Source organism: Staurois parvus, unplaced genomic scaffold, assembly GCF_062004578.1.
Source record: "Staurois parvus isolate SC_StPar_1 unplaced genomic scaffold, SC_StPar_1.0 ptg000432l, whole genome shotgun sequence".
Classification (NCBI taxonomy): domain Eukaryota; kingdom Metazoa; phylum Chordata; class Amphibia; order Anura; family Ranidae; genus Staurois; species Staurois parvus.
In genome coordinates, this window is record NW_028318228.1 from 4,594,381 (window position 1) to 5,171,096 (window position 576,716).

The 576,716-nt window shown below is 43.5% G+C and overlaps 1 protein-coding gene across 1 annotated transcript; it reads right to left on the minus strand.

Moving 5' to 3' along the window:
• Nucleotides 1-2,471: 2,471 nt before the first annotated feature.
• Nucleotides 2,472-434,801, minus strand: ST8SIA2 (ST8 alpha-N-acetyl-neuraminide alpha-2,8-sialyltransferase 2). Its single transcript, XM_089687649.1, has 6 exons — nt 434,432-434,801; nt 206,889-206,951; nt 155,108-155,236; nt 143,749-144,006; nt 109,856-110,149; nt 2,472-4,799 (listed from the first exon to the last, which is right to left on the minus strand). The coding sequence occupies exons 1-6, from the start codon at nt 434,527-434,529 to the stop codon at nt 4,514-4,516; spliced, it is 1,128 nt and encodes a 375-aa protein (XP_089543775.1). The 5' UTR covers nt 434,530-434,801; the 3' UTR covers nt 2,472-4,513.
• Nucleotides 434,802-576,716: the final 141,915 nt, after the last annotated feature.

Below are 576,716 nucleotides of genomic sequence, written 5' to 3' on the forward strand. Positions count from 1 at the left end.
TTATTCCATATAAACTGTCTGTGCTGTCATCAACCCCTAGTGGACTTTGTCCATCTGATATGGTCATGCCCTGTGCTCAGCAATTTTTGGCGACCAGTGTCATCCCTGATTGCAATGCCCACCTCCAGCACCCTGGAAATTTGCCTGTTTGGAATCATGAATGAGGAGTTGTGGCCCCATTATATACATATACTTTTGAGGGAAACTCTAAATATGGGCCATAAGATGATAGCATTAAGATGGATGAAACCAGTTTTCTGTACTCAACATCAGTGAATCCTTGTGGTTGTCCAAATAATTCCATATGAAAAACATATATATATATATATATATATATATATATATATATATATATATATATATATATATGTATATATATAAACCAGAGATACTGTAAAAGAATCTTCAGTTTGTGAATGACAACACACAAGACAATGGTTTTATTACTGGTTTCACTTTTATTGTTTCATTGCCACAGAGATAATGTCTATGTCAAGATCTTTCCTGTAGATGTGTATTTTCTTCTATGCTGTTACTTTGTCTTCAGTAAACAAAGTTTAAAAATGAGTGAGTGAGACTCATTATAGATGGGCAGACTGGATGATAAAGGATGAGATTGATCATAGATGGTCAAACTATATGACAAAGAATAAGGCTGATCATAGATGAGCAGACTGGATGATAGACTGGATGAAGGTCATCACAAATGGGAAGAGTGCACGATAAAGAATGAAGATGACTCTGGATGGGAAGACTAGATGATAGACTATGAGGATTACCATAAATTGGTGGCCTGGATGATAAAGTATGAAGAAGGTTGGGCAAACTGAATGATAAAAGATGCAGATGATCATGATGACTAGATAACAACATAGATGGGTACACTGGATGTCAAAGAATGAAGCTGATTATAGATGACCAGGTTGAATGATAGAATATGAAGGTGATCGTACACGGGCACACTGGATAATAAAGGCTGACGGTCATCATAGATGACAGGACTGAATGATACAGGATGAAATTTAAGTGAGGACCTGTGAAGACATTAAAAAACTCACCTCCTGTATTCATCCAAACCTTCATCCACCTTTGTTAATTATAATCCAACTGCTGGGTAAGGCTTAAAGAAGTGCAGACTGCTTTCTGCACATTGATCCACCTACTTAGGTATGACTCAGGCTGGTTAGTTCCAGCCAGTGTGAAGGAACAGTAGAAGAACTGAAGCCTTCAGTAAGGGATATAATGGAATGAAAGTAATGGTATTAACAGTGCCACGAAGAGGGAGATCACTTGTGAGGTGGAGGGTCGTCACAATTGTGTTTAAGGGCCCAGTGACTTGTAATTAAACCTCTGGTTGAAGTTACATAGAATATTTTTCAAATTTGCAGTCCAACAAGGCTTATACAGTACATTGCACAATGTATCCTAAGTTTAACTGGAATCCAGCATTCAGATTACAATCAAGGAAAAGAGACTGAAATCTGTCATCTGTCGCCTGTTACCAGACTGTTAATTAAACTATCAAGTGCATACCAACATGATCTGATTTTTACTTATTAGTTGCTTGCTTGCTATGGTGGGCACTCGGTGGGGGAAGGAGCCAGGAGCCCTGGCAGGGGACCCGAGAAGAACCATTGCACAGAGCAGGTAAGTATAACATGCTTGTTATTTAAAAAAAAACAACCTTTTATGTTGCTGCCTTAAAAGTCTGCATGCCATTCAAATTTATGACCTGTAACCTATGCTTGGTGTGGCACCATAGTCTTTAAAAAACATTTTTTTAGACATTAGGTAGCTGAACAAAAGACAAAAACACTGCTCCAGGTTCACCAGCCACACACACTGCAATAGCACTGAACAGGCCCATGGCCAGCTCACAGCTGATGATGAAGGAAAAAGGAAGTTTGGACGGCCACGCTACTTTAGAAATCACCTCTCAAGACTACTATGAGTAAGCACTTGTGTAGCGTGAAACATTTCAGTGGGACATCCTGCTCCTCTGCTGTTATTTTCTTTATGCTTTTACCCTGTTTGTAAATTTTCTAAATACAGGTGATTTCTACAGTAGTGCGGCTGCCTGGACTATTTTTTTTTTTTTAGGCATGCTGTGAAAATGGGAACACATAAACATAAAGTGGGGATTTCTCAGTTGTGTTGAGGATTTCTCAAATTTGACTGTAAAAATGAAAATACATTTTAAACTGCTAGACTCCTTATCATTTGAGTGGTTCTAAAAATGTTTTTATGAAAATGCAGACCAGTACGTTCTAGCAGACATGACAATAAATGCCTTCTTTTTATAAATGTATTCTTGTCATCTGCAAAAATATGCCATATTTATATATATATTTGAAAAGTACCAGTAAATTATGGCCAGACCTTTTTTAACTGTGCAAAAACAATGTAGATGCTGCCAGTGTAATGTTCTGCTCAGCTGGCTTACCCTTTGTATTAATTCAGACAATCACACATCCAGTATATATTTTAATACAAAATAAAAGAAAAGAACAATACACCTTCTTAAAGTAATAATATTTTACACATGTCTTAAATTTATTTGAACATGAATCCATGGCTGACAAAATGACCAATCAATGTCTACTTGGGGGTCATGATCAACCATCCTGTCTTCATAGTCATTGTTCTTGGCTCCATTCATGGTTTTATAAGTCACTTGGATACTTCAAAGTAAAGCAACAGAATTTTTTTGGGCACTTTAAACTATGTAATGGAATTGGGAATTGGACATTGATGGAGTCATGAAGATATATTTCCCCCAGCACCCATCTTGATACTTCTCAGGTAATTAATACTTCCTTCCCTGGAGTTCAGAAAATGCAAAATAGTGTACAAACACTGATGGGATCCTGAGAGAACACAAGTGCCATGCTGAAAAATTCATTTCAAATTCATTCAAGTGCTGAAATGTCTATTACCAAAAATATTTCCTCTTCGGGATGGAAAATGTAAAGATCATATCAGTGCATTAGTCTGATTTATTTTTCTAGGAATATTCATATTGTTGACTACAAAGAACCTTGAACCACACATATCAAAACACCTTTTTCTACTTACCTGCACAATAACATAACTGACTCAGTCAAATCGTAGATACAACTACCCAGTGCCAGACCCATTTGGGAAAAAAGACAGAAGCTGTACACATCCTTACAAACTCAGTGATAAGACATCATCTAAAACTGACTTTATTTGGCTACACTGGACCCCATACCATACACAGGACATTTGAAACTGCACAGCAATCAGGCACGCTGTTATGATTCTGAAGTATGCTTCACTTCAGAAAATATTCTAAAGTTCTACTGACACGGCAACATGTTCTACAAGAACAGGACCATCACCTAAGGCCTATCCTATAAAAAGAGTGACAACTGCATTATGAAGTATGGACTGTTTCCTGACTGGTGAACATCGTATCCATTTATATACAGTAATATAACTTACGCATCACATAAAGCCGGTATAATCCCTATCTCAAATATAAATACATAGTTGCACTTCTGGTTACCTTCTTTGATACACATCAACCGCTGAAATGTATAGGCACAAACCAATGCTTGCCCAAAGAAGCAGTAAAAGCAACATTTGAGGCTTAGTTTTAAGTGTACGGTAAAGTATCTCTGGACATCTGATCTACATGAGCCAACCATAACTTAGTTTGAAAGGCAAAGCTATGACTTGCACCTCTTGGGACCCAAACCGAAGCCCTGCTCCACTCTGTTAGGCACATCCACTTTACATGAAACATTCTGTAACTTTTCTGCTCCTAGAAACATAGAAATTTAGAAGAGTGATGGCAGAATAAAGACCAAGTGGTCCATTGAGGCTGCTCCAATTTCCATCAAGTCTGCCACAAGATCTAACTAACAGTAATAGATAATAAAGTTTGAAGTTAGAATAAAGCAAGGTAAAAAAAACCTTTTTAGTTTCTTTTGTTTATGGGAAATGGCCTAATGTGCACAATAATAAATCTTTTTGGAACAACTTGTTGTTTCAACGCTAATATAAGTTTAAAACAACGTATTTATGTGTATTGACATTAATACTGTTAGCTTTTTATTTACTGTGAAATGATTGTCTCCATTCATTTTTTTCAGATAAGAAACAAAGCATGTAATAAAAGCTTTTTGGAATGAGATCTCATAACAGCTCCTATAATTCGCATTGTTATGCTTTTTTAATAGCACCGTATTAGTTCTAGCGTGTGTGTGTTGTTGTGTTGCTAGTACTACTCTTTGTAGCAAGAAGGCAAACATCATCACAGTTGCGTGTGCTAGGCTATCCAGAGACACAGATCCATAATTCTATGTGTCTAGGTCTCTTGTTCAGTCCACTTCACCAATCCATTGTTTCTTTTTAGCTTTTTTGATCTTTTGGTCCACATGTCTCCCAATAATACTTTTCAATATTCATTTAGATCAGGGAATTGTCTTTGAAATATTCCTTCGTACCACCAGTTCTTATTGAAGAAAGCATAATGTTTCATAGGGTGCTATGTTGCTGATTCACATTCTCCAACATTAAGTTTCAAAGCTCCCTGGAGATGTAGGTTTTTTAGAGCCTTAAATTCCAGTGGCATCGCGTGTGGTCCTGCTTGTGATGTGTAGCCATATTTTAGGCTATCGTAGTAGTGATACTTTACAGGGTTTTGGTGGAGATCTCGGGAGAAAGGCCAGAAGCCATACAGATAGATCATGTTACAAAACCGTGTAGCCAATGTGTACATTAGAATCCCTGTTGTAGGTCGTTTTATGTGCACCTTGTTTGTCAGCCAATATCTAGAAGAAAGAACAACAATTAATTATCACAAATTATTACAAAGCCAACATACATTTAGTAAAGCCACATTGAAATTGCAGAAACTGCAAAGCCATCACATTGGGTGAGATGACTCACAGCTGATAACACATATGTATTTAAAGTAGAATTAAACTGAGCACCACAAACTGAAAACCCTATTTAATTAATTTCAATATTCAAAGCAAACGCATGTCTCCATGCTCTATTTTGTTGATAACTTGCTTTGAAAAGCACCCCCTAGCATTTCTGGCATTTCTGGCCATCTTGTGTAAGGGTATATGATTCAAGTAGCATTTACTTCCTGGAATCCATCTGCCCTTAGCTCAGGCATGCCGGCAGGAGGGTGTTCTTAGCTTAGAAAGCCCTTCTCCCCTCCTTCAGATGAAAGAAAAAAGTGCCTATGAAGACTCCTGGGATGTATGACATCATTTTGGCATAGGCCAATACATGGAACGGTGGTGGTGTCTGTATGTGAGAAATGATCTCAGAGTGAGTGCGAAAGAGGACCTACTTGATAGAGAGTGTGATGAGGCTGAAGCATTATGAGTGAAGCTACACATGGGTGTGTATACTACAAAGGTAATTACTGGAGTTTGTTAAAGGCCACCTAGTGTTAATGAGGAGGTGGAGACTCCGCTCCTTGCACAGATAGAAAGGGCTGCAAGAGCTGGCACAGTGATGATAATGGGGGACTTTAACTACTTGGAAATTGACTGGAGTAATGGCACTGCTGGAACAGTCAAGTGACAACACTGTATAAACCTATTACAAGACAATTTTATGGTACCCATAGAGACCCCAATTATAAATGGTATTAATTGCTCTGCTGGACCTGGTATTATCTAACTATGAAGATCTCATTACTAATGTTCATATAAAAGAACATATGGGTAGCAATGACCATAAATTGATTTCATTTAATGTTAGCTTTAAACAACAAATACATACTGGAATAAAACCACTCAACTTCAAGAGAGCAAATTTTCCAAGGCTGAGGGCTTCTCTCCAAGACATAGACTGGGAGGGAATATTGGCATTGAAGAACACAGAACAGAAATAGGAATTTTCCATAACAATTGTATGCGAACACACTGCAAAATATATTCCCATGGGCAATAAGTTTTAAAAGCTAAAGTTGAAAAAGCTATTAATAATAGGAAAAGAGCTTTTACTAAATATAAAAATGAAAGAACACTATTATCATTGGAATGTTACAAAGAATATAACAGAATATGTTAAAAAAGGAAATCAGGGCTGCAAAAATTGGGTGACTGGGGATAAAGGCAAGCAAATTTATCAAATACCTTCTTCAGCTCTGTGTATACAAAGGAGCATGGGGGGAGCTCTTGTCCATAATGGGGATAATATTGACATAGCCTCAAATGATCCACAAACTGATATGGTCAGAATAAAGGTAAATAAAGCTCCTGGACCAGATGGCTTGTACCCACGTGTCCTAAAAGAATTAAACTGTAATTTCGAAGCCATTGTTTCTAATTTTTGGGGACTCTTTAATGACTGGCATAGTACCACTGGATTGATGTGAGGCCAACGTGGTGCCTATAATCTAAAAGGGGTCAAAGTCTTTACCAAGTAACTATAGACCTGTTCAATATCTCAATATTACAAAAATCAGTTATCACAATACTCATCTTTACTAACAAAGAAACCTTTTCCTTTGCTCATTTCACCCAAAATCCCCCCACCCAATCCCAATCCCCCCCCAACAGCCCCTACCAATTTCTTTTCCCCTATTATCTCCCAATTCCTTTTCTCCCTTTATTACTCTCGGGACATTGTTCTCCTCTTTACTATCATCCTATATCCTATTCCCCCTCTTTTTTATACATATCTTCTCTTTTCATTGTTCTCTCATCCTGCCAATTCAACATATTTATTTTATTTCTTAAACTCATCCCATTTTTCCCATTTTTTTTAAATCTCTCCATTCTGTCTTCTTCAACATGGTAAACTTCCTCCATCCTATAGATAATCCTATGGATATAATGTACCCTCTTTATCCAGTCTTTTATTCTCTGTGCCCCTGTTCCTGTCAACATTTGGGTATCAATCCTTTTGCTGCATTTATTAAATGGAATATCATGAAGTTCTTATATCTTTCTGCTGGAATCTTAGTTCTATGGAATAAGCATATGTCTGGGTCTTCCGAGATATTAATCCCTAAAATTTCCTGTGCTAAGTGAATTATATCCTCCCAGTATACCAGTATTTTAGGACATTCCCACCATATATGTGCCATTGTACCCTTAATCCCACATCCCCTCCAACACATATTGCATATGTGCCACACTTGGCGTATTGTACCACCTAGTTAGACATTTATAGTTAATTTCCACCATCTTCAGTTCTATGGTCCCATGCGTTAGTGTAAACATTTTCTTTTTTGTTGCTCATTAAATGATATTCCGAGTTCCCTTTCCCATTTTTTCATGTACGGCGGAGAAATAGATCTTACTATTGCAGTGAGGATTTTATAGATACGGGAAGTACCATGTTTCCGTATCTTACTTGCAATAAAGAGTTATTCAAATGGATTTAAATTCTTCATTGTCCTTAATGGCTTTGGGAGTGTTGCAACAAAATGTCTTAATTGAAAATATCTCTATCCATATAATGTGAAAAACACCTCCTTTTTATTTTTTAACTCCTCAAAGGAACATATTTCTCCTTTTTACATTATGTCTTTTAACTGTGTATTCTCTTTCTTTATCCATTTACCAGAAATATTTTCCTTCCCGGGTGGGAAATAATCTGTTCCCACAAGCGGTATTAACATTGAATCAAATTCCCATCCCATTTATTTGTGGATTTTCTCCCAAACCTTGATTACCTTTCGTGTATAAGTGCTCGTTCTTTCAGACAACTTAGGATACTGATGTGGCAACCAAACTATCCTATCTAGTTGTGTCTCACTTAATGTATTTTCTATATTGACCCAACTTTTCCCTATTGCATTATATGTCCAATCAAAAATACGTGCCAACAATACAGAATAATTATATATCTTAAAATCCGCTACATTTAAACCCCTATTTTCATTATCTCTATACAGCACTTCATAACTTATTCTCGGTTTTTTATTTCCCCAGATGTACCTCAATATCATTTTCTTAATTACTTTAAAATAAATCTCTGGAAGCTGTATGGGTAGCATAGGAAATTTATATAGGATTTTCGGGAAAATTATCATTTTTACTAGGTTTATCCATCCTATCCAGGAACATGGTCCATTCTCCTCAATTCATCCTTTATCTCATTTATTAATGGGATATAGTTTATTTTATATAAATTCTTAGGAGACGAGGTTAATTTTATTCCTAAATATTTTAGTTCTTTTTCTTTCCATGCAAAGGTGAATTCTCTCTGCAGAGCCTTTTTTTCAGTTGTCGAAACATTACCATTAAGAATTTCTAATTTAGAAGGGTTAGTTTTTAAATTTGATAAATCTCCATAATATTTCATTAATCTCATTAGATTGGGTAGTATCAGCCTAGGGTTTACAACGTACAATAGCATATCATCAGAATATGCTGCCACTTTATGTTCTATCTCTCCGATCTGTATCCTTTTTACATTCAGATTGTGTCGTACTGTTGCCAAAAGAGGATCTAAAGATATGACAAACAGGGGCTAAAGCGGACACCCCTGTCTTTTCCCATTATACATTTTTAAAAACTCTGATAACGAGCCATTGACCTTTACTGTGGCTGATGGTTGGCTCTAAAGCTTCTACCCTATTGAAAGCCTTTTCAGCATCTACTGATAAAATCAACATGGGGAGTTTTTCTCTCTTACTTACTCTCTTACTGTGAGGAATAGTGATCTTAGCCCATTATCTCTTCCCTCCTTCCCAGGAACAAATCCCACTTGATCTAAGTGAATCCACTCTGGCATTAAGACTTTCAGCCTAGTAGCCAGAACTTTCGCATATAATTTCATATTCGTATTCAACAGTGAGATAGACCTGTAGCTAGCACAATAGGTCCCAGCTTTCCCCTCCTATTGTATGATTGTAATATGTGCTTGCAATGATTCCTCCCTCATTTCCATTCCCTCTCCTAGTGCATTAATATATGTACACAGTTTAGGGACTAATTGTTCTTTAAATGTTTTATAATATCTCACAGTATAACCATTGGGTCCAGGACGCCTCTCCACAGCTGTTCCCTTCAGTGCTGCCTGGATTTCCTCCTGTGTTATTGGTTTTTCTAGAAGAGCTAAGTGTTCCTCTCCCAATCTCGGTAGTCCTGCCCCTTTTAAATACATCTGTCTTTTTCTAATTCTTTCTTCTTCACCTCATTTTAACTTTTCTGAGTTCACTTCATATAACTTCCTGTAGTATTTTTTGAATACACTTGTGATATCAGTGGTTGAGTACACCATTTCACCGTTATCATCTTTAATTTTCTCTATATAATTCCTCAATTTCCTATTGCTCAGTGCTCTCATTAGGTATTTACCAGGTCTATTCCCCCACTGATATCTTTCTCTTACCATCATGTTAAATATTCTCCTCGATTCTTGCTCCAGTAAGTTACTTAATTCTTCTCCTTTTTTAATAATTTTCTGTTGTGTGTCTTTTACCATTCACTTTTCATGCAGTTGTTCTAGATCATATAGTTCTCTTTTTAACGTATTTATTTTTGTTTGCCGTTCTTTCTTTTTTTCTGCTCGAACTGCTATCAAAATTCCCCTGATATATGCCTAATGTGCTTCCCATACCATAGCGATTGAGATTCCTTCAGTCTCATTTATTTCGAAGTATTTTTCTATTTCTTTTTTTACTCTCAGTTCCGTCTCATGATCCTGAAGGAGTGACTCATTTAGTTTCCACATATTTAACATATCTTTCTCTCTTCCTCATAATAACTTCATTATGACAGGTGCATGGTCCGATATTGTTGTAACTTCTATATTTACTTTAACCAGCAACTCCAAAAGTCTATGTTCTATCAATATATAATCTAATCTGGAGTACATCGTATGTGCAGGAGAATAGTACGTATAATCAATTTCCCTAGGGTGTTTAATTTTCCATACATATACCAGCTGACACTGATTTAGCATGCTTCGCATAGATTTCAAGTCTCTACTACCATCTCTCGGCACATGCGACGTCGTATCAATCTGGGGGTCCATGCAGCAATTAAAATCTCCTTAACAAAGATATAAATAGTGCCGCGCTCCTATTGCTCTATAAAATAGTTAAATACAATCTACTCTCTTTCCAATGAATATATATATATTGAAACCTCTGCAAAATCCATAAACCACTATACTTAGTGGGTAAAAATAATAAATGAATCACTGTGACTGGTGAATCAAATAAATAATTGTAAAAAAAACTTAATAGCTTAGGCTGATATCAATCAATTAATTGTGACCAATAAATTAAATTAAAATTAAAGTGTGTATAAATACTTGGTGCCACTCATCAATCCATCAATATTGTGCAAAGACATATATTAATATTAATGTGCAAGTGCAAACATAATAATACATGAATGAATAAAAGTCTTTTGAAATAAGTGCAATGTGCAGGTGAGTTCCTTATTCCCTTTTGCCTCAGGTGCCTTGTGATCTCCCTATGCGCTCACCTTAATATTTGCCCAAATAAATTCAGGCAAATACGCTTTTAATCCTTCCAGGATTGATGGGATTTTGCTGATGTATATGATGTTCCACGAGGTAAGTATAGATCTATTATGGATACTCCTGTACTCTCCTTTCTCTCCTTAGGTTGCTGCTCATAGGTATTAAGACCAGCTCTATAGGGATCTCCTTGTTCTTCTCCTGGGGTCACCTCCTTCTCATATCCTCCCTCTCGTCACGTTCACCACAAGCGGTTTCCAGAGATCACCTGCAGAAACTTTTTGGCAACTGATTTGTAAACAAAGCTTGGAATGTGAATGTAGCGCCTCCAGGTGGTCAGGATTACAGACTCAGGCCATAGTCCCCTCCTCCTCTGCTGAGTGGGGTCTCCGCTATCCGCAGCTCTCTGTAGTTCTACACAGCAGGAACCGTGACCAGAACTTCCAGTGACCAGTCACTGGAAGTTCTGGTCACGGGTCCTGCTGTGTAGAACTACAGAGAGCTGCGGATAGCGGAGACCCCACTCAGCAGAGGAGGAGGGGACTATGGCCTGAGTCTGTAATCCTGACCACCTGGAGGCGCTACATTCACATTCCAAGCTTTGTTTACAAATCAGTTGCCAAAAAGTTTCTGCAGGTGATCTCTGGAAACCGTTTGTGGTGAACGTGATGAGAGGGAGGATATGAGAAGAAGGTGACCCCAGGAGGGGAACAAGGAGATCCCTATAGAGCTGGTCTTAATACCTATGAGCAGCAACCTAAGGAGAGAAAGGAGAGTACAGGAGTATCCATAATAGATCTATACTTACCTCGTGGAACATCATATACATCAGCAAAATCCCATCAATCCTGGAAGGATTAAAAGCGTATTTGCCTGAATTTATTTGGGCAAATATTAAGGTGAGCGCATAGGGAGATCACAAGGCACCTGAGGCAAAAGGGAATAAGGAACTCACCTGCACATTGCACTTATTTCAAAAGACTTTTATTCATTCATGTATTATTATGTTTGCACTTGCACATTAATATTAATATATGTCTTTGCACAATATTGGTGGATTGATGAGTGGCACCAAGTATTTATACACACTTTAATTTTAATTTAATTTATTGGTCACAATTAATTGATTGATATCAGCCTAAGCTATTAAGTTTTTTCTACAATTATTTATTTGATTCACCAGTCACAGTGATTCATTTATTATTTTTACCCACTAAGTATAGTGGTTTATGGATTTTGCAGAGGTTTCAATATATATATATTCATTGGAAAGAGAGTAGATTGTATTTAACTATTTTATAGAGCAATAGGAGCGTGGCACTATTTATATCTTTGTTACTTTAATAACACTAGTAAGTGAGTCTGTGTGAGTGCCAGCGCACCAAGCGCATGACACCAGTAGATAATTATTTATTAATTATCTATAATTTACTGAAGACCTCATACATAATAGCTCACAAGTATTCACTGTTTATAGCAATTAAAATCTCCTGCCACAATTAATTTACCCTTCTTAAAATCCAAGAGTCTTCTTAATATATTCTTCAGATAGGTCATTGGATTTCTATTGGGGCAATATATATTTACCATTGTACATTCTATTTCCCGTTGCCTTCCCCTCAGGAATAGAAATCGACCTGGATCTACCAACTTAAATCTACCCCTTTAGCATGCCTAGCTGGTGAATCTGCATAATACCAGGTTGGATAGTATTTAGAATATAACAACTAGAGATGAGCGAATTATTCAAAAATTCGGTTCGGCTGATTCGCCGAATTCGCCGAATAAATTCGCTTCGAGCCGAATATATACGCTGCGAATTTAACTTATAAAAAGGGTGTTTCTAGGCTTCAGAGAGCCTTTATATTAGTGCAGAACACTGTACCTTTAATTTAAATGCACTTGGAGTCTGCTGGGGAAGAGAACTAATACTGTCAGTCAGTATGACATGCAGATGAGTGCCGTCGATCTTAGAATCACCGCACACTTCACTCATTTGGGCAGTCACGGGGCCAAAACCAGAGTGTGGAGCCACAGTGTGGCGGTGGAGGCAGCAGCAATGGGAGGCCATACAGCACCCTATGACAAAATGGAACCCACCAGCAGTGTGAGGAGACCTGAAAGTGGCACATGGCAGAGTGTGGCGATGGAGACAGCAGCAATGGGAGGCCGTACAGGGACCCATGACACACTCTGGACCTGGCAGCAGCATGAGGACGCGGTACAGGGGCCCATGACAGATTACGGGCCTGGCAGCAGCATGAGGAGTCGGTACGGGGGCCCATGGCAGATTACGGGCCTGGCAGCAGCATGAGGAGGCGGTACAGGGGCCCATGGCAGAGTGGCGGAGCGTAAGCAGCTAAAATTGAAGGCCATACAGAGGCCTATGTTAAAAAGTCCCCCCAGCAGCAGCGTGGGGAGACGACTATCAAGAGTCCAATGGCAGAGTGGCGGAGCAGAAGCAGCTTCAATTGAAGGCCATACACAGGCCTAGGTTTAAAAGTCCCTCACAGTTAATTCCAATAACGAACTCTACTCCTCCGTGCAATCTACTTACGAGACCCTGGGCAGGTCTGGGTCCAATTTGTGGTAGAGACTGGTTTTGTTCAGCCATGCTTGAGCGAGTAATAACAGGTCTGTGCTGCCCTTTGGTGTCTGGCTTAATGCGCACAACACTGAACGTCCCAGCGTTTGTCAACGATTTGCCGTTAAGTGATGCAAACCCGCTGAACCACGTTCATGAGGAGCCGGTACAGGGGGCCAAAAAATATTACCGCCAGCCGGCGTGTAAATGGATTTAACTCTTTGAACGTACAATAGTGGTTGTGAAGCAGAAAGTCAGTTTATTTAGCACAATCGGTCAATTGCAGCTTGCCGTTGGCTGGAAACTGTACGTTTATGTCACTGGAATGCACTAATCACCCAAAAAATATTACCGCCACCCGGCGTGTAAATGGATTTAACTCTTTGAACGTACAATAGTGGTTGTGAAGCAGAAAGTCAGTTTATTGTACACAATCGGTCAATTGCAGCTTGCCGTTGGCTGGAAACTGTACGTTTCTGTCACTGGAATGCACTAATCACCCAAAAAATATTACCGCCAGCCGGCGTGTAAATGGATTTAACTCTTTGAACGTACAATAGTGGTTGTGAAGCAGAAAATCAGTTTATTTTGCACAATCGGCAAACTGCAGCACCAACTGTGCACGACAGCCACCAAAAAAAAAAGGGTGTATGTCACTTTAAATTTTCGATTCTTTGATAGCTGTGGCCCTAAGTAACGATTCTGTGTCCCTGAGTAACGATTCTGTGTCCCTGAGTAACGATTCTGTGTCCCTGAGTAACGATTCTGTGGCCCTAAAGTCTCTGTGGCCCTAACTCTGTCCCTTAATACACACAGGTCTGTCTCTCTTGAATGACCGTAGGCTAATGGAGAATTCTAAGATGGCCGCGATTTATAGCTCCACCATTACACAGTGCTGGCTGGCTGCTGATTGGCTAATGCGATCACATGTCATGAATGCATTATGGGTCAGCGCGCCTTGTCTGCGCGCCTTCCCAGAGATCCCCGCCCCATCTTCTCTGTCCATTTTCTCCGTCGCCACACATGTCGCCGCCATTTTTGGGAAAATTCGATTCGTGCATCCGAAGTTTGCTAATCTTCGGATTCGTCGCGAATCGAATTTTTCCAAATCTTCGGAACGAATTCCACTTCGTCATGTTCGATTCGCTCATCTCTAATAACAACATTTGTTTCCTGTAATAGATGGATCTCCTGTAGAAACACTACTGCAATAGATCTCTGCTGTAATTCTCTGAGAGTCTTATGTCTCTTCCCCAGAGTATTCAAACCCTTTACACTATAGGTCATAAAGTTAACCTCCTCCATTTTCCATATTTGTTTTCTTTTTTCCTCAACTAAATTCATCCCAACGAGAGTATATTTGTCCATCCCAAGGAACATGAGAATATCCCCCCCACAGTTCTCATCCCCTGTACCCCCCTCTTTCCCCCCCAAAGCCCCTAGGCTCGCATCTTGCCTTTGAATTGTTTGTGGTCCTAGGTCGATTCCAGACTAGGATGAAACATTGACCCCACACACCCACCATGACCATGCTCCCAGTCCCTAGGCCACGTGTTTTGGATGTATATGTGGTCTCCTGTTTTCCGCCTCTCATCTAAAATTCTTATCCTACTAAGGAAAAAGAGAAGAGGCAAAGGAGAGGGAAGAGAGAAAACAAAAAAAAACCCACAAGGGAGGTTCTCTCATGACTAGAGATGAGCGAAGTATTCAAAAATTCGATTCGACTGATTCGGCGAATTCGTGGAAAAATTTCGATTCGAGTCGAATATATTCGCTGTGAATTTAACTTAAAAAAGGGTGTTTCTAGGCTTCAGAGAGACTTAATATTAGTGCTGAACACTGTACCTTTAATTTAAATGCCCTTGGAGTCTGCTGGGGAAGAGAAATAATACTGTCAGTCAGTATGACATGCAGATGAGTGCCGTCGATCTTAGAATCACCGCACACTTCACTCATTTGGGCAGTCACGGGGCCAAAACCAGAGTGTGGAGCCACAGTGTGGCGGTGGAGGCAGCAGCAATGGGAGGCCATACAGCACCCTATGACAAAAATGGAAACCACCAGCAGTGTGAGGAGACCTGAAAGTGGCACATGGCAGAGTGTGGCGATAGAGACAGCAGCAATGGGAGGCCGTACAGGGACCCATGACACACTCTGGACCTGGCAGCAGCATGAGGAGGCGGTACAGGGGCCCATGACAGATTACGGGCCTGGCAGCAGCATGAGGAGTCGGTACGGGGGCCCATGGCAGATTACGGGCCTGGCAGCAGCAATGGGAGGCCGTACAGGGACCCATGACACACTCTGGACCTGGCAGCAGCATGGGGAGGCGGTACAGGGGCCCATGACAGATTACGGGCCTGGCAGCAGCATGAGGAGTCAGTACGGGGGCCCATGACACACTCTGGACCTGGCAGCAGCATGAGGAGGCGGTACAGGGGCGCATGACAGATTACGAGCCTGGCAGCAGCAACTTGGACAGGAGGACGTTCAGCTTCTGCACCGTCGGGTGCGTGCTCGCAAACTGTTGTCTCTTGGAAACGGATTCCAAGAAAGACTGCTGACGGAATCCGTGAAGAGGAGTAGCAGGAGAAGGAGCATCTGAACGAGCGGAATATGCCAACAAGCGACAACAGGGGCCCATGACAGATTACGGGCCTGGCAGCAGCATGAGGAGTCGGTACGGGGGCCCATGGCAGATTAGGGGCCTGGCAGCAGCTATGGGAGGCCCGTAATCTGCCAGCACCCTATGACAAAAAATGGAACCCACCAGCAGTGTGAGGAGACCTGAAAGTGGCACATGGCAGAGTGTGGCGATGGAGACAGCAGCAATGGGAGGTCGTACAGGGACCCATGAGAGACTCTGGACCTGGCAGCAGCATGAGGAGGCGGTATAGGGGCCCATGGCAGATTAGGGGCCTGGCAGCAGCTATGGGAGGCCCGTAATCTGCCAGCACCCTATGACAAAAAATGGAACACACCAGCAGTGTGAGGAGACCTGAAAGTGGCACATGGCAGAGTGTGGCGATGGAGACAGCAGCAATGGGAGGCCGTACAGGGACCCATGAGAGACTCTGGACTTGGCAGCAGCATGAGGAGGCGGTATAGGGGCCCATGGCAGATTAGGGGCCTGGCAGCAGCTATGGGAGGCCCGTAATCTGCCAGCACCCTATGACAAAAAATGGAACACACCAGCAGTGTGAGGAGACCTGAAAGTGGCACATGTTTGGGGCATGATTCATGGCGGATTTAGTCAGTTGTGTCAGGAACTGGTGGTTTGAAATCCAGACTAATCCACGCCTGATTCATTTTCACAAACGTCAGTCTCTCCACACTTTGGGTGGACAGTCGTGTCCTCCGCGGAGTTGCAATACCTCCTGCCGCACTAAACACGCGCTCCGATGCCACGCTACTGGCCGGGCATGACAGCCTTTCAAGGGCAAATTCAGCTAGTTGGGGCCAAAGGTCAAGTTTCGTTGCCCAGTAGTCAAGGGGATTGTCTACCTCGGTTGGCAGGGTGCTGTCCAAGTAGGCCTAAGCCTGTTGTTTGAGGTCCTGCTCCAGGTCCACCTGATGCTGCTGCTGCTGCTGCTGCTGCTGCGGCTGGTTAGTAGTTTCCTCACTGCGCTGGTGAAGAAAGCTACTCATCATCGACTGCAGACTGAGGCAGCCGCTGCTGGTGGAGCTGCCACTGCTCCTACCACCCCACCCCTCCCCTGCTGCCATGGCAGTGGAACGCGAGCGCACAGGGCCCACAGTGTCTGAGGATGGACGTTGGCGCAGACAGGCAGAGACCAGCTGACTACATAGGTGGTTTTTATAGTACGTTATTTTGGCCTCCCTCTCAGCAGGTGTGAAAAAGGCCACCATTTTTGAACGGTAGCGAGGGTCCAACAAGGTGGACAGCCAAAAGTCATCCCTCTGTCTGATGGTTATTATTCGGCTGTCGCTACGCAAGCAAGCGAGCATGCTATGGGCCATTTGTGCCAAGGAATGCGAGGGACTCCCTGCCTCCATCTCCACAGCATACTGCCACGGTGCGTCTGGGTCCTCTGTCTCCTCCTCCTCCTCCTCTACCAGATGCTCCTGCTCCTCCACTCCTGTCCGCTGAGTGGAAAAACCACCCATTTCACTCAATAATTCCTGAGCACCAATGTCCTCCTCTACCTCCTCCTCTTCTTCTTGTCCTGCCCCCACAGGGGTCATGTGGCGTTGAGATCTGTGCGCCACGTCTACCGCACCCTGACCAGCCATTGTTAACAGCATTTGTTCCAGGACGTGCAACAGAGGAATGACGTCGTTCATCCCATAGTCCTGCCGACTCACGAATAGCGTGGCCTCCTCAAAGGGCCTGAGCAAGCGCAGGTGCCACGCATGAGCTGCCAATGGCTGACATCTAAGTTACACAGGGAGTACCTTTATCCGCTTTTAACATCAGGAAATCTGTGATGGCCTTTTGCTGTTCGTAAAGGCGGTCTAACATATGTAGGGTTGAATTCCACCTTGTTGCAACGTCACAGCATGAGGAGTCGGTATAGGGGCCCATGGCAGATTAGGGGCCTGGCAGCAGCTATGGGAGGCCCGTAATCTGCCAGCACCCTATGACAAAAAATGGAACACACCAGCAGTGTGAGGAGACCTGAAAGTGGCACATGGCAGAGTGTGGCGATGGAGACAGCAGCAATGGGAGGCCGTACAGGGACCCATGAGAGACTCTGGACCTGGCAGCAGCATGAGGAGGCGGTATATAGGGGCCTATGGCAGATTAGGGGCCTGGCAGCAGCTATAGGAGGCCCGTAATCTGCCAGCACCCTATGTCAAAAAATTCAACACACCAGCAGTGTGTGAGGAGACCTGAAAGTGGCACATGGCAGAGTGTGGCGATGGAGACAGCAGCAATGGGAGGCCGTACAGGGACCCATGACAGACTCTGGACTTGGCAGCAGCATGAGGAGGCGGTATATAGGGGCCCATGGCAGATTAGGGGCCTGGCAGCAGCTATGGGAGGCCCGTAATCTGCCAGCACCCTATGTCAAAAAATTGAACACACCAGCAGTGTGTGAGGAGACCTGAAAGTGGCACATGGCAGAGTGTGGCGATGGAGACAGCAGCAATGGGAGGCCGTACAGGGACCCATGACAGACTCTGGACTTGGCAGCAGCATGAGGAGGCGGTATATAGGGGCCCATGGCAGATTAGGGGCCTGGCAGCAGCTATAGGAGGCCCGTAATCTGCCAGCACCCTATGTCAAAAAATTCAACACACCAGCAGTGTGAGGAGACCTGAAAGTGGCACATGGCAGAGTGTGGCGATGGAGACAGCAGCAATGGGAGGCCGTACAGGGACCCATGACAGACTCTGGACTTGGCAGCAGCATGAGGAGGCGGTATATAGGGGCCCATGGCAGATTAGGGGCCTGGCAGCAGCTATAGGAGGCCCGTAATCTGCCAGCACCCTATGTCAAAAAATTCAACACACCAGCAGTGTGAGGAGACCTGAAAGTGGCACATGGCAGAGTGTGGCGATGGAGACAGCAGCAATGGGAGGCCGTACAGGGACCCATGACAGACTCTGGACTTGGCAGCAGCATGAGGAGGCGGTATATAGGGGCCTATGGCAGATTAGGGGCCTGGCAGCAGCTATAGGAGGCCCGTAATCTGGCAGCACCCTATGTCAAAAAATTCAACACACCAGCAGTGTGAGGAGACCTGAAAGTGGCACATGGCAGAGTTTGGCGATGGAGACAGCAGCAATGGGAGGCCGTACAGGGACCCATGACAGACTCTGGACTTGGCAGCAGCATGAGGAGGCGGTATATAGGGGCCCATGGCAGATTAGGGGCCTGGCAGCAGCTATAGGAGGCCCGTAATCTGGCAGCACCCTATGTCAAAAAATTCAACACACCAGCAGTGTGAGGAGACCTGAAAGTGGCACATGGCAGAGTGTGGCGATGGAGACAGCAGCAATGGGAGGCCGTACAGGGACCCATGACAGACTCTGGACTTGGCAGCAGCATGAGGAGGCGGTATATAGGGGCCCATGGCAGATTAGGGGCCTGGCAGCAGCTATGGGAGGCCCGTAATCTGCCAGCACCCTATGTCAAAAAATTGAACACACCAGCAGTGTGTGAGGAGACCTGAAAGTGGCACATGGCAGAGTGTGGCGATGGAGACAGCAGCAATGGGAGGCCGTACAGGGACCCATGACAGACTCTGGACTTGGCAGCAGCATGAGGAGGCGGTATATAGGGGCCTATGGCAGATTAGGGGCCTGGCAGCAGCTATAGGAGGCCCGTAATCTGCCAGCACCCTATGTCAAAAAATTCAACACACCAGCAGTGTGAGGAGACCTGAAAGTGGCACATGGCAGAGTGTGGCGATGGAGACAGCAGCAATGGGAGGCCGTACAGGGACCCATGACAGACTCTGGACTTGGCAGCAGCATGAGGAGGCGGTATATAGGGGCCTATGGCAGATTAGGGGCCTGGCAGCAGCTATAGGAGGCCCGTAATCTGCCAGCACCCTATGTCAAAAAATTCAACACACCAGCAGTGTGAGGAGACCTGAAAGTGGCACATGGCAGAGTGTGGCGATGGAGACAGCAGCAATGGGAGGCCGTACAGGGACCCATGACAGACTCTGGACTTGGCAGCAGCATGAGGAGGCGGTATATAGGGGCCTATGGCAGATTAGGGGCCTGGCAGCAGCTATGGGAGGCCCGTAATCTGCCAGCACCCTATGTCAAAAAATTGAACACACCAGCAGTGTGTGAGGAGACCTGAAAGTGGCACATGGCAGAGTGTGGCGATGGAGACAGCAGCAATGGGAGGCCGTACAGGGACCCATGACAGACTCTGGACTTGGCAGCAGCATGAGGAGGCGGTATATAGGGGCCTATGGCAGATTAGGGGCCTGGCAGCAGCTATAGGAGGCCCGTAATCTGCCAGCACCCTATGTCAAAAAATTCAACACACCAGCAGTGTGAGGAGACCTGAAAGTGGCACATGGCAGAGTGTGGCGATGGAGACAGCAGCAATGGGAGGCCGTACAGGGACCCATGACAGACTCTGGACTTGGCAGCAGCATGAGGAGGCGGTATATAGGGGCCCATGGCAGATTAGGGGCCTGGCAGCAGCTATGGGAGGCCCGTAATCTGCCAGCACCCTATGTCAAAAAATTGAACACACCAGCAGTGTGTGAGGAGACCTGAAAGTGGCACATGGCAGAGTGTGGCGATGGAGACAGCAGCAATGGGAGGCCGTACAGGGACCCATGAGAGACTCTGGACCTGGCAGCAGCATGAGGAGGCGGTACAGGGGCCCATGGCAGATTAGGGGCCTGGCAGCAGCTATGGGAGGCCCATAATCTGCCAGCACCCTATGACAAAAAATGGAACACACCAGCAGTGTGAGGAGACCTGAAAGTGGCACATGGCATGAGACACTGTGGACTTGGCAGCAGCATGAGGAGGCAGTACAGGGGCCCATGGCAGATTAGGGGCCTGGCAGCAGCTATGGGAGGCCCGTAAACTGCCAGCACCCTATGACAAAAAATGGAACACACCAGCAGTGTGTGAGGAGACCTGAAAGTGGAACATGGCAGAGTGTGGCGATGGAGACAGCAGCAATGGGAGGCCGTACAGGGACCCATGACAGACTCTGGACTTGGCAGCAGCATGAGGAGGCGGTATATAGGGGCCTATGGCAGATTAGGGGCCTGGCAGCAGCTATGGGAGGCCCGTAATCTGCCAGCACCCTATGTCAAAAAATTGAACACACCAGCAGTGTGTGAGGAGACCTGAAAGTGGCACATGGCAGAGTGTGGCGATGGAGACAGCAGCAATGGGAGGCCGTACAGAGACCCATGAGAGACTCTGGACCTGGCAGCAGCATGAGGAGGCGGTATATAGGGGCCTATGGCAGATTAGGGGCCTGGCAGCAGCTATGGGAGGCCCGTAATCTGCCAGCACCCTATGTCAAAAAATTGAACACACCAGCAGTGTGTGAGGAGACCTGAAAGTGGCACATGGCAGAGTGTGGCGATGGAGACAGCAGCAATGGGAGGCCGTACAGGGACCCATGAGAGACTCTGGACCTGGCAGCAGCATGAGGAGGCGGTATATAGGGGCCCATGGCAGATTACGGGCCTGGCAGCAGCTATGGGAGGCCCGTAATCTGCCAGCACCCTATGTCAAAAAATTGAACACACCAGCAGTGTGTGAGGAGACCTGAAAGTGGCACATGGCAGAGTGTGGCGATGGAGACAGCAGCAATGGGAGGCCGTACAGGGACCCATGACAGACTCTGGACCTGGCAGCAGCATGAGGAGGCGGTATAGGGGCCCATGGCAGATTAGGGGCCTGGCAGCAGCTATGGGAGGCCCGTAATCTGCCAGCACCCTATGACAAAAAATGGAACACACCAGCAGTGTGTGAGGAGACCTGAAAGTGGCACATGTTTGAGGCATGATTCATGGCGGATTTAGTCAGTTGTGTCAGGAACTGGTGGTTTGAAATCCAGACTAATCCACGCCTGATTCATTTTCACAAACGTGAGTCTCTCCACACTTTGGGTGGACAGTCGTGTCCTCCGCGGAGTTACAATACCTCCTGCCGCACTAAACACGCGCTCCGATGCCACGCTACTGGCCGGGCATGACAGCCTTTCAAGGGCAAATTCAGCTAGTTGGGGCCAAAGGTCAAGTTTCGTTGCCCAGTAGTCAAGGGGATTGTCTACCTCGGTTGGCAGGGTGCTGTCCAAGTAGGCCCAAGCCTGTTGTTTAAGGTCCTGCTCCAGGTCCACCTGATGCTGCTGCTGCTGCGGCTGGTTAGTAGTTTCCTCACTGCGCTGGTGAAGAAAGCTACTCATCATCGACTGCAGACTGAGGCAGCCGCTGCTGGTGGAGCTGCCACTGCTCCTACCACCCCACCCCTCCCCTGCTGCCATGGCAGCGGAATGCGAGCGCACAGGGCCCACAGTGTCTGAGGATGGACGTTGGCGCACAAAGGCAGAGACCAACTGACTACATAGGTGGTTTTTATAGTACGTTATTTTGGCCTCCCTCTCAGCAGGTGTGAAAAAGGCCACCATTTTTGAACGGTAGCGAGGGTCCAACAAGGTGGACAGCCAAAAGTCATCCCTCTGTCTGATGGTTATTATTCGGCTGTCGCTACGCAAGCAACCGAGCATGCTATGGGCCATTTGTGCCAAGGAATGCGAGGGACTCCCTGCCTCCATCTCCACAGCATACTGCCACGGTGCGTCTGGGTCCTCTGTCTCCTCCTCCTCCTCCTCTACCAGATGCTCCTGCTCCTCCACTCCTGTCCGCTGAGTGGAAAAACCACCCATTTCACTCAATAATTCCTGAGCACAAATGTCCTCCTCTACCTCCTCCTCTTCTTCCTGTCCTGCCCCCACAGGGGTCATGTGGCGTTGAGATCTGTGCGCCACGTCTACCGCACCCTGACCAGCCATTGTTAACAGCATTTGTTCCAGGACGTGCAACAGAGGAATGACGTCGTTCATCCCATAGTCCTGCCGACTCACGAATAGCGTGGCCTCCTCAAAGGGCCTGAGCAAGCGGCAGGTGTCACGCATGAGCTGCCAATGGCTGACATCAAAGTTACACAGGGGAGTACCTTTATCCGCTTGTAACATCAGGAAATGATGGCCTTTCGCTGTTCGTAAAGGCGGTCTAACATGTGTAGGGTTGAATTCCACCTTGTTGCAACGTCGCAGATCAGGCGATGCTGTGCAATTCCGTTCTGCCACTGCAGCTCAAGGAGGGTGTGCTTTGCGGTGTAGGAATGGCTGAAATGCATGCAAAGTTTACGTGACATTTTAAGGATGTCTTGCAGTGGGATGGTGGATTTTAGGAACCGCTTGACAACCAGATTGAACACGTGAGCCATGCATGGCGCATGGCACAACCTTCCTTGACGCAGAGCAGACACCATGTTCTTTCCGTTGTCGGTCAACATGGTTCCGATTTTGAGTTTGCGCGGAGACAGCCATCTGTCGATTTCTCTGTTCATTACACTGAGAAGTTCCTCCCCTGTGTGACTACGTTCGCCAAGGCATACCAGGTGCAGCACAGCGTGACACCGTTGCGCCCTGCACATGTGATATGCCGGTCGGGTAATGGGACTTGGCACGGGGGTGGCGGCTGAGGACACGGCGGAAGAAGAGGTGGTAGAGGCGGACATCTTTGCCGGACCAAGGACGTGCAAACTTGGAGGCAAAAGCGGCGTGACCAGTCCAAGTTGCTGGTGCGGCTGTGACGGCACCACGTTCACCCAGTGGGCCGTAAATGACATGTACTGTCCCTGACCGTAGTTACAGCTCCACACGTTGGCGCTGCCGTGCACTTTGGCAGAGACCGACATGCTCAAAGACTGGCCCACCATCTCTTCTACATGTGAATGCAGGGCTGGCACTGCCTTTTTGGCGAAGAAATGACGGCTTGGCACTCTCCACCGCGGCGCGGCACAAGCCATCATTTCTCGGAAAGGTGCTGAGTCCACCACTTGGAAAGGGAGGGACTGCAGCACCAGCAACTTGGACAGGAGGACGTTCAGCTTTTGCACCGTCGGGTGCGTGCTCGCAAACTGTTGTCTCTTGGAAACGGATTCCAAGAAAGACTGCTGACGGAATCCGTGAAGAGGAGTAGCAGGAGAAGGAGCATCTGAACGAGCGGAAGATGCCAACGAGCGAGAACTCCCCTCAGCAGAGGTGTTGGAGCCTTGACTGGCTGATGGAGGGCGATTGACGTCGGGTGACGGAGCAAGTAACGGAGCGGGTGATGGAGCGGGGGCTGGGGCGGGCAGAACCGCCGTATCTTTATCACGGTTTTCCCAGGCCACCAAATGGCGACGCTGCATATGCTGCCGCAACGCTGTAGTCCCAACATGGGCCCCCTGGCCACGCTTGACTTTCTGGCCACATAGTCGACATACGGCTACGTTTACTTCCTCGGGCGGCTTGACAAAAAATTGCCACACCGCCGAGTAGGAAACTTTGCCCCCAATACTCCTCACTGGCTGACTGCTGCTTCCTCCGTGCACACCGGCACCACTACTGGCCGTGGTGGTAGGCTGCAGTGGAGCTGGTGCTCTACTCCGTGGCCGTTTGGCTCCACTGACACTGCTGCGACCCTGCTGCTGTCTCCTGGGCAACCCACTGACTGTTTCGCTCGCTGCCAAGCTGCCACCCTCTTCTCCTGATGATGCGGAAGAAATTACCTGATGACGACGAGGCTGCCAAGTGCGATCAACCTCCTCATCATCAAGTAGGGTCTCCACCTCACTACTAGCCCCCTCGGCTGCGTCTGGGTCAGGAGACAGACCTGTCTCTAGACCGGCTACCGAGCCACTCTCCTCGCCACTACTTCTTCGCCTGGCTGCTGAAAAGGCTGATGTCTCCCCCCCGTTCCTGACCGCCCTCTGTTAGCTCTTCCTCACTGTACAGTGGGGCTGAGCCCACAGCATGCGATACTTCACTTGGTGAGGGAACACCAAAGGACAGGGGCAGGTAGAGGACACGTGATTTCAGTGAGCTTGGTCCATGCCAACTAACGGTTGTGTCTGACGTACCCACCGACCATTGGCTGTAGGTGTCAGAGGTGACCTGGGAAGAGGAAGACGACCGAGCCAACCAATCGACGACGGCAGGGTTGTCGGTGGAGACACGACCGCTGGATGACACCGGGAGCACTGGCCTCTGGCTGCGAATAGTGCTGCCTCGACCCCTTCCTCTGCTGCCACGTCTGCCCGCTCCTAAAACATTGCCTCCTCTGCCACTCCTCTGCATGTTGTCTGACATACTCTTTAATTCAACGATTCTGTGTCCCTGAGTAACAATTCTGTGTCCCTGAGTTACAATTCTGTGTCTGTCCCTGAGTAACAATTCTGTGGCCCTAAGTAACGGTTCTGTGGCCCTCAGTAACAATTCTGTGTCCCTCAGTAACAATTCTGTGTCTGTCTCTGAGTAACAATTCTGTGGCCCTAAGTAACGGTTCTGTGGCCCTCAGTAACAATTCTGTGTCCCTGATTAACGTTTATGTGGCCCTAAGAAACGGTTCTGTGGCCCTCAGTAACAATTCTGTGTCCCTGAGTAACAATTCTGTGTCTGTCCGAGTAACAATTCTGTGGCCCTAAGTAACAGTTCTGTGGCCCTCAGTAACAATTCTGTGTCCCTGAGTAACCTTTCTGTGGCCCTAAGTAACAGTTCTGTGGCCCTCAGTAACAATTCAGTGTCCCTGAGTAACAATTCTGTGGCCCTAAGTAACAGTTCTGTGGCCCTCAGTAACAATTCTGTGTCCGAGTAACAATTCTGTGGCCCTAAGTAACGGTTCTGTGGCCCTCAGTAACAATTCTGTGTCCCTGAGTAACAATTCTGTGTCTGTCCGAGTAACAATTCTGTGGCCCTAAGTAACAGTTCTGTGGCCCTCAGTAACAATTCAGTGTCCCTGAGTAACAATTCTGTGGCCCTAAGTAACAGTTCTGTGGCCCTCAGTAACAATTCTGTGTCCCTGAGTAACAATTCTGTGGCCCTAAGTAACGGTTCTGTGGCCCTCAGTAACAATTCTGTGTCCCTGAGTAACAATTCTGTGTCTGTCCGAGTAACAATTCTGTGGCCCTAAGTAACAGTTCTGTGGCCCTCAGTAACAATTCTGTGTCCCTAAGTAACAAATCTGTGGCCCTAAGTAACGGTTCTGTGGCCCTCAGTAACAATTCTGTGTCCCTAAGTAACAATTCTGTGGCCCTAAGTAACGGTTCTGTGGCCCTCAGTAACAATTCTGTGTCCCTAAGTAACAATTCTGTGGCCCTAAGTAACGGTTCTGTGGCCCTCAGTAACAATTCTGTGTCCCTCAGTAACAATTCTGTGTCCCTCAGTAACAATTCTGTGTCTGTCCCTGATTAACGTTTACGTGGCCCTAAGTAACGGTTCTGTGGCCCTCAGTAACAATTCTGTGTCCCTGATTAACGTTTCTGTGGCCCTAAGTAACGGTTCTGTGGCCCTCAGTAACAATTCTGTGTCCCTCAAGAAACAATTCTGTGTCTGTCCGTGAGTAACAATTCTGTGGCCCTAAGTAACGGTTCTGTGGCCCTCAGTAACAATTCTGTGTCCCTGATTAACGTTTATGTGGCCCTAAGTAACGGTTCTGTGGCCCTCAGTAACAATTCTGTGTCCCTGATTAACGTTTCTGTGGCCCTCAGTAACAATTCTGTGTCCCTCAGTAACAATTCTGTGTCTGTCCCTGAGTAACAATTCTGTGGCCCTAAGTAACGGTTCTGTGGCCCTCAGTAACAATTCTGTGTCCCTGAGTAACAATTCTGTGGCCCTAAGTAACGGTCTGTGGCCCTCAGTAACGGTTCTGTGTCCCTGAGTAACAATTCTGTGGCCCTAAGTAACGGTTGTGGCCCTCAGTAACAATTCTGTGTCCCTCAGTAACAATTCTGTGTCTGTCCCTGAGTAACAATTATGTGGCCCTAAGTAACGGTTATGTGGCCCTCAGTAACAATTCTGTGTCCCTGAGTAACGTTTCTGTGGCCCTAAGTAACGGTTCTGTGGCCCTCAGTAACAATTCTGTGTCCCTGAGTAACAATTCTGTGTCTGTCCCTGAGTAACAATTCTGTGGCCCTAAGTAACGGTTCTGTGGCCCTCAGTAACAATTCTGTGTCCCTGAGTAACGTTTCTGTGGCCCTAAGTAACAATTCTGTGGCCCTCAGTAACAATTCTGTGTCTGTCCCTGAGTAACAATTCTGTGGCCCTAACTAACGTTTCTGTGGCCCTAAGTAACAGTTCTGTGGCCCTCAGTATCAATTCTGTGTCCCTGAGTAACGTTTCTGTGGCCCTAAGTAACAATTCTGTGGCCCTCAGTAACAATTCTGTGTCTGTCCCTGAGTAACAATTCTGTGGCCCTAAGTAACGGTCTGTGGCCCTCAGTAACGGTTCTGTGTCCCTGAGTAACAATTCTGTGGCCCTAAGTAATGGTTGTGGCCCTCAGTAACAATTCTGTGTCCCTCAGTAACAATTCTGTGTCTGTCCCTGAGTAACAATTATGTGGCCCTAAGTAACGGTTATGTGGCCCTCAGTAACAATTCTGTGTCCCTGAGTAACGTTTCTGTGGCCCTAAGTAACGGTTCTGTGGCCCTCAGTAACAATTCTGTGTCCCTGAGTAACAATTCTGTGTCTGTCCCTGAGTAACAATTCTGTGGCCCTAAGTAACGGTTCTGTGGCCCTCAGTAACAATTCTGTGTCCCTGAGTAACGTTTCTGTGGCCCTAAGTAACAATTCTGTGGCCCTCAGTAACAATTCTGTGTCTGTCCCTGAGTAACAATTCTGTGGCCCTAACTAACGTTTCTGTGGCCCTAAGTAACAGTTCTGTGGCCCTCAGTATCAATTCTGTGTCCCTGAGTAACGTTTCTGTGGCCCTAAGTAACAATTCTGTGGCCCTCAGTAACAATTCTGTGTCTGTCCCTGAGTAACAATTCTGTGGCCCTAAGTAACGGTCTGTGGCCCTCAGTAACGGTTCTGTGTCCCTGAGTAACAATTCTGTGGCCCTAAGTAACGGTTGTGGCCCTCAGTAACAATTCTGTGTCCCTCAGTAACAATTCTGTGTCTGTCCCTGAGTAACAATTATGTGGCCCTAAGTAATGGTTATGTGGCCCTCAGTAACAATTCTGTGTCCCTGAGTAACGTTTCTGTGGCCCTAAGTAACGGTTCTGTGGCCCTCAGTAACAATTCTTGTCCCTGAGTAACAATTCTGTGTCTGTCCCTGAGTAACAATTCTGTGGCCCTAAGTAACGGTTCTGTGGCCCTCAGTAACAATTCTGTGTCCCTGAGTAACGTTTCTGTGGCCCTAAGTAACAATTCTGTGGCCCTCAGTAACAATTCTGTGTCTGTCCCTGAGTAACAATTCTGTGGCCCTAACTAACGTTTCTGTGGCCCTAAGTAACAGTTCTGTGGCCCTCAGTATCAATTCTGTGTCCCTGAGTAACGTTTCTGTGGCCCTAAGTAACAATTCTGTGGCCCTCAGTAACAATTCTGTGTCTGTCCCTGAGTAACAATTCTGTGGCCCTAACTAACGTTTCTGTGGCCCTAAGTAACAATTCTCTGGCACTCAGTAACAATTCTGTCTGTCCCTGAGTAACAATTCTGTGGCCCTAAGTAACAATTCTGTGGCCCTCAGTAACAATTCTGTGTCTGTCCCTGAGTAACAATTCTGTGGCCCTATCTAACGTTTCTGTGGCCCTAAGTAACAGTTCTGTGGCCCTCAGTAACAATTCTGTGTCCCTGAGTAACCTTTCTGTGGCCCTAACTAACGTTTCTGTGGCCCTAAGTAACAATTCTCTGGCACTCAGTAACAATTCTGTCTGTCCCTGAGTAACAATTCTGTGGCCCTAATAACGTTTCTGTGGCCCTAAGTAACAGTTCTGTGGCCCTCAGTAACAATTCTGTGTCCCTGAGTAACGTTTCTGTGGCCCTAAGTAACAATTCTGTGGCCCTCAGTAACAATTCTGTGTCTGTCCCTGAGTAACAATTCTGTGGCCCTAACTAACGTTTCTGTGGCCCTAAGTAACAATTCTCTGGCACTCAGTAACAATTCTGTCTGTCCCTGAGTAACAATTCTGTGGCCCTAACTAACGTTTCTGTGGCCCTAAGTAACAATTCTCTGGCACTCAGTAACAATTCTGTCTGTCCCTGAGTAACAATTCTGTGGCCCTAAGTAACAATTCTGTGGCCCTCAGTAACAATTCTGTGTCTGTCCCTGAGTAACAATTCTGTGGCCCTAACTAACGTTTCTGTGGCCCTAAGTAACAGTTCTGTGGCCCTCAGTAACAATTCTGTGTCTGTCCCTGAGTAACAATTCTGTGGCCCTAACTAACGTTTCTGTGGCCCTCAGTAACAGTTCTGTGGCCCTCAGTAACAATTCTGTGTCTGTCCCTGAGTAACAATTCTGTGGCCCTAACTAACGTTTCTGTGGCCCTAAGTAACAATGCTCTGGCACTCAGTAACAATTCTGTCTGTCCCTGAGTAACAATTCTGTGGCCCTAATAACGTTTCTGTGGCCCTAAGTAACAGTTCTGTGGCCCTCAGTAACAATTCTGTGTCTGTCCCTGAGTAACAATTCTGTGGCCCTAACTAACGTTTCTGTGGCCCTAAGTAACAATTCTCTGGCACTCAGTAACAATTCTGTCTGTCCCTGAGTAACAATTCTGTGGCCCTAACTAGCGTTTCTTTGGCCCTAAGTAACGATTCTGTTGCCCTCATTAACAATTCTGTGTCCCTGAGTAATGCTTCTCTGTCCCTAAGTAACGTTTCTCTGTCCCCAAGTAACGTTTCTGTGGCCCTAACTCTGTCCCTAATACAGAGCGGTCTGCCTCTCTTGAATGACTGGAGGCAAATGAAGAATTCTAAAATGGCCGCTATTTATAGCTCGACCATTACACAGTGCTGGCTGCCTGGCTGCTGATTGGCTAATGCGATCACATGTCATTAAGGAATGCATTATGGGTCAGCGCGCCTTGTCTGCGCACCTTCCCAGACATCCCCGCTCCGTCGCCGCACATGTCCGCCACCATTTTAGGAAAAATTTTGATTCGCGCGTCCGAAGTAGGCTATTTTTCGGATTTGGCGCGAATCGAAAATTTTCCAATATTCGACTCGAATTCCACTTCGCCTACTTCGATTCGCTCATCTCTACTCATGACCTCTCAGTTTCTCCGCCCCCCCCTTTCCTTCTCTCCCCCTCCTATTTTATCTCTGATGTGCTCTCCTTTTGGGGACTGACTGCCAACTCTCATTTTCTATTCCCCTATTCTCCTTTACCTCCACTTCCCACAATGGGATGTCTATTTTCTGTATTTCTAGTCTCTCACAAGTCTTTTAGATCTTCTTGGAATCTCAATCTTGCAGAGCGACCGTCTCTCCATCCAATTAGACATGCTGGGAATCCCCAGATGTAACGTACTGTTGTTTTCACATCTGTTCCAGTAATGGTTTCAGCATTTTCCTTCTGGTCAAAGTTTCCGATGCTATATCAGCATAGATCTAAAAACTTGCATCTTCGTATTTTATTACTGGTGTCCCTCTTTTCTTCCTTCCATACAGTTGCAAGAAAAAGTATGTGAACCCCTTGGGATTACGTGGAGTTTTACATGAATTGGGCATAAAATGTGCTCTGAACGTCATCTAAGTCACAACAATAGAAGAACACAGTCTGCTGAACATAATACTACACAAACATTAGATGATGCCATGGTTTAATTGCACATAACATGTAAACATTCACAGTGCAGGGAGGAAAAAATTTGTGAACCTTTGGACTTAATTACTGGTTGACCCTCCATTGGCAGCAGTAACCTCAACCAAACATTTCCTGTAGTTGCAGATCAGACCTGCACAACGATCTGGAGTAATTTTGGACCACTCCTCTTCACAAAACTGTTTCAGTGTAGTAATATTCTTGGGATGTCTGGTGTGAATCACTCTCTTAAGGTCATGCCACAGCATTTCAATCGGGTTGAGGTCAGGACTCTGACTGGGCCACTCCAGAAGGTGTATTCTGTGCTGTTGCAGCCATTGTTTTGTTGAATTACTTGTATGCTATGGGTCATTGTCCTGTTGCATCACCCATCCTCTGCAGAGCTTCAGTTGGCGGACAGATGGTCGTACGTTTTCCTGCAAAATGTCTTGATAAACTCTGGAATTCATTTTCCCATCAATGACAACAATCCGTCCAGGCCCTGAGGCAGCAAAGCAGCCACAAACCATGATGCTCCCTCCGCCATGTTTCACAGTGGGGATGAGGTTTTGATGTTAGTGTGCTGTGCCTTTTTTTCTCCACACATAGTGTTGTGTGTTTTTCCCAAACAACTCAATCTTGGTTTCATCTGTCTACAGTATATTTTGCCAGTAGTGCTGTGGAACATCCAGGTGTTCTTTTGCAAACTTCAAACGTGCTGCAATGTTCTTTTTGGACAGCAATGGCTTCCTCCGTGGTGTCCTCCCATGTACTCCATTCTTGCTTAATGTTTTCCTTATTGTAGATGTGTCAACAAAAATGTTAGCATGTGCCAGAGATTTCTGTAGGTCTTTAGCTGACACTCTGGGATTCTTCTTTACCTCATGCAGCATTCTGCGCTGTGCTCTTGCAGTAATTTTTACAGGACGACCACGCCTAGGGAGAGTAGCAACAGTGCTAAACTTTCTCCATTTGTAGACAGTCTGTCTTACCGTGGACACATGAACATCAAGGCTTTTGGAGATACTTTTGTAACCCTTTCCAGCTTCATGCAAGTCAACAATTCTTGATCGTAGGTCTTCTGAGAGCTCTTTTCTGCGAGGAATGGTTCACATCAGACAGTGCTTCTTGAAACCAGTAAACCCAAAACAGGTGTGTGTTTTTTAAGGGCAGAACAGCTGTCAGCAACACATCCAATATCATCACACTGATTGGAGTCAAGGTTGGCTCACTCCTGGCTCCAATTAGCTCTGGGAGAAGTCATTAAGCTAGGTCCTCACATACTTTTTCCTCCCTGCACTGTGAATGTTTACATGTTATGTGCAATTAAACCATGGCAACATCTAATGTTTGTGTAGCATTATGTTCAGCAGACTGTGTTCTTCTATTGTTGTGACTTAGATGACGTTCAGAGCACATTTTATGCCCAATTCATGCAAAACTCCACGTAATCCCAAGGGGTTCACATACTTTTTCTTGCAACTGTATATCTGCTTTATCTTTATGGTGATGGAATCGCACAATCTCATCTCTGGGATTTTCACTCACGTTTCCTTGGGATCTTCCTATTCTATGTACTCTGTCAATCTTCAAGTGCTCTGTTGCTGGTCTTCCCATTATTGTATTGAACATTTTCCTTGTTTTCTCCATCAAATCTTCTCCTTGTGGAGTCTCGGGCAGACCCCTTATCCTCAAATTACTCCTTCTATCTCTGTTTTCTTGATCTTCCAATTTATATAGCAGACTCCTTTGCTCCTTCAGCATCTCCTCCATCTGTTTTTCTAAATTTATTATTATTTGAGCATGTTTATCCAGTTTTGCTTCCGTTTCTTCTACCCGTGGCAAAACATGCCCCAGGTCTTTATGTATTACCGCCATCTCTTGCTTTATAGACCGTTCAAGGCTCATAAACATATCTGCTATTTCAGTATTTAGTAGGCATTTGTGAGAATTTTTCTTTTTCTTCAAAATTTTCTATGGTCAACTCCTTTTCTATGTCTTAAATTTCTCCTCTTTGGCACATATTAGGCGCTCCCAAAGACAATCTGGAGCAATCCCAGCTGATGTTTTCCATTTCCCATCTTCCCCTTGTTCCCTGTTGTCTCTCTTGGGTTTGACCCTCTGGACTTTTCTCTTGTAATGTAAATGTCCCCTGTCACCTGTGACAGCGCTGAGGAAAGGAAATGCTGATAACCGGCATTTGTTTACATGTGATCAGCTGTGCCTGGACACATGGTAAAGGGCTGCTGTGATTGGCCCTTTACCACAATATGGGATCATCTGTGCTTGCCTTTGTAAAGTCCGCATTAAGGGGTAGAGGTCAGGGGTCAAATATTGCTATCTTACCAATGAGCACAGAAGTAAAACCATTATGTAACTTTTGTGAATACTATTTTTTTCATAAGCCCCTTTCACACTGATGGTCCGATCAGGTCCACCTGTCAGTTTTTCAGGCGGACCCGATTGGACCATTCATAGACCTCTATAAACTGGCGGGTTGTCTGATTACACCCTCCGGCATCTGATCCAATTCCGTACGCCAAAACAGACATATGGGAATCCGCTCTCCATCCGTCCGGCAAATCAGATGACAGTCGGGTGGAAACGGACAGGCAGTCCGTTTCTATCCGACTGCCCAGGGCTTTTTTTCAGCGGGAACAAGGGGGAATGTATGTGATGGCAAGGGTTTCTGGGGTGTGCTGGAGGGGCTATTGATGCTGGCTGCTGGGGGATCTATTATTGCTGGTAGTGGATCAATTGTTGCTGGGAGGGCTCTGTTGTTGTGGGAGAGGGTCAATTGTTGCTGGGAGGGATCTGTTGTTTTGGGGGAGGGTCACTTGTTGCTGGGAGGGCTCTGTTGTTGTGGGGGAGGGTCAATTGTTGCTGGGAGGGCTCTGTTGTTGTGGGAGAGGGTCAATTGTTGCTGGGAAGGCTCTGTTGTTGTGGGGGAGGGTCACTTGTTGCTGGGAGGGCTCTGTTGTTGTGGGGGAGGGTCAATTGTTGCTAGGAGGGCTCTGTTGTTGTGAGGGAGGGTCAATTGTTGCTAGGAGGGCTCTGTTGTTGTGGGGTAGGGTCAATTGTTGCTGGGAAGGCTCTGTTGTTGTGGGGGAGGGTCACTTGTTGCTGGGAGGGATCTGTTGTTGTGGGGGAGGGTCAGTTGTTGCTGGGAGGGCTCTGTTGTTGTGGGGGAGGGTCAATTGTTGCTGGGAGGGCTCTGTTGTTGTGGGGGAGGGTCAATTGTTGCTGGGAGGGCTCTGTTGTTGTGGGAGAGGGTCAATTGTTGCTGGGAGGGATCTGTTGTTCTGGCGGAGGGTCAATTGTTGCTGGGAGGGCTCTGTTGTTGTGGGGGAGGGTCAATTGTTGCTGGGAGGGCTCTGTTGTTGTGGGGGAGGGTCAATTGTTTCTAGGGGGGCTCTGTTGTTGTGGGGGAGGGTCAATTGTTGCTGGGAGGGATCTGTTGTTGTGGGGGAGGGTCAATTGTTGCTGGGAGGGCTCTGTTGTTGTGGGGGAGGGTCAATTGTTCCTGGGAGGGCTCTGTTGTTGTGGGGGAGGGTCAATTGTTGCTGGGAGGGCTCTGTTGTTGTGGGAGAAGGTCAATTGTTGCTGGGAGGGCTCTGTTGTTGTGGGGGAGGGTCAATTGTTGCTGGGAGGGCTCTGTTGTTGTGGGAGAGGGTCAATTGTTGCTGGGAGGGATCTGTTGTTGTGGCGGAGGGTCAATTGTTGCTGGGAGGGCTCTGTTGTTGTGGGGGAGGGTCAATTGTTGCTGGGAGGGCTCTGTTGTTGTGGGGAAGGGTCAATTGTTTCTAGGGGGCTCTGTTGTTGTGGGGGAGGGTCAATTGTTGCTGGGAGGGCTTTGTTGTTGTGGGGGAGGGTCAATTGTTGCTGGGAGGGCTCTGTTGTTGTGGGGAGGGTCAATTGTTGCTGGGAGGGATCTGTTGTTGTGGGGGAGGGTCAATTGTTGCTGGGGGGGTCTGTTGTTAAGGGAGGGATCTATTGTTGGCTGCTAGAAGATGTAGTGATGCTGGCTGCTGGGAGATCTGTTGTTGCTGGCAGGGGTCTATTGTTGCTAGGGTGGATCTGTTGTTCCTGGGGTGGGTATTTTGTTGCTGGGGGGTCCATTTTACTGCTTTTTTTTATAATTAACAAATACCATACAAATTATTTAGCACCACAAAATGATACTTGGTTCTCTATTCACTGAAAGAGGCAGGTGGGTGTTGAAACAAAGGGATGCTGCTTGGAGGTGGGTAGGGGACAGAGACAAGGGATGATTTGGAAACGGGGAGTACCTGCACCTATTCTCAGAGTCTCCTGCGACCGCCCCATAGGAAAAAGCAGGCCTGTGTCTGCTCTGCAGCAGAGTGGACACAGATCTGTCACACACATGTGTTTTATCTGTATTCTGCACATTATAAGTGGATTCAGTGGACTTTCATCTGGCATGATTTTTATATGTGTTGGACACTTGCACTTGTGTACTAGTTGTGTTCCCCTATAGGGAATCACTTGCCTCACAGTCATTCAGTCCCCCTGATTTGGGATATTTTATCTGGGGGGTCACTTGTGCAGTTTGTGACCGCTCACCTACTGTACATGTTCATATGTCTTTATATGCTAATATGTATTATTGATGCTTCTGTTTAGTATTTATTTTAGCGCTACACCATTGTTTTCAGAATATTACATTTTTGGTTTTGGGTTGAACCACTTGACCTCCAGAAGGTTTTACCCCCTTCATGACCAGGCCAGTTTTTTGCTATTCAACACTGCGCTACTTTAACTGGCATACGCGCGGTCATGCAAGACTGTATGCAAACAAAATCTATGTCATTTTCCTCTCTGTGTTCAGCTATGTGGACAGGAAGACACGATGGCCCATATCTGGTGGACCTGCCTGAGGGTTCGCAGGCTCTGGATTTGGGTGTACACCCTGACTCACACGCTCCTCCACTATAACCTGAAGAAAGACCCAGTCAAGGCCCTACTACTCAAACCTATACAGGCAGTACGTAAAAAGCATGCAAAACTAGTTACTTTCTCTTTATTGCTACTAAGATACATTTTTAAAGATTTGGTTCCCCTGGGATAGACTACTACCAACCTGACCAGAGTGCATTGTGACCCTGCTTTCTCTTTCCTCCTCTTACGATGTAGGACTGAGTTGCTAGGCCATTACGACACTCTAGGGTGCTGCCCTTTCCCTCCTTTTTCTTCCATCCCCTTCTCTACTCCCTCTTCCCCATTCACTCTTTTCTTGATTCTCCCCCCCCCTTTTTTCCTTTCTTTTTTTTCGATTTGGGCCATTCAGTTTTTGCCCTTCATTTCAGGTTGCCCCAGTGAGTGATTGTATTGGTACCAGTTGTATCTTCTCTATTATTGCAGATGAGTAGAGCCTTGATATACCTAAAGGGTTTTGCCATCTACGGTCTTCCCTTGGACTGAGTAGAATTTGGATCACCCTCAGAAGAACCTGTTGTCCTTTCGCTACGATTCTGCTACCTATGGACTTGTACATTCCGGTAGTCTTAGATGTTGCTGAATTTTCTTGGAACCTGAAAAGGGGTGTTCCAGCCCCTTCTACTCTGTTCTGTGTTTTTTTTGTGTACTCTATCTTTGTAAATCTGTAAACTTCAATAAAAATTTATTGAACTAGAAATTTCTCTCATTTTTTTTTTCATATAAATTGAACTTTCTTCTGGTGGTATTTGATCACCACTGGGTTTTTACATTTTTATTATATAAATGATAACGACTGAAAATGTTGAAAGAAAAACAATATTTTTTTACTTTCTGTTATAAAACATGTAAAAAAAAAAAAAAAATTACATTACTTCATAGATTTAGGCCAAAATGTATTCTGCTCAGGGCTGCTGTTAAAAACCACGAGGCCCTATACAGCCAACCTGACAGGGCCCTCCCACCCCAAAAAAAAAAACCACTGTTTATAATGCGTCAGTTATGAATGAACACAGCGAGTGATTGGTACCGATTACTAACTGTGTTAATTCAGGAAAGGAAGGGCCTGTAAAATGTTACTGGACACTACCCCCTTACTCTTCATCCTGAAGGATCCTATTGTGTGCTTGCAGAAGCCAGTGGGAAGGAGAGGAGGGAAGCCGGCAGCACTGCAGGGTGACACAGAGCGGGTGATAGGTGCGGTGGGGGGCAATTACTGGAACCAATCCCCTGTATGGCTCCCTCTGCAGCAGCCAAAATTCAGCGGAAGGGAGAGGAAACCAGCTTTGACCTGCTGCAGAGAGACCCATACAGGGGATCAGTTCCAGTAATTCCCCCCCCCCCAGTGCTGATCACCCTCCCTACCCACTCACCCACAAGCAATATACCCAGCTTCTTGGGCCCTCCTGCTGGCCTGGGCCCCGTACAGGAGAACTGGTTTTACCCCCTTATCCACAGCTCGGATTCTGCTACATGTCTTTGGTGAAAAGAACAATCCTAACAAGTGTGTATTGATTGGTTTGTGAGACAGTTATAGCGTCTACAAGCTATGGTATATATACCGGAATGTATGCAGTTATGACACTATAGTGGTAATGACGGTGATCGCCAGCTGACACTGGCTGGGAGGGACACTAACTGACTGACACTGACCATCATTAGTGACACTAGTACAGGGATCAATGCTAATACTGTCACTGTACTAATGACACTGACTGGGGAGGGGTTAACATCTCGGGGCAGTCAAGGGGTTAATTATGTGTCTAACAATGTGTATAATATGTGCTGCTTTTACCTTACTATATGGCAGTTTTTTCTCTCTGCTTTGCAGGGAGAAAAAACAGCCAGATTGCTGTTCCCTGTATTCAGAGTTCTGTGTTTTGTAAGCCAATCAGCTGACTTCACTGGCCGAAATCAGCTGCTGAACTTGTGCTGTGTCCAATCACAGCACTGGTCAGCAGGGGCCCCGCAGACCCAGAAGAAGGCAGTCAAGTATGTATACATGACTATGCCTGCCATAGTGGAGCAGCAGGGCGGCAAGTGGTTAATACAGCTTAACCCTAGGTTCACATCTGTGCGGGTGGTGCAGCTGCAGATCCGCACGAAAATCCATGCAGCCACCACCTGCACAGAGAAATGCGGACTCGCGGGAGGGAACCATTAGTTCTAATGGCACGCCGCCCGCACTGGAAACCGCAACTGTACTGGGAACCGAGGTTCCCATGCAGGCTGCGTTTTCCAAAGAAGTGCAGGGACTTCTTCCCAGAGTGTCATTCAAATGAATGTGCTCTCGTGCCCATGCAAAACGCGGCCCGCATAGATGTGAACCGAGGGTGAAGAATAACATTCAACCTGGAGATAAAAGAGCCTAGTAACAATTGTTTTTGCACCCAGTTCACACAGAACGAATGTACATGCCGTTTTACAGGACGAACAGTTCTGCAATTGTTTTTAATAGTACACCCCTATTACTCCAGATTCAGCAGCATCAGAGGCGCTCTCAGACACTCATTGCTTCCTAAGGTCCACTGGTGGTGTTACTGTTCAAATAGAATAAACTCTTATGATCATTGTAACCACTTTCTGTTCCTTCACGCCCCTCATCTGCTGTCATTTCAAGTGCCCTTGAACTAATTTATTCTAATTTCCTTCCTTAGCATGCACTGTGAAATGATTTTATCCTGCTTGGAAAATAGATTTGTGCAAACTATGGATAAAGATGAGACGGAACATTTCAAAGCCTGAATGTGAGAATTTATGCCAACAAATCAAAACCAAAAAAAGACAAATCTTATTGTGTCTAAATAAAACTAGCCATAAGCACAAATATACAACTATAACAGTCCTGCTAGATCTCCCTTCTATGCATGTTGGATTTGGAAAGTTTTTATTAAAAAGGAGCACATGGATTTAAAGTGGTATGAAACCCAAAAGCCAACGTTCATTATACTGTAGCCTAATATTTCCTAGATGTGATGGTTGCATTCATTTTCTTTTTTAAGGCTTTCTTTCTATATCATCTGGTGATCTGGCCAATAGGTCTGTTGTTTTTATCAAGATCAAGCTCTCCAGCAGAATGTATCAGTTACAGAGATTAAACAATTTAACATTGACAGGGGTGCTTACACTGATCAGCTTTTATTTATGTAAAACCTTTACCCCAAAAGGACAGAAAAAATTGTTTGCTGCAACTGATTATACTGTATTGTATTAGCTGGAGTTTGGCTGTTTTGTTAGAGTATTTAAATCTGCTACTACATTAACACTATCCTCCCCCCAGACTGACAGTGCTGCTGTCTCCTGTGCCTCCTGGGCTCCTTCATCCAGGTGTGGGAACTCGGTTGCGGGCAACAATGAAATTAAATGGTTCAATATTTCAAATTTTTTAATAGCATAATGAATATTTTCCTTCTGCAGCCACTGAATGCTGGCAGGAGGGAGAGGGGGAGAAGGCGGCTTTTAGCGGTTGCATGAGGAAAATGGAGAGGATTGGTTCCTGTATATGGCACCACTGCTGACCCTCCTGTCCAAGTGTAACACAGAATGTGACATGGAGACAGCATGGGCCTCCTAGAGCATGGGGCGGAGTTGTCATTGCGGCATCTGACGCTACACCAGTGGTTGGGGTTTTGTGGTAAAACCACGTCTCAACTATGGCATATTACCACCCCCCCGCCTCCTCCTCCTCCCAAAGTGCAGTGTATGTGATGTTTAATACACTGACATTTTCCTCTTCCAATTTCTGCTGTCATCGCTCTCCGGGCTGCTAGAAAGATCCTAGGTGAAGTGCACTTGGTGTCACTTCACCAGGGACAGGAGCCAGAGCTATAGAGGAAGCATCAGCTTATGCGGCTCCTGCTTCCTCTGCCGCCGGTGATGGCTCCATGCATTCTGATGTTCTGGGCTGGCGGGTTTGCAGCCCATTGATCATGATCTGGGCTTGCTGACCCACCAACCCAGACCCCGAGGTCACAGACCACATCAGAGTACTCCGTGGGCCACATGTGGCCCGCGGGTCACAAGTTGACCACCTCTGGCTTAAAATCAAACTAACATTGTCTATAATCATCATCCACAAAATCTGCAGTGTATACAGCTGTTATTTTCATCTCCAGAATCTGGGAACAATCAACATAATAAAGCACACCTGCCAAGAACAACACAGGACTTTGCATGTACCAATGAGGAAAGAGAAAAGTGAACCTTAGATATCTACATACCATATCCATAAAATATTCTTAAAAAGTAAAGAGGACTAATAAGTCCTCATAATAAAAAAACATGTACCTACTGAATATATTAGGTGGGTTGGTCCAATTCACCTGATTTCACACCCACCTGAGAACTCTGCAGAGGATCCAAGACTGGGACCCCATTGGCATCGAGAGCGACCTTTCTAATCTTCCATGGAGACAGAGTATTCTCCACCTGCGCTCATGGGAAGTTATAGGAACGAGCATTCCCGCTTGTGATCCTGAAAGGACGATTTTCACATGTTCCTGTGCGTAGTGCTTAGGGCAGCCCATTCACTTACCCATTTGTCACATAGAAATGTGACAGAAGAAAAAGACAGAGTGGTCCATCGTGTCTGCCCGTTTTATTTTTAAGTTCCTTCACCATTTTCGGCAATAAGCTTAGCGCAAATGTTAAACATGTGTTTTGTCGAGATTGGCACTCAATTTTGTTGTGTGGCCAACGTGGCAGAATTGAGCACAATGGCACCCAAACATGTGTTGCATGATTTGGAATCATGGGCAGAATCATGGCGATCTTGCCTGCGATTCCAAATTGTCCACTGTGAACAGGGCCTTAAGGGTCACTGCAACCTCAGTTATTTTCTTTTTGATTCTATGGAGTGTGACAGTGCGAGGCTCTGCCACTGTGGAAATGGGTTTGAGCAGGACACAGGACTCTCAAACAGTCAGTTTGAGAGGCACTAGAAAATGTTTTGCAAGCAGAGAAAGCTATGTTTTAAGCTTTCCCTGGATTTGTTAAGTCTGGATCGGGGCTGTAAGCTGGAAAGCTCCAAAGAGTATTGGGTGGGACGGAGTCTTCAGTCTTGTGTCCAGGTTTTTCAAAAGTTCTGCAGGGTGTGTGTGTGTCCAGGTGCACACACTCGTTATAAGGCAGATCTGAGCATAACTCAAAGGTGGTGGAGGTGGAATAGCAGTTGCTATTGCTACAAGCCTGAAGACAGAGCCCTGTCAGGAGAGTTGGAAGCTCCTGGTAGAGACTATAACCCTTTTGAGCTGGATTCTGGGCCCAAGAACTGGGAAAGTCTGGCCAGCTACGAGAGTCTGGGAGACCAAGAGTGGGTCTGGGAGGCTGAGGAAGCTGCAGAGGCCAGTGAGTCCAAGGGGCTGGAGGGAATCCGTGAGTCTCTGGAGGAAGCAAGCTGAGGTACAGGGAAATCTCTGTCAAGAGGCCATATGGGGCCTGAACAGCAAGCAGCTGTTACCTAGGCTGAGAGAGCCTGAAAAGCCAGTGGTCTGAGAGAGCAAACCAAGCAGAGGTACTGCTAACTAGAGAACCAGGTGGCTCTGCATTTTCACTGTGTATTATTTTGAGTGAAACCCCCTGCGTGGGAAACCTTGTGTTGAAAGGGCTTTTCAGTTACTGTTTAATAAAAGTGGGCTAACAGGCCCTTACGTTTAGTTCCTGTCTGGAATGAACTCGCTAAAATACACATCTACCGTTGAGCTAAGCAATCCCCATATCACAGGAGAAACTATATTTGAGTAATTCACTACACTATAAGGGCTTTCCCATATTACTTTTTTCATTTCCAGTGGACACAAGTCGTCCCATGGGTCTATGGATGAACCTCGTGGACCTCCTTGGACCATCAAAGCCCGAATCCCATGTACATATTGTATTTACAGCATGCAATACATTGTAATATACATATCAGGTAACTAATTACAGGAGGTATCAACCCCTATTTGTCTGCACATTTTGTGGTCAAAGCCGCTTCCTCAGGCCTGGCTGATGAGTGTTGCTGTTTAAAACATATTGATGATAAGACACACATAATGGGATACATCAAAACTACTAATATAAATCATGCTTACATCTAGGCCAAGTGGGTGAGTACTGCCTGTGTTATGTACAAGTCCAGGATAGAGTCCAGTAAAATCAAACATTAAAAAACTGAAAAGAACTCTCTATATAACTGCAGAAAATGGTTGCCCCCTACAGCAAACTTTGTAATAAAGATGCTGAAACCATCTTAGTGGAAACGCGACAGTGAGCTGCCGCTAGTCCAAGTGTCAAATTCTTGGTTAAAAAAAGTTCTACTTAAAGTGCAATCATCAAAACTTTTTTAAAAAATTACTTTCAGGAATCTTCCTGGTTGTGTCATATCTCCTGCACATATTTACTTCCCAGCATCATTGAACCCAGAAGACTAAGGACATTCTGGGAGTGCAGGGTACCATGGGCCTGCCCCTTGAGACGGCATCATTATGGCACTTTGCACTGATAGAGTAATGGTACAAAAAGCAGTGGTGACATCATCATGTTAGTGCCGTTATCTGCATTACTATCTGTCCGGAAGGGCATGCAAGCAGGCAAGATAGCTCCTCTAGGTGGATTCCTGTGCCAGGAATAGGCCAGCATAGGTCTTACACATCCACTTAGAAAAGGAGCACATGTCCATGCACACGTACATCCGCGGGTGCAATCGCCTTTTCGTACACTCGCATCTGCCACTAACGTTGGTGCTAGGTGGGCTATTTTACTGCTTCCCTCCCAGTCTATTAACAAATGATGGCCAAGCAGGAGCTTTCTGGTTCTCGGAAGAATTCATATGATCTCCTCCGAGCCACACACCTCACACATGTCCTAGCAGCCATGTTGCGGTGTAACTTGTCACCCGTTATGTCCACGGAACAGATCATTGTACAGGGTCAGTCCCAGTACCATGTGATCACAACGATCATATGACATTTGCACATAATTAATGGTTTTCATTCCTAGTCATTCATTGTGTACTATTGTGGTGATCTCTGTGAATGGTAACACTAATCACATGGTACAGATAGGGCCAATTACAGTGCATCTGTACTATGTGATAGATGTGGCCAATCACAGAGGCCACAATGGAACATACTGGCTATGAATTGATGCCATTCATAAAATGATTGCTTATAACAGTGATCATCACTGATATAAGCAATCACAGTGTAAAAAAAATACTGATCACTTCCCCAGAGTAGTACAGTGTCACTATGGTAACACTGCACTGCGCTGGTCACAGTATAAATAAAAAAAAATGTAAAAAAGAAAATTGCAAAAAGACATTTGAAAAATTAAAAAAAAAAAGTTTTTTCTCACATACTGTCACCAGTCAGTATCCCTTATCACCGCCACACCAACCATATGATATAATACTCTTGTGACAGTAAGTTAAAAAAAATGTGGAATTTATTTTTTATTTAATTTCAGAAATTTTCCAAAAATATTCTGACAAAAAATTACAACTTCAAAAACTCACCATGCCTTTTACTAAATACCTCAGACTGTCTACTTTCCAAAAAGGGGTAATTTGGGGGGTATTTGTACTGTCTTGGCATTTTGGACCTTAATAAATGAGAGCGGCAATACATCAGGATTAATCAATTTTCATATACAGTGCCCAGCATAAATTAGTACACCCCAACAAATTTGTCAGAAAACCTTTACCTTCCTTTCAGAATCAACATTTTCTATGGGACACTATACTACAAAATACTTCCACAAATGTGGGCCATTTACTGCAAACAAGATTTGTTAACCACTTGCTCTTCAGAGGATTTACCTCCCTTCCTGACCAGGCCATTTTTTGCGTTTCCGCGCTACATTATTTTAACTGACAATTGCACGGTCATGCAACCCTGCACCGAAATTAAATTTACATCCCTTTTTTTCCCACAAATAGAGATTTCTTTCAGTGGTATTTGATCGCCTGTGTGTTTTTTATTTTTTGCGCTTTTAAAAAAAAGACAGACAATTTTGAGGAACAAAAACAATATTTATGACTTTTTTTCTATTAAATATGTCCAGTAAAAAGTAAAAAAAATGGTGAAAATATATTCTGGTACATGTCTTTTCTAAAAAAAATCCCAATACATGTAAATTAATTGGTTTACATGAAAGTTATAGCATTTACAAATGGTGGTATGTATACTGGGATTTTTTTTTTTTAACTAGTAATGGTGTTGATAGCGACTTATTGCAGGACTGTGGTGGGCATTCTGACACTGGGGGGAGCAGACTTGGTGTCACTGACATCCCCAGTGACACCAATAAAGTAATAATAAAAAGCACTGACTCTGTACTAATGGCACTGGGCAGGAAAGGATTAACATCTGGGGTGGTCAAAGGGTTAACTGTGTGCTGTTTTACAGTGTGCTGTGTGTGTAAGCACACTGCTATATATGGCTCTGCTATGTAAAGCCATGCATAGCAGCATGCAGCAGCTGACAGGGGAGAGAACTGTTTTGTTTACTTACAGTTCTCTCCCTCCATCAGTAATCCTGCTTGATCACTGTGTGCCAGCGAGTAATCACCGTCCAGGACCCGGATAGCAGGCCCAGAAATGCTAAATCATGTATACATACGTGATTTTGTGCACCCCTGCCGCCCTGTAGCAGTATATCTGCTATAGGGCGGCAGGAAAGAGGTTACTTTGCACACACAAAAAAATTTTTTTCCTAACAAATTCATTCAAGAGCGTGTTGCAAAAATGAATACACCCCAATAAAAGTCTTAGAAGCAAAGCTAAATTTTAGACAACAAAATCCTAATTAAGAAGAATTCAACTACAGGAGAGTCTAATTTTTCATTAAACAGGTGTCCAGCAGACAGTTGATTATAAAAGGATGTTTCTTAGCAAAGAAAACCCCTTCCCATGTCATGCTGTCAGCAATGGCACCACATGGAAGAGAAATGTCACAGGGCCTGAGTAAGAAAATAATTTCTTTACACAAGAAAGGTGAAGGCTACAAGAAGATCAGCAAAGCTTTACTTATCAGTCAGAATACTGTAGCAAAAGTGATACAAAGATGAAACTGCAACCATCTCACAGAAACGTCCAAACCGTGCACGGAAGTTAACACCTTTTATGAGAAGTTCTGACGAGAAGGATTGAAGAAAGTTGCCATGCAAGTTCACTGCAGTTAGCTAAAGAAATAGAAAGCCAAACTTGGGTGATTGTTTTATGTGACACGATATGGTGTACACTGCAGAGGAATGGCATGCATGGGTGTCGTCCACGAAGGAAGCCTCTCCTAAACCCAAGCACAAAAAAGCCTGCCTAGAATTTGCCAGGGCCCATACTGAAAAAGAAGAAGACTACTGGGACTCTGTACTCTGGAGTGATGAGGCCAAGATAAATGTTTTCGGAACGGATGGCTTCAAAACTTTATGGTGTTGCAAAGGTGAGCAGTACAAAGGAAAATACATGGTGCCCACAGTGAAACATGGTGGTGGCAGTGTCTTTCTGTGGGGCTGCATGGGTGCTGCTAATGCTGGTGAGCTGCATGTCATTGATGGTATCATGAATTCACAGATGTACTGTTCTATATTGAAAGAGAAGATGCTACCTTCCATGCCTTTGGTCGTCGTGCAATTTTCCAATATGACAATAATCCAAAACACACATCTAAGGCCACTGTTGCATTTCTGAAGAGGAACAGGGTGAAAGTGATTCAGTGGCCAAGTATGTCTCCTGATCTGAACACAATCGAACACCTATGGGGAATTCTGAAGAGACAAGTTGAGCATCACTCTTCATCCAGCATCCAGGCTCTAAAAAAAGGTTGTTCTTCAAGAATGGAAAAAGATCGATATTGCAACTTGTTCATTCCATGCCTAGAAGACTTGGTGCTGTCCTTACAAATCATGAAGGTCATACAAAATACTAGATGGAGTAGTTTTTGTTGTGGGGTGTATTCACCTAGTATAATAAGTTTACCTTAATCAAACTGTACCCCCTGTCTTTACATTTCTTTGAAGCTAATATAGTCTGAGAACAGTTCATTGCCTCAAAATTATTAAATATAAACCCTTTAATCAATCTCCCATTTTCTTAGCTTTTTCCCTCCTGGTCACCATAGAGACACAAAGTAAGCCTTTCATCTGCTGAAGACCAGTCTCCGACTAGAACAATTAATTAATTTTGCATAATCAAATAGGTGTTCAAATCTATATGCACAAACCTTGTGTTATTTTCTTCACTAGTTTGCAAATCACTATAAAATGCATTCTTCTAGTGTGTTAGAAAGCCCACACAGGAAAATGATTAGCTTGGTTGAATACAGTCTAATGCTGTGTGTTTGGAGCTCTGAACAAGTACAAAACATACTTCATTTTTCATACAGTGTTTCTCAACAAGTGACTTTATGGCTTTATGCTAAATAAGCTCCATTTTATGAACCGTATATATATGAGGCTAAGAGCAAGATTGCAGAGGATGTTAACTGTTGTACTTTGTTTTATCTTCTTTGGCGGGAGGTGGGCTAAAGATTGATCTTTATTGTATACATAATTGCTTCGTTAAACTGAAAAAAGACTATTGAGTTTATCTCTCCCTCTCCACTGGCACATTCCCCTCCCCCCTAAAGCGCACACACACATCACTCCCATGCTCAAAAAACCCTCCCTGGACCCCACCGACCTGAACAATCTTAGACCCATCTCCCTACTGCCATTTACTTCAAAGCTCCTTGAGCGCTTAGTCTACAATCGCCTAAGCACCCACCTCACTGACAACAACCTCCTCGATCCACTACAGTCTGGCTTCCATTCCCTACACTCCACCTCTCCGCGGCCTTCGACACAGTTGACCACCCCTCCTCCCTAATAAACTACACTCCCTCAGCATCAGAGACTCCGCTCTTTCCTGGCTCTCCTCCTATCTATCCCAACGCTCCTTCAGCATTACCTATAATGCCACCACCTCCCTCTCTCTCCCCCTCTCTGTTGGGGTCCCCCAAGGCTCTGTCCTCGGGCCCCTTCTCTTCTCCATCTACACCTTCTCCCTCGGCAAACTGATACACTCCCACGGCTTCAACTACCACCTCTACACTGATGACACGCAAATTTACCTTTCCACCCCTCACCTCACCCCCTCAGTCTCCGCCCGTATCACCCACCTACTGAATGACATATCAGACTGGATGTCGCTCCATTTCCTCAAATTGAACCTTTCCAAAACCAAGCTCCTAATTTACCCCCCAGCCCGTGCCCCCCCCCTCTCCATCACGACCAACGCCACCATCAGTCCCACCCCGCAAGCCAAAGTCTTAGGTGTCACTCTTGACTCAAACCTGTCCTTCTAACCCCATGTCCAATTGTTGGCAAACTTATGCAGGCTCCACCTCCGCAACATCTCCAACCCCAGACACTACTAAACAACTCATTCACTCCCTTATTATCTCACGACTGGACTACTGCAACTCCCTTCTCACCGGCCTACCTCATCACAGACTATCCCCACTCCAGTCTATCCTGAGCTCAGCGGCCAGACTCATCCACCTCACCAACCACTCCGCATCTGCCACCCCCCTCTGTCATTCCCTCCACTGGCTTCCGATTGCCCAACGCATTAAATTCAAACTACTAAAACTGACATACAAAGCCATTCATAACGCTGCCCCAAACTACCTCACCAACCTGATACCCAAATAGCACCCAACCCGTAATCTTCGCTCCTCACAAGACCTCCTACTATCTAGCTCCCTGATCTCCACCTCCCACGGCCAACTGCAGGACTTCCCCCATCCTCTGGAACTCACTACCCCAATCCATCAGACTGTCACCTTCCCTCCTCACCTTTGGGCGCACCCTGAAAACCCATCTCTTCGGGGAAGCCTACCCCACCCTGACCTAACAGCCGATCTACACTCTACACTCCTCCTCAGCCATTTCCTCCTGTACCACTATCCCCTCCCTCCTAGATTGTAAGCTCAAAAGAGTAGGGCCCTCGAACCCCTTGTGTTTTGTCTTGTTACTGTATTGTCTCATGTACTGTCCCCCACTATAATGTACAGCACTGAGCAAACATTTTGGCGCTATATAAATAATGTATAATAATAATAATCCAAAAGAAAGAATGAATGAGTAAGTTGAAAGCTCAATATACAGAACTCTATACTGACAGCTGATCCAGAGGATGCAAACAACCCTCTAAAGCGTGGTTCATACAGCAAATGGATGTTCCCTGGATCTCGGATCTCTGGTGTTATTACTTATAAATTATTACAGCCAGTTATATTATGTGCATTCATCTTTTTTCATAATTAACTCCACTGGTTAGAACTAGGTCTTGAGGGAGTCTATTCCACGTTTTCACTGCTCCTATGGTAAAGAAGCCTTTCTGTATACAGAGGTTAAACCTATTTTCCACCACACAACTTTATTTGTTTTCCATGAGGTCCCCCTTAATATATATACCAGACCTAAAGGGCCTGATATAGTTTATGAGTGAACTCCCACATGTGTTTTTTTTTTCCCTTAGATAGATAAGACCCCCCATCTTAGATATGTGTCTGGTATAGAAGAATGGACGTCCTGGCCACTTTGTTTAAAAAGAAAACCCCTGTGTCATTTGTTTGACAACCCCTTATCTATTAGCCTAGAAAACAGTCAAAACTGTTTAATATTGGGCTCGCTTTGACTTCAATGGGGTTCAGATTTGGCACCCAAACTTTACTCATGTTTACTAAACTCTGCTTGAACCAAACCCAGGTATGTTTGGGCCATCACTAATATTAAAATATAACCTAATTTGACCCATAGTTGCCCGATCAAACATTGCATTCAGGTCTGTTTGTAAGTTAGAGATATCCTTAAGACCTTTTTTTATACTGCTTATCTTGGTGTCATATGCAAACACAGAAATAGTACTTTTAATCCCAAACTCTATATAATATGCAAAGGGGTTAAAAGGTAAGAGTCCCAACACTGAGCCTTGGGGTACATCACTAATAACCTTAGACCATTACAAATATGAATGATTAATCACTGCTCTTTAAATACAATTGTTTTCTATCCATTTGCTGAATACTATATCCACAGCTGCTCCTTTGACTAAGCTCTTCCTTACTTTTGGATAAAAAGAAAAAGATTTGTTTGACAACTTCAGACTTTCATGATTCCATGCTGATTATGGTTTGTAATTGTTTTCTGGTAAATATACTTCTGTGTGGTATTTTATCAAGCTCTCAAGTATACCCCAACTACAGACAATAAACTTGCAGGTCTGTAATTACTTGGTAAAGACTTTACTTGTTTAAATACAGGTGCAAATCCACCTATACAAAGTCAGCCTTTCAAAATCTGTAGAAATTAGAAACAATGGCTTTGAAATACTGGAGCTCAACTCTTTGAGGACACATGGGTGTAAGACACCTTGTCCAGGAGTTTTATTCACTTTTATTTCCACACCAAAAAGTCACTGGCACTGAGCCTCCTGGTCAATTACATAATAATATTGATAGTCCAGCAAGACAGCAGTAACAAACAACCTTATTTGCAGCTTAGTAGGCTATTTGGGACCCAGAATTTTGGAATTACATTTGGGTGGGAAAATGACCTTCATTTCTGACTCTGGGGACTCTGGGCCCTACAGGGTTCAGCAGCCTCCTGGAAGCAGCACATAAGGCTAGGTTCACATATGTGCGGATGGTGCTGCTGTGGATCCGCACAAAAATCAGTGCAGCCGCATCACCCGCACAGAGGAATGCGGACCCGAGGGCGGGTGCCATAATTCTAATGGAACGCCACCCGCACTGGAAATCGCAACCGTAGTGGGAACCGAGTTTCCCGTGTGGGCTGCGTTTTCAGAAGAAGTGCAGGGACTTCTTCCTTGCGTGTCCCAGGGCACGGGAGTCCATTCAAATGAATGGGCTCTAGTGTCCACACAAAAGGCGGCCCGCAGGAACACGGATATGTGAACCAGGGGTAAGGCAGGAAGTTTCCAGTGCTAAGGTGTGGTGAGTAGGAGTTTGAGAAACAGGCCTGTCTGAGTGCTGCAAATGTGATGGAATTTGCCAAACAACCAGAGTTGGACTGGGTAATCCCATATATGAACTCCATGTTTCTTTGTGTTTCTTTTATGATGTTCATGCTGAAGATAAGGAGACTTTTGTGTTATATTTTCTGGAATTAAGTCACCACTCTGTTGCTACGGAAAGTACTGTTTGGTTTATTTTGAAAGAAAAATAAACACCTTTATGTTTAACCATTTCAATACCGGGCAATTTTACCCCTTCCCCCCCCCAGGCCATTTTTCAGGTTTCAGCGCTCTCACACTTTGAATGACAATTGCGCGGTCATACAACATTGTACCTAAACTAAAATTTTATCATTTTCTTCACACAACTAGAGCTTTCTTTTGGTGGTATTTAATAACCGCTGGGGTTTTTATTTTTTGCTAAATTACCAAAAAAAGACCAAAAATTTTGAAAAAAAACCAAATTTTTCTTTGTTTCTGTTATAAGTTATAAGTTTGCAAATAAATAATTGTTCTTCATAAATTTAGGTTGAGATGTATTCTGCTACATGTCTTTGGTGAAAATAACCCAAATTAGGATGTATTTTTTAGTTTTTAAGAAAGTTATAGAGTTCACAAACTATGGTATAGATCTGAATATTGATCAATCCTGAAGTACTGACAGCCAATCTAATTTCTTGAGGTCCAAGAATGTCAGGACAGTACAGATATCCCCCAAATGACCCCTTTTTGCAGAGTAGACAGTCCGACTTATTTCATAAGAGGCATGGCGAGTTTTTTGAAGTTGTATTTTTTTTGTCATAATTTTTCGGAAAATGAAAAAAGTAAAAAAATTATTTTCACTATTTTTTTTTTACATACTGTCACCAGTGCAGTACAGCGTCATCATATAACTGGCATGGAGGTGATTAGGGACACTGATTGGTGACAGTATGAAAAAAAAATATATATATATATATTTTTTTATTATTTTAAAATTTTTATTACTTTTTTTTCTTTTTTTTAAGATTTTTTTTGTCCAAAGTAGTACAATGTTACTATAGTAACATTGTACTACTTTGGGGAAGTGATCAGTACTTTTTTTTTTTTTTTACACAATTTGCTTATAGCAAAGAATTACTTTGCTATAAGCAAGCATTTATCTGAATGACATCGATTCATTCAGGGTTTTTTTTTTATGTGCTTAGCTGTGATTTGGCCACAGCTAATCACATGACATGTGCATGTGATCACTGTGACCATTCACAGCTAGACACTAATATACAATGGATGGCATGAATGAAGCCATCCATTGTATACAACTGTTATGTGACCTGCTGTGATCAGTCACAGCAGATCACATGGTACCAGCAATGGCGCCGGTACTCAGATCTGTCATCGGCCGTGTCCAAGGTACACGGCCGGTGACAGATCGCGCCGCTGCGCGGCTCTGCAAGCGCGATAACTACGCATGTGCGGGAATACGCCACATGGCGTTCACCCAGAAATCCTGTGCGTTTTCCCGGCTGCCATTTGGCTATTGGCCGGGAATGAAATGGTTAAGACAAACGGCTTTGCACGTGGTCCCGAGAGGCTATACTCCTAAACTTTACACAGCCAATTCAATTGAATGGGCTGAAAATCGCACTGGAATGTGTAAAAAGTAGTGCAAGTGCAAGTATGGCACCACAATGCATGGTACGACGATATCATGTGATTTAGTGACCAAAAACACACTGCATTTGCAATCTGTGTTTGGGGTGCTATTAACAATACATTGGCACCTGCATGCAGATTGCAAGGGCAGTGAGTTCACCGTCGGTGCAGGAAATGAGCTAACAAGGGTTAAAGTCTTCCATTATTCCAGTCAAAGATAAAAAAAAATGTTTTATGTTGCTTTTGATGATTTATCCCCAATTCCTATCTTGAAAAATTGTTTTTGGCACAAAATTTATTTTTATTATACAACATTCTCTTGCTTTTGAGGGCCAGTTCTTACAGGATAAGTTCACCTTTACAAAACAAAAAATAAATGCACATATTTTTTGCAGGTAGGAAAATATGCGGTTTTTTTTGTTTTTTTGTTAGGAGTAGAGATGAGCGAAGTATTCAAAAATTCGATTCGGCTGATTCGGCGAATTCGAGGAATAAATTCGATTCGATGCGAATATATTCGCTGCGATTTTAACTTATAAAAGGGTGTTTCTAGGCTTCAGAGAGCCTTTATATTAGTGCAGAACACTGTACCTTTAATTTAAATGCCCTTGGAGTCTGCTGGGGAAGAGAAATAATACTGTCAGTCAGTATGACATGCAGATGAGTGCCGTCGATCTTAGAATCACCGCACACTTCACTCATTTGGGCAGTCACGGGGCCAAAACCAGAGTGTGGAGCCACAGTGCGGCGGTGGAGGCAGCAGCAATGGGAGGCCATACAGCACCCTATGACAAAAATGGAACCCACCAGCAGTGTGAGGAGACCTGAATGTGGCACATGGCAGAGTGTGGCGATGGAGACAGCAGCAATGGGAGGCCGTACAGGGACCCATGACACACTCTGGACCTGGCAGCAGCATTAGGAGGCGGTACAGGGGCCCATGGCAGATTACGGGCCTGGCAGCAGCAATGGGAGGCCCGTAATCTGCCAGCACCCTATGACAAAATGGAACACACCAGCAGTGTGAGGAGACCTGAAAGTGGCACATGGCAGAGTGTGGCGATGGAGACAGCAGCAATGGGAGGCCGTACAGGGACCCATGAGAGACTCTGGACCTGGCAGCAGCATGAGGAGGCGGTACAGGAGCCCATGGCAGATTACGGGCCTGGCAGCAGCAATGGGAGGCCCGTAATCTGCCAGCACCCTATGACAAAATGGAACCCACCAGCAGTGTGAGGAGACCTGAAAGTGGCACATGTTTGGGGCATGATTCATGGCGGATTTAGTCAGTTGTGTCAGGAACTGGTGGTTTGAAATCCAGACTAATCCACGCCTGATTCATTTTCACAAACGTCAGTCTCTCCACACTTTGGGTGGACAGTCGTGTCCTCCGCGGAGTTACAATACCTCCTGCCGCACTAAACACGCGCTCCGATGCCACGCTACTGGCCGGGCATGACAGCCTTTCAAGGGCAAATTCAGCTAGTTGGGGCCAAAGGTCAAGTTTCGTTGCCCAGTAGTCAAGGGGATTGTCTACCTCGGTTGGCAGGGTGCTGTCCAAGTAGGCCCAAGCCTGTTGTTTGAGGTCCTGCTCCAGGTCCACCTGATGCTGCTGCTGCTGCTGCGGCTGGTTAGTAGTTTCCTCACTGTGCTGGTGAAGAAAGCTACTCATCATCGACTGCAGACTGAGGCAGCCGCTGCTGGTGGAGCTGCCACTGCTCCTACCACCCGACCCCTCCCCTGCTGCCATGGCAGCGGAACGCGAGCGCACAGGGCCCACAGTGTCTGAGGATGGACGTTGGCGCAGAAAGGCAGAGACCAGCTGACTATATAGGTGGTTTTTATAGTACTTTATTTTGGCCTCCCTCTCAGCAGGTGTGAAAAAGGCCACCATTTTTGAACGGTAGCGAGGGTCCAACAAGGTGGACAGCCAAAAGTCATCCCTCTGTCTGATGGTTATTATTCGGCTGTCGCTACGCAAGCAACCGAGCATGCTATGGGCCATTTGTGCCAAGGAATGCGAGGGACTCCCTGCCTCCATCTCCACAGCGTACTGCCACGGTGCGTCTGGGTCCTCTGTCTCCTCCTCCTCCTCCTCTACCACATGCTCCTGCTCCTCCACTCCTGTCCGCTGAGTGGAAAAACCACCCATTTCACTCAATAATTCCTGAGCACCAATGTCCTCCTCTACCTCCTCCTCTTCTTCCTGTCCTGCCCCCACAGGGGTCATGTGGCGTTGAGATCTGTGTGCCACGTCTACTGCACCCTGACCAGCCATTGTTAACAGCATTTGTTCCAGGACGTGCAACAGAGGAATGACGTCGTTCATCCCATAGTCCTGCCGACTCACAAATAGCGTGGCCTCCTCAAAGGGCCTGAGCAAGCGGCAGGTGTCACGCATGAGCTGCCAATGGCTGACATCTAAGTTACACAGGGAGTACCTTTATCCGCTTGTAACATCAGGAAATCTGTGATGGCCTTTCGCTGTTCGTAAAGGCGGTCTAACATATGTAGAGTTGAATTCCACCTTGTTGCAACGTCACAGCATGAGGAGTCGGTACGGGGGCCTATGGCAGATTACGGGCCTGGCAGCAGCAATGGGAGGCCCGTAATCTGCCGGCACCCTATGACAAAAAATGGAACACACCAGCAGTGTGAGGAGACCTGAAAGTGGCACATGGCAGAGTGTGGCGATGGAGACAGCAGCAATGGGAGGCCGTACAGGGACCCATGAGAGACTCTGGACCTGGCAGCAGCATGAGGAGGCGGTACAGGAGCCCATGGCAGATTACGGGCCTGGCAGCAGCAATGGGAGGCCCGTAATCTGCCAGCACCCTATGACAAAATGGAACCCACCAGCAGTGTGAGGAGACCTGAAAGTGGCACATGTTTGGGGCATGATTCATGGCGGATTTAGTCAGTTGTGTCAGGAACTGGTGGTTTGAAATCCAGACTAATCCACGCCTGATTCATTTTCACAAACGTGAGTCTCTCCACACTTTGGGTGGACAGTCGTGTCCTCCGCGGAGTTACAATACCTCCTGCCGCACTAAACACGCGCTCCGATGCCACGCTACTGGCCGGGCATGACAGCCTTTCAAGGGCAAATTCAGCTAGTTGGGGCCAAAGGTCAAGTTTCGTTGCCCAGTAGTCAAGGGGATTGTCTACCTCGGTTGGCAGGGTGCTGTCCAAGTAGGCCCAAGCCTGTTGTTTGAGGTCCTGCTCCAGGTCCACCTGATGCTGCTGCTGCTGCGGCTGGTTAGTAGTTTCCTCACTGTGCTGGTGAAGAAAGCTACTCATCATCGACTGCAGACTGAGGCAGCCGCTGCTGGTGGAGCTGCCACTGCTCCTACCACCCGACCCCTCCCCTGCTGCCATGGCAGCGGAACGCGAGCGCACAGGGCCCACAGTGTCTGAGGATGGACGTTGGCGCAGAAAGGCAGAGACCAGCTGAATATATAGGTGGTTTTTATAGTACTTTATTTTGGCCTCCCTCTCAGCAGGTGTGAAAAAGGCCACCATTTTTGAACGGTAGCGAGGGTCCAACAAGGTGGACAGCCAAAAGTCATCCCTCTGTCTGATGGTTATTATTCGGCTGTCGCTACGCAAGCAACCGAGCATGCTATGGGCCATTTGTGCCAAGGAATGCGAGGGACTTCCTGCCTCCATCTCCACAGCGTACTGCCACGGTGCATCTGGGTCCTCTGTCTCCTCCTCCTCCTCCTCTACCACATGCTCCTGCTCCTCCACTCCTGTCCGCTGAGTGGAAAAACCACCCATTTCACTCAATAATTCCTGAGCACCAATGTCCTCCTCTACCTCCTCCTCTTCTTCCTGTCCTGCCCCCACAGGGGTCATGTGGCGTTGAGATCTGTGCGCCACGTCTACTGCACCCTGACCAGCCATTGTTAACAGCATTTGTTCCAGGACGTGCAACAGAGGAATGACGTCGTTCATCCCATAGTCCTGCCGACTCACGAATAGCGTGGCCTCCTCAAAGGGCCTGAGCAAGCGGCAGGTGTCACGCATGAGCTGCCAATGGCTGACATCTAAGTTACACAGGGAGTACCTTTATCCGCTTGTAACATCAGGAAATCTGTGATGGCCTTTCGCTGTTCGTAAAGGCGGTCTAACATATGTAGAGTTGAATTCCACCTTGTTGCAATGTCACAGCATGAGGAGTCGGTACGGGGGCCCATGGCAGATTACGGGCCTGGCAGCAGCAATGGGAGGCCCGTAATCTGCCAGCACCCTATGACAAAAAATGGAACACACCAGCAGTGTGAGGAGACCTGAAAGTGGCACATGGCAGAGTGTGGCGATGGAGACAGCAGCAATGGGAGGCCGTACAGGGACCCATGAGAGACTCTGGACCTGGCAGCAGCATGAGGAGGCGGTACAGGGGCCCATGGCAGATTACAGGCCTGGCAGCAGCAATGGGAGGCCCGTAATCTGCCAGCACCCTATGACAAAAAATGGAACACACCAGCAGTGTGAGGAGACCTGAAAGTGGCACATGGCAGAGTGTGGCGATGGAGACAGCAGCAATGGGAGGCCGTACAGGGACCCATGAGAGACTCTGGACCTGGCAGCAGCATGAGGAGGCGGTACAGGGGCCCATGGCAGATTACGGGCCTGGCAGCAGCAATGGGAGGCTCGTAATCTGCCAGCACCCTATGACAAAAAATGGAACACACCAGCAGTGTGAGGAGACCTGAAAGTGGCACATGGCAGAGTGTGGCGATGGAGACAGCAGCAATGCGAGGCCATACAGGGACCCATGAGACACTCTGGACCTGGCAGCAGCATGAGGAGGCGGTACTGGGGCCCATGGCAGATTACGGGCCTGGCAGCAGCAATGGGAGGCCCGTAATCTGCCAGCACCCTATGACAAAAAATGTAACACACCAGCAGTGTGAGGAGACCTGAAAGTGGCACATGACAGAGTGTGGCGATGGAGACAGCAGCAATGGGAGGCCATACAGGGACCCATGAGAGACTCTGGACCTGGCAGCAGCATGAGGAGGCGGTAAAGGGGCCCATGGCAGATTACGGGCCTGGCAGCAGCAATGGGAGGCCCGTAATCTGCCAGCACCCTATGACAAAAAATGTAACACACCAGCAGTGTGAGGAGACCTGAAAGTGGCACATGGCAGAGTGTGGCGATGGAGACAGCAGCAATGGGAGGCCGTACAGGGACCCATGAGAGACTCTGGACCTGGCAGCAGCATGAGGAGGCGGTACAGGGGCCCATGGCAGATTACGGGCCTGGCAGCAGCAATGGGAGGCCCGTAATCTGCCAGCACCCTATGACAAAAAATGGAACACACCAGCAGTGTGAGGAGACCTGAAAGTGGCACATGGCAGAGTGTGGCGATGGAGACAGCAGCAATGGGAGGCCGTACAGGGACCCATGAGACACTCTGGACCTGGCAGCAGCATGAGGAGGCGGTACGGGGGCCCATGGCAGATTACGGGCCTGGCAGCAGCAATGGGAGGCCCGTAATCTGCCAGCACCCTATGACAAAAAATGGAACACACCAGCAGTGTGAGGAGACCTGAAAGTGGCACATGGCAGAGTGTGGCGATGGAGACTGCAGCAATGGGAGGCCGTACAGGGACCCATGAGACACTCTGGACCTGGCAGCAGCATGAGGAGGCGGTACTGGGGCCCATGGCAGATTACGGGCCTGGCAGCAGCAATGGGAGGCCCGTAATCTGCCAGCACCCTATGACAAAAAATGGAACACACCAGCAGTGTTAGGAGACCTGAAAGTGGCACATGGCAGAGTGTGGCGATGGAGACAGCAGCAATGGGAGGCCGTACAGGGACCCATGAGAGACTTTGGACCTGGCAGCAGCATGAGGAGGCGGTACAGGGGCCCATGGCAGATTACGGGCCTGGCAGCAGCAATGGGAGGCCCGTAATCTGCCAGCACCCTATGACAAAAAATGTAACACACCAGCAGTGTGAGGAGACCTGAAAGTGGCACATGGCAGAGTGTGGCGATGGAGACAGCAGCAATGGGAGGCCGTACAGGGACCCATGAGAGACTCTGGACCTGGCAGCAGCATGAGGAGGCGGTACAGGGGCCCATGGCAGATTACAGGCCTGGCAGCAGCAATGGGAGGCCCGTAATCTGCCAGCACCCTATGACAAAAAATGGAACACACCAGCAGTGTGAGGAGACCTGAAAGTGGCACATGGCAGAGTGTGGCAATGGAGACAGCAGCAATGGGAGGCCGTACAGGGACCCATGAGAGACTCTGGACCTGGCAGCAGCATGAGGAGGCGGTACAGGAGCCCATGGCAGATTACGGGCCTGGCAGCAGCAATGGGAGGCCCGTAATCTGCCAGCACCCTATGACAAAATGGAACCCACCAGCAGTGTGAGGAGACCTGAAAGTGGCACATGTTTGGGGCATGATTCATGGCGGATTTAGTCAGTTGTGTCAGGAACTGGTGGTTTGAAATCCAGACTAATCCACGCCTGATTCATTTTCACAAACGTGAGTCTCTCCACACTTTGGGTGGACAGTCGTGTCCTCCGCGGAGTTACAATACCTCCTGCCGCACTAAACACGCGCTCCGATGCCACGCTACTGGCCGGGCATGACAGCCTTTCAAGGGCAAATTCAGCTAGTTGGGGCCAAAGGTCAAGTTTCGTTGCCCAGTAGTCAAGGGGATTGTCTACCTCGGTTGGCAGGGTGCTGTCCAAGTAGGCCCAAGCCTGTTGTTTGAGGTCCTGCTCCAGGTCCACCTGATGCTGCTGCTGCTGCTGCGGCTGGTTAGTAGTTTCCTCACTGTGCTGGTGAAGAAAGCTACTCATCATCGACTGCAGACTGAGGCAGCCGCTGCTGGTGGAGCTGCCACTGCTCCTACCACCCGACCCCTCCCCTGCTGCCATGGCAGCGGAACGCGAGCGCACAGGGCCCACAGTGTCTGAGGATGGACGTTGGCGCAGAAAGGCAGAGACCAGCTGACTATATAGGTGGTTTTTATAGTACTTTATTTTGGCCTCCCTCTCAGCAGGTGTGAAAAAGGCCACCATTTTTGAACGGTAGCGAGGGTCCAACAAGGTGGACAGCCAAAAGTCATCCCTCTGTCTGATGGTTATTATTCGGCTGTCGCTACGCAAGCAACCGAGCATGCTATGGGCCATTTGTGCCAAGGAATGCGAGGGACTCCCTGCCTCCATCTCCACAGCGTACTGCCACGGTGCGTCTGGGTCCTCTGTCTCCTCCTCCTCCTCCTCTACCACATGCTCCTGCTCCTCCACTCCTGTCCGCTGAGTGGAAAAACCACCCATTTCACTCAATAATTCCTGAGCACCAATGTCCTCCTCTACCTCCTCCTCTTCTTCCTGTCCTGCCCCCACAGGGGTCATGTGGCGTTGAGATCTGTGCGCCACGTCTACTGCACCCTGACCAGCCATTGTTAACAGCATTTGTTCCAGGACGTGCAACAGAGGAATGACGTCGTTCATCCCATAGTCCTGCCGACTCACGAATAGCGTGGCCTCCTCAAAGGGCCTGAGCAAGCGGCAGGTGTCACGCATGAGCTGCCAATGGCTGACATCTAAGTTACACAGGGAGTACCTTTATCCGCTTGTAACATCAGGAAATCTGTGATGGCCTTTCACTGTTCGTAAAGGCGGTCTAACATATGTAGAGTTGAATTCCACCTTGTTGCAATGTCACAGCATGAGGAGTCGGTACGGGGGCCCATGGCAGATTACGGGCCTGGCAGCAGCAATGGGAGGCCCGTAATCTGCCAGCACCCTATGACAAAAAATGGAACACACCAGCAGTGTGAGGAGACCTGAAAGTGGCACATGGCAGAGTGTGGCGATGGAGACAGCAGCAATGGGAGGCCGTACAGGGACCCATGAGAGACTCTGGACCTGGCAGCCGCATGAGGAGGCGGTACGGGGGCCCATGGCAGATTACGGGCCTGGCAGCAGCAATAGGAGGCCCGTAATCTGCCAGCACCCTATGACAAAAAATGCAACACACCAGCAGTGTGAGGAGACCTGAAAGTGGCACATGGCAGAGTGTGGCGATGGAGACAGCAGCAATGGGAGGCCGTACAGGCACCCATGAGAGACTCTGGACCTGGCAGCAGCATGAGGAGGCGGTACAGGGGCCCATGGCAGATTACGGGCCTGGCAGCAGCAATGGGAGGCTCGTAATCTGCCAGCACCCTATGACAAAAAATGGAACACACCAGCAGTGTGAGAAGACCTGAAAGTGGCACATGGCAGAGTGTGGCGATGGAGACAGCAGCAATGCGAGGCCATACAGGGACCCATGAGACACTCTGGACCTGGCAGCAGCATGAGGAGGCGGTACAGGGGCCCATGGCAGATTACGGGCCTGGCAGCAGCAATGGGAGGCCCGTAATCTGCCAGCACCCTATGACAAAAAATGTAACACACCAGCAGTGTGAGGAGACCTGAAAGTGGCACATGACAGAGTGTGGCGATGGAGACAGCAGCAATGGGAGGCCATACAGGGACCCATGAGAGACTCTGGACCTGGCAGCAGCATGAGGAGGCGGTAAAGGGGCCCATGGCAGATTACGGGCCTGGCAGCAGCAATGGGAGGCCCGTAATCTGCCAGCACCCTATGACAAAAAATGTAACACACCAGCAGTGTGAGGAGACCTGAAAGTGGCACATGGCAGAGTGTGGCGATGGAGACAGCAGCAATGGGAGGCCGTACAGGGACCCATGAGAGACTCTGGACCTGGCAGCAGCATGAGGAGGCGGTACAGGGGCCCATGGCAGATTACGGGCCTGGCAGCAGCAATGGGAGGCCCGTAATCTGCCAGCACCCTATGACAAAAAATGGAACACACCAGCAGTGTGAGGAGACCTGAAAGTGGCACATGGCAGAGTGTGGCGATGGAGACAGCAGCAATGGGAGGCCGTACAGGGACCCATGAGACACTCTGGACCTGGCAGCAGCATGAGGAGGCGGTACGGGGGCCCATGGCAGATTACGGGCCTGGCAGCAGCAATGGGAGGCCCGTAATCTGCCAGCACCCTATGACAAAAAATGGAACACACCAGCAGTGTGAGGAGACCTGAAAGTGGCACATGGCAGAGTGTGGCGATGGAGACTGCAGCAATGGGAGGCCGTACAGGGACCCATGAGACACTCTGGACCTGGCAGCAGCATGAGGAGGCGGTACTGGGGCCCATGGCAGATTACGGGCCTGGCAGCAGCAATGGGAGGCCCGTAATCTGCCAGCACCCTATGACAAAAAATGGAACACACCAGCAGTGTTAGGAGACCTGAAAGTGGCACATGGCAGAGTGTGGCGATGGAGACAGCAGCAATGGGAGGCCGTACAGGGACCCATGAGAGACTTTGGACCTGGCAGCAGCATGAGGAGGCGGTACAGGGGCCCATGGCAGATTACGGGCCTGGCAGCAGCAATGGGAGGCCCGTAATCTGCCAGCACCCTATGACAAAAAATGTAACACACCAGCAGTGTGAGGAGACCTGAAAGTGGCACATGGCAGAGTGTGGCGATGGAGACAGCAGCAATGGGAGGCCGTACAGGGACCCATGAGAGACTCTGGACCTGGCAGCAGCATGAGGAGGCGGTACAGGGGCCCATGGCAGATTACAGGCCTGGCAGCAGCAATGGGAGGCCCGTAATCTGCCAGCACCCTATGACAAAAAATGGAACACACCAGCAGTGTGAGGAGACCTGAAAGTGGCACATGGCAGAGTGTGGCAATGGAGACAGCAGCAATGGGAGGCCGTACAGGGACCCATGAGAGACTCTGGACCTGGCAGCAGCATGAGGAGGCGGTACAGGAGCCCATGGCAGATTACGGGCCTGGCAGCAGCAATGGGAGGCCCGTAATCTGCCAGCACCCTATGACAAAATGGAACCCACCAGCAGTGTGAGGAGACCTGAAAGTGGCACATGTTTGGGGCATGATTCATGGCGGATTTAGTCAGTTGTGTCAGGAACTGGTGGTTTGAAATCCAGACTAATCCACGCCTGATTCATTTTCACAAACGTGAGTCTCTCCACACTTTGGGTGGACAGTCGTGTCCTCCGCGGAGTTACAATACCTCCTGCCGCACTAAACACGCGCTCCGATGCCACGCTACTGGCCGGGCATGACAGCCTTTCAAGGGCAAATTCAGCTAGTTGGGGCCAAAGGTCAAGTTTCGTTGCCCAGTAGTCAAGGGGATTGTCTACCTCGGTTGGCAGGGTGCTGTCCAAGTAGGCCCAAGCCTGTTGTTTGAGGTCCTACTCCAGGTCCACCTGATGCTGCTGCTGCGGCTGGTTAGTAGTTTCCTCACTGTGCTGGTGAAGAAAGCTACTCATCATCGACTGCACACTGAGGCAGCCGCTGCTGGTGGAGCTGCCACTGCTCCTACCACCCGACCCCTCCCCTGCTGCCATGGCAGCGGAACACGAGCGCACAGGGCCCACAGTGTCTGAGGATGGACGTTGGCGCAGAAAGGCAGAGACCAGCTGACTACATAGGTGGTTTTTATAGTACGTTATTTTGGCCTCCCTCTCAGCAGGTGTGAAAAAGGCCACCATTTTTGAACGGTAGCGAGGGTCCAACAAGGTGGACAGCCAAAAGTCATCCCTCTGTCTGATGGTTATTATTCGGCTGTCGCTACGCAAGTAACCGAGCATGCTATGGGCCATTTGTGCCAAGGAATGCGAGGGACTCCCTGCCTCCATCTCCACAGCATACTGCCACGGTGCGTCTGGGTCCTCTGTCTCCTCCTCCTCCTCTACCAGATGCTCCTGCTCCTCCACTCCTGTCCGCTGAGTGGAAAAACCACCCATTTCACTCAATAATTCCTGAGCACAAATGTCCTCCTCTACCTCCTCCTCTTCCTGTCCTGCCCCCACAGGGGTCATGTGGCGTTGAGATCTGTGAGCCACGTCTACCGCACCCTGACCAGCCATTGTTAACAGCATTTGTTCCAGGACGTGCAACAGAGGAATGACGTCGTTCATCCCATAGTCCTGCCGACTCACGAATAGCGTGGCCTCCTCAAAGGGCCTGAGCAAGCGGCAGGTGTCACGCATGAGCTGCCAATGGCTGACATCGAATTTACACAGGGGAGTACCTTTATCCGCTTGTAACATCAGGAAATCGGTGATGGCCTTTCGCTGTTCATAAAGGCGGTCTAACATGTGTAGGGTTGAATTCCACCTTGTTGCAACGTCGCAGATCAGGCGATGCTGTGGAATTCTGTTCTGCCGCTGCAGCTCAAGGAGGGTGTGCTTTGCGGTGTAGGAATGGCTGAAATGCATGCAAAGTTTACGTGACATTTTAAGGATGTCTTGCAGTGGGATGGTGGATTTTAGGAACCGCTTGACAACCAGATTGAACACGTGAGCCATGCATGGCGCATGGCACAACCCTCCTTGACGCAGAGCAGACACCATGTTCTTTCCGTTGTCGGTCAACATGGTTCCGATTTTCAGTTTGCGCGGAGACAGCCATCTGTCGATTTCTCTGTTCATTACACTGAGAAGTTCCTCCCCTGTGTGACTACGTTCGCCAAGGCATACCAGGTGCAGCACAGCGTGACACCGTTGCGCCCTGCACATGTGATATGCCGGTCGGGTAATGGGACTTGGCACGGGGGTGGCGGCTGAGGACACGGCGGAAGAAGAGGTGGTAGAGGCGGACATCTTTTGTGGACCAAGGACGTGCAAACGTGGAGGCAAAAGCGGCGTGACCTGTCCAAGTTGCTGGTGCGGCTGTGCCGGCACCACGTTCACCCAGTGGGCCGTAAATGACATGTACTGTCCCTGACCGTAGTTACAGCTCCACACGTCGGCGCTGCCGTGCACTTTGGCAGAGACCGACATGCTCAAAGACTGGCCCACCATCTCTTCTACATGTGAATGCAGGGCTGGCACTGCCTTTTTGGCGAAGAAATGACGGCTTGGCACTCTCCACCGCGGCGCAGCACAAGCCATCATTTCTCGGAAAGGTGCTGAGTCCACCACTTGGAAAGGGAGGGACTGCAGCACCAGCAACTTGGACAGGAGGACGTTCAGCTTTTGCACCGTCGGGTGCGTGCTCGCAAACTGTTGTCTCTTGGAAACGGATTCCAAGAAAGACTGCTGACGGAATCCGTGAAGAGGAGTAGCAGGAGAAGGAGCATCTGAACGAGCGGAAGATGCCAACGAGCGACAACTCCCCTCAGCAGAGGTGTTGGAGCCTTGACTGGCTGATAGAGGGCGATTGACGTCGGGTGACGGAGCAAGTAACGGAGCGGGTGATGGAGCGGGGGCTGGGGCAGGCAGAACCGCCGTATCTTTATCACGGTTTTCCCAGGCCACCAAATGGCGACGCTGCATATGCTGCCGCAACGCTGTAGTCCCAACATGGGCCCCCTGGCCACGCTTGACTTTCTGGCCACATAGTCGACATACGGCTACGTTTACTTCCTCGGGCGGCTTGACGAAAAATTGCCACACCGCCGAGTAGGAAACTTTGCCCCCGATACTCCTCACTGGCTGACTGCTACTTCCTCCGTGCACACCGGCACCACTACTGGCCGTGGTGGTAGGCTGCAGTGGAGCTGGTGCTCTACTCCATGGCCGTTTGCCTCCACTGACACTGCTGCGACCCTGCTGCCTCCTGGGCAACCCACCGACTGTTTTGCTCGCTGCCAAGCTGCCACCCTCTTCTCCTGATGATGCGGAAGCAATAGCCTGATGACGACGAGGCTGCCAAGTGCGATCAGCCTCATCATCATCAATTAGGGTCTCCGCCTCACTACTAGCCCCCTCGGCTGCGTGTGGGTCAGGAGACAGACCTGTCTCTAGACCGGCTACCGAGCCACTCTCCTCGCCACTACTTCTTCGCCTGGCTGCTGAAGAGGCGGATGTCTCCCCCCGTTCCTGACCGCCCTCTGTTAGCTCTTCCTCACTGTAAAGTGGGGCTGAGCCCACAGCATGCGATACTTCGCTTGGTGAGGGAACACCAAAGGACAGGGGCAGGTAGAGGACACGTGATTTCAGTGGGCTTGCTCCTGGGCCATGCCAACTAACGGTTGTGTCTGACGTACCCACCGACCGTTGGCTGTAGGTGTCAGAGGTGACCTGGGAAGAGGAAGACGACCGAGCCAACCAATCGATGACGGCAGGGTTGTCGGTGGAGACACGACCGCTGGATGACACCGGGAGCAATGGCCTCTGGCTGCGACTAGTGCTGCCTCGACCCCTTTGTCTGCTGCCACGTCTGCTCGCTCCTAAAACATTTCCTCCTCTGCCACTCCTCTGCATGTTGTCTGACATACTCTTTAATTCAACGATTATGTGTCCCTGAGTAACAATTCTGTGTCCCTGAGTAACAATTCTGTGTCTGTCCCTGAGTAACAATTCTGTGTCCCTCAGTAACAATTCTGTGTCCCTCAGTAACACTTCTGTGTCCCTCAGTAACAATTCTGTGTCCCTCAGTAACAATTCTGTGTCTGTCCCTGAGTAACAATTCAGTGTCTGTCCCTGAGTAACAATTCTGTGTCCCTCAGTAACAATTCTGTGTCCCTCAGTAACAATTCTGTGTCCCTCAGTAACAATTCTGTGTCTGTCCCTGAGTAACAATTCTGTGTCCCTCAGTAACAATTCTGTGTCCCTCAGTAACAATTCTGTGTCTGTCCCTGAGTAACAATTCTGTGTCTGTCCCTGAGTAACAATTCTGTGTCCCTCAGTAACAATTCTGTGTCCCTGAGTAACAATTCTGTGTCTGTCCCTGAGTAACAATTCTGTGTCCCTGAGTAACAATTCTGTGTCCCTGAGTAACAATTCTGTGTCCCTCAGTAACAATTCTGTGTCTGTCCCTGAGTAACAATTCTGTGTCCCTGAGTAACAATTCTGTGTCTGTCCCTGAGTAACAATTCTGTGTCCCTGAGTAACAATTCTGTGTCCCTGAGTAACAATTCTGTGTCCCTCAGTAACAATTCTGTGTCTGTCCCTGAGTAACAATTCTGTGTCCCTGAGTAACAATTCTGTGTCCCTCAGTAACAATTCTTTGTCCCTGAGTAACAATTCTGTGTCCCTCAGTAACAATTCTGTGTCTGTCCCTGAGTAACAATTCTGTGTCCCTCAGTAACAATTCTGTGTCCCTCAGTAACAATTCTGTGTCTGTCCCTGAGTAACAATTCTGTGTCCCTGAGTAACAATTCTGTGTCCCTCAGTAACAATTCTGTGTCCCTCAGTAACAATTCTGTGTCTGTCCCTGAGTAACAATTCTGTGTCTGTCCCTGAGTAACAATTCTGTGTCCCTGAGTAACAATTCTGTGTCCCTGAGTAACAATTCTGTGTCCCTCAGTAACAATTTTGTGTCCCTCAGTAACAATTCTGTGTCTGTCCCTGAGTAACAATTCTGTGTCTGTCCCTCAGTAACAATTCTGTGTCCCTCAGTAACAATTCTGTGTCCCTCAGTAACAATTCTGTGTCTGTCCCTGAGTAACAATTCTGTGTCTGTCCCTGAGTAACAATTCTGTGTCCCTCAGTAACAATTCTGTGTCCCTCAGTAACAATTCTGTGTCCCTCAGTAACAATTCTGTGTCTGTCCCTGAGTAACAATTCTGTGTCCCTCAGTAACAATTCTGTGTCCCTCAGTAACAATTCTGTGTCCCTCAGTAACAATTCTGTGTCTGTCCCTGAGTAACAATTCTGTGTCTGTCCCTGAGTAACAATTCTGTGTCCCTCAGTAACAATTCTGTGTCCCTCAGTAACAATTCTGTGTCCCTCAGTAACAATTCTGTGTCTGTCCCTGAGTAACAATTCTGTGTCTGTCCCTGAGTAACAATTCTGTGTCTGTCCCTGAGTAACAATTCTGTGTCTATCCCTGAGTAACAATTCTGTGTCCCTGAGTAACAATTCTGTGTCCCTCAGTAACAATTCTGTGTCCCTGAGTAACAATTCTGTGTCTGTCCCTGAGTAACAATTCTGTGTCTGTCCCTGAGTAACAATTCAGTGTCTGTCCCTGAGTAACAATTCAGTGTCTGTCCCTGAGTAACAATTCTGTGTCTGTCCCTGAGTAACAATTCTGTGTCTGTCCCTGAGTAACAATTCTGTGTCCCTCAGTAACAATTCTGTGTCCCTCAGTAACAATTCTGTGTCCCTCAGTAACAATTCTGTGTCTGTCCCTGAGTAACAATTCTGTGTCCCTAAGTAACATTTCTGTGGCCCTAAGTAACGGTTCTGTGTCCCTAAGTAACGATTCTGTGGCCCTAAGTAACGTTTCTGTGGCCCTAAGTAACGTTTCTGTGTCCCTAAGTAACGATTCTGTGGCCCTAAGTAACGTTTCTGTGGCCCTAAGTAACGTTTCTGTGGCCCTAAGTAACGTTTCTCTGGCCCTAAGTTACGTTTCTGTGGCCCTAAGTAACGTTTCTGTGTCCCTAAGTAACGTTTCTGTGTCCCTAAGTAACGATTCTGTGGCCCTAAGTAACGTTTCTGTGGCCCTAAGTAACGTTTCTGTGTCCCTAAGTAACGTTTCTCTTGCCCTAAGTAACGTTTCTCTGGCCCTAAGTAACGTTTCTGTGTCCCTAACTCTCTCCCTCAATACAGACAGCTCTGCCTCTCTTGAATGACTGGAGGCAAATGGAGAATTCTAAAATGGCCGCCATTTATAGCTCGACCATTACACAGTGCTGGCTGGCTGGCTGCTGATTGGCTAATGCGATCACATGTCATGAATGAATGCATTATGGGTCAGCGCGCCTTGTCTGCGCGCCTTCCCAGACATCCCCGCTCCGTCGCCGCACATGTCGCCGCCATTTTAGGAAAAATTTCGCGCATCTGAAGTCTGCTAATTTTCGGATTTGTCGCGAATCGAAATTTTCCTAATATTCGAAACGAATTCCACTTCGCCGAGTTCGATTCGCTCATCTCTAGTTAGGAGCCTGTAATGCATTGCATCCACTATCAGCAAATCGTCTGCAGATTGTCTGTGTATCTGTCTTCCTGTACCTCTGATATGGGCAGGCAGTTACACAATGACAGGAAGCTCAGTAAACTACCTAGAGAGCTCAACAGCGCTCTGCTAGTTCATTGAGAATTACTGTACAAGCTGACAGCCGCAAATGCTGTCGGGATTTGTAGTATTCCCATTCACAGAATACTTTTTTTAGCTTGTGACAGCCAGAGGGATGGGGGGGGGGGAGAAGAACCCCCGCTAGCTGTCAAAGTAGGGGGGCAGGGGGAGCGGATACATCTGTAACATGTTAGAAAAGTTTAGAACATATCCTTTAAAAGGTAAACCCATTAGGTGAGATTTAAAAAAATTGCTGTGTATTATTTTACCTATTCCTTACAAAGGTTTTTTAATAACTTTTTTTATATAAACAGTCATTGTACAATGCATATTTATCACACAAACTTTCCAAATATTGACACAACTACAACATGGGTAAAGCATATATCACCATTACACCATGGATCTTCAACATAGCATCCAAAATTTATTACAACGATCACATCCCAGCAAAGAATTGTGAAAGTTTGGGTTCATACCGACCCCTTCATCAGTCTTGTGATGAAAAGGGCCTATGTATCCCCAAAACATCACAATTCTTTGCTGGGATATGATCGCGGTAATAAATTGTGAATGCTATTTTGAAGATCCATGGTGTTCTGGTGACATTTGCTTTAACCTTGTGTTGTTACTGGTTCCCAGCAGTTGCTACAACACCCGCCTGCTAGAAGCCATTTCCCGGAGCATGTGAGATGGAAATATTGGATTTTATTGGATTTACTGACACATGGATAAGGAATATTTTTCCAGTTGTCATAGAAAACATAGAAAAAAGCAATCACTCGCGGAGGGTTTCCATCATGGTAGATAGTGTACAACGCACCATGTATACAGTCTTGGTTGCTATGTATCCTCAAAACTTCAGTTGAGCTTTAAAGATGTCCCTGTCCTACTGAAAACTGGTTACATTTCGACAGCCTATGGCAAACTATTTTTTAAAGCAGGGTTGTCAAACTCAATTTTATTGCTGGCCGCATCAGCAATATGTTTGTTCTCAAAGGGCCAGTTGTATCTGTAAGACTAGAGGTCCAGAGCACCCCATTCTCCTTTACATCAGATGTCAAGAGCCCCCCCACCATAAAAAGATAAGATTCCCGCATCCTCCATCATATCACATGTGCTGTTGTCGGGAAGAAGCTGGGGGCGAAGCTGGGAAGCAGAAAGTGCAGGGTCTGGAGCAGGACCGGAGGAGGGTTACTGCCAGCTGCCACAGTCGGCTGAATACTAAGATCAGAGAAGGCTGAAACGAGGATGTGCTCTGACTACACAGAGAAGCGCAGGATCTGGCAGAGGAGCACAGGATCTGGTGTTCTGTCCTCCTCTATGCTGCCAACTGCTGAGACAAGGTGAGGGTGGAGACAAGGTGGGTACAGAAGAGGTGCAAGGGCCACATGAAATTGCCTGGCAGGCTGGATTCGGCCTGCAGGCCTCGTGCTTGACACATGTGCTCTAAAGCAAGCCATTATGAATTAAAGGAAGGGATGGGACCTTGTAATGTCTCCGATATGATGAGTGGACAACAGGTTCCAAGACAAAAGGACATTTTTAATGCCTCAGTTCTGCCATATGAAGAAGAGGCAAAAAGTGTTCTTTCATGTTATCGCTGAATACTGTAAAATAAGACAGGACCTTGTAATGCCTCAGTTGTAGTCAGTGTTTAAGAGGTAAAGGTTTTCTCTTGTTATCCCTTGTATGCTTTAATACTAATAAATGTACAAAAGACAAAAGTCCTTTTTGCAAGGGGTGGATTCTGTTCCGATCAGCAGGGTATCAGCTCACAGATCCCCTGCTGACTGGAGCAAAGTGGGTAGATGACACATCCATCTCACTTTCTGTAGAGCGGTCACAGACAAAGCTTGCTCTGCTCCATGGTCATTTTGGGAGTAAAAGGTTGTCTGTTTACACCCAACTACTCTCTGATCTGCTCCACCTATTCCAAAGGGAATGGATCTTCTTATGTTTTTTAGCAGACTGGTTTGGACCTGGAGGTAGGCGGGTGTAAATAGACACAAGTCCGTTTATACCCACCTGTCCAAAGGAATGAATGGACCTTTAAATCAGGTTTGTCTGAAAAACTAACAGGCGGGCCTGACTGGACCGGCCACATGAATGAGGTCAAAAAGTGTTTTTTCAGTTCATCTCCAAATTCTGAAAAACAAAATAGTCCTTGTAGTGCTTCTGTGGTGTGGATTGTACAAGAGATAAAGATGTTTTCTCATGTCATCCCTGGATTCTGGATTTTCAGTAGTCCACTGTGATTTCAGGTGCTAAGAAGAAAAGGTTTCTCTGGTAGTGCAACATGCCTTCTAGTGCTCTGAACACTCCCTATGCCATATACACATATGGTGCTGTGCTGTTTCAAATAAAATTTGCTAATTGCACAGTGCCTCTGTGCTTTCTTTTAATTTGATTTGTGCCTTGGAAAATTGGATTATTGCAGGCATCTTTCAGGTCAAAATAAATTGTTTTAATTGCACTGACCATTAATTTTCAGTTTACCCCATCTCCTCCTCCTTTTTGATGTTTGTTTGTCACCAGAAGAAATTGCTTGCAACCATTTTAGGACCTTATACAATTTACATGATTTTTTTTGAGTCTTATGTATTTTATAACATGTTCCAATAAAGGGTCACTGGGGAATCCTAACTGTTAGATAATCCTTTCTCACCTATTTTACCCCAGAGGAACCCTCAATTAATTTTTAGGCCCTGGAAGAATGTTTGCTAAAACCAATTTATTGGGGAGGGGTCAGTGGGAAAAATTTAGCTTACAATGATGGCCAGTGGAAAGAGCGCCATGTATGGTGATCACTGGAAATGCGCTCAGTAGGGTGGTGGGCAGAATGCCACCCTTACACCCTAAAAGGTAATTGATGTCATGTAAACTGACTCTGCCATGTGGCTCTCACATTTAGTGTATGCACTGGATCACGGACTGTCCTTTACACTTACAGTACATGAGGACTTTGCGCATTGTTATGTATGTTGTTCACATTTAAAGGGATAGTTACATTGTTTTTTTATGGTGTTTCACACATATTAGTAATATACATATATATTGCCAAAAGTATTGGGACTTAATATTGGGATTCAACTCTTCTGGGAAGGCTGTCCACAAGATTTAGAAGTGTGTCTATGGGAATGTTTGACCATTCTTCAAGAAGCGCATTTGTGAAGTCAGGCTCTGATGTTGGATGAGAAGGCCTAGATAGCAGTCTCCACTCTAATTCATCCCAATCATGTTCTGTCGGGTTGAGGTCAGAACTCTGTGCACACCAGTCAAGTTCCTCCACCCCAAACTCGCCCATCCATGTCTTTATGGACCTTACTTTGTGCAAAGTCATGTTGGAACAGGAAGCGGCCATCCTCAAACTTTTCCCACAAAGTTGGGAGCACGAAATTGTCCAAAAAATCTTGGTATGCTGACGTCTTAAGAGTTCCCTTCATTGGAACTAAGGGGCCAATACCAACCCCTTAAAAAGAACCCCGCACCATAATCCCCCCTCCCCACCAAATGTTACACTTGGCACAACACAGTCATTCCCCTGGCAACTGCCAAATCCAGACATGTCCATCGGATTACCAGACAGAGAAGCGTGGTTTGTCACTCCAGAGAACACATCTCCACTGCTCTAGAGTCTAATGGCGGCGTGCTTTACACCACTGCATCTGATGCTTTGCATTGCACTCGGTGATGTAGGGCTTGAATGCAGATGCTCAGCCAGGGAAACCCATTCCATGAAGCTCTCTGCACTGTTGTGCAAATCTGAAGGCCACATGATGTTTGGAGGTCTTTAGCTATTGACTCTGCGGACAGTTGGTGACATCTGTGCACTGTGCGCTTCACCATGCGCTGACCCCGCTCTATCATTTTACATGGCCTACCACTTCATGGCTAAGTTACTGTTGTTCCCAGTTGCTTCCAGTTTGCTATAATACCACTAACAGTTGACCGTGGAATATTTAGTAGCAAGGAAATTTCATGTATGTACTTATTGCACAGGTGGCAACCTATCACAGTAACAAGCTGAATTCACTGAGCTCCTGAGAGCGACTTTCACAAATGTTTGTAGAAGCACCCTGCAAGCCTAGGTGCTTTATTTTTTTACACTTGTGGCCATGGAGGTGATTGGAACGCCTGAATAATTTGGAGGGGTGTCCAATATTTTTGGCAATATAGTGTATATATACACATATGCATTTATTAATTAAAGATATTTGTTTAATTTTAGGCATTTGTTTTATGAGAGCAGCTCACTTTTAATATTTATCTGCTAAATGGCGTTGGCCCCGGAACTATACAGGTCTCATAAAATTGAGGGTAATTAGCCAACGCTGAAGGAATTGTTATCAACCTCTGGAGGAACCCTAGAGTTCCATGGAACCCTGGATGAGAATGGTTGTGATAGATAATAGTGACAGGGATCAAACTGGGGCTGCTAATATCCATTTTCTTTGAGCCTGCATTTACTTAATATATAAAAATACACAATGGTGTATCAAGGGATCAAAACTCAAAATGTACACTTAATTTAAAGGGTCAGGCCAGTTCCCAGGTTGACCAGAATCTAGTATGAGAAATTTCAGAATTCACTTTTTTTTCTTGTGGTAAAACCCAATGTTGTTTCATCAAAATATATATCTTTTTTCCATTGTACATTTTAAAAAACTGTGATAGGGACCCATTAACCTTCACCGCTGCGGATGAGCAACTATATAGCCTTTTTATCCACTGTAACATTTTGGGCCCAATACCTAGTGCCTCTAATGTATCTATCATAAATCCCCAGTCCACCCTATCAAATGCTTTTTCGGCATCAATCGACAAAATTATCGTCAGCATCTTTTCTCTCCTTACTTTTTGCAGAAGGAGTAATGATCTTAGTCCATTGTCCCAACCTTCTATACCTGGGATAAGTCCCACTTGGTCTAAGTGTATCCAGTCAGGCATCAACTCTTTCATCCATGTTGCTAATACTTTAGCATATACAGTCAGGTCCATAAATATTGGGACATCGACACAATTCTAACATTTTTGGCTCTATACACCACCACAATGGATTTGAAATGAAACAAACAAGATGTGCTTTAACTGCAGACTGTCAGCTTTAATTTGAGGGCATTTACATCCAAATCAGGTGAACGGTGTTGGAATTACAACAGTTTGCATATGTGCCTCCCACTTGTTAAGGGACCAAAAGTAATGGGATAGAATAATAATCATAAATCAAACTTTCACTTAATACTTGGTTGCAAATCCTTTGCAGTCAATTACAGCCTGAAGTCTGGAACGCATAGACATCACCAGACGCTGGGTTTCATCCCTGGTGATGCTCTGCCAGACCTCTACTGCAACTGTCTTCAGTTCCTGCTTGTTCTTGGGGCATTTTTCCTTCAGTTTTGTCTTCAGCAAGTGAAATGCATGCTCAATCGGATTCAGGTTAGATGTTCCCATCTAAATTTTCATTTCAAGGGGTTTGAATAAAACCAGTTTAGAACCAGAAAATTCTACCCCTCCCCTGCTTCCCCACCCTTACTCTCCTCCCTCCTCTCCCATCTACCCCATTACCCCAGCCATCCCCCCTCCTTCCCTCCCTACACTTTAAAACCCCTTGGCCTAATTCTAGCCCTGGAATCTGTTGTGGTTTATTAGCACTCCTGATTCCTATTTCAGGTTGAGCTCAAAACACATACGCTCATTCAGACCCCTAGTACTCATCTTTGGGGTCAATAATTCGGTAGCATGTTTGGACCCCTGACATCCCACTGTTTTCTAGAGAAAAAAACCAAACAAACAAGAAAGGGATGCCCACTCTCTCCCCTACTGTTTACAATATCTCTGCAACCATAATTAGTGATAATACGAAAGAGTGTGGATGTCACAGGAATTAGGATAGGAGATGTGGAACATAAGGTCGTAAAGTACGCAGGCAATATGTTGTTTTATATTGTAAACCCTAGATTAATGCTACCTAATTTAATGAGCATGTTAAAAGATTATGGAGAACTATCAAATTTGAAAATTAACCCCTCACAATCTGAGATATTAAATATTAATATTTCAAAGATAGAGAAACAGATTCTACAAAAAGAATTCTCCTTTACATGGAAGGAAAAAGACCTAAGCTATCTAGGAATAAAGTTAACCCCCTCTATAAAGAAGTTATACCAGGCAAATTATATACCACTAATAAACAAGATAAAGGATTAATTGAAAACAATGTCATCGGGATAGCTTTCCTGGATAGGTAGGATAAATATTGTAAAGATGGTGATTGTACCAAAAATTTTATACAAGTTTCACATGTTACCAATATATCTATCAGGGTCCTTTTTTGCGACCCTTAAAAAGATGATACTTAGGTATATATGGGTAAATAAAAAACCAACAGTTAAAGATGAAGTGCTGTGTAATGATAAAGGGAAAGGGGGCTTAAACTTGCCACATTTTATGAAATATTACTATTCAGTTCTACTATCACGAATAGCAGATTGGATAGGTAACTCATGGGGGAGCAGTTGGGTAAAAATAGAAAGTACACTTATTAAGGCACATTTAGGATTATTTGCCTTCCACAAAAGTTTTGTTCAATGGACAAAAATGCAAGCACTTTGACATGGAACATTTTAAGGGTATGGGATGTAATGCACAAACAAATGGGATGGAAGTACAACTCACTGTTAATACCATTGGTTGGAATGGAGTCTTTCCCACTGCGTAAAAACAATATTTTGGGGAAATGGATACAGGATTGAAATGCAGGTTTAAAGGATATTATGGACAAAGGGAAGATATGTTCTTTTCAGGATGTAAAGAGTAAGAAAGATTTATTTTTCAAATTTAGAATTACAACACTTTGTTGCAGCGCTCCCACAGCCACTAAGGATAGTGGAGGATATGTATCCACTTGAATGAATGTTTAGTTTAAATACAACTCAAAACTTCTTATGTCTAGGATTTATAAGATTCTTACTGATATAGCTGGATGTGACCCTCCATTGTACTTAGAAAAGTGGGAAAAGGAATTAGGAACAAAACTGAATGAGCAACAAAAAAAATAAAATATTTAATTTAACACATGGGGAGATAAACATGAACACAGTAGAAATTAATTTTAAATGTTTAATTAGATGGTATACCACAGCTAATATTGCACATAAACAATGACCTGAAGTCTCACTGTTATGTTGGAGGGGGTGTGGGATGAAGGGAACAATGTCATACATTTGGTGGGAGTGCCCTAAAATACAGACGGTTTGGCAAGAAATAACTCAATATATACAAGAGATTCTGGGGATAATACTGAAGGACCCGTGGGTTTGTTTATTTCATATAACGGAGACCTCAGTGAAACAATATAAGAATAGAATATAATAAACGCAGCTAAAGAACTTATTTCAAAATTTTGGCAAACACAAGATCCACCAAAAATAAAGGATTGGATAAATAGAGTTGAATATACATATAGGATGGAGGAGTTAAACCATTTGGATGTAGATCAAACGGAAAGATTTGAAAAACTTTGGGGTGGATGGTACAACTTTAAAACATCAAAAAGATACCTCAAAGCGGTTGGAGGCTAAAGAGTACAAAGAGTAGGATGAGCCTAGATAAAAAAGAATGTCTCGTAGGAGGGAGGAGATACGAGATGCAGGGGATGAAGTTAGATTGAAAGAATATTCGAGGAACCAGAAATGAAAGAAAATAGAAAGTGAAAAAGGGGAATAAATTGGAGGTGGAGGGAAAAAGGTATATATTTTGTAAAAATTTGTATGCTGAAATGTTGGTTGTACAGTGATTTTGTATGGAAAAAACTTAATAAAAGATATATTAAAAAAAAAAAATATATATATATTTTTTTTGTAAGCAATTGTATTTCATAGTTAAGCCAAGCACCACAAGGTACAGGGGTCTTGTTATTGCTTACAAATAGGTTGTCGGAGGTGGGTACCCCTCTCTATTATATATTAAAAAAACTTTTCCTTACTATTTTGGATAGAGTAAGGGGGATACAACCCCTGACATTTTTGTTGTCATCTGTGTCCCATTGGGGAAATTTCCCTTCACTTATTGTCCTATAGACAAAACAAAAACCGAGAGAAAATTTCTTCAAAGTGGGAGAATTCCTTCTTGTTACCAGGGTCACCGGAACTAGAGTCTTCATTGGAAGATTTCCCCTTTATTCCTGTTTTGGTGACCACTTATAATTTGGTATTTTCTTTCACTTTTACTCTTGGTGATAAAAATAAACAAGACAAATAGAGAGGTTGAGTCTCCCAGAGACACAAACAGTTAAACAAAAAAAAAAGATCTGACAGGTGCTCTTAACTCTCTCCACTCTAACTTGTCTTCAGTTATACATTAAGGGAGTAGTCTCAGGTGAAGAAATCTCTATTTTCCTTGGAAAGTCCCTTTATAAAAAGAAAAAGCAATGCTCAATTTTAACTAACGTAACCTGTAAACCAGTCAGCTTTCATAAGCCTTTAAAAGCCTAATAATTTAACAATCGGTAAGGGCTTGATTAGACTTGGGTTGGGGGTGTGTTAAAAAGACACAGATGAGCCACATATTTAGAGCCCTGTCCCAACCACCAACCCTTAAGCTGCAAAGGCAACAGACAGAGGTGTTCACATGCCATAGTTGCAATGCCACCGCCAATGAATGCAACCCATTCAACCAGTTGCTGCATGTTGGCCCACCATTTACAGGGCTACAACAAATGGCGAGCAGTCATCATATCTCCTAATTGCCTGTCAAGCATCTCTGAAATTAGATCAAAATGCTGATTTCTTTTTAGAGATAAGTCAGTGTAGATACTAGTCTAAGGCCTTGTTCACATGGGCATTTGTGTGCCCTGTGCAGGGCTGTGTTTTTTCTGGCATGGGGATGCACAGGTGTTGCATGCATCCACATGTTGTCAGTTCCATAGATGTCTATTGGGACACATGTCTGGATAGACACAGCTGCTGTGTTCTACTGGGACATCTGTGTGGGGACATGTGTATGGCCTCAAATGTACCCAAGCACAGCACAGTGGCTAAATGGTAGCACTTCCACCTGGCAGTACTAGGGTCGTTGGTCCGAATCCCAACCACAGCACCACCTGCCTGGAGTTTGCATGTTCTTCCTGTGCCTGTGTGTGTTTCCTCGGGGTACTCCAGTTTCCTCCCACACTCAAAGACATGCTGGTAGGTTAATTGGATCCTGTCTAAATTGGCCATAGTATGTGTATGTATGAATGTAAGGTGGACCTTAGATTGTACACCCCTTGAGGGTTAGGGACTGATGTGAATGTACAATATATATGTAAAGTGCTGCGTAAACTGGTGGCGCTATATAAGTACCTGAAATAAATAAATAAGTTAAATTCGGTGACACGCACTCATACCCACACAGATGTCGTATTGGGACACAGAAGCTGTGTCAATGCAGCCATGTGTCCCAGTACTCATGATACCCAGTAACTGCTTCCAGTGCCGCTCGAGGAACCCAATTGATAACAACTGATCCAGTGATACATGGAACAATAAGGATACAGGTTTGCCTGTAAACCTAATGCAAAAAACAGTGCAAGTATATTGAAACTAATTGATGCAGCAATCCTCTAGTGGATTCCTCAAGTGATATATGAAAACACAAGCTGCAATCCTCAAGTGATATATGAAAATGGGCTTAAGGCTTAGGCTCCTCCTATACCACGTCCCTAACATCCATGCCCAGAGCTTAATCATAGAGGTCCACTACAATTAAAAACCTCTACGATTAAGCCCAGGGGATGGGGCAAAACAGATTAGGGGCATGGTATAGAAGGAGCCTGAGGCTGAGGTAATTTAGAATATACATTACTTGATGAGCTAGAGGAGTTTGGCATCCATTAGTTCCATATATTTGTACTTTGTGTCCCAATAGACATCTATGGGACTGCCACCTTAGGGATGCATGCAACACCTGTGCATACCTATGCCAGCAAAACACAACCCTGCACAAGGCATGCCCATGTGAACGTGGCCTAATAATAAAAAGTACATGCTAGTTACCTGCTCTTCATTTCTGCCTTTTACAAGTTGCCCAGGCATTACTAAAAAAAATCCGTCAGTTTTCTTCCTTACATCCTTTTTTTTTTACTTGTGTAGAAAGATGTACATTTTGCCACAATGAAATAGCCAAGGTTTCTTGTACTCTATTACATTATATGACAACTGTGATTTATTTCATCACGCATTTTAGGCAGCTAAGCTGTCATGTTTGGTAAGTGTTAGTTTCATCATAAACAGCAATGTCCTACTTGTTATGAAGTGATTCCAGCGGTGCCCTCAACATGTTCTCTCTAATTGTGTTATCTGTAATTCCTTACAAAACATAAATAGGTCTTGTTTAATTCCCTGTCTGGTGTACTCTACGGACCTGACATATTTGATCCCTGACTGATTGCTTATTAAATATTTATTTTCATAGGTCAATGCTCTGGCATTGTTTCCTGCCGCTGGAGCAATGGGGTGGCTTTTGCTCTTCTATCTGTTGGCCATGCCAAGTCCTAAGCTTGTGTACAATGCCTTTCTTCTGTAATAAAGATTCTTTCCGATACGTACGCGGCCTGAGCTCCTGGGAAGGTGGCAGGTGACAATAATCTGCCGTAATCAGTGTCAGAAGGAGCCTTGGGCAGATGTAATATAAATTTGTTGCAAACATAGAAAATGTCAATCACATACATCTTATCTGACAAGTTCTTAATGACGGATAATTTACAGAAGGTAACTGCGGGGCTGGAGTTAACCATTTTCCCGTCTCAGACGAACACTTTAATGGTGCCATAAAACAACATTGACTTCTTTTTTTTTGTTAAATTATATGCTATAAAATACATATTATCGCTCTGTTTAGTATTAGATCCATCAGTGAGGGTAAAACACCAGTTTTGAGTCTGACAGGAAGAAAATTTGTATTTTAAATGGATTTCTTCATACAGTTCTATGACAGGCAAACCGTCAAATACAAGGTTGAAACAAATATATGTCAATAGCTTTACCTGCCAGATGACTTGATCGTCAGATGATGTTTGATAGTTAGCTTTATGATCCCAGCATCTCTACCAGAGATCATAGCCAGGTCCCAGATATCTTTGAACACTACATTGAACACAACACTGCAAGTGAAGTAAACTTGTGCCCAAACTATGCACACTAAAGTATTACCATATTCATAACATAATATAATAGAAGAGAGAGTGGCTAACTAAGAGGGTGAGTACATTTCCAATTTGAGGTGGAGGTCTTTTGCACATTGTATCAGGAGGATACTAACTCACATGTGGAAGACAGATACTTTTTTGCTTATATAGTGCAACCCACAAAGGGGCCACTGGTATTAACTGGTTCTTCCCCAAAAGTATACAGTCTGTTTTGTCTACCCAAGCATCTGTCCATTCACTCTCTCTCCAATAAACAGTCTAAAGGTTGTGATTTATTGCTGGTAACACTTGTAACAGGAGAGGTGTTGGGGCATGAGATACTCCAAAACTGTTAATACTGAGCAATTCGAGGACAGTCTTTTCCTTAAGCATTTGCAGGTGTTGGACGGTCTAAGGCCTCATAGCTGGGGACCAAAAGGCAAGTCTCTGGTTACCCTGCACTACTGCACAGCTATTGGTACCCAGTGCAATCACAGGAACACTGCACAGTACAGAAGGGCACTCTTCTCTAAGATCACATTCCAGCTCCTGCTCCTGTTTTGGAGACAGGTTTAACGTGATGCAATCTGCCATGATCAGCACATAATTCTGTCGTGTGACAATCATGGCAAACTGCACATTTGAGGTGCCATTAAAAACAAATGGCACCTAAACATGCCTGCTGTGTTTTGCCACAATTGCAGTACAATTTAAAATCTTGGACAGAAACGCAATGATTCTGTGAAGTGTGAATTGTTACTATGCTCTTTGTTTGTTACACCGATGTTTTTATATATTATTTATCTATTATGTGAGTGCTGTATAGAAAGTATATAATCACTTATACACACTGGTATTACATATTACCATGTCTGCATTTGGAACATGCAAAAAAATACTTTAAAATAAAGCTCTGTAACTACAGGCATTGTGGAGAAACCCATCTTCAAAATTCACAACAGAGGCACTAAGATTCTAGCTCTTTCCAATTGCTTTTAGTTGCAATTTAATGGAAGCCTTACAACCCACTAATGTGAGCACACAAGAGGTGTATCTAACCCTAACTCAACTTCAGAGTCTTTGTTGTGATATTTGAAGACATTTGAGAATTAATTACTTCATAGTGCAAGTAGCTAGAGAGGTCAGGTGGCTTAAAATAAAGCTCTTTTACTGTTTGTTTAAAAATATGTAAATAACTTATTGTCCATAGCTTTGGCATAGGTGCAATATAGCCTAAGTCCCTACCTAGTACAGTCTATGTGATCTATGTGTGGACGATAAAGGAACAACATCACACAGATACGGTTTTCTTCTTTACTCCAGTGTGTGAGAGAGATCAGGGCTTTCTGGTATTGGATTCATAGCGAATCAGAACACAAGGATTTCAGCAGCTACTGAGTTTAAAGTGGTTCTAAAAGTAGAACTGGAAGCAAAACTCTTTTTTTTTTATTTTGGATGGAGTAAGGGAGAGTTAAAGGTATTAGAGGTTTCTCTTCACTTTCAATCCCACAGCTCAAAAAGAAAGTTAGAGGAAAACCCTGCAAAGTGGGGATTGTCACCAGAACCAATGTCCCCACTGGAAGACAACAGGTGTCTCCATTGCTTCTCTATAGAGAAGACACCTGAAACAGTATCTGTCTGGATCACCAGGTAAAAATAAAAAAACCTATGAAAATCAGAAAAGTAATGCAGCCACCACATCCAAGGATTGGTAAACTGCGATATAAAACAGTCTTGTTTTTGGGTTCAGATACGCATGCTTTAAGCTAGATTAATGCCAAGGTAAAAATCAAAGCCAGCCAGCACACAGCTCAATGGTTCGGTTTCAATGCAAAATGCCAGAGTAATCCTGCAATAACAGCCAAATTATCACATATACTGAAACAATCTCCACTACTAGCTACTTGTGATAAATGATACTACATGTGTGTAGGGCTTAAAGATGAAATTCTAAAACCAATATGCTATATAGTACAGTAAATTCATTTTTTGGAGGTGTTTTGTGAACCTGTTATGGTCAACAAACAATTACAGTGAAACACTATAGGTACAACACAATCCAATGCCAAAAGAGAAAAATTTAACTTTTTTGTGTCGGGGAAACCATAAAAATCTCTATAGGTGACGTTTTAAATGCCTTTACAGGTTACTAGTGATGGACCGAACACCCCCCTGTTCGGTTCACAGTCGAACATTCCAACCTAACAAAAGTTCGACCGCGAACTTCAGACCAGGACAATTCATTAAGCAGTATCTTACGGATATCTCAGTATGCGGTAAATTACTGCACAGCTACTAAAATACCACATGAGTTATATTATTAAGTCATGCGTTATTTTAGTAGTGAAAACATTGTTTCATGTTTCAGTTGTCAGTGAGTTTCCCTGCTGACAGCTGAATGTTAAAAGAATTGTCGGCATTGCCCTGCAATTAAATTTTTTTTTTAAATGGCGTGGGGTCCCCCCCCCATCCATACCAAGCCCTTGGGGTTTGGTATGGATTTGAGGGGGACCCCCCCGCCATTTTTTAAAAGATTTTGGAGTGGGGGCTCTCCTGCAGGATGGCAGGCCAGAAAAGGGGGGGAGCAAGTCCCCCTCTCCTAAACCATGCCAGACCCCATGCCCTCAACATGGGGGGGTGCTTTGGGGCAGGGGGAGCTTCCACCCCCCCAAAGTACCTTGTCCCCAAGGACCTCTTCCTCAGAACCGTGGCAGGTGGTTGTGGGGGTCTGCGGGCAGGGGGCTTATTGGAATCTGGAAGCCCCCTTTCAAAAAGGGGCCCCCAGATCCTACCCACATGTGAATGAGTATGGGGTATATGGTACATTCACAAAAAAAAATGTAGTGTAAAAAAATTACAGAAGACAGTCTTTGACAAGTTCTTTATTAAAAACAAAAGTATAACAATGTCCCCCGAAGTAGATCCAAGAACAATCACGATGCTCGCTGCTACTGGTGACCCGAAAAAAAAAAAAAAAGCTTCACTTTTGACGCTAGCTCCCACCATCTGACAGTTGCGCCAGGATGAGAGTTCTTAAATGCTGTGATGACGTCCCTTGTGATGTCATCATGTGCTGTGATTGGCCAATGCATTGCACCTGAGCAGAATCAGCCATTCTTTATCTAGTTACTGACATTGCTCACAAGTTACACAAGGTGAGGTCTAGTTCACCCAGCCTATTAGCAAACACATCTCCAGCATAATCCAGTCATCAGAGCCTACTACAGTGGCCAAATATCAGTTCACACTAACTTGTATGTGAGTCTATTTTTTAGTAATATTAAGAGAGTTTAGTCTGGCCAGAAATATATACGCTGGTGTTAGCAAGGTTTGGGTTTCCGTGTGGGGTCAAGAGCGACAGGGAGCCCAAAAATAACTCAGCACCTCTCAAAAGGGTAATGCTACACCACTTTAAAGTTATGCAGGAGGTCTGGTGCTAGAATTACTACCCTCGATCTGACGTTTGCCATGGTACCTCACATGTGTGGTGCGATCGGTATTATGTATGCATGCGGGACTGACACGTGCGTTTGCCTTTGTGTGCAAGCATGGGGAGATGGGGCATTTTAAAAAAAACATTTTTTTTATGTTTCTTTAATTTTTGTATCACTTTTATTGCTGTCACAAGGAATGTAAACATCCCATGTGACAACAATCAGCAGTCACAGGTCTTAATTACTGAGACATCTGGGGTCTATTAGACCCCAGATGTCTCTTTTTACCTTAACAGCATCAGATCAAACCGAGATTGGGCTGATCTGATGCTTGTACAAGCAGGGGCGGACTAACAACTCATGGGGCCCCCAGGCAATAGGGGATCATGGGGCCCCTGTGTCCTTGCCCAAACTCTAAAAAGCCTATGAAAAAGGTACCAGGGGCATCTCATGGGGCTCCCTACTGACCCCGGGCCCTCGGGCAGTGCCCGATTTTCCAAATGGTCAGTCTTCCCCTGGTTTACACTCACGGATCTCTCTCCTGTCAGTTGCTCTGCCAATCGCCGAGTCATGGCCATGAATCGCTGACTGGAATCTGATGAATGACCCCTACTGGAGCCAATGATAACGCATGCACGCTCCCCCTACCCGGGAATGCAGAATCCCATATATATACATTTTGCATATATTACATTATATATATATATTGCGCAGAGCGTCTGCCCTCTAGCAGTAAAACTGCTACAGGGTGGTTGGCAGGTGGTTATAGAGGACCTTGACTGTGGAAGCTTTACTCAAAATTAAAGTTAGGCAGAGGGCAAAGGACTAGTCAGCAGTATTGAATGTGGTTTCCCTTGAAGCTGATCTTCCCGCAGGATTCAGATACAGATACTTGGCACCAGTACAAATTTACAAATTGGGCCTTGACAACTAAGGTTGCATACATGAAAGTTAAAAGTATACAAAATGGAAGTTGATCAATGGGAGAAGGAGCAACCAGATAAACAGAAAACAAGAACGTCAGAGTCGATGTTAATGGAGCTCCTTATTAGCGTTGACTAAAAAAGAGCCTAGATATATCGTAGTAGGAGAGCAGATGGAGCTACATGCAACCCAAAGAAGTGAAGCGCCCAAGTGCAAGGGTTAAAGCAGTTGAGAAGTGCAGGGAGAGAGGAGAAATAAGGTAAGAGAAAATAAAAGGAGTGAGAGTAGGGGGTATTCTGGGGATAAGCTGACGTCTGGTCTTATTGGGCTAAAAGACGGCAATTTGGGGTAGGGAAGGCTTATGGAAGCAATAAGGATTCATCAAAGTGAGGAGGCAAGTAAACCTTTGAAAAAGGTACCGGGGCATCTCATGGAGTCCCCTACTAACCCCGGGCCCTCGGGCAGTGCCCGAGTTTCCAAATGGTCAGTCCGCCCCTGTGTACAAGCTAGCAATAGCTTGTAAACAAAGCACTCAAACTGGAAGTGACAAAATACAGGTTGTTTCTGGTTTCTAATACCATAGAGGTGATTGGAGAAAATCCTGTTTCTGAACACCTCTATGGTAAGTTGATGCAACCGGCAGCTGAACACTTGGGCCTCCCAGTGGGACGGGAGAGCCCGAGAGAGCCACAGAAGGCAGCAATGGAGAAGGGGGTGGCCCCTCCCACAACCTGTAATAGCATTCCAGTGGCTAATTAGTTGCTAGGATGGCTTATATATATAAAAATATCTGGATGATGCCTGTAGCTGCAGGCATTATCCCATTATAATGTATGGGTATGTCCTTTTGGGGAGGGGATTAAAACAGGATTAAACCCAAAAGCAAACATTTATTATACGGCAATTACCAATTCTTAGATGTGATGGCTGCATTCATTTTCTTTTTTAGGCTTGTTTTATTCTATTTTTATCTGTTGATCTGACCAGTAAGTCTGTTGTTTTTCAACAAAACAAGCTCTCCTTCAGATGTAGCTGCTACAGGGATGAGACAAACAATTTAACACTGATGGGGTGCTTACAATGATCCAGTTATATTTATTCATGTAAAACTTTTATCCCAGAAGGAAATCAACTGTTTGCCGTAACAGCTTATAAAATATTAACTGAAGTTTGGCTTCAGTTTGTTACTGTATCTAAAGCTGCTAGTATATCTAGCACCCCCTCCACTCTACTGACAATGCTGCCTGTGCTCCTTCATCCAGAGTGGGAGCATTCTAAAACAGAAGGTGTGTTACTGGCAAAGCAGAAGGAAAAAAGCCAATGGAAAGTAAACTGACGCAGCCACCACATCTAATGATTGGTAAACTGAAATATGCAGCATTTTTGTTTTTTGGGTTTATATGCCTCTTTAATTTTTATTATAAAATTAGAAAAAGTTTCCAGATTAACAAAATAATCATCAGTAAAAAAGAAGCTATTAATTCCGTTTCCATCTAAATCCTAACATTATAGTTTAATACTAAGTAAACAAACAGAGAACATGTCTATACAATAGGAAAATGTAGAAAAAAAGAGAATAAAAGAAAAGAGAGCTTTGATTTCCTCTGAGAACAGACATGTGTACAGATATATGATAAGATCAAACACCTAATAACTTAACCTCTTAAAGGGGATCTCTTCTTACTGCCCTCTGACATTTACAAAAGGAATTTGGGAGGAAAAAATGGCTCCAAGAATGTATATTTAATCCTGAGGGAGACTTATTTACTGGCTCAAATAAGACAGAAAAATCTGATTGGCTGCTGTTTTTTTAATGCTCTACAAGAATTTAAAAATCCTTAATATTTGATGATGTACTGTATGTTCCAAATTTGCACATTGACACAGGCAACCTGAAGACACACCTTCCATCAGGCAACCTGCAGACACACCTTCCATCACTATTCACAGTTGGGTCGAGAATACATACAGACACCATTTTATTTTTTTTAAATTGCATCTGAGCAGTAGGCAGTATTTTCTATTGGCATTTCAAGACTCCTTAAAAGGGAACAAGACAAGCAAGATATATTTAGGGGGAATGTACTAAGACTGGAGCAGACAGAATCTGGAGCAGTCGTGAATGGCAACCAAACAACTTCTATTTTTCATTTCATGATTGGTTACCAGATTTAGACTGCTCCAGTTTTAGCACATTCCCCCTATTGCAGGGGTGTCCAAACTATGGCCCTCCAGGTGTTGAGGAGCTGCAAGTCCCATGAGGCCTTGCAATACTCTGACATCCACAGGCAAGACACCCAGAGGCAGAGGCATGATGGGACTTGTAGTAGTACTTCAAATGCTGGAGGGCCACAGTTTGGACACCTCTGCCTTATTGCTTTTTATGCTTATTCCTTTTCGTCTTACATGATAAAAAATTTCCCTTGACAGTAGAGACTTCTTTTAAAGGCCAAATCTTGGCAACTAAAAACAATATCCTTTGCAATGGGGTTGTGCATGTCCTGCATGGGTTAACTGCTCAATTTGGCCTAGGGGAACAAAAAAAACAAGATCTACTTACCAGATCCTCCAAGCAACTAGCAGCTAGGTCCTGCAGCATCTTCACCACCAAGTTTCAGTGGCCTAGGGTCCTGATGCCATCAAGACCATAGTAAGCACCACATCCCTCCATTGGTCATGATGAGGGAGCTTAAGGGAGTGCCATCTTCCAGGGCAGTAGAGGATCGAGTAAGTAAAACTATTTCTTCTCTCCCCTAAACAAAATGAGCCATTAACCCTTACAATGTGGGTGCAGCCCCACTGAAGGGGATGGTTTTTTAGTTGCCTGGAGTTGGACTTTACTATCTTTATACAATTGGGAGCCAGAGCTTGCTCTCTCTCATTCTCTCCTCTTAGTTCCTCTTGTACTCTCTTTTTCTCTTTCTACTTTATCTCTTCCTTGCCCATCAAGACTGTGTTACACTTAGATGAAAGCTGGAAGGAAATCCTCTGTCAGATCTATCAATGAAACATGTTGTTATACCTGACAGAGAACGTAGAAGACCAAATAGATAGGACACATCTCCAGTAAATATTTATCTTCCTTATATCCAATCTGACAACTACACAAGAGATCATATCATTAACTCCTGTCTTACCAAAGCTTGGTGCTTTGAAGAGTTTGCTCCATGTCCCTCATAAAAGAAGCTCCTGCATATACTGGATATTCTTTCCTTTACACTTTCTACAAATCGCTTACCTTACTGTATAGATGCTTTTCTTCTACGAAAGACAATTATACCCTCTAAAGTGTGGAACAGCTCGCTGCTTCTTTCAGTTAATAATTGTAATCATGTGCAAAATGAAGACATTTGTTTTGGATAGATTTGTTAAGTTAAAGTGGTAGTAAACTGATGATTTCTACTTTCATCCCTTGAAATAGTTAATAAATAATTTAATAGGTGGTGTCTTACCTGTGCCGTTCTTCCGAAATCGTGCGATCTTCAATCTAATGACGTCACCGGTACATGTGCATTATAGCCGTGATTCACGGCATGATTTCTGTGCTGATCGTCCTTTCCAGACAATGCCGTGTCTACGTCCTCTACTGTCAGCGGCATTCTACCACAATCCCCGTGAGAGCACATCAACACCCCATGTGACTTGCTATGTCACAAGGGGGTGTAAACATCGGCTCAGATCGTGGGACAAGCCAAGAGGAGAGAGAGAGAATCACTGGCCATACCAGGGGCAGACTGACAACCCATGGCCTCTGTGTCCTCGCCCACACTCAAACCACACACAAAAAAGCCTCTGAAAGGTACCAGGGGCATCTCATGGGGCCCCCTACTGACCCTGGGCCCTTGGGCAGTGCCCGAGTGCTTGAATAGTCAGTCCGCCCTGGGCCATACTGCGCATGCCAACACAACAAACACTTTACTCCTGCGCTAGGAAAGGACTCAGTAGACCCAATAGGAATGTTCTGGAATTTTCTGGAATATGCACTGCTTGCTGCCCTCAACAGACCGGGGTGGTCCGAATACACTGGATACAAATGGAGAAACAGAAAAAGGGCGCACCGACCTAGTGCATTATCGTTTAAAATAATTTATTAAAGAAACAAAAATAGGTATCATACTCAGAATGGACATAATAACACAGGCATGTCAAACTGAACAAGATGTATGATCCAAACAACATCTGAGTCCATACGATGGAACCCTGGATGACCAACTGGCTAACGCGTTTCGAGGACACAACCTCTTCCTCAGAGCCAACACTACAGGAGTCTGCAGACTCCTGTAGTGTTGGCTCTGAGGAAGAGGTTGTGTCCTCGAAATGCGTTAGCCAGTTGGTCATCCAGGGTTCCATCGTATGGACTCAGATGTTGTTTCTTTAATAAATTATTTTAAACGATAATACACTAGGTCGGTGCGCCCTTTTTCTGTTTCTCCATTTGTATCCATACTGCACATGCGTCAGATTACAGCTGTTCTTGCAAAGAAGGGGCGAAAGCTGGATGAGGATCAGAAGTACCAAGATGGCGCAGCTTTTGGCCGAGAAATGCCAATATGGCGGTAAGGGAAAAAACACTTCTAATACAAGTTTTTTTTGCAGATAATCTAGTGATGTGCATTGTTATCCCTTAATTTACGATCCTTATGTTTATTTCAATTTGTGCCGGCGAAGTTTACTACCACTTCAACATTTTTTGTTGCATTTGTTAAATTCGGATAATAGGTTTTCGTAATTTGTTTAGTTTATTCATTTTTGATTGGATTTCAATTTTTGGAAGTATTCGAATTCGAATAAAAAATATCAAATCATTTTGAATTTGATTCGAATGTCTGAAATTTAGTTAGGTACTACTTGTTCATATATTGTTTACATATTTGTGATTTTATCAGATAAAAAGATGTTTTCACAACATGAAAGGAAAGAAATCCGCAATAGTCAGCAGTATGCTTACATTTCAAACTAGTTTTCTAATTGGATTTAGTTTTCAATTCAGTTCAAATTCAAATTTGGATAATTCATTATTTTGGCCAAAATTCAATTTTGTTATTTCGAATTCATTTAAATTCATTACTACTTTAATTCAGAAATTTGGATACATCCGAATGTCCGAATAACAAACATTTCATCCGAATTTCAATGTGGAACTAAATGAACTACACATGTCTAATTAATTGTGGTACAAATGAAAGCTCCTTAACCTCCCTGGCGGTATGATTATGTCAGGAATTTTGTACCAAAAGCGGTACCATTTTTTTGCATGGAAATATGTATTTTTTTTTATTGTAGGCCTGTAATTTAGGAATAACTCTGAAATCTGTCCGAACAAGAGTCTAGTAAACATTCCGGGTATGATAAAACTTGAAACACGAAATCATAAATTATAATTTAATAAATACTCATAAAAAATAATAATATAATAATAATAAATTTAATTCAATAATATAATCAAACCAAAAACACTGAAATTTGAAATAGAGCGCCAAGTTTGCACATCGCTGAGCAAAGTCGCAAAATCGTTTTCAGTGTCTGATGACGAATTTCCCCCACGAATCATTATCACTCAATTCTGCAAGTGGTTCTGATTTACTATCGCTGTTCTCTAGCTGGTCTAAAACTGATTTTGACCTAAAGGGACGTTTTTTGGACGCCGTGGACTTTTCTAAGTTCCCAGGCAGAAAGAACTGTCAAAATGCAGACAGGGCACAGGACAAAGCACTCGGGACAAAATGTATGTGAAATGCTTTGATACAGGAATGTTTTTCTGTGAAATAATCGTTTTTAAAAAAATGTCATTTTTTTAAATTTTTCAAATTTGCCGCCGATTCTGGTGCCCGTACGTCCCGATGTCACAGGGACTTGAACACGGAAGCCAGATGCCAGCATTGGCCGGAGGAGATGGCCGGGGACGCTGCAGAGGACGCATCGCGGGAGCGAAGGACAAGGTAAGTGCTGCAAGGAATCCCTGTGCAACGCTGCATGGTAAGCCCGAGTGTAGCTCGGGGTTACCGCTTTTGGTACTGAAACTTTACCCCGACCTACACTCGGGAATACCGCCAGGGAGGTTAAAGCCCTAGAAAAATTGAGTCTAAACTGATGGGAGCATGGTGCTGTAAGAAGGTGGTAAAGTTAAAGGATGCGTTCACATTCAAGTTCAAGGTGCACAAGTTTTTTGCAGGTATTATTATTTGCTGAAGGAGCCTGTAAAGCATTGCACCAGTGATCAGCAGATCCCCGATGCCATGCAGGTCTCTTGCAAATCTTTCAGTATATCTACTCGCCCGTATGGGATGTATGAGTAAGCAGATATACTGACAGGAAAATTGAATGAACTATCACATCGCTCCGCAATGCCGTGGTAGTTCATTGAGAACTACAAGCCCACAGCCGCCAAGGCTGTGGGAACTTGTAGCTTCTCATTCACAGAGGAGTGACGCAGCCGGGCAAGTGGAGCCCCGCACAGCCATGTATTTTTTTAATTTAACACCTAGTGTGGGGGGGGGGGGTGTAGAAGTATCCCTGCTAGCTGTCAAAATGGGGGATCAGTGGGGAAAGGTGAACTTATCCTTAGTCCTCATGCACACTGGAAGTTTTTACAGCGGCTGTTTTTGGCTTTTGACATTTTTTTCTACAGCCAGTAAACCCCCCAGCATGTTATCCTATGTGTCCATGTACACATAGACTGTAATCAATGTTTTTGGCTGGGACGTGTTTTGGCTGGAAAAAAAAAACCCAGGACCAGTGGGCTTCTAGAGGAGTTTTTAGCTGTAAAAACACTGCAAACTGGCGTTTTTGGACTTTTTTTTACCAAAAAACATTTTTCTTTTTTGGAAAAAAAATTGCTAAAAAACACAAACTTGGAAAAATGCAATAAAACGCCACTAAACGCTAATGCAAAAACTCTAAAAAAAGATTAAAAACTTGTTTTTAATGTGACTTTACACAGCTAATGTTACCAGCGTTATCAACACACCCAGTGTGCATGGAGACTTAAAGGAGATCCAAGGTGACTGGCTTCCCAGGTACAGGGTAATGGGTTGGGGCCTGAACTCTGTTACAAGTGACTATCCATCAACCTTAGAAACGTCTGAGATGTTGCCCATCCACCTGCCCTGTTTAAACCTCTCTCTGATGACTATCTGCAACTGTCTGCTGACCATCTACTGTTATCAAGCTATTGTTCACATGTGTGCACAGTGTAACTGTGACTGCCACTGGTCAGGGGCAGACTGACCATTTGGAAACTCGGGCACTGCCCGAGGGCCTGGGGTCAGTAGGGGGCCCCATGAGATGCCCCTGGTATCTTTTTCATAGGCTTTTTTGAGTTTGAGCAAGGACACAGGGGCCCCATGATCCCCTATTGCACGGGGCCCCATGAGTTGTCAGTCCGCCCCTGCCACTGGTTAATTTGTTTTGTTGGAACCTTCAAATAAAGCTTCTTTTTCCAAGTTAATCTGTCTTTGCGTCATGTTTGGGCGAGATTATTTGTTAGCTTAATCGGTTCCTGCCCAGCCAATAGCACAAAGGCGGCTGGCAAAACACCTCGTCCCTCCGGGTGGACGCCATATGGCGTCCTTTCAGGCAGTGCGCCTGCCCGCAGAGCCGTTCTGTGGGGTGATCTGTCACCGGCTGTATACCTCGGACATGGCCGATGACAGATCTGTGTACCGGCCCCGTTTCCAGTACCATGTGACCTGGTGTGACCAATCACAGCAGGTCACATGACAGTTGTATACAATGGATGGCTTCCTTTCATGCCATCCATTGTATACAAGTGTGTCTAACTGTGGATGGTCACTGCGATCACATGCACAAGCTGGGCTAATCACAGCCCAGCTGTGTCATGTGATTAGTCGTGGCCAAATCACAGCTAAGCACAAAAAAAAAAAACCCTGAATGAATCGATGTCATTCAGGTAAATGCTTGCTAATAGCAAAGTAATTCTTTGCTATAAGCAAATTGTGTAAAAAAAAAAAAATACTGATCACTTCCCCAAAGTAGTACAATGTTACTATGGTAACATTATACTACTTTGGTCATAGTGAAATATGAAACAAAATCTTAAAAAAAGAGAAAAAAATTTAATAAAAAATAAAAACTAATAAAAACATAAAAAAAATTATAATTTTTTTTTTGTACTGTCACCAGTCAGTGTCCCTGATCACCGCCATGCCAGTTATATGATGACGCTGTACTGCACTGGTGACAGTATGTAAAAAAAAATTGTGAAAATAATTTTTTTAATGTTTTCATTTTCTGAAAAATTATGACAAGAAAATTACAACTTCAAAAAACTCGCCATGCCTCTTATAAAGTACGTCCGACTGTCTACTCTGCAAAAAGGGGTCATTTTGGGGATATCTGTACTATTCTGACATTCTTGGACCTCAGGAAATTAGATTGGCTGTCAGTACTTCAGGATTGATCAATATTCAGATCTATACCATAGTTTGTGAACTCTATAACTTTCCTACAAACTAAATAATACATCCTAATTTGGGTTATTTTCATCAAAGACATGTAGCAGAATACATCTCGGCCTAAATTTATGAAGAACAATTATTCATTTGCAAACTTTTATAACAGAAACAAAGAAAGTCATGTTTTTTTTCAGAATTTTTTGTTAATTTAGCAAAAAATAAAATCCTCGGCGGTGATTAAATACCACCAAAATAAAGCTCTAGTTGTGTGAAGAAAATTATACCATTTTAGTTTGGGTACAATGTTTATTACCGCGCAATTGTCATTCAAAGTGTGAGAGCGCTAAAACCTGAAAAATGGCCTGGGCAGGAAGGGGGTAAAAGTGCCCGGTATTGAAGCGGATATTTATGGCTTTAAAGTGGTTGTAAATCCTTATGTATACCTTATGAAGTGGTTGGCCTCATGTGATACACAGAGATTAAAAAAAATTCCTACATATGATGTACCTGTTTATCTACAGTCGTCTGTCCCCTACATCCATTCAAATTGCAGAATTTACACAGGATTGCTCAACTCTAAAAAGTAGGGGGCGGGGAGCTGAAGTTAGTGAGGAAAGCTCTGAGAGCTGATTGAAGGGAAGGGACACACCCCCTCTACACAGGAACAGAGCCGAGGCTGTCAATCTGCTTTAGGTCCCTCCCCTGTCACCATTTTTCTCATGTTGTCAGGAAAACTCATCAGAAGTGACTCATGCTGATAGTAGAGGAAGAAGGCAGCAGACAGAAATGACACATAATGCTCTGGATTGAAGCAAGTACACACTATAGAGGGATATGCTTTGTTCATATTTCATGTCTGAAGTTTACAACCACTTTAAACCTATTCTTCCTAGCATTCAAGTATATCCAAGAGGAACTGGCCAACCTGAAAAAGCTGTGAGAAGGTGCAAAGGAAGATAAAGCAATCCTGACTGTCTTAAGAAATAGGACCTAGGCAGAAGCATCTTCTATACCAGGGGTCTCCAAACTACGGCCCGGGGGCCGGATACGGCCCTTTGCTTGCTTTTATCAAACCCTTGGGCCATTATTCCCCCCACTGTCAGCAATACTGTGGAGCATAGTTCCTGTCACTGACACCTACAATGCTGCACTATTCCTTCCACTGATACCATAGTCGGGGGCACTATTCCTTCCACTGACACCAACAATGGGGCACTATTCCTTCCACTTACACCAACGATGGGACACTATTCCTTCCACTAACACCATAGATGGGGGCACTATTTCTTCCACTGACACCAACAATGGGGCACTATTCCTTCCACTTACACCATTGAATGGGCACTATTCCTCCCATTGACACCAACGATAGGGCACTATTCCTCCCATTGACACTAATGATGGGTCACTATTCCTCCCAATGACACTGACGATGAGGCACTACTCCTCCCACTGACACCAACAATGGGACACTATTCCTCCCACTGACACCAACGATAGGGCACTATTCCTTTCACTGACAACACGGATGAGGTACTACTCCTCCCACTGACACCAACAATGGGGCACTATTCCTCCCACTAAAACCAACAAGGGGAACACTATTTACTCCCACTGACACCAAGACATTTTCTACTCCAGCTGGCCACAGTCTGGTCCTCCTAACGTTTGAAGGACAGTAAACTGACCTTTTGTTTAGAAAGTTTGGAGACCCCTGTTCCATACTATAGAGACCTTCATACTTCTTACTGTTACCCGAACTCTGTTAAAGGTTTAGGCTGTGGCAAATCATGACAGACCTGAGGAACTTCGGCTTCAGATTCGTTATTCATCCACCTGTTCTGTTTAAGAATGTTGGTCACAGCTTTATCAGCAGTTTCACATTGGCAGCAAGTAATGTTAGGTTAGGCTTCCTTGAATGGAAGTTGGGTCAGTCTAATGCGTGTTTGGCACTCATGGTAAGAACAGGCCTTTTGAACTATGTCAAGTTACTGTCCACATGTGTAAACACAAACAATAAAGCGAGCGCTAAAAACCCAAAGCTGCTGTAGCACGGAAAAGGTAACCAAATAAACCTTCCAAAATCACTGATAAATAATAAGTGCAGCGCTAAAAAGACTAAAATGACTATTGAACTAATAAACGTGATAAAGTGAAAATATAAAAAAGTGCTAATGCAATCATCAAAGTCAGAGAATATATATATATATATATATATATATATATATTACTGCCCCAAATAAGTGGCGATAATCAATAAATAAGGTGACTGTTAGTACTGATAAAGTGAAAAATATGTTAAGCAGCTAACAATTGTACAGATATGACAATTCAATGTCCATAAAGTGACAAAGTGGAAATCAAGGTGAAAGTGATCACACTATGTGGTGTCACAATAAAGTGACTACTAGTGATGGTAAAGTGACCAATGTAGTAAACAGATATCATTGCACAGAAACAACAATCTAATGTCCATAAAGTGACAAAGTGGAGATCTGGGTAAGTATGATCTCAAATTTGGTTATCCACACGCTATACTCCATGATTCGGTGATGAGCCAGGTAAATAGTAGAATTACGCACTCACCAGATGCGTAATAATAATACGCATGTACAGATATACACTGTTGTCAACTGGAGGTCCCTTTAAGGATGTATACAGCCTGGTCTGGAATCTTCTTCTCTGGGTCATCTGCAGTACCTCTGCCGTCCTCCGTATTAAGCTCTGTGGGTTGGTAAGCTCATAAAGAGCCCAAAGAAAGGATGCACATAGCGTAATACTACTTAAAATCAAATTTATTCCATCCGTTTGGTATTACAAAGATAAGAGCACAAAAACACTGACCATGAGGGAAATCCAAGATGACCGCCGGATACTCGAGGCTCCGGCGGCGTGACGTCACAGCTCGTGCTTGATACGTTTTGTGCCAACGCACTTAGTCATAAGGGGTGTGCTTGTACTGTCCACATGTGCCCACAGTATAACTGACTGGCAATGGTTAATTTTTTTTGTTGGAACTGTCAAAAAGTTGTGATTTTGCTGCTTCCAACTTAACCTGCCTTCGTGTCATCTTTGGGCAAGGTTACTTGTAAACGTAATTATGGCTTTAAGTCTATGCCTCTCAGCCGTTAAGTATACCCAAGAGGAGCTGGCCAATCTGAGAAAGCTGTGAGCAGGTGCGAAGGTAGATAAACCAATCCTAACTGTCTCGAGAAATAGGACCCAGGCAGAAGCCTCTTCTATAACAAGGACATTATCATACTATATGTGTTCTTGAAATGACTTAAGTAAATAATTAGCTCTGGCAGCACCGAATGAAAACAGGAAAGCCAGCAGCTGCTTCCAAATACATGTCATTTAATTACAGCTATAGAGAATGTAAAGGACTGAAACAGACAAAGGCTGTAAACGGACATCTGTAGTATACTGTGCCTTGCAAGTACTGGTGGCAAAATACAAAATAATTGAGCTTTTTTTCACAGTTCCAAGAAATCGCTGGCATCACCCAGTAGGTACCCTGCAAGACTAGACAAGCACTTAGAAGATGACTTTTCCATTGATTTCACACAATTTACACCATATGCCATCTTTCACAGAAAAAAAAAAACCTGTAGTATAGCAAAGGCTCCCAAATGAATATATCGCAATGTACAGACAATAACAACAATGCATGGGCACAGCAAAGGTGACAAAAAACATAAATACAAGGTGATAAAGGAAATAATAACAACTTGTGCCTGAATACAGAGTGGCTCAATAATATAGAAAGTGTCCTTAATATCTCAATACATATTTTAAAGGATAATTCCATGCGAGGTCACTCAGGTGAGTGAGAAGAGTTAGAGCTTGATATGGTAAGTGTAGTCTTTAGAAATGAACTGCATGCATAAAAACTTTCACTTTTCACGTTACTATTTATTTATTACAGATACATATATGCAGCGCTTTACATATATATTGTACATTCACATCAGTCCCTAACCCTCAAGGGGAGTACAATCTAAGGTCCCTAACTCACATTCATACATACACATACTAGGGCCAATTTAGACAGGAGCCAATTCACCTACCAGCATGTCTTTGGAGTGTGGGAGGAAACTGAAGCACCCGGAGGAAACCCACGCAAGCCAAGTGAGAACATGCAAACTCCAGGCAGGTGGTGCTGTGGTTGGGATTATGAACTAACGACCCTAGTGCTGCTAGGTGGAAGTGTTAACCATTTAGCCATTGTGCTAGACCCGCAACAGTAAAATCAGTCTGTATTTGCAATAAAGCATGCTTGTTATACTCACTGTGGATCCTAAAAGGTTAATCCTCTGCATTGTGTAAAAAGGTCATTTGTTCCTGATTTCTCTGTTCCTCCCCTTGTTTAAGCCACCACCTCTTAGCTCCTGATAAGGCAAACTGAACCGTAGGCATTTTGCACATGCTCAGTTCGGTGTGTATTGCTGCAGAGTTTTTTTTATTTTCTTGGGAGAGTGCATGTGATCAGCACAGGGCCAATCAGCACTGTCCAAACAGAGGTCAGGGGTTTTGCATCCTCCTAGAGCAGAAAGAAAACTCCTCCTACAAGATTTAGCTAGTGCTATGCTGGGCACTGATAGAAGCCACAAGACTGCTCAAACTTCTGATGAGAAAACATATTTAGCAGTTTATAGTAACTAAAATAATTGCATTTGCATGTTATGTGAATGCAGGGTCCGGGGTTTAGTAACACTTCAAATATATTCCTTAATAGCCACAAAGGCTATAAATCTGCTTGTGTGCACCAAATGCCTTTACAAATGCCTGATATCATCTTGTACTAGTAGCAATGACATCCCCACTGTGCTGTACGTAGCCTGTGCAGAGAGCAGAACTGTGGGATTTACTTATCCTGGAGTTCAGCTTTAAATTAGTGAGCTGTACCTTAAAGAGATTGTAAACCCTTACATATACCCAGTGAGGTGGCTGGTCTCAGGTAATACACAGGGATGAACAAATACTCCTAATACTAATAGTAGTTGTACCTGTTTATCAGCAGTCTTGTATTCTCTACATCCTTCCAATGCGCTGAATTTATAAAGCTTGTCTGAGAGTTCAGGAAAAATGAGGTGGAGAACTGAAGTTACATTCTGTAGCACTTAGTGAGGAGAGCTCTGAGAGCTGATTGGAGACACACAGCTCACAGGAACAGAGCTGAGGTTGTCAATCTGCTGGAGATCCCTCCCCTGACACCATTTTTCTCTTGGTGTCAGGAAAACTTGTCAGAAGCGATTCATGCTGCTAGCAGAGGAACGAAGCAGCAGACAGAAATTACACTTAGTGCTTTCGATTGAGACAAGTACACACTATAGAAGAATATGCTTTGTTCATATTTCATGTCTGAGGTTTACAACCACTTTAAAGTGAATCTGAACTCAAAAAGCGAAGATCTGCTATGTTCAACGAGACATCTAGAAATGTTACTTGTACATAAGTAGTACCCTAAATATTTCCATCTTGAATGTCTCTTAAAAAAAAACAATATTGCACTGCCAGCACCTTGGCAATCCCATGCCTTGAGTCTCATAGCTATATATCTGCTGTTTGAGAATCTAAGGCACTGGTTCCTCTGACTGCTAGTCTCATGAAATTCAGAGCATGATTTGCCAATTTTACTACTGTTCTTGCTGGCAAGAAAGGTGCGCTGCACTGATTTCCCTGCTTCTGATTCATTTTTTTCTGGGGATCTCCTGCTGCTTAATTATCCCCCTTCATTCCTCATCAGGTCATCAGTCATCAGCAGAGTTCAGTACTGGGCAGAAATCTTTCAAATCCTCTCTTCAATATTCTCGACTGTAATCACACATGATCTACTTATAGCCCTTCTCAGTACCCATCCTTCGAACCTGACTTCAACACAATTTAAGCTGCTATTACAGGTAACAACTGCAACTAAGCAGACAATAGCAAATGCTTGGAATTCCCCAACCTCCACATAGGGGAAATGAAAAATTGGATTACCCAGGCTATGGTCCACGTCAAAGTTAGGGCAGTCCTCTTGGGTAAAGTTCAGAGATATGAGAGCCCTTGGGTAACTCATTACTTGCCTCCTCACTTTGATGAATCCTTATTGCTTCCATAAGCCTTCCCTACCCCAAATTGACATCTTTTAGCCCAATAAGACCAGACCTCAGCTTATCCCCAGAATACCCCCTACCCTCACTCCTTTTATTTTCTCTTACCTGATTTCTCCTCTCTCCCTGCACTTCTCAACTGCTTTAACCCTTGCACTTGGGCGCTTCACTTCTTTGGGTTGCATGTAGCTCCATCTGCTCTCCTACTACGATATATCTAGGCTCTTTTTTAGTCAACGCTAATAAGGAGCTCCATTAACATCGACTCTGACGTTCTTGTTTTCTGTTTATCTGGTTGCTCCTTCTCCCATTGATCAACTTCCATTTTGTATACTTTTAACTTTCATGTATGCAACCTTAGTTGTCAAGGCCCAATTTGTAAATTTGTACTGGTGCCAAGTATCTGTATCTGAATCCTGCGGGAAGATCAGCTGCAAGGGAAAGCACATTCAATACTGCTGACTAGTCCTTCGCCTGTGCCTAACTTTAATTTTTAGTAAAGCTTCCACAGTCAAGGTCCTCTATAACCACTTGTCAACCACCCTGTAGCAGTTTTACTGCTAGAGGGCAACCGCTCTGCGCAATATATATATATATATATATATATATATATATATATATATAATGTAATATATGCAAAATGTGTATATTTGTGATCCTGCATTCCCGGGTAGGGGGCGAGCGCGTGTGTTATCATTGGCTCCTGTAGGGGTCAATCATCAGATTCCAGTCAGCGATTCATGGCCATGACTCGGCGATCGGCAGAGCAACTGACAGGAGAGAGATCCGTGAGTGTAAACCAGGGGCAGACTGACCATTTGGAAACTCGGGCACTGCCCAAGGGCCAGGGGTCAGTAGGGAGCCCCATGAGATGCCCCTGGTACCTTTTTTCATAGGCTTTTTAGAGTTTGGGCAAGGACACAGGGGCCCCATGATCCCCTATTGCCCGGGGGCCCCATGAGTTGTCAGTCCGCCCCTGGTGTAAACAACACAGATCTCTCTCCTGTCAGCGAGGACATGCTGGTTTTTTATCTCTCTGAAAACAGGGAGATAAGAACCAATATGTGCCACAATACATAGTAATAACACAGTTAACCCTTTGATCATCCCAGATGTTAACCTCTTAATGCCCAGTGTCATTGTCAAATGTCAGTGCTTTGTATTAGCACTGATCACTGTATTAGTGTCACTGGAGATGTCAGTGGCAGTTAGCCAGTCCCGCTATAAGTCGCTGATCACCATCATTACTAGTATAAATAAATAGATAAAAATTCCAGTATATATATATATATATATATATATATATACATTGATTCGGAAATAAACAAACAAAAAAAATGAAAGCTTTTTTCTGTTACACAACTGGAGGATGTGTTTAACTACATTTCAAATGAAGAAGTATGTCCTAAACTTCAACAAAGTTTCCAGGAGGCATCATCCAGCTCCTGCTTCTCTCCACCTAGCATCACGACACCCCCCCTGCCAGTTGAGAATTGCTACGTATTACCTACTAGAGGTGCCTGTCAAAATGCAGCCACTTTTCTGTATAGGGACACCTGCAGATTATCTGCACGTGTCATTGAATAATTCAGTATAACAATGTAAGAAACACAGCCCAAACATTCATCATTTTTATTTTCATTGAGCCAGCAGGTTGAACAAAAAAAGATCCCATTCCCCCATCCACATACTTGATGTGGATGGGGGAATCCTCCCACTGTGCTATTGTGTTTTGATAGCAGGGGGCCTTCCCCGCTTTCAGAATACTATGATTAATGGTGCCAGCTATAGCTGGTGGCACTGACAGATCTGGAAAAACCCAACAGGCTAGTTGTACAGAAGTCAATCAGTCAATCGACTTCTGTACTACCATTCTGCCCATATATGGATTGAAATTTGACAGGAACCCTGTTGAACCAGCTGAATTTCGGTCCGTGTATGGCCGGCTTTGCACTGTAGTTACACTTTCATTCATATGTAGATCAAAAGTGTAGCCTTTGATCAGCATATGACATCAGCTATATAAACCTTACAAGTAAAACAAATAAATAAATAAAATGTATTTCTAGTCAACCTCTTAGTTAATCATAATCAACCCTAAGCCGGCAGCACAGTGGCTAAGTGGTTAGCACTTCCGCCTGGCAGTACTAGAGTCATCAGTTCAAATCCCAACCACAGCACCACCTGCCTATAGTTTGCATGTTCTCCCTGTGCCTGCATGGGTTTCCTCTAGGTGCTCCAGTTTCCTCCCACACTCCAAAGACATGCTGGTAGGTTAATTGGATCCTGTCAAAATTGTCCTTAGTATGTGTATGAATGGATGTGAGTTAGGGACCTTAGATTGTATGACCCTTGAGGGTTAGGGACTGATGTGAATGTACAATATATATGTAAAGCACTGCGTAAATTTACAGATTTATATAAGAACCTGAAATAAAAAAATAATTCCTCTTCCCTTTCTCCTCATAGCTATTATTTTCTGCTCATTAAAGAAATTTTTACCATCAATATTAAATTTTTTTTGTTTTTCCCTTCGTTTGGTTTGTTATTTTTTAATGTTGAATAAAAAATGTTCAAAACCAAAAATAACCTTAACATGTTTTGCACCAGAAACATCATATTAGTTTCATTTTAAACAGAATGAACACTTTATTAGGCACACTTGTTCAATTGCTTGGTAACGCAAATTGCTAATCAGCCAATCACATACAACTGAATGCATTTAGGCAGCTAGACATAGTGAAGATGACTTGCTGAAGTTCAAGCCAAGCATCAGAATGGGGAATAAAGGGGATTTAAGTGACTTTGAACATGGCATGGCTGTTGGTGCCAGATGGGCTGGTCTGAGTATTTCAAAAATATGCTGATCTACTGGGATTTTCACGCACAACCATCTATAGGGTTTACAGAGAATGGTCCGAAAAAGAGAAAATACCCAGTGAGGGGCAGTTGTGTGGACAAAAATGCCTTGTTGATGTCAGAGGTCAGAGGGGAATGGGCAGACTGGTTGCTGCAACATTCAGATGGTAGGGTCATAATTTGGCATAAACAACATAAAAGCATGGATCCATCCTGCCTTGTGTCAATGGTTCAGGCTGGTGGTGGTGTAATGGTGTGGGGGATGATTTCTTGGCACTAGCAAGGTGAAACTAATAAAGTGGCTGCTGAGTGAATTTTATAATAGAATGTATACTTTTTATTTACATATAAAGTACTTTTTTAAAAACTAACACTGGTCAATATGAAATAAAAAATAGTTTTAAAGATTTTTGTCTATAGATTATATATTATGAAAAATAATTATTGCACGGCAATATTGGCAAAAGGAAATCTAGTTTATCCCCCCAAAAATAATGTTTTATTGCATTGTTACTTTAAAGACAAAGCTATCACCAAATATGCTGCTTCATAGTTGAATAAATTGTTCTGACCCATAGAGGACCAGGGAACGCAGTGGACAAAGTATATCTCAACCCAAAACTTTTTTTCAAATAGTGGGAACTTGTTAGAATGCTTTTCAGGTTTTTTTTTGGCTCCATTAGGGAGAACCTCTCTCTGTGAAGTTTTCACCAAGACCTGAGGAGTCTGGATCACAAAATTGGTTGAACAGAATTCCTTTTTTTTTACAGGTAAAATGGTTTACCTCTATGTATGTTAATAAGCGTAGCTGTTTGCCCTATAGGTCAGATTTGATCTCCGTTAAAATGTTTTACAATAATGGAAAAACTGCTAATCTATTGCAGAATGTAAACATAGCAATTTTGTTTCAAGAAAACAGCCAAATGCAAATCTGTGACACTAATCAGCCTTTAGACGTGAGGCCTGAAAAATACAGTGTTAGGTATTTCATATTCATCATTTCCAAAATATTGGGTAAATTATTACTTTTTTCCCAGACTGCATGGTTTTTATTCAAATAAAATACTGTATTGTGTTTCATTTTTTATTTATTCATGTTCTGTAACAATAATCCTATCTTTAGCTACAGGTCTGTTTCTCTCTATGCAGCATAACTGTAAAATTTCAGTGTTGGGGATAATGTTTTTTCTTGTTCAAACGTTTTTTTAGTATCAAAACATAAGGGTAAAGACAATAATTGTAGGCAATAGACAGCATATTGACAACAGAATATCGGGGAAATGTATGTACAGTATTACTGTCTTCAAATAAAGAGGGAGAGAAAGAGGCAAGGTAACAATGTAGTATAACTTATGTTGTTAAATATATTAATAAGAAGAAAAAGAGAAAAAAGAAAAAAAAGGGGGGGGTAAAGGAAGAAATATAGGGGGATAATGTTTTTTAAATGGAAATAACCACTAATCTTAAACTGGTTGTAAAGGACCAAGAATTTTTACCTTCATGCATCCTAAAAAAAACTGTGTGCAGCAGCCCTCTTATACTTACCTGAGCCCCAGGAATCGATGTGCACAAACGCCTCGGCTCTCCCTCCTCACTGGATGAGAGAGCAGCGGGAGCCAAAGAGGAGAGAAAAGAGGTGGGACAGAGCTACGTCTCTGTGTGTGAATAGACAGGCAGAGCAGCGGTTCAGGAGCGAACCTGCCCGGGTGCCCCCTTAGCCAGCTGCTTGCTCTGGTGGCACTCGGCAGGAAGGAGGGGCTAGGAGTGCTGACGCAGGACCTGAGAAGAGGAGGACCGGGGCTGCTCTGTGAACCACATCATAGAGCAGGTAAGTATAACATGTTTGTTATTTTTTAATTTTCTTTAATATCAATTTAAATGTGACAAGAAAAGCAAAATCAACAATGGCTTTGAGTGATACTTTTTGCTATCTCAGAAAGATATATACAGAAAAATGTTGAAATTCACATAATTAGGTATTAGTGTACTTATCTTTCCTGTCGGATTTTTTGTGTTTGCCCTAAGCTTAGTACACACTAAGAGAAAATCGGTCAAATGGTCATTTTTTCCACAAAGGTGCTTATTATGATGTAACCGACAATGGTATTAACGTGTATGAAACTTCTCCGTCTATACAGACAAATGTTCTTTCTTGTGGATGATTTCTATATTCGTTGCCACCTTCTTCTGGGCCGTTATTTGCTTCCGATCATGCACTTTTTTTTCTATTCATTTATTTCCATACAATTACTGTACACATTGAGTAAAAATCAGATGTTGTGTTCATGTACGATAAAACTTTTCTAGCTTGCACCTTTGGTTTTTTCATCCCACCAGTTGGAATCGGCTATCGAAAGCATTATACTAACAAATAGATAATTGACTGATCCTTCCTTGTACAGACATTTTCGTATGATTTTTTTTTATCGTGTGTATGGGCCTATACCTTGCAATGATGGGCTGACATATTTTGGATGTATTTTGTAGTGTTATGATTGGTCGATTCCCTTATGTTCATGCATTCATTCACCAAGCTTGTCCTATTTTCTAAAAGGACAGACAACCTCTTGCCTTTCCATTTCCACTGTGTTGCATCACAAACATGGGAGTGTTAATGTAATGAAAGACTGAATGGTGTTCTCTCACCTACACCAGCACTAGACTGAGAGACTCAGGGATTGTGGGATAGGTAGTTTCATAGACTACAGACAGAGGTCATACATTGACCTGTGCAGTTCCATGTCTCATGCCTCATGTTTGAACACAAACAGACACTTCTGACACCTGATTGTGAAGATTTATTATACTAATGGCTCTGTGTACAGGGCAACAAAAGACAGCATGAAACTACATGATCAATGCAAGGTGAAAAACACAAGGTGCGGGTGGGAAGGGTTAGAATTCTTTCAACAATTGTATGTGGCAACAGTTTTAAGGGTTGCCACTTATTTGCAAAGTCTGCATGAAAGGTAGACAGAAAGAATTCAGAGTCATCAGTAAATGGCATATTCCAATTTCCTGGGGGAACCTGATCTTATCAAATCACATTTGCTGCAATTCATATGATATAAATATATATTATTCTGGGTTGTCTTTGTAGAAATTCACATCTGTGATGAAAATTAAAGTATTCAAATAGTTGTACATTCTTAGATATTCTCACTGAAGTGACTAGACTTGGGTTATACACAGAGATGAACCAATCCTCCTACATAAAAGTTATACCTGTTTATCTGCAGCCATATCTCCTCTACAGCCATACAAAGTACAGAAAATATATAGCATTTCTCAGCTGCAAAAGGAAGGGGGTGGGGTTCTGATATCAAATGATGAAAAGCATAAAGCAGGGAACAGAGTGTAATCTGAGACCCAAGTACAGGGAATGAACACATCCTCCTCTACACAGTCTCATAGGGAAACATGCACAGCTGAAGCTGTCAATCATCTACTGTGTGCAGGACGGAGGCGGGGCCATCTCTTGGGAATGTCTAGTGTCAGCATAGACCAGTGGTTCTCAACCTTCCTAATGCCATGACCCTTTAATACAGTTCCTCATGTTGTGGTGAGCCCCAACCATAAAATTATTTACCCAGTAATTATAATTCATGAGTGTCGTTTTACCTCCAATACAGCTGCATTTAACACAGCAGCTGCTTTCTACACAGTAGCTGCTCTTTACACATCAGAAATATGTGTTTTCTGATGGTCTTAGGGGACCCCTGTGAAAGGGTTGTTCGACCCCCAAAGGGGTCGCGACCCACAGGTTGAGAACCACTGGCATAGACTGTCAGCAGTGACTCATGCAGATAGCAGAGAAATGAGAGAGCAGATAGAATTCACACTAGGAGTTTTTGATACAGGCAAATACCCACTGTAGAAGGATATGCTTTGTTCATTTTATTTCATAGGTTTTACAATCACTTTAATTCTAAGTTCACAGTACAGCAGTCCAATCTTGTTCTGATTTTCAGTGTGCTTATGTAGTGTAACTTGGATGCAAATTGGGTGCGGTCTGTATATTCTTTGGGAACAAAACCACATTGGAATCACACCAAAGTAGTACAGTAACTTTTTCCAAAATCACACCGTGCTTAGTTACATTGACTTTAATGGTCACCATGTGATTTCCATTGTTATGCAATGTTATGCGATTCAAGTTGCATCTGAAATAGTACTACTGTGAACAGAGCCTGATGTACTTCTGTGAACATGCAATTTCACACTGATGAGTTTTTGATCAGTTTTCCCGTTATAAAAAGTGGAAGAAAAATGAATTCCTTTCAATCCTTAGGAACTCATCACACCGGTCAGTTATGTTTCAGTTGCGTTTTTGACTGCTTTCACATTGCTCCATTGAAAAACACAGTAAAAACGCATAATCTTCCACTTTTTTTAATTGAAAAACAGATCAAAAACTGATCATTGTAAAAGCGTTCTAAAATGCACCAAACATGCACCAAAGATGCAGCAAGCAGGAATTTTAAAAATGCAACTGACTGGTGTGTACCATAAGATTTAAAAAAAAACAAAAAACCTGATCACCTCCCCAGAGTAGTACAGTGTCACTATGGTAAAAATGTATTGCTGTGGTCACAGTGTGTAAAAAACAAAAATGCAAAAACAATAGAAAAGAAAAAAAAATATTATAAATATAAATAATAATAATTTTTTTTTTACATACTGCCACCAGTCAGTGATTTTGCTGACTGCCATACCAGTCACACCAGTTATATGATGACGCTGTACTCCACTAAAGATAGTATGTAAAAAAAAAGAGAGAAACATATTTTTAAAATGTATCTATTTTCCAAAAAATTGTGACAAAAAATGACAACTTCAAAAAAAATGGGCCATGCCTCTTACCAAATATCTTTGACTGTCTTCTTTCTAAAAAGGGGTCATTTGGGGCATATTTGTACTGTTCTCACATTTTAGGGCCTGAAGAAATTAGATAGGTCATCAGTACATCAGGATTGATCAATTTTCAGATACAGTATATCCCAGAGTTTGTGGACTCAAAGCTTCCTACAGACTAAATAAATATACTCTGATCTGGGCTATTTTCACCAAATAAATGTAGGAGAATACATTTTGGCCTACATTTATGAAGAAAGTTTATTTGCAAAATTTTAAAACAATGAAGAAAAACTCTTGATAAATTGTTGAAATTTTTTGTTTATTTAGCAAAAAAACAAAAACCCCAGTGGTGATTAAATACCACCAAAAGAAAACTCTATCTGGAATATGCAGATCAGTTTTGGGCACCAATTCACAAAAAGAACATTGGGGAACTGGAGAAAATACAGAGAAGGGCAACCAAACTGATAAGAGGCATGGAGGAGCTCAGCTATGAGGAAAGATTAGAGGAACTGAATTTATTCTCTCTTGAGAAGAGGAGATTAAAGGGGGATATGATCTCCATGTATAATACATAAGGGGGGATATGATCAACATGTATAATACATAAGGGGGGATATGATCACCATGTATAATACATAAGGGGGGATATGATCTCCATGTATAATACATAAGGGGGGATATGATCAACATGTATAATACATAAGGGGGGATATGATCTCTATGTATAATACATAAGGGGGGATATGATCTCCATGTATAATACATAAGGGGGGATATGATCTCCATGTATAATACATAAGGGGGGATATGATCTCCATGTATAATACATAAGGGGGATATGATCTCCATGTATAATACATAAGGGGGGATATGATCTCCATGTATAATACATAAGGGGGGATATGATCAACATGTATAATATATAAGGGGGGATATGATCTCCATGTATAATACATAAGGGGGGATATGATCTTCATGTATAGTACATAAAGGGGGATATGATCTCCATGTATAATACATAAGGGGGGATATGATCTCTATGTATAATACATAAGGGGGGATATGATCTCCATGTATAATACATAAGGGGGATATGATCACCATGTATAATACATAAGGGGGGGATATGATCACCATGTATAATACATAAGGGGGGATATGATCTCCATGTATAATACATAAGGGTGGATATGATCAACATGTATAATACATAAGGGGGGATATGATCTCCATGTATAATACATAAGGGGGGATATGATCTCCATGTATAATACATAAGGGGGGGATATGATCACCATGTATAATACATAAGGGGGGATATGATCTCCATGTATAATACATAAGGGTGGATATGATCAACATGTATAATACATAAGGGGGATATGATCACCATGTATAATACATAAGGGGGGATATGATCACCATGTATAAATACATCAGTGGTTCATATAGTGAACTCGGTGTAGAGCTATTCACCTTGAGGTCATCACAGAGGACAAGGGGGCACTCTTTACGTCTGGAGGAAAATAAATGTAATCTCCAAACATGGAAAGGTTTCTTCACAGTGAGAGCTGTGAAAATGTGGAATAGACTCCCTCAAGAGTTGGTTCTGGCCAGCTCTGTGGATTGCTTCAAAAAAGTCCTGGATTCTTTCTTGGATACACAGAATATAACTGGAAACTAACATTTATAGGTAAAATTGATCCAGGGAATATCTGATTGCCTCTTGGCGGATCAGGAAGGATTTTTTTCCCTGAAGGAGCAATCTGGATCATGCTTTGCTGGGTTTTTTTTGCCTTCCTCTGGATCAACTGTGGGTGTAGGATTATAACTTTTTTTTTTCTATGGTTGAACTGGATGGACTTTTATCTTTTTTCAGCCAGACTAACTATGTAACTATATCTGTCTAAAAAAAGATAAACATTTCATATGGGTACAGTGTTGAATGACCACGTAATTGTCACTAAAAGTGTGACGACACTGAAAGCTAAAAATGAGCCTGGGCAGGAAGGGGGTAAAAGTGTCCGGTATTGAAGACCACAGTTTTATTTTCTCTGTTTAGATGGATTTGCATCAACCATTCTCTGTCATTGTATATCCCATTATTAGACTATTTACCTCGTCTGCTCCTTTAACGTCAATTGTCAGAGGAGGTATTGCTTCCCTACCTATCTGTTGTGGTGTGAACTGTCTCCTTTGACGAGCTCCTCTAGGCCATGCTGAGCTGTGGCAGGTGCATAGGAAAGCTCTGATGGGTATTTTTAGAGTCATGACACTGAAGACTAATATACAGCTCTCTTTATGCTTTGTTCAGCTTCCTGGAGATAAGATTCTGAGAATAGTGACCCAATCATATAAACAACCAACTTTCAGCAGTGCTTATTGCTACCAGCGGTATAGCGATCTCCTGATGCAAGGCCAGCATGAATCCCATTATCTGCAGGAGGTTGGGGTGAGACCACAGTGCCAGGATTATGAACATACTTGTTTAAAGAAGCTTATTACACTAGAGCAGTTGCAGACATGAATTCATGCCAGCTAAATCTCAAGGATCTCTGGCTTTTTTTTTTTTTTTTTTTAAGCTATCAGAATAAATAACTTCATTTCTACGGAGCGCTAAGGCCTTAGCTAATGTTCTCCAATCCCTCTGTAGTCTCCTGCCAATGCACGTATTTCGTCACATAGCAAAGAAAAGCACAAAAATCAAACAATTGCTGACCTGTAGAGCTAGCACTATAGCTATTTAACTCCACAACCCTCTGATTCACGGCCTTTAATTTGCAAACTCTATACTTAGAACTATTTATGAGTTCTATTCACAATGAACATTACATGTGACAACATTCATGCCTGCAACCTATACTTCAGCTTACTTGCTTTTGCACAGATTTAGTTCCATTATCCTTTGTGCTACAGGAGGAAAATGTGATCTAAATTATGGACTTATTTTGAATACCATTAGCTTTCTTTGCAACCCCAAGAGGAGCATTACATGGATTTACTAAGCCTTGTTGGGACCTCTATAACCTACAATGCTCTGTAATTGTGCTAAAAGGTCTGTGCTTATGTACCAGGCAACAATATCTGCAGCAGCAGCACCCATTGGCAGTTTTACTATCAGAATTTGAAATATGACTGGCTGCTAAATGTTAGTACACTTTCCATGACCTCATTTGGGCAAGGATGTCACAGTTACTCCTGTACTTATTTATTTATTATTTATTTCAGGTACTTTTATAGTGCCGTCAATTTACTCAATACCTACACATATATATTGTACATTCACATCAGTCCCTAACCCTCAAGGGACATACAATCTAAGGTCCCTAACTTACATTCATACATACAAATACTAGGGCCAATTTAGACAGGATGCAATTAACCTACCAGCATGTCTTTGGAGTTTAGGAGGAAACCAGAGTACCTGGAGGAAACCCATGCAGGCACAGGGAGAACATGCAAATTCCAGGCAGGTGGTGCCGCGGCTGGGATTCAAACCAACAACCCTAGTACTGCCAGGTGGAAGTGTTAACCATTTAAACACTGTGCTGCCCATTTAGCCACTGTGCTGTCCTTTCCCTTACATTACCAATGACAGCTCAGGTAGATGTCATTCAGCAAGTGGGCTTCCTGGGTTAGGGTTGCCAATTTTTTTGTTTACATTTTGGTTATAATCAGGCATCATGATTGACAGCTACAGTTCTCCAGGGCAGTGTTCACCCACTATGCAATTTTCTTAACAAACCTTTGCCTATTAGCCCAGAAAATGAGTATTTTTGATTTGACAGATTTGGCTCCTATTGATTTTAATTGGGTTTAGGTTCATCTTCTTTGACGCTTTTGACTTCTTTGAAGTTTGCCGAACCCTTTTCAAGCCAAACTCTTTTCTTGTTCCAGTTTCTTACAGTGTAGTAGGGAACAAACCTTTAAGAGCTTAATAACGTGGTACTGTAGCGGGAGCAGCAGCAAGTCCTGCCATAATGTGCCAGTATGCAAACCATACTCTAGGTGTACCCTCCTCCTGACAGCAACATCACCACTCCATCCTCCACTGCCAACGTCTTCAAAGCTTCTTCTGGCCTGGTGTCCTTACTCTTCTGCCATTTGGCGGCTTTTTACAGATGCCAGGAGTGCCCACTGCACTTGGAACTATGTAAATTCCCTTCTGCCAAAAAGCTGTTGTACCTGCTTACAATTTCTTTATGGGGGGGGGGGTAATGTTCTTAAAAAATTTTAGGACGTCCTTAATTACTTCTGAGCTCTCTTTAACAGTGAACTCAATCTAGGGTTAATTGTTAATCCTTAATGGTTTTGTTTCAATTCACTTTTTTTTAAACCAAAATTTTATATCTATGTCTTATTTATGTATACATTTTTATTTTCCAAACAATCATTTAATGCATGATAAAGGGATACTAAAGCAACTAAAGGTTAACTAAAGAGATGGCACAGAAAACAAAGCTTGTCAAACTTTGTCATTGTGAGCAGAGGTGATGGAAGGGGATAGTTAGCAGTAAGAATATGACAGGGGTTTTATCCCTTTCCCACCTCTCATCAAAAAGTACAATCAAGATTTGGGTTGGAGATTCAGTTTTTAGTTTGGACTACGATTCAGTAGGTGAATGCATAGCTGAAGCCAAGTCAAAAGTGAATTGTGTTTAAAGAAGAACTTGAATCTGTTCCCAAAAAGGGCAGACAATGAGCAAAGGACAAGTCACCAGCATTGCCTGTAACATCCCCAAAGAAGATCCTTTCCCATTACTGACTTATCATGCCTTGTTCTGCACTGTGACTCAGTGAAGAGGTGGCCAGCTTGGTAGAGGCAGGGTTTTGCTTACTTATGTCAGAGCTTCCAGCAAGGAGAACATTGAGAAGCAAAGTAGTGACTTCACCAATTCTCACAAAACAAAAACCTAAGAACACTAACATATCAAAAAGTACATTGCTATACATAGCTTAGGAGGAATTCCAAGCAAAAGAGATTTTTAAAATTGTCAGACCTGCAGTGGGAAAACTCTCTGTTGGAGTACAAGAGAAATATAGGCAGTCAGCAAGCTCTGTAACACTCCAGCAGCCACCACCTACTAATAGATTAGTTTAGCATAGACCTAGCCTGTACTGCACAATGGAAACCGGCCTCTATAGCTATGCTGGACAATAGCTTATACCTGAAAAGATGAAAAGTAAAATCATTCTTACCCTCTGACTGCATGGAGTAGACGTAGTGAAGGGTAAGCTGTGTGCACATTTATATGGTGTTTGATAATAAGGTCATTCACCCATTCTACTCGTTCTTCACCCCCTTTGGCCATGAACGCTGGGATCCACAAGATGCTTTCATTCAAGCTTTTCAGACGCTGCAAAAATTTCTCTTTCCAGGTATCATTGACAAGATCCTCAAAGGCACGCTGGACAACCGAAGGGTTCATGGTTACAAGATGAGTCTTTGTGCCAACGTCCTTGGCATATTCTTCAACAGGTGCAAGATTACATCTATAAAAAAGTACATCAATCTAGTTATTTATATGGCAACAATTGTGGAGTAACCTATTCAAAAAATCTCACATTGTATAGATATGTATAATAAAGTGATTCTGCGTTTTTAGGTGCAATGCTCACCTGATACCTCTCAAAGGATGCTGGTAAAGCTACCATGGGGAGAGTTACTAAAACTGGTGCACTCAGAATCTGGTTCAGCTGTGCACAATAGCCAGCTGATAACTTCAGCTTGTTCAATTAAGCTTTGACAATAAAACCTGGAAGCTGATTGGTTTCTATGCAGAGCTGCACCAGATTTTGCACCATGCAGCTTTAGTAAATGCTCAAGCGGTACAACCACACCACAGCCCCACCCAGACTGAAAGGAGGATAGGTTGCAATCCCTCTTCCCACACACCCAAGGAGTATCTGATTTCCTCCTCCCATTGAAAGGCTTTTGATAAAACAAATCACATCATTGTAGGAGCAAAAGGATTATAGTTCCAGCATACAAAATCAACTATAATGCCATCATTTTATTTGGTCCAACAAATCCATAACCACTTTCGATAATCAGTTTTATCAATGAACATGAAAAATGTTGCAGAACCTTAAAAATGAAAACAAACATGGTTATTGGAATGAGGAATATCACATTATTTTTTTTTTAAGGACATCCTAGGAATTTCAAGTGTTAGTATTTGTTAAAATCAATAGGTCCACTATATCCCTAAGTGGATAATCTTACAATTACCTATTCAATTTGACATGTTGACATTTAGTTGAGAAACCCACCATAGTGTCATATAACAGAGCAATCTAAAAAATTACAATTTAGAAAATATAAGGTATTGCAATATCACTTCCGTACATATGTAGCACTACCCCTGTAAGGGGCGCTGAATTTAACTAGTTCTTCCCCTTAACTATAGCAGCTGCCCATCCAAACAAGTAACAGTCAATTCACGCTGGCTCCAATAAACAGTCAAGAGATTTTTTTTGCTTGAAGAAACTTTTAACAGGAGAGGGGTTGGGCGTGGGGTACTTCAAAACGCTCAGTAATAGCTAGTGGTTAGGGGAAAGTCTCTTCTAGTAGTAGTAGTAGTAGTTAATGGTGAACAGTCCAAGGCCCCACAGCTGAAGACCAAGGGGCAAATTGTTGGCTGCCTGGTTACCTCACATCAGCATGCAACTGTCGGTAGCCCAAGCAGTTTAGAGCACACAGTCTCAGGGAACAACTTCGAGTCACTACTCACAAGTACCCAGGAGAGCTGCCCCCTTCTAGCTTCCACCAGGCACAGTCCAGTGAGCGAGATTACACCTCTCAGGACCAGGTCCCTGGTGATGTTTTTCTGCAAACAGCTCTTGGGCAAAGTCCATTCAAGTCCCCTGTCCTGGTTCTTCTGGGCCCTCTGGAAAAGTTGCATAGTTCAGTGTTTCCCAACCTTTTTTCAATCAAGGCACCCTTAAAATGTCTGCACATTCTTGAGGCACCCCATTCTAAAGTGTAAAAAAAAAACTAAACTAATAGTTTTGCATCATGCAGCAACATCCAAACACATAGGACACCCAATGTTTTTTACACAACAAATACACCTTTGCACACTGATACTGACTAGTATTCCAGTGTTTCTCTTCTCTCTTATATTCTCACCCTCACTCAGCTAATGTGACCCCAATGCTTACAGAGAAGGGTAGGGGAGGGGCAAACAAGGATACTGTGCAGGTGCTTGATGTTCTCCTTATCAACTGATGACATCATTGACTGTTAGTATGCTGGCTTCTAGAAGGTTGCAATGGCGCACAATAAATTACTGTGTTTTTTTGTAACTAAAAGGCTAGCTTGGCCCAATTGTATACAATTGTTGAGCATTTTGCCAAGGCACCCATGAAGGAACCTGAAAGCACCCCAGGATGCCTGGTGACCCTGGTTGAAAAAGTCTGACATAGTCTATAGGCTGCCTGAACACAGCAGCCCCTACACCTCTGGAACCCTCCTGGGGAGGAGGAACTCTGATCCCCAGTATCTCAGATTATTTATCTACATTACAGCACCTTTCTGGACACTACTCTTCCAGGGATTGGCCAGGAACCTGATAAATATTCGGGCTGGTCAATTTGAATCTCCCACCCTAAGCTCTGGAAGTTTCTTCCAGGAGCAGGGGTAAGTTGTCAAAATCCCAGCCTATGAGACGCTGAACAGGTCAGAACAAACAATTATTGTTTCCTTGGTTACAGAAGGAGCCAAAGCTAAATTTACCTAGCAACCTACATATTAAAGAGAACCAGGTGGGAAAAACCAAAATGTAAAAAAAACAACTGGATTAATAGTAATCAATGGATGCAGGGCTCACAACTGAGCATGCAGGTGTGTCACGATAGGAAGCATTTTCATATGGTAGCACACCAAAAAAAGGAGAAACCAGAAGTGCCAGCAGGCACCCGAGCAGAGGAGGTTAGGGGCCACTCTGTGCAAATTCATTGCACTGAGCAAGTAAGTATAAACCTGTTTGTTATTTTAAGAAAATAATATTATAGACTTTACAATCACTCTATTCAACCCACTTCTTTTGAACTCAGGGTGTCAAAGCTCTGCCACACCATTGGGCCTAGGTGTATAGTAGAGTGTATAGTAGGTGTAGAGTGGTGTAGAGTAGGGGTCTCCAGTAGGGGCCGGTTTACTGTCTGTCAGAATTTAGGGGGGGCCAGAGTGGCCAGTGGGAGTAGGAAATGCCCCAACGTCAATGGGAGTAAAAAATTTGCATAGTGCCTGTAGTCAGTAAAAAGGGGAATAGTACCCCGTCATTGGTATTAGATAAAGGAATAATTCCCATCATTGGTCTCAGTTGGAGGAATAGTGTCCCATCATTGGTATAAGTTAGAGTAGGGATCTCCGGGGGACTGTGGAGAGCAGGAATATAAATTTTTTCTGACATTAGTGAGGGTAAACAGTGCCCCATCTTTGGTATTAGGGGGAGGAATATTGCCCCATTGTTGATGTCAGTGGTGGGAATTATACACCATTGCTGGTATTAGTGGGCAGAAGTGTCTCATATTAGTGGGATGAATAGTGCCCCAAGGGCCAGATAAAGACAAGCAAAGGGACCCCAACCCACAGTTTGGAGTCCCCTGAGTTAGAGGAATAGTGTCCCATCATTGGTCTCTGTGGAAGGACAAATGCCCCATTGTTGGTGTCAGTGAGAGGAATGGTTTCCCACTGTTGGTGTCAGTGGAAGGATTGGTGATTCCTTGTTGGTGTCGGTGGGAGGAATAGTGCCCAAAGGGCCAAATATAGGCAAGCAAAGGGCTGCATTTGGCCCACAGGTCACAGTTTGGAGACCACTGGTGTAGAGAGAAGGACCACATCATTATGTAAAGCTGTTCTCTGCAGCATTTAGGAATGTGCCAAAACTGCCAAAGAAAGAGGCATGAAAAGAGTGACCTTACTAGGACAAATGAAAGACACCATTTTAATTTAAAATGAGTTCTGGAAGTGCTCTATGGAGTTGGGGGAAAGGGGAGGAAGCCGAAGTTGGACATTCAACTATAGTTTTCCTGCCACTTTAAGCAATAATGGCCTAATGTAGAGAAATGCTCCAGGACCTTTTTCTCTTTGTAAGCCAAGTGTCCCTACCAGGGGCGGACTGACCATTTGGAAACTCGGGCACTGCCCGAGGGCCCGGGGTCAGTAGGGGGCCCCATGAGATGCCTTTGATACCTTTTTCATAGGCTTTTTGAGTTTGGGCAAGGACACAGGGGCCCCATGATCCCCTATTGCCTGGGGGCCCCATGAGTTGTCAGTCCGCCCCTGGTCCCTATAGTTGCCCAGAATGCTTTATTTTATATTCCAGTAGACATAAACTGGTAGACTTCATGAGACAGCGAACTTGATGGACATGTGTCTATTTTCCAACCTGGTTAACTATATAACTGTAATTCAGAAAATGTGTTTGATGCACAATAGATATTATTCAGCGACTATAAATCCCTACTTCAAACAGCGAATAATGTCATTTTGATGCCTGAAGCACCAAGATATAAATGACTTGTCCAAAGTCACAAAGAGGAGACACAGGGATCAAACTAGGCTCGCCTACTCCGTTATTAATCAAATGAGCTGTTCTCTCCTCACATCAATGCAAAAAAGAATGTTATTTGAATTCAGATTTCCTTTAATAGGGATCTTTGCAATCACAATGCTAATGTGTGCTGACTTTGAAGACTGTGTCTTCTTACATAGTGATTCAATGGGCTTTGTACTCCGTATGACTAGCTACTTTATAATCCTTCTTTGAGTTCTTCATACCTGTTGAGCTCAGGGGTTTAGAAACGGATATCAGATGGTATGGGAAAAAGGACACTCAATAGCTCTGCATGGGTATCGGACAACCATTAATTCTTAAAAATCCAAGTCTTGGAAAGTCAAGTGTTGGTAATATGGGACTTTTGCAAATAGATTTTCTGAAATTATGAAAATGTTACTGTTTTTAATTTTTGTTAGCAGAAGACTACTGTCTCAATTTATTATGTTTTTCTTCAATAAAATGAGTATTATCTTCTGGATATACCTGCTACACTAAGGACTAAAGTACACTACATGATGTATTTTGCATCTATATTCTCTCTTATTTTCTCCCTTTTGGTCTGTTAAATATACTATTGAAAGTGCTTTGTTATATCTGTTTGAGAAGTGCAAAACATTTTTGTGATCCTGCCAGGAATCCTTGTAGTTACTTGTGGGCTCTGCGGTGTTATCAGCCCTGCCAGTTCACTTCTGCAAAATCCAGAACACCTCCTCCCTATGCTATGGAGATAGGGAGAGGGGAAGGTGTTTTGTAGCTTTAACACGCTTTCTGATGAAGGGCCACAAAGCTGCTCCTCTAAAGATACAGGACAGGTTAAAGTGGAACTAAAGTCTAAATAGAATAAACTGTGACCAGACAGGCTCTTTATTGCAGAAGAGACACACAATGATCTTTTGCAATAAAATGAACCTACCTGCCTGCTCACAGTCTTCAACAGGATGTACACTGATGTACACGCACAGCTCAGTTTACATTCTGGCACAGTATCTGAGTTCCAGGATGACTGCACTCCTGCGCATGCACAGGAGCGACATCATCCTGCACTGGCCAATCAAGGTGGTAAAAGACCAGCACCCAGAAGAAGCCAAGGAGATGATGCATGTGCCAGCAGGGACCTTGTGGGTTCAGACCATAGCAGCAGAGGTAAGTATTTTGGACCTTAGTTTCCACTTTAATGCTGGGATCGCCAGATAAAATGAAAGGAATTAAATCTTGTAAAGAGAAAATGAATGCAGCCACCTAATCTATGACTATGTAAGCACTGCAGTACTTTACAGTTTTGTTCTTTGGTTTAAATACATTTTATTATTATTATTATTATTATTATAATATTATTATACAGTATTTATATAGCGCCAAAGGGTTTGCTCAGCGCTGTACACTAGCAAGGGGGATAGAACATGAGACAAGACAGTAACAATACAATACACAAGTGGTTGGAGGGCCCTGCTCTTTCGAGCTTACAATCTAGGAGGGAGGGGAAAGTGGTACAGGAGGAAATAGCTGTGGGGGATGAAGTGGTGGGAGGAGTGGAGGAGGTCAGTTGTTAGGTGAGGGTGGGGTAGGCTTCCTTGAAGAGGTGGGTCTTCAGGGTGCGCCTGAAGGTGATGAGGTTGATGGATTGGGGTAGGGAATTCCAGAGGATAGGGGAAGTCCTGGAGAAATCCTGCAATCGGGAGTGGGAGGAGGAGACCAGGGAGCTAGAGAGTAGGAGGTCCTGTAAGGAGCGAAGGGCACGGGTAGGGTAGTATTTGAGTATCAGCTCGGTTAGGTAGTTTGGGGCAGCGTTGTGAATGGCTTTTTAGGTCAGGGTTAGCAGTTTGAATTTGATGCGCTGGGCAATCGGGAGCCAGTAAATGGGATTGGCAGAGGGGGGTGGCGGATGTGGAGCGGTTGGTGAGGTGGATGAGTCTCGCCGCTGATTAAAATGAAAGAATTAAATAAAAACATGTTATACTTACCTGCTCAGAGTAATGGTTTTGCACAGAGCAGGCCTGATCCTTTTCTTTTTGGGTCCCACCTGGCAGTCCTGGCTTCTCCCCCCTGCCAAGTGCCCCCAATAGCAAACCTCTTGCTATGGGAGCACTCGAGCAAGCTTGCTCCCAAGTCACACTCTGTGTGTCCATTATCACATAGGTCACGGCTCGGCCCCACCACCCTCTCTCTCCTCATTGGCTCACTGACTGTGATAGACAGCAGCAGGAGCCACTGGTTCCTGCAGTTGTGTGAGCCAATGAGAAAAGAGAGACCCGGGAGAGCTGTTGCTCTCATGTACATCGCTGGATCAAATTGGGGTTTGGGTAAGTATTAGGGGGTTTGTGAGGGAATTTACACCCAGAAAGTTTTTTCCCTTAATGCATAGAATGTAAAAAACCTTGAGCCTTCAGAACCACTTTAAATATTAAAATACGATAACAATGCGAAGAACAGCCGCACACTGGATAAGTTACAGATGTCCATGTTTATTGTAAAACATCCATAAATGAGGCAATCTCCTACCTAGGACCTCCCAACTAATGCATTTCATTCAATCAGGTTTAAAGGCTAAGTTCACCTTTATTAAAAAATCTTTTTTTAAACTGTCATAGCGGGGGATTGGAGGGGCGCATGGAGAAGCTGCTTGGGACAGAGAGTTTGCTCCATCTAATGTCATTCAAATACAATAATTAATTTTTTTTAGCCAATTTTTAGCCAATTATTACATTGTAAATGTTACATTTTAGCCATTTACCCCATGATTGTTGCTTTTTTCTTATTGTACAATTTGTACATGCCTTCCCCTGTAGAGCTGCCTGGTCAAATTCTCTTTCTAATAAGACCTTATAAATCATTTGGATGCTCAGTCTTGTCTTAGTCAGCCCATAGATGTGTCAGTTTGTTGTGTTCAATCAGTGGGTTGAAAAAAAAAACTGCCTTGATTACCTAATTCACACACTCAATGTAAATGGGGGAATCCTCTCTGCTGAGCTGTTGCATTCTGACAGTGAGGAGGCTTCCCCGTTGTCAGAATACACAGACCAGTGTTGCAAGCTATAGCCTTCAGAGATGATCTAGCGGGGAAAATCCAACAGGGTGGTTTACAGAAGTCAATCATTAGATCAATTTCAGTACAACCTCCTTGCTGATATATGGATCAAAATTCATCTGGTCCCTGCTGAACCAGCCTAATTTAAGTCCATGTATGACTTGCTTTAGTTTCTGATTACATCTCACATTCTGTACAGCAGTATTATTACTGAGGTCACTTATATCTCATGTCATTTCCTGTAATGTTATCAGCACTTGCAGTTTACACCTTTCAAAGCTGCAGGCTCTTGCTTTCTCAGTGCTGCTTCCCTGAACTTCCTATCTTTACAAAGAAAAAATTATCAGTGGACAGTGCAGTGTCCAGTCAGTCTATTACACTGGATAAGGAAGTAGGGGAACAATCAGGGGAGTTCCTTGCCAACCTGGGCTATGGAGCTGTGTGTTTCTATTGATGCACACAGTGTAGGGAGACACAACTCAAGTTCCTGCATGCAAGGTTGCTCCATAGGGTGCTGCAAGAGAAAGGAGCCACCCTGAAACAGGAAACCGGGGGCAGGGGCCATGGCACCAGCTTAAACAGGAACATAGGCAAGGAATAAAAGCTAAAGAAGTTGCAAACACAGTAAGTGACTACATTTCTATTACTATAAGGGACGATCTCCTCCAGCTATCTTCCCCAGAATTCCTCTCAACTGTTGTGGTTATTATCATAAATTCATCAAATAAATAACAATGACTGGGAATAAACAAGAGCTGTGCAGTAAAGCTACAAAATGGTATGCATGCAGACACAAATGTCTGCTGAGAAATTTTAGTTTCTCAGGTTATACAGAGCCAAGGAAAAATCAACCCATTAGTTCACTTTTGGATTTTGGGTATTGGGTTCTACTTGACAATGAATGGGATGGATTTTCCTCACCACCTAATATTTCCAAGATAGGCAATCTATTGTACTTTTATCCAATTGTGTAGAATGTATTTCCACTTCTGATGTTACATTTTGAATAAACTGCACAGAAAGCAATTAACACAATAAAGGGAACAACGGATTCCAGGAATTCATCAACTTAACAAAATCTGATGGCATACTATGAGTTAAGTCCATTGAGGTGCATGCTATCTGGTTGACAGTTTTTTGGAGAGCTGAGAGTACAGCTATCACTACAATCCAGGAGCTCTGACCAGAGACAGACTGCCTTCAGACACAGCAGCAGCTCTACCCACTCCTCTCCTCTTCTGTTCATTCACAGAAGACTTTGTATTTTGTGAATAGGCTCACTTAATACAAAGCACTTTGTGACTGGGCAGGTGGAGAGGAAGGGCGGGCATACCAGCTGCATGCCGCTCTGCAGCTACAGAAGCTGAGACCAAAAGGTCTAGCATTGGAGTGCCAGAGATATAGTGATAGCTATGTTCCTGGTGCTCGGTAAAAATGTAAACTGTAAACTAAAGAGGTAAGTCCAGAAAGTGGCATGCAACTCATTGGACTTAACCCCTAATGTTGTGGAATATTTTAGAAAGTGGCTGAATTCCTGGAGTTCAGCTTTATGTGTGGTTTTAACAGTTTTTCTAACCTTTCCTACTAAAGTTTGATTTTGTTTCCAAGCTTTATAAAGTAATCATATGAGACTACCAGCCAGGGGCGGACTGACAACTCATGGGGCCCCTGGGCAATAGGGGATCATGGGGCCCCTGTGTCCTTGCCCAAACTTAAAAAAGCCTATGAAAAAGGTACCAGGGGCATCTCATGGGGCCCCCTACTGACCCCGGGCCCTCGAGCAGTGCCCGAGTTTCCAAATGGTCAGTCCCCCCTGCTACCAGCAACACCTCTCCATTGAACCCTAGCCCTTTTAATGACCCCTTGAGGTAGATTTACTAAAACTGAAGAGTGCAAAATCTGGTGTAGCTGTGCATGGTAGCCAATCAGCTTCTAAGTTCAGCTTGTTCAATTAAGCTTTGACAAAAAAGACCTGGAAGCTGATTAAGAGGCGTAACTAGAACCTTCAGGGCCCAGGTACAAGAAACTATGAAGGGCCCACCTGAGCCCCGGCCAGGGCCCTTCTCTCCGTACCTAGTGGTGGGACATCAGGTTGTAAGTGCGACCTTTGAGACCTTGGTAGCTCTTCCACTGGTGTCAGTAGTTTTTTTTTTTTACTTTTTATTATCTTTACCATTTTATTTATTTGTTTCCAATATTATTTATAATTCTTTTCACAATTTTTTTAGAAGCCTAGTTGGGGAGATGGGATGAGTGGCAATGCTGGGGGGTTGATGGGATCAGTGGTGGTGGGGGGGATGAGTGACAATGCTGGGGGGGTGATGGGATGAATGGCAGTGCTGGTGGGGGGATTGGATCAGTGGCAGTGTTGGGGGGGGGGGGCTGTGATCAGTGGCAGTGCTCAGGGGTTGATGGGATCAGTGGCAGTGTTGGGGGTGGGATGAGATGAGTGACAGTGCTTGAGGTGGGGAATAGGAGCAGTGGCAGTGCTGGAAGGATGGGATGAGTGGCAGTGCTGGTGGGGGGATCAGATCAGCGGCAGTGCTGGGGGGCTGTGATCAGTGGCAGTGCTTGGGGGTTGACTGAATCAGTGGCAGTGCTGGTGGTGTGGGGGGGAGGGATCAGTGTCAGAGCTGGGGGGATGGGATGAGTGACAGTGCTGGTGGGGGGATGGGATAAGTTGCAGCTGTGGTTGTTGGGATTGGGTTCAGTGGCAGTGCTGGGTGGAGATGGGATAAGACATCAGTGGCACTTGGTTCCCCCTCCTTATCTCTCTGGCTCTCTCCATGTGCCTCCAGTGACACCTATCCCAATATCACGAGATAGGGTTTCTTCAACAGCACAGACCTCCTCACTCTTCAAGGGTCAGCTGACTCTCTTCAAGTTTCTGCCCCCCACCCAATGGCCATGTCCCATCTGCCTGCAGCTTTGTACCCCTGGAAGTTCTGCCATTGAGCTGGCTGGTTTCTATGCAGAGCTGCACCCGATTTTGCAATCTCCAGCTTTAGTAAATCAACCCAACCCTTCCGTGTCATTTGACATGCAACTCTAAGTGCTTATTCATTTAGTCCCTTTCAACAACACAGATGCTGAGCTTTTACATCTATATTACAATACTGTATAAAGGTCTCTGCCTTTATTAATATTATTGGACAGAAATGCTGGTAATTATGAACGAATGACATCAGCAGCTAATGGGCAGTGGATCATGTCCAGATCAGGGACGGACTGACCATTTGGAAACTCGGGCACTGCCCGAGGGCCCGGGGTCAGTAGGGGGCCCCATGAGATGCCCTTGGTACCTTTTTCCTAGGCTTTTTTGAGTTTGGGCAAGGACACAGGGGCCCCATGATCCCTTATTGCCCGGGGGCCCCATGAGTTGTCAGTCCGCCCCTGGTCCAGATATAGATGATGCCCCCCCCACACACACACACACACTTTGCGACTGCCTGACCAATGCTGACTTCTATGTACTTTACCAGCAATAAGACCAGCTCCTTCTTGCTGATCATATTGCTGATTTTCAAGGTGGAGTATGGTAAGGATGCCGATGGTGGTGTTTGTGTGCATTAAACATTTTAGAGAATTCAAACAGCAAGTGCTCAGTATAAAATAAATAAATACATACATACAATTTTAAGATGGGGAAGATTTGATGGCCTACTCAGTCTATTTTCTGCCTTCTTTGTATCTATGTAATATAAACAGCACCATTTTTTCATTTTACATATCCTGTGCTTTCAGAAAATACACCGTTTCTGGGATCTTATACAAATTTTCTAGACATATGCTTGTCTGAGGCTCCATGTACATTGGAACGCATTTCTACTAGCAGCAGAAAAACGCTATATGCGGCAAAAAAAGCATGAAAAAGCGGTACCACGTTTAGCCACATTTAGAGCTTGGACGTTTATTCATTGGCCAGAGTACTTGTCATGGAAATGGATAAAAGCCCAATCGCTAAATGTTTCGCATTTTTTGGCCAAAACGTTCCTCTCCTGAACGCGATTCTTCTGAGTTCAGGAGAGGGATGTTTAACTGGCCCTAAACTCTGCTGCTGTTAAACTCTGATAAAAGTCAATGTATGCACGGACACATAGGCTTTTATTGACTTGAGTTCAGGGGCTTTGGCAAAAATGCCAAAAGCTCTTGAACTCACGTTTATGAGCAGCAGAGTGCATGAGGCCTGAGGTGTAAAATGGAAGACAGGACCTGGCAAAAGAAGAGTTAAAGTAATATTTGGCTATATTCTTCACTGGTGTTACTTGACATAACATGGGCTGCCCTTATTCCTTAAAACATGCACAATCTTACCACAGCTTGTAATTTATATTTAGTAACAATTTTAGGATGTTAGAACTAAGTGATATTTTTCTGCCTTTGGAACTGCACTTATTCATTTCGTATACAGCAATGTACATTTCACACAATGAAAATACAAACTTATAGGAGTACAAATATCACATTGCCACAGTTTATACTTAATGCTCTTTGCTGACAAGTTGTAAATTACATAGTTCTGGTTTTCATAAAAGGACAAGTTTCCCAAAAATACAATTTTTGTTCCTTCATAAAAATATTTCTCGGTCCAATTTCTAGCTATATAGAAATGACTGTGCCAAGGCAGAGTGCTCTTGCCAAGGTAACTGATTCCAAAAATACTACTTAATTAGTAGTGAGTAGATTGCTGTATAAATATTGAGTGGATTTTTATAGCTAATGTTTCTGGAACAAAAAGGGTTATTATCTCCTTAGTCACACAATCACATTTCATGTCCTACTACTTCCTGGCTTCCTGGCTGGGAAGGGTGGTGTAGTCAGCCCACCCACCAAAAAAAGTGTACTGAAAAAATTGGTACTGGATGCAGAGGAAGCACATTTATTAAGCTGTATTTATAGTTGCTAGTATTCTAAAGAGAGCTCATTTACCACCACAGTATGGCTCATTTTACCTTTTTTTAGCCAGTAATACCACTTTTGTATCCTTCTATGATTTAATTTGATCTTGTTACTGGACCTTGACTATTCCCAAAGCTGGCCATAAACGGTTCAGCAGACTAAACAAAAAACAAAAAAAGGAAAGGATTCCTCGATCCATACAAATGAGGTGTATGGAGGAATCCCCCTACTGGTACATTGTATACTAACAACAGCAAACTGATCAGCAGCTCAAGCCTATTGGCTGCAACTAGAGATGAGCGAATTGAACTAGGCGAAGTGGAATTCGTTTCGAATATTAGGAAAATTTCGATTCGCGACGAATCCGAAAATTAGCATACTTCGGATGCGCGAATCGAAATTTTTCCTAAAATGGCGGCGACATGTGCGGCGACAGAGCGGGGATGTCTGGGAAGGCGCGCAGACAAGGCGCGCTGACCCATAATGCATTCATTCATGACATGTGATCGCATTAGCCAATCAGCAGCCAGCCAGCACTGTGTAATGGTCGAGCTATAAATGGCGGCCATTTTAGAATTCTCCATTTGCCTCCAGTCATTCAAGAGAGGCAGACCTGTCTGTATTGAGGGAGAGAGTTAGGGACACAGAAACGTTACTTAGGGACACAGAAACGTTAGTTAGGGACACAGAAACATTACTTAGGGACACAGAAACGTTACTTAGGGCCACAGAAATGTTACTTAGGGACACAGAAACGTTACTTAGGGCCACAGAAACGTTACTTAGGGACACAGAATCGTTACTTAGGGCCACAGATTCGTTACTTAGGGCCACAGAAACGTTACTTAGGGCCACAGAAACGTTACTTAGGGCCACAGAATCGTTACTTAGGGCCACAGAAACGTTACTTAGGACCACAGAAACGTTACTTAGGGCCACAGAATCGTTACTTAGGGCCACAGAAACGTTACTTAGGGCCACAGAAACGTTACTTAGGGCCACAGAATTGTTACTTAGGGACAGACACAGAATTGTTACTGAGGGACACAGAATTGTTACTGAGGGACACAGAATTGTTACTGAGGGCCACAGAACCGTTACTTAGGGCCACAGAATCGTTACTTAGGGCCACAGAAACGTTACTTAGGGTCACAGAATTGTTACTTAGGGACAGACACAGAATTGTTACTGAGGGACACAGAATTGTTACTGAGGGCCACAGAACCGTTACTTAGGGCCACAGAACCGTTACTTAGGGCCACAGAAACGTTACTTAGGGACACAGAATTGTTACTCAGGGACAGACACAGAATTGTTACTGAGGGACACAGAATTGTTACTGAGGGACACAGAACCGTTACTTAGGGCCACAGAAACGTTACTTAGGGACACAGAATTGTTACTCAGGGACAGACACAGAATTGTTACTGAGGGACACAGAATTGTTACTGAGGGACACAGAACCGTTACTTAGGGCCACAGAAACGTTACTTAGGGACACAGAATTGTTACTCAGGGACAGACACAGAATTGTTACTGAGGGACACAGAATTGTTACTGAGGGACACAGAACCGTTACTTAGGGCCACAGAAACGTTACTTAGGGCCACAGAAACGTTACTTAGGGCAACAGAAACGTTACTTAGGGCCACAGAACCGTTACTTAGGGCCACAGAAACGTTACTTAGGGACACAGAATTGTTACTCAGGGGCAGACACAGAATTGTTACTGAGGGACACAGAATTGTTACTGAGGGACACAGAACCGTTACTTAGGGCCACAGAAACGTTACTTAGGGACACAGAATTGTTACTCAGGGACAGACACAGAATTGTTACTGAGGGACACAGAACCGTTACTTAGGGCCACAGAAACGTTACTTAGGGACACAGAATTGTTACTCAGGGACAGACACAGAATTGTTACTCAGGGACAGACACAGAATTGTTACTCAGGGACACAGAACCGTTACTTAGGGCCACAGAAACGTTACTTAGGGACACAGAATTGTTACTCAGGGACAGACACAGAATTGTTACTGAGGGACACAAAATTGTTACTGAGGGACACAGAATTGTTACTAAGGGACACAGAATTGTTACTGAGGGACACAGAATTGTTACTGAGGGACACAGAATTGTTACTGAGGGACACAGAATTGTTACTCAGGGACACAGAATTGTTACTCAGGGACAGACACAGAATTGTTACTGAGGGACACAGAATTGTTACTGAGGGACACAGAATTGTTACTCAGGGACACAGAATTGTTACTCAGGGACACAGAATTGTTACTGAGGGACACAGAATTGTTACTGAGGGACACAGAATTGTTACTGAGGGACACAGAATTGTTACTCAGGGACACAGAATTGTTACTGAGGGACACAGAATTGTTACTGAGGGATACACACAGAATTGTTACTCAGGGACAGACACAGAATTGTTACTCAGGGACACAGAATTGTTACTGAGGGACACAGAATTGTTACTGAGGGACACAGAATTGTTACTAAGGGACACAGAATTGTTACTGAGGGACACAGAATTGTTACTCAGGGACACAGAATTGTTACTGAGGGACACAGAATTGTTACTGAGGGACACAGAATTGTTACTCAGGGACAGACACAGAATTGTTACTGAGGGACACAGAATTGTTACTGAGGGACACAGAATTGTTACTGAGGGACACAGAATTGTTACTCAGGGACACAGAATTGTTACTCAGGGACACAGAATTGTTACTGAGGGACACAGAATTGTTACTGAGGGACACAGAATTGTTACTCAGGGACACAGAATTGTTACTGAGGGACACAGAATTGTTACTGAGGGACACAGAATTGTTACTCAGGGACAGACACAGAATTGTTACTGAGGGACAGACACAGAATTGTTACTGAGGGACACAGAATTGTTACTGAGGGACACAGAATTGTTACTGAGGGACACAGAATTGTTACTCAGGGACACAGAATTGTTACTGAGGGACACAGAATTGTTACTGAGGGACACAGAATTGTTACTGAGGGACACAGAATTGTTACTCAGGGACACAGAATTGTTACTGAGGGACACAGAATTGTTACTGAGGGACACAGAATTGTTACTCAGGGACAGACACAGAATTGTTACTGAGGGACAGACACAGAATTGTTACTGAGGGACACAGAATTGTTACTGAGGGACACGGAATTGTTACTGAGGGACACAGAATTGTTACTCAGGGACACAGAATTGTTACTCAGGGACACAGAATTGTTACTCAGGGACAGACACAGAATTGTTACTCAGGGACACAGAATTGTTACTGAGGGACACAGAATTGTTACTGAGGGACACAGAATTGTTACTCAGGGACAGACACAGAATTGTTACTCAGGGACAGACACAGAATTGTTACTGAGGGACACAGAATTGTTACTGAGGGACACAGAATTGTTACTGAGGGACACAGAATTGTTACTCAGGGACACAGAATTGTTACTGAGGGACACAGAATTGTTACTGAGGGACACAGAATTGTTACTGAGGGACACAGAATTGTTACTCAGGGACAGACACAGAATTGTTACTCAGGGAAAGACACAGAATTGTTACTCAGGGACACAGAATTGTTACTGAGGGACACAGAATTGTTACTGAGGGACACAGAATTGTTACTCAGGGACACAGAATTGTTACTGAGGGACACAGAATTGTTACTCAGGGACACAGAATTGTTACTGAGGGACACAGAATTGTTACTCAGGGACACAGAATTGTTACTCAGGGACAGACACAGAATTGTTACTCAGGGACACAGAATTGTTACTCAGGGACACAGAATCGTTTAATTAAAGAGTATGTCAGACAACATGCAGAGGAGTGGCAGAGGAGGCAATGTTTTAGGAGCGAGCAGACGTGGCAGCAGAGGAAGGGGTCGAGGCAGCACTAGTCGCAGCCAGAGGCCATTGCTCCCGGTGTCATCCAGCGGTCGTGTCTCCACCGACAACCCTGCCGTCATCGATTGGTTGGCTCAGTCGTCTTCCTCTTCCCAGGTCACCTCTGACACCTACAGCCAACGGTCGGTGGGTACGTCAGACACAACCGTTAGTTGGCATGGCCCGGGAGCAAGCCCACTGAAATCACGTGTCCTCGACCTGCCCCTGTCCTTTGGTGTTCCCTCACCAAGCGAAGTATCGCATGCTGTGGGCTCAGCCCCACTGTACAGTGAGGAAGAGCTAACAGAGGGCGGTCAGGAACGGGGGGAGACATCCGCCTCTCCAGCAGCCAGGCGAAGAAGTAGTGGCGAGGAGAGTGGCTCGGTAGCCGGTCTAGAGACAGGTCTGTCTCCTGACCCACACGCAGCCGAGGGGGCTAGTAGTGAGGCGGAGACCCTAATTGATGATGATGAGGCTGATCGCACTGGGCAGCCTCGTCGTCATCAGGCTATTGCTTCTGCATAATCAGGAGAAGAGGGTGGCAGCTTGGCAGCGAGCAAAACAGTCGGTGGGTTGCCCAGGAGGCAGCAGGGTCGCAGCAGTGTCAGTGGAGGCAAACGGCCATGGAGTAGAGCACCAGCTCCACTGCAGCCTACCACCACGGCCAGTAGTGGTGCCGGTGTGCACGGAGGAAGTAGCAGTCAGCCAGTGAGGAGTATCGGGGGCAAAGTTTCCTACTCGGTGGTGTGGCAATTTTTCGTCAAGCCGCCCGAGGAAGTAAACGTAGCCGTATGTCGACTATGTGGCCAGAAAGTCAAGCGTGGCCAGGGGACCCATGTTGGGACTACAGCGTTGCGGCAGCATATGCAGCGTCGCCATTTGGTGGCCTGGGAAAACCGTGATAAAGATACGGCGGTTCTGCCTGCCCCAGCCCCCGCTCCATCACCCGCTCTGTTACTTGCTCCGTCACCCGACGTCAATCGCCCTCTATCAGCCAGTCAAGGCTCCAACACCTCTGCTGAGGGGAGTTGTCGCTCGTTGGCATCTTCCGCTCGTTCAGATGCTCCTTCTCCTGCTACTCCTCTTCACGGATTCCGTCAGCAGTCTTTCTTGGAATCCGTTTCCAAGAGACAATAGTTTGCGAGCACGCACCCGACGGTGCAAAAGCTGAACGTCCTCCTGTCCAAGTTACTGGTGCTGCAGTCCCTCCCTTTCCAAGTGGTGGACTCAGCACCTTTCCGAGAAATGATGGCTTGTGCCGCGCCGCGGTGGAGAGTGCCAAGCCGTCATTTCTTCGCCAAAAAGGCAGTGCCAGCCCTGCATTCACATGTAGAAGAGATGGTGGGCCAGTCTTTGAGCATGTCGGTCTCTGCCAAACTGCACGGCAACGCCGACGTGTGGAGCTGTAACTACGGTCAGGGACAGTACATGTCATTTACAGCCCACTGGGTGAACGTGGTGCCGTCACAGCCGCACCAGCAACTTGGACAGGTCACGCCACTTTTGCCTCCACGTTTGCACGTCCTTGGTCCACAAAAGATGTCCGCCTCTACTACCTCTTCTTCCTTCGTGTCCTCAGCCGCCACCCCCGTGCCAAGTCCCATTACCCGACCGGCATATCACATGTGCAGGGTGCAACGGTGTCACGCTGTGCTGCACCTGGTATGCCTTGGCGAACGTAGTCACACAGGGGAGGAACTTCTCAGTGTAATGAACAGAGAAATCGACAGATGGCTGTCTCCGCGCAAACTGAAAATCGGAACCATGTTGACCGACAACGGAAAGAACATGGTGTCTGCTCTGCGTCAAGGAAGGTTGTGCCATGCGCCATGCATGGCTCACGTGTTCAATCTGGTTGTCAAGCGGTTCCTAAAATCCACCATCCCACTGCAAGAAATCCTTAAAATGTCATGTAAACTTTGCATGCATTTCAGCCATTCCTACACCGCACAGCACACCCTCCTTGAGCTGCAGCGGCAGAACGGAATTCCACAGCATCGCCTGATCTGCGACGTTGCAACAAGGTGGAATTCAACCCTACACATGTTAGACCGCCTTTACGAACAGCGAAAGGCCATCACCGATTTCCTGATGTTACAAGCGGATAAAGGTACTCCCCTGTGTAACTTCGATGTCAGCCATTGGCAGCTCATGCGTGACACCTGCCGCTTGCTCAGGCCCTTTGAGGAGGCCACGCTATTCGTGAGTCGGCAGGACTATGGGATGAACGACGTCATTCCTCTGTTGCACGTCCTGGAACAAATGCTGTTAACAATGGCTGGTCAGGGTGCGGTAGACGTGGCGCACAGATCTCAATGCCACATGACCCCTGTGGGGGCAGGACAGGAAGAAGAGGAGGAGGTAGAGGAGGACATTTGTGCTCAGGAATTATTGAGTAAAATGGGTGGTTTTTCCACTCAGCGGACAGGAGTGGAAGAGCAGGAGCATCTGGTAGAGGAGGAGGAGGAGGAGACAGAGGACCCAGACGCACCGTGGCAGTATGCTGTGGAGATGGAGGCAGGGAGTCCCTCGCATTCCTTGGCACAAATGGCCCATAGCATGCTCGCTTGCTTGCGCAGCGACAGCCGAATAATAATCATCAGACAGAGGGATGACTTTTGGCTGTCCACCTTGTTGGACCCTCGCTACCGTTCAAAAATGGTGGCCTTTTCACACCTGCTGAGAGGGAGCCCAAAATAACGTACTATAAAAACCACCTATGTAGTCAGTTGGTCTCTGCCTTTGTGCGCCAATGTCCATCCTCAGACACTGTGGGCCCTGTGCGCTCGCGTTCCGCTGCCATGGCAGCAGGGGAGGGGTGGGGTGGTAGGAGCAGTGGCAGCTCCACCAGCAGCGGCTGCCTCAGTCTGCAGTCGATGATGAGTAGCTTTCTTCACCAGCTCAGTGAGGAAACTGCTAACCAGCCGCAGCAGCAGCAGCATCAGGTGGACCTGGAGCAGGACCTCAAACAACAGGCTTGGGCCTACTTGGACAGCACCCTGCCAACCGAGGTAGACAATCCCCTTGACTACTGGGCAACGAAACTTGACCTTTGGCCCCAACTAGCTGAATTTGCCCTTGAAAGGCTGTCATGCCCGGCCAGTAGCGTGGCATCGGAGCGCGTGTTTAGTGCGGCAGGAGGTATTGTAACTCCGCGGAGGACACGACTGTCCACCCAAAGTGTGGAGAGACTCACGTTTGTGAAAATGAATCAGGCGTGGATTAGTCTGGATTTCAAACCACCAGTTCCTGACACAACTGACTAAATCCGCAATGAATCATGCCCCAAACATGTGCCACTTTCAGGTCTCCTCACACTGCTGGTGTGTTACATTTTTTGTCATAGGGTGCTGGCAGATTACGGGCCTCCCATTGCTGCTGCCAGGCCCGTAATCTGCCATGGGCCCCGTACCGCCTCCTCATGCTGCTGCCAGGTCCACAGTCTCTCATGGATCCCTGTACGGCCTCCAATTGCTGCTGTCTCCATCGCCACACTCTGCCATGTTCCACTTTCAGGTCTCCACACACACTGCTGGTGTGTTCCATTTTTTGTCATAGGGTGCTGGCAGATTACGGGCCTCCCATAGCTGCTGCCAGGCCCCTAATCTGCCATGGGCCCCTGTTCCGCCTCCTCATGCTGCTGCCAGGTCCAGAGTCTCTCATGGGTCCCTGTACGGCCTCCCATTGCTGCTGTCTCCATCGCCACACTATGCCATGTTCCACTTTCAGGTCTCCTCACACACTGCTGGTGTGTTCCATTTTTTGTCATAGGGTGCTGGCAGATTACGGGCCTCCCATAGCTGCTGCCAGGCCCCTAATCTGCCATGGGCCCCTGTACCACCTCCTCATGCTGCTGCCAGGTCCAGAGTCTCTCATGGGTCCCTGTATGGCCTCCCATTGCTGCTGTCTCCATCGCCACACTTTGCCATGTTCCACTTTCAGGTCTCCTCACACACTACTGGTGTGTTCCATTTTTTGTCATAGGGTGCTGGCAGATTACGGGCCTCCCATAGCTGCTGCCAGGCCCCTAATCTGCCATGGGCCCCTATACCGCCTCCTCATGCTGCTGCCAGGTCCACAGTGTCTCATGCCATGTGCCACTTTCAGGTCTCCTCACACTGCTGGTGTGTTCCATTTTTTGTCATAGGGTGCTGGCAGATTACGGGCCTCCCATAGCTGCTGCCAGGCCCCTAATCTGCCATGGGCCCCTGTACCGCCTCCTCATGCTGCTGCCAGGTCCACAGTCTCTCATGGGTCCCTGTACGGCCTCCCATTGCTGCTATCTCCATCGCCACACTCTGCCATGTTCCACTTTCAGGTCTCCTCACACACTGCTGGTGTGTTCCATTTTTTGTCATAGGGTGCTGGCAGATTACGGGCCTCCCATAGCTGCTGCCAGGCCCCTAATCTGCCATGGGCCCCTGTACCGCCTCCTCATGCTGCTGCCAGGTCCACAGTGTCTCATGCCATGTGCCACTTTCAGGTCTCCTCACACTGCTGGTGTGTTCCATTTTTTGTCATAGGGTGCTGGCAGATTACGGGCCTCCCATTGCTGCTGCCAGGCCCCTAATCTGCCATGGGCCCATGTACTGCCTCCTCATGCTGCTGCCAGGTCCACAGTGTCTCATGCCATGTGCCACTTTCAGGTCTCCTCACACTGCTGGTGTGTTCCATTTTTTGTCATAGGGTGCTGGCAGATTACGGGCCTCCCATAGCTGCTGCCAGGCCCCTAATCTGCCATGGGCCCCTGTACCGCCTCCTCATGCTGCTGCCAGGTCCACAGTCTCTCATGGGTCCCTGTACGGCCTCCCATTGCTGCTGTCTCCATCGCCACACTCTGCCATGTGCCACTTTCAGGTCTCCTCACACTGCTGGTGTGTTACATTTTTTGTCATAGGGTGCTGGCAGATTACGGGCCTCCCATTGCTGCTACCAGGCCCCTAATCTGCCATAGGCCCCAGTACCGCCTCCTCATGCTGCTGCCAGGTCCACAGTCTCTCATGGGTCCCTGTACGGCCTCCCATTGCTGCTGTCTCCATCGCCACACTCTGCCATGTTCCACTTTCAGGTCTCCTCACACACTGCTGGTGTGTTCCATTTTTTGTCATAGGGTGCTGGCAGATTACGGGCCTCCCATAGCTGCTGGTAGGCCCCTATGCTGCCATGGGCCCCTGTACCGCCTCCTCATGCTGCTGCCAGGTCCAGAGTCTCTCATGGGTCCCTGTACGGCCTCCCATTGCTGCTGTCTCCATCGCCACACTCTGCCATGTTCCACTTTCAGGTCTCCTCACACACTGCTGGTGTGTTCCATTTTTTGTCATAGGGTGCTGGCAGATTAAGGGCCTCCCATAGCTGCTGCCAGGCCCCTAATCTGCCATGGGCCCCTGTACCGCCTACTCATGCTGCTGCCAGGTCCACAGTGTCTCATGCCATGTGCCACTTTCAGGTCTCCTCACACTGCTGGTGTGTTCCATTTTTTGTCATAGGGTGCTGGCAGATTACGGGCCTCCCATTGCTGCTGCCAGGCCCCTAATCTGCCATGGGCCCCTGTACTGCCTCCTCATGCTGCTGCCAGGTCCACAGTGTCTCATGTCATGTGCCACTTTCAGGTCTCCTCACACTGCTGGTGTGTTCCATTTTTTGTCATAGGGTGCTGGCAGATTACGGGCCTCCCATAGCTGCTGCCAGGCCCCTAATCTGCCATGGGCCCCTGTACCGCCTCCTCATGCTGCTGCCAGGTCCACAGTCTCTCATGGGTCCCTGTACGGCCTCCCATTACTGCTGTCTCCATCGCCACACTCTGCCATGTGCCACTTTCAGGTCTCCTCACACTGCTGGTGTGTTACATTTTTTGTCATAGGGTGCTGGCAGATTACGGGCCTCCCATTGCTGCTGCCAGGCCCGTAATCTGCCATGGGCCCCAGTACCGCCTCCTCATGCTGCTGCCAGGTCCACAGTCTCTCATGGGTCCCTGTACGGCCTCCCATTGCTGCTGTCTCCATCGCCACACTCTGCCATGTTCCACTTTCAGGTCTCCTCACACACTGCTGGTGTGTTCCATTTTTTGTCATAGGGTGCTGGCAGATTACGGGCCTCCCATAGCTGCTGCCAGGCCCCTAATCTGCCATGGGCCCCTGTACCGCCTCCTCATGCTGCTGCCAGGTCCAGAGTCTCTCATGGGTCCCTGTACGGCCTCCCATTGCTGCTGTCTCCATCACCACACTCTGCCATGTTCCACTTTCAGGTCTCCTCACACACTGCTGGTGTGTTCCATTTTTTGTCATAGGGTGCTGGCAGATTACGGGCCTCCCATAGCTGCTGCCAGGCCCCTAATCTGCCATGGGCCCCTGTACCACCTCCTCATGCTGCTGCCAGGTCCAGAGTCTCTCATGGGTCCCTGTACGGCCTCCCATTGCTGCTGTCTCCATCGCCACACTCTGCCATGTTCCACTTTCAGGTCTCCTCACACACTGCTGGTGTGTTCCATTTTTTGTCATAGGGTGCTGGCAGATTACGGGCCTCCCATAGCTGCTGCCAGGCCCCTAATCTGCCATGGGCCCCTGTACCGCCTCCTCATGCTGCTGCCAGGTCCACAGTGTCTCATGCCATGTGCCACTTTCAGGTCTCCTCACACTGCTGGTGTGTTCCATTTTTTGTCATAGGGTGCTGGCAGAATATGGGCCTCCCATAGCTGCTGCCAGGCCCCTAATCTGCCATGGGCCCCTGTACCGCCTCCTCATGCTGCTGCCAGGTCCACAGTCTCTCATGGGTCCCTGTACGGCCTCCCATTGCTGCTGTCTCCATCGCCACACTCTGCCATGTGCCACTTTGAGGTCTCCTCACACTGCTGGTGTGTTACATTTTTTGTCATAGGGTGCTGGCAGATTACGGGCCTCCCATTGCTGCTGCCAGGCCCGTAATCTGCCATGGGCCCCAGTACCGCCTCCTCATGCTGCTGCCAGGTCCACAGTCTCTCATGGGTCCCTGTACGGCCTCCCATTGCTGCTGTCTCTATCGCCACACTCTGCCATGTTCCACTTTCAGGTCTCCTCACATACTGCTGGTGTGTTCCATTTTTTGTCATAGGGTGCTGGCAGATTACGGGCCTCCCATAGCTGCTGCCAGGCCCCTAATCTGCCATGGGCCCCTGTACCACCTCCTCATGCTGCTGCCAGGTCCAGAGTCTCTCATGGGTCCCTGTACGGCCTCCCATTGCTGCTGTCTCCATTGCCACACTCTGCCATGTTCCACTTTCAGGTCTCCTCACACACTGCTGGTGTGTTCCATTTTTTGTCATAGGGTGCTGGCAGATTACGGGCCTCCCATAGCTGCTGCCAGGCCCCTAATCTGCCATGGGCCCCTGTACCGCCTCCTCATGCTGCTGCCAGGTCCAGAGTCTCTCATGGGTCCCTGTACGGCCTCCCATTGCTGCTGTCTCCATCGCCACACTCTGCCATGTTCCACTTTCAGGTCTCCTCACACACTGCTGGTGTGTTCCATTTTTTGTCATAGGGTGCTGGCAGATTACGGGCCTCCCATAGCTGCTGCCAGGCCCCTAATCTGCCATGGGCCCCTGTACCGCCTCCTCATGCTGCTGCCAGGTCCACAGTGTCTCATGCCATGTGCCACTTTCAGGTCTCCTCACACTGCTGGTGTGTTCCATTTTTTGTCATAGGGTGCTGGCAGATTACGGGCCTCCCATTGCTGCTGCCAGGCCCCTAATCTGCCATGGGCCCCTGTACCGCCTCCTCATGCTGCTGCCAGGTCCACAGTGTCTCATGGGTCCCTGTACGGCCTCCCATTGCTGCTGTCTCCATCGCCACACTCTGCCATGTGCCACTTTCAGGTCTCCTCACACTGCTGGTGTGTTCCATTTTTTGTCATAGGGTGCTGGCAGATTACGGGCCTCCCATAGCTGCTGCCAGGCCCCTAATCTGCCATGGGCCCCTGTACCGCCTCCTCATGCTGCTGCCAGGTCCACAGTGTCTCATGCCATGTGCCACTTTCAGGTCTCCTCACACTGCTGGTGTGTTCCATTTTATGTCATAGGGTGCTGGCAGATTACGGGCCTCCCATAGCTGCTGCCAGGCCCCTAATCTGCCATGGGCCCCTGTACCGCCTCCTCATGCTGCTGCCAGGTCCACAGTCTCTCATGGGTCCCTGTACGGCCTCCCATTGCTGCTGTCTCCATCGCCACACTCTGCCATGTGCCACTTTCAGGTCTCCTCACACTGCTGGTGAGTTACATTTTTTGTCATAGGGTGCTGGCAGATTACGGGCCTCCCATAGCTGCTGCCAGGCCCCTAATCTGCCATGGGCCCCTGTTCCGCCTCCTCATGCTGCTGCCAGGTCCAGAGTCTCTCATGGGTCCCTGTACGGCCTCCCATTGCTGCTGTCTCCATCACCACACTCTGCCATGTTCCACTTTCAGGTCTCCTCACACACTGCTGGTGTGTTCCATTTTTTGTCATAGGGTGCTGGCAGATTACGGGCCTCCCATAGCTGCTGCCAGGCCCCTAATCTGCCATGGGCCCCTGTACCACCTCCTCATGCTGCTGCCAGGTCCAGAGTCTCTCATGGGTCCCTGTACGGCCTCCCATTGCTGCTGTCTCCATCGCCACACTCTGCCATGTTCCACTTTCAGGTCTCCTCACACACTGCTGGTGTGTTCCATTTTTTGTTATAGGGTGCTGGCAGATTACGGGCCTCCCATAGCTGCTGCCAGGCCCCTAATCTGCCATGGGCCCCTGTACCGCCTCCTCATGCTGCTGCCAGGTCCACAGTGTCTCATGCCATGTGCCACTTTCAGGTCTCCTCACACTGCTGGTGTGTTCCATTTTTTGTCATAGGGTGCTGGCAGAATATGGGCCTCCCATAGCTGCTGCCAGGCCCCTAATCTGCCATGGGCCCCTGTACCGCCTCCTCATGCTGCTGCCAGGTCCACAGTCTCTCATGGGTCCCTGTACGGCCTCCCATTGCTGCTGTCTCCATCGCCACACTCTGCCATGTGCCACTTTGAGGTCTCCTCACACTGCTGGTGTGTTACATTTTTTGTCATAGGGTGCTGGCAGATTACGGGCCTCCCATTGCTGCTGCCAGGCCCGTAATCTGCCATGGGCCCCAGTACCGCCTCCTCATGCTGCTGCCAGGTCCACAGTCTCTCATGGGTCCCTGTACGGCCTCCCATTGCTGCTGTCTCTATCGCCACACTCTGCCATGTTCCACTTTCAGGTCTCCTCACATACTGCTGGTGTGTTCCATTTTTTGTCATAGGGTGCTGGCAGATTACGGGCCTCCCATAGCTGCTGCCAGGCCCCTAATCTGCCATGGGCCCCTGTACCGCCTCCTCATGCTGCTGCCAGGTCCAGAGTCTCTCATGGGTCCCTGTACGGCCTCCCATTGCTGCTGTCTCCATTGCCACACTCTGCCATGTTCCACTTTCAGGTCTCCTCACACACTGCTGGTGTGTTCCATTTTTTGTCATAGGGTGCTGGCAGATTACGGGCCTCCCATAGCTGCTGCCAGGCCCCTAATCTGCCATGGGCCCCTGTACCGCCTCCTCATGCTGCTGCCAGGTCCAGAGTCTCTCATGGGTCCCTGTACGGCCTCCCATTGCTGCTGTCTCCATCGCCACACTCTGCCATGTTCCACTTTCAGGTCTCCTCACACACTGCTGGTGTGTTCCATTTTTTGTCATAGGGTGCTGGCAGATTACGGGCCTCCCATAGCTGCTGCCAGGCCCCTAATCTGCCATGGGCCCCTGTACCGCCTCCTCATGCTGCTGCCAGGTCCACAGTGTCTCATGCCATGTGCCACTTTCAGGTCTCCTCACACTGCTGGTGTGTTCCATTTTTTGTCATAGGGTGCTGGCAGATTACGGGCCTCCCATTGCTGCTGCCAGGCCCCTAATCTGCCATGGGCCCCTGTACCGCCTCCTCATGCTGCTGCCAGGTCCACAGTGTCTCATGGGTCCCTGTACGGCCTCCCATTGCTGCTGTCTCCATCGCCACACTCTGCCATGTGCCACTTTCAGGTCTCCTCACACTGCTGGTGTGTTCCATTTTTTGTCATAGGGTGCTGGCAGATTACGGGCCTCCCATAGCTGCTGCCAGGCCCCTAATCTGCCATGGGCCCCTGTACCGCCTCCTCATGCTGCTGCCAGGTCCACAGTGTCTCATGCCATGTGCCACTTTCAGGTCTCCTCACACTGCTGGTGTGTTCCATTTTATGTCATAGGGTGCTGGCAGATTACGGGCCTCCCATAGCTGCTGCCAGGCCCCTAATCTGCCATGGGCCCCTGTACCGCCTCCTCATGCTGCTGCCAGGTCCACAGTCTCTCATGGGTCCCTGTACGGCCTCCCATTGCTGCTGTCTCCATCGCCACACTCTGCCATGTGCCACTTTCAGGTCTCCTCACACTGCTGGTGAGTTACATTTTTTGTCATAGGGTGCTGGCAGATTACGGGCCTCCCATTGCTGCTGCCAGGCCCGTAATCTGCCATGGGCCCCCGTACCGACTCCTCATGCTGTGACGTTGCAACAAGGTGGAATTCAACCCTACATATGTTAGACCGCCTTTACGAACAGCGAAAGGCCATCACAGATTTCCTGATGTTACAAGCGCATAAAGGTACTCCCTGTGTAACTTAGATGTCAGCCATTGGCAGCTCATGCGTGACACCTGCCGCTTGCTCAGGCCCTTTGAGGAGGCCACGCTATTCGTGAGTCGGCAGGACTATGGGATGAACGACGTCATTCCTCTGTTGCACGTCCTGGAACAAATGCTGTTAACAATGGCTGGTCAGGGTGCGGTAGACGTGGCACACAAATCTCAACGCCACATGACCCCTGTGGGGGCAGGACAGGAAGAAGAGGAGGAGGTAGAGGAGGACATTGGTGCTAAGGAATTATTGAGTGAAATGGGTGGTTTTTCCACTCAGCGGACAGGAGTGGAGGAGCAGGAGCATCTGGTAGAGGAGGAGGAGGAGGAGACAGAGGACCCAGACGCACCGTGGCAGTATGCTGTGGAGATGGAGGCAGGGAGTCCCTCGCATTCCTTGGCACAAATGGCCCATAGCATGCTCGCTTGCTTGCGTAGCGACAGCCGAATAATAACCATCAGACAGAGGGATGACTTTTGGCTGTCCACCTTGTTGGACCCTCGCTACTGTTCAAAAATGGTGGCCTTTTTCACACCTGCTGAGAGGGAGGCCAAAATAAAGTACTATAAAAACCACCTATGTAGTCAGCTGGTCTTTGCCTTTCTGCGCCAACGTCCATCCTCAGACACTGTGGGCCCTGTGCGCTCGCGTTCCGCTGCCATGGCAGCAGGGGAGGGGTGGGGTGGTAGGAGCAGTGGCAGCTCCACCAGCAGCGGCTGCCTCAGTCTGCAGTCGATGATGAGTAGCTTTCTTCACCAGCGCAGTGAGGAAACTACTAACCAGCCGCAGCAGCAGCAGCATCAGGTGGACCTGGAGCAGGACCTCAAACAACAGGCTCGGGCCTACTTGGACAGCACCCTGCCAACCGAGGTAGACAATCCCCTTGACTACTGGGCAACGAAACTTGACCTTTGGCCCCAACTAGCTGAATTTGCCCTTGAAAGGCTGTCATGCCCGGCCAGTAGCGTGGCATCGGAGCGCGTGTTTAGTGCGGCAGGAGGTATTGTAACTCCACGGAGGACACGACTGTCCACCCAAAGTGTGGAGAGACTCACGTTTGTGAAAATGAATCAGGCGTGGATTAGTCTGGATTTCAAGCCACCAGTTCCTGACACAACTGACTAAATCCGCCATGAATCATGCCCCAAACATGTGCCACTTTCAGGTCTCCTCACACTGCTGGTGTGTTCCATTTTTTGTCATAGGGTGCTGGCAGATTACGGGCCTCCCATAGCTGCTGCCAGGCCCGTAATCTGCCATGGGCCCCTGTACCGCCTCTTCATGCTGCTGCCAGGTCCAGAGTGTCTCATGGGTCCCTGTACGGCCTCCCATTGCTGCTGTCTCCATCGCCACACTCTGCCATGTTCCACTTTCAGGTCTCCTCACACACTGCTGCTGTGTTCCATTTTTTGTCATAGGGTGCTGGCAGATTACGGGCCTTCCATTGCTGCTGCCAGGCCCCTAATCTGCCATGGGCCCCTGTACCGCCTCCTCATGCTGCTGCCAGGTCCAGAGTGTGTCATGGGTCCCTGTACGGCCTCCCATTGCTGCTGCCAGGAGGCAGCAGGGTCGCAGCAGTGTCAGTGGAGGCAAACGGCCACGGAGTAGAGCACCAGCTCCACTGCAGCCTACCACCACGGCCAGTAGTGGTGCCGGTGTGCACGGAGGAAGTAGCAGTCAGCCAGTGAGGAGTAGCGGGGGCAAAGTCTCCTACTCGGCGGTGTGGCAATTTTTCGTCAAGCTGCCCGAGGAAGTAAACGTAGCCGTATGTCGACTATGTGGCCAGAAAGTCAAGCGTGGCCAGGGGGCCCATGTTGGGACTACAGCGTTGCGTCAGCATATGCAGCGTCGCCATTCGGTGGCCTGGGAAAACCGTGATAAAGATACGGCGGTTCTGCCTGCCCCAGCCCAGGGTTCCATTTTGTCATAGGGTGCTGGCAGATTACGGGCCTCCCATTGCTGCTGCCAGGCCTTAATCTGCCATGGGCCCCTGCACCGCCTCCTCATGCTGCTGCCAGGTCCACAGTGTCTCATGGGTCCCTGAACCGCCTCCCATTGCTGCTGTCTCCATCGCCACACTCTGCCATGTGCCACTTTCAGGTCTCCTCACACTGCTGGTGTGTTCCATTTTTTGTCATAGGGTGCTGGCAGATTACGGGCCTCCCATTGCTGCTGCCAGGCCAGTAATCTGCCATGGGCCCCAGTACCGCCTCCTCATGCTGCTGCCAGGTCCACAGTCTCTCATGGGTCCCTGTACGGCCTCCCATTGCTGCTGTCTCCATCGCCACACTCTGCCATGTGCCACTTTCAGGTCTCCTCACACTGCTGGTGTGTTCCATATTTTGTCATAGGGTGCTGGCAGATTACGGGCCTCCCATAGCTGCTGCCAGGCCCCTAATCTGCCATGGGCCCCTGTACCACCTCCTCATGCTGCTGCCAGGTCCAGAGTCTCTCATGGGTCCCTGTACGGCCTCCCATTGCTGCTGTCTCCATCGCCACACTCTGCCATGTGCCACTTTCAGGTCTCCTCACACACTGCTGGTGTGTTACATTTTTTGTCATAGGGTGCTGGCAGATTACGGGCCTCCCATTGCTGCTGCCAGGCCCGTAATCTGTCATGGGCCCCTGTACCGCCTCCTCATGCTGCTGCCAGGTCCAGAGTGTGTCATGGGTCCCTGTACGGCCTCCCATTGCTGCTGTCTCCATCGCCACACTCTGCCATGTGCCACTTTCAGGTCTCCTCACACACTGCTGGTGTGTTCCATTTTTTGTCATAGGGTGCTGGCAGATTACGGGCCTCCCATTGCTGCTGCCAGGCCCGTAATCTGCCATGGGCCCCCGTACCGACTCCTCATGCTGCTGCCAGGCTCGTAATCTGTCATGGCATATTCCGCTCGTTCAGATGCTCCTTCTCCTGCTACTCCTCTTCACGGATTCCGTCAGCAGTCTTTCTTGGAATCCGTTTCCAAGAGACAACAGTTTGCGAGCACGCACCCGACGGTGCAGAAGCTGAACGTCCTCCTGTCCAAGTTGCTGCTGCCAGGCTCGTAATCTGTCATGCGCCCCTGTACCGCCTCCTCATGCTGCTGCCAGGTCCAGAGTGTGTCATGGACCCCCGTACCGACTCCTCATGCTGCTGCCAGGCCCGTAATCTGTCATGGGCCCCTGTACCGCCTCCTCATGCTGCTGCCAGGTCCAGAGTGTGTCATGGGTCCCTGTACGGCCTCCCATTGCTGCTGCCAGGCCCGTAATCTGCCATGGGCCCCCGTACCGACTCCTCATGCTGCTGCCAGGCCCGTAATCTGTCATGGGCCCCTGTACCGCCTCCTCATGCTGCTGCCAGGTCCAGAGTCTCTCATGGGTCCCTGTACGGCCTCCCATTGCTGCTGTCTCCATCGCCACACTCTGCCATGTGCCACTTTCAGGTCTCCTCACACTGCTGGTGGATTCCATTTTTGTCATAGGGTGCTGTATGGCCTCCCATTGCTGCTGCCTCCACCGCCACACTGTGGCTCCACACTCTGGTTTTGGCCCCGTGACTGCCCAAATGAGTGAAGTGTGTGGTGATTCTAAGATCGACGGCACTCATCTGCATGTCATACTGACTGACAGTATTATTTCTCTTCCCTAGCAGACTCCAAGGGCATTTAAATTAAAGGTACAGTGTTCTGCACTAATATAAAGGCTCTCTGAAGCCTAGAAACACCCTTTTATAAGTTAAATTCGCAGCGAATATATTCGACTCGAATCAAAATTTTTTCACGAATTCGCCGAATCAGTCGAATCGAATTTTTGAATAATTCGCTCATCTCTAGCTGCAACCACTAATTGAGAAAAATTTTTCAACATGTCCATTCAATACAAGTTTATCTAACGATCAAACTCTGTCAAACAGGGAAGGCTACACACACTATTCAACATTCAGCCAATCCCTACAGAACCAGCTGAATTATGATACATCTATAGCCAGCTTTAGGCCAGTGGCATCAATAAAGGGTTGCAGGGGTGTGGACCGCACCCAGGTGGCACCTGCCAGAGGGGTGACACCCCTCTGGTGTATGTTCCCAGCCTAGGGAAGGCCAAGATCCTTGGTTGGGATGAGCTGCCATGTTTCCGGAGTCCAACTCTCATTCATCCCTATAGGGGGAGCCAGAAAGATAGTGGCACCCATGAAGTGGGGACAGGATGTGGAGACTTGGGGTCAGTGTGCGTGTGGAGAGGATGAGATGAAGATTTCCACTAGTTGTGTGCTGGAGATCGGAGCGAGAGAGAGAAACAGCAGGTCAGTATCTGTGTACTTTCTCCTCTACCACCAGGGGGAGACATCCATTCCCTGCCTCACCCCCCTCTGACATCATTGAGACATGGAGCATTCCAAACCTCCTCTACTGCACCCCTACATACTGACATGGTACATTCCATCCATCCCCACCCGTACGTAGTGACATGGTACAATCCATTCACAGCCCCCTACATCCTGACATGGTACACTCCACCACCCCCTTCCCCCAGTACTGACATGGTCAATTCTATTGTTCGACCCCACATACTAACATGGTACAATCCATTCATCACCCCCTACATGTTGACATGGTATATTTCATCAACCACTCCCCCCAAATTACTGACATGGTACATTCCATCCATCAACCTCAAGACTCTGCCACATACTAACATGGTACATTCCATGCCGAGCTGGGGGGGGGGGGGGGTGACACCATGATTTACTGCATCAGGTGACACCAACTCTATTGAAGCCACTGCTTTAATCGCACTCGTGTGGGATCAAGGCATATGGCTATGGATGTTAGTTATGAAGTCAGAGAATGTCATGTCCCTCTATTGAAGCATAAAAGATTGGGTTGTATTGAGTAAGCAGATGTCAAACCTGTCAAGTCTTAAAATTGCACATACCCCTGGAATCACAAAATACTTTGGTACCCAAAATGCTACATAGGTGATGCTTTAAAAAACCTTTACAGGTTATCAGTTTAACATTAACTGTGAACTATGGCCCTAGAATTATTGCCCTCACTCCGATGTTTGCAGAGATACCTCACAGTGTCAGTGGACTAACACCCCTAAATACTGTATAGGTATAAATTAAACCATGCTCGGGAAGGTGAACTTAGCCTTTAAACTACATGATTTTTCTCTGATTTTACCTGTAATTGTTTAAATTGGTTACAGGATTTCTCTAAGTAAAGATCAATGGAGGGGAGAGAAGTTTGTTACCTGGGATTGGTATACTAAATTTACCTCTATGTACGGGTTTGGGGATAGTCGTGCAAGGGTTTACAAAGCTTGGAGAAGCCTTCACATGTTAATGGTATAATCATAGGAGAAGGGAATGTAGTGCTTTTCTATTGCTTGCAGGTTAAATAGTTCTGATCAAATTAAATATACAGTTGCAAGAAAAAGTATGTGAACCCCTTGGGATTACATGGAGTTTTGCATGAATTGGGCATAAAATGTGCTCTGAACGTCATCTAAGTCACAACAATAGAAGAACACAGTCTGCTGAACATAATACTACACAAACATTAGATGTTGCCATGGTTTAATTGCACATAACTTGTAAACATTCACAGTGCAGGGAGGAAAAAGTATGTGAGGCCCTAGCTTAATGACTTCTCCCAGAGCTAATTGGAGCCAGGAGTGAGCCAACCTTGACTCGAATCAGTGTGATGATATTGGATGTGTTGCTGACAGCTGTCCCGCCCTTAAAAACACACACACTTGTTTTTAGTTTACTGGTTTCAAGAAGCACTGTCTGATGTGAACCATGCCTCGCAGAAAAGAGCTCTGTGTTCTTCTATTGTTGTGACTTAGATGACGTTCAGAGCACATTTTATGCCCAATTCATGCAAAACTCCACGTAATCCCAAGGGGTTCACATACTTTTTCTTGCAACTGTAAGCATGTATGGCCACCATTGGAAGGGTTTCAAATCGTCCATGATGTAAGCCGATCTCCATAAATACCAACAACACAAAAGATTGATGTGCATAGTCCCCTCATAAACACAGACAACAAACATGGAAATGTGATGTTTCGATGTCACTGTGACCATGTAGCTATAATATGGATTACCTTCATAATTTTATTCCACTGATAAGTATCTCTAGATTTCTAAACGGGGCATTGGCAAAACTAGGAAAGGGAGGTGACCATAGCAAACAATGTACAAATATCAGTACAGTTACATTAAAACTCAACTCTGGGATACCTATAAATTATCTCTTGCAGTGGGGCCATGCCCACACTGCCATGATTGACTGCTCAATTAGGTCTATGGGATATAGAAAAGAAGATCTGTGTAACCTATCCTCCGCACCTCCATGCTGCTAGACCAGTCCCTGCAGTGTCTTCTCCCCATGCTACTGTGGTCTTAGGTCCTGACATTATTAAGACCAATGCACCCTACATTAGACGTAATGATGCCAATAGACCGACCTTTAGAGTATGGGGGGCGCAATCTGCCAGGCGAGCAGAGGATCAGATTAAAGTGCTTCTCCTCTCCTCTAGACCACATGTATCAAACGGCCCAAAATTTGGCTCACTAGGCCATTTCATGTGGCCCTTGCTCCTCTCCAGAAGCTTTGGCACCCCCCTTGTCTCTGCCCCCAGCTTGTATCTCCCAACTCTACAGAACTATGAGTGTTACCCAGACTATGTGTCATTACTGCTACCACACCACGCAGCACCAACCGACATACAGATCCTGCACCTCTCTGTGCAACAGCAGCACCCCCTCATCTCCGGCTCCCCTCGTCTCATTCAGCAGACTCCGCCATATTATTTGAATGCAGATAATTATTTAAGATGATAAAGAGTAGATACAGTTATATAGTCTCACAGATACAACCAGCCCTTTAAAGGCAAACATAGTGCTGATACAGCCTGTGATGAAATTGAGTTTGACACCGCTGCTCTAGACTAAACGAGCAGTTACCCTAGCAGAAGTTCTAATTTCCCAGAGTTGGGCTCTAAATATACAATAACTTGTAGTGTTACCTTATGACAAAGTCATGGGAGTCAATCTCTTTTCCACAGCCACTGTTGAGTAAGATTCCCGAGTTTCCAACAATGGCGCATGTTTTAAAGTTTTTGTTTTTCAGGGGTGAAGTCCTTGGTAAAAGTTCATACAAGTTCTTGGATATATTCATGGTACTGTCTCTATCAAAGATATAATGGATTATATCACCCGGCTTCAATGTACCCTTCAGAACCGAGATATCCCTTTCAGCATCCAGGAAATGTAATATTTGTTTCCTGAAAGACAAAGAAAACAGGATTAGCTCTTAGCATGATAGAGGCTTTCAGATGGACTTAAACAAAAAAATATTCATAGGAGCATTGATCTGGTCTGTCATTCTTGAAATAAAGCTTCACTGGAACATGCTGCTTTCTCTTTTAATGAAAGTTTACATTTTGTAACAGAAAATTAAAATCTGAAGTTTAGTCATGGTCTCGTGGACTTATTTGCACAGTTACACTGATCTAAACTTGGACCAACATCCCTCCAATGTCCCTGATTTGGACAGACTGTTCCTCATTTAAAAAAACAATCCTTCTGTCCCTCTTTCCTTCTCAGCTGTCCCTCATATGCATAGACATGTAGACCTCTATAATGAATGCATTAGTTAAAGTGCAACTAAAGTCCACAATACTTATCTGTGTTTCAATGGGTCAAAACCAACAGGGCTACTTATGGACACCAGCATTTTCTACTTGTCTTCTTCCGGGTGCCAGTCTTTGGCTGATCTCTGTGGAAGCGAGAAGTCACTGTAGTAGGCACCAATGGTGTGGAGAGTGTGTCATCACCATTTTGACTTTCCACCTCAACCAATTAGAGAATACTTTGCATTCACTAAGAAAAAGTAAACATTCTCTGAATGACATGCATTCCAAGTGACCAGAATGCAGCAGAGCAGCCACCTGGCATAGGACCCGGCAGCAAGTGGAGATCACTGGAGTGGTTGGTAACTACAGTGATTTCCAGCTCCTAGAACAGAGGTCTCCAAACGATGCAGTATGAGGGATGAAGAACAAATCAGTTTTCTAAATTAATTCATAAAATGGAAATTAATGAATAAGTTTTACTTGGAGCTCTACTGCAATCAGCATAATATGATTCAGAAGAAGAAAGAACTTCAGTTAAACAAAGCAAAGAAATTCCAAATTATTCTAGGCCAAGCAGAGTGCCCCTTAAATCAGAATCCCCATCAAAGTCCCCCCTTACATTAGGATCTCAATCCCTTGACCCCACACTTTTACAACGTAGCTGGAAACCTCAAGAGCCCAGGAGCAAGGCTGTAGAAGCAGAAGGAGGCAAAGTGGAGGAGGATCTGTGCCCCTTTAAATGCTGGGACAAGCACATAATTGTTTGTCAGAACATTGTGGATCTTAGCAGCCAACAATGGTACAATGACAGCACAGCTGGGGGAACCTGTGCTTGAGACAAGATGGGGGGAAACTTGCATGTCGGAGCTAAACAGAGGCCATAAGCTGGACTGAAGACCTGTGTGAGAGACAATTGAGAGCTGCGGGCCTAATAAAATATTTCATCAGGCTTAATTTGGCCCATGGGCAGCATTTTGGAGACCCCAGTTCTAGAAGGATCCCACAGGTACTATACATTATCTCACGGAAGTGAGTACATCCCTCACATTTTTGTAAATATTTTATTCTATCTTTTCATGTGACAACACTGAAGAAATGACACTTTGCTACAATGTGACGTAGTGAGTGTACAGCTTGTATAACATGTAAATTTGCTGTCCCCTCAAAATAACTCAACACACAGCCATTAATGTCTAAACTGCTGGCAACAAAAGTGAGTACACAAGTGAAAACGTCCAGATTGGGCCCAATTAGCCATTTTCCCTCCCCTGTGTCATGTGACTCGTTAGTGTTACAAGGTATCAGGTGTGAATGGAGAGCAGGTGTGTTTCATTTGGTGATATCGCTCTCACTTTCTCATACTGGTCACTGGAGGTTCAACCTGGCACCTCATTGCAAACAACTCTCTGAGGATCTGAAAAAAGAATTGTTGCTCTACATAAAGATGGTATGGTCTATAAGAAGATTGCCAAGACCCTGAAACTGAGTTGCATCACGGTGGCCAAGACAATACAGTGGTTTAACAGCACAGGTTCCACTCAGAACAGGCCTCACCATGGTCGACCAAAGAAGTTGAATGCACGTGCTCAGCGTCATATCCAGAGGTTGTCTTTGGGAAATAGACATACGAGTGCTGCCAGCATTGCTGCAGAGGTTGAAGGGGTGGAGGGGTCAGCTTGTCAATGGTCAGACCATACGCCGCACACTGCATCAAATTGGTCTGCATGGCTGTCATCCCAGAAGGAAGCCTCTTCTAAAGATGATGCACAAGAAAGTCTGCAAACAGTTTACTGAAGACAAGCAGACTAAGGACATGGATTACTGGAACTATGTCCTGTGCTCTGATGAGACCAAGATAAACTGATTTGGTTCAGATGGTGTCAAGCGTGTGTGGCGGCAACCAGGTGAGGAGTACAAAGACAAGTGTGTCTTGCCTACAGTCAAGCATGGTGGTGGGAGTGTCATGGTCTGGGGCTGCATGAGTGCTGCTGGTACTGGGGAGCTACAGTTCATTGAGGGAACCATGAATGCCAACATGTACTGTGACATACTGAAGCAGAGCATGATCCCCTCCCCTCGGAGACTGAGCTGCAGGGCAATATTCCAACATAATAATGACCTCAAACACACCTGCAAGACATCCACCAGCTGATGTCGTCATGGAGGAGTGGAAGAGGACTTCAGTGGCAACCTGTGAAGCTCTGGTGAACTCCATGCCCAAGAGGGTTAAGGCAGTGCTGGGAAATAATGGTGGCCACACAAAATATTTTCACTTTGGGCCCAATTTGGACATTTTCACTTAGGGGTGTACTCGCTTTTGTTGGCAGCGGTTTAGACATTAATGGCGGTGTGTTGAGTTATTTTGAGAGGGCAGCAAATTTACATGTTATACAAGCTGTACACTCACTGCTTCACAAAGTAGCAAAGTGTCATTTCTTCAGTGTTGTCACATGAAAAGATATTTACAAAAATGTGAGGGGTGTACTCGCTTCTGTGAGATACTGTATATCGATAGTTACATTGGTCCAACTACAAAAAAAAGGTAACACCTGGAATTATACTTTAATACATTTATTATTTTTAATGAATATATAATTACATTAAGTACAATTTTTCATATGAGCGTGAAATTATGCCTTAAAGCAAATACTGTGTCTTCTTTGTTTACATGCTTTTCCTGTGTGTATAGTGTTCAGGGGAATAGAACCAACAGGAGATGACTTTTGCAGGATTGTAAGAATCTGTAGAAGAGAAGCCGACCCAATGGGAATTTCTTTGTGTAGAATCCTCTGAATTCCCGTTGTGTCTCTACTGTTGCAAGAACTTGCAAGTGTCATAGGCATTGGGATCCTGTCTACGGTACTGCACTGACTGCAAAGGTCAACAATTAAATATTAAACACAATATTTAAAGGGCAGCATCTTTTATTTGGAAAATTAAAGTGTTCCTAAACCCAGGACCCTGCCTTCACTATATCTGGTCTCCCACAGTACATAGAACATGGGAATGCAATTATTTTAGTAAATATAAACTGCTAAATACCTTTTCTCATCAGAAGTATAGAGCAGTCTTGTGACTTCTATCAGTGTCCAGCAGATCACTGGTTAAAGCTTGTAGGAGGAGTTGCATGACCCATGACCCTCTGTATGGACAGTGCTGATTGGCCCTGTGCTGATCACATGCACCCTTCCAAAGAAAACTCTCTAGCAATACACACTAAACTGAGCATGTGCAGAGTGACTCCTAGAGCTCTATACTATCAGCAGATGTATTGGGGACAGTAGAAAAATGGAAGGATCAGAGAAGACAGGATCAAACAACATCTTTACACAATGTGGAGGATTATCATCCTTGGGTTTCACAGTGAGTATAACAAGCATGCTTTACTGCATATACAGACTGATTTTACTGTTGTGGGTTTAATAATACTTTAAGGGTATGTCCATGTTTTATTGATAGTACTGTGCAGCGCTTCTTTAGCAAACACTCTGGGAAAATTTAATGGTTCAAAAGTCTAAACATTTTTTATCTCAATGTATTCCCTGCATTAAGGTAAAACATCTTTAGGTAGTAATATAGCCCACTTATCTCCCTTATGCTTACCTGAACCTTCCCTTGATCCAGCGCTGTGCCAGTCTGTAACCGCTCTCCCCGACTTAGCTGTCATTCAAGTACAGAGATGGAGTGGGGTGGGGGGGGGGAGGGCAAGCCGCACTGTCTGTGTCTATGGACACTGGCAGCATGGATCTGGACCAAGCCCGCAGGTGGGCTACCGTAGGAAGCGGCTTCCTTTGGTGGCACACCAAGAATAGGTGGACCTAGGAGCGCTGGTGGGGGACCCCAGATAAGGGGAATTGGGGCCGCTCTGTGCAATTCTATTGCACAGACATGTTTAATATTTAAAAGAAAAGAAAATAAAGAAAAATGTTAAGTGGTTGTGAACCCTTACATACCCAGTGAAGTGACTGGCCTCAATGCACAGAGATTAAACAAATCCACCTTCATAAATTATACTTTATACGTTGTTACCTTGTAGCACAGGATTGTTCAGTTCTGAAAAGCAGAGGGGGTGGAGAGCTGAAATGACATCAGTGAGGGGAGCTCTGAGAGCTGATTGGAGGGAACGGACACAATCACTTTCGCACAGCACACAGGAACAGAGCTGAGGCTGCAAATCACAGGCTGTGCCCTGGAGCTCCCACCCTTGTCAGCATTTTTATCTTGGTGGCTGAAAACTCATCAGAAATGATACATGCTTATAGCAGAGGAGTGAGCCAGCAGAAATAAATGATACTTAGCACTCTGGATTGAGACAAGTACCCACTATAGAGGATATTCCTAGTTCATATATCATGCCTGAGGCTTACAACCACTTTAAAACTTACAATCACTTTAACAGCAGAAAGATCTACACCTGAAGGATCTCTAATGCTGCATTCACACTTGAGATACGTGTCTTTAGTTCTTTGCTGGCTTTTTTTCTTAGTGTTTGTACAGGCAGGCTTGAGGCTTGAGCATTTTTTTAATTTTAAATGTAATATTTATATATACAGTCATGGCCGAAATTGTTGGCACCCTTGATATTTTTCCTGAAAATCAAGTATTTCACACAAAAAAGGTATTGCATTAACACATGTTTTGCTATACACATGTTTATTCCCTTTGTATGTATTGGAACAAATATAAAACAGAGGCAGAAAAGCAAATATGACATAATGTCACACAAAACCCCAAAAATGGGCTGGACAAAAGTATTGGCACCCTTAACTTAATATTTGGTTGCACACCCTTTGGAAAACATAACTGAAATCAGTCGCTTCCTATAACCATCAATAAGCTTCTGACACCTCTCACCCGGAATTTTGGACCACTCTTCCTTTGCAAACAGCTCCAGGTCTCTCTTATTGGAAGGACACCTTTTCCCAACAGCAATTTTAAGATCTCTCCACAGGTGTTCAATGGGATTTAGATCTGGGCTCATTGCTGGCCACTTCAGAACTCTCCAGCGCTTCTTTGCCATCCATTTCTGAGTGCTTTTTGACGTATGTTTGGGGTCATTGTCCTGCTGGAAGACCCAGGATCTTGGACGCAAACCCAGCTTTCTGACACTGGGCCCTACAGTGCGACCCAAAATCCTTTGGTAATCCTCAGATTTCATGATGCCTTGCACACAGTCAAGGCACCCAGTGCCAGAGGCAGCAAAACAACCCCAAAACATCATTGAACCTCCACCATATTTTACCGTAGGTACTGTGTTTTGTTCTTTGTAGGCCTCATTCCGTTTTCGGTAAACAGTAGAATGATGTGCTTTACCGAAAAGCTCTATCTTGGTCTCATCTGTCCACAAGACGTTTTCCCAGAAGGCTTTTGGCTTACTCAAGTACATTTTGGCAAACTGTAGTCTTGCTTTTTTATGTCTCTGTGTCAGCAGTGGGGTCCTCCTGGGTCTCCTGCCATAGCGTTTCATTTCATTTAAATGTCGACGGATAGTTCGCGCTGACACTGATGCTCCCTGAGCCTGCAGGACAGCTTGAATGTCTTTGGAACATGTTTGGGGCTGCTTATCCACCATCCGGACTATTCTGCGTTGCAATCTTTCATCAATTTTCCTCATCCGTCCACGACCAGGGAGATTAGCTACAGTGCCATGGGTTGCAAACTTCTTGATAATGTTGCGCACTGTGGACAAAGGCAAATCTAGTTCTCTGGAGATGGACTTGTAACCTTGAGATTGTTGATATTTTGCCACAATTTTGGTTCTCAGGTCCTCAGACAGTTCTCGTCTCCTCTTTCTGTTGTCCATGCTTAGTGTGGCACAGACAGACACACAATGCAAAGGTTAAGTGAACGTCTCTCCTTTTTATCTGCTTTCAGGTGTGATTTCTATATTGCCCACACCTGTTACTTGCCCCAGGTGAGTTTACAGGAGCATCACATGCTTGTAACATTCTTATTTATCCGCAGTTGTGAAAGGGTGCCAATACTTTTGTCCAGCCCATTTTTGGAGGTTTGTGTGACATTATGTCGAATTTGCTTTCTTTCCTCCCTTTTTTTGTTTTGTCCCAATACACACAAAGGGAATAAACATGTGTATAGCAAAACATGTGTTAATGCAATACGTTTCGTGAGAAATACATGATTTCCTGGAGAAATATCAAGGGTGCCAACAATTTCGGCCATGACTGTATATACTCCACTCCTCCCAAGACATCTTTCTCTCTAGCTCCCTAGCTCCCTCATCACCACTTCCCTCGCTAGCCTCCAGGACTTTTTTCCCAGCAGGAGCAAATTGGATTGGATCATGCTTTGCTGGGGGTTTTTTGCCTTCCTCTGGATCAACTGTAGGATTATAACTTTTTTTTTTCAATGGTTGAACTGGATGGACTATTGTCTTTATTCAGCCAGACTAACTATGTAACTTCTCCAGAGCCTCTCCCATCCTCTGGAACTCCCTACCACAGTATGTCTGGTCAGCACCCACCCTGTCTGATCTTTGAAAACTCACTTATTCAGGGAAGCCTACCCCACCTCCACCTAAGAACTGTACTTGAATCACCTCCGCCAGATCATCCCCCGCAGTTATCACCTTTTGTATCACCTCCCCCTTCCTTTAGATTGTAAGCTCCACAAGCAAGGCCCTCCTATTCCTTCTGTACTGAAATGTATTGTAATTGTACTGTCTCCCTTATATTGTACAGCGCTGCGCAAACTGTTGGCGCTATATAAATCCTGTATAATTTTATATATATATATATATACCGTTGTGTTCAAAATAATAGCAGTGTGTTGAAAAAAGTGAATAAAGCTCAAAATCCTTCTAATAGCTTTTATTTCCATACACACAAATGCATTGTAAACACTACACATTCTATTCCAAATCAAAACATGAAGAAAAATAGATCAAATTTGTGTTGTTCCTCTAAAAAAAATTGAAGAAAAGTGAATATTAGATTGTTCAAAAAAATAGCAGTGTTTGTATTCTTCTTTACAAACTCAAACATTCACTATATAAACTGAAAAATGTTTGAAGATTTTGCTTTCCTTTGAATGACTTAATGAATATTTAGTTGTAGTCGCACTGTTTCTGAGAACTGCTGTACATCTGTGTTGCATGGAGTCAACCAACTTCTGGCCCCTGTGATCAGGTATTCCAGCCCAGGATGATTGGACTACATTCCACAGTTCTTCTCCATTTCTTGGTTTTGCCTCAGAAACTGCATTTTTGATGTCACCCCACAAGTTTTCTATTGGATTAAGATCCGGGGATTGGGCTGGCCACTGCATAACGTCAATCTTGTTGGTCTGGAACCAAGATGTTGCACGTTTACTGTTGTGTTTGGGGTCGTTGTCTTGTTGGAACACCCATTTCAAGGGCATTACCTCTTCAGCATAAGGCAGCATGACCTCTTCAAGTATTCTGATGTATTCAAACTGATCCATGATCCCTGGTATGCGATAAATAGGCCCAACACCGTAGTATGAGAAACATCCCCATATCATGATGCTTGCACCACCATGCTTCACTGTCTTCACAGTGTACTGTGGCTTGAATTCAGTGTTTGGGGGTCGTCTGACAAACTGTCTCCGGCCACTAGACCCAAAAAGAACAATCTTACTTTCATCAGTCCACAAAATGTTGCGCCATTTCTCTTTAGGCCAGTCAATGTGCTCTTTGGCAAATTGTAGCCTCTTCAGCACATGTCTTTTTTTCAACAGTGGGACTTTGCGGGGGCTTCTTGCAGATAACTTGGCTTCACATAGGTGTCTTCTAATTGTAACAGTACTCACAGGGAACTTTACACCTTCTTTCATCTTCCTGGAGCTGATTGTTGGCTGAGTCCTTGCCATTTTGGCTATTCTTCTATCCATTTGAATGGTAGTTTTTCGCTTTCTTCCACATCTTGCAGGTTTTGGTTGCCATTTTAAAGCATTTGCGATCATTTTAGCTGAGCAGCCTATCATTTTCTGCACTTCTTTATATGTTTTCCCCTCTCCAATCAACTTTTTAATCTGTTCTTCTGAACAATGTCTGGAACGACCCATTTTCCTCAGAATTTCAGAGAGAGATGCACTGTAACCAGCATGTATAATATTTGCTGCCTTCCTTCCTTAAATAAGGGCAATAATTGCCACCTGTTTTTCAAAGAATGAAAGACCTCACTAATAGAACTCCACAATGCTATTATTTTGAACATTCCCCTTTCAATTAGTGATTCAATTACACAGAATCAGCAGCATGCATGTCATGACTGTTGGGTCTGTTGGATTTCTATTACTCTACTACACCTGCTAGTAAATTATTTGCTAGTAAATTATTTGCCATATAGAAATATCATTTCTACCAAAAACAGTGATTGACCAGGTTAGTGATGTCTGACTGCTATTATTTTGAACACAACTGTATATACTGTATATATATATATATATAGCATTGTTTTTAGCAAATGCTCATTGGCTCATTGAAGACTGTTGGGGCTAAAAATCTGAAGCTTGTAACTCAAAGGAAACTCATATAATTTTTCTAACTACAAGTCTTAAGTGGCACAACTCTAAGCTGTGAACAGGCACAGCTAAAAACCATGGGATATTAGATATTGAGTGTTTTGGCGCTTCGAGCTACAAAACGCTCAGATGTCAATAGATGTGTGCACTATAGAAATATTTGTTTCATTGCAGATCCATTATTTCATTCAAGAATTTTGTTTCAACATATTCATTATATTGAACCGATCACTTTCGAGATTTGTTTAGTTATATTCAGCATTCATTTTGTATATTCGTTGGTCCAGATGGATTCAAAAAAAATTTGCAGTTTTTTTGAAAGATTGCTATATATTAGTTTTTGGTTTCTATAATTCGAGTGGGTTCGATATTCATATATCAAGACTATTTGAAAGTATTTGATATTTTCGGATGAATGAGATAAAGAATGCAAAACTTGGTGGCCACAAATTTTTCAAACGCAAGAATTACATTAGACTGTGGAAATGAGCTGACTGTAACAATTACAAATTCAATATAAATCACAAATTTATTCAAATCCGAATTATTGAATAAAGTCAAAAACTTTATTAATTTCCCCATGGACCCAGACTACTATCACATCATGTAACGTTATCTGAATGAAACAAACACATTTGTTAACTTTGTTATAACTTTTTTTTTGGATTTGTTGAAATTCATTACCATATCTATTCGAAGATTTGTATACATCCGAATCTCTGAAAATCGAATCATAACTAAACAAAACGCACATGTCTAGATGTGAAGGGGGCCTTATTTCGGACTGATGATTGTATGTTAAAATCACTGTACTACAAGGTTTTGTTCACACCATAGTGTTTCATGGACATCTGCAACATTTTACAAAATGTACAAAAATTGTACAGGCTTGCACTGCCATTTATTGTTTATGGCACCCCAAACACAGCATGTAGACACGAATTTTCATGCAAACAAGTACAACAGCAGCAGCAAAATGCAGAGTTAAAAAACATGCTAAGCTCCGCACTTAAAAAAGGGTGCATGAGCTACTTTGCCACATTTGTCCCATATAGGGAAGTCCATTTATTTTGATGTGTAATGTGGATAAAAAGTAGAAAAACCCAAAGTACGTGAATAAGACCCTACCATGTTAGCCGTTTTGTAAGGAATAAAATATGAGCGTCTAAGGACTGATTTACATCTATGCATTACATAGACCAAACACTGCTGAATGATTCCAATAATCTTTTAAGTTATAGAACAGGGATCTCCAAACTCTGTAAATAAAGGGCCAGTTTATTGTCCTTCAGACTATAAGGACTGTGGCAATTGGGAGTAGAAAATGGTCTGTAGGAGTATAATATATATATATATATATATATATATATATAGAGAGAGAGAGAGAGAGAGGGAGAGGGAGAGAGAGAGAGACTGCCATCAGCAGGTGGAGGAAAAAAGCCCCATAATTGGTATTAGTAGAAGGAATCCTGCCCCTTTGGTGTTTTCAGTGGGAGGAATAGTTCCTCATCAGTGGTATCAGTGGGAGGAATACCGCCCCACCATTGGTATCAGTGGGAGGAATAGTTCCCCATCATTGGTATCAGTGGGAGGAATAGTTCCCCATCGGTGGAATAAGTGGGCTGAATAGTGCCCCATCAGTTGTATCAGTGGGAGGAATAGTTCCCCATCAGTGGTATCAGTGGGAGAAATAGTGCCCCATCCTTGGTATCAGTGTGAGGAATAGTGCCCCATTGGTGGTATAAGTTGGTGGAAATGTTCCTCATCTGTGGTATCTGTGGAAGGAATAGTGCCCCGTCATTGGTATCAGTGTGAGCAATAGTTCCCCATCAGGGGTATAAGTGAGAATAGTACCCCATATACTTCCTCATCGGTGGTATCAGTGGAAGGAATAGTGCTTCATCGGTGCTATAAGTGAGAGGAATAGTGCTCCATCAGTGGTATATATGGGAGGAACAGTGCCCCAGCATTGGTGTCGGTGGAAGGAATAGTGTCCCATTATTGGTATCAGTGGGAGGAATAGTGATTCCTCATTGGTATCAGTGGGAAGAATAATACTTTATATCAGTGAGTAGAGCGGTGCCTCAAGGGCCAGCAAGAGCAAGCAAAGAACTGCATTTTGTTCACTAACCACAGTTTGATTACCACTGTTCTATAACAATAAAATGAGCCCTAAAAGCTTATCTTATGCTGCTGTGCACCCACCAAGTGGATGAGAAGTATCTCTTTATAGTGAAATATGACTTACCTGATTTTCATTGACAATGTCTGGTTGTGTCTCCATTTAGCTACTGGTGGTCTAATATTGGGTTTGATGTTGTCGTGGCTCCTTTCTGTACCAGTCGGGGTAGAAGAGTCATTTATTGCTAACTCCGCTCTAGAAAAGAAGATAAGAATTACATTAAAATACTCAAACATGCTGGTAAATGTTGAAAGAATTGCATAATAAAATATTGCATTATTTTATTCTAGAACAGATTGATTCATCACTTTGTATATGTGTTTTATGCGTCATACAGCATGATTTACTTTTGATGACGGTAATGACTTTATATACGTATATGTCAACAATGGAAAAACAGTGTTTCCATATCAACAGACTTCACTTAAGAACGAGAAAGCTTGTCTGTCTACAATGGACACCAACTACTGTTATCTCAGAACACATCTCTGGTCCAAGTACAGCTACTTGGAGGAGTTCAGTGGTGCTCGGTTGTTGGGAAATCATTTTCCCCAACATTACAGACATACACAAAACACTCAAATGTGTATGTCTATGGCTCCAGTACACATCTCTGGGGCCACTCATTTCAAAGTCCATGGTTTAAAGTGGCTCTAAATGAAGAAGATATTTTACCTTAATGCATTTTCTGCATTAAGGTAAGAAAACCTTCTGCGTGCAGCTCTTACAGCCCCCTGATCTCGATCCAGCAATGTGCACAAGAGCAGCAGCTCGCTCCGATCTCTATGACCTCATTGGCTCAGACACAGCAGTGGGAGCCATTGGTTCCTGCTGCTGTCAATTACAGCCAGTGAGGGGGAAGGGGTACGGCTGAGCTAAGCTCTGTGTGCCAATGGACACACAGAACAGGGCTGAGGAATGAACACGCACAAGTGCCCCCATAGCAAGTGTCAGAGGGGTGGAGCCAGGAGCACCGACGGGAGACCCAAAAATAAGTGGATTGGGGCTGCTCTGTGCAAAACCATTTCACAGAGCAGGTAAGTATACCATATTTGTTATTTTAATTTAAACATATCAGAGCATTTACAATCACATTAAGCTATTCTAAAGTTAGGGATAGAAAAAACCTCTGTAATCATTTAAAGATGAACTCCAGGTATGGTCATTGATGAACTCCAGGTATGGTCATTGATGAACTCCAGGTATGGTCATTATTGCATACTTACACTGGTCAAACTTGGCATAATGAAGTATGCATATCTCATACCTGAGGGTCCACTGAAAAAGTTAACAATCATTGTAACAGTTGGTGCTTCAGTGCCACAGTGCCATTATCTTACGGGTCCTGTGCCAAGTGGCTTCCCCTCTGCACACTGACCACTGCCACCATTCACAAAACACATTGTATTGTTTTCAATAAATACAAGGTGTTCTCAGATTGGACAAGGTGGAGATCATGACATCACCAGCTATCCACTCTACTGCATCCAATCAGCAAACATCTTGTATTCATTGAAAAAAATACAAGGTGTTCTGTGAATGGTGGTGTTGAGGAGCGAGCAACTTGCTGTGATCAATATGCAGAGTGGAAGCCGCATGGCTCCCAGAAGATCGTGGCTAACACTAGTACAGTGATTGTCAGCTTCCCCAGAGGCCCCTCAGATATGAGATATACATACTTCTGCTGTGCCAAGCTGGATGTAAGTATGCAATAAGGATCATGCTTTGAGTTTAGGTGTAGTGCCTGCAGTTACCCTAAATCTGGAATACAAAGAGATCTCTAAGTACATAAATATATTCGTTTATAAGTTGCAACACATATTTTCTAACTGATTTCCCTGCAAATGGATTTGTAATTATGTCAAGGCAGTCGTTATATCTTGGAACTCCTGACAGACAGCACAGCCAAGTATTCTACCTACACTGCAACATCCTGTTCCAAAGCACACCCCCAGCCTGCTGATTTGATACTGAATGAGCAGTAGTATAACTGATCGCTCAGCTCATTATGGCTATTAGGTAGATAGGCAATAAATACCCATTTACATTTTTGCACTATTTATTCACAGGGCACCTATATTTTCTGCTCTGTATCAAGCATTTAAACCCCCCCAGGACCCCAAGTGACCATCCCAGACCAGAGGAGAGAGATTTGTGACCAGACCCCACTACAGCTAACCCCTAAAGGGGACTTCTGATTGACGTCTAATCGCCCAGATCCATAGAGGAGGTGATTCTACACCAGGCTGTATTCTGTCCTACTACAGAGGGGACCTCTGGCTGATTTATATAACAAATGTGCATTAAGATTGCGCTTCTGGTGAGTGTGCAATCGTACTATTTACCGCATGTCACCGGAGTATTATCTCACACTGGGATTGTAGAGTCACCTATCTGGATTACGCATATACATCTACAGTCATGGCCGAAATTGTTGGCACCCTTGATATTTCTCCAGGAAATCATGTATTTCTCACGAAACGTATTGCATTAACACATGTTTTGCTATACACATGTTTATTCCCTTTGTGTGTATTGGGACAAAACAAAAAAAGGGAGGAAAGAAAGCAAATTCGACATAATGTCACACAAACCTCCAAAAATGGGCTGGACAAAAGTATTGGCACCCTTTCACAACTGCGGATAAATAAGAATGTTACAAGCATGTGATGCTCCTGTAAACTCACCTGGGGCAAGTAACAGGTGTGGGCAATATAGAAATCACACCTGAAAGCAGATAAAAAGGAGAGACGTTCACTTAACCTTTGCATTGTGTGTCTGTCTGTGCCACACTAAGCATGGACAACAGAAAGAGGAGACGAGAACTGTCTGAGGACCTGAGAACCAAAATTGTGGCAAAATATCAACAATCTCAAGGTTACAAGTCCATCTCCAGAGAACTAGATTTGCCTTTGTCCACAGTGCGCAACATTATCAAGAAGTTTGCAACCCATGGCACTGTAGCTAATCTCCCTGGTCGTGGACGGATGAGGAAAATTGATGAAAGATTGCAACGCAGAATAGTCCGGATGGTGGATAAGCAGCCCCAAACATGTTCCAAAGACATTCAAGCTGTCCTGCAGGCTCAGGGAGCATCAGTGTCAGCGCGAACTATCCGTCGACATTTAAATGAAATGAAACGCTATGGCAGGAGACCCAGGAGGACCCCACTGCTGACACAGAGACATAAAAAAGCAAGACTACAGTTTGCCAAAATGTACTTGAGTAAGCCAAAAGCCTTCTGGGAAAACGTCTTGTGGACAGATGAGACCAAGATAGAGCTTTTCGGTAAAGCACATCATTCTACTGTTTACCGAAAACGGAATGAGGCCTACAAAGAACAAAACACAGTACCTACGGTAAAATATGGTGGAGGTTCAATGATGTTTTGGGGTTGTTTTGCTGCCTCTGGCACTGGGTGCCTTGACTGTGTGCAAGGCATCATGAAATCTGAGGATTACCAAAGGATTTTGGGTCGCACTGTAGGGCCCAGTGTCAGAAAGCTGGGTTTGCGTCCAAGATCCTGGGTCTTCCAGCAGGACAATGACCCCAAACATACGTCAAAAAGCACTCAGAAATGGATGGCAAAGAAGCGCTGGAGAGTTCTGAAGTGGCCAGCAATGAGCCCAGATCTAAATCCCATTGAACACCTGTGGAGAGATCTTAAAATTGCTGTTGGGAAAAGGTGTCCTTCCAATAAGAGAGACCTGGAGCTGTTTGCAAAGGAAGAGTGGTCCAAAATTCCGGGTGAGAGGTGTCAGAAGCTTATTGATGGTTATAGGAAGCGACTGATTTCAGTTATGTTTTCCAAAGGGTGTGCAACCAAATATTAAGTTAAGGGTGCCAATACTTTTGTCCAGCCCATTTTTGGGGTTTTGTGTGACATTATGTCATATTTGCTTTTCTGCCTCTGTTTTATATTTGTTCCAATACATACAAAGGGAATAAACATGTGTATAGCAAAACATGTGTTAATGCAATACCTTTTTTGTGTGAAATACTTGATTTTCAGGAAAAATATCAAGGGTGCCAACAATTTCGGCCATGACTGTATTTTGAACTATTAATATTAATATTATTACCATCTATTATATACGGTCCCTAATTAAGTGTTCTTGCATGGCAAGACCCCTTACTGTTATCTCACATATATATTCTTATTAGTATAGCCAAATTTACCACCCTAACTCCTCCCACAGTTTTTACACTACATAGACAGTAATATACCAAAATGTGCGGATTGTTCCCGATTGGTGTGCTATTACTTTGTGGAACGTTTCGCCGAATGGTTCACGAAATATCGCCGTTTTTGTGGTGAAATTGGTCCCATAGGAATGAATGGCGGAGTGTTCAAAACTAGAGTGGGAACTGACAAAAGCTAGAGTGTGAGCTGAAAAATCAGGACATGATTTCTAAACTGCCATCACTCCCTCATTTTCAAGCCCACCTACACAAATCTTATATCAAAACGTTCAGCTATCCCTGCTGGCACTAAAAATGTCCACAGATAAACCATAGTCCTGATAGTTTTCACAATATGACCATTTGTTTGCAACTCACACCGCCCATTGACATTCATTGAAACTCCACTCTAGCCACCTCAAATTTGAAGGGCAATTTCTAAACTGTGACTGTGCCTTCATTTTTAATATTTCAGAGACAATCTATCAAAATGTCGGTCTGGGTCTTGTGATTCTCACAATATAAACCTCTTCACTGTAGGATTTATAGTTTTTAAAACTACAACCATTTGAAGATGCCAGAGAAGTGAGCAATTTGGAGCAGTTTGTTTTTAACCGCTCTTCTCTGCCCTATTTGAAATCTAATTTTGAATTTGTGACAGTTTCTGGTTAAAGGTTTGGAAATAAGTTTTCTATAGTAGAGAGTATTTGAGGTGATAATGCTGCTAATGTTTTTATAAATGTATGTTTTAATGTAACTGTGAAGCACTTTGGGCAACAACATTGCAATTAAATGTGCTATATAAATAATTAAAAGTTGAAATGCATTTCTCACTCTATCAAGCTTGCCATGTGCACTTTTTAAATTTGATCAATCAATTGGTTAGTGTAATGTTTACTATCTTTACTCACTCCAAACACTCCACACAGTAACTCTGCCCACTCCATAAAGTTACTCTGCCCAGTCCAACCTTTTCACAGTTACTCCAGCCACTCCAACCACACAACAGTTACTCCAGCCACTCCAACCACACAATAGTTACTCCAGCCACTCCAACCACACAACAATTACTCCAGCCACTCCAACCACACAACAGTTACTCAAGCCACTCCACCCAGTTACTCCGCCCACTCCAGTTGTAGACTACTGGTGGAGGCAAGAACACTTCACACAATTTCCCCAGAAATTGTAGCTTTTCTAGTTTGGGATTTATAACAACTTTTGCACTTTATTTGGACATTTTCTCCTACACAGATTATTATTATGTTTACTGGTGTAACCACTTAATTGCTTGAGTCATTTTTTTAACTCTGGGTTGTCACCTTTTATCACTATATCATATTTATTGGCAATGTTATATACGTCTTTATTTTATCTAATTATACTGCATTTTACCCAGTTGCAGCTCTGCGTTTTTAACCCTCAGTAGTAATATTTATATACTGAATTTTAATGCTTTTAGCACTGCACTATTTATTTTATTATTTTATTATTCATTTAGAAGGTTTGTGGTTTCCTTTTTAGTGCATTAGCTACTGTGTGTTAGCGCTTGCTGAGTCCCACTTTTATCCTGACATTTGTTTTTGACCACAGTGATGGGAAAATTCGAAGGAGCTGGATAGAATAATGATCACAAACAAATTTCTAACAGTGCATGGTGTTTTCATTTGGGAGATAACATTGATTCCAAAAAAAAAAGCAAACCATTTTATTTTGTTGTTTTCTTTCGAATGACAATCATTCAGTCATCCAATGTAAAAAGAAAAAAAAATTGAGAAACTACATGAAAAAAATATGGCTAGTTATGGACTCAAGTAGAATGTGGGGTTTGTGTATATGTATTGGTAAGGCAAAAGCAATAATTCAAAAGGGGCTAGTGGTCAATAGCGCACAATAATTTCTTTATTTAACATAGACAATTCTAAAAACAAAAACACAAAGAATCATACCACACTCCACAGGTCCCAAATTAACAGTCCCCAAAGGGGACTACCCACTTATATGTAGACCAATTGTTGGTAATGATAACTCTCCTCATGAATTGCACATGTGCTCCATTTAACAAACACATCTAGGGACTCCCGGTTTACTTAATATTAGTTACACATTTAGGTACCTTGAGGCTTTTTTTTTGGAAGTTTTAAAAAAAAATAATAATAATAATACAAATGTTTGAAATCTAATATACTGTTGAGTCTTCAGGACAGGAAGTGAAGGGAAATCTCCCAGATGGCAAAAAAACTGACAATAGTTTTAACCCCCCCTTCGCCTCCCCACTGTATCCAAAATGAAAAAATAAAAAGGTTTGCTTTTAGGTGTATTTTATTCTTAAATACAGAGTGGTCCGAAAGCAAATATGAAACTCTATTATGGAAAATCACATTTTGTCCGAAAATTTTTAATTTAAATTATTACAGTTAAAACTTTTGGACAAAGCAGACAAGGTTCTTTCCTTGGCGACAGTCTCTGGAAATGTGTTGTTCTACAACTATCATTATTATTATGATAAGCTACAAGCTAATTTCTCCTGCACTCCTAATTCACGCTTGTCTCCTTCTCACACCTGACACTGTAATTCTTTGACCCAAAGCTATTTCTAATTAGCTTGCCTTGTGTGACCATTAAGTGCCTCTGTGCTAGACGTTAAGTAAACATGTCAGGCATTGAAGGATCATTTGTTCAGAGCTCTCGTTTCTCATGCTAAGTAAGTTCTACTGCACAGTACTGATCACTTGAATAGTGATAAGAATGGCCAATTCAACACTAGCATTTTCATTTTTTCAGACCCGCTCTTCTATCTCCTAAATGGTTTACATCTGTACTGACTTTCTTCCAGTAGAAACATAGAAGAGTGAAGCAGAAAAAGACCAAGTGGTCCATTGTGTCTACCACAATATATATATATACCCAGAGGCGTAGCTTGAAGCTTGTGGACCCTGATGCAAAAGTTGACTTGGCCTCCCCCACTACCAACACAGAGATTTCGCCGTGTACCAAGATACTCCCACCATGAGCCAAGATACTCCAAGTGGCTAAAGAGTTATTTCAGATCTTTTATTTTTTACATATTTACAGGGTAATTCAAAAGATTTTAGAGAAGCTGTCCACGTCTTGGCATACCACTCCAATTATTTTGAATACCCTGGAGCATGGGTAGGCAACCTTTGAAAGGTAGAGATCTACCTTAACAACATAAAAGAGATCAAGGATCGCCAGGGTTTGGTGCCCTTTTTTTTTCCTTTTAAAGATATTAACTAGCAATGCCAAACTAAATAGTAAGAAAAACCTAGAAATATATAATTTCACTGTGAAAATATAAACTTAGCCTACCTTAAAAAGGGGCAGTTTCAGTGAGTAGGACAGTGGACAGTGTCAGTAGGGCAGAGGTTTGATGTCAGTATGGCAGTGGATGGTGTTAGCAGAACAGTGGAGTTTGTCAGTAGAGCAGTGGATGGTGTTAGTAAAGCAGTGGAAGGTGTCAGTAGTTTTTAATTTTTGTTATTTTATGTAGCACCCTCCAGTGTAGGTAAATTGTTTTTGGCTCACAAATAAATAAAGTAAGCATGTCTGTGGAGTTCAAGCTCAGGTCAAGCTGGAGGGCTCTGCAGGTCAGGCCTCTGTTGCCTCCCCCTAGTTCTGGAGGCTTCCAGAAACTTCCAGAAGCCAGTGGGTGGAGGTACAGGGGCAGGGATCTGAATAATCATGGGAATGGGACCAAACAACATGCAGGAGCCCTGGCAGGGTGGTAAAATGTATCCATAAATATTGAAGGGGCTGGCCAGCAGGGGTTGTTGTGGGTTGGTGAATGGAGTGCTGAGTCAAGGGTCGTGATCCCTGGGGGGGACCCTGGGGCTGAGGAGGGAAAGAAAGTAGCAGTTTGATCAGAGGGATCTTCCCCACCCTTCCTTCTCCTCCAGGAGATACCCTGTATTGCAGGGGAGGACTTGTACAGCAGGTGGCCTGAACAGCAGTCTTTGCTGAGCAGCAAGATTTCAGGGGACAGTGTGAGTACCTCAACCTCTATAGGGGAGATGCAGTCAGATGCAATACCCAGCTAGCCATTCGGGAAGGACAGTTATTGTCAACCTACAGCCCCTGCTTGGGATAAACGTGTGCTAATATGCCAATATTGGGAGCAGAGCAGTATTCCCAGTCTGTTGAAAGAACTTCCTTTGGAAACACAGCCCTGAGTTTGTGCTAAGAAAATAGCGTAGCCACAGTGGTCCTCAAAGTTTTTCTACACTTTTTCACCCCCAAAGCCTACAAGGGAGATTGCAGCCAAGTGCAATATTCAGCTAGATTTCAGAGGGACAGCATACTGTTATTCTTCACCCTTGCTTTGGGAATTATCAGTTGAAGCCATGTGGTTAGCATTTTGGCATTTTGCATGGAAGACTAAAGCTCCTGCATACAGCTGGGACTTTGCTATTTTCTACTAAAGGAACATAGAGCTTCTGAAAACAAATGGGATATTCACTACTGATTCATTAAGGACTGACATTATTTTGGAGGGAGTATAGTGTAGAATCTATTTTTAGCTGCTGGTTGTACATAGGATAGTTTTCCTCTAAGCCGTTGTTGAGTTTATCGTATGTACTCTCCAGCGCCTCAAGATATGCAAAGCCAAAATGGAAGCCAAGGGTACCAGGACAGCGACAACCAAAGGAAATGCTTCAGGGGTGCAGCACTCCTCAGACGGAGAAATCAGCCACTGGATAAAGAGAAAACAGGTGGCGCACACACCTAGTGCATTATCCAAGGTTTATTGTAGGAGTGAAAGAATAATAAAAACATACTCACAGACAAAGCATGTATCTTGAGGCATCAACAGCAAGGCTCTTACTTTCCATTCATCATACATCAGAATCAGAGGTTGGTCATCAGCTCTGAGGAAAGGGATTCGTCCCCGAAACGCGTCAGCCATTTGACCGCACTGACAGTGAGAACACCGTGCCTGCCGTTGTGGTCATTGTCATTTTTCTATGCTTTTTAGATACATGCTTCGTCTGTGAGTATGTTTTTATTATTCTTTCACTCCTACAATAAACCTTGGATAATGCACTAGGTGTGTGTGCCACCTGTTTTCTCTCTATCCGTTGTTGAGTTTAGTTTAGGCATCCCATAACTCCCCATCTAAGCTTATATTGCCTGAAAAAAAAAGGCCAAGGACTGGTTATTGACTGCAGATGCAAGCTGAGAATGCGTGTTGCCTGGCTGCGTGGACAAAGGGCAACCCAAAGTCTAGCGGCTCCTGGGGGGTTATTGCTACATTTAGTTTTTTAATATTTATTTACCATTTAATTTTATTTATATTTTTAGCAGCCCTGCTGGGGGCTTTGGTGAAATATCAGGGGTCTAAACACACCCCTGATGTCTAACGTTTGAGACAGAGAAAGGAGATTGAGGACACAGTCCTCAATCTCCATCTCCACAGCCCCACCTGCATAGATGAATGAATAGGAAGTGCTCTGAGGCTTCCTGTTCATTCCCAAATGGAAGCATAGTAAACACAGTTTACTATGCTTCAGTAATTAATGGACACCAGAGTGATTGATACCGAACGCTCACTCTGTTCATTCAGGAAAGGAAGAGACTGGTAAATACACCATGTTTACCAGCCCTTTTCCCCATCCTGAAATGATCCCACGCAGCAGCCGGTGGGAGAGAAGAGGAGGGAAGCCGGCGGCACTGGCACCTGTGTGGAGGGGAGGGGCATGATTTGTCCCGTTATATTCCTTACATACCAAACCCTCAGGTGACCCCCCTGTCCATACACAGGCATGCTCTGCTCTATGGGTGAGACAGTGACATGTGAGAAGGAGGCTGCACAGGCCCCTCTGGAACATGGATGTGGCTGCGTTTGTGACTCCTGAAGCTATGCCAATGAGCTCCCACTGCTGTATCTGAGCCAATGAGGGAGAGACCCTGGAGAGCTGCTGTTCTCATGCACATTGATGGATCCAGATCGGGTATGTATTTAGGGGGTTTTGGGGGAAACTGCATGCAGAAGGTTCCTGCATATAATGCAGTAAGGTAAAAAAAAACCTCCTGCCTTTATAACCCCTTTAATGTTTACCTTGTAAAGTTAATGATGGTATAAATAGGGTGAACTTACAACAAATAAAATGCGTGAGGTCAAACAAATTGGTATTCACTAACACATGATTGGTTGGTTCTTGTAAACAGTTTCAATATATTTACAATCTCAATGAACATTCACTTTGCTAGTTGTCTCTATTCCTGTACTAAATCAACTCCACTGTCTCTCTATTGCCCTTTGTACACTCTGGTCACATACACAAGGACAGGCTAGCATCCTTACAGTCTGTGCAAGAATGATTTTTAGTCTTAGTCTCATACTGCCTTGCAGAAACAAGTACAGAGCACAAGCATGAGATAATAAGGCAGGTAATTATTGCTTGCAGATCATTTCCTGCCAACCCTACTTACATGTACATGTCTTAGCAACCTAAGAAGGTGAGCTCTTCTTCATAAGTAAAATTGTATAGTCTTAATCACTGCAACACACTCTGTACTAATCTGGTACTCCTGTGATCTTTTTTCTTTAACAATCTTCTTACAATAGAATTCATCCATGAATAAAGTCCTGGAGGATGAAAGGGAGTGGGGGGGGGCAATTTTGAAAAAGTCAAATAAGAAACCAAAAAATTGTTGCACCGACCAACATTTATCAAGGTACAGAATCATTATTACTTACATGCCCTAACCAACAAAAATATTAAAAAAAATATGCAATGTAACGGAAGCAAGGTGGAAAGCAAAGTTAGACCCAGGTCTAAACAGTGTAATAGGCACTACCCATGAACAATGCACTAATACAATTTAGATCAAATTTGGGAAATACAATATAAATCAGACTAACTTACAATACACAATCAGGAAATTCAATAAATCCCTACTGACACTTTTCTGCTGCTGTGGCCCTAAAATTTAAAATGGCCTATGCCAGGTTTAAAAATCCATGCCACCCGTTTCGGTAGCTTTACTGACATATGTAGCAGATTCAAGTAGATCTTAAAAGTGCCGCTTTTGCAAAGTAGGGCTATTAATGCATGAAATTAAAAAATAATTGCCTCTGGTTTGTAGATAATTAAATTGGAGGTAATTAAGACTAACAATAAGTTAGTGTACAGGGGCAGGCAGAGTGCCTGTCCCTGTACGTGGTGTAGGCAGACTAAAACTAAGTCCACTGTGTAGCCCACTTAAAAGTGTTTCTCTTTTAAATCTTTCCAGAAGGAGGATGGTTTAATTTCCTACCTACAGGATCATTTAAATACATGAGGATAAGGTAGTTGCTGACTATGGGAAGAGGGTGAGCCATGAAAGAGCACTATCTAGATACTGAAATGATCATATTTGCTTCCCTTTGGAGTGGTTTCCTGGAGTTGGGTACAAAGGTATGCCATCATTCTCACAGACATTTGTTACATATATCTGAATGGAAGGGATGCTAATTACATAAAGACTGTTTGCTGTGATGTGAAGACACATTTATTGTCTTGATGGAACTATGACTATTGCAATAAAATCCATGTTGGATCAAGCCTCTGGCTACTTCCTCGGTCAGAAGAGGATTCCAATAACCCTGTAGCTGAGTGTTGGGAAAGCAACCTGCTGGGCTGAGTTAGGCAGAGTATCCCTAAGCAATTCCTGCTTGGTGAAGAGAATCCCAGAGTAACCAATGGTAACACAAACGGTCTAACTAGGGGCCAATGGTGAATAGGCAAGGAGAGGCACTATCCTGGAACCACACAGGTCTTCAGGCCTGAAGCATCTGGTATCCCCTGCACAGACACCTGCAGTTGTCACTAGAAACCAGGAGCATAGTGAGTAGGTTAGCAGTTCAGCTCCATGTCATGGCACACCATGCATGCAGAGCGCTCTGGTTTTCATTCACAGAGTGAGTGCTGTTTATTAAGCAGGCCCCGGTAGAGTGAGCCAGTGGACCCCTCAAAAATGTAACAGGTCTTCCGCTTATAGGCATGTTTTCTTCACCCTTTCCTTCCACCACAGCTAACAACCACCTAGAAATCAGTGGTGCTGACAGTGCATGAAACCTGATGGGGAACCTGGGACATTAGTTCCCAATCAGGTCCATCCTCTACTTGTGGTTGACAACAGGCAGTGGGCAGATTCTATAGCCAAAAGCAGGCTGTCTATTAGCTAAGGATCCATCCACTGTCTGCTGTCAATCACAGCAGGAGTAGACCTGATGGGGAACTAGTTTCTGTGATTGCCCTCCAGAGTCTGCCCACCCAGCATCAAAGTTTCCCTGCCGCTTTGCTGTTGGTGGAATGTCCCTATGGGAGCAGTGCAGCTCCACAATTGGTGTGTGCCTAGATGAAGCAGAGTATATAAAGAAGTGAAATACTTTGAGGCAACTTATGTAGTGGATATCCCAAGCTCATATTAAAAGTAATTGGACAGAACATCTATGCTGATCTGTAGTAACAGTGAAGTGGCGATATGATTATTGTACCACATCACTTAAAATTGTAAATATTCAATAAAGAAGATGGGACTTTCAGGGTGCAGGAACATGAATACCAAACATAGTAAAAAGTTATATAATTTTTATTTCGGATTTTTGTAAAAAACACAAGAAAGGAAAAAATACAGAAACATAAAAAAAATTTCAGTTCTAAGAGTAAAACTGAGATTCAATTTGAATGCTATTTTCAATAAAAATAATTTGTTTTAATATGTTGTTTGTGTCTTGGCACAACAAAAGTCCACCTGCTTGTTTCCTGCTGTTACAATACCAATGCTATTAGCATGTTGGTGCCTTTAGCAACTCTCTGACACTTTAGCTGGTGATCTACCAAAATTGACTACATACCACCAGTAAAGGATTAAAATATGTAAGATTTATTTTTTATTTGGAGGGGGGGTGCTCGTGAGCAGCGACCCAAGATGGCCGCACAATAGCAACGCTCCTCGCCCACTATACACATTGACCGATTTACCAGCCTCCAAGGGGGGGAACAGCATTCACCCCCTGTCCCTGATGCCTACCTGCTGAGATGGGGGAAAAAACTGGAGCCTCCCATGCTTCCATCGCTCGGCAGGCCGCACTGTAGTCCGCAGCCTACCCACCAGCGGACTCTCCTGAAGCCACGACCTCGAGTTTGTAGCCGCTACCGCCGCTACTCTTGTGGGTCCCGGATCCCATATATGATAAATCGTCATATGCTCCTCTGCCTACCCCCCTCTCCGGCCCTGCAGGATCCTGGGCCATTTCAAAACCATGCTGCAGACTGAATTATCCTCCACCACCTCTAGGCTTGCAGAGCGTCTCTCCAGGGAGATCCGTGAACTAGGGAACTGCACAAATGACCTCGAGGATAAGATGGATGCCGCGGTCACTGCAATCAAAAATCATGAACAGGATCTGTGCGATCTTAAGAATGAACTGGCGGATACATTGCTACGGCTTGAGGACTTTGAGAAACGTTCTACCCATGGCAACCTACGCCTAAGGGGTATACCGGAATCCGTCACGGATCTCGCCTCCACTGCTACAGCTTTATTTCAGGAGCTGGTTTCCACCATTCCCATAGACCGGCTTGAGTTTTACCAAATACACTGGGCTTTGGGACCGAAACGGGCGGGCGGGCCCCTGAGAGACATCATCATCAAATTTACATACTTTCGCACCAAAGAGACTATCCTCATGGCGGCCAGGAATAGGCCAGAGCTCAGCTTCCAAGGGCATCACTATCAGCTTTTCTCCGATGTTTCCCAGATCACTCTTCAGAAACGCCGCCAGCTGAAGCTCTTTACCTCTGTCCTGGTGAATCGCCATATCAAATATTCGGGGACTTCCCGTTCTGTCTTTCCTTTGACTACCAAGGTTGCAGCCACTCCATCACCACTCCGGAGGAAACTCATTTTATTCTGGAATCTCTACACCTACTACCACCGGGAGGCAATGTACAGAGACCAGCGTGCCCGTCTTGATCCCAGATGGCTCCTTTTCAAACTTGGTCGCCTCTGGGAGAAGGCGTCCAGCCGAAAGATGTCCCTTCCTTGGATCCCTCTGTGACCCAGTCCTACGCACTCCTCTCCGGGCTGAAGCCGTGACCAGGACTTCTTCTGCTTCACTTCCACATTGGAACATGTTGTGGGGACCGTGAGTTTGAGCCGGTGGGCTGTTTTACAGTTGTGCTATAATTCTATGTTTAGGCCCTGTTTTGCCAGCTCAGCCTACTTTTCCCCCTGACGGGGATCTACATTCTGTTTAGGGCCTAGCTATGCTCAGACCTTTGCCTGTATGGGTCCCAGCCCCTGGGCGAATTTGCCTGCGACTGGCAGTTGATATTTTCCTTAGTTGTTTCAGTTTGACTGCCCCTGGGCATGCGCCCCTTACACTGATTAGTGCAGGTGGAGTCCTCCCTGGATTGTAGGAGGCCTGTTGTCCCTACCTGAACTTGATGTTTTTTACTTTTTTTTTTATGTATGTCTTGCGGGCCAGAGTTGCCCCCGGGCTTGTGTATGTGTGGGGCTGGTTCATGGGTCCTTAGGACTCCATGGATGATGTTTGGATGGGGTGGGCACCTCGCTCGGTGCCTTTCTGGGGCTCTGGGGGGGGGGGGAATCACCTGATCTGTGTATGGCTGTTTATCTGTTGCAGTCTATGGTCCTTACTCCTGGTTTGGAGGTGGTCTTTTGGGCTTAGTTGGACTCCCTAGGGGAGAGCTACTTTGGAGTGTGACCTATCCCCTCCAGACTCATATACCTGTTTCCAAGATTAATAGTTGTATTGTGACATTTTGTGTTTTGTGTTCCGTGATTTTTGCCCCTCAGCGGCCTATGTTGATGTATGCATCAGCAGCCATGTGTCCGGTGGTAGAGCCACCTCCAACTGGTATTCTACGTGTGCAGGATGAATTTCACCATGGGTGTGTTACTGTTGTCTTATTGTCTTTGTTCTCTTTTTTCTCTTTCCCCTTTCTTCGGTCTATTTTTTCCTTTTTTTTTTTGTTTTCTTCCTTTTCAGGGCTTCAAGACGTCCTGGAACAACCGTTGTTTTTAGCTGAACATGTTGGTTGACCAGTGTTCTTGCTGCTGAGCAGTTCCTCCCTGCCCCACCGTGGCCACATTACCTTTGAAAATCCACTTACAAAATATACATGGCTTCAACTCGCCTCTTAACCGGTCCAAGGTTTTTCACCACCTTAAATCACAACAAATTGACGTGGTTTGCCTACAGGAGACCAGGTTTGCTCAGTCCTCACGGTATTTCTCACCTCGTTATCCCAGTTTATATATGGCCTCAGCTCCTGAGAAACACCGTGGTGTTTTGATAGCCTTCAAACGCAATCTTCCCTTTACCTGTGTCCAGAACATAGTGGACCCCACTGGTAGGTGCTTACTTCTGCAGGGTACCATTTGGAACCAAGAGGTTACTTTAGTCTCTTATTACGCCCCTAATTGATTTCAACACATCTCACATCTCTGTACAAGCATTTCTCGACACTACAAGGGCCTTCTTCTCCTCTTAGGCGATTCCAGTGTTACCCTTAATTCTTCTCTGGACAGGTGCTATGCCCAAGGGGTGACTCCTTTCCATGATTCAGTGCAGGAGGCGCATATGTGCTCTCTTCTGCAGACTGTTGGTTTAACAGATGTCTGGAGGGAACTTCATCTGACTGCGCGTGACTTTACCTTCTACTCAAACCCGCACAACAGTTTCTGCAGGATTGACCACGTATTTATGTGTGTCCACCAGCTTCCCTTGGTCAAGAAGATATCTATTCCTTCCTCACCCTGGTCTGACCATGACCCCCTGGTCCTGCTCCTTGAACTTTCGGGCTTGGTGCAGCACCCTCCTCACTGGCGCATTAATGAATCCCTATTGACTACCAAGGCTACTTGTCAGCAAATCCAATCCTTCATTCAAACCTACTTTATGGACACCTTAGGCTCTGTCTCTTCGGAAGAACCCTTGTGGGAGGAAATTAAAGCCACGGTGCCGGGCTACATTATGCAGTTGGCTGCAGTTCAGAAATGGGAAAGGGAGCATCGCCTCTCTGAACTCCATTCTCTTCTACCCACTGCTGATGCTCGCTGGAAGGAGCACCCGTCCGCTGCCCACAGACAAGCACGAGATGCTCTGGCTGCGGAACTAGATCTGCTTTCTTCTTCGGAGGCTGAACGGGCCTTGCATTGGTTCAAACATACATACTATTCCTGTGCAAACGAACCAAGCCCGATGCTGGCCAAGAAGCTTAATTCTGTGGGGAAACCCTTCAAGCCGGTCCAATTGCGGCTCCCTGCTGGGGGTTGCACTTCAAACCCCCAGCTGATCGTCTTGCTGACTTTCTTTCACAACTATATGCTAAACTCGACCCTTTCCCTTTAGGCCAAGCAGAATATTTTTTTTGTGATTTGAAGCTCCCGGACCTACCCGAAGCAGAGCGAGAACCCTTAATGCTGGTATAACTAAAGCAGAAGTGCTCCAAGCCATTAAAACCTTGCGATCCACTACGGCCCCGGGCCCTGATGGCTTTTCTGGCCTGTATATTTGCAACTATGCTGGTGCCTCATCTTGCTGGCTACTTTAATGACCTATGACAAGGCTTCTTGCCCTCCCCTGACGCACTCAGGGCCTATATTTCGATGATTCCGAAGACAGCAGAAACTGTGCTGGAACCACAGGCCTTTCGGCCTATCTCTCTTCTTAATTAGGAACCAAAGATCCTGGGCAAGATTCTCAATCTTTATATCAACAAATACTTGCGTCATCTGGTCCATAGAGACCAGGTGGGCTTTGTCTCTAGGAGGCAGGCGGGCGATAATGTCTGTAAGGTGATCCATCTTATACATCTCCTACACTAGCAGAAAATCCAGGGATTCTTGCTGTCCTTAGACATTTACAAGGCCTTTGATTCCCTGCCCTGGCAATACTTATAGTTTGTGCTGTCCCGTTGGGGCTTCGGGGAGTCGGTTCTTTCTTTCAAGTATGCAGGGTACTTTACAATTCCCTTCCCTGTCTGGAAAAGGACGAGACAGGAATGCCCCTTGTCCCCAGCACTTTTTGTCTTAGCGCTCGAGCCGCTGGCCATGGCGCTCTGTGCAGATTGCAACATAACAGGTATCCCCTTTGCAGGCCATGAATTTAAGCTTAATATTTTTGCGGACGATGCCCTATTGACCCTTACTAATCCACTTATTACTCTCCCAAATTTACAACAGGTCCTTGCTCATTTGTCTTTGATATCGGGTCTCTGCATTAACCTTGACAAGACTGTTGCACTTAATATTACTTTGGCACCGGACCTGGTCCTCCAGTTTCACTTCCCCTACAAATGGGCTTTCTCCTCTCTTGAGTACCTGGGCATTCACTTGTCTCCTTCTTATGCTTATTTATTCACTACTAACTACTATCTCTTGCTCCATTCTTTGTCCTCTCTCATGCAATCCTGGCAGTTCCTATACCTGTCCTGGATAGGTCACGTCAATTCTGTGAAATTATTATATTATTTTCGCAAACATCCAGTGCGGGTTCCACCTCATTTCCTTTGGTTAATTCAGGCTAGGATCATGCAATTTATTTGGGCTGAAAAACGCCCCAGGGTCTCTAGAACTACCCTCTTTGTTCATAGATTGCAGGGGGGTCTTGGGGTTCCCAACATAGCCAAGTATTATCAGGCTAACCAGATCGCCCCACTGTCCTTGCTGCATGCTTCTACTGATGTTCCTCTCTGGGTTCTCTTAGAACTGCCAAATTTTGCCCCCATTGTAACATCAACACTTCTATGGCTTCCTTCTAACCTGTGCCCGGCCATGTTGAATCCGCTTATGCTTCATAGCTTACAAGTGTAGGATTTGATGCATTACTTGGGTGGTCTGATGTCACCCTTTTTGCCTCTGCTCCCGATTACTAATAAGCTCCTTTTTCCACTGGGTTTTGATCAACCACGAGCATTCTCCTGGTGGGTGGCCAGTGGATTCTCCCATGTTCTGTATTTTCTGACCTCCAGGTCCTTTTCCACCTGGAACTCCCTTCGAGTGTCTCGTGACATCCTTCAGATGGAGTTCTTCCGTTATCTTCAACTGCGGCATTGGCTGACTTCCCGGGGCTGAACTTCCACCTATCCATTTCAGAAATCCGCCTCTGAGTAGCTCTGTCAACATTGCTCCAATTCTCCGGGTCTTATCTCCATCCTTTATGCCTCCCTGAATAGATGCCCGGCTCATACCTCACTTTCATATGTTGTTCAACGAGGGGATGTTTTACATGTATGGTGGTCATGCCCAAAATTAGTTCGTTTTTGGTCTTGCGTATTTGGCCTTCTCTACACCTTGTTTCACCTTCCTATAAGCAGGGAGATCTGGTATGCCTTGCTTCACTGACCCATACTGGGCTTGTTTGCCCACCAACAGAAGTTGGTCTGTTTTTGTTGGCTACTAGAATGATTGCCCAGGCCTGGAAGAGTGCGCCTGTCCCCCTTTAGGGGGTGCGGGATCGTAAGACAGCTTTGATGCTTAACGAACAGATGTCGAGTATCCGCAATGGTTCCCAGTGTAAATTTCTTCAAATCTTGGAATCATGGCTGACGTATGCTTTTCCCGTGACCCACGGGCAGCTTGGGCCTATGCTGATGGTTCTTCCTGATGTTCCTGAACTCCTGATTTTGTTTTTGCCTCCTCTGCTTGTTCAGGGGACTGGGTGCTCCTTTCCCAGTTGTCTCTTTCTTTATGCTGATTTGCCCCCTTCCTTCTCTCGCCCCCCCTTTTTTCCCCCTGTTTTTTCCCCTCCTCCTTTTTTCTCTGTTCATATCTGGTTTCTCTGGGGCAGTTTTCACCTGCCCTTGGATCTTTGGTCTACTGATTGAGCTTCTCTTTACATTCTCACCATATGTGCCATTGCTAGGCCTTGTGTTGGTGTGCCTTATGCCTATGTCTTTAATATGTTTAAAAGTTAATAAAAACTATTGAAAGTCAAAGAAAAAAATAAATAAAAATATGTAAGATTTCTCATTCCAAATACAGGTCTTTGTACTTGGATTATATGAAACCCTACATAATTTGATTCTTTATACAGGAAAAAAAAACCTGATAAATGTTCTCACCCTTTTCCACCCTATCCAAGTAAAAACAAAATGCATGGAGATGAACTTTAAGCCTATCCAATGTAGGTTCAAATATAACGAGCCTGTAAATGTTATTGTAATAATGATCTTTCCCTCTCAAACTGACAATCCAATATAACTATATTTATTCTGAATTAAATATAAAATAGTATGAAAAGGATACATGTATTTTCTCAGTGCACCCAATAAAAAGCATAAAAACATTAAAAGAAGTCAGTTTTTGGGTAAGAAAGCACTTCTGAAAATGTTGATATTTTTCCTTTTATCTCTGAATTATACATCTCAGATTTGTTCTTGATGAAGCTTTGCTGTCGAAAAAAAAGTTATAATATGTAATTTGAAAGTTTACAAGGACTTCCCCATTGGAAAATGGTTGGCAGTCGCCGAGCACCTGATTAGTTACTTCCAGCACACTGACGCATCATTCTTAAGATAGTTACTAATCTCCAAACTCAAACAGCAAGAGGGAAGATTGTAAGTCTCTGTATTTTTGGCTTTAAAACCAAAATGCATCTTTCATGCCGAGTGAGTGGAAAGTGGACAGCAGAGAAAATACATATATTTTCTACAGCCTTTAAAAGAAACCTGTCATAAAAGAAACATGAAAGCTGACCTCTCCTTCTTAAGATGTTAGCTACTTGGCTGTCAACTTTAAAGCAAATTTCCACTGCTGCAGCCAACTTTAGATAGCACCTACTTTATACTAGTTACATGCTCCTATTCACATAGCAAAGCAAAAATAAAAACCTGAAGTTTACATTTTACTTGGCTCTTCTATGAAAACTTCAGATTTAAGTTTCTTTCAGTATGCAATGTTAAAGTAATATTAAATTAAACCCAATAAACAAAAATGTGTTATCATTGTAGCTTATCAATTCTTAGTTGTGGTGTCTGCATTAGATTTCTTTTTTTGTCTTTTTTCCATTTTCAAATGGCGATCCAGCCAGTTAGTCTGTCATTTTTCAATTTCCTTTAACAATCCAGCAAAAGCGGCAGTTAGAGGGTTGGGACAAACCATTTATCATTTACCGCATACATTGGTCAACTTTTATTAATTTATGTAAAACTTTTATCCCATAGGGAACAAAACTGTTGTAACTGCTTAACCACTTGCCTGCTGGGGTAATTTTTTAATTTTTCATATACATGTTAAAATCAGCATTTTTTTTGCCAGGAAATTATTAAGAACCCTTAAACATCATATATTTTCAAAAACAGGGGCACTTTAATTATTTTTTTTTAATTATTTTTATTTACATTTTTTTACACTTTTTTTGTCATTTAAATTTTAATGTAACTTTATTGAACAAGACCCCCTGTGATAGCTTTGGGCAATGACAGAAACTCTTTGTGTAGAAATCTGGGATCTATTGGACACCTGCTCCCTTCTCTGCTCTCCAAGGCAGCTGATAAAACTGAGATCTGGGACAGACAGGGAAAGACAGCTCTGAAACTGGAAGTGATGAAATCCTTGCTATTTCCAGCTTCATTCATCAAAAAGTAGCTGATCTGACCACTGGTTCTGGGCTTCCAGGTGAAAGGGGAGAGCCTAGGAAAAGTGGCAGGTGGCATTTGAGGGAAGGGGGGGGGGGCACTGTAAAATTGGGTGGCTGGACATGCCTCCCAACTTTCTGAGCTGAGAAAGAGGGATACCTTAACCAACCAATGTAGATAAATGGACGGGCAGGAACCTTCTTGTTCTGGGAGGATGTACCTGTACATCCTCCCAAAAGTGATCACAAATCGTTTTACCAGGCTGCTGTGAGCAGGCACTGTGATTGGCTCTGGTATTGAAAAATCGCTTCGCGAGTACTATGTGCCATAAAAAATTGTAGTACCCACCATTTTATTCACTAGGGTGTCTGCTTTAAAAAATATATAATGTTTGGGGGTTTAAATTAATTTCCTAGCACAAAATACAGATTTTTTTCATGTGCACAAAAAGTGTCAGAAAAGGCTTGATCTTCAGGTGGTTAGAAGAGTGAATGATGTGTGGCATAAACTTCTAATGCTGGGCATAAAATGCCCCCACCCCCCCAAAACGACCCCTTTTTGGAAAGTAGACACCCCAAACTATTTGCTGAGAGGCATGTTGAATCAATAGAAGAATTTATTTTTTTACCACAAGTTTTTGGAAAATGACAAAAAAAAAAAAATACACAAAATTGTAATTTAAATAATTTATTGCTCACACATGCCATATGTATATGTTGAACTACTCCACAAAATACATTCTGCTACTTCTCCCGAGTATGGGGGTACCACATGTGAGAGACTTTTTGGCAGTCTAGCCAAGTACAGAACCCCAAAATCCAATAAGCACCTTCAGGCTTTTAAAGGGCTTTATTTCCTCATTACACTTCCAGACTACCTATAACAGTTTTGGAGGCCCTGGAATCCCAGAATAGCACCAAACCCCCAAATTACCCATTTTTGGAACGTGGGCACCCCAAGGAATTTGATAAGAAGCATGGTAAGTATTTTGCAGATCTCATTTGTTGCCACAAGTTTTTGGAAAATGAAGAAAAAAAACAAAAACATATTTTTTCTATTCTTTTTTTATATTTCAAAACCTTGTGAGAAAAAATGAGTTCTGCAAAATACTCACCATGCCTCTATTTAAATTCCTTGGGGTGTCTACTTTCCAGAAAGGGGTCATTTGGGGGGGGGGGTTTGGTGCTATCCTGGCATTCAGGGCCTTTAAAACTGTAATAGGTATTGAGGAAGTGAAATGAGGAAGTTACGCACCTTCAGGCTTTCAAAGTGGTTATTGGATTTCAGGCTCCTGTATGTGGCTAGGCTCCCAAAAAGTCTCACACATGTGGTATCCCCATACTCAGTAGAAGTAGCAGAAAGTTTTTTGGGGTGTAATTCCACATATACCCATGGCTTGTGCGAGAAATCAATCATTTAAATGACAACCTTGTGTAAAAAAAAAGAAAAATGTTTTTGTCATTTTCCAGAAACTTGTGGAAAAAAATAAATCTTACATGGACTCAATATGCCTCTCAGCAGATAGCGTAGGGTGTCTACTTTCCAAAAAGGGGTCATTTAAAGAGTGTTTGTACTATCCTGGTATATTAGCATCTCAAGAAATGTGATGGGCAGTCAGAAAGTAAAAGCTGTGTAAATTCCGTTATCTATACCATAGTTTGTAGACGCTATAACTTTCACACAAAGCAATAATAATACTGGGATTTTTTTAACCAAAAACATGTAGCAGAATGCATTTTAGCCTAAATTTATGATGAAATTTTAGTTTTTTTGGATATTTTTTATGACCGAAATTAGAAAATATTGTTTATTTAAAAACATTTTTTTTTCTTCAAACATTTGTTTGTTTATAGCGCCAAAAATAAAAAGCACACAGGTGATCAAATACCACCAAAAGAAAGCTCTATTTATGTGAAAAAAGGATGTAAATTTCATTTATGTACCATATTGCATGACTGCGCAATTGTCTGTTAAACTAGCGCAGCGCTGTATAGCAAAAAAATGGCGTAAATTGCAGTATCTATACCATAGTTTGTAGACGCTATAACATTCACACAAAGCAATCAATATACACTTATTGGGATTTTGTTTACCAAAAACATGTAGCAGAATTCATTTGGGCCTAAATTTATAATTAAAAAATATAGTTTTTCTTCAAAATTTATGTTTTTTTTTTCTCTATAGCTTGAAAAATAAAAAGGCACACAGGTGATCAAATACCACTGAAAGAAAGCTCTATTTGTGTGAAAAAAAAGGACATCAATTTTGTTTGGGTGCAGCATTGCATGACCGCGCAATTATCAGCTGAATTAGTGCAGCGCCGAGTAGCAAAAAGAGACCTGGTCATTAAGGGGGGTAAAGTAGTTAAAGTCTAAGTTTAGGGGGGGGGGTTTGTAAATCAGCACAAGGAACGGTATTTAGAAATGAGAAGCATCCCTTTGCTGGTGGCTCCTGTGTTAGAGCCCTTTCACATGGGCGGACTCTGCCAAGCAGATCCACCTGCTCAGCGGGGGATCTGATCACTGATCCCCACTAAACAGGTGGATGACAGGTCTGTGTCCACTCTGCTTGTGCAAAGCAGACACAGCCCGCTGTTCTCTACGGGGCGATGGACGTAAACAGACAGCCTGTATGTTTACATCTGACTGTCATCTGATCCACTAGATGGATGGGGAACAGATCCCCATCCATCTGTTTTTAGCCGATCGAATCAAATGCAGATGGGTGTAAGCGGACACATGTCCATTTACATCTGCCTCCCCATAAAGAAGAATAGGTGGTCCGATTGGGTCTGCCTGAAAAACAGACAGAAGGACCTCATCGGTCTGCGTGTGTGAAAGGGCTCAAAGTTGAAGTCTACCGTCCTCTGCCCTCACCCCTATACCCCCACAGAAGTAATCTTCTGGTGCTGATGGGGTTAATACAAGCTTCTATACACTCATTAAGTGCGCCAACTTGCCCGCCCCCCACCTATCATTTGTAAAAACTGTACTGTTGCTTCCTGTAATGAATAGCTCTCTATGAATGGAGGAGGCAGACCTTTCATACATCTATCTGTCCTCCATTCATAGAACACTTTTCATTGATGGAAGCTATTGTACAGTTTCTTTGAATGGAGGATCAGGCCAGAAAAGGCGGGCATAATCAGCACTCTTGAAAAATGTCTATTGCAGTTTCAGTTACTAAGTTATTAACCATTGAAACATTGGAAGATTATCTCAGAGGGGGTATGGAGAGGGGCAGAGGATAGAAAATATCAACTAAACAAGCAGACAACAGAAAAAGGGACATTTCTCATTCAATGTAAGTATGTGCGTACCTCGGTTTCCGAATTTAATTTTTTTTTTGCGGGACTTTTCGTATTGTGAAAAATTTGTAAACCGAAATGCAGTTTCCCATAGGAATGCATTGAAAACCAATTAATCCGTTCCGGAGGTCAGAAAAAACAAAAATTTTATCTGTTCAAAACTCTTTATATAGTGCACTTTAAAGGCATAAATACTGTACAGGAACATGATTAAAAATTAATTTGTAAATGCATTGAAAACCAATTAATCCGTTCGTATTGAGAAAAAAATTAGTAATCCGAGCCATTATTTCGAATGAATTTTCATTCGTAAACCGAAAATTATGTTAACTGAGGCGTTCGTAAACCAAGGTACGCCTGTACTGTCCATTTTGCTGGTGAAAAAGTTAACTAAACTCTAGCATGGCTCTCAATCTTTATTAAAGTAAAACTAAACAATATCAAAACAATACAACTGTAGTATTTCGATAATTTATAATATTCAAACCAAACTCTCCCATCCTTCCATGTCGCAATCAGGGGCAGACTGACCATTTGGAAACTCGGGCACTGCCCGAGGGCCCGGGGTCAGTAGGGGGCCCCATGAGATGCCCCTGGTATCTTTTTCATAGGCTTTTTTGAGTTTAGGCAAGGGCACAGGGGCCCCATGATCCCCTATTGCCCGGGGGCCCCATGAGTTGTCAGTCCGCCTCTGGTCGCAATGCTTTATGTTGTTGAGAAATTACTTTGAAAAAGATCACCTAGCACTTCTATCTGGCTAAGGTCATGTTGAGTAAGAGCAGAAGATTAATGTAGCATTTACTTTCTGGAATCCATCTGCCTCTAGCTCAGGCAGGCAGATGGGTGCTTAGCTGAGAAAGCCCCTCCTCCCATTTAAAACAAGCAGCTATAATATACCTTTCTATCTATTTACTAATGCTACCATCATAAGGATTACAATAGTTTGTGTTGGTTGATAAAGTTCCACTTAAAAAAGAAAGAAAACTTAAAGCAGAGAACTGAAATCTCAAAGCTGTAGAGGATGTCTTCTCACACATGCATGGCTATCTTTCAGGCAGAACTGCACACAGTGTAAGCCTAGCCTTGAACCATCGTGCTGCCCCGGGTACCTCTATCCTATATATATATATATATATATATATATATATATATATATATATATATACACATACATTAAATATAGATTATATGCACTGATTTTATATGCAACTGATTTTAACACCAGTAACCACTCTTCGATTTTAGTGCTCTTTGAACAACCAATACAACACTGTTATTACCGTTTCTAGTCCTTTAACTTATTCTGCATAACAATCTCATGTTTATTATTCAGTTTCCAGCTGTTAGAAAGGTACAAATCAAGAAATTCTCCTTTATCGCCATATTTTAAACATCTGCCAAGCACCTGTAACTGGTAAAAAAAAAGAAAACAAAAAAACAAGATGTGTTGTCTCCATCTACAGGCTGAATGAAACCAACAAAAGTACTATTAACAAAAACAAAGAGGAATGTACAGTGTATATATAAAGTGATCAGCATAAATGAGTACACCCATAGAGATTTTTCAGAAAACCTTTACTATCCTTTCAGAATCAACATTTTCTATGGGATGCTATACTACCAAATACTCCCACAAATGCAGGCCATTGATTGCAAACAAGATTTTTTAATTTGCACATACAAAAGGTTTTTTCCCCCAACAAATTCATTCAAGACCATGTTGCAAAAATGAATATAGCCCAATAAAAGTCTTAGGCGCAAAGCTAAATTGTAGACAACAAAATCCTAATTAACAAGAATTCAACTACAGGTGAGTCTAATTATTCACTAAACAGGTGTCCAGCAGAGAGTTGATTATAAAAGGATGTTACTTAACAAAGAAAACCACTTCCCATTTCATGCTGTCAGCAATGGCACCACATGGAAGAGAAATGTCACAAGACCTCAGAAAGAAAATAATTTCTTTACACAAGAAAGGTGAAGGCTACAAGAAGATCAGCGAAGCTTTACTTATCAGTCAGAATACTGTAGCAAAAGTGATACAAAAATGTAACAAAGATGGAACTGCAACCATCTCACAGAGACGTCCAGGCTGTCCACAGAAGTTAACACCTAGTCAGGAGCATTTGCTGATGAGAAGGGTTGAAGAAAATCGCCATGCAAGTTCACTGCAATTAGCTAAAGTAGAAGTAGAAAGCCAAACTGGGGTGATTTGTTTGGCACAATACGGTGTACACTGCAGAGGAACAGCATGCATGGGTGTCGTCCGCGTAGGAAGCCTCTTCTAAAGCCCATGCACAAAAAAGCCCACCTACAATTTGCCAGGGCCCATGCTGAAAAAGACTACTGGGACTCTATACTCTGGAGTGATGAGACCAAGATAAATGTTTTTGGAACAGATGGCTTCAAAACTGTATGGTGTCACAAAGGTGAGGAGTACAAAGAAAAATGCATGGTGCCTACAGTGAAACATGGTGGTGGCAGTGTCCCTGAGCTGCATGTAATTGATGGTATCATGAATTCACAGATGTACTGCTCTATATTGAAAGAGAAGATGCTACCATCACTCCGTGCCCTTGGTTGTCATGCAGTTTTCTAACATGACAATGATCCAAAACACTCACCTAAGGCCACTCTTGCATTTCTGAAGAAGAACAGGGTGAAAGTGATTCAGTGGCCAAGTATGTCTCCTGATCTGAACCCAAACATCTATGGGGAATTCTGAAGAGACAAGCTGAGCATCGCTCTCCATCCAGCATCCAGGCTCTAAAAGGGGTCGTTCTTGAAGAATGGAAAAAGATAGATATTGCAATATGTTGCCAACTTGTTCATTCCATGCCTAGAAGACTTGATGTTGTCCTTAGAAATCATGGAGGTCATACAAAATACTAGATGGAGTAGTTTTTGTTGTGGGGTGCATTCATTTTTGCATCACATTTGAGTAAAACTGAAGATTTTGTAATCTAAGTTATATCATTAACCTTACTTTCATGTAATGAGCTAAACAAATGCTCTATAAAACTCAGTTTTCTCAAAATTTTGGAAATTGTTCTTGTGTTCGAGATATTGATTCAAATTTTACTTTTCAAAAGGGGTGTACTCATTTATGCTGAGCACTATGTGTATCTATCTATCTATCTATCTATCTATCTATCTATCTATCTATCTATCTATCCACACACACACATTTAGAGTTCCTTTAACCACTTAAAATGTTGGCCGGGTAGGACATTCATCATTCTGGGTGGATGTCAAATGATGTCCTCCCAGAGCACGTCTCATGCATGCCCCATGGACAGCACTGTGGCAAGATCTGACATCCGCCAGAACCACCAGTGCTGGTACCATGTAATCGCTGTGACCAATCACAGCATATCACATGACAATTGTACACAATGGAAGGCTTTCATTCATGCCATCCATTGTGTACTATTGTGTTGATCTCTGTGATTGGTCAAAGTGATCAAATGGTACAGACAGGGTCAATCACGCCCCATCTGTATCATGTGATTAGCTGTGGCCAATCACAGCTAACCACAGTAGTAAACACTGAATTAACCAATTTTATTCAGTAAAAATGGTTGCTTATACCAGTGAAATTTACTGAGAGTACTGCTATGGTAACCTTATATTGTTCTGGTCACAGTGTTAAAAATAAAATCATGAAAAAAAAAAAATATATATATATAATAAATAAAAATAATTATTTAAAAAAACTATATATGAATTATCATATTCTGACACTGTACTGCTTGGTGACAGTTTGTAAAAAAAAAAAAAAAGTGAAAAAAATAATTAAAAAAAATGTCTTTATTTTAAAAATATTGTGACAAAAAACTACAACTACCAAAAACTCGCCACACCTCTTACTAAATACCTTGGACTGTCTACTTTCCAAAAAGGGGTCATTTGCACCGTTCTGGTGTTGCTGGGCCTATGGAAATGAGATCGGCCGTCAGTACATCAGGATCAATCAATTTTCAGATATATTCCATAGTTTGTGGACTCTATAACTTTCCTACAGACTAAATATTATACACTGATTTGTTTTTTTTTCACCAAAGAAATGTAGCAGAATACAGTTTGGCCTACATTTATGAAGTAAGATTGTTTATTTGCATAATTTTATAATTGAAACAAATAAAAAACAACAAAATCAAATTTTTCAGTCTTTTTCCATGTATTTAGCAAAAATTTAAAAAACCCAGAGGTGATTAAATACCACTGAAAGAAAGTTTTATTTGTGTGAAAAAAATGAGTACAATTTAATATGAGTAAAGTATAGACCGCCCAATTGTCATTCAAAGTGTGACAGCGCTGAAAGCTGAAAATTGGCCTGAGCAGGAAGAGGGGGAAAGTGTCCGGTATTGATATAATTAAAGAGGAGGTTCACCCTTGAATTACTTGATGAACAATAAAAAAACATAAACCTTGATACAAGCATAACACCATGTTTGATATCTGTCTGTGGTCATCCAGCAATAGAAATTGCTGGCCATTTATGAGGAACGTCATGCAACTCCAGTGTCCCTTTGCTAACAAGCCCCCTATATGAAAGCTTTGGGTGGGTGAAAGGTACTCTTTATGGAAACAACAGGGATCTATTAGGCCCCCAAACTCTCCCCCCCACAGGCTTAGCTCAGATCAGCTGCTTCCTTGGCTGTAACTGCCAGGAAATTACAGCTCTGAAACTGGAAGAGACTAAATCATCATCCCTTCTGCCTTCATTTGGCACAGAGGAGATGGAAGAACAGATGTTCCTCCATCTCTTCTGTGTTCATCAATCCCAGCTGATGGCAGGATTGTGGGGTGGCCTTTCTCAGCACTATAAAAATGATTGGCTGGCTGTAAAAAATGACACAAAATCATGGCTGCAGCTTTGATCTTGGTATAACTAGCAAGTGGTTTAACTGGACTAATTAAAGTGATTGTACTGAAGTGACTGGCCTCAGGTGAAACAAATCCTCCATGCACCTGTTTATCTTCAGTCATCTCTACATGTGTTCAAAGTGCTGAATTTGTGAAGCTTGTCAGAGAGTTCAGAAAAAAAAGGGGGAGGAGAGCTGAAGTTACACTCTGCAGAGCTCACTGAGGAGAGCTCTGAGAGCTGATTGGAGGGAAGGAACACACCTCCTCTACACAGCACACAGGAACTGAGTTGAGGCTGTCAATCTGCTGGAGGCCCCTCCCCTGTCACTATTTTTCTCTTGGTGTCAGGAAAACTTGTCAGAAGCGATTCATGCAGATAGCAGAGGAACAAAGCAGCAGGCAGAAATGACACTTAGGGGTTTATTTACTAGAGCTGGAGAGTGCAAAATCAGGTTCACTTCAGCATAAAAACCAATTAGCGTCCAGGTTTTATTGTCAAATCTTAATTGAACAAGCTGTGGTTAGAAGTTGACTGGCTACCATGCTTAGCTGCACCAGATTCTGAGTGAACCAGCTTTAGTAAATCTCCCCCTTAATGTTCTTAACCAGTTCCCGTCTGGCCCATGTTTATAAACAGCTGGATGGGAGCAGTGCAAGAGCGGTTTGCCGTTCATAAACGTCGTCCGCATTTTCAGTCTGTGTGCGCTCCCTGGGAGCATGCGGCACAGCAATCCGGTGCCCGCTGTGTCCGGTGCCTGCTCTGTGTGAGGTCCGATCATGTGATCACAGATTGGCCAATCAGTGATCACATGAATAGTAGTAAGCAAGATGTCACTTCTGACATCATTGCTTACAACTTGTGAAATCTGTGAATTATCACAGAGATCACATGGCACAAGGCTATTCACAACAGCCTTGTACCATGTGACAAGCTGTGACCATTCACAGCTCTCACAGTAATTCTCAATGGCTGCAAGAATGCAGCCAGAGAGAAGGAGAAATGATTGCTTTTAAAGTCTTTATGTGTGTAAAAGCAATCAGTGTAGAAAAATCTTCATCACCTCCCACAAGTAGTACATTGTCACTATGGTACACTATGGTGACACTGTACTGCTAGGGTGACAGTATGTTAAAAAAAACATAAATAATAATATACAAAAAATAAAATAAAAATGTAAAACAAAATTTGGAAATATTATAATTTTTGGTTATAAACTAATTTGAGTTATTTTTTTTTAACTAAAAAGATAGCTGAATACAATTTGGACTTTTTCATGTATATAGCAAAAAATAAAAACCACCAAAATAAAGTTTTATCTGTCTAAAAAAAATGCTAAAAAATTCATATGGGTACAGTGTTGCATAACCACGCAATTGCCAGTCATAGTGTGATAGCACTGAAAGCTGAAAATTGGCCTGGACAGGAAGGGGGTAAAAGTGTCCGGACTTGAAGTGGTTAATTCAGGCAAGTACACACTATCGTGGGATATGTTTTGTTCATATTTTATGTCTAAGGTTTACAACCAATTTAATTAAACAAAGAATATTGTTTCTCTCATGTTCTTTTTTTAGGCTTAATGTTTTTATTTTTGTACTAATGTAATAAAAAACGTTTAAAATTGAATCAAAAGAAGTAAGAAAAAAAGCATAGGATACCGGCCAAGCTCGTGTTGTGCCAGGCTAGTATTATTTAGGTAAGAATGACATGCTGCTCTTTTTATTCTTCATAATAAAGAGAAATGGATAAGAAGCGCTGCTCCCATTAACTACAAGAGTAGCGACAGTACTCGACCTAGTGCATATCTGTTGGACATAATGGATTATGGTGGTGAAAACCTCTAGTTCTTAGACTTTTCATTATCAGGTTTCTATGATCGGCTTTAGCTCTTCTGTGTGCAATTTTGGCACCTTATAAATGAATGTAAAAATATAGCTGATGATATGCATTGAGTTAGAAATGAGGATCTTCATAACAAAATGTCTAGACCTTTGTAAATCCATGTGGTTACTGAACAGTAAAAACAGTGCTATAATACTGTTCAGTGATTCAGTGACAGAGAATCAGGGCTGTCTGGCTGCAGCATAAGCAGAAATCCTAAAGGTCTATTTATTGTTAAAAAATGTATAGCTGTTCATTCATACAAATTGCACGTCCATTTTGTGTGAATGGGGCAAAAACGTTCTCAGGAGAGATTCTTTGCAGTTTGAATGGGAGAAAGTGGAAAATACTGCATTATGGCCACTAGATGGTGCTGGCTATCATAGGAAATAATCCAGATAATATAGCTTGAAAACAGTTGATTTTGCTCCATTTGCACAAAATTAATTACATTCAATTTCAAATGATGAACCGCTATGAGAATTGTTTATAAATGCACCTCCTACAGTTCTCAGCTGAGCCTGCTTACTGTTCCTGTGCAGGGGCGGACTGACCGTTTGGAAACCCGGGCACTGCCCGAGGGCCGGGGGTCAGTAGGGGGCCCCATGAGATGCCCCTGGTACCTTTTTCATAGGCTTTTTTGAGTTTGGGCAAGGACACAGGGGCCCCATGATCCCTATTGCCCGGGGGCCCCATGAGTTGTCAGTCCGCCCCTGTTCCTGTGCTATGGGCAATGACATTGTGACAGTTTGTGTAATGATGATTAAATCAGGACAACTACGGATTCATCTGTTTCATTCTGGTATGGTTTACTATATGCATTTTCATGCCATATATTCAAGAGAATAAAAACATCTGCAATTCCAATTTAGATGGTTTTCAACAGATTTCAAAAATCACGTATGGAAATAATTAAGGTGTTACTAAACCAACAACAGTAAAATCAGTCTGTATATGCAGCGATGCATGCTTGTTTTACTCACTGTGGAGCCTAAGGGGTTAATCCTCTGTTTTATCCTGACTGTTCTGATCCTTCCCTTCCTCAGGTGCCCCCCTTTTATCTCCTGATAAGACATTTCGTGTGGAGTCACTCTGCACATGCTCAGTTTGGTGTGTACTGCTAAAGAGGGTTTTTACTTTCTTGGGAGAGTACATGTGATCAGCACAATCAGCACTGTCCAGACAGACGTTAGGGGTTCTGCATCCTCCTAGAGCAGAAAGAAAACTCCTCCTACAAGCTTTAACCAGTGCTCTGTTGGACACTGATAAAAGTCACAAGACTGTTCTAACTGCTGATGAGAAAAGGTATTTAGCAGTTTATATTTACTAAAAATAATTGCATTTCCATGTTCTGTGTACTGTGAGAGACCAGATATAGTCAATGCAGGGTCCGGGGTTTAGTAACACTTTAAAGGTGACCTACTAACATGGACAAATTAATTGGTACCTTTGCAGCTCACTGAAACAATGCTTAATTTTTCCTGAAAACTAATGGAATTAAAAGCAATCTTCTTGTGTATATCTGTATGCCTTTGGAATATAAATGAGTAAAGCAAAGAAAGTAATTAAATAATGGATATTAATATTTCAATCAAGTGTTTTCTGTAATTAGTATTGTAACAGGGGGTAGGGCCTTTGTTATTCACATAGTCAGATTTATATTATAATTCTCTTAGGCACCACTAGATGTCCTCACACACCTTTGTTTTAGAAAGAGTCCTGCCCAGGAGGTTCCTGGTCAGCTTTCCGTGGCATCCAATAAAGGAGTGTGGGAGGGGCCTGGGGAAGGGGAAGAAATTGAGGTAAAACTTCATTTTAAACATTCAGCATTGACAGAGTACTAACACTTGAGTGCACACGGTGCAAAATATTAGGTTAAGCCCTTGTTCACACTTGACTTTGAAATCGTGCAACTTGAAGTCGCACAATCTCAAAGTCGCATGTCTGTGCAACTTCAGGTGTGACTTGTAAGACATCTGTACAAATTCATGCACAGATGTCTATGCAAGTTGCACTAGAAATTGTCAAAAGTAGTGCAAGAACTACTTTTCAAATTGGTGAGACTCCGGTAGAACTTCCATTGCCAATTGTAGGGTGCGACTTATCATGCGATTTGAACTCTCAAATTGCATGACAAGTCGCATCCTGTGAACAGGGGGCTTAGGGTCTAATCTCTTTTGCTTATGCCATCTTCATTTATTAAATTATTTAAACTATTCTGTTAAAGCGTTATTCAACCCCAAGCCAGAAATTGAACATATTGTAGTGAACCTTATATGTCAGAGTTCCCCCATCATGTCAGATCCCCCCATCACATCAGACCCCCTCATCATTGAATAATAAACTGAATAAAACAAAAAGGATTCAAATGCCTAGTGCATTATAAATAGTACTTTATTTAAGGAAAAAATAGTACATACTGTACCAACAACAGCAAAGGTTGTAATAGTATTGTACTAAAATCAGGGGCCAAAAGGTCCTTGCATAAAATGGAAACTTTTCTGGATAAAATGCACATCAAATGACAAGCTAATATGGTTCAAGGGCACCCCCCTTTCCTCAGAGCAAAATGTGAAAGCATGCGTGACCCCCAAAATGCTTCAGCTGGTCATTGGATGTGCATTTGAAAACAGAAGAGTTTCCATTGTATGCAAGAAACTTTGGTCCCTAGTTTAATAGAAAGCTGTAACATCCTTTGCTCTCGGGAATATGTACTGTGTTTTCCTTAAATAAAGTGCTGTTTGCGCCCTTTTTGTTTTATGCTAGTTATATAGCTGCAAATTTCCCCAATCTTAGAGGGCCCCATCGGTTTATACATCCAATCCAGGAGAGCAATGATAGGCACTACTTGAGATTATTTATTCTACTCCTCTGAAATCCTTTAGCGGTACGTTGTCAAGAGAATATCCTCAAAGCATTGAGTCTACTTATCACATTGGAGTCCCCCATCACAAAGCCCCCCCAAATCACAGAGCCCTCTCATCACAAGGATTTATACATCCAGTCCAGGAGAGCAATGATAGGCACTACTTGAGATTATTTATTCTACTCCTCTGAAATCCTTTAGCGGTACGGTGTCAAGAGAATATCCTCAAATCATTGAGTCTACTTATCACATTGGAGTCCCCCATCACAAAGCCCCCCCAAATCACAGAGCCCTCTCATCACAAAGCCCTTCTAAATCATTGAGCACCCCTATCACACACTTCCCTGTTCAGGGCCGGACCCTTTGACTCGAGTAGAGTTGAAGATGGAGGAGGTCTGGAGGACCCAGATTTCCATCTTCTTCCAAATGCTTGAGGAGGCACTGCATGTCTTCAACCCTAGATCAGTGCCATGATCAACCATGGTGTGGGAGAGATAGCCACCAACACCACAACAACAAATTATTTCATGCATCCTGTTCTAGAGCATCTTTGGGCATTATGGCGTTGGTGGCCAGCCCACTCGCAACTTGGCAACTCATGATGCTGATCCAGGGCAAACTTGGTCCAGTGCTTGCAGCACCCCAGGCAGGGCTGTTCTAATAGCATCATGGGTCCCTGAGCAAAGTAATGCACTGGGGCCCCTACCAGCCTGCCACAATTTGCGCACCTACTGTACATTCAAAAGAATAAATAGTTGATAGAATTAAACACATCTTTATAAGTACTTTCAATAAAATTGATCTTAACTAATAAGAATACATGGCATAAATCAACACCTAATCGACACAAAGGACACGGTAAGGATGGGGTGGGGGGTCAACAGGAGGGCACAGTACAGGGGGGCTGGAAGGCACAGCACAGGGGTGATGGAGGGCACAGTGCTGGGGGGCTGGAAGGCAGAGCACACGGGGGTGGAGGGCACAATGCAGGGGGAAGGAGGGAAAATTACAGGGAGATGGAGGGTACAGTACAGGGGGAAGGAGCAAAAAGTACAGGGGGGTGGAGGGCACAGTACAGGGGGGATGGAGGGCACAGTACAGGGGGACTGGAAGGCACAGCACAGGGGGGATGGAGGGCACAGTACAGGGGGAAGCAGGGAAAAGTACAGGGGGGATGGAGGGCACAGTACAGGGGGAAGCAGGGAAAAGTACAGGGGGGATGGAGGGCACAGTACAGGGGGAAGCAGGGAAAAGTACAGGGGGGATGGAGGGCACAGTACAGGGGGAAGCAGGGAAAAGTACAGGGGGGATGGAGGGCACAGTACAGGGGGAAGGAGGGAAAAGTACAGGGGGGATGGAGGGCACAGTACAGGGGGAAGGAGGGAAAAGTACAGGGGGGATGGAGGGCACAGTACAGGGGGAAGGAGGGAAAAGTACAGGGGGGATGGAGGGCACAGTACAGGGGGAAGGAGGGAAAAGTACAGGGGGGATGGAGGGCACAGTACAGGGGGAAGCAGGGAAAATACAGGGGGGATGGAGGGCACAGTACAGGGGGAAGCAGGGAAAAGTACACGGGGGATGGAGGGCACAGTACAGGGGTAAGGAGGGAAAAGTACAAGAGGGAGGGAGGACACAATAGAGGGGGAATGAGGTCACAGAAGGGGGGGATGAAGGGCAAAGTACAGGGGAAAGGAGGGCACAGTACAGGGAGGAGGAAGGCACAGTACAGGGGGGATGGGGTCCACAATACAGGGTAAAGGAGAGTACAGTACAGGGGGGGGAGGCACAGTATAGGGGATTGGAGGGCATATCAACGAAGCAGAAGGGCACATTACAGGGGAGCAGGAAGGCACAGTACACAGTACAGGGGAAAGGAGGGGACAGTACGGGGGACAGAAGAGTACAGTATGGGTGGAGGGGCAGGAAGGCACAGTATGGGGGGAGAGGCACAGTACAGGGAGAAAGAGAACACACTACAAGGGGGTAAGTGGACAGAGTTCAGGACAGCTTAGTAAAAAGCAAGACTGTCCTTGTAAATCCATCCCTTGGTTCCACCCTCTACCCACCTCCCAGTACCACCCTCTTTAGGGAATACAGACACAAATAAACTTTCATGGTGCTAAGTAATCTGTATAATTTGTCAATGATAAGAAAGGCAGTACATTAGATTACCTGCAGCCTGGAACAATAACCCCCTCTAGCAACAATAGATCTCTGCCAGCAACAACAGATATCCAAGCAGCCAGCATCAATATACCCCTCCCTCAACAGAAGATCCATCCCAGCAACAATTGACTCCCCAGCAACAACAGATCCCCCACCAGCAACAATAGATCCCCCATCAGCCACCCTCAATAGACCCTCCAGCACACCCTAGCACCGTTTTCCATTACATACATTCAGTGCTGGAGGTACTGCATTCCCTTGCATCCCTACTGAACAAAAGCCCTGATTATGGTTATTAAAAGATGGGCAAAAAAAATATGTGGTTATTTCCTATAATCATTAGCTCCCTCTAGTGGCCATATTACAGTATTTTTTTTATTTACGCTATTTTTATGAAAGAAGAACATCCAACCTGGAGAGAACATAGCTCAGTAACATTCAATTTTGTCAGTATTCACACAAATCAAATACGCATGCAATTTTCAGGATGAACAACTTTCTAATACATACATACATACATTAAAGTCTAATGTTGTCTCAGTCAGGGCTCCTGAAGGCATTCTCAAGCTTTTTACTATTTCTAAAATGAGCTTTAAATGATGAATCATACTTATATCCCACATCAATATTTGTATATAAAGTAATGGATATTCCTTAAAAAAAAATCAGGAAATACTAAGATTGCAAGGATGACGGTTTGTTCATCGTACAGGAAATGTAAAAGAAGAAAAAGGCAATATCATATTTGTGTCTGCACAGTACAGTGTGTCACAGCAGGGTTCACTAAGCATGGAAGCCTGGAGCCATATCTGCGGTGTCTACCTGCTGCGAGGCAGCACAATGTACCAAATGGGAATAAGGCAGACTGCTCACAATGTCTTTATAGAGATCGGCAATATTCCAAATGTTAAAGTGCAGCAGCTGTATGGGAAGGATTGTTAAATAAAGTTTACTAGTGGGATGTAGGTTTTAATTTTTTCATTGACGCCTTCGTAATATCATTGATAGGTAGATCTATAATCTACAAAAGTGCAGCGCTAAAAAGAGTACAAAAATATATCAAATCAAGTGGAACAGGCAAGTGCACCATATACAGTTGTGGCCAAAATTATTCAACCCCCACTGAAATTGAGTGTTTTGGCCAGTTTGACATTGCTTTTGATCATTCAGTCATCTTGCTTACATTTACATTAAAGAGGCACTTGTAGGTCAGACAAATATAACATAACAGTTATAATGAAATAACCACAAATGTCTTTTCTGTGCTCACAGCATTATCAGTTTTATTCAACCCCCAAGTGACATTCAATCTTAGTACTTAGTACAGCATCCTTTTACAGTTATAACAGCTTTTAAACGTGAAGCATAGCTTGACACAAGTGTCTTGCAGCGATCTACGGGTATCTTCGCCCATTCTTCATGGGCAAAGGCCTCCAGTTCAGTCACATTCTTAGGCTTGCGCACTGCAACTGCTTTCTTTAAGTCCCACCAGAGGTTCTCAATCGGATTTAAGTCTGGTGACTGCGATGGCCACTCCAAAATGTTCCAGCCTTTCCTCTGCAACCATGCTCTAGTGGACTTGGAGGTATGCTTGGGATCATTGTCCTGTTGAAAGGTCCAACGTCTCCCAAGCCTCAGGTGTGTGACGGACTGCATCACGTTTCCATCCAATATCTCCTGGTACTGAAGAGAATTCATGGTACCTTGCACACGCTGAAGCTTCCCTGTACCTGCAGAAGCAAAACAGCCCCAAAGCATGATTGACCCTCCACCATGCTTCACAGTAGGCAAGGTGTTCTTTTCATCATAGGCCTTGTTCTTCCTCCTCCAAACATAGCGTTGATCCATGGGCCCAAACAGTTCTAATTTTGTTTCATCAGTCCACAGAACACTATCCCACAACTTTTGTGGTTTGTCCACATGGCTTTTGGCATACTGCAGTCGACTCTTCTTATTCTTTGGAGACAGCAAGGGGGTACGCCTGGGAGTTCTGGCACGGAGGCCTTCATTACGCAGTGTGCGTCTTATTGTCTGGGCTGAAACTTCTGTACCCACATCTGACAAATCTTTTCTCAGTTCCTCAGCAGTCACACGGGGACTTCTCTCCACTCTACGCTTCAGGTAGCGCACAGCAGTCGAAGTCAGCATCTTCTTTCTGCCACGACCAGGTAGCGTTTCAACAGTGCCCTTTGCCTTGAATTTGCGAATGATGCTTCCTAAGGTGTCTCTTGGTATGTTTAACATCTTTGCAATCTTCTTATAGCCATTGCCCTTCCTGTGAAGAGAAATCACCTCTTCTCTTGTCTTCCTGGACCATTCTCTTGCCTTCACCATGTTTGTAACCACACCAGTAAATGTCTAGAAGGAGCTGAGTATCACAGTCATTTTAAAGCTGCCTAATTGGTGCTTATTATGCTTGATTGCTGCTCGGTGACATCCACAGGTGTTTTCAATACCTGATGGAAAGCACCTGTATGAACCTCTGTTCTTCAGAGTGGTAGTCTTTAAGGGGTTGAATAATTGTGGCAATGAAGAAACCACATAAGAACCATTTACTACTGTATTACATAAACAATTGATGTCATTTTAGTTGCATTTGGGTAGTTACAACGTCCTTGTAGGATTTGATTCTGAATACAATTCCAAATGTACACTATAGTCCCTAAACCCCTTTACAGCATTGGGGGTTGAATAATTTTGGCCACAACTGTAAGTGCACTGAAAGTGCAGGTAAAATGAAAGATAAAAAGGTCTGTAGAATAAATTGTGATAATAATGTCTGTAATCACAAGTGATAATTATCAAATAAGTGAGGCAGGATATAAACAGCGCCATTTATAAATTGGCCAATATATTGTGTTTTTGTGCATTAAAAGTAAAAAAAGTGTATTTTTTTAACTTCCCTAGCGGTCTGATTAGGTCTATATTTCTGTGCTCAAAGCGGTACATTTCTTTTGCATGGAAATATATTTTTTTTTTATTGTAGGCCTGTAATTTTTAGAAATAACTCACTGAAATCTGTCTGAACAAGAGTCTAGTAAACATCCCGGGTATGTTAAAATATGAAACACGAAATCATAAATTATAATTTTATAAATAATCATAAAAAATAATAATATAATAATAATAATAAATGTAATTAAATAATATAATCAAACCAAAAACACTGAAATTTTAAATATAGCGCCAAGTTTGCACATCACTGAGCTTAGTCGCAAAATCATTTTCAGTGTCTGATGACAAATTTTCCCCACAAATCATTATCACTCAATTCTGCAAGTAGTTCTAATTTACTATCCCTGTTCTCTAGCTGGTCTAAAACCGATTTTGACCTAAAGGGACGCTTTTTGGACGCCATGGACGTTTCTCAGTTTCCAGGCAGAAAGAACGGTAAAAATACAGGCAGGGCACAGGACAAAGTACTCGGGACAAAATGTATGTGAAATGGTTTGATACAGGAATGTAATACTAACAGATTACAATGTATTGTGTCTATGTAATTTTAGTGAATTTAGTGAATGTCACTTTTGCAACTTTCAAATTTCCCGCCAGTTCCATCCCCTGTACGTCCTGACGTCGCAGGGAACGGAACCCAGAAGACAGATGCCGGCATCGGCCGGAGGACATTGCCCGGGACACTGCAGGAGGGACATCGCGGTAGCGCAGGACAAGGAAAGTGAAGAACAGATCCCGGAGCAACGCTGCATGGTATTCCCGAGTGTAGCTCGGGGTTACCGCTTGTGGTGCTGAAACTTTACCCCAAGCTACACTCGGGAATACCTCCAGGGAGGTTAATTTGCTTTTGAAAAATTGCTGTGTGAGTTCTATGTGACATAAAAAATTGTAGCACCCACCATTTTATTCACTAGGGTGTCTGCTTTAAAAAAATATATAATGTTTGGGGGTTTAAGTTAATTTCCTAGCAAAAAAGTCTGATTTTTTTCATGTGAACAAAAAGTGTCAGAAAAGGCTTGATCTTCAGGTGATTAGAAGAGTGAATGATGTATGGCATAAACTTCTAATGCTGGGCATAAAACGCCCCCACCCCCCAAAACGACCCCTTTTTGAAAAGTAGACACCCCAAACTATTTGCTGAGAGGCATGTTGAATCAATAGAAGAATTTATTTGTTTACCACGTTTTTGGAAAATGACAAAAAAAAAACATTTTTTTTTTTTACACAAAATTGTCATTTAAATGATTTACTGCTCACACAAGCCATGGGTATATGTGGAATGAAATATATTCTGCTACTTCTCCCGAGTATGGGGGTACCACATGTGGAGACGTTTTGGCAGTCTAGCCAAGTATAGGACCCCAAAATCCAATATTCACCTTCAGGCTTTTAAAGGGCTTTATTTCCTCACTTCCACTTCCTGACTACCTATCACAGTTTCGGAGGCCCTGAAATGCCAGGATAGCACCAAACCCCCCCAAATGACCTTTTTGGAAAGTAGACACTCCAAGGAATTTGATAAGAAGCATGGTGAGTATTTTGCAGATCTCGTTTGTTGCCACAAGTTTTTGGAAAATAAAGAAAAAAAACAAAAACATTTTTTCTTTTCTTTTTTTATATTTCAAAACCTTGTGAGAAAAATGAGATCTGCAAAATACTCACCATGCCTCTTTTTAAATTCCATGGGGTGCCTACTTTCCAAAAGTAGATCATTTGGGGGGTTTGGTGCTATCCTGGCATTTCAGGGCCTCCAAAACTGTGAGGAAGTGTAATGAGGAAGTTACGCACCTTCAGGCTTTCAAAGTGGTCATTGGATTTCAGGCTCCTGTTTGTGGCTAGGCTTCCAAAAAGTGTCACACATGTAGTATCCCCATACTCATTAGAAGTAGCAGAATGTATTTTGGGGTGTAATTCCACATATACCCATGGCTTGTGCGAGAAATAAATTTAAATGACAACTTTGTGTAAAACAAAAACCAAAAAAAGTGTTTTTCTCATATTCTTCAAACTTGTGGAAAAAAAAAAATCTTCCATGGACTCAATATGCCTCTCAGCAGATAGCTTAGGGCGTCTACTTTCTGAAAAGGGGTCATATGGGGGTGTTTGCACTGTCCTGGCATTTTAGCACCTCAAGAAATGTGATAAGCAGTCAGAAAGTAAAAGCTATGTGAATTCCATTATCTATACCATAGTTTGTAGACGCTATAACGTTCACACAAAGCAATCAATATACACTTATTGGGATTTTTTTTAACCAAAAACATGTAGCAGAATACATTTTGGCCTAAATTTATGACAAAATTTTTGTTTTTGGGATATTTTTTATGACCGAAATGATATAAAAAATCGTTTTTTTAAAAAAAGTTTTTTCTTCATAATTTTTTTGTTTATAGCGCCAAAAATAAGAGCGCACAGGTGATCAAATACCACCAAAAGAAAGCTCTATTTGTGTGAAAAAGGACATAAATTGCTTTTATGTTTCTTATTGCATGACCGCGTAATTGGCCATTAAACTAGCGCAGCGCTGTATAGCAAAAAAATGGCGTAAATTGCAGTATCTATACCATAGTTTGTAGACGCTATAACTTTCACATAAAGCAATCAATATACACTTATTGGGATTTTTTTTACAAAAACATGTAGCAGAATACATTTTGGCCTAAATTTATAACTAACTTTGAGTTTGCTATAAATTTTTTATAGCCGAAAGTCAAAAATATCGTTTTTCTTCAAAATTTTTGGTCTTTTTTTGTTTATAGTCTGAAAAATAAAAAGCACACAGGTGATCAAATACCACCGAAGGAAAGCTCTATTTGTGTGAAAAAATTTCGTTTGGGTGCAGCATTGCATGACCGCACAATTATCAGTTGAATTAGTGCAGCGCTGAGTAGCAAAAAGAGGCCTGGTCATTAAGGGGGGTAAATCCTCTAGAGCAGGGGTCCTCAAACTATTTAAACAGGGGGCCAGTTCACTGTCCCTCAGACCGTTGGAGGGCTGGACTATAGTTTAAAAAAAAAAAACTATCAACAAATGCGGACACAGTACAGGAGATGACCAGTGACTGTGGACATAGTACAGGAGATGACCAGAGAATCCCATAAATCCCATATCAGTCTTTGCAGATGACGCCAAGCTGTGCAGTGGAATAACGTCCTTACAGGGTGTCTTACAAGCCAACCTAAATGCACTGTGTAATTGGGCAACTATGTGGCAAATGAGGTTTAATGTTGATAAATGTAAGGTTCTGCACTTGGGGGCTAAGAATATGCATGCATCATACATACTAGGGGGGGTACAACTGGGGGAATCAATGGTGGAGAAGGATCTGGGGGTTCTGGTAAATTACAAGCTTAATAATGGCATGCAATGCCAAGCTGCGGGTTCTAAAGCGAGCAAAATCCTCTCTTGTATTAAAAGAGGTTTAGACTCCAGAGAGAGAGATCATTTCCCCCAGGTACAAATCATTAGTAAAACCTCATCTAGAATATGCAGTTCAATTTTGGGCACCAATTCAAAATAAGAACATTGGGGAAGTGGAGAAAGTACAGAGAAGGGCAATCAAACTGAGGCATGGAGGAGATCAGCTATGAGGAAAGATTAGAGGAACTGAATGTATTCTCTCTTGAGAAGAGGAGATTAAGTGGGGATATGATCTCCATGTATAATACATAAGGGGGGATATGATCTCCATGTATAATACATAAGGGGGATATGATCTCCATGTATAACACATAAGGGGGATATGATCTCCATGTATAATACATAAGGGGGGATATGATCACCGTGTATAATACATAAGGGGGGATATGATCAACATGTATAATACATAAGGGGGGGATATGATCTCCATGTATAATACATAAGGGGGGATATGATCAACATGTATAATACATAAGGGGGGATATGATCTCCATGTATAATACATAAGGGGGTATATGATCTCCATCTATAATACATAAGGGGGGATATGATCTCCATGTATAATACATAAGGGGGGATATGATCACCATGTATAATACATAAGGGGGGGATATGACCAACATGTATAATACATAAGGGGGGATATGATCTCCATGTATAATACATAAGGGGGGATATGATCTCCATGTATAATACATAAGGGGGGATATGATCACCATGTATAATACATAAGGGGGGATATGATCTCCATGTATAATACATAAGGGGGAATATGATCTCCATGTATAATACATAAGGGGGGATATGATCTCCATGTATAATACATAAGGGGGGATATGATCACCATGTATAATACATAAGGGGGGATATGATCAACATGTATAAATACATCAGTGGTTCATATAGTGAACTCGGTGTAGAGTTATTCCCCCTGAGGTCATCACAGAGGACAAGGGGGCACTCTTTACATCTGGAGGAAAATAAATGTAATCTCCAAACATGGAAAGGTTTTTTCACAGTGAGAGCTGTGAGAATGTGGAATAGACTCCCTCAAAAGTTGGTTCTGGCCAGCTCAGTGGATTGCTTTTAAAAAAGTCTTGGATTCTTTCTTAGATACACAGAATATAACTGGAAACTAACATTTATAGGTAAAGTTGATTCAGGGAATATCCGATTGCCTCTCGGGGGATCAAGAAGGAATTTTTTCCCTGCAGGAGCAAATTGGATCATGCTTTGCTGGGTTTTTTTGCTTTCCTCTGGATCAACTGTGGGTGTAGGATTATAACTTTTTTTTTTAATGGTTGAACTGGATGGACTTTTGTCTTTTTCAGCCAGACTAACTATGTAACTATGGACAACAGCAGAATGTGGCCAGGTATTTGGTTGTTATGAAGCTGTGGGCTGCACATCCAGAAATTTTTTAGTTTTAGCACTAATGCTTCTGTGTAGCTGAAGGGGGAAATCTTCACTGAAGATAAGGTGTCCAGTATAGACACTTAAGCCTCAGTGCTGCCCCCGTCTTGCCTCAATGCAACAAATTCAAGTATTTTTTTTGCATAGGTGCATGAATTTGTCGTAGGCAGTCGTTTGAGGCACGACAGAATTCTAAAGAAAGTCTACAATGCTCTTTTATGAATTCAAACAATAGTTTTTATAATGTTTTAGCCATCCATGAAAATTCAGTAAATTAAGAGATGATCTCCAGGCACAACTATCCCCCTCCCCTCGTAATTGCCATGTTCATTAAAAAGATCCAAACCATAAAGCGTATTCTCTTTTCTGGGCTGCAGACCTGTAGGGTCCTTCTTCAGGTGCTCATGTCACTGCTTGGATGACATGAACAGCACCTATTGGCTGTCCATCAACCAGGTTCCAGAAGACTGCAGTGGCTTGATGAGGTCATGACAAGGGAATTGATCAGATTCAGGCACAGATTGCACCTTTGCTCACTGGTCTCCACCATCATAAAAGGAATTGGCAAGGTATATGTGATTGTGGACTTAGGTGAGTAAAGAAGGATTTGTAATGACTTTTTTTTTAAATTGTTGAATTGGTTAAGGAGGGTTGAAAGGGAACTTTGGGAGGGGGTCTCACTCTGCCCGGCGATAGGTTCTAATTTTAAAATACTGTTCCTGTCAACCTGTATGACTACCAAAATATCAGCAATTAAAACTGAGAGGATGATGCAAAAATGCATAATAACTGCATTCAGTAAAGATAACATGTCAAAACAATTAATACATTCCGAAGAATATACTGCTCAAATTCTAGGCAAATTATGACTTTTCTGTAAAAGTGAACAAGCACCTGCTCTCTCCATCCATCCCAAATTGCTTCACTGGCATTTTATTTGGATGGCCCCACTGTCCAAAAAGAAAACAAAGGAAGTGGAAGTGGCTGGGACAAGTTTTCCCTTTTCAGGAAAGTCATTATTTCAATATAAATTCAATTGCCACTGGATCTACTCATCACTTTAACAAGTGTTTTTGTTATTAAAGGCAACTTCAATGCATAACGGGCGTTGGAGTGTTTGACCCATATCTTTCCCTATTGATTGTCCATATGCATATTATCTGCTAAACTAAATGATGACTTTACCGGCTCGGCTCCTACACAAGAATATGATCCACTTTGCCACACTTGTCTGTCCTTCCATTGTGTCTTCTCCTTCCCCCAAATTCTTATTTTGGGGAGGGAGAGGGGAGGGGGGATGAGGGAGAAGTGCAGGAATAATTAATCAATTTATTATTATTATTGTTTTTTTTTTCCCTTCGCGCCCCCCCCCCCCTTTCCAATTACACCACTTCACATTCCTTTCTCTACCTGATCTATTTTCTCAGGCTTATCTTTATTCTACCTTTAGTAAATACTCACATCATCCACATTTCCTCAGCAGAATACAGCAGTTACTTTCTTACAGATGCAAATACTTCTAGGAAACACACATTCTCTATTCCGGATACACAATATTGAACACACAACCTTCTCAAAGCTATCCTTATCCGACACTTCATACCCCCTCATCTTATAAGCTCATTATTACATGGGTCAGTTCCCTTTACTATTTACATTACCTCGTCTAGTAAATTTGTCATATCTGCAGATATGTAATATACATCTGTCTTACTGCATTGTTACGATATGATTGCATTGTAATCTATATGTCTGACCCGTCTGCGATACGGGACACCGCTTATTGTCTCTATTCTTGGACTGCGATCCGTAGTTGTATTTGCTTTGCTATGCCTTATTCTTAATAAAAAAAATTTTGGGGGAAAAAAAAAAAGGCAACTTAAAATTTTTAATGTGCTCAATTTGAAATTCCCAGATCTATTATACGTTTTCTTTAATTAATGAGTATGCATTAGATCAATGGTCTCCGAACCGTGGTTCGCGGGCCAGATGAGGCCCCATGCTTGCCTTTATCCAGCCCACAAGGCACTCTTCTGCTCTGTGATATGAAACACTATTCATCCCACTAACACCAATGATGAGGCACCATTCCTTCCACTGACACCAACAGTGGGGCACTATTTCTCCCACTAATACCAATAATGGGGCACTATTCCTCCCAGCAATACCAATGTTGGGGCACAGTTATTCCTTCTACTGGTGTTCCTGACCACCAGCCTGAGGCACACTGACTCTAGGGCCTTTTCAATGGCCACATTCTATATATGTGCGTTTTATTTCAATTTGTTTTCCACAAGAAAATGTAATTTTCAGAGATTCGGACGTGTACGAATCTCCGCATGGACATAGCAACATATGTCAATGGATCCGAAAAAAATTATAATGAAATGACGAATGCATTTGTTTCATTCATTTTATTCAGATGACATCATGCGATGTAACGGTAGTTCATGGGTGAATTAATTCAATTTTCAAATTCGTTTGACAATTCAGGTTCAGATAATTAATGGATCCAAATTTTGTTCCATTTGTTAATTCAGATGCACGTGATGCCAGTCAATATTGTCCAATCAGCAAATGCCAAATTCTTTGGTGAGTTGGACTAGCATCCGAAAATATTGCATTCTTCTGTCTCAAATCCATCCAGTTCGATAATATATCGAACATACAGCAATCTTCCGGAAAACCTACAAAATTCTTTTTTGAATATTCTAAATTAATTCTGAAAACGAATTGGGTCAACGTAATGAATATAATGAAACAAAATTCTTCAATTACCGAATGCATCCCAAATGAAACAAAACTGACATTTCCAGTGTGCACAGGTCTACCGCAGTCTGCCACTCTCTCCCCTCCAATGTCTGAAGGACAGTAAACTGGCCCTTTGTTTAGAAAGTCTGGAGACCCCTGCATTAGATCAACTTTAATGCTCATAACATTGTGTATCAAGTTTTTTTTTTGTTTCTTTTACTCTATATATATTTAAATTATGTTTTTTTGGCTTTCTTACACCACAGAGTCATTCATGCTAATTTATAAAAACAGGATATATGCAACATTGGTTATTTCTTATGATCAAAAATGCTGTTTTCAATTTACTAAAGGAGCAATTCCAAAGATTTACAACACATACATGTGTAGTGCTATCCTCCTGAGAGCCACTGAGCTTTGGGTAAACATATTTTCCTGCACAGCCAGGCAACACGCGTTTTCCACTCTTGCATCCAAAGTCAGTAAACAGTCCATGAGCTTGGTTTTGTTGTTTTATTAGGGGTTAAACAACTTGGATAGGGTCTAGGAGTATATAGGATGCCCAATTTAACTGAAAAAACCTGGTGGACAACTTCTTATATACAAAAAGCAGAAAACTGCAATCAGCACACAGTCTTCTATAGAAGCACTTAGTCCCCTTTAAATGAAGCTTCTTCAGACCGCAAATGAAAATCTCCTCATTCACTTGGCTGTCATGACGAATATCCCAGGACAAAGAATTCAGAGACACAATGCTGTCCCACGGAGAACTAGTTAGGTATTGCACCTAACTGCTCTCTCTCTCTTGTAGGCCCAGGGGGTGTAGAGACTGGCTTCTTCCCATGCTGACAGGCTGTCCTTTCCTGTAGACCCTAGAACAGTGGAGGTCCCTCTTTCCAGCTCCCAGCCTGTAGTTAGACCCGCCTCCTCTGGGGTCCCTTCCCAGGCTCCACACTAGCAGTACTTCCTCACTCCATCTTCCACCCGACTCCCCTGCTGGCCAGGATCTCCCGTATTTATTGGTTGATCCAGCCACACTGCCAGGCTTCCTCCTCCTCCATAAATATGCAAATCATCCTCCACTCACCCCCGCTCACTGGCTTCTAGAAACTAGTCTCTAGAGCAGGAGAGGTACTAGAGGACTCAACTGTAGAGAGCCCTCCAGCTCTAACCTAATGTAACCTTGCTGACTCATTCCCAAGCTGACTCACACCCAGGCTTCTAGCAAGCCTCTACCTATGCACAAACCAAAAAAAACCTATACATTTTTTTTTACTTGTTACAATTATGTTCTCAAAGATTAATTTATGAGTGTTTTGTGTTTTGCATGGGGTAATAAGGAACCATTGGGGGCAAAGATAAAAAAAAAAAGCAGTACATGAGATAAAACAATGAATCTTGAAAAATTGAAGCTTTCAGTGATTAAATAATCCTGTAAAAATAATGATTGCACACCTACGCAATATTTGTGAATTGAATGTTTTGATGAGAAAATTATAGTGTGATAAAGTAATATAAAAGCAGCTACAATAACTCATGATTCTTAGTGAATTGATTGTACTGTTCCCCTCTCATTGCACGTTAATAATTCTATTCAGACTGACTGAAAACAATAAAGTCTCTGTGAAGATTAGGCTGGCTGGTCAATGCTAGCCGTGGTCACTACCACTCATGGATACCCTAACTGATTCTTTGTCACTTGAGAAAGACAGGCTCAACATTAACACTACAGAAGACGAGTAAAAGTCTCTCTGTCCTTCTGGAGGATACATCTGCCCCTCTATACCTAGCTCATTTGTACTCTCACCAATGGTATACTGAGAGGTTCACTTTCTGCCTTAAACATAAAGCAAAAATTTTTAACTCATGAACATTTTTCAGAGCAAGCATTTCAAAGCCACATCAAAAATTACTTTCACATTAATGTGTATGAGATCCACTGGGGATTCTGCCTTTATTTAGTTAAAAAAAAAAGCCAGGGAGAAATGGAACAGGATTGCTAAGCAAAGAATTGCCATACTTCCTCATTAGGACCACTCACAGAGTGTACTTTCATTTTTTCCCACCTAACTGAACTCCTCTTCTTACTAGTAACAGCTTGATTCAAAAATCCAATGCAAGTATCAGGACATTTAGAATTACGACTACGTGTTGAAAAAAAAAAAAAGAACTGGAACTACTTATCATAGCACAAAGAGATTTTCTAGCTTCTTCAAAATATCTACGTAGTCATTGCCTTATTCTGGTCTTTTTCTTTGTTTCAACCTTGGTCTTTTTAGAGAAAGAAGGTTGGCAGGCTGTTTTAGCCGGTCTGGGCCCTGTCCTATTATCAGTTCCTTCTCAGAACAGGAAGGAAGGTGCACCATTTAAATCTGTCTTGGCCCTGTCTTTCTCAATTGGATTAGAAAGAATGGTGTGCCTTTTTGGTTTCTCTTGGTCTGGTTCGGTTCTCAGTTGGAACAGGAAAGATGCTGTGTTGTTTTAGTCTTAGTCCTGTCCTCATCTCGGTTGGGACAGAAAGGATGGTGCACTGCTTTACTGCTTTGTTGTACCCTTTAAATCTGTCTTGATCCTTTCCTCTTCCTAGTTGTAACAGAACAGATGGTGCACCATTTTAGTCTGTCCTGGTCCTGTCCTCTTCTCAGCTGGCACAGAAAAGATGGTGCCCTCTCTTAGTCTTTCCTTGTCCTGTTCTGTTCTTTTTTGGCACAGCTGGGACAGAAAGGATGGTGCATGGTTTCAGTTTGTCCTGGTCTTGTTCTCTTCTCAGTTGGCACAGAAAGAATGAGGTATTATTTTAGTCTGTCTTTATCTGGTCCTCTTCTCAGTTGTCATAGAAAGATGGTGTGTTGCTTTAGTCTATATTGGCCCTGTTTTCTTCTCAGAACAGAAAGGATGATGTACCCTTTAAATCTGTCTTGATCCTGTCCTCTTAGTTGGAAAAGAAAGGCTGGTGTACCATTTTAGTCTGTCCTGGTCCTGTCCTCTTCTCATTTGTCACAGAAAGGATGGTGTGTAGCTTTAGTCTATCTTGGTCCTGTCTTCTTCTCAAAACAAAAAGGATGATGCACCCTTTAAATCTTTCTTGATCCTGTTCTCCTCTCAGTTGGAACAGAAAGGATGGTGCACCATTTTAGTTTTTCCTGGTCCTGTCGTCTTCTCAGGTGGCACAGAAAGATGGTGCCCTGTTTTAGTATTTCCTGGTCCAGTTCTAGGGGTTTTTTTTACATAGAATGGGAGGTGTGCTGTTTAGTCAGTCTTGGTCCTGTCTTCTTCTCAGCTAGAACAGAAAGGATGGTGCACTGTTTTAGTTTGTCTTTGTCTTGTTCTCTTATCAGGTGGCACAGAAAGGATGGTGTATTGTTTTAGTCTGTCTTGATCCTGTCCTCTTCTCAGTTGTCATAGAAAAGATGGTGCACAATTTTAATCTGTCATGGCCCTGTTTTTTCTCAGTTGTCACAAAAAGGATGGTTCCCTTTTTTACTCTGTTATGGTCCTGTTTTGTTCTTTTTTGGCACAGAATGGGGGATGTGCTGTTTTAGTCTGTCTTTGTCCTGTTCTCTTCCCAGTTAGAATGGGAGACTAAGCTCTATTTATGTCTACCAGCCGAACATATATAATTTATACTGGCCTAAGGGACAAATGCCCCCAGCCCACGCCCTGAGTATAAATGTAGAGGTGTAACTCTAAAACATTTATATTATTATTTTTTTATCTAGCCCTGGGAGTTCATGGTGAGAGGTGACCTGAAATCTGGCAGTTGCTGCTTTGCCGCCTCATGTTGTCTCCCAAGTGTGGTGCCAAAACACATTAATAGAGGCTCTCCTGGGAGAATCAGTGATGGAAAGTGATCTGGGGGTTCTTGTAGATCACAGAGTTAGCAATAGCATGCAATGCCAAACATCAGCTAACAAAGGTAACAAAATATGGTCATGCATTGAAAAGGGTATACATTCAGGAGATAATTCAGTAACTCCATCCCTTTACAAAATACTGGGGTTGATTTACAAAAACTGGAGAGTGCAAAATCTGTTGCAGCTCTGCATAGAAACCAATCAGCTTCCAGGATATTTTGTCAAAGCTTAATTGTACAAGTTGAAGTTAGAATCTGATTGGCTACCATGCACAGCTGCACCAGATTTTGCACTCCCCAGTGCTAGTAAATCAACTCAGTTGGTTCAGCCTCATCATGAATATGCAGATCAGGTTTAGCCTCCAGTCCTCAGGAAAGACACTGTTGAACTAAAAAGGGCAACAACATTAATTAGGGGGATGGAGGACTTCAGCTATGAGAATCAATTGCATAGCTTACAGTTGTTCATTCTGGAGAAGAGGCATCTAAAGTGGAACTAAACTCTTTCAATCCACAGTAACTAGTTTAATGCTTACACTAGTAGCATTAGTAAATAGATAAGAAGGCATATTATATTTACTTGCTTCAAAATGTCTGTACATTTTGTTAGTTGCTTCCTGGTTTTTGGCCTAGGCCAAAATGATGTCATACATTCCAGGAGTCTTCATGGGCAATGTTTTTCTTTCATCTGGAAGAGGGGAGGAGGAGTTTTCTCAGCTAAGCACACCCTCCTACCTGCATGTCTGAGTTAAAGGCAGATGGATTTCATGAAGTAAATGCTAACTTAATAATTTGCCCTTACTCAAGATGGCCATGGCTAAAAATACTGGTGGTGGTGATGGTGGTGGTGGTGGGGGGTGTTGTCAAAGTGATTTCTCAACAAATTAAAGAATGGAGACATGGAGACATGGATGGAGAGGTACTCAGACCCAGTTGAGTTCTGCTTTAAGAGGGGATATGATTACAATGGAGAAATATATTACAGGTAACTATAATACACTGTATACTCTAAGGTCCCTGAAGAGGACACGTGGCTACAATTTCAGGCTAGAAAAAAGGAGTTTTAACATTAGATTATGCAAAGGATTTTTTACTGTTAGAGCAGTAAAAATGTGGAATTCCCTCCCACAGGAAGTGGTACTAGCTGAGAGTGTTGACAACCACCACACACACATATAGGTTGAACTGGATGGACCTGTGTCTTTTTTCGACCTTATAAACTAAGTAACTATGTAGAGGACCAATTGTAACATTTTCAGTTTAAATTGTGTGTGTATTATCATAGCTTCCTATGGTCTATAGCCACCTAAAAATATCAGCACAAAACCATATTTGAAAATGGTACAGCAATTGGAAAAGAAAAAGATTCCACAGTCTGTCCTTTTATCTGCCTGTTGCCTCGACTTCTCCAATGTGAAATTAGGTTGCGTCGAAGAAGAGCTCAGACAGGGAGAGAATTGGACTGAGTGATAACTATTCCTATAGTGGCAAACATCACCATTTCAGACCACAGCAGATTAATAGCTGCCTCACAGCCAAAACAAATGAACAAAAAGAAATCTCATTTACAAACCTATTAGATTTGCTATGTAAGCTTTCCACAGCTGATCTGATTGTGCCTCTCCCTCCAGTGCTCCTGCAAGACAAAAGACAATACATTATTTATCAAATTCTCTGACTCTCTGTAAGCTTGCTTTAACAAAAAATGATCCCGCATGTATAGAGAGCAGAGAAGTTTTCCTGCTGCTTGTCCAAAGCCCGGCTATAATACCTATCTCCAGACTCTGTTACATGCTGCACGTCTTTGAAATGAAATGAAACTAGCAGACGTTACCTCAGATGTCTAATAAGGAAGACAATGCATTATTTAAGGTGCATTACTTCACATGCCATGGCTCTTGATAAAATGTTCAGTGCTACTGTCATGCTGGCTAACAAAGGAGCACTGTTGCTGATCATTTGTACAAAAACTACATTTATTACTTCTCTATCACATCCAACAACGCCACCATCAAACCCGCCCCGCAGGCCAGAGTACTTGGTGTCATTCTGGACTCCAACCTATCCTTCCAGCCCCAAGTCCAATCTTTAAAAAACTCGTGCAGACTCCACCTCCGCAACATCGCCAAAATCTGCACGTTCCTAACCCCAGAAACCACTAAACAGCTCATCCACTCCCTCATCATATCACGACTCGACTACTGCAACTCCCTCCTCACTGGCCTGCCTCGCCGCTGGCTATCCCCGCTTCAGTCGATCCTGAATACGGCTGCCAGACTCATTCACCTTTCCAACCGCTCCATTTCCGCCACCCCCTCTGCCAATCCCTCCACTGGCTTCCGATTGCGCAACGGATCAAATTCAAAATCCTAACACTGACGTACAAAGCCATCCACCATACTGCCCCGAACTACATCACCGACCTAATATCCAAGTACCACCCAGCACGCACGATCCGCTCCTCACAAGACCTCCTTCTCTCTAGTTCCCTGGTCTTCTCCTCCCATGCCTGCCTCCAGGACTTCTCCAGTGTGTCACCCATCCTCTGGAACTCCCTGCCCCAACCCATCAGATTATCACCTACTCTTCTCTCCTTTAGGTGTACCCTGAAAACCCATCTCTTCAGGGAAGCCTACCCCACCCCCTGCTAACTTGCCAACCTCCTCCACTCTTCCTACCACTCCATCCCCCACAGCTATCTCCTCCTGTACCACCATCCCCTCCCTCCTAGATTGTAAGCTCGAAAGAGCAGGGCCCTCGATCCCCTCATGTTTTGCACTGTATTGTTATTGTTCTCTCACATGTTCTGTCCTCCTTTGTAATGTACAGCGCTGAGTGAACTATTGGCGCTTTATAAATACTGTATAATAATAATATTAATTAGAACAGCCATTTTTTAACCCAAGTCCCATGGAACCCTTGGCTTCCTCTAGAGATGGTTAGGGGTTCCTTGAGCTGTGGCTTACCGACCTTCCATCTGCTTGTACCTGCATAATTCCAGATACAACAACGCTTGGCAGAGCCAGCACTATTACTGTAAGTGTGGCATTCTGACCACCACTTTAAGGGGAGCATTCTTCCAACTGACCACCACCAATGTAAGGGGCATTTTCCCAATGAACATAAATGGACTAATCTTAGCAGGGAATCCCTGAGACCACAAAATTATTGTAAGGGTTCTTTTGGGTTAAAAAGGTAAAGGAAGGCTGTATTAGAGTGTAAGTCAGGGCATAATTTAAAACATTCATATGCAGTACATTTCCATAATTCATGCACATTTTCCCCATGTTTCATCTATTTAAAGACCCTGCAAGCACAGAAATATCAACAATTAAGGAAAAATACCACCAAACTTAGGCGGGGTAACCGTGTGGTAAGCTCTAAGACTCACTTAATAATAATGGAGTGGGTGTAAACCTGACAAAATGCAACAAACAAATAATTGTAGCTGCAAAAGTACAGAAATATACCTATTGATCTGTCAGAAATGCAATAAAGCTGAGTACACATGGGCCAAAAATGGTCAGTTCAGTAGGAACCATCCGACTTTTGGCTCATCTGTACAGCACCTCATCCATGTACAGCAGGGAGAAGAAACAAATAGATATTTAGTAAAAAGCAGCACACATCCCACATTGTTAGGCACACAGGTAACCCTTTGATTGCACCTAGATGTTAACCCCTTCTTAGCCAGCATCATTAGTACAATGATAGTGTGTATTATCACTGACCACTGTATTAGTGTCACTGGTGATGTCAATGTCAGTCAATTTGTGTACCTCCCAGCCAGCATCAGTTAGTGTCAGATTGCTCACCGCACTATAACAATCCCACTAAGTTGCTGATTACAGCTATTACAAGTATTAAAAAAATAAATAAATACAAATTCCAGCATGTATACCATAGTTTGTATACGCTATAACTTTCATTCAAACCAGTCAATATACACTTATTGGGATTTTTTTTATCAAAGACATGTAGCAGAATACATTTTCGCCTAAATTTAAGAAAAAAATAGATTTTTTAAAATGTGTTTACTGGATATGTTTTATAGCAGAAAGTAAAAAAAAATATTTTTTTTTTCAAAATTATTACTCTTTTTTCATTTATATAATAAAAAATACCCCCAAAAGGAAGCTCCATTTGTGTGGAAAAATGATAGAAATTTCATTTGGATACAGCACTGCATGACTATGCAATCACCAATTAAAGTAGGGCAGTGCTAAATAGCAAAAAGTAGCTGGCCATGAATGGAGCAAAACATTCTGGAGATCAAGTGGTTAAACATAGCCAATAATACAAAGACCTGGAAGAGAAGAAATCCAAATACTGGGATAACAAAATTAAAGTGGAACTGCACTGCATCTGAGTAACACAAAACAAAAATGCTAAATAATTTATTTTTAAAATTCAAAACAAACTCCCCCATCCATCCATGTCTCTATGCTTTATTTTGCTAAGAAATCATTTGGAAAAAAATCTCCTGGCATTTCTGGCAGTGGCCATCTTGAGCAAGGGCAGATGATTCATGTAGCAATTACTTCCTTAGCTCTGTCCTTAGCTCAGGCATTGGCTGAGCTGAGAACCCTCCCTTCCCTCCTGAAGATTACTGGGATGTATGACATAATTTGCCTAGGCATGGAAAGCAGGAAGTAAATGAAGGAATGCAAAAAAAAGGTTAAACAAGTAAATATAATTTATTTTCTTATCTACACTGCTCAAAAAAATTAAACAGGAACACTTTTTAATCAGAGTATGGCATCAAGTCAAGTAAACTGCTTGGATCTAGTCAGTTAAGTAGCAGAGGGGGTTGTTAATCAGTTTCAGCTTCTTTGGTGTTAATGAAATTAACAACAGGTGCACTAGATGGGCAACAATGAGGCGACCCCAAAACAGGAATGATTTGATAGGTGAAGACCATTTTTTCCTGACTGACATTTTTTCCCCTATTCATCTTTTCTGACTGTTTTTCACTAGTTTTGCATTTGGCTAGTATCAGCATCACTATTGGTAGCATGAAGCGATACCTGGACCCTACAGAGGTTGCCAGAGGTTTTCTGTGTCTCCAAGGACAGTGTCAAGAGCATGGAGGAGATTCCAGGAGACAGGCAGTTACTCTAGGAGAGCTGGACAGGGCCATAGAAGGTCCTTATCCCATCAGCAGGACCGGTATCTGCTCCTTTGTGCAAGGAGGAACAGGATGAGCACTGCCAGAGCCCTACAAAATGACCATTGGTGTTAATGTTTCTGACCAAACAATCAGAAACAGACTTCATGAAGGTGGCCTGAGGGCCCGACGTACTCTAGTGGGTCCTGTGCTCACTGTCCGACACCATAGAGCTCGATTGGCATTTGCCATTGTACACCAGAATTGGCAGGCCCACCACTGGCGCCCTGTGTGTTAAATAGGAATCACATGCACCATAACTAACCATATAGTCTCCCACCAATACAAAGAAAGTGCATGATCAGATTTCTCAATCTCTAAACAGTTTCCACTTTCTATACAAAATACTAATATCCATGCTACTGCTATCCTGTTCCATGTGTATGTATGTCCACATAAAAACACACATATACTGTGTGTATATATATATATAAATATATATATATATATATATATATATACATATAAAAATCAAACAAAATCAGAGTTTAAACCTTTAGGTTGCAAGGTGACAGACAATCTATCCAATAAATCTCTCCTTTTTGGAGCCAGTTCCTGGTCCCCTCCTCTCCTATTTTTGGGACCATGATCAATAACTACGAAACTTAATTGAATAAACAAAATGTGCACAAAATGTCGTGCAACTAACTGTTGTATTCATTTGTCATGTATGGAATTTTTGTGTCTAGCAAAACAATCCTTGACATCTTGTGTCACCTTCCCTATATATTAGAGGCCACATGTACACTTTAATAAATACACTACATAGTCTGTCTGGCAAGTACAGTATCCTCTTATCTTGATTTGCTGGCCCCCTAAAACTCATAAACAGACAAATAGAAACATTTTTAGGGGCACATAACATTGGCTCTTACCCCTGTTTGTCTTGTATACAAAGTTCACATATGATTAAGGAATCGTTTTTCCACATCTACACTTAGGTTAGGTTCATACCTGTGTGGGAGTTGCCATTACAAGACTGGCACCTATTCCTGCAGCCACAACCACTCACACAGTGAAACACAGGACATGTGGAAGGGTGCCATCAGGGGCGGACTGACAACTCATGGGGCCCCCGGGCAATAGGGGATCATGGGGCCCCTGTGTCCTTGCCCAAACTTCAAAAAGCTTATAAAAAAACGTACCAGGGGCACCTCATGGGGCCCCCTACTTACCCCGGGCCCTCGGGCGGAGCCCGAGTTTCCAAATGGTCAGCCCGCCCCTGGGTGCCATTAATCCTATGGCGTGCTGCCTGTTATAGAGTTATTATGCAAACACACTGGAAATCACACTGTACTTGCAGTTCCCATGTGGGCTGCAATTTAAAAAATAGTGCTTTTTCCTGAGTTTCATGAAGCACGGCATCCCATTCAAATGAATAGGCCATCATGCCCAAGCGACCCACACAGCCACATAGATGTGAACCTAGCCTTAAGCTAGAAAGTAAAAACACTGACCCATTTTTCGGAAAGCTCCCCTTAGCTCAGTGACATCACCCTCGTCTAGGTGAAGGAGGGTTTTCAGTAAGGCTTAGGTTAGTTTTTTGCTTCTGTTTTATTTTTCTTTCACTTAGCATTTCTTATTGTGGGGTTAGGGGGTTACAAAAGAAGTAGATTTTGCATTTTTATAATAAGCTTTAGGAGTACATGTGAACTTAACTAGCTAGTTACAAATTAGTTAATTTTTTTTAGTATTTTTTTTTTTAGATCTGTACTCCAGATAGTTCCATTCTGAAATGACAAAGGACTTGCCATAAAACTTACCTGTAGACGGTATTATCCAATAATATAGTGGTGCAGCAGCAAAACATTATAAGTGGGCAAATGGCTTTAGACACTCAAGACAAAGCTTCTACTACTCTTCTTCCAAGATTAATATTCATCTTTATTGTGACATACATAATACAACAACTAAAGTGAGTTCCATTTATGCCAACTAGGACAAAGCAAACTCATTCTATAATTTATAGCACAGGTGTTTATCCACTCTGTTGGATTAACATAGATAAAATAACCTTTCTATATAATCAGCACACATTCGTTCTTTCATAGAATTATTGCAGTTTCCAAAGAAATGTACTGTACCACAGTAAGCTAAGGGATTATTAGCATTTATGGAAGTGCGTGCTACACTTTCCTTTGGAAATAAAAAGTCAAAGAACAGAAAACTAAAATACGAATTCTGACAATACATTTAGTTTGGCTCTTACCACCAAAACTAGTTTGTATTGAGCAGCTTATGTTTATTTTTTTAATTAAGGATTCCTTCATAATACCCGTAAAAACTTAACCCACCAAACCTAACACTTAAGAGCCCATGACACATCCTCACAAGGCCTCCTTCTCTCTAGTTCCCTGGTCTCCTCCTCCCATGCCTGCCTCCAGGACTTCTCCAGGGTGTCACCCATCCTCTGGAACTCCCTGCCCCATCCCATCAGATTATCACCTACTCTCCTCTCCTTTAGGCGCACCCTGAAAACCCATCTCTTCAGGGAAGCCTACCCCACCCCCTGCTAACTTGCCAACCTCCTCCACTCTTCCTACCACTCCATCCCCCACAGCTTTCCCCTCCTGTGCCACCATCCCCTCCCTCCTAGATTGTAAGCTCGAAAGAGCAGGGCCCTCGATCCCCTCATATTTTGCATTGTATTGTTATTGTTCTGTCACATGTTCTGTCTCCCATTGTAATGTACAGCACTGAGCAAACTATTGGCGCTTTATAAATACTGTATAATAATAATAATATTTCCTAAAAGTACACTTTACTACTTAAAGCAGAACTTCACCTTAAGGCTGCTTTCAAACGGAGGAGTTTTTCAAGCATTTTGGAGTTAAAAAACCAACTTAAAAGCTCAAGAAAACCGCTTCCCTGTGTTTGTGAATGTATATCTATGTATGTTTTCACACTGAGGCGTTGCACTTGCAGTGCAGTGTAAAAACTCGTGCTTGCAGCATCTTTGAGGCATTTTTGGGGAGTTAAAATAAATGCCACAAAAACACCTCTACCCATTGAATTCAATGGTAACTGCCTCAAAAACTCTCCAAAAATGCCTCAAAAACGCTCCAAAAACGCACTGCACATGTGGGAAGGTCAGTAAAAAGTCACATGATCTGAAAGTGGAAGCACGCTAATACTTGAAAAGCGCATCAAAAATGCCTCATGTGTTGCACTAACTATAACGCAACGTTCCAAAAACGCTAGTCATTTTTCAAGCGTTTTTGATGCGAACCAGTGTGAAAGCAGGAAAAAAGTGATCCTCCTTCATCCACCTTCCTCTATCTCTTTTGGCACTTTTTGTATTGCGGGGGGGGGGGGGGGGGGGTACCTATTTCTGGCAGGTACCTGCTCCCACTTTTGCTGGTATCACCTAGTCAATCCCTGCCTGCAACCTCCGGGGACATGTCACAGATCTCAGGAAGCTGCGAGACCATGCTCAGAGTATAGCATGACTTGCGTATGTGCAGTGAGGAGCTGGCTGTGAAGCTGCAGGGAGTCACCGTGGCAGTGCTGATGACCTGAAGACTGGTGAAGAACTGAACCAGATGAGGACAGCGCTGGTTCCTTGAACAGGCAAATGTGTCTTTTTTAAAAGTCAGCAGCTACAGTATTACTTCTTTAAAACACTGAAGATCCTCTTTAACCAACCAACTTAGTCCTCAAAAGAGACCACGTAATAACCATGTAATAACTCCCAACACAAACGCTAAACTCTTAAACTGTCCCTTAACATTTAACCTCCCCTTCAACACTTAACTCCTATAACACTTAAAGCCCACTTCCAGGTTGGGTATCCCCTTCCGCCCATTGAAGCACCCCTGCCCCCTTGAAGTACCTCCTCCTTCATTCCTTTTTAACATTTTCTTATATACATACCTTTTTGGAGCTATTTTCAGACCAGTGATGTAATGTCCAAGGGTCGTTTTCGGTGGTCCTCAATGATGCATGGATCAGCACCACATAATGATATAGTATTCTCCTGTAAGAATGATGAGTTGCCCCCATGGGGCACATCTTTGACACCCTGAGTTTACAGGAAGTGGGTTGAATGATGCTGAGCATCATTCAACCCAGACCTGGCTGGCACCAGGGAAGGTCATAGTGCAATGTTGGAGCATGAAGAGGGTGAGTACTGATAGTAGGTACAAAGAAAAGTAATATTGTAAAAACGTTTAGTGGAGTAGGGTCTTTAAATCCTAAACTAAATACCATTCTAATCTGACACCCAAGTTAATCCCAAACACTACACCTGCACCTGAAGTCTATACAGTGAAATGTTCAGACCTGCACCAAAACATCCAGCTCCAAGATCCTGGCACCAGAATAAACTGTTTCAAAGCTTTGACAAGTCTAAATCCATCACATTCCTGTTGTGACTACGGCTTTCCTTTCGTGTTCCTTCTATACACATCCTTTAATTGCACTGTGTATGTTCTGCATGAACAGTCTTTTGAAAGGTCACAGACAACTTTTTCTAAATTATCTTTGCTCAGCTAGTGGTTTTGAAACCCTGCTGTGAACAAATCTCCACAGAGGATGATGAGAAATGGACGGAGTAACAGATTATATCCATCCAAACATCTGGGTTTTGTCTCTGTTTCATTCCATTTCAGCTGAAAATTCATTAGTATTTCAGCACCAACTTCCTCGGGCGTCTGCATGTTTGGATTTTAGAGTTTCTGTTTCCGTCATGACATGAGGTATAAAACCATCTATTCGAAATTCTACAATGCTGCAACTTTAATTTGTATTATCATAATTTTAAACCTTCAAAGATGGTTTGCAACTGTCGTCAATTTCCACTTTTATCACCACAGAACTGTATAAGTTTTCTCAACATACCGAACCATATTAGGAAGTTGACTTCCTTCTGCTTAAATTGTGACCAGTGTACACATTTGCGTAAATTTGGTCATAATATAACATCTTCAACCCAACTGTAGCAGAACAAGTTACACTTGGTTTGGTGTTTTCTTAACAGGAAATTGAGAGAAATGTGGAGGCTGCCATTGCTGGCCTCTTTTTCTGAAAATGCTAATTGTCCGACTGCCATGCTGAAACAATGCTTTTAATACTGAGTCAATAACCCAGAACAATTATATAAATTAGCAGTTCTAGAAAAAGTATATGGACTTTTTTTTCAAATCAAAAAAATCTCACTAGTCAAAAGTACAGGACAATAGTAACATTGGAACTGCATAAATAAGTAAATGTTGTACATTGGTTTTATACCAACAGTGTATGCTACTGCCCCGTTGTATGCAGGGTATATTTTGGGTAGCTAAAATGCCCTTTGTCCCTATAGAGTATCTTGTGTGTAAAATGTTTAACTACATATTAAAGCAGAAGTACTCTGCATCTGAGCAACCAAAAACACTATTAAATTCATTTTTAATATTCAAAGCAAACTGCCCCATCCAGTCATGTCTTCATGCTTTTTTTTGCTGAGAATTCCCTTTGAACAATACCCCTCTAGCATTTCTGGCCATTGTAAATTAGTGCAGATGATTCATATAGCCTTTACTTCCTGGAATCCATCTGCCCTTAGCTCACGCATCCAGGCAGGAGGAGATACTTAGTTGAGAAAGCCCCTCCTCCTGTCCTGAAGACTCCTGGGATGTATGACATCATTTGCTCAGGTATGGAAACCAGGAAGTAGCTGAAAAAATGTAAAAAAAAAAGTTTAAAAAAGTAAATATAATATACTTTGCTATCTATTTACTAATATCGACAGCATAAGGATTAAAAATAGTCAGTGTTTATTGAGAGAGTGAAGTTCCGATTTAAGCACTAAAATTTAAGTTATGGTTATGATAAACATATCTCAGTCTGTGAAAGCTGTAAACTGAAAATTGCAATGCCTAAATGAATAATATTGTGAAAACTCTACTTGTAAAAAAAAAAAAATCAAATCAACAAAATAGAATCTTTTAAAATATATCCATTTAAAATAATGGGTTATTTCTAGTTCAGAGGATTCTAAATTGTCAGCAAAAGAAATCATTAAAATACAGCAAAATATTTAAGAACTACTGAAGGCATCTGAAAACTTTATTTTGCCTGATTATTTTTAATTTCCTTTTGATTAGTGAAAAAACATGCAAGATTTCCCATGAAAAAAAAAGTAAAAACAAAAAAATGCACTTTATAGGACTATTTGGAAAATGAGATGCAAAACATGAATAAAAGTGTAAATATTACAGTAATCACAAAAATATTTAAGATGAGGGATTGACATTGGGGGTGGGGGACATGTCCAAGGTGGCAACTGGAGCCATCATGTATCATCATTCAAGGAGCTCTTTTTTCTTAATATCTGTGCCGTAGGTGACTACCTCCTTCTATCACTCTAGAGCAGCCTTTCCTAACCTTTTTAACATGGAGGAACTCTTGAAATGACTTTTTGTCTTCAGAGAATCCCTGAAAAAATTATTATATTTACAGCTGACGGTACATTATTGTGATGGTCAGTGGGTAGAAATTGAATGCTTCTTACATTTGTGGTCATTGCGAAGAATTGCCCTGTTATGGATGGCTAAAACAATCATAGGTGTCAGTAGTAACTCATCTGAGAAGCAGAAATCTCTTACTGCTCAAACCCCTTGCAAGCTCTGGAGAAACTCTGGTTAAGAAAACCTACTCTAGAGATAGTTATTCCCTATCACTGGGGAAGACCAAAGTGAAAACACAGCCTTGGGTCGCATGGGAGACTATAAGAGCTTCCAGGAAGTGGCTCACTTGCCTCATCAACATGGCAACTCAGAGGCCTTCGAACCTAAATTCCAGGAACAGGCAACGTTCTCCAATGTGATTAGGATGAGATGTAATTCAGCCCTTTCCTCCAAAACTAAACATCTTCAAATGGACACAAGCCTAATCTGATGAGACAACTTCAATGACCAAAACACCTCAGTGGGTGGGTCAGCGTGACAGAGAATGCTATCCCCGACCACAGAGCTACTCTCCTCACCCTACAAACCAGATGCCAGAACTGGATGCTAGAACAGAAGATGAGGAGAACTGCATTAGACACAAAAACCCACATATATTGGGCTTGCCTGAGAGCCAAAACATTACCTCATCAACCAAGAGTGGCATACATCTCTTAACACAACTTATATTTAGACTCCCAATTAAAAATAAAATCCTGAAGCTGTGCTTTAAAGCCTTGTACACTGAGGAGCTTGCCAGGAGGTCGCTGTACTAATGATGTGATTTTAGTATAGGGGTCTCCCTGCTGAGCTATTGTGTTCCGACAGGGGGGCAGCTCCCTGCCAGAACTCATCGGTCAGTGCTTGAAGCCATTGGTTGAATGCACTGATCAGATGCCGATCAGCTGCTGGTTCTTCAGCAAACTTTTTCGAGTCAGCCCGAGATCGACTTCTGCCAAACAAGGACGTATATACACGGGCCGAATGTCAGAAGGTATCTACTGTACCAGCTGATTTCAGACGATATTTAGCCCATGTGTACGAGGCTTAAGAAACTCATCCTTTGGGAAGTATTGCCATCTACCTTTACCTGAAGCAAGAAAAACACTTTTACATTCAATTCTAGTCTGCCTCCTCCAATAAAACGTAATAGCATTTCTCCTTAAAACTTCTGAGCTTCTTACAGTAAGCTTGAAAGTGATCAATAGGCTTTTCCTTGTCAAACAATGCCTTGTTAACGGACAACACCTTGTGCGTTTATTACAAAAATAATGACATATTACAGTGACATGATGTTTGCACAGTTTATAAAGGCCTTCCTATTCTTTGTGAACGGTAATCCAGTAAAATTGTTACCAGTCAGATTCCTAATATTTTTTTCCAGTTTACCTGTCACAAGTAAGAATTGTAGGGAAATGAATATAGAAGGGTAAAGAATTCTGAAACAGAAGTAACTTGTTTTAAAAAGCAATGACCCTCTGGAGCAGCATTTTAGCTCCAAGATTCTAGTAAAAGAATTGTGATAACTTCCCACCACAGTGCCCATTTCATTCTGTAACCTCAACATCCAGCTATCTTACTGTGCATAACCCCTTTGCATGTCCTGATTATCAACCATCACCCTGCCCTATATTTCTAAAACCTAAATACCCACATTATATACCCTTATCCAACATTCCCAACAACCCATACTTCATCTCACTCAGCAGTAGTGATGAGCAAACTGGCCTAGGTTCATCCTCAGTAGAGGATCTGTGAACAGTAGTGATGGGTTATATCAGCTGGGAATTTAGGTGTGAGGAATTTTAAGGTTAGTGATGGTTCATAATCAGGACATGCAAAGGGGTTATGCAAAGTAAGAGAGCTTAATGCTGAGGATACAGATTCTGCAAACCCCAAACATAGCATTCAAACCCCATAAAGTCTATGGGAGTCGAATATTAAATTTCCTGGCCTTTTTGCAAGGCCAGTTTGCAAGCTTTTGATATGTAAGGGCATGAGGAGGCATGTACCAATGAAAAAAAAAAAACACTGTTCAACATGCAACGGGTCTTGTAAGATAAGATCTAAAGGACAAAAATAAAAATTTTAAATTCATTTAAATAAAATTCTTGGGGGATGCTTTAAAAACGTACATGGCTAGGCACACCCGTGGGATGTACTACAACAAAAGTGCCATTTTAAAAAGAAAAGAAAAAAATTAGCCTCTTTTCTAAAATATGCCCCTTCCTAAATAACGACACCACAAAACAACGTATTCACTCCTTGGTTATATCCCACCTTGACTACTGTAACTTCCTCACTGGCCTACCTTTACACAGGTCATTTCCTTTTCAGTCTATTATGAAAGCTTCTGCTAGACCTATACACCTTACTAACCGATCAGTGACTGCTGCCCTTCTCTGTCAATCCCTTCACTGGCTTCCTCTAGCCCATTGTATAAAATTCAAAATTCTAACCAAAAAACACAAAGATATCCACAACCAAGGGCGGACTGACCATTTGGAAACTCGGGCACTGCCGGAGGGCCCGGGGTCAGTAGGGGGCCCCATGAGATGCCCCTGGTACCTTTTTCATATGTTTTTTGGAGTTTGGGCAAGGACACAGGGGCCCCATGATCCCTTATTGCCCGGGGGCCCCATGAGTTGTCAGTCCGCCCCTGTCCACAACACTACCCTCAACTACATCAATGACCTCATCTCGAGATATCAACGGAATCGTCCACTTTGCTCCTCCCAAGACATCTTTTTCTTTAGCTCCCTTGTTACCGGCTCCCACGTTAACCTTCAGGACTTCTCAAAAATCTCTAGGATCCCTCTGGAACTCCCTACCCCAGTTAGCTCCTTCCCTATTCACCTTTAGGCGATCCTTGAAAATTAATTTATTCAGTAAACTCTACCCCACTTAAAAACTGTACTTGAGTCAAGTCCATCTGGTCATCCCCTGCAGCTATTACCATTTGTATCACCTCCCTCTCCCTTTAGATTGTAGGCTCCATAAGCAGGGTCCTCTTATTTCTTCTATATTGAACTGTACCTTAATTGTACTGCCCCCTTCATATTGTAAAGTGCTGCACAAACTATTGGCACTATATAAATTCTGTATTATAATAATAATAACAATCAATGACAGTTAACCTCATCTTGCCGATGGAACGCACATATGAACCTCTTGGCAGGTTGGCTTTAATGCTGAGAGGCCACATATGTGCGGCCCGATGTAAACACTTTTCTGTGATGAGAGCATACGCCCTGCACACTCCCAGCACAGTTACCGCACACTTGCGATTGAGAGCTTTGCAATCATGTGACAGTTCCCAGCATTTAGAGGCTCTTAAAGGGCTGCGATGGGAAGGTTGTTAAGATCCCAAGATGTGGGGATGAGGCCCTTGTCTCCAGGTGGCCCCCTTGGCAAGGCACCCTACAATTGTTTAAGGCAAGTGCCCTGATTTGGCTCAACGGGAAGGTGCATGCTCACTTCCCCTTCCTCGGTGGCCTGCTGGGCTTCATATCTGGATAATAGACCCAAATTCCATACTTGACCCTTATCAAGAAGTGTGAATCCTCTGCTCTGTCATCTTCTGCTCCACAAAACAGGGTTTGTGTTATTTACTCGTCATGACTAGTCATAACAATGTTCCTTTTACTCCTTATTGCCAAGGAGCAGAGCAATACAGATAGCAATTGTGGAGTGAAATGAGCAAGGGTTGAGGCCTGTAAAGACAAATCCTCACATCTGCCTGGAGCATCATGAGCTCTAAACACAACTGAGAACATGTATGGGTTAATCTGGAATATAATTCACTTAGTTTCAGAAACGAGATGTAACACAGTCTACTGTCAGTACCTTCCACTACTCAGGATTTCTGATCCTACCATTTACCCTGGGAGGCTATTCTACAAATCTATTATACTGTGCCCTAATTTAGTGCAGTACTTTCTCGCTTCCCTCTTGAACTTGCCACATGGAGTTATCTTCATAGCATGACTTACATCTCTAGTATATAGCAGTATATGAAACATTCCTCATTCTTTTACCTTATATATAGCAAAATCCAACTGCTGTCTCTGTGCATTCTTATGGTGTAATATAAAATGGACTGTATGAAATTATTCAGGATTATGGTAGCAGTCTTTTTTTTTGTAATGCCTTTACAGCTAGAATATATAATATTTGAAACATGATAAACAAAAGCACAGCCAGATGGAACATTTCATTACACAATATGTATTCGGAGCACATAGGCTAGTAACTCCACATTGAATTTTTCATCCGTTGTGTAAAGTAAATGCCATCCTTGTATACAGGCCAGATTAAGACAATAAATGTAATTAAAAAATGAAATACAATAATAAAGAAAGACAACATATAACATATAACAACATTTAATACTGTAACCCTGTAGCCGCCAATCATAATGTAGTGGTCTGAACCTTGTTGGTTGCTATGGGCTATTGCATTGTGTACTTTTGGTTTGTTCTCTGCACATATTGAACATGCCCTACAATGTTTATGGCAGATAATGGATAATTGGCCCCATTTTCTGATGGATTACTAAATGGGAATAGACTAAAGGTTCCTACAAACAGGGATGCCAATAGGGGGGATAGAGCCAGAGCTCCTGTATCAGGCTTGGGCCCAAATAAGTTCATCAGGGGGCAGAGAGGGGACTTTTTAAATACCCCTGGGTGCATGCACAGAAAGGGTTGTAGATCCTATCGATTCAAATTTGGGAGTAGGCAGAGTAATCCTCAGTGCCCATTCCAGTTTCTTCTTCTGTATCAATCCACTGGGGCAGACCAGAACTTTAATGTAAAGAACTTGTAAACCCAGCATTTCATAGTATTGATATGTGCCTGCTGTACCATGTACTTGTATGAAAAAGTATCCTGTTCTCTTTGTATTGCTTCCTTTGTGTGAAATCTCTGGTGCTCCTGCCAGCTCCCCCTACTTTAAAATTAAAGTGGTTGTAAAGGCTCAGGGTTTTTACCTTGATGCATTCTATGCATGATGGTAAAAAATCTTCTGTACACAACAATGCTCCCAGCCCCCTCGATACTTACCTGAGCCCCATCTAGATCCATTGGCTCCCATTGCTGTCAATCACAGCCAGTCAGCTAAAGAGGAAAGAGGGGGGCATGGCTCCATGTGTGAATGGACACACAGAGCAGCAGGTGTCCCCATAGCAAACTGCTTGCTATGGGGGCATCCAACAGAAAGAAGGAGCCAGGAGAGCCTGCTGGGGACTCGAGAAGAGGAGGATCCAGGCTGCTCTGTGCAATACCACTGCACACAGCAAGTAAGCATAACACGTTTGTTATTTAAAAAAAAAACTTAAAAAATGAACCTTTAGTATCACTTTAAAACTTACCACTTTAGGCATGAGAGCACAGCGTGGTTAATTTTCTAGCTATGCTGAGAACTCGACTCTCTTCCAATTGTCAGACTTAAGCTCACATGCACCCTCTCTCCTGCACTTCCATTCACTGGGAAGATCGGTGTTCTGCTGTTTCTCCTCCCCAAGCTCTCTAAGATCCTTATGCAGCTGAGATCAGAGGGTATGTAATCACTTATGAAAATGGAAATGTATACATAAATATTTTACCTTTCATTTACATTTCAAACTGAATGGGTTGTTTTACACAGCAAGGGTTCATATATACTGTAATTGTGGGGATCCCCCCTTATTATCACTGTCGCAGCCCTTGCACCCCTTTCGATCTGTGCAAGAAGCTGAGTCTCCACCTCCTCATTAACACTGGGAGGCCTATAAAGAACTCCAATGATTACCTTTGTAGTACGCACCCCCATGTGCAGTTCCACCCATAATACTTCAGCCTCACCACACTCTCCATCAACTAGGTCCTCTTTCACACTCTCTCTGAGATCACTTCTCACATAGAGACAGACACCACCACCTTTCCTTTTTTTACTGCCTCACAGAAAGAGAACATAACCAGGAATATTAATGACCCAGTCATGTGAAGAATGAAGCCAAGATTCAGCAATACAATTAAATCATAGTTCTGTTCATGCACTAAAGCTTCCAACTCACCTATTTCGCTTGGCAGACTTCTGGCATTGGTGAACAAACACTTCAATTGGCATCTTGTGCACACGTATTTTGCATATTTTTTATTTTCTTACAAATGGTACCAATTACAATGGTTGTTTATAACATGGGAACCTTCTTATCATCTGCTATAGCCTTCCCCCCATCTTTCCCCATTCCACCCACCAATAAGTACTGACCCCGGTCTGATCTGTCTGCCCCATTATAATCTAATTCTCCCTCCCTCCTTGATCCTAGTTTAAATACTTCTCCAGCCTCCCCATAAACCTCTCCCCCAGCACAGCAGACCCCCTTCCATTTAGGTGCAAACCATCTCTAGCATATAAGTTGCACCCCAATGAAAAGTCAGCCCAGTGCTCTAGAAACCCAAATCCTTCCCCCTTACACCAGGTCTTTAGCCATGTATTGAGTTCTCTAATCTCCCCCTGTCTTTCCTGAGTTGCACATGGCACAGGTAATATTTCAGAGAATATTTCAGACTCCCCTTTCTTCCATGTGACAGCACTGGTACTTGGTGATTGGTTGCTAATGCACCCTATGCTGTCACATGTGGGCAAGGAGAGTGTACAGCCCAGTGTAGTTTCCAGGCTACAATGTGAAGCTTACCCTAGGCTTCCACTATTTGCTACTGGTTGCTGAAAGAAGCTATGGGGTAGTGAAGGTAAGGTGAGTATGCGTAGCTGGCAGAGCTTTAAAGTAAAGCTGTAGAGTTGCACTGCATGAACAAGGTAGGAGACTGGATTTTTAACTTGTTTTCAGGGTTTAAAGCCCTGCATTAAAAATTACACTGAAACATAACGTAATTGAGGATAATAAGAAACGGGTCCATTACTTCTTAAAGAGGAACTGAAGTAATGCCTAAAAAAGATAGTCAAAGGGGCAAAGAACTAGCGACCAGTAGTGTTTGTGGTCTCCCTGTAGCTGATCTTTTCCCAATAATGGAGTTACCATATCTTGTTCTGTACTGTGTCTCTGTAGGAAGGTGGCCATCTTGGTAGATGATGTGAAAGCCTCCAGCCAGGAAAACAGTGAGCAGAACTGTACTGGCATCACTAAATCTTACTTTACATCTCATGAGACAAGCAGTCAGGGGCAGCAATGTCTTAGAATTTAACATAATAAAGATTACAGGTATGAAGCTGTAGGCAGAGGAGAGCCTAGACAACCTCAGAAACCAGCATCTGCACTGGTAATTTTCAGGAGGAGTTTCAGACAAAAAGTAAATTTCTCAGGATACTGTTTAGCCGCAGTTAAAGTGATATTAAAGCTTTGTGGTTTTTTTAATAAGACGTTATACCTACCTGCTCTGTCTGGTGGTTTTGCACACAGTAGCCCCAATCCTCTTCTTCTTGGGTCCCCCACCAGTGCTCCTGACCGCTCCCCTTTGACCAGTGTCCCTGGATGCATAGAGCCCCTCTCTATGCATCCATAAGATAAAATTAGCTGCGGTGATTGACAGCAATCGCTCTTGCTGCTATGTCTCAGCCAGTGAGGAGACAGAAACCCAGGACAGCCAAGGCTCCCATGCACATCGCTGGATGTAGATGGGGCTCAAGTGAGTATTGCGGGGGGAGCAGCACACAGGTTTTTTTTACTTTCATACATAGAATTCATGAAGGTAAAAACCCTTTAACCTTTACAATCACTTTAACATTTTCTGATGACCCCTATAACATAGAAAATCTCTACTTTTTGAGTTCAGAATCCATGTTAATGCCCACCACCCACTAAATCATAGATAAGCCCCTAAAAAAAATCACAGCCCAACAAAAAAAAACAAAACACATTTTTCTGCCTTCCTTTTGTCCTTGGGGTTATTTGGGGCACGGACTCAGAAAATTGCATTGGCTAGACTGCATCAGATATAGTCGAATTTATATAATTTTTTTGTTAGTTTTTTAAAAGCTCATGCTGATCAACTTGTTCTTCTGTTAGCTAGTCTGTATTTTTTGCGTGCCGCCGCCCTACCTGTCCCGCCGATCACGGCCGCAGATGTCAGTCTCCGGGTCACAGCCGGTCGTTACCGGCTATGTCCCGGCGATTAGCGGCAATCAGTGACAGAGAGCACAGCTGCAGTTGCTGTGCTTTCTGTCAGTTCCCTGACAGCTCCTGACACGCTGATCGGGACAGAAGAGTTTCTCTCTCCCGATCAGCGGTGTTCCCTGCAGTACACACCCCCGCCCCCTAGTAAAACACTCCCCCTCACACAGTTACCCTTTCACTGAATAATAAAGTTAACCCCTTCCTCCCCAGTGCCATTAGTACAGTGTCAGTGTTTTTTTTTTGCACTGATCACTGTATTGGTGTCACTGGGGATGTCAGTGACCCAAAGTCAGTTCCCCCCCAGTGTCAGAATGTCCGCCGCAGTCCCGCCATAAGTCGCTGATCGCTGCCATAAGTCACTGATCGCCGCCATAAGTCGCTGATCGCTGCCATTATTAGTATAATCTTTCCCGCCATTTGTAAACGCTATAACTTTCACGTAAACCAATTAATTTACACGTATTGTGGGTTTTTTTTTAGCAAAGACATGTCGCAGAATACATTTTGGCAGAAATTTATGACTAAATTTGATTTTTTAATTTTTTTTTTACGGGACATATTTTATAGCAAAACGTCCAAAATATTGTTTTTTTTCCTCAAAATTGTCAGCCTTTTTTTTATAGCGCAAAAAATAAAAATGCACAGGCGATCAAATACCACTGAAAGAAAGCTCAATTTGTGGGAAAAAAAAGGATGTAAATTTCATTTATGTACCATACTGCATAACCGCGCAATTGTCCGTTAAACTAGCGCAGCGCTGTATAGCAAAAAAATGGCGTAAATTGCAGTATCTATACCATAGTTTGTAGACGCTATAACTTTCACACAAAGCAATCAATATACACTTATTGGGATTTTTTTTACCAAAAACATGTAGCAGAATACATTTTGGCCTAAATTTATAACTAACTTTGAGTTTACTATATATTTTTTATAGCTGAAAGTAAAAAATATCGTTTTTCTTCAAAATGTTTGGTCTTTTTTTTGTTTATATCGTGACAAATAAAAAGCGCACAGGTGATCAAATACCACTGAAAGAAAGCTCTATTTGTGTGAAAAAAAGGACGTAAATTTTGTTTGGAAGCAGCATTGCATGACCGCGCAATTATCAGTTGAATTAGTGCAGCGCCGAGTAGCAAAAAGAGGCCTGGTCATTAAGGGGGGTAAATCCTCAGGAGGGCAAGTGGTTAACCTCCCTGGCGGTATTCCCGAGTGTAGGTCGGGGTAAAATGTCAGTACCAAAAGCGGTAACACCGAGCTACACTCGGGCTTACCATGCAGTGTTGCACAGGGATTCCCTACAGCGCTTACCTTGTCCTTCGCTCCCGCGATGCGTCCCCTACAGGGTCCCCGGCCATCTCCTCTGGCCGATGCCGGCATCCGGCTTCCGTGTTCCGGTCCCTGTGACGTCGGGACATACGGATGCCGGAACCGGCGGCAAATTTGAAAATTAAAAAAAAATAACATTTTTTTTTAAACGATTATTTCATAGCAAAACATTCCTTTATCAAAGCATTTCACATACATTTTGTCCCGAGTGCTTTGTCCTGTGCCCTGCCTGCATTTTTACTGTTCTTTCTGCCTGGAAACTTACGGCGTCCAAAAAGCGTCCCTTTAGGTCAAAATCGGTTTTAGACCGGCTAGAGAACAGCGATAGTAAATCAGAACCACTTGCAGAATTGAGTGATAATGATTCGTGGGGAAATTCGCCATCAGACACTGAAAACGATTTTGCGACTTTGCTCAGTGATGTGCGAACTTGGTGCTATATTTCACATTTCAGTGTTTTTGGTTTGATTATATTATTGAATTAAATGTATTATTATTATATTATTATTTTTTATGAGTATTTATTAAATTATAATTTATGATTTCGTGTTTCAAGTTTTATCATATCCGGAATGTTTACTAGACTCTTGTTCCGACAGATTTCAGGGAGTTATTCCTAAATTACAGGCCTACAATAAAAAAAATACATATTTCCATGCAAAAAAATGGTACCGCTTTTGGTACAAAATTCCTGACATAATCATACCGCTAGGGAGGTTAAAGATAAAAATATTATATATCAATTTACTTTAAAAAAAAAACCCCAATAGGTAGGCTGGTTATTAATTTTGGGTGGGCTTCTCTTTTATAAACATCCTGCTGTTGATAATGCCAGTAATTCCAACATGTACGTAGCTGCTCCTAAACGAGATGTGCACTTTTCAATACCAGCCTCTGAATCCGCTCCTTCAATCTTTGCTGTGCCTTGCCTTCTCCCTCTATGAAGTTACATCTAATATCTGTTTCATGGATCGTTTCCGGAAAAGTAATAAAAAAAGGTTCAAGTAATGGGCCCTGCTCGTTATTTGCGAATTGGGAGATAAGTGAATCTAGTATTTGGATGGCACTGGTGCCCGCCTCTAGGCTACAAAAATATGTTTTTCTAAATAATGCTGTCAACCTTGTGCTTCTTCAATTTACTGCACTCTGTAAGCAGACTGAAGGTTACAGACATGGATGGCATTCGATGCTTTATTTAAATTGCTGTCATTTTAAACTGAACACAACACGGTGTTATGAGGGTGTAAATCACATTAAAGCGGAGAAGAGAGAGGGATAAGAAGTTTCACAAGGCCAAGTGACGAAGGTTCAAGAATGACCTTCTAAATATTTCAATGATGTTAATGTATATAATCTGCCTCCATATTTGAGACAGTTAGTGTCTATTTACTTCATCCTCTTGTCTTCATACCTGGAACTTATGAAACAGAAAAAACATTTTTTTACACGTTTAACCACTCGCCTACAGGGCACTCATACCCCATTCCTGCCCAGGCCAATGTTCAGCTTTCAGTGCTGTCACACTTTGAATGACAATTGCGCGGTCATGCAACACTGTACCCATATGAAATTTTTATAATTTTTTTGAGACAGATAGAGCATTCTATTGGTGGTATTTAATCACCTCTGGGTTTTTTTATTTCTTGCTAAACAAACCAAAAACCACTGAAAATTTTGAAAAAAAAAGTTTTATCTTAGTTTTTGTTATAACATTTTGTAAATAAGTGATTTTGTTTCCTTCACTGATGTGCGCTAATGAGGCTGCAGTGATGGGCACTGATAGGCTGCACTGATAGACACTGATAGGTGGCACTGATGAGGAGGCACTGGTAGGTGAGGCAGATGGGCATTGACAGGCATCACTGATGGGCACTGAAAGGCAGCACTCATATATGGCACTGTTAGGTGGCACTGACTGGCACTGTTAGGTGGCACTGACTGGCACTGTTAGGTGACACTGACTGGCACTGTTAGGTGGAACTGACTGGCACTGATAGGCAGCACTGACGGGCACTGATAGGCGGCACTGACTGGCACTGATTGGCAGCACTGATAGGTTGCACTGACTGGCATTGATAGGTGGCACTGACTTTCACTGATAGGTAACACTGAAAGACAGCTCAGATGGGCACTGATATGTGGTATTGATGTGCACTGGTAGGCACTGATATGTGGCATTGATGTGGCACTGATGTGCACTGGCAGGTGGCACTGATAGCTGGCACTGATGGACACTGACAGGTGGCACTGCTGAGGCTACACAGATCATCAGGGCACACTGATCATCAGTGCCCTGATGATCAGTGCACATGTCCCCTCTGAGTAAAGCCAATTACCGGCTCTCAACTCCTCTTGAGCTGTCAGCGTGACAGCTCGTGGGGAGAGAAATGCCGATAACCGGCATTTCCCTATTTACATGTGATCAGCTGTGATTGGACATAGCTGATCACATGACCAGGCCGATATCTTTGGCTCTTTCTGTTGATCAGTGATCTGCTGTGTCGAGGGACACAGCGCACCGCTGATCGCCGTGCTGCGCACTCCCAAAGCATGCACGCTTAGAATGGGAGGACGTCACATGACATCCTCCCAGAACGAGAGAACCGCCTTGCGCCTTTCATTACCTTATATGGCGAGCGGGAGGCAGTTAAATATTGAGATTGAAATTCATTGCAACAAGCTTCAGCCTTAAACTTAAGAGTTTCATTCAGAAGTTAGGGTACAAGCGTGGCAAATTCTGAATTAGGCATGAGAATACATCTGTCTGTTTCATCTATACTGTACTGCCTTCAGCAGAGAAAATTATTATACAATATTAAATGTGGCCACTATGTGAAGCCTGGAATAAATTTATAAAGAGAGACTGTTTGGCCTTAAATTAAAAATTCCTTCATTCTAAGAAAAAGAAACAGGTACATCCTGGGAGCTCAGACTCCATTTTAATTTAACTGAGGGAAAGGAACCAGCCACAATTCTCTGCGGCACATGTTGTAGACTGAACTTACATCCCCTACAGGCAGCATCGCTGCTGAACATGGACTTATTGCCATCCACAGCCTAATCATTTAATTGTGTTTGTATATTTCATACATTGATTATATGTACGTCTTATCTGTTTTTTCCATAGTTTCACCCACCCTGTTTTGTTAATAAAGCTTCAAGATTACCTTCAGTCTGATTAATTGCAGAATATGAGGGTTTGGCTGCATCTCGAGCTACACACAGGGACATGTGTAATGAAGACAGAACATATACCAATGTAGTCCTCTTTGTAACACTTGTTACTGGTGTATTGTGATGTCACTTGTTTGGTAACTGAAAAGTAGAGCTCTGTGTCGAAGAGGACAAAACCTCAAATAATCTCCAGGGCAGGGGTGGCCTGACCATTTGGAAACTCGGGCACTGCCCGAGGGCCCCGGGTCAGTAGGGGGCCCCATGAGATGCCCCTGGTACCTTTTTCATAGGCTTTTTTGAGTTTGGGCAAGAACACAGGGGCCCCATTACCCCCTATTGCCCGGGGGCCCCATGAGTTGTCAGTCCGCCCCTGCTCCAGGGCCTCCACTCTATCATGTCTCATGTATAAAAAGTAGGAGACCAAATAAGAAAATCTATACTGCATATTATTAAATAGTCTAACAGTTTAGCAAGAAGTAATATCTTCTGGGTGACTAGAATGATTTCTGCATTATAACATCAACTGAATAACACAATAATATACCTGATTTTGCAGTTCCAGGTAGGGGGCATGCGCATACCGCGGACGCGCCCTGCCCACGCCGCCATTCGCGGCCTAGGCTGTCAATCACTGGGTCCCGGTAAGTGATTCCTTGCTGGCACCCAGTGATCGCCGAGTATTACCAATGATGGAGAGACCTGTGTATAAACAACACAGATCTCTCCCGTCAGCTCCTGCACACTGCTTTGTATGGCTCTGCATAGCAGAACCAAACTAAGCAGTGTGCTTACAGTGTAAAGCACTCACAGCCAACATAGTAAAACAGCACACAGTTAACTCTTTTCATCGCCCCACGTTAACCCCTTCTTGCCCAGTGCCATTAGTACAGTGTCAGTGCTTTTTATTAGCACTGATCACTGTATTGGTGTCACTGGGGATGTTAGTGACACCAAGTCAGTTCCCAGCAGTGTCAGAATGCCTGCCACAGTCTCGCAGTCCCGCTATAAGTCACTTACTAGAAGAGAAAAAAAATTCCAGTATATATACCGCCATTTGTAAATGCTATAACTTTCACATACACCTATCACTATACATGTATTGGGATTTTTTTTTTTAGCAAAGATGTAGCAGAATACATTTTTGGCCTAAATTTATGACGAAATTTGATTTTCAAAAAGTTTTTACTGGACATGTTTAATAGCAAAAAGTAAAAAATAGTTATTTTCTCAAAATTGTTGGTCTTTTTTTGTTTATAGCGCAAAAAATAAAATCTGCACGGCTGATCAAATACCACCAAAAGAAAGCTCTATTTGTGGGAAGAAAAGGGATGTCAATTTTATTTGGGTGCAGCGTTGCATGACTGCGCAATTGTCAATTAAAGTACTCAGCGTGGTATGGCCAAAAATGGCCTGGTCAGGAAGGGGGGTAAATACTCTGGAGGGCAAGTGGTTAACAACCCCCTCTGCTACTTAACTGACCAGATCAATATCGCAGGAGTTTAATTGACTTGATGCTACACTCTGATTAAAAAGCGTTCCTTTCATTTTTTTTGAGCAGTGTTTATATATTGTGCATAAAACAACACCATGAACCTGCCCTGTGTGCAACTGAAAATAAACTTAGCATGTGATACCAAAAAGCACTTCAAAACAATTTCTTTATTTTATATATAGCATATAGTGAATGATAGTGACAAAGCCAATACAAAAAGTCAATACATCATAATAGTGTCCTATGTGCAATATCAACTAAACATAGTGCCTGTGAAAACAAACAGCACTGCAAAGCAATTTCTTAGTGTCAGAGGGTCACTGCACACCTTCCCCACCCTGGGGGCAAACCCTCTGTTATAGGATATTGTCTGCTTCACCAGCTGCTCCTGCTTCACTAAGGTAGATCCTCCAGCAAACAAGGCTCAAATGGAATAAAAAAAGCCATCATTGTTTTTTACCGTATTAAAATATTCAAAATTTATTAAACCCCCAAATTGGCACTCACATGGAACAATGCACTTTAACCATTTCAATACCGGGCAATTTTACACCTTCCTGCCCAGGCCAGTTTTCAGGTTTCAGCGCTCTCACACTTTGAATAACAATTGCGCGGTCATACAACATTGTACCCAAACTAAACTTTTATCATTTTCTTCACACAACTAGAGCTTTATTTTGGTGGTATTTAATCACCGCTGGGGTTTTTATTTTTTGCTAAATTAACAAAAAAGACAGAACATTTTGAAAAAAAAACACGTTTTTCTTTGTTTCTGTTATAAAAGTTTGCAAATAAATAATTGTTCTTCATAAATTTAGGCCGAGATGTATTCTGCTACATGTCTTTGGTGAAAATAACCCAAATTAGGATGTATTATTTAGTTTGTAGAAAAGTTATAGAGTTCACAAACTATGGTATAGATCTGAAAATTGATCAATCCTGAAGTACTGACAGCCAATCTAATTTCTTGAGGTCCAAGAATGTCAGAACAGTACAGATATCCCCAAATGACCCCTTTTTGCAGAGTAGACAGTTGGACGTACTTCATAAGAGGCATGGCGAGTTTTTTGAAGTCGTATTTTTTTTGTCATAATTTTTCGGAAAATGAAAAAATAAAAAAAATTATTTTCACTTTTTTTTTTACATATTGTCACCAGTGCAGTACAGCGTCATCATATAACTGGCATGGCGGTGAACAGGGACACTGACTGGTGACAGTGTGAAAAAATATATATATATTTTTTTTTATTTTTATTTATTTTTTTTATTTTAAATTTTTTATTAAAGTTTTTTTTCTTTTTTTTAAGATTTTTTTGTGATATTTCACTATGTCCAAAGTAGTACAATGTTACAGTATTTTTTTTTTTTTACACAATTTGCTTATAGCAAAGAATTACTTTGCTATAAGCAAGCATTTACCTGAATGACATCGATTCATTCAGGTTTTTTTTGTTTTTTTTGTGTGCTTAGCTGTGATTTGGCCACAGATAATCACATGACATGTGCATGTGATTAGCTGTGACCATTCACAGCTAGGCAGTAGTATACAATGGATGGCATGAATGAAGCCATCCATTGTATACAACTGTCATGTGACCTGCTGTGATTGGTCACAGCAGGTCACATGGTACCGGAAATGGGGGCCGGTACTCAGATCTGTCATCGGCCGTGTCCGAGGTACATGGCCGGTGACAGATTGCGCCGCTGCAAGGCTCTAAAAGTGCGCCAACTGCGCGTGTGCGGGAGGACGCCATATGGCGGCCTCCCGGAAAGGTAATGCACTTTTGCGGATGCCATTTGGCCATAGGCCGGGTGTCAAGTGGTTAACCACTTCCCACCCAGCAACATCTCGGTATGTCACTAGAATTTTGCTGTCTATACTGTAGTGATGCCTGCCAGTGACATCAAGGGGGCGGTAATGTGTTTCAGAGCATATACAGACACTCCTTCCTTAGTCTGACCGCTCCCTTGATGTCACTTCCGATGCGTGTGTTTCACGTCTCTCCTGGAAGTACGGTGGCCATCTTGCCTGTGCTTTCCACCACACTCACTACCACTGGTTGGCTCAGTGTGTCTCCCTGGCATTATACCTGATGAGCATTTATCTGACTGCTATCTTGTGAGTGCTTTTAACCTTTGCTACTCAATAAACTGCTGCATACTGCACTTAGAGGCGCCTTCCTTGTTATTTATCTATCAGTAGAGCCTATCAGTGCCCATCGGGGACTCTTCATCAGTGCCCATTGGCGCAGCCTATCAGTGCCCATCAGGGACTCTTCATCAGTGCCCATTGGCGCAGCTTATCAGTGCCCATCAGGGACTCCTCATCAGTGCCCATCAGAGAAGCCTATCAGTGGCCATCAGGGACTCCTCATTAATGCCCATCAGTGCAGCCTATCAGTGCCCATCAGGGACTCTTCATCAGTGCCCATCGGCGCAGCCTATCAGTGCCCATCAGGGACACCTCATCAGTGCAGCCTATCAGTGCCCAACAGGGACTCTTTATCAGTGCCCATCGGCGCAGCCTATCAGTGCCCATCAGGGACTCCTCATCAATGTCCTCGCAATCTGACAGATTTGGAGTGTTTATGCAAGGAAGAGTGGGCAAATATGCCAGGTCAGGATGTGCCATGCTGATAGACTCATACCCAAAAAGACTGCTGGAATAAAATCAAAAGGTGCTTCAACAAAGTACTAGTGTAAGGGTGTGCACACTTATCCAACCATATTATTTTAGTTTTTTATTTTTCCTTCCCTCCACCTAAAAGATTTCAGTTTGTTGTTCAACTGAGTTGTACAGTTTATAGGTCACATTAACGGTGGAAAAAGTTGTGAAATGATTATCTTTGTCTCATTTTTTTACATCACAGAAACCTGACATTTTAACAGGGGTGTGTAGACTTTTTATATCCACTGTAATGTTTGGGGTTTGAAGTAATTTTCTAGCAAAAACAAAATGATTGTTACATGTGAACAAAAAGTATCAGAAATAGCCTGGACTGGAGGTAGTTAACCTCCTCGGCGGTATGATTATTTCAGATTTTTGGTGCTGAAACTGGTACCATTTTTTTGCATGAAATATGTATTTTTTTTTATTGTAGGCTGTAATTTTTAGGAATAACTCACTGAAATCTGTCCGAACAAGAGTCTATTAAACATTCCGGATATGATAAAACTTGAAACACGAAATCAAAAATTATAATTTAATAAATAATCATAAAAAAATAATAATATAATAATAATAAATTTAATTCAATAATATAATCAAACCAAAAACACTGAAAGTTGAAATATAGCGCAAGTTCGCACATCACTGAGCAAAGTCGCAGAATCGTTTTCAGTGTCTGATGATGAATTTCCCCCACGAATCATTATCACTCAATTCTGCAAGTGGTTCTGATTTACTATCGCTGTTCTCTAGCTGATCTAAAACCGATTTTGACATAAAGGGACACTTTTTGGATGCCATGGACATTTCTCAGTTTCCAGGCAGAAAGAACAGTAAAAATGCAGGCAGGGCACAGGACAAAGCACTCGGGACAAAATGTATATGAAATAGTTTGATACAGGAATGTTTTACTATGTAATATTCGTTTACAAAAAAATTACATTTTTAAAAAAAATTTAATTTGCCGCCGGTTCCGGCCCCCGTACGTCCCGACGTCACAGGGACCGGAACACGGAAGCCGGATGCCGGCATCGGCCGGAGGAGATGGCCGGGGACCCTGCAGGGGACACATCGCGGGAGCGAAGGACAAGGTAAGCGCTGCAGGGACCCCCTGAGCAACGCCGCATGGTAAGCCCGGTAGCTCGGGGTTACTGCTTTTGGTACTGAAATTTTACCCCGAGCTACACTCGGGAATACCGCCAGGGAGGTTAAACCGTGCACATGGATATATAAGTTGTAGGTATATAATATGCTGTCCCCATTAGAAAAATCAGGAAATTGGCATCACCTTCTAACCTTGCATTCCAACCACACTTCCTGTTTGGCTTGACTCCGCCTCTGACTAGTTTCATCACTAGTGGAGGAGGCAGAGATCAGGGAGAGCAGCCGCCCATCGCTGGTTTGCATAGAACGCATGCAGGTAACCAGCCTTCAACCTATACAACTACTTTTACTCCTTAGACATTCAGAAGTTCCTGAAATGGAAATCCTGAGAAAATGTGGGACTCCAGCCATGACTGGAATTATAGAAGTTAATTAATCAAGAAGTCTCATGTCCTTGTTTCACTGGCAAGGATTCAGGATACTAAGGAGGGCCACTTTTGGTAGCATTTGGCGGAGTCTGTACTTTAATATGGCAACCAAATGACTCAAATCACAATGAAACACTTTATCATTATGTTGTAAGTCTCTAATATAGGCATTGGCACCAAAATATCTCTCGTTGGTAGAATTAACATTTACTACATCTGCCCATTTTACAATTGCCCACAACTATTCTTTTTTGTACCACTTCCCACTCCCTTTTCGATTGTAAGCTCCATGTGAAGGGCCCTCCTAATCGTCTTGTATTGAATTATACTGTACCTGCACTGACAGCACAATGGCTAAATAGTTAGCACTTCCATCTAGCAGCATTAAGATGGCTGGTTCGAATCCCAACCATGGCACTATCTGCCTGGAGTTTGCATGTGCTCCCTGTGCCTGTGTGGGTTTCCTCTGAGTACTCCGGTTTCCTCCCACACTCCAAAGACATGTTGGTAGGTTAATTAGACCCTGTCTAAATTGTCCCTAGTATGTGTATGTATGAATGTGAGTTAGGGACCTTAGATTGTACACCCCTTGAGGGTTAGGGACTGATGTGAATATATAATATATGTACTCCTAGATTGTAAGCTTGAAAGAGCAGGGCCCTCGATCCCCTCATGTTTTGCATTGTATTGGTATTGTTCTGTCACATGTTCTGTCCCCCTTTGTAATGTACAGCACTGAGCGAACTATTGGCGCTTTATAAATACTGTATAATAATAATACTGTACTGTAAGTACTTGTAATTAGTAAATAATGCCTCACTCTGTTTTGTGAAGTGCTCTATAAATCCTGTACAATATTAATAATCATAATAATGGTATTAAACTATAAAGTAAATATGTATTCTATTGCAGCATACCAATTCTTAGATGTGATGGCTGCATTAGTGTTTTTTTAAGCTTTCCTTCTTTTATTTTCGCTTGGTGATCTGGCCAGTAAGTCTGTTGTTTTTCAAGAGAACAAGTTCTTACCAATGTATCAGTTCAATTTAGAGGGGCATGCTACTGTCTGTTATGTTTTCTGTGCTCCTTCATCCAGAGTGGAGGCACTCTAATACAGGAGGTGTGTTACTGGACAGATCACCAGGAGAAGGACAAAAGCCTAAAAAAAGAAAACAAATGCATCCACCACATCTAATGATTGGTAAACTACAATATATTACATTTTGGTTTTGAGTTTAATACCGCTTTCAGCATATTTCATTGCCATATAGAACTGAAGCTTCTTTAAAACCCCATTTGCGTCATGATTCATACTTTTAGTGACCTTGATGTTCCACCACTCACCATCAGTAGAGCACCCTACTGAATGGCAACAGGAAGACAGACTTCTCCTCCAAGCATTGATTCAAAAATTGATTCATGCCTGGCATAGTTGTAGACTTTTACCATAGCTTCGGTAAGTCACTTAAAAGTTTTCTTGATTCCAGAAAGTAGAGATATGTACAGCAGAAAAATGTGTTTTGCTTTGGCTAATTCGCTATGTTAGAATGATTAATTCTGGAATTCACCTTGTACAGTATATTTGTATTTATTTCATATATTTGTTGTTCTGAATCAATTTGTTTTTTCAGAAGTTATTTAGGAAGATTGACTATATTTGTTTTAACATAATTTGTTATTTCAGGAGATTACCTATGCATTCTGAGTCATCCCTGCTAATCCAACCCACCACGAGAAATGGAATAAGCTGATTAATACATGTTATGATTCAGAGATTCTAATGGATCCACCTCCATCAACTCAAACACAATAAGTAGAAATCATTTTATTTCACTTTTATACCTTACTGTATTTACTGCAATGTGTTTTCATTTCATATGTAGTGCATTTTTATATTAATGAAAAATGTTAATGCAGAAAGAAAGGCTGATTATTAAAATATTCATGCTACACTCAATCACTAGAAAAACAAAATGGATCCAAATCAATTCGGATCATTCGTTATGTACACTATATTGCCAAAAGTATTGGGACGCCTGCCTTTTTCACACACATGAACTTTAATAGCATCCCAGTCTTAGTCCGTAGGGTTCAATATTGAGTTGGCCCACCATGTGCAGTTATAACAGCTTCAACTCTTCTGGGAAGGCCGTCCACAAGGTTTAGGAGGGTGTCTATGGGAAGGTTTGACCATTTGACCAGAAGGACATTTGTGAGGTCAGGCACTGATGTCGGATGAGAAGGCCTGGCTCACATTCTCCGCTCTAATTCATCCCAAAGGTGCTCTATCGGGTTGAGGTCAGGACTCTGTGCAGGCCAGTCAAGTTCCTCCACCCCAAATTCGCTCACCCATGTCTTCATGGACCTTGCTTTGTGCACTGGTGCTCAGTCATGTTGGAACAGGAAGGGGCCATCCCCAAACTGTTCCCACAAAGTTGGGAGCATGAAATTGTCCAATATGTCTTGAAATGCTGATGCCTTAAGAGTTCCCTTCACTGGAACTAAGGGGCTAAGCCCAACCCCCCACACCATTACCCCCCCTCCACCAAACTTTACACTTGGCACAATGCAGTCAGGCAAGTACCATTCTCCTGGTAACCGCTAAACCCAGAAATGCCTATCAGATTGCCAAAGAAGATTTGTCATCCCAGAGAACCCGTCTCCACTGCTCTAGTCCAGTCCAGTGGCGGCGTGCTTTACACCAATGTATCCGACGCTTTGCATTGCACTTGGTGATGTAAGTTTCTTTTTATTTTCAAATAGAGTGGAGAAGAGCTACAATTCTGTCAGGGTTATATTTCTGTTTGTGACTGCATTGAAGACTAAGTTTTCTGTCTCTGTTCCGGTGACACCCATTTAAGAAATTGGGGCAATGTTTTTTAGCAGTAACAGGAAGGCACAGACAGCAATAAAAACACTAATCTAATTCGCCCCCACTGCATCCAACGCTTTGCATTGCACTTGGTGATGTAAGGCTTGGATGCAGCCCATTCAATGAAGCTCTCTGCACACTGTTGTTGTGCTATTCTGAAGGCCACATGAAGTTTGGAGGTCACTGTGCCCTTCAGCATGCGCTGACCCCGCTCTGTCATTTTACATAGCCTTGCCTGGAGTTGCTGTTGTTCTCAGCTGCTTCCACTTTGTGACAATGCCACTAAGAAATGAGTGTGGGCCTGGGTCTTTAGTATCAAGGACATTTCATGGATGGACTTATTGCATACAGTAGGTGGCAACCTATCATGGTACCATGCTTGAGTCGGTCATACATGGGTCGAATTCTGAAAAAAATTTCATTCGAAAATCTTTTCTAAGAATTTTCGTTCGAATTTAGTGGGCCACAGCAATGGATGATTTTTCAAGTGACCGTCGAATTTGAGTGATCGGGCATGTTGGAAATTTTTTGAAAAATTAACACATTTCTAATCAATAACAGGAGACTCATGCAAGAAATGTAATCAAAAAAGAAATGAGCATGAGCTGTGACCTGGAAAAGAAAAGAACATTCTTTTCTGTAGCAACATGAGGTGAAATGAAAGGCTTGGTTGGTCGAATTTCGAAATCAATGGTGACACCATCGGATTACAAATGCACAAAATTTCCAATTTTCTAAAGAAAATTTGTTCAGAGTTCGACCCATGTGTGGCCTGCACTGAATTCACTGAGCTCCTGAGAGCGACCCATTCTTTCCCAAATGTTTGTAGAAGCAGTCTGCATGCCTAGGGGCTTGATTTTATACACTTGTGGCCATGGAGGTGATTGGAACACCTGAATCCAATGATTTGGTGAGATTTCCCAATACTTTTGGCATTATAGTATAGTGTTATGGTATTTTGGATGCTTCAAACATTATCAAAAGGCCCAAACTATTGCATGATGTCATTTGAATGAAACAAATGAATACAAATTAATTTATTGTTTTTGTTATAATTTATTTTGGCTTTGTTGAAATTAATTACTATTGTGATTCAGAGATTTAGATGAATCACATAAATTTTGTTCAAATTGCGATTCGTAACGCACCAAATTGCACATGTCTAGTTCACAATGTTTACAGAAGAAAGTTAGTTGAGAGCTTCAGGCAATTTTTTTAGAAGATGAACTCTAAAGACTCTTTGAATGTGCTCCTTTCATAGCGATACCTAAAGCAATGATGTAATCTGGGTAGTCAATACACTCTGTATGTCAAAGGTCTCCCAGTATCTGATACATTAAACACTGGAAGGTTGTAGGTGCTCTAGTAATACCTTGGCACATGTGAGCAATCTAAGAAAACCTCAGAAAGGAAATAAATGCTGTCTTTAAGTCTTTTTTAGCCATTGTTAATTGGTATTACCCTTTTATGATAAATCATGCCTTGCATCAAATGCTTCTTTACAGCACTCCAGGCAAACAGCTAAATATATAGATGAATACATAGATTAAATACATATCTGGGAGCTGTTTTACCTGCCAAAGGATTTGTATTAATGACCATCTGAAACAGGGGAGGACTGACCATTTGGAAACTCGGGCACTGCCCGAGGGCCCGGGGTCAGTAGGGGGCCTTATGAGATGCCCCTGGTACCTTTTATATAGGCTTTTTTGAGTGTGGGCAAGGACACAGGGGCCCCATGATCCCCTATTGCCCGGGGGCCCCATGAGTTGTTAGTCCGCCTCTGATCTGAAATTTACATAACTCTATCACACAACACAGACTATCTGGCAGCGTAGGAAGCCCGTATTATCTGCTGCAGTTCGGCAACACGTACAGGTCACCTCCCATCCCCAACCTGTGATTGGACAGTCGAAGGAGAAGCAAGAGACTGATGAGCTCATCTCTCTGTCACTCTGCTTTCTCTTCCTATTATCATGCTCCTTGCACTGCAACACATCTGTTTGACTCTTTCTGCTGCTTCTTCTTCCCCTTCTGAAATCTCTGCAATAATAGCACTACGGAAGGCTCATAAATCAAGCAAATTCACGTTCTTGCAGTACAATATATTTATTTTGTTTTTAATGCATACAAAACTGCACTATGTGTCTTCTATATCTGGATGGATTTTAACCACTTGATGGTTTTACGTCCTTCATGACCAGGCCATTTTTTGCTATTCAGCACTGTGCTGCCAACTGGCAATTGCATGGTCATGCAACACAGTGTACAAATTGAATTTATATCTTCTTTTTTTTTTAAATAGAACTTTCTTTTGATAGTATTTGATCACCACTGTTTTTTTTTATTAAATAAAAAAAAGCCCAATATTTCTACTTGCTGTTATAATATATATCCAATAAAACATTTTTTTTCATAAATTTAGGCTAAAATGCATTCTGCTTAGAGTTGCCACCTCATCCCTTTAAAACTGAACACATATTAATTACACAGGTTCTGTAGCTAATTTAATGCAGATAAGGCACTAAGTGAGACAGGGGCGGACTGACAACTCATGGGGCCCCCGGGCAATAGGGGATCATGGGGCCCCTGGGTCTTTGCCCAAACTCAAAAAAGCCTATGAAAAAGGTACCAGGGGCATCTCATGGGGCCCCCTACTGACCCCGGGCCCTAGGGCAGTGCCCTAGTTTCCAAATGGTCAGTCCGCCCCTGAAGTGAGGTTAATTACTACCTTAATCAGCCACAGAACCTGTGGAAATAATATGTATTCAGTTTTAAAGGGATGAGGTGGCAGCCCTAATTCTGCTACATGTTGTTTGTCAAAAAAAAAAAATCCAATAATTGTATTTTAATTAGTTTGTGTGAAAATAGTGCCTACAAACTATGGTATATATACAGTACTTGAAAACTGATCAGTCCTGATGTACTGATGGCCAATGCCATTTCTTGAGGCCCTAAAATGCCAGGACAGTACAAATACACCCCGAATGACCCCTTTTTTGCAAAGTAAACAATCCAAGGTATTTAGTAAGAGGCATGGCAAGTTTTTTGCCATTGTCATTTTTTGTGACTTTTTTTAGAAAATGAAGAAATTAAATACAATTTTTTTAGCATACATCAGTGCAGTACAGCATCATCATATGACTGGTGTGGCGGTGATCAGGGATACTGACTGGTGACAATATGTAAAAAAATAATAATAATAAAAACATTTGTTTTTACTATCTTTTTTTACATCCTGTTATCAGAGTAGTTCAGTGTGACCATATCAAAGTAGACGTAGAAAAAACAGTGGTGCTTTCTAAATGTAGAAGATTGATAAAAGCGTATTTATTAAGCAACATAGAGCAACTCACAAGATATAACGTAAGGGCGAGCACATCACATAACAGCCATCTCCTGCAGGGTATAGGTTCCGGTCCGCTGCGGGTGGTAACTCCAGGACCAGTCTGGAACCTATACCCTACAGGAGATGGCTGTTATGTGATGTGAGCGCCCTTACGTTAAATCTTGTGAGTTGCTCTATGTTGCTTAATAAATCTGATTTTATCAATCTACTACACTCAGAAAGCGCTGCTGTTTTTCTGCTTCTTGTACCCATTACAGAGGAGCTTTGACTTAGCATTTTTAGCGGGTTTTTTTGGTAAAAAAAGTCCAAAAACACCAGTTTGCGGCGTTTTTCAGCGTTAGAGCGTTTTTACTCCTCTAGAAGCCCACTAGTTCTGGGTTTTTTTCCCAGCTAAAAAAACGTTGATTACAGTCTATGTGTGCATGGACACATTGGATAACATGCTGGGGGTTTACTAGCTGTAGAAAAAAACATCCAAAGCCAAAAACAGCCGCTGTAAAAATGCCCAGTGTGCATGAGGACTAAAGAGACAGTCCTGTGCCTTAGTTCTTCAGCCGGCTATAGTTGGGTCCCAGTCTCTATAGTCATACACATAAGTACAGTCTCGGTAAAGTCTGCATGCGGTGTTAAGGGCTGCTAATCCAGTCTCTTAGTGCTCAGTCTCTACTAGCAATGACAGGCCAATGGCAGTACTGCTCTTTCAACAATTCCAGTGATATGTCAGCAATGATCCTGTTTTTCGGGTGTTTTCTGGATCTGCCTGAAATGGATTTGGTCCTTAGCCCACAGTCACTAGTAGGTCAGTTCTCAGCCTCTGATCTGCTCTGTGATCTCCAGCATACAGAACCCTGATTTTCTGGCTCATGGGCTTGTGTCAGGTGGGCGTAAACCCAGAAAGGCAGGTATGTTCAATCTGGTCGCTGAGCAGCAAAATAGGACATTCCTTGGTCTGCAGCCTGGGAAATACAACCTTCCCTCCTCCCTCCCACTGTATCCTTGTCGGTACTGCAGTTCAATGGTCCATAGGATTCCACAGCATGTCTCCTATTCAGGACTTCAACTCCCACTGTCCAATGTGGCCAGTGTACAGGTCTATGTGTTTGGTTTTTCTGCTCCCCTGTTGGCAGGAGGCACACAATGGTACTAGATCCAGCATTAACAGTTCTGTGAGAGCATAGAGAGCAGCTGCAGCATAGTATCCTACCTTATGCTCTCCCTCTCTAGACAAGCACCTGGCTATAGTTGCCATCTGTCAGGGCGCACACCCAAGAACTACTTTCCCTGATGGGTATCCATTGGATGCAAAAACCCAGGAACAAATGTTTGGCAGATGTCTTACAGCTTTGGAGCCGCAGGCAGTACAGAGGGGAAGGGGTGGCTGGAGAAAATCTAATAAAATAGCCTTCAAATATAAATGAAGGCAAAATGTTTTTTTTTCATACAGATTGGAGAGGGATTAGATCAACTGCCCCGAAACAGAGATTCACCCTCTCTGTTTATTCTGCCAACAGAAGTGAAAGAAAACTCAACATTTTGAGTGTTACAGTATCAGAACAGGAATAGAGGAGAAATCTTTCAACAGTGACCCTGGTGACTACCAGGAATGTTCTTCACTTTGGAAAGATTTCTTCTCACTACCTGTTGTGGCTATTGGACAGGAAGTGAAGGGAAATCTCTCCAATGGGACACAGATGGCAAAAAAAGCTGACAGGGGTTATAACTCTTCCTTACCCAATCTAAAATTCTACATTAAGGGCTTAGTTGAGCCATGCCCCAACCACACCTTTAAGCTACAAAATCATCCCCTCTGTTGCATTCAATGGCCAGTAGTGCCACTGAATGCAACCCATTCAAGCGACTGGGGCCATGCTGCAATGCAGTTACATAGTTAGTCTGGCTGAAAAAAGACAAAAGTCCATCCAGTTCAACCATTAAAAGAAAAAAAGTTATAATCCTACACCCACAATTGATCCAGAGTAAGGCAAAAAAAAACCCCAGCAAAGCATGATCCAATTTGCTCCTACAGGGAAATAAATTCCTTCCTGATCCCCAGAGAGGTAATCAGATATTCCCTGGATCAACTTTATCTATAAATGTTAGTATCCAGTTATATTCTGTGTATCCCAGAAAGAATCCAGGACTTTTTTAAAGCAATCCACTGAACTGGCCAGAAACAACTCTTGAGGGAGTCTATTCCACATTTTCACAGCTCTCACTGTGAAGAAACCTTTCCGTGTTTGGAGATTAAATTTCTTTTCCTCCAGATGTAAAGAGTGCCCCCCTGTCCTCTGTGATGAACTCAGGGTCACTGAGTTCACTATATGAACCACTGATGTATTTATACATGTTGATCATATCCCCCCTTAATCTCCTCTTCTCAAGAGTAGGCTTTACCTTCCGTTCACATCAAAGCCTATTTGCACGATTTCAAAATATCGGGTGACTTGCCGATTTCACTGCAATTGCAAGACATCTGACACAGATGTCTATGCAAATTGCACAAAAAGTAGTGCATGCACTACTTTAGAAATCGGTGCGGCTCCAACCAAGTCAGAACCGCACATGACCGCTCTAATAGAGGACAATAGGGTGCGACTTTGCACACGATTTGCAAGTCAAAGGGCATGCAAATCGCATGCCAAGTCACACCCAATGTGACCGGAGGCTTAGTGTGAGCTCTAAACCATAAGGATTGACTCATTAATATCACGTGGAATCCTCATCACCTGCTACACTACCAATTCAGGCAACTATATACATTAAAAAAAAAAGATTCAGAGATGAGCTTTAGGCTACATTGACGTGATTCTACTGATTCCTGCAGCTGGGACTGACAGCTGTATGGGGATAGTTGCGGCCGATGAGCCTGTACAGTCCAATGACAGGCTGTCAGCTATGTGTGTTTGCACAGCCAGCGCTTACCTGCGGCAAAGTACCCAACTTTTCCAGAAAGCTGTCAATCCCAGCCGCAGGAATTAGTAGATTCTTGCATTTGAGATTCACAGCATGGCTATTTGCTGATACAAATGTAGCCTTAAAGGCGTGATAGACATTCTTACCTGTAAATTGTGTTTCATAAACATGAGGCATATCATGGCAATGTACAGGTTAATGCATGACTGCCAGCTCCAGTGATCCACCACCATTCAAGCCTCTTACCAGAAGCAAATGATGTCCAACCAAGAGGTCATAAGCGCATGTATAATAATGAAGCTATAGCAAGCAAACAGCCATACTTGTGACAATGATGACTTCTGCCAAGAACCATGGAAAGGAGGGAAACAATGTACTTAGTGTAATCCCATATAAAAAGTATTATTTATTGATAAAATCAATGGGTACCCACATAGGAAGAAATAATAACAGCATGGAACATACAAACACTGCCCACCACTGTGCGTAATGACGTCAGCCTGCTAAGCTCCATCTGATGCCGCGTTTTGTCATGAGGACACATAACCAGAGGCTAATGCATAGCGGCTGAATGCTCACAGTACAATAAAAAGGCTGCAGATTATGGGCAAGAGGCAGCACCTCTCCTTGGGATTATGAATATCAGGTCACCCCTTTTCAAAATTTGTTCATAACAGGCTAAAAGATTAAAAGCACAAAGGATATGGCAAAGATTAGATTGAACTGGAATAAGACGTTGCCTGTCTCTTTAGCGGGTAGGGACCTACTAGGTGAATGAATACATGGACATAGTGGAATCCATCAGCCACAACGCAACAAACTGCAGCCAAAATATGTAAGCCCATCATTACAAGGTAAGGAAAACAAAAACACAGGGAATAGAACTATACTAATACCTAGTTAAATCAACAAAAACATTTGAAAGTGTACATGGAACATGGAGCATACAAACACCACCCACCAGTGTGTGTGATGACATCAACCTGCTGAGCTCCATTCAAATCATTTTGTCATGAAAAGACATCACCAGGGGCTAATGCATAGGGGCTGAATGCTCACAATACAATATAAAGGCTGCAGAGGATGGGCAGGAGACAGCATCACTCCTTGAAATTAGGAATATCAGGCCACCCCTTTTCAAAATGTGAGTGTCATAAAAGTCTAAAAGATTAAAAGCACACAGGAAATGGAAAGGCACGGTTCCCAGGGGTGTATTTACCACAAGGCAAACAAGACATTTGCCTAGGGTGGCATTTTTTTCAGGGGGGCAGCAGCATTTTTCAGGGGGGCAGCGCTGCCCCCCAAAAGAAGGGATAGAAGAAAGAACACATGCAGCATGGAGACCAGGTGGGATCTTGGAGGGGCTGCTTGAAGGTGAATGCAGAGCCTGAATCTTGTTCCCGGGGATGTCTGGAGCTGTGAAGGTGTCTTCTCTTTTGCCGGGGTGGGTTGCTGGTGTATGGGGGGCGGTGATAGTGGAAGGCTCTCTCGAGTGGGGGGGAGATGGGGGGGTGCTGTTGGTGAATGTCAGGATCTTATCGTGGGGGAGGGGGCTGTTTGTCAGTGTCAGGGTCTCTCCAAGGAGGGGGGGGGGGGCGATTTTTGTGCTGCCTGGGGCAGCATGAAACCTGAATACACCACTGAGGGTTCCCAAAGTAGTAATACTGCACAATAAAAACCTGTGGCTTTTGCCAAAGGCAGGCTGGGTCCACTCGTTGGCTTGTTAACAATTTGGGGGCAATTTGGGGCAATTTTATGGCATTTTTCCAAGGCACCCCTAAGAAACACAGAGAGGACCCCAAAGGCGCTCTGGTTGAAAAAGGCTGGGTTACCGTCTGTCTTTGAAGAAACAACATATGCCTGGGTCTCTTGGTTTAGTGCTGGTGCAGGTGAGAGCTATACAGTAATTAGATCTGACACAGACACAATCAGGCAAAGCAATTACCAAAGAGCTCACAACATGTGTTATGCAACACAGATTAATTGGTAAGGCATACACTGGACGCTGTGGGGTTTATTTACTAAAGCTGGAGAGTGCAAAACCAGGCTCACTTCTGCATAGAAACCAGTCAGCTTCCAGGGTTTACTGGCAAAGCTTAAATGAACAAGCCGAGGTTAGAAGCTGATTGGTTTCTATGCAGAAGTGAGCCTGATTTTGCACTCTCCAGCTTTAGTAAATAAACCTCCGTATGACCTGGAACAAGAAGTTGCCTGTCTCTTTAGTGAATAGGGACAAGCTACGTGAATGAATACATGGACATAAGGGAATGTATCAGCCATGTCTCTACAAACTGCAGCCACAACATGTAAGTCCATCATTACAAGGTAAGGCGAGCAGACAACACACGGAACAGAACTACACCAGTACCTAGAGAAATCAACAAAAACATTTGAAATTGTACAAGGCCTTTACATTTGCCCTAAGAAAGGATACTGAAATCTCCTTTTTATTTACATCAATCATAGTATCAGCAAGGTAGTCTTCCGCAAAATGATTCATAGGACAGGATGATGTAGCAGTAACCCTTTTTATATATTGGGCAGTCCTTAATTTGTCAACATCTGCCTCAAAGATGACCTCTTCCGCAAGCAATCTCCCTAGAAACAATTCTGGTTTCCTTACAAACACAGACACATCCACTCCCTCCTTCTGCTTTGTCTGTAGAACATCAGCACGCATCTCAGAGTCGTAGTGCAGTCTATAAGCATTTGGGAAAACATCAATATAGTCCTGAGCAATGGTACCAACATAGTTGTCTTTAGAAGCCCTAAGAATAATTGATGCTGGCAGGCTCATGTTTTCTATTATGTGCTGTTTTTGCTTTTCTACAGAGCGGGTTCTTTCCTCCATCAGCTCTAATGCACAGTCTCTCCTTAACTGAAAACTTTTCACCCTAGCAGAAAAAAAGTAGCACTTCTGAAAAAAAATCTTTTAACTGCTTTCAGCTTTCAGCGCTATTACACTTTGAATGACAATTGTGCGGTCATGCAACACTGTACCCATATTCATTTTTTAACATTTTTTTTAGACAGATAAAACTTTATTTTGGTGGTATTTATTCACCGCTGGGATTTTTATTTTTTTTGCTATAAAAATAAAATGTCCAAACATTTTTAAAAAAGTGTTTTTCTTATAACAGTTTGCAAATAAATAATATTTCTTCATAAATCTTGGCCAAAATGTATTCAGTTGTCTTTTTAGTAAGAAAAAATAACCCAAATTAGTTTATAACCAAGAATTATAATTTAAAAAAATCTTTTTACATTTTTATTTAATTGTTGTATATTATTATTTATGGTTTTTTTTTTTTTTTTTTTACATACTGTCACCCTAGCAGTACAGTGTCACCATGGTGACACTGTACTACTTGTGGGGGGTGAAGAAGATTTTTTTACACTGATTGCTTTTACACTTATAAAGGTTGTAAAGGCAATAATTTCTCCTTCTCTCTGGCTGCATTCTTGCAGCCATTGAGAAATACTGTGTGAGCTGTGATTGGTCACAGCTTGTCACATGGTGCAAAGCTGTTGTGAATAGCCTTGTACCATGTGGCCTCTGTGATCATTCACAGATTTCACACGTAGTAAGCAATGATGTAAGAAGTGACATCTTGCTTACTACTCTTTATGTGATCAATGATCGGGACCTCGCACAGAGGAGGACACAGCGGGCACCGAATCGTGATGCTGCGCGCTCCCAGGGAGCGCGCACAAGCAGGGGGGCGGGGAGGCCGTTTATAAATGGCCACCCACCTCTGCACTGCCACCGGCTGGCCATTTATATACAACGGCCGGACGGGAAGTGGTTAAATCTGAACTCCGGGATAAAGAAACATACTCTATATACAAGAGTCATGTGTGTTCTACCTTGACTCTTGGTGTGCTTTGTGTATTTGTTCCAGATCTGTGAAGTTATCCAGTGTGAAATTCCTATTATAAAGACTGGTCACTGCTGCTCTCTCTTCTTCTATAGGGTGACTGGTCTTGTCTCCACCCCCTCCTGTAGTTTTCTGCAAGCAACCTGCAATGGGTGGAGCCTGTCAAGCCCCTCCCGCAGCTCTGCTCTCTGCTCAGACTATGTGCAGAACAAGGATGACGCACTGCTACTTCTACAAGGTAATTGCAAAGGCATTTGGTGTTCAGAAAGGGGATTTACATCCTTTGTGGATGTTGAGGTATATATTTCAATAAAAATTTGTGTGCATGTTAATTTTTTTTTATTCTTTTAACTAAAACCTAAGTTTAGTTAAAGTAAAAAAAAATCAGCACAAGGCATGGTACTCACATCCAATGAAAAGTGTCCCATGTGCTGATGGAGGCTGTATTAGTTTAAATCTGCCCCCTCCCTATACCCCAAAGTGGTAATCTTCCGGTAAATAAGGGGGATTAATACAGCCAATGAATGGCACTCATCAAAAGTGCTGATTATGCCCGTCCTTTCCACCCTTCTCCTCCATTCATATAAGCTGCACTATGGCTTCCATCAATGAAAAGTGCTCTATGAATGGCAGATGTTTGGATAAACGAAAGGCCCAATTCCTCAATTCATAGAGTGCTTTTCATTGCTGGAAGCTATAGTATAGCGTCTATGAATAGAGGAGGGGTGGCGGAAAGTGTGGGCATAGTTTGTACTTTTGATCAGTGTCTATGACATGGTCCAGCAACTCGGAAAATCCCCATGAAGCGTAATGGGGGGGAGGGGTAGAGGGAAGCAGGAAATTTAAGATTTCAACTAGGATAACAGGCACCAACACAAGGTATACTTGTATACAAAGGGAGAAAACCTATTTTTTTCCGCAAAAAAAACCCCGAACGGAGGAAAAACGGATGTCAATGGATGTAAGCGGATGTAAACGGACCAAAAATGGATGTAAACGGATGAAAACAAATGTAAACAAATCTAAATGGATGAAAACGGATGTAAACCAATGTAAATGGATGAAAAACGGATGAAAAAACAGATGAAAAAATGGATGTAAACAGATAAAAAAAATGGATGTAAATGCATTTGTATTTTCTTTGAAAAAACATGACTGAACCAGGGGCGGACTGACCATTTGGAAACTCGGGCCCTGCCCGAGGGCCCGGGGTCAGTAGGGGGCCCCATGAGATGCCCCTGGTACCTTTTTCATAGGCTTTTTTGAATTTGGGCAAGGACACAGGGGCCCCATGATCCCTTATTGCCCGGGGCCCCATGAGTTGTCAGTCCGCCCCTGGACTGAACTGAAGAAAAAAAATGGAACACCCGTGTGAAAGGACCCTAACAGCTACATCTTGACAGTTTTTCCCCAACCGACCAATCTGGGGCACAAATGAGCTCCTATTTATATGGTATGGCCTGTTGGGAGGTTGTAACTCTCTGAAAAAGCACAGGAAACCTGATCAGCAGAGGTAATCCTTCATTCTCAGATCCACCAACCTAGCAGGTGAATCAAGGATAAATTTTGCAAAAAGATACATTGTAACGTAGTTTGTAAGCAACTGTTTACAAGAAATTGCAGAAATGTCAGCATTGCTTACCAAGTGACCCTCTATGGTCAAGCTGGCCTCATGTAAGTATGCAATACAGATAATTCCTGAAGTTCAGTTTTAAGGAATGCAAATACATATTTACCGTATATATATATATATATATATATATATATATTTATATATATATATATATATATATATTTATTTCTTTATTTTTATTTTATTTTTTTTAATAAAAGGAGGGTTTAATATAAATTTAAGTACCACCCTTAACACAAATTGATCTGAATTCCTAAGAAAGTATTAAAGTTCAGAACATTACTATGGTTTCCACTGATCACAAACACTGAATGCTGATAACTCTGGACAAGATGAGTTTTGCTATCTTTTTTCTTTTGCAAGCAAATTTCAGGCTCTATTGCAAAACTACAAAAAAGGTTTTATACCTGAGCAACAAAAAAGCTTATAGTATACTTGCAAGAGGAAACCGCATCAGCCGACATCTGGCAGATCCTTACTGAGAATGTTTCTGAATTCATTCTGTTCTACAGGCAAAATACAGATCACGGCTGAATTGCAAATATTTCAAAATAGCGGCTTACTGTTCACTTTTTATAGCGTCTCTAACTGTCACAGTACTGATAGAGGTGGCACTATAATGGAATATCTCTGTTCCTGCATATTAGGAGTTTCTTTATAGCACTACCAGGTACTGTGCTTGGGAAGAATACAATTAAACCTCTTGCGTCTCTGCCAGCTGCTTTTCCATCCACCATCCCAGGTAGTACAACACAGGTTGAAAATTGTCCTCTGCCAAAAAAATAAATAAATAAATAAGTAAAATAAAAAATTTAAAAAAAAATGTAAAGGCAGTCTACACTTTCTTGTGTGAATTGGCTCTTAAAGTAGAACTAAGGGCAAAATGTTTTTTTTTTCATTGTGAATAGAATAAGAGAGTAATCCCTGTACTTTGGCATCTATGTCCCATTGGGGAAATTTCCCTTCACTTCTTTTCCAACAGCCAAAACAGGAAGTGAGAAAAAATTCCCACAAAATATGGGAATCCATGATTGTCACCAGAATTAGAGTCACCTTTTGAAAACGTCTCCTCTGTTACTGTTTTGGAGACAATATAAAATTTGGGATTTGCTTTTACTTTCATTTTCGATGGTAGCTGTAATCAGGACAAATAGAGAGGGTGAATCTCCCTAATGGGAATACAGACAGCAATAAAAGCTGTATTAATGTAGTTATATTCTCTGTGTCTTTTGTTTGCACTACCTTGTAATGATGGGCTCACATGTTGTGTCTGCAGTTTGTAGTGTCATGGCTAATCGATTCCCCTATGTCAATGTATTCATTTACCTAGCTTGTCCCTATTCGCGAACGTGGCAGGCAACTTCTTGTTCCAGGTCATACAGGGGTTTATTTACTAAAGCTGGAGAATGCAAAATCAGACTCACTTCTGCATAGAAACCAATTAGCTTCTAACCTCAGCTTGTTCATTTAAACTTTGCCAGTAAAACCTGGAAGCTGACTGGTTTCTATGCAGAAGTGAGCCTGGTTTTGCACTCTTCAGCTTTCGTAAATAAACCCACAGCGTCCAGTGTATGTCTTACCAATTAATCTGTGTTGCATCACACATGTTGTGAACGTTTTGGTAATTGTGTTGCCTGTTTGTGTCTGTGTCAGATCTAATTACTGTATAGCTCTCACCTGCACCAGCACTAAACCGAGAGACCAAGGTATTGTGGGATATGTCGTTTCATATAAGCTGTACTATGGCTTCCATTAATGAAAAGTGCTCTATGAATGCCGGATGTTCAAATGAATGAAAGGCCCAATTCCTCAATTCATAGAGTGCTTTTCATTGCTGGAAGCTATAGTATAGTGTCTATGAATGGAGGAGGAGTGGCGGAAAGTGCGGGCATAGTTTGTACTTTTGATCAGTGTCTATGACATGGTCCAGCAACTCGGAAAATCCCCATGAAGGGGAATGGGGGGGGAGAGGGAAGCAGGAAATTTAAGATTTCAACTAGGACAATAGGCACCAACACAAGGTATACTTCTCATTGAATGTAAGTACCTTCCTTTTTGCTAATTTATTTAGAGGCTGTCTGCCCCAAGTAGATTTACTGTGGACAGCACAGGCAGGCTGGATGAGGTACATGTACCTCATCCAGCCTGGGGCACGCAGCGTGCTGCTCCCTCAGCTGCTGTGTCCACCGGACAGAGCAGATTGTGGCTCCCAATACCCAGCCACTTTGAGTGGCCCAGGAATCATGTAATTGCTATGTAATCACGTGATCAGAATGTCAACAAAGCTGTTATGGATGAATGTCCCACAGCTATCATATGGTACCTGGCCAATTTCAGCATCCTGTACCATATGATAGTTGTGGGCCAATCACAGCACACATTATTAGTCGCAACACTTATGAATGTAAGCCATTCATGACAGGTATTGTGGGATATGTCGTTTCTTCAAAGACAGAGGTCCTGCATTAACCCAGACTTTTTCAACCAGGGTGCCTTCTGGGTTCCTTAGGGGTGCCTTGGCAAAATGCCTGAAAATTGCCCCCATATTGTTATCAAGCCAGGGAGTGGACCCAACCTGCCGTTGGTGAAAACCACAGGTTTTTATTACTACCCTGGGAACCATGCTGGCCAGTCACTGGCATCCAACAACCAATGATGTAGTTGGTTAATATGGAGGACGTCTGGCATCTGCATCCATTAGCACTGGGGTCACAGTAGATGAGTAAGGAAGAGAAACTGAGGAAGAAGAGCAAAGCTGGAATACTAGTCAGTATCAGAGTGCCATGTTGTACTAGCTTTATAAAAATAAATCACCTCTAATGTTGGGTTTCCTATGTGTGTGAATGGTGCTGCATTATTTAGAACTATTTGTTTAGTTTTTTACATGTTAGAATGGGGTGTCTTGATAATGTTTAGTGGTGCTTTGATGAAAAAAAGGTTGAGAAACATTGCATTACCTGTGCAGTGCCATGCGCAGAACACAAACAAACTTCTGATCAGGATGTGAAGATGTGCTCTACTATAGGCTGTGTTTACAGGGCAACAAATGACACCAAGGAACTACATGATCAGTGCACAATGAAAACACAAACTGCAGATAGGAAGGATTCCAATGTCTTTAAATATTTATAAATAATTAAAAATAAAATAAAAACAGCTACTTTTCGTAATTATGCAAAACCGACTGAATTTCCAATCAATTATAGGTTGGGATGGGTGCTGTTAGGAAGCCTAAATAACCATGTAAAAGCAGTCTCTTTTTTTTCTGCGCTTCTTTCAAGGTAGGACTAGCCTGAGGAAAGGTGAATCAATAGCTATAGCCGTCAGCCAGCAAACTTCTGCCAGGCACCATAAATGTACAATTGTTACTTAATTCTGCTAAACCATCAGCTTTGTTCATGTTGAATACTCAATCGTGTAAAAAAAAATATTTTTATTTATTTCAGGTACTTATATAGCGCCATCAATTTACATATATATTGTACATTCCCATTAGTCCCTAACCCTCAAGGGGAGTACAATCTAGGGTCCCCAACTTTTATTCATACTCATACTAGGGCCAATTTAGACAGGATCCAGTTAACCTACCAGCATGTCTTTGGATTGTGGGAGGAAACTGGAGTACCTGGAGGAAACCCACACAGGCACAGGGAGAAAATGCAAACTCCGGGCAGGTGGTGCCGTGGTTGGGATTTGAACCAATGACCTTAGTACTGCTAGGTAGAAGTGCTAACCATTTAGCCACTGTGCTGCCCAAAAAAAATTTCTAAACAATTAAAATGAAAAAATCAGGATTTTGTCCACACATGATTGGATGATTGAAATCAGAACAGATTTACACATTTAAAGCACTATACAAAATAAAAAGTCACTTTGCTATGTTCCTACTAATTTAGTAAATAAAAACCAGTGTTTCAGTTTTTTCTTACATTTTAAAGTATAACTAAAGGCAAAACTGTAAATTTCTTTTAGTTTTGGATAAAGTGGAGATGAATTAGAATACCTATTATTATTACATATTATTTCTGTCTGTGCCCCCAGTAGGGAAATTTCCCTTCTCTATTTGTCCTGTTTATCGTTATCATTGAAAGTGAAAGAAAAAAAAGTCCCAAATTGTGGCTTGTTCCCAGAAAAGTAATAGAGAGAATATGTTCCAGTGGGGACACTAGTTCTGGTGATCTAGGGCAGCCTTTCTCAACCAGGGTGCCCAGGCATGGTTTGGCATGCTGGGAATCTATTTACTTGGCAACCTCGTCTTTTATATTTTGCCAAAATGTGGGTAGTTTGTTTGCTCTAAAGTTCTCACATTAGTGTGCTTTTTACTGAAATTTAGCATTTCCCAGAGCTTTGCAATAATATTATGTGTAACTAAAATACAACAAATCACCCGCGCCTCTATGTGTAAAAACAATATGTGAAAAATTATATGTAGATCAAATTCTACTAAACAATGCTGCTGTTCAAAAAGTGCAAAAACACCATTACATATACAGTTGTGTTCAAAATAATAGCAGTCAGACATTACTAACCTGATCAATCACTGTTTTTGGTAGAAATGATATTTCTACATGGCAAATAATTTACTAGCAGGTGTAGTAGAGTAATAGAAATCCAACAGACCCAACAGTCATGACATGCATGCTGCTGATTCTGTGTAATTGAATCACTAATTGAAAGGGGCATGTTCAAAATAATAGCAGTGTGGAGTTCTATTAGTGAGGTCATTCATTCTTTGAAAAATAGATGGCAATTATTGCCCTTATTTAAGGAAGGAAGGCAGCAAATGTTGCACATGCTGGTTACAGTGCATTTCTCTCTGAAATTCTGAGGAAAATGGGTCGTTCCATACATTGTTCAGAAGAACAGCGTACCTTGATTAAAAAGTTGATTGGAGAGGGGAAAACATATAAAGAAGTGCAGAAAATTATAGGCTGCTCAGCTAAAATGATCGCAAATGCTTTAAAATGGCAACCAAAACCTGAAAGACGTGGAAGAAAGCAAAAAACTACCATTCAAATGGATAGAAGAATAGCCAAAATGGCAAGGACTCAGCCAACAATCAGCTCCAGGAAGATCAAACAAGGTGTAAAGTTACCTGTGAGTACTGTTACAATTAGAAGACGCCTATGTGAAGCCAAGCTATCTGCAAGAAGCCCCCACTGTTGAAAAAAAGACATTTGCTGAATTTACAATTTGCCAAAGAGCACATTGACTGGCCTAAAGAGAAATGGTGCAACATTTTGTGGACTGATGAAAGTAAGATTGTTCTTTTTGGGTCTAGTGGCCGGAGACAGTTTGTCAGACGACCCCCAAACACTGAATTCAAGCCACAGTACACTGTGAAGACAGGGAAGCATGGTGGTGCAAGCATCATGATATGGGGATGTTTCTCATACTACGGTGTTGGGCCTATTTATCGCATACCAGGGATTGTGGATCAGTTTGAATACATCAGAATACTTGAAGAGGTCATGCTGCCTTATGCTGAAGAGGAAATGCCCTTGAAATGGGTGTTCCAACAAGACAACGACCCCAAACACCCCATTAAACGTGCAACATCTTGGTTCCAGACCAACAAGATGGACGTTATGGAGTGGCCAGCCCAATCCCCAGATCTTAATCCAATAGAAAACTTGTGGGGTGACATCAAAAATGCAGTTTCTGAGGCAAAACCAAGAAATAGAGAAGAACTGTGGAATGTAGTCCAATCATCCTGGGCTGGAATACCTGTTCACAGGTGCCAGAAGTTGGTTGACTCCATGCAACACAGATGTACAGCAGTTCTCAGAAACAGTGCGACTACAACGAAATATTCATTAAGTGATTCAAAGGAAAGCAAAATCTTCAAACATTTTTCAGTTTATATAGTGAATGTTTGAGTTTGTAAAGAAGAATACAAACACTGCTATTTTTTTGAACCGTCTATTATTCACTTTTCTTCAATGTTTTTAGAGGAACAACACAAATTTGATCTATTTTTCTTCATGTTTTGATTTGGAATAGAATGTGTAGTGTTCCCAATGCATTTGTGTGTATGGAAATAAAAGCTACTAGAAGGATTTTGAGCTTTATTCACTTTTTTCAACACACTGCTATTATTTTGAACACAACTGTATATGGCGCTCTGGAGCCATCTTTATTAGCGCTGTATTACCTTTGGAGGCCAAACAAGAATTATTACCAAAAGGCTCATGTATTGTTGATTTAATGTGAGTGTAATATGTATGGCTGCTTTTAATGGAATAAATAGCCCAACAATATTACACTATTAGTGTCCTTTCTGCTTTCCTTTTGCCCACATGGTGAATTATGGAACATATTGATGAATTGCACCTATACTCCATAACCATGGGTCTGGCACTCTTTTGAACCCTGGATATCTCTGTGAGCACATTTCACCAGAGATAAGCATTTTTTTACTTTTAAGCCCAAAAAGCTAGAAGTCCACCATATCTGGTGAGTGTGGAAGACACAAGGGAGGGTCCACTGAGCACTACATGGTGTTATCATCTTTTGTCTTAAAGGAACGGAATATATACATTTTTTTGGGACTTTCCTTTTTTACACAGATTTCTTTATTGGAGCACTTAAGCACGAATTATTTAAGGTTGTGGACTTTATTATAATTATATATTATTTTGCGTTGTTATTCATTATGATAATAATATTGTGTGACATAGAAAATTGGAACTATTACAATTTTATTCTCTAGGGTGTCTGCTTTCAGAAAATATAGAATATATGAGGGTTTTGTGTAATCTTCAGGCCTAAAATGATTTTTTAAACTCGTGTGCAAAAAAACAAAAACAAAAACAAGCAAAAATTGATCTGGCAGTGAAAGGGTTAAACATTATATCTTTATAGTTAAACCTTGAACAGCATAATCTACACCAGGGGGGGCAATGTTTTAATCCTAGCAAATTAGAACCTGAGAAAGAGGGACACCCATTTTTGCAGTGGGGAAAAGCGGGCATTGTTGAATTATACTAACTAATTTGTGTTGTTTAATTGAGTGTAAGCCTACGCATGTGTATACCACACGTATGCCACAGTCCTTGTACTTGTGGGGAGGTGCAGCGTGGTGCGGAAACAGTAAAGACACAAACTTTTTTTTTTTTTCAAATTGTTTGCTATTTTTTTTTTTTATAGTGCAAAAAGTAAAAACCCCAGTGGTGATTAAATACCACCAAAAGAAAGCTCTATCTGTGTGAAAAAAATGATAAAAATTTCATATAGGTAAAATGTTGCATGACTACGCAATTATCTTTCAAAGTGCATCAACACTGAAAGCTGAAAATTGGCCTGGGCAGGAAGGGGGTAAAAGTGTCCGGTAGGCAAGTGGTTAATTACAGTGGCAAAAATAAGGCTGCACATTGGATGTCAACTGGGAGATGATGGGTTTTTTTCTGCTTCTAAGCCCTGGTTCACACCAGTGTGACTTATCTTGCGACCAGTGTGACTTATAACAAATCACACCCTATTGTTGGCAATGGAACTGTCCAAATCGGTGCGACTCCGATTCCGTAAAAATAGTTCCTGCACTATTTTCACCAATTTCAGGTGTGATTTGCATTGACATCTGTGCATAAAGTCACGCAGATGTCAGACAAGTCGCACCTGAAATAACACCAGTCCACAGCTTTACAAGTGTGCTACTTCAAGTGAAGTAACATGATTTCAATATTGCATTCAGTGTGAACCAGGGCTTAACAACCCTCCATGTTAGCCTATTTGTATTTGCACACATAGGCATTTACAGGTATCTATTGGCAGGAGCATTTAGAAGCAGAAAAACAACATCACTTGGCATTCAGGAGAGTAGCGTTTCAGCGTAGAAAATGCTGAACATGCATAATTGTATGTGAATGAATCTAAACACTCCTAAACACAAGTTGCATTTAGCGCTTGAGCTTCCATTCATTTCAATGGCCAGAATAAATTAACACTCTGGCCAATGAAATAAATGAATATCCAAACGCTGACATGCCTGAACGTGCCTTAAACACATTTGCAAAAATAAAATGCAGAATTGGTGTCAATGCAGCTAAATACCATCAAGACTGGTGTCAGTGCAGCCAAATAACCACAGGACAGTGCAGCTTTGGAATTAAAATTTAAACTGTTTACTGGTCATATACTACAGTTTTCATATATTAGGCAGAGTACTCCCATGATTACATTAACCTCCCTGGCGGTATGATTATTTCAGATTTTTGGTGCTGAAAGCGGTACCATTTTTTTGCATGGAAATATGTATTTTTTTTATTGTAGGCCTGTAATTTTTAGGAAAAACTCACTGAAATCTGTCCGAACAAGAGTCTAGTAAACATCCCGGGTATGATAAAATTTGAAACACAAAATCATAAATTATAATTTAATAAATAATCATAAAAATAATATAAAAATAATAAAAAATTTAATTCAATAATGTAATCAAACCAAAAACACTGAAATGTGAAATATAGCGCCAAGTTCGCACATTGCTGAGCTCAGTCGCAAAATCGTTTTCAGTTTCTGATGACGAATTTCCCCCACGAATCATTATCACTCAATTCTGCAAGTGGTTCTGATTTACTATCGCTGTTCTCTAGCTGATCTAAACCGCTTTTGACCTAAAGGGACACTTTTTGGACGCCATGGACATTTCTCAGTTTCCAGACAGAAAGAACAGACAAAATGCAGGCAGGGCGCAGGACAAAGCACTAGGGACAATATGTATGTGAAATAGGTTGAAACAGCAATGTTTTACTGTGTAAAATGTAAAAAAAAAAAAATGACATTTTTTAAAATTTTTAAATTTCCCGCCGCCAGCGCCGGCGGCGCCCGTACGTCCCGACGTCACAGGGACAGGACACAGAAGCCGGATGCCGGCATCGGCCGGAGGAGATGGCCGGGGACGCTGCAGGGGACACATCGTGGGAGCGCAGGGTAAGGTAAGTGAAGAACACATGCCGGAGCAGTGCCTCAGGGTAAGCCCGAGTGTAGCTCGGGGTTACCGCTTTTGGTACTGAAATGTTACCCCGAGCTACACTCGGGAATACCGTCAGGGAGGTTAAAGCAGTATGGCCACAACAAATTTAACCTCTATTGGCTTTTCTTTGTTATTTATTATAGATGAGGGTAACGCAGCAGCAATATTGCCTCAGAATACGTATTTAACAGCTTCCCACCCTCCCTTGCATGGCCCAATGCAAAAAAATTAAAATGAGAGCACTGATGCATGTAGACGTGCAGAATTGCTGTTGTGTATGCAGACTTCTTAGCCGATTGGCTGCCATGCTGGCAGGAAGGCAGGTGGACTTTGTCAATGCAACTCACTTACATCCCCAGCCACCAGCCTGCTTGCACTGACATCACCCCAGCAGGCAAACACTCACAGTTCAATTCAAGTGCAAAGAGATGCACCAACAGCGTCTGTCTCAGAGGGTGGAATGTGGCCTGGCCGGTTCAGACCCAAAGGGGAGCCTTCCTTGCAGGATACTGAGTCCCAAGCCTGTCCCTACTTATCTGGAACGTTTCCTTGCTACTAATCACTTTCACTTTCAGACAGGGTCTCTCTCTCTCTACACTACCCACTTCGCAAATGTGCATCTAAACCCGAAGGCAGGAACTTATAAAGGCTCTGCTGACCCAAGATGGCCACCAGAGGTCACCTGACTGCAGCATAACCAACCAGGATGCTGCTTCTGTGACCAAGAAAACCATAGAGGAACCCTGTTTCCTCTGACTTTCCTCTGACTTGATCTTTTTTTTCTGTACTGCAAACAGCAGATTAGCAGGGTTCCCTATCAGGAATAATCCTCCTGGTAAGCATCAACCAACATTTAAAAGGGTTTTCCAGTTTCTTGTTGAAAAAAAAATCCTTTTAAGATCATAATAAAAAATCTATTCACATTCTCATGCCAATTTTTTTTTATCTTGCTGAATAAAACATCGCTGTATCTAAAATAGAGAATGAATGATGCATTGGTAAAAATAAAAACTTTTCTACAACTACATAGACATTTATGTTTTTTTCATATTAATAGTTTATCACCTGCATTTTTCTATAAAAGTTAAAGATAGCTTACAATACCGAAACAGAACAAATATTTCACTAATATTAATCAAATGGACAATATTCTGTGTGAGAAATAAAACCTTCCCCCATCTATTGCTTTGTATATAAGGCGACTAAGGTATATTCTCCTCTCTAACCAGCAGCATGCATTTTATTTCCTCTGCTCAGCAATATTACCAGAATACATTTTCAGATACAATGTTCAAGAATAAAGAGGAGAATCCTTCCATTTGTGCTGTGTCTCCTTGATCTTGTCACTCCTCCTTGCATGTCTAAGGATCTAAGTGCATATGTTATATGTCTTGTGTGGCTTGGCCCTCAGCCGCACGTGAGCTTATGACAGTTGAATTGATGTCAGCTCTTGTTACTAATAACGTAAAGCCACGTACAAGCTGCTTAGCCTGCTCACTCAATGCGCTAAATAGGCTTTCCTATTCTAAGAGCTCAAGCAGGTTTACCTGCAACTAACAAATTCCCAGTTTGTTAAGCTGTAATACCATTAATGGCACTAGCACTTCTATTACCTTACTATTATTTTTTGTTTTTTATGGGGTTCATAGGTTTTGCTGTGGATGTGAGGCTATATATTTATTTATTATCAAAATATATTATATAAGTATTTGTACGCTGATGACACCCAAATCTATCTCTTTACCCCTCAGCTCACTCCATCAGTCTTCACACACATCACTAATTTACAGAGACATAGATTGGATGTCACACCACTTCCTCAAACTCAAAACTGAGCTCATAATCTTTCCTCCCCCATGTGCTCCTTTTCATGACTTTTCTGCCAAGATCAATGGCACAACTATACACCCATGTCAAGGTGCTAGATATAATCCTGGACTCTAAACTCTCCTTTCAGCTCCACATCCAATCACTGTACAAAGCCTACTGCCTCAACCTACGCAACATCTCCAAAATACGCCCCTTCCTAACCAATGACACCACAAAGCTTCCAATTCGCTCCCTGGTCATCTCCCGTCCAACCACTGCAACTCCCTCCTCGTTGGATTACTTTTACATAGCCTATCCCCTCCTTCAGTCCATCATGAATACTGCTGCCAGACTCATCTGCCTTACCAACCGTTCAGTGTCTGCTTCTCCTTTCTGCCGATCCCTCCACTGGCTTCCACTCACTCAATTAATTAATGAATTTCAAAATACTAACAACAACTTACAAAGCCATCCACAACTCTGCCCCCAGCTACATCACTAAGCTAGTCTCAAAATACCTACCAAATCGTTGTCTTTGTTCCTCCCAAGATTTACTGCTCTCTAGCTCCCTCGTCCCTTCCGCCCATTCTTGCCTCCAGGACATAGTTACTAGAGATGAGCGAATTATTCAAAAATTCGGTTCGGCTGATTCGCCGAATTCGCCGATTAAATTCGCTTCGTGCCGAATATATTCGCTGCGAATTTAACTTATAAAAAGGGTGTTTCTAGGCTTCAGAGAGCCTTTATATTAGTGCAGAACACTGTACCTTTAATTTAAATGCCCTTGGAGTCTGCTGGGGAAGAGAAATAATACTGACAGTCAGTATGACATGCAGATGAGTGCCGTCGATCTTAGAATCACCGCACACTTCACTCATTTGGGCAGTCACGGGGCCAAAACCAGAGTGTGGAGCCACAGTGTGGCGGTGGAGGCAGCAGCAATGGGAGGCCATACAGCACCCTATGACAAAATGGAACCCACCAGCAGTGTGAGGAGACCTGAAAGTGGCACATGGCAGAGTGTGGTGATGGAGACAGCAGCAATGGGAGGCCGTACAGGGACCCATGACACACTCTGGACCTGGTAGCAGCATGAGGAGGCGGTACAGGGGCCCATGACAGATTACGGGCCTGGCAGCAGCATGAGGAGTCGGTACGGGGGCCCATGGCAGATTACGGGCCTGGCAGCAGCATGAGGAGGCGGTACAGGGGCCCATGGCAGAGTGGCGGAGCGTAAGCAGCTAAAATTGAAGGCCATACAGAGGCCTATGTTAAAAAGTCCCCCCAGCAGCAGCGTGGGGAGACGACTATCAAGAGTCCAATGGCAGAGTGGCGGAGCAGAAGCAGCTTCAATTGAAGGCCATACACAGGCCTAGGTTAAAAAGCGGAAGCCGTCAGCAGCGTGAGCAGACGACAGAGACACATGGCGCAGGGTGGCGGTGGATGCAGCAGTATTCGGAAGCCAAACACAGGCCTCGGTTAAAAAGCGGAAGCCGTCAGCAGCGTGAGCAGACGACAGAGGCACATGGCGCAGGGTGGTGGTGGAGGCAGCAGCAATGGAAGGCCATACAGCACCCTATCACAAAATGGAACCCACCAACAGTCTAAGGAGACCTGAAAGTGGCACATGGCACAGGGTGGCGGTGGAGGCAGCAGTATTCGGAAGACATACACAGGACTAGTTTAAAAAGTGGAAGCCGTCAGCAGCGTGAGCAGACGACAGAGGCACATGGCACAGGGTGGCGGTGGAGGCAGCAGTATTCGGAAGCCATACACAGGCCTAGGTTAAAAAGCGGAAGCCGTCAGCAGCGTGAGCAGATGACAGAGGCACATGGCGCAGGGTGGCGGTGGAGGCAGCAGTATTCGGAAGCCATACACAGGCCTAGGTTTAAAACTGGAACCCAGCAGCGTGAGCAGATGACAAAGACGCACATGGCAGAGGATGGATCTGGCAGCAGTATGAGAAGGCGGTACAGGGGCCCGTGGCACAGTGTGGTGATGGGGGCTACAGCAACTGGATGCCAGAAAGTGGCCGATAGGGCTATATACTGCATGACTACATAGGTGGTTTTTATAGTACTTTATTTTGGCCTCCCTCTCAGCAGGTGTGAAAAAGGCCACCATTTTTGAACGGTAGCGAGGGTCCAACAAGGTGGACAGCCAAAAGTCATCCCTCTGTCTGATGGTTATTATTCGGCTGTCGCTACGCAAGCAACCAAGCATGCTATGGGCCATTTGTGCCAAGGAATGCGAGGGACTCCCTGCCTCCATCTCCACAGCATACTGCCACGGTGCGTCTGGGTCCTCTGTCTCCTCCTCCTCCTCTACCAGATGCTCCTGCTCCTCCACTCCTGTCCGCTGAGTGGAAAAACCACCCATTTCACTCAATAATTCCTGAGCACCAATGTCCTCCTCTACCTCCTCCTCTTCTTCCTGCCCTGCCCCCACAGGGGTCATGTGGCGTTGAGATCTGTGCGCCACGTCTACCGCACCCTGACCAGCCATTGTTAACAGCATTTGTTCCAGGACGTGCAACAGAGGAATGACGTCGTTCATCCATAGTCCTGCCGACTCACGAATAGCGTGGCCTCCTCAAAGGGCCTGAGCAAGCGGCAGGTGTCACGCATGAGCTGCCAATGGCTGACATCTAAGTTACACAGGGGAGTACCTTTATCCGCTTGTAACATCAGGAAATCGGTGATGGCCTTTCGCTGTTCGTAAAGGCGGTCTAACATATGTAGGGTTGAATTCCACCTTGTTGCAACGTCGCAGATCAGGCGATGCTGTGGAATTCCGTTCTGCCGCTGCAGCTCAAGGAGGGTGTGCTTTGCGGTGTAGGAATGGCTGAAATGCATGCAAAGTTTACGTGACATTTTAAGGATGTCTTGCAGTGGGATGGTGGATTTTAGGAAGCGCTTGACAACCAGATTGAACACGTGAGCCATGCATGGCGCATGGCACAACCTTCCTTGACGCAGAGCAGACACCATGTTCTTTCCGTTGTCGGTCAACATGGTTCCGATTTTCAGTTTGCGCGGAGACAGCCATCTGTCGATTTCTCTGTTCATTACACTCAGAAGTTCCTCCCCTGTGTGACTACGTTCGCCAAGGCATACCAGGTGCAGCACAGCGTGACACCGTTACTCCCTGCACATGTGATATGCCGGTCGGGTAATGGGACTTGGCACGGGGGTGGCGGCTGAGGACACGGCGGAAGAAGAGGTGGTAGAGGCGGACATCTTTGCTGGACCAAGGACGTGCAAACGTGGAGGCAAAAGCTGCGTGACCTGTCCAAGTTGCTGGTGCGGCTGTGCCAGCACCACGTTCACCCAGTGGGCCGTAAATGACATGTACTGTCCCTGACCGTAGTTACAGCTCCACACGTCGGCGCTGCCGTGCACTTTGGCAGAGACCGACATGCTCAAAGACTGGCCCACCATCTCTTCTACATGTGAATGCAGGGCTGGCACTGCCTTTTTGGCGAAGAAATGACGGCTTGGCACTCTCCACCGTGGCTCGGCACAAGCCATCATTTCTCGGAAAGGTGCTGAGTCCACCACTTGGAAAGGGAGGGACTGCAGCACCAGCAACTTGGACAGGAGGACGTTCAGCTTTTGCACCGTCGGGTGCGTGCTCGCAAACTGTTGTCTCTTGGAAACGGATTCCAAGAAAGACTGCTGACGGAATCCGTGAAGAGGAGTAGCAGGAGAAGGAGCATCTGAACGAGCGGAAGATGCCAACGAGCGACAATTCCCCTCAGCAGAGGTGTTGGAGCCTTGACTGGCTGATAGAGGGCGATTGACGTCGGGTGACGGAGCAAGTAACGGAGCAGGTGATGGAGCGGGGGCTGGGGCAGGCAGAACCGCTGTATCTTTATCACGGTTTTCCCAGGCCACCGAATGGCGACGCTGCATATGCTGACGCAACGCTGTAGTCCCAACATTGGCCCCCTGGCCACGCTTGACTTTCTGGCCACATAGTGGACATACGGCTACGTTTACTTCCTCGGGCGGCGTGACGAAAAATTGCCACACCGCCGAGTAGGAAACTTTGCCCCCGCTACTCCTCACTGGCTGACTGCTACTTCCTCCGTGCACACCGGCACCACTACTGGCCGTGGTGGTAGGCTGCAGTGGAGCTGGTGCTCTACTCCGTGGCCGTTTGGCTCCACTGACACTGCTGCGACCCTGCTGCCTCCTGGGCAACCCACCGACTGTTTTGCTCGCTGGCAAGCTGGCACCCTCTTCTCCTGATGATGCGGAAGCAATAGCCTGATGACGACGAGGCTGCCAAGTGAGATCAGCCTCATCATCATCAATTAGGGTCTCCGCGTCACTACTAGCCCCCTCGGCTGCGTGTGGGTCAGGAGACAGACCTGTCTCTAGACCGGCTACCGAGCCACTCTCCTCGCCACTACTTCTTCGCCTGGCTGCTGAAGAGGCGGATGTCTCCCCCCGTTCCTGACCGCCCTCTGTTAGCTCTTCCTCACTGTACAGTGGGGCTGAGCCCACAGCATGCGATACTTCGCTTGGTGAGGGAACACCAAAGGACAGGGGCAGGTCGAGGACACGTGATTTCAGTGGGCTTGCTCCCGGGCCATGCCAACTAACGGTTGTGTCTGACGTACCCACCGACCGTTGGCTGTAGGTGTCAGAGGTGACCTGGGAAGAGGAAGACGACCGAGTCAACCAATCGATGACGGCAGGGTTGTCGGTGGAGACACGACCGCTGGATGACACCGGGAGCACTGGCCTCTGGCTGCGACTAGTGCTGCCTCGACTCCTTCCTCTGCTGCCACGTCTGCTCGCTCCTGAAACATTGCCTCCTCTGCCACTCCTCTGCGTGTTGTCTGACATACTCTTTAATTCAATAAGCACCCCAAAAATAAAACCGGATTTAACTCTTTGAACGTACAATAGTGGTTGTGAAGCAGAAAGTCAGTTTATTTAGCACAATCGGTCAATTGCAGCTTGCCGTTGGCTGGAAACTGTACGTTTATGTCACTGGAATGCACTAATCACCCAAAAAATATTACCGCCACCCGGCGTGTATATGGATTTAACTCTTTGAACGTACAATAGTGGTTGTGAAGCAGAAAGTCAGTTTATTTAGCACAATCGGTCAATTGCAGCTTGCCGTTGGCTGGAAACTGTACGTTTATGTCACTGGAATGCACTAATCACCCAAAAAATATTACCGCCACCCGGCGTGTAAATGGATCTAACTCTTTGAACGTACAATGGTGGTTGTGAAGCAAAAAGTCAGTTTATTGTACACAATCGGTCAATTGCAGCTTGCCGTTGGCTGGAAACTGTACGTTTCTGTCACTGGAATGCACTAATCACCCAAAAAATATTACCGCCAGCCGGCGTGTAAATGGATTTAACTCTTTGAACGTACAATAGTGGTTGTGAAGCAGAAAGTCAGTTTATTTAGCACAATCGGTCAATTGCAGCTTGCCGTTGGCTGGAAACTGTACGTTTATGTCACTGGAATGCACTAATCACCCAAAAAATATTACCGCCACCCGGCGTGTAAATGGATCTAACTCTTTGAACGTACAATGGTGGTTGTGAAGCAGAAAGTCAGTTTATTGTACACAATCGGTCAATTGCAGCTTGCCGTTGGCTGGAAACTGTACGTTTCTGTCACTGGAATGCACTAATCACCCAAAAAAATATTACCGCCAGCCGGCGTGTAAATGGATTTAACTCTTTGAACGTACAATAGTGGTTGTGAAGCAGAAAGTCAGTTTATTTTGCACAATCGGCAAACTGCAGCACCAACTGTGCACGACAGCCACCAAAAAAAAAAGGGTGTATGTCACTTTAAATTTTCGATTCTTTGATAGCTGTGGCCCTGAGTAACGATTCTGTGTCCCTGAGTAACGATTCTGTGTCCCTGAGTAACGATTCTGTGTCCCTGAGTAACGATTCTGTGTCCCTGAGTAACGATTCTGTGTCCCTGAGTAACGATTCTGTGTCCCTGAGTAACGATTCTGTGGCCCTAAAGTCTCTGTGGCCCTAACTCTGTCCCTTAATACAGACAGGTCTGTCTCTCTTGAATGACCGGAGGCTAATGGAGAATTCTAAGATGGCCGCGATTTATAGCTCCACCATTACACAGTGCTGGCTGGCTGCTGATTGGCTAATGCGATCACATGTCATGATTCATGACTCATGAATGCATTATGGGTCAGCGCGCCTTGTCTGCGCGCCTTCCCAGAGATCCCCGCCCCATCTTCTCTGTCCATTTTCTCCTGTCGCCACACATGTCGCCGCCATTTTTGGGAAAATTCGATTCGTGCATCCGAAGTTTGCTAATCTTCGGATTCGTCGCGAATCGAATTTTTCCAAATCTTCGGAACGAATTCCACTTCGTCATGTTCGATTCGCTCATCTCTAATAGTTACATAGTCACATAGTTAGTCTGACTGAAAAAAGACAAAAGTCCATCCAGTTCAACCATTGAAAAAAAAGTTATAATCCTATACCCACAGTTGATCCAGAGGAAGGCAAAAAACCCAGCAAAGCATGATCCAATTTGCTCCTGCAGGGGAAAAAATCCTTCCTGATCCCCTGAGAGGCAATCGGATATTCCCTGGATCAACTTTACCTATAAATGTTAGTATCCAGTTATATTCTGTGTATCCAAGAAAGAATTCAGGACTTTTTTAAAGCAATTCACTGAGCTGGCCAGAACCAACTCTTGAGGGAGTCTATTCCACATTTTTACAGTTCTCACTGTTAAGAAACATTTACATGTTTGGAGATTACATTTCTTTTTCTCCAGATGTAAAGAGTGCCCCCTTGTCCTCTGTGATGACCTCAGGGTGAATAGTTCTACACCGAGTTCACTATATGAACCACTAATGTATTTATACATGGAGATCATATCCCCCCTTATGTATTATACATGTTTATCATATCCCCCCTTATGTATTATACATAGAGATCATATCCCCCCTTATGTATTATACATGGTGATCATATCCCCCCTTATGTATTATACATGGAGATCATATCCCCCCTTATGTATTATACATGGAGATCATATCCCCCTTTATGTATTATACATGGAGATCATATCCCCCTTATGTATTATACATGGAGATCATATCCCCCCTTATGTATTATACATGGTGATCATATCCCCCCTTATGTATTATACATGGAGATCATATCCCCCCTTATGTATTATACATGGAGGTCATATCCCCCTTATGTATTATACATGGAGATCATATCCCCTCCTTATGTATTATACATGGAGATCATATCCCCCTTATGTATTATACATGGAGATCATATCCCCCCTTATGTATTATACATGGAGATCATATCCCCCCTTATGTATTATACATGGTGATCATATCCCCCCTTATGTATTATACATGGAGATCATATCCCCCCTTATGTATTATACATGGAGATCATATCCCCCCTTATGTATTATACATGGAGATCATATCCCTCCTTATGTATTATACATGGAGATCATATCCACCCTTATGTATTATACATGGAGATCATACCCCCCCCTTATGTATTATACATGGAGATCATATCCCCCCCTTATGTATTATACATGGAGATCATATCCCCTCCTTATGTATTATACATGGAGATCATATCCCCCCTTATGTATTATACATGTTGATCATATCCCCCCTTAATCTCCTCTTCTCAAGAGAGAATAAATTCAGTTCCTCTAATCTTTCCTCATAGCTGAGCTCCTCCATGCCTCTTATCAGTTTGGTTGCCCTTCTGTGTACTTTCTCCAGTTCCCCAATGTTTGTTTTGTGAATTGGTGCCCAAAATTGAACTACATATTCCAGATGAGGTCTTACTAATGATTTGTACATCTTTCCCATCTTTTAACTCCCATCCTTTGGAACATCCTACCCCATTCTGTCTGACTGTATTTTACTCTGTCTGCTGTTAAACAATCCCTGAAAACCCTTCTCTTCAGAGAAGCCTATCTTGCCCCCACCTAATAAGTGTACTTTATTTTCTCCATCAGCCCATCCTCCACAGTTGTTACCTTTTGTATCACTTGACCCTCCATTTTTTAAATTGTAAGCTCTGAGTGGCAGGGTCCTCTGATTCCTCCTGTATTGAATTTGATTGTAACTGTACTGTCTGCCCTAACATGGTAAATCGCTGTGCAAACTGTTGGCATTATATAAATCCTGTATAATAATAATAATAATAGAGCTAACAATATAAGAAATGCTTTATACTGTATATACAACATATTGCACATTCACATCAGTTCCTGCCCTCAAGGAGGTTACCGTCTAAGGTCCCTAACTCATGTTCATACTAGGGCCAGTTTAGACAGGAGCCAGTTAAGAAAGGAGCGAGTGTTTGGAGAGTGGGAGGAAACTGACCGAATATAGCCATCTTCTGAAATTCGAATTTTACATTCGATTTGAAAATAATGAATATACTAAACGAACTGTGAAAATGAATCACTCTAACATAACAAATATGACAAAATAAAATTACTAACTATACAAACGAATCCGAAATGAAACAAAACAAATGTTTTTGCTGTGCACATCTCTAGTCAATGGGTTTCTACATGGACCCTGCTCCCCATCTACCTCACTCACTCTCTAGTCAATTGGATTTCTACAACAACCTATTATTTCCTCTACCTTTGACAATATGAGGGACGTTCAAGTCAAACCAGGACTTTTAATTTTACAGGTGTTAAAAAAGATGCTAGCGTGGCGGTACTCCACGCAGTAGTAAGTGGCGAGTGTGTCCTATTACTGATAGGCAGGGCACATGTCGCAGGCCAGTCGAAACACCATTAATCAAGATGGCAGACAACAGTGTTAGTGCTTACATGGAGCAGCGTGGGGCGACAAAGTTCCTTTTGAATGAAGTAGTAAAACCCGCAGATATCTACAGAAGATTTCAAGTGATGAGACACTCAGCCACAGTAAGACATTTGAATGGTGTAAATGTTTCAAAGACGGCTGTACAACCATCAGTGAGGATCCTGGACATGGTGGTTCCCAGCCCACAGCAGTCATTCCTGTGAACATTCAGCACGTGGAATGCCTGATCCTGGAAAATCGATGCATAACTTGTCGTCAAATTGCAAAAAAGACAAATCTTCCTGTGGGAACGGTGAACACAATGATGATGAAGTGAAGCAGGCTGTCCTACGATGGTTCAGGCGTACTGACAAATCTTTCTATGCCGCCGCTTTCCAGGCGTTATACACTGGGATAAGTGTATAAATGTAGCAGGGGAGTATGTTGAAACATAAATGCTGTTTCCACTCCTTTAAATTTGTTCTTTTATTATAGTGTTTGAGTTGATTGTAGCCATATTAGTGCATTTGCGACAGAACAATTGAGTACTGTCCGTGATACTTTTTTTATTTGCACTAACATACAATTTTGAGGAAAAGCTTTCTGGGAATGTCCCCTTCTTCAAGGTCTAAGCAGTACTACTCACAAAGTTAGCAGAATGTTAGAAGAGATGAAAGAAAAAAAAAAAAAAAAAGGAGGCTAGAGATAAGATGCAGTCAAAGCGAGGGGGGAGGGGGGGGGATACTACACTCACACAGAGGGAGTCAAGCTACAGCTAATAGTCATAAAACTGTTGGATAATGAGTGAGGAATCCCATGTCCAAGTTAAGGCCCTTATCTCTTGTGTCAAATAGAATTATCATTCTTAGTTCAAAAGTTTTTCTTTCCTGAATGGATTTGAAATTTCCTTTAAGTACTAAAACATTGAGGTCTCCCATTGTGTGGTCTGGTTGTGCGAAATGGTGTCCCACAGGTGTGCAAAAGTCACCTTCTTTATGTCCCTTGATGGTTTGTCTGTGCAAATTCATCCTTGTTTGCAACTTCTGTCCTGTTTCTCCAACATAAGATCCTTTGCTGCATTTTCATTCTTTTATTATATGTACTCAAAAGTCCCGGTTTGAATGCCCCTCGTATATGCTCTACAAGCAGCATTCTCAATATATCAGATGGCCCCAATCTAGCGGACCATTTGACCCATAGTCCCTATGTTGGACTTATTTTGTGTCAGGTGCCGCTTACCCACACCCACATGCCTATAGACTTGAATAGCCTGTCTGCTGGTTAATGATGCAAAAAACAATGTTTTCTTAGCACTCATGTGAATGAAGCCTACAAAAAAAGGGTCAAACAGAAATGCAATCCGCTGTTCACTAGTTTCTATATGTGTACGTTCCACGCTGATAATATTCAGCATTTGTGCAAGAACACATAACTTTCTATTTGGAAGGGTTGACCAGAGTAGATCAAGGGTCAAAACAGAGTGCAGATTCAAATCAATGTTGTAGTAGATCAATAGATCAATAGCCTCCTGTGATTAAAATAAAATAAAAGGTGAAAATATAAGAGAATGAGAACAAACTAGACCCCCCACATACATCCATTCTTTCCATCCCCTCAAAGCCTCTCTCACTGTAAAGGCATTTGACATTAGAAGAATTCATTCACTCCTCCAGTCCTGTTATGTTCCAATGTCCATCTCTGTAGTTATGGAGTTGGTGCCATCAAGCAGTGCTATTGACAGTGATCCTTTTTATCATCTGTCTCCATAGCATAGTGGGAACCAGTACAAAGTGACCCAGTGGGGTTTATTTACTAAAGCTGGAGAGTCCAAAATCAGACTCCCTTCTGCATAGAAACCAATCAGCTTCTAACCTCAGCTTGTTCAATGAAGCTTTGGCAATGAAACCTGGAAGCTGATTGGTTTCTATGCAGAAGGGAGTCTGATTTTGCACTCTCCAGCTTTAGTAAATAAACCCCAGTATGTCCTGTTCACAAAAACATTTTTATCTTATATTGATATTGATTATTGATCACCATGCGATTTTCTACTAGAGATGTGCATTACAGAAAATTTTTTTAGTTTTGCTTCCAATTTATTGGTTAAGTTAATAGTTTCAGTTTGTTATATTCATTATGTTAGAATGATTCATTTCTGGAATTCCTTTCATATGTTTGGATTCTTTTTGTATAATCGTTATTTTCAAATCGATTCGAATTCGAATTTCAAAAGATGGCTATATTCGTATTCTACGCTATTCTTTTCTTTTCTATTGTGTTTATTTCTATTCTATTATTTTATATTCCATTTTATTCTATTCTATTTTTTTCTATTTTATTCTGTTCTATTCTTTTATATTCTATTTTATTCTGTTCTTTTCTATTTTGTTCTATTGTACTCTGTTTTATTCTATTCTATAAAGCAGCCTAAAAAGGAATCGTTATCTTATTCCACTTATATACAGTACCTTACTGTATTTATTGCTAATTGTTTGCATTTTTAGTTTGAATTTTCAAATTAAGATAGTTTCTTTTGTTATAATTTATTTTGGATTTGTTGAATTTTGGGTGGAACTCCACTTTTTACCTTGCCTGGCCTGTCAGTTTAGGTTATTATTTATTTATTTATTTCAGGTACTTATATAGTTCCGTCAATTTACGCAGCGCTTTACATACATATTGTACATTCACATCAGTCCCTAACCCTCAAGGGGTGTGCAATCTAAGGTCCCTAACTTACATTACACATACACATACTATGGTCAATTTAGACAGGAGCCAATTAACCTACCAGCATGTCTTTGGAGTGTGGGAGGAAACCGAAGTACCCGGAGGAAACCCATGCAAGCACAGGGAAAACATGCAAACTCCAGGCAGGTGGTGCCATGGTTGGGATTCGAACCAGCGACCCTAGTACTGCCAGGCAGAAATGTTGATGGCCATGTCTTGGTAGGTTTGCAGTTGTGCCATACTCATTCCATATTTAGATGATGGTTTAACCAGTGCTCAGTAAGATGTTCAAAGCTTGGGATATTTTGTTTATAACCTAACCCTGCTTAAAACTTCTCCACAACTTTATCCCTGACCTGTCTGGTGTGTTCCTTGGCCTTCACAATGCTTTTTGTTCACAAACCTCTGAGGGCTTCACAGACCAGCTGTATTTACATTGAGATTAAATTACACACAGGTGCACTCTATTTACTCATTTGGTGACTTCTGAAGGCAATTAGTTCCACTAGATTTTAGTTAGGGGTATCAGAGCAAAGGGACTGAATACAAAATGCACGCCATACCTTTCAGATATTTATTTGTTAAACATTTTGAAAACCATTTATCATTTTCCTTCCACTTCACAATTATGTGCCACTTTGTGTTGGTCTAACACATCAAGTTCCCAATAAGATATTTATGTTTTTGGTTGTAACATGACAAAATGTGGAAAATTTCAAGGGGTATGAATACTATTTCAAGGCACTGTAAGTAAACCACAGCATTCATGGATCAGGATTAAGTATCACAGAGAGTTCATGGGTCAGGATTAAGTAATGTACAGAGTTTTGGGCTCAGGATTAGGTAATACAGAGAGATCAGGGGGTCAGGATTAAGCAACACATGGAGTTCATGGGTCATGATAAAATAACACAGAGTTCAGAGGTCTGGATTTAGTAACACAGTCATTTCAGGGGTCAGGATTAAGTAACCCTGAAAGTTCAGGGGTATCAGCAATACACAGAGTTCAGGGGTCATGTCAGGTGAAAGTACTTAGCAGATTGCAGGGTAATAAGTACGATTGCAGTATACTTAAAATAGATTACACGCCTGCAGGGATCGTCAGCATGCAACCTATACGGGGTGACACCGGACCCGCTCCAAGAAAAGGTAAGTTGTAAAGAAAGCCGAAGATCCCCAAAAGATGAATCGGATCTGCCGATTGAGCATAATGGATAGTCCCTGGGGATTGGAGATCAATTATTATATTATTATTATTATACAGGACTTATATAGCGCCGACAGTTTGCTCAGCACTTTACATTATAGAGGGAGACAGTACAGTAACAATACAGTTCAATACAAGAGGGATTACAGGACCCTGCCCCTTGGAGCTTACAATCTAGGAGGGAGGGGATAGTGGTACAAGAGGTAATTAGCTGTGGGGGATGGAGTGGTAGGAGGAGTATGGGATTCCAGTATTAGCTGGGGTCAGGGTAGGCTTTCCTGAAGAGATGGGTTTTCAGAGTGCGCCTAAAAGTGAGCAGAGTAGGCGATAGCCTGATAGCTTGGGGTAGGGAGTTCCAATGGTAGATCAATGGTAACCTTAGGGCAGAGACTTGGGCTGGTCAGAAATTAGTACAGAAGGGTGGCTCCAGGGAGACCCTGAAAGGCAACTTAGTCACCCTATAGGAGGAATTGTAGTAGACAATGGGGTTGATTTACTAAAACTAGAGAGTGTAAAATCTGGTAAAGCTCTCCATAGAAACCAATCAGCTTTGTTTTGTTTTTTTTTGTCAAAGCTTATTTGAAAAAGCTGAAGTTAGAATCTGATTGGCTGCCATGTACAGCTGCACCAGATTTTGCACTCTCCAGTGTTAGTAAATCAACTCCAATATATTCAAGTGTGTCTTTTGCAGCATGGAGTGACTTGGGAAGAAAATAATGCATATGTCTAGGCAAATATGTGAGGCTAACAAAATATAAAGAATGTTTTAAGGGTTTGATAACACTTTTTGGTTAAATTGGGCTTTAATTGACACCTCAATGGCTGAAGCCTGAAGCTAACTGTATTTTAAAGAGAAATAATTACTGCAATAAACTTTGAGAATTTACTTTTTACAGACAAAAGCAATAAAATAATATGGGTGTGGTAAACGCAAGCACAATGTCTTTAGTCAATTTAAAATCCATTTACTGTTGTAGAATAAAGTGAAAATTGCATAGCAATAAAAATCTGCTTTTATGAATTGAGCCTATTAATAATATGGGAAATAGTAATGGGACAGAGTGGCGAGGTCAAGGTGAGATCCCTATAAGGGCCATCAGAGATGAAATACTCAACCTACATTATAACGTCCTTCCCCAGTAAGAGCATCATTGTACAGTCTTAGGCACAAAGTACTTCGCTCGCAGTCGGTATTTATTTTTCAAAGAATCTGTAGTTAAATTTTTCTCATTATAAAAAATTAATAAAAAAATAATAAAAATAGTGCGCGCTCCCGTGATTAATATTTACATATTACCCATATATTCTTAAATCTTTAAATTAAATAATTATATATAAATGTGACAAAAAAAATATAATATATCCTTATGTGCGTGATAAATCAAATTAAGTTCAAAATACTGGTTAAAATATATAAATAATCATCAAAAGTGAAAAATGAATATTATAGGAAATTCACATAAAAAGAGTCCATAAATATATATATAAAGAGTCCTCTTTAAGTTTTTGGTACAAAAAAGGCCCGCTTTAATGAACGGATAAGTTATCTTTCTATGTGCTCACCTTTTTTTTAGCCTAATTGATTTTTAGGCTAAAATAGCTTTTTGTTCTATATGGACAGATGACATGTTCCTGCGCCTGAAATCCTTCCCAGATGATATATCGTTGTAATATTCTTATTTTTCCACCTGGTGTCTCTCCAATAAGCTGATCCCTGTATTGGGTATGGATGAATGGATTCCTCCTTCTCGCCTCCAGGGGTCTAATTCCTCGTTATGTCCCCTCCAGTACTCCACATGAGTAGTATCAGAAAAGAAGAAAAAACATGGTGCCTTATCCTCTTTCATTTTTTATTAGCATAATACCACTCACATATTTAAAAAATAAATTGCGCCTTTTGGTAGGTAAAGCCTTTGTGTGTGCTCAGCACACTTCCTATACTCGCCGTGGGTAGCTGACAACGTCGTGACATCAGAGCCCCTCCCCTACGCGTTACACCACCGGGTCATATGGCTTCATCAGGGGGATATGATTTTTTAAATATTTCTCATTACTGTCAGCAATAGATCTGCTCACATACGTGCTGGACAATGCTGCTCAAGGAACTTTTTCTTTGTTATGACTAAGCATGAGATGGTGTGAAACGCATTAACAGGTCCTATATTCATGTCCTGGTGTTTTGTGTGTCCTATGGATCATTAATATACACCATATTTATCAATCCTCCGGTGTGCTGCTTACCCTTTTTCCTGTTACATGGACACATAGGTAAACATAAAGGAGAGTTCAGGAGCTGCTGAAAAAAATGCACAACTGCTCCTAAACTTCCGTTTAGCAGCTGCAGTGTACATGAGACCTTAGGCCCCATGTACACGGGACGTTTCTGAACAATGGAAACTGACTGCTGGAAAACGTAGATTAAAAAAGCCACATTTGCATAACGCATTTATGTTCGTTTGCGTTTAGAAGTGTTTTTTAAAGATAAGCACAGGAGAACCTCCCAAATGCCCACAATACACTAAAAAGTGGTAAATTATTAACTATTTCAGACTGTTTCAGAAAAATACAGAGAGTAGAAGCAGAGACAGCAGTATGCGTTGAGATAATTAGGTGTGAGTTGCTCATTAACATTTCTTTTGTTTCCAAGGGTGGGAAAGGTGTCTGGTGGAGGAGTCATTAAGGCTACCTGGCAGGGGGTCTTCTTGAGAAATTTGAGGAGTGAATGGTCATTAACATATCTTTTGTTTCCAAGGGTGGGAGAGGTCTGAGGTGTGAATTGGTCATTGCAATGTGTGACAAGCTTGGTAGGAACATCCTGTGTTCAGTGTTTTGTCCATCTGAGCACCTTGAAAACTCTTTGCATGCATTTTTCATGATGAAAAAGGCTCTGGACAGTATCGGGAACTAGAAGAGTTAAAAAAAAATTGCAAATGCTTATAAACGTGTTTGAAACGCTGATAAAATGTCTGAATGCAAGTTTGTTGCGTTCAAAAATACGACTGTAAACTCAACTGCCTGTAAACGACTGTAAACGAAGATGTGTACATGGACATATAGGAAAACATTAGGGTGAGTTCAGGGGCTGCTGAAAAAAACGCTGAACAGCTCCTAAACGTGAGTTCAGCAGCTGCAGTGTACATGAGCCCTAACTCTTAATCCCCTTTCGCAGCAGGAGATATACCATGAAGGTAAGCTGAAACATAATTTTAAGGGCTGCACACGTGTAAACACATATAGACTCTTTCTGGTTTGTAATTGAACCCTTCTGTATTAAAACTGGTATGTACTATAACAACTCCTATTATGCCTTTGGCCGCAAATTTTGAACATTTGCTGGAGCCGTATCTCTGACTTTGATTCCGCACACAAAGAACTTGTAAATAGTTTGGACAGTGCAGCTGGCGATAATCCAGTTGCGAAGTCTAAACCATGAATAATGATTGTGTCAAGTGTACTAGCCGTCTATTAATAGCAAGCCAGCCTTGAATCTCTAAGCCTTGTACTGAATTTATATACATGGAGACCAAGCAGGCATATATCAGACATGAATATAAAATGAAAAAAAAAAAGCCAGAATACTGTTCGGCAAACACAAGGGAGATTTTGACTTTAGCTTTGTAGAAGTTAATACGTGAGCTGTTATTTTCCAAATCATTTAAGAGCAATTAGAGTGTGGTCACATAACTTGGTATGAAAGTACATTGATATTGGTGCTGCAAATCTACACGGGTGTTGCAGTCTCCACTCAAGTCATATAATTTCAGTGTATCCATGTCAGCAATTTATATTGAAGGTATGGAAAACATGCCACTGGCTTCTTTAATATTTTCCAGTTCTAGGAATCAGCAACTGACTAGTGTACAAATGACAAAAGCTGTTTTGGAATGCCATGCAACAGTAGAGTATATGGTTACTAAGTAAATTAAAAACATCTTTAGTGAACTGCTATGAGAGATAGTGACTTTATGTCACCCACAACAGTAAAATCAGTCTGTAGATGCAGTAAAGCATGCTTGTTATGCTCACTGTGGAACCTAAGGAGTTAATCATCTGCGTTGTGCAAAAATGTTTTTTGATCCTGACTTCTCTGACCCTCCCCTTCTTCCAGTGTCTCCCTCTTATCTCCTGATAAGACATATCTTGTGGAGACCCTCTGCAGATGCTCAGTTTGGTGTGTATTGCTAGAGAGGTTTTTTTTTCTCTTGGGAGAGTGCATGTGATCAGCACAGAGCCAATCAGCACTGTCCAGACAGAGGTCAGGGGTTCTGTATCCTCCTAGAGCAGAAAGAAAACTCCTCCTACAAGCTTTAACTAGTGCTCCGCTGAACACTGATAGAAGTCACAAGACTGCTCTAACTGCTGATGAGAAAAGGTATTTAGCAGTTTAGATTTAATAAAATAATTGCATTTCCATGTTCTGTGTACTGTGGAAGACCAGATAGAGTGAATCCTGGGTTTAGTAACACTTTAAAGCAGTTGTAAAGGCTCAAGGTTTTTTACCTTCATGCATTCTAAAAAACCTTCTGTGTGCAGTAGCCCCTCCAACCCCACCTAATACTTACCTGAGCCCCATCGCGGTCCAGCAATGTACACAAGAGACTTGGCTCTCTGGGGTCTCTCTGTTTATTGGCTGAGACAGCAGCAGGAGCCATTGGCTTCAGCTGCTGTCAATCACAGCAAGTGAGCCAATGAGGAGAGATAAGGGGGAGGAGGCCAAGCCGCGGCTCTGTGTGTGAATGGACACGCAAAGCAGTAGCTTGGCAGAACGCCTGCTTGGGTACCCCATAGCAAGCTACTTGCTCCGGGGGCAATAGGTAGGAGGGAGTGACCAGCAACACCAGCAGGGGACCTGAGAAGAGGAGGATCGGGGCTGATCTGTACAAAACCACTGCACAGAGCAGGTACGTATAAAATGTGTGTCATTTTTTTATTGCCTTTAATATCACTTTAAAGTGTTATTAAACCCAGGACCCAGCATTCACTATATCTGGTCTCCCACAGTACACACAACATGGAAGTGCAATTATTTTAGTAAATATAAACTGCTAAATACCTTTTCTCATCAGCAGTATATAGCAGTCTTGTGACTTCTATCAGTGTCCTGCTGAGCACTGGTTAAAGCTCCTTGGAGGAGTTCTTACTGCCCTATGAGATTGCATAACCTTGACCCTCTATCTGAACAGTGCTGATTGGCCCTGTGCTGATCACATGCACTCTTCCAAGAAAAAGAAAAAACTCTCTATCCCTACTCACCAAACTGAGCATTTGCAGAGTGTTCCTGAGGCTGTGTTCTATCAGGAGATGAAATGGGGAACATGGAATAAGGGGAGGATCAGAGAAGATGGGATCAAACATCCTTTTTACACAATGCAGAGGATTTATCCCTTTAGTTTCACAGCGAGTATAACAAGCATTCTTTACTGCATATACAGATTGATTTTACTGTTGTCAGTTTGATAACACTTTAAATCCACTCCTAATCTGAATTATTTAGATTTCTTTGACCCAAACGGTGTAGACCAAGCAGGCATTTCTGAATGTCCTTAGACATTTAGGATCTTAAAAATGTGTGTATAGGCCAAAAATGTATATGCCAAAAAGTGTATAGGCCAAAAATATAGCCAAAAATGTGAATCAAGATTACCAAACAGTTTTCCTCATGTAAAAATACAACTAATGGCCAATGCATCAGTAAGTCCCATTCAATTAATAGCTGCTTAAAAAAACAAAAGATAGTTGAACAGCTGCTGGTACAATTATTAACAGATAAACACATGCCACTTCCATGTTCTCCAGGTGACCCCACATGGATTTACACTCACCACAATGGATGGACCTTCTATTACTAGAAAGTATTCACTGTGCTTTTTTGTTTTGACCCACTGTATGTCTTGTCACCAGCTTGACCATTCTGATATACCAGGATGAGATACAGTACTTATGGTTAAGGTGGCCGCCGCCACCGCCATCGCCCTCAGACCAGAAGTTGGCTTGCGCTCCAGGGATGGGATGTAACATGTTAGCTGGGGAACACTGCCTCAACTAGCTTTGTCTGTGATTCCCAGGCTTTTCGGATCCTGCCTTCTTTCCCAGTCTATATTTAAATGGGGGAATGACAGTTCTCGAGAAGGGAAGCCGGCAGATGGGATCGCTGTAGTTGGGCTGCTGCATTATGTAAGCTGACAAGGATCCAAAGTCTTGGAGGGAGATCACCAGAATTGGATGGCACCAGGTATGGAATTGCATCTTTTTAGATATGACCTGGGCAGTCACAACATAGCTAATTAGAGATTGGGAATATGTCACACCTAATCCTGTACTGTTACAAAAAGTTCCAGTAAAGTTTGTTAAACTGTTCCTAAGCCTGGTCTGAAGTTACCCTAAAGGGAAGCATGATGGTTTCTGGCATATGGTAAGAACAGTGCCTGTAAAGCACATTCTGGGTACAGAAGTTAGGCAAAGGGTTACCTTGGCTGAAGAGTCAGAGTAGGAGAGCAATTGCCATGGGTGACCATGGTGAAATGATGGGAGTGTATGGCAGCCTGCCGTACGAAGCTGAAGGCGATAATTAAGTGCACGCATGAGGTCCACGCTATGTGCACAGCAGGACTCTATTCTGTCACTGGGAGTGAGGTGACAGAGGTACAATGGATGGATGGAGAGGGCACAGGCTCAGCAGTGTCCCTCCTAAATGCAACATACAATGAAGAAGGTGTGTAGTGACATGGGCCGGAAATCCATAGGTCATACAGCTGAACACAGTATACAGCTCATCTCTAAGCCAGGGTACCACTATGATGTTGTCTATCACATGAACGCAGCCCTGCCTGGTCCCAGGCATTGGTGAGCACGCACACATGCAAAAAATACCCTTGCATGCATGTGGTGGCCCACATGCTGGCAACTTCTTAACTTGCAAGTGTAGACAGATGAAGGAAAACTTCAAATAAGGTCAAAAGCTCTGGCGAGGCAGCTTCCACATAGCAAGGCTTCCCTTGATGGGCACCCGACAATAGATCAAACTATAAACATACAGAAAGGAGAATCAGACCAAAACTGGATAAAAACAACCAAGATCATTTTGTATGCTGGTAAAAAAAATGTCATGGCAAAAGGGCAGCATTAGGTGTTCTAAAAAACATAGGTTCAGGTGAAATGTTTGGATGAAAATCCAAAACCCTACACATAAACACTGGGTACCTTAAATGAACCTAAAATTTAAGTGTGACAGGATGGTAATCTTATACTTGTTAAATGGTTGTGTAGCTAAAATGTAACTGCATCTAGAAGACTTTTTGAGGTTAATAGCCCTGTTCTTGAAGAAGATAGCAGAACTGGCCCTAACTGTACCCTTCCTTTCACTGATGCACCCAAGGTGGGTACCTTTTCTACCTACTCCTCAGCTGGGTGCTTATCAGCAACTTAGAGGAAGAGAAATGTGAACAAATGATTTGGTTTACATCAAGAAAAATATAGACTTGACCAATCCCCCATAACAACAAAGAGGCTAAGTGGATTGGTCAGGTCTATGCTCTTCTTGATGTAAACCAAATCATTTGTTTCCATTTCTCTTCTGCTGATAAGAGCCCGGCTGAGGAGTAGGTAGAAAAGGCACCCACATTGGGTGCATCAGTGAAGGAAAGGGTACAGTTAGGGCCAGTTCTGCTATCTTCTTCAAGAACAGGGCTTCTTATTAATCATTTGCCATAACCCACACCCCACCATCTTACCCCTCCTTTCAATATTATTATTATTGTCAGTGAATATTGTTGTGATGGTGCCTACTGCTATTCACAAACAGAAATTCTCTGTGCAGGTCTGAATGAAGAGAAATATTCTCCTTTGTCATCAATATATGTCTGGGGACAAGGTTGAAAAGGATTTATGACTACGTTGGGATTGAGGTATGAGAAGGGAAGATAAAGGTTAGGAGAGTGGGCAAGGTTACATAACTGCAAGGATCAGGGAATGCATAGTTGCAGATGAAGAGAAGCATATAGGACATGGCTACAAGAGGCAACAGATATCTTCTTCAGATGGATATATGGCTTTCAGAAGAGTAGATATTCATATTTGTGCAAGAAATGACATATGGCTGCAGGTCATAGAGCAGAAGTCGATATTTCCATGTGGGGTGGCAGGATGAATATAGGTACGAGTGGTTACAGGATTAATATATATCTGTGTGCGGGCGGTAATTGGCTGGAGTAGGACAAAGGTGAATATCTGCAGATGTATGTCTCTGTCTGCATGATCCCAGTCCACGTCTATTTTGAGGTACCTGAATGTAAATTAAAGTAAGTAATGTGGAATTGTATACTATTAATAGCTGACAGCCTTTGAGTTAGGTTAGTTTTCAGTTTGTTACTGATGCAGAAGAGGGATGAACATGATAAAGCTCAGATAATCTTTGACAACAAGGTGAAATCAGTCAGATTGTCTCCTTACAGCAGAGACATGAATATTCAAGAAGTCACATCAACATGAGCATTCAAGATTACTATACTGTGCATTTGTGTTACTTGGCTTTTTACCCTTTATTACAGTTGGTAGAAGGTGTTTGGATAGCTTGAGACTGAAATCTGCAAACTTGTGGTCATAGGTAACAGTGGCTCATGGTGATGGTGCAAGGCAAAGGACAAAACAGTTTCCAATGCTACGGCATCAGGAGGAACAAAGAGTAAAAGGACATCTATAAAAGAAAATCAGCCAGCTAGGTTACTTATAGAAAAGTGTCTATCATACCATATCATATTCATGGGCATGGATTGCTAGCCACAAACATAGAGAGGATGAATAAAAAAGATATCCAAAAATAAAATGAATAGTATTTTTTACCTTATCGTATTTTCCTCAAAATGTCAGAGGGCATGAAATGGAACTTATTTGAAGCCTAAGTTTAGTAAAAAAAAGGATTTTAAAATATCAACACAAGAGAGATTAGTTGCAATCTATTTAATGTATCCCTTGTGCTGATGGCTGCAGAATTAGTTAAAATAATCAATCCTCTGATCCATCCCCTACCTCTGCTGCCATAATCATCCACTGTGGGAGCTAACAGAACTAAGGGACCTGTCATATACATTCATCCCTCCATAGAAGCTTTCCATGAATGAAAAATGATCAATAAATGGAGAAGACAGACTTTTCATTCATATGCCCACCTTTGTGTTTCATTTGTGGAAACTATAGTATAGCTGCTATGAATGGTGACGAGGGGGGGGGGGGAGAACGTGTGGGGCACAGTCACCACTCTTGAAGAATGCATATGACAAGTACCTGCCGAAACGATTGCAGTAGTGGGAGGGTTAGAGGAGGGAATTAACAGCACAAGGGACACTTCACATTGAGTGTAAGCAATGTTATTTTTGGCAATTTATTATTTATTAATAAATTAATTAATTATTATTTTTTATTTATTTAGTAGTGTCCCTTGTGCAGTCAACAGCACAAGGGACACTTCACATTGAGTGTAAGCAATGTTATTTTTGGCAATTTATTATTTATTAATAAATTAATTAATTATTATTTTTTATTTATTTAGTAGTGTCCCTTGTGCAGTCAACAGCACAAGGGACACTTCACATTGAGTGTAAGCAATGTTATTTTTTGACAATTTATTTTAAAACACTTTTTTTAAACTAAACTTAGTATTTAAGATAATGCAAAGTTGTTAAATCCTAAAAATTATTTTTGGAACAGAAGTTAAAAATTTCATATTGACAGATCATTCATTGCTTGCTTGATACTTGTGACACCTAAAATCTACTAAACCAGGACCTAATTATATCTCTGAAAAATAGCAAATTCCTTTGTATTATAATGACAATGTGGATGAGGTTGTATAGTAGCACACCATTGACAGGGCCTGAATCACAGATTTTGCCTAAACTATCCACTTGTATATACCATATATGTCCTTTGATTGCAGTTATAATGGTTTTAGGAGACTCAAGCTGACAATTCTTGATGTAGTTTGATTTTAGAAGACAATCTCCGCTTTAAATTCTGTTTGGCGTTGTCTAGCCTACATCAAATGGTCAGCTAGCTCATAGGAAAAGCTACAAAACAAAATCACCATTCACTAATGTGCAGATTATAGTTACTTTTGAAATACATGAATGAAGACATGCCCTGTAGGGAACGGACTATGGATCCGAGTTTACAACTTAATTTGTTCCTTAATTCATACTGACATCTGCAAAAACCCTTATGAAGCCCTCTTGAATAAGCCCATTCTGGATATATTTCGGTCAGAACAATTATTAGTCTCCCATATATTTGTAGCAACTAGATTGACAATCACTACGGCATGGAAAACACCTACCCTTAGGCAGCCCTTGCATTTATCACATTTTACGCTCAACCAGTGGATTGAATGAAAAAAAGATGATACAATTTCCCCATCCACACATTCTATGTGGATAGGGGAATCTTTCTGCTGTGTTATTGTGTTCTGACAGAGGGGAGCCTTCCCTACTGTCAGAATTCAAGGATCAGTATTTCAGGCAATAGCTGGCGGCACTGATTGATCAGGAAAATACCGATAGGCTAGTTGTACAGAAATCGACTGGTAGATCAACTTCTGTATAACCAGAGTGCCATACAATGATCGAATTCTGATCTCTGTATGGCTGACTTTAGTTTTGAGGTGGTCAAAAATAGGGTAACTGATATCATGATCAATGAGAAGCCTACGACTATTCGACTATAATGGACACCAAATCTAAATTTACTCAAATTTGGCAATCTTGGATCGCCTATTCTCAGCCACTGTCTTTTAATCAGTCCCTCTTGTCAATCTGATGTTGACAAGATGTTATGCCCCCCTGGGATTTCCATACCCTCCTTTCGCTTTCTCTCTCTGTTCCTTTATTTACCCCTCTTTTTCTTCTTATACAACTCGTCTACTACTTTTATCTTAACTCAGGTCTTTCATTCCTTCTCTTTCATTGTACAATTATCATGTTGTACACAATGTCCATGAATGTACCTATTGGTCATGTTTTGATATTTTCCTTTTTTGTCTGAGCGATATCACTATTTATGAATGTAAACCATTGAGTCCTTTGTGAACACATCCTAATTTCTACTTTTTTGTATATTGACAGTACCGTATCTTTTTTAATGTCCTCCCAGAGAGCTCCTCCCCCAAGTGTTATAATTACATACGGTATCCCTGGTCCTCTGAGACCTTTGCCATGTGGCTTACTAGGGGCTGCATAGCTTCTTTACCCTAAGACCCAAGGCATGCAGAAGGCTGTCCACCAATGGGATGAATAATAGAGTGCCTGTCTATAGGAACAGAGACGCCTCTATGCATAGCCTGGCCACAAGATGTTGGTAAAGAGGCTGTAAGACTCCTATCAAGCTATTGGTCAAAAGTAAGACATACAAAAAGCCAGGGGCTTACTCAACCTGCAGGGTTCCAACATAATAATAAATAATAAAATAATTTTAGGGAAGGGGGGGGTGAAATGGTCCTTTAATGAAATAGAAATAAATTCTAATTCTGCCACCCTAGGACACCAGCTATCTGTGTATAATGCTAACCTACTGCTAACCACTAACTAGCATTGTTTTCCTTCCCTTTTCTTTTCTTTTTTAAGATGTTTGGTATATAAGGAATGCTTATAGTGATAAAAAGGGAGAAAAAGAGACAGGAGAAGGAGACATCGCTGATGCAACAGGAATATGGAATGGTGTGTCACTTCAGGGAAAAAGCACATGTAAAACCCATCCATAGGGGCTTCTCTTTAATATGTCAAGCGGTATTGATTTTGTACAGCACAAAGTGACTATTTCTCCTTCAAGCAATGCATGTTCATAAAACACAGAGGGCCAGCACAAGGTATAAGAAAACATTCTTTTTTTTAACACGTGGTAAAATATGAAACCATTTAACTGTTAAAGGTTCAGATACAGATGTTGTTGGGTTAAAAACATGGAATCATTGACAACTAACATAAAGGAGAACTCAAAAAAAAAAAAAAACTAGATACACACACACACATATATATATATATATATATATATATCACCACCAGATTTTACAAATTGTAGATACATATGAAACCTCAAAACTATGAAAAAGAACTGCCACAATTCTTGCCCCAGAATGAACATTGAAATTATTTTCTGCTATAAGGGAAAATTCATCAAGCGTTTTTGAGATAAATGCACCTTACATTAGTTGTCAGTGGGAATAATTCTCCTCTTACAGTGGAGATGAGAATACTACACTTGCAGACAGCTAAGAAAAATTTGGAGTCATGCCACTGACTCTTCCAAGTGGCAATGTCTCCAGAACTATGCTGGCACCAACAAATGGGAGATCAGTCAGCTACAGACCAATGAACCTCTAGCAACCTCTGGAGGAACCCAAGTTGAGAATGGCTGGTGTAAACTGTTATAAAATGCAGTATTTTAAATTTTTTCTTTATTAAGCTCTGCAGTATAGTCCTAAATTCATTCCCATGAACAAAAAAAGTGAACTGTAAAATCACACAAAAACGTGCACAAAGGATACAGAATAGGACCAACCTCCAAAGAAGAAGGGCCTCAATCCCCACAAGGCTCCTGACAGGTGAAAGGCATACTTTGGTCTTCCTAGACCAACGTCAAGTGGACTTCGCTCCTTAGACCTGCTGAAGCAGGTCTTAAAAGTACTTGGTGAAGGCTCCCCTGAAGGGAGACCGTCAGTTGGAAAATACATATAAAGATGGTAGAATAGTTAAAACAGCAACCTTATATTAGGATTACAAAAATGGTAGAAGACCACCTAGTGCAGCCTAAATCTGATCTAAATCTCATGGAAAGGTAAATATCTAAAAGACAGAATCACAAAAATCACAAACGTTGAACCGTGCTTTGTGCTTAGTGGTAACTTTGCATTGATGTTCAGTATAAAATTAATTTTGCATTGGTGTTCTGGGAAAAAAAATTTAACTTTACATTGGTGTTCAGAACTGTCAAAGGCTTCTTAAAAATAGCAGTTCTACTTCTGCAAAGTTTGCACCAGAATGGCCTGGACTGTTGTTCCCTTATAAAGTTGGCAACACACATTTAGTATGTGTCCAAGTATGCATCATTGTTGCCTGTAACTAGCTCACTGACCTCATTACATTTGAGATGAAAATAGTTCTATTTACTCACTTTGCTTCGTGTGATAATTCTGCAGGATCCTCGGCAGCCTGAAAGCTCTGAAAGTGGAGCACTGTAGCCTCTGCTCTAAAGCTCTCTGTTCCCAGAACACACAAGCCGCTCATCTCATCCCGTGCTGCTGGCTCAGTTTGCTGATGTCAGCACCCTTAACTTTATACATACTGTTGGGCTGATATCAATCAGTGGTAGCTGCTGGGGGAACAGTAGCCCTGCGATGGAACCCTTGGGGACCTTTCATAGAAACTCTGACTTAGAGTTATGTGGTACTGGCACTTTATTACTAATTTACCCTCATATCCTGAGCAGGGGGATGTAGCTAAATTGACAATTTACCAAAATGTTTGCCTGTTGTTCACCTATACAAATTGGAATAAGATACCACCAATATCTTTAAGGAGTGGAGCTAGATCTGCTCTCAAATAGATACATGGTCCCTTAACACAGCTATTATGAAAGCAATTTACATAGTCCTCCTTAGGTTGTACTGGGTACTGGCTTAGATTGCAATATCAGTCCTGTCTTATAGCAATAGGTCTGTCCAGGAATGTGGCCATATAAGCAACGTGCTCCACACATAATGATCCTGTGTGAAATTGATAATCAATTTAGTCTAGAATCTTTGGCTATATCCAAACTCTGTTTCATGTCTCTATTCATAAAGGCCCCAGTATAGCCTATGTCTATGTCTTATTACCTCAGGCCTCACCAATTTTCAGCAAAAGCTTGCCACCTTTCTTTTTACAGTGGCTAAGCAGACGCTGGAAGAAACCTATTGCAACCCAATAAGGAGTTAAAACACAGAAACCTTCTAGTTTCCTCATGGCACTTGTCACCAAAATTCCTTAAAATCTGGGAACCCTGTCTTGGATACGCCCTTCATACCTTGAATCCATCTAGCCTCAGTCACTTAGCCTCTTCTTCCAGGCACTTTGGGGCCATTGGATTTCCTTTCTTCTTCTTCTTGTTTTCCGCTATTGGTTTCCTACAGCCACCTTTTCTCCACCCCCTGCCCCCTCCTTTTCCTTCCCCCATTGCCATCATAAACCTCTATTATTTGCACCTACGTTTGCATGTGGGTCATGGAATGTGGGCCACTTGTCTGGTTGAAGGTTTTATATTATTTTCTATTATTATTTTCTAATTACTAGTTTCTTGTTGCCCTGGATACCATACTACTCAACAATGTTTAGTAAGGTCCTTAAATCTGGCACAGCCCCTACAGCCCTTGTATTTCCTGTAAAATATCTGGAAAACGCAATAAAAATAGTGAAACAGAAAAAGTATGAAGCTCTGCATGGGGTATTCAAGAACTATCACAAGTAATATAACCATTATGTCCCAGTGACAACCATCAAACTGAGATACAAGTAATTATATACCAGATATTATAAGCAGGATTCCACTTTTCCTTTTGCCAATTATCTACTTGTCACTCTGAAAGCTCATTTAAATCTGTTCCACAAATGGTGAATAAAGCTTGAAGAAGAGTTAGCATAAATGTTGCCTTGAGAATGTCTGTCTTAACCTTTTTGTACCAAATAATAGTTTCTAATCTTAAATTTTGAGGAGCTCTAGTAACCCCTTGATTGCTGTATGGCATGGTATGGTATGGTCTAAAGTTACTTCTCAATATATTATTTCAACTTTATTATTAACATGTGGCTGACTTGGAACCTTCCTTGAAGTAGGTTAACACAAAAACCTTGTGCTCTGGAATATTTAATAGTTGATTGCTTTCCACAAAGTACCAGGTATGTTAGCAGTAACGCTCAGTAATAAGTACAGAACTATTACTGCTTCTGATTTCATCCCTGGCTCCTCACTTACAGTAAGTGGCTGAATCAGAAAAATAAAGCATATAAATATCAAAATTCACTTTTGATAATGATGATCACCAAGGTACTTGTTATGTTAGCATCACCCCTAGCTAGTCCTGAATAATTACTTCAATTATTATTCAATGCTCCCATTTTTATTAAACAATGCATTCCAGGCTGCATGTTAAGCATTTCAATTCCATAATTAGCATAATTCCCCAGAGCTATCTTCTCTTGGGGCATGCAGTATAAGGAGAGTCTTCTACAAAGCCAGCTGGAAATGGGCACAGTAAGGTGTCTCCATGGGATCCTGTAAGGAGATGGAGCCACCCAAAGACAGGGACCAGGGAAAGGGGAATTTTAAAACACAGAAATGAAAGAAACCACTAGTTTAAAACGAAAACAGGCAGACAAACACGATGAGTTCTGAGGTCTTCAGAACAATATGCTTTTTTAGGGTTTAAAAAAAGAAAATGTAAATCCCTAATAATTGTGCTTATAATGCAGTTACTCAGTGGTCCTCTTCCCCACCCCCAGTCAATTTTGTAAAGGCCCATACTAGTCCACAACCTTACTACACCAAGATATTCATTGTATAGTCTGGCTGCCACCATACAGCTTTTTCTGCAAAAACCTACCACTTAGTCAGTGCACCTCCCACACATGTAGACCATGGCCTCCCTTCATTCAAGTGTAAAGGCCATACACCAGCTCAGGAAGCAGGGTTACAGGTATGTATGACACACAAAACTTCTAGTAAGAGTGGAGGGAGTCTGCTAAGGGTAGGTGTACTTACTGTGTCCCTTAGGATTGAAGCTCAACTATAGACAAAAAATGATATACAAGATGTGGCCTGTCAATAGCATTCATACAGCACTTTTTTGTTTTCATAGTTTCCATAACAAAAGTTATCCTTTTAATTCTGTCAGTAGATTTATTGATTACCCACTATCAGTAGCTGGATAACAACACTGTTCATTCTGAAGGGAATCATTGCAGCACTGTCACCATGAGCACAGGGTCATTTTATATAAACATGTAGTTTTAGATGGACCTTAATGTATATATTTAGCCAAATTTTAATTTAGGTTTCAGAAGAAATGGGAAGGGTTTGCTTTTTTTGTCCCAGCTGAGGAAATTCACTCTCTCTATGGGCCATAATAACCATTTTCACCTGGACTGAAAGTATAGGAATCCCCATATTTTTGAGTTGTCACCAAGAAAGAAATAGAAGGAAATCTTTCAGTATGAGATTGCAGAGATAACTACTTATTAAAGGGTTTCCCTTGCTTTCTAGCCATTTCTTCTCTATCATTAATGGGACACAGACAGCAAAGAAAATCTGAAAGGGGTTTTAACCTTTCCCTACCCTGTCAAAAGTTTTAGATAAACCTTGAGCAAAAGACAAACAAATTAAAGCCCAACTCCAACTAACACTTTTAAGCTAGTGGTTTCCGATAATTGTTGATCAATGCTTCTCCTTATGCAGAGCAGCATCAGACCTGTCAACAGTACGGCATGATCAAACGACCCTCCCCAGTGGGCTTCATGCTATTAGTAGGTCTCAAAATAGTAGGGAGTACAATATCTGCTTAACCATGAGCCCCCCAATCAACTACAGATCCTCTAACCTCCCACTGTGCCTGCCCAGCTCCCATAATGCCCCCATTATCCCTTGAGTACCCAGTGCCCCCCAACTTTCCACAATACTGACTAGCCCCGTGCAGTGTCCCCAAGCCTACTGCAGCGCCTGCAGCTCCGCATTGTGCCTTCCAACAGATGTTCCATATTGCCCCCAACTTTCCACAGCACCCCCCAGTCATCCCATCCTTCATGGTTGCCCCCAAAACCCTCATCCCTCACAGGGACACCAACTCTGCTGCAGATTCCCCTAGCCTCTTCTAGGAGCCCCAACTTCCCACAATGATACCCTTCCCCATCAAGAGCCTTCCAGCCCCCCAGCCCCATTCAGAGACTGTAAGGTAATTCAAAGCCCCCTATATTTTTCCTTCCACTGAAACCAAGGTCGAAACCTCTGGCCATAGTGAAAAGTGTTCTTCCTCCAACTGACCACCAAACACCACATTTGCCATTGCACAAATATAAACTTTTTTTATTATTATTATTACTGTTGGAGCATGGAAATTTGCCAAGCCCTGATCTTACTAAGGTATTTGTTTTGGCAAAAACTGTTTATTATAAGCATCCCCTATCAGTATAATAGTTGGCTTCAACACCTGGAATTGTCTTTTTTTTGTACAGATTGGCCTTCAAGAAAAGGTGGAAAAAAAAGATAAATAAAGCTCTGTGAAATAAAAGCAAAAATTCATACACAAAATACGATCAATACACTTAACCTCCGACAGTTTTCAGTATAGCATTTGTTTCACTATAGTGGTCCTTTAAAAGTTGAGACTCATTTTTTGCACCTTTGTTTATAATCTAGTTGTATACAATGCCATTTCCATTGTTAGCTGTTCACTGTGACTGTTATTCCCTTTCTTAATTTCTTTTTTTTTGTCCCTGCATACAAGCATATGGGGTAAAGAAATACTAATAAAAAAATAGAGAAAGCTTGTTAACAGGAGCAAGAGGCATCACTGGTGCAGTAGGAATGTGGACAGAGGTGTCACTTCAAGGAAACAACACATGTAAAACCTTCCCAACGGGATTTCTCTTTAATATGTCAAACAATATTGATTTTGTGAAATACAAAGTATCTTTTCCTCCTTCAAGCTATGTGTTTTCATAAAGTGCAGAGGCAGAGTGTGAGGCACAAAGAAAATATTTCACTTTTTTTTCACAGGGTAAAATATGAAAACAGACAGGGTAAATAAATGCTTTTGGCCATAACAGAATACATACAGACATCTGCAATTTCTATTGACAGTCACAGTAAAGCAGAGGTGCTCAACCTTTTGAAGAGCGTTGGGCCACTTAAGTGATTTGGTAACCGGTCGCAGGTCACAATGAGATTAAATGGTTCAGCATTCCGATTTTTTTTTTTTTTAAGATCTTAAATGACAATCAGGATCATAATTTTCTGTGGGACCAATCCCTAATGGATGATTACCCAAGATTTAATCACAATCACAAGAATCACATTTTTAATCAACCAGATCATCATTAATCCCACTCTCATGCTCAGGTGTGACCAAAAAAAAGCTCTGAACCAGTGTTGTAGTCTTCACCATATCAGGGTGTTTACAACCATCCCTTGAAGGACTGTTGACAATCTAAACAAAAAACAACAGACCAGTGATACGTTTGCCCTAGTTTTACTAACCCCGTCATGCCGACGTCACATAAATATGCAGCCTCACAGGACTGGGCTCTTTTCCATGGGGCTGCATATTTGCGCACTTGTCTTTCTGCTGGGAGTACACCGCCACCGCACAGTGTGCTCCCAGCACAAAGACCAGGGTGCCACTGAGAGCCCCGGGTCCCGTTCTAACAATTGGGATCGGGAACTCCCGAATTCAGGTCACATGATTGCTGTGATAGCCTCTGATTGGCATCACAGTGATCAATCACTGTACAACCCGCCCACCTTGGTTTTTTTTCTCTATGAATGGAGAAGAGAGATACATTACATTTTTTTTAACAAACCTGTTTGTTAAAAAAATATATAAATAAATATTAACAAATAAAAGAAAAAATAAAGAAAAAATACCTAGATCAAGGTTTGATTTAGTTCAGTGCCAGGGTTAGTGTTTGGGTCAGGGTCAAAGGTCAAGGCCAAAAGTCAGGATTTTTGGACCGGCAATCATTCAGTAAAGTGGCGTGCACCCAAAGGAGGTTATGTGGGTTGCCATAGGTTTGAGGTTGCCGGACACTTCAGACGGCTCCACGGGTCACATATGGCCCATGGGCCACTGGTTGAGCATGCCCGCTGTAAAGCATTATCAACCTTATTGAGACCATGGCTTGGTAAATTCTACCAAAATTATTCCATGCCAAATGGTTAAAAAAAAACATTTATGCTCACACAATAAAAGGTAAGGGAACACAAAATATGTACTGAAATTCTGAAAGGCTCTGAATGGGACTGGGTGTCACTGTGGGGCATGGGGGTTGTGGAGGAGGTTAGGGGACTCTGCGCTAGAATTGGGGTCTTGTAAGGTATGAGGATTCTAAATGGAGTTAAGGGAAACTGTAGGTAATGTTTCGCTGGAGGGGGCTGGGAATCTTTCTAGAAGGCAGGAGACTTTGCAGGGAGGAGCACTGTGGGAGACTGTTGGAGGTTGGGGCATCTATTGGGGACTGGAGGTTTTTCAGTAAGCTAGAGGGGGCTGTGGGGGGCTGGGAAGCACTCTGGAAGGTTGAGCAGCAGTGTGAGGGCTGTGGGCCCTCATTGGGCCTGGAGACACTGTGAGAGAATGAGGGGCACAGTGGCCCACTATAAAGTGCTAGGTGGCACTAGCATTCTCAAAACCTACTATCTACTACCTCCAGCAAGTTGCTATTGGACAGTGAGGCAGCCCATTTTAGTGACAGGTCAATAGGAATGTCCTGTCACTATTGACAGGGCAGTATTTGCAGGAATTTCCTCTCACTTCCTGTTTGACTATAGGACAGGATGGAGCAGGAGGTAGTAGCACACTCTAACTCTACCTGAGGCAGTGGAGAGCAGGGTCTTAGAGACTGCTATATATTCAATGTGCCTGCATTATAGACTTCCTATATATATATCTTTATCACATGCCAGACTAGATGTTGGGAGTTGAAACAACTGGTGGATGACATCCAAAATGAGAAAACATATTGCCAGCACACCTAAACCTCAATATTATTGCAGTAAAATCACCTTTATTGATGTCCATTTGGCATATCACATAGAGAAGTGCAGTGTTTCAGAACCACCAGGGGACCCTTCATCAGGCAGAGTGATAAGACATGCTGGATGAAAATGTGTCAATAAAGGTATTTTTACTGCAAGAATATTGAGGTGTACTGGCCACATATTTTCTTCTACACTTTATACCTGCCACAGATTTTTAATGAAAGAATATTGTTGCATGTCCCCATGGACTGACATATAATTGGCACGTGTCAGTTGGCTTTGACATCAGTCTGAGATGTGCTCATGGGTGGTGGTCCTTAAAGTATAACTAAAGGCAAAACTTTTTTTTTAGTTTTGGATGGAGTGGAGAGGGATTAAAACACCTAATAGGTTTTATTGCAATCTGTGTCTCCGTTAGGGAGATTCACCCTCTCTATTGGTCCTATTTACAGTTTTCATCGAAAGTGAAAGTAAAAGAAACCCCAAATTTTGGGTTGTCCCCAGAAAAGTATTAGAGGGGAAATCTTCCAGTGGGGACACTAGTTCTGGTGACCTGGGGGTCCCGAAAAAATTCCTTTAATTTGCAGGAATTTCCTCTCACTTCCTGTTTGACTATAGGACAGGAAGTGAAGGTAAATCTCCCCAATGTGACACAGATGGCAAAAAATAAACTGACAGGGGTTATAACCCTTCCTTACTCTATCCAAAATGAAAAAAAAAAGCTTTATGTATAGTTCTAATTTAAGGGTATACAAATAAAGGAGGAAGCCAAGTTCCAAAGGGTCCATCAAAAAATAAGAATAGAGGGGGGAGAACCTTTATAGTGTAGTATGTGGATTGTATTCATAGGAATTATATAAGGTGAGAGCAGGCAAGAAAGGAAACAACTTACATTTGGCAAGATTGCGAATGACCAAGTGGTATGGTAGACGCAACCTTCTGAGTACACTTGTGGAGAACATCTCAGTATCCACACAGGACAAAGGGTGGCTCGATGCCTTGGGGAACTTGGTACTAGGTGCTCACAGGGATGATCAGAAGGGTGATTAGCAGTTTATAAAGAGGGGGAAATTCCCATTGACTGAATGGCAGAGGTGCTTGAGGTGGGTTGTGTTTATATGTAAAGACGGGTCGAAATCGTTTTTAATTCAGATATGAAATGTATTGATTACTTACCACCACACGTGCATTTCGGTTCACACAAAGTCTGTAGATCAAATTATTTTACAGTACAATAAATACAACGGGATCAAAACAAATGCAATAAGATATACAGATAAAGTATGAGTAAAAGTATAAATAAAATATGAACTTCACAGGGTAGATATACAGTACATTCAAACAAAACAGATATGTATTGCTATATACAGTACAAAGTGTATATATACTCTTAAAACCTTTTTCTTACAGAAATTCTAAGTGACAAGTCTTAATAAGTAACGTAACAATGCTTTAGAGTACATTTTATATACTAAAAAAAGACAAGGAAAAAGGTTTAAGTTTTTATAGAACAATCAAAATCTGTTTTGTATGAAAATATACTGTATATCTACCCTGAAGAGTTCATATTGAAACGTCTTCATATTTTATTTATACATTTACTCATATTTTATCTGTATATCTTATTGTATTTGTTTTGATCCAGTTGTATTTAATGTATTGTAAAACAATTTGATCTATATACAGACTGTGTGAACACCACTGAACTGAGGAAGTGGCATATTTTAGCCACAAAATACGTCTTTGGTGTTAAGTAATCAATAAATTTAATGTCCAAATTTAAAATGATGACTTTGATCCATTCCTAAACATCAACACGTGCATGGGCACTGCTACGGCTCAAACAGTCCACAGTACTGTTTCTCCTCAAAAGCATCTTAGAGAACCTTTGCATTCCCATACAAATCAGTTTGAGATGCTTTTGAGATCTTTCATTGACAGGGGCATATTTCCCGCAGTTGACTTCCTCCTGGCCTGCATTTGACCTGTTTCAATGCCATAGATTTGTATGGGAATGCAAAGGTTCTCTAAGCAAACAAAAGCTCATAGAGCATACCCTACCAAGAAATGTTCCGTATATGTATGGTACAGTGTTTGTTCAAGCCTCGTGATCTGATCTTTGCACAAATATACACAGAGATACCCAAAATATCTGGAATGGCTCAAATTATTCTGATATGCTGATGACTGAAAGTGTATCAACAGCTAAAACTTTTTTCAAACATATACATCTAGTGCAGCGCTTCCCCCAAAAATTTATCTAACCCCAAAATAAATACACAATCAATTGTGAACATAAATTAATACAGGTGAACATTCATAAATGGAAAAAGTCTCTCAATAGTGATATCTTCAATACAGATGAATTTCAAAACTTTATCTCTTGATGCAAAAGTTATCCTCCACCAAAAACAGTCACCAGAGGTGCTCTCACCTGAAGTTTTTGACCCACATCATGTTAAGTCAAAAAACGCATGTGCCCCAAGAGATGGACATGAACAGGTTAAAGTGGAGCTCCACCCAAAAGGGGAAGTTCCGCTTTAAGGGGGGGGAGCGGGTACCTGAATTTGACAGGTACCCGCTCCCATTTCTGGTCTGATCGCCTAGGCGACCGGAAGTGGAAGGTGTCCTCCCTCCCTATAGTCTTTTGGGACACGTGACAGGTCCCAGAAGACTACAGGACCATTCATGAAGCGCAACGCTGCTCGTGCATGCGCAGTGGTTACCCGGCTGGGAAGCCGCAAGCTGTCACAGCCGGATGCCCACACTGTAGATGCCAGCCTCCTGGAATACAGGACGGTCGGTGAAATGGGCTGCGGGGGACTCACCATGGAACCAAGGGACAGGTAAGTGGCTGTTTTTTTAAAAGTCAGCAGCTACAGTTTTTGGACAACTTCCGCTTTCGATCGGCTAAGCGTTCGCAGTGGAAGTGGGAGCGTGTACCTGTCAAATTAGAGTACCCACTCCCCAAAGGTGCCAATCCTTAATGGGGAACGGGGGACAAAGCATTAAACCGGAGTTTCCCTTTTTGGGTGGAGCTCCTCTTTAAGTAAGGGAAGGCTAGATTCACTGTCAGCCATTTATTGTTTGTTTTCTTGTTGTAGATTTTCCTTCACTTCGTGTCTGATATAACATTGTCCCCAGAACAGAAAGTGAGGGAAATCTTTTTAGCGGAGCCATGGATAACAGTAAAAAGAGACAAGGGTTCTAAATAGACACAATCATTTCGTTTTGACTTGTTTTTCAGAAGAAAATGTTATTTTCAGAAATTTGGATGTATACGAATCTCTGAATATACTTAGTAACAAATGTCAATGAATCCGAAAAAAGTTATAGCGAAATTAACTAGCATTTGTTTCATTCAGATGACATCACATGATGCGATAGTAGTTCAAGACCCATGGGGAAATTAATAACATTTTCAAATTTGTTAGATAATTCGGATTCGGATAACAAATGGATCTGAATTTCATTCATGTTCAATCAGCTCATGCCATTTCTCTTGGTGGGTTGGTCTTGAATCCTTTCGTTTCAAATCCATACAATTTGATAATATGGGGGACATTCAAGTTAAACTGAGACTTTTGAGTTTATATACCAAAATAACACATTTCAAGGAATGGAAACTGCATTTATTTTTCAACATACTCCCCTGCTACATTTATACACTTATCCCAGTGTTTAACTAATGCCTGGAAATCTTCAGCATAGAAAAATCTGTCAGTACACCTGAACCATCCTAGGACTGCTTCACTTCGTCATCGTGTTCACCGTTCCCATAGAAAGATGCATCTCTTGTGTCATATCACAACAGGTTATGTGTCAATTATCCAGGATCAGGCGTTCCATGCACTGAATGTTCACAGGAATGACTGCTCTGGGCTGGGAACCACCACAGCCGGGATTGTCATTGATGGAAGTACAGCCATCTTTGAAATGTTTACACCATTCAAATGTCTTACTGCGGATGAGCGTCTCATCACTGTACTGTGCTTGGAGTGTTCTGTAGATATCCGTGCGTTTTACTCCTTCCTTCACAAGCAGCTTCAACACCACACGCTGTTCCATGCACGCATCAACACTGTTGTCTACCATCTTGATTAAGGGTTTCTGCACTGGCCTGCGTCATGTATGCGCCTATCAGTGATAGGACACACTCACCACTTACTACTGCGTGTAGTACCACCATGCTTTTTATACCAAGTCGGTTTGACTTGAATGACCCTCATATATATCGAATATATAGCAATCTTCTGGAAAAATGCAAAATATATAATGAATATGACGAAACAAAATTCTTCAATGAAGGAATGCATCTAAAATTAAATGAAAATTTCCAGCGTGCCCATGTCTATTTCTAAACTTTCTCCATTCTATCCAAAATTCCCCCAAAACATTTTTAGTATAGATACATGTGAAATCAGTCCAGAATGTGTTTGCAGAATGAGTGAATTATTCAGGGGGACAGAACAAACTGGAACCCCCCGCTAAGTTTAGAATGTAACTGTGATGATGTATTAGGGAGGTTTGTGCAGCATTTGCACCCAATGGATCTCAGTCCTGGATATAAGCGTGAGAGCCATTTATACTGGATTAGGAAGAAATCTCGAACATACACAAGAGAAATGAAACACATTGAGGATTACAGCTACTGACCACTCATTTTCACATAGACTGCTCCTTACATATTGTGGACATTTGCAGCCATTTCATACGTAAGACCTCAACAATGTTACCAGCTGACTCATGTCATTGTATGCAGCCATTGGAATAGAATAGGCCGCAGGAACTTGGGATTCACACCAGACATTTCACCACCACAGACCAATTTATATGTGATGTTTAATGGGTTACACTACAAGAGATGGCAGGTACAGTCTATAATAGACATTTACTGTGGTTACTATAAACTACCTACTGTTACAGTTTATTAAAAATAGTATCAATTTATTATAGCAATCAATGAGTCATGTCATGGTTTATATGATCAGTCCTATCAGTGTATGTAAAGTATATATATGATCTCAGTGACATCAGTGTATGTACAGTGCATAAACTAAATGATCTACGTCCTATCAGTGTATTTACAGTGCATAAACTATATGATCTCAGTGCTACCAGTGTATGTACAGTGTATATATGATCTCAGTGCTATCAGTGTATGTACAGTGTACATATGATCTCAGTGCTATCAGTGTATGTACAGTGTATATATGATCTCAGTGCTATCAGTGTATGTGCAGTGTATATATGATCTCCGTGCTATCAGTGTATGTACAGTGTATATATGATCTCAGTGCTATCAGTGTATGTACAGTGTATATATGATCTCAGTGCTATCACTCTATGTACAGTGTATATATGATCTCAGTGCTATCACTGTATGTACAGTGTATATATGATCTCAGTGCTATCAGTGTATGTGCAGTGTATATATGATCTCCGTGCTATCAGTGTATGTACAGTGTATATATGATCTCAGTGCTATCACTGTATGTACAGTGTATATATGATCTCAGTGCTATCAGTGTATGTACAGTGTATATATGATCTCCGTGCTATCAGTGTATGTACAGTGTATATATGATCTCCGTGCTATCAGTGTATGTACAGTGTATATATGATCTCAGTGCTATCAGTGTATGTGCAGTGTATATATGATCTCAGTGCTATCAGTGTATGTACAGTGTATATATGATCTCAGTGCTATCAGTGTATGTACAGTGTATATATGATCTCCGTGCTATCGGTGTATGTGCAGTGTACATATGATCTCAGTGCTATCACTGTATGTACAGTGTATATATGATCTCAGTGCTATCAGTGTATGTGCAGTGTATATATGATCTCTGTGCTATCAGTGTATGTACAGTGTATATATGATCTCAGTGCTATCAGTGTATGTGCAGTGTATATATGATCTCAGTGCTATCAGTGTATGTACAGTGTATATATAATCTCAGTGCTATCAGTGTATGTGCAGTGTATATATGATCTCCGTGCTATCAGTGTATGTGCAGTGTATATATGATCTCAGTGATATCAGTGTATGTGCAGTGTATATATGATCTCAGTGCTATCAGTGTATGTGCAGTGTATATATGATCTCAGTGGTATCAGTGTATGTACAGTGTATATATGATCTCAGTCCTATCAGTGTATGTGCAGTGTATATATGGTCTCAGTGCTATCAGTGTATGTGCAGTGTATATATGATCTCAGTGATATCAGTGTATGTGCAGTGTATATATGATCTCAGTGCTATCAGTGTATGTGCAGTGTATATATGATCTCAGTGCTATCAGTGCCTGATGCCACAATCCACTGCAGCAGCCGACATCTTACCCCACCAGATGCCTGTAACAGAAATGCACATCAGAGCTGAGGGAGGCTTCCCCTGGGCTCCTCCTTGTCTCTGACATGTCACATACCAGAGTTTGACAGGGGAACACATTGACCTGGGAGGAGACAATTTGGGCTGGGAAGGGGGATTTGTGGGGGGAGATGATTTGTGCTGGGAGGGAGTATGTGTGGGGTAGGGTGATGATTTGTGCTGGGAGGGGAAATTTGTGGGGGTGATGATTTGTGCTAGGACAGGGTATTTGTGGGGGGAGACGATTTGTCCTGGGAGGGGGGATTTGTGGGTGGATATAATTTGTGCTGGGAGCGAGCATTTGTGGGGTAGGGGAGATGATTTGTCCTGGGAGGGGGAAATTGTAGGAGGGGTGATTTGTGCAGGAAGAGGGGATTTGTGAGGAAGAGATGGTTTGTTCTGGGAGGGGGAATGATTTGTGCTGGAAGAGAGGATTTGTGTGGTGGGAAATGATTTGTACTAGGAGGGGGAATTTGTGTATGTGTGTGTGTGGGGGGGGGGGTTGATTTGTGCAGGAAGAGGGAATTAGTGAGGAAGAGATGGTTTGTTCTGGGAGGGGGAATTTGTGGCTGGGAGATGATTTGTGCTAGGATGGTGAATGTGGGGGTAGAGGGGTCTTGTGCTAAGTGAGGAGAATTGAGGGGAAGATGATTTGTGCTAGAAGGAGGGTATGTAGGGGGGAGATGATGGGAGGGGGATTTGCACCTATAGAGGAAATTTGTCGAGGAGATGATTTGTGCCGGGAGGGGAATGTGTGTGTGTGTGTGTGTAGGGGGATAGTTGTTATTTGTGCTGGGAGGGGCGATGGAGGGGTCTTTTGTGCTGGCAGGGGGGATTTGGGGGGAAACTTTCTCTTATGATGCTGGAAGATAATGGACCATGCCAATCTGGTAAATAAATGTGCATATTCTTTTATCACACAGTATCCCCCCAACCTCGGTATGTACAGTATATATATATGTACTCGCTCTCTCCCTCCCTCTCGTTCTCTGTATCCTATCCATTTTCATACATATATTCATGCTAGTTGGAATAATCCTCTTTAGCTCTTTGCCTGTATTTCAGTCATATAGAATTGACAAGCGGAGGACACACGACTGAATCGTTGGACCGTGATGTAAACCAGCCATCTTTTTAGCCGTCTTTGTTTGGGCATCTTGCAATTTATTTCTGTCCTCTGCAGAAGTAGCACTCATATCTAACTGTTCATAAATCCGCACTCCTACACTAGCAGCGTACAGCGCTGTATAATTATACCAAATGCTGCTATATGTTTTCCACTCACATCCCAGATTTCAGTTTTGTGGAAAATATATGACTGAAATAGGATAGAGCGAAAGTCATGGACTCATACTACCCAGGGCACTGACCGTACTAAGATTATTTTTCTTTTTTAGATTGACCTTTTTTATGGATGAAAAACGATGCAGTATATATTTTTATTAAAATCCCCTTTCTGTTTTATAGTACTATACATTCTGTATCTTAAGTGAGCCGGCATTTTTTTTCAAACAGTGGTCTTGCTGATGAGAACGGCTGAGTTTATGTGATTTATTAATAAGGTGCAGAGCGCAATGGTGCGTGACGCCCTATGACAACAAATCATAGGTCACCGTTGATTAATCTGATTACGCTATAGGAGATGAAAACGGTTCATTGGTTAGAATAAAATGAATGATATCACACACGGGGTGACAGTGCAAATTTAGGAGATTAGTCCGACAGAGAATAGTCAGTTAGGCAGGTGTCAGCAACCCTAGACATACATGCTCAGGTGGACATGCAAGTCAATTCTCACTAACTTTCTCTGCCATTGGCTGTAATTGACAACACACGAGGCTGTCAATTACTAAGCCTGGTCATCCCCCTCATTGTGGTCATTGAAAGCCCACCAGCGGTTGAGGACATCAACGTGCTGTGTAGAAGATGCCAACCTGCGCCTACAGTGGTACCTTGTATTCCTAAAGGTACAGGGATTGGGGCTGATCTGAGGTCTAAAGATTATGCATTGGGGCTGATCTGGGGAGCAAGAATTTGGGCTGATCTAAGATGTGAAGTGCATGTACCGGCCCCAGGGCTGATCTGAGGTCTGAGGTGCAAGAATTGGGGCTGATCTATGGTCTGAAGCACATGTACCTGCTCCGGGGATGATCTTAAATCTGAAGTACATGCATTGGGGCTGATCTGAGGTCTGAAGTGCATGCATTGGGACTTATCTGAGATCTGAAGTACTTGCATTGAGGTTGATCTGAGATCCGAAGGGCAAGCATTGGGGCTGATCTCAGGTCTGAAGTGCATGAATTGGGGCTGATCTAAGATCTGAAGTGCATTCATTGGGGCTGCTCTGAGGTCTGAAGTGCATGGATTGGGGCTGCTCTGAGGTCTGAAGTGCATGCATTGGGGCTGATCTGAGGTCTGAAGTGCATTCATTGGGGCTGCCCTGAGGTCTGAAGTGCATGCATTGAGCCTTAACCCGAGATCCGAAGTGCATGTACTGGGACTGATCTGAGATCAGAAGTGCATGCATTGGGGCTGCTCTGAGGTCTGAAGTGCATACATTGAGCCTGATCTGAGATCTGAAGTGCATGCATTGGGGCTGATCTGAGATCTGAAGTGCATGCATTGAGCCTAATCCGAGATCCAAAGTGCATGTACTGGGACTGATCTGAGATCTAAAGTGCATGCACTGCGACTGAACACGTTTTATTTGTACACCATTTAATCAATTTTGTGGTCAGAGTTGTACTGCTAATACAAGTAAAACTCATTAATTATTGTATAACTTGTCATGGCAGTACAACTGTGAGCGCAAAAACTGAAAACAACTGCTCAGTTTCCAGCTGGTTTTCTATTGCTTGTGAAAATCACACTAGACTTGCATGGTTTGACTCTCATTAGAACATTCGTATGAAATTTAGAAAAAACCTTTAGCCAACATTCGATGATGTCCTCACTGAGTCAACAAGTTTTGTTTGAAAGCCCTTAAAAAGTTCCTCTAAACTTGCAACATGAATGAATTCCCAGGCGTGTCAAACAGGTGTATTCTTTTATTGCTTAAAAATCAACAAAACAATAATGCAAAGCAAAGTTTTTTTAACCTTTTACCATCGATGTGACACATACAGTATGTGTAGTTGTACAGAGGGTGAGCTTTAACGCCCATGCACCACATACAGTTGTGTTCAAAATAATAGCAGTGTGTTGAAAAAAGTGAATAAAGCTCAAAATCCTTCTAATAGCTTTTATTTCCATACACACAAATGCATTGGGAACACTACACATTCTATTCCAAATCAAAACATGAAGAAAAATATATCAAATTTGTGTTGTTCCTCTAAAGAAATTGAAGAAAAGTGAATATTAGACTGTTCAAAAAAATAGCAGTGTTTGTATTCTTCTTTACAAACTCAAACATTCACTATATAAACTGAAAAATGTTTGAAGATTTTGCTTTCCTTTGAATCACTTAATGAATATTTCGTTGTAGTCGCACTGTTTCTGAGAACTGCTGTACATCTGTGTTGCATGGAGTCACCCAACTTCTGGCCCCTGTGATCAGGTATTCCAGCCCAGGATGATTGGACTACATTCCACAGTTCTTCTCTATTTCTTGGTTTTGCCTCAGAAACTGCATTTTTGATGTCACCCCACAAGTTTTCTATTGGATTAAGATCCGGGGATTGGGTTGGCCACTCCATAACTACAATCTTGTTGGTCTGGAACCAAGATGTTGCACGTTTACTGGTGTGTTTGGTTTCGTTGTCTTGTTGGAACACCCATTTCAAGGGCATTTCCTCTTCAGCATAAGGCAGCATGACCTCTTCAAGTATTCTGATGTATTCAAACTGATCCATGATCCCTGGTATGTGATAAATAGGCCCAACACCGTAGTATGAGAAACATCCCCATATCATGATGCTTGCACCACCATGCTTCACTGTCTTCACAGTGTACTGTGGCTTGAATTCAGTGTTTGGGGGTCGTCTGACAAACTGTCTCCGGCCACTAGACCCAAAAATAACAATCTTACTTTCATCAGTCCACAAAATGTTGCGCCATTTCTCTTTAGGCCAGTCAATGTGCTCTTTGGCAAATTGTAGCCTCTTCAGCACATGTCTTTTTTTCAACAGTGGGACTTTGCGGGGGCTTCTTGCAGATAGCTTGGCTTCACATAGGCGTCTTCTAATTGTAACAGTACTCACAGGGAACTTTAGACCTGACTGCTATTATTTTGAACACAACTGTATATGTGTCCATGAGCGGCAGAGCTTTCTACATTGAGAGCGTGCTCACTGCAGGCTTCCAGAATAGTGACCAAGTTATCAAAAATGGCTTTTGATCTTTACTAATGATCTTGAGCCAGTGAGACCGTCTTTGGTCGTGTGACAACTCTTACAGCCAATCACAATAGTCTTGGGATCAGTTGAACTTTCCAGCACCTGCGTGTACATACCCTGTTGAAGGGACACCAGTGCTGGGTGGGAAAGTAATACATTTATAGGTTTCTTGCATATTTAGAAGTATATTCATATATGCAACTTCATTAGCCCATGAGGCTGTAGCGGATATTCTCTCTCTCTCTCTCTCTCTCTTTATATATAAAGAGAGAGGGTGAGTGGTAGAAGGACCAGTCATTCCTGAGACCATTGTAATTGGTTGTTACAGTGGTCCCATGGTCGGGAGCCAGTCTTTTCAGTTCCCAATCATAGATAGATAGATGATAGATAGATAGATAGATAGATAGATAGATAGATAGATAGATAGATAGATAGATAGATAGATACTGGAATCAACTTAAAATGGTTGTAAACCTCAGACATGAAATATGAACAAAGCATATCCCTCTATAGCGTGTACTTGTCTCAATTAAGAGCACTAAGTGTCATTTCTGTCTATTGCTTCATTCCTCTACTATCAGCATGAGTCACTTCTGAAAAGTTTTCATGACATCAAGAGAAAACTGATGACAGAGGATTGCCCTCCAGCAGATTGGCAGCCTCTGTTTCTGTGTGCTATGTGAAGGGGGGGGGGTGTCTCTTCCCTTCAATCAGCTGTCAGAGCTCTCCTCACTAATCTCTGCAGAGTGTAACTTCAGCTCTCTGCCTCCTTTTTTCCAAACTCTTAGACAAGCTTTATAAATTCAGCACCTTGAGCGAATGTAGAGAAGATATGACAGCAGATAAACAGGTGCAACTTATGTAGGAAAATGTGTTTCTTCTCTGTGTATCACCTGGGACCAGTTGCTTCACTAGGTATATGTAAGGGTTTACAACCACTTTAACCAGTTCAACTCTTTGGACGTACTACATACTTCCAAAGAGTGAACCTGCAATCACAAGCTGATGGCTGCAGTAGCAGCCATCAGCTTGTGCAAGTTTTGTTTAGCTGGCTCCCGGCTGGAAAGTGCTGCAGCAGCTCCATAGCTGCCGATGACTTTCAGAGCCAGCAGTGCGAGTTGCCCCTCCCTTGCTCCTCCCATGTTTCCCAGGCCTTCACCCTCTTACCACAGCCTGGGAACCTGACCGCTGGCTAGAGGAGGGAGAGCACCGTGAGACCACATGCAAACAATCAAAACATACAATGTCACTTCCCGTTATAGATGCACCCTTTCCTGGCCAGTATAGAGGACACATCTAACCAATCCGATCTGTGCTTGGCGAGATGGTGTGAAGGGCAAGGGAAGACATTGGGGTCTATTAGACCCCTAATGTCTCCATAAAGAGTAGCTGTCACCTGCCCCATGCTATCACATCGGGGTTTATTAACCCCTTGTGATAGTAATCAAATAAAAATAAAGAAAAACATTTAAGAAAAAAGTTTTAAAACATAAAAGTATAATAAAATAGTAAAATTTAAAAAAATTGCCATAACTCTCATTGTCCTGCACACCTGCGCCAATTGAAAAGCAAACGCAAGCCCAGGGTGTGTACGCACATGGAAACCGCAGTTGCACCACACATATCGCACAAGAGCTCCCAGCTAACTCTAAGCTGATGAACTGTAAAGGCTTTTAAAGCGTCACCTATGGTGATTTTTGGGCACCATTGTTTTTGGCGATATGGCACACACAATTTTAAGACATGGAATGTTTGGTATTTATTTACCGTATTTTCGTATAAGACGACTTTTTAACCCTTGAAAATCTTCTCAAAAGTCGGGGGTCGTCTTATATGCCGGTATACGGCATACTGACACTTGGTGTCAGGGCGGCACTTTTTAGGAGGGCGGCACGGTGCCGCCGCCGCCACCCCCCCTTTCCAACGGAAGGGACACTAAGTTCAGGGGCGGGCAGGGGGCTGCTGTTTCTTACCTGGCTCCGGTCCCAGTCCCACGACGATCCAGTCCAGGAAGCGCGGCTGCTCCTTCATTCAGTTCGGCCACTGGATGTTCGCGCAGCCGCTCGGCTCCGCCTCCTCACCGGTGATTGGCTGCCAGAACTGTAGCTCAGGAAAGGCACACAGGCAGCCAATCACCGGCGAGGAGGCGGAGCCAAGCAACCCCCGTGAAAATCGAGTGAGGGAGCGGCCGGTGTTAGGAATGGACTGGCCAGCAATGGTGGGACTCACCTGCCTTTTGATCTGCAGTACCAGGGCTGGCCAGCGGGTGCTCCCAGCAATCAGAGACTCAACCTTTCAGCCAGCTAACACCTGGAACTGATGATACTGGTGTATTTAAGGGATGGCCAGACTTGCAGACTCTGCCTTGGTGTTGTGTTTGTCCTGGGCCCTGTATCTGTCCTGCATCCTGTTTCTGTTCCTTTGCTGACTTCTCCTGCTCTGATCCTGGCTTGTGACCCTGACCATCCCTCTGTCTGACCCTCTGTACTACGCTGCTTGCTACCTGTTCTGATCCCTGGCTTGTGACCCGGACCATCCCTCTGCCTGACCCTCTGTACTATGCTGCTTGCTACCTGCTGAACCTGGCCTGTGACCCCGACCATTCTCCGCTTGCTCCCCCTGTACCTACCTGCCCAATTGATATTGACCCGGCCTGCCTGACGACGCTTGCTTGTATATACTGTTATCTGTGGGTGGTTTGGTTTGGTTTGTTTGCACCGTATTATGTTTTAGTATTGCACTGCGTTTATGTTTGTACTGTTAGTGTTAATAAATTATATTGTTTATAACATATCTGAGGTCTGCGTTTCCCTGCTTCAGTCACACACCTCTGGTCATACCTGGGAGCCCTGACAGCCGGTAAGTGTGCCGTGCAGAGGTGCTGCTGCAGCCACATATGCTGGCTGCAGCAGCACCATACTGGAACAGGGGTCAGCAAGTGTAATTGGTGTCAGTGGGAGGAATAGTGCGCCATCATTGGTGTCACTGATATTAATGATGGGGCATTATTCCTCCCACTGACACCAACGATGGGGCACTATTCCTCCCCCCCCACTGAAACCAACGATGGGGCACTATTCCACTCCCCCCCCCACTGACAACAACGGGGCACTATTCCTCCCCCCCCACTGACACCAACGATGGGGCACTATTCCACCCCCCCCCACTGACACCAACGATGGGGCACTATTCCACCCCCCCCCCACTGACACCAACGATGGGGCACTATTCCACCCCCCACTGACACCAATGATGGAACACTATTCCTTCCCCCACTGACACCAATGATGGGGTACTATTCCTCCCACTGACACCAATGTTGGGGCACTATTCCTCCCACTGACACCAATGACGGGGCACGATTCCTCCCACTGACACCAAAGATGGGGCACTATTCCTCCTACTGATACTAATGATGGGGCACTATTCCTCCCACTGATACCAATGATGGGGCACTATTCCTCCCACTGACACCAATGATGGGGCACTATTCCTGCCACTGATACTAATGATGGGGCACTATTCCTCCCACTGATACCAATGATGGGGCACTATTCCTGCCACTGATACCAATAATGGGGCATGATTCCTCCCACTGACACCAATGATGGGGCGCTATTCCTCCCACTGACACCAATGATGGGGTGCTATTCCTCCCACTGACACCAATGATGGGGTGCTATTCCTCTCACTGACACCAATGACTGGGCACGATTCGTCGCTCTGACACCAATGATGGGGCACTATTCCTCCCACTGACACCAATGATGGGGCACGATTCTTCCCACTGACACCAATGATGGGGCACTATTTCTCCCACTGACACCAATGATGGGGCACTATTTCTCCCACTGACACCAATGATGGGGCACTATTTCTCCCACTGACACCAATGATGGGACACTATTCCTCACACACTGACACTAATGAGGGGGCACCATCATTGGTGTCAGTGGGAGGAAGTGTCCCATCATTGGTGTCAGAGCGAGGAATCGTGCCCCATCATTGGTGTCAGTGGGAGGAATAGCACCCCATCATTGGAATACCATACCATACTGAAATCAAATCTGATGTTTTTTAATTTTTATTTGGTGTGCATTGGAAGAGGGGTAGTCTTATACGGCGAGTATAGCCCAAACACTATATTTTAGCCGGAAAATACGGTGCTCAATGCAACCTCATCTTTTATATTTTAACCAAAATGGGTATTGTGTGTTCTTGCACTAAAATTCATTTTTGCTTGTTTCCTGAAAATGTGCATTTATTAAACATTTGTGCAAATGTCATGTGACATCAGTATCACCTTTTTATTCTACAGGACCTCTGCTTTCAGAAATTATGTAATGTTCTGAGGTTTAATTCATTTTATTACCAAAAATTAAGATTTTTACATGTATGCAAAAAAAAACAAAAATCGCTTTGGTGCCGAACTGGGTGATAATACAACTTCACATACACTATACAAAAAGCATGTTATTGTTCTTTCATACTTTTCTATACCATATATAATTGTTTAAAAGAACAAATGTTCACATCCAGGAAAGTTCTAATTCTTCATGAAACTTTTCCTAGCACATATGAATTATAATGGCTCTTAGATTGTAAGCTCCAAGGATCAGGCCCTCCTATCCCTCTTGTATTGAACTGTATTGTTGCTGTATTGTCTCCCGTTATATTGTAAAGTGCTGAGCAAACTGTTGGCACTACATAAATCCTGTATAATAATAACGACTATGATTTTTCATTTAATTTGACCAAAAAAATTTGAATTTTTGATGACGAGAAAACAATTTTCAATAAATAATTGTTTAAAAGAATAAATGTTCACTTCCACGAAAGTTCTAATTCTGAATGAAACTTTTCCTAGCTTATATGGATTATAATGACTACGATTTTTTATTTAATTTGACAAAAAAGAGAATTTTTGATGATGAGAAAACAATTTTCCTTTACCTTCAATTTTCTTTAATACTACGACCAAAAATGATCATTGATTTGTCTCCATTAACCATTAGAAAATCGAAAGCATGCTTTGAAAATGAACATTTTTTTTTTTTTTTAAAACAAAATTCTAACCGTGTATGACCAGCTTTAATGTGGAATAGGTTGCTGACCCTTGCAGGCAATTAAAGCAGCAGTAAATAGTATCTAGGCAACACGGTGAAAGCAGCAGCATGACAGATCATAGAGCAGAACTATGGTTTAGTAAATAGGAAATGCAGAAGCAAGTCTGCTGGCAGTCATAGAAGTGCCAACCTGCCTGTTTTCAGTGATTGCTGAGCACCGAAGTCCAGCATGAATGTTGATACCTTACAGCACACTGATTCCTGCTATGCATACACAGTAAACACCAGGGGCGGACTGACAACTCATGGGGCCCCCGGGCAATAAGGGATCATGGGGCCCCCGTGTCCTCGCCCACACTCAAAAAAGCCTATGAAAACGCCAATAAAAGGTACCAGGGGCATCTCATGGGGCCCCCTACTAGTGCCCGAGTGCTCGAATGGTCAGTCCACCCCTGGTAAACACAAATTCCTTTGATTTAAATCAGGCAGAGATTGTTTACCTGCAAATAACAACAAAGGGCCAGAAGAGAACTAGGGAAATGAGGAAATAGAATTTTTTCCCCCTAAAACTTGCTTAGCTTATGTATATATTGCTGACCATCAGATTTATAGTGCTATATTTTTTTTTACATAACTCGGACAACCCCTTTAAGGTTTTTTGGCATTTTATATCTTAAATGCACTTATTTGAATTAATTAATAGTAATTTGGACTTTAAATTTGGTTAAAAACCCATAATATAAACAAAATACCAAAAATTTAAAAAATTTGATAAATTTGAAGACAATTTAGCATTTTGTGGCAAATCATGACGTCTAGGACTTTTTTCAATATTTTATTTGTTTTCAGCACACCAAAATACATGGAAATTAGATGAAAATAATCAAACAGCTTTTTAGTCGCAGACCTGTGTTTTCAATGCTAAGTCCTCATGCACATTGGATGTTTTTACAGCGGCTGTTTTTGGCTTTTAGCGTTTTTTTCTACAGTCAGTAAACTCCCCAGCATGTTATCCTATGTGTCCATGCACACATAGGTTTTAATCAGCGTATTTTGGCATGGGGAATTTTTTGGCTGGTAAAAAAAAAATCCAAAACTGGTGGGTTTCTAGAGGAGTTTTTTAGCTGTAAAAATACTCTAACTCTGTAAAAGGCGGCAAACCGGCGTTTTGGGGCTTTTTTATATTTTGTTTGTGTAAAAAAACAATAAAAGACACAAACGTGAAAAAACACGGCTAGTTGCTAATGCAAAAACACTGAAAAAATGCTGAAAAATCCAGAAAAAACACAGCTAACGCTATCAGCGTTGTTAAAACACCCAGTGTGCATGGAGCCTGACTCTTTCAACCTGATCTCCCATTGCCAGCAGCCATATCACATCCCAATCAGTAAGCTACTGTCACAAACTCCTGGTTAGTAGCTTATCAGGTGCACATCTGGTTCATTATCACCCTATTTAAACCCTAAGTTTAGTTAAAAATAGTTTAAAAAAATTAAAAAATAGTTTTTTGCCTTCCTCTGGATTAACTGTGGCTGTAGGATTATAACTTTTTTTTTTCTATGGTTGACCTGGATGAGCTTTTGTCTTTTTTCAGCCAGACTAACTATGTAACTATATATAACACAAAGGATGGTACTTATATTCAGTGGGAAGTGTCCCTTGTGCTGTTGGCTGCTCGCCCCCCCCCCCCCCCCCCGTGCCCCTGTGGCCATAATCTTTTGGTGCTGCTGGGGTTGATACAATGAGCTGAGCCTGTCACAGGGACTCATCAAGAGTGCTGACTATACCTATCCATTCTGTACCCCTAATCTATTCATAGAAGCTGTACTGTAGCTTCCATGAATGAAAAGCACTCTATGAATGGAGGAGGACCTTTCATTCATCCATCTGTCTTCCATCGCTAGAGTGATTTTCATTGCTGGAAGCTATAGTGCAGGCTGTATGAATGGAGGAGGGGTCGGAATGAGCGGGCATAGTCAGCACTCTTGATGAGTGCCTATGGCAGGTCCAGCCGATTGTATTAACCCCTGCAGCACCTGAAAATTACAGCTGCTGGGGTGGAGGGGGCTTCTGATTTTTCAGATTTCAAATAAAGGGGCAGCCAGCAGCACAAAGAGACACGTCTCATTGATTGTAAGCCCTCATGCACACGGGACGTTTTTACAGCGGATGTTTTTGGCTTTTGATGTTTTTTTCTACAGCCAGTAAACCCCCCAGCATGTTATCCTATGTGTCCATGCACACATAGACTGGAATCAGTTTTTTGGCTGGGACGTTTTTTGGCTGGAAAAAACCCAGAACTAGTGGGCTTCTAGAGGATTTTTTTAGCTGTAAAAAACGTTCTAACGCTGAAAAATGCGGTAAAATGCCGCAAACCAGCTTTTTTAGACTTTTTTGTCCAAAAAATGCTAAAAAACGCAAACGCAGGAAAATGCCACTAAACACGGCAAAACAATGCTAAACGCTAATGCGAAAACGCGAAAAAAAGCTGAAAAATTTATGTTTTTAACGTGACTTTACACAGCTAACGTTACCAGCGTTATCAGAATGTTCCGTGTGCATGAGGACTAAGTTCTGTCCCTTGTGCTGACTCTTTTAAAAATGTATCTAAACGTAGGCTTGCAGACTGAATATACTATTAAAAGGGGTGAGACGGAGCTGCTACCTTCTTAATCATCCTCAGCTTCTGGCTAATAAGGTCTCTGGCAACCTTCAATCTTCAGTTAATGTAAGGAAAAGCTGGTGTCACAGTAAATCGGCTACAATCAGTGCTCTTTATTAATTTTTGTGTGATACAGTCATGCAGAAAGTCAAAGCATTTCGATTTAGGCCTGATGGTCGAAACACGTTGGATTTCTGCATGACTATATCACACGAATATTAATAAAGAGCATTGATTGTAGTCGATTTACTGGGCACCAGCTTTTCCTTCCTTTACCTGGATAAGCTATTCTTTGATCTTCTTTATTTTAAAATTGGTAACAATGTAAACATGAGTTAGGAGCTCATAGCTATTATTTTACAATGTTGAGCTCAGAAAAGTAAAAAAAGTTCATTATTGCTGCTCATATATTAATGTCATTTTTTTAACTACTTCAAGTCCAGACACTTTCACCCCCTTCCTGTCAAGGCCAATTTTCAGCTTTCAGTGCTATCACACTTTGAATGACAACTGCGCGGTCATGCAACACTGTACCCATATGAATATTTTAGCATTTTTTTTAGACAAATAAACCTTTATTTTGGTGGTATTTATTCACCACTGGGATTTTTTTTTTTTGCTATATAAATGAAAAAAGTCCAAAACATTTTTAAAAAAGTGTTTGTTCTTTTACAATTTTGAAAATAAATAATCTTTCTTCATAAATCTTGGCCAAAATGTATTCATCTATCTTTTTAGTAAAAAAAAAAATAACCCAAATTAGTTTATAGCCAAAAATTATAATTTTTCAAAATGTTTTTAAAATTTTTATTTTATTTTTTTATATTATTATTTATGGTTTATTTTCTTTTTTTTTTTTTTAGCATACTGTCACCCTAGCAGTACAGTGTCACCATAGTGACACTGTACTACTTGTGGGGGGTGATGAAGATTTTTTTTTTTTTAACACAGATTGCTCTTGCACCCATAAAGGCTGTGAAATCAATCATTTCTCCTTCTGTCTGGCTGCATTCTTGCAGCCATTGAGAAATACTGTGAGAGCTGTGACTGGTCACAGCTTGTCACATGGTACAAGGCTGTTGTGAATAGCCTTGTACCATGTGACTTCTGTGATCATTCACAGATTCCAAAAGTAGTAAGCAATGATGTCAGAAGTGACATCTTGTTTACTACTATTCATGTGATCACTGATTGGCCAATCAATGATCACATGATCGGGACCTCACACAGAGGTCCCGTACAGCAATCACTATTCCGCTGTGTGCAGAGGACACAGCAGGCACTGGATCGCGGGAGCGCGCACAGGTTGAAAATGTGAGCGCTGTTATGAATGTCAACCTGCTCCTGCACTGCTCCCGTCTGGCCGTTTATGTACATGGTTGGACGGAAAGTGGTTAAATAAAGTGCATTGAAGAACAGCATGTCCAACATATGATTATTAATTTTCCAAGTGCAAACTGTATCGCTTATTAAAACTGTACAGTGTATAACCATCTCTTACCCTCGGTTCACACCTTAGCATTTTCTGCAGTGTTTTGCAGAAACGCAGTACAGTCCATTTAGCATGATTTCCTATGGGACAGGTTCACATCTCCGTGTTTTCACCCAGTGCGTTTTTTGGAAAGAGTCAGGGAATTTTTTGAACACAATAAGTTGTGTTTTTGATTCTAGACTTCAATGGAAAAGCTGCGATTTGCCGCACCTAGCCGCATTTACAAGTGTTTTTCGTTTGAAACACTGATAAAATCGGCTGCTGAGCGCAAGTTTTCTGCGTTCAAAAAAACGACTGTACAGGTGAAACTCGAAAAATTAGAATATCGTGCAAAAGTTAATTTATTTCAGTAATGCAACTTAAAAGGTGAAATTAATATATGAGATAGACTCATTACATGCAAAGCAAGATAGTTCAAGCCATGATTTGTCATAATTGTGATGATTATGGCTTACAGCTCATGAAAACCCCAAATCCACAATCTCAGAAAATTAGAATATTCCATGCAATCAATAAAACAAGGATTGTACATAGAACAATATCGGACCGCTGAAAAGAATAAGCATGCACATGTACTCAGTACTTGGTTTGGGCCCCTTTTGCAGCAATTACTGCCTCAATGCGGCATGGCATGGAAGCTATCAGCCTGTGGCACTGCTGAGGTGTTATGGAAGACCAGGATGCTTCAATAGCGGCCTTCAGCTCTTCTGCATTGTTCGGTCTCATGTCTCTCATCCGTCTCTTGGCAATGCCCCATAGATTCTCTATGGGGTTCAGGTCAGGCGAATTTGCTGGCCAATCAAGCACAGTAATCCCACGGTCATTGAACCAAGTTTTGTTGTTTTTGGCAGTGTGGGCAGGTGCCAATTCCTGCTGGAAAATGAAGTCAGCATCCTCATAAAGCTCGTCTGTGGAAGAAAGCATGAAGTGCTCCAAAATCTCCTGGTAGAAGGCTGCGTTGACCCTGGACTTAATGAAGCACATTGGACCAACACCAGCAGATGACATGGCTCCCCAAATCAACACAGACTGTGGAAACTTCACACTGGACTTCAAGAATCTTGCAGTGTGTGCCTCTCCATTTTTCCTCCATACTCTGGGTCCTTGGTTTCCAAATGAGATGCAAAAGTTGCTCTCATCAGAAAAGAAGACTTTGGACCACTGAGCAACAGACCAGGTCTGTTTTTCTTTAGCCCGGGTAAGACGCTTCTGACGTTGTTTGTTGTTCAGGAGCGGCTTGACAAGAGGAATACGACTTTTGAAGCCCATGTCCAGGATCTGTCTGTGTGTGGTGGCTCTTGATGCACTGACTCCAGCCTCAGTCCACTCCTTGTGAAAGTACCCAACACTTTTGAATGGCTTTTCCCTGACAATCCTCTCCAGGCTGTGGTCATCCCTGCTGCTTGTGCACCGTTTTCTTCCACACTTTTCCCTTCCACATAACTTTCTAGTAATGTGCTTTGATACAGCACTTTGGGAACATCCAACTTCTTTTGCAATTACCTTTTGAGGCTTTCCCTCCTTATGGAGGGTGTCAGTGATGGTTTTCTGCACAACTGTCAGGTCAGCAGTCTTTCCCATGATTGTGATTCCTACTGAACCAGACTGAGAGACCATTTAAAGGCTCAGGAACCCTTTGCAGGTGTTATGGCTTAATTAGCTGATTAGAGTGGGACACTTTGAGCCGAGAATATTGCACCTTTTCACAATATTCTAATTTTCTGAGATTGTGGATTTGGGGTTTTCATGAGCTGTAAGCCATAATCATCACAATGATGACAAATCACGGCTTGAACTATCTTGCTTTGCATATAATGAGTCTATCTCATATATTAGTTTCACCTTTTAAGTTGCATTACTGAAATAAATGAACTTTTGCACAATATTCTAATTTTTTGAGTTTCACCTATAAACTCAACTGCCTGTAAATGACTGTAAATTAAAGATGTGTACATGGACACATAGGAAAACATTAGGGTGAGTTCAGGGGCTGCTGAAAAAAATGCTTAACAGCTCCTAAACATGAGTTTATCAGCTGCAGTGTACATGAGCCCTAATACAGAAGATGTAGTTACTGGTTAGCAGAAAACAGAGGGAAAAAAGAAAACTAATGCAGCCACCACATCTAATGATTGGTAAGCTGCAATATATTACAGTTTTGGTTTGGAGTTTATTAGCACTTTAATGCAAATATTCTTTCACAAACGTTGTGCTAGCCCAATTAAACTTTTTAAAAACCTTTAGCAGTAGCCAAATCAGAGTGGGTGACTGCCAAGGCATGCTGCCCATATGCCATGCCTGCCGGAATGCAGCAAATGTCTATTCAGCATTTGGGGCACTGCAGAGTTAAATATAACATGATTATATTTAGAAAAAAAAAACTTTTTTCATTTAGCATTGGAGATCAAGCATATAAAACGGCAGCATTAGGACACTGAAAAATGATAATGAGCCATAAATATTCAGCTGGGAATAATTAATACGACAAAGTCTGAATCCTCTGTTAGCTTGTTATTGACACAGCTCCGCCGAGGTTCAAGAGTACAACAGATCTTTCACATTTTTTAACATTACCATTTCAGATAGTAACTTTAAAAGCTAAAGGCAAGCAAAGGCTCAATCCACCCTAAGAAATTACTAAGAATGTACTTATATGATCATATAATTGCCCTATATGAAAATGATAATTACTTGTAATTAAAATATCTATAATATTCTCATTACTCTGCTTATCAGGGTTTTATTTCCTCTATTAACAGAATTTTTTTTTTAATTTACAGATGAAAAAAAATAAAAGCACACTTCAGGCAGAAAAAGTTCTTTAGTTCTGCTCTAATCAATTGAGCTGCATGTGATTATTTCAGGCTGTTCTGTGTCTCACTGGTTGCAAGCTTGACTGATACCTTCTGCCTTCTGGAGGATTCTGGAAAGTAGTGGGCTGGGAGAGTCAAATCAGCAGCCTGAACAGTTATGCAGTTCTTGCCAATCCTTGGGGGGGTATGCCCAGTAGGTGGCTGGGAAGAAGAATAAATAGTTTGAGGCCTGGAGAAGATGGGTTCTTTTCCAGGAGGAGGAGATCCCAGTCTGAAGAGCTGCTGACCTTCTGTGCTTCTTCATTAGTTGAAAAAAAATTTTCAAGTCTCAGAAAACTCCTGCTAAAATTAATTTATTAGGGGCTGGTGGGAAGAATTCCCCTTACACTGGTGGTCAGTGGGAACCATGCCCCTTACATTGGTGATCAGTCGGAAGAATGAGGCTTACATTGATGATCAAAGGGAAACATGCCCCCTACACTTGCAATCAGTGGAAAGAATGTCCCTTACATTGGTGGTCCATGGGAAGAATGCCCCTTACATTGGTGATCAGTGGGGTGAATGCCCCTTACATTGGTGATCAATGTGAAGCATGCCCCTTACATTGGTGATCAGTGGAAAAAATGTCCCTTACATTGGTGATCAGTGGGCAAAATGCTCTTTGCATTGCTGATTAGTGGGATGAATGCCCCATCAGTGGGAAGAATGCCCCATCTGTGAGAAGAGACCCCTTACGTTGGTGATCGATGGGGAGAATGCTCTATATATTGGTGGGAAGAATGGCCCATCAGTGGGAAGAATGACCTTTACATTGGTGATCAGTAGGAAGAATGCTCCTTACATTGGTGGTCAGCAGGAAGAATGCTTTTTACATTGGTGATCAGTGGGAAGAATACCCCTTACATTGGTGTGAGTTCCCAGTGACTGTGTGCTGCCGCTATCCCTCTTGCATTAGAATCAGTTTGTGCTTAAACTTGGACATTGTTCATGGTGTCCCTGTGTAGCTCAGCCCATTATTTGCTGCTGCAAGGACTGTGCTCAGAATCTTTTGGAGGAAGGATGCCCTCAAGTTACTAGGTAATGTTGCTGGAGTATCCCACAGCTACCTCGCACCCATCCAAGTTCACGGTTTTCAATGAAGCATCAAAAAAGAATGACCTAGAATAATCCTTGAGCCAGAGGAGTGACTAAGACTGTGTCTCTGGCTGGGGAAAGAACCATTGGACCAAACCTGCGGGTCCCTTAGGGGGTGAGTGTTACATACAGTATATACAATATATATATATAGTGTCCTCTACTGTACATAGTTTGTTAAGTGTTGTTAGAGGCTGGCTAGAAGCCTGGGTGTGAGCCAGAGAGTTACTTTAGGTCAAGCTGGAGGGCTCTACAGGTCAGTCCTCCAGTACCTCTCCCTGCTGTAGAAGCTTGAAGAAGCTTAAAGAAGTCAGTAGGCGGAGGCAAGGAGTGGTTTATCTGCATATTCATGGCAGTCTGACCAATTCCAGGCAGGAGGCCTGGCAGTGTGGAAGGCTGGCCCATAAATATGACAGGTCCTGCCGGGGTATTGGGTGGAAGATGGATGGTTGAAGTTCTGGTACGTAGCCTGGAAGGGGGCCCCGTAGAAGGGGGGTTCTGCCTCCAGGTTGGAGGAAGGAGGTAAGCTGAAGGAGGGGGCTTCACTGCCCTGCAGTTCACAGGGGAGGAACAGCCTACACAGCCTGGAAAAGAACCAGCCTAGTGGAAGGCCTGGAAGCAGTTCTATCCACAGCAGGACAAGGACAGTATGAGTAGCTCTACACCCCCAGGGCCTACAAGGGAGAGGTCGGCTAGATGCAAGTTCTTGGCAAGTCTTCAGGTGATAGTTCATAGCTTACCCAGTCCTGTGCCCTGGAATCAGATTGAGAGGGCCTACAAGTTGAGAATTTCCTAAAAATCCGCCCATGGACAGCAGACTCCTAGGATGGGATTACTTTGCTGAAGACTGTAGTTGTTCCAGAAGGAATACAGGTAAATGTCTGCTGCTGCAGTATGCAAGAGAAGGAGGTTGTCCTAATGTTTGTTGTTCTTCAAGTCAAATTGGGCATCCAAACATCCCTTTTCTCTATCCAAATTAAAATCACTAATAAATACAAAAAAACAAGCCCATGGACTGTTTTTTGTGTCAGGATGCAAGTTGGAAAATGTGTAATACCTGCCTGTGCAGGAAATAAAGGGGGCTCAAAGCCAACAACTCTCAAGGGGGTAGCGCAAGATATTGCACTATATCCTTTAAAAGGCAATGAATCAAAAAAGTAATAAAACTTTTTAAAGGGACTGTTTAGGTACTGCTTAAAGTGATTGTAAACCCTCACCTTGTAAAACAACCCAATCAGTTTGTTTCCTTGTTTCTAAGCTGCAATATATTACATTTATGTTTTTGGGTTTGATACTGCTTACCATTTTCTTTTTTATATTAACAATATGGTGCATGCAAGCTTGCCTGGCTGAATAGAACAGACCTTACTAAAGGAGTTTTCTATTATCTTTTACTAAAAGTGAAAAAGTTACTTAAATTTAATGTAAAAAATAACTTTTTTTTATATTTCTGTCACGGAAAAGTGATGAGTTTAACCTAAAAACTGATGAGTTTTTCAGTTTCAATCAAAAAAAATAACCCTAGGGCTCCTAAATAATGTTGGATTACTTCATCAGTTCACAAAATCAACAAACCATCACGGTAATGTAGTAGATGGCATCCTGATCATTAATGCTATCGTCTGCAAACATGGCCTGTCTCAGAAAAAAATCAGAAAGATCAATCAAGTTAGACGAATTCAGTTTACAAAGAGCAGCCTACGCCGCTATAATTTAATTTTATTTCAATATCGTTTTGGTTCGAGGCTGTTTTAATGTGGCTCCATCACTCCTATCTTCCAGCCCCATCTTCATATAAACAGCTTCAATGGAGTTTATTTTTCGGTGAAATTGAACGCCTTTGTCCACTGATTTAGATCTACGGTACAAGCGGCACATCCCTGCAAGCTTGTTGGGAGGATGTCAGTCCTTTTCAACACCAGCTAGCTGGCAATAATGCCGAAGATGAAAACATCTTGGCTCTCTATACCGTTGGAGCACGTTAACATCGCTAGACATTTACTGTCAGACTGACACATTCGGGTTTTTGTCAGTGACAATTCTCAAAGTGTTAAAAGTCTTCTCGGTTTAATTGCCCTTCCTTGTTCAAAATCCCCATATATCATTGATTTTAACTTTGGATTTGTCTGTGCTCATACTGTTCCCCGTGATGTATTTGCACCTAATGAATTGCTTATTGACAACTGCAGAACAAGAATGAAGATAAACATCATGAAACCGAGTTCAGATCCCATAAAGAAACCAGACTTTTTATACCCATGGATTCAATTGCTATTATGTGGTTGAGTTCCGAATCAGATGTATCATATAGCTATTTATTTCAGTTTTTAATCACACTCCTTCTGCAAATTGCACTGAAAACACTTAGGCGTGAACAAAACTTCCCTGAAAAGCTTGCATCAATATGCTCGTGTGTCGACATATGCCATGGCAGTACATTAGATCTAAATGTCACGAATCTGTGGGAAGTGAGATGGTGTGGGATCCCTGGAGGAGCAGAGTCTAAGCAGCAGCTGGTGTTCCCCAGAGCTACTGATGGTAGAAATGGGTTTTTGCTGCATGCTGGTTGCAGATGAGGATCCCCAGGTTGACCCTGCTTTCATGCTGGTGCCAGGTCATAACCCCCAGGTTGACCCTGCTTGCATGCTGGTGCCAGATGATGCCCCCCAGGTTGACCTTGCTTGCATGCTGGTGCCAGATGATGACCCCCAGGTTGACCCTGCTTGCATGCTGGTGCCAGATCATGACCCCCAGGTTGACCCTCCTTGCATGCTGGTGCCAGGTCATGACCCCCAGGTTGACCCTGCTTGCATGCTGGTGCCAGATGATGACCCCCAGGCTGATCCCGCTTGAATGCTGGTGCCAGGTCATGACCCCCAGGTTGTCCCTGCTTGCATGCTGGTGCCAGACGGATGATGACCCCCAGGTTGACCCTGCTTGCATGCTGGTGCCAGGTCATGACCCCCAGGTTGACCCTGCTTGCATGCTGGTGCCAGATGATGACCCCCAGGTTGACCCTGCTTGCATGCTGGTGCCAGACAGGTTGACCCTGCTTGCATGCTGGTGCCAGATGATGACCCCCAGGTTGACCCTGCTTGCATGCTGGTGCCAGGTCATGACCCCCAGGTTGTCCCTGCTTGCATGCTGGTGCCAGATGGATGATGACACCCAGGTTGACCCTGGTGGCATGCTGGTGCCAGAAGGATGATGACCCCCAGGTTGACCCTGCTTTCATGCTGGTGCCAGGTCATGACCCCCAGGTTGACCTTGCTCAAGGACAAAAGCAGCATGAAGGATGCAAAAGCATTGTGCATTACCTTAAAAACCATTTCTTAATAAATGAGTTTCGGGGGAGGTATACCTTCTTTCTCAGAGCTCTGAGGAAGAAGGTATACCTCTTGCAACTTGACAGCTCAAGCTTCTCCTGTCAAGTATAGCCTTGGTTTTACTTTGGACATACATCTCCGGAGTCGTGATTGTGAAAATACACTTACAGCCATGTGGCTTTTGTGAGTATTTATATTTGTATCCTTTTATTAAAAGAAAAGTATGGTAACAGAAAAAAATAAACAATCATACCTACCATGGCTCTTAACAGCTTGCTGGGAGGCTGAGTCAGCTGCTGGTCCAGGCATCTGGGTGGATCCCAACTTTAAAGTCAGGATCTTTCTCAAGCCTGGACCAGCTGAGTGACATCAGCCGACTGCAGGCTTTAGCATTATTTCGGCTGAAAACGGTTCACAGGAGTACAGAACAAAGCACACTCCTGTGATCCATAGGAGACATATAGCCAAAAAAGCTTTGACTATACTTCTCCTTTAATAAAGAGCTTTTAAAGAGACACTAAAGCTTTGTTTTTTTCCCTTAAAATAACAAACATGTCTATACTTACCTGCTCTGTGCAGTGGATTTGCACAGAGCAGCCCTCATCCTCTTCTTTTGGGTCCCCACCGACTCTCCTGGCTCCTCCCCCTCAAGCAGTGCCCCCAGGAAACCCACTCACCTTGGGGGTACTGCTGTGTGCTTGTCCCCAAGCCGCTGCTCTATGCATCCATAAGACACACAGAGCCAGAGCTTGGCCCCGCCCCCCACACTATCTCTTCATTAGCTCACTGGCTGTGATTAACAGCAGTTGGATCCAATGGGCACCCGCTGCTATCTCAGCCAATGAGGAGGAAGAGTCCTCAGACAGCAGAGGCTGTCGTGAATGTCGCTGAATTGGAGGGGGCTCAGGTAAGGATTGGGGGGGGGGGGTGGGAGTCCTGTACACAAAAGGTTTTTTACTTTCATAGAATGAATGAAGGTGAGAAACATTGAGCCTTTCGAACCACTTTAAGGTATTGCCCAAGGCTGTTGCACCCTTTTTGTCATTTGTGTTGTTTAGAATTAAATATTTCACCAACTGAAAGAGGGCAGCATAACCAGAAATATTGTCTGTTACCAAGTTGAACTCTCTGGTCATCAAGTCCTCCGTCTATAGTCAGCCTGTCTTTTCACATAACTTTTGAACTGACATGATGTTTTCAGACTGTTTCTGACCCTGCTCGGTGTATGGAGACAAAGCCTTGAAAGTGGAAACACAAGCAATATGGGAGTACTGGTAAAGCTGATACGGGCAGAGACATGAAGAAGGTCCAAGAAACAGGCCAAAGGTCAGCCTGGCCAGGTGGCATGTGAAAGGATTCAAGAGAATAAGAGAAGGTTGGTACACAGAAGATAATTCAAAGGAGATAACAAACAGGATGAGGACTCATAAGGGGAAACTCAGAGATAAATGGGAATGTTGCTCAGGCCCTGATTCTGCTCATGGTGTAGAGAAAAACCCATGTTAGTGAAGAAAGAAGCAATGCAGGTGTACTGGTGGAGCTGCAATGGGCAGAGAAGAGAAGAGGATCCGAGACACAAACCAAAGGTCTGCCTGGTTGGTTTGCAGATGAAAAGATTCAAGTGAATAGGAGAAGGTCGGTACACAGAAGATCTTTCAAAGGAGATAACAAGCAGGATGAGGAGTCACATGAGGAAGTTCACAGACAAATGGGAATGTTGCTCAGGCCCTGACCCTGCTCATGGTGCAGAGACAAACCCATGCAAGTGAATAAAGAAGTAATGCATGTGTACTGCTGGAGCTAAAATGGTTCCCTGTATCATAAATAAGCAGACCAAAACTACATATTTTCTATGTTATAAAATGGGCAGAGACAAGAAGAAGACCCAAGAAACAGGCCAAAGGTCAGCCTGGCCAGTGGTAGATGAAAGGATTCAAGAGAATAAGAGGTTGGTATACAGAAGATCAATTCAAGGAGATAACAAGCAGGACAAGGAGTCACAAGAGAGATCTAGGAGACATATGGGTGAACTGCTTCAGCATCAGGAGCAAGAAAAACACTCCCTAAAATAGGCTCAGTTCCTTTAGGACCACACCAATTACATCATTGGCCTTGATGCCGGCCAAGCAATAGCTGACAGTGTGGGAATGAGGAAAGTAAGTGACGCTACATTGACTATAAGGCACTCAAGGGCCAGTGCCTAGGGCAGAAGGGTAAAAGGACAGCAGCAAACCTCAACATTTACAAACTATGATAACGTATACTGTTTCACTCTCCTGTCCACTTATGGATATTTATAGCTAAATTCAGCTGAAAATCTGTAATGGGAAGTCTGCAGAGGATCTTAAGTGGAGTTAAAAGGTTCTTCACAGGAAATGAAACCATATTTACTTTATGTTATTTTGTGACTTGCCCTGCTGAAAAGTAGTATATATATATATATATATATATATATATATGTATAAAGCAGACCCCATGTTGCTTCCAATAGCAGATTCCAGCATTAGCTGTTTTTTTTTTCTAATCACGTGACACGAGTGGTTTTGCTTTAAAAAAAAAAGAACCATCATCCACTTGTGCTTAGGACAGTATGATGTCTATACCCAACTCCACACTATGCAGCCAAAAAATAAAACTATCCCCATAACACTGATTCTTAGAATGTATGTGCAGCCAAAGCTTTTTTTGTTTTGGGTAGAGTAGGGAAAGCTTAAAATTCTTGCCAGTTTATTTTTTTGCTGTCTGTGTACTTATGGGGAAATTTTTGTTCACTTTCTGCCCCAAAGGTGTCACTGGACGTTAAGCTATATACTATTCATTCCATACAATGACAGATATCAGATAAATATCAGTGAATAGACATGTGCAATTCGTTTTCTTATGGATCGAAATTAGAACAAAATTTTCAACGTATCTGAATTTCCGAATCACAATAGTAGTGACCTGCAACAAATCCAAAATAAATTATAATAAAAAGTATTAACTGAATTTAAATTCCAAAATTAATCTGAAAATTAATTTGAATATGAATTGGAATTTGAAATGGAAACATATTGCAGTAAATACAGTAAGATATAAAAGTGAAATAAGCTGATGATTTCTACTTAGACTGGTTTATACAGCAGAATAGAATAGCATATGATAGAATAGAACAGACTAGAATATAAAATAATAGAATAGAATAAAACAAACTACAAATGAATAGAATAGAATAGAATGAAAAACTAGAATAGACAATAAAATAATAGAAAAGAATACAATAGAATAGAAAATAAAGGAATAGATTAAAACATAATAGAATGGAAAATAAAAGAATAGAATAGAAAAAATAGAATAAAAATGGAATGTATATAGCTGTCTTTCGAAATCCAAATTTAAAAACTCTAATTTCAGATTTGAATTTCTAATTATCGTCTTAATGAATCCAAAACAAAACAAAACTAATTTTTCCATCATACACATCTCTGTCAGTGAAACATCTTCTAACTACAGCAAGAACATGTCGTTTCAAAAAAGGGTGATGCACTCGACTCTACTCGACTATGAAGTGACCTTTATTAAGATCCTATGGCTGCTGCCAGTAGGTCATTATTAGAGGTTTCTTTTTACATAGTAGCAAAACTTTACTTACATATAACTTTTTTCCGGCTCATTTTGGTTTGCATTTAGGTGTTTTATAAATATTGCACCTTTAAAATACAGAGTTGATATGAATAAAAATAATAAAAATAACATTAATTCAACTTTGACTTTTACCTGTGTGTTGTAAACAAGTTGTACTTTTCCAAATTGCATTTCTGATTGAAAGGATACATTTGAAGGTTAGCTGAAGCTGGAATTTGTTAAAATAAATCAACTCAGCCATTCCTTAGCATTACAGTTCACTTTTAAATGCATTCACCTCTACTATCCTACACTCAGCGGGAACCTTTGTTTCTCCAATTTTATGTTCCCTCTTTGAAATAAGTGCTACAGAAAGAAGGGTTATTTTCACTTATGCTGACTTTGGGAGGGTTTTATTTTACAATTATGTATTTTCTTTGTATATGAAAGAATGCTCCAGGGATTCAGCATGAATTCGTTTACATAGTTTATAAATGTATGTTAAAATGGCTGAAATGAGGAAATCAGCAGCAGTATCATCTCTGAACATGGATGGACCTGATTTAAAGGGTTTTAGCACTGAAAGTCTAGAGCAGCCTTTATCAACCTTTTCACTCCAAGGGAACCCTTACAAAAATTTTCAAGTCTCAGAAAACTCCTGCTAAAATTTATTTATTAAGGGTCAGTGGGAAGAATTCCCCTTACACTGGTGGTCAGTCGGAAGAATGAGGCTTACATTGATGATCAATGGGAAACATGCCCCCTACACTTGTGACCAGTGGAAAGAATGTCCCTTACATTGGTGGTCCGTGGGAAGAATGCCCCTTACATTGGTGATCAGTGGGATGAATGCCCTTTACATTGGTGATCAATGTGAAGAATGCCCCTTACATTGGCGATCAGTGGGAAAAATGTCCCTTACATTGGTGATCAGTGGGGAAAATGCTCTTTGCATTGCTGATTAGTGGGATGAATGCCCCATCAGTGGGAAGAGGCCCCTTACATTGGTGATCGATGGGGAGAATGCTGTATATATTGGTGGGAAGAATGGCAAATCAGTGGGAAGAATGATCTTTACATTGGTGATCAGTAGGAAGAATGCTCCTTACATTGGTGGTCAGCAGGAAGAATGTTTTTTACATTGGTGATCAGTGGGAAGAATACCCCTTACACTGGTGATCAGTGGGAATAGTGCACCTTACGTTGGTGATCAGTGGAACAAATGCCCTTTAAATTGGTGATCAGTGGGAAGCATGCCCTTTAAAATGGTGATGAGTGGGTAGAATGACCCTTACATTGGTTGTCAGTGGGAATAAGGCCCTTAAGATTGGTGACAGTAGGTGGCAGTGTCTCTCTCTCAGCTCTCTCCCTCCTCATTGGCTCAGATATAGCAGCGGGAGCCATTGGAGGGAGCAGGGGGCGGGGCCAAGCTGTGCTCTGTGTGTCTATGGACACACAAAGCCATCTTGGGAGCGAGCCCACACAGGTGCTTCCTTGGCAAGAGGCTGGATATGGTGGGAAATCTGTGGGGGGAGGATTCGGGAGCACTGGTGGGTGACCCAAGAAGAGAAGGATCGGGGTTGCTCTGTTTAAAACCTTTGCGCAGAGCAGGTTAGTAAGACATGCTTGTTAGTTTAAAAAAAAAAAAATAAGGGTTCACAATCACTTTAATTCAAAATGAATCTGTAGCAGAGTAGACATTAGGAAACTTGCTCATCTCTATTTAACATCCTCTGACATACTTGAGGTATGTTCAGTGAAAAGTCTGTACCTATTTAGCATCTAAACGATCGTCATGTAAAAAGCATTTAAAGCATTTAAAGTGGAACAACTGTCAAAAAAAGACATAATAGGAAGTGATATCTTGATGTATTGTTATCAATATGGAAACTTTCCTAAAAGGCTCCTTAAAAAAATATGATGAGAATTTCAGAGCTCGCTCAGGCTGGATATGCTGCCAATTTTGCTATATATTCTAGAGAAGATTAAATAAATAGAAGTAAACATTAGGTTCTGCTCACAGCAATGTGTTGCACTGCAGTACATTGGAAAAAATATCAAATACAAATGTATGCTCATCAAACATTATAGGTTTGAAAAATATAATATTCGGTGGTGTTGTTGGAAATCATTTACATTCTCCCAGGAGTAAAAATAATATACTTACTTGATTATAATGGCATTTGCGTACACCACCACTGCCTTTTGGATGGACGTGGACAAGAGTTTTATCAAATCAAAGAAGAGTTTTATCAAATCAAACCCAACATGGCACCTTTAATCTAGTATGAAAATCCCTCTTCCCAATGTCCGTTACCCCTTTCTTTACCCTCCCCCCTTTTTTGCCTCTCACCTCTTGCCCATCACTTACTTTTCACCCTTTTTTACATCTCTTGGTTCCTTCTTCCTCCTCTACCCATTTGACTGTCCTTCCCTTGATTTTACTTACAGTCTCCAACACATTTGGAGTTGTTTGGGAGAATCATGGGCCTGGTAGAACAGAAACCTACATATAGGATCTTGTTACCCCCTCCTTTCTTAATACCCCAGATTGCGAGTTTTAATTGATCTATAAAATGTTCCATAATATGCATGGCAATTTAAAGTATGCCACTTATTCGATCTTTGGTTTCCTTTAATATTGTATATTGGAGAACGTGGTACTTTTTAAAGCACTTGGGTAGATGTTACTAGAAATGACACCCTTTGTATTGTCATAACAATCCTTAAATAAAGAATGGGATTATAAAAAGGGCTAATTAGCCCTGAGAGCATGGTCAGCGTGCTTATTTGAATGTCTGTGGCACAAGAAGAATTTTCCAGAAAACATTAGTGTTTATGATATCTAGGATGGTGGAACCTAGACATGTGTAATTTGTTTCATTTTGATTAATTTTTCAGACGAAAATGTCATTTTCAGAGATTCGGATGTATCCAAATCTCTGAATGGACACAGAAAGGAATGGCAACAAATGTAAAAGAAAGCTTATAAGGAAATTAACAAACATATTCATTTCATTCGGATTATGTCACATGATATGATAGTAGTTTGAGCCCATAGGGTAATGAATTTAGTTTTTTTAATTTAACTGAACTCCTTGCTGGCCCAGTTCAGGGCATACAGCAAAGGGCTTAACCTATAGCAAAAATGCAAACATTTCTCCTTAGTCTTTTGTCTTCAAACTGAAATTAAAATTGTTGCTATGGGTAATTGCAATTTACACTTTATCTTTGCACTGCTTTGTTGGATATTTGTTTACCCTTGAATAGAGCAACAATGGTCTAGAACAACCTTTGTAAACTTTTTTTGTACCCCAGAGGAACTCTGGAAATTATTATCGGGTCTAAGAGAAGCTCTACTAAGAACAATTCAATGGGGGCAGTGGAAAAAATGCCCACTTTACAGAGGTGATCACAATGCCACCCTTACAGACAGATTAATGATCATTGATGGAATGCCACTGGGTCTTCCAAGTGGTTTTGGCCCTGGAATTATGCAGTCATCAACAAATGGGAGGTCAACCAAGCCGCAGCTCAAGGGACCTCTAGCAACCTTTGGAGGACCATAGGGTTCCATAGAACCCTGATTTGAGAATGGCTAGTCTAGAACCATGAAAAGCTTCCTTCAGACCTGTCTCTGAACATGCATCGAGGACATAGAAGAACTGTAGGGTATAAATCCTGCCCCATGGCAAAGAACAAAAGATCATACTTATTTTTGGGCTATACCCCTCTTTGGAAAATATAAGAATGTTTTATTTTAGGGATGTAGGAGGTAGAACATCTTAGAATCTCTTCCTAGTTTAAGAGTCTTTAAATCAATGGGTTCCATTCAGAACCCCTGTTTATGGCTTACAATATTACTAGCTAGCTCTCATCAATGTCAAGTCAGACCTCCAAATCCTGAGATTAATTGGTAAAATTAAATACTTTTACAAGTGGCCACACTGCTTTTATTTTACAATAGCAGAATATCAGGTCTTAATGCTAGAAAACCACCCAAACTAAACTTTTGTAGGGCACAAAATTCTGCTTTTTTGCTTTGTGACCATCTTCCTATGGGTAGGGGGATAGTATCCTAGAGCTCTACTGTTAACCCAAATTAACTGTTCAAGAAAAGAGTTTTAAGGTAAGTGCAAAAGTTCCCTTTCCTCAGTTGGAAAAAAAAACGCTTTATGTTATATTAAAGGAAACCTGCAGTAGGAGAGAAAAAGGCTGCCATTGATGAACTCCTCCTGGGCATGCTGTGTCTGTATGACATAGGCTGTATGTTGTATCTGTTCCTTGAAAAAATCCGGTGTAATTACCTGAAACCAGTATATTGTAAATAAAAAGCAGGCCTTCTTATCTGCATACTTACAACAACCAGGAAACATTTTCAGAAGAGCTTAGCAATGGCAACCTCATGTTTTCTTCATTGCAGGTATGAAATTTCCCTGGGGATCAGTCACACATTGTGAACATCACTTTGCAAAGTTAATGTTGGTGAATAGGTTGAGGAAAGGGAAAAGCAGCACTGGACACATAGGGTTATCTAACTGGTATCACTATCTTAAAGTATTGATTTTGTAAATAGTTGTAAATAATCTGGTTTTGGGGTAGGCAGTTCCTACACTCCAGAGGGTCTCCAATGGTCCTCTTAGCTTGTAGTGTAATGTAAGAAAAATTAAAAGAGGTCCAGATGCAACTTTATTTCAATAGATGCCAGGGTATCCAAAAAGTAGGCAACACCTTTTTTTGGGGAGGGGGTCAAAGTGTGCCCCCTTCATCATAGACTATCCCCCTGACTTTTATTGGAATAAAGTTGCATTTGCACCTCCCAGCAGAGGTGTGGTGATTCAGTTACACTACAAGTGAATAAGTTGAAGCTGTGTCCACCTTGAATACCCAATCATGTAAGTTTTGCTAGCACGTGAGCGGGTAGTCAAAGTAAACACAACTTGAGTTATTCACCTATACTTAGGTGATTAGCCTTTTTTGCTTTAATTAAGCTAATACTGTATACTATATATATATATATATATATATATATATATTACATACTGTAGAACATAGATGAATGACTGCAAAAAAAGACCAAGTCTGCCCTTTTTTGTGCCTGTTTTTATAACCCTTTTATTTGAGTTTATGCTGTCTATTATACACTTTGCAAATCTCAATGAACAAATTCCTGACATCGTTCAATCTACAGAAACTGCATAATTTTAAAGAATAATTATTGTAATTAAAAGCTGTGTTTGAGTTCCAGACAAGCAACTGTGTCAAACCTGAAAGATGCAGTCTGAGAGAATGATGTCATCAGTCTACTGCGGGCCGGGGTAAGCATTGCCTCAGCCTTCCATCCCTAGGGATCACTCTGACTGCACACTGTAGCTTTGTAGCAAGTAAGAAGCAGCAGTAGGCAGCTATCCAGTGTGAGATGTGTACAGAAAAACTAGAAATATGAATATAAAAGGTTTGCCAGTTACCATGGCACAGACAGTAAACAATACTAACATATAATATTTATTTAGTAATTCTTAAAAATACACCTTAAAAAAGCACTATATTATTTCAATAAATTATAGTCAGCACATTACTGTATAATAATATTTTCAATTTTGTTTTATATTTACTGGAAAAACACTATTGCTATAATGCAGTGTTTCTCAACTCCAGTCCTCATGGACCCCCAACAGGTCATGTTTTCAGGATTTCCATTATTTTGCACAGGTGATTTGATCAGTTTCACTGCCTTAGTAATTACCACAGCTGTTTCTAGAGATGAGCGAAGTATTCAAAAATTCGATTCGACTGATTCGGCGAATTCGTGGAAAAATTTCGATTCGAGTCGAATATATTCGCTGTGAATTTAACTTAAAAAAGGGTGTTTCTAGGCTTCAGAGAGACTTAATATTAGTGCTGAACACTGTACCTTTAATTTAAATGCCCTTGGAGTCTGCTGGGGAAGAGAAATAATACTGTCAGGCAGTATGACATGCAGATGAGTGCCGTCGATCTTAGAATCACCGCACACTTCACTCATTTGGCCAGTCACGGGGCCAAAACCAGAGTGTGGAGCCACAGTGTGGCGGTGGAGGCAGCAGCAATGGGAGGCCATACAGCACCCTATGACAAAAATGGAAACCACCAGCAGTGTGAGGAGACCTGAAAGTGGCACATGGCAGAGTGTGGCGATAGAGACAGCAGCAATGGGAGGCCGTACAGGGACCCATGACACACTCTGGACCTGGCAGCAGCATGAGGAGGCGGTACAGGGGCCCATGGCAGATTACGGGCCTGGCAGCAGCATGAGGAGTCGGTAGGGGGGCCCATGGCAGATTACAGGCCTGGCAGCAGCAATGGGAGGCCGTACAGGGACCCATGACACAATCTGGACCTGGCAGCAGCATGGGGAGGCGGTACAGGGGCCCATGACAGATTACGGGCCTGGCAGCAGCATTTGGAGTCGGTACGGGGGCCCATGACACACTCTGGACCTGGCAGCAGCATGAGGAGGCGGTACAGGGGCGCATGACAGATTACGAGCCTGGCAGCAGCAACTTGGACAGGAGGACGTTCAGTTTCTGCACCGTCTGGTGCGTGCTCGCAAACTGTTGTCTCTTGGAAACGGATTCCAAGAAAGACTGCTGACGGAATCCGTGAAGAGGAGTAGCAGGAGAAGGAGCATCTGAACGAGCGGAATATGCCAACAAGCGACAACAGGGGCCCATGACAGATTACGGGCCTGGCAGCAGCATGAGGAGTCGGTACGGGGGCCCATGGCAGATTAGGGGCCTGGCAGCAGCTATGGGAGGCCCGTAATCTGCCAGCACCCTATGACAAAAAATGGAACCCACCAGCAGTGTGAGGAGACCTGAAAGTGGCACATGGCAGAGTGTGGCGATGGAGACAGCAGCAATGGGAGGCCGTACAGGGACCCATGAGAGACTCTGGACCTGGCAGCAGCATGAGGAGGCGGTATAGGGGCCCATGGCAGATTAGGGGCCTGGCAGCAGCTATGGGAGGCCCGTAATCTGCCAGCACCCTATGACAAAAAATGGAATACACCAGCAGTGTGAGGAGACCTGAAAGTGGCACATGGCAGAGTGTGGCGATGGAGACAGCAGCAATGGGAGGCCGTACAGGGACCCATGAGAGACTCTGGACTTGGCAGCAGCATGAGGAGGCGGTATAGGGGCCCATGGCAGATTAGGGGCCTGGCAGCAGCTATGGGAGGCCCGTAATCTGCCAGCACCCTATGACAAAAAATGGAACACACCAGCAGTGTGAGGAGACCTGAAAGTGGCACATGTTTGGGGCATGATTCATGGCGGATTTAGTCAGTTGTGTCAGGAACTGGTGGTTTGAAATCCAGACTAATCCACGCCTGATTCATTTTCACAAACGTCAGTCTCTCCACACTTTGGGTGGACAGTCGTGTCCTCCGCGGAGTTGCAATACCTCCTGCCGCACTAAACACGCGCTCCGATGCCACGCTACTGGCCGGGCATGACAGCCTTTCAAGGGCAAATTCAGCTAGTTGGGGCCAAAGGTCAAGTTTCGTTGCCCAGTAGTCAAGGGGATTGTCTACCTCGGTTGGCAGGGTGCTGTCCAAGTAGGCCTAAGCCTGTTGTTTGAGGTCCTGCTCCAGGTCCACCTGATGCTGCTGCTGCTGCTGCTGCTGCGGCTGGTTAGTAGTTTCCTCACTGCGCTGGTGAAGAAAGCTACTCATCATCGACTGCAGACTGAGGCAGCCGCTGCTGGTGGAGCTGCCACTGCTCCTACCACCCCACCCCTCCCCTGCTGCCATGGCAGCGGAACGCGAGCGCACAGGGCCCACAGTGTCTGAGGATGGACGTTGGCGCAGACAGGCAGAGACCAGCTGACTACATAGGTGGTTTTTATAGTACGTTATTTTGGCCTCCCTCTCAGCAGGTGTGAAAAAGGCCACCATTTTTGAACGGTAGCGAGGGTCCAACAAGGTGGACAGCCAAAAGTCATCCCTCTGTCTGATGGTTATTATTCGGCTGTCGCTACGCAAGCAAGCGAGCATGCTATGGGCCATTTGTGCCAAGGAATGCGAGGGACTCCCTGCCTCCATCTCCACAGCATACTGCCACGGTGCGTCTGGGTCCTCTGTCTCCTCCTCCTCCTCCTCCTCTACCAGATGCTCCTGCTCCTCCACTCCTGTCCGCTGAGTGGAAAAACCACCCATTTCACTCAATAATTCCTGAGCACCAATGTCCTCCTCTACCTCCTCCTCTTCTTCCTGTCCTGCCCCCACAGGGGTCATGTGGCGTTGAGATCTGTGCGCCACGTCTACCGCACCCTGACCAGCCATTGTTAACAGCATTTGTTCCAGGACGTGCAACAGAGGAATGACGTCGTTCATCCCATAGTCCTGCCGACTCACGAATAGCGTGGCCTCCTCAAAGGGCCTGAGCAAGCGCAGGTGTCACGCATGAGCTGCCAATGGCTGACATCTAAGTTACACAGGGAGTACCTTTATCCGCTTTTAACATCAGGAAATCGGTGATGGCCTTTCGCTGTTCGTAAAGGCGGTCTAACATATGTAGGGTTGAATTCCACCTTGTTGCAACGTCACAGCATGAGGAGTCGGTACGGGGGCCCATGGCAGATTACGTGCCTGGCAGCAGCAATGGGAGGCCCGTAATCTGCAAGCACCCTATGTCAAAAAATTCAACACACCAGCAGTGTGAGGAGACCTGAAAGTGGCACATGGCAGAGTGTGGCTATGGAGACAGCAGCAATGGGAGGCCGTACAGGGACCCATGACACACTCTGGACTTGGCAGCAGCATGAGGAGGCGGTATAGGGGCTCATGGCAGATTAGGGGCCTGGCAGCAGCAATGGGAGGCCCGTAATCTGCCAGCACCCTATGTCAAAAAATTCTACACACCAGCAGTGTGAGGAGACCTGAAAGTGGCACATGGCAGAGTGTGGCGATGGAGACAGCAGCAATGGGAGGCCGTACAGGGACCCATGAGAGACTCTGGACCTGGCAGCAGCATGAGGAGGCGGTATATAGGGGCCTATGGCAGATTAGGGGCCTGGCAGCAGCTATGGGAGGCCCGTAATCTGCCAGCACCCTATGTCAAAAAATTCTACACACCAGCAGTGTGAGGAGACCTGAAAGTGGCACATGGCAGAGTGTGGCGATGGAGACAGCAGCAATGGGAGGCCGTACAGGGACCCATGAGAGACTCTGGACCTGGCAGCAGCATGAGGAGGCGGTATATAGGGGCCTATGGCAGATTAGGGGCCTGGCAGCAGCTATAGGAGGCCCATAATCTGCCAGCACCCTATGTCAAAAAATTCAACACACCAGCAGTGTGAGGAGACCTGAAAGTGGCACATGGCATGAGACACTGTGGACCTGGCAGCAGCATGAGGAGGTGGTATATAGGGGCCCATGGCAGATTAGGGGCCTGGCAGCAGCTATGGGAGGCCCGTAATCTGCCAGCACCCTATGTCAAAAAATTCAACACACCAGCAGTGTGTGAGGAGACCTGAAAGTGGCACATGGCATGAGACACTGTGGACCTGGCAGCAGCATGAGGAGGCGGTATATAGGGGCCCATGGCAGATTAGGGGCCTGGCAGCAGCTATGGGAGGCCCGTAATCTGCCAGCACCCTATGTCAAAAAATTCAACACACCAGCAGTGTGTGAGAAAACCTGAAAGTGGCACATGGCAGAGTGTGGCGATGGAGACAGCAGCAATGGGAGGCCGTACAGGGACCCATGACAGACTCTGGACCTGGCAGCAGCATGAGGAGGCGGTATATAGGGGCCTATGGCAGATTAGGGGCCTGGCAGCAGCTATGGGAGGCCCGTAATCTGCCAGCACCCTATGTCAAAAAATTCTACACACCAGCAGTGTGAGGAGACCTGAAAGTGGCACATGGCAGAGTGTGGCGATGGAGACAGCAGCAATGGGAGGCCGTACAGGGCCCATGAGAGACTCTGGACCTGGCAGCAGCATGAGGAGGCGGTATATAGGGGCCTATGGCAGATTAGGGGCCTGGCAGCAGCTATGGGAGGCCCGTAATCTGCCAGCACCCTATGTCAAAAAATTCTACACACCAGCAGTGTGAGGAGACCTGAAAGTGGCACATGGCAGAGTGTGGCGATGGAGACAGCAGCAATGGGAGGCCGTACAGGGACCCATGAGAGACTCTGGACCTGGCAGCAGCATGAGGAGGCGGTATATAGGGGCCTATGGCAGATTAGGGGCCTGGCAACAGCTATAGGAGGCCCATAATCTGCCAGCACCCTATGTCAAAAAATTCAACACACCAGCAGTGTGAGGAGACCTGAAAGTGGCACATGGCATGAGACACTGTGGACCTGGCAGCAGCATGAGGAGGCGGTATATAGGGGCCCATGGCAGATTAGGGGCCTGGCAGCAGCTATGGGAGGCCCGTAATCTGCCAGCACCCTATGTCAAAAAATTCTACACACCAGCAGTGTGAGGAGACCTGAAAGTGGCACATGGCAGAGTGTGGCGATGGAGACAGCAGCAATGGGAGGCCGTACAGGGACCCATGAGAGACTCTGGACCTGGCAGCAGCATGAGGAGGCGGTATATAGGGGCCTATGGCAGATTAGGGGCCTGGCAGCAGCTATGGGAGGCCCGTAATCTGCCAGCACCCTATGTCAAAAAATTCTACACACCAGCAGTGTGAGGAGACCTGAAAGTGGCACATGTCAGAGTGTGGCGATGGAGACAGCAGCAATGGGAGGCCGTACAGGGACCCATGAGAGACTCTGGACCTGGCAGCAGCATGAGGAGGCGGTATATAGGGGCCTATGGCAGATTAGGGGCCTGGCAGCAGCTATAGGAGGCCCATAATCTGCCAGCACCCTATGTCAAAAAATTCAACACACCAGCAGTGTGAGGAGACCTGAAAGTGGCACATGGCATGAGACACTGTGGACCTGGCAGCAGCATGAGGAGGCGGTATATAGGGGCCCATGGCAGATTAGGGGCCTGGCAGCAGCTATGGGAGGCCCGTAATCTGCCAGCACCCTATGTCAAAAAATTCTACACACCAGCAGTGTGAGGAGACCTGAAAGTGGCACATGGCAGAGTGTGGCGATGGAGACAGCAGCAATGGGAGGCCGTACAGGGACCCATGAGAGACTCTGGACCTGGCAGCAGCATGAGGAGGCGGTATATAGGGGCCTATGGCAGATTAGGGGCCTGGCAGCAGCTATGGGAGGCCCGTAATCTGCCAGCACCCTATGTCAAAAAATTCTACACACCAGCAGTGTGTGAGGAGACCTGAAAGTGGCACATGGCAGAGTGTGGCGATGGAGACAGCAGCAATGGGAGGCCGTACAGGGACCCATGAGAGACTCTGGACCTGGCAGCAGCATGAGGAGGCGGTATATAGGGGCCTATGGCAGATTAGGGGCCTGGCAGCAGCTATGGGAGGCCCGTAATCTGCCAGCACCCTATGTCAAAAAATTCTACACACCAGCAGTGTGAGGAGACCTGAAAGTGGCACATGGCAGAGTGTGGCGATGGAGACAGCAGCAATGGGAGGCCGTACAGGGACCCATGAGAGACTCTGGACCTGGCAGCAGCATGAGGAGGCGGTATATAGGGGCCTATGGCAGATTAGGGGCCTGGCAGCAGCTATAGGAGGCCCATAATCTGCCAGCACCCTATGTCAAAAAATTCAACACATCAGCAGTGTGAGGAGACCTGAAAGTGGCACATGGCATGAGACACTGTGGACCTGGCAGCAGCATGAGGAGGCGGTATATAGGGGCCCATGGCAGATTAGGGGCCTGGCAGCAGCTATGGGAGGCCCGTAATCTGCCAGCACCCTATGTCAAAAAATTCTACACACCAGCAGTGTGAGGAGACCTGAAAGTGGCACATGGCAGAGTGTGGCGATGGAGACAGCAGCAATGGGAGGCCGTACAGGGACCCATGAGAGACTCTGGACCTGGCAGCAGCATGAGGAGGCGGTATATAGGGGCCTATGGCAGATTAGGGGCCTGGCAGCAGCTATAGGAGGCCCATAATCTGCCAGCACCCTATGTCAAAAAATTCAACACACCAGCAGTGTGAGGAGACCTGAAAGTGGCACATGGCATGAGACACTGTGGACCTGGCAGCAGCATGAGGAGGCGGTATATAGGGGCCCATGGCAGATTAGGGGCCTGGCAGCAGCTATGGGAGGCCCGTAATCTGCCAGCACCCTATGTCAAAAAATTCAACACACCAGCAGTGTGTGAGGAGACCTGAAAGTGGCACATGGCATGAGACACTGTGGACCTGGCAGCAGCATGAGGAGGCGGTATATAGGGGCCCATGGCAGATTAGGGGCCTGGCAGCAGCTATGGGAGGCCCGTAATCTGCCAGCACCCTATGTCAAAAAATTCAACACACCAGCAGTGTGTGAGGAGACCTGAAAGTGGCACATGGCAGAGTGTGGCGATGGAGACAGCAGCAATGGGAGGCCGTACAGGGACCCATGACAGACTCTGGACCTGGCAGCAGCATGAGGAGGCGGTATATAGGGGCCTATGGCAGATTAGGGGCCTGGCAGCAGCTATGGGAGGCCCGTAATCTGCCAGCACCCTATGTCAAAAAATTCAACACACCAGCAGTGTGAGGAGACCTGAAAGTGGCACATGGCATGAGACACTGTGGACCTAGCAGCAGCATGAGGAGGCGGTATATAGGGGCCCATGGCAGATTAGGGGCCTGGCAGCAGCTATGGGAGGCCCGTAATCTGCCAGCACCCTATGTCAAAAAATTCTACACACCAGCAGTGTGAGGAGACCTGAAAGTGGCACATGGCAGAGTGTGGCGATGGAGACAGCAGCAATGGGAGGCCGTACAGGGACCCATGAGAGACTCTGGACCTGGCAGCAGCATGAGGAGGCGGTATATAGGGGCCTATGGCAGATTAGGGGCCTGGCAGCAGCTATGGGAGGCCCGTAATCTGCCAGCACCCTATGTCAAAAAATTCTACACACCAGCAGTGTGTGAGGAGACCTGAAAGTGGCACATGGCAGAGTGTGGCGATGGAGACAGCAGCAATGGGAGGCCGTACAGGGAACCATGAGAGACTCTGGACCTGGCAGCAGCATGAGGAGGCGGTATATAGGGGCCTATGGCAGATTAGGGGCCTGGCAGCAGCTATGGGAGGCCCGTAATCTGCCAGCACCCTATGTCAAAAAATTCTACACACCAGCAGTGTGAGGAGACCTGAAAGTGGCACATGGCAGAGTGTGGCGATGGAGACAGCAGCAATGGGAGGCCGTACAGGGACCCATGAGAGACTCTGGACCTGGCAGCAGCATGAGGAGGCGGTATATAGGGGCCTATGGCAGATTAGGGGCCTGGCAGCAGCTATGGGAGGCCCGTAATCTGCCAGCACCCTATGTCAAAAAATTCTACACACCAGCAGTGTGAGGAGACCTGAAAGTGGCACATTCCAGAGTGTGGCGATGGAGACAGCAGCAATGGGAGGCCGTACAGGGACCCATGAGAGACTCTGGACCTGGCAGCAGCATGAGGAGGCGGTATATAGGGGCCTATGGCAGATTAGGGGCCTGGCAGCAGCTATAGGAGGCCCATAATCTGCCAGCACCCTATGTCAAAAAATTCAACACACCAGCAGTGTGAGGAGACCTGAAAGTGGCACATGGCATGAGACACTGTGGACCTGGCAGCAGCATGAGGAGGCGGTATATAGGGGCCCATGGCAGATTAGGGGCCTGGCAGCAGCTATGGGAGGCCCGTAATCTGCCAGCACCCTATGTCAAAAAATTCTACACACCAGCAGTGTGAGGAGACCTGAAAGTGGCACATGGCAGAGTGTGGCGATGGAGACAGCAGCAATGGGAGGCCGTACAGGGACCCATGAGAGACTCTGGACCTGGCAGCAGCATGAGGAGGCGGTATATAGGGGCCTATGGCAGATTAGGGGCCTGGCAGCAGCTATAGGAGGCCCATAATCTGCCAGCACCCTATGTCAAAAAATTCAACACACCAGCAGTGTGAGGAGACCTGAAAGTGGCACATGGCATGAGACACTGTGGACCTGGCAGCAGCATGAGGAGGCGGTATATAGGGGCCCATGGCAGATTAGGGGCCTGGCAGCAGCTATGGGAGGCCCGTAATCTGCCAGCACCCTATGTCAAAAAATTCAACACACCAGCAGTGTGTGAGGAGACCTGAAAGTGGCACATGGCATGAGACACTGTGGACCTGGCAGCAGCATGAGGAGGCGGTATATAGGGGCCCATGGCAGATTAGGGGCCTGGCAGCAGCTATGGGAGGCCCGTAATCTGCCAGCACCCTATGTCAAAAAATTCTACACACCAGCAGTGTGTGAGGAGACCTGAAAGTGGCACATGGCAGAGTGTGGCGATGGAGACAGCAGCAATGGGAGGCCGTACAGGGACCCATGACAGACTCTGGACCTGGCAGCAGCATGAGGAGGCGGTATATAGGGGCCTATGGCAGATTAGGGGCCTGGCAGCAGCTATGGGAGGCCCGTAATCTGCCAGCACCCTATGTCAAAAAATTCTACACACCAGCAGTGTGAGGAGACCTGAAAGTGGCACATGGCAGAGTGTGGCGATGGAGACAGCAGCAATGGGAGGCCGTACAGGGACCCATGAGAGACTCTGGACCTGGCAGCAGCATGAGGAGGCGGTATATAGGGGCCTATGGCAGATTAGGGGCCTGGCAGCAGCTATGGGAGGCCCGTAATCTGCCAGCACCCTATGTCAAAAAATTCTACACACCAGCAGTGTGTGAGGAGACCTGAAAGTGGCACATGGCAGAGTGTGGCGATGGAGACAGCAGCAATGGGAGGCCGTACAGGGAACCATGAGAGACTGTGGACCTGGCAGCAGCATGAGGAGGCGGTATATAGGGGCCTATGGCAGATTAGGGGCCTGGCAGCAGCTATGGGAGGCCCGTAATCTGCCAGCACCCTATGTCAAAAAATTCAACACACCAGCAGTGTGTGAGGAGACCTGAAAGTGGCACATGGCATGAGACACTGTGGACCTGGCAGCAGCATGAGGAGGCGGTATATAGGGGCCCATGGCAGATTAGGGGCCTGGCAGCAGCTATGGGAGGCCCGTAATCTGCCAGCACCCTATGTCAAAAAATTCTACACACCAGCAGTGTGTGAGGAGACCTGAAAGTGGCACATGGCAGAGTGTGGCGATGGAGACAGCAGCAATGGGAGGCCGTACAGGGACCCATGAGAGACTCTGGACCTGGCAGCAGCATGAGGAGGCGGTATATAGGGGCCCATGGCAGATTAGGGGCCTGGCAGCAGCAATGGGAGGCCCGTAATCTGCCAACACCCTATGTCAAAAAATTCTACACACCAGCAGTGTGTGAGGAGACCTGAAAGTGGCACATGGCAGAGTGTGGCGATGGAGACAGCAGCAATGGGAGGCCGTACAGGGACCCATGAGAGACTCTGGACCTGGCAGCAGCATGAGGAGGCGGTATATAGGGGCCTATGGCAGATTAGGGGCCTGGCAGCAGCAATGGGAGGCCCGTAATCTGCCAACACCCTATGTCAAAAAATTCTACACACCAGCAGTGTGTGAGGAGACCTGAAAGTGGCACATGGCAGAGTGTGGCGATGGAGACAGCAGCAATGGGAGGCCGTACAGGGACCCATGAGAGACTCTGGACCTGGCAGCAGCATGAGGAGGCGGTATATAGGGGCCTATGGCAGATTAGGGGCCTGGCAGCAGCTATGGGAGGCCCGTAATCTGCCAGCACCCTATGTCAAAAAATTCAACACACCAGCAGTGTGAGGAGACCTGAAAGTGGCACATGGCATGAGACACTGTGGACCTGGCAGCAGCATGAGGAGGCGGTATATAGGGGCCCATGGCAGATTAGGGGCCTGGCAGCAGCTATGGGAGGCCCGTAATCTGCCAGCACCCTATGTCAAAAAATTCTACACACCAGCAGTGTGTGAGGAGACCTGAAAGTGGCACATGGCAGAGTGTGGCGATGGAGACAGCAGCAATGGGAGGCCGTACAGGGACCCATGAGAGACTCTGGACCTGGCAGCAGCATGAGGAGGCGGTATATAGGGGCCCATGGCAGATTAGGGGCCTGGCAGCAGCAATGGGAGGCCCGTAATCTGCCAACACCCTATGTCAAAAAATTCTACACACCAGCAGTGTGTGAGGAGACCTGAAAGTGGCACATGGCAGAGTGTGGCGATGGAGACAGCAGCAATGGGAGGCCGTACAGGGACCCATGAGAGACTCTGGACCTGGCAGCAGCATGAGGAGGCGGTATATAGGGGCCCATGGCAGATTAGGGGCCTGGCAGCAGCTATGGGAGGCCCGTAATCTGCCAGCACCCTATGTCAAAAAATTCTACACACCAGCAGTGTGTGAGGAGACCTCAAAGTGGCACATGTTTGAGGCATGATTCATGGCGGATTTAGTCAGTTGTGTCAGGAACTGGTGGTTTGAAATCCAGACTAATCCACGCCTGATTCATTTTCACAAACGTGAGTCTCTCCACACTTTGGGTGGACAGTCGTGTCCTCCGCGGAGTTACAATACCTCCTGCCGCACTAAACACGCGCTCCGATGCCACGCTACTGGCCGGGCATGACAGCCTTTCAAGGGCAAATTCAGCTAGTTGGGGCCAAAGGTCAAGTTTCGTTGCCCAGTAGTCAAGGGGATTGTCTACCTCGGTTGGCAGGGTGCTGTCCAAGTAGGCCCAAGCCTGTTGTTTGAGGTCCTGCTCCAGGTCCACCTGATGCTGCTGCTGCTGCTGCGGCTGGTTAGTAGTTTCCTCACTGCGCTGGTGAAGAAAGCTACTCATCATCGACTGCAGACTGAGGCAGCCGCTGCTGGTGGAGCTGCCACTGCTCCTACCACCCCACCCCTCCCCTGCTGCCATGGCAGCGGAACGCGAGCGCACAGGGCCCACAGTGTCTGAGGATGGACGTTGGCGCACAAAGGCAGAGACCAACTGACTACATAGGTGGTTTTTATAGTACGTTATTTTGGCCTCCCTCTCAGCAGGTGTGAAAAAGGCCACCATTTTGGAACGGTAGCGAGGGTCCAACAAGGTGGACAGCCAAAAGTCATCCCTCTGTCTGATGGTTATTATTCGGCTGTCGCTACGCAAGCAACCGAGCATGCTATGGGCCATTTGTGCCAAGGAATGCGAGGGACTCCCTGCCTCCATCTCCACAGCATACTGCCACGGTGCGTCTGGGTCCTCTGTCTCCTCCTCCTCCTCCTCTACCAGATGCTCCTGCTCCTCCACTCCTGTCCGCTGAGTGGAAAAACCACCCATTTCACTCAATAATTCCTGAGCACAAATGTCCTCCTCTACCTCCTCCTCTTCTTCCTGTCCTGCCCCCACAGGGGTCATGTGGCGTTGAGATCTGTGCGCCACGTCTACCGCACCCTGACCAGCCATTGTTAACAGCATTTGTTCAAGGACGTGCAACAGAGGAATGACGTCGTTCATCCCATAGTCCTGCCGACTCACGAATAGCGTGGCCTCCTCAAAGGGCCTGAGCAAGCGGCAGGTGTCACGCATGAGCTGCCAATGGCTGACATCGAAGTTACACAGGGGAGTACCTTTATCCGCTTGTAACATCAGGAAATCGGTGATGGCCTTTCGCTGTTCGTAAAGGCGGTCTAACATGTGTAGGGTTGAATTCCACCTTGTTGCAACGTCGCAGATCAGGCGATGCTGTGGAATTCCGTTCTGCCGCTGCAGCTCAAGGAGGGTGTGCTTTGCGGTGTAGGAATGGCTGAAATGCATGCAAAGTTTACGTGACATTTTAAGGATGTCTTGCAGTGGGATGGTGGATTTTAAGAACCGCTTGACAACCAGATTGAACACGTGAGCCATGCATGGCGCATGGCACAACCTTCCTTGACGCAGAGCAGACACCATGTTCTTTCCGTTGTCGGTCAACATGGTTCCGATTTTCAGTTTGCGCGGAGACAGCCATCTGTCGATTTCTCTGTTCATTACACTCAGAAGTTCCTCCCCTGTGTGACTACGTTCGCCAAGGCATACCAGGTGCAGAACAGCGTGACACCGTTGCGCCCTGCACATGTGATATGCCGGTCGGGTAATGGGACTTGGCACGGGGGTGGCGGCTGAGGACACGGCGGAAGAAGAGGTGGTAGAGGCGGACATCTTTGCCGGACCAAGGACGTGCAAACGTGGAGGCAAAAGCGGCGTGACCTGTCCAAGTTGCTGGTGCGGCTGTGACGGCACCACGTTCACCCAGTGGGCCGTAAATGACATGTACTGTCCCTGACCATAGTTACAGCTCCACACGTCGGCGCTGCCGTGCACTTTGGCAGAGACCGACATGCTCAAAGACTGGCCCACCATGTCTTCTACATGTGAATGCAGGGCTGGCACTGCCTTTTTGGCGAAGAAATGACGGCTTGGCACTCTCCACCGCGGCGCGGCACAAGCCATCATTTCTCTGAAAGGTGCTGAGTCCACCACTTGGAAAGGGAGGGACTGCAGCACCAGCAACTTGGACAGGAGGACGTTCAGCTTTTGCACCGTCGGGTGCGTGCTCGCAAACTGTTGTCTCTTGGAAACGGATTCCAAGAAAGACTGCTGATGGAATCCGTGAAGAGGAGTAGCAGGAGAAGGAGCATCTGAACGAGCGGAAGATGCCAACGAGCGACAACTCCCCTCAGCAGAGGTGTTGGAGCCTTGACTGGCTGATGGAGGGCGATTGACGTCGGGTGACGGAGCAAGTAACGGAGCGGGTGATGGAGCGGGGGCTGGGGCGGGCAGAACCGCCGTATCTTTATCACGGTTTTCCCAGGCCACCAAATGGCGACGCTGCATATGCTGCCGCAACGCTGTAGTCCCAACATGGGCCCCCTGGCCACGCTTGACTTTCTGGCCACATAGTCGACATACGGCTACGTTTACTTCCTCGGGCGGCTTGACGAAAAATTGCCACACCGCTGAGTAGGAAACTTTGCCCCCGATACTCCTCACTGGCTGACTGCTGCTTCCTCCGTGCACACCGGCACCACTACTGGCCGTGGTGGTAGGCTGCAGTGGAGCTGGTGCTCTACTCCGTGGCCGTTTGGCTCCACTGACACTGCTGCGACCCTGCTGCTGTCTCCTGGGCAACCCACCGACTGTTTTGCTCGCTGCCAAGCTGCCACCCTCTTCTCCTGATGATGCGGAAGAAATTGCCTGATGACGACGAGGCTGCCAAGTGCGATCAACCTCCTCATCATCAAGTAGGGTCTCCGCCTCACTACTAGCCCCCTCGGCTGCGTCTGGGTCAGGAGACAGACCTGTCTCTAGACCGGCTACCAAGCCACTCTCCTCGCCACTACTTCTTCGCCTGGCTGCTGAAAAGGCGGATGTCTCCCCTCGTTCCTGACCGCCCTCTGTTAGCTCTTCCTCACTGTACAGTGGGGCTGAGCCCACAGCATGCGATACTTCGCTTGGTGAGGGAACACCAAAGGACAGGGGCAGGTAGAGGAAACGTGATTTCAGTGGGCTTGGTCCCGGGCCATGCCAACTAACGGTTGTGTCTGACGTACCCACCGACCGTTGGCTGTAGGTGTCAGAGGTGACCTGGGAAGAGGAAGACGACCGAGCCAACCAATCGACGACGGCAGGGTTGTCGGTGGAGACACGACCGCTGGATGACACCGGGAGCACTGGCCTCTGGCTGCGAATAGTGCTGCCTCGACCCCTTCCTCTGCTGCCACGTCTGCTCGCTCCTAAAACATTGCCTCCTCTGCCACTCCTCTGCATGTTGTCTGACATACTCTTTAATTAAACGATTATGTGTCCCTGAGTAACAATTCTGTGTCCCTGAGTAACAATTCTGTGTCTGTGCGAGTAACAATTCTGTGGCCCTAAGTAACAGTTCTGTGGCCCTCAGTAACAATTCTGTGTCCCTGATTAACGTTTCTGTGGCCCCAAGTAACAGTTCTGTGGCCCTCAGTAACAATTCTGTGTCTGTGCGAGTAACAATTCTGTGTCTGTGCGAGAAACAATTCTGTGGCCCTAAGTAACAGTTCTGTGGCCCTCAGTAACAGTTCTGTTTCCCTGAGTAACAATTCTGTGTCTGTGCGAGTAAGAATTCTGTGTCTGTGCGAGTAACAATTCTGTGGCCCTAAGTAACAGTTCTGTGGCCCTCAGTAACAGTTCTGTGGCCCTGAGTAACAATTCTGTGTCTGTGCGAGTAACAATTCTGTGTCTGTGCGAGTAACAATTCTGTCTGTGCGAGTAACAATTCTGTGGCCCTAAGTAACGGTTCTGTGGCCCTCAGTAACAGTTCTGTGTCCCTGTGTAACAATTCTGTGTCTGTGCGAGTAACAATTCTGTGGCCCTAAGTAACAGTTCTGTGGCCCTCAGTAACAATTCTGTGTCCCTGATTAACGTTTCTGTGGCCCCAAGTAACAGTTCTGTGGCCCTCAGTAACAATTCTGTGTCTGTGCGAGTAACAATTCTGTGTCTGTGCGAGTAACAATTCTGTGGCCCTAAGTAACGGTTCTGTGGCCCTCAGTAACAGTTCTGTGTCCCTGTGTAACAATTCTGTGTCTGTGCGAGTAACAATTCTGTGGCCCTAAGTAACAGTTCTGTGGCCCTCAGTAACAGTTCTGTGTCTGTGCGAGTAACAATTCTGTGTCTGTGCGAGTAACAATTCTGTGGCCCTAAGTAACAGTTCTGTGGCCTTCAGTAACAATTCTGTGTCTGTGCGAGTAACAATTCTGTGTCTGTGCGAGTAACAATTCTGTGGCCCTAAGTAAAGTTTCTGTGGCCCTAAGTAACAATTCTCTGGCACTCAGTAACAATTCTGTCTGTCCCTGAGTAACAATTCTCTGGCACTCAGTAACAATTCTGTCTGTCCCTGAGTAAAAATTCTGTGGCCCTAAGTAAAGTTTCTGGGGCCCTAAGTAACAATTATCTGGCACTCAGTAACAATTCTGTCTGTCCCTGAGTAACAATTCTCTGGCACTCAGTAACAATTCTGTCTGTCCCTGAGTAAAAATTCTGTGGCCCTAATTAAAGTTTCTGTGGCCCTAAGTAACAATTCTCTGGCACTCAGTAACAATTCTGTCTGTCCCTGAGTAACAATTCTCTGGCACTCCGTAACAATTCTGTCTGTCCCTGAGTAACAATTCTCTGGCACTCAGTAACAATTCTGTCTGTCCCTGAGTAAAAATTCTGTGGCCCTAAGTAAAGTTTCTGTGGCCCTGAGTAACAATTCTCTGGCACTCCGTAACAATTCTGTCTGTCCCTGAGTATGAATTCCGTGGCCCTAACTAGCGTTTCTTTGTCCCTAAGTAACAGTTCTGTGGCCCTGAGTAACAATTCTGTGTCTGTGCGAGTAACAATTCTGTGGCCCTAAGTAACAGTTCTGTGGCCCTCAGTAACAGTTCTGTGTCTGTGCGAGTAACAATTCTGTGTCTGTGCGAGTAACAATTCTGTGGCCCTAAGTAAAGTTTCTGTGGCCCTCAGTAACAGTTCTGTGTCTGTGCGAGTAACAATTCTGTGTCTGTGCGAGTAACAATTCTGTGGCCCTAAGTAAAGTTTCTGTGGCCCTAAGTAACAATTCTCTGGCACTCAGTAACAATTCTGTCTGTCCCTGAGTAACAATTCTCTGGCACTCAGTAACAATTCTGTCTGTCCCTGAGTAAAAATTCTGTGGCCCTAAGTAAAGTTTCTGTGGCCCTGAGTAACAATTCTCTGGCACTCCGTAACAATTCTGTCTGTCCCTGAGTATGAATTCCGTGGCCCTAACTAGCGTTTCTTTGTCCCTAAGTAACAGTTCTGTGGCCCTGAGTAACAATTCTGTGTCTGTGCGAGTAACAATTCTGTGGCCCTAAGTAACAGTTCTGTGGCCCTCAGTAACAGTTCTGTGTCTGTGCGAGTAACAATTCTGTGTCTGTGCGAGTAACAATTCTGTGGCCCTAAGTAAAGTTTCTGTGGCCCTCAGTAACAGTTCTGTGTCTGTGCGAGTAACAATTCTGTGTCTGTGCGAGTAACAATTCTGTAGCCCTAAGTAAAGTTTCTGTGGCCCTAAGTAACAATTCTCTGGCACTCCGTAACAATTCTGTCTGTCCCTGAGTAACAATTCTCTGGCACTCAGTAACAATTCTGTCTGTCCCTGAGTAAAAATTCTGTGGCCCTAAGTAAAGTTTCTGTGGCCCTGAGTAACAATTCTCTGGCACTCCGTAACAATTCTGTCTGTCCCTGAGTATGAATTCCGTGGCCCTAACTAGCGTTTCTTTGTCCCTAAGTAACAGTTCTGTGGCCCTGAGTAACAATTCTGTGTCTGTGCGAGTAACAATTCTGTGGCCCTAAGTAACAGTTCTGTGGCCCTCAGTAACAGTTCTGTGTCTGTGCGAGTAACAATTCTGTGTCTGTGCGAGTAACTTATTCTGTGGCCCTAAGTAAAGTTTCTGTGGCCCTCAGTAACAGTTCTGTGTCTGTGCGAGTAACAATTCTGTGTCTGTGCGAGTAACAATTCTGTGGCCCTAAGTAAAGTTTCTGTGGCCCTAAGTAACAATTCTCTGGCACTCAGTAACAATTCTGTCTGTCCCTGAGTAACAATTCTCTGGCACTCAGTAACAATTCTGTCTGTCCCTGAGTAAAAATTCTGTGGCCCTAAGTAAAGTTTCTGGGGCCCTGAGTAACAATTCTCTGGCACTCAGTAACAATTCTGTCTGTCCCTGAGTAACAATTCTCTGGCACTCAGTAACAATTCTGTCTGTCCCTGAGTAAAAATTCTGTGGCCCTAAGTAAAGTTTCTGTGGCCCTAAGTAACAATTCTCTGGCACTCAGTAACAATTCTGTCTGTCCCTGAGTAACAATTCTCTGGCACTCAGTAACAATTCTGTCTGTCCCTGAGTAAAAATTCTGTGGCCCTAATTAAAGTTTCTGTGGCCCTAAGTAACAATTCTCTGGCACTCAGTAACAATTCTGTCTGTCCCTGAGTAACAATTCTCTGGCACTCAGTAACAATTCTGTCTGTCCCTGAGTAACAATTCTGTGGCCCTAATAACGTTTCTGTGGCCCTAAGTAACAATTCTCTGGCACTGAGTAACAATTCTGTCTGTCCCTGATTATGAATTCTGTGGCCCTAACTAGCGTTTCTTTGTCCCTAAATAACGATTCTGTGGCCCTCATTAACAAGTCTGTGTCCCTGAGTAATGGTTCTCTGTCCCTAAGTAACTTTTCTCTGTCCCCAATTATCGTTTCTGTGGCCCTAACTCTGTCCCTGTCCCTAGTACAGAGCGGTCTGCCTCTGTTCAATAACTGCAGGCAAATGAAGAATTCCAAAATGGCCGCTATTTATAGCTCGACCATTACACAGTGCTGGCTGGCTGGCTGCTGATTGGCTGATGCGATCACATGTAGTTGAGGAATGCATTATGGGTCAGCGCGCCTTGTCTGCGCGCCTTCCCAGACATCCCCGCTCCGTCGCCGCACATGTCAGCCGCCATTTTCTGAAAAATTTCGATTCGCGCGTCCGAATTAGGCTATTTTTCGGATTCGGCACGAATCGAAATTTTTCCGATATTCGACTCGAATTCCACTTCGGATACTTCGATTCGCTCATCTCTAGCTGTTTCATCTGAGGGAAATCCTGAAAACATGACCTGTTGGGGGTCCATGAGGACTGGAGTTGAGAAACACTGCTATAATGTATGTTCTAAAGAGAGCCAAAAAAACCTAAAACAAAAAATATTTTCAAGCCCATGTCTTATAGCGGGCAGCTATACAATAAATAGCACAGCAGAACATCACTGTGAGTATAAAAAAAAATGTGATCCTGCGTTCAAATGGAATCTGTGTAGTTGATTGCAAGTTAGAGACATAACAGCTATGGAGATCAAGCAGCCAAGCAGTATAATGTGAAATGTGAAGATAATGAGGCCTGGGGAACTCTAAAACTGAGTAAACATGGTGCAACTTATTATTCTAAAATTCACAAGCCCCAGATAGTGACATTTTGAAGAGATATTCTTTCTCTGACCCCTCCTCCACACCACAATACAATCAAAGTGGATAAACAAACCCTTTAGCAGAGACCTTCCACTAAGCTTCAAAGGTCTTTTTAACATTGCCATTAACACTTTTAGCAGAAATCTACAATCATTATCAGCACTTAGATAATCACACTGAAAATCAGAGATTTGTAAAGAGCATATTGTGATCTAGTCAATAAAACCCTTCAAACTTATGGCTGCTCTGAAACAATATAGGCACAGGTAGTTAAACCAATTAGGCCAACATCTCCCAAGCCAACAGCCTATTAGCAAATACATTATGACATGTTGTAAATATTTTAGAAATAATTGAACAGCCAGCCACATTCCTGGCTGTTTATCTAATAAATTACAAAATCTATATGTAATGCATAAGTCTTGATATGATTAAGTTACATTAATGAAAATCTTCTCCCAAATGTGGAATTAGATTTTAAGACTATATACCCCTATATTGCAAGTTGCAAAGGGCTAATGGGGCACATCACGTTTCAGGAAGACACGTATAAAAGTTATAATATGTGTAATTTTTAAAAGATAATTTTATGCTGGATAATAATATATTGGTTTTTATATTGTATACATGTGATCAAAGGGACATAAAAATACAGTTAAGAAAAATGTATCTGAAGCAGGTTCTGCTGACTACCATGAAACACTCTCCTCAGGGTCCTGAAAAGATGGTTGCATCTGGAGCTCTCCTTTTTCATCCAAATGACACACAAGATGATAGTCACTCTGAGAGCCAATGTCTTTGAAACACCGCGTCAGACTTATACTACAATGAACTAAACTACTGAAATCAAAGACCAGGGAAACCTTGTACTTTTCTTTTTCATTCCTTCTATTTTGCTGTTGTTTGTTGTCAATTTTGGTCATATCTTTTTTTCTGTAAATATTTTGCTTGCTTTGCTTTTCTTTCATTAAACTACGATTTAAAATAATTGAGCGTAATCTTTAATGCTTTAAACCAGAACTTAAAGAATCCATGTCACTTTGAAGTGTACTACTGTTTTTAGACCTGTGGGTGGGACCTACCGTCACCTGCACCCCATTTACCTGTGCACATGATCAGCAATGCCCAGGACCACGTGGGGCCATATTCATGCACAACATTATGACGGCACTCAGACTTATAGTTGAGCTATACACTGTGTGCAGCTGTATGACGTACAGAGTCCCTCTGAGAATGTAATGTCCACTAAAAACCTTGCCTCTATGACTATTGCTTTTAGGATGGACACCACTGAGTCTATGCCCTCTCCACCTGTCCAGCATACAGAGCACATTGCGTGAACCTGATGTGTGAACCCAGTTAACTCCTTCTGCTCCCCCATACTATGCAGCCAGGCTGTTGTTGATCTCCATAATGTGGGTTCAGTCCCAGATACATTTGGGCGAACTGACCGCTAGGGAGGGAGCCAAAGCACTGACCCCCTCGCTACCAGAGGATGCCATATGCCAGGTACCACGTTTCATGACAGGCTTCTGTACACTCTTTCCACCAGTCCTTGACAACTGTTCACTTCCTCAACATCTTCTACTGAGTTAACACTTTGAGGTGACCTTATTTCTGTACACCATATGTGCTTTAAAGGCCCTGTTCTTTCATACACCAGATATCATCATGCACCCCTTTAGACTAGGCTTTAAATGAGTAACAGCTTTACTGAAGATTCAGCAACACAATTCAACAGCACAGTACAGATGAAACAGAGTCCAGCCCTAACTAACTAATGCAGGTTGACCAGGTTCATACTCCCTAAAGTTCATTCAGCAAGAGTCCGGTGATGGAAGGTTCCTAGTTGGGAGAATCCCAACAGGGTGACCCAGAAGGGGGCCATGTGCTCCAGTAAGGCTTACATGTTGCAGCAGCCCTTCCTCTGTAAATTCCATGTGGACAAGAGAGAGAAAAATTCATAAACCAAAGCGCGGTTTTCCATAGGAATGCACTGAAAACCAATAAATCCATTCCGGAGGTCAGAAAAAAGTTAAAAAAGGTATTTTATCTGTTCAAAACTCTTTATACAGTGCACTTTAAAGGCATAAATACTGTACTGGGACATGATTAATAATTAATTCATAAATGCATTGAAAAACAATTAATCCATTCCAGAGGTCAAAAAAAAGTCCAAAAAAGTTGTATCTGTTCAAAACTCTTTATACAGTGCACTTTAACCACTTGCCTACCTGACAGTTTCACCCCTTCCTGCCCAGGCCAATTTTCAGCTTTCAGAGCTGTCACACTTTGAATGACAACAGAGCAGTCATGCAACACTGTACCCATATAAAATGTTTATCATTTTTTTTCACATCAATAGAGCTTTCTTTTGGTGGTATTTAATTTGTAAAATTTTATAATAGAAACTAAGAAAAATTTTTCTGAAACAGGTAAATTTTTCTCCTTCACTGATGTGTGCTAATGAGGCTGCACTGATGGCCACTGACTGGCAGCACCCCGATTATCAGTGTAGGTCTTTTTCCACACCGTCACATCGTGAAAAAAGTACTGACGATAACCAACAAGTGTATTTTCATTGTGATCAGCTGTGATTGGACACAGCTGAACACGTAGTAAATGCCCACTGATTCGCCTTTACATCAATCAGAGGGCGTTCGCCACAGCAGGTGCGTGGTTCTGTGAGGAAATCAATAAATTCCCTCCCAGACCTGGATGGGTGCATTGTGGCCGTCATTCGGCTATAGAGTGGTTGGCAAGTGGTTAAAGGCATAAAGGGACATGATGAAAAAAAGATTTGTAAATGCATTGAAAACCAATTAATCAGTTCCGGAGGTCAGAAAAAAGTAAAAATAAGTCTCATCTGTTCAAAACTCTTTATAAAGTGCACTTTAAAGGCATAGTACTGTACAGGGACAAGATTAAAAAAAATTGTAAATGTATTGAAAACCAATGAATCCGTTCGTATTGCGAAAAAAAATTTGTAAACCGAGCCATTTTCAAAGGCATTCATAAACCGAGGTACGCCTGTATGCACTTTTGTTCATTGACATTACTATGGGTACAAACAATAAATAACATACACATATGTGGTATGGCTGTAACCTTTAAGAGCAAGAAAAACGTTTTTCTTATTCTTTTGGTGGTAGGTTATGCTAATAGCAAGAAATGTACTGGTAAATTTAAAAAGATATTATTTTTTACCATTTTGGGACAGTTTTCCTTTGATAATAAAAAAAACCCCTGAAAGCTCAGTTTGTCCTAAAATAAGCAAGGTATAATTCATCTGGGTACAGCAAGTAGTTGTGATGATATGCACAGTTTTACTAACGTCAAAGTTGCAAAATTGTGTTCAGGCGTTAAGATTTGTTTTAACTTCATCATGAAGAGGTTACGATATAATAAATACCTACAAAGTACACATTACTTATATATACACCAGTCAGCCATAATTTTTTTGACCACCCACCTAATACTGGAGTAGGTAGGCAGGTGCAGTCCCATTTCTCCACTCTAGGTGGTTCTCGGATGGAGCGGTACAGCAGCTGGAGAGGAAGTCAAGACAAACTAGGTTTCTCTACAGTTTCCTTGGTCCTGAGGCAGCATTCTGGTTGGCTACGGTGCTTCTGTATACCTGGGGGACATCTTGGGTCAGCAGAGCCTTTTTAAGCACCTACCCCCAGGTTTTGCCATGTATTTTTGCAAATAGATAGTGTGAGGAAGAAGTACATGTCTGCCAGGGAAAGTGAATATCAGCATGGAAAGGTTTCAGAATGAGTAGGGACAGGCTAGGAACACACCATTCTACAACTGAATCCTCCCCATTGGGCTCAGACAGGTCAGGGCGCATTCACCCTCAAAGACAGACACCGCCGGTGCATCAGAAACTGCTCTACACTGCAAGTTGCACAGAACAGTTTTTCCCAGCTTGGTGCTTTCCCACTGGGTTTCGGTATATTTAGGCTGGTTCTTCAATACAAGTCTTGTTATTTGCAGCCGGACTCAGAGTGCTTTCTGCCGCCACACCACGCTGCACCTACCCAAAAGTAGGTCCCCCTTTTGCCATGACAACAGCCCTGACCTGTTGAGGCATGGACACCACTAGACCTCTGAAGGTATCTGGCACCAAGCTGTCAGTATCTGATCCCTTAGGTCATGAACTTGTGAGTTGTGGCCTCCATGGATCAAACTATTTTCTTCACCTCATCCTGCAGACGCTCGCTTGGATTGAGATCTGGAGAATTTGGAGGCCAATTAAACACCTACAATGCGTTGTTGTGTTCCTTAAACCATTCTTGAGCCATTTTTGCAGTGTGGCAGGGAGCATTATTCTTCTGAAAGAAGCCACTGCCATTAGGGAATACTGTTTCCATGAAGGGGTGTATTTGGTCACCAACAATGTTTAGGTAGGTCGTACATGTCAAAGTAACATCCAAATAAATGGCAGGACCAAGTTTTCCCAGCAGATCACTGCTCAAAGCATCACAGTTCCATCCATCAGCTTGCCTTTTGCCAATACTGCATTCTAGTGCCATCTCTTCCAAGGTAAGTGACACACACCAGGCCATTCACATGATGTAAAAAATAAAATGTGATTCATCACACCAGGCCACCTTCTTCCATTGCTCCGTGGTTCAATTCTGATGTTCACAAGCCCATTGTAGGCACTTTTGGCTGTGGACATGGGTCAGCATAGGCATGCAACATATTTATCTGCTGCCTGATATCTTGCCAAGTTTCAGATGCCATTGCAATGAAAAAATCAATTTTAGTCAGTTTACCTGTCAGTGGTCATAAAGTTATGGCTGACCGGAGTATATCATACACACAAACACCATACACACAACACAAAATAAAATATATCTGTTAGTGGGTTTGCCTTACCGGAGCTGCTTGCATCCTATAGAAACAGATTTAATATGCTTGCTTCCCATTATTTCCTGAGCCCTGGGGCAGCTACACCCCCTGCTTTTTTTCCAGTTACTCCCCAGCATAGATGAAAATGATGTGTGCATTGTCCATAGAGACACCATGTTTTCCCAGGAAAAGTTTAACCTAAATATAGGCATGATACTAAGAAATGCTTGAATTTTGTGTTCATTAGTCACAGTCATTTCCATTACTTACATGACCGGTTTTATACCATGAAAGGAGCAATAAGAAAGTGTAAAATCTACTAACCCATAGATTGACCCATATATAATAGAAATGGTTAACACTGAAACTGGGACACACAAGACAAACCTTACTGCATGAATTGCTTTAAATGTCTTAGAAATATATTCTCTTTACTTACAATATTCCTATGCCTGCTTATGCAAGCAGGCATCTTTATGTTATCAATTGCCTCAGTTTGCACATTTTATACCCAAAAGCCCCTATACAAACCATATGGTAATAGAACATTAAAAAAACTGCAATCACTTAAAAATAATGTATTCACAGCCATGCTGCACCCCAAATGCAGTGTACTGAAAAGATTAAAGTGGAACTCAACTGTACAGTGCTGTGAAAAATATCTTCCTGATATTTTTTTTTTCATATTTGTTGCACTTAGTGCCCATTTACATATATGCGGATTGGATGCGGTTTGAACCGCATTCAATCCGCATGACATGTGAAAAAAAATTTCTTCCTATAGTGCCTATTCACATATGTCTGGTGCACTGGCGGTGCAGATTCAGTAAGTTTTAAAAGGAGTCATGTTTGATTTCTGAGCAGTGCGGTCCAGTTCAGGTGCGGATTACAGGCTATTGAATTCTATGGGAACCGTTTCTAAACCGCATATGTGTGAACAAGATAGGATCCTGAGCTAATCCTGTCCTGAACCTGATGTAAACCTGACATGAACCGATGAACATCTACTGCATCAATTAGCTGTGAAACCTGAACTTCAACCCGCACCACACATGTGTGAATCATCTCTTAAATGATTCAGATAAGAAAAAAAATGTATTATCACACAAAGATAAATCGAGTAAATACCAAATGCAGTTTTTAACTGATGATTTAATTTATTAAGGGAAAAAAGCTGTGCTAACCTGCCTGACCCTATGTGGAAAAGTAGTTGCCCCCCCCTTTGCTAAATCATGAGTGAACTGTGATTAATCACATTTTTTGGAAAGCTGAGTTAAATTTCACTTGCCACACCCAGGCCTGATTACTGACAGACCTGTTGAATCAAAAAATCACCTAAATATAAGCTGCTAAAAGTGAAGCTTGCTAAAAGATCTCAAAAAGCAAAACATAATGTCACAATTTAAAGAAATTCAAGAACAGATGAGAAACAAAGTAATTGACATGTATCAGTCTGGAAAGCATTACAAAGCCATTTCTAAGGCTTTGAGAATCCAGTGAACCACAGTGAAAGCCATTATTCAGAAATGGAGAAAACTTGGAACAGTGGTGAACCTTTCTAGGAGTGACTGGCCAACCAAAATTATTCCAAGAGCACAACGATGACTCATCCAGGAGGTCCTAAAAGAACCCAGAACAAAATCTAAAGAACTGCCATAATTGATGGAACCATGAATTCTGCACTCTACCAGAAACTCCTGAAGGAGAATGTCTGACCATCAATTATTGAGCTCAAGCACACTTGGGTTATGCAGCAGGACAATAATGCAAAACTCACCAGAAAGTCCGCCTCTGACTGGCTCAAAAAATACAAAATTAAGATTTTGGAGTGGCTTAGTCAAAGTTCGAACTTAAATCTGATTGAGATGCTGTGGCATGATGTTAAACACATCGTTCATGCTCGAAAACCCTCCAATATGGCTGAATTAAAACAATTCAGCAAAGAAGAGTGAGCAAAATTCCTCCACAGCGATGTGAAAGACTGATTGCCATTTATCGCAAACGCAGACTCATTACAGTTGTTGCAGCCAAAGGTGGCACAACCAGTTTTTAGGTTTAGGGGGCAATTACTTTTTCACATAGGACGAGGCAGGTTTGGACAGCTTTTTTTCCTTAATAACTTAAACCATCATTTAAAAACTGCATTTTGTATTTACTTGGGTTATCTTTGTGTAATATGAACATGTGTTTGATAATAATAAGGGGGGAAATATTTTTTCACAGCATTGTATCTGAGTGCTACCATCTAAAAATACTGTTTAATTTATTCTTAGGATGGAACGTTAATCAGAAAATTAAGTCCTGATAGATCACTTCAGGCTGGCCTCTTTTGCTGGTATAGCTATGTAAAACAATAAAAACTAGAAAAGCTACAATTTCTGGAGAAATTGTGTGAAGTGTTCTTGCCTCCACCAGTAGTCTACAACTGGAGTGAGTGGAGTAACTGAGTGGAGTGGCTTGTCACTCTGCCACCTGCTCACACACCTGGGTTCCTATGGCAACTCACTCTACCACAAGGGCAGAGAAGAGCAGTTAAAAACAAACTGCTCCAACTTGCTCATTTCACTGGCAGTTGCCATCTTCAAACAATTGTAGTTTAAAAATTATAAACCCTACACTGAAGAGCTTTATATTGTGAGAATCAGAAGACCCAGACCTACATTTTGATGCAGAGTATGTCTCTGAAATATTAAAAATGAAGGCACAGTCGCAGTTTAGAAATTGCCCTTCAAATTTGAGGTGGCTAGAGTGGAGTTTTAATGAATGTCAATGGGCGGTGAGAGTTGCAAACAAATGATCATATTGTGAAAACTATCAGGACTATGGCTTAGCCGTGGATATTTTTAGTGGCAGCAGGGATAGCTGAACGTTTGATATAAGATTTGTGTAGGTGGGCTTGAAAATGAGGGAGTGATGGCAGTTTAGAAATCATGTCCTGATTTTTCAGCTCACACTCTAGCTTTTGTCAGCTCCCACTCTAGTTTTGAACACTCCGCCATTCATTCTTATGGGACCAATTTCACCACAAAAACGCCGATATTTTGTGAACCATTCGGTGAAACATTCCACAAAGTAATAGCACACCAATCGGGAACAATCCGCACACTTCGGTATATTACTGTCTATGTAGTGTAAAAACTGTGGGAGGAGTTAGGGTGGTAAATTTGGCTATAATAATAAGAATATAAATGTGAGATAACAGTAAGTGGTCTTGCCATGCAAGAACACTTAATAAGTGCCTTTACTGTTTAAAATCCTGTAAGGCAGTGTCTCACCCTGCTCTGCACATGCTCAGTTGCTCTCTTTTCTGGGCACTGTGTCTAAAATCAGAACCACTAGATGCCTATCAGCTGACAGCTTTTAAATTTACTGTTGTTGAGTGGAGGAGAAAGCAACAGGAATGACACAGATTGTGTGGAGGTAACACAGATGGAAGGGAGATATGAAACTTAGGAGAGGTGACAGGACAAACTCTGTTGCCAGGGAGCCACAAAAGAGTTAAAGGATAAGTTCACCTGTGGGAACGTGTTACATATTCCAGCCATTTTTAACGTGGAACATGTAACATGTTTCTGCTCCTGCAGCTCTCCCACGATCCCCCCCTACGACAGCAGGCCAGGGATCTTTCCCCGCACCCATTGTCACAATTTGAAAACAGTGCGGTTGTACAAGACTCCACCCACACAAAGTTCTATGAATGAATGCCTACAAGTACCGTCAGCCTTTGCAGCTGACAGCTAATAGTTCTCAATGAACTGTGAGGGTGCTGGTCAGTGCTCTCATAGTCAATTGTACTTCCTGCTGGTATTGGAGGTAAGGGCAGCCAGGTACACTGACAGTCTTCATGATCCTGATGCTGCACACATGATCTGTTGACCGTGGGTGCAATGCTTTACAGGCTGCTAAGAAAAAAAAAAGTAAATGCACATTTTCTGTCCATGCAAAGAAATGTGCATTTGTTATTTATTTTTTAAAGGTGACCTTAGCCTTTAAACTTACAAGGATAGTGTCTTATCTCCATGATATTCTCTCTTTTTTCCCTCGTCGTCAGCCAGTGAACTTCAGCACTGTAAAGCTTCTATCAGCCTTCCTTTCTATCTGAGCCAAGACACACAATATAACTGGATACTAACATTTATAAGTAAAGTTGATACAGGGAATATCCAATTGCCTCTCGGGGGATCAGGAAGGAATGTTTTCCCCTGCAGGAGCAAATTGGATCATGCTTTGCTGGGTTTTTTTTCCCTTCCTCTGGATCAACTGTGGGTGTAGGATTATAACTTTTTTTTTTGGTTGAGCTGGATGGACTTTTGTCTTTTTTCAACCACACTAACTATGTAATTACACAATCAAGACTGGAAATGTACATATTTTAATTGCAGAAAGTGACATATAGTTATTGAGACTGAGGAGATGTGGATAGTTTCCAATAAGGAAGCGACTGCTCTGGGCTTCAATAAAATGGTGGCTTCCAGCAAGAATAAACAGGAACAATGCTGGAGGCAATTTACAGTACAAACTAAATTTGGTAGCACAATTATTAAAGTGGAATGTATGTTCTTTTGTTAAAGAACATTAATTGTTATCAAACTGCTATGGCTAAAGTTCCTCTTTATTATTCAAAGCAAACTCACCTATCCATCAATGCCTCTATGTTTTATTTTGTTGAGATATCACTTTGAACATACCCCACTAGCATTTCTAGCCCTGGCCATCTTGAGAAGGGTAGATGATTCACATAGCATTTAATTCCTGGAATTCCTTGACCCTTAGCTCAGGCATGCAGGGAGGAGGGTGTGCTTAGCTGAGAAAGCCCCTCCGCCCCTCCAGATGGAAGAAAATAAAATGCCCATGAGGACTACTGGGATGTATGACATCATATTGTACTATGCCAGAAACCAGGAAGCAACTGAAGAAATGTGAAAAAAAAAGTGTAAAACAAGTAAATATTTACTTGTTTACTTGATTTACTAACAGACATATCAGACTGGATGTCACACCACTTCCTAAAACTCAATCTATCCAAAACTGAGCTCATAATATTTCCTCCTCCTCGTGCCTCTTCCCCTGATTTCTCGGTCAGGATCACTAGCACCACTATCAACCCATCCCTGCATGCCAGGGTGCTAGGGGTAACCCTGGATTCTGAACTATCCTTTCAGGCCCACATCCAATCCCTGTCCAAATCATGCCACCTCAACCTCCGCAACATCTCCAGAATACGCCCCTTCTTAACCAATGATACCACAAAGCTCCTAATTCACTCCCTGGTTATCTTTCGCCTCGACTACTGCAACTCCCTCCTCATTGGCATACCTTTACATAGGCTATCCCCCCTCCAGTCCATCATAAATACTGCTGCCAGGCTCATCCACCTTACCAACCGTTCAGTGTCTGCTACCCCTCTCTGCCAATCCATCCACTGGCCTCTATTCAGTGTACTCCACCCCTCTCTGCCAGTCCCTTTACTGGCCTCCATTCAGTGTCCTCCACCCCTCTCTGCCAATCCCTCCACTGGCTTCCACCCGCCCAATGAATAAAATTCAAAATACTAAAAACAACTTACAAAGCCACCCACAACTCTGCCCCCAGCTACATCACCAACCTGGTCTCAAAATATCAACCAAACCGCTCTCTTCAATCCTCTCAAGACCTTCTGCTCTCTAGTTCCTGTGTCACCTCCTTCCATGCTCGCCTCCAGGACGTCTCCCGAGCTTCTCCCATCCTGTGGAACTCCCTACCCCAATCTGTCCATCTATCTCTTAATCTATCCACCTTTAGACGATCCCTGAAAATCTTTCTCTTTAAAGAAGCCTATCCTGCTTCTACCTTGTAAACCGCCATTTATTTCCTCCATCAGCTCATCCCCCACAGCTATTACCTTTTGTATCACTCAACCCTTCCTCCTAGATTGTAAGCTCTAACGAGTAGGACCCTCTGTTTCCTCTTGCACCAAATTGTATTGTAACTGTAATGTCTGCCTTCATTTTGTAAAGCACTGTGCAAACTGTTAGCACTATAAAAATCCTGTATAATAATAATACATAATAACAAATAATAATAATAATAATATAGCTTCCTGTCTATTTACTAAAGCTAGCAGCCTAAGGAATAAACATAGTTATTGTTGATTGAGAGAGTTTAGTTCCACTTTAACTGGCTGGTAATGAAGTCTAGTAAGCCAGCGCAAGAAGGGTTTCTGCAAACTCTGCGGCTAATTTCCACAAACGTCTTTACGCCTGACTAGCGCCTGGATTTCTTTCTAACAGAATATGGCAGCTCACTTTTGGCGAATTCACTAATTCTTACAGTGAAACTTTCCACGTTCAGTAACAGAGCTATAGCTAATTATACATAATTCTTAACTGGCAAATTTTCCTAAATAGTGAATCATGGCTCCGAATATCCAAACGATTCCCAGTATTGTGTCCCAGGCTTTATAAATTGCAGGCTTATAGCTAAGTCCTATTGCTAGCTGCTGATATGCATAATTCTAATGTATGATTCAGTCCAGCCTGCAGGGGTTTAGCTTTTCTATTGCATCTATAATCGTGTAAAAGCAGAACAGAACAATTTGTAGCGTTCATAAATATTGTTATGCATCTTTTTTTTTTTTTACTTCCCCTTTGACATCAGCAATATATATATATAGCACACATCTATTCCTTGAGATGCAAAAATATGTAAAATATTTAGGTGGTATACATTTTATTATACAAGTGTAAAATAATTCTATGAAGCTATAGCAGAAGCCTGCTAAAGAGAGGTTACACCGCCTATGGAGTTTACAGGTTTATGGGGAAAAAAAATGTAAAAAAAAAATGGAATTGCAGCTTAACAAAATCATAGTAAGACTCAATCAATCTCATGCTTATCTTGGCTTCTTACACAATCAAACTTGAAATTGTTGAACAAACAGCTATAATCTTAGACCGAAGAAGTAATTAATTTAACCACTTCAGTCCTTTGGCCTTTCTCCTCATAAAATGTTACTAAACCCACAACAGTAACATCAGTCTGTATATTCAGTAAAGCACGCTTGTTATACTCACTGTGGAACCTAAGGGGTTAATCCTCTGCATTGTGTAAAAAGGCTGTTTGATCCTGTCTTCTGTGCTTCTCCTCTTGTTGAAATGACCCCCTGATACAGACTGAACCCCTGGTCACATGCACATGCTCAGTTTGCTGTGTATTGCTAGAGGTTTTTTTTTTTCTTGGGAGGGTGCATGTGATCAGCACAGGGCCAATCAGCACTGTGCATACAGAGGGTCAGAGGTTTCACATCCTTCTAGAGCAGAAAGAAAACTCCTCCTACAAGCTTTAACCAGTGCTCTGCTGAAGTCACAAGACTGTTCTAACTGCTGATGAGAAAAGGTATTTCGCAATCTATATTTCCAACAATAGTTTATTTTATTTATTTCAGGTACTTATATAGCACTGTCAGTTTATGCAGTGCTTTACATATATATTTTATATTCACATCAGTCCCTAACCCTCAAGGGGTGTACAAACTTCCATTCATACATACACATACTAGGGTCAATTTAGACAGGGTCTAATTTACCTACCAGCATGTCTTTGGGGTGTGGGAGGAAACTGGGGCATCTGAAGGAAACCCACGCAGGCACAGGGAGAACATGCAAACTCAAGGCAGGTGGTGCTGTGGTTGGGATTCAAACCAGCGACCCTAGTACTGCCAGGTGGAAGTGCTAACCATTTAGCCATTGTGCTGCCCAGTTACGTTTCCATGTTCTGTGTACTGTGGGAGACTGGATATAGTGAATGCTCGGTCCTGGGTTTAGTAACACTTTAAAACTCCTTGAGTCCCAAAGCTCTTTTGCATTCTGGCAATGTCTCAGGTCTCAAGTACATCTTTTTTTTGGGATAGGGCTTTAATTTGGTAGCAACTGTGGCTACATATATTTGTATTTGCTTGTTTTATTATTGTAATGTGTGTAATGTGTGTAATATGTGCTACTTTTATTAAGAGATGTGGCTGCTTTATCTACCTATTTTTCTCTGCGTGCAGATCCCTGTGTTGTTAGCAAACACAGGGCTCTGTAATGTGATTCACTAAGCCGATAAGCATGTCCTGGGCATAAACCATGGCTCGGAACCTGCTGATCCACTTATGCTTTACTGAATGACAGCACAGATAGGGTGATGGGTGACCGTGCATGTCCCCTACCCGGAAATGCTGGATCACGTATATGACCCAGTGCAGAGCACCTGCCCCGCCATAGTATATCTACATGAGGAGGTCTGCTGGTGGATATTTATGGCAAAATAAAATCAACAAAGTCTCTTTTTGCATTCTGGCAATGTGTAAGCTCCACTTGTTATACTTTTAGTGTTTAGTTTATCTTAACATAGTATACAACATTTTTTCGGGTTAGGGCTGTAATTTGGTTTCAGGTTTGGATGCATATATTTCTTGGTTTTTATTGGGAATAAATATTGAAAATTAGAAAACAAAGCAATTCCTGTAATTTTTCCCAGTGCAACATTTATTTAATTTGGCAACCCTGTATATTTACGACAAAATAAAATCAACAAAGTCTCTTTTTTGCATTCCGACAATGTTTCAGTTTTACTCACTATGCCTTTTAGTGTTTGTAGTCTGTCCTAAGAAACAATTGAGTACTGTCCGTGATACTTTTTTTATTTGCACTAACATACAATTTTGAGGACAAGCTTTCGGGGAGTGTCCCCTTCTTCAAGGTCCAAGCAGTACTATTACAAATCACAAAGTTTAAGCAGAATGTTAGAAGGGATTGAGAAAAAAAAAAAGGCTACAGATAAGATACATCAAAAGCGAGGGGGAGGGGGGATACTACACTCACACAGAGGGGGTCAAGCTTTAGCTAATAGATAGTCATAAAGCTGTCGGATAATGGTTGAGGAATCCCATGTCCAAGTTAAGGACATCTCTTGTGTCGAATAGAATTATCATTCTTAGTTCAAATGTTTTTCTTTCCTGGATGGATTTGAATTTTCCTTTCAGAACTAAAATATTTTCTTTTCTTGTTTTTTTATTGGGAATTAATATAAAACATATAAAAATAACGCATTTTCCTATAATTTGTCCCAATGCAATGTTTATGTAATGTATGCAACCCTGTATATGTACGGAAAAATAAAATCAACAAGGTCTCTTTTTATATTCTGACAATGTAAGCTCCACTCGCTATGCCTTTTAGTGTTTGCAGTCTACTCTAGAGTATTATACAAAATTTGTGTTGGAATAGGGCTTTAATTTGGTAAAAACTTTGGATATATCATTTTTATTATTATTAAGAATTAGAAAATAAAGCATTTTCCTGTAATTTTTTCACATGCAAAGTGTAATTTGAGCAACTATGTATATTTATGGCACAATGGAATTAACAAAGTCTGCAGATTTAAAATGATATACCATTAGTGTGACATTTATAAAATGTAATGGAATAGAAATGCTGAAAGTGAATGTAACTGTTTTACTTTAGGAGAGCTTTATACCGCCTTTGATTATCCATTGCGATGCACTCATCACAAGAAATGTTTTGCATAATTTGCTAGCATAGCATTAAAGAGGAACTTTACCTTATGTTATAACTTTTAGAAATGTTTAGTAATGGCAATCTACAAAAAGATACTTACTTATAGATAATTGCAGACTTTTTATGTTTTGCATACCTTGTTTTTCTTTTCCTCTCCATCCTTCACACGGTGGCCATTTTTACTAAGGGCAGATGATGGGTCTGCCTCCTGGAGCTGATCACAGTGTACATCATCTGAGGGTGAAGGCGCTGGTAATGTAGCCTTCCCTGGGTGCAGGTGTGAGGCCTCTTCACATTTTCCGGGAAGCTACTGGACAAAGTAGCGCAGCCCAAGGGCAGGACTGGAGTGCATCATCCATTACTGGCTGCCTGAACCCAGAAGAGGCAGTCAGCTCCCATCAATGAGGAGGATCAAGATGGCACTGTGGGACTTGGGCCATGTCACCTAAATGGCAGATAGCACTGGGACAACACTGGATTCGATGGAAAGGTGAATATGTTTCTGGAAGAGAACCCAGCAATACAGGTAAGAGAGGGACAAAAAACATGGTGGTGGGTAGGGGAGCACTGAGTAACTTAGTAGGAACACCTATACAACTGGTTATGTATCCAATTATCAGCCAATCATTCGACAGCAGCACAATACATAAAATCATAGTTACATAGTCAGGTTAAAAAAAAGACTCAACTCAACCAACAGGAGAAAAACAAATACATAGAAAACCTCTACATACACAATCCAATACCTACAGCTGATCCGCAGTAAGGCAAAAAAACACCTATAAAGCACATGTGTCAAACACAAGGTCCATAGGCTGAGTCCAGCCCTCCAGGTCATTTCATGCAGCCCTTGCACCTCTCCTGTAGCTGCAGCTCCCCCCCTCGTCTCCACCCACACTTTCTCTCAGCAGTTGGTAGCAAAGCGGAGAACAGATCCTGCATCTTTTTGTGCAGCCACAGCACTCCCTCGTCTCTGCCTCACCTGGTCTCAGCATTCAGCAGACTCTGAAAACTTACTCTAGCTCCCTCTGGTCTTCCTCTAGACCCTGCACTTTCTGCTTCCCAACTCCGCCCCCAGCTTCCACCCAGCAGCAGCACAAGATGTGGGGGGGGGGAGAAACTGTGATGTGAGAGAGGGTGGGGGGCTCCTGACTTCTGATAAGGGGGGTGGCTCTTGACATCTGGTGTAAGGAGGGATGGCTGCTCTGGACATCCAGATACAACTGGCCCTTTGAGAGCAACCATAATGTTTAAGGTTAAACTGCTTCTTGTCCAACTTTATTGAGTGGCTATGTGTCTTTTTGAGTGACCTGAGAATGAATAGTTGTCTCCCTATGCAAGAATCACCATTTAGATATTTATATATTGCTATTATATCTCCTCTTAAGTGTCTCTTCTCCAGGGATAATAAGCTTAGCGTGTCAAACCGTTACTCATAACTGAGGTCCTCCAACCCCCTTATTAGTTTTGTTACCCTTCTCTGGATCCTCTACAGTTCCAACACATCCTTCCTGAGGACCTTTTACTAGAACTGGATGGCATACTTAAGATGTAGTAGAACCAGAGTTTTGTAAAGTGGTAGAACTATAGATTTATCTCTTGAGTAAGGCTCTTTTTGAATGCATGCTAATAGTTTGCTGGCTTTGTTTGCTGCAGCTTGGCATTGCATGCTGTTGTCATCTACTACTTTGAAGAAGCCTTTCCGTATGTGTAGGTTAAATCTCTTTTCCTCCAGACATAAAGAGTACTCCCTTGTCCTCTGTAATGACTGAAAGTGTATAATTTTACATGTCCTCTATATGGACCACTTATGTATTTATATATGGTGATCATATCTCCCCTTAATTGACACCTTTAAGACACAGACCAGGATCTTCAGTTAAAGTGACCCTGTTAATAGACCATGCCGTTCAACCACAATCTTCCCAAATAATTATATGTGAATTATTTTGTATAGTCTTTATCTGTAAAAGCCTCTCTTGTGTAGACATCCAAAAGCCCTGAGATTGCTGCTTGGACACCACCATCTTGGATGCGATCATCCTATGGTACTGCCCTTTGCCCTTTCCCAGAAGTTACACAAAACTGCCCTCTATGGGCAACCATTCTTAACCAGAGTTCCGTGGAACCCTAGGGCTCCTCCAGAAGTTAATACGGGTTCATTGAGCTGTGGCTGATTGACCTTCCATCTGATGGTACCTGCATAATTCCAGGTCCAACATCCATATGCAGAACCATCAGTATGACACCAATCATCTTTTACTTTAGATGGGTGGCTTTCTGACAACCTCTGTGAGGAGAACATTCTTTCTATTGGCCATCTGTCTTCCCTCTGACCTCAATTATTTAATTTTAGCTGGGTTCCCTGAGACATGAAGTTTATATCAAGGGTTCCTCTGGGGTAAAAATGTTGAGAAATACTGATGTAGGGAGAGGAAGGAGGGCTATAATGTCCAAGGAGAGAGATGATTGTGCTAAGGAATTGAGTTTCCTGAAAAAGCTGAATTCCAGGTATGCCTATTTTTGCATAGCTACATTGGTCCAGCTTAGACCGATGTATAATGGGGAAAATAATTATTTGATCCCCTGCAGATCAAATACTTCAATCTTCAGTGTACTAGTTGAGGGAAAAAGGTTCTCATCCAAGATTTTACAATACAAGGCCCCATCTATTGGTCCCTCAATGCAGCAAAGTTGTCCTGTACCTTTAGCAGAGAAGCAGCCCAAAAGCATAATGTTTCCACCTCTGCTTGACTGTAGGGATGGTGTTTTTACAAAATCTGCAGGGGATCAAATTATTATTTTCCCCACTGTACTTATGCATGTGCTATACCAATGTCAGGGTCCTGTCCACGGCAGAAGTTCTGGAAGATCTGGCATTTCTGCCAGTACCCTGCATGGCCGCAGAAGCACACATCAGCCTCAGTTTGGTGCCATACGGCCTTTATAAGGAGGCTCATCCCTTACTCAAGTTTCTGGATGATCTCTAGCTCCCCGTGCCTTGTTCCTGTGTTATTGTGACCTGTGATTTCCTGATACCGACTCAGCTTGCTCCTGGACCTGTCTACTCTGCTTAACCCTTGATCTGACCTAGGGTTGGCTTATGGATACTCTCTCTCTCGTTCCTCTGTATATGACCTTGGCTATCCCATCTGACTACGTCTGCTCTGATTCCCATCTGGTACCTGACCTTGGCTTGAACCGGCTATCCAGTACATTTCTAAATCCCGGAAGGGCTTGCATACCTCGCACAGGCGCCACCTGTCTGCAGACCTATCTCCGTATATGAGCTGTGCTTCTGGGTGGACCACCAACCAGCACTCCTACAGGCGACCTGTGCCACTTTGGGCCTGACTCCTGCTGTCCCACTCTCAGGGGAGTCTGGAACTTGGCCGCAAGGGAAGCCCTCTCTCCATTTGCCTCCATCACCAGGTACGTGATAACCAAGCTGGAAATCTTTGTAGTAGGCACCACTTCTACAGTGATTGCTGCTAGCTTCCATTCCCATGCCGAGTTGCTACCCATTTGCTTATTTAACACAGGAGGTTGCTCCCTTGGCACAGGCACCATTCAAAGAACACTTTGCAATGCCTACTACAGTGATTTCCAGCTTCCATGGGGATCCCACAGGTATGACACATACAGTACATACATAGTTACGTTGGTCCAAGCTAGGCCAATTAAACTATGAAAAAATAGCCACACTTAAAATTCAGCTTATTAAAAATTAATAATGCGCAGGAAAATGGCTGCAAGTACGCATTTAACCTATTTGCTCACTGTGCTTCATCTAGACGAGTGTACCCAATATGCTCTGATTATCATGTGTAATAAAGGGGTTTTCCAAGGATCTGATGGCTCTGACAATCTCTCGCATATCTTGTCATATCATTGGAGGGATTTATAAAGGCTTCTCCGAATTTATACTTTAAAACAAGCTGCTAATAATGGCCTACTTTTGCATCATGTCTAATGGATGTGTATGTGGGTTGTGTTTAAATGTAGTGACTACACATTCGTCTTCTGAACAGCTTTCTGTTTTGATCAGTGTCATTCGATTAAGCTAATTAAAGAATACTATCATCGCGTCAATGGCTGGTGGAAAAAAGCTTGCTAATTAAAGCATAGAACGTTAACAGAAGAAAAGATGTGTTTGTTGACAGATCATAGTGTTATTTGACCTGCGAATGACACTAAATGGCTTTACTATGGGCAAACTATACTACGCCAGGCATTACACGTACTGTGCATTTGTTAATTGCATTAGCTATGCAGAATGCTCCCATTTTTCTCCTTGAGAAAGCTGTTTATTGCTCATTTGGTTTATGTTCTGCAGACTAGAAATTTGGGGTTTTACATCCTTGTGAGACGGTGTGAGTCTACATTGTCATCACTAGGAAGAGTCTAAAGAGATATGGGTAGGAGACCAATGATCCTGGTGAGTACAAGACCCCAGTGCTGCAAGGGTGGCAGTGAAGTACTGGTCACAGACAGCTGGAGATTCTATGGGGCTTTGTTTGGAAAGTGTAGCCAGTATATGTGCAGTACAGCCTAGCAGTTGTGCAATACAGCCGGGAGTTGTACACTGCAGCCAAAGTTGTGCCAGCCCTCCAAGAGTTGTGCAGATCAGCCAGAAGTTTAGCGGTCCTCAAGTTGTTCAAGTTTTTTACAGTTCCAGCAATACTCCCTCTTTCTAGTTCATGGCTCCCCAATAAAAACTAAAAAAACTCCTAGGCTGATTTTTGAGGCAGAGGAAGAAGGCAGTGTGCCTGGCTGTGTGTTCTAAAGGGGGAAATAGGCCCAAATTCACCAGTGGCTCTTTAGAAGGTGCACTATGTATAGGACCTGGACCAGCTTGGACCTATGTAACTATGTATATACAATATTTGTGGGATCCCTCTAGAAGCTGGAAATTACTGAAGCAGACACCATTGCTCCTGTGAACTCTACTATCTTAGGGATCTAGTGCCAAGGGGCTGAATGAATGCATAGCATTCTCTAAGTGGACAACATGGTGTTAACACCCCACCTCATTCAATCAGAGAATGCTTTGCATTCATTCAGGAAATGCAAAGCATTCTTTGCATAACACCAGTGCTGAGTGGCCGACCTCCTGTGCTCAGAATGCAGCAGGGCAGCCACTTGACGTGGGAACAGGAAGATAGTGGAGATTACAGCAATAGGAGAGTCTACTTCAGTGTTTTCCAGTTCCTAGAAGGATCCCACATGTATGGTATTTACATTGTTACATTGGTCCGAGCTTCTTTATATATAATGGATATCTTCATGTTTAGCTCTTCTTCGAAATACACTTCAAATCATTCAGCTGTGAATGGGGGTGAAAGTTATGGGACCAATGTAACTGCAATGTATAAATGCCAAGCCTGGAATGAATTCTTCTAAAATGCTGCCCATTCACACCTGAGCACAGTGTCACTTGAATCTTGCCTCTGAAAGCTCGAGCTGCTTTGGGGCATAGTTGCATGTTCTAATTGTAAAATTCGGAAGTGATGTAATGTATTGTATTGCATTTGTATTGTATTTTTGGACAAAAACTGAACTAATTAAATGAAAATCGTACGACCTGGTATTGTACGAGAACATTTTTCTCCTATTCCTTCTGTACTGAAATGTATTGTAATTGTACTGTCTCCCTTATATTGTAAAGCACTGCGCAAACTGTTGGCGCTATATAAATCCTGAATAATAATAATAATAATAATTTTTCGTGCTTGTCCTTTTGAAACATTTCAGACTTGGATGAGACATAATAGAAGATGTAAATGCCCGAGTGACTTTGTGATTCCTGTTTTTCCAGGATTATAATTGTGTGGTAGAGCACAGACTCGAGGACAGCATTCAAATTCCGACGTTCTTAATGGTGAGAATGTGCTTACAGTAGGAGTGGGCATTGTGCATTTATCTCATCCATGTGCAGCTGCTTCCTCATTGTCCAACCTTCAAACTGCAGGTAAAGCCCCGTACACACGATGGGAATATCGGACAAATGATTGTCGGTTTTTTGTAGGCTAGTCTTATGTCAAAATTGAAGAGGTTACTAAAGTTAAAAAAAAATCTTCTATGACACAATAAAATTTCAAAAGTGATGCAATGTATAGTACTTGTATTGTAGCTGTGTACTAATGATCAGATTACCGTATGATTGCTTTGAAAGTGGTATTTTTCGTATGGCTTTCTGATCGTGTGTACTAGGCTTAAGAATACATAATGCACAGTTTTTTTTTTTTGCAAAATCTCTTTTGCCCTAGTAACTATCTATTTATTGGCGAAAACAAACTTGCCCAAGCTTTGAAGTGTTCAAAACATGCTTGTACGCACTCACAAAAAAAAAAGCTCCAAAATTGTCTGAAAACACTCATGTTCAAGTGGGAATGGGGTCTTGTTTTCCCATAAAATGTTTGCTTGATTCTTAAAATGTACTTTAGCATAACAAAATTAAATGTGTATTTCTATTTATAAAATGGATATGAAGAGCCAGAAACATCCGCGTTCAAGTCTTTATTAGCTACAAAAGTGACAGATAAAAGCAGCTTATGCTTTTCAGCAAATTGCCTTATACCTACCATTACTGCACACTATGTATGTTTTAATAAAATTTCAAGCCACAGAAAATAAAGAGTTGTATAGCTCACATTAACCTCCCTGGCGGTATGATTATGTCAGGAATTTTGTACCAAAAGCGGTACCATTTTTTTGCATGGAAATTTGGTGTTATGTATTGTAGGCCTGCAATTCTTAGTAATTACTTACTTAATACTCATAAAAAATAATAATATAATAATACATTTAATTCAATAATATAATCAAACCAAAAACACTGAAATTTGAAATATAGCGCCAAGTTCGCACATCACTGAGCAAAGTCGCAAAATCGTTTTCAGTGTCTGATGACGAATTTCCCCACGAATCATTATCACTCAATTCTGCAAGTGGTTCTGATTTACTATCGCTGTTCTCTAGCCGGTCTAAAACCGATTTTGACCTAAAGGGACGCTTTTTGGACGCCATGGACTTTTCTAAGTTTCCAGGCAGAAAGAACAGTCAAAATGCAGGCAGGGCACAGGACAAAGCACTCGGGACAAAATGTATGTGAAATGCTTTGATACAGGAATGTTTTGCTATGAAATAATCATTTAAAAAAAAAATTTCATTTTTTTTAAATTTTCAAATTTGCTGCCAGTTCCGGTGCCCGTATGTCCCGACGTCACAGGGACCGGAACACGGAAGCCAGATGCCGGCATCGGCCGGAGGAGATGGCCGGGGACTCTGCAGGGGACTTTCTGTGGTTGTACTAGAGTGATCACCCCGGTACCGTTTATTATAGCCGGTGGTCGGCTCTCTTATACACGCAATCAGAGCGGCTACTAGCTGCTTGATTGCCTGTACAAGCAGCAGGACGGGACACTCCCCCCCCTCCTGCCGCCTCCTGCCGTTCTGGGGATCTCCCATCCCACCGGGAGTCCCAAGTGAGCAGCCAACCAAACAAAGCTGGAATCAGCTTTGATCGGTTGTCTTTTATTGTAAACCGGAATCGATGACCTGACATCACTTCCGGTCTACTCGGAAACTTTCGGCACCATTTTTAAAAATATGACAGCATTCAAAAACACTGATCTTGGTGTTTTCAATGCTTTCAAGTGCAGAGGAGGGATTTGGGGTCTTACATACCCCAGATCCCATCATAAAAATACCTGTCACATGTCTATTGCTGTCACAGGGGATGTTTACATTGTAACAGTATAAAAATAAAAACTAAAAAAAATTATAACTTTAAAAGAAAATTTAAAGTGCCCCCGCCCCCCCTGTGCTCACTCGCAAAGGTGAACATGTGCGCCAGTCCAGCACACATGCAAACAGTGATCGTCCCACACATGTGAGGTATTGCCGCAGTTGTCAGATCATGGGCAGTAATTCTAGTACTAGACATCCTCTGTAAATTGAAAGTGATAACCTGTAAAAGGTTTTAAAGCGTGGCCTATGAATAGTAAACTTTACACCGTTTGTCACCATTGCACGGACATGCACAATTTTAAAGCGTGACATGTTTGGTATCTATTTACTTGGTGTAACATCATATTTTATATTTTACAAAAAATTGGGTTATGTGTTGTGTTTTTTTGCAATATAATTTTTAAAAAGTGTATTTTTTTACCAAAAAGTGTGTTTGAAAAACCACTGCGCAAACACCGTGAGACATAAAAAAACACCAATTTATTCTCTAGGGCCTCCACTTTAAAAAATATATAATGTCTGCAGGTTCTAAGAAATTTTATAGCAAAAAATACTGATTTTAAATTGTAGACAAAACATACCAGAAATAGCTTGGGGCTGAAGTGGTTAAATTGTATGTAAAGGCAAATTTTTTTTTTAGTTATAGCTAAGGTGGGGAAGGATTAGATCCTTTGACAAATACTGTATATACTGCTGTGTGCCTCCACACTGGATGAAGGAGCATAGGGGGCACCTTTGGAGAGCAGCATTTTCAGTCTGGGGGAAGAGAATGTTAGATTTACTAGCAGATTTAGATACACTAACAAATTGAAGCCGAACTCCAGCCAACACTTTAAAAGCAGTTACAGCAAAGAGTGGTGTTCCTTTTAGGATAAAGGTTTTGGACCTAACTGTACACACATTATATATATATATATATATATATATATATATATATATATATACATATACACACACTAACACAAACTTCAGTTTTTATTCTCCTGTAATTTAATCTTGTGACATGCCCAGTTTAGGAACTCTACCCCAACCACAATGGCTTGTACATTTCTATTTGTGAACATTCTATGAACCAATATTTAATCTACTACTGCAATATGATCAGATGAGGTGGCTATAAACTATTTAAGTATTTCAAAAATCCACAGCTGCTACACAGCACAGAATCCTATAAAACAATTTAGCTTTAGGACACAAATGTATTTTCTTCATATAAAGCTGTAACTGTGTCACATACTGGTTGATTTACTAAAACTGGAGAGTTCACAATCTGGCGCAGCTCCGCAGAAGTTAGAAGCTGATTGGCTACCATGCACAGCTGCACCAAATTTTGCACTCTCGTTTTAGTAAACCAGCCCCACTGTGTTTCTTTCCTGGAAAACACAAAACTTCATGATGATGGGAATTATTTCTGTAAATTATCCATTTTTGCTGTCCTTTGAAGATCAGAAAAAGATTCTGTTGTACTTTTATTTATACATACATGCACATATTTATACACCAATAAACAGTACTTTCACAAATGGTACAGTTACATCAGTCCCTGCTCCCAAGGAGCTCACAATCTAAGGTCCCTATCAAACATGCATACATACATATACAGTGCTTTGAAAAAGTATTCACACCCCTTGAACTTTTCCACATTTTGTCATGTTACAACCAAAAACGTAAATGTATTTTATTGGGATTTTTTGTGATAGACCAACACAAATGTTGCACGTAACTGTGAAGTGGAAGGAAAATGATAAATGGTTGTCAAAATGTTTTAGAAATAAATATCTGAAAAGTGTGGCGTGCATTAAGATTCAGCCCCTTTTACTCTGATACCCCTAACTAAAATCTAGTGGAACCAATTGCCTTCAGAAGTCACCTAATTAGTAAATAGAGTCCACTTGTGTGCAATTTAATCTCAGTATTAATACAGCTGTTCTGTGAAGCCCTCAGAGGTTTGTTAGAGAACATTAGAGAACAAAAAGCATCATGAAGTCCAAGAAACACACCAGACAGGTCAGGGATAAATTTGTGGAGAAGTTTAAAGCAGAGTTAGGTTATAAAAAAATATCCCAAGCTTTGAAAATCTCACAGAGCACTGTCCAATCCATCAACCGAAAATGGAAAGAGTATAACACAACTGTAAACCTACCAAGACATGGCCGTCCACCTAAACTGACAGGCCGGGCAAGGAGAGCATTAATAAGAGAAGCAGCCGAGAGGCCCATGGTAACTTTGGAAGAGCTGCAGAGATCCACAGATCAGGGGGGAGAATCTGTCCATAGGACAACTATTAGTCGTGCATTCCACAAATCTGGCCTTTATGAAAGAGTGGCAAGAAGAAAGCCATTGTTGAAAGAAAGCCATAAGAGGTCCCGTTTGCAGTTTGCATAAGCCATGTGGGGGACACAGCAAACTTGTGGAAGAAGGTGCTCTGGTCAGATGAGACCCAACTTGAACGTTTTGGCCTAAAAGCAAAGCTATGTGTGGCAGAAAACTAACACTGCACATTACTCTGAACACACTATCCCCACCGTGAAACATGGTGGTGGCAGCATTGTGTTGTGGGGATCCTTTTCTTCAGTAGGGCAGGGAAGCTGGTCAGAGTTGATGGGAAGATGGATGGAGCCAAATACAGGGCAATCTTAGAAGAAAACCTGTTAGAGTCTGCAAAGACATGAGACTGGGGTGGAGGTTCACTTACCAGCAGGACAACGGCACCTAACATACAGCCAGAGTTACAATGGAATGGTTTAGATCAAAACATTTTCATGTGTTAGAATGGCCCAGTCAAAGTCCAGACCTAAATCCAACTGAGAATCTGTGGCAAAACTTGAAAACTGCTATTCACAGAATATCTCCATCCAATCTGACAGAGCTTGAGCTATTTTGCAAAGAAAAATGGGCAAAAATGTCCCTCTCTAGATGTGCAAAGCTGGTAGAGACATCCCCAAAAAGACTGGCAGCTGGAATTGCAGCGAAAGGGGGTCCTACAAAGTATTGACTCCAGGGGGCTGAATACAAATGCACGCCACACTTTTCAGATATGTATTTGTAAAAACTTTTGAAAACCATTTATCATTTTCCTTCCACTTCACAATTATGTGTCACTTTGTGTTGTTCTATCACATGAAATCCCATTAAAATATATTTACGTTTTTGGTTGTAACATGACAAAATGTGGAAAATTTCAAGGGGTAGGAATACTTTTGCAAGGCACTGTACTAGGGACAATTTAGACAGGAGCCAATATTTCTACCACTTTGTGTTTGGGGTGTTGGAGGAAAACGGAGTACCCAGAGGTAACTCACCCAAGCACAAAGGTAACATGCATACTTCATTCAAGTAGTGTCTTGTTTGGGGATTAAACCAAGGACCCCGGTATTTCAAGGCAGCGGTGAAAGCCACTGTCCTGAATTACACAAGCTTTAAAGTATTTTTAGTCCCTTGCATATACCCAATGAAGTGACTAGTCTCAAGTGATACATAGAGATGAAACAAATCCTCCTACATAAGTTGTACCTGTTCATCTGCAATTATGCTTCTCTACATCCATTTACGGTGCAGAATTTATAAAGCTTGTCTAAGCTTCAAGAAAACAGGGAGTGGAGAGCTGAAATTAAGCACTGAAGAACTTGGTAAGGAGAGCTCTGAGAGCTAATTGGTGCGAAGGGCCATACCCCTCTTCACACAGCACACAGGAACAGAGCTGATGATGTCAATCACAGACTGTGTGCTGGAGGTCCCCCCCAGTCCCTATTTTTCTCTTGTTGTCTGCAAAAAAAATATACGCTGTCTCTGTGTTAATAACACTCACTGGGAAGGGGTTAAACATCTAGGGCAATCAAAGGATTAACTGTGTGCCTAACCAGTGTTTTTGTGTACAGTGTGGTGATTTTACTAGTGTGTTGGATTTTCTTTCCCTGCTTTGCAGAAAAAGAAAATCCAGCAGATCGCCGCTGACAGAACACAGCTCTGCCCTGTATACAGCTGTGTCATGTCACTGTCTTCATTGATCAACGGGTGCTGGCACTCATCTATTGGCTGGCACCCATTGATTGACTTCTGCTGTGATTTATCAGTACATCTACTATAGGGTGGTCAGGAAGTGGTTAATATAAGACTTTACATTTTGACCATAGATGCACTTTAACCACTTGGCTACAGGGCACATTTACCCCCTTCCTGCCCAGGCCTATTTTCAGTTTTCAGCGCTATCACACTTTGAATGACAATTGCACGGTCATGCAACACTGTACCCAAACAAAATTTGTATCATTATTTTTAGACAGATAGAGCTTTCTTTTGGTGGTATTTAATCACCTCTGGGGTTTTTATTCTTTGCTAAACAAACTAAAAAATCCTGAAAATTTTGAAAAAAAAAGTTTTCTTAGTGTATGTTATAAAACTTTGTAAATAAGTAATTTTTGTCCTTCACTGATGTGTGCTAATGAGGCTGCAGTGATGGGCACTGATAGGCGGCACTGATAGGCAGCACTGATGAGAAGGCACTGATGGGCATTGACAGGCATCACTGATGGGCACTGAAAGGCAGCACTCATATATGGAACTGATAGGTGGCACTGATGGTCACTGATAGGCAGCAACTGATAGGCATTGATAGGTGGCACTGACTGGAACTGTTAGGCGGCACTGATTGGAACTGTTAAGTGGCACTGACTGACACTGATAGTCGGCACTAACTGGCATTGATAGGTGGCACTGATTGGTGGCACTGACTAGCAGCACTGATAGGCGACACTGACTGGCACTAAAAGGTGGCACTTAAAGGCAGCTCTGATGGGTGCCGATATGTGGCATTGATATGCACTGGTAGGCAATGATATGTGGCATTGATGTGCACTGATGGGCACTGGTATGTAGCATTGATAGGCACTTACAGGTGGCATTGATGGGGCTACACTGATCATCAGGGCACTGATGTCCCCTCTGAGGAATGCCGATTACCAGCTCTCCTCTCCTCATGAGCTGTCAGCAGGAGGATAGGACAGCTGATAACTGGCATTTCCTATTTACATGTGTTCAGCTGTGATTGGACACAGCTGATCACATGACAGAGCCAACATCGCCGGCTCTTTACAGTCATCGATGAACCGCTGTGTCCCTGGAACCACCGATCGCTGTGCCGCGCATGCACAGTTAGAGTGGGAGGATATCATATGACTTCCTCCCAGAATGAGAGAACCGCCTCCCTCCCGTCATTACCTTATATGGCGGGCAGGAGGTGGTTAAAGCATTGGAACCTCAGGACCCACATTTGTCCTTGGTCATTAGGTCGTGACCCAATAATAATTTAATTTCCGAAACATTATAATTTATTCCACAAAACAACTTGTGCAGTATTCTACAATGTACATAGTTTAACAAAATAAAACACTTTTTTAGATTTTAGATTTTTAAAATAAATAAATATTTTAATTATACATAAATAACAAAAATCCACCAATTGCCCACTAACCTTAAGCAATGTCCTCGCTACCTCACACTAATAGCCCATTAAGCTGAGCAATGCCTCCTCTACCTCACTCTCTCTAAGTTAAGAATATTAGTCCTCATGCACACTGGACGTTTTTACAGCTGCTGTTTTTGGCTTTTGAAGTTTCTTTTCTACAGCCAGTTAACTCCCCACATAGGCTTTAATCAGCGCTTTTTTTGTAATAACCACCTTGACCCCCTTTTCATACCCTTCCCTTCCCATGGTTTCCTTCAGTCCTCCCCTTCCATGCCCACTTTCATTTCCCATCCTCCCCCCATCACCATCACTTTCCTGTTTTCTTTCACTCATTTCAAAATGCGCTCTCTATCACCCATCCACAACCCAGGAAAAGTACCTATCAGAGTCGTTCCCTGGCGCCCAGTGGAGCTTATCTTCCCTCCTGTGTGGCTGGCTGGAAGTAAAGTTATTTGTCACTTCCTGCCATTGCTGCCATGGAGGAAAGAGGAATGAGCACGAAGGCCATGGGACCATTTGTAAGTTCACCATGAGCACCTTAACCTCCCTAGCGGTATGATTATTTCAGATTTTTGGTGCTGAAAGCTGTACCATTATTTTGCATGGAAATATGTATTTTTTTTAATGTAGGCTGTAATTTTTAGGAATAACTCACTGAAATCTGTCCGAACAAGAGTCTAGTAAACATTGCGGGTATGATAAAATTTGAAACACGAAATCATAAATTATAATTTAATAAATATTCATAAAAAATAATAATATAATAATACATTTAATTCAATAATATAATCAAACAAAAAACACTGAAATTTGAAATAGAGCGCCAAGTTCGCACATTGCTGAGCAAAGTCGCAAAATCGTTTTCAGTGTCTGATGACGAATTTCCCCACGAATCATTATCACTCAATTCTGCAAGTGGTTCTGATTTACTATCGCTGTTCTCTAGCTGGTCTAACTAAGCAATATGATAGTGTGACAAGGACACACCTATCTGAAAAAGAAGGTTTCTAGATGATCCACGCGGAGTAATATGAATTCAAAGGAATTTTAACAATACTTTATTTGATCACATAGATCATAGGGAGGTTAAACATGAGCACGGTGTACATATGAAAAAAATAAAATCATGTTAAAAACACTTAGCGTCTTCAGTTTAGGGTCATCTTAGCCAACAGAGCACCATATAAGGCAGAGTTGTGTAATGATGAAATAGTTATCCTGGGTTTCCGTAGGTTTCCCGCTTTATATTTGAGTAAACCATGTATTCAGTCGGTGTGTTCCCAGTATATGTCAGGGACCTCCTGGAATGTACAAGCTGGAACACAAAAATACATAGTATATGTATAGAAATATGGAAATCAAATCACATCCAAAATTTACCAGGCCTCCCTCCACAATAGTCAATGGATACTACTGTTACCTTCTCAATAGTGAGACTATCATACCCGCTTCTCAAGTGTAGGGACTTCCTGGATAGCCACCCCAAATGAAACAAGGTCCACAGTACCAAATGATTCTGAGGATATGTATAGAAAAAAATAATGAATGTATAGATCATGGGCATCAGGTGACCCCGAAAACAAAACACACATAAAATGTGGATATATTAAATTCAGGTATCTACGGCCTGCTATATGATACATACACATTATTTGTGTTTGAAATCCACGCATCGTGTATACCTGGTTCCTCACCTCCATATGCATCTTTGAAAAAGCATCAAGGACCTGATCTTATTTCAAGTCGACAGGAGTCTTCTTGATCCTCATTGATGGTAATATATCCACATTTTATGTGTGTTTTGTTTTCGGGGTCACCTGATGCCCATGATCTATACATTCATTATTTTTTTCTATACATATCCTCAGATTCATTTGGTACTGTGGACCTTGTTTCATTTGGGGTGGCTATCCAGGAAGTCCCTACACTTGAGAAGCGGGTATGATAGTCTCACTATTGAGAAGGTAACAGTAGTATCCATTGACTATTGTGGAGGGAGGCCTGGTAAATTTTGGATGTGATTTGATTTCCATATTTCTATACATATACTATGTATTTTTGTGTTCCAGCTTGTACATTCCAGGAGGTCCCTGACATATACTGGGAACACACCGACTGAATACATGGTTCACTCAAATATAAAGCGGGAAACCTACGGAAACCCAGGATAACTATTTCATCATTACACAACTCTGCCTTATATGGTGCTCTGTTGGCTAAGATGACCCTAAACTGAAGACGCTAAGTGTTTTTAACATGATTTTATTTTTTTCATATGTACACCGTGCTCATGTTTAACCTCCCTATGATCTATGTGATCAAATAAAGTATTGTTAAAATTCCTTTGAATTCATATTACTCCGCGTGGATCATCTAGAAACCTTCTTTTTCAGATAGGTGTGTCCTTGTCACACTATCATATTGCTTAGTATGCTGTTCTTTGGGTTTATGTATCCACACTTATACAAGTGAGTCGGAGATATGCTAATGACATCAGTAATTCGTGTCATTTTCGGTGGCTTGCTTTTGCTTTATTGTTGTGATCTAGCTGGTCTAAACCCGCTTTTGACCTAAAGCAACACTTTTTGGACGCCATGGACTTTTCTCAGTTTCCAGGCAGAAAGAACAGACAAAATGCAGGCAGGGCACAGGACAAAGCACTCGGGACAAAATGTATGTGAAATGGGTTGAAACAGCAATGTTTTGCTATGTAAAATTTCTTTTTAAAAAAATTTAATTGTTTAAAATTTTCAAATTTCCCACCGCCGCTGGCGGTGCCCATACGTCCCGACGTCACAGGGACCGGAACACAGAAGCCGGATGCCGGCATCGGCCGGGGGAGATGGCTGGGGACACTGCAGGGGACACATCGCGGGAGCACAGGACAAGGTAAGCTCTGCAGGGACTCCCTATGCAGCGCCGCATGGTAAGCCCGAGTGTAGCTCGGGGTTACCGCTTTTGGCACTGACATTTTACCCCGAGCTACACTCGGGAATACCGCTAGGGAGGTTAATGTGACCGGCCGGGTGCAATAATACAAATATTAAGGCCAGATATAGTTGTGGTCCAGGCCGTCTTAGCATTTATATTAGTGTGGATGGTGGTTTTTATTAGTCTATGTAATCAGGGCACCGGACGTTTTATTGGGGCATTAGAGAGGCCTGAGGGGCACCTGCCCCGCGGCCCAGTCCTCCCCTGGTCACAACCCACTTTTGGGTCACGACTTATTACTTGAGAAACTTTAACTTGGCTTTAAAGGTTTACAGTCACATTTACAGAAAAAAATAACTATATGGCTTCTCATATTAATCTGAAATGAATAAAGGAAATTGTCTCGGCTCTTTATGCACTTCCATTGTTATTTATTGAAAACCGAAGAAAATATCTATTTCAACTCACAGGAAAATAAAACTGCGGCACAACACTGCTGGAATCCAGGATCCTGTGTAAGAATAAGCTGGATCCTGAGGGTCTGTTTTATTAGGAGCCTGTTCATACGTTCCCCATTTATCTCCAGCAATCCTGCAGGGGAAACTTATGTACATTCACTAAACGTTCCTGCTATTCCCAGCGGGGGACTACACAATGTCAATTTACTAAAGTCACGCACACTTCCCTATGAGCATATTGGCCTACTTCCAAATAAAGAACTTGCAGTTCACTTTATAATGTTTAGGAAATGTGATCTTTTCTTGAAATAATGAATATTTTTTATGGTTATAAATGTCATTACAAGTTAGAAAACAATCTGCTTATCCTGTCCTTTATTCATTTTGCTTTTTGTGAGTTTGTATTTTCCTCTCATATCTCTCCACATTATGTACAACAGCCTTTCTCAACCTTCTCATCCAGGAGGAACCCCTAAAACAACCCTCAGGTCTCGGGGAATCCATATTGAAATCAATTTACCTTCACATAAGGCTATCCCATCTACAGTCCATTATGAATACTGATGCCAGACTCATCCAGCTGTTGTGTCTGCTATCCCTCACTGCACTGGCTTCCACTCACCCAAAGAATTTAATTAAAAATACTAACAACAGCTTAAAAAGCCATTCACAACTTGGCCCCCAGCTACATCACCAATCTGGTCTCAAAATACCATCCAAATCTCTTCACTCCTCCGAAGACCTCCTGCACTTTAGTTCCCTCATCACCTCCTCCCATGCTCGCCTCCAGGACTTCTCCCAAGCCTCTCCGATCCTATGGAATTCCCTACTCCATTCTGTCCAGCTATTTCCTACCTGCCCACTTTTAGACGGTCCCCAAAAACCCTTCTCTTCAGAGAAGCCTATCCTGCCCCTATCTAATAAGTGTACCTTTTTTTCTCCATCAGCTCATCCCCCACAGTTATTACCTTTTGTATCACTTGACCCTCCCTTTAGATTGTAAGCTCTAAAAAGCAGGGCCCTCTGATTCCTCCTGTATTGAATTGTATTGTAACTGTACTGTCTGCCCTCTTGTTGTAAAGTGTTGGCGCTATATAAATCCTGTGTACAAATAAAACTTCAGCGCAACAATAACTCCTCAAATTCCTGTGTATACCAGTGCTGCTGACACTTACATGCGTTTCCACACACAAAAGATATGTCATAAAATAATGCCACGCATATATCTCTATAGCCTCATATATGACTTAAAGCATCCAAACCATGTGATTAGACAACAACGGTGAATACATTGAATACAACTTAAAAGTCCAAAGGTGTGCTTGATCCGGATGTTTATAATTTGTTCACAAAAAAGGTGCTCTTTATTGCTTATATCCACATATATTCCTATAGGTGCTCCTCCATTAGAGACATACATATATTTATATATATATGACCCAAATTGCATAGGTCAAATACTGCCTTTCCCTTTTAACCTGGGTAGGGTTAGGGTAGGGTCATCTGCATAGATGACTCCACTTTCCTCCTCACTCTGCTGCAAACGGTACCATCTCCTCTTTATCCCACAAATCCTCCGCATATGTAAACAGAAACGCTTGCCATAGTGTAGTATATAAATATAGCGTGATTTATTAAAAAAAACAAAGTGCACTCACATTCAAAAGTGTCCTGCTGGGACACCACAGTAAAAAAAACCTTGTTATAATGTATTTCCAATGTGTTCAGGAATTTCCAAGATGGCGGCTTGTAAACTTCCTGTTTAGCGGCTTGACGTCAATGACAATTCCCAAAGGTGAATTTATCGTTTAACAAAATATTTTTTTCTTTTCTAATTTTGGATAACACTGTTTTTTCCCTGTTGGGAAGACTTTTCTACTTTTCCTGTCCCAATACACATAAACAGGAAGTCGGAGGAAATCTCTCCAAAGTAAGGGGAATTCTTCTCTTAAGCTGGCTAGCTTGGCTGGTTCAGCAATGTTGTGGCCAATCGCTGCTTGACAGTAGTTGATCATATGATTGATTTCTGTCAAGCGGGCATGTTTTTCTCAAGCAGCAGTTGCAGCCAATCAGCTGTTGTCACTTATCAGTGCATTCTGATAGTATAAAAGGAATTGGGGGTGGGAGCAATCCTCCGTCTACCTTGTTTATGTGGATAAAGTGGAGAAGACCGTTCTTTTTTTTATTTGCGTTTGGACTGCCACACGTGACTCTCCTTCCAAATACATGGTCATCTGGGCCTGTTGGATTCATTCCCGAAATATGGATGCCTACCAACACTTGATGAATCCTGCTCCTTCCAGAAGATCTGATTGAAATGCCTACATTTTGCTCCCATCTGATACAACTTATCGAGCGTATTGGCCTAGCCCTGGGAACAAGATGCCTCCAAGCCAGGGTAGTGGAGGGGGTGGAGGGTGCAAACAAGCAGAGTTTCCCCTTTTGGGTGGAGCTCCACTTTAAAATTGCATTATTGCACATATGTGATCGGCCTCTATAGAAACTCCTATTATTACACTTGTCGTGATTCCATGCATTCTGGAAAACAACAGAAATCACATCAGTGTGATCCAGGGCTTACAGTGTATGACCAGCTTTAGACAATTGTCCCAGGAACAGGTGTCCCTATTTGAAGATTTACCCTCATTTTTTGCTCCGCTGACAGTTCTAAAATTCTGTATTTCCTACCAATTTCTTTTTGGGGGAGAAGGATCACCAGGACAAACGGAGAGTTTCAATATTGCCAATAAATAAATAAATTAACTTGTGAACCACTGGAGTCAATATTTGAATCGATTATTGTATTAGGTCGCAGGTTCCCTTATGCACCCTCATATGATGTGCGCTATGAGAAGATATTAGATAATGCGTTGCTGCGCTCTAACACTAAATGTATTCCAATGCAATTAGCTATTGCCGTATAAAGTGCATATTTAATGTAACAACTCTATATTGTGTTCAAAATAAAAAATATATATAAGTGACAGCTTAAAAATTAAATAATCCTTAAATAATTAAATTGTGATCACAAATAAAAAGCCAATAAGATCTCCGTAAATTATAAACCAATTGTGTTATAAATCAATAGATATAAGAAAAAAAAAAAAAGTACAATGTGTAAATGTGCAAATAATTAATGAAAATAGGAGTAAAAGGTCAGCAGAGAATGAGATGATGATATACTCTCCTTCCAAGCAGCCTATAATTTGATGTCTGGGATTGTGCAGCTTCTGTATGAGGTTGTATGGATAAGGGGATTTCTCCCTTCTTAGACAGCTCCTCACTCCAATCCTCTCTGTGTCCTCGTATGAGCCATAAAAGAAAGGAAGAGATATATGGTGCCTTATCCAAGATAATACAAAGCCTTTATTGTGCGTCCATAATGCACTCACATTATACAAGATATAAATGCGCTTATTAGGGTATAAAACCGCTGGGTGCGGTGAGGATCAGCCTCGTGGGTGTGTGAGCAAACTCTGTCAGTACTCGCCGTATCGTAGGTGACATCACTGCCCCTCCCCAACGCGTTGCGCCACAGGGATAACGTAGCTTCGTCTGGGGGATGTAGTTTCAATATTACCATTGAGGACAAAGGCAGCAATTAAAATTTGACAGGAGTTCTAACCCATCCGCAATCTATCTAGAACAAAACGTTATTTCTGGATATACATTTCCTTTAAATAAGAGTTAAAATAAATGTACCGTATATTAGAGGTTAATAATAATCTGACATCCCCGTCAATGTTGAGTGCCTTTCATAATGTCGGTAACAGTTGGGTTTGTGTGGTTTGAGATTGCAGTAACAGTTATTCAGATTAGTGTTTTGCTTCACACGCCTCAGTAGCAATGTCTAAAATCGTGTCTGAGTCTGCTTCTGCAACCTCTCCCTCTGGGCGCTCTTTTCCTGACTTCAAGAACAAGAACCCAGACAGCAAATGCCTGAAAATAGTTATGCCATAAATTGGGTATAACATGCAAAGTTATTCGTAGTCATGAAATAATTCACACCTGCTGCAAATCCTCCTTCACATGGTTATGATCAAACTTGGCATGTTATGCTTTATATGTCATTGTGCTGGCAATAGCCTGGACTATTAAAGGCTAAGTTCACCTTTTCAATAAAATACTAGGCAGTCAAGGAGCCCCATTGTGCTATATCACTGTGCAGCTTTGAAATAACGCGCTTAGTTTAAATTAGGGTAACCAGATGTTCCGGGTTTCAGGGAACAGTCACAGATTTTACATTCACCAGCAATGCCAGGACAAAGTCCAGTGAGTACAATTCAGAGCATTTGTGCTGGAGGTGGTTTTGTAATGGGGGAGATTGTATTGGGAGAAGGGAGGAATTTTTTTTTTCAGGAGGCACTATGTGTTTTACTTACTTTTTACTTTTGGCCTCTACATTCTGCTTATTATTATGTACTCTTGACCGAGATCAAAGTAGGCTTAGATGATATTAAACCATAGCCCTTTAAGCCACTCCCACTGCTGGCACAATTTGGCCACACCCAATATTTTGTGTAGTGTGCCACTAATATCCTCACCCCATGCCCCAACCTCAATAATACTGGGCTTAGTCAGTAGGGTGTCCCCATATTTCATTTTCAAAATCTGGTCACCTTAAAAGTCTTACCATGTGGGTCATAAGGGGCATCTCCAACCCTTGCCTGAAATATTCTTACTTTAGAGATTAGCCCTTTCCTGCCCAGGATCTGGGATGCATTATTCATTAAGCGCTCGCCCCCAGGATCACAGGAGCTAGCACTCTTCTATGTTCAGAACCCACACATGCGCAATGCGCAGTTAGCTCCATGGGTGGCCGTGTGGCCAACTTCTTGCCTGACATCCTTTGATGGAACAATCAAAGGAACCAGACAGAAAATGTTCAGGTGGACAGCCACTGCATTCCTATGAGATGCAGCTGCTGTTTTCATATTCAACAGGAGTGGGAAACTTGTCCATTTGTGGAGAGGTGCAGCATGGTACAGTGGCAATAAACCTGAAATTTGTATTGAGTAGAATTCCAAAATTAAAAGCACTCTGAAAGGAGAGCCCCGCTTAGGGGAACACTCACAGTTTAGTGTAGTTCACAAAATGGCCAACAGCGTCTATCTAAGAGAGATGCCAACAGTGTCTCTCTCAGTGGTAGGAGAGAATGGCCTGGCCGGTCTGGTCCCAAGCGGTTTCCTTACGGGATAGCGAGTCCCTAATTTGTCCATTCTCATGTGGGACCTATATAGTTCCTGCTGACCCAAGATGGCCAACAAGGGCCACATGGCTGCCGCGTAGCTGACCGGAACACTGCTCCCATGACCTTGGAAATCACAGAGATACTGTAAATCCTTCGACTTCCTCTCCAGGGTGTGGTACGAGCGACATTTATAGTGGTAAAGCAGACTGCACCTGCCTACACATTTGCCCTGTATAGTCTGGCATAAATCTGTTGGACGTGAGTGGTCATGGATCATATGACATCTATAGTGCCTGCTCCCAACTCTCCCAACCCGAAGCTCATTAGGCCACAAGGAACAAGTTTCTGTTACGAGGTTGGGAATATATTGGGAAAAATTCTTGGTGCTGTAGATTTCCTTTGTGGAGTAAAAAAAGGGGGAAGGTTTAATGCCACCTTAATAAAATCTTGCGAATCTTAAATTGCTTTACTTTACTCTCTCTTAAATGCTGATAACATAAACTTTTCTATCGGCTTTGCCTCTTCTAAACGAGGTACAGGGTCAGAGGAAATGGTAATCTAACAGAGAAAGGTTTAATAATTGTCAGATGAGCAAATCGCCAAGCTAAAGTGTATTAATTATGAGTGCCATTCCAAAAAGTTGACCTATTTACTTTTCTTCCATTGATTCCAACTTCCTACATTTCCATTTCAAAAGGAAAGATCATTAAGCCAAAGAGACATGCATTGATTTTCAAATGCTCCCTGAAGTTACTGAGCTGACTGAGCTTTATATTCCATTTAACCCTTCTTCTGTTCCTCAGAGCCTCTACAGCTCCGAGGGCTACCGGGTGTATAAGGCTTGTCTAGCATCACAGGTTGGTTGACTTCTGCCAAAATCTCTCAATAACCCCGATGTCAGATCCCTGCCAAAAGAAGCCAGGCAAAGTCACTTGAGCTTTTTAACAAATTAACCTGACTGACAGGCGTGATCTGCTTAAGCCACTGATTTATTAGTGGGCCGTGTTACAATATGCAGGCACTCAAAATGGATCTACTTGTCTCATTGCTTCCATCAGCCTCTCACTCGTAGAAGCATCATTCATAGTCTTTTCATGACAAGTTACAAATACGTTTTGCACATGCACTCATCTTTTAGGCATTCCCTTTCACGGCGTTGTATTATAGATAAGGTATACAAGGGGAATCGTTAGGACTTTATTTATCATTAGATAGTTATAGGCAACCTGGTAGGAGCTGACATAAACACAACTACAATTTGGTGAACATTTTCATTTTTCATTTATTCCTGCTTTATTCAAGGGGTCTATTTTTTTGAAAATTTGCGGAAGAAATGTCACAAGCATTCTCCCAGACGTCATGAATTCTCACCATAGTTTGCCTAACATGTTTATTTCCTATGATCCTCTGCGCCATCTAGTACCCATTCTTGGTATTTTCCTGATTGGGGTATTTCAGAAAATTACTGCAGTATGGCCACTAGATGGAACTGATGAGCATAGAAAATAAAAGTATTAGGCAAAATGCAGAGAGAATTTGTGAAGGCCGGGATAATGTTTGTGACATTCATCCACAATTGTTTTTATTAATACCCCAAAGTGTATATGAACTAAAAATTTATTTTAAAGTGATTCTAAAGGTTATCATTTTTTAAAATAACAAACATAAACTAACTGCTCTGTGCAATGGTTTTGCACAGAGCAGCCCTGATCGCCTTTTTTTGGGGGGTCCTCCGCTGGCGGTCCTCGTTCCTCCCCCCTGCCGAGTCCCCCCAGTAACAAGCCTCTTGCTATGGGAGCACTCAAACAGGCTCGCTCCTGAGCCATGCTTCTGTGAATGGACATTGATCATTCACACACCTAGAGTGACTTGTCCCCACCCCCTGCTCTCTCCTCACTGGCTCACTGGCTGTGATTGACAGCAGCAGGAGCCAATGGTTCCTGCTACAGTGTGAGCCAATGAGGAAAGACGCCAATGAAAGTTGATGCTTTCATGCACATCACAGGATCGAGATGGGGCTCAGTTAAGTATAAGGGGGCTTGGGGGAGGAAGCTGCACCCAGAAAGATTTTTACCTTAATGCAGAGAAGCATTCCCCATGCAGATTTAATGTACCTTCTACTAATGTAATGGGTATTTGCCCTCTAAGCCTCTAAGCATCAGACACCCTGCGATCTCCCATATTCTCTGGCTCTGTACTCCCCTTGTCCTTTTGAGGAGCACAGAGCTGCAGGACAGAGGAGATCACAAGAAGTGTGGAGCTTAGAGGCTTGGATGGCATGCACCTCTTACATTAGTAACCTGAGAGTATAGACCAATAGTCTCCTAACTACAGCCTGCAGGCCAGATGGGTCCCTTTGCTTGCTTTTATCTGGCCTTTGGGGCACTAATCTTCCCACTGATATGAGACGCTATTCCTTCCACTGACACCAATGATGAGGCACCGTACCTTCCACTGGCACCAACAATGGGGCACTATTCTTTCCACTGACACCAACAATGGAGCACTAGTCATTGCACTGCCACCAATAATGGGACACTATTCCTCCCACTGACACCAATGACGAGGCACCGTACCTTCCACTGGCACCAACATACAGGCACTATTCTTTCCACTGACACCAACAATGGAGCACTAGTCATTGCACTGCCACCAATAATGGGACACTATTCCTCCCACTGACACCAATGACGAGGCACCGTACCTTCCACTGGCACCAACAATCAGGCACTATTCTTTCCACTGACACCAACAATGGAGCACTAGTCATTGCACTGCCACCAATAATGGGACACGATTCCTCCCACTGACACCAATGACAGGGCACTATTATTCCCACTGACACCAACAATGGTGTACTATTCCTTCCACTGACACCAACAATGGAGCACTAGTCATTCCACTGCCACCAATAATGGAACACGATTCCTCCCACTGACACCAATGACGGGGGACTATTATTCCCACTGACACCAACAATGGTGTACTATTCCTTCCACTGACACCAACGATGGGGCACTATCCCTTCTTCTACTGACCTCATTTTATTTACTGCAGTTTGGAACTTTTCTAATGAACTTTGGATAGGTAGGGTTTTGTATATCATTTTAACAGTAGTTTTTGCCAAACTAGTCACATGACACAAGAGGTGGAGCATGTAATTTAGCATTTCAGGGTGACTAATGCAGCAAAATGTCTTCTACAGCATGAAAACAGTCTGTTTTAGCTCATTCTTGCTACAGCAACATCCAAATCAGTCTGTTCTCTAACACTACCTGTAATTATAGCAGAACTAAACTGTATCAGAACACCACCAAAAAAACTCAATTTAAGCTAACCCATCCATTTAACCTACCTGTAGCATTTCTAGCCACGGCCACCTTGAGTAAGGGAAGATGATTCATGTAGCTTTTATTTCCTGGAATCCATCTGCCCTTAGCTCAGGCATGCAGGCAGGAGGGTGTGCTTAGTTGAGAAAGCCCCTCCTCCTCTCCTCCAAATAAAAGGAAACAAAAAAACACCTAAGAAGACTCCATGGATATATGACAATAACCTTTGGCACCATTTGCCCCACCCTATTAGATTGTAAGCTCATATGAGTAGGACCCTCTTAATACTCGTCTCGATTGTAGTTGTACTGTATCCCTCTATATTGTAATGAGCTGTGCAAACTGTTGGCACTATTTCTAAGTCATGTATAATAATAATAATATTAATAATGATGACATAATTTTTGCCTAGGCCAGAAACCAGGAAGCAACTAAAGAAATCTTAAAAAAAGGAGTTAAAACAAGTAAATATAATGTACCTACCTATCTATGTATGAGTGCCAGTATCATAAGGATTCAAAATAGTTAATTCTGATTGAGAGAATTTAGTTCTGCTTTAACCAAAACAATATTGATTTATTTTTGCTGCGCTTTGCACTTACCTACAGAGGTAAACTATCACTATGGATAACATGCTTTTGCCATTTTATACTGTACTTTTTTATTTGTACTAGCAGCTAAACTGACATTAAATCCAAAACCAAATTGCAGCTTACCAATCATTTGATGTGATGGCTGCATTTGTTTTCTTTCTTAGCCTTTTTTCCCTCTGTTTTCACCTGGTGATCTGGCCAGTAACACACCTCCTGTATTAGGCTAGGTTCACACCTATGCAGGTTGCAGTTGAGCCGTTTCTACATTGCGTTTTGCTTTTGTGCACTTGCATTTTTGCCGTGTTTTTGATGCATTTTGCTTTTTTTTTGCTTTTTTTTTTCATTTTTCTTGCTGCTAGGCAGATTTAACACGCAAAACGCATCAAAAATGCACTACACGGAAATCTATAGAAGCAAAACCGCAACTATTTGTGTTAAAAATAAGTCCCTGACCCTTTCCAAAAAACGCCCCGGGTGAAAATAAAAAAATGCAGAGATGGGAATGTGCCCCATAGGAAAACATGTTCAATGGACTGTATTGCATTTCTGCAAAACACTAAATCCTCTGGTGTGAACCTAGGGTTAGAGAGCCCCCACTCTGGAGGAAGGAACACAAGGAGCACCTTTGAACAGAAGCATTGTCAGTCTGGGGAGGGAGGGGTAGTGTTGGATCGACTAACAGATTTAAATACACAAATCAAAGCCCAACTCCAGCTAATACTTTATAATCAGTTTTCCTTTTGGGATAAAGGTTTTACATAAATGAATGAAAGCTGATCATTTTAAGCAACCCTGTCACTGTTAAATGGTTTGTCTCATCCCTGTAACTGCAAGATAGTTTGTTCTAACAACAGACTTACTGGCTGGATCACCAGATGAAAATAGAAGAAACAAAGCTTAAAAAAGAAAACTAATGCAGTCATCACATCTAAGAATTGGTGATCTGCATTATAATAAATGTTTGCTTTGAGGTTTAACCGCCTCCAGCCCGCCATATAAGGAAATGACGGGTGCAAGGATGTCATATGACATCCTCCCACTCTAACCACGCATGCGCGGCTCAGGGAGCACAAAGCGCGGCGAATGGTGATGGGCTGTGTCCCTCGGACACAGCTGATCACCGATCAACGGAAAGAGCCAAAGATGTTGGCTTGGTCATGTGATCAGCCGTGTCCAATCACAGCTGATTGCATGTAAATGAGGAAATGCCGGTTATCGGCATTTCTCTCCCCACGAGCTGTCACGCTGAGAGCTGGTGAGGAGAGGAGAGCCGGTAATCAGCATTCCTCAGAGGGGACATGTACACTGATCATCAGGGCACTGATGATCAGTGTGCCCTGATAATCAGTGTAGCGCCAGCAATGCCACCTGTCAGTGTCCATCAGTGCCTTATGTCAGTGCTCATCAGTGCACATCAATGCCACATATCAGTGCCCATCTGAGCTGCCTTTCCGTGCCACCTATCAGTGCTGCCAATCAGTGCCGTCTATCAGTGCTAGTCAGTACCGCCTATCAGTGCCAGTCAGTGCCGCCTATCAGTGCCTGTCAGTGATGCCTATCAGTGCCGCCTAACAGTGCCAGTCAGTGCCACCTAACAGTGCCAGTCAGTGCCGCCTATCAGAGCCAGTCAGTGCCGCCTATCAGAGCCGCCTATCAGTGCCCGTCGGTGCTGGCTATCAGTGCCGCCTAACAGTGCCAGTCAGTGCCGCCTATCAGAGCCAGTCAGTGCCGCCTATCAGTGCCACCTATCAGTGCTGCCTTTAAGTGCCCATCAGTGATGCCTGTCAATGCCCATTATTGAAACCTACCAGTGCCTCCTCATCAGTGGGGATTAAATACCACCAAACGAAAGCTCTATCTGTCTCAAAAAAATTATAAAAATTTAATATGGGTACAGTGTTGCATGACCGCGCAATTGTCATTCAAAGTGTGACAGCGCTGAAAGCTGAAAATTGACCTGGGCAGGAAGGGGGTATAAGTGCCCTGTAGGCAAGTGGTTAATACCCCTTTAATCTTTCAAGACAGGGATCTGCTCACTTTTAGGTCCAACAGTGCTGATACTCAGAACAAAATGCTAATAGAAAGAAAAAAAAAGGAAGTAATTGTAATCCAGAGTTTACTTGGCCATGTCAGGTAATACTTTCACGATAGCTGTGTAATAGCAAAGCCAAATTCATTTTTTATAGTTCTATGTTGGTATTGAGTAAAGATCAGGAATGAGCAAAGCTCCGGCTTCTCTAATACCCCATGATGCTCAGTCAACGAGTGGATGAGTCTCATGAGACTCACAGTTCAGCAGCAGATGAGAAAATTGCTCTTCCTAATAGCAAAGTAAATCTACCATAGTTCATATGGAAATCCTCTTTGTTCTAAACGCAACACCTTTTTGACCTACAAATCTTAAACTAATGAATCTGTAATTTTTAAAGTTTTGGTGTACAAAATGAAACAGTTTTGCTTTTTGTCTAACCTAAAAGCTGAACTCTTGAAGACACAAATGAATGCAGCTCTGTAATCATCAATACATAATTAAGTGACATTTTTAAATTCAAGCCGTGTAAATACCTTAATCTGACCTTCTATCAGCCTTTTGCAGTCTCTGGAGTGTGAAAGGAAGAAGCAGTAGAAGGAGCCAATCAATTCATGTGCTGAAAAAGAAGCCGGATGATAGGAGAACGCCGAGTGCCAGAGAGATGAGCTCATCAATGTACTGCTTCTCCTTTCACTGTCCAGTCACAGGCTAAATTGGGTGCAGGACAACCTGGACTCAGATTAGGTGGGTTAAAGCAGTAGTAAACCCAAAAATATAAATGTATTATATTGCAGCTTACTAATTATAAAACAATATGTAAACCCAACATTTCATATTACTGATATGTGCATGTTGTACCATGTACTTGTTATGAAAAAGTATCCTGCTCTCTTTGTATTGCTTCCTTTGTGTGAAATCCCTGGTGTTCCTGCCAGTCCCTCTGCTTTCCTATTAAAAACTGACCACACTAGACAAGAGAGCACAGCACGGTCAGTTCTCTAGCTGTGCTGGGAACTAGACATGTGCAATTTGTTTTGTTACAAATTTAAATTCACACATAAATTTTGTTATAGATCTGAATCTCTGAATAACAATAGTAACAAATTTCAACTAATCTGAAATGAATGTTAATGAAACACAGAAAATTTATTTGATTGTTTGAAGCATCCAAAGTAATGTATGATTTGAACTGATTTGTGAATAGCTTGTTGTTCAGGAGCAGCCGGCCACCGCCTCCTTAACAACTATGGCTCACCTGCTGTCAATGGGATTCTCTGCTGACAGCAGAATGTAAACAAAAGAAGAGCTGGCAACAGAAAATTGAAATAAACAGCATAGGTGTCCCCACACCCAATCCATACCATACCCTTTTCAAGCATTCAGGCCAGGGAAGAGGGGGGTGGAGGGCCCCCCCCCCAAGCCATAACAGGCCTTGTGCCCTCAACATGGGGCGGGTGTGGCTTGCTGATGGTGACAGGGGCTTCTTCCCCACAACCCTTGGTGGTTGTGGGGGTCTACGGGCAGGGCGCTCCCAGATCCCAGTTACCCCATGTGTATGGGGTACACAGTACCCCTACTTCACTAAAAAAGTGTGAAAAGTAAACAAAAACAGTAGACAGTCCTTTATTAAAAAAAACCCAAAACATCAAATATCCCCCGAAGTAAATCTAGCTTAAAGTATGATGAGCTGCGGCCGCTGGCAAAAAAAAAAAAAAAAGTGTGCACATGACACTTGCCTCCCACCATTTGATAGGTCAAGTTTCCACTGACGGTAAATAAACAATAGGGCAGAGTCACCAGTGACAGTGGTTGACCCTACCCCTTTGTTTATATACCATTGTTAGGCTCTTGCCAAATGCCAACTGATAGCTACAGCTCCTACTGCTGATGGTAAATAAAGAAAGGGTCACATGTCATCGGGTGACCCTGCACCCTTGTTTATTTACCGTTGCTGGGAACTGGAGCTGTCAGTCGCCGGGAAGCATAATGTACGCATCTTTTTTTTTTTGGTGGTTGTTCTTTCGGGTCAGCGTTTGGTGTTCATCGTGATTGACACTGGATTTACTAAGGGACTTTGTTTGTTGTTTTTTTTAATAAAGGACTTGTCAAATACTGGATAATGTTTTTATTTACTTTTCACACTTTTTTGGTGAGTCAGTAGGGGTACTATGTACTCCTTGTTAAAGAGGGCTTCCAGATTCTGATAAGCCCTTTGCCCTCAGACCCCAAAACCACTGCTCAGGGTTTAGAGGAAGAGGCCCTTGTCCCCATCAACTTGGGGACAAAGTTCTCTGGGGGGGGCCTTCCCCCAAAACACCCGCCCATGTTGAGGGCATGTGGCCTGGTATGGTTTGGGAGGGAGGCATTCTCTTGTTCCACCTTCTCCTGGCCTGCTGAGCTGCATGGTTGGATAAAGGTCTGGTATGGATTTTGGGGGGACCCCATATCATTTTTTATTTAAATTTTGGCATGGGGTTTTCCTTAAAATCCATACCAGACCTATAGGGCCTGGCATATATTGGGGGGACTCCCATGTTGTTTTTTTACAAACATTTTTTAAAGCCAGCATTGCTTGTTTATATTCTGCCGTCAGAAGGGAATCCTGCTGATAGTAGATGAGTCATGCTTGTTAAGGACAGGACAGCCGGCCAGCCAGCCAGCCTCTCCTTAACAACCAGCTATTCTTCACAATGAATTAGGATGGATTCAAAAATATTGAATCCTGCCGATAAAAACGGATATATGCAACAAATCTGTTCAACAGAACAAATCTAACAAAGCAAAATTATTTAATTAACAAATGACACAAAACTAAATGAAACAAATATTTCGGACATGCACATGTCTACTGGGAACTCAACCTACTCTCCTCCAATGATCAGACATGTCCTGACACCCCCCCCACCTTGCACAGCCATTCACTGGGAAGATCAGCATGCTTCTGCTTCTCCTCCCCCAGCTCTCCAAGCTCCTTATGCAGAGAATATACAATATGTGACCACTTATAAAAAAGGTGTTTAGAATATTTTTTTATATGTATACACAAATGTTTTGCCTTCATGTGTATTTTGAATGGAATGGTTTTGTTTTACAAGATGAGGGTTCACATATAGACTTTTCTATTTATTGCTACTTGGTGATCTGGCCAGTAAGTCTGTTATTTTAACTTCCTTTAACAGACCAAGCTGTCAAGTTAGAGGGCTGAGACAAACCTATCCACTGGGTGGGGGGGGGGGGGGGGGGCGGTCTGGGTAAGGGTTACAGTGATCAGCTTTTATCCATTTATGTAAAACCTTTATCCCAAAAGTAAAACAAACATTCTGTAACTGCTTTAAACATGTTAGCTCGATCTCTTCTCTACATCTGTTCAAAGTACTGAATTATTAAAGCTTGTCTGAGTGTTCAGAAAAAGGGGGGCGGAGCACTGAAGGTACACTCTGTAGGGCCCAGTGAGCTGATTGGAGGGAAGGGACACACACCCCCTCCACACGGCTCACAGAAACAGAGCTGAGGCTGTCAATTTGTTGGAGGACCCTCTCCTGTCACCATTTTTCTCCTGGTGTCAGCAAACCTGTGAGAAGTGACTCTTGTTGATAGCAGAGAAATGAGGCAGCAGCCAGAAATGACACTTAGTGCTCTGGATTGAGACCGTGCACACTAAAGAAGGATATGCTTTGTTCATATTTCATGTCTGAGGTTTACAACCACTTTAAGTCCATCCAAATCCGCTATTCCTTCTAACCCTACCCTCTCCCCAGATTGACAATGGTGCTGTCCAAAGGTGTCTCCATTGCTCCTCCATCCAAAGTGGAGATGCTCTAAGACAGGAAGTGTGTTACTGGCCGGATCACCAGGTAACAATAAAAGAAAAAAAGCCTAAACAAAAGAAAATGAATGCAGCCACCACATTTAAGGAGGTAAGCTGCACTATATTACATTTAACAGCACACTCGGCAGGCTTTGTCAAGCCTTGACCTGGACAAGAAAAGTACTTAAAAGTATTTCCAAACAATTTTTCCATGCACTTAGCATTGAAAGGTCTGTACTAAAGCAGGTTGTTCAGGTTTGAGGACGTATCCAGAATCTTAACACTTTCATTAGAGGTGAGATCTGACCAGGCCTAAATGTTTTTATAATCAATTATATTTCTACCACTCAGTTCTTTTTCTTGAACACTTTTTGAGCCGATGCTCAAGGCTAATAGTTTGCCCACTGTCCACTTTTTTTTTCACTTTGAAAAATACAGTATTTTTCATCCAGTAATACTTTCATTATTTAGAGTATAGCACATCTCTGCTTTCAATTGATAATAGAAGTGACCTGGTATAACGCGGCTGTCGGTATCAGTAGCTGTGCCAGGCAGGTCTAACTAACAAGTGAACTCATTGTACATAAAAGCATGGAGGAGTAAAAGATTAAACTTCATGCCCACCTCTTTCAAGAAGCATTCTGATGTCTGTCTGATAGCTGAACAAGTACATGCAAAGCCACCAGAATTTTTTTAAGCTTTTATAGATTCCTATTCCTCAAACTGCAACAAACGAAATACACTGATTTTATTTCCTGACTGCAGGACTGATATAGTGGAATCGTAATAGTGCCACAGGTATGCCCACATACAGGATCACATATCACCAATATGTCCCTATGCCAATGCCAACTTAAAGTGGAGCTTCAGTCTCCCCCCCAAAAAAAATTAAACGTCAGCAGCTACAAATGCTGTAGCTGCTGACTTTTAATTTATATAGAAAATTTGCGCCAAAGGAATACACAATAAATTAAATGCTGCTGTTCAGAAATTGACTAAACATCAAAATATACTCATTATTATTATTATTATTATACAGGATTTATATAGCGCCAACAGTTTGCGCAGTGCTGTACAATATGAGGGAGAGAGTACAATACAATACTTTCAGTACAGAAGGAATAGGAGGGCCCGGCTCATGGAGCTTACAATCTAAAGGAAGGGGGAGGTGATACAAAACATGATAACTGCAGGGGATGATCTGGTGGAGGTGATTCAAGTACAGTTCTTAGGTGGAGGTGGGGTAGGCTTCCTTGAAGAAGTGAGTTTTCAAAGATCTCCTAAAGGCAGACAGGGTGGGGGCTGAACGGACATGTTGTGGTAAGGAGTTCCAGAGGATGGGAGAGACTCTGGAGAATTCCTGGAAGCGAGCGTGTGAGGAGGTGATGAGGGAGCTAGAGAGGAGGATATCATGGGAGGAGCAGAGTGGGCGATTTGGCCGATATCTGTGGATGAGGTTGGTGATGTAGCTAAGGTCAGTGTTGTGGATGGCTTTGTAAGCTGTGGTTAGTATTTTGAATTTTATACGTTTGGTTAGTGAAAGCCATTAAAGGGATTGGCAGAGAGGGGCAGCAGTCGCTGATCGGTTGGTAAGGTGTATGAGTCTAGCAGCAGCATTCATAATAGACTGAAGGGGGGATAGCCTGTGTAACGGTAGACCAGTGAGGAGGGAGTTGCAGTAATCGAGGCGGGATATAACCAAGGCGTGGATAAGTTGTTTTGTGGTGTCATTGGCCTGGAAGGGGCAGATTTTGGAAATGTTCCAGAGGTTGAGGCGGCAGGATTTAGCCAGTGAGTGGATGTGGGGCCCAAAAGGGTTCATAAAGTGATACAGCGCAAATAATAAAAATGTTAAAAAAGTATATATTAAAGTCCAACAAAAGTCTCAAATTAAAGTCCAATGTCCTAAAAATTTGTGAAATTTTTTTTAAATAGAACTGTAACTCAAGCTTCATAAATTTTCAGCATTCTCACATCTTCAGTGGAAAAAAAAAACATTTGATCCACACTCACCAAATACTGTGAATTCTTTAAGAGACAAAAAGACAAGCCTGCAGGTGGGGTGTGGTATCCTCAGAAGTTGTAATACTCAAGCGATTTCTCACTGACTCTCCTTCCCAGATATTTCCACATATAGCGATATAAAACATAAAATACCATTGACATCTTTTCTTTTACGTTTTATAACCATTGGCATCTTTTCTTTTATGTTTAATAACCATTGGAATCTTTTCTTTTATGTTTTATAACCATTGGAATCTTTTCTTTTATGTTTTATAACCATTGGCATCTTTTCTTTTACGTTTTATAACCATTAGCATCTTTTCTTTTATGTCTTTTATCGCTATATGTGGAAATATCTGGAAAGGAGAGTAGAGAGTCAGTGAGAAATCGCTTAAGAGTATTACAACTTCTGAGGATACCAGAAGTCTCTTAAAGCTATATTAGCTCGAGAATTCACAGTATTTGGTGAGTGTGGATCAAATGTTTTTTTTTCTCTGAAGATGTGAGCATGCTGAAAATTTATGAAGTTTGAGTTACAGTTCTGTTTCAAAAAATTTTCACAAATTTTTGGGACATTGGACTTTAATTTGGGACTTTTGTTGGACTTTAATATATATTATTTTCACATTTTTATTATTTGTATTATTTGCGCTGTATCACTTTATGGCTTTTAATTTAACTGCTTCCCGACGGCCCTATAGCAGGTATATTGTACAGGGCGGTACAGGTGCGCAAAATCACATATATAAATATACGTGATTTCGCATTTCCAGGCTACGTGTCATTCCTGGCCATGGCTGTCAATCACTGGGTCACACAACATCATCTTTAGGGTAAAGGCCTGCTTTAATAAAAGAATAACATTTTGCTAGATCTTAGAATTAACTCAACGCTATTGTCCAATATATTTTTTTGCCAATACCCCTGTTTCCCATAACTGTGCTAGGGAGGCTTGCCATAAAAATCTGTAAACTTGGCAAAATAGATCTAAGGTGACATAATTCAAGTGTTAATGTACTTCAATGTGAATATAAAAGAAGCCGGAAACAATCAGTTGGATTAATTCTACAGCAGAATCATACATTTATGTTTCTTGAGTTGATCAATTATTGATATATACTGACCTACAACAGTTCTAACAAGCTAGAGAAAGATAAAACGATAGACATCTGTTAACCTCTTAATGTTTGTGAACTATAAATATTAAACATAGAAGAAAAATGGTTCTTATGAATATTTATAATGCACCAAATAATTGGGAATCCCTGTATAACTGATCTAGGTACTGTATTATTATTATTATTATTATACAGTATTTATAAAGCGCCAATAGTTCGCTCAGCGCTGTACATTACAAAGGGGGACAGAACATGTGACAGAACAATACCAATACAATGCAAAACATGAGGGGATCGAGGGCCCTGCCCTTGCGAGCTTACAATCTAGGAGGGAGGGGATGGTGGCACAGGAGGAGATGGCTGTGGGGGATGGAGGGGTAGGGAGAGTGGAGGAGGTTGGCAAGTTAGCAGAGGGTGGGGTAGGCTTCCCTGAAGAGATGGGTTTTCAGGGTGCGCCTAAAGGAGAGGAGAGTAGGTGATAATCTGATGGGTTGGGGCAGGGAGTTCCAGAGGATGGGTGACACCCTGGAGAAGTCCTGGAGGCGGGCATGGGAGGAGGAGACCAGGGAACTAGAGAGAAGGAGGTCTTGTGAGGAGCGGAGTGTGGATGTTTATAGAGCTAATACATTTGCTAGAATTTAAAGAGTAACTCCACTTTTTCTGAGAAAAAAAAACATTCCCCTCTAGGCGATCTATGTACTTTGCAGGAATGGAAGCAAACTTTTTCTGCAGATTCTTAATTTTTGTTATTCTGATGAAGCAGCTATTTGTTTGTCTTTGTCCATGTGCACAGTAAAAAAGAATGGTAGTGCCTTTATAATTATCAATCAGCTGCTGTACCTGCAGGGCTCTAATGAAGAAAGTGGCAGGGTCCTCATCCCTTTAGATGTGATGTTACCTTTGGAAGTATCTCACCAAAAATTATATTTTTATTGTAGGGGATGCCCAAAAGCTGATTTGTATCTTAGTGCAGACTTCTGGGAAAATCAGTAAACCAATCACACAAGCAGGAAATTACATTTTCAGAGGGCGTTCTGTCCAGGGGCGGACTAACAACTCATGGGGCCCCCGGGCAATAGGGGATCATGGGGCCCCTGTGTCCTTGCCCAAACTCAAAAAAGCCTATGGAAAAGGTACCAGGGGCATCTCATGGGGCCCCCTACTGACCCCGGGCCCTCGGGCAGTGCCCGAGTTTCCAAATGGTCAGACCGCCCCTGGTTCTGTCCACCATCCGTATAGATAGTGCCTCCAGGTTGCTATATTGCATTGCATTTTACAGAAAATTACAGCGCTGCTGATTGAAAAGGAAGGGTAATTTTTTTGTCCCACAAAAGTTAAGTTGCCCTTTAAGGATGACATTGAGGTATGGATATTGTTGCATAGTTACATTCATGGCTTTTTTTTCCCCAGGAATAGGTGCAGATACTCCCCTTTTCCAAATTACCGCTTGTCTCCGCCCCCTATCCACCTCCAAGCACTGTCCTTTAATTCCACCCCTTCCCACCTCCCAGTACTTTAGAGAAAACAGAACCAAGTGTTATGCTATGGTGCTAAGTCATTTGTATGGACTTTGTTAAGGATAATAGGAATAGCAGTAAAATACAGTAGATCCCTGCAGCCAGCATTAAGAGCCCCCCAAGCATCAAAAGACCGCCTGTAACAACAGATCCTCCCAGCAACAATAGATCCCTCCAGCAACAAAAGTTCCCCAGCAACAATGGACCCCCTACAACAAAATACCCCTTAGAAACAATATATCCATTCCAGCAACAACAGACCTCTATCAGCAACAATATATTTCTCAGCAGTCAGCAATAGACATCTGAGGAAGGAGCATGCATACTCTGAACGTGCGCCGCTCACAGGCCGCTCCTCCGCCTTTGGATCTGGTGATATCACCGCTTCCAGCGACGGAAACCCAGCACCTTCAGTCCACCTAGAGTGACCGTGCAGCCTTGGGATACACACCTCCACCAGCGGTCCAGACCACACAGCGGGAGATGGCCCAATAGTGTAGGCACATGCCTTACACAAGTCTTTCTTTGTGAGTTGTTCTGATTACTTCCTATTAAATTATATTTTATACAGCTACTACGCTCAGAAAGCGCTGCTGTTCTTTCCCTTTTATTCTCTGAATGGTGCCTGTGTCTAGCAGCCGACCATCTGTGTTCACAATGCAGCTAGCCAGTCTGTAGGCAAGTGTAGTCTGTATTCTCCACTGCAGGTGCCACTCAGCGACATTACAGGAGGAGTGGAAGTCAGGAGGAACCTGTTCGTCTATGGTTTCCTTGGTCACTGGGGAAGCGATCTGATTGGATGCTGTGGCCCCCTGTGACTCTGGTGGCCATCTTGGGTCAGACAGAGTCTATTTAAGACCCTGGCTCTCGGGCTTGACACACAGCTTGCTAGTGGACAGTTTAGGTCTAACATTTGGCAGGGAAATTGAATAGCGGTAGGGAAGGTTTCCAGATGAGCAGGGACAGGCTAGGGACACGCCATTCTTCCAGGAATTCACCCATTTGGGAAAAGACTGGTTAGGCCACATTTCGCCCTCTGAGACAGATGTTGTCGGCACATCTGAGACATGCCCTGCTTCACACTGCTGTTGAAACTTGTGAGTGTTTCCAGGCAGATGCCTTCCTACTGGGTTGTTGTATCACTGAACTTTGCCTTCAATACAAATCCTGCTCATTGCATCTGGACTCAGATAGCCGCTCAGCATGGGGCCCGGAAGCAAGTTGAGATCACTAGAGTTGCAGTGTCTACATCAGTGATTTGCAACTTCCAGGAGCATTGGCCAGGAATTCTTTATACACTGGGGGTTGATTACTAAACCTGGAGAGTGCAAAATCTAGTGCAGCTCTGTAGCACTAGCAAACCAATCAGCTTCCAGGTTTAACCTCCCTGGTGATATGATTATTTCAGATTTTTGGTGCTGAAAGCGGTACCATTTTTTGCATGGAAATATGTATTTTGTTTATTGTAGACCTGTAATTTTTAGGAATAACTCACTGAAATCTGTCTGAACAAGAGTCTAGTAAACATCCCGGGTATGATAAAATTTGAAACACAAAATCATAAATTATCATTTAATAAATAATCATAAAAATAATAATATAATAATAATAAATTTATTTCAATAATATAATCAAACCAAAAACACTGAAATGTGAAATATAGCGCCAAGTTCGCACATCACTGAGCAAAGTCGCAAAATCGTTTTCAGTGTCTGATGACGAATTTCCCCCACGAATCATTATCACTCAATTCTGCAAGTGGTTCTAATTTACTATCGCTGTTCTCTAGCTGGTCTAAAACCGCTTTTGACCTAAAGGGACGCTTTTTGGACGCCGTGGACGTTTCTCAGTTTCCAGGCAGAAAGAACAGTAAAAATGCAGACAGAGCACAGGACAAAGCACTCGGGACAAAATGTATGTAAAATGGTTTGATACAGGAATGTTTTACTATGTGATTTTAGTGAATGTCACTTTTTGTCATTTTTTAATTTCCCGCCGTTCTGTCCCCCGTACGTCCCGACGCTCACAGGGAACGGAGCCCAGAAGACAGATGCCGGCATCCGCCGGATTACATTGCCGGGGACACTGCAGGAGGGACATCGCGGGAGTGCAGGACAAGGTAAGTGATCGAGGGATCGTGGAGCAGCGCCACATAGTATTCCCGAGTGTAGCTTGGTGTTACCGCTTGTGGTGCTGAAACTTTACCCCGAGCTACACTCGGGAATACCGCCACGGAGGTTAATTGCCAAATCTTAACTGAGCAAGCTGAAGCTGATTGGTTACCATGCACAGTTGCACCAGATTCTGCATGCAGCCGTTTACAGTAAATTTCTCCCATAGTTACACTGGTCCAAGCTGGAGCAATGAAACTCTGTAGAAATATACAATGCCTGGAATTCACCTTTAAAGTGTTACTAAACCCACAACAGTAAAATCAGTCTGTATATGCAGTAAAGCATGCTTGTTATACTCACTGTTGAATTTAAGGGGATAATCCCCTGCATTGTGTAAAAAGGATGTTTGATCCTGTCTTCTCTAATCCTCCCCTTCTTCCATGTTCCCCATTTTATCTCCTGATAGAACACAGCCTTGGGGACACTCTGCACATGCTCATTTTGGTGAGTACTGCATGAAAGGTTTTTCTTTTTCTTGGGAGAGTGCATGTGATCAGCACAGGACAGGGGCAGACTGACCATTTGGAAACTCGGGCACTGCCCGAGGGCCCGGGGTCAGTAGGGGACCCCATAAGATGCCCCTGGTACCTTTTTCATAGGTTTTTTTGAGTTTGGGCAAGGACACAGGGGCCCCATGATCCCCTATTGCCCGGGGGCCCCATGAGTTGTCAGTCCGCCCCTGCACAGGACCAATCAGCACTGTCCAGACAGAGGGTTGGGGGTTATGCAATCTCATAGGGCAGTAAGAGAAGAATGAAAATTCATCCTACAAGCTTTAACCAGTGCTCAGCTGGACACTGATAGAAGTCACACAACTGCTATATACTGCTGATGAGAAATATATTTACTAAAATAATTGCATTTCTATGTTGTGTGTACTGTGGGAGACCAGATACAGTGAATGTTGGGTCCTGGGTTTAATTACACTTTAAGTACGACTGCCCTCAAGCGCATAGAGTATATATACAGAAAAATAATCAGGGTAGCATATATAGTAAATACACAGAACAAAAAACAGGGTAATACAAATGATGAAAAAGGAAAAAAAGGCATAAAGACAGATTTGACATGTTAACAGTGTAAGGAAAAATGTGCAAAAGAAGAGACATTAGTTGGAAAGAGGATGTACTTATAAAGGATGGCAGTTTTAAGCAAATTGGGAAAATAAGTCAGCAGGATGTGATAGAAGCATGACAGCTATGAGTTGACAGGCAACAAACACAAATGGAGAAAAAATAAAGATATGATAAAATTAGCAGGCACCACTTGAACAGAAGTGATAAAAGAACCCAGTGGGAAAGAGAAAAAAGGGAAAAATAATAAACGCTCTCATTCCACATGAAATATTTGTAATCCTTATTCTGTTAGCATTAGTAAAAAAATAGGAAGATATATTTATTGATTTTAAACTTTTGTTTTACATTTCTCCAGTCAATTCCTTGTTTCTGGCCTAGACCAAAATGATGTTATACATCCCAGGAGTCTTCATGGTCATTTTTTTGCTTTCTCAGCTAGACACACCCTCCTGCCTACATGCCTGAGCTACATGCAGATGAATTCCAGAAAGTAAATGCTACATGAATCATTTGCCCTTACTCAAGCTGGCAATGACTAGAAATGCTAAGGGGGTGTTTTTCAAAGTGATTTCTCAACAAAAAAAGGCATGGAGAACATGGATGGATGGGGGAGTTTGAAATGAATATCAAAAATGAGTTAAATAGGGTTTTCAGTTTGTGGTGCTCAGATACAGTTGTGTTCCGCTTTAAACCCATTTAAAAGGACGTTGTTATATCAAGCTCTGACCCTCCAGGTCAACGTGGGGGGTGTATCTGGTTATCTGAGATTTCATGTGTAAAACACATCTTTTTTTTCACCTATATATTAATCTGACTTTCCCTAATTATGGATTTTTCCAAGGGGAGGGCAGGTTAAAGGGATTTCTCAAACAAAATAAAACAGAGACATGGACAGTTGGGGGAAGTGGGGTTTGAATACTAAAAAGGAATTCAATAGCATATTCAATTTGTTGTGCTCATATACAGTTTAGTTCCCCTTTAAGGGTATAAAGCAGGGGTGCTGCTAAGACAAGAGAGAAACTAGGGATTCCAAAGCATCCCAAAGAGAGAGCACTGAACATTTATTTATATTTATGCGGTATTTAAGTCTAATGTCTACAATGTCAAAAAAATATGAGAGAGAAGGGGCAGCAAAGAAAAGTGTCCTGGAGAAATGAAGGACCAGAAGAAACAGGCTACAAAAAAAGTTTCCCTGCTGTACGCCCCCCTCTATTCATAAAAATACAATTATTTTATATATTTTACTCTAGCTCACCTTCTCCTTTCATCCTTTCATTCTTGCCTAGGTGAGAATGGCATGTCCCTGCTCCTGCAGCCTTCTGGGATATCCCCGTCACACGTTCCTAGAGGATCACTGGATCGTGAGGGTGCTCAGGTAAGTATTAAAGGGGGGGGGCCGCACACAGAAGGTTTTTTTACCTTGCATGAAGATAAGAAAACCTTGAGCCTTTACAACCACTTTAAGCAAAGTGCAGTAATCTATAGCAGCCAAGGGACCCATCCTCCATCAGATGTTTTCTGATGTCTATGGGTTCAGTAGAGGTTATCCCCTCTTCAACTGGTCCTGGTGTGACAACCAGGTCGCTACTGTGAGCTGAACCCCTTGATTCTTGTCTCTCAGAATAATTAGAGATTATACTCTGGAGTATAGCTCTGATTGTCATGCCAGATTGGAGGTCAGAGAAGATTTCCCTGCTGAGCTCAAGGTCATTAATGAAGACCTAGTGGGAAAAAAAATGCTGTCTTATTCCTCTCAACGCAAAACATATATAAATTACCTTCTATTTTTAACCACTAAAATACTATGGAGGGGATTTACTAAAACTGGAACATGCAAAATCTGGTGCAGCTCTGCTTAGAAACCAAACACGTTCCAGGTTTTATTGTCAAAGCTTATTTGAACAAACTGAAGTTAGAAACGTATGCAGTTGTGTGTGGTAGCCAATCAGCTTCTGAGTGCTCCAGTTTTAGTAAATCTCCCCTTATGCCTATATTTTTTTTAAAAGACCTTTTTTAACTGAAATTATGGGGTAACTTTACTTCATGCTGGCATCTGTCCTTCCAAGCTAAAAAGAAACATTTTGTCAAAGTTTCATATCACTGAACATGATGTGGTTATTAAATCTGAATGGAGCGTATTTTCACATTCAGTTGCTTGTAAAAAATACTATACTGAAAGAGCCTGAGGAACATGAAAAGACTTTATTATGTCTGAGGCACAATATAAAAGATTTGTTTTCACTCAGTTTGCCATTCTCTACTGAAAAAAGGAATATATTACTCTTTAGAATCTGAAAGAGTTGTCTTATGACACCGACACCACCACAACTGAAAGAAAATAGGTTCCTTCCCTTCTCACATGGAGTTGGTCAAACAAATCTAATACTTATTACAATACAATACAATACATACTACAAATAATATTGTTAATATCAATGTTAAAGCAGAGCAAAATCAGACATTGGTACATAAAACCCTTTTCTTGGAGTTCAGTGAGAGACAAAGGAAGTCTTTCACCTTTGGGTTATGAAGAATGGACAATGGCACACAGAAAGACTGTAGGCCTTCCCAGGATAACCTATCCTACCACCAGCATGCCTCAGTTTTGTAGCAAAACAATATCAAGAGTATGAGCAAAAAGCTGAGAGATGGAGCCAGTTTTTCTCAATTGTCTCCATGAACAGGAAGTTACGATGAGTACAAAGATCCTATTTTTTTTCTCCTGTGTCCTGGGGATATAGGATGTCTTTTACATCTAAAAACATCCAGCTGAGGAGTGTGCAATTTAGCAATCAAATGCTTTTTCTGCAGCTAAAAGAGCCATACAAAGACCCTATATCCGAAGCAGGCATCAGATGATTCCATGACATCCACCTGGTAAAACATAGAGAACATGTAAACAGAAGACTAGGTGGGAGCCATGCAAATCTCAGAAACAGCTGCTTGATGCAGAAAAGCCCGAGAAGCACTCACAGATCAAGTAGTGCACCCTTACAGGAAAGGGTAGAATCCAATTCTTGAGAGCATAGGCTTGGTTGATACCTGAGCCAGCTAGAAACGAGAATCCAGTGTACCCTTACCAGGTGTGTCTGAGATTTAAAAAAGGAAATATGTCTTTCTGAAAGAAGCAGTGGCCGAGATATAGACTCCCACAGTCTGAACCACAGACAGAACTTGAGCCGGACAGAGGGATGGAAGAACAATGTTCTTGTTAAGAGGAAAGGCAGACACTAGGTAAGAAGAAAGATTTTAGCCTTGTTGGTTAAGGAATCCTGCCTGCCTATTGCCTACAGTTGGGATTTACATGGTGGACAAAACAGGAACATGAAGTTCTTCTCAGGACAGGAACTATCAGTCTTGCCACAGCAAGGCTTCTGGTTCCTCCCTGAAGGTTGATGTACCCTACTGCTGTGGCATTGCCTGACTGAATCTTTATTGAGCAGTAGGATGCTTCAAAGTAAGCAAAGTGTCTGAACTTCCAAGACACTGATTGGGAAAGGAAGGGTTAGAATTGGGAAGGGAGAACTTCCAGAGCCAGAGTCTTGAGCCACCAAGCTAGGGACAACCTGGTCCTTGGTGCCAAACAAATCGGTCTGTCCAGGGATTTCTTTGTCATGTCCTACACTGAAATAATATTTTGTTGTGGAAGTCTGAAGTGAAAGCAAATTGGTTACCTTGAAGGTGACTACCATATGAGAGGCAGAAATCACTTATTGCTTGGAACCCCTAGCAACCCTTGGAGGAAAGCTGGCTGAGAACCCTGATCTAGACAATCAAGGCCACATTGTCTGGCAGAGCCTGCACTGACGGTTCACTCAACAAGAGGTCCCAAAATGGGGATGCCACAATATGGCTAATATAGGAGCCAGCACCTTGGTGAAAGGTCAATGGACAAGGACAAATTTGTAGTCTAGTGGCTCTACAGAAAAATCTAGAAAAAGCAAATGCGCTGGGAAGATAGGGACATGCAAGTCCATGTCCGTGATGTCCACAGAAGCCAGAAAGTCTCCCTTGTGAAGGGGAGCAATGACAGACTGGTGGAATCCATGCTGAATTTCTTGGCTCAAATAAATATGCTCACACCAGGGATCCAGGATACTTCTTCTAACTAGTCTTTGTTAAAGTATACATAGTTAATTTGATTTCATATATTATGAGAAAGGAAGTGAAAGTATTTTTAAAAAGGCCTGGACTCTTTCCAAAATGTACATAATATAACTGGATACTAATATTTATAGGTAAAGCTGATCCAGGGAATATCTGATTGCCTCTCGTGGGATCAGGAAGAAATTGTTTACCCTGTAGGAGCAAATTGGATCAAGCTTTCCTGGGGTTTTTCGCCTTCTTCTGGATCAACTTTGGGTATAGGATTGTGTATATAGGATTGTGTTATTTTTTTTTCCTTTTTAATGGTTGAACTAGAAGGACTTGTGTCTTTTTTTTCAACCAGACTAACTATGTAACTATGTGATTGAGGTAGTCCACATCTGATGGCTGGAGACCATGACAACTTCAGCATAAGAGAGGAAGCTTTATTGATGAGGTCCCAAAATGCACACATTCCATAAGCACTGCCCCAAAATAAAAGTCTAGCATGCAGCCCAGGAGTGCTGCAGGGCAAGCAGCCCCTGAGGTTCACAGATCCATTCCCACACAGGGGAAAAACCTTCCCCTTTGGACTCCAGCCTATTTAACAAGAACTAAAAACAATCCATAATAAAATGCGTCTTCAGGGTTCTAGTCCCATAATGTGTAACTATCATGTATAACAAAAGACAAACAAGAAGCGTATGTAACTACAAGGCAAAAACAAAGGACTTTAACAAACACCCGCCAGAGAGAGACATATCACCTTAAAAATGAAAAAAAAAAAAAACTGACTATGGAAAAACCTCTCTTGCAAAAATTCTAATTGTGCCAAGATCCATAAATGGAGGGACTTGAGGGACAAACCGGCACAATCTCTGTTTATATAATTTTATTCATGTAAAAAACACTGAACAACAAACTATACAAAAACGACAATGCTAAATAAAAATAATGTGCCAATTATTTATTAAAAATCTAATTCCCCAGCAGACGCACAAAGAAGCACCCCTAAAAAAAAAAATGCACCCTCAAGTTTCACAGTAACCTATTTAAGATGATGAAAATTCATTTGAGACCCAGATTGAGATTCTCAATATTAAATTTGTGCAGAAAGTCCACTGAACTGAAGATGGTAATAAAGTCCCACTTGAAAAAAGGATCAGCACTTCTACACAGAATATGAATGTTCTATATACTGTAGTTTTCTTGGTGGCAACATGTAACATCCACATGCTTCATTACAAGGTAGAATTCAAGTGGGTCTATTGCATCCTTCGCTAAATGGCAGATCATGGTCCAGATCCAGACCGACAGGCAGCCCTGTCTGGACCGTCAGCCCGCCATTCTGCTGTGCTGGATCCTCACTAAGCTTCAGTCATTGGTTGCTAGAACCTCTGCTGTCATAGCAATCAATGACGTCCAATGTGTGCCCCACCCCCTACTGCACACTTCTCCTCCAAGCTCCCACCCCCTGCCTGGCTCTAATGGACTCTGCTAAGCTATAGTGAGACTCTGATGGGGGAATCTGATGTATAAGGGCACTCTGACGAGGGACACCTAATGTAAGGGGACACTCCAATGGGGGACACCTGATGTAAGGGGGCCCTCTGATGCGGCACACCTGATGTAAGGGGGCACTCTGACGGGGGACACCTGATTTCAGGGGCTCTCTGACAGGGACAACTGATGGGACACCTGATGTAAGGAGGCACACTGATGACAGACACCTGATGTAAGAGAGCATTCTGATGGGGGGCACCTGATGTAAGGGGGCACACTGATGAGGAACACCTGAAGTAAAGGGTACTCTGATGAGAACACCTTATGTAAGTTCGTTCTGTTTTCTTTTACTTAAAATGTGGATGTGATTGGCCTACTTTTATGTTTTATTTAAGAGAGATTCAGACCTTGGCTGGAAGAAAGTCTTAGCAACCGGACCTCCTTGAATTTTAATTTATTACACCTGGTATATACAATCCTTCATTAGAAAAAAACTCCACCGAATCACTTGATGCATTAAACTCTTACTCTTTTAATTTAACAGAAACCCATCCACCATCTTGGCACACCTCCCCAAGGATTGAATAGGCCCTATTAAATATTCAGGCTGGGTATTTGAATCCTCCCACCCTAATCTCCGGAAGTTTCTCCTAGAGTAAGGGAGAGGTATTCAAACTCCCAGTCTATGGAATCTCGAGTAGACCAAACAAAACAATTCTGGCTCCTGTGGATATAGCAGAACCCCAATACTAAATTTACCTAACAGTCTATGTAGGAGGGTGCTACAGTATAATTCACTTTTTACATCTCAGGCAGAGCCACAAAGTTGGCCGAGACCACCGGCTTAGTTGACAGTTGTCACATTGGTGTCCACCAACTCCCCAGCTAAATACTACCTGCATCAGTATGAAGAGAGATCTCTACCTACTCAACTTTTACTGTACTAGTTTCAATAATGTTCAATGAATTTCTCTTTCATATCTAGAGATATAAGACTGTGGATTTCTTATTTGAACATTACATTAACTTGTGCAGAATATAAATGTGTTAAAGCTTTTTTTTTTAGCTCTTGTCCAATTCCCTCATCTCAGTTACTTTCTGTTCACATTTCCTATGATTATATCCTGTATGTCACTATCAGGGATCATTTAATACATAACTTATGACTGAATTGGTGGGTGAAATCCGCAAAAGTGAAGGTTCAAAGATGAGGCTATATTGTTCACAATTTTCTTGTTTTGTAAAATTAGATGTAAAGGCAGACTTACAATATTGACTAGATTTCCCATTTATTATGACTTTGCTACACTTTTCATCAGGTTTTGCTCAGACAATAGGTGCAGGAACTCTACCTTTCCAAGTCACCGCTTGTCTCCACCTCTGAGCACTGTTCTTTGGGTCCACCCCCTCCCAGTACTGCCCTTTTAGGGAATACGGACCCAAGTATCATTTTGGGGTGCTAAGTAATTTGTATGAAATTTGTTATTGATAACAAGAAAAGCAGTAAAATAGAACCCCTGCACCCAGCAGCAATAGATCCTCCCAGCAACAACAGATCTCCTCTCAGCCAGCATCAATAGACCCTTCAGCAATCAGCAATAATAGACCCTTTTTTCAACAGTAGATCCATCACATCAACAATTTATTCCCCAGAAACAATAGATCCCCCACCCGCATCAATAGACCTCCCCTGCACAATAGATCCCCCGCAACAATAGATCCCCATCATTTAGCATCAATAGACCCTCCAGCACTCCCCAGCATCCCTTGCCATTACATACATTCAGTGCTGGAGGTGCATTCCCCCACGTTCCAGCTGAAAAAAACCCTGCTTTTCACCCAGATGACATCAATCTTAATTACATGTGCAAACTCAGTACTGGTTTACATGAGTGACGACATATGGAAACTGATGTAGTGCCAACTTATGGTATTAAAATTGTTGTCTGTTGAGTCGAGTATTGGTACAGTGAATTTAAACAAATCCTTAAAGCAGAACTCCAACCTAAATAACAAAATGAAAATGAATAGTTCATTAAAAGATAAAATAATACAACTAGCGTTTGCTGCGATATTTCATTTCAGTGAAAAGATGTAATTTATGTTGTTGATTTTGGGGTATGTTTTGGGGAACTAACTTGTTTGAACACCCAGCCTATTATTAGCAACAGTTTGCAGATAATAGCTTCCAAGAGATAAGTGAGAAGTGATACTTAAAGCTCAACTCCAGGATGCAAAAAAAAAAAAAAAATCCCTTGCAATGAAGCCCCTCCCCCAGCCTTAAAGTGATTGTAAAGCTTCAGGGTTTTTTTTTTTTAATTAAAATTACAAACATGTCATGCTTACCTGCTCTGTGCAATGGTTTTGCACACAGCACCTCAGTCCTCCTCAAGTCCCCTGCCAGTGCCAGTGCTCCTGGCTCCTCCTCTTTAGCTGGTGCTCCCATAGGAAGCTGCTTCCTATGGGGGCACTTGTGTGGGCTTGCTCCTGAGCCCCGCTATCTGCATCCACATAAACAGGCAGTGGAGCATGGCTCTTCATCACAGAGTTTGAATGACAGCAGCGGGAGCCATAGGCTATGGATCTGCCCTGTAAGGAGGAACAGAGCCAAGACAGCCACTGCTCTCATGCAAAGCGGTGGATTGCGAAGGGGTTCAGGTAAGTATAAGAAGGTGGCTGTGGGAGGGATCCCAGGCACAGAACGTTTTTGAACTTAATGCATAGAATGCATTAGGGTAAAAAAAATTCTGGTGCCGAGGGGGTTAATATGAGCCGCTGGACCTGTCATAGGCACTTGTCAAGAATGCCAACCCTGCCTGCGCATCCTCCATTCATAGAGTGCTTTTCAATGCTGGAGCCTAAAGTACAGCTTCTCTGAATGGAGGAGGGGGGATAAAAGGGTAGACATAGATTGCACTTTTTAATTTTTTTTACAGACGATATATTGATGATATTCTGCTAATCTGGAAGGGAGAGGAACAGGCGTTAATCAACTTTTTTGGGACACTGAATAATAACTCTTTGAATATCAAACTTACGTATGAATATAGCATAATTATCGTTAACTTTCTGGATCTTACACTAACAAACTCAGAAGGAGCGATCCTCACCTCGTCCTTTTTTAAGGAGACAGATCTCAATAGCTATATCCCTGTTACCAGTTGTCATCAATAGATCATAAGCGAAATCTCCTGCGCTCAAGATGAAGAAGGGATGTCCTTCAAAACGCGTCAGCTGTACTGAGTATCCACCTCCATGATGGGATCCGCGCTGGCTCTTTATCTTTCAGGTCCCTCTGAGGACTTACATGCCTGATTTTATTCGCTGTTTGTGAGTATTATTTTATAATTAATAAACTTTGGTTACTGAGGTAATGCGCAAGGTTGGTGCGCTTCTCGTTTTTGTTTCGATTTGCAGTACCAGTTGTCATCACACAGGTTGGCTTTCTAACATACCAAAGGGACAATTTCTATGGATTAGGAGAAATTGTACCTCTCTTGATACCTATTACTCACAGGCCACTGTGTTGAAGGACATGTTCATAGAAAAGGGCTACAATTAATCCATTCTTACACGCACTATACAAGCAGTGGCAAATATGGACAGGAATCAATTATTAGGTATCATCTTAAGACCAAAACAATCCAGAGTTTGCCCATTCATTACTACTTTTTACACGCAACGTAAGGTCATTATGAGGATTATTAATGATAATTGGAAGATCCTCAAAGCTGACCCAGTTTTGGCCAAAATTCTTCCGGATAAACCTGAAGTTACATTCAGGAGAGCTGGACCTCTAGATAGCCCCAAATATTATTGATCTACCTAGTAACGTGACATTTTTTAATAATATGCCAGGATTCTATCCTTGTAGCAGATGCGTAATTTGCACTTGTAATGGTCACAGAAAAAGGAAAGTTGAGAAATTTTCCTCTTCCACTACTGGAAAAGTTTATAACATCAATAACTTTATATCTTGCACTAGTAGGTACGTAGTTTACCTCTTGAAATGCCCTTGCAAAAAACAATACATTGGCCGTACCACAAGAAGATTATGAGATCGTTTACGAGAGCATGTTTATAAGGGGCTATAAGGAACATTCACTCTCAAAACACTACAGACTTCATCACAACAGAGATCCATCCTCCTCAACCTTTATAGGGATTGATGAAGTGCAGGCTCACTGGAGAGGAACGAATAAAAGAAGGACGGTATCACAAATGGAATCCAAATGGATCTTTGAAATGGGGTTCATGTACCCTAATGGGCTTAATGTGGATATGGACATCAATTGTTTTATCGACAATAGTTAGTTCCCCATTTTATACTGCCTATTTTATGATTTTATGATTTTTATCGGATTGACTCTCTTTGGTTTGACTCATTTGTACATCATCTTGGTGCTTACTCCCCCCTTTTTTACCTTTTCCATCTTCCTTTTTATGGTCATTGCGAATTTTAAACAACTTCTGGTTTTATTTTATTCTTATCTATTCTATTCTATATTGTATTTATTAAAATTAATATGTGTACATGTTTATGTATTTATATAGCTATATATGACCTATGTTTATTTTATCACCCTTGTCTCACTGACCAGTTTATATCTCTACATATTTTTATGAAATTTTATGTATTGTATTTATAGATATATATGTATGTGTCTTATTTTATCACTTTGATCACCAAATAGCTGTGAATTTTATGGTTATACTATTGCTATGTTATGATATTATCATGCACCCTAATTTTGGTGCAAGCTTTGACATTGAAATGGAGGATACTGGTTGGTTACTACCGCTATTGTCCTGGGGCGCATCAATATATGCGCGGTTGCGCTTTTTCATATTACCCACCATACCAACATTCTATTATAATCTACATGTCATATAGCATAACTGCATATATCCCTTTATGCCACAAGTTTGGCCGGTTTTGGCTTATTTCTTTGTTCCCTGGTGATCCTAGTGTAATGTACTTGGTTTGCCTTTCTTTTGATTGGGTGCTCGTGCATGCGCCGTCATGCCGACCAAGCTAAAATGGCACCGGCGCATAGATACGGTATTATTGGCAATTGGGACAAAATATGCGCATGCGCCGTCACGTCGGCTACGCCAAAATGGTGCTGGCGCATAGCCTTTGAACTATCGAGAATTGGCGCGCACGGAATGCTCATGCACCATTTACCCTATGTAAGCATTGTGTAGCGTCCATTGCTGTATGCACACCCCCTATGAATACGTGCGGTTGCAAGAAAAGCGTCAGGGAGGAGCTACAGCATCTGGACACCACACCGTCAGAGACACATTGGTCCCGGCGGCCATCTTGGATTATTTTTACTGGTCAGGGTGTTTGTTTACTCTAGTTTGGTTACAATACATTACCCCCTTTATAAACGATATCACGCCATTGGCCTCCTCTTTTTGGGGCTCTTGGGAGCTTTCACCATCCACAGAACGGGAATACCAATATTGGCAGCAGATGTCGGAGGGTGAGGATACCAGACCTGACCAGACCTTGAATGGACTCCGGTTCTCTGAGATTGATATCTCTAAATGCGCAGATTGATTGCGTATCTGGTGAGTGCGCAATCTATATACCTTGGGATTTATCACTATCATATGTGGATCGGATTACTGGATCCTGAAGATCGCCATGATCTCTTATGCACCTTAATGTTGGACTTTCTTTCACACTTGGCACATTAGTAGTCAATGCATAGTGACATGTCAGAGCACCGTTTTATCACTGTATTTACAGTTGCGCTGTTGTCATGTGTTTCTCATTTTGATTGAATTATTTGAGATGTTTTTCAAATATTAACAATACATGTCTCATGCTATTTTATGTGATATTAAGCTACTCATTGGTTTTTGATGTTTTCGGGTTTCACCGATTTCTCATTATCATTTGATCTGGTTATTTTAGCGCTACACCCTGCTGTTTACTATTTGATTTTGGAGGTTTTTGGTACCTTTGGTGTTTAGCAGCTGATAGACTGTTAGCGCTCGCTTATCCTTTTCTTCATACTTTGCACTTTTGATGAGAGCATGGGACAGTTCCAGTGGCTTGTATTACCCCCACATCACAGGAAGATTACAGCTGCAGAAGTATGGGGGAGGGGCAGAAAACAGAAGATTTTAACCAAGAGTACAGCCACCAACTGACCCTCGGTTCACATCTGTGCGGGTGGTGCCGCTGCGGGAACCGCACAATTGCCCGCAGCGGCACCACCCACACAGAGGAATGGGGGACCCACACAAATACCTGCAGCCGCACCACCCACACAGAGGAATGCGGGACCCACACAAATACCTGCAGCCGCACCATCCACACAGAAGAATGCGGGACCCACACAAATACGTGCAGCCTCACCACCCACACAGAGGAATGGGGGACCCACACAAATACCTGCAGCCTCACCACCCACACAGAGGAATGCGGGACCCACACAAATACCTGCAGCCGCACCACCCACACAGAGGAATGCGGGACCCTCACAAATACCTGCAGCCGCACCATGCACACAGAAGAATGCGGGATCCCTACAAATACCTGCAACCTCACCACCCACACAGAGGAATGGGGGACCCGCACAAATACCTGCAGCCGCACCACCCACACAGAGGAATGCGGGACCCCCACAAATACATGCAGCCGCACCATCCACACAGAGGAATGCGGGACCCACACAAATACCTGCAGCCGCACCATCCACACAGAAGAATGCGGGACCCACACAAATACCTGCAGCCGCACCATCCACACAGAAGAATGCGGGACCCACACACATACCTGCAGCCGCACCACCCACACAGAAGAATGCGGGACCCCCACAAATACCTGCAGCCGCACCACCCACACAGAAGAATGGGGGACCCACACAAATACGTGCAGCCGCACCATCCACACAGAAGAATGCGGGACCCACACACATACCTGCAGCCGCACCACCCACACAGAGGAATGGGGGACCCACGCAAATACCTGCATCTGAACCACCCACACTGAGGAATGCGGGACCCACAAAAATACCTGCAGCCGCACCACCCACACAGAGGAATGCGGGACCCGCACAAATGCCTGCAGCCGCACCACCCACACAGAAGAATGGGGGACCCACACAAATACCTGCAGCCTCACCACCCACACTGAGGAATGGGGGACCCGCACAAATACCTGCAGCTGAACCACCCACACTGAGGAATGCAGGACCTGCAGGCAGGTGCCATTAATTCTAATGGCATGCCGACCATCCCGTGCGGGCTGCAATTTTCAAAGTAGTGCAGGGACTTCTTCCCTGCATGTCCCAAGGCACGGGAGTCCATTCAAATGAATGGGCTCTCGTACCCGCGCAAATCGAAGCCCGCACGACCATACAGATGTGAACCAGGGGTAAAGGGACACTTCTAAGTACCATACCATACTGTCCATTGTGTTGATAAAAAAAAAAAAAGTAAACTAAAGCTAAGTACACATGGGATCAACAGAAAATGGCCGACATTCAGCTTCTGTGTACGGCAGCCGGTCCAACAGGAGCTGCACATATGTCCAGCTTCTGTCAAAGGGGCTTGACTGAAAACGGTCTACCAATCTGACTGGTGTGTTCTGGCGGAAGGGCAGTCCCTGTCAGGACACAATAGCATAGCGGGGGAGATCGCTGTACCAATGCTGCTTGTGTTAGTACAGCAGTCAATCAGAGTTCTGTTCTCATTCAGCCCGCTGGGCTGAACAAAAAAAAAAAACTTACAGTATATATGAGGCTTTAGACTTTAATATTAACAAATTTATCTGAAATAATATTTTTCACCAAAAAATGATTGCAGTTCCACTTTACCATTATGGGGGAGGTGTACCAAAGGCAAACAGGCTGTGCATTTTGCAAGTGCAGTTGCTCCAGAGTTTAGTAAATGAGGTAAAGCTTCACTTTATAGAAAATGCCCAATCACATGCAAGGAAAATAAAAAATAGCATTTGTGAGGTATATAATTGGATGATGGAAGTCAGCAGAGCTTCACCACATTTACTAAGCTCTGAAGTAACTGCACTTGCAAAGTGCAGTGCATTGGCCTTTAGGAAATCAACCACTATGGGGTTGATTTAATAAAGGCAAATAGCCTGTACATTGAAAGTGCAGTTGCTCTAGTTCTAAGGGGAACATGCAAGGAAGATTGAAAAAAACAGCATTTTTTGCTTGCACATGATTGGATGAAAGAAATCAGAAGAGCTTTGCCCCATTTCAGAGCTTCCCCTCAGATCTAAAGCATCTGCACTTGCAGTGCACTTTATATTTACCTTTAGTAAATCAACCCCTATATGTTGCTTCCACAAAGAACCAGGACAAGAGGTGGGCAGGAGAGGCGAGTGCTCTGAGCACAGCAGTTTACTGTATGGATGGGAGCACCAGTGAGCTCATTCTGATACAAGGCAAGACAAGTGGATAACTGCTAGGGGTAGCATCCCCTAAGCTCGCACATAAAGAGTTTGCTATGAATATTAACAATGAATTAAATAGCATTTTTGGTTTGTGGTCCTCAGATGCAGTATAATTCCACTTTAACCTCCCTAGTGGTCTGATTATGTCCATATTTCTGTGCTCAAAGCGGTACATTTTTTTGCATGGAAATATTTAGTTTTTTTATTGTAGGCCTGTAGTTTTTAGGAATAACTCACTGAAATCTGTCCGAACAAGAGTCTAGTAAACATCCCGGGTATGTTAAAATTTAAAACACGAAATCATAAATTATAATTTGATAAATAATCCTAAAAATAATAATAATATAATAATAATAAATTTAATTCAATAATATAATCAAACAAAAAACACAGAAATTTGAAATATAGCGCCAAGTTCGCAGATCACTGAGCAAAGTCACAAAATCGTTTTCAGTGTCTGATGATGAATTTCCACCACAAATCATTATCACTCAATTCTGCAAGTGATTCTGATTTACTATCGCTGTTCTCTAGCCGGTCTAAAACCGCTTTTGACCTAAAGGGATGCTTTTTGGACGCCATGGACATTTCTCAGTTTCAAGGCAGAAAGAACAGTAAAAATGCAGGCAGGGCGCCGGACAAAGCACTCGGGACAAAATGTATGTGAAATGCTTTGATACAGGAATGTTTTACTATGTGATTTTAGTGTATTTAGTGAATGTCACTTTTAAAATGTTAGAATTTGCCACCAGTTCCGTCCCCCGTACGTCCTGACATCGCAGGGCATGGAACCCAGAAGACAGATGCCGGCATCGGCCGGAGGACATTGCCGGGGACACTGCAGGAGGGACATTGCGGGAGCGCAGGACAAGGTAAGTGCAGAAGAGTTCCCCGAGCAACACTGCAAGGTATTCCCGAGTGTAGCTCGGGGTTACCGCTTGTGGTGCTGAAACTTTACCCCGAGCTACACTCGGGAATACCTCCATGGAGGTTAACTTTGCACAGACACCAGCAGAAGGTCACAAGGGCAGCTCAACTGGAATGCAATGTGGGAAGCCACATGAGAATGCAGCTTTCCAACACTCTAGGCCAGAGTTCCTCAGCCAGGGTTCCATGGAACCCTAGGGTTCCTCCAGAGGTTACTAGGGGTCCCTTGACCAATGAGTAGTTTCTGCATCTCAGATAAGTTTTCACTGACAAAATTGATCTTTTTAGTTATCTATTAGGGTGACCACAAGTATAAGGAGCATTCTTCCCACTGACCGTCACACTAATGTATCATGAGTTATAGATATAGTACTTTTTATCAGAGGTTTTCTGAGCCTGGAAAGTTATTTCAAGGGTTCCTCTTAGTTGAAAAGGTTAAGAAAGACCGCTCTAGGTCCTAAAAGTCTATGCCACCCCATTTCAAACATGTGAATAAGGTATGTCCAAATTAGAGCTCCTGGCTATCTGATTTGCATCACATTATAAGTGGCAGTTGATGAACAATCACATGACTTTTTCAATTCTTCCAACCAGGTCAGCAGTTGACAGTTTGAGGACATAATGACGCAGAAGTTTGACAGCAAAACTCTATTTGTTTCATTGCATAGACTCTCAATTCTACAAGATATTACATAAAAGATATGGCTTCATAAAAAAACTGCCATTTGATGGGTAAAAAACAAACTATTAGAATTACCAAGCCAGTCCCACATAGAATTTACATTTGCCTAGCTAATCTCTGGTTTCACCAGCCACTCATAGCAACATTCCAAGCATATTCTAAAAATAACAAGCCAATATTATTTTAAGGCTGACTAGCAATTTAGAACTATGTGTAATGCAGAAAAATTATACAGCGGAGCCCTGATCCATTCCTCATAGCACAGTGCGATGGAAGGGCAAGAAAGAGATTGGCAGGTGTAAGACATTCATTATTCCAAATGACAAAATCCATCATTAGGGAAAGTCAGAGTAATATATAGGTGAAGAAAAATATGTATTTTACATATGACATCTCAGATAACCAGATACACACCCCACATTGACCTGGAGGGTCAGAGCTTGCTATAACATCCTTTTAAATGGGTTTAAAGCGGAACACAACTGTATCTGAGCACCACAAACTGAAAACCCTATTTAACTCATTTTTGATATTCAGTTCAAACTCACCCGTCCATCCATGTTCTCCATGCCTTTTTTGTTGAGAAATCACTTTGAAAAACACCCCCCTAACATTTCTAGTCATGGCTATCTTGAGTAAGGGCAGATGATTCATGTAGCATTTGCTTCCTGGAATCCATCTGCCCTTAGCTCAGGCATGCAGGCAGGAGGGTGTGATTAGCTGAGAAAGCCCCTCCTCCCATGAAGACTCCTGGGATGTATGACATAATTTTGGCGTATGTCAGAAACCAGGAAGCAAATGAAGAAATCCAGGAAGCAAATGAAGAAATGTAAAAAATAACTTTAAAACAAGTATATATAATATACCTTCCTATCTTTTTATTAATTCCAGCAGCATAAGGATTCAAAATAATTAATGTTGATTGAGATAATAAAAAATAAATATGTAAATATGATTAGTGGTTGACAATCGCCATATTGCACCACATCCCTCTATAAATATATACAAAAAAGGATAGGTTGTAGGATTTTGAAAAGGTGCATAATAATAATTAGAAAATTTTTTTTTTTTTACAATCTTTTAATTAGGTCCTTTACCTGCCTTCTGCAATCACATGGACACTTGTGCTTTTGATTCAACATATGCTTATTACTGCCTGGGTATTAAAGTCCCAAAGGACTGTATTGCAGAGAGCTTTTCTCTTCCCCTGAGGAATCCCAGGTTGGACGAAACATGTTTGGGAAGTATCATCTGCACACCGCAGGAAACAGTCAAGTGCTTTGTGATTGTTAAGTCTGTTGTAACCATTCTTAATAAATGTAATTTTATTAAATTGTAAAAAAAAAAAAAATTCTAATTATTTTTACGCACCTTCAAAATCCCACAACCTATCCTTTTTTGTATTGATTTAGATAAGTTTAATAAGTTTGCCCATTCAGACATATAATAGGCCAAAAAGCTACAGTATAAAGAGAAGTAACCCAGAGCAGCAAATTATAATTCATCCTCAATTTATCTAGGCGCAGAAAGCTAAATTTTGATTGGCTACCATAGGTTACTGAATTCTCAGTTATTATTGCTTTCTCAACAACCTTAAGCTAAGTTCACATTGGTGACTGGGGGGGCGGCTGATCTATGTTTTTACCACCTCCTGCTGCCTGTGTGAACTTAGCCTAAGGCAGTTAAGAAAGCAATAATAACTGGCCACCTGCAATTAAACATGGTGGCCTCTCAGGTCTGCCTACATCGCCTTGGTCCCCAGTGATTCGTGGTGTGGTAATTTTAACACAGCATATTGAGTTTGACAGGCAGCACCATTTACTGAAGTCAGTGGGCAATGCCGAACCTACTAGGCAGGGAGGTAATTACTGAACTCTGCAATTGTTTTTGCCCTCTCAGCTGCCTTAGGCTACATTCAAACAGGTGGCCGGGGGCTTGTAAAAACACTTGGTTGATCAGAGTTTTTACCTACCCCCACACACACACACTCTCTCCACCACCACTCCGGTCACCTGTCTGGACCTAGCCTAAGGCAGCTGCAAGAGCATGAAAGTGATTTAAAGTCAGAAAAAAAAAATAACAAGCATGTTATACTTACCTCCTCTTCTCGGGTCCCCCCAATGGAGCTCCTGACCCCTCCCTCCTGCCAAGTGCCCCCAGAGCAAGCAGCTTGATATGGGGCACCTGAGCAGTCTCGCTCCCAAGCTGCTGCTCTGTGTTTATTCACACACTAGTTCGGCTCAGACCCACCCCCCACTCTCTCCTCATTGGCTCACTGGCTGTGATTGACAGTAGCGGGAGCCAATGGGGAGGAAAACTCCCTGGAGAGCCACTGCTCTTGTGCACATCCCTGGATTGAGAGGGGGCCCAGGTAAGTATTTGGTGGGAGGGCTGCACACAAAAGGTTTTTTTTTTATCTTCAGGCATAGAATGTCTGAAAGCAAAAATCCTCGAGCCTTTACAACCACTTTAAAGCTCTCGGTATACTTTCATCTCTGCGACTATAAAAGTTGCGGCTCTCATACACAGAAGCTACATTGTCTTTTAGTCACCTACCTCTCCCCTTGTCCATTCACAGGACACCTTGTATTTTGTGAATGGTTCAAAGAAAACAAGGCATTCTGTAAATGGACAAAGGGAAATGAAGGTGGATAAATGACAGTACAGCTTCTGTGTATGACAGCCACAGCTCCTATAGTCACAGAGCTGAAAGTATAAAGAGAACTATACTCTGGCATCAAAGAAACTGTAAATAATACAGAAACCACAGTGATACAGTGACATACACCTGATACGAGTTAAATCTGAACTCCAGTAAGTATGGGTATCTCATACCAGATGGGCCACTGGGGAAGCTGAGAATCACTGTAGTAGTTGGCGTTACTACAGTGGTGTTGGCAATATTCCAATATTCCAAGTCCTGCTGGGGTTGAATGCGAGCAGTTTCTACTCTACACACTGACCAGAGGGGTTGCTTGCTCCGCACTGCTGCAAGTTATTATCATTACTCAAGTACTTATATTTACACAGCTCTTTACATATATACAGTATCTCCCAGAAGTGAGTCCACTCCTCACATTTTTGTAAATATTTTATTATATTACAGTACAATACAGTTTTCTGAAGACAAGCAGACTAAGGACATGGATTACTGGAACCATGTCCTGTGGTCTGATAAGACCAAGATAAACTGATTTGGTTCAGATGGTGTCAAGCGTGTGTGGCGGCAACCAGGTGAGGAGTACAAAGACAAGTGTGTCTTGCCTACAGTCAAGCATGGTGGTGGGAGTGTCATGGTCTGGGGCTGCATGAGTGCTGCCAGCGCTGGGGAGCTACAGTTCATTGAGGGAACCATGAATGCCAACATGTACTGTGACATACTGAAGCAGAGCATGATCCCCTCCCCTCGGAGACTGGGCCGCAGGGCAGAATTCCAACATGATAATTACCCCAAACACACCTCCAAGATGACCACTGCCTTGCTATAGAAGCTGAGGGTAAAGGTGATGGACTGGCCAAGCATGTCTCCAGACCTAAACCCTATTGAGCATCTGTGGGGCATCCTCAAACGGAAGGTGGATGAGTGCCAGATCTCTAACATCCACCAGCTCTGTGATGTCGTCATGGAGGAGTGGAAGAGGACACCAGTGGCAACCTGTGAAGCTCTGGTGAACTCCATGCCCAAGAGGGTTAAGGCAGTGCTGGAAAATAATGGTGGCCACACAATATATTGACACTTTGGGCCCAACTTGGACATTATCACTTAGGGGTGTACTCACTTTTGTTGGCAGCGGTTTAGACATTAATGGCGGTGTGTTGAGTTATTTTGAGGGGACAGCAAATTTACATGTTATACAAGCTGTACACTCACTATGTCACATTGTAGCAAAGTGTCATTTCTTCAGTGTTGTCACATGAAAAGATAAAATATTTACAAAAATGTGAGGGGTGTACTCACTTCTGGGAGATACTGTATATTGTACATTCGCATGCTTTGTATTTTTTTCAATGAATGTAAGGTGTTCTCTGATTGTACATAGTGGAGAGAATGGGTGGTGACATCACAATCTCCACCTCGTCCAATCAGAGAATGCCTTGTATATGTATTCAAATATAAGGTGATCTGTGAATGGCCGCAGTGCCATGCAAGAAACCTCTGTGGTCAGTGTACAGAAGGGAAGATGCTTGTGCAGGACCAGGAAGACTGTGGCTTTCACTGTGGTAGCACTGGCTACTACAGTGATTGTTGACTTTCTCAGTGGCCATCACATGTGAGATATACTGTACATACTTACATTGGGGGTTATTTACTGAAACTGGAAAATGCTAAATCTGGTGCAACTATGCAGAGTCTCTGGTCACACCGCTGTGATTTAAAAATCGCAATATTTGTGTGCAAATTCAGCGCGATTTCTGAAGAATTCTTTGCTACTTGTAAAGATTTTCAACGATTTCTTCCAATTTGAAGTGCGATTTCCATTATATTCTATGCATGTGAAATCGCAACAAAACTGCAGAAAAAGTAATGCAAGAACTACTTTAGAAATTGCGCTGCAGCAAATTGCACATGTTAAGACATTGAAATTCATTAGATGCTGACTTAGGAACCAATGAGCTTCCAGGTTTTATTGCCAAAGCCTAATTGAACAAGCTGACGTTAGAAGTTGATTGGTTACCATGTACAGCTGCACTACATTCTGAGTGATCCAGTTTTAGTAACTCAACCCCATTGTGCCAAGTTGGACCAATGCAAGTACTGTATGCAATAAAGATCATAACTGGAGTTCAGCTTTACTCATTTGCTTTATGGCACACTTTAATAAAATATTTTCTTGCCTGGAGTAATGTGTAATGAACAGGAGTGGACTAACAACTCATGGGGCCCCCGGGCAATAGGGGATCATGGGGCCCCTGTGTCCTTGCCCAAACTCAAGAAAGCCTATGAAAAAGGTAGCAGGGGCATCTCATGGGGCCCCCTACTGACCCCTGGCCCTCGGGCAGTGCCCGAGTTTCCAAATGGTCAGTCCGCCCCTGGTAATGAACAATGTGTAAATTGTGCATCCTGTTGGTCAAACCGCAAAAATAATAGTTTGAATTTAATCGGTCCAGTTTCTATGGACACTTCCATTATCTTCTGTTTTTTACGAAAATATCTTGTATAAATCTTCACAAAGAACAACACTGGAGAAGGGTGAACTCCGACAAAACTCAGCAGAAATGCTTTTTTTTTTTCAACAAGTGGCTCTGAAAAATCAAAATAACACTGAGCTACGAAACGCTGGCTGATCAAACGGTGCACTTTTCAGCACTAGAAATGTCAAGCATTGCATCCAATTTCTAACCCTTTAGACCACCTTTAGAATTCACAACAACAACTTTGTTTATGAAAGCTTTTCAAAATGTTGCGGAAAATTCCAGAGACTCTATAACATAATGCAATCCAGTATCTCGCTGGGCACAAATAAGTGAGGGACACCTGAGTCATCTATAAAAACAATTCCAGAAATCCTTAAAGTGTCATTAAGCCCCCATCATAAAAAAATTATCAGTGAGCCCCGATTCACAGATATGAGGCCGTGCGGGCCGCATTTTGTGCGGGCATGAGAACCCATTCATTTAAATGGACTCCCATGCCCCGAGACACGCAGGTAAGTCCCTGCACGTCTTCCGAAAACGCAGCCCGCACGGGAACCTCGGTTCCCAGTGAGGTTGTGTTTTCCAGTGCGGGCGGTGTGCCATTAGAATAGCACCCTCCCGCGGGTCCTCATTCCTCTGTGCGGGTGGCGCGGCTGCGCGGCTTTTCGTGCGGATCTGCAGCGGCACCACCCGCACGTATGTGAACCAAACCTTAATGCTGTATTACATGCTGTGCATACTCAGTCACTATGGGATTTGTTTTCTGTATTCAGCAAACAACCTGGATAATCCTGCTGTTCTTGGTCTCCTTCTTCTGTCCATGTCCCCATTGCAGCTGGGGATTTCGTAGAGAAGTGTTGGCAGTTACTGCACATGCTCAGTTTTCAGTGTATTTTCTACCCTGAGCATTTCCTCTCTATCACATCTGAGCAGCCCAAGTGACTATAGAGTCGCATATGTGGGCATATACACACTGGTAAATGACAGCCCACTGTTTCTGTCCCCACACAATGCGGGGGGGGGGGGAGAGAGATATTACATCTTGATTGATGGAAGCTTCACCTCCCTCTTATTCTAAGATACACTCTTTTGGGGGGAGGGGGCTGACACACCCTGTGACTGGCAGAAACCTGCCCACGTCATGTTATTTGCTAGAAAAAAAATAAAATTGGATTTCAAATATATATTGGAATGACAATTTCAAACAGTTTATTTATAGTTATTATTTATTAATGTCTAAAAGGCTAACATGTGACCAGTAGCAGAGGACTAGAAGCTCCTCCTGCTTATGTTTCCCTACAGACAGGCTGGAAAAGAGCTGGGTCATGTGACAGCTGTATATAGTGAGAAAAAAGGTACTTAGAAGTTCTTTTAATTAAAAAAAATCAGAGCACCATCATCCACATACAGAAAGAGAAGGGATAATGGAAATTAAACAGTTTGTGTTTTGTATCACTTTAAGCATCACATGGATGACAGCCCAAGTCACTGTTCTGAACAGTGATCCTTGATGGATGTTGTCTCCTGTTTTTTCTTCAAAAGCATTGCACATGACAGCAGGGCACTTTCAGTGCAGACCCATTCACTTGAATAGGTCACGTCGATGGTGGTACTGCCCATTGAACATGAAGGGGTGTATTATTTGCCGCTAATGCGAAGCAACACATCATGGCATGCATACAACTCTGTCTGGCTGCCTTTGCAGTTAAAGTGGTTGTAAGCCCTTATATTTACTCCCTGAAGTGACTGGCCTTAGATGATACACAGAGATAAAACAAATCCTCCTATATAAGCTGTACCTGTTTTTCTACCACCTCTCCTTTACTGCCTCCCAAAGTGCACATACTACACAGCATTCCTTAGCTACACAAGGCAGGGGGCAGGGATCTGTTGTCACACACTGCAAAGCATAGAACAGAGAGCTGAGTGTAATCTGGGTGGTGAGTGGAGGGAATGGACACCCACTCTACACAATCTCATAAGGAAACATGCACAGCTGAGGCTGTCAATCACCTGTTGTACGCTGGAGGGTGGACAGGGCCGTCTCCTGGCATTGCTTGGTGTCGGCCAGGGGCGGACTGACCATTTGGAAACTCGGGCACTGCCCGGGGGCCCGGGGTCAGTAGGGGGCCCCATGAGATGCCCCTGCTACCTTTTTCATAGGCCCCATGATCCCCTATTGCCCGGGGGCCCCATGAGTTGTCAGTCCGTCCCTGGTGTCGACATAGGCTGTCAGAAGTGACTTATGCAGAAAGCAGAGGAATGACAGAGCATACTGAAATCACATTGGGCGCTTTGGATCAAGGCAAGTGAAAACTATAGTATGCACTATAATTTCAGAGGTTTACAAAGACTTTAATGGGGGTGGTGAGAGTGCAATAAAAGCATGGCTTAACCACCTATCTTTACCATCCCTGTAAACAAGCTCTAATAAAAAGACATTTCTGGATATCTTTAAAGAAATGATAATGATCTGCAATGTGCTATAAACCCGCAATCTAATGACATGGCTCACCAGTTTATAGTTGTCCATGAATACTTCTTGGTTGCTATAGGGCACCTCTATCTGTTCTTGTATACAGCTGCCATTGTTGATTTATGCTGCCTGAGGCCACCTCCCCTTAGAAAACTCTGATGCTTTATTTAATACAAAATACATTATATTGAAGCTTAACAATTCTTAGATGCCAGTATTTCTTTTATTTTTTAGACCTTTAGCAGACCAAACTGTTCAGCAAAAGTGGCAGTTAGAGGTTTGAGACAAACCATTTACAACTTATAGGGGTGCCAAGTCAGTTTTTATTTATTTATATAAAACATTTATCCCAAAAGGAAAAAGAAACTGTTTGATGTAACTATTTATACAGTGTTTCAGCTTTAATTTACAGTATTATTTAGGTCCATCTACATCTGCTAGTCCATCTAACATGACCCTCCCCCACCGACCAACAATGTTGCTGTCCAAAGGTGGCTCAGATGCTTCTCCATCCAGAGTGGAGACACCTTAAACAGGAAGTGTGAACGGCACCTGCGCATCTCGTAAGAGTAGCGCGATTTGGCTGTGGGTGGGGGAACAAGTGCGATTCCTGTATCTGCAGCCTGTGGATAAGTGTGAACCTAGCCTCAAAGTGGAAGTCAAGTCTACAATTAACTATCCCTAAATATGTTCCCCTCCCTACTCCCTATCACTTATCCACTACCTAATCTGCCTACCCTGTGTAACAGGATCTGTATACGTACCTTTTTTAGTCTGCTTCGGTCCAGTCACTTGATCCTGCAGCTCCAGCTCTCCTATGGTAGTAAGCAGCTGCTGCAGGATAGAACAGAGAGTGCCAGCAACAGTTGGACTATGTAAGACCATGGGTGAGTTACGGCTCCTGAAATTCCCAGCCAATGTTGAGCGCTCCCTTACACAGGGGAGCCAGAACTGAGGAATTACATGACCAGAGCAGAAAATGAAAGGTAATTATATGGACCTTTTTTTTATACAGGGTATGCAAAATAGTTAGGGGGAGGGGAGAGGAAACATTTTTAAGGGTAGTTACTTTTAGGCTTTAATTCCACTTTAAAGACGGGTGCAGTACATCCAGGTAAGGATTGGTAACCTACAGTATATATTCATTGTTTGTTTTTTTGTGGATTTTAGTAAAGCTTTACGCCGCTGGACCAGCATAATAGTCAGAAGGAGGTTAGCAGTCCCCATATTTCACTAAGGTTTGTTTCAAACCCCCTACCTTTCCTATTTTAGCAACACTCATGGAAACCACAGTGGTGCATGAATGGGGGGCAAGGATAAACATCAACTGAGTAAGGAGATCAGAAAAGGTACGCACCCAGAGCATCCAATCAGATATTGGCCAGACTCATTCACCTTTCCAACCGCTCCATCTCTGCCACCCCCCTCTGCCAATCCCTCCACTGGCTACCGATTGCACAACGGATCAAATTCAAAATCCTAACACTGACGTACAAAGCTGTCCACCATACTGCCCCGAACTACATCACTGACCTAATATCCAAGTACCGCCCAGCACGCACACTCCGCTCCTCACAAGACCTCCTTCTCTCTAGTTCCCTGGTCTCCTTCTCCCATGCCCGCCTCCAGGACTTCTCCAGGGTGTCACCCATCCTCTGGAACTCCCTGCCCCAACCCATCAGATTATCACCTACTCTCCTCTTCTTTAGGAGCACCCTGAAAACCCACCTCTTCAGGGAAGCCTACCCCATCCCCTGCTAACCTGCTGACCTCAACCACTCTTCCTACCACTCCATCCCCCACAGCTATCTCCTCCTGTACCACTATCCCCTCCCTCCTAGATTGTAAACTCGAAAGAACAGGGCCCTCAATCCCCTCATGTTTTGCATTGTATTGGTATTGTTCTGTCACATGTTCTGTCCCCCTTTGTAATGTACAGCGCTGAGCGAACTATTGGCGCTTTATAAATACTGTATAATAATAATAATATTGCCATAGTTTCTAAATTGCACAGCAAAAATTTCTAAATCCAAGATGAAGCTACGAGAGATGCTGACTCTTTGCTTCAGTTTTACACATGATTAGCATATATCAAATATATATACATATATATACACACACACAACAACAGCTAACCAAGCAGCAACTTCATGGATTGCTACTACCAGTGTTATTCTACTTTCTGCTGTTACTGCCCCTGGCAGCACAATTGGGTAGCAGGAGAGGCTTTCTATGAGCGGATGCTAATACAGAGCCCATTCTGGAGGACGGCTTGGAGCACTGCAGATTACCCAGGGGAAGGGGATATATCTCTCTCTGACCAGACCAGGCTGTTCATCTCCTTAAAGGGACCTCCGGCAGACAACACCATATATACAAATGCGTATTGTGATTACGCATCTGGTGAGTGCGTAATCTTAACATATTCACGGCACCTCACCTGGATGACTATTGAGTATATGGAGCACTTACCTGAGATCATTTGATGGATCTTAACGATTAGCAATTTTATGAACTTTCCCGCGATTATATTTTTGATATTATATATCCTAATAGACATTTAGCACTATCTAGTGCTCACCTTTGCCACTTTATCAGCACTTTGACGTAGAATTTGTATCTATTTATTCACATTTGCACTTTGTCACTTTATATATCACTCATATGTGGATTGTGCATTTATACAGAGATATATATAAGATCGCATTTTATTGATTTTACTGATTTGTTATTGGTCTTTAGCGCTGCACCTTTTTCTGATTTTGATAATAAATATTATAGGTATAAAATAAATAAATAAATACAAAATATAATAAATATCTCTCTGACACTTATACCAACATTTCAACAGTTGCATGACAGTAACAAAATTCCTTATCCTCTGCAATATGGACAAATAGTTACTTAATGTGACACTAAGCAATATCCTTATTCTCCAAAAATAATTCATCCACTACTTATTGGTCGTATAATCTATTGATCTATTTTTTACAAAATTGTTTCTTACTGTTTTTTCTTGCCTTTTTTGACATTCCCTGTGAACACCCCAACCACAGTGCATGTTAGTTATGGTCACACTATACTACAAAATACTCCCACAAATGCGAGCCATTGATTGGAAAGAAGATTTCTTAATTTGCACACACAAAAAAAGTTTTTTTCCTAACAAATTAATTCAAGGCCATGTTGCAAAAATAAATACACCCCAATGAAAGACTTAGGAGCAAAGGTAAATTTTAGACTACAAATCCTAATTAACAAGAATTCAACTACAGGTGTGTCTAATTATTCATTAACCACTTGCCCTCCTGAGGATTTACCCCCCTTCATGACCAGGTCATTTTTTGCGTTACAGTGCTGTGTTATTTTACCTGACAACTGCGCGGTCATGCAACTCTGCACCCAAATTAAATTTATGTCCTTTTTTCCCCCACAAATAGAGCTATCTATCTGATCACCTCTGCATTTTTTTTTGCATTATAAACAAAAAAAGATTGCCAATTTTGAAAAAAAGCATTTTTGACTTTTTGCTATAAAACATATCCAGTAAAAAAATTTAAAACATGTAAAAAATCTAATTTCGTCATAAATTTAGGCCAACATGTATTCTGCAACATGTCTTTCCTAAAAAAAAATCCCAATACGTATAAATTAATTGGTTTACGTGAAAGTTACAGCATTTACAAATGGCGGTATATATACTGAGATTTATTTATTTATTATTATTTTTACTACTAATGGAGTACACTGCAGAGGAATGGCATGCATGGGTGTTGTCCATAAAGAAAGCCTCTCCTAAAGCCCATGCACAAAAAAGCCCGCCTAGTATTTGCCATGGCCCATGCTGAAAAAGAAGAAGACTACTGGAACTCAATACTCCGAAGGGATGAGACAAAGATAAATGTTTTTGGAACTGATGGCTTCAAAACTATATGGCGTTGCAAAGGTGGGGAGTACTAAGAAAAATGCTTGGTGCCTACAGTGAAACATGGTGGTGGAAGTGTGGGACTTCATGAGTGTTGTTGGTGTTGAGGAGCTGCATTTCATTGATGGTATCATGAATTCACAGATGTACTACTCTACATTGAAAGAGAAGAAACTACCATCGCTCCTTGCTCTTGGTCGTCATGCACTTTTCCAACATGACAATGATCGCTCCTTGCTCTTGGTCGTCATGCACTTTTCCAACATGACAATGATCAAAACACACATCTAATGCTATTGTTGCAATTCTGAAGAAGAACAGCGAGAAAGTGATTCAGTGGCCAAGCATGTCTCCTGATCTGAACCCAATCAAACTATGGGGAATTCTGAAGAGACAAGTTGAGCATCACTTTCCATCCAGCATCCAGGCTCTAAAAAAGGTTGTTCTTGAAAATTGAAGAATGGAAAAAGATAGATGTTGAAATATGTCGCCAACTTGGTCATTCCATGCATAGAAGACTGGGTGTGGTCCTTACAGATCATGGCGGTCATACAAAATACTACATGTAGTAGTTTTTGTTGTAGGGTGTATTCATTTTTGCATCAACTATTTTGAAGAATTTGTAATCTAAGTTATATTATTATATTTTCTTGTAATGAGCTAAACAAATGTTCCATAAAACTCAGTTTTGTCAAAATTTTGGAAATTGTTTTTTCAGATTTTTCTATCATTCATAATTTAGTAAAGCTCATGAAACATCATTAATCCGAGAACTGAAGACCAATGTAAAATGTTAAAGTGGAACTAAAACCATCAATTTAACAATTTAAAGTAAACCTTTACGCTAAAAGTAAAATAGGGAGACAAGATGGAATTTTAATGCAGAAGAGACCTGCTTATCCATCCATGTACAGTGAGCGGAGCTTGTGCCACGCACTGTACAAATTCAGCGAAGCCAAATATGACTGAACTAGTGATGTCATCCCCACCCAGCCAATGACAGCGGCCGGCAATCGAGACCTGGAAGCTGGCCACCTGAAGATGTCAGTGGCTGGGTGGGGAGATATGGGATGCCGAATTGCTGGATCCAAGGTATAGTTCCACTTTAACTTTTACCCTAAATACTTTTATTCAAGGCATGCGTGAATGATAACTGTTGTGTTGAACTGTTAAGCCATAGCAGTGTTGCAATGTGGTGGTTTTCATCACAGCCTGCTGTGCAGTACTTTTTTTTTCAGACAAATCTACCACAACATAGTGGTGTGAACTCACATAAATTGCCTTGGCTTTGCATTGGAACTGCGCTGCACAATGCTGCCCAGCACATTGCAACCCAAATGGTGGCTCTAACAGATTGATGACAGGCAATGTTTTATATATATATATATATATATATATATACTATATTGTCGAAAGTTTTGGGCCACCCCTCCAAATCATTGGATTCAGGTGTTCCATTCACCTCCATGGCCACAGGTGTGTAAAATCAAGCACCTAGACATGCAGACAGCTTCTACAAACATTTGTGAAACAATGGGTCGCTCTCAGGAGCTCAGTGACTCCAAGCATGGTACCATGATAGGTTGCAACCTGTGCAACATAAACGTAAAAGGCTACTTAAAATGACAGAGTGGGGTCAGCACATGCTGAAGCTAACAGTGCGCAAAGTCGACAACTGTCTGCAGAGTCAATAGTTAAAGACCAAACTTCATGTGGCCTTCAGATTAGCACAACAGTGCGCAGAGAGCTTCATGGAATGGGTTTCCATGGCAGATCAGCTGCATCCGAGCCTCACATCACCAAGTGGGATACAGTGCGTCGGATGCAATGGTGGAAAGCACGCCGCCACTGGACTCTAGAGCAGTGGAGACATGTTCACTAGAGTGACCGATCACGCTTCTCTGTCTGGCAATCCGATGAACGTGTCTGGGTTTGGCGGTTGCTAGGAGAATGGTACTTGCCTGACTGCATTGTGCCAAGTGTAATGTTTGGTGGACGGGGGTTGTTTTTCAGGGGTGGGGCTTGGCCCCTTAGTTCCAGTGAAGGGAACTCTTAAGCAGGGGCGGACTGACAACTCATGGGGCCCCCAGGCAATAGGGGATCATGGGGCCCCTGTGTCCTTGCCCAAACTCAAAAAAGCCTATGAAAAAGGTACCAGGGGCATCTCATGGGGCCCACTACTGACCCTGGGCCCATGGGCAGTGACCGAGTTTCCAAATGGTCAGTCGACCCTTGCTCTTAAGGTGTCAGCATACCAAGACATTTTGGACAATTTCATGCTCCCAACTTTGTGGGAACAGTTTGGGGATGGCCCCTTCCTGTTCCAACATGACTGCACACAAGTGCACAAAGCAAGGTCCATAAAGACATGGATGAGCGAGTTTGGGGTAGAGGAACTTGACTGGCCTGCACGGAGTCCTGACCTCAACCCAACAAAACACCTTTGGGATGAATTAGAGCGGAGACTGCGAGCCAGGCTTTCTCGTCCAACATCAGTGCCTGACCTCACAAATGTGCTTCTGGAAGAATGGTCAAACATTCGCATAGACACTTCTTAACCTTGTGAACAGCCTTCCCAGAAGAGTTGAAGCTGTTATAGCTGCAATGGGTGGGCCAATTCAATATCGAACCCTACGGAGTACGACTGGGATGCCAATAAAGTTCATGTGCGTGTAAAGGCAGGCGTCCCAATACATTTGGCAATATAGTGCATAAATATATATATATATATATATATATATATATATATATATATATATATTCACAGGGATTGATTTACTAAAGACAATCAGGCTGTTCTGTTTGCAAGAGATTTGCACTTTGCAAGGGAATCTTTCACTTAGCTTAGTGAATGAGGTGAAAATTCACTTTGCAAAAATACAGAATCGTGTGCAAGGAAACTATGAAAACAGTATGTTTGCTTGTACATTGGTTGACTGATGGAAGTCAACAAAGCTTCACCTCATTCACTAAGCTAAGAGAAAATTCCTTGCAAAATGAAGAGCCCATTTGCTGTCAGTAGATCAACCCCATAGTATCCAATCAAATGTTGTCATTGCATTGCACTGCAAAAACCTCTGGAATCCAATAGTTGGCTATGAGCTACCCACATGCAGTAACTAGCAAAAACAAATCTATACTCCAAGATTAGGTTCATGAATTGCTACTACAAGTGTTATTCTGTTTATCTACTGTTTCTAAATAGTATACATAATTATAATAAATACTTAAATATCTCTATGACACTTAAAACAGCATTTCACCAGTTGCATAAGAGTTAACAAAGCTCTAAATGCAACATGGACAGATAGTAACTAGGTCTATACTGTAACATTAATCTAAATGAGAAAAAGTAGAGGATAATTTTGATCAGTTGTTGACCCAGGTCTCTGATGTTGTTGTTGATGCACATAATTGAACTCCCAGTGACTTTAGAATCCCCTAAGTTCTGTCCATGCGTTCATAGCATACAAGGGGGTGAAGGGACAATGAAGGCTCTCAGCACACCCTGGAGATGCCATGAAAGCTTAGCTCATCCCCATCCCTGTCTAAAATTGATCCAGACATGTGTTAAGACTGTGCCAGTAACAGGGCAACTCACCACACCCAGCAATGAATCATAGCCAGCCTAGTAGCCACATACACAATGCAACTTCCACCAAGCCCCTTCAGATCTCTCTATCTCCAGGCACTTGGGGATGGAGCTAGGCATCATCCTCAAGTGCCTTCAGAGCTGTGTACCTTTAAGTGACAGAGCAGCAAGCTAAGTATCATCCCTTAAGCCCCATTCCACTCACATCCTTCAGATGTCCAGATGACAGAACCCAATGCTAAACATCATCTCCAAGCCCCTTTAGATCCCTCAACCTCCAGGTGACAAAGCAGCAAGCTAAGCATCATTCCTCAAGCCCCATTCTGATACTTCAGATGTCCAGGTGACAGAGCAGCATTCTAAACATCATCTCCAAGCCCCTTGAGATCCATTTATCTCCAGGTGACAGAGCACCAAGCTAAATATCATTCCCAAACCCATTCAGATCCCTCTACCTCCAGGTCACAAAGCAGCAAGCTAAGCATCATTCCTCAAGCCCCATTCAGATACTTCAGATGTCTAGGTGACAGAGCAGCAAGCTAAGCATCATCCCCAAGCCCCTTCAGACTCCTCTACCTTGAAGTACCAGAGCAGCAAGCTAAGCATCATCCCCAAGCCTCATCAGACCCCTCTATGTCTAAGTACCAGAGCAGCAAGCTAAGCATCATCCCAAGTCCCTTCAGTCCCCTCTACCTCTCAGTAGCAGACCAGCAAGCTAAGCATCATTCCTAAGCACCATCATACCCCTCTACCTCTAAGTAACAGAGCAGCAAGGTAAGCATCATCCCAAGCCCCATCAGACTCCTCCACCTCTCAATACCAGAGAAGCAAGGTAAGCATCATCCCAAACCCCATCAGACTCCTCTACCTCTCAGTACCAGAGAAGCAAGGTAAGCATCATCCCAAGCCCCATCAGACTCCTCTACCTCTCAGTACCAGAGAAGCAAGGTAAGCATCATCCCAAACACCATCATACTGCTCTACCTCTAAATACCAGAGCAGCAAGCTAAACATCAACCCCAAGCCCCATCAGACCCCTCTAATTCCAGGTGGCAAAGCAGCAAGCCAAACATCATCAGTCTAGTGAAAGTTCATAAATTAGCCCTGCTCTTCACAGCCACTGACTTCAATCCAAGAGGCACTAGGAGAAAAAAAAACTAATGAGGCTTTCTAAAGACAGTTTCTTCCTTGACAGTAGAATGGCTGTGGACTCCAGGTCTACATGCATGCCTGTAGCAGACAAGTCTCTAGCCCTCTTCTAGTAGGGCAGGGTGTGAATTCTTGGCAGGGTAGCCTGGTGGTGTATCCTCCAGCCTTAAGATATGAGTATGTCTTTGCATCTTCATCATCAGCATTGTTTTTTTTCCTCCAGCATACACTACAGCTTTGCCTTGGGAGCTCCTCTTCTGCTTCTGCATGAAGCACGTTGCTTTCCGACAATAGGACCCGACAATTGGCAAACCTATCATTACCAGTCCTAGCCTAGCTCACCTCCACTTCCACTTTGCTGATGTGATCATTGCTAATAACAAAAATAAATCAAAGCTTCTAGAAATAGCACAGATCAAGCTGCAAGCAACAAGAAGAGAAGAGCATGCAGATCGCCATCAAAAGTATTGATTCCTTGGATGCAAACAATATTGCCTATCAACCCAAAGCCCAGAATCAGTGTGCAATCACCGGGCTGATCACTGCTGTGTGTGGTGCTGGAATCAGAAAAAGGCAGCATAGAGTTAAACAAGAAGCAAGCTGAAGTATGAAGACAAAGAAAACTAGATCCTGAGCGACCTCCCTGTGCCCCTCCAGCCATTCCTACATGACAAGGGAAAATATATTTACCCGATCTCCTGCTCCAGCTCTGAGATGTCAGCCAGGATGAGGAAGACCACTAGCAGGGTGACAGTGGCAAGTACCCAGCTCCTGAAGTCCGGATGCATGGCTTTCTGCTGCTTCTCCCAAGCCTGCCAGTGCCAGTCAGCGAGGTGAAGGTGAGTGCTGCCAGTCCAGGCAGCAAGTCAGTCCTGGCTCGCACAAGCGGAGAGCAAGGCAGGTTCACCCCCCTCCTTGGTCCTCCTGGGGAGAGTGCAGGTGGGAATGGGGGCAGATTGCTGTCACCTATCATCAGAGTGCATGCTGCTGTGTTCACACACACTGGCAAAGAGAGAGATCCATGCAGAGGCACTGACATCCACTGGCTGACACAGAGATCCTCCCTCTTCTCCCTCCTCTCCTTCTCTGCTCCTTAAACTTAGTGCAACAAAGGGAGAAGTGCTCACCTGGGAGCAGGCAACAGAGAGCAGGCACACCTGGGAGCAGGCAACAGAGAGCAGGCACACCTGGGAGCAGGCAACAGAGAGCAGGCACACCTGGGAGCAGGCAACAGAGAGCAGGCACACCTGGGAGCAGGCAACAGAGAGCAGGCACACCTGGGAGCAGGCAACAGAGAGCAGGCAAACCTGGGAGCAGGCAACAGAGAGCAGGCACACCTGGGAGCAGGCGACAGAGAGCAGGCACCCCTGGGAGCAGGAGACAGAGAGCAGGCACAGCTGGGAGCAGGCGACAGAGAGCAGGAACACCTGGGAGCAGGCAACAGAGAGCAGGCACACCTGGGAGCAGGCGACAGAGAGCAGGCACACCTGGGAGCAGGCAACAGAGAGCAGGAACACCTGGGAGCAGGCAACAGAGTGTAGGAATACCAGGGAGCAGGCAACAGAGAGCAGGCACACCTGGGAGCAGGCAACAGAGAGCAGGCACACCTGGGAGCAGGCAACAGAGAGCAGGAACACCAGGGAGCAGGCAACAGAGGGCAGGCACACCTGGGAGCAGGCAACAGAGAGCAGGAACACCAGGGAGCAGGCAACAGAGAGCAGGCACACCAGAGAGCAGGCAACAGAGAGCAGGCACACCTGGGAGCAGGCAACAGAGAGCAGGCACACCTGGGAGCAGGCAACAGAGAGCAGGCACACCTGGGAGCAGGCAACAGAGAGCAGGCACACCTGGGAGCAGGCAAGAGAGAGCAGGAACACCAGGGAGAGTGGGGAGACCAAGGAGCACTGCCTGCAGGAACTGGAGAGGGATGCCTTACATAACAGGCACTGGCAAGGTTCTGCCTGGCACCATCCTCATGTGAGATGCTTTGCTTGGGGGGGGGGGGTTTGCCAATGGTGGGTAAAGGATTATAATTTTTTTTTTTTATCTGGATGGATTCTTGCAGCAGTATGGACATTTTTTTAAAAAACTCCTTTTCCAGGGACTAAATCAGATTCCCAATCTACTTATCCCACATGACAATCTACTATAAAAAAAAAATGAAGCAAGACCGTATTCAAATCTGAGGTGCTTTTAGGAATGTCTGGGGCTTTTAAAAACAAAAGTGGCTTTATGGTGACTTATTTATGTTATGTACTTATATAGCAGTGCTTTACATATATATATTGTATATTCCCATCAGTCCCTAACCCTCAAGGAGTGTACAATTCAGAGGCGTCCCTAGGGTTGGTGCGATAACACTTGGTGACACCCCCTCCAATGATCCCCGCAGAATGGATCGGACAATGATCCATTATGCTTAATCCACAGATCCGATCCATCCTGCGGGGATCATCATCTTGCTTTACAACTTACCTTTTCGTGGAGCGGTTCCGGTGTCACCCCGTATAGGTTGCATGCTGACGATCCCTGCAGGATGGATCAGATCTGCAGATTGAGCATAATGGATCAGAGTCTGATCCATTATCCTCCCCAATCTGCAGATCCAATCCATCCTGTGGGGATTGTCAGCTTGCTTTGCAACTTACCTTTTGGTGGAGCGGGTCACTCTGTGCAGTAGGTATCACCTGGTGCAGTGCACACCCCCTGCACCTATCTAGGGATGCCACTGGTACAATCTAAGATCCCTAACTTACACTCATACATATACATACTAGGGCCAATTTAGACAGGATCCAATTAACCTACCAGCATGTCTTTGGAGTGTGGGAGGAAACTGAAATACCTGGAGGAAACCCACACAGGCACAGGGAGAACATGCAGACACCAGGCAGGTGGTGCTGTGGTTGGGATTTGAACCAATGACTTGTACTGCCAGGTGGAAGTGATAACCATTTAGCCAATGTGCTGCCCCAACATGTAATGTTTTTAACATTGTGCTGTATATCTCCTCCTCTCCCTGCCTGTCTCCAGCACCGCACCCGGGGATTAGCAGGGAGGGGAGAGACCTTGCAGTGTAATGAGCACCGATTGGCGTCAGGCTTATCCTTTATCCCTTTCGCTGCCAGAGCTTTTTTTTTTTATGCACAAGTTTAAAAAATCATTTTAGGCCTGAAGATTACACAAAACCCCCCAAATACAATATATTTTCTGAAAGCAGAGACCCTAGAGAATAAAATAGTGGTAGTTCCAATTTTTTATGTCGCATGATATTACTGCAACATTTTAGTACAATATACAAGTAAGTTAATTTTAGCACACAAAAATAGCAATAAATTTCCCTATTTGTTTTGTAAAATATTAAAGATGAGGTTGCACCGAGTAAATAGATATTCAACATGTCAAACCTTACATTTGGCATGAACTTCAGTACCCTATATTTTCTATAGGCAACACTTTTAAAGCTCCTTATCAGGGGCGGACTGACAACTCATGGGGCCCCCTGGCAATAGGGGATCATGGGGCCCCTGTGTCCTTGCCCAAACTCAAAAAGCCTATGAAAAAGGTACCAGGGGCATCTCATGGGGCCCCCTACTGACCCTGGGCCCTCAATAGGGGATCATGGGGCCCCTGTGTCCTTGCCCAAACTCAAAAAGCCTATGAAAAAGGTACCAGGGGCATCTCATGGGGCCCCCTACTGACCCCGGGCCCTCGGGCAGTGCCCGAGTTTCCAAATGGTCAGTCCGATCCCTGCTCCTTATAGGTCATCAGTGTAGTGTTACGGAGGAGGTCTCATGCTAGAATTATTGCTCTCATTCTGGCGTGCATGGCGATATGTAACGTGTATCTCAATCGATACTTTCATGCGTAAGTGTCCCAGCGTGTGCTTTTACATTTGTATGTGCGTATATGTGGAGGTGCCTCAATTTTCTGGGGGGGGGGGGATGTTATGTGCTTGGGTGTAACTTTGATTTTTTTACAATAAAAAAAAACTTTTTTTTTACTTATTTTTTTTTTCATCACATAGGGCATAAAGTCCCTTATGTGATGATTTTTGGTGGCAGGTTCTCTTTATTGAGACATCCAAAGTCTAAAAGACATTGGATGCCTCCCCTGAAAGTAATGCAGTGCACATCACACTGCATTACATTCTTTGACGGCCGGGAAATCTTTCAACGGGGAACCCAGAAGTGACATCATAATGTTGTCACTTCCGAGTTAGGACAAGGGGAGGGGAGGTAAGCGGCTGGAACTGTGTGGAAGCAGTCAGCGGCAGCACTGCCGCCCGAATGCTTCCACCTCACAGGTAAGCCCGCTGCTTGTCCACAGCAGGACTAAAGGTTGAAAAAAAAACTACCTTCTCGGTGCCTGGAACCAGGGCTGTGGATAAGGGGGGTACCACTGGTCCTTCTGTATGGGGCCCAGGCCAGCAGGGGGGCCGAGGCAGCTGGGTGAATCAGATGTGCAGGGAGGGTGATTGGCACGGTGGGGCAGGCAATTACTGGAACTGGTCCCCTGTATGGTTCTCTCTGCAGCAGCTGAAAGCTGCCTTCTTCTCCTCTCCCTCCCAAAGGCAGCTGTTGCAGAGAGAGTCCTACAGGGGATCAGTTCCAGTAATTGCCCCCTTGCCACACCCACCACCCTCCCTGTGCACCGTACATTTCCCCCTACTGCCCAGACCCTCCTGTGTGCCCCCACCGCTGCATTGCTTCCGGCTTCCCTCCGGCAGCAGCAAGCACAATAGGATTCTTCAGCATGGAGAGTGGGGGAAGGGTCTGCTAAATATGACATATTTGTCAGCCCCCCTCCTTTCCTGAATGAGCACAAAGAGGGATTGGTACTGATCACCCACTGTGTTCATTAAACCTGAATCATAATAAACTTTTTTTTTTTTTTGGGGGGGGGGCCTTATCAGGTTGGCTGTATGGGACCCCGTGGTTTCTAACAGCAGCCCTGCCTGGAACTACAAGTCCTGGGCATCAGGCAATAGGAATTCCACATGAGATTAGAATGCCATGCACTTTGTTATATCTCTTGTATAGAAGTGTTGCATAATGGGAAAGAAAGAGCACAGGAGTCATAAGCACACTTGGCAGTCAGTAGAATGGAGCTCTGTGCTGGCTATAGATTCTGCTATGACTCATGATGGAGACAACGCATGCACAGCATTATCACATCAACAAAGGAGTGCCCACTCCCTCCATGCTCAGTTCATTGGGACTGGAAGGGTCATCTCACAACAAAGGCTGTTCCATTTAAATGGGAACTTTAATCAGCACAAGCAAGGTTTGCACCTGATTTCAACAACTTTCTTCCTTGGAAAGATTATTAATGCTTGTCTGAAAACCCACCTTGTTATTAACCACTCAAAGCCTGCCCACAATGTACTGTGGATGGGCAGCAGACATAACCTCACGTACCCATACGTCAATGCCTACTTCTGGGTTTCGGGCGTGCCCATGCGCACCCTCTCGGCTGGTGCCCTCTGTGATGCTACACAACGGGGGCTTGCCAGCAAGTCCTGGGCAATGATTCACGGCCGGCACCTGCTGATCGGCTGTGTACAATCAGAGCCCAGAGCTCTGTGTTGGTAAACAACACAGAGCTCTGTACAAAGGGAACGAGGTCTGTGTTTCTCAAGGGATGAGACACTTAGAGATCTTAGTAAAAGCAGCATACTGTATACACATTACACAAAGTTAAGCATGCATTTATCCCCTTGATCACCCTAGATGTTAACCCCTTCCCAGCCAGTGTCCTTAGTACAGTGACAGTATATAATATTATCATTGATCACTGTGTTAATGTCACTGGTGATGTCAGTGGCAGTCAGTCAGTTTCCCCAGTGTCAGTTGTTGTCATGTTGCCCGCTGCAATATCGCAGTTCTGTTATAAGTCGCTGATCACCACCATTAGTAGTATAAAAAACATTAAAAAAACTTTTTTAGTTTTCAGTCAGTTGCCAGCCAGTGTCAGTTAGTTTCAGATTTCCCACCACACTATCACAGTCCCACTATGAGTCGCTGATCACAGCCATTACTAGTATAACAGATAAATAAATATAAATTCCAGTATATATACCATTGTTTATAGATGCGATATCTTTCACACAAACCAACAATATGCACTTACTGGAATTTTTCTTTCACTAAAGACATGTAGCAGGATACATTTTTGGCCAAAATGTATGAAGATATTTTTTTTTGGGGGGGGGGGGGGGTATGTTTTATAGCAGAAAGTAAAAAAATATTGTTTTGTTTTTTTTAATTGCAGTCTTTTTTCATTTATATTACAAAAAAAAAACCCGGTGGTGATAACAATACCAGCAAAAGAAAGCTCTATTTGTGTGGAAAAAAAAATGCTCCAAATTATATTTGGCTACAGTGTTGCAGGACCGCACAATTACCAGTTAAAGTAGCACAGCTTGGTATAGCAAAACAAAAAATGGCCTGGTCATGAAGAGGGTAAGATCTTCCAAATGTTAAGTGGTTAAAGGATAAGTTCATCTTTTAAAAAATGACATGCATATCTTTTTGCAGGTAAAAAAATTTGCTTTTTTTTTTTTTTTTTGGTATTTCAGTCAGTGAGGCATTGCAGCCGTGATTATCAGATGGCAGGTGCAATGCCTGCATCCTGCAGAATTTCTCAGTATTCTATGGTCACACACATCACACAGGCAGGTAGTTACTGAATGAAAGGAAGGATCAATGAACTGCCTAGAGCACTCACCAGCTCTGTGATAGTTCACTGAGAACTACAAGCTGACAGCAGTTGTAGTTCTTCCATTCACAGAACTATGGGAATGAATGACGCAGCCAGGTGGGCGGAGCTCTGCACAGCTGCAGTTTTTTTTAAATAGTGACAGCAAGTGCGGAGAGAAGATCCCCGATTTGCTGTCACAGGGAGGCAGCGGACCGGGGAGAGGCTGCAGGAATGGGAGCATGTTATTTGTTCCACTCTAAAAACAGGTGGAAAATGTAAGTTTCCCAAAAGTGAACTTATCCTTTAAAGTGATATTAAACCCAAAAGCAAACCATTATTATGTTGCAGCTTACCAATTCTTAGATGTGGTGGCTGCATTAGTTTTCTTTTTTAGCCTTTTAGGCTTTCTTTTCTTTTATTTTCATCTGGTGATCAGGCCAGTATTTCTGTTGTTATTCAATAGAACAAGCTGTCCGGCAGATGTAACAGAGAGAGGGTTGAGACAAACCATTTCACACTGAAAGGGGTGCTCACAATTAGGGTTGCACCCTGATACTGAGCATTTACATGAGTACTTGTACTCATGCAAATGCTCCGATATCTAAAACCGATACCTTTGCGGTGTGATTTGAGCCCCCCAAAAATGAATGGCCTCAAATCGCACTGCAAAAAAATTGCATGTGATTTGAACAACAATGCAATGCGATTCCTGTCTGAATCGCATGCAGTTTCTCTGCGGGTGTGGTGCAATTTGATACATATGCAGTGAATGGCTCAAATCGCATTGAAACCGCATGTGACGCACTGTGTTCCTGTTCAAATCGTATGCGATTCTTTGTAGTGCATGTTGATCCCATTTGTGATGGGTGCGGCGTCAGACCCCTGACCTTCTCACCAAACTTGTGACCAAAGGACTAGCCAATCTAAAACTGCGATGTCACGTGCGCAACAATGCCCCGCCCAGCTGCACCCTGCACACCGATTTTCCAGTTAATGGACTACAATCTGTTGACCTGCAGCCTGGACGCGATTGTTACTAGGTCAAGTTAATTACGCAATTAACCCTTCACACTGCCACCACCTCCTTTTTGTACAGAGAAAGAGGAAACACTCATAGTATCGCTCTTCAGTGGCAGGGATTAGTAAGTTACATTCAAGAACTATAGAAACAGTTCAACACTTTCAGAAAGAAAGATTTATTACTAAAAGGTCAAAAGGGTGCAGTAGAAATATTTACAGAAAAGATGTAACCAATACATATATATATATATATATATATATATATATATATACAGAGCACAACAGCACAGCAAACAGGTAACAGAGAGAGGTTTAGGTAAATAAGTACTTGCCAAATAAATGCCTGGGGTTAAGTAGTTTCAAGTCTGATGAGCTAGAAGGGATTTCTGGTCTCGCACTCAGTTTAGTTGGTACCGCGCGATTCCCCTTTCTCTAGGTCTGCTAGATGTTAAAACGCAGATGGTCCGCACTTCTCTGACTACACACAAAGCATAACAGCTTCTTTTTCTACACAAAATCAACTGGTATCTTCCTACAACGGACAAGCCAATTACCTTATTTGGCAAGAGGATTGTACAGACAGCCCCTTAGCAAGGCACGCTGAACGCATTCCTGAGGGAGGGGGAATGAGGGGATAACACTAAGACTTCTTAACGCAGTGAGAGCCGTGCCTGGCTCTTGTATGCACGATTGTGACACCATTCATTTTGTATGGGCTTAGATTGCACCAGAAATGTATTGGTAATTGGTATTGCCAAGTACTTGAGTAAAAGTATTGGTACTTGTACTTGCTGATTAAGCCTGGGTTCACACTGATGCTGTGCGAATTCCGCACCTTATCATAATTGCACCCCGTTTATGCGAACCGTTGCGGCTGTGTTTGTTAAGTTAACAACACTCCAAAATCAGTCCAGAAAAAGCGCAGTGCAATGTGCAGAATCAGATCACATAGGTGTGAATACCAATGCAATCCGATTCTAGTGCGGACCCAAAAAAGGGTCCTGCTCCTTTTTGATGCGGTGCGATTGGAGCCATACAAAATGTATGGCTCCAATCGCACCGCACACAAATCAAATGTGATTTGCACAGGAATGCGGTGGGGTTCCTGTGCGAATCACATGCGATATACCGCACCACATATATGTGAACCCAGCCTTAAAGCGGTATCAGTGCAACCCTACTTACAATAATAAACTTTTATTTGTTTATTCTAAACCTTTATCCCAAATAGAACAAACTGCTGATAAAGTGTGAGCTGGAGTTTGGTTTCATTTTGTTAGTGTATCTAAATCTGCTATGTAACACTCATCTCCTCCCAAAATGACAATGCTGCTATTCAAAGGTGTCTCTGTTGCTCCTTCATCCAGAGTGGGGTCACTGTGATACAGGAAGTGTGTTAGGGTTCATGTACACTGCAGCTGATAAACTGACATTCAGGAGCTTTTCTGCATTTTTTTTCAGCAGCCCCTGAACTCTCCCTAATGTTTTCCTATGTGTCCATGTACACATCGTCATTTACAGTCGTTTTTTTTAATGCAACAAACTTGCGTTCATGAGTAGATTTTATCAGCGTTTCAAACGCTTGTAAACATGGCGAACTGCGTTTATAAGAGTTTGTGTTTAGAAGCGTTTTTTAACTGTTCCATATCCAGATGCTGTCCAAAGCCTTTTTTCATCATCAGAAATGCATGCAAAGTGTTTTCCATGTATTCAAATGGACCCGGTACACCAGCGCAGTCAGTTCCAGGTTTTGCGTGAAGGAAATAATGGTAGAAAGCTCCGCATTATGCTCATGATGGGATCCATAGTGAATACAACCAGAAAAGACAGGTCATCTCAACACATACTGCTCTCTCTGCTTCTGCTCTCTCTATTTCTCTCAAAATGTCTGAAATAGTTATTTTTTTTATTGTTTTTCAGTGAATTCTGGGCATTTTGGAAGGTCTCCTGAGGTTATCTTAAAAAAAAACTCTTCTAAACAAACGCACATAAACACGTATGCAAATGTGGCTAAACAGATGTTTTTTAACCTACATTTCCAGCAGTCAGTTTCCATCGTTCAGAAGTGTTTTCCAAATGTCCCGTGTATATGGAGCCTTACTGGATAGATCACCAGGTGAAAAAAAGCCTAGAAAAGAAAAACAAATGCAGCCCCCACATCTAATGATTGGTAAGCATCAATATATTACATTTTTGGTGTGGGATTTCATACTGCTTTAACCGCATGCCGCCCAGCCACTGTACATATACGGCGGCAGGGCGGCACTCACAGGCAAAACCACGTTTTAAGACGTGTGTTTTGTAAACAAATAGGGGGTGCGCGCGAGGCACGCCGCCGCCCTATTTGTCCCGGGGATCACCGCTGCAGATGTCAGTCGCCGGGTCACAGCCGCTCGTTAGCGGCTATGTTTCGGCGATCGGCGGCAAACAGTGACAGAGAGCACAGCTGCAGTAGCTGTGCTGTCTGTCACTTCCCTGTCAGCTTGAGGATGAGCTGATCGAGAACAAAGAGTTTCTCTTTCTCGATCAGCCTTGTCCCGCCCAGTACACCCCGTCCCCTAGTAAAACACTCCCCTCACTCCTATAACCCTTCCCTGCAAAATAAAGTTAACCCCTTCCTCCCCATTGCCATTAGTACAGTGTCAGTTTTTTTTTTTTTGCACTGATCACTGTATTAGTGTTTTTGGGGATGTCAGTGACCCCAAGTCAGAACCCCCCAATGTCAAAATGTCCGCCGCAGTCCCACCATAAGTCGCTGGTCGCTGCCATAAGTCCCTGATCGCCGCCATAATTCGCTGATCGCCACCATTATTAGTATGAAAAAAAACCTAAAAATCCCAGTATCTTTCCCGCCATTTGTAAACGCTATAACTTTCACGTAAACCAATTAATTTACACGTATTGGGTTTTTTTTTTAGCAAAGATATGTCGCAGAATGCATTTTGGCAGAAATTTATGACTAAATTTGATTTTTGCATTTTTTTTTACTGGACATGTTTTATAGCAAAAAGTCCAAAATATTGTTTTTTTTTCCTCAAAATTGTCAGCCTTTTTTTTTATAGCGCAAAAAATAAAAACCGCACAGGCGATCAAATACCACCAAAAGAAAGCTCAATTTGTGGGGAAAAAAAGGATGTAAATTTCATTTTTGTACTGTATTGCATGACCGCGCAATTGTCCGTTAAACTAGCGCAGCGCGGTATAGCAGAAAAACGGCGTAAATTGCAGTATCTATACCATAGTTTGTAGACGCTATAACTTCCACACAAAGCAATCAATATACACTTATTGGGATTTTTTTTACCAAAAACATGTAGCAGAATACATTTTGGCCTAAATTTATAACCAACTTTGAGTTTACTATATATTTTTTATAGCTGAAAGTAAAAAATATTGTTTTTCTTCAAAATCTTTGGCCTTTTTATGTTTATAGCGTGAAAAATAAAAAGCGCACAGGTGATCAAATTACATGGACACATGTCAAGGATTGCCCAGTAAGCAGAAGGCACTGGAACCTCTGTGTAACACAGTGCAACCTGAAGAAGTGGCATATCAGCCATGAACCGCGTCTTTCGGTGTAACCAATTAGGGACAGTTCACACCACAAAAACACACTCCAGATGCACAGTTCACACCACACGCAGTTCTAGTTCAGTTTTGATGCAGTTTGTTATGTTCCAGTACAGTTCTGTGCAGAAAAAATATAGCATGTTTGTTTTCTGCATCAGAAACTGACTGGAACTGACTGCACTCTTGTGAACTAGAACCATTGGAATACTTGGAAAACACTGTGCATGCATTTTTGATCCAGAAAAAAAACGCACGGGACTGCATTTAGTGTGATCTAGCCCTAAGGCTATGTTCACACCTATGCAGTTTGTGTTTGATACGTTTCTGCAGTGCTTTTTGCTGTTTTTCTGCATTTTTGATGCGTTTGCATTTTTTTGCATTGTTCAACTTGTTGCTGGGCAGAATAAAATGCAAAATGCATCAAAAATGCATATAAAATGCATCAAAAACACACTACATGCTTTTCTGCAGCGTCTCCATTGAAGCCTATAGAACCGAAAAACGCAATGTTTTGCATTTAAAAAAGTCCCTGACCCTTTCCAAAAAAATGCAGCATGTTCTACTTTGTGTTCTGCACCGGAAACTGACTGCACTGGTGAGAACTAGGGCCATTGGAATACATGGAAAACACTGTGCATGCATTTTTGATGCAGAAAAAAAACACACGGGACTGCATTTAGTGTGATCTAGCCCTAAGCTATGTTCACACCTATGCAGTTTGTGTTTTATACGTTTCTGCAGTGCTTTTTTTTTGTGTTTTTTCCCTGCATTTTTGATGCGTTTTGCAGGGGTTTTTTTTTTTTTCATTTTTCAGCTTGCTGCTGGGCAGAATAAAATGCAACATGCATCAAAAACACGTAAAAAAATTCATAAAAACGCATCAAAAACACACTACATGCTTTTCTGCAACATTTCCATTGAAGCCTATACAACCAAAAACTCAATGTTTTGCATTTAAAAATGTCCCTGACCCTTTCCAAAAAAATGCAGCGGGTGAAAACAAGGAGATGGGAACCTGTCCCATAAGAAATCATGTTAAATGGACTGCTGTGCGTTTCTGCAAAACGCAAAACAGAGCGGAAAATGCATAGGTGTGAACCTAGACTAAGGGCAGGTTCACATTATAGAAACACAGTCTAGATGCACACCAGATACGTTTGCGCATGCACGTTTTTGATGCTTTCCAGGGCGTTTTTTATGTGTTTTGACACGTTCTAGTACATTTTTTTATGCATTCCCGTTCATTTTTTTCCCTCTTTTTTTCTTCAATTTAAATAGGGGACATGTGCATTCCGGTGCGTTTTTTATGCGTTTTACCGCGTTCCGTGAAGAAAAAAATGCAGCCTGTTCTACTTTTTTCTGCTACCAGAACTGCAAGCACTGATGTGAACTATGACATTAGTTATTATTTAATTATTTCAGGTACTTATATAGCACCATCAATTTACACAGCGCTACATATATATTGTACATTCACATCAGTCCCTAACCCTCAAGGGGCGTACAATCTAAGGTCCCTAACTTACATTCATACATACACATATTGGGGCCAATTTAGACAGGAGCCAATTAACCTACCAGCATGTCTTTAGAGTGTGGGAGGAAACCCATGCAGGCACAGAGAGAACATGCAAACTCCAAGCAGGTGGTGCCGTGGCTGGAATTAGAACTGACGACCCTAGCACTGCCAGGTGGAAGTGCTAACCATTTAGCCACTGTGCTGACATTGACAACCATATAACCTACTTTCTGTGTGTTTTGGATGCAGAAAAAAAGCAACTGAAACGCATGGAGTGTGAACTGGCCCTCAATGTTTGCTCATTATTTCTGATTACCTCCAACCTTCCATGACCATTTCTAAAGGCGCCTCTGCCGCAAAAGCCATTGACAGATTTTTTTTTCTCTTTACTTACAAAGCTCTGTGTAACATCACATAAACTGATGAAGTGGCATGCAAGCCACGAAAAGCACCTTTTGGTGTAACCAGTAAATATTTATATAAAACATTTATCCCAAAAAGAACAAACTGCTGTAAAGGTTTTGCTTATTATTTCTGATGACTTCAATCCTTCCATGACCATTTTCAGGGACATATTCACCACGCAAGTCATCCACAGGTTGTTGCTCTGCACTTACATGAGCAAGTGGCTGCCACTCTGCACACCAACCACAGGGGATTGTTTTCTCAGTACTGTCGCCATTTATGGAATGCCTCGTATTAATTCCAGCAGATACAAGGCATTCTCTGATTGGATGAGGTGGAAAAGAGAGGCAGTGATGTCATGATCTCCACCTCGCCCAATCAGTCAATACCTTGTAATTATTGAAAAAAATGTAATGCATTCTATGACAGGTAGTGGTGATGAATGAGCAACTCCCAGTGGTCAGTTTGCAGTCAGAACCTGACAAGGCTATCATTGTAGTAGCGTCCATCAGGTGTGAGATATACATACTGTAGTTACATTGGGGCAGCACAGTGGCTAAATGGTTAGCACTTCCACCTAGCAGCACTAGGGTTGTTGGTTCAAATCCCAGCCATTGCACCACCTACCTGGCATTTGCATGTTCTCCCTGTGCCTGCATGGGTTTCCTCTGGGTACTCCAGTTTCCTCCCACACTCCAAAGACATGCTGATAGGTTAATTGGATCCTGTCTAAATTGGCTCTAGTATGTGTAGGTATGAATGTGAGTTACAGACCTTAGATTGTACACACCTTGAGGGTTAGGGACTGATGTGAATGTACAGTATATATATGTAAAGCACTGTGTAAATTGAAGGCACTATATAAGTACCTGAAATAAATACATTGTGCCAAGATGGACCAATGTAAAGCTGGCCATAGATGGGACAAAATTTGGACAGTTCAGCAGGAACTCTCTGAATTGCGATCCATGTGTAGGCATCCATATTTGACAGAAGTCGTTTGTTAGACTTTTATTGATCGGGATTCTTTTAAAATGTTTGTTGATCAGCAGTTGCAGTCACTGATCAGTGCAATCTGAAAGCAGAGAGTGCTGCTGTCATAAAACATCTCAACCTTGGGGATTCCTTCCTTTCTTCCTTTGTTTGTGTGGATGGAGCAATCTGTTCAATTTTTTTTTCAGCCTGCAGGCTGAATGGAAAAAAAAATAACCTGTCTATGGCCAGCTTAAATATACAATACAGAAAATTCATCTTTATCAATGGTAGGGGCAGGAGGGCCTGATTGATGAGCAACAAAGGACTGCGTGCCACTGGTTCAGGGCTACTGTGAAGCTTTGTTAATGATTGATTGCAAACATTCTTTGTTTTAAATTAAATTTAAGGGATACCAAAAAACATCTTTGTCATCATGTAAAGCTGTGTTACCTGTCAAATGATTTGTATTTTTGTCCATCCAGGTCTTAGATTTACACAGACCTGCCACACCACACAGGGGAGGAGATCTGATCAGGGCCCTCTTAATAGCATCATAGGCTCTTGGGCAAAGTAATGCACTGGGGCCCCCACCAGCCTGCCCCAACTAACACACCTATTCTCAAGAGTTATATATAAATAGTTGACAGAATTAAACATGTGTAAACATGCCATAAATCAAAAGCTAATCAACACAAAGGGCACAGTACAGGGGGAGTCAGGTACTGGGATCAGGAGGGCACAGTACAGGGGGAGTCAGGTACTGGGATCAGGAGGGCACAGTACAGGGGGAGTCAGGTACTGGGATCAGGAGGGCACAGTACAGGGGGAGTCAGGTACTGGGATCAGGAGGGCACAGTACAGGGGGAGTCAGGTACTGGGATCTAGAGGACACAGTACAGGGGGAGTTAGGTACTGGGATCAGGATGGCACAGTACAGGGGGAGTCAGGTACTGGGATCAGGAGGGCACAGTACAGGGGGAGTCAGGTACTGGGATCAGGAGGGCACAGTACAGGGGGAGTCAGGTACTGGGATCAGGAGGGCACAGTACAGGGAGAGTCAGGTACTGGGATCAGGAGGGTACAGTACAGGGAGAATCAGGTACTGGGATCAGGAGGGCACAGTACAGGGGGAGTCAGGTACTGGGATCAGGAGGGCACTGTACAGGGGGAGTCAGGTACTGGGATCAGGAGGGCACAGTACAGGGAGAGTCAGGTACTGGGATCAGGAGGGTACAGTACAGGGAGAGTCAGGTACTGGGATCAGGAGGGCACAGTACAGGGGGAAACAGGTACTGGGATCAGGAGGGCACTGTACAGGGGGAGTCAGGTACTGGGATCAGGAGGGCACTGTACAGGGGGAGTCAGGTACTGGGATCAGGAAGGCACAGTACAGGGGGAGTCAGGTACTGGGATCAGGAGGGCACAGTACAGGGGGAGTCAGGTACTGGGATCAGGAGGGCACAGTACAGGTTCTGGAATGCTGCCTGGGCCATCGCGGGGAAGCTTAGTAAAAAGAGTGACTATCCCGGTCAGTCCAGGACAGCTGGCAAGTATGATGTGATGCAAGATTATCATGGGGCCCCATGCACCTGGGGCCCCTGGGCAGCGCCCAGGGGTGCCCATGTTTTAAGACAGCCCTGGATCTGATTAGTCTGTGCTGTAGGTCATTAACACTTACAGGTCTCCTGCCAATCCCCAACCTCTGATTGGATGACGGAAGATGAAACGGCAAACTAATGAGTTCATCTCACTGTCACTCTGCTGTCTGCTCCTATCAGCATGACACTTACACTGCAACACAACAGATTGACTCGTTGTGCTGCTTCACTCTCCCCAATCTGTGCTCTATGTTACAGGGACTGCAAAAAGCTTAAAGCGGAGTTCCACTCACTCTGTAAAAAAATTAAATTCAGCAGCTACAAAAACTGTAGCTGATGACCTTTAAAAAACAGCCACTCACCTGTCCCATGATCCCACGGTGTCCTCCCCACAGCCCATTTCACCGGCCGTCCTGTATTCCAGGCACCGGCATCTTCAGTATGGGCACTCAGCTGTGACAGCTTGCGACTTCACAGCCGGGTGCCCACTGTGCATGCGCGAGTAGCACTGCGCTTCCTGAATGACCCCGTCGTCTTCTGGGACCTGTCACGTGTCTCACAAGACTTCAGGGAGGGAGGGGGGAGGACAACTTCTGTTTCTGCTCCCCAAAGGTGCCAATCCTTAATGGGGAGCGGGGGACCAATCTTTAAAGCAGAACTTCCCCTTTTGGGTGGAACTCTGCTTTAAGCATAGTCAAATTCAGGTACTTACTATGAATGCATTTAACAATACATTTAAAGGCTAAGTTCACCTTTTAGACAAAAATAATAAATGCACATTTTTTTGCAGGTAAATCGGTAGATCGCTGATGCCATGCAGGTCTCCTGAAGACCTGTCAGTATATCTGCTTGCTGTATGGGGTGTATGGGATGTGCGGGATGTATGGGATGTGCGGGATGTATGGGATGTACGGGATGTATGGGATGTACGGGATGTATGGGATCTGCATGATGTATGGGATGTACATGATGTATGGGATGTATGGGATGTACATGATGTACGGGATGTATGGGATGTACGGGATGTATGGGATCTGCATGATGTATGGGATGTACATGATGTATGGGATGTACATGATGTACGGGATGTATGGGATGTACATGATGTACAGGATGTACGGGGTGTATGGGATGTACAGGATGTACGGGATGTACAGGGTGTACGGCCAAGCAGATATTCTGACAGGAAGCATCAATAAACTACAGCGCTCCACAGCATCGTGGTAGTTCATTAAAAACTACAGGCCCACAGCCGCTAAGGGACATGCAGTTCATTCATTCACAGAAGTCTGTGAATGAGTGACGCAACCGTGTGAGCGGAGCCCTGCATGGCTGTGGTGTTTTCAAATTTGACAGATAGTACGTGGAAACTTCTCCCTGTACTGTCTATCAGCGGGGGGGGGGGGAAGCAAGCACAGCTGCGGCTATGGGAACAAGTTTCCACCCTAAAAACGGCTGGAACATGTAACATCTTCCCAAAGGTGAACTTATCCTTTAGTAAACTATTAATGCACACACAGCTGCATTGATGGAGTTCAGCTTTAACCCCATTGTCCCCCGCGGTTCATTAATTAATGTCTTGTATTCAAAGAGTTAAAACAAACTCAGTTGTGAGCTTAGTATAATTTTTTTCAGCCAGCTCCTGGCTTTCATGCAAAAGTGATTTGTGCAACTATACAGCCGCCTGATCACTTTTAAAATACTATTGACCCCCCCCCCCCCACCACCACCACCAACAACATCTGTTTCCCAATCTCCTCTGCGATAAATGAACCTGCAGGCACTCAGCTCTGAGAATTTCTAGATTCTGAGCTGTCAAAATCCCTGCTCAGCTGTAATGTGGAGTAGAGAGCAGGGAAAGTATTAGGGGTCTAAGAGACTCCTGATGATTCCATAAAGGGAGCCTGTCACCTGTCAATGCTATCATGTAGGGGGGTTTGGATATATTTTGCTGTTGTTTTGCTGTTGTTTGTTGGAGAGGTTTTTGTTGTTTGTCTTTCTCTGGTCATTATATTGTAGTATTACACAGGGCTCTTTTTTTCTGAGAATAGGTGCATTTACTCTCCCCTTCCTAGTCACCTCTTGTCTCTTCCCCTACCCACCTCCCAGTAGAGAATACTGAACCAAGTATCATTTTGTGGTGATAAGTAGATTTTATGGAATTTGATAAACTAGTTGTAAAGGCAGAATATTTTTTTTACCTTATTACCTTCTGTGTGCATTTCCTCCTGCAGCCCCCCACCCCTAAATACATATCTTGATGCAGCGATGTGCACCAAGGCTCTCTCACTCCCCATTGGCTCAGGCCATGGGCTCCCGCTGCTTTTAATCAGAGCCAGTGATGAGGATCTGGGGTGGGGCTAAGCCCTGCTCTGCGTGTCTTATGGACACAGAGAGCAGGGCTTGAGAGTGAGCACGCATGAGTGCCCCCAGAGCAAGCAGCTTGCTCTGGGGGCACTCAGCTGGGGTGGAAGAGCCCAGAATGCCAAAATACCTTCCAGCAACAAAAAATCCATTCCAGCAGCAATAACCCCCCCTCCACCTGCAACAATAAATACTCTTGTATAAAAAGAGGTAGAGGAACTGAATGTATTCTCTCTTAAGAAGAGGAGATTAAGGGGGGGATATGATCAATATGTATAAATACATCAGTGGTTCATATAGTGAACTCAGTTCTCACCCTGAGGTCATCACAGAGGACAAGGGGGCACTCTTTAGGAGGAAAAGAAATGTAATCTCCAAACACGAAAAGGTTTCTTCACAGTAAGAGCTGTGAAAATGTGGAATAGACTCCCTCAAGAGTTGGTTCTGTCCAGCTCAGTGGATTGCGTTAAAAAAGGGAATATCCGATTGCCTCTCGGAGGATCAGGAAGGGATTTTTACCCTTGCAGGAGCAGACTGGCTCATGCTTTGCTTTTTTTTTTTTACCTTCCTCTGGATCAACTGTGGGTGTAGGATTGCAACTTTTTTTTTGGGTTGAACTGGATGGACTTTTGTCTTTTTTCAGCCAGGGCTAACTATGCAACCCAGCAGCCAGCAACAATAGACCTCTCAGTCAACAGTAACTCCTTTCCAGCAAACTTTGCCCCCTCCCCCCCCAGCTATATAGGACTTCCCCAGCAACAATAGATTCCCCCCACCAGCAACAATAGACCTCCCCAGCAACAATTACTTCTCCAGCACCGATACATCCCCCAGCAGCCAGCATCAAAAGACCTTCCAACACCTCTGGTCATTTCCCACCTTCCTGCTGAACAAAAGTCCTGATTCTTCATATAATTTTGCAATAAACGTCTCCTTCTCAGCACGGGTGCATTGGAGAGTATGGTGCTGCTTATACAGACGTGAGCTCTGGGAACAAGCCACCCAAAAAAAGAGCGGCTCCTCTGGGGGCAAGCCTTACATGTATTCCTCTTTACATTATTTGTATTGAATTTTCAGTAGGAAAGATTAACAGTGGTAGGAAAGTTATATGTTAACTGACGGAGAATTTGATGCTCTTACATCACCTTCATCTGGTCTACAGAGGATAATGTAGACATTTATTAGAATGAAGGATTACAGGTAATCACACACAGCACCACTTAAAATAATGCTTGCGATGTTTCAGTAAAAATAAGTGACATTAAAGGAGCTTTTTATATTTTTGTGAAAGTCTTATTACTAACGTATTGCTAATATCTAAACAGTATTCAGGGGCAGACTGACCATTTGGAAAGTCGGGTACTGCCTGAGGGCCCGGGGTCTGTAGGGGGCCCCATGAGATGCCCCTGGTACCTTTTTCATAGGCTTTTGTGAGTTTGGGCAAGGACACAGGAGCCCCATGATCCCCTATTGCCCGGGGGCCCCATGAGTTGTCAGTCCGCCCCTGACAGTATTGTTAGTAGTCTAGCTACTATAAATAACACATGTAACAAAGTTAGAAGCATGGCTAAGCACAAAAACTAAAGTGTAATGTATTGCAGCTTACCAGTCCTTAAACATGGAAGCTGCATTAGTTTTCTTTTTTTAGGCTTATTTCTTTTCTTGTTTTTACCTTATGATCCTGCCTCTAACACACTTGCTGTCGTAGATGTACTAGCAGATTTAGATGAACTAATAAATTAAAGCCAAACTACAGCTTACAGTGTTTAAGCAGTTACATCACCAGTTTGTTTTCTTTTAAGATAAAGGTTTAACATACAGTGGGGATCAAAAGTTTGGGCACCCCAGCTAAACATTTGTATTAATGTGCATAAAGAAGCCAAGGAAAGATGGAAAAATCTCCAAAAGGCATCAAATTACAGATTAGACATTCTTATAATATAAACAAAAGTTAGATTTTATTTCCATCATTTACACTTTCAAAATAACAGAAAACAAAAAAATGGCGTCTGCAAAAGTTTGGGCACCCTGCAGAGTTAATATCTTGTACTTCCCCCTTTGGCAAGTATCACAGCTTGTAAACACTTTTTGTAGCCAGCCAAGAGTCTTTCAATTCTTGTTTGAGGTATCTTTGCCCATTCTTCCTTACAAAAGTCTTCCAGTTCTTTGAGATTTCTGGGCCGTCTGTCACGCACTGCTCTTTTAAGGTCTATCCATAGATTTTCAATTATGTTGAAGTCAGGAGATTGTGAAGGCCATGGCAAAACCTTCAGTTTACGCCTCTTGATGTAATCCCCCGTGGATTTCGAGGTGTGTTTAGGATCATTATCCATTTGTAGAAGCCATCCTCTCTTTAACTTCAGCTTTTTCACAGATGGCATCAAGTTACCATCCAAAATTTGCTGAAATTTTATTGAATCCATTTTTCCTTCTACTCGTGAGATGTTCCCTGTGCCACTGGCTGCAACACAACCCCAAAGCATGATTGATCCAACCCCATGCTTAACAGTTGGACAGAGGTTCTTTTCATTAAATTCTGTGCCCCTTCTTCTCCAAACGTACCTTTACTCATTCCGGCCAAAAAGTTCAATTTTAACCTCATCGGTCCACAGAACTTGTTTCCAAAATGCATCAGACTTGTCTTTATGTTCATTTGCAAATTTCAAACGATGATTTTTGTGGTCAGGACGTAGAAGAGGTTTTCTTCTGATGACTCTTCCATGAAGACCATATTTGTACAAGTATCTCTTTATAGTGGAATAGTGTACCACAACTCCAGTGTCTGCCAGATCTTTCTGGAGGGATCGTGCAGTCAAACGTGGGTTTTCAATTGTTTTTCTCACAATCCTGCGAGCTGTTCTGTCTGATATTTTTCTTGGTCTTCCAGATGTTGCTTTAACTTCCACTGTTCCTGATGACTGCCATTTCTTAATTACATTCCGAACAGAGGATATTGACATCTGAAAATGCTTTGCTATCTTCTTATAGCCTTATCCAGCTTTGTGAGCGTCAACTATTTTCAGTTTCAGTTTTCTAGACAACTGCTTAGAAGAACCCATGGTGCTGATTGTTGGGGCAAGGTCAGATGAGTCTGGGCATTTAAAACCTTTGAGATTGACATCACCTGGTCTTCCCAGACGATGATTGAGAACAATCCATGACACTGGCAGGTCTCAGCTTGGCAAAGGGGGCAGTGCATGCTATAAATTCTGCAGGGTGCCCAAACTTTTGCAGACGCCATTTTTTTGTTTTCTGTTATTTTGAAAGTGTAAATGATGGAAATAAAATCTAACTTTTGTTGACATATTATAAGAATGTTCAATCTGTAATTTGATGCCTTTTGGAGATTTTTCCATCTTTCCTTGAATTCTTTATGCACATTAATACAAATTTTTAGCTGGGGTGCCCAAACTTTCGATCCCCACTGTACATGAATAAAAGCTGACCATTCTAAGTACCCCTATCAGTGGTAAACAGGGCCGGGACAAGAGGTGGGCAGGAGGGGCAGCTGCCCATGGTGATTTAGGGGAAATTGAACTAGGAAAGTGGATTTGTGTTAGGAAGGTAGTTTGTGGGGGGGATTTGTGCTGGGAGAGGGGGATTTGGAGGAGGGAAGGGATTTATGACCAGAGGGGAAATTTGAGGAGTAGAGGATTTGTGCCAGGAGGGGGGATTTGTACTGGAAGAAGAACAATTTTTGTTTGGAGAGAATGTTGGCTTGCAAAGGGAATTTAGGCTGAGGGGCTAAGTGTGAAGATTAGTGCTCACGTTTTTGGGGATGAGGGAGGAGATTTTTGCTGACACATAATGCCTATTCATTTTTTTTTTGGGGGGGGGGGGCACCATTTGGCATCTTTGCCCTGGGCTCTAGATGACCTTGTCCCATTGTCCCAGCACTGGTGGCAAATGTCTAATGCTTTCACTGGACAGCTTGATCAGGTGAAGAAAGCTGAAAAGTAACAAGCTGGTCAGATCAAGAAGTAAAAATAAAGGAAAAAAGCCTAAAAAGTTAAAACAAATGCAGCCACTACATTGAAGCATTGGTAAGATGGAATAGATAACATTTTTGTATTTGAGTTTAGGTACACTTTAAGTTGTACATTCTGCTAGTAAAGAGAACTCAAAAATAAAATCCGCTTACTACCAAGGCATACCTTGTATCTGATACTTTGCCAATTGCATGGGCAATATGGTAGCTAATACAGAAATCACAGGGATACGGAAAATATTTTCCTAATCATCAAAGACTTCTAAAATATTTGCCACATGACCTCAGGGTTTGGTGCATCAAAAACATTTTGTACACATTGCAATGAAAACCAAGGGCTGGGAATATGTTTTACATATATACTTAGAATTGGGCCCCCTGAAACTCTGAAGACTGGAGAAGACCTGTACGAGAAGATACCATGGACAGTGAAGTGAGTTATCAAAGAATGTAGTGTAGACAGTGAGTGTAGAGCTACCAAAGAATGTAGTGTAGATAGTGAGTGTAGAGCTACCAAAGAATGTAGTGTAGACAGTGAGTGTAGAGCTACCAAAGAATGTAGTGTAGACAGTGAGTATAGAACTACCAAAGAATGTAATGTAGATAGTGAGTGTAGAGCTACCAAAGAATTTGGTAAAGAGAGTGGATTTGGATTTACCAAAGATTGTAGTAACGAGAGTGGGTATGGAGTTACCAAAGAATGTAGTGTATATATTGAGTATAGAGGTATAGAGCTACCAAAAAATGTAGTTTAGATAGTGAGTATAGAGCTACCAAAGAATGTAGTTTAGATAGTGAGTATAGAACTACAACAGAATGTAGTGTAGATAGTGAGTATAGAACTACCAAAGAATGTAGTGTAGATAGTGGGTATAGAGCTACAACAGAATGTAGTGTAGACAGCGAGTATAGAACTACCAAAGAATGTAGTGTAGATAGTGAGTATAGAACTACCAAAGAATGTAGTGTAGATAGTGAGTATAGAGCTACCAAAGAATGTAGTATAGTCAGTGAGTATAGAACTACCAAAGAATGTAGTGTAGATAGTGAGTATAGAACTACCAAAGAAAGTAGTGTAGATAGTGGATATAGAGCTACCAAAGAATGTAGTGTAGATAGTAGGTATAGAACTACCAAAGAATGTAGTGTAGACAGTGAGTATAGAGCTACCAAAGAATGTAGTGTAGATAGTGAGTATAGAACTACAACAGAATGTAGTGTAGATAGTGAGTATAGAACTACCAAAGAATTTAGTGTAGATAGTGAGTGTAGAGCTACCAGAGAATGTAGTGTAGATAGTGGGTATAGAGCTACAACAGAATGTATTGTAGATAGTGAGTATAGAACTACCAAAGAATGTAGTGTAGATAGTGAGTATAGAGCTACACAAGACTGTAGTAAAGAGAGTGGGTATGGACTTATCAAAGAATGTAGTGTAGACATTGAGTATAGAGATACAAAAGAATGTAATGCAGACAGAGGGTATGAAGCTACAAAAAATGTAGTGTACTATACACAGTGGGTATGGAGCTACGAAAGAATGAAGTGCAGAAAGTAGATATTGAGTTACCAAAAAAGTAGTGTTGACAGGGGGTATAGAACTACCAAAAATATAGTGTACTGTAGACAGGGTGTATAAAATGACCAAAGAATGTAGTGAAGACGGGGTATAAAGCTACCAAAGAATTTAGTGTACTTCAGACAGTGGGCATGTAGCTTCAAAATAATGTATTTTGGACGTTGGATATACAGCAGAAAATGTAGTATGGACATTGGGTGTAGAGCTACCATGGAATGTAGTGTTAGCAGGGCATATAGAGTTACTAAAGGATGTAATATAGGCAGTGAGTATAAGGCTACCAAGGAAATATAGCATGGAAAGTGGGTACAGCTATCGAAAATGTAGTGTACTGTAGACAGTGGGTACAGAACTATCACAGAGTATTGTGTAGACCAAAGATTGGCATTGGCAACCCGTCGATCATGATCTACCCATTGACATCAGGCAGCAAATGAGTAACCTTTCAAGTTAACCAACAGGTGATTGGTTGTTAGGACGCCGGGCAGTCCTAGCAACCAATCACCAACTTGTTAATAGGATAAATTAACTGAGGCATCTCCTGAGCTCTGTCCAAGTGTACCGAGCAGCCTTCCACTCTCCGCTTTGCCGTACATCCATTATAAGGTAGGATAATTTGGGGGACAAAACTGTTATGGGGGCCAGAGGATACTGCTTTGGGGGGGGTGGCACAGGACACTATTGTGATGGGGCACTGCTTGGGGGCAAAGGGGCAGAGTACACAAGAATGGTGGGGTCATGTGAAGGTGGCAGAGGACAATACTGTGTGAAGGGGGGCAGTGGACACTAATGTGACACACTATGTGTTCTTCATGCCATCTCTTTACTGGGGGCTTGATAGTTTTTTTTTATTTTAAAAAGCCCCCCCCCATGCATTTTTGATTTCCTCCATGTTGTCCATGTAGCTCTCACCCTCTGTAAGCTTGCTCACTTCTGGTGTAGACAGCGGGTATAAAGCCACCAAAGAATGTAGTGTAGACAGTGGGGATAGAGCTACCAAAGAATGTACAGTAGGAAGTGGATATACATACCAAAGAATATAGTGTGGCCAGGGGCGGACTCACCATTTGGAAACTCGGGCACTGCCCGAGGGCCCGGGGTCAGTAGGGGGCCCCATGAGATGCCCCTGATACCTTTTTCATAGGCTTTTTTGAGTTTGGGCAAGGACACAGGGGCCCCATGATCCCTTATTGCCCGGGAGCCCCATGAGTTGTCAGTCCGCCCCTGAGTGTGGCATAGACTTACTATGCAGTGTGATAGTGGATAGAAAGCTACAAGTGTATGCAGTGTAGCTGGTGGGGGATCACAGCTAGAGAACATAGTATAGACAAAAAAGGGGAGCTGGCAGATATAATGTGGATGGTAAGGGAGGGACTGCCAGGGAATGAAGCACAGACAACGGTGGAAGACCTGTTGCATTAGTTTGCTACTGCCATTTATCATAGAGTTTGAATATTTATATGTTGTCTACTTCTGTGGCAAGCTATATGAATAAATAAAAGTAATCATGTCATTGTATTTGGCACTTGTAATATGTGCATATGACAAAAAACTTTCAAATGTATTATCATAATGTGTCACCCCTGGCAGCTCTATTGCCTTGGCAGTACTCATTGTGGGCAATGCAGAAATCCAGCACTGACTGCAAAACATAAATGTCACTGGAAGCCTCAACAAATACAGTTGGCCTTTTGCATCTCAGTATCTTTGGGTTCTGGGAAACAGTCTGTCCCTGTGTTCCCTGGCATCTTTAGTTGTTTCCTTTGAGTTACTGTGCCTCTGAAAAGCAATGAAGGTTATGTTGTCAGGAGAAGGTCATGTGCATGGAGTTTGCATGTCCTGTCTGTAGAGTTGTAAATAGAACCTTCAGGGCCCTGGTGCAAGAAACCATAAAGGCCCCCTGACCCCCTTCCCTTGAAGCCCGGGGCCCTTTCCTATGAGCCCGACCAAGACGCAAGTGCGACCTTTGCAACCCTGGTAGTTCTGGTGACAGTAGTTTTTATTTTTCTTATTTTATATTTTATTTTTTTTTTACCATTGTATGTATTTATTTGTATTTATTTATTTATATACACTGATTTTTCATTAATTTTTAAAAAAAATTTATAAGTCCCTCTGGGGGACTTTGGTGAAATATCTTGGGTCTAAACAGACCTCTGATGTTCCATCTTTGAGACAGAGAAAGGAGATTGAAGACACAGCCCACTTCCTCGCTCTTCATCCTGACAGATCCCTTGCAGCAGGAGAGGAGAGGCGAGAACCCGGCAGTGCTGTGGGGGAAGTGGGAGAGGGGGCCAGGAGAGAGCACATGGGACTGGAGAGAAAACACAGGGGCCCAGGAGAGAACACAGAGCAGCAGAACGAAGATGGATAGGTGGGGCGGCATATAGAGGAACTGATCCCTAAATTTTCCTTCTGCAGCCACTATATGCCTTTGGCAGGGAGAAGAGAAGTGGGCATTCAGTGGCTGCAGGAGTTATATGGAGGGATTGGTTCTTCTATACGCTACCCCGCCAACCCTCCTATCCAGGTGTATAGGGGGGCCGCACGGACCCCTTGGAGCATGGGGCCAGGTTGCAACTGCAACCCCTTGTAGTTATGTACATGTTCCCTGTGCTTGTTTCCTGCAGGTACAAAAATAAAACAAAAATAAAAAAATAAGTTAAAATAGAAATGGGACTTTAAATATGCCTTCAGGATTCACAGCAACCAAGTCTTAAATATACATTTTTTTTGTTTGTAATTATACAGGATGATGCCTTTGGGATTTTAGAGCTAGACTCACTTTGGTACCTCATCCTTCAACACATTTGTATTGGCCCCTGTCTTCATTGGCCCTAGTATGTGTGCATGTAAGATAGGGACCTTAGGTTGTAAGCTTCATGAGGCCAGGGACCTTTGTGAAAGAATTGTACGTAGACCGATGGGCAAAAGGTACCGTGCTATATAAATATCTGTAATATTCAACAATTACAGCTAATATTAAAAGATAATATAATATTACAGATACATTAATTTGTAATATCTGTAATTATTTGGTGAGTTGTTAATTACACAAGTAAAATAATAAAGGAAAAAACTTTATACAAATCCTAATATTGAAGGAACTCTTGGTACATTGATTTTGTTTCCTCAAAAGTAAAGTACTACATCATTTTTAATTACTATATTACAACATGCCAAACTCACTTCATTTTGGATTTCCTGGAACAATAACTCTAATAAATCACAGTTTGTGCTGCCACAATTAAAGTATAACTTTACCCCATTATAAAAGCTCTTTAACTCTTTCGATTTTTTGAAGGCAGCCTTTGGAAGAAAAGAGTACAGTTCCATCCAAGCTTGTAACAGTAGCAAATGCCTCCCAGTGGCAGCCGCTCTACTGTTGTAGACACAGCTAGCTACGGCAAACAATGTAATTCAATCCAACGTATCTTGCAAATCCCTAAACAGATGCTGGGAATTGATTTTTAACTTTTAGGACAGAGTCTTATGAATCCTAATAAAAAAAGGGATTACCAAATGCCAGTGTCAAACTGGGATAGACAGTAAATCAAGCAATAAGGACCATTGGAGCAAAAATAAGTTAAATAATATTTTACAAAATATTGTAGGTGCTTTAGACCATGGATAGGAAATAATCTAAATGGTAAATATATTTATTTCAGTTGCTGAGTTACTGTTTATATTTGGGGTCTCCAAACTTTGCAGTACAAGGGCCACATTTTATATTTTGCAAATATCATTGGGCCAAGAAAAAGTTTTTTTAACAGCACCCCTACCCTTGCATCCAGGAATCAGGATTCCCCCCTTACATTCACGAGTGCCCAGCAGGGTGCATCAATGTGTTTCCGACAGAGTCCCCTGATACATTTATGTGTACCCAGCAGAGTCCCATGGTACATCCATGTGTATCCAACTGGAGGAAGTAGGAGGTGTAACAATTTAATTCCCGGAATGGACTGTTAAAAAAATGTTTGCTTACCTGTATACTAGTTGCTGCTGTCACTTTCAAAGTAGCCCGTTTGTGAAGCGACCCACTTTTCTAGGCCACTAATGGAAACATTCCTGGAATTAATTTTCTGAAACGAGGCGCAGTATCTATGTCACAGCATGCTAGATGTCCAGAATGTCATGAAATCTGTGTCCTTTTAAGGCACTTTTACATTTTGGAAACAGCCAAAAGTCGCAGGGTGCTAAGGGGAATAAGTTCATTGGTCAAATTTCAGAATGGAATTCTGAGCCAGGAACTTACGAACACTTAAGGTATCATGTGCAGGAACATTGTCGTGGTGAAGATTCCACTTGTCAGGCCAGAGTTCCAATCAGGGGAGGACTGACAGCTCATGGGGCCCCCGGGTAATAGGGGATCATGGGGCCCCTGTGTCCTTGACCACACATAAAGCACACCCAAAAAAACCTATAAAAAGGTACCAGGAGCATTTCATGGGGCCTCCTACTGACCCTGGGCCCTCGGGCAGTGCCCGAGTGCTGTAATGGTCAGTCCGCACCTGGTTCCGATCTTTTTCTCCTAACAAATTCCCGTAATCTTTTCATTTTCCATATTTGCATCCGTCCTTTGCATTTTTGACTGCCCACTTCTTGCGTCATCGTGGACATCGTCCTGCCCTTCCTTAAACCACCTATGCCATTCAAAAACTCTTCATTTCTTCATGGAATGTTCACCATAAGCATGTTGTAAGAGAACTAAAGTTTTACTCACATATTTGCCAATATTCATGTAAAATAGAATGTTAATCCGTTGCTCCAGATTCTAGTTACTAATTTTCCACCAACAGAGCAATGCACGCACGTGTCATTTCTTCTACTAGTCTGTAAAGACAGAGTCCACTGGTCTGCAACCCAGGTGAGTGCAAGTTAGAACATGTCAGAACAATCTTGGGTGTGAATGGCTGGCATCACCATAGGGCTACGTCACGGGCATTTCGGGTATTAAATTGTCACACCTTGTAAATGCTGGAGGTGGGTCAAACATGTCATTTGATGCTAGGACGCTAGTTGTCCTAGCAACTAACCTTGATGGGGGGGATCTGCGCAGGGGACTGGGGGAGGGTTATGGCTTGCTGGCTGGCAGTGGATGCACCACACACAGGGTATTTTCATAGATAGTTGCAGCGGGCCAGATAAAATCTTGTAGCAGGCTGGGTGTGTTCTGCGGAACATAGTTTGGAGACCCCAGCTTTACATCATGAGAAAGTAATAAGGCTGTATAACTAAAAATTTTTCAATGTTCACCTGAACCCTTTAACTTTTTCCTGATCGCGCTATAGCCAAAAGATGGCTACAGTGCGGTCGTGCAGTATTGGAAGGCCATCCATGGATGTCTTCCTAGAACCATGCCCCCAGCGTGCACCCGTTGTGCTCTGTGATCGCAGTGTTCTTCGAAAACAGATGATCACAGAATGATGTAAAGGGCCAGCACCCCTTTACCATATGATCAGCTGTGTCCAATCCCTGCTGATTACATTGTAAACAGATTTGCTGGTTACAGGCAGTCCTTTCTCCAGCCTGAGGACAAGAGAGCTGGTAACCTACAATTCACACAGGGAAGTTTTACATGGATAATCAGGGTACTGATCATCAGTGTATTGATCATCAGTGCAGCATAACAGTGCCCATTTGTGCTGCCTATCCCTGCCCATCTGTGCTGCCTCATCAGTGCCACCTATCAGTGCTCATCAGTACTGCCTATCAGTGCCCATCTGTGCCACCTCATCAGTGCCTCCTTATTAGTGCCCATCAGTGCCACCCTATCAGTGCTCACCAGTGAAGGAGAAAAATTACTTAAATTATAACAGAAATGAAGAAAAAACATTTTTTTTTCAGAATTTCTGGTCTTTTTTCCTTTGTTAAGCAAAAAATGAAAAACCCAGTAGTGGTTAAATACTGTCACAAGAAAGCTCTACTTTTGTTTTGGTACAAAGTTGCACGACCTCCCAATTGTCATTCAAAGTGCAACAGCACTAAAAGCTGAAAATTGGCCTGGGCAGGAAGGGGTGAAAGTGCCTGGTAATGAAGTGGTTGAAAGGGTCCTCTAGTGTATTATGGGGCCAGTGTGATACTGCCAATGCATGTTAACTTAAAATGGAGCTCCACCCAAAAGGGGAAGTTCCACTTTAAAGACTGGTCCCCCGCTCCCCATTAAGGTTTGGCAGACTACGGGGAGGGAGGAAGGGAGGACACCTTCCACTTTCGATTGCCTAGGCGATCTGAAGTGGAAGGTGTCCTCCCTTCCTCCCTCCCGTAGTCTTTTGGGACACGTGACAGGTCCCAGAAGACCACAGGACCATTCAGGAAGCGCAGCGCTACTCGCGCATGCGCAGTGGGTACCCGGCTGTGAAGTCGCAAGCTGTCACAGCCGGGTGTCCACACTGAAGATGCCGGCGCCCAGGGAGAGAAGACGGCCGGCAAAACGGGCTGCAGGGGACACACCGCGGGATCGTGGGACAAATGAGTGTGTGTTTTTTAAAAGTCAGCAGCTACAGTTTTTGTAGCTGCTGATTTTTATTTTAAACCTAAAATATTTATGTTTATTGGTGATTTATGTCTTTAGTACAGTTGTCCTTGAAGAAAAACTATCATTACAAATGTTTTTACATTGTTCTGCCCCCCCATGAGACAAAGTACAGGTAGTAGTAAGTAGTTTTTCCCATGTAGCTAGGTGCTTCCTAAGTCTTGTTATGAAGACCAAGCTACCCCTTTCCCCCACTACATGGCAAATCCAACAACAACTTAGAAAGAGACGGATCCATCATAACTGCAGCTGATCTTGGGTCGGAGCACCTTTCCGAGACATGATGACTGTAGAGGGAGTTGGGGGGGTGTTGGCCTCCTGTCTCTCTGCATTCCTCTGACTGCAGCTTGACTCAAGAAAGCACTCTGGGCTGAGACAAACCGCAGTTACAGAAGATTTGTCTCCTTCCAAGTTGTTGTCAGATCTGCCACGCAAGGGGGGAGGTTGGATTTCATAACCAGACTTGTGCACAACTAAACCCAAGAACAAAAATGCAGAATATTGAAGCGTACAATCCTTAGATGTGCTTGCTAATTACTTTTCTATTTTTTTCATGCTAAGAACATTTACATCAAATACAGAAAATACCTGTTGGTCTTCCCAGAAATGCTGTGTCCGGTCACATTCTTGAACTGTACCAAAGTACTGTATATTTTCCTTCCTAGATATATTCTGTAAACTACAAATTGCCCTGCCCCCCTCATGTAATGGAGATAAAGAGATAAGGCCAATCATTGTAGTCCATATCAGGTGAACAGCCTAAGGTGACAACCATGACTGTCTCTATAGATACCGTGGACAACTGACATAGCCACCCTGGGACAGACAATGTGTTATTTGCAGGTTATCCATAAGAATCTCAAAAAAAAGAAAACAAATGCGGCCACAACACCAAGGACTAATAATATGCAATATGTAATTTTTTTTTAATTTTTGGTTTGGATACACTTAAGGAAGTTCCTAGCTACATGGGACAAAGCACTACTTCTCTAAAGTGGAACTGAACTCTGGAAACTGTGTCCAAGAAAAGACAGGGAGATGGCAAAGGACTAGTTTCTGGTATTGCCAGTGGTCTGCCTGTAGCTTATCAGTAATTCCTATTACTGACTTATTTGTCTCTTTGTGTGGATGCCTCCATCTTGGTAGAGGCAGGACTTTGTTTCCTCCTGCCAGAGCCTCCAAAAACGAAAACACTGAATCTTCTTCCAAATCTCCTGCGGATAGCATTTAGAGGCAGCGGCACCTTAGATCTTACACTGCAAATATACAGCTATGAGGATGTACAAATATTAAGGATAGTAATCATATGAAGCCATTTATTATCACATAGTTCTTTGGCTCCTTTTTACATAATAATGATAACAGAAATCACCCAAATAGCCCTATCTAAAGTTTACATACTAGAATGTTTGGCCTTGGCACAGACACACAAGTTGACACACACAGGTTAAAATGGTAGTTGAAGGTTAATTTCCTGCATCTGTGGCTTTTTAAATTGCAGTTAGTGTCTGTGTATAAATAGTCAATGAATTTGTTAGCTCTCACATGGATGCACTGAGCAGAAAAGATACTGAGCCATGGGGAGCAGAAAAGAACTGCCAAAGACCTGTGTAACAAGTGTAGCAGGAGAGATTAATCCTGTCTCATGGCTGTGATCTGCTGACTGGCCTCTCCTGTGTAACCTGACACTTGCCCTGACACAGACAAAGCAGTGAGGGATTTCAGCCCCCCCTTTCTCCTCTCAGACTGTAAGAGAGAGAGAGCCAATTATGAGAGCCATTAAAGGAGCCAATGACAAGGACTCTTTCAAGCAGGAAGTGCAGCTGCAAAGCATTGTGGACGATGGAGTTTTGAACAGAAACGGCCTTATAGGCTAATATGGAGATAGAATTAAAAAAGAACCACGAAAGCCATCATGCTTAGGGAGAGCAGAGTGAAGGGGCCATCTTGGGTTTCTCCTGAGGGAGAGGTAGATTGCATGTGGCAGGAGAGAGATTGGACCTGGCAAAGAAGTGCTGATTGGCAGTGCACTGGATGCTTGGTGATCTGCATCAGACAAAGGAACATCCAAACTGAGAGAAGTGGTCTACAGTACAGTGTCTACACTGACAGTGTGAAGTGCTCATCGTGAGGTGACCAGAGGAACCTGTCATTTCCAGGACGATCGTTTGGGCCTTTGTCACAGGATCTGGTGAGAGGGATTTCTCCCACTGTCAGATGACAGGAACATTGCACACATACAGAGACATCATACCTTGCTCATATTCACCAGGCACTGGGTTGTGTAGATGGCCCTGCTGAACAGACACCATGTTCACTTTGCTATACAAATACTGCCACAGGATTACAATTACACTTTAAGTGTTTAAGGAGTTTAAGTGCACCAACGAAAGTGGCTAGCTGAAGATCCCAACATTCATCCAGTTACAAAGAGACTAAAGTTACTGGTGCCATACGAGCACGCTCATGCGTAGTCAGGCCTCTATATTGCATGGTGTGTGAGGGAATAGCTTTACCTTGAAAGTAGCTATTAAGCATCAGTTGGGTACAGTGTTTTCCTATTGGGGTCATGGTGTCGGGGTTTAGAAGGAAGAAGTCTGACACAACAGAGAGTCATTCTTCTGTTCTCCTCCTGCTTGGACATCATGGGGCCAAATTTATGAAGAGGAGTTAAATCCACTTTGAGGTTGCCATTTAAGTGTTTGCCTCTGCTCTTGGGGTTATTCATGGTTGGAATCCCCTGAAAGCAGCCCGAGTGTAAAAGTGAGTTATATTGCTTTCCGTCACAGTATTTGTTGTTCTCTTGATTCTCCTAACATAACTGGTTGTTAATGTTTATTACTTCCCATAGAGGTCTACAGTAAAGCTGATCTCTGTGTTTTATTATAAAGTGTGTGCTTTTCATTGGTCCTTGCACTTACACTATTGCCAGGTGTGCCAGTGTGGGCTGAGACAGTTCTTGGGGTTGAGAGGAAGAGTGGCGGAGTGAACAAACTTAAGCAGCCCCTTCGGGGGTATCGCTACATGTGGGGGCTCGTCCGGGATTACTTGCTGCTCAATCACCCAACAACCACTCAAGCAGTGCCCTATACCAACTCCTAAGATGGACGTCGCAGCTGCGACCAAGTGGTGCAGCAGGCAAAATGCTTGCCCAGAACGGAGTGTAGTGGTCGAGTTCCCCAGAGAAATGGGGACCAAAGAACAGATTACCAAGATAGTGAATGCACTACCCACAGAGGGAAAGAAAACGTGGGTGATAGATGTGATACCCGCCTCAGTCACCACCCTGGCATATGCCCTGCTAGACTGGAAGAAGGGGATCCCTGACAGTTTCCAAGGAGCCAATATCCAAATAGAGGATGGGACAAGGCTCCAGTTACTTCAGTTGAACACCCCCGGGCCTAGTTGTGCAAAACCTGAGAGGGAAGAACCCCTGTCCCAGACACCTCTAGCCACCATAGGCCCGGAATTCCTCACTGCATTGGGGGACTTCATGTTAAAATGCCGCAAAGACCCCTCTCCATACACAGGGATGTATCGGAAGCTCCGATTCTTCTCGGGTAGGCAACCAATACCTACTGGGGAGGATGGCTTTGAAGAGTGGCTAGACCAAGCCATGCAAGCACTAAGTGAATGGGACATTCCTGAGGCCCACAAGAAACAGAGGATTACGTAGAGCCTAAGGGGCCCTGCATTGGAGGCCATTCGCAACCTAAAACTTAGCAAACAGGATTGCACTGCTCAGGGCTATCTAGATATTTTACAAGATGTATTTGGGCGCACTGAAAAGGCTTCAGACCTCATCTATCAGCTAGAGCATACCTACCAAAATGAAGGGGAGAAACTCTCCAGTTACATGGGACGTCTAGACAAGATAATACACCAAATTCTGCTAAAAAGGGGAATAGGCCCTGAAAGAGTAGATGAGGTTCAGGCACAACAAGTCCTACGGGGAGCCAGGCCCCTAGACCCTATTGCCATTCTATTACGAACTCGGCGAGATGGTGGCCTCCTGAACTATCCAGACTTGATCCGGACTGTGAGAGAGGAGGAAGCCATGTTGGATGACAAAGAGAGACAGTCAGACTCTGTTGTAGGGGTCCGGGTAGTCAATGTGGGAGGTGACACCCCTGAAGTTGAACTCCTTAAGACTCAGGTGTCCCAATTAATGGAGATGGTGACCTTACTAATGGCGGGACCGTCGGGTTTAGCAAGAGAGACGAGAGCAGTTTCTGAAAACCTGTCAGGAGTTGCCCCAACGCAAGCAACTAGTCCCACCATTCAAATGACCTGCTTTAATTGTGGAGGGACCGGACATGTCAGGAGAGTCTGTCCGAGCCCCAGGAAGCCTGAAGCTAAGCACCAAAAACCGGCGGAAAACTTCAGAGGGCCCTGGTGAAGGAGCAACCCAGGGACCCCACCACCACAGCTAGCTCCACTCAACCAAGTAAAAGGGGGGCGAGGAGAAAATCTGGTCCTATCCAGAAGGACCCCACCATCCCTTACAAACAGCCTAGGGAAGATGCCACTTCACCTCAGGGAGTCAGTGCACACCTCAAACCTGGGAGTCAACCATGGCTTAGGCCGAGTCAAAACTCCCCCAGGAGGGGAGTAAGGATAAGAACTGCAGAACAGAAGAAGACGGCTACCTGTTCACCACTCCCTGAGAATTTAGTGGGACCCTCCCCTGTCGTCCCGATTCAGGTAGAAGGGATTTATACCAGGGCTCTTCTGGACACCGGAGCCCAAGTAACCCTTCTGTATCGAGATTTCTATGACAAGCATCTGAAGCATTTGCCCTTGCAGAAGCTGGAAGATCTGGAAATATGGAGCATAGGAACCCAGAAGTTTCCCTATGATGGTTACCTATCGGTCAGACTAACTTTTGATCCTTCCATGACAGGGAAGGCTGAGACTTTCGAAGCCTTAGCCATCATCTGTCCCCGGCCGCCTGGGGCCAATAGGAGTCCCCTAATCATAGGGACCAACACCAATCTTGTCAGAAGGCTGTTGGCGCCATTGGTCGAAGAGCCCAATGATCAACCCACTTCTGTACATCCCATGCTGAGGCAAGCATATCAGCGCCTGGTACAAGAAAGGAGAACCCCAGCAGAAAGAATAGGGAAGATATGGCACCTGGATCAACATGAGAAGGTGCTACAACCCGGAGAGGTGGCGTGTTTACAGGCATCAGTCAAATTGACCTGGAAGCAGCCAGACCCCTTCATTGTCCTTGAGGCTGGCGGCTGTGAAGAGAACACAGGAGTGGAGATCCTCCCGGAGGTAGTGTCAACAAAAGTGCTACGGAGGAGCCACGGAAAGGTTTCGGTCAGTGTTCATAACTAGAGATGAGCGAATTTCTCAAAAATTCGATTCGGCTGATTCGGCGAATTCCAGTATGAAATTCGATTCGATGCGAATTAATTCGCTACGAATTTAACTTATTAAAAGGGTTTCTAGGCTTCAGAGAGCCTTTAAATTAGTGCAGAACACTGTACCTTTAATTTAAATGCCCTTGGAGATGAAAACAAATGGAAACAAATAGATACAATGTTTCAACCGCTGTATGGAGTGAGTGTCCCAGAACTGTCAGAAATAGTCTATTTCTGACAGTTCTATGACATTGACATTCCCTCCATACAGCGGTTTCAACCGCTGTATGGAGTGAATGTCCCAGAACTGTCATAAATAGTCTATTTCTGACAGTTATGGGACATTCACTCCATACAGCGGTTGAAACATTGTATCTATTTTTTTCCATAAATGACATTCTGCAAATACACTTAGAGGAGCGCTGCAGATACACTTTTTGCCGGCTTGGAATTATTCTTATTTTCATCCTACTTCTTCTTCTTCTTCATCCTCATCCTCTTCTTCTTCTTATGAGGATGAGGATGAAGAAGAAGAAGATGAAGAAGTAGGATGAAAATAAGATTAATTCCAAGCTGGCAAAAAGTGTATCTGCAGCACTCCTCTAAGTGTATTTGCAGAATGTCATTTATGGAAAAAAATAGATACAATGTTTCAACCGCTGTATGGAGTGAATGTCCCAGAACTGTCAGAAATAGTCTATTTCTGACAGTTATGGGACATTCACTCCATACAGCGGTTTCAACCGCTGTATGGAGTGAATGTCCCAGAACTGTCAGAAATAGTCTATTTCTGACAGTTCTGGGACATTCCCTCCATACAGCGGTTTCCGGCAAAAAGTGTATGTGCAGAGTTCCTCTATTCTGCAGATACACTTAGAGGAGCTCTGCAGATACACTTAGAGGAGCTCTGCACATACACTTTTTGCCGGCTTGTAATTATTCTTATTTTCATCCTACTTCTTCTTCTTCTTCTTCATCCTCATCCTCATCCTCTTCTTCTTCTTCTGAGGATGAGGATGAGGATGAAGAAGAAGAAGAAGTAGGATGAAAATAAGATTAATTCCAAGCCGGCAAAAAGTGTATGTGCAGAGCTCCTCTAAGTGTATGTGCAGAGCTCCTCTAAGTGTATCTGCAGAATAGAGGAACTGTGCACATACACTTTTTGCCGGCTTGGAATTATTCTTATTTTCATCCTACTTCTTCTTCATCCTCATCCTCTTCTTCTTCTTCTCAGGATGAGGATGAAGAAGAAGAAGAAGAAGAAGTAGGATGAAAATAATATTAATTCCAAGCCGGCAAAAAGTGTATGTGCAGAGCTCCTCTAAGTGTATCTGCAGAGCTCCTCTAAGTGTATCTGCAGAATAGAGGAACTCTGCACATACACTTTTTGCCGGCTTGGAATTATTCTTATTTTCATCCTACTTCTTCTTCTTCTTCTTCATCCTCATCCTCTTCTTCTTCTTCTGAGGATGAGGATGAAGAAGAAGAAGAAGTAGGATGAAAATAAGATTAATTCCAAGCCGGCAAAAAGTGTATATGCAGAGCTCCTCTAAGTGTATGTGCAGAGCTCCTCTAAGTGTATCTGCAGAATAGAGGAACTCTGCACATACACTTTTTGCCGGCTTGGAATTATTCTTATTTTCATCCTACTTCTTCTTCTTCTTCTTCATCCTCATCCTCTTCTTCTTCTTCTGAGGATGAGGATGAGGATGAAGAAGAAGAAGTAGGATGAAAATAATATTAATTCCAAGCCGGCAAAAAGTGTATGTGCAGAGCTCCTCTAAGTGTATCTGCAGAGCTCCTCTAAGTGTATCTGCAGAATAGAGGAACTCTGCACATACACTTTTTGCCGGCTTGGAATTATTCTTATTTTCATCCTACTTCTTCTTCATCCTCATCCTCTTCTTCTTCTTCTGAGGATGAGGATGAGGATGAAGAAGAAGAAGAAGAAGAATAAGAAGTAGGATGAAAATAAGAATAATTCCAAGCCGGCAAAAAGTGTATGTGCAGAGTTCCTCTATTTCTGACAGTTCTCTGACAGCTTCTTCACATGTACAGCGGTTGAAACATCTGTATCCTAAATGGAAACTAATAGATACAATGTTTCAACCGCTAAACATGTGTTCCTTCTGTCAGAGAACTGTCAGAAATAGCGGAGCTCACTGCAGGGACACTTTTGCCGGCTGATCGGGAAATATTCGATTCGCGCACCCGAAGTAGGCAAAATTTCGGATTCGACGCGATCGAATATTTCCTGAAATTCGACTCGAATTCCGGTTCGCCTGGTTCGATTCGCTCATCTCTATTCATAACCCAACTGCTGCCCCAGTGAAAATCCCAGCTCGGGTGCTGTTAGGACATGTGGATCCTGCAACTCCAATCTTGCCCACTGAGCTAGGGGACGGAAGAGAGAAAGAAATCCCTGTCGATGCATTTTACCCAAGGAACACCCCCCTTTCCCCGGAATGGAGAGAGAGAGCGAAGAATCAACTCCTAGGGTGGCGGGCTGCATTCTCCAGAAGTGAGTTCGATGTGGGGTGTGCAGAGAGTGCCCATCATCGGATCCGGCTTCGAGAAGACGCTCCATTCAGGGAAAGGGTTCGACGAGTTCCATTGGGAGATTTGGAAGACCTGCGTGAGCAATTGGCAGAGTTAAAGAGGACAGGCATCATCAGAGAGTCCCGAAGCCCATACGCCTCTCCGATAGTGGTGGTCCAGAAGAAGAACGGATCTTTAAGATTGTGCATCGACTACCGGACGCTAAACCAAAGAACTGTTCCTGATCAGTATACCACCCCCAGGATAGAGGATGCTTTGCAAAGCCTATCAGGGGCAAAGTGGTTCAGTGTGCTGGACCTGAAGAATGGGTATTACCAGATCCCCATGCACCCAGAAGACCGAGAAAAGACCGCGTTCATAACCCCAATAGGGTTGTTTGAATTTGACCGGATGCCTCAAGGTTTGTGCAACTCTCCAACCACCTTTCAAAGGCTGATGGAGAAGACGGTGGGTGACATGAATTTAATTGAAGTACTGGTATACTTGGACGACATCATTGTGTTCGGGAATACCCTAGAGGAACATGAGGAGAGATTGGAGAAGGTACTCAAGAGACTTCATGATGAGGGACTGAAGTTGTCTTTGGAGAAGTGCCAGTTTTACCAACCCTCGGTCAATTACCTGGGTCATATCGTATCTGCCGATGGAGTGGCCACTGACCCCAAGAAGCTGGAAGCTGTTACTTCGTGGCCGAGGCCCACAAATGTCACAGAGCTCAGATCTTTCCTGGGGTTTTGCTCCTATTATCGCAGATTCGTCCAGGGCTTCGCTCGGATAGCCCGTCCACTCAATGAACTGCTCAGAAACGAAGAAGACAATGATGATGCAGATCTTTCTAGACCTGCGAAGCCAGCAGTGGGACCCAGGAGGCCTAGGGAATCTATTCAAGGACAATGGACAACCCAGTGTGAAGAGGCCTTTGAACGGCTGAAAAAGAGTCTAACCACCGCTCCAATCCTGGCCTATGCAGACCCAGCCAAGCCGTACAAATTGCATGTGGATGCAAGTAGAGATGGGTTAGGGGGAGTCCTCTATCAAGAACAGAATGGATGCTTGCGACCTGTCGCCTATGTGAGTCGAGGTTTGGCGTCCGCTGAGAAGAACTACTCCACCCACAAGCTTGAATTCTTGGCCTTGAAGTGGGCAGTAGTGGACAAACTTCGAGATTACCTATATGGAGCAGAATTCGTGATAAAAACAGATAATAACCCCCTCACATACATTCTCACTACAGCTAAGCTGGATGCTACTGGCCACAGGTGGTTAGCTGCCTTATCGGAGTTCACTTTCAGCCTCAGTTATCGGCCAGGGATTGGGAATAGGGATGCAGATGCCTTATCCCGAAGACCTCACTGTTCCAAGGATTCCCCAGAAGAGTGGACTCAGGTGCCCTCTGAAGGGGTACGAGCCTTATGCCAAGGAGTGGAACACCGAACAAGAGCTGGGTCCAGGGCAGAAGACATTGGGATTTCGGCATCTGGCGTTCCCAGGTGTTATTGCAATGTCACCCAGGTTGGGGGTGAAGGCCTGCCCAAGCTTTCCAGGAAGGATCTGCGAAGAGATCAGTTGGAAGACCCCCTCTGCGGCCTAGTATTGAAGGCTTTAGAAAGCAAAAGCCCTGATTTGCTTCTTACATCGTCAAGGGAGGCCCGGCGGCTACATCATGAGTGGGATCGGCTACAGTTACGCCACGGAGTGGTCTACCGAAGGGGCCCCTCTGATGATCCTGAAGAGAAATGGCAGCTATTTTTGCCCGCAAAACACAGAGAAACGGTGCTGACTGCTCTCCATGATGACCATGGCCATCTGGGACCAGAAAGAACCTTTTGTTTGGTAAGAGACCGCTTCTACTGGCCCTGCATGCGGACAGAAGTTGAAAGTTACTGTCACTCCTGCATCCGATGTATTCAGAGGAAGACTCTGCCTCAACGAGCTGCCCCAATGGGCCACCTTCAAAGTCAGGGACCCATGGAGTTGGTGTGCATTGACTTCCTGTGCCTGGAGTCGGATCAGAGTGGACAGGGAAATATCCTGGTAGTGACTGACCATTTTACCAGGTATGCCCAGGCTTTTCCTGCTAGAGATCAGTTAGCATCAACTGTGGCAAAGATTTTAGTAGAAAGTTTCTTTGTGCATTACGGACTACCACAACGTATCCACTCAGACCAAGGGAGAGATTTCGAGAGCAATCTCATCAAGAGACTCTTGAGTCTACTAGGCATCCAAAAGTCGAGGACTACTCCATACCATCCTCAGGGAGATCCTCAGCCAGAGAGATTCAATCGTACCCTCCTGAATATGCTCGGGTCTTTGACTTCAGTGAAAAAGCAACACTGGAGTAAGCATGTAGCAGCCATCGTACATGCCTACAATAGCACTGCCAACGACACTACAGGATACTCTCCTTACCGGCTGATGTTCGGCCGGGAAGCCCGACTGCCAGTAGACTTGGCTTTTGGAACCTCTGTAGACCATACCTCTGCAGCTTCCCATAGAGGATATGTGGACCGCCTAAGGAAAAGCCTGAAGATTGCTTATGAGAAGGCTCAAGCCACCTCAGACGCCAGGGGACAGAGAAACAAAGAGAACTTTGATCTCAGAGTGCGAGTACAGGACTTACAATCTGGAGACAGAGTCTTACTGAGAAATCTGGGCATCCCTGGAAAACACAAGTTGGCGGATAGGTGGCGATCAGAGCCCTATGTCATCTGCAAACAATTGCCTGGATTGCCAGTTTACCAGATTCGACCGGAAAAAGGTGTTGGCCCACTCAAAACCTGGCACCGCAACCACCTTTTGCCTTTGTCAGATGCAGTCCGTCTACCATCACAATCTGATCCACAGTCTACCCCCTCAACTTATCAGAGGACTTGACCTGTGACCAGGTCTCAACCCACACCACCTCCTGCAGATGAAGAGGACAGTGAGAGTGAGGAGGTAGGGACAGATTTGCTGTGGCCATCTGACATTTCCGAACCCACCATTCCTTCTTTCACTGGAGTGACTGACGTAGTTCCTCTTAGGCCAGAGGCTCCTGAATTTGTGCCTCAGGCCCAACCTGCAGAAGACTTGCAAGAGCCTGAGCCTTCTCCACCCGAGTTAGAACCTGAAGACTGGTGGTCCATTGTTGATGAGGGAGAAGACGTGGAGGAAGCTGAACTGGGAGAGACAGAGAGCGTCGAGCAAGAAGCGAGGGTTGATGAGTCAGTAGTGTCAGAACCAACATCGGGAGCAACGCCAGAACCATTGCTAGAGCCCAGGGAACAGAGAGAGCGTAGAGTTATTCAACCCCCAAAAAGACTGACATATGATGTGTTGGGTGAAAACTCTGAAGAAGTAGTACATGCTTCTCAAAGGACTCTCGTGACGCCTGGTTCTCCTACAGCAGTTTCGGTAGAGAACAGCCCCAACTCACCCCCTGGCACATCTGGTTGGGCCATTCCCATTAGTGTGGCTTGTAGGCGGGACAACCTTCCATCCTATGTTAACTGGTGGGAGGTTCCTCTGCCAAGATTTTATGAGAATGTAAATTGTTTGGTTTCCTGTGTGTACTAATTTGTTTTCTCCGCGTGTATATATCAAGCATGTACCAGGTCAAGGATTGTTACTGCCTTTGGAGGACCAAAGGTTCTTTGGTGGGGGGAGTGTGTAGCAGGAGAGATTAATCCTGTCTCATGGCTGTGATCTGCTGACTGGCCTCTCCTGTGTAACCTGACACTTGCCCTGACACAGACAAAGCAGTGAGGGATTTCAGCCCCCCCTTTCTCCTCTCAGACTGTAAGAGAGAGAGAGCCAATTATGAGAGCCATTAAAGGAGCCAATGACAAGGACTCTTTCAAGCAGGAAGTGCAGCTGCAAAGCATTGTGGACGATGGAGTTTTGAACAGAAACGGCCTTATAGGCTAATATGGAGATAGAATTAAAAAAGAACCACGAAAGCCATCATGCTTAGGGAGAGCAGAGTGAAGGGGCCATCTTGGGTTTCTCCTGAGGGAGAGGTAGATTGCATGTGGCAGGAGAGAGATTGGACCTGGCAAAGAAGTGCTGATGGGCAGTGCACTGGATGCTTGGTGATCTGCATCAGACAAAGGAACATCCAAACTGAGAGAAGTGGTCTACAGTACAGTGCCTACACTGACAGTGTGAAGTGCTCATCGTGAGGTGACCAGAGGAACCTGTCATTTCCAGGACGATCGTTTGGGCCTTTGTCACAGGATCTGGTGAGAGGGATTTCTCCCACTGTCAGATGACAGGAACATTGCACACATACAGAGACATCATACCTTGCTCATATTCACCAGGCACTGGGTTGTGTAGATGGCCCTGCTGAACAGACACCGTGTTCACTTTGCTATACAAATACTGCCACAGGATTACAATTACACTTTAAGTGTTTAAGGAGTTTAAGTGCACCAACGAAAGTGGCTAGCTGAAGATCCCAACATTCATCCAGTTACAAAGAGACTAAAGTTACTGGTGCCATACGAGCACGCTCATGCGTAGTCAGGCCTCTATATTGCATGGTGTGTGAGGGAATAGCTTTACCTTGAAAGTAGCTATTAAGCATCAGTTGGGTACAGTGTTTTCCTATTGGGGTCATGGTGTCATGGTTTAGAAGGAAGAAGTCTGACACAACAGAGAGTCATTCTTCTGTTCTCCTCCTGCTTGGACATCATGGGGCCAAATTTATGAAGAGGAGTTAAATCCACTTTGAGGTTGCCATTTAAGTGTTTGCCTCTGCTCTTAGGGTTATTCATGGTTGGAATCCCCTGAAAGCAGCCCGAGTGTAAAAGTGAGTTATATTGCTTTCCATCACAGTATTTGTTGTTCTCTTGATTCTCCTAACATATACTGGTTGTTAATGTTTATTACTTCCCATAGAGGTCTACAAAAGCTGATCTCTGTGTTTTATTATAAAGTGTGTGCTTTTCATTGGTCCTTGCACTTACACTATTGCCAGGTGTGCCAGTGTGGGCTGAGACAGTTCTTGGGGTTGAGAGGAAGAGTGGCGGAGTGAACAAACTTAAGCAGCCCCTTCGGGGGTATCGCTACACAAGGTAATGGAACTTTATATAGATGGAAAAGGATATAAAAAGATGTCCAAAGACTTGACTATGCCAGGTAGTATTGTTAAATCACTTATTAAGATGTGGAAAATTCAGAAATCTCTTGATACCAAGCCAAGATCAGGTACATCAAGAAAGATTGCAGCCACAACTTCCAGAATTGTTTGGGATACAAAGGAAAACCCACAGGTAACCTCAGTAGAAATACAGGCTGCTCTGGTAAAAGATGGCGTGGTTGTTTTGAAGGATCACAATACAATGATACTTGAACAAAAATGAGCTGCATGGTCAAGTTGCCAGAAAGAAGCCTTTACTGTGCCAATGCCACCGAAAAAGGGGGAAGTCTCAGAGGGCTGAGTCTGCAGAGCATTGCAGCTCCTGGCTGAAATTTGTTCCCCTATTATTATTATTATACAGTATTTATATAGCACCAAAGGGTATGCTCAGCGCTGTACAGTAGCAAGGGGGACAGAACATGAGACAAGACAGTAACAATACAAAACACGAGGGGTTCGAGGGCCCTGCTCTTTCGAGCTTACAATCTAGGACTATTACACCTGGGCAGCTATTCAGCCCCTGTCTAACCATTGGAGTTTAGCTCCCCATAGCTAAACCTGGAGGGTGCTACATTACTTTCAAAATTCAAGTCCACATTTAAAAGAGGCTGTCAGTCATTTCAATTTTTAACCAGTAAAGGTCCTGTAGTACACAGTGCTCCCATCACCTTTCTTAGTCAGAAAAGACTTCTGTGTGCCTTTCTGATTCTTGTTTCATTTGGTTACTAAAGACTGGGGTTCTTTGCCTTTGGTGCCAAATATAATATGGTATAGTGACAAAAAAACCTTAGCATAGTTACTGGTGCGGGACAAGAAGAAGCTTCAGAATGTTTTAGAAAACATGAAACTGGTGATCATTGTGTCTGTTTTAAAGTGAAGGGTTCATGTACTAGAGGTTCAGCCAAGAACATTTACCAATAATATTGTGTCTGCTTGATGTTTTATTTTCGGAGTTTAAAGTAGAACTGTGATAAGACTATGGACTTTCAATAACTTATCAGAGCCCAACAAAAAAAATAAATCTTTTTTCTTGGTGCCTTGCTTTTTAGATCTGTTCTCGAAGTTATCTGGTGCACTGATTTGGAAAATTGCATTGGCTAGACTGCATCAGCTCTAGTTTCTTAGATATGGTTAAATTTATACCATTTTGAGGCAATTTTCGAAAATATCTTGCTGATCAATTTGTTCTTCTGTTACCTAGTTTATGTTTTGGTGTTCGTTAGAAAATATAGTGAGGATGTCTACGTGTTTCCAACTGTCATTGTACATTGGAAACATTGGATTCTAAAGTGTAAGTTATTAATTGTATTATAGTTATGATCATATCATTTCATTTTTGCAGATCGAGCACCGTAGAGGTTATGGCTACTTTTTTATGTGTTTCTTTCATGCTACAAGGGGAATAAATAAATTACTACATTAAAATAGTGTGATTTTTAACGCGCGACCAAAGTGAAAAATGGTAAATAGTAACTAAAGCTGATAGGGAAATATTTGTGCCATTTTTGGAATCAGCGGGTCAACTATACCTTGGGACAGGTCTAATATTCGAGGCACCAAAATATGTGTTTGCCTGTGTAATTCTTACATCAAAACTCCCTTTGAAGAAAATGAGACTTTTCCTGACTGAATATTTTTCAGCATGGATAATATGCGCCCCTAATGCATAGAAGATCCAGAGCTGGGGAGAAAATGCCCCCTACTAAGGCAGGTAAATTAGAAAACAAAAACTGGCATTCTGAATAAATAAGTAGTAAAAACAAGCCATCACTGTCCTTTGTAGCTGCAAACATTTTGGAGTGATTCATCCACAAAATTTCTATCTTTCCCTTTTTTTTCTCCTGCCAGAAGTGACTCGGTAGACGGCCAGCCTCCTAATGGAAATGCAGAGCAGGTACACAGAAACAGGGCAGAGGACATAGTACACAGTTGACGACATTTCACAAAGTCACTGTAGTCAGAGATGTACTTGAATTAGGAACAGAGCATTTATGTAGTTCAAAAGGCATATTGTGAACCTATTGTACAATTTCATTTTAAAATACTTTATATACAGGAAGATTTATCAGAATAAATACAAAAACAGAGCAAGAACAAGAAGGTATTGTTCATTAGTGAAACTATTTTTGTATTTGGTAAAACCGTAGACTGTGTTTTTAGACTGTACAGTCTAATTAAAGTAATAATAATTGTAATCTTTCAGAGAATACAGTAATAAACACAACATATGCTGCAAATACATATGGAATAAAACATTTAGAAACATCCTGTGCCACCGTTCTGCTGAGTACTGCGAGATTACTCAGTGGGTAGAGAGGGGGCCACTGGTGTTCGGGGGGTGGGCAAGAGGGCACTGGTGCTCACTGGGGCAGAAGGGGGTACTGGTGCTCAGTAGAAAAAGGGTGGCATTATTACTCACTGGGGGGACAAAAGGTATACTAGTGCTCATTGAGGCAGAAGGGGACACTAGTGCTCATTGGAGTAGCAAGGGGGCACTGGTGCTCAGTGAGGGAAGAATGAGAGCACTGTTGCTCGGTTGGGGAGACAAGGGGTAAACTAGTACCCAGTGGGGGGCAGGTAGGGGTCACTGGTGCTCAGTGAGGGGAGGGATGCATTGGTGGTCAGTGGGGAAAGAGAGGAGCACTGGTGCTCAGTGGGAGGACAAGGGAGCCCTGGTACTCAATGGGTGTAGAGGAGCACTGGTGCTCAGTGGGGTGGAAGGGGGCACTGGTGCTCAGTGGGGTGGAAGGGGGCACTGGTGCTCAGTGGGGTGGAAGGGGGCACTGGTGCTCAGTGAGGGGACAAGAGGGGTACTGATGCTAACTGTGGGTGGTAGGGGGCACTGGAGCTCAGTGGAGTAACAAGGGGAAAAATGGCATGCAGAGGGTGAATAAGGGGGGTACTGATGCTCAGTGGGGGGACAAGAGGGAACTGATGCTCAGTGGGGGGACAAGGAGATACTGGAGCTCACTGGAGTGGAAGGTGGAACTGGTACTCGTAGAGAGGACAAGAGGGTTACTGGTGTAAGAAGGGGTACTGGTGCTCACTGGGGTGAGAAGGGGAAATGGTGTTCAGTGAGGAAACAAGGGGAACACTGTGGCTCAGTGGGGAGACAAGGGGGCACTAGTTTTCAGTGGAGGGAAAAGGAGGGACACTGGTGCTCAGTGGAGGGACAAGGGGGGCACTGGTACTCGGTGGGGGGGGCACTGGTTCTCAGAGGGCAGGAGGAAAGGTGCTCAGTGAGAAGAAAAGGGGCAATGGTGCTCAGTGAGAGGAAAAGTGAGATCTGGTGCTCAATGGGTGGAGGGGGGCACTGGTGTTCAGTGAGGGGGGACAAGGGGGCACTGGTGTCCATAGCGGCAAAAGGGGCACTTTTCCTCAGTGGGTAGAAGGGGGCATTGGTGCTCATTGGGGGACAAGAGGAGTACTGGTACTTACTGGGGGCAGAGGGGAGCAGTGGAGTGACAAGGGGGGTAATGGTTCTCAGTGGGGGACCAAGGGGGGCAATGGTGCTGAGTGGGGACACAAGAGGGACACTGGTGCTCAGTTGAAGGACAAGGGGGCACTGTTGCTCAGTGGGGGGTGGAGTGCACTGCTGCTCATTGAGGGGAGGGGTGCACTGGTGCTTCTTGGGGGCAGAGGGAGGGCACTGCCAAGTATAAACTATCCCTTCAATGAAAAATACTTTGCTGAATTAGGTGCAAGTTTTATTATAGTGTATGTTACCCCAACACTGCATTGCTTCCTTTGTGTGAAACACCTGGGGATCCTGCCAGTCCCCCTGCATTCCTATTGTAAACTAACCATGCTAGGTATGAGAGCACACTCATCACAGTTTTATTTCTTGCATTCTACTTGGGAGCACAGCTTGCCTGTATTCCAGTGGTCAGAGTTGTACTGACCTGCGCCCTGCACAGCTCTTTACTGGGAAGATCAGTGTTCTGCTGTTTCTCTGCCTCCTGCTGACACCACCCCCTGCAGTCTCCACCCCCAGTTCTCTAAGCTCCTTATGCAGCTGAGAACAGGGGTCAAATGATCACATATACAAGTTGTATTTAAAATGTATTATATATACACTATACTGCACAATAAATGTATTGGGCCAGCCCTCCAAATCATTGGATTCAGGTGTTCCAACCACTTCCATGGCCACAGGTATATAAAATCAAGCTCCTAGGCATGCAGACTGCTTCTAAAATCATTTGTAAAAGAATGGGTCGCTCTCAGGAGCTCAGTGAATTCAAGCGTGGTACCGTGATAGGTCCATCTGTGACATTTCCTTGCTACTAAATATTCCACGGTCAACTGTTAGTGGTCTTATAACAAAGTGGAAGCAACTGGGAACAATAGCAACTCAGCCACCAAGTGGTAGGCCACGGAAAATGACAGAGCAGGGTCAGCGCATTTTGAGGCGTGCAGTGCGCAAAAGTCGCCAACTGTCTGCAGAGTCAATAGCTAAAGACTTCCAAACTTTGTGTGACCTTCAGATTAGCACAACAGTGTGTAGAGAGCTTCATGGAATGGGTTTCCAAGCCTTGTACCATCAAGTGCAATGGAAAGCGTTGGATGCAGTGGTGTAAAGCACGCCGCCACTCGACTCTAGAGCAGTGGAGACATGTTCTCTGGAGTGAGGAATCACGCTTCTCTGTCTGGCAAACCAATGGACATGTCTGGGTTTGGCAGTTGCCAGGAGAACGGTACTTGCATTGTGCCAAGTGTAACGTTTGGTGGAGGGGGGATTATGGTGTGAGGTTGTTTTTCAGGAATTGGGCTTGGCCCCTTAGTTCCAGTGAAGGGAACTCTTAAGGCGTCAGCATACCAAGACATTTTGGACAATTTCATGCTCCCAACTTTGTGGGAAAAGTTTGGGGGTGGCCCCTTCCTGTTCAACATGACTGCTCACCAGTGCACAAAGCAAGGTCCATAAAGACATGGATGAACCAGTTTGGGGTGGAGGAACTTGACTGGCCTGCACAATCCTGTCAGGTGCCCCAATACTTTTGGCAATATATATGCAAACGTTTTGCCTTGCATTTCTGTTTTAAACTGAATTAGTTGTTCTACAAGGTAGAGTTCTACATATACTTAAACATATACTTAAATACCAATTTAAAAAATCAAACATATTAACACAAGCCTCAGTTACATAAATCTCACCATCCAACACCCATTAGCTATAACTGTACCCATATAATATACTCCCAGTCAATTTAAAATTTGTTTTAACTGCTTCCGGTAAATGTACTGTGGCAGGGCAGCCCATGTAGGCACAATAACGTACCTGTATGTCAGACAACATTCCTGCCCACCTATTCCCCTGTGATTAGATGCAGCGGGAGTTTGTCAGCAGATCCTGGCCAATGATTCATGGCCAGGACCTGCTGAACGTCTGTGTCGAATCACAGCCCACAGCCCTGTATTGACAAACAACACAGGGCTCTGAAGTAAGGGACTGAATGCCTTGTTTCTTTTCCCTGCAAAGCAGGGAAAAAAAAACAAATCTATCTCTAGTGAAAAGCAGCACATACTACATATATCAACACTTGTTAGGCACACAGTTAACCCCTTGGTTACCCCAAGATGATAACCCCCTCCCAGCCAGTGTCATTAGTACAGTGACTGTATATTATTGGCATTGATCACTGCATTAGTGTCACTGGAGCTGTTAGTGGCAGTTAGTCAGTTCCCACAAACTGTCAGTTAGTGTCAGATTGCCTGCCGCACTATCACAGGCTCACTATAAATCACTGATCACCACCATTACTAGTATAAAAAAAATTAAATTCAAGTATACTGTAGTTTGTAGATGCTATAACTTTCATGCAAACCAATTAATATACAGTTATTGGGATTTTTTTTTACCAAAGGCATGCAGTAAAATACGTTTTGGCCTAAATTTCAGAAGAAATGTGATTTTTTAAATTTTGTTTACTGGCTATGTTTTACAACAGAAAGTAAAAAATATTGTTTGTTTTTTCAAATGTTTTCATTTTATATAATAGATTTTAAAAAACCCAGTGGTGATCAAATCCCACCAAAAGAAAGCTCTATTTGTGTAAAAAAAAAACAATTATATAAATGTTGTTTGTGCGCAGTGTTGCATGACCACGCAATTGCCAGTTAAAGTAGAACAGTGCCGAATAGTAAAAAATTGCCTGGTCATGAAGGGGGTCAAATCTTCCAGAGCTCAAGAGGTTAAACTGGTAATTTTTAAACTTATATTATTTTTTTTTTGCAAATTAATGTTGTCCACCATACTGCCCCGAACTACATCACTGACCTAATGTCCAAGTACCACCCAGCACGCACACTCCGCTCCTCACAAGACCTCCTTCTCTCTAGTTCCCTGGTCTCCTCCTCCCATGCCCACCTCCAGGACTTCTCCAGGGTGTCATCCATCCTCTGGAACTCCCTGCCCCAACCCATCAGATTATCACCTACTCTCCTCTCCTTTAGGCGCACCATGAGAACCCATCTCTTCAGAGAAGCCTACCCCACCCCCTGCTAACTTGCAGACCTCCTCTACCCCTCCTACCACTCCATCCCCCACAGCTATCTCCTCCTGTGCCACCATCCCCTCCCTCCTAGATTGTAAGTTTGAAAGAGCAGGGCCCTCAATCCCCTCATGTTTTGCATTGTATTGGTATTGTTCTGTCACATGTTCTGTCGCCCTTTGTAATGTACAGCGCTGAGCGAACTATTGGCGCTTTATAAATACTGTATAATAATAATAATAATGTCTATAGAAATCAGTTTTGGGTGTATAAAAATTCCATCATATTTTGTTTGTTAAAGCTTTGTACATCGCATACTGGACGTGGTGCCCTTTATTAGCAGCCCATCCCTGGTTATTCTTTAGTATTTTCTTAGCAACTGAAAAAATGGTCTTGTTGCTCGAACATTTTTTTTTTTTTAATAGTACCAAAAAGAAAGAAAAACATAACCATTCCGAAATAACAGACCTGCTGGATCTGTCTGACCGTGGAATGGAAAGTGCGCACAGGATGCTCTAAAAACACGGTAGTTCAGTAATTGGTTTTGGACGGAGAAAGTATTTTGGCTGTGAATGTGTGATGGGGAGGGGACATATTTCAAGCATGTTTGGAAGATAAAAGGCAGAGCGGGTTAGCAGAGGTCTCTCAAGCCTATTCCTCAGTAAACTCTGCCGTCTTGATGAGCTCAGATCTCTTACCAGGACCAGTTTAAAAATTATCGGGAAAGCGCTGCCAGTTTGGAGGGGAGGAGCGGCACAGTATATATCACAGCCAATGTGGAAACACAGCTGTGCTTTTACAAGAACAGATAAAAGACAAATTATAATTGCGTACATGTTTAGAGACCATTCTTTAATGTAAGATTGGGACAAAGCTCTCATGCCTCAAAACAAAGAAGCTAAATACATTATTCTCAACAGAGGCCGCGCCAAATCGTTCTAGCGGCACCGCCACATTATCGCTGAAAAAAGCTTTTTATGAAAAGATATTTTGAATATAAGCCTGGGTATTTCCGCCTATTGTTTGGATGTGCTGATGACCAGGACCTTGTCTGCTGGCATTCTGAAACAGTTGAAAAAAATGGTTCCGTGTTCTCAGTACAGATAAAGAGGAATGTATGATGGCAGTCGGTGTTCTCAAAGAGATCCAGAATTCTTCCTTGCTGAATAAACAAAGGGCCGTGGTTGTCCTTGCCAAGCATTCTGGGTAATGCTGTGCAGCTGAACTTCTCTATGCAACATTACTGCTCTAATCACATGTTGGTACGAATTCATAGGGATCACTTGCTTTGCAGAAATCTATACATTCCCACTATAGAGCAACTGTTCCACCGTTCCTTCATATGCATTGGCAACAAATAGTAATATACTAAGAATAAAGGGTGTGTAAGGGATAGAACCACAGCGTTTGATGTACCCTGCAGCAAGACAATACCAGCATTTACACAAGAACTTCAAAGTCTTTTAGTTCTTTAGGTTGGCAATGCTGTTGTTTAAAGCTGAACTTTTGCAATTGTATATTTTTCATGCTTACAGAGGTTCTAAAGGTTCGTTTTATTTTTCTTTAAAATAATATACACTTTCCTGCACAATGTGATGGTTTTGCACAGAGCAGCCCCAACCTTCTCTTCTGACACTGGTGATTTTGGCTCCTCCCCTTGGCGAGTGCCCCCAGAGCAAGCTGTTTGTTCTTGGAGCACCCGTGCGTGCTCTTTCCCGAGCTGCCTCTGTATGTCTATGGGACACACATAGCATGACTTAGTTTTATTTCTCTTTAAAATAATTAACATGTCATACTTACCTTCACTATGCAATGGTTTTGCATAGAGCAGCTCCATCCTCCACTTCATGGGCCCCCCACTAGTGATTTTGGCTCCTCCCCTTGGTGAGTGCCCCCAGAACAAGCTGTTTGTTCTTGGGGCATCCGTGCGTGCTCTCTCCCAAGCCTCCGCTGTGTGTCTATGGGACACACAGAGCATGGCTTAGTTTTATTTTTCTTTAAAATAATATACACTTTCCTGCACAATGTGATGGTTTTGCACAAAGCAGCCCCAACCTTCTCTTCACGGGTCTGACACTGGTGATTTTGGCTCCTCCCCTTGGCGAGTGCCCCCAGAGCAAGCTGTTTGTTCTTGGGGCACCCGTGCGTACTCTTTCCCGAGCTGCCTCTGTATGTCTATGGGACACACATAGCATGACTTAGTTTTATTTCTCTTTAAAATAATTAACATGTCATACTTACCTTCACTATGCAATGGTTTTGCATAGAGCAACTCCATCCTCCTCTTCACGGGCCCCCCACTAGTGATTTTGGCTCCTCCCCTTGGTGAGTGCCCCCAGAGCAAGCTGTTTGTTCTTGGGGCATCCGTGCGTGCTCTCTCCCAAGCCGCCGCTGTGTGTCTATGGGACACACAGAGCATGGCTTAGTTTTATTTTTCTTTAAAATAATAAACATGTCACACTTACCTGCACTATGCAATGGTTTTGCACAGAGCAGCCCCATTCTCCTTTTCATAGGTCCCCCACTGGTGATTTTGGCTCCTCTCCCTTGGCGAGTGTCCCCAGAGCAAGCTGCTTGCTCTTGGGACACCTGTGCATGCTCTCTCCCAAGCTTTCTCTCTCTCTGTGTGTCTATGAGACACACACAGCATGGCTCAGCCCCCCCCCCCTGGGAATCTTTTCACGTGCACATCTCTAGATTGTGACTGGGTTTCGTTAAGGGAGGGCTGGTGGGGGAGCTAAACACTGAAAGTTTGAGTCTTCAGCCTTTATAACCACTTTAAAGCGGAGTTCCATTCACTCTGTACAAAAATAAAAGTCAGCAGCTACAAAAACTGTAGCTGCTGACTTTTAAAAAACAGCCACCTGTCCCACGATAATATTTAAATACCACACTCACATAATATAAAAGCGCTCAAAAACCGCATATCACAAGGCTGGGATAAACAAAGTTGGTGGCTGTCGATGCTACACTGGAAATTATGTCACCATGCTTCTGTTCCCATGCGTTACGTCACGTACTACGTGACTTCATCAGGGTAGGAGTAACAGTTAGCATTCCCAACATGCCAGGAATGTAACCATTAGGGCGCATTCACACCATGGTGCAGAGATACCAGTTTTTCAGCTTGCGTTCTGCAAGGGTACAACAAAATCAATTGTTCTCTATCTGCCTTGTTCACACCATAACACTAGTATCAGGTGCAGATTTTTTCTGCATGGGAATCTGCAACAAAACTCATTGAAACACACATGAAAACTGATGTAAACTCTGCAAGTGAAATTTTCTTTTCAGTTTCCATCTGTTTTTCTGCATGTATGGTGTGAACGAGGCCTTAAAGTGGTTGCAAACGTCAGACATGATATGAACAAAGAATATCCTTCTATAGTGTGTACATGTCTCAATCTGGAGTACTAAGTGTCATTTCTGTCGGCTTCTTTGTTCCTCTGCTATCAGCATGACTCACTTCTGATGAGATTTCCGATCACCAAGAGAAAATGGTGACAGGGGAGGACACAGACTGTGACTGACAGCCTCAGCTCTGTTCCTATGAGCTGTGTGAAGGGGGTGTGTCCATTCCCTCCAATCAGCTCTCAGAGCTCTTCTCACTGAGTGTATCTTCAGTTCCCCACCCCCTGATTTTCAGAGCTGAGAGATCCTGTATAAAGTCTGCACTTTGAATGGATGTAGGGGAAAGACAGCTGTAGATAAACAGCTATAACTTATGCAGGAGGACTTGTCATCTCTGTGTATCACCTGAGGCCAGTCACTTCACTGGGTGTATGTAAGGGTTTACAACAACTTTAAATCATTGGGTTTAGTTCCACTTCAACCAGGTAATACTGGAGTCGATGTCCTGGCTAAGAAGATTGTCAGAGGAATAAATATCACAGGAATTACTATATAGAGCAATTACCGTATTTTTCGCTCCATAAGACGCACTTTTTCCCCCAAAAAAAGGGGGGAAAATGTCAGTGCGTCTTATGGAGCGAATATGGAGCGGCCGGTCTGGTATTTCCACCACCGCCGTGTCAGAATACCGGGCCGGCTGCTCAGCTCTGCAGCGGGACCTTATGGAGATGACTGCTGACCTTTGGGGAGGTGGGGAGCGGGTACCTGAATTTGACAGGTACCCGCTCTTACTTTCGCGGAGTTGTTCTTTGACCTTACCTGTTCCTCTATCCAGCGGCGCGCTGTCTTCCCGGCTTCTGTAGTGTCGGCGCTCGGCATGACAGCCGGGTGCCAAGTGCGCATGCGCAAGAAGCGTGCTTTTTGTGAATGGTAAGGCGGTACCTGGGACACATGACAGATCCCAGAAGCCGCCGGACCAATCACAAAGCGCAAGTGCTTCTCGCTCATGCGCACTGGGCACCCGGCTGTCATGCCGAGCGCCGACACTACAGAAGCCAGCGCGCGGCTGGATAGAGGAACAGGTAAGATCAAAGAACAACTCCGCGGAAGTAAGAGCGGGTACCTGTCAAATTCAGGTACCCACTCCCTCCCCCCTCCCCAAAGGTCAGCAGTCATCTCCTGTACTGTGTCCGCAGTCTCTGGTCATCTCCTTTACTGTGTCCGCAGTCTCTGGTCATCCCTGTGCTGTCCGCAGTCTCTGGTCATCCCTTTGCTGTCCGCAGTCTCTGGTCATCTCCTGTACTATGTCTGCAGTCCATTAGTTCAGAATTTTTTTTTTCCTGTTTTCTGCCTCTAAAACCTAGGTGTGTCTTATGGTCAGGTGCGCCTTATGGAACGAAAAATACGGTAACATTTTGGGAGATAAAACAATGGGAATATATGTACTTTAGCTGCATGTTATTGAATTCTGGGGAAAAGGAAAATTCTACCTTGCAGTGGGACTGCCACTGCACTGAACACTGTAAATGCTCATTTATGTCTAGGGAACTACAAAAAGTAGTAGTACCCAATCCTCTGCTCCCTCAGGTTCCTTCCATCCTCTTCTGACCTACACTCCAGCGGTTGCAGGTCTTCTGACTTTATTGTGTCCAATGCAGAGCTCATAGACCTGTGATGAACGTGAGGCACAGTCCACTGTCAAAGCCTAGGGGAGCAGAGGAGAACACTGGTTACCAAGAGAAAAGAGCATCTGGTAATTAAAACTGCTTTTTGTGGCCAACTAGACCTAAGCAAGCATTTAACCCTCAAGTGTGGAAGCAACCCCACTGCAATGGATTTTTGCTTTCCTTGGAGGTGGGCTTTAAGTAGTTCATGTGGAGGTCTGCAATAAGGTAAATGTTAGCACTAGATAAAATTTCAGTAAAAAAGCATTAACTCTAGTTAAATTTTATATGGTCCCCCTCGCAGAACTTTCTTTCTGCCACAAGAAGTTATCAATCCTTCCTATTAAAAACTGACCACACTGTCTAACTACCACCCCATTTCTCTTCTCAATATTGACATAAAGCTATTAGCAAACATCCTCAATTCCCACATAGGTTCCCTTATCCATAAGGATCAGGTAGATTGCCAGTCTGGTGATAACGTGTGGCGAGCATCCCTGCTAACCCATGCAGCTCAGTTACGCTGCATCCCAATGTGTCTTCTGTCCCTAGATATCTGTAAGCCATTTGACACAGTATCCTGGCCATATTTCCACTATATTCTTCAACACTGGGGTTTGTTCTGCACTTCCCCGACAGGGTCATGTCTCTTTATCATAACCCTCGGGCCTATATTCACTATGCTGGTTACCGTTCCGATGTGTTTCTCATAGGCTGAAGCACCAGACAAGGCTGTCCACTATCCCCTCTCCTGTTGCCTTCGGTATCGATCCCTTAGCTCAACTCATCTACTCCAACCCTGATATCCAGGGAGTGTACAACACAAACTTTGTCTCTTCACTGATGATGTCCTCCTCTTTCTAGCCTCTCCGCTGACATCTCTACCCACCCTTCTCTAAACATTGGGACGAATTGCCATGATCTCTGACCTAGTAGTCAACCAACAGAAATCCAAGGCCCTCAATGTTTCCCTGCCTTTCTTGTTGGAACAACACCTGCGGGTGACTTTTCTGTTCTCGTCGGCCTCCCAAAGCTTATCCTACTTAGGTGTCCAACTTCCTTGCACCCTAGATAACATGGATAGGCTTACCTCCCTACTCTCTCAATGGTCCTCTCTCCTGATATCTAGGATCAATGCAGTGAAATTGACAATACTCCCAAAAATATTATACTTATTTTGGATGTTACCTATACCAGTTCCAGCTCATTATCTTCTCGTGCTCCAGCATTGTATATCTACTTATATTTGGGGAAATACAAAACCTCGTCTCCCCAGCCGTACAATCCTACTTCCAAAACTCTTTAGTTTCCCTTCATCACCAAACACCACCAGGCTGCACAACTATCAGTCGCACCCAAATATCATGCGACCCACAAAACTCCCCTCTGGGTCAGTTTTGAAATAATTGACTGTGACCCCCTCTCTGTTGCGAACCTCCTATGGCTTTGTTCCTCTGATCGTAAAGAGCCTTCCAACCCAATAATGGGCCATTCCCTCTCTTTATGGGGTAAACACAAGATTCCTTTTGCGCTACAATCTTCTCATAATCCATTACAATCTTTCTTTAGGAATCCATCTTTCTACCCAATTGTCTCCTCCCCCTCCTACTTTTAGACCTGGCGTTCAGCGGGTGTTCTTCGCTTCTACCACCTGACCACTAGGCCTTCCAAACTTTTTCTTCTCTTCAAGAGACATACGGTCTACGAAACTCAGAAATTTTCCTAACAGGCCAGGGAACCTGTCCCTACTCTAGCCACTTGCAAAATGTACCCAAATCAGGGGGCCAGGGGCTTAACTAAGATCTCACCCAAGACAGAGGTCACAAGGGGACCAGCATCCATTCAGATACCTGCTCCCAGGTGACCATAAAAACTCATAGAGTAATTTTATTTCCCAGGACTTCCTTCCCCTTCTGTTTTGCCACTTTGGTAAAGCGCCACCTATAGTGGGGAGTACAAACTACACTTGCCTACAATGTGGTCAGTTCACTGGTTGTGCTGGAAATCCAGCCAGCTCTTCTCCAATGATTAGACTTGTGCTGACACGTCCCCCCTTCACGGCCATTCACTGCGCAGACCAATGTGCTGCTGTTTCTTCTCCCTTAGGTCTCTGGGCTCCTTGTGCAGCTATGAAAAGAAGGTATGTGACCACTTTTGAAAAGTGAACTGAATGGGTTGTTTTACAAGGTGATGACCCTCCAGTTGAAGAGGAGATTGTTTTGGGGAAATTGGTCTTTATATTGTTTTTCATGACGTTTCCAGGTGTTGTGGTGGTGACAATGAGCTTCAAACCAGGATGGCATTGTCTAGCTCTGCTTTCATATAATGAACAGATATTTGCTCCACTGTATGCCTAAATCATGTAAAGTGAAGAATTATTGTACTTTTCATGTATTTCCATCCAAGTATCTTTTTCTGTGGGTAATACCAAGATGTGTGTTCATACTGTATTGTACATATATTCTAGCTGACACTTGGAGCACAGAAGAGTTGTGCATGATAAAATATTACCATTTTCATGTCTGAGTTCAAAGAATTCTGAAAAGGAGCAGGATATTCCAGAAACTGATTAACAAGAAAAAAGTTGTGTTACATTTCCTAGTGCCTTTGAAGTCTGTTTTTCTGAAATCTTTGTAAAACCTAAAAACATTTAATTACAGTGCAAATTATGTACTCCTAATTAAATAAAACAAATCTAATTGTATCAGTGTTGTGGAGTTTATGATTTGTTGTATATTTGTTCTATATTGAAAGGTCCCAGAAAAATCATAAAATATTGCAGGGTGATTAGGCTACTAAATGTGCAATATTTCATATGATCAATGGAGTTTTCAGAAGAAATTTGTTCAATAAGTCTTAAAAAATATTACTACGTTGAAAGCAATTGCTGATGTAAAAAACACATGACTTTTCTAATGTCCAAAAATGCACAAATATGGAATATTGAACACAAATAAAAAAAGAAATGGCCACATTTTTATATCGAGTTACACTTATTTATACAGGTTTTATTAGGCTAGATTTGTATCTATTTCAGGTATAATTAAAGGGCATTTTTTAGTGAGGACAATACATTGATGAGAAACAGAAAATGTTTCTATCTGGTTTTTCTCTGCAGCAAGATAGAGTAGTCCCCTTCCTTTGACTAAGGAAAGAAGAACCCCCAACACAGGCGAGGGTTAGCATTACCACTGGTTTGATCCATGGCTGCAGTGGAGAGTCACAACAATGAAGGGCACCAGTCACTGTAGTCTTTTTCACAATTCTATTGCTTTGGCTCATAGGGAGAGAGGATTAGGGCTTCATATGCCCAAAGCAAATGGGCTCCAGACTCCACCACATTTCTCCTCCATCTAAAGGAGAACCGAGAGCCTCTGAGGGCAGACCCTATTCCCCTCCAGCAGGACTTCCTTCCTCTGGGTCTTCACATTGGGTGATGCAACCTCCTGGACCAGGCAGGGCAGCTTGATGATTTTCTGTACTAGGCCCAAGCAGGCTTCTGGCCTAATAAGCACACCTACTGCACTCCTCTCCCCAGACCACTTTCCAAATAGTTATACCCTCGGCGTGCACCACCGGCCATGAATCTGTCAGTGGTTGGCCAGGAGATACATAAATATTCATACCTCAATATTGTTGCCACCATCATGACTATTTCCCTAAGTGCCAGTGACACCCAGTGCCACCAACCCTGAACTTTGAGGAGAGCCAAGTGAAGAGCTACAAATTGTCCTGGGTGAAACCACTACCTAGGAAACTATATTTACTAGTCACCACATTTCTGTCAGGGTGGCTACATCTACATACATCTGAATCAGGCAAGGTGGCAACGTCTAAGTACATACATCTGAATCAGGATTTTTGAAAAACAGCCATGCATGGATTGAAATCCAGCCAGTTCAGCACGGACCGGCCAAATTTCAATCCATGTTCGTGTGTGTGTGTGTGGGGGGGGGGGGGCTGTTGCAGCACAATGTGGTTTTCCCAACTCTATCAGCACCACAAGCTGTAGCTTGCAGTACTGATCAGTGTATTCTGATGTCATGGAAGCTTCCCCACTGTCAGAATACAATAGCTCAGTGGGAGGATTCCCCCATCCACAGGGAATCTGCTGGTTGAATGAAAAAAACTGGCTCATGTATGGGCTGCCTAAAAGACTTGCAGTGGTATGCAACATACAGCACAATTTATATATTGTAGTGGTCAGGAATATGTGATGAAAACATACCATATAGAGTGCAGTGACCAGGAATATGTAGCATACAACATAGCATGTATAGAGCAGGGTTCAGGAGTATTTTATTTAAAACATTGTGTATATAGTGCATTGGGGGAAGAGTATATTGCATACAGCACAGCTTACAAAGTACAGTGGTCAGGAGTATGTACAGCACAGTGAATAGATCACCGCAGTCAGGAATATATATTAAGTATGCCACAGAAAGGACAGCAATCAGAAATACAGTATGTAATGTATAGCTCAGGGTACAGAGTGCAGTGGGCGGGAGAATATCATGTACAATACAACATACAGAGTACAATAGTATCTAAAGTACTGTCCCTTATGTTTTTAGTAATTGTGAAGAATTGCCTGTTTACATTGGTAATAAGTGGAAGGAAGAATGCCAGTGCCTTATTGGTCAGTGGGAGGAAGACTTTCCCATACATTAGTGTCAGTGGGAGGTAAAGTGCCTCTTATATTAATGCCATTAGGAGAAGGACATCCTCTTAAATTGGTGGTCATTATCGAGAATGAGGGAGCAGTCAATCAAGGGGAAGCACACAGATGGAAAACAGAAGGATGGAGAAGACACCAGGACAATCTATAACCCCCTTCAAAATAACCACCAGCAAAATAACCAGTCACTGACAAGTGTAATCAATGGTATCGGTGGTGTAGCATAAGTATAGTAACTTGCTGGCCATAGAAAAGCAGAAGATCTGAAAGAGCAATGTCAAAAATAAGGGGTAGACAATCATTGGGTGGATCAAGATTGACCTATTGCAGACTCCCTAGATTATTCATGCATAAGACAACAGTGTGCCCCAACTAATGCTTTTCTTACATTGGTGGTCAGTGGGGAGCCCCAATAACTTCTCTTTTTACATTGGTGGTCAATGGGGAGCCTCAGTAACAACCCCTCTTACATTTTTGGTAAGTGAGGAGCTCTGGTAACCAACACAACTGTAGCAGACATACCTCAGCACGTAGTAGATCAAAGCAAAAAGGATCATCAGGGGTGGAAGAAGGCAGAGCTTGCAAAGAAGGAAGAGGAAGGTCTAGTGCAGGGATTTTAGCTGGCATGGGACCAATAAGCAGAAAAGCTCTTTCAGGAGAAGAAGACATCCAGCAAAATCAAAAACCTGTTTTTCACTACCTGTTTTGGCATGCTGGTCCCCATCAATCAACCTCTGCCATCCATCCCAGGAACTTGATTATGAGGTCATATACAAGTGTCTGGGATGGGTGAGAATTGCAGAGTCCAGGATGGAAAAAAACAGGCAGCTTAGTCTCATTTTCTGCATATGGGGGCAGGAAAAGAACTTCTCTTGCTGCCCACCCTCATCCTAGTCTTGATGCAGTCTTTGACTGTGGTGGCTGCAGATAAGGGAACCAGAGGAATTTTGGGGGTGTTTAGCACACCTAGGAAGGGAGCAAAATAAGCATTCTTTAATTGGATGAGGTGGAGAGTGTGATGTCACTTCCCCACCTCTCCACTTCATCCAATCAGAAAACAATTAGCATTAATTTAAAAAATGCAAATCATTCTCTGAATGGCCGTCAACCTTCTGTGTTCAGAATGCAGTAGTGCAGCCGCTCAGCGTGGGACCCAGAAGCAAGTGGAGATCACTGGTGTTGAGGTGCCAGCTTAAGTGGTTTCCAACTTCCAAGGGCATTGGCCATGTTATATATGCGTAGTTACATTAGTCCACTCTGGACCAATGTAGCTATGTATAAAATATCCATACCTGGAATTATTATTATTATTATTATTATACAGTATTTATATAGCGCCAAAGGGTATGCTCAGCGCTGTACAGTAGCAGGGGGCACATAACATGAGACAAGACAGTAACAGTACACTACACGAGGGGTTCGAGGGCCCTGCTCTTTCGAGGTTACAATCTAGGAATTCATCTTTAAGTAGTGGATGTAAATGGATTATTATTTAAGAACAAGGATATTGTTTAGTGTCACTTTAAGAATCCACTCCATACATTTGAAGGGAAATGAAAGAGGTTTATAAATACATCCTGTTGCTTTAACTACTTGTTTTTTAAAATGTGTTTCTCTGCATTAGCCTAAAACCTGTTTTGCTGCCTCTAGACTCTGTATCTATAGCAAGCGGCAGATGTCAGACAGACTCTAAGGTCATTGCCTTTAATAAGTGTCTACATGGTCAAGCAGATGCTAATGTGGCTTCGCTGAGCTCCTGTAACTTTCCAACCTGAAGTGCTGTTTCCTGCCTGCACACTTCATTGGCCGCTCTGCTGTTAATCTGCCATTTAATTGAATGCAGTCTTAAGTGTCAGGATGCTGCAAATGCAACACGCATAAGGTCGCGGAGTTGTTCTTCAAAATTGCCCCACCTCTTCGAAAAGGAAAATATATAGATTAGTCATAGCACCGTCTTTAACTGGTAATATCATTGATCTACAATTTGAGTGGACGCACATTTCTTTTTATATGATGATGGATTCCCCAGAGCACTTATATTATGGCCCAGCTTCCCAGAAATGCCCCTAATTTGTCTCTTGCAAGGTGGCATTTTCGCCGGCAAAATGTGCTGCCTGCCAGCAATGCAAATTTATGGATAATTGAAAAAGTGGACAGAACAGCATGAATCTTAACCACTAGTCTCATACAAATCCTCCCATCTTCTTGCTGCAAATTGGTGCCAAATACGCTGCGCGGAAAAAGAAAAAGTCCTTTCCTCCCACACACTCTACAAACAAATAATATTGAACTCGTTTCTGTCACCAAAATGTCATTATTGACGAAGTAGGAAGGCTGGAAAGAGAATGGGATTAGGCTCCGCTGTACATGTAAACAACGGGGGGACAACCTATGTAGAGAACTATATCTGTGCCAGACTGTATGCGTACTAATTAGCGGCAAGAAAAGAGAACTAGGTGGAGGTTTGAGAGAAAATGCTCACTCCACAGAAAAACAATATGAGTGTGCGGGAAAATAACTTAAATATTGTACAAGATTTTCTGAATTTCTTTAATAAAAAATGGGCTATTTATAGAATTTAGGAGAATTGCACTATAAATAATATACACTGGATACTTATCAATTTATAGAATGTAAAGTGACACTACTCAATATCTTATTGTCCAAAAGTAATCCATACACATCCACTACTTAAAGTGATTGTAAAGGCACAGTCTTTATTTAAAAAAAATAATAAACATGTTATTCTTACCTGCTCTGTGCAATATTTTTGTGAAGAACAGCTCCGACCCTCCTCTTCTTGGGTCCCCTGCCAGTGCTCCTGGCCCCTTTCCCCTTTACCTCCATAGCAAGCCGTTTGCTATGGCGGCACTCGTGCATGCTCACTCCCAAGCCAGTTCTGTGTGTCCATAAGACACACAGAGAATGGCTTGGTTCTGCTCCCCTCCTCCCTGGCAGCAGCCATTCGTCCAATGAGAAGAGAGAGAGAGAGCAGAGAACCTCTGCTCTTGTGCACATCGCTGGATCAAGATTGGGCTCTGGTAAGTATAAGGAGGGGGCTGGGGAGGGAGCTGCTTGCAAAAGGCTTTTTAACCATTTGCCGCCCACCCTATGGCCAAATGGCGGCCGGCAAATGTCATGAGCGTTCCGGGTGGACGCCATATGGCGTCCTCCCGCACATGCGCAGATTGCGCTCCTGCAGAGCCGCGCAGCGGCACAATCTGTCACCGGCCGTGTACCTCGGACACTGCCGATGACAGATCTGAGTATCGGCCCTCGTTGCCGGTACCATGTGACCTGCTGTGACCAATCACAGCAGGTCACATGACAGTTGTATACAATGGATGGCTTCATTCATGCCATCCATTGTATACTAGTGTCTAGCTGTGAATGGTCACAGCTAATCACATGCACATGTCATGTGATTAGCTGTGGCCAAATCACAGCTAAGCACAAAAAAAAAAAAACCCTGAATGAATCGATGTCATTCAGGTAAATGCTTGCTTATAGCAAAGTAATTCTTTGCTACAAGCAAATTGTGTAAAAAAAAAAAGGCTGATCACTTACTATGGTAACATTGTACTACTTTGGTCATAGTGAAATATGAAAAATAAAATCTTAAAAAAAAAAAAATTATAAAAAATAATAAAGAAAATAAAAAAATATATATATTTTTTTTTTTTCATACTGTCACCAGTCAGTGTCCCTGATCACCACCATGCCAGTTATATGATGACGCTGTACTGCACTGGTGACAATATGTAAAAAAAAAATAGTGAAGCTAATTTTTAAAATGTTTTCATATTCCGAAAAATTATGACAAAAAAATACAACTTCAAAAAACTCGCCATGCCTCTTATGAAGTACGTCGGACTGTCTACTTTGCAAAAAGGGGTCATTTGGGGGATATCTGTACTGTTCTGACATTCTTGGACCTCAAGAAATTAGATTGGCTGTCAGTACTTCAGGATTGATCAATATTCAGATCTATACCATAGTTTGTGAACTCTATAACTTTCCTACAAACTAAAAAATACATCCTAATTTGGGTTATTTTCACCAAAGACATGTAGCAGAATACATCTCGGCTTAAATTTATGAAGAACAATTGTTTATTTACAAACTTTTATAACAGAAACAAAGAAAAACGTGTGTTTTTTTCAAAATTTTTGATCTTTTTTTGTTAATTTAGCAAAAAATAAATACCCCAGTTGTGATTAAATACCACCAAAAGAGAGCTCTAGTTGTGTGAAGAAAATGATAAAATTTTAGTTTGGGTACAATGTTGTATGACTGTGCAATTGTCATTCAAAGTGTGAGAGCGCTAAAACCTGAAAACTGGCCTGGGCAGGAAGGGGGAAAAGTGCCCGGTATTGAAATGGTTAACTTAATGCATAGAATGCACTAAGGTAAAAAACCTTCTATGGAAAAAAAAAAAAAACCTGCCCTTAACCACGTGATTGGTTCTGTAATACATTTTTCATTAAATTGTTTCTTACTTTCTTTTTCTGCCTCCTTTTAAAGTCCTTTGTGAACTCCCGAATCTCACCTTTTCCCACTTACTTCCACTGGTTTGGAATGAGCAGTGTATGTTAGTTGCAGCAATGTGCTCTGATCTATGCTGCTCTATGTATGCTACAAGTCCCACAGTCCATATTTGAAGTGAGCAAGGGAGGGTGGCTACATTCCTACTTACAGTGGGACCAGGGCCATCTTTAATATTGACTGGACCCTGGGCACACATTTTTTTTGGGCACCCCTAGCCATCACCCCCCCAGCCCCCCCATTCTGAGACATACAATAAATAGCAGCTAGACTCAAGATCAGTTTACTGCAGCAGATCAGGCAGAGATTGGTTGCCAGAGGTTACAACATATCATTACTGTTCACTGACTGGTTGTTAGAGGTTACAGCACACATTACGGTTCACTGATCAGTTGCTAGAGCTTCCAACATCATTTCTGCTCACTGATTAATTGCTAGAGGGTACTGCACATCCTTACTGCTCACCCATTAGTTCTTACAGATTACTGCACAGCATTACCAGTCAATGATTGCTTGCTAGAGGTTACTGCACATCATTACTGCTAACTGATTGGTTGCTGGAGGTTACTGCACATTTGTATTGCTCACTGATTGGCTGATAGAGATTACAGCAGACCCACCTACAGACAGAAAATTCTAGAACTTATTAGCAATGAGCAGAGCAGAGAACACACAAATATGAAAGTTGACTGAGTGCAGGTAGGAACAGAGCCCGATGTGAGAAGCATCTCCGAGGATGGGCTGCCAGGGTACATAAAGACTGCAGGGTTGAAGGGTGCACTATCTACAGACTGCAGTGTTGAGGGATGCACTTTGTATGAAGTGCAGGGTTGAGGGGTGCGCTATGTACAGAGTGCAGGGTTGAGGGGTACACCAGGTATGGAGTGCAGGGTTGAGGGGTGCCCTGTGTACAGAGTGCAGGGTTGAGGGGTGCTCTATGTATGGAGTGCAGGGTTGAGGGGTGCACTGTGTATGGAGCTCAGGATTATACTGTATATGGAGTGCAGGGTTAAGGGGTGCGCTGTGTATGGAATGCAGGGTTGAGGGGTGCACTGGCTATAGAGTGCAAGGTTGAGGGGTGAGCTGTGTACAAAGTGCAGGGTTGAGGGCTGCGCTGTGTAAGGAGTGCACAGGGTTCAGGGGTGCGCTGTGTGTAGAGTGCAGGGTTGAGGGGTGCCCTGTGTATGGAGTGCAGGGTTGAGGGGTGCGCTGTGTGTAGAGTGCAGGGTTGAGGGGTGCCCTGTGTACAGAGTGCAGGGTTGAGGGCTGCGCTGTGTAAGGAGTGCGCAGGGTTCAGGGGTGCGCTGTGTGTAGAGTGCAGGGTTGAGGGGTGCCCTGTGTACGGAGTGCAGGGTTGAGGGGTGCGCTGTGTATGGAGTGCAGGATTGAGGGGTGCGCTGTGTATGGAGTGCAGGATTGAGGGGTGCGCTGTGTGTGTATGGAGTGCAGAGTTGAGGGTTGCGCTGTGTAAGAAGTGCAGGGTTGAGGGGAGACCTGTGTTGCCACACACACACACCTTCCAGTAGAGAGATTTCCTCCCTTTTCAGAGTGGGGCTGCAGAGGAGTACATACGGCATGGCTGAGGTGAGGAGAAGCTTCTGCCTGTGTGGATTCCCCGCCCCCTCCCTCCTTTGCTCTCCTATGTAGAATGATGTGTAGAGCAGGGAGGGTTTTGATTGGCTGCTGCTGTCACTTGTAAATACAGAAGCAGTGCAGAAGTGAGCAGTACTGGAGGTGGTAGAATTAAGGCTGAAAACATTTTTAAACCAGAGTTTAGTGTCACTTTAAAGTAGACCTTTGGCTTTGATTCACCACCTACCCCCTGGCACTGCCATCTTTGAGTCCCAACAAAGCTCTGTAGGCACATCCGCATACATTCGGTGGCTTTCCATAGATGTGCAGACACTGCAAGGTTTGGAATTAAACTCAAGCTTAATTTCCTCTTTTTCTACCTACCCCTTCCTACATTTGGATATTATTTTTTTATTGTCTTCATAGGGTTTTTGTGTGTCTAGGCGAGAATAGCCCCCCCCCCCCAGATTGTGCGCAGATGTGCCAAAGATATGTCACAGGGCTTGGGGACCTGGCAGACCATGAATAGGCAATGGGTATGGAAGTCCTAAACCTTGCAGTATCTGCACACCTATGGAAAGCCACCAAATGTATGCGGATGTGCCTACAGGGCTCTGTTGGGACTCAAAGATGGCAGTGCCATAGGTGGTGGGTAGGTGGTGAGTCAAAGCCGAAGGGGTCTGAAATTCCTCCTTAAACAGGAACTTCAATCCACCCCACCAGTTATTATTTTACCCCCTTGCTTATTATGCTGGGTTTTCCTTGATTTTGATACTCACCTGCCAGCATTGTCTTACTCTGATTCTCTGTTCAGGTGACACAGCCTAGGTCCCGCACAGCTGTCTTGTTCTTCCTCAGAAGCCAGCTTCCTCTTCCAGGTTCATGCAACTGGCCACTGATAATGTGCCACCTGTCCTATTGTCCCAAGTCACTTATATATTTTAGCCAGTTTTCTATTCTTTTACATACAGATTTTTCCAAGACTGTAGACTTTACCTTACACCTTAGCCATGTGTGGGGAACTGTGTCAAACGTTTTTGCAAAATCCAAGTATACCACGTCAACCGCCACCCCTCTGTCCAAGTATACCACGTCCACCACCACCCCTCTGTCCAAGTATACCACGTCCACCGCCACCCCTCTGTCCAAGTATACCACGTCCACCGCCACCCCTCTGTCCAAGTATACCACGCCCACCGCCACCCCTCTGTCCAAGTATACCACGTCCACCGCCACCCCTCTGTCCAAGTATACCACGTCCACCGCCACCCCTCTGTCCAAGTATACCAAGTCCACCGCCACCCCTCTGTCTAATTATACCACGTCCACCGCCACCCATCTGTCCAAGTATACCACATCCACCGCCACCCCTCTGTCTAAGTATACCACGTCCACAGCCACCCCTCTGTCCAAGGTTTTGCTCACCTCCTCATAAAAAGAAATCAGATTTGTTTGACAACTTCTGTCTTTCATGAATCCATGCTGGCTGTTGCTCAAAATATTTTTTTCCAGCAAGAACTCATCTATGTGGTCTTTTATTAAACTCTCCAGTATATTCCCAACTATAGAAGTTAAACTAACAGATCTATAATTACTTGGTAAAGACTGTGACCCCTTTTTAAATATTGGCACCACATTGGCCTTACACCAATCCAGTGGTACTATGCCAGTCATTAAAGAGTCCCTAATAATTAGAAACAATGGCTTTGAAATGATAAAGCTCAATTCTTTTAGGGTGTATGGCATATGGTCCATGTGCTTTATTCACCTTTATACTGTCTAATTTCTGCACCATATCAATTTTGAGTTATTGTGGATCATTTGGAGCTGTGTCATTATTATCCCCATTATGGACAAGAGCTCCCCCATGCTCCTTAGTATACACAGAGCTGAAGAAGGTATTTAATACATTTGCCTTCTCTTTGTCCGCAGTCACCCACTCTAGATTATTTTGAAAAAATGTTCATGCTCAGAATGGACCTTTTTGCCATTAATATATTTGAAGAATTTTGGGGGTTTGTCCTACTAACTTTTGCAATCTGCAGTTTTTCAGTTTTTGCAGTGCTGATTTTCTTACATATTCTGTAATTTGCCTTGTAACAATTAAATGATGATAGTGTTCCTCAATTTTTATATTTTTTTAAAGCTCTTTTCTTATAATTTATAGCTTTTTAAACTTTGGCCGTTAGCCACATAGGTTTTATTTTTAGCCTTTTAAACTTATTGTCTATGGAAATATATTTTGCAGTGTGTTCACATATTGTCTTTTTGAAGAAGTCTGTTCTGTTCTGTGTTCATCAATGCCAATATCCCCTCCCAGTCTAAGTCTTGGAGAGCAGCCCTTATCCTTGAAAAATTTGCTTTCCTAAAGTTGAGTTTTTTTTTCTTTGCTGTATGTGCTTGTTGTTTACAGCTAGCATTACATTAAATCATGTTATGGTCTCTGCTACCCAGATGTTCTTTTATATTTACATTAGTAATAAGCTTTGCATGCTTTGAGAATACCAGGTTAAGCAGAGCATCATTCCTAGTTGGGGCTTCTATGAACTGAACCATAAAACTGTCTTGTAATAGGTTTATAAATGTTTGCCCTTTAACTGTATCTGCAGTGCAATCACTCCAGTCAGTTTCCAGGTAGTTAAAGTCCCCCATCTTTATCACTGTCCCAGCCCTTGCAGTCCTTTCTATCTGTGCAAGGAGCTGAGTCTCCACCTCCTCATTAACACTGGGAGGCCTATAACCAACTCCAATGATTACCTTTATAGTACCCACACCCATGTGCAGTTCCACCCATAATACTTCAGCCTCATCACACTCTCCATCAACTAGGTCCTCTTTCACACTCTCTTTGAGATCCCTTCTCACATGAGACAGGCACCACCACCTTTCCTTTTTATCCTGTCTCTCAGAAAGAGAGCATAGCCAGGAATATTAATGGCCCAGTCATTTGAAGAATGATGCCAAAATTCAGCACTACCAATTAAATCATAGTTCTCTTTGTGCACCAAAGCTTCCAACTCACCTATTTTGCTCGACAGGCTTCTAGCATTGGTGAACAAACACTTTAACTTAATGTCACATTTTGCATGCGCATTTTATATTTTACATTTTTTTTTAGTACCATTGCTAACAGTCCTTTGTAACATGGGAACCTTCTTATCATCTGTCATAGCCCTCCCCTCATCTTTCCCCATTCCACCCACCAATAGGTACTGACCCTTGTCTGACCTATCTGCCCCATTATAATCTAATTCTCCTCCCCCCTCAGTCCTAGTTTGAATACTGCTCCAGCCTTCCCATAATTCCCTTCCCAGCACAGTAGATCCCCTCCCATTTAGGTGCAAACCATCTTTAGCATATAGGTTGTGCCCCAATGAAAACTCAGCCCAGTGCTCTAGAAATTCAAACTAGTCCCTCTTATACCAAGTCTTTAGCCATGCATTCAGTTCTCGTCTGTCATTCCTGTGTTGTGTATGGCACAGGCGATATTTCAGAGAATATCACCTTGGAGGTCCTTCCCTTCAACTTCCAGCCTAATTCTTTAAATTGATTTTTCCACCTTCCATGTATTCTGTCATTGGTTCCAACATGGACAAAGACAGCTGCGTCATGCCCATCCCCTCCCAGTAATTTATCAAACCGGCCCACTACATGCAAAACATTGGCATTAGGGAAGCAGCAAACCATTTGGTTGAGGTGATCCTGGCAACAAATTATTCTTTCGGTTCTTCTGATTATAGAATCCCCTATTACCACCAACTGTCTAGGCCTTCTTGCACTACCCTCACCACCCGTACTAGGTGGTCTGCTCTCCTGGCTGTTAGAGACAGCAGAGACATCCAGGGCTGCCACCTCTGAGCTTGTAAACCCCACATCTTCACCCAATTTGGCAAATTTGTTTGGGTGCTCAAACCCAGAGCTGGCCATCCTTCTTTGTGAGCTTCTACAACTCCTTTTAACTACAATAATCCATCTTTCTACCTTATAATCCTGACTTACACCTTCACACTTCACATCAATGCCATTAACCACCTGTTCATGGAGCAGAAGGACCCTATCAAGGTTGTCTGTCTGCCCAATGTTGCAACTTGCTCCTCCAGATCTCTAATGCAAGCTTCCAGAAGGACAACCCACTCACATCTGTCACAGCGGTATTCATCCTGGAGCTGTACATGCAGCACACTGTGCACTGCACAAATCTTCAACCTTGCTAGCATTCATTTTCCCATTTACAATATTAATATTACTAACAAGAAATGTCAGATGTTTCTTACACGTGGAAGACTCCTGTTATAATCACCTGTAATAAACTTCGGTTTTTAACTCCACTTAGTCAAATTTTCACTTTGTCAAAGTTTCCGCAAACAAATTTAGGCAAGTTTCCGTACTTTTACTGATGTTCATTTAGTCTGTGTTCTTGGGAGTGGATATTTGACCGGCTAAAGTTGTCACTACAAACACCAATCTGGCTTGGCCAATAAGATATTGCCAAATACTGACAACCAACAATTTGCAATTTATTGCTATTGCAATTATTATGTTGATTTCTGATATCATTATCTATATCATTATCTAATTGCTATTTTAGGGTATACTTACAATGGCAGCTTCAACCCTTTAGTTGGGTTCATTTGTGAACTGTGTTTGCTCCAAACAGGTGCCCTGGAAAGGCTAAGCGCATGTAAGGGTCCCTTATTGGATAACGGTTCCACCATGCTGACCCTGGACCTGCCCTGATTCTTCTTGGATGGGATAATCACCTAACTATTGTTTGGGAATATACTCAGCCATATTGTGTCACTCAATCTACTGGCCTGAGGCACACCTCCTCCATATTTCTGGCCACAGATCTGTTTCCTAGACTCTGTACCTTCACATTCAACCATCTTCCCAGATGTTACCAAACACTTGCCCACAAGTGGTGCCTCTCATAGGGTGTTCTTCTTTTAAGCACTGAGGCCATCCTGAACCAATATTATTGGGATGAACTTGTGAGCCACTGGAGTTAGAAATCTATATATTAGATCGCTGGAATTTTTCTCACTCTCATAAGATGTGAATTCTATAAAAACAGTAAATAATTATCCGCGCTCTAACATTACCTTACCTATGCTATATATAGTATATTACTATAGCAATACCATTAATTTATATTTACTGTGGTGCTACTACATCCCTCAGACGAAGCTACGTTTTTCCCTGTGGCGCAACGCGTTGGGGAGGGGCAGTGACGTCACCACGTACCGGACTGACATTACGACGAGTGCTGACAGAGTGTGATCACACTTCTGAGAGGCTGAGCATCACCACAGCTGGCGGTTTTATTTCTATATGCGTGTTGTTTACTAATACCATGTGAGTGCATAATGGGAGAACAATAAATAATGTTTGTTATGCCTTGGATAAGGCACCATATCTTTTTATCTTCTTTCTTCCATGGGTCATATGAGGAGACATTGAACATTGTGTAGATGTGAGGTTTTCTCCCTCCTAGAACCTCTCCTTACTTCAGACTCAGAAGATAGTCTGTAGGCTCTCATCTACATCAATAGAAGCAATTTGAAAAGGAGAGTATATCACCAATATCTTCTTCCTGCTGAATCCTAAAAACATTTTTCTTTTTTTTTGCACATTTGTGCACATTTTTTGCTGCTGAACTTTATGAATTGATATATATTTTTTAATTATTTTTATTTATTTATATTTCATCCTGAACCAAGCCACGGGACCTGCTAAACAAAGGTCAGCGGTTGCAAGGTTCCGCCATTGTGACCCGAATGTGTCCATAATTACTCCTCTGGAAGTTCAGCCCAAGCAGGCCCTCTCACTCTCCCTACACAGGGCACAGACATACATGGTGTTTGTCAGGGATGTCCTTTTTCCATACCTGAACTGCATCGGCTCCACTCACAGCTGGTATAACAAGGGCAATAACTCCACCCACTACATCATCAAAGGAGGGATAACATATAAAAGGCACTTACACCTGCCAGCACGTGCTATGTCTGGAACCACATGAAAGACATGGTCCTGGGCAGAGTTCTCTTCCATGTGAGTGCATACTATGTCTGAGCACAGAACTCCCTATAGATCAGTGAGCATGAGATCACTGTGATTTGGCTGGTAGAGGTAGAACATCTACTTTCAAGTACAGTATGAGTGTAGAGCAATGATCGAGTAGAGTGATGGGACAATAAAACTGGGGTACAAGTCCAATCAACCATGGCAGTGTGAGTAGACCCTTAAAGCTTATCTAAACCCAAGAACAAAAAGTATAGTATTGCAGCTTACATGTACTTGTCCTTGTGGTGGCTGCATTGATTTTCTTTTTTCACCCTTTTTTTTACGAAAAATCCAGCAGAATGCATTAAATTCGTAAACCGAGGTATGCCTGTAATCCAATACCCTTCCCTCAGGACTACATTTCCAATGTCCATTGAATGCCTCTTTCAATCATCTTCAAGAGGTGCAAGCAGTGCCATGCCATTATTCCAGGAATGTGTTTGTAAGGGTGGCTCTGGCAGGGCTACATAGGACCCTGCAAACCAAGAAGCCTTCCTTGCAACAGAAGTCACCACCAATGGTTGGAGGGAGAGAGTGAAAAAGAGAGACAGAAGGGGAAAGGGGAAAGGGAAGGTAGAAAAAGCCGAAGACAAGGTAGGTCCTATATCGAGCATCTAATTCAGAAAAAGAAATGTGCCTAAGATCACTTTAAAACCAAATCCAGGAGTTAATTTTGGAAATCACTTTTACCTCTTCACTCCTCTTTCAAGGATATATCACTGCGGGATCCCTGCGCTTGGGATAGTGGTAGCATTCCCCAACCACTTCCCAGTTGATTTTTTGAATTGAAGCAGTTGGCACAATCAAAGACCTAGGAGCCAAATAATTAAATTCAGATAATATGCAGGGACTAGAGATGATCAACTAACTATATCCCTGCTCTCACAGTGGGGTTTCCATAGCACAGTATATTGGAAAAGACACCCTGATGGAAATGTGATTACAGCATAACACTTACTTCCCACAATCCTTTCCGAAAATAACTGCTGGAGCTATTGTTGAATTTGTCCTCTAGTGAAACCCCATTTGATCCAGATGAAGCCTTGTAGAGTTATACATCTTTGGAAAGTACCATTTTTAATATCTGAAAATAGTTAGCTAGGTCTAGTGATTGTGTCACTTTGCTAAATGTAGTTATGATTTCCCTTCCCATTCTTGCTTTCCCATTCAGTTGAATTGGAAATTTTCAGCTAATAGGAATACTAATGTAACCCAATGATTAGAAAAACAAAAAAATCTATGTATCGTTTAAGTGAGATCCTTCACATAAAATGTATTGATTTCTTTAAAGATAAAGGGAGAAAGGTTACAGCATTCAACAGATCACTACGTCAAAGAACCACTTCAGTTCTGGACACTTTTACTCCCTTCCTGTCCAGGCCAATTTTCATCTTTCAGTGCTGTCATACTTGGAATGACAGTTACTCATTCATGCAACACTGTACCCAAACTTCATTTTTATAATTTTGTTCACACAAATAGAGATTTCTTTTGGTGGTATTTAATCACCACTTGTTTTTTATTACTTGCTAAATAAATTAATAAAGGCTGAAGGTTTTGGGGAAAAAAACACGTTTTCTTCATTTCTGTTATATAATTTTGCAAACAAATAATCTTTCTTTATAACTGTAGGTCAAAATGTATTCTGCTATATTTCTTTTATTAAAAAAATAACCCAAATCAGTGTATATTATTTAATCTGTAGAAACGTTACAGAGCCTTCAAACTATGGGATATATTTGAAAATTGATCAATCGTGATGTACTGATGGCCTATCTCATTGCTTAAGGCTAGGACAGTACAAATACCCCCCAAAGGACCCCTTTTTGGAAAGTAGACAGTCCAATGTTTTGTAAGAGGCACGGCGAGTTTATTGAAGTTGTAATTTTTTGCATTTTTTTGGAAAATAAGGAGAATTTAAAAAATTAGTTTTTTTCACAATTTTTTGTTTTCACATACTGTCACCAGTGCAGTACAGTGTCAAAATTTAACTGGTGTGGTGGTGATCAGGGACACTGACTGGAGATAGTATATAGAAAAATAATAAATAATAATATTTTTTTCTTTTTTTTTCTTTTTCATTAAATTTTTAATTCAACAGGTCAACCTAAGGACAACACTTGCAACAAGCTACATTTTAACATTTAGTTGTGCACATAAACACTGTTGACCTGAAGAACCTCAGAGCATGAACACAGCAGAAGAGAGAAACATTTAACACTTAGAACATTTTGGGAGCACCTACTTACAAGTGGCTGGCCTGCTGCATTCTGAATACAAGAGGAGGGATGATCGGCACGGGTACCATTCTGATTGGATGAGATGAAGAGGTGGGGAGGTGACATTACACTCTCCATTTAGTCCAATTAGAAAATGGAGACACAGACAGCAATAAAAATAAAGCTAACAGAGATCTATCCATCCCATAGCCTACTAAAAACGAAATGTTTTTCTGTATGGGTTTTTCTTTGAGATTTCCATTCTGGTGGCAACCTATTCTGTGTCAATACGGTTTAAAGTCTAATTAACATATAATTAAAAGTTAATTAAGATTTGCTACTATTTCAATTACACAACTGAAGAATAATAATCACTGTTGGATGACTTTGAAGAAGAGATTTCCCACTCCAAACAGTTTCTTCCCACCATCACTCAAACTCCAAGTGCCAAAGGTGAACCAAGCTATCCATGCTCAAAGACTCAATGCAGATAGAAAGGGAAGCCACACACTGGATAAATTACTGACATCCACATTTATTATATGCATTATATACAGTGGGGATTGAAAGATTGGGCACCCCAGCTAAAAATGTGTATTAATGTGCATAAAGAAGCCAAGGAAAGATGGAAAAATCTCCAAAAGGCATCAAATTACAGATTAGACATTCTTATAATATGTCAACAAAAGTTAGATTTTATTTCTATCATTTACACTTTCAAAATAACAGAAAACAAAAAAATGGCGTCTGCAAAAGTTTGGGCACCCTGCAGAATTTATAGCATGCACTGCCCCCTTTGTCAAGCTGAGACCTGCCAGTGTCATGGATTGTTCTCAATCATCGTCTGGGAAGACCAGGTGATGTCAATCTCAAAGGTTTTAAATGTCCAGACTCATCTGACCTTGCCCCAACAATCAGCACCATGGGTCCTTCTAAGCAGTTGTCTAGAAAACTGAAACTGAAAATAGTTGACGCTCACAAAGCTGGAGAAGTAATAAGAAGATAGCAAAGCGTTTTCAGATGTCAATATCCTCTGTTCGGAATGTAATTAAGAAATGGCAGTGATCAGGAACAGTGGAAGTTAAAGCAAGATCTGGAAGACCAAGAAAAATATCAGACAGAACAGCTCGCAGGATTGTGAGAAAAACAATTCAAAACCCACGTTTGACTGCACGATCCCTCCAGAAAGATCGGGTAGACACTGGAGTTGTGGTACACTATTCCACTATAAAGAGATACTTGTACAAATATGGTCTTCATGGAAGAGTCATCAGAAGAAAACCTCTTCTACGTCCTCACTAGAGATGAGCGAAGAAATGAAAAATTCGATTCGACTGATTCGGCGAATTCGTGGACAATATTCGATTCGAGTCGAATAAATTCGCTGTGAATTTAACTTAAAAAAGGGTGTTTCTAGGCTTCAGAGAGACTTAATATTAGTGCAGAACACTGTACCTTTAATGTAAATGCCCTTGGAGTCTGCTGGGGAAGAGAAATAATACTGTCTGTCAGTATGACATGCAGATGAGTGCCGTCGATCTTAGAATCACTGCACACTTCACTCCTTTGGCCAGTCACGGGGCCAAAACCAGTGTTTGGAGCCACAGTGTGGCGGTGGAGGCAGCAGCAATGGGAGGCCATACAGCAACCTATGACAAAATGGAAACCAGCAGGAGCGTGAGGAGACCTGAAAGTGGCACATGGCAGAGTGGGAGCAATGGGAGGCGGTACAGGGACCCAGGTCACACTGTGGGCCCAGCAGCAGCGTGACCAGGCGGTACGGGGGCCCATGGCCGATATGGGGCTTGGTGGCACCTATGGAAGGCCTGTAATCTGCCAGCAACCTATGACAAAATGGACAACCGCAGGAGTGTGAGGAGATTTCAAAGTGGCACATGGCAGAGTGGAAGCAATGGGAGGCCGTACAGGGACCCAGGTCACACTGTGGGACCAGCATCAGCGTGAACAGGCGGTACGGGGGCCCATGGCCGATTTGACCTCATTCATCCCATAGTCCTGCCGACTCACGAATAGCGTGGCCTCCTCAAAGGGCCTGAGCAAGCGCAGGTGTCACACATGAGCTGACAATGGCTGACATCTAAGTTACACAGGGAGTACCTTTATCCGCTTTTAACATCAGGAAATCTGTGATGGCCTTTAGCTGTTCGTAAAGGCGGTCTAACATATGTAGGGTTGAATTACACCTTGTTGCAACGTCACAGCATGAGGAGTCGGTACGGGGGCCCATGGCAGATTACATGTCTGGCAGCAGCAATGGGAGGCCCGTAATCTGCCAGCACCCTATGTCAAAAAATTTAACACACCAGCAGTGTGAAGAGACCTGAAAGTGGCACATGGCAGCAGAGTGTGGCGATGGAGACAGCAGCAATGGGAGGCCGTACAGGGACCCATGAGAGACTCTGGACTTGGCAGCAGCATGAGGAGGCGGTATATAGGGGCCCATGGCAGATTAGGGGCCTGGCAGCAGCTATGTGAGGCCCGTAATCTGCCTGCACCCTATGTCAAAAAATTAAACACACCAGCAGTGTGAAGAGACCTGAAAGTGGCACATGGCAGCAGAGTGTGGCGATGGAGACAGCAGCAATGGGAGGCCGTACAGGGACCCATGACAGACTCTAGACTTGGCAGCAGCATGAGGAGGCGGTATATAGGGGCCCATGGCAGATTAGGGGCCTGGCAGCAGCTATGTGAGGCCCGTAATCTGCCTGCACCCTATGTCAAAAAATTTAACACACCAGCAGTGTGAAGAGACCTGAAAGTGGCACATGGCAGCAGAGTGTGGCGATGGAGACAGCAGCAATGGGAGGCCGTACAGGGACCCATGAGAGACTCTGGACTTGGCAGCAGCATGAGGAGGCGGTATATAGGGGCCCATGGCAGATTAGGGGCCTGGCAGCAGCTATGTGAGGCCCGTAATCTGCCTGCACCCTATGTCAAAAAATTAAACACACCAGCAGTGTGAAGAGACCTGAAAGTGGCACATGGCAGAGTGTGGCGATGGAGACAGCAGCAATGGGAGGCCGTACAGGGACCCATGACAGACTCTAGACTTGGCAGCAGCATGAGGAGGCGGTATATAGGGGCCCATGGCAGATTAGGGGCCTGGCAGCAGCTATGTGAGGCCCGTAATCTGCCTGCACCCTATGTCAAAAAATTAAACACACCAGCAGTGTGAAGAGACCTGAAAGTGGCACATGGCAGAGTGTGGCGATGGAGACAGCAGCAATGGGAGGCCGTACAGGGACCCATGAGAGACTCTAGACTTGGCAGCAGCATGAGGAGGCGGTATATAGGGGCCCATGGCAGATTAGGGGCCTGGCAGCAGCTATGTGAGGCCCGTAATCTGCCTGCACCCTATGTCAAAAAATTAAACACACCAGCAGTGTGAAGAGACCTGAAAGTGGCACATGGCAGCAGAGTGTGGCGATGGAGACAGCAGCAATGGGAGGCCGTACAGGGACCCATGAGAGACTCTGGACTTGGCAGCAGCATGAGGAGGCGGTATATAGGGGCCCATGGCAGATTAGGGGCCTGGCAGCAGCTATGTGAGGCCCGTAATCTGCCTGCACCCTATGTCAAAAAATTTAACACACCAGCAGTGTGAAGAGACCTGAAAGTGGCACATGGCAGCAGAGTGTGGCGATGGAGACAGCAGCAATGGGAGGCCGTACAGGGACCCATGAGAGACTCTGGACTTGGCAGCAGCATGAGGAGGCGGTATATAGGGGCCCATGGCAGATTAGGGGCCTGGCAGCAGCTATGTGAGGCCCGTAATCTGCCTGCACCCTATGTCAAAAAATTAAACACACCAGCAGTGTGAAGAGACCTGAAAGTGGCACATGGCAGCAGAGTGTGGCGATGGAGACAGCAGCAATGGGAGGCCGTACAGGGACCCATGACAGACTCTAGACTTGGCAGCAGCATGAGGAGGCGGTATATAGGGGCCCATGGCAGATTAGGGGCCTGGCAGCAGCTATGTGAGGCCCGTAATCTGCCTGCACCCTATGTCAAAAAATTAAACACACCAGCAGTGTGAAGAGACCTGAAAGTGGCACATGGCAGAGTGTGGCGATGGAGACAGCAGCAATGGGAGGCCGTACAGGGACCCATGACAGACTCTAGACTTGGCAGCAGCATGAGGAGGCGGTATATAGGGGCCCATGGCAGATTAGGGGCCTGGCAGCAGCTATGTGAGGCCCGTAATCTGCCTGCACCCTATGTCAAAAAATTTAACACACCAGCAGTGTGAAGAGACCTGAAAGTGGCACATGGCAGCAGAGTGTGGCGATGGAGACAGCAGCAATGGGAGGCCGTACAGGGACCCATGAGAGACTCTAGACTTGGCAGCAGCATGAGGAGGCGGTATATAGGGGCCCATGGCAGATTAGGGGCCTGGCAGCAGCTATGTGAGGCCCGTAATCTGCCTGCACCCTATGTCAAAAAATTAAACACACCAGCAGTGTGAAGAGACCTGAAAGTGGCACATGGCAGCAGAGTGTGGCGATGGAGACAGCAGCAATGGGAGGCCGTACAGGGACCCATGACAGACTCTAGACTTGGCAGCAGCATGAGGAGGCGGTATATAGGGGCCCATGGCAGATTAGGGGCCTGGCAGCAGCTATGTGAGGCCCGTAATCTGCCTGCACCCTATGTCAAAAAATTTAACACACCAGCAGTGTGAAGAGACCTGAAAGTGGCACATGGCAGCAGAGTGTGGCGATGGAGACAGCAGCAATGGGAGGCCGTACAGGGACCCATGACAGACTCTAGACTTGGCAGCAGCATGAGGAGGCGGTATATAGGGGCCCATGGCAGATTAGGGGCCTGGCAGCAGCTATGTGAGGCCCGTAATCTGCCTGCACCCTATGTCAAAAAATTTAACACACCAGCAGTGTGAAGAGACCTGAAAGTGGCACATGGCAGCAGAGTGTGGCGATGGAGACAGCAGCAATGGGAGGCCGTACAGGGACCCATGACAGACTCTAGACTTGGCAGCAGCATGAGGAGGCGGTATATAGGGGCCCATGGCAGATTAGGGGCCTGGCAGCAGCTATGTGAGGCCCGTAATCTGCCTGCACCCTATGTCAAAAAATTTAACACACCAGCAGTGTGAAGAGACCTGAAAGTGGCACATGGCAGCAGAGTGTGGCGATGGAGACAGCAGCAATGGGAGGCCGTACAGGGACCCATGACAGACTCTAGACTTGGCAGCAGCATGAGGAGGCGGTATATAGGGGCCCATGGCAGATTAGGGGCCTGGCAGCAGCTATGTGAGGCCCGTAATCTGCCTGCACCCTATGTCAAAAAATTTAACACACCAGCAGTGTGAAGAGACCTGAAAGTGGCACATGGCAGCAGAGTGTGGCGATGGAGACAGCAGCAATGGGAGGCCGTACAGGGACCCATGACAGACTCTAGACTTGGCAGCAGCATGAGGAGGCGGTATATAGGGGCCCATGGCAGATTAGGGGCCTGGCAGCAGCTATGTGAGGCCCGTAATCTGCCTGCACCCTATGTCAAAAAATTTAACACACCAGCAGTGTGAAGAGACCTGAAAGTGGCACATGGCAGCAGAGTGTGGCGATGGAGACAGCAGCAATGGGAGGCCGTACAGGGACCCATGAGAGACTCTGGACTTGGCAGCAGCATGAGGAGGCGGTATATAGGGGCCCATGGCAGATTAGGGGCCTGGCAGCAGCTATGTGAGGCCCGTAATCTGCCTGCACCCTATGTCAAAAAATTAAACACACCAGCAGTGTGAAGAGACCTGAAAGTGGCACATGGCAGCAGAGTGTGGCGATGGAGACAGCAGCAATGGGAGGCCGTACAGGGACCCATGACAGACTCTAGACTTGGCAGCAGCATGAGGAGGCGGTATATAGGGGCCCATGGCAGATTAGGGGCCTGGCAGCAGCTATGTGAGGCCCGTAATCTGCCTGCACCCTATGTCAAAAAATTTAACACACCAGCAGTGTGAAGAGACCTGAAAGTGGCACATGGCAGCAGAGTGTGGCGATGGAGACAGCAGCAATGGGAGGCCGTACAGGGACCCATGACAGACTCTAGACTTGGCAGCAGCATGAGGAGGCGGTATATAGGGGCCCATGGCAGATTAGGGGCCTGGCAGCAGCTATGTGAGGCCCGTAATCTGCCTGCACCCTATGTCAAAAAATTTAACACACCAGCAGTGTGAAGAGACCTGAAAGTGGCACATGGCAGCAGAGTGTGGCGATGGAGACAGCAGCAATGGGAGGCCGTACAGGGACCCATGACAGACTCTAGACTTGGCAGCAGCATGAGGAGGCGGTATATAGGGGCCCATGGCAGATTAGGGGCCTGGCAGCAGCTATGTGAGGCCCGTAATCTGCCTGCACCCTATGTCAAAAAATTTAACACACCAGCAGTGTGAAGAGACCTGAAAGTGGCACATGGCAGCAGAGTGTGGCGATGGAGACAGCAGCAATGGGAGGCCGTACAGGGACCCATGACAGACTCTAGACTTGGCAGCAGCATGAGGAGGCGGTATATAGGGGCCCATGGCAGATTAGGGGCCTGGCAGCAGCTATGTGAGGCCCGTAATCTGCCTGCACCCTATGTCAAAAAATTTAACACACCAGCAGTGTGAAGAGACCTGAAAGTGGCACATGGCAGCAGAGTGTGGCGATGGAGACAGCAGCAATGGGAGGCCGTACAGGGACCCATGAGAGACTCTGGACTTGGCAGCAGCATGAGGAGGCGGTATATAGGGGCCCATGGCAGATTAGGGGCCTGGCAGCAGCTATGTGAGGCCCGTAATCTGCCTGCACCCTATGTCAAAAAATTAAACACACCAGCAGTGTGAAGAGACCTGAAAGTGGCACATGGCAGCAGAGTGTGGCGATGGAGACAGCAGCAATGGGAGGCCGTACAGGGACCCATGAGAGACTCTAGACTTGGCAGCAGCATGAGGAGGCGGTATATAGGGGCCCATGGCAGATTAGGGGCCTGGCAGCAGCTATGTGAGGCCCGTAATCTGCCTGCACCCTATGTCAAAAAATTTAACACACCAGCAGTGTGAAGAGACCTGAAAGTGGCACATGGCAGCAGAGTGTGGCGATGGAGACAGCAGCAATGGGAGGCCGTACAGGGACCCATGAGAGACTCTGGACTTGGCAGCAGCATGAGGAGGCGGTATATAGGGGCCCATGGCAGATTAGGGGCCTGGCAGCAGCTATGTGAGGCCCGTAATCTGCCTGCACCCTATGTCAAAAAATTTAACACACCAGCAGTGTGAAGAGACCTGAAAGTGGCACATGGCAGCAGAGTGTGGCGATGGAGACAGCAGCAATGGGAGGCCGTACAGGGACCCATGAGAGACTCTGGACTTGGCAGCAGCATGAGGAGGCGGTATATAGGGGCCCATGGCAGATTAGGGGCCTGGCAGCAGCTATGTGAGGCCCGTAATCTGCCTGCACCCTATGTCAAAAAATTTAACACACCAGCAGTGTGAAGAGACCTGAAAGTGGCACATGGCAGCAGAGTGTGGCGATGGAGACAGCAGCAATGGGAGGCCGTACAGGGACCCATGAGAGACTCTGGACTTGGCAGCAGCATGAGGAGGCGGTATATAGGGGCCCATGGCAGATTAGGGGCCTGGCAGCAGCTATGTGAGGCCCGTAATCTGCCTGCACCCTATGTCAAAAAATTAAACACACCAGCAGTGTGAAGAGACCTGAAAGTGGCACATGGCAGCAGAGTGTGGCGATGGAGACAGCAGCAATGGGAGGCCGTACAGGGACCCATGAGAGACTCTAGACTTGGCAGCAGCATGAGGAGGCGGTATATAGGGGCCCATGGCAGATTAGGGGCCTGGCAGCAGCTATGTGAGGCCCGTAATCTGCCTGCACCCTATGTCAAAAAATTTAACACACCAGCAGTGTGAAGAGACCTGAAAGTGGCACATGGCAGCAGAGTGTGGCGATGGAGACAGCAGCAATGGGAGGCCGTACAGGGACCCATGACAGACTCTAGACTTGGCAGCAGCATGAGGAGGCGGTATATAGGGGCCCATGGCAGATTAGGGGCCTGGCAGCAGCTATGTGAGGCCCGTAATCTGCCTGCACCCTATGTCAAAAAATTTAACACACCAGCAGTGTGAAGAGACCTGAAAGTGGCACATGGCAGCAGAGTGTGGCGATGGAGACAGCAGCAATGGGAGGCCGTACAGGGACCCATGACAGACTCTAGACTTGGCAGCAGCATGAGGAGGCGGTATATAGGGGCCCATGGCAGATTAGGGGCCTGGCAGCAGCTATGTGAGGCCCGTAATCTGCCTGCACCCTATGTCAAAAAATTTAACACACCAGCAGTGTGAAGAGACCTGAAAGTGGCACATGGCAGCAGAGTGTGGCGATGGAGACAGCAGCAATGGGAGGCCGTACAGGGACCCATGACAGACTCTAGACTTGGCAGCAGCATGAGGAGGCGGTATATAGGGGCCCATGGCAGATTAGGGGCCTGGCAGCAGCTATGTGAGGCCCGTAATCTGCCTGCACCCTATGTCAAAAAATTTAACACACCAGCAGTGTGAAGAGACCTGAAAGTGGCACATGGCAGCAGAGTGTGGCGATGGAGACAGCAGCAATGGGAGGCCGTACAGGGACCCATGACAGACTCTAGACTTGGCAGCAGCATGAGGAGGCGGTATATAGGGGCCCATGGCAGATTAGGGGCCTGGCAGCAGCTATGTGAGGCCCGTAATCTGCCTGCACCCTATGTCAAAAAATTTAACACACCAGCAGTGTGAAGAGACCTGAAAGTGGCACATGGCAGCAGAGTGTGGCGATGGAGACAGCAGCAATGGGAGGCCGTACAGGGACCCATGAGAGACTCTGGACTTGGCAGCAGCATGAGGAGGCGGTATATAGGGGCCCATGGCAGATTAGGGGCCTGGCAGCAGCTATGTGAGGCCCGTAATCTGCCTGCACCCTATGTCAAAAAATTAAACACACCAGCAGTGTGAAGAGACCTGAAAGTGGCACATGGCAGCAGAGTGTGGCGATGGAGACAGCAGCAATGGGAGGCCGTACAGGGACCCATGACAGACTCTAGACTTGGCAGCAGCATGAGGAGGCGGTATATAGGGGCCCATGGCAGATTAGGGGCCTGGCAGCAGCTATGTGAGGCCCGTAATCTGCCTGCACCCTATGTCAAAAAATTTAACACACCAGCAGTGTGAAGAGACCTGAAAGTGGCACATGGCAGCAGAGTGTGGCGATGGAGACAGCAGCAATGGGAGGCCGTACAGGGACCCATGACAGACTCTAGACTTGGCAGCAGCATGAGGAGGCGGTATATAGGGGCCCATGGCAGATTAGGGGCCTGGCAGCAGCTATGTGAGGCCCGTAATCTGCCTGCACCCTATGTCAAAAAATTTAACACACCAGCAGTGTGAAGAGACCTGAAAGTGGCACATGGCAGCAGAGTGTGGCGATGGAGACAGCAGCAATGGGAGGCCGTACAGGGACCCATGACAGACTCTAGACTTGGCAGCAGCATGAGGAGGCGGTATATAGGGGCCCATGGCAGATTAGGGGCCTGGCAGCAGCTATGTGAGGCCCGTAATCTGCCTGCACCCTATGTCAAAAAATTTAACACACCAGCAGTGTGAAGAGACCTGAAAGTGGCACATGGCAGCAGAGTGTGGCGATGGAGACAGCAGCAATGGGAGGCCGTACAGGGACCCATGACAGACTCTAGACTTGGCAGCAGCATGAGGAGGCGGTATATAGGGGCCCATGGCAGATTAGGGGCCTGGCAGCAGCTATGTGAGGCCCGTAATCTGCCTGCACCCTATGTCAAAAAATTTAACACACCAGCAGTGTGAAGAGACCTGAAAGTGGCACATGGCAGCAGAGTGTGGCGATGGAGACAGCAGCAATGGGAGGCCGTACAGGGACCCATGAGAGACTCTGGACTTGGCAGCAGCATGAGGAGGCGGTATATAGGGGCCCATGGCAGATTAGGGGCCTGGCAGCAGCTATGTGAGGCCCGTAATCTGCCTGCACCCTATGTCAAAAAATTTAACACACCAGCAGTGTGAAGAGACCTGAAAGTGGCACATGGCAGCAGAGTGTGGCGATGGAGACAGCAGCAATGGGAGGCCGTACAGGGACCCATGAGAGACTCTAGACTTGGCAGCAGCATGAGGAGGCGGTATATAGGGGCCCATGGCAGATTAGGGGCCTGGCAGCAGCTATGTGAGGCCCGTAATCTGCCTGCACCCTATGTCAAAAAATTTAACACACCAGCAGTGTGAAGAGACCTGAAAGTGGCACATGGCAGCAGAGTGTGGCGATGGAGACAGCAGCAATGGGAGGCCGTACAGGGACCCATGAGAGACTCTGGACTTGGCAGCAGCATGAGGAGGCGGTATATAGGGGCCCATGGCAGATTAGGGGCCTGGCAGCAGCTATGTGAGGCCCGTAATCTGCCTGCACCCTATGTCAAAAAATTTAACACACCAGCAGTGTGAAGAGACCTGAAAGTGGCACATGGCAGCAGAGTGTGGCGATGGAGACAGCAGCAATGGGAGGCCGTACAGGGACCCATGAGAGACTCTGGACTTGGCAGCAGCATGAGGAGGCGGTATATAGGGGCCCATGGCAGATTAGGGGCCTGGCAGCAGCTATGTGAGGCCCGTAATCTGCCTGCACCCTATGTCAAAAAATTTAACACACCAGCAGTGTGAAGAGACCTGAAAGTGGCACATGGCAGCAGAGTGTGGCGATGGAGACAGCAGCAATGGGAGGCCGTACAGGGACCCATGAGAGACTCTGGACTTGGCAGCAGCATGAGGAGGCGGTATATAGGGGCCCATGGCAGATTAGGGGCCTGGCAGCAGCTATGTGAGGCCCGTAATCTGCCTGCACCCTATGTCAAAAAATTAAACACACCAGCAGTGTGAAGAGACCTGAAAGTGGCACATGGCAGCAGAGTGTGGCGATGGAGACAGCAGCAATGGGAGGCCGTACAGGGACCCATGAGAGACTCTAGACTTGGCAGCAGCATGAGGAGGCGGTATATAGGGGCCCATGGCAGATTAGGGGCCTGGCAGCAGCTATGTGAGGCCCGTAATCTGCCTGCACCCTATGTCAAAAAATTAAACACACCAGCAGTGTGAAGAGACCTGAAAGTGGCACATGGCAGCAGAGTGTGGCGATGGAGACAGCAGCAATGGGAGGCCGTACAGGGACCCATGAGAGACTCTAGACTTGGCAGCAGCATGAGGAGGCGGTATATAGGGGCCCATGGCAGATTAGGGGCCTGGCAGCAGCTATGTGAGGCCCGTAATCTGCCTGCACCCTATGTCAAAAAATTTAACACACCAGCAGTGTGAAGAGACCTGAAAGTGGCACATGGCAGCAGAGTGTGGCGATGGAGACAGCAGCAATGGGAGGCCGTACAGGGACCCATGAGAGACTCTGGACCTGGCAGCAGCATGAGGAAGCGGTATATAGGGGCCTATGGCAGATTAGGGGCCTGGCAGCAGCTATAGGAGGCCCATAATCTGCCAGCACCCTATGTCAAAAAATTCAACACACCAGCAGTGTGTGAGGAGACCTCAAAGTGGCACATGTTTGAGGCATGATTCATGGCGGATTTAGTCAGTTGTGTCAGGAACTGGTGGTTTGAAATCCAGACTAATCCACGCCTGATTCATTTTCACAAACGTGAGTCTCTCCACACTTTGGGTGGACAGTCGTGTCCTCCGCGGAGTTACAATACCTCCTGCCGCACTAAACACGCGCTCCGATGCCACGCTACTGGCCGGGCATGACAGCCTTTCAAGGGCAAATTCAGCTAGTTGGGGCCAAAGGTCAAGTTTCGTTGCCCAGTAGTCAAGGGGATTGTCTACCTCGGTTGGCAGGGTGCTGTCCAAGTAGGCCCAAGCCTGTTGTTTGAGCTCCTGCTCCAGGTCCACCTGATGCTGCTGCTGCTGCTGCGGCTGGTTAGTAGTTTCCTCACTGCGCTGGTGAAGAAAGCTACTCATCATCGACTGCAGACTGAGGCAGCCACTGCTGGTGGAGCTGCCACTGCTCCTACCACCCCACCCCTCCCCTGCTGCCATGCCAGCGGAACGCGAGCGCACAGGGCCCACAGTGTCTGAGGATGGACGTTGGCGCACAAAGGCAGAGACCAACTGACTACATAGGTGGTTTTTATAGTACGTAATTTTGGCCTCCCTCTCAGCAGGTGTGAAAAAGGCCACCATTTTGGACCGGTAGCGAGGGTCCAACAAGGTGGACAGCCAAAAGTCATCCCTCTGTCTGATGGTTATTATTCGGCTGTCGCTACGCAAGCAACCGAGCATGCTATGGGCCATTTGTGCCAAGGAATGCGAGGGACTCCCTGCCTCCATCTCCACAGCATACTGCCACGGTGCGTCTGGGTCCTCTGTCTCCTCCTCCTCCTCCTCTACCAGATGCTCCTGCTCCTCCACTCCTGTCCGCTGAGTGGAAAAACCACCCATTTCACTCAATAATTCCTGAGCACAAATGTCCTCCTCTACCTCCTCCTCTTCTTCCTGTCCTGCCCCCACAGGGGTCATGTGGCGTTGACATCTGTGCGCCACGTCTACCGCACCCTGACCAGCCATTGTTAACAGCATTTGTTCCAGGACGTGCAACAGAGGAATGACGTCGTTCATCCCATAGTCCTGCCGACTCACGAATAGCGTGGCCTCCTCAAAGGGCCTGAGCAAGCGGCAGGTGTCACGCATGAGCTGCCAATGGCTGACATCTAAGTTACACAGGGGAGTACCTTTATCCGCTTGTAACATCAGGAAATCGGTGATGGCCTTTCGCTGCTCGTAAAGGCGGTCTAACATGTGTAGGGTTGAATTCCACCTTGTTGCAACGTCGCAGATCAGGCGATGCTGTGGAATTCCGTTCTGCCGCTGCAGCTCAATGAGGGTGTTCTTTGCGGTGTAGGAATGGCTGAAATGCATGCACAGTTTACGTGACATTTTAAGGATGTCTTGCAGTGGGATGGTGGATTTTAGGAACCGCTTGACAACCAGATTGAACACGTGAGCCATGCATGGCGCATGGCAAAACCTTCCTTGACGCAGAGCAGACACCATGTTCTTTCCGTTGTCAGTCAACATGGTTCCGATTTTTAGTTTGCGCGGAGACAGCCATCTGTCGATTTCTCTGTTCATTACACTCAGCAGTTCCTCCCCTGTGTGACTACGTTCGCCAAGGCATACCAGGTGCAGCACAGCGTGACACCGTTGCGCCCTGCACATGTGATATGCCGGTCGGGTAATGGGACTTGGCACGGGGGTGGCGGCTGAGGACACGGCGGAAAAAGAGGTGGTAGAGGCGGACATGCTTGCTGGACCAAGGACGTGCAAACGTGGAGGCAAAAGCGTCGTGACCTGTCCAAGTTGCTGGTGCGGCTGTGCCGGCACCACGTTCACCCAGTGGGCCGTAAATGACATGTACTGTCCCTGACCGTAGTTACAGCTCCACACGTCGGCGCTGCCGTGCACTTTGGCAGAGACCGACATGCTCAAAGACTGGCCCACCATCTCTTCTACATGTGAATGCAGGGCTGGCACTGCCTTTTGGGCAAAGAAATGACGGCTTGGCACTCTCCACCGCGGCGCGGCACAAGCCATCATTTCTCGGAAAGGTGCTGAGTCCACCAGTTGGAAAGGGAGGGACTGCAGCACCAGCAACTTGGACAGGAGGACGTTCAGCTTTTGCACCGTCGGGTGCGTGCTCGCAAACTGTTGTCTCTTGGATACGGATTCCAAGAAAGACTGTTGACGGAATCCGAGAAGAGGAGTAGCAGGAGAAGGAGCATCTGAACGAGCGGAAGATGCCAATGAGCGACAACTCCCCTCAGCAGAGGTGTTGGAGCCTTGACTGGCTGATAGAGGGCGATTGACGACGTCGGGTGACGGAGCAAGTAACGGAGCGGGTGATGGAGCGGGGGCTGGGGCAGGCAGAACCGCCGTATGTTTATCACGGTTTTCCCAGGCCACCGAATGGTGACGCTGCATATGCTGACGCAACGCTGTAGTCCCAACATGGGCCCCCTGGCCACGCTTGCATTTCTGGCCACATAGTCGACATACGGCTACGTTTACTTCCTCGGGCGGCTTGAGGAAAAATTGCCACACCACCGAGTAGGAAACTTTGCCCCCGCTACTCTTCACTGGCTGACTGCTACTTCCTCCGTGCGCACCGGCACCACTACTGGCCGTGGTGGTAGGCTGCAGTGGAGCTGGTGCTCTACTCCGTGGACGTTTGGCTCCACTGACACTGATGCGACCCTGCTGCTGTCTCCTGGGCAACCCACCGACTGTTTTGCTCGCTGCCAAGCTGCCACCCTCTTCTCCTGATGATGCGGAAGAAATTGCCTGATGACGACGAGGCTGCCAAGTGCGATCAACCTCCTCATCATCAAGTAGGGTCTCCGCCTCACTACTAGCCCCCTCGGCTGCGTCTGGGTCAGGAGACAGACCTGTCTCTAGACCGGCTACCGAGCCACTCTCCTCGCCAGTACTTGTTCGCTTGGCTGCTGAAAAGGCCGATGTCTCCCCCCGTTCCTGACCGCCCTCTGTTAGCTCTTCCTCACTGTACAGTGGGGCTGAGCCCACAGCATGCGATACTTCGCTTGGTGAGGGAACAGCAAAGGACAGGGGCAGGTAGAGGACACGTGATTTCAGTGGGCTTGGTCCCGGGCCATGCCAACTAACGGTTGTGTCTGACGTACCCACCGACCGTTGGCTGTAGGTGTCAGAGGTGACCTGGGAAGAGGAAGACGACCGAGCCAACCAATCAATGACGGCAGGGTTGTCGGTGGAGACACGACCGCTGGATGACACCGGGAGCACTGGCCTCTGGCTGCGAATACTGCTGCCTCGACCCCTTCCTCTGCTGCCACGTCTGCTCGCTCCTAAAACATTGCCTCCTCTGCCACTCCTCTGCATGTTGTCTGACATACTATTTAATTCAACGATTAGGTGTCCCTGAGTAACAATTCTCTGGCACTCAGTAACAATTCTGTCTGTCCCTGAGTAACAATTCTCTGGCACTCAGTAACAATTCTGTGTCTGTGCGAGTAACAATTCTGTGTCTGTGCAAGTAACAATTTTGTGTCTGTGCGAGTAACAATTCTCTGGCACTCAGTAACAATTCTGTCTGTCCCTGAGTAACAATTCTCTGGCACTCAGTAACAATTCTGTCTGTCCCTGAGTAACAATTCTCTGGCACTCAGTAACAATTCTGTCTGTCCCTGAGTAACAATTCTCTGGCACTCAGTAACAATTCTGTCTGTCCCTGAGTATGAATTCTGTGGCCCTGAGTAACAATTCTGTGTCTGTGCGAGTAACAATTCTGTGTCTGTGCAAGTAACAATTTTGTGTCTGTGCGAGTAACAATTCTCTGGCACTCAGTAACAATTCTGTCTGTCCCTGAGTAACAATTCTCTGGCACTCAGTAACAATTCTGTCTGTCCCTGAGTAACAATTCTCTGGCACTCAGTAACAATTCTGTCTGTCCCTGAGTATGAATTCTGTGGCCCTGAGTAACAATTCTGTGTCTGTGCGAGTAACAATTCTGTGTCTGTGCAAGTAACAATTTTGTGTCTGTGCGAGTAACAATTCTCTGGCACTCAGTAACAATTCTGTCTGTCCCTGAGTAACAATTCTCTGGCACTCAGTAACAATTCTGTCTGTCCCTGAGTATGAATTCTGTGGCCCTGAGTAACAATTCTGTGTCTGTGCGAGTAACAATTCTGTGTCTGTGCAAGTAACAATTTTGTGTCTGTGCGAGTAACAATTCTCTGGCACTCAGTAACAATTCTGTCTGTCCCTGAGTAACAATTCTCTGGCACTCAGTAACAATTCTGTCTGTCCCTGAGTAACAATTCTCTGGCACTCAGTAACAATTCTGTGTCTGTGCGAGTAACAATTCTGTGTCTGTGCAAGTAACAATTTTGTGTCTGTGCGAGTAACAATTCTCTGGCACTCAGTAACAATTCTGTCTGTCCCTGAGTAAGAATTCTCTGGCACTCAGTAACAATTCTGTCTGTCCCTGAGTAACAATTCTCTGGCACTCAGTAACAATTCTGTCTGTCCCTGAGTAACAATTCTCTGGCACTCAGTAACAATTCTGTCTGTCCCTGAGTATGAATTCTGTGGCCCTGAGTAACAATTCTGTGTCTGTGCGAGTAACAATTCTGTGTCTGTGCAAGTAACAATTTTGTGTCTGTGCGAGTAACAATTCTCTGGCACTCAGTAACAATTCTGTCTGTCCCTGAGTAACAATTCTCTGGCACTCAGTAACAATTCTGTCTGTCCCTAAGTAACAATTCTCTGGCACTCAGTAACAATTCTGTCTGTCCCTGAGTATGAATTCTGTGGCCCTGAGTAACAATTCTGTGTCTGTGCGAGTAACAATTCTGTGTCTGTGCAAGTAACAATTTTGTGTCTGTGCGAGTAACAATTCTCTGGCACTCAGTAACAATTCTGTCTGTCCCTGAGTAACAATTCTCTGGCACTCAGTAACAATTCTGTCTGTCCCTGAGTAACAATTCTCTGGCACTCAGTAACAATTCTGTCTATCCCTGAGTATGAATTCTGTGGCCCTGAGTAACAATTCTGTGTCTGTGCGAGTAACAATTCTGTGTCTGTGCAAGTAACAATTTTGTGTCTGTGCGAGTAACAATTCTCTGGCACTCAGTAACAATTCTGTCTGTCCCTGAGTAACAATTCTCTGGCACTCAGTAACAATTCTGTCTGTCCCTGAGTAACAATTCTCTGGCACTCAGTAACAATTCTGTCTGTCCCTGAGTAACAATTCTCTGGCACTCAGTAACAATTCTGTCTGTCCCTGAGTAACAATTCTCTGGCACTCAGTAACAATTCTGTCTGTCCCTGAGTAACAATTCTCTGGCACTCAGTAACAATTCTGTCTGTCCCTGAGTAACAATTCTCTGGCACTCAGTAACAATTCTGTCTGTCCCTGAGTATGAATTCTGTGGCCCTGAGTAACAATTCTGTGTCTGTGCGAGTAACAATTCTGTGTCTGTGCAAGTAACAATTTTGTGTCTGTGCGAGTAACAATTCTCTGGCACTCAGTAACAATTCTGTCTGTCCCTGAGTAACAATTCTCTGGCACTCAGTAACAATTCTGTCTGTCCCTAAGTAACAATTCTCTTGCACTCAGTAACAATTCTGTCTGTCCCTGAGTATGAATTCTGTGGCCCTGAGTAACAATTCTGTGTCTGTGCGAGTAACAATTCTGTGTCTGTGCAAGTAACAATTTTGTGTCTGTGCGAGTAACAATTCTCTGGCACTCAGTAACAATTCTGTCTGTCCCTGAGTAACAATTCTCTGGCACTCAGTAACAATTCTGTCTGTCCCTGAGTAACAATTCTCTGGCACTCAGTAACAATTCTGTCTATCCCTGAGTATGAATTCTGTGGCCCTGAGTAACAATTCTGTGTCTGTGCGAGTAACAATTCTGTGTCTGTGCAAGTAACAATTTTGTGTCTGTGCGAGTAACAATTCTCTGGCACTCAGTAACAATTCTGTCTGTCCCTGAGTAACAATTCTCTGGCACTCAGTAACAATTCTGTCTGTCCCTGAGTAACAATTCTCTGGCACTCAGTAACAATTCTGTCTGTCCCTGAGTAACAATTCTCTGGCACTCAGTAACAATTCTGTCTGTCCCTGAGTAACAATTCTCTGGCACTCAGTAACAATTCTGTCTGTCCCTGAGTATGAATTCTGTGGCCCTGAGTAACAATTCTGTGTCTGTGCGAGTAACAATTCTGTGTCTGTGCAAGTAACAATTTTGTGTCTGTGCGAGTAACAATTCTCTGGCACTCAGTAACAATTCTGTCTGTCCCTGAGTAACAATTCTCTGGCACTCAGTAACAATTCTGTCTGTCCCTGAGTATGAATTCTGTGGCCCTGAGTAACAATTCTGTGTCTGTGCGAGTAACAATTCTGTGTCTGTGCAAGTAACAATTTTGTGTCTGTGCGAGTAACAATTCTCTGGCACTCAGTAACAATTCTGTCTGTCCCTGAGTAACAATTCTCTGGCACTCAGTAACAATTCTGTCTGTCCCTGAGTAACAATTCTCTGGCACTCAGTAACAATTCTGTCTGTCCCTGAGTAACAATTCTGTCTGTCCCTGAGAATGAATTCTGTGGCCCTGAGTAAGAATTCTCTGGCACTCAGTAACAATTCTGTCTGTCCCTGAGTAACAATTCTCTGGCACTCAGTAACAATTCTGTCTGTCCCTGAGTAAAAATTCTGTGGCCCTAATAACGTTTCTGTGGCCCTAAGTAACAATTCTCTGGCACTGAGTAACAATTCTGTCTGTCCCTGAGTATGAATTCTGTGGCCCTAACTAGCGTTTCTTTGTCCCTAAATAACGATTCTGTGGCCCTCATTAACAAGTCTGTGTCCCTGAGTAATGGTTCTCTGTCCCTAAGTAACTTCTCTCTGTCCCCAATTCTCGTTTCTGTGGCCCTAACTCTGTCCCTGTCCCTAGTACAGAGCGGTCTGCCTCTGTTCAATGACTGCAGGCAAATGAAGATTTCCAAAATGGCCGCTATATATACCTCGACCATTACACAGTGCTGGCTGGCTGGCTGCTGATTGGCTGATGCGATCACATGTCGTTGAGGAATGCATTATGGGGCAGCGCGCCTTGTCTGCGCGCCTTCCCCGACATCCCCGCTCCGTCGCCGCACATGTCAGCCGCCATTTTCGGAAAAATTTCGATTCGCGCGTCCGAATTAGGCTGTTTTTCGGATTCGGCACGAATCGAAATTTTTCCGATATTCGACTCGAATTCCACTTCGGATACTTCGATTCGCTCATCTCTAGTCCTCACCACAAAAATCATCGTTTGAACTTTGCAAATGAACATATAGACAAGCCTGATGCATTTTGGAAACAAGTTCTGTGGACCGATGAGATTAAAATTTAACTTTTTGGCCAGAATGAGCAAAGGTACGTTTGGAGAAGAAGGGGCACAGAATTGAATGAAAAGAACCTCTGTCCAACTGTGAAGCATGGGGTTGGATCAATCATGCTTTGGGGTTGTGTTGCAGCCAGTGGCACAGGGAACATCTCACGAGTAGAAGGAAAAATGGATTCAATAAAATGTCAGCAAATTTTGGATGGTAACTTGATGCCATCTGTGAAAAAGCTGAAGTTAAAGAGAGGATGGCTTCTACAAATGGATAATGATCCTAAACACACCTCGAAATCCACGGGGGATTACATCAAGAGGCGTAAACTGAAGGTTTTGCCATGGCCTTCACAATCTCTTGACCTCAACATCATTGAAAATCTATGGATAGACCTTAAAAGAGCCGTGCGTGACAGACAGCCCAGAAATCTCAAAGAACTGGAAGACTTTTGTAAGGAAGAATGGGCAAAGATACCTCAAACAAGAATTGAAAGACTCTTGGCTGGCTACAAAAAGCGTTTACAAGCTGTGATACTTGCCAAAGGGGGCAGTACAAGATATTAACTCTGCAGGGGGCCCAAACTTTTGCAGACGCCATTTTTTTGTTTTCTGTTATTTTGAAAGTGTAAATGATGGAAATAAAATCTAACTTTTGTTGACATATTATAAGAATGTCTAATCTGTAATTTGATGCCTTTTGGAGATTTTTCCATCTTTCCTTGGCTTCTTTATGCACATTAATACACATTTTTAGCTGGGGTGCCCAAACTTTCGATCCCCACTGTACATCTACCAGCATAGGAATTGCAGTCCTCACCCTGGGACTGCCCCCTCTAACATGTTTCTTCCAATAGAGCTTAGTTGTATGACTAAGCACTATTGGGTGAAAGGTGTAGAGGGGCGATTCCAGGGTGATGATTGCAATTGCCATGCTGGCCGATGTCGCATAAAATAAACATGGATGTCACTGCTTTTTTTGGAAGATATTCACTTCATCAAGCATTTGTTCTCCTTTGCCACTAGAACCTAAAGTACCAGAGGTAAACCAAGCAATCCACGCTTACAGACTAAATGCAGAAAGAAAGGACTGTCGCACAACAGAAAAATTACTGATTTTCATGTTTATTGTATGAGGCATCCACCAGCATTGCTGTCCCCACCCTAGGATTGCCCCTTCCCAACATGTTTCACCCAATAGGATTTAGTCGCATGACTAAGCACTGTTGGGTGAGACACGTAGAGGAGACAGTTCCATGGTGGGGACTGCAATTGCCATGCTGGTAGATGTCAGCCACCATATTTAAAGAGTTAGTTCACCTTTTCCCCCAAAAATTAAAATATGCACGCCATACCCCCTGATCCCGGCTGCACTTATCTCTGATTGTCTTCTACTCACCAGCCAGTATAGTGGTCTGGGCATCTGGACAATGCAGTAGATGGTGTAGAAGCTGTGTAGCATCATAATGCTCATAATGGCACACAGGCTTTGGTCAGTGCTGACACTGATCAATGAGAATCTCTCTGAGCCATCCTCAGTGTCTCGCAAGAAAGAAGGGTGCAGATGATAGTAGCTTTCAAATGCATGGACTGCTACATCTTCGAGTGTGGGTAGCAGAAGATATTCAAGGCAGGAAATGAGTGCTTTAGGGACTGGGGTTGTGGGGATGGTCTAGTGCAGAGGTGTCAAACTGTGGCCCTCCAGCTGTTGCGAAACTACAAGTCCCATCATGCCTCTGCCTTTGGGAGTCATGCTTGTAACTGTCAATCTTGCAATGCCTCATGGGACTTGTAGTTTGGCAGCAGCTGGAGGGCCGCCAGCTTGACAATCGTTGTCTAGTGAGTAAAGCCAGCCATAGATGGTTTGAATCTTGATCGGTTCAGCAGGGACTTGCCAAGATTCGAACCATCTATGGGCATCTATGGGAAGCTATCCAATATTTTCAGACAAAACAATAAATAATGCAAAATGTGGCAACCCTGACTTTTTCAAACCTAAGACTGGCATTCTGTGGAACTGAAGTGGCAGAATGTGACAATTACAAATTCAAATTAAATCACAACAACTGGATTAATTTCCCCATGAGCCTGAACTACTATCGCATCATGTGACATCATCCGAATGAAACAAATGCATTCGTTAATTTTGGTATAATTATTTTTTTTTGATTCATTGACATTTGTTACTATGTCCAGTCGAAGATTTGCGTACATCAGAATCTCTGAAAATCAAACTTTCACCAGAAAATCAATCAATTATGAAATGAAATGCAACTTTCTGGGTATATCTCCTGTCAGTTTTTTCTATTGCCATTTGTGTCTCTGTGGGGAGATTTCCTTTCACTTCCTGTCCCATAGCCAAGATTGGAATGTAAGGGAATCCCTGGTTTTCACCCCCATGGAAAGAATTTCCCTCTATTTCTGTTCTGGTGACAGCCCAAAATTTGGGATTTTATTTCACTTTCACCATTGCTGATAATGGCAGATATAGAGAGGGTGAATGTCCATAGCAGGGGAACAGACAGCAGTAACAATTATATAGGGGTTCTAATCCATCTCCACTCTATCCAAATCCTTAGTTTTGGATAGAGTGGAGATGGATTAGAACACCTCTTTGGTTTTTATTGTTGTTTGTGCCCCCTTAACCTCCCCGGCGGTATGATTATTTCAGATTTTTGGTGCTGAAAGCGGTACCATTATTTTGCATGGAAATTTGTCGTTTTATATTGTAGGCCTGTAATTCTTAGGAATAACTCACTGAAATGTGTCCGAACAAGAGTCTAGTAAACATACCGGGTAGAATAAAACTTGAAACACGAAATCATAAATTTTAATTAAATAAATAATCATAAAAAATAATAATATAGTAATAATAAATTTAATTCAATGATATAATCAAACCAAAAACACTAACATTTGAAATATAGCGCCAAGTTCGCACATCACTGAGCAAAGTCGCAAAATCGTTTTCAGTATCTGATGACAAATTTCCCCACGAATCATTATCACTCAGTTCTGCAAGTGGTTCTGATTTACTATCGCTGTTCTCTAGCTGGTCTAAAACCGCTTTTGACCTAAAGGGACACTTTTTGGACGCCATGGATATTTCTCAGTTTCCAGGCAGAAAGAACAGTAAAAATGCAGGCAGGGCACAGGACAAAGCACTCGGAACAAAATGTATGTGAAATGGTTTGATACAGTAATGTTATACTATGTGATTTTAGTGATTTTTGTGAATGTCACTTTTTGTCATCTTCAAATTTCCTGCCGTTCCGTCCCCCATATGTTACGACGCTCGCAGGGGACGGAACCCAGATTACAGATGCCGGCATCCGCCGGAGGACATTGCCAGGAACACTGCAGGAGGGACATCGCGGGAGCGCAGGACAAGGTAAGTGATCGAGGAATCGCGGAGCAGCGCTGCATGGTAAGCTTGAGTGTAGCTCGGGGTTACCGCTTGTGGTACTGAAACTTTACCCCGAGCTACACTCGGGAATACCGCCAGGGAGGCTACAGTAGTAAACTGCAACCAAAAAAAAAACAAAACCTGCAATACAATGGCATAACATGCTAGTATGCATCACATAGTAGCACATTATGTGAAACTTACCTTAAAATGAAGCCCTCAAATGGCACACTGTCACTGCTGACTGGGCTTCCATCTTCACCCGGTCCTTCTTTCTAGTTCACAGGCTCTAGCGGTTTGAATGGTCGAGCCACGATGATGTCACTCGCACACATGTGTGCAGGTGTCACTTTTTATGGCACGCAGCTCTGAAGGAATGGCACGGGCATGTCGTTCCTTCAGAGCGCATGCGCTGGTGCTCTACACACGTAAATATCTCCTAAATGGTGCACGCTTAGGAGATATTTACAGTACCTACAGGTGAGGCTTATTATTGGCTTACCTGTACGTACAAGAACAAAAACTGACTTTCCTACCACTTTAAGGGAAAGTCACCTTCCCTATTTGTCCTGTTTACCATTGTCACCAAAAGTAAAAGAAAATCCCAAATTTGAGTTTGTCCCCAGAACAGGAATAGATGGAACATCTTCAAATGGGAGCATTAGTTCTGGGGATCTAGAGGGCCCCCAATGGATTCCCTTAATTTGCAGGAATTTCCTATCACTTTTTGTTTTGGCTATGGGACAGAAAGTGAAGGAAAATCGCTCTAATGGGTCACGGGTGGCTCAAAAAAAAAATGACAGGGGTTATAACACTCCCTTACTCTATACAAAATGGAAAAAAGTTTTGCATTTGTTTTACTTTAATTTTATTAAACTTTGGTTTACTTCAAATGCATGCTCTAAGTTTTTTACACGTTAGTTTTGCTTTTGTTATACTTTAAGTGTTTGACCATACTTGCACTTTAAAGCTTTAAAAAATCCCAAATTTGAGTTTGTCCCCAGAACAGGAATAGATGGAACATCTTCAAATGGGAGCATTAGTTCTGGGGATCTAGAGGGCCCCCAATGGATTCCCTTAATTTGCAGGAATTTCCTATCACTTCTTGTTTTGGCTATGGGACAGAAAGTGAAAGGAAATCTCTCTAATGGGTCACGGATGGCCAAAAAAAATGACAGGGGATATAGCACTTAATTTGCAGGAATTTCCTATCACTTTTTGTTTTGGCTATGGGACAGAAAGTGAAGGAAAATCGCTCTAATGGGTCACGGGTGGCTCAAAAAAAAAATGACAGGGGTTATAACACTCCCTTACTCTATACAAAATGGAAAAAAGTTTTGCATTTGTTTTACTTTAATTTTATTAAACTTTGGTTTACTTCAAATGCATGCTCTAAGTTTTTTACACGTTAGTTTTGCTTTTGTTATACTTTAAGTGTTTGACCATACTTGCACTTTAAAGCTTTAAAAAATCCCAAACTTGAGTTTGTCCCCAGAACAGGAATAGATGGAACATCTTCAAATGGGAGCATTAGTTCTGGGGATCTAGAGGGCCCCCAATGGATTCCCTTAATTTGCAGGAATTTCCTATCACTTCTTGTTTTGGCTATGGGACAGAAAGTGAAAGGAAATCTCTCTAATGGGTCACGGATGGCCAAAAAAAATGACAGGGGATATAACACTCCCTTACTCTATACAAAATGGAAAAAAGTTTTGCATTTGTTTTACTTTAATTTTGTTATACTTTGGTTTACTTGAAATGCATGCTCTAAGTTTTTTACACATTAGTTTTGCTTTTGTTATACTTTAAGTGTTTGACCATACTTGCACTTTAAAGCTTTAAAAAATCAATAACAGCTTCCCATACCCTAATCATCTGTAGAGATGATTTTCGTTACAATGTAGAACACAAACCTAAATGTGGAAGTGCCTAGATTATAATCTTCTTTGAAAAGCAAATGCCAGGCTACATCAGGAAAGAACAAGAAGTGAATAAAAAAAGCTGGCTGTGACAACTCCTAAAAAAGTAGATTTCATGTAGTGAAAATTGATCTTAATAGCACTCATACAGGTACTAAAAAGTGCTATGCCTGCATTGTATCTTCTGTGTATACTCCCAGACTGAGAAAAACATCATATTGGGTACCGGGGGTCACCAAAAAAAGAAACATTCCAAGAGTGCCATGTACTATAGACAATTACAAGACAGTTTTATATTTCACCCATCAAAATGTTCTTACCGAAACAGACATAATAGGAAAATCAAGACGGCGTTGGGGCACTTTGGAGTTTGCAATTGTAGCTGTCTCCGCAAAATGCAGACGATCGGATGATGCTGCTGCGGCGGCACTAGTAAAGTACACTTCCATTAACAGCGAAGATCTCAGCTCCGCAGGAAAAAAAAAAAAAGCATTAGTCATAGCTCAGTACTATGTGTCAAGTTCACCTTTATAGTTCGGAGCGCCGTGCGGCACCTGGACTTGTCCTGGAGCATTGTGCTCCGCTGATGAATACATCCTTTCAGGTAATGCCTTCATTCTGGAAAGCCAGACAGTAATGGAAGCACAAATAACATAGGTATTGTCTAGTGTTTTCTATTAAGTTTTCCCGTAATGAGAAAACATATCCGAGCAAATCTCCTGGTAATTCAAGAGGATTACTCAAAGTCGACTTTGCTAAAAGTTCTCCTTTGTGCTGTTTGATGAGCACCTGATTTCCGTAATGCAGGCGGTGATTGGCGGCTTTCTGCAGAATGAACCTTCCTTCAATACGGAGAAGGTCAGGAGCGTATTGTTGTGCATTATTGCCACCTTTTGTATTCGGAAGCTCTCTCCCGACTCCATGTAGTGCAATATAAAAGCCATTGTAATCACCTCAACACAAGTGTGGTTGTATTCATCCAGAACCTGTACTGTCATTTGATGAGCTTATTTGTCTCTAAAGTCCTTGGTGACATTATACAACTATGTGCACAGATAGCTTGTCTATTATTTATATTTAGTGATGTGCGAACTTGGCGCTCTATTTCAAATTTCAGTGTTTTTGGTTTGATTATATTATTGAATTAAATTTATTATTATATTATTATTTTTTATGATTATTTATTAAATTATAATTTCTGATTTCGTGTTTCAAATTTTAACATACCCGGGATGTTTACTAGACTCTTGTTCGGACAGATTTCAGTGAGTTATTCCTAAAAATTACAGCCTACAATAAAAAAATACATATTTCCATGCAAAAAAATTACCGCTTTGAGCACAGAAATACTGACATAATCAGACCGCTAGGGAGGTTAACATATATTTTTACATATATTTGTAAATGCATTCCAAACATGCAGATTTGTATTTTTAAAGACATACTGTATATTTAAATGTATTTTTAAAAATATTTTTCATATATTTTGTAAAAAAAACTAATTTCAACATGCAGTATATATATATATGTATATTGAATATGGCCAAAATGGTAGCATTTCAAATATATGGCAATATATTTGAGAAGAATATTTTAAAAGTATATTTCAAATATATTTTGCTTCCTTACACTATTACTCCATAGCAGCACAAAGCAACTGAGGTGCAAGGTAGCCAGATGAAAGCATTGGAGTTGATGTACTAAGGGTAAGCAGCCTGTTCACTTTGCAAGGAGATTTTACCCAGAGCTTACTGAATAAGGTGACGATCCACTGATTTTCATCATCCAATCCTGTGCAAGCAAAAGTACTATATTTTTTATTTTTTATTTTACCTCCAGGTAATTAGGTAGTCTTTTCACAGTGAGTGTTTATCACATTCACTAACGAAGGGAAAATTCCCCTGGGAAGCCTATTTTTCTTTAGTAAATCAACTCCACTATCTCACATTTTGATTTCACGGTTATCTGCTAAAACAAAATTATTAATTTCCTTGGTAACAAAAGAATAATTTTAGCAAAACTGTTCTTCTTTAATAATTTTAATAATATAGTTCTAGTCCCTGTATGAGACAAAAATGCCTTGCGGCTATTGTTGAAGACCACCTCTGAGTAAGGGATTAATACTCTCCATGCCTGTCACAATGGCGGCTGAATTATACTCTTCCTCCATGCATGGAACCGAGCAAAGTTTACCTTATTTGTAACATTTCATTAACATATCAGCCCTGTTATTAACAAAGATCTTTAATTGTATTTTTTATTAGTTTAGCTCACCACTTCTTTTGATATTTCAAATTGATTCACAAGACTGGTAATCCAAGTGTTTTAAAGTAATATAATAGTGGTATAATGAAATATATAGGAAATAAGTAATTGGAAATCACATAAGCAAGTAAAATAAAATTGGTATAAAATGGAAATAGTTTCATAATCAGGTGAAAAAAATGCATATGTTCTTTGAGTTCAACCGAAAAGGAAAAATACAGTAGAAACCTCGATCTCCGGACCCCAGAGGCATTTGGATACTCAACAACCTACAAGAATTCTTTAAAATAATAGCCAGTTATATTTTTACATTTAGAAACACATCCAACTCTCAATTTACAAAATTGAGTAGAACTAGCTACTATCTACTAGCTTTCACATTTTCACACTTTAAAGACCTTTTTTTCTATGGGTATGTTAAACTTTTTCTCTTTCAGGCAAAAAGTGCACCTCTTATTACTTATGAAGATGTTAGGCCGGCCATACATGGTTTACAGGCAGCACAGTGGCTAAATGGTTAGCACTTCCGCCTGACAGTACTAGGGTCGTTGGTTTGAATCCCAACCACAGCATCACCTGCCTGGAGTTTGCATCTCCCTGTGCCTGCGTGGGTTTTCTCCGGGTACTCCAGTTTCCTCCCACACTCCAAAGACATGCTGGTAGGTGAATTGGATCCTGTGTAAATTGGTCCTAGTATGTGTATGTATGAATGTAAGTTAGGGACCTTAGATTGTATGTCCCTTGAGGGTTAGGGACTGATGTGAATGTACAATATACATGTAAAGTGCTGTGCAAATTGACAGCGCTATATAAGTACCTGAAATAAATAAAAAATAGGCTGGTTCAGCAGAGACTTGCTGAATTTCAATCCATGTATGGGGAGGCAGGCTGTACAGAAGTCAACTGATCAACAGGTTGAACAAAAGAAAATGATTAATGTATGGCCAGCCTTAGGGTGAACAATTTTACACCATGTCCCTTTAAAGTCATAGTAAGGCTTGGTTTTTTTGCATTGTGCTTTGCGTTTTGCCGCATTTTTACCATGTTTGCATTTTTTTCAGCTTTTTTTTTTGTTAAAGTGGAAAATGTTTTATTGCTGGGCAGAAAAAACGCAAAACACAAAATGTGGCAAAAAATGTACTATATGCATTTCAGCCGCTCTATTGTAGCAAAAACTCTGCTTTTTGCATTTACAAAAGTCCCTGACCCTTTCCAAAAATGCAGCAGCTTAAAAAAGCATAGATGTGAACATGTCCCATAGGAAACCATGTTAAATGGACTGTAGAGCGTTTCTGCAAAAAGCACTAAAAAATGCATTGGTGTGAACCAGGCATAAAGGATACTTTTTGCTTTAAAATGAAAAAAAAGGTTGAGCTTATGCAAGGGTATCACACAGAGCAGTCCCTTGCCTTCTCTTTTGCAGTCCCCCATTGGCACTGTCTGCTTCTTCTTTTATTCCTACCTTATGTGCTTCTATACAGCTCTGGTAAGCCATGTGCCGCTCCTTCCTCACTGGAGTTTAGCTGACAGCAGGAGGAGCCTATGGCTTTCAGTGCTCTCAGTGTCCCCTGTGAGACCCGGAAGTGAGGGGAGCAGTGCTGCAGCCAGTACAGTGCTAGGGTGGGGAGAGAAGCCAGGTAAGTGTGTAGAGATGGGGGAGAACAGAAAATGGGGTATTTTTCACCTTAATGCATTGGGCTAAAAAAAATGTTTTTACTTTAGAACCACTTTAATCACCTCTTCTGACTGTAGAGTAAATTATCTTCAGTTAATCTTTCCCCATAGTTGAAGACCTCCATAAGCCTTGAAGGAAACGTATAGCAAGGGGCGGACTGACAACTCATGGGGCCCCCAGGCAATAGGGGATCATGGGGCCCCTGTGTCCTTGCCCAAACTCAAAAAAGCCTATGAAAAAGCTACCAGGGGCATCTCATGGGGCCCTCTTCTGACCCCGGGCACTCGGGCAGCACCCGAGTTTCCAAATGGTCAGTCCACCCCTGTGTATAGCCCAAGCTATTTTGGCTATGCTTCCCCTATGGATCACAGGAGTGCAGTTCGTTCTGCGCTCCTGTGACCCATTTTCAGCCGACATCACTTAGCCAGTCCAAGCTCTGGATGATTCCCAAATTTAAAGTTGGGATCCAGCCAGATGCCTGGACTGGCAGCTGGGTCAGCCTCTCTGAGAGCCTGAGCCAGCCTCTCCTGGCCCCTCCACAGCTCAGCGCTCCAGCGAGCGCTGGAGGGGCAGAGCAGAGAGCGACTGACAGTAACCACCTGCTGCTCAGTAAAGACTGAGAACCATACTTTTGAATTAGTATATAAGTGTTTGGGATATTGTGGTTGCTGCACTCATATGTTACAAACTTTCACACCTTTTGTCCACTACGTGCAAGATACACACATTTTTTAAGTGATAATGATTGCATTCCTTTGAGTATTGAGTACTTTCTGGTACACCCACACAGATATTGCTAAATCCCGGGGTCATCTGACTGTAGATCTTTCAAGAGCCTGTTTGGGGACATCCTATCTCCATGAGCTTTGTTATCTCCAGGATTGGTGAGTGGGCAGAAGCCCACCTTTAACATTACATTCAGAGACACTGCATACAAACACTTTTACATTTTTTTTCTGCATCAAAGGCCTTTTGCTGGGAAACACCTTATCTATTCTTTCCAACCTTGCTGGTTGCCATTGTACAGCAAATTTCCTTAGACCCCTTAGTAGCTAGCTGGAGATCTCAGACCTCTCACTTCAAGGAATCCTACACACAAAGGAACTGTCCTACAGAATCTGTTACCATTAAATTGTTTGTAGCACCTGCTGATCTTAAGGGGGAACTCTTACCCAGGTCTCACAAATAAATGCCCACTCACATTTTGGCAAAGAGAAAACACATTTACATCCTCATGCTTGGGTGTACTGCATGGGTTAGGGATTTTCAGGGTGTTCCAAGATGGCGTCCATTGCATTCCTACAGAATCTGTTACCGTTACATTGTTTGTAGCACCTGCTGATCTTAAGGGGGAGCTCTTACCCAGTTCTCACAAATAAACGCCCACTCACGTTTTGGCAAAGAGAAAACACATTTACATCCTCATGCTTGGGTGTACTGCATGGGTTAGGGATTTTCAGGGTGTTCCAAGATGGCGTCCAACGCATGATGTGCGTCACCGTGCACCGGAAGCTGCGTCACAGCATACCTCGAGGAAGTCACGAGGTATAGTGACGTAACGCGTAGGTTTGCCATGACGCAGCTTCCGAGGCGCGGTGACACACATCCTGCGTTGGACGCTATCTTGGAACATCCTGAAAACCCCTAACCCATGTAGTACACCCAAGCATGAGTAAATGTGTTTTCTCTTTGCCAAAACGTGAGTGGGCATTTATTTATATTATTAAAGGAGATTTAATTACAAAATTACTGCACTATGAAGGATCTCTTTTTTTCTCACCATGGGTATTGGTGAGAATAATATTTAACAGGCACACCTTTCCTGAGAGGCCTGGAGTATCTGATATAATACCTGGGAGAGGGACTACAGGTGAAATACTACCAGCCAGGATTGGAGTAGGATCTAGGAGTGATCCTGAAAATGAAGTGGCCCATTGGGTCGCCTAAAGGAGGTGAGGAGGCAATTTAGCCACTGTGGATAAAGTGTCTGACACTTTCACGGACATCATCACCACCATCACCTTGCATGATATTTTGTTGTTTGAAGCACCTATTCATATTCATGGACTATTAGAGATTTATATTCGTGTGTTTTCCATGTGATTTGTTGTGTGGTCACATTGGCACTTATCACCTTTGTATTGTGTCCCCTGTGTAATAGGGGTCTATTTCCTAACATTATAGATTTCAGCAGGGGCAGACTGACCATTCAAGCACTCGGGCACTGCCCGAGGGCCCGGGGTCAGTAGGGGGCCCCATGAGATGCCCCTGGTACCTTTCATTGGCTTTTTCATAAGCTTTTTTGGATGTGGGTGAGCACACAGGAGCCCCATGATCCCCTATTGCCCGGGGGCCCCATAAATTGTCAGTCCGCCCCTAGATGGCAGTATTATTTACATTTGTGTTGTTGGATTTTACTGTTGTCAGGTCACTTGTGTGACCACAGGTCACATTGGTATGGGCACTATATGCACTTATATTTATTATTTACGGTTACACAGTTTATTATTTATTCATTTATTTTAGCACAGGGGTTTATATCATTTTGATATATATTTAGGGAAGCGCTGCACTAGTTTTGAGTATTACTCCTTTAAGGCCTGTTGGCTCTTACCGCCAGACTCACTGTAGTTTGCTAAATCCTGCAATTTGGGGATCACCCTCAGTTCACATTTTTGTTGCCATAATAACCTCTAGTAAAATATTATTTTATAATCCCTACTATTCCTATTGGTGTTCTTTGCACTTGTGCTTACAGTGATTTTATCTAACCAGGTGTGTCAGAGTGGCTCAGGTTGTTCTTAGGGTTGAGGTGCAGAGGAGGGAACCCAAAATTACCAAGCGACTCCTTCAGGGGTAGTGCTACACATAAGTTGTTAGCTAAATTTATTATGCGGCTTCTGCTGTAGCCACAGGAGCAGAATTGTTTAGTTTGGTCTGCTCAGGGCTCTACAGGCTGGGAATTTGATTACCTCCACCTGACTCTAGGACGAGCTTCTGGAGATTAAGGTAGGAGGATTCAAATACCCAGCCTGAATATCTTGTAGGGCCCATCCAATCCCTGGGGAGGTGTGCCCCGATGGTGGATGGGTTCCTATTAAATAGGCTGGAGCCTATAGGAGGGGGTCTTTTTCCCTGTGTGGAAATCTATTGGTGAACTGCAGGGACTTCTTACCCTGGAGCATTCCTGGGCTGGACACTGGATTTTTGTTGAGGTCGTGCTTATGAACTGTATACGCTTTGGGACTCTGTGAGCAAAGTCTCTGCTCTTGTGCTGGAGTTCTTTTGGTATCAGGCTGAGAAACTTGAGCTACCTTAGTCCTCCATGACTTGTGCTACATTTTTGGGTACATGGATCCCAGCTGTGCACATACAGACTGTACTAGCTGATTATCATTACTGTGAGAATTACTAGAGCTACCATCCAGATAAAAGTGTCCCCTGTGGACAACCTGTCTTGTTTTGGGGTATCCTTCTTCATTCACAGACCCCCTCTCCAAGTTCTCCAGCATAAAACAACAAAAATACATCCTTAGAATGTTTACCGAATCACTGATGGATGACAATGTTGTGCCTGGCTGCCTTGCACTGATTAGGAAAGAATCTGTGAACATTAACAGCGGCCCCTTCAAGGCTAGCGTTACATCCGCTTTAAACTCCTTAATGTTATTGTTTGCAATGTTCAGTTAAAGGAAAAAATCATTGTCTATGTTTCTTTTCTGATGATTATGAGAAAATTTTATGGTGTCAGATACACTAGATATGTCACTTACCTTAAGATGTCTGCCTATTTTTCTTAGAGAAAAAAAAATCTTTGATATAGCATCACTCTGGTGCTGGTGCCTGCCTTTCTCTCATAGCTGAGTCCTGCCAATAGCCATCCCCTGTCCCATGGAACAACATTACAGGCTATCACTAGCGCAGGCACTTATTGGACATATGTGTGGCAGTATAAAAGACGACCCACTGCCACCGCAAAGAGAAATGGAAAAAGGCTTCAGCTTAGACACTAAAAAGGGAATTATAAAAAACTGTTGCAGTGTGGAACTATAAATTCACAATATATGCACTAGTGGTTCTTCAGAACGATGATAAAGAGCAGCAAAAGACCTGGGGAGGCAATGGTGGGCAGAATAAAAACAAGAAGGCAGAAGATTGGCTTGTGTACCTTTGTGCCCTTGGGCTTGTGTACCTTTGTAGTCATGGAGATGTGAACCCTTGTAGACTTAGGCTTGTGAACCCTTGTAACCTTGGGTTTGTGAGCCCTTTTAACCTTGGGTTTGTGAGCCCTTATAGCCTTGGGTTTGTGAGCCCTTGTAGACTTAGGCTTGTGAGCCCTTGTAACCTTGGGTTTGTGAGCCCTTGTAACCTTGGGTTTGTGAACCCTTGTAACCTTGGGTTTGTGAGCCGTTGTAACCTTGGGTTTGTGAGCCCTTGTAACCTTGAGTTTGTGAACCCTTGTAACCTTGGCTTTGTGAGCCCTTGTAACCTTGGCTTTGTGAGCCCTTGTAACCTTGGGTTTGTGAGCCCTTGTAACCTTGGGTTTGTGAGCCCTTTTAGCCTTGGGTTTGTGAGCCCTTGTAGCCTTGGGTTTGTGAGCCCTTGTAACCTTGGGTTTGTGAGCCCTTGTAGCCTTGGGCTTATGAATCATTATAACCTTGGGGCTGTGAACCATTGTAGCCTTGGGCTTGTGTTCCTCTGTAGCTCTTGGTCTTGTGTACCTTAGGGTTTATATGACTCAAGAAAATTCTGCATATACAGTATGCATACTTACTTATCTGTACCTTCTGTAGGGAGAACGTGGCTACTGTATATTTATCATACACATCGAAGGCTTTAGCTTTTGCTGCAAGACATTACTTTAATCAATTTATAAAGCAAAGAAGGCAGACCTGTTTTGGAATATAATTGCAAGTGTCATTTAACTTGTAAATCAGCTCTTACCCAAGTTTCACATTTACAAAATGATTTGCTATTTTTTAAGCAGTCTACCAACAACATTCCCCAACAACATCATTATGGAAATACAGCATTGCCTTCACCTCTGTTTTGAACTTGTTGTGTAGTTGTTTTCTAGATGTATTTGCATTATTAGTAAAGAATAGAAGAGAATTTGTATTTGTCATTCTGTAAGGAAAAATGTAGACATTCTTTGTGAGTCAGCTTATAAAAAGATGTAAGGTGTAAAAAGCTACAGAAAGCTGCAGCTGATAGTGTGACCATGCAATTTACCTCAAGCACAGAAATAGGCAAGAAACATGCTGCCTGATAAAATGTTGACAGGTTCGGGTTAGAGTGTTACTGAATGTAAAACTTAAGTTGCCTTACATAACGAGACTGACAAATATATATTCCTGAAGCGTCCTTTAATTAGCCATATCTTGCTAGAATTTGTTTATTTACACCTGATCTGACCTATTTTACATCTTATCAGATTGATGATCTTTAGCCACCTCTGGTATCTAGGATGTGTTTTGAAGACTTGCTTCCCTGTCATGCTGTGGTACCTCCTAAAGCTGGCCATACATTGTGCAAATTTCCTGCTGAACCGGCTGAAACTCAATCAGTAGGAGGCCCTGTCATCACCCTCCCTCTCCGTATACTTCGACTGAAAAATTGAGGGAGCTGAGTTGAATAGTTGCTGCATCCAAACAGATGCAGCTGCTGTTTGAGTATTTTGGCAGCTGGCATGACTTTCAACCGGAAAGATAGGCTGTGGACAGTCCCTGAAAATGCTCCTCTGCGCACTGGAAAAAATCAGAGGCAATTTATAGCTTTGTTAGGCTTTTTGAGCCTTCCTGCTCAAAAAAGCCATTGCTGTCCAGTTATCCATCAGAACCTTCACTGTCTTTTGTCAACAAAAGTCTTCAGAGCATTCAGAGTTGCTGTTAATTCTAACAGAGTGGATAGGTTAGAAACTGGTCCCTACCTTTAACCTAGAATGAGTCTCGCCTGACAATGGGTCCTCTAGCTGGAGCGTGGCGTCAGAAGTAACTATGATCCAGTCTCCAACACTGAATGTCCTACCCTGAACAATATTGCTTAGTTGCAGTCTGTCAGGGCTCCAGGTATGACCAGAGATGTGTGGACTGACACAGGGAAACGCAGGCTTCAGGTATAGTATAACAATACAATTTATTACAGACTAAACAATACATAAACGCAGTGCAAGACTAAACATAAACACAGTGCAAACAAACCAAACCTCCAACAGATAACAATAAGAACAATACTAAACGTAGTCGGGCAGGCCGTGTCGGTAGCAAACGGGCAGGCAAGGTACAAGGAGCAGGCGGAAGAGTAGTCAGGAATAGCCGAGGTCGGTACAGGCAGAGTTTGTGCAGAGTCAGGATTCAAGCGGGCAATGATTAGGATACAGGGGCCAAGGGAAACAATACACCAAGGCACTGACTGCAGGCCTGGCTACTCCTTAAATACACCTCCTGAAATCAGCCTCAGGTGATGACTTGATTGCAGGAGTGAGCTTCTGGCTGCTGAGAGCACCCGCTGGTCAGCCCTGGTACTGCAGCCCACATGGCAGGTGAGTCCCACCACCAGTGGTGAGTCCATTCCTGACAAAGCCAAACGTTTCTTTGCTCCTTAAATCCGCACATGGGGGATACCTGTCTCTGGTCACTCTGGGGTATTCACTGGTTCTTTCCTTCAGGGCTGGGCCTTGCCATATGGGAATACGTTCAGCTCTGGATAATAGCATTTTGCTGTATGTATTTTGCATCCTGTATGGTTAATAATTATGTTTATGTAATACTTTGTGCAAATTTGTGTATTTTATTGTTTTCTTTGTTTTGATTTGTTTAGTAGCACATAGGAGCGTCTCTCCCATTTATCATCCTCCTGAAGAAACAGGCACAGATTCCTGCAAAACATTTTGAGGAAGAATATTCATCATCAGAACTGTTCAGTAGGAAAATCATTACTCCATGACTAAAATAAATGATTTGGTCTGTAATATTTGTATGTTTTGTGGTGGGGATGTTGCTCAATAACATTTTATCTATGTTTTTTATTTAATTGCAATTGGACTATGTCTAGTTTTTATTATTTATATAAATAAAGCAAAATTAAGGAGCACCTTTCCTCCCCAGATGTTTTAAATTTTGTATATCTGTGTGGCTTTCTTCGAGGGCACCTCAAAAAGTCATGAGAGGTTTTTGGAATTATGATTTCTGATGATTTGAGGATGTGGTGCCTTTGTTTTATGGCCGAATCCACCCACCCTTATTTTACTTGACAACCACCCTCAAAGATCTCTGTTGACTGTAGAGGGAATGAGGATGGACTGGTCATCTCTCTGTGACTTGTAAGCACAAGCACTTGGAAGTGGTGCATGTGCCACTGTGCACACTGAACAACGTAAATAGTAGATGTCTAAAATCCTAAGAACACCATACAGTCTTCTGGTCTGAACCACTCTCGCTTTGCAACCAGTGACTTTTAAGATCTTTCTCAGAAGCAAGAAAACCCTTTCTTCTACTGTCTTGAACAGGATACCTAAATACTTTATCCTTTAGCCACCTTTGGTATCCAACATGTGTTTTGAAGACCTGCTTTCCTGTCATGTTGTGGCTTCTTTTAAAGCTGGCCATACATTGTGTGAATTTCTTGATGAACTGGCTGATATTTGATCAGTGGGTGACTCAGTTATCATCCTTCCTCATCACATCTTTCAATTGAAAAATTGAAGGAGTTGGGCTGAAAATTGGGGCTTGGACAGTGGCTGCATCCAGTCAGATGCATCTGATTGGCTGCATCTGATTGGCTGAATCTGATTGGATGCATCTGATTGGACAGTGGCTGCATCCAATCATATGCAGTCGCTATTTGAGTAGTTGGACAGCTGGCAGGCTTTTTGAGCCTTCCTGCTCAGAAATATATGCCACTGCTGTCCTGTTGTCCATCAGAACCTTCACTCTCTTTTGTTGACAAAGGTCTTCAGAGAGCTGAGCGCTATTGTTAATCGTAAAAGTTTGGAGAGGTGAGAAAGCAGTCCCTGATAGTGACCCTGAATCTGTCTCCCCTGACAATGGGTCCTCTAGCCCTAAAGACTGGCATCAGAAGTAACTATGATCCAGAGCTCCAAGGCTGAGAGGCACTGAGCCAAATTGCTTGGTGACAACAACTATTGAAGATCTTTGCAGACTGAAGTTGGGATCAGAATGAACTGGCTCAGGTCACCTCTCTGCAATTGTTGAAGAAAGTACACATGGAAGTGATGCATGGGCCACCACACACACTAGCCCAGGGCTTGAAAAAGCCGCTCGCCAAATGCGAGGGAAAAACCTTGTGTGGCGAGCACTGATGGAGCGGCACCACCTGCGCTCCAAGCCTCATTGTGAAGCCGAGTTCTAGTTTCCAACTTCCGGCTTCCGACTTCTGGCTCCTTACACTGGCAGCGCCGCTGAGGGGACAGGTGCAGGAGAGGTCCGCTGAGAGGAGACACCTGCTCTCCACCGCCACGGGGGACTTGAGGAAAGGTCCGCTCTCCCCCGCCGTGGGGGACACGAGGAGAGGCCTGCTCTCCACTGCCTTGGGTGACATGAGGCCCACTCTCCACCGCCTTTAGGGACACGAGGCCAACTCTCCACTGCCTTGGGGGACATGAGGCCTGCTCTACACTGTCTTGTGGGACACGAGGCCTGCTCTACACTACCTTTGGGGACACAAGGCCCGCTCTACACCGCCTTGTGGGACACGAGGAGAGGCCTGCTCTACACCAGTGTGGGGGACACATGAAGCAGAGACCCTCCAACGGTGCACATCACTACACCCGCCGGCTTAAGGGAAATGACATTAATTAAACTTACATCTTTTAAAAGAGACTTTAGTTACTAAAGTCTCTTTTTAAATATTCAGGAGATAAACAAAAAAAGTACAAAATGTTTACTACAGGTTTATAGCTGTAAAACTTGATAGTTGATTTTGCTATTAAGCTATTGCTGTTATGTTTAAATTGGCATAATAAAGCTGTGTTATAATTGCATTTTTTTTATATTTTGAACTCTTTATTGTAAAGAAAAATGTAATTTCATAAACTTTAAGGGGGTGTGGTTGGGGGCAGGGCGGGGGGCGGGGTTGGGGATGGGCCGGGGGGGTTGGAGGCGGACCTGGGCAGGGTTGGGTGGGGCAACTGGTGGAGAGTAAGGTTTGTGCCTGGCTAGTAGGTCTAGACTCGAAATTTTAAGCCCTGCACTAGACTACCATAATAGTAGATATCTGCAGAGCTAGGAACACTATACAGTCTTCTGCATCTTAACCACCCTCTCTGTTCACCCAGTGACTTCTGAGAGAGAGTCTCCCTAACAGCATCAGGTCATCCAGGTAGTGGTACAATCTAATGATCTGTAGAGATAGATAGGCAACCAGGGTTACTAGAATTTTGGTCATTTTTTTTTGGAAGCCGAATGGGAGACAACTAAACTGGAAATGATTCCCATTCACTGCAACTGTGGCACAATGATCAGCCTATTGAAATGAATGACCCCACACCTAAACACTCAAAAACATGGGCTCGCTGTTGCACCTGCATACAGTAGGTATGAATGGTGCACTGGAATTTTTGTTGTGATGTTTGAAGATTTTTGAGAATGGATTACTTCTAAGTACAAGCAGCTAGATGGTGGGTAAGTGATAGTTTGTTTTAAAGCGCTTTTAGTCTTAGTTCACATGGGTGGCAGAGGGATGGTAAAAACAGGCAGGTTGATCCATGTTACCGTCCCCTGACTCCCCACCTCCAAATTATTATGGTAGCCAGAGGGGTGTGTTCATAGTGCTGCTGTTTCAATGCGCAGCAATTTTAATATCACCTGTCAAACTTGTCTACTGAAACCAATGGGAGCACACCCCAACTGTGCTAAACAAGGCTATGGTGGCTGAGACATGGAAATTTGGGATAGAAAATGCATCTTGTTGGGTGTTAAAAGTATAAAAAAAATAGCCTTTAACTATTCTGTCTCCTGAACATCATCCATGGTCTGAAAACCGATTTATTGCCGATTGCTTTAACTGGGGTGGTAAGGTCTTCTGCCTATGTGTAAAATGTCCTACTGCTTTTTAAAAGTTTGAAGATACTTTACTGTTCTTACTCTGGACACAGGTACACTTTATTCTACAAACTCATAGCTGGACTGCCATTGGTTAGGATTTGATATGTCTTTTACTATCCCACAGATGGATGATTAAAATGCGTTCTTACACATCAACAGAAAAGCAATAAAGTAGGGATAAAAAATAACACATTACCATTTGAAGTGATGGATAAAAACATGAGATGAAACATAAACTTAGTCTTTCTCTTTAAGTTTCAAAGGTTTTAATATTGATGGGTGAGTTATCAAGAGAGAGGTCACACGGAGTTACGCCTCATCTACAGTTCTCTCATTCTTTTGATCAATTTCATGCATTTTTGCTCAGCATTTTAATGTGTTTCTGACCCTGAATCCTGGCTAGGAACAAACAAATCTGGTAAATAGCTTTGATTTTTAATAATATGCTTTTTTATAGACGTACACAGAAAGCCTTTAAATCAAAATATAAATCACTTTCCCCGCTAGTTGAAAGAAAACTGTCCTTTTAACTTAAAGTGACAAGGTGCTTAGAAACCCAAAGACGACTTAAACGAATTGCCACGGCATGCATTTTAATGATAAGATTAGCTATTAATATGTGACAGACGCTCCCCTAAGATAAAAAACATTGTTAAGAAATTTTGATCTTTCATACTGACTTAATATAGCAGAAACCTGGAGCGCTTAAGCCCATGTCTTAAAAGAAATAAGAAAAATGTAAAAAACCCCTAGGAGTATTCAGACCGATAAGGATTAAGCGGCTTAAAGTGAGACCATGCTGATAAAAGTCAATTAGTAAAAATAAAACCTGTGGTTTGCCTGTATTTACCTCTTCCATTGCCTGAAAATGACATCTGCTTACACTTCTTGCAGTAATCTTTCCTCCCAAGACACATGTGCAAAGTTATTTCTTGCCCTAGGAATAAATATATAAGGTGGTTCACCTATAAATGTCACATTTATTTCAAAGGATAATTTTTGAGATAATAATAAAAAAGACATTGATTGAACAACCTGATAGATACATTCCAAGACATTGACTGAACAGCCTGGTAGATACATTCCAGGACATTGATTGAATAGTCTGGTACATACAGTACATTCCTATTGTCTTCACTAGTAATGGAAAAACAAAGCCCTCTAAGGTGTTTGATGACCATTAGGGGAAGCCTCATGACTCCTACTATTGCACAATTAGCCTTGCCCTTCACAACAGTTACTGCATGTTCACATAGCTGCAGTGTGAATATACAATGGTATTGAGGGGTTGTATCTAGTATTAAAGCAAAACTTCAGATTTCAGTTTTGATCATGAAACACTATCCTCAGTATAGTTATCTAGCTTTCTGAAATTTTTTTGGTTCACCTATGATGTCAGTCAGGGGCCAGGGAGTGCCACCCCGGGGACTGTGTTGAGGGTGGGAGGGGGCTTTCAATTTGGCTGCTTGTTTTGCTCCTTACTGACAGCAATGACTGTAGTGTCACTCCTGTCAGAAGGAGCAGTGGCCGATAGCTGCTGCTGGAGGGCAGAGTCGGCTTTCTCCTCCTTCCAGCCTGCATGGGGCAGAAAAGTGCTGGTGCTGCTCTCAGTGTCAGCGCTGCACTGCTGAGGATGGAGGGCAGAATGTGTCCTTCGTCCTCTCTCCATCTCTGATATGACTTGTCACATAACTGAAGAGAGGAAGTAGATACTGTGAGTACCAATCTCCCAGTAGAAGGGGGAAGGGTGGCAACAACTCGGGAGCAAGGGGACACCTGATGTAAAGGGGGACTATGTTGGGGACACCTGATGTAAAGGGGGACTCTGTTAGGGACACCTGATGTAAAGGGGGACTCTACTGGGGACTCCACCTGCCAGGGGGTGCAGTTTGCCATCTTCGCTCTGGGCACTGGATGGCCTTGTTTGGGCACTGATGCCAGTTATCTATAACAGAATAATTTATTCTTTAAAAGTGAAAAAAAGAGGCCACAGGTAACACACAGGAAAATGAGTGGTCTTTTCTCTGTTGGGAGCAAACAAGACCACTTGGACTCGACGGATACAGTCTAACTCTCCTATTTTAGAGGATCTTAAGGCAATTATATTCAGATTGTGTAAGGTGGATAAATTGGATACCAGAGAAATCAGGAGATATGCATACCAAATTGCTTTATGGTTAAGAAGGTGCCTGTAGACCAACTCCAAGAAATAATTATCACTTTCCAGGACACTGCAATGCAGAATATGGAAAAGCTAAAGGGTAGCTTGAGAAGGTTGGAAATATGTTGCAGTAATATACCTTTTACAGTGCCCATATCTTAACTTAGTGAGTTTTCTACTAGTACTATCTAGAAAAATGTAACTATGTAGAAATATGTAAAGTGATGCACTTGGGAGCTAAAAGTAAGAATACAATTTACACACTAGGATGGAAAAGGATCTGGGGGTGGGCTCCTAATAAATCATAGACTCAGCAATAGCATGCAATGCCAAATTGCAGCAAGCAAGGCCAGCAAGCTATTAACATGCATTAAAATAAGAATTTTACTCAAGAAATAAAATTATAATTCTACCATCTTAAAATGTGGACATATCTTGGGTATCCTATCTAGTTCTGGTCACAAGTGTTCAAGAAATATGTTCATGAACTGGAGAAAGTCAAGAGAAGGGCAACAAAGCTAATAAGGGAACTGGAGGATCTCAGTTATGAGAAGTGACTACAATCATTAAACTTCTTCTCCTTGGAGAAGAGACGCTTAAGAGGGGATATGATAGTGATATACAAATCTGTAAATGGGGACTCTAACATTGGGAGAAATTTTTTTACTCTTTGATCTCTAAAGAAGACAATGAAGTTGAACAGAATGCAGTTCAATCTTAAACTACAGATTCTTTACTGTTAGAGCGGTAAGTTTGTAGAACTCCCTTTCACAGTTGGTGGTATCAATGGGCAGTGTGAATCAGTTCAAAAACTTTTAGATGTGTTTCTCAGCTAACACAATGTAGATAATATTGAAAATGGTAATGAAACACATCAGGGGCGGACTGACAACTCATGGGGCCCCCGGGCAATAGGGGATCATGGGGCCCCTGTGGCCTTGCCCAAACTCAAAAAAGCCTATGAAAAAGGTACCAAGGGCATCTCAGGGGGCCCCCTACTGACCCCCGGCCCTCGGGCAGTACCCAAGTTTCCAAATAGTCAGTCTGCCCCTGGAACACACACACACTCAATTTGAACTGGATGGACTGGTGTCTTACTCAACCTTATTGACTATGTACTGTATGTAACCATCCCAAGTATGAAATAAGTTAACTGTGACTTTATTATATTTTTTATAACCTTATTGTATTTATTAGCTGGAGATATAAGATACAGAACCGCAAATACAGCGCTTTTTTCATATTTGTCGTTTTGTTGGTTTGTAATAGTTGGTTGTTTCTCCTATATTAATGCTAGAATATTTTTTAGGAATATGTTTTTTACATGTTCCTTAGTCATGGAACCTTTATGTTACAGTAGATGCGTTAGCTAACACATTTTTACTGTAATGATTTTTTACGTGTTTTCTTTATGACAATAACAATGAAAATTAAATTATTATTATTATTATAAAGGATTTAAACAGCAACAACAGTTTGCGTAGTACTTTACAACATGAGGGCAGATAGTACAGTTGCAATACAATTCAATATGTTTCTATAAAGGTAGTTGATGCTTGGAATAAACTTCCAGCAGAGGTAGTGAGCCAGTCAACAGTAGAAGGCTTCAAACATGCTTATGTAGTGCTACCCTGGTGAGGGCCGCTATGTTGTGGGTACCCCTAAGCTCTCTCTACTAGCCAGGCAACAGGTATTTCTCACACAGACTTGCAACCAAGAGACAGTGACCAGTCCGTGGGCTTTGTTTTGTTATTTTATTAGGGGAAATAACTTGGATAGGGAAATAAGGATTATGGAAAGCCCAGCTGGCTTGAATCAATGAAGGGGGGGGCAACTTCCTTCCTATGTACAACTGTAGTTCCTGGACTGTTCTTTTCTTGAAAGCCGTCAGTCATTACGGATCAGTAGCAATAGCCCTTTATGAGTGAGGAGCTAGCAGACCCTCAAAAATCAGCTTAGCTTCTTGTAACTACATGCAGAGATATCTTCTCTTCCCCTGTAGAACTGCTCCCAGCTCCACCGCCTGCAGACATTGCCAACCCTCCTGGCTACTCAGAGGATCTCCCGGGACAGGGATGAAGGATTGAGCCCAATGCTGTCCTTAAAAAGCTTGCTACGTGTGGTAGTCTTTCCCCTTGTAGATACCACAGAATGCTGCTGTACTCACTATGTCCTCTTTGTTCCCTGCTGCTCCAGCTCTCGATCCCATTCATACCTCACTGCTGAATGTATCTTACTGAGCCAGCCCAAGCCCAGCCTGGAGGCCAGCCCCTCCCTAGACCTAGGGGACCCCTCCCAGGCACCGACAGTCTCCTCAGCCCTCCATCTTCCACCTGACTGATTCTCCAATATTTATGGGACAGTCCACCACTCTACCCGGGCATCCAAACCTGAGATTTGCCAGACTCCCATAAACATACAGATTAGGTCTCCACCCCTTCCTGATTACCGACTTCTGGAAGGTTCAATGGTCCTCCAGAGTCCAGAATAGGGCCACAACCTGATAAATCATCCAGCAGATTTGCAATAACCCAACCTCAATCACAGATTCACACAGTTACCATGAATAGTACATAATGATTTTACCTACAATACATTACACTATTCTAGTAGTACACTAGAGGGTACTACACTTGGGACAAACATAGATATATACTCAGATAAAGAAGTTAATGAAATAAAATAAAAAAATATACAAAACAAACAAACAAAAAAATGGGCAGACTCGATGGACCGCTCAGTCTTTTTCTGCCATAACTTTTCTATATTTCAATACAGGAGGAATTAGACGATCCTGCTTGTTAGAGCTTACAATCTAAGATGGAGGGTCAAGTGATACAAAAGGTAATAAATGTGGAGGATGAGCTGATGGAGAAAATTAAAGTACAGTTGTTAGGTGGAGGCAGGATAGGCTTGTCTGAAGAGAAGGGTTTTCAGAGATCACCTCAAAGTGGACAGAGTAGGAGATAGCCAGGCAGATTGAGGTAGGGAGTTCCATAGGATGAGAAAGGCTTGGGATAAGTTCTGAAGGTGAGCATGGGAGGAGGTGACAAGGGAGCTAGAGAGCAGGGGGCCTTGGGAGTATTGAAGAGAACTATTTGGTTGGTATTTTTGAGATTAGATTAGTGATGTAGCTGGGGGCTGAGCTGTGGGTGGCTTTGTAAGTTATTGTTAGTATTTTGAATTTAATTTGTTGGGTAAGTGGAAGCCAGTGGAGAGTTTGGCAGAGAGGAGTATCAGGCACTGAACAGGTTGGTAAGGTGGATGAGTCTGGCAGCAGCATTCATGATGGACTGAAGGGGGGGTAGCCTATGTAAAGGTAAGTCAGTGAGGAGTGTGTTTCAGTAGTCAAGGCGAGAGATAACCAGGGAGTGAATTAGAAGCTTTGTGGTGTCATTGATTATTTTGGAGATGTTACAAAGGTTGAGTTGGCAAGCTTTGGATAGTGATTGCATGTGGGGTTGGAAGGAGAGTTTAGAGTCTAGGATTACACCTAGAACCTTGCATGCTGGGACAGGTTGATAGTTGTATCATCGATCTTGACAGAGAAGTCAGGGGAAGGAGCATGTGGGGCAGGAAATGTTAATAGCTCAGCTTTGGATAGATTGATTTTGAGGAAGTGACATCCAGACCAGGGGCGGACTGGCAACTCATGGGGCCCCCCGGCAATATGGGATCATGGGGCCCCTGTGTCCTTGCCCAAACTAAAAAAAGCCTATGAAAATGGTACCAGGGGCATCTCATGGGGCCCCCTACTGACCCTGGGCCCTTGGGCAGTGCCTGAGTTTCCAAATGGTCAGTCCACCCCTGATCCAGACTGATATGTCTGTAAGTAAACTAGAGATGTGTAAGGAGACTGATGTTGTGAGTTGATGTGTAGAAAGATAGATTTGGGTGTTGTCAGCGTAGAAATGGTATTGAAAGCCATGGAAGGCTATCAGCTGAGGGAGGAGGTGCAGATTGAGAATAGAGAGGCCCTTTGGGGAAGAAAGGAACTGGAGAGGAGGAAGTAGAATTGTAAATTACTGTCAGGACTCCGGGTATGACCAGAGGTGTGTGGACTGACACAGGGAAACACAGGCTTCAGGTATAGTGTAAATAAGACAATTTATTGAAGACTAAACAACACAAATGCAGTGCAAGGTAAACACAGTACAAACAACCCACACCCAACAGATAACCATATATACAATCAAACGTAGTCGGGCAGGCCGGGTCGGTAGAAAACGGGCAAACAGGGTACCAGGAGCGAGCGGAAGAGTGGTCAGGAATAGCCAAGGTCAGGACAGGCGGAGGTCGTTCAGAGTCAGGATCAAGGCAGAGTCAGGATCAGGCAGGAAGTAGACAGGATGCAGGTACAGGGGCTCATGGGAAACATACACCAAGGCACTGACTGCAGGTCTGGCCATTCCTTAAATACACCTCCTGCAATCAGCCTCAGGTGATGGCTGATTGCAGGAGTGAACGTCTGGTTGCTGAGAGCACCCGCTGGCCAGCCCTGGTACTGCAGCCCACACGGCAGATGAGTCCCACCACTAATGGTGAGTCCATTTCTGAGAATTACACTGAAGGTGCAGTGGGATAGGTAGGATGAGAACCAACAAAGAGTACAGTCACAAACACCAAAGGAGTAATGTTTTTTGAGGTGGAGGGGGTGGTCAACTTTATCAAAGGCAGCTGAAAGGTCAAGAAGTAGAATTACAGAATAGTGTCTATTAATTTTAGCCATTAGTAGACTGCAGGGGCGGACTGACAACTCATGGGGCCCCCAGGCAATTGGTGATCATGGGGCATCGTGTCCTTACCCAAACTCAAAACACACCCAAAAAAGCCTATAAAAGGTACCAGTGGCATTTTATGGGGCCCCCTACTGACCCCGGGCCCTCGGGCAGTGCTCCAGTGCTCGAATGGTCAGTCCGCCCCTGGTAGATTGTTTGTGAGTGTTAGGAGAGCAGTTTCTTTGGAGTGTTTAGGGTGAAATCCAGACTGAAGGGGATCAATGGGGTGGTCATTCAGTTGTAGATCAGGGGTTCAAGGAGTTTGGAGGAAAAGGGGAGAAAGGAGATGGGGCTTAGGTTGTTTGGGGATCCAAGGAAGGGGGTGACTAGTGCATGTTTTAGAGAGTTGGGGGAGATGCCAGAAGAGAGGGAGAGATTGAAGATGTGAGTAGATGTAGAGATGTAGAGAATATAGAACAGAGCCAGAGGGTGACCACAGTATTTGAGAGGAAAGACGGTCCAGTGGGCAAGTGGTTAGGAGGGCATTAGAAAAAAGCAACCTTGTCTGTAGTAGTGGGGTTAAATGAGAGAAGTGTTAAGTGTACCTGTGAATGTGGGGTGTAAAGTGGGGGAAATATCTGTACAGTGGAGGTCTCATCATGACTTGTATCAATTTTATTTTTCAAGTGATAGGCGATCTCCTGGACAGTGAGTGAGTTAGTGGGGGACCCAGTAGAGTTAAAGGTAGAGAAGAATTGACAGGGACTGGATGAGAAGTTGCTAATGAGAGTGATAAAAGAGGTATACTTGGCAGTGTGGAGACAGGAATTATATTTTTAGAGGGCAGATTTATATTGGGTAAATAAACTTTCAAAACCTTTGACAGTGAGCAGAAGTTTTGTTTTGCATATCATGTTGTAGTAGTAGGGTAGAGCTTTAACGTGTTTGTAAGCCTTTAAATATACCCCAGTGAAGTGACTGGCTTCAGGTGAGACACATAGAATAAACAAATCATCCTACAAAAGGTGTACCTGTTTATCTACAGTCTTCTCTTCTCTACATCCATTAATAGTCCAGCATTTATACAGCTTGTCTGAGCTTTCAGAGAGCAGGGGGCAAGGGGCTGAAATTACACACTGCAGAGCTCAGTGGTAACTGATTGGAGGGAAAGGACACACCCTCCTTCATACAGCATACAAGAATAGAGCTGAGGCTGGCAATCACAAGCTATGTGCTGGAGCTCCCTCACCTGTCACCTTTTTAGCTCTTGGTGTCAGGAAAACCTGTCAGAAGTGACTCATGCTGATAGCAGAGGAACAAGGCAGCAGACAGAAATGATACTTAGTGTTCTGAACTGAGACACGTACACACTATAGAGGGATTTGCTTTGTTTATATTTCCTGCCTGAGGTTTACTGCCATTTTAAAACTGAACTCCAGCCTTCCCTTCAGTCTTGCACAGTTGTCCACATCATTTCCTGACTGGAAGACACTCCGCATTGTCTAGTTCTTTTCTCTCCAGCCTAGCTGTCTCTGACCTGCCCCTTTCTTTCATTGCATTTCATTTTTTCAGCTATGGAGGCTCATTATTACATGTGGGTGAAACCTAAGGTGGTCAGCACACCTGCCTAGGATTGCCCACTCCTCTAGACTCACATCCACCCATCAGGGCATATGTCTGCTACCAATAGCCAGCCCACTGCATGCATCAGGGATGAGGGCTCTTGAGAGGAGTGTTATGTTTTCAGTAAGTGATATACTGCACACTGATGGCCCCTCCCACAGCCCTGATCTAACTGCATTGCATAGAGAAGCACAGATACCCAGTGATGATATCAGAGAGTCTAAAATAGGGTATGTAAAGAAAATAGAGGTTTTATTTAAAAATGTCATTAGCATGTTGATGAGGTGGGAGGAAGGAACCAGCAAAAACAAAATATAAATAAAGTAAACTTTAGTTTAAAGCTCAAAATTGATACTTAAGGACAAGGATCCTAATTTTAGCCCGAAAACTGTAATTTTAAAAGCTGATAAAACTCAGCAGTTACTTTTATAAAAATATCCTAATGTGCTAATTTTGTGAATTGTATGGTATGCTAAGCACACAACAGTAAATGTGGGCAGAGCTGATCCCTTTATAGAAATGGCTTGGGAAGTTTATGACTAAGTATTCTTCTATGAAATATAATTGGAAAGCTTGCGTACTATATTTACATTTCAATGACCACTGTATACAGTTAAATGTCTATATTAAAACTATACATGCAAATATCTTGAGTATTCTTTTAATGCATTCTTTTTCTATAGTTTTCATTATTTTTCATTTTAGGTGACATCTACAAACAGTGCAGTGCACAGTAAAGTATAATGACCATAAATGGGGAAATGCAATGATGCAAAATGATTTACATAAGAAATATGACATACAAAGTGATAACATTAATGTCTTTTGGACAGTGTCAAGAGCCCAAGGGGGGGATATACTAAAACTGGTGTGGGTGGGGTCTGCTTTCCCTGTACATGGGGACCCTCCATGAGTGTGCTTGTTAACCACTTGCCTACCTCCTATAGCAGATATACTGCTACAGGTCACATATACAGTTGTGTTCAAAATAATAGCAGTGTGTTGAAAAAAGTGAATAAAGCTCAAAATCCTTCTAATAGCTTTTATTTCCATACACACAAATGCATTGGGAACACTACACATTCTATTCCAAATCAAAGCATGAAGAAAAATATATCAAATTTGTGTTGTTCCTCTAAAAAAATTGAAGAAAAGTGAATATTAGACTGTTCAAAAAAATAGCAGTGTTTGTATTCTTCTTTACAAACTCAAACATTCACTATATAAACTGAAAAATGTTTGAAGATTTTGCTTTCCTTTGAATCACTTAATGAATATTTAGTTGTATAAGCACTGTTTCTGAGAACTGCTGTACATCTGTGTTGCATGGAGTCAACCAACTTCTGGCACCTGTGAACAGGTATTCCAGCCCAGGATGATTGGACTACATTCCACAGTTCTTCTCTATTTCTTGGTTTTGCCTCAGAAACTGCTTTTGTGATGTCACCCCACAAGTTTTCTATTGGATTAAGATCCGGGGATTGGGCTGGCCACTCCATAACGTCAATCTTGTTGGTCTGGAACCAAGACGTTGCACGTTTACTGGTGTGTTTGGGGTCGTTGTCTTGTTGGAACACCCATTTCAAGGGCATTTCCTCTTCAGCATAAGGCAGCATGACCTCTTCAAGTATTCTGATGTATTCAAACTGATCCATGATCCCTGGTATGCGATAAATAGGCCCAACACCGTAGTATGAGAAACATCCCCATATCATGATGCTTGCGCCACCATGCTTCACTGTCTTCACAGTGTACTGTGGCTTGAATTCAGTGTTTGGGGGTCGTCTGACAAACTGTCTCCGGACACTAGACCCAAAAAGAACAATCTTACTTTCATCAGTCCACAAAATGTTGCGCCATTTCTCTTTAGGCCAGTCAATGTGCTCTTTGGCAAATTGTAACCTCTTCAGCACGTCTTTTTTTCTACAGTGGGACTTTGCGGGGGCTTCTTGCAGATAGCTTGGCTTCACATAGGCGTCTTCTAATTGTAACAGTCCTCACAGGGAACGTCACACCTTCTTTGATCTTCCTGGAGCTGATTGTTGGCTGAGTCCTTGCCAGTTTGGCTAATCTTCTATCCATTCGAATGGTAGTTTTTCACTTTCTTCCACGTCTTTCAGGTTTTGGTTGCCGTTTTAAAGCATTTGCGATCATTTTAGCTGAGCAGCCTATCATTTTCTGCACTTCTTTATATGTTTTCCCCTCTCCAATCAACTTTTTAATCAAGGTACTCTGTTCTTCTGAACAATGTCTAGAACGACCCATTTTCCTCAGAATTTCAGAGAGAAATGCACTGTAACCAGCATGTACAACATTTGCTGCCTTTCTTCCCTAAATAAGGGCAATAATTGCCACCTGTTTTTCAAAGAATGAATGACCTCACTAATAGAACTCCACACTGCTATTATTTTGAACATGCCCCTTTCAATTAATGATTCAATTACACAGAATCAGCAGCATGCATGTCATGACTGTTGGGTCTGTTGGATTTCTATTACTCTACTACACCTGCTAGTAAATTATTTGCCGTGTAGAAATATCATTTCTACCAAAAACAGTGATTGATCAGGTTAGTGATGTCTGACTGCTATTATTTTGAACACAACTGTATATGTGATTTTACATTTGTGGGTAGGGGGCACGTGCACTGCCCTACCCACGCTGCCATTGGTTGCAGCAGATGTCAATCACCGGGTCCCAGCCAGCGATTCTCGGCCAGCACTCGGTGATCATTGATGAAGCTGAGAGGGGAGAGGTCTGTGTGTAAACAACACAGATCTCTCTCCTGTCAGCATGGACATGCTGCTTTGTATCTCTCTGCACAGCATGTCTTCCTAGTAAAACAGCACACAGTGCAAGCACAACACACAGCTAACCCTTTGATCACCCAAGATGTTAACCCATTCCTGCCCAGTGTCATTAGTACAGTGTCAGTGCTTTTTTTTTAGCACTGATCCCTGTATTAGTGTCACTGGAGATGTCAGTGACCATTAGTTAGTTCCCACCGAGTGTCAGAATGCCCTCCGCAGTCCCGCAGACCTGCTATAAGTTGCTGATCGCTGCCATTACTAGTATAAAAAAATTAATAAATAAAAATTCCAGTATATATACCGCCATTTCTAAACGCTATAACTTTCATGTAAACCAATTAATTAATTACACCTATTGGGATTTTTTTGTAACAAAGACATGTAGCAGAATACATTTTGTCCTAAACTTATGAAGAAATTTTATTTTTTTACATTTTTTCCATTAGATATGTTTTACAGCAAAAAGTAAAAAATATAGGGTTTTTTTTCCAAAGTAGATTTTTTTGTTTATACCGCAAAAAAATAAAAACCGCAGAGATGACTAAATACCACCAAAAGAAAGCTCTATTTGTGGGGAAAAAAGGCATACATTTCATTTATGTATAGCGTTCCATGACCATGCAATCTTCAGTTAAAGTAACACAGCACGGAATCACAAAAAAATGGCCTGGTCAGGAAGGGGGGTAAATTCTCTGGAGGGCAAGTAGCTAATGCTCAGGAACCAGCAGGGGCAGACTGACAACTCATGGGGGCCCCGGGCAATAGGGGATCATGGGGCCCCTGTGTCCTTGCCCAAACTCAAAAAAGCTCATGAAAAAGGTACCAGGGGCATCTCATGGGGCCCTCTACAGACCCCGGGCCCTTGGGCAGTGCCCGAGTTTCCAAATGGTCAGTCCGCCCCTGGGAACCAGGCAGGCTGGTGGTCATGTGACAATCAGCATTAAGGTGGCACTCTATACTTAGACGCAAGCAGTCCACCTTACACAGATACACATTAGACGTGAGGCTCTATAACTATGAGACATTCTTCCTGTGACACTGTATACCTTGTTTTCTTGAATGCAGCATTTTGCTAATTCATGCTAAAATGGAAGCTTTTGAAAAAGACCAGAGGCAAACCCGACATGATATGGCAGCCATGAATCAAACACTGCCTACCTCCTGACTTCGATGAGGCCGTGCTTTTATTGTGGTAAAATGCTCTAGACTGTATGCCTAGTTCCCTAGCCAGCTAGAGCCGCATCACCTTAGGGGAATCTCTCCTTCTTTGTCTCTCTGTCTTTCCCACTTTCTCTCGCTCCTTCTCTTCCCAGAATGGGCCCTGTGCCTTGCTACCAACGCCATGGCTGAGCCAGAGACTCAACAGTTGACTCAACCATGTTCTACTACCTATATGGAAAAAAACATATTTGAAATATATTTTAAAAATATTCTTCCCAAATATATTCACATACAATTTTAAATATTTTTGAAGTACTACAATTTTGGCCATATTCAATATATTTCAAAATATATTTCAATAAATATACATATATCCACCTCCTGTCCAGATGGCCAGACGGTGGCAGTGCAGGGTCGGGTGGCCGTTTATAAACGGCCTCCCCGCCCACTGCTTGTGCGTGCTCCCTGGGAGCACCGCGATCCGGGGCCCACTGTGTCCAGTGCCCGCTGTGTGCCCTCTGTGAATGATCACAGAGGTCACATGGTACAAGGCTATTCGCAACAGCCTTGTACCATGTGACAAGCTGTGACCAATTACAGCTCACACAGTAGTTCTCAATGGCTGCAAGAATGCAGCAAGAGAGAAGGAGAAATGATTGCTTTTACAGCCTTTATGGGTGTAAAAGCAATCAGTGCAAAAGTGTATACTTTTTGGTTATAAACTAATTTGGGTTATTTTCTTTTTTTTACTAAAAAGATAACATTTTGGCCAAGATTTATGATGAAATATTATTTATTTGCAAAATTTCTATTTTTCAAAATTTTTGGACTTTTTAATTTACATAGCAAAAATAAAATAAAAATCCCAGTGGTGAATAAAAATAAAAATAAAGCACCAAAATAAAGCTTTATCTGTCTCAAAAAAATGCTAAAAAATTAATATGGGTACAGTGTTGCATGACCACGCAATTCTTATTCAAAGTGTGATAGCACTGCAAGCTGAAAATTGTCCTGGACAGGAAGGGGGTAAAAGTGTCTGCACTGGAAGTGGTTTTATACAGTATATATATATATATATATATATATACTGTGTATGCCTTTAGGTGATCTTTGAAAACTCACTTCTTCAGGGAAGCCTACCCCACCTCCACCTAAAAACTGTACTTGAATCACCTCCGCCAGACCATCCCCCGCAGTTATCACCTTTTGTATCGCCTCCCCCTTCCTTTAAATTGTAAGCTCCACGAGTCGGGCCCTCACATTCCTTCTGTACTGAAATGTATTGTAATTGTACTGTCTCCCTTATATTGTAAAGCGCTGCGCAAACTGTTGGCGCTATATAAATCCTGTATAATAATAGTAATCTCTGGGGAAGCTGAAAAGTGCTGTAGTAGGTGCCGCTACTACAGTGATCACTTATGGGTCCTGTTCTGAGCAGATGCTGTGCTTAATAGTGAATACAGCGAATTCCTCCCTGCCCTGCTCAGCATAGGCTCCATTCAGAGAAATCTTTGCATTTTCTTAATTAAAGCACTCTCTGATTGGATGAGGTGGAGAGGCGGAGCAGGGACATTACAAACTCCACCTTGTTTAATCACTTGAAGTTGCACAATTTCAAAATCGCATGTCAGGGCAACTTCAGGTGCGAACTGGCAGACATCTGTGCGAGTTCATGCACAGATGTCTATGCCAGTCGCACCTGAAATCACAAAAAATAATGCAGGAACTACATCCAAACACAGTGCGACTCCAAATAAGTCACACCAATTTTAAAGGTTCCATTGCTGACAATAGGGTGTGACTTGTCATGCGATTTGAAACTGTCGAATCGCATGACAAGTTTCAGGGGTGTGAACCAGGGCTAATGCAGTTATTACGTCTAAGGATTGGTAATCTACTATATATTATATTTTTGTTTTGGGGTTTTGATACACTTTAATTCTACACCTTATTTATCATGCAAAGGTTTGCAAAAGCAAAATGTAGATAGCATCTCTGTAATGATAAAAAAAATGTTCTTATGATCACAAGACAGTACTGGACAACCTCAAGCTGCAAATTTAGCTACTGTGTGCCAGTGCATTTATTAAAAATGTAGGTTATCTTTACTTATTATATCTCTACAGTGCTGATTTTGCACATCTCACCTTTGTGCCAGTTTTATATGCATATTTCTGCTGGATTTTGAGTTTTACAACTTCACTGCCATATGTACAGCAATCAGCCACAACATTATGACGACCAACCATAACATTATGATCACCTGCCTAATATTGAGTAGGCCCTCCTTTTGCCGCCAAAACAGCCCTGACTCATCGAGGCATGGACTCCACTAGACAAAGTGCCACACTGCCTCCATCGGCTTGCCTTTTTCCAATGCTGCATCATTGTGCCATTTCTTCCCCAGGTAAGCGGCATCCGCACCCAGCCAGCCACATGGTGTAAAAGAAAATGTGATTTATCCGACCAGGCCACCTATTTCTATTTCTCTGTGGTCTGGTTCTGATGCTCACATGCCCATTGTAGGCACTTTTGGATGTGGACATGGGTCAGCATGGGTACCCTGACCAGTCTATGGCTACTCCTCCCCATAGGGTATAAACTGTGTGTTCTGACACCTTTCTATTGGAACCAGCATGAACGTTTTCAGCAATTTGAGTTATAGTAGCTCTTCAATCGAATTGGACTACATGGGCCAGCCTTTGCTCCTCACATGCATTAGTGAGCCTTGGCCATCCATGACCCTTTCCCCAGTTTGATGGTTTTCCTTCCTTGGATCACTGTTGGTCGGTCCTGACCACTGCAGACTGGGAACATCCCACAAGAGCGGCAGTTTGGAAGTTGCTCTGACCCAGTCTAGCTATTATAATTTGGTCCTAATCAAATTTGCTTGAATCCTTACACATGCCTATTTTTTCTGCTTTTAAACTCTTCCCAAGCCTATTCTGACACTTCTCTCTTTCATGTAAAAATCATCTTTTTTTTTTGCTAGAAAATTACGAAGAAATCCAAAACATTACATATTTTTTTTTAAGCAGAGGCCCTAGAGAATAAAATGGTGGGTGTTGCAATTTGTTATGTCACACAGTATTTGTGGTTATTTATATGCACATTTTTTTAAAAAATTCACTTTAATGAATTTTATTGCACACAAACACAATATAATATCCATTTTTTGGTAAAAAATAAAATATGATGTTATGCCGAGTAGATAGATAATTAACATGTCACACTTTAAAATTGTTTATGCTTGTAGAATGGCGCCAAACTATGGTACTTAAAAATCTCTATAAGAAACAATTTAAATGCCTTTACAGGTTACCAGTTTAAAGTTACACAGGAGGTCTGGTGTTAGGATAATTGATCTCACTTTGATGTTCACCATGATACTTCACGTGTGGTGCAGTGGCCCTTATGTATGCGTGCAGGACTGACACATGCTTTAGCCTTTGTGCAAGCATGGGGGGATGGGGTTTCTAATACCATAGATGTGGTCGGAGTCAATCAGGTCTCTAAACACGTCTATGGTAAGCCAGCACAACCGCCAGCTGAAAACTCTAGTCTCCCAGTAGGATGGGAGAGATCGAGAGAGCCCTTGAAGGCGGTAAGGGGTGGGTGGGACAAACTCTCCTGGCACCTGTAAAAGCAATCCATTGACTAACTAGCCACTAGGATGGCTTTTACATTTTACGGAATTGCCAACTGAAAATAAAAATACCAGGATGATGCCTGTAGCTGCAGGCATCAACCCAGTATAACCCCTTCAACTAGAGGACGTATGGGTATGTCCTTTCGGGGGAAGGGTATAACACATCACCTTCTGGTACAACATGTTCACTTGCTGCCCACTTCATGCCCACTTTCAGGTGCCTTTGTAACAAGATAATCAATATCATTCACTTTACCTGTCAGTGGTCGGAACGTTATGGCTGATCAGTGTGTGTAGCATGATATATATATATATATATATATATATGCAATATATTGTCAGTAGTAATGGGACATCTGCCTTTACATGGGAACTTTAATGGCATCTCACTCTTAGTCCATGGGGTTCAATATTGAATTGGCCCACCCTTTGCAGCTATAACAGCTTCAACTCTTCTGGGAAGGCTATCCACAAGGTTTAGGAGGGTGTCTATGGGAAGGTTTGACCATTCTTCCAGAAGTGCATTTGTGAGGTCAGGCACTGATGTCAGATGAGAAGGTCTGGATCACAGTCTTAGCTCTAATTCATCCCAAAGGTGTTCTATCGGGTTGGCGGGTTGAGGTCAGGACTCTGTGCAGGCCAGTCAAGGTCCTCTACCCCAAACTCGCTCATCCATGTCTTTATGGACCTTGCTTTGTGCATTGGCGCGCAGTCAAGTTGGAACAGAAAGGGGCCATTCACAAATTGTTCCCACAAAGTTGGGAGCATGAAATTGTCCAAAATGTCTTGGTTTCCTGACACCTTAAGAGTTCCCTTCACTAGAACTAAGGGGCCAAGCCCAATCCCTGAAAAACAACCCCACACCATAATCCCCCCTCCACCAAACTTTACACTTGGCATAATGTAGTCAGGCAAGTACCGTTCTCCTGGCAACTGCCAAACCTAGACACGTCCTTCAGATTGCCAGACAGAGAAACATGATTCATCACTCCAGAGAACACGTCTCCACTGCTCTAAAGTCCAGCTATAAATACTGTGTTGTAAAAAACTGAAGAGAGTCTGGGTGACATTTTTGAGAAGAAAGGGGAGGTTGGAGTTGGCCCAACAGAACTAGACAGAGGCTTTCTAAGAATGATGTAACCTTTACGCCAGTGGTACTCCCCAGCTGGGGAGCTTGTGCCTAGAATGGACTAGTGTTGGAGACAGGACAAAGGATCCCCACTATAGGGAGAGCACTGACAGCCATCATCAGAAGTTGTAAGAATGTGTATGCCCTGCCATTACTATTATTAACACATCAAAAACCAACTGGACTCATCTCTGATTTTGAGGGTGGCCTATCCTGAAACTGATACCCAGCCCAGCCAGGGAGGAAAAAGGTTGAAGTTTCATGTCAAAATATTTAAATGCTATCTCAGGGAGCAAGGACTCATATTAAAAAGAATTTGGGCAGGCGGTTGGTTAGTGACACCCAAGGAAGCAACTATCTACCAACGTTTTCTTGACCCTGCCTACAAGTCTGCAGTTGGTGGACCTGCTGTGTCCCTCTGAGAGTTCCACTTTCTACAGGCTAAATATAGTACAGTGATGATGCCACTACTACTTATACAAGGTAATAACTGAGTTATGCAAAGGCATTTTGTGTACACAAGGTGGATGTATAGTTTCCGTGGCTATTGAAGAATATACAGTTGTGCCCAAAAGTTGCATACCTTGTAGAACTGGTAATAAACAGTACATACCCTGTTTAAAGAAAACATGAGTATGCATTAAAAACGAATTTCTTTTTTTTTCTTATGGGATTTATATTCAAATGTAGGTCATAACAGAATGGCATAATCATGAAACAAAACATAGCAACAAGTAAACAAATGACATGCCCCCTGTTCAAAAGTCTGCACACCCTTCGTTGTTAATACTGTGTATTGCCCCCTTTACCATCAATGGCAGCGTGCAATCTTTTATAATAGTTGTCTATGAGGCCCCAAATTCTTGCAGGTGGTATAGCTGCCCATTCATCTTGGCAAAATCCCTCCAGATCATACAAAGTCTTTGGTTATCTTGCATGAACTGCACATTTGAATCTCCCCAGAGTGGTTCGATGATACTGTATTAAGCTCAGGAGACTGTGATGGCCACTTCAGAATCTTCACCTTTTCTGCTGTAACCACTGGAGGGTCAACTTGGCCTTGTGCTTAGGGTCATTGTCATGCTGGAAAGTCCAAGAGGTTCCCATGCGCAGCTTTTGTGCAGAATAGCAAATTGTCTGCCAGTATTTTCTGAAAACATGCTGCATTCATCTTGCCATCAATTTTCACTTTAGAGCTCACCCCCCCCCCAAAAAAAAAAACATCAGTGAGCCACCATCATGCTTCACAGTGGGGTCTGTATTTTGGTCGCTATAGGCCTTGTTGACCCCTCTCCAAACATAGTGCTTATGGTTGTGACCCTAAAGCTCCATTTTGATCTTTTCACTCCAGATTAGAGTGTGCTAGTATGTATTACTTTGAAAGGAAGCCCTCCAGCAGTGTGCTCTCAGAGCTGCAGAGGCTTCCATCTTCACCTGGTCTTCCTTCTGGGTTCCGGGCTGTGGCCATTTGAATGGCGAAGCGGCAATGACGTCACTCCCTCTGCTTGCGTGCAGGAGTCACTACCGTGACACGGAGCTATGAAGTCACAGCACGGGTATGCTGTTCCTTCAGGGCGCATGCGCTGGTGATGTCACCGGCTCACTAGAAAATCTCCTATTTATTAGAAGCTTATCTGTAGGTAAAAATAAAAAAAAAAGTTTACTACCAATTTATTAAGTGACTGAACAGTATTGACTGGCACATTCAAGGCTTTGGATATCTTTTTACATCCTTTCCATCTTTATAAAGTTCCATTACCTTGTTATGCAGGTCTTTTGACAGTTCTTTTCTGCTCTCCATGGCTCAGTATCTAGCCTGCTCAGTGCATCTACGTGAGAGCTAACAAACTCATTGACTATTTATACACATACACGAATTGCAATTTGAAAAGCCACAAATATGGGAAAATAGGCTTTCATTGCCATTTTAACCAGTGTGTGTCACCTTGTGTGTCTGTAGCAAGACCAAACATTCCAGGGGACGTAAACTTTTGATCAGGGCAATTTGGGTGATTTCTGTTATCATTATCATTTAAAAAGCTGCCAAACAACTACTGTACGCGATAATACATGACTTTATATGATCACTATCCTTAAATAAAAAAATAGTTTTTTTTTTCTGTTATGATCAGTAATATTTTCAATATCAATGCCAATATTTCATGATTTCTGTATGCAAACATTTGAGTATAACTGTATTCCGATGAAAACTTTGGTGTCTAGAGCTCAGCTTTAAAAGTTCTAAATATGGGCGCATCATTTTTCGAACCTTTCATTTTCGATCATTTGGCATGCAAGGCAGTTCTCTATTCACTGATGTGTGACACCAAATAAACGGCTTAGTTGTTCACAGTGACAATCTTCAAACCAAATGCGCGTAGCGAAAGTGTTCTGTTTGCATATGTCAAGCTAACCCAGCTTCACAGGCACACAGACGACTGAGAAGCATAGATACTTTTAACAAATTAATCTCGGGCTCTTTTCTATTACATCCCCCTGCAAGTTCATCTCCTGCAAGTGTCATTTCTGATGAGGAAGCCATTGAGTAGTCACAAAAATAATAATAAACTAATTTGCATTTTAATGAATTTTTAATTGAAGGCAAATCTGTTGTTTGGTTGTTAAGACACAGAGTTGACTTTCTGGTCGGTGTTGTTGAGAAGTGAGTGAGATCGTAATGTGATAAAACAGTGACAATATTAACCTTAATGAGGGATGAAAGCTTCACTAGTCAGGGAAGGGAGGAACAAGGAGTAAACAAGATACAGGCTAATAATTCAGAATGGAAAATGTATGTTATACTGGAGATATGTTGGCAGAATCAATCCATAAACTTTGCATTGTTTGTATGCTGTATTGATTTCCCTCTACTGTTTTACTGGAATGAGAGATAAGAGAAATTAAATGTTGGCATGTAAGTTAGGGGGACGTGTTTTACCCACCCAAACAACACATGAAAATAAAGACAGTCGGGTGCTAATAAAATTATAAAAAACAGTGTATATCTATGTGAGTATATATTATGAATCATCAAAACAGTGCATGTTATAAATATAAAATAACAAACATGTCATACTTACCTGCTCTGTGCAAAGATGTTGCACTGAGAAGCTCCTCCTCTTTTTGGGCCCCCCATCAGTGCTCCTGCTGGCTCCTCCCCACCTGCTGCATGCCCGCATAACAAGTTTCTTATATACAGTATATAGTTTAGTTGTGATATATATATTTTTTTCTTTTTAATATATATTTCCATATTTTATATAAGATGGGTTGGATATGCTGACTATGTTTTCAATCATTTCAGATCAGGGCAGTTGCTATTAACCATATTACATTATATACAGTGGGGCAAAAAAGTATTTAGTCAGCCACCAATTGTGCAAGTTCTCCCACTTAAAAAAGGTGAGAGAGGCCTGTAATTGGCATCATAGGTAGACCTCAACTATGAGAGACAAAATGAGAAAAAAAATCCAGACAATCACATTGGCTGATTTCATCTCATCTTTTTAAGTGGGAGAGCTTGCACAATTGGTGGCTGACTAAATACTTTTTTGCCCCACTGTATATACAGTGTACGCAACCTAATTAGAAGCTATGGCTTATATTGAAGGAACTGTAAATGCTTTTGTGTTGCTTATACTCTGTGAATTTTCCATAAAGGTCCAATGTGTAGCCCCTGAGGAAGAGCAAGCCATGAAACGCATTGAGTTCTGGGCAGGCAATTGTTGGCTTCAACTGCACTACATGCTCTTCCAAGTGGGGAGGGTTTGAATACTGTCATTACTATGCATAACATTAGGAAAATTGGTCTCAAATTCTCAATATATCTAGATTTGATGGCCTGGAAATTGTACTGTATCTCTTTTTTTCTAATAAAGTTTTGTAATATTTTTTTTAAGATAAATATGGTGTTCCTCATATTGTACCCATTAAGGCCCCTACCACCATTTGTGGTTCTCTATGTTGTTTAACTACAAGTCTCAGGAATTTTTTATATATGGTATAGCTAGTGCAGTCCTGCCTTAATCGTCAGCTACACCTACAACAGGGAGAGAGAAGGGCACAGGCAGCAGCCAGATCTGGAGTCAAAAGTTTTGTTCTCCTCCAATGAATGCTGGGGACTGACCAACCACATAGTTGGTTGCTAGACCTCAGGCAGCCCTAGCAATCAGCCACTAATGCTGGCAGTGATGGGCAGAAGCGGGAGGTGGGATTGCACCAGCAAAGCTGCAGGTAGAGCAACAGAAGAACCATTGAAGTCACACGTTTTGTTGCAACACACCATTTCCCATTTGGTTTTCAACTCACTAAATGGTGGTAACCCTAAGGCCAGTGGACAGTTACGCTCATTTCTGCACTAGCTTGGTCCCACTGTACATGTGAACACTCTAGCACAATCTGTCCCAACCATGGAACATTATCCCAACACTGCACTTGGTGGTTTTGTTTCTTTGATATCCATTTGTAAATTCAAGTTAATTCCTCTTGAGAAGCTCTTCAGGAAGGCACATGAAAAGAGAATGATGCTGTAGTATCAAATATTGATGCTACATTTGTTTTTCATTGTAACAGAACAGAGTACAGAAGAGAAAACATTGTTTGCCCACGATGAGCCATTTATATTAATATACCTTTCTGAGCACATCATTAGCAGGAGTAAGGAATTCACTTTCTTTTTGTTATCTCTGTATATGTAGTGTAAGATGCCTGCTTTACCTCAAATCAGGAAAACACTAAAAGCCTCTAAGATTTAGTCCAACTTTATTAATGAGTTCCTCCTACATAAAGTGACACTAAACAATATCCTTGTTCTCCAAAAACAATTTACTTACATACTTACTGTATGTAGCACTACTCCTGCAGGGACTGCTGATTTTAACTGGCTCTTTTTCCCCAAACAGTACAGAGGTTGCCAGTCACCCAAGCAACAGGTCATTCACTTTAGCTCCAACAAAATGTCTAGGGGTTGTCTCTTTCCTTATCTATTGCTGATACAAATTGTAACTGGAGAGGGTCTTGGCATGGGATACTCCAAAACACCTTTCTAGCAGTAACATTAGAGGCTAATAGTGAACAGTCCAAGCCCCACAGCTGAAGAACAAGGGACAAATCTTTGGACATCTGGTTACCCTGGGCCAGTGCATAACTCTTGGTACCCTGTGCAGTGTACCGTACACAGACTCAGGACTCAGGATAAGGTCGCTATTCACACATCCCCAGGGCAGCTTTGAGCAAAGTCCATTTGAGCCTTTGATTCTGATATCTCTGAAGCCTCCTAGAGCAGTTGTTCAACCAATGGGGTGCATAATAGCAACAGCCCCTGCATCTCTGTACCCTCCAGAGGAGAAGGAGCCCTACTCTCCAGTGTCTCAGACTGTTCATTCAAATTCCAGACCCCTACTGGACATTTCCCCTCTAGAAATAGGCTGGAACCCACATAATATTAAGGCTGGTTGATTTGAAACTCCAGCCCTAAGCTCTGGAAGTTTCTTTCTAGGGGCAGGGATAGCCAATCAAACTCCAAGCTTGAGAGGCCCTGAACAGGCCAGAATAAACAATTACTGCTCCCTTGATTACAGAAGGAGCCAAATACAATTACAACACACAATCCAACTCAAGACAAGAGGGCTAGGGGGCCATTGCTCATGGAAGCTTACATTTGTAATGGTTCATACAGGATCATAATAATTTTATTTATTAATATTGTGACAAACAAGCAACTCTGGTTCATGCCCTGCAGCACTACTTAATATTTTTTTTTCTTTCTAACAATGCTGTTTATATATATAGTGCTCAGCATAATGAGTTCACCCCAACAGATTTATCAGAAAACCTTTACTTACCTTTCAGAATCAACATTTTGTATTTTGTATGGGACACTATACTACAAAATACTCCCACAAATACAGGCCATTGAGTGCAAACAAGATTTGTTAATTTGCACACACAAAAAAGTATTTTTCCTAACAAATTTATTCAAGACCATGTTGCAAAAATTAATACATCTCAATGAAAGTCTTAGGAGCAAAGCTAAATTTTAATTAATCAACAAGAATTCAACTACAGGTGAGTCTAATTATTCATTAAACAGGTGTCCAGCAGAGAGTTGATTATAAAAGAGCGTTACTAAACAAAGAAAACCCCTTCCCATTTCACGCTGTTAGCAATGGCACCACATGGAAGAGATCACAAGACCCGAAAAAGAAAATAATTTCTTTACACAAGAAAGGTGAAGGTTACAAGAAGATCAGCAAAGCTTTACTTATCAGTCATAATACTGTAGCAAAAGGGAAAAAGTGATACAAAAATTTAACATGGACCTGCAACCATCTCACAGAGATGTCCAGGCCACCCACGGACAGGAGCATCTTTTGATGTGAAGTGTTGATGAAAATCTCCATGCAAGTTCACTGCAGTTAGCTAAAGAAGTAGAAAGCCAAACTGGGGTGGTTGTTTCCCATGACACAATATGGCGTACACTGCAGAGGATTGGCATGCATGGGTGTTGCCCATGAAAGAAGCCTCTCCTAAAGCCCATGCACAAAAAAGCCCACTTAGAATTTGCCAGGGCCCATGCTGAAAAAGAAGAAGACTACTGGGACTCTGTACTCTGGAGTGATGAGACCAAGATAAATGTTTTTTTGGAACTGATAGCTTCAAAACTGTATGGTGTAGCAAACGTGAAGAGTACAAAGAAAAGTGCATGGTGCCTACAGTGAAACATGTTGGTGGCAGTGTCCTTCTGAGTGCTGCTGGTGTCGGTGAGCTGCATTCATTGATGGTGTCATGAATTCACAGATTTACTGCTCTATATTGATAGAGAAGATGTTACCATCACTCCGTGCCCTTGGTCGTCGTGCACTTTTCCAACATGACAATCATCCAAAACACACATCTAAGGCCACTGTTGCACTTATGAAGAAGAACAGGGTGAAAGTGATTCAGTGGCCAAGTATGTCTCCTGATCTGAACCCAATCAAACTATGGGGAATTCTGAAGAGACAAGTTGAGCATCGCTCTCTATCCAGCATCCAGGCTTTAAAAGAGGTCGTTCTTGAAGAATGGAAAAAGATCGATGTTACAATAAGTTGCAAACTTGTTCATTTCATGCCTAGAAGACTTGGTGCAGTCCTTACAAATCATGGAGGTCATACAAAATACTAGATGTTGTAGTTTTTGTTGTGGGGTGTATTCATTTTTGCATCAACTAATTTGAGTAAAACTGAAGATTTTGTAACCCTAGGTTATATTATTAACCTTACTTTCATGTAATGATTCAAACAAATATTCTATAAAATGCAGTTTTGTCAAAATTTTGGAAATTTTTCTTGTGTTCATTGAGATATTGATTAAAATCTTACTTTTCAAAAGGGGTGTACTCATTTATGCTGAGCACTGTGTATATATCTATATCTATATATACACACTATATTGCCAAAAGTATTGGGACACCCCTCCAAATCATTGGATCCAGGTGTTCCACTCACCATGGAAACAGGTGTATAAAACCAAGCACCTAGACATGCAGACTGCTTCTGCAAACATTTGTGAAAGAATGTGAAAGAATGGGTCGCTCTCAGGAGCTCAGTGAATTTAAGTGTGGTACCGTGATAGGTTGCCACCTGTGCAATAAGTCCATTTGTGAAATTTCCTTGCTACTAAATATTCCACGGTCAACTGTTAGTGGTATTATAACAAAGTGGAAGCAACTAGGAACTACAGTAACTCATACTAGGCCACGTAAAATGACCGAGTGGGATCAGCGCATGCTGAAGTGCACAGTGCATAGAAGTCGCCAACTGTCTGCAGAGTCAATAGCTAAAGACCTTTTCATGTAGTCTTCAGATTAGCACAACAGTGTGTAGAGAGCTTCATGGAATGGGTTTCCATGGCCGAACAGTTCCATCCAAGCCTTACATCACCAAGTGTATTGAAAGGCATCAGATGCAGTAGTGTAAAGCACACCGCCACTGGAGTCTAGAGCAGTGGAGACGTGTTTTCTAGAGTGACTAATCACACTTCTCTGGCAATCTGAAGGATGTGTCTAGGTTTGGTGGTTACTAGGAGACAGGTACTTCCCTGTCTGTATTGTGCCAAGTGTAAAGTTTGGTGGAGAGAGGATTATGGTATGGGATTGTTTTTCATGGGTTGGGCTTGGCCCCTTAGTTCCAGTGAAGGGAACTTTTACAGCGACAGCATACCAAGACATTTTGGACAATTTCATGCTCCCAACTTTGTGGGAACATTTTGGGATAGCCCCTTCCTATTCTACCATGACTGTGCACCAGTGCACAAAGCGAGCTCCATAAAGACATGGATGAGTGAGTTTGGGGTGGAGGAACTTGACTGGCCTGCACAGAGTCCTGACCTCAACCCGAAAGAATACCTTTGGGATGAATTAGAGCAGAGACTGTGAACCAGGCGTTCTCGCCCAACATCAGTGCCTGACCTCACAAATGCGCTTCTGGAAGAATGGTCAAACATTCCCATAGACACTCCTAAACCTTGTGGACGGCCTTCCCAGAAGAGTTGAAGCTGTTATAGCTGCAAAAGGTGGGCCAACTCAATATTGAATAAGACTGGGATGCCATTAAAGTTCATGTGTGTGTAAAGGCAAGCGTCCCAATACTTTTAGCAATATGGTGTCTGGGCCAGACAAAAGGAAAGGGTGGTCAGGTGCAAGAGCCAACTAGTTACATACAGTGGGGATCGAAAGTTTGGGCACCCCAGCTAAAAATTTGTATTAATGTGCATAAAGAAGCCAAGGAAAGATGGAAAAATCTCCAAAAGGCATCAAATTACAGATTAGACATTATTATAATATGTCAACAAAAGTTAGATTTTATTTCCATCATTTACACTTTCAAAATAACAGAAAACAAAAAAATGGCGTCTGCAAAAGTTTGGGCACCCTGCAGAGTTAATATCTTGTACTGCCCCCTTTGCAAAGCTGAGACCTGCCAGTGTCATGGATTGTTCTCAATCATCATCTGGGAAGACCAGGTGATGTCAATCTCAAAGGTTTTTAAATGCTCAGACTCATCTGACCTTGCCCCAACAATCAGCACCATGGGTTCTTCTAAGCTGTCTAGAAAACTGAAACTGAAAATAGTTGACGCTCACAAAGCTGGAGAAGTCTATAAGAAGATCGCAAAGCGTTTTCAGATGTCAGTATCCTCTGTTCGGAATGTAATTAAGAAATGGCAGTCATCAGGAACAGTGGAAGTTAAAGCAAGATCTGGAAGACCAAGAAAAATATCAGACAGAACAGCTCGCAGGATTGTGAGAAAAACTATTCAAAACCCACGTTTGACTGCACGATCCCTCCAGAAAGATCTGGCAGACACTGGAGTTGTGGTACACTATTCCACTATAAAGAGATACTTGTACAAATATGGTCTTCATGGAAGAGTCATCAGAAAAAAACCTCTTCTACGTCCTCACCACAAAAATCATCGTTTGAACTTTGCAAATGAACATATAGACAAGCCTGATGCATTTTGGAAACAAGTTCTGTGGACCGATGAGGTTAAAATTGAACTTTTTGGCCGGAATGAGCAAAGGTACGTTTGGAGAAGAAGGGGCACAGAATTTAATGAAAAGAACCTCTGTCCAACTGTTAAGCATGGGGTTGGATCAATCATGCTTTGGGGTTGTGTTGCAGCCAGTGGCACAGGGAACATCTCACGAGTAGAAGGAAAATGGATTCAATAAAATGTCAGCAAATTTTGGATGGTAACTTGATGCCATCTGTGAAAAAGCTGAAGTTAAAGAGAGGATGGCTTCTACAAATGGATAATGATCCTAAACACACCTTAAAATCCACGGGGGGATTACATCAAGAGGTGTAAACTGAAGGTTTTGCCATGGCCTTCACAATCTCCTGACCTCAACATAATTGAAAATCTATGGATAGACCTTAAAAGAGCAGTGCGTGACAGACAGCCCAGAAATCTCAAAGAACTGGAAGACTTTTGTAGGGAAGAATGGGCAAAGATACCTCAAACAAGAATTGAAAGACTCTTGGCTGGCTACAAAAAAGCGTTTACAAGCTGTGATACTTGCCAAAGGGGGCAGTACAAGATATTAACTCTGCAGGGTGCCCAAACTTTTGCAGACGCCCTTTTTCTGTTTTCGGTTATTTTGAAAGTGTACATGATGGAAATAAAATCTAACTTTTGTTGACATATTATAAGAATGTCTAATCTGTAATTTGATGCCTTTTGGAGATTTTTCCATCTTTCCTTGGCTTCTTTATGCACATTAATACAAATTTTTAGCTGGGGTGCCCAAACTTTCGATCCCCACTGTAGTTAGTATGGCTGAAAAAAAGACAAATGTCCATTCAGTTCAACGACAAAAAAAAGTTATAATCCTACACCCACAATTGATCCAGAGGAAGGCAAAAATAATCATCAAAGCACTATCCAATTTGCTCGATCAGGAGGGAAAAAATTCCCTCCTGATCCCTCAGAGGCAATCGGATATTCCCTGGATCAACTTTACCTATAAATGTTAGTATCCAGTTATATTCTGTGTATCCAAGAAAGAATCCAGGACTTTTTTAAAGCAATACACTGAGCTGGCCAGAACCAACTCTTGAGGGAGTATTTATAATCCCAGACCCTATATTGTTTATAAATATATTAAAAAGTCTATTCCACATTTTCACAGCTCTTACTATGAACAAACTTTTCTGTATTTGGAGATTAAATTTATTTTCCTCCAGACATAAAGAGTGCCTCCCTGTTCTCTGTGATGATCTCAAGGTGAATAGCTCTACACCAAGTTCAGTATATGAACCACTGATGTATTTATACATGTTGATCATATCCCCCCTTAATCTCCTCTTCTCAAGAGAGAATACATTCAGTTCCTCTAATCTTTCCTCATAGCTGATCTCCTCCATGCCTCTTATCAGTTTGGCTGCCCTTCTCTGTACTTTCTCCACTTCCCCAATGTTCTTTTTGTGAATTGGTGACCAAAATTGAACTGCATATTCCACATGAGGTATACTAATGATTTGTATGGGTGGAAATTATATCTCTCTCTCTGGAGTCTATACCTTTTTTAATACAAGAGAGGATTTTGCTCCTCTCTTGTATTAAAAGATTTAGAAACCGCAGCTTGGCATTGAACGCCATTATTAAGCTTGTGATCTACCAGAACTCCCAGATCCTTCTCCACCATTGATTCCCCCAGTTGTACCCCCCCCCCCAGTATGTATGATGCATGCATATTCTTAGCCCCAAGTGCATAACCTTACATTTATCCACATTAAATCTCATTTGCCACATAGTTGCCCAATTAAACAGTGCATTTCATTACCGTCAGAGACCAGCATGCAACACTTAGGAATAATTATGAAATAATACGAGCTTGACCTATGAAAGGCAAATATGCTGTTCATTTTGCAAGGGATTTTCCCTTAGCTTAATGAATGTGGTGAATATTCACTTTGCATAAAAATTTCCAACCACGTGCATGAAAACAAAATGTGTATTTTTGCTTGCGTGTGAATGGATGATGAATGTCATCAGAGCTTTACCTCATTCATTAAGCTAAGGGAAAAAATCTCTTGCAAAATGCAAATTGTCTTGCAAAGTAAACAGCCTATTTGCCTTTATTAAACAAACCCCCCTGAATATTGCATACAGCTCTTAAAGTGGGTGTAAAGGCTCAAGGTTTTTTTACCTTTATGCATTCTATGCATAAAGGAAAAAAAAAACCTTTGTATGCAGCACCCCCCCTCCAGCCCCCCTCCCCTCCAATACTTACCTGAGCCCCATAGAGATCCAGCGATGTGCATGAGATCCTCAGCTGTCCCGGTTCTTTCCCTCCTCATTGACTGAGACAGCAGCGGAAGCCATTGGCTCCCACTACTGTCAATCACAGCCAGTGAGCCAATAAGGAGAGAGCGGCAGGTGGGACCAAGCCGCTTCTGTGTGTGAATGGGCACATAGAGTAGCGGCTTTGGAGCGAGCTTGCTTGGGTGCCCTGGGCAAGCTTGGCAGGAAGGAAGGGCCAGAAGCGCCAGTGAGGGACCTGAGAAGTGGAGGATTGGGACTGCTTTGTGCAAAACCATAGCACAGAGCAGGTAAGTATAACATGTTTATTATTTTAAAAAAATCTGCCTTTGCAATCACTTTAACTTTTTACTCTACAACACTTACCTGCTTATTTACTTCTAGTTAATTCTGAAAAAAAAGGCTGATATCTATCATGTTCAAAATCCCACAACTTATGCAAAGTCCTTCCCACAGGCTAATTTTGTCACCCAGGAAAAATTATTTTTGGAACCCACCCCCTTCCCTCACTAACCCTAAGGAAGTTTGGTCAATCCCCTATATTAAAACATAACTGTATTAGCATTTAGCAATCATAACTTAATATAAGTAAGAAAATCATATTGCCTATTTTTTCATTTCATTGTTTTTACTATTACTATAATTCATGCCATATGAAGTTAATCTATAGCTTAACCACTCTTACTGCATAGACCCTAAGTCAAAATTGATTGTAAAACCTTGTTCCTTCCGTATGCAACTGATCATATTTTGTCTATTGCAAAGTACTTGCGATAAAAAGTTAAAGCAGAGCTTTTCCCCAAAGAGGAAGTTTGGCATTACGTCCTCCTCCCCACTTCTTCTTTTGGACAATTTTTTTAGGCCGATTTTGACAGGTTCCCGCTCCCACTTCTGGTTGGATCACCTAGGCGATTCCACTGGAACATCCCCCCCTCTCCCCTGCCTGTAACCTTCTGGGGCATGTCATAGGTCCCAGAAGGCTGCAGGACCATCCACAAAGCACAACGCTGCTCACATATATTCAGTGGGAAGCCGGTTGGGAAGCTCCAAGGAGTCACAGCCAGCTTCCCTCAGTTAACATGCTAGCACTGGGGACTCAAAAAAGACCAGTGAAGAACTGGGTTGGGTGAGGATGTTGTTGGTTCCCTGGACAGGTAAGTATCCTTTTATTAAAAGTCAGTAGCTATAGTATTTGTAGCTACTGACTTTTAATTTTCTTTCAAACAGGGTGAAGTGCTGCTTTAATTGTCAAATGGCTCCCTAATGGCTCTTCTCTTACATGGTATATGTCAAAGTAGATCTAGACTCAAATTAAATAGCCTTTAGTTTTCTAAACCATTGTGCATCTAAAACATTGCCATTTTTGCAATAAAGTACTTGTTTCACTTTTTTCCAGCCTTTTTCTTTTAATCTTGGTACTGTTGGTCTCCTTCAGCCTCTCTCAGCCACATCTATTGCTACAGTCTTGTCTGCACATTGTCGCTCTGAACCGGCTTCTTGATAGCGATAATGGTGGACCGTGTCAGCACAGTGTGTACAGATATAAATTGCTAATAATATTCTTCCCATTTATTTTGACACCAAAATAATGTTTCTACAAATCATGGCAAGGTTATTTCAAACACAATAAAGGCTTTCTGGAACAATTTGAGCATGTGTTTTTTTTTACGGCTGAACTACAAAAAGATAACA

Bases quoted from the DNA above. Each gene is read 5' to 3' on its own strand.
- ST8SIA2 (XM_089687649.1), bottom strand. From the start codon at position 434,529: ATGCATCCGGACTTCAGGAGCTGGGTACTTGCCACTGTCACCCTGCTA. The intron at 155,237-206,888 runs GTTTGTAAATGA...CTTCTTTTCTAG, and splicing joins TTACATAGCAAATCTAATAG to AGCGGAGTTAGCAATAAATG. The intron at 144,007-155,107 runs GTAAGTCATATT...TTTGTCTTTCAG, and splicing joins ACATTGTCAATGAAAATCAG to GAAACAAATATTACATTTCC.